Here is a 470,406-nt window from a genome sequence, read left to right on the forward strand (position 1 = left end):
GTGCTCAGGGCTCTGCGATGGCACCACTGCCAAACACCAAAATCCAGTTTCAAAAGTCAGTAGGTCAGAAAGGGCCAGAGCTATACACTGTCCCGAAGACAGGACAGAACCATGCTGTCTCAGTAACCACTGTTAGTCAGCTGGTGATGGTGGCCCTGGCCTAGATTTCATTTTAGACGATAAAAAAAAAAAATATCCTGGTATCTTTAGGGAAAGCAGAAGCGGCCTTGTAAATGGCCTCTACAGGTCATTTAATAGCTCATGGTTTACTGGCTCTCTTGCAGCACGGTCAGCTCTACAGAAGCAGCCGAGGAGGTTGGAGCACTTGCGATACAGCAGGCAAGGGCACGAGGTGTTTCCGATCAGTCACAAATTCAGGGCCCGCTCCAGTGCTCCGTGACTTTTGGCCCACGATCAGCTTTAGCTGAAGAAAATGGAAATGATATTGGTGGGAGGGAGGGGGGACGAATTGCTTCGTGCACTGCGCCTTTGGCTAGCTAAGGAGGCTGTTGGCCGGTGCTGACTTAGCAGAGGGAAGAAAAAGCCGTGTGTGGTGGGCTGTTTGTTAGGATGTAAGGGCTGATACGTCAAAAAAGCTGGGTTTTGGGAGAAAAATGGCTGAGGGTTGCGAGGTGTTACCCTCGTCTCTGGGAGATGTACGTACGGGCCCGCCAGCGTTGCTGCCCCTGGATTTTGTGGTTATTGTGGTTTTTTTTTTTTTTTTTTTTAGTGCTTCTGAAGGTTTTCTTCAAGCCCAGCTTATGAAGCTGTATGATTTCATCAGACTTTCACCTTTCTTTTCTGGAAAAGTGAGCTTTTAGCTGCTTCCCGCAAGCAGGAGAACAGGAGACGTCATGGCTCGATGCTCCGAGGGCAAACAGCAAAAGCAGTCAGGAGAAGAGCCCCATGTGTCTGACCGCCCAAGACAGGGTGCTGCGTGCGCCGGGGCTGCCCGTGGGTGCTTCCCTTTGTGCCGGGTGCCTACGGGGTGGGGAGGGGGCTGGATGTGGCCCCAGCAGGGCTGAGCTTTTCCCTGGGAGAAGCATCAGCTGCCAGCAAGATGAAAACAGCCTCAAACTCCTCTGTGCCGCGATGCAGTTTGCTCCGTCAGACACCGGGGATGACCATCTCCTGCTCAGTGCAGAAAGGCAACGTGGTCCGCGCCTGGTGCGGAGCCCCCATCTCTTGTCCTCCCCTGTAGCTTAATGAATGCTCTCAAAACCTCACTCTTCCTATGGAAAAGGCGTTATTTTCCGCCTCTCTGAGACTATGCAGGCAGCCACGCTTTTGCCTACTGATCTTTTTTCCTGGCCGATCTGTCCTGCTCCCAGGTATATCGATAAATCTCGGCAGTAAAAAATAAAATAAACCACCAGGCTGCACGAGCCCCGTGGCACGGAGGCATCTCAGCTCTACCCCAGGGCAGACAGGGATGGGTGTGAATGCTTGGAGAAGCACTGGAGCAACAGGGGTGGATTTTTGGCCTTCAGGTTAACTCTCCGTGAATGGGTCGATGGCGTAAGAAGCTAAGGGGCTTTTTGCTGCCTGTGCCCAAAGCCAAAGAAAGCATTTGCAATTCAATGCATCGCCGAAACAATCAGAAAACCAGGTGGAAAACTCTGAGCTTGTGCTGCTCCGTGGAATGATTGATATGATGATCCCAATTACACTTAATTGTGGTTATCCTATTAATAACACCCTCTTTTTGTAGCCCACACCTGCCTCTCCATGGGAAACACTACTAATATAACTTAAAACACCAATTACATGCGATGGAAAAGCAGCAATTAAATTCACTGAGCCTTGCCTAAATAATGATTTCATTTCCCTCCAATATTTTTAATGTTATAAGGGGTGTTTCTTAAAACAAAAGCAATTCTTTTATTCGCGTGACCTCCTGTTTACCCATGCAGGAACACCTCCAGACCGGGCGCCGATGGGAAGCACCGCTGGGTTTGCAGGGGCTCTATGGAGAGCCGGCGGGGATGCCAGATCTCGTTACAAACTTTCAGGCAGTGCTGCTTGGAAATTAATTTTCTCCAGGGGTGTTTTTCTGGGGTGGGAGGAGTGAAGCCGAGCTTCTGCTTGTGCCGTGTCGGGGTTGGGGAAGGGGCTGGTATAGCTCAGCGCTGCTTTACCAGGTGTCTGTGGGTTATCAAATGAGTAATTGGAAGCACCTGGCCAAACCCAAAGGAGCTGGTTTGGCCCAGGTGGGCTTGTGGCTGTGTAAAAGGTCTCCTCTCCGCCTGGGAGGAGGAGGAAGGTGGAGGAAGAAGCGGTCTGTCTTCTAGGGAGGGAGACAAAAGAAGCTGGGAAGAAGTTAACAGTGAGCCCAGCCTGTGATGGCAACCCCATTCAGAAATAAGGAGCCTGGATAAAACTGAGGTAGTTTTTTAAATCTCCCCAGACAGGCTGTTTGACAGTGGGGGAGAAGCTGTGGTGCAGCCCGGTGTCTGGTGGTCTGACTCAGTGTCTTTTTGCCATCGGCACCCGCAAAGCTGGGGTGTCGGCCCACGTCGGGTCGGGGGCCCTTGAGCCCTAGCAGAAGAGGCCGGTGGTGGCCGGGCACCCTTTGTACGGCAGCGCCGGGGCCAGGCTTGCGCCCAGGCCCGCTGCACCCTGGAGGCCCTCGATGCCAAGCTCCCGTGCCTCGGTTTCCCCGTGCTGGGGGGCTGCTGCGGAGCGGGATGGGGCTGTCACCCCGGTGTCCCCACCGTGCCGGTGGCGGGAGCAGACGTGGCCACGCTTCCTCTGATTGTCCTTATCGCGGGAGGGGGGACAGCAACCCCCGCGGGCTGTGCTGAGCAGGGTCAGCGTCTCCCCAAAAAGCATCTCCCCCCCAAAAAAACCCAATTTCCCTACCGGGCACCCCCGTCGCCCCGGGGCGCTGCCCGCCGTCCGGCGGGCGCGGAGCCTCCCCCGCGCTTCCCCCGCGCCCGCGGAGCGCAGCGCAGGGCGGCGGGCGGCGCCGCGCAGGCTGCCGGCGGCGGAGCGGGGGGGACGGACAGACGGACGGACGGCTGGCTGCTCGCCTCACCGGCTGCAGAAAGTTTCCCTCCGGGCTCCCGCTCGCATCCAGGCCTGGGACCTTCCTAAAAATCAATAGTGTTTTGTGAACTTTTCTTTGGGTCGTTATTGCCGTTGTCGGGCAGCGCCCGGGCGCGGCGAGCACCGGGCGGGCCCCGACGGGCCGGGGCTGCGGGGGATGCGCGGCGGCGGCGGAGCAGCGCGGCCCGCGCCGGGCCTCGGCGGGCGCCCCCCGCGCCCCGCTGCCCGCGGGCGGCCGCCGGCCCCCGGGGCGGCCCTCGCCCGGCCCGGGGCGGCCCTCGCCGCCGCTCTCTGAGCGCTCTGCCGGGGCCGGTGCCGGGGCCGGGGGTCCCGGGCCGGTCCCGGGGCCGGCGGGGAGCGCTCCCCGGGGCAGAGCCGGGCGCGGCGGCGGGAGGCAGGTCCCGGGGGCGGCCCGGCGGACGGGGCCGTGCATGGCACGGGCACCCCCTCGTCCAGCTTCTTTTTTTTTTTAATTTCATTTTTCTCGGAGGAGCTCGCACCATTAGTCGCTTTTTATTTTTTTTATTAAATTTATTTTTTTTTTTAACATTTCAACTTCAAGACGCCAGCGGAGAGCTGCAGTTATTCCCCGGGACCGTGCGGCGCCGAGGTAAGAGCGGGGCTGGGAGCGGGAGCGCCGCGGCGGCTCCGGTCCCCGTCCCCATCCCCGTCCCCATCCCGGTCCCGGGGAGCCGGGACTCTCAGCGGCGGGGGTCGCATCAATTTTCTTTCTATTGTGACCTGATAAGTACGTGTGTCCCCCCCCCGCCCCCCAATATGAGCACAAAGCCACAAAGTCCTGATGAGTTTTGAAAGAAAATCTGTGTAACGTAACATGGAAATACTTTTTGATGTTGTTTTTTTTTAATTTGGGCTGCTGAGGAAGCACCAGCTTGAAGTTGAGCTGGGCAGTTCCCACTGTGGGCCCAGGTCTGACTGCAGCCCGGTTTTATTTTCCAGCGTATGTGTCAGATTTCGGTAGTTTATGCCTGGTTTACGCTCGTGTGAACTGCCTAAGAAGTGGGTCATTACTCACCCAGGCTGATTCAAAGTACGTTTGAGTCCAGGAGAGTATTTCTGTTGGCTTTAGTGAATGTATTTTGGCTGGAAGGGTTCAGTCCTTACCGGTTTTAGGAGTCCCAGGCAAGCTGATGGGGCAACCTCGGTGAGAAAGTCTTAGTCATGTGTTTACAGAGCCTGGCTGGAGGGTTCCTGTAAGATGCCATGTTCAGATCTCCACCTCTGTGGTTTTGTTTTACACCTGAACATTTATTAGATGAGATATTTCAAAATACAGGGATTAATGGCTGATACAACCTCCCTGCTCCTCCCTCGCGTTTTATTATATGATGAGACAACGCTTTCCCGCAGCGACGACTGCTCACGGCAAAGCCAGCGCCGGCTCCGTTTTGAAACCAGGCCGGGCTGCGGTGCAGTGGTCATTGCACGGGGCTTAGCGGTTGTGTTGGTTACAGGTCATTAAAACCTCAGTCTGTGTTACAGCCAGCCAGATCTAAACATATTGTAACCATTTAAGTCAAATATTTATGGAACGCTCCTCACTCCCTCCACCGTATCTTCACTGATGGGCTTTGGGGAAAGTAAAAGTGCCAAATTTATGTCTGTTAGTAAGTTGACTTGTCCCGGCCCAGGTGGATGCTTTGCTGGAGACCCCGCACGGAGGCATTTGGGCTGCCCTGCTCATGTGCCGAGGGTGCCCGGCGCTGGCGGGATGGCTTACGCGGGCGGCGTTCGGTCCCCGATTGAACAAGTGACCCGACAGGGACAGGGAATGACGAATTTCTGCTGTGCCATCTCGTTTCCCTGCTGCTGTGTGAATGCTGTTCATGCCCTCGCGCACAGCTGGAATTAATTAATTAGATTTCTACACGTTCCTGTAAGGAGAACCGACCGAGTGGTCGTGTTGGGGCGGGAGAGGGGTGTGCTGCGCTGCCCGGGGTCCGCAGTACCCAGGGAGGCTACGTGACGAGAGCCGCTTGGTGCAAAGCCTTGTGTCCTCCCGTGTTACTGGTGGCCCGGCCGCCTGCTGTGGCGGGGACGCGGGGCAGGACGGGCGGCTGTGCTGCCTCCGATGGGCTCCGTCGCTCAGAGAGGTTGCAGCGAGCTCGCTGCCATGCTCTCCTCCTGCAAAAGAAGACCCGTCCCAGAGCCCAGGAGCTCACCCGGCTGCTGGCGGGGCTCTCAAACCGGAGCTGCGGGCGGTGGCCGTCGCTTGCGCGGCTGGGCCTGAGCCCTTGGGCCCCGGGAGCCGGTGGTCCGAGGGGAGAAGCTGCTCGTGGGAGGAGGGAGAAGCAGGTGCATCGCACGTACGCTGCAAGCAAGGGAAGGGAAGAGGCATCGTCTCCTTTGGGGGAGCCTCCTGATGAGTTAAGCTGGAAGCACTGGGGCAAGGTCTGCCCTGAGAAGATGAGTCTGGAAACTGCATTTCCTGATCCTGGGTACTAAAAGTCACAGGTGCAATAGGTTGATTTTTCTGGCCCTTTGCTCCATTTTTGGTTCATCCCATACCTGTTGCAAATGCTATTTCTTCCCATCCTGGTTCCCCAAGCACCGGCATCTCCTGCTCGCTCCCGCTGCTGTTACTGCGCATTTTCCTGGGCACTAATTGCTCCCAACCATCCTGTTTGGTGGTTTTTTATTCTTTTCAGCTTGCAGGCTCCTGTGAAACTTCCAGGCGAAGCGTGAGAATGGGTTTGCTTTTGGATTTATCTTACTAAGACCTCTCAGAAATAGTCTTGGGAATCCCGAGGATCTGAGGCCAGGAGCTGAAAACCACCCAGCTAATTACTGCAACCCAGTTACGCTTGGAGCAATTCTTTCTGCCTATATTTACCTGGCTGTTTGTTTGTGTCTTGTGATCTCAAAGACTTCCCCAATTTTTGCAATAATATTAGCTGATTTAATAAAATTACTCTGCCTTGCTTAAAAAAAAAAAACAACCTGACACCTGCCATAAATAACATGGGTAAAAAAGAGGAGAAATAGAAGGAGGAAAAAAATGCCAAAGGCGCGGTGCTGCCCTGGGCCGGGCACTGCTCCCACCCTGGCCTCCTCCACGGGCCAGGTTCCTGCCGGCACCGCGGGCCAGGGATCGGAACACGTGTCTTGCCCGGTGGCCTCTTGCCAGCCGTGTTTCAGGGCATAAGCATCACCCCCTTTGATTTTTGTGGGGCTTTTTTGATTTAAGGTTTGTTGTATTTGGCCTTCTTACATCAAACACGCAATAGCTGTCTGTGGAAAAGAGGTTATTTCTGTGCTCGGTGCTGACATTAGGACGAGCATTAATTTTCCGTTAAATGACAGATTTATTGGAGTTTTCTTCATCTACACAATATGACCCGAAAACCTGAGTTATAATTTGCCAGAAGGGGGCATTTTGCAAACATCGTAAAGGATTTCAGTAGCACGGGAGATGGGCAGGGTGAGCTCGGCTTGATAATTAAGCAGGCAGCGATGCACGTTTGGAAAGCACTGCCTGCTGGGGAAGAGTTCCCCAGTGCCTAAATGGTGTAAGAAAATGATGGTGCACCTGTGTGGTAAAGATTGAGTTTTGGAGTGTTGCATGTGGGGGCTGAGTGGTCCTGCAGGGCACTGGGTGGTCCTGAGAGTAAGAAATCATGGAGTAGCGTTGGATTTTTTTTTTTTAATGAAGGCACTTCAAAATGCATTTTCCAACTATCTCCCGGTAAGCGGCTTTCTTGCTGTAGGTTGAGCTCCGAGAGCTTCGGGCTGCCCTGATGTTCTTGCACGTGGTTTCTCCACTCTTTCTCTCTGGAAAGAGGGCATCGCCCCATCTGGAGCCCACGGCTCTGCATCTCCCTTCGTTTGAACATGTTGCCGAGCTGCCCGATGCTCAAACCGACCCAAGCCAGACACATGTGGCCAGTAAAGCCAGTCCTTCGCTGTGGAAACGCCAAGGAGCTTTGCTGGGACTCTAGGGGTTGGTTTTCTTGCATGGGTGGGTGTTGGATGTGGGGTCCCAGCCAGCATGCGCTCTCTGGCCGCACCATCTCTGTCCTCATCTCTTCTGTCCCCATCCCAAACGTGGAGATCCTCCTTAATCTTGGGATTGAGGCTTTGCTTTCTTTGTCTTTAAACATTTATCTGCTGTAGGTGCAGCTGACTGTTTGTAAGAGGCTGGCGGGGGGCAGTCCTGCCCTTTGGGGCGCTCGGCCGCAACCTCGGATGGTGGGAGCTGCTGCGCGGGGGTGCGACATCTCTCATTCCCTCTTCATAGCGGGGGAGAACAAGGCAGAGACAAGTTAGGTGAGCTGATGGAGGAAATGGGGGTGAAAAACTCTTCCTTCTGCTTTACCGGTCTCCTGTTCAACACGCCAGGTGCTGGGTGTACGGTTTTTCCTTGAAAACTGGTTTTTTTGTTGTGTATCAGTGTATCTCTGGAGCAAAGGCCCCGAGCGCTGGGTCTCTAAACAGCCCGTACTGATGTGCTTTGCAACAATTTGCACTTTATACCTGCTAAGTTCAGCAGTAAGGGACTAAATTTGGCCAGTTGTGTTAGTCAGAGGTCTCCTGAAGCATCCCGAATTGTTTGGGATCGCTGCTAAGCCAGGCTCAGGTGCCAGCACCTGTTTTCTGACCTTTTTCCTCTTGAGATAAATGCTGAGCTTTCTGCTGGCCCATGGCAAGGGCCTTCCTGGGCTGATGGGGAAGGGACTGCCCTGCGGTGTAAGGGCAGGTGCTGCGGGATGTAAAAGAAGATGCTTGTATTTTCCATATTTTGCTATGGATGGTTTCAGGCAAGTAAGTAACTTTAGGGCCAGAAAACCTCGTAGAAATGGTTTCTGCCCCTCTCTGGAAAAGATTATAGAAAAATGAATGACACCAACGTTTGATGACAAGTGTCACAAGTAGAGCTAGAGAGATGGTAACGATGAGACGTCAGAAAGACGTGGAGTGTGAGGGTGGTCCTCTACCCTGTGTTGCGTGCTGAACATTGCATCTCCTGCAGCTGAGAAGGGTCAGAGCTCCCTGGACCGGGGAGAGGATGGCAGCAGAGCCCAGGCATGCGATGTTTGCAGCTTCAAGCCCGTAGCTCTCACGTCATGTTGTCAGGTGGAAAGGCAAAAAGCTCTTGAGCTTGGAGCAGGGCGCTGGTGGTGCCTGTGTTGAGCACACTGGTTTAGTCCTTCCCTGTTTCACTAATCACTCCTCAGATCCTCAAGCCCAGCAGAGCTGTGGAATAGCCAATTCCTGTTTTGCTGCAGGAGTTTTTTTCATTTGCTTTTCTTTGTGTTTGGGATTGCAGTCCATTTTGATCCCTCATTCTCAGTGGAAGCTCCAACAGGTCAACACCGGAGCATTTCGAATGCAATTACTATCTCCCAGCGTCCGATGCAGTGCCAACGGTTGCTCTTGTTTTGCCGGGACCTGTGCCATCTGTGGACTGGTTGCTTTACCGTGAGAGATGCACTGGGTCAGCCCTGCTTCCCACACCACGAGAGCGGCGATGTTGTTTGGGTTCACCCCAGCCAAGCTGAGATTGAAGCCTCCCGAGTCACAGCCCGCTCCGACATGATGTTTTCACAAGGGCTGCAGGGAAGTGAAATATCCGTGAGAGAAAGCTGCGTCCAGATGTTGCAAAAGGCTCGGTGCGATAATTAATTATCCACAGCCATTCCCAGGCTGGATGGCTTCTGTTTCGAGCCGCTGGTGGGGTTTTGCCTGCTTCCCGGCCTGGACTTGGTTGCGGTGCTTTGCTTGTTGCAAAAACAGTGTCCCCGGGAGCCGCGAGGAGTTGCCCCCGTGCCCTGCAAAGCAGCTTTTCTCGTGGCAGTGCTTTCCCATGGTGTTTTTCTCCCAGGAGCTGGCACGCGCCGCCGCACAGGAAATTCTGGTTGCACCATTATTGCAGAGCCTATTGTTTGGGGCAAGAGCAGGATTCGGTCTTGCTCACATCCTAAAATGTCTCGCTGCGTTAAAAGGACGTTGCAGAGCATCCAGGGCTGCCGGCGGAGCCGCAAAGCTCAAAGCTGGTTTTGCGCAGAGTTCACGCTTAGCCTAGATCCCGGCGTTTCTGCTCAAACTCACCACTCGGGTTTTTCACAGGAATCCTCAGGGTTAAGGAAAACATGGAATGAAACCAGAGCCAGGGCACGGTCCCTCATCGCAGTTTGCAGCTTCTTGCTGCCTTGCCCGCTGCTGCTTGTGGGTGACGTGTAGCAGCCGCGTCGAGTGATGCAAAATCAGCGTCCGTGGGTGTGCAGAAGATACAGAAACCCATCACACCCCCGCCTTTGAGATGCCAAAAACTGTGGCGTGCATCACACAAGCGTAAATAGGCAGATACAGCACGTGGCAGGCTGTGTTTTCATCTGCCGCAGCCTCGTGGCGTGACCGAGGACGCCTGTTAACCTCTCTGTGCCTCAGTTTCTTATCCGAGTGCTGGAGCGAATGCTGCGCTGCCTGTCTTTGCTTTCACTTTGTTTTTTTTCCTTAACTAATCTTTGTGGCTTAGATGGTTGGCAGCGATAGCCCGTATTTCCCAGGCTGTGCTACCCAAGTTGCAGAACACCTTTCCTCACCCGTGCGAACCGCAGGTCCCCTCACGCAGGGCTACGTGTGATGTTTTGCCTACAACTTGCCCAAAGCTTCACTGCTCGAATTGCATTCCCCCTCACTGTGGGGATGGTTGCTCACTCCTTGACTTGCCTGCCCAGGCTCTCGGCTCCCCCTCGCTGGGTTTTCCCTTTGTTTCTGGCTGCTATCCCAAAAAAGGGAAAACACCAAACCGAGGCAGGTGTAAAGAATGAGGCCGCATGCGTGACATTCCTCTGCTGCTGCACGCTGGGACAGAATTAAGCATGGAAGTTCCCAGGGCTTTTGCAAACTCTGCATCCCAAGAGCTGAGACTTGCTGCCCCAAAAAAGCCCTGGAGAGCCTGTGCAGGCAGCCAGCCCCGCTGTGGACAGGCTGCACAGAGCTGCCAGCAACCTGCCCCGTGCTGGGAGTGAATTTGCTGCTGGAGGCTTGTCTTGGTCCAGATACCACGCTTCAACGTGTGTAGGTGAGGAGGAGACCCTCCTTGGATCCAGCACTGGCTGGTGAGGGTCTCATCACCCAGCTGGCGAGGCAGTGGGAGATGCATGCTGGCTCCTTTGCTGCTGCAGCAAACTGCTGGTATCTTCGCTTCAATAGACGCCAGCTTCGGTTCGTGGGCTCTGCTGGATTTGGGGAAGCAGGGTGGCTGACGCCGCTGTGCGCTGGCACAAGAAAGCGAACCAAAGGGCTTCTCTGATGCTACGGTGACGAGCGGAGCAAAGCGTGTGCCTGGCAGAGGGATGGGGAGCCTGGCGGGAGCCGTCCCGTGGCCCTCATCTGAACAAGCCACACTGGGAGCGGTTGTAGCCCGTTTGCTCTTGCTGCTCCTCTTACGCCGGGCTGGTGCGGGGTAGCAGCTGATGCCATCCCAGTGTAACTGGGTTGACATTGTCTGCCAGAGGCCTCCCGTACACTCAGAGACTTGTTTGAGAGAACTATTAATCAATTAACCATTAAACTGCCCCATTTCACTTGCGGATATGAAAAATGCCTATTGTGTGTAAAAACAATGCCGCCGATGTGAGCGTCTGCCCTCAGCGCTGGAATTGTTTAGCTGAAGTGGTATGAAGTCGCATGTCTAGCCGGAGCGGTGCGGTCGCGGAGCCTCCAGGCTCTCAGCTTCAGCCAAGCGGTTGGTGTTGGGCTTCACCGCGGCACCATGGCAATGCCCGGCCTCCTCTGCCCGCACGGGTGTAGAGGATGCTGCCGGCTGGGCGGCTGGAGGGTGGCACCAGCGTCCTGCCTGAGCTCAGGCAGTGCAGCGGAGAGCCAGGAGGAAGAAGAGAGCGTCCTCGGGGTTTCTGAGCAGCGCAAGAGGTTGGGTTTGCGTTGGAAGGGCGCTTGCCGGCGAGCAAAGACACCAGCCCCGAAGCCCGTTACCATCTTTCCATCCCTCCCTTCTGCTGTAGGGAATTTGACAGCGTTCCTGGGTGCAGAGCACATCCTGAGCTTCTGCTCCGCGCTCTGATTTCCACACCGTAGACCAGAGCCAAAAAAGACACAGGCAGCAGTGAGAGCAGGCGAGCAACACACGCCGTGTCCCTGCGATCACGCTCGGAGCACCCGCTTATAGATAATGGGGAAAGCCAGGAGAAGAAGTGGGGCTCAAGGTGGTGGCCTCTAAGCGTTTTCACACTGTGCCGCGCGTGGCTCCGTGGGGTGGGCGATGCCGGCGGGCTGGGTGCGGCCGGGGCGGATGCGCGGGAGCCCACCGCAGCCCCGGGGATGCTGTCCGCAGCCATGGGGGATGATGGCTGCGTGTGTTTTCCAGTGAGATTTTATACAACAGCGGCCGGTGAGTTTACTTTATATGGTGTAATTCCTGCCAAAACAATTTCTTCCTGTTATTGCTCCTCCGGTCTTAGCGGAGCGATAAGAGCCTTTTTCAGGGAGCTGGTTTCTCCCAGGGGCTCTCCTGCTCCGAGCTGGGAGCTTTGAGCAGCAATTCCCAGGATGGCTCTTCCACAGTCCTTTAGCTAAATTTAAAAGTTACGTTTTGTTGAACAATAAAAGGAGCATCCGAGTGTGGTCTGTGTAGGGTCTTTCTGCAGCCAAATGGATTGGGTTCATTTTAGGCTGTGTTTCCCATGAATTATCTCTTCAGTTACAATGGAGATGCTTACGGGATGGCAAAGACATCCTTGAAGACGTGCCTTGAAGACAGGTGCTGCGTTAAGATATATTGACGCGGAAGCTGAGACAACGTGGGGCTTTGCTTGGACTGGGACTGGAGCTGGGAGAGCGCCCCAGGTCTCGTCACATCCCCAGCTCAGACCTGGTGGCTTCAGCTGACGTTTTGTCTTGCCGCCCCATTTTATTTCCTGACGCGGAATGGGATCCAGCGGTGCCCTGCGCTCAGGGCTGCTGCGCGCTGCAATGGTGCTTGTAGGTTTTGCTTCTAACCGGAGGGCCGCGTGGGTACCTCACGCTCCCCGGAAAGTAAAGTACCATCCTTTTCGCACCTAATTCTGGCAGGATTAGGAAAATGGCATGGAGTTTCAATAGCTGGAAAGCTCTCCAGGCTGGGGGAGCGATTTGCATGGAAAGTTTTCTCAGCTTCATGGCAAGAAAACACTCTTGCTACAGGAATGCTGCTGTATATGGGTTTCCCCTCCTGCAAAGGAAGATTTTTAAGGCCAAGCCTTAAATGTTCTAATGGGAATGACGATGGATCTTAAAACCTCTTCTGCTTCGTTTTTAATTCCTTTTGAGTGAACGAACTGAACCGACAGTGGAGCCACAAGAAGGTGTGCTGGGTTCCGGCGCAGCCCGTGGCAGGTGGTGCGGGATCGGCTGCAATTGCTTGCAATAAAGACATCGTTTCAGGTTTCCCGATTGCAAACACAGTGCCGGAGCTGGGAGGCCTCTCCCCATCACTTACCAATTTGACTGAATTGAATAGGCTCCGCTCCCGTTCCTAAGAGTGGGCTGCTGAGAGGAAGGAAAAACAGGAAAAAAGTCAAGTTAGTTGCTAGGGGGAGGTGATGCCCTTCTGAATACGGCGGCAGGGCAGCCCTGTGATGCTGCAGGTCGCCACTTCACCTATGGAGAGCAAGATTTGGGGTGGACGTGTGCCTGGAACCGCGTCTCTGGTGTGGTTACCCCACAGTGTGGCTGCAAGGAGAGCAAAACGGCGGTGCTGCAAACCGCCCCGCGTTTGGGGCTTGTGTCAGAAGCGCGGGGCTGCAGAGCAGCTTTATCGTCTAATTATGGTGCACGGCAACGACATTACCAGTCTCCTGCTCTTTCCATCGCCTCGTTAGCCCAGCCGCAACCTCCGCCGTGAGCGATGCTTTGTGCCCGGCGGTGCTCAGAGCGCTTCCCGCTGCTGGCAGCAAAGGCAGCTCGTTGGGGAGGCGAGAGAAAAGGGGCCACAAAAGCCTGATGTGAGCGAGCAGACGTCTGAGCGTGTGGGTTGATTTGCAAGCAGGGAGGGAGCCGAGTTCCTCGGCGAGGCTCCCCAGCGGGACCTCCTGCCCAGGTCTGATGCTGTGAGCTGCGTAAAGTCAGTTGGGGCTTGCAAACAGGGATCCTGCAGAAGGGATCTGCTGGAGCAACAGCCAAAGCTTTGCTTCTGACTCTTCAGTGGTTGATGTTTTCTCCCTCTGGGATACTACAGCGGTGCCCATAATAACCCCCAAGGGCAGGCATTGGCTTTCTGGCCTCTCCCTGGTCTATAATTCATCCCTGTGGCTTCTTGCCATAGTAAGTTAAAGCCAAGCATTTTAATAAACTTTTAGGAAGATAATGAGTTGCATTAGGTAGAAATATTTATATAAAAGGGAAATAAATAAATGCATTTCGGGGCATAAGCCAACCCGTGTTTGACACAGCTAGAAGTAATTTTCTCCAAGGCACAGGTTATTCCGTAATTGCTCCTAATGAAGTTCTTGCCTCCTTCCTCTGAAGCGTTTGCCCTTGTCCAGAGCACAGGAGGAAACTGGGTTATGTGGAAGCCTTGCGTGATCCAGGCTGGCCTGTTGGTACTCCTTAGTGCTCCTCTGATTGTAATCGGTGGGTTTTGCACCCATAAAGGATTGGGGCAATGTCACGTAAACTGGCTATAATAAATACAGGGAGTCTATTCAGATGGTTTCAGGCTTGAACTTTCTGAGCGATAATTGCTCTATAATCTTTCCAGGCACCTTGCTTTGATTCTGGAAGGTTTCACCTTTATTTACAGCTATAGGGTAAATGTGTTTAATAAGACAGAGTTGAAAACACAAATAAGTTTTTTAGGGGGAAGAGCTTTACTGCAGGATGCTGCAGGACAGTGCCATGGCTCTGGGCAGTGCTCTAGCCAGGGGACACGGACCCGATTACTGGATACTCCTTGGGGCACCGTTCAGAAAGGCAAAAGCATTGCCTGTCTTCCTTCAAACACGCTCACGAGAGGAGGTGCAGCTTTTGCTGGGAGCAGGGAGTCACTGATTTAGGGATAAAGTTGTCTTTGGAGTCCAGGTCTGTCTGAATGCTGGTGTTGGAGAAAGCCCTCTGTGCTGCATTTCCCTGGTTCTTTATATACCCTCTGCTGCATGAGGATAAATAGATTGCAAGAATGAATATTGAGATCCCTAATTTGAGTTTAGTTTCGGCACCTAGATGCGTGTTTGAGCATGTAAGTGGGAACTCTGATTTTTGTGCTAAAGGTGCAGCTCTCCCCCCGGCAGTCGGGCCGCGGCTGGGTAGGGGCTGCGGTTGGGGGTGTCCGTGAGATGGACGGGCTGTGAGCGTTTCCCGAGTATGCAGGGGGGTTCCAGAGAAGCAGCAATCTGGGACAAGATCTTCTGCAAAGAGTCCAGCGAAGTACCCTTTGGAGCCCTGTGTTAATCTGCTGTTTCTTTCTGCTGGTGGTAACAAGCTGGCGTTCAGCCTCATGTGGCTTAAATTGTGCTTTCTAGCTACGAGGGTATGGGGAGACCACATTTTGAGCTGAATAAACGACAGCCAGGTTTCGCCTGGAGGCTATGGAGCCACATTGCTGTAGTGATGGGTCACAACTTCATATTCAGCATAAAACCCAGCTCCCAGATTAGTTGGTTAATTAGATGGTCTTCTCCTTTGCCCCTTCTCTGCAATTGCATCCAACCGCCATTGAGCCCGGGGAGGCAGGGAGTCAGAGGAGGTGCAGCTTGGGAGGAAAGTTCAGCTCAGCTTTCTTTCAGGGTTGAAAACAAACTGAACATGGGCGTATGCCTTGGACGTGAGGATCAAAAACATTGGGTTTAATTTGGTACACGGGCACTTCTCTTGCTGCCTCGTTCCCGACTTCCCTGGACCTGTTTTCGTCACCCGCGCGGGGCAGAGTGGTCGCTGTCTGACGTGCGTTTCTGTATCCAGGCCCTCGGCCGATGCTGCCAGGACCGAAGCATCCTCCTGCCTGTGTGCTGGGGGTAGCTCTTTGCAACCTTCCCAATTGCCATGTCTTTCAGGGAGATTATTTTTGGCACACTGACTGCGTCGGGTTTCTCCATCTTCTTTCTGTGAGGAGTTGGGAAACAGCAGCTGCTCTGCTAATGCCAGCGATGGCTTCCCTGCCGTCCGCTGGGGCCCTCGCTCTCGTTTGCACACTGCTGTGGGGAGGGGGGAGCATGTATTTAAAGGCAGACAAGAAGAAGCCCAAGAGCGATTAAAGTCAACAGAAGATCCCTCTGGCTTCTGTGGGAATTTTGCTCGGGTTTTCCGCTGGACAAGACCATATTCTTAAATGCTTTTTCTTAAGCACGTCTTTTGTCTCCGCTGAAGGAAGAAGGGGTCACTTTTTCCATGCCACTGACGTGAGCGGTGAATCACAAGTGTTGTGGGAAGGTGCTGTTACTGGGACCGGTAACCTGTCAAAATATTTGTCATCTTCATCCCGATGTCCTCAGGCGTTTTGCAGCCCGGGTGCCAAATGGTTGGGCATGACCACAGTTCAGAGTGCTCTTTTGATGCTTCTCAAGTGGGATGGGCAGGAAGGATTGACTCCTTAAAGGATTTTTATTTCAAGGGAGTGATATAACCTATGTATGGGAGAACCCGTTCATTTTACTACAGGAAGGAAACGTGTCAGCACGTAGCAAAGATCCAGCATATGGCCTGTAAGCCGAGGTGATTTTGCCTTGGTACTGAGCGCTAGCTCCAGCCAAATAAAAGACACAACGCTGGAATAACATCCAGAAAACTCAGCAGATTTTGCAAACGCTGGCAAACGCCGGTGAGCTGGAGCCAGGGCCGGCCCTGCCCTGCCTGTGCGGGCAGGTGGAGCGCCAGCGTGGGAGTTTCTGCAGCTCTTGCACCAGCTGAGCAGGGTTTGGATCTAAGCACGGAGAAAACACAAGCTAGTGCGCCTCGGCTCGCCGTGGGCTGGTCCTGTGCCTCCAACAGTGTGCGTGTCCTTGCAGAAACGTATATGCTTGTCTTTTCCACGGTGTGCTACTGTATTTGGAGTCTGATGCCCGGCTTGCCTGTGGCCTGCTGCTGTGAAGGTCCAGAGCCTTCCAGAGCTGTGGCAAGGGTATCGCTGCTGCTCGGTGTTAGCTCAACGCCGTAACGTATAAAGGATTTAGGTTCGTGTGACATGAGCTGGCAAATCAGCGTGTTGGTTTTTTCCATGATAGCAATGTTCCTATATCCATGCTGTGCAATTTCCTGCAAAAACTAAATGTTGTCTGCATGTGTTCCCAAACCGTTTGTCCTTTTAAAGCACAGGTGAAGGTGTAAGTGCGCTGGGCTTATCCGTGGAGATGGGGAGATGCACCTTCGGAGGGATGTGACGGGCGCCTTCAGGGTGACTGGTCCTGTCCTTTCCTGCTTATGGTTTTTGTTTAGTCCCTTGCCACCCGTAGCAATAAATTCACTTGCTGTTGAAAAGGAGTTATTGGAGAGGCTTAATAGAATATAGAAAAGGGTGAAATAAAAAGATGCCTAATACTTGGAACAAAATCCCCCGCTCCTTATAAAAAAGATTCAGGCTTTGTTCCATAAATGGTGATAAAGGGAGCCTTTAGCTGCTCCTGCTCAGCTGGGTTTTTAACCCTAAAAAAGGGAAAAGCGTATCCCTGAGGAGGGCAGGGGGGGAAGGCGGAGGAGACAGGACCGTGTGGCCACCTGTGCGTGCACAGCCCCATCCCGGCGGCGCGGGTGCGTGGCGGGGGCACAGCCGGAAGATGAAAAAGCTCGTCGGTAATGATGCTAATTGAATCCGATGTTGCTTCCCTATGTTCAGAGTCGGCTGCTGCCGCCGTCGCGCAGCGGAGTGTGGCTGGCTCGAGCGAGGCCCCGGTGCGTGAGGAATGCGAGCTGACAGCCCCTTTTGCAGGGAAAAGCCGCGTCGGTGAGACCGTGCAGCGGTCCAGACAGGGGATATGCTCGTGGTGCCTGCTTAAAAGCTGCTTGTTTGGTTTAGTATCCGTACCGGGTCAGCAGGGCAGGCTTGCATCGACAAACTAAGGTTTTGAAGTCTTGGCCTGTAAGATGTGCATGTGGGGACCAGCTCTGGCCGAGCTGGACTGCAGGAGTGCAGGATAACACCTGCAGCAATGGCAGCACTGCCACCAAAACGGGGCTCCAAACATCACCCACCCACCGATAATTCCTGCAAAGCAACCACCACGTGCGCCAGCCTGGGCTGACCGTGTGGTCTCGGCCAGGGTGTAACGGCTCTGGATGCAAATAAGGATTATTTTTCGTTGTTGCTATTGCGGGGGGAAGGCAGGAGAAAGATGTCTGCATGTCTAGGAGGCACCTTGTGACTTTTGAGGGTTCTGGGCGTGGGGTGGGCACGCTTGGATTTGATGATACGCTCACCTTGTGAGGGAAAAGTAAGGCGCAGGTGGGTGTCAGACCCCTAAAAGCTCTGTGCCGCTCTGGGGTGAAAAGCCCCAGCCAGAGATCGGGCTGGGCACCCAGCAGTCATGGTGCTTCTCTAGAAAGACAAGATTTGGCTTTTCACATATCTAAAAGCAATTTTGTGCAAGGCCACCTGCCGCCCCCGGTCGGATATCCCAGAGTGCAGCAGTGGCCGAATGCCCAGCAGGCGTCATTGGCCTGTTTGGAACATCAAACCTCCAAATACCCAGAAATTGGGTTGGTTTTACTCAAAAGCAGTGCAGAAGACTCCTAAAGCAATTGTTCGCCGTTGAAGGCAAAGACACTTGTACACCTGATATGCTGGGCTCCAATCCGAGGATTGCCACCAATTTCGGAGCATGGTAAGGTTATACCTCACTTTTTAGCCAAAAGGCTTTGCTTGATGAATTAGGTTTTCTGTAACGCGGTGCTTGGGGAATTGAGAGCAAACCAGCAACCAACTGTTCAGTCCCGTGCTGTTGTGTTTGTGTTAAAGGAGGTGTTGGTCGTTGCGGTTTGCTGTGCTATAAAGCACGGCTGTGCGGCAGGTTTGTTCCTAGCAGCCTGTTCATGAGAGCAGCCCTCCAGCCCGCATCGTTGCCTTTCCATTTCCCTCCTCTGACACCGCGATGGGTTTGGCCTGTTTGACGGAGAAACCTGAAAGAAGTGATGGTTGCTGTTCAAACTGCTATAAGGAAAAAGGGCATGGGGGAAAGAAGTACAGGGGACATCCCGCCCATATAGCTGCCTAAAAAGAACAGATCACTTGGTATCTGTCTGGAGGTAGAAATAGGGCTTAGAGGGAGGCAGTTAAGTCCGTGTGAGATGCCCTTTGACATCGCCAGGGCAGCGTAAGGGAGTTGCTGAGTAATATGCTGAAATAATTCTTGGAAATGTTTGAGCAGAACCGGTTGCTGCATGTGCTCCCAGTCCTTGCATGTGAATTTGGGGCCGTCGTTGGCACTCAGCTCTTTGCTTCTGATCCTGAGCTGAATGTGCTGAACATACATTAACACAGAAACACAGATTGCAAGGTCTGTAACTATGGCAATATATCTACAAATGTGACCCTCCGCACCTAATTTCAATATTGGCATCAGCGAGCTGTCTTGTAAGATGGCACTTATTTTTTCTAGTAGTAATTCCATGTCAAAGAGGAAATATAAATAAACTCCCCAAACAAAAGAAGCAAGGAAAAAATAATTCTTTCAAACATTTGAGCAGGAACAATAGGGTAGGATATGCACTCTCTGGGGAGAGCTAATGGCTGAAACCGATAGGAGCACAGCGCCTGCCTTACTCCGCTTTGTAACTAGCGCAAACCTTTGCTCACCCGAAGATTATTTATAGCAAATGTTATGGCAGAAGCATGTGTGACCTGTAGGCTCCCTGCTAGGGGAAGAGCTTTCCTGTACTGTCTCTGGGATACAATAGACAATTATTTAGACACTATCTTTGTCTCAAGATATAAACAATTAAATGCTGGCTGCTGATTTCTGTTCTTATGTTCAGCCTACGGGTAGCCGTGCTTTTTTACTTAAGGATTTTTGGAGAAGGAAAGGATTTTTAAGGGGTTCATTGCGGAGAAATGTCATAGCTGTCAAATTCCTGAGGCACCTCTACTAAATTGACTAATTGGGAATGCAAAGTAATGTCACAGGCATCACGAAGTCATTGCTTCCCAGCATCCTCACGGAGGATGGCAGCCAGCGGCTCGGTGTTGTTCAGCTGACAGTAATGGGGCGTTTATGGGTGTAGACCCCTGAATCTGCCTGTACGGCTGCCTTTCAGCTCATCGCTGTGGTATTAGGAGTACTGACGTCTGCTACTGGATAGTAATTAAATGTTCTTATATATAATTAACTACTTTCAGCTGACTACTGAACAGCTTAAATAATCAACGTGTAACGGCAGATATTTCTGTATTATAATGGCAACAGTCAGTGCCAAATACCCGAGAAGATTGGGGAAACAGCTATTGCGCGTCAAAACATAACCTTGTTCTGGAAGACGACTACTTTCTCTGGCTCCCTCACTTTGTTGTCGGTCCCTGCGCATCCTGGGTGTCAGTAGCGAAAGTATGCTTTTGGATCTATTCGGTACTCACCTTAGTTTTATTTTCTGTATAGCAAAAGAATTTAGAATTGCAAAAAAGGGCTTATGAAAATGTGAAGGAGTGTGCAAGGGATAATGCTACCACAAACACGACGCCGGTTAAATGGCAAAGGGTGTATGCTCATCTGCAATTCGTGGGTCAGCTGTGCGAGTCTGGGGAAACATTTAGCAACAGGTACAATGCCACAGCCGCCTGGGCTCTGCGCAGAGCCTTGCTCTGAAATTCAGCTTCAGTAGGAACTAATCTGCTACATCTTCATCTTTTGATTCCAGTTAACGTGGGCTTTTATAACTCTGCGTTTTCTTCTCGAGTTTCTCCGGCTCAGCTTTGCATGAGGAGCTAGATGATGGCTCTCCCCTTTTCTGGGCAGGCACTGCAGATGTAAAGCCGTTGCTGGCTTGGTGGAAGGCTTTAGGGCGCAGCGTGATGCAGAGCCGAGTGCTGGTACCCTGGTAAGCTGCCTGGCACCTCTCTGCACCGTCACGCCGTTTCATCGGGCCCACCAAGCCCCGAGTGTGGAGCCGCTGGTGTTCGCGGTGAGCTGGTCCCTCCCCTGGCAGCACCAGCACAAGTCCAGTTTATCTGACAGATGCAGCTGAGCAACTGCGTCTCTTCCTCGGCTGCAGGCAAAATGAGTCTCCTGCTCTAATTTCATTGTGTTTAGCCATCGCACAAACTCTAAAGCTCCCTGGAATGGGAAGGAAGTAATGTTTAAATTATACATGAGTGAACTGATTTGCTCAAACCGAAGTTTTGAGTTCCGTCCTTATGAATACAGGGATGGAGCTATCTGTCTGTGCATCCATCCGTCCTGGTGGATACTGAATTAACAGAAACACAAATGCAGTTCCAGTACTGTAAAAGCTTTGGCTTAAACCAGTGAAAACCGTGCGGGGCAGATGCACGCTGCCACAGGGAAAGCGGCGTGGTTGCCTAGTGTTACTGTGTCTGGTAGGTTGCCCTCAGTGATGGAGTGTGACCATTGCTGCAGATTCCCTTCTGCCACGGAAAACTCGGTGTTTTGGTAAGTTCTGTCCGCTCCCGACTGGAAAGGGATTCAAACTTCTCTCCTGTCTGCCTCCTGCTCCTAACGAGGGGGTTTAACTTCTGTGTAACGTATTTTGCAGAGCATGTCAAATGCTGGTTAAATTCTATGGTCGCTTCCTATGGACACTTGCTCAGCGCTCCTCAGGGAGCCCAGCACCGGAAAGCTGTAACCGCACTTGCTAATGGCCTGGAGATCCCTTTTGCAGATGTTTCACCCAAGTCTATTTTCCATGCTCCTTCCACTTCACTATAAAAAAAAATCATGTGCAAGCTGCAGTACTGCCATGCCTGGCCGAAGCTGAGCTCCAAACTGTCCTTCTTGTCCCCTGAACACAAGATGCTGAATTTTTGTAGGGGCTGCAGCAATGGGTGGTGCGGGCGGCTGTGAGCTGGGGATCTGCTGGCAGGGATCTGCTGGGCGGGTAGGGGCTGGAGCGTGGCTGGCTCCTGCCTGCATCATCTGGTAGCGCGCTGCGAAAGCGGGAACGCGACTTTGCGGTTGGTCCTTGGGAGCGGCACCGAGAGAGGCTGAAATGTCTGCGGAGAAATAAACAGAAAGGGGGAGAAGTCACGATTCTCTCCCTATTTATTTGACCTAAATACACTGAAGTAACTGTACCCTCATGAAAGAGATAATTTCCTGACGCTGGAGAGCTTAACATCTGTTTCCTCCCATTTTTTTTCGGTGGTAGAACATGGTAACGGAAGAACTGGCGGGGTTTTCTTTCCTCTTTTTCTTTTGTATAGCAAGAGGCGCTGCATGCTTCGGCTAAATACGCTCTCCGAGAGCAGACAGGTTTCTCTCAAGGGTTATATGATCATTTGTTCTCTATTTTCTCTCCTTCCTGCCTCCCCCCGCCCCTCCTGGAGAGGAGCGGATACACCGAAGCCCAGGCAGGACTTCCTTAGCTCAGCCATGCTTTCTGGCAGGCTGCACCGCGTGCCCTCGCCCCGTCACCCCCCTTCACCGAAAAACAATGGCCAAAGGCTCCTTCTTGTTTGTTGTTTTGTATCCCGCAGAGGAAGAGCTGAGTGGAAGATCGTGTCCCCAGGGGCCCTCGGTGCATTCCAGCTCCGGCTGCCGCCTTGCAAGGCTGCCGGCGCCTTTGCTGTGCTGTCCCCAGGCCTTTAGCGCAAATCGGCGGCGCTGTGCGATGCTGGGGGCGGCCAATGGGTTTTGAAGCAAATTTAGTGCTGCTGAAAGGTGAGAGGGGGATGGAGAGCCTCGGAGGGGTGTCTCGAGTCATTGCTCCGCAGCAAGAGCTGATCCTGTCCTTTGAACGTCCAGCGCAGCACAGGTAGTCGCGGTGCCAAGAGGAGCTGGGCTTTTGTACCAGCTATTTCTGATGTGGCTTGAACCCCCTTGTGTGCTGCTAGTATCTCCTTTGCAGTTGGGGCACAGTGAGCCTCAGATGCTCTATAGCCCTGGCTCCAAAACCCTAGAGGTTGACCTCGGGTCTCTCCAGGTGCTTTCTGCCAGAGGCTCTGCCATGGAGAGCGTGTTTCTCACATGTGATCCTGTCCGGACTGGCCCAAGGGCTACCGCAGCACCAGTTTCCTCTCTGATCTCTTCAAAGGCTTGTTGCTCCTTGGGGCCCCAGTCGAAATAGTTCCTCTTTCGGGTCACTTGATAGAGGGCATTTACGAGTTGACTGTAACCTGGAATAGCCGTTCTCCAGAATCCCACAATGCCTAAGAATGCCTGGCTTTCCTCTTGTCAACTGGTTGGGGACACGGGTGTTATCTTACTGATTTCATCTTTTGGGATGTACACCCTGCCACCCAGAGATCCGTTGCCTTGGAGCATGTTCCCGTGTGGCGTTCCCAATTAGTTGTTTCACCTTACCAACAGTAATCAAAATCAGGCTCACAACATGCACCGGTACGAACAGTCTGATTACACAAGGATATGCAAGGAACTGAAAGGCCATTACAAGGCTGTAAAGACCTGTCCTGGAGGAGAGCAAGGGGTAGGTGCCATTCTTTCCTCTCTCCATAAAGCGTGTCTCAGGAGAAAAGGGGGTAATTGCTGATTTTCTCCATGAGATGGTTCTCAGAGTACTGGGACAGCAGCAAGGTAGGACCCAAATACTAGATTAGGCTCAAGGCCAGTGCTTTTATCATAGCTCTCCCAGGCAAAGCAAAACAAAGTGATAGACAACACAGCAAACAGCAAAAATGGAAAACAGTCATTAACAATTCTTGGAGTTTATTGTACAACAAAAAAGGGATCAAGCACTGGCATGTGTGAGGAAATGCGTACGTCAGCTCCCACAGTAAATACGCCAGCAGCAGCCAGTGAAATAACTAAACAGGTAAAACAGCTAGAAGTTTAATCTAGCACACACCAATCACATCTGTTATTATCTTGAACTCCTTGAGCCCCACGGTGGGTGCCAAAAAGGTTGTGGGTTAACCGTGGTAGGCTGCTAAGCACCACACAGCTGCTTCCTCACTGTGGGATGGGGGAAGAGGAAAGGAAGAATAAAAGCAAGAAAACTTGTGGGATGGGATAAAAATTGTTTAATAAACAAAAGAGAAGTGGAAGAAGAGGGAAAGAAAACAAACCAAGCAATGCAAAGGCAATCCCTCACCACCTCCCACGGGTAGAGTGGTGCCCGAGCAAAGGATGATCATCCTCTCTAAACCCCCTCTTTTCCCTTTTTATTGCTGAGCATGACATCATATGGCATGGAATGTCTCCTTGGTTAGCTCAGGTCATCTGCCTGGTTGTGTCCCCTCCCAACCTGTTGTGTACGGCCCAGTCTATTCAGTGAAGGGGTAGAGTGAGAAACAGAGAAGGCTTTGACACTGTGCAAGCACTGTTCAGCAACAGCTGAAACATTCGTGTGTTGTCAGCACTGATTCGGTCACAAATCGAAAACACAGCACCCTACAAGCTATTATGAAGAAAATGACCTCCATCCCGGCCAGACCCAGTACACGGGGAAGGAGGTAGTTCTGCCCGCCCAAGCCCACGTGGCTTGTGTGTTCCTGCAGCTCTTTGGGTGAAAACCAAAGTCAACGTATCTTCCGTTCGGTTGTTTCCGCATCTAGCTCTGCTCACACCCGTAAATGCTGCCCTCGGTGTGAGGGCAGGTGAGCAAAACTCCAGCTACAGTGAGAGGAGCGGTGGGTGGCAGCGGGGAGCTGTGCTGGGTTGGGACACGGCATCTCCTCGACCTCGCTGCGTGCCTGGGCGGAGGCTCGAGCGCTCCCTCGTCGGTCTGCTCTGCTAAGTGAAATTGCCTCCTGCTCAGAGGCCTGATGCCAAGGCAGCAGAACACAAGCTCGGATTTACAGTCGTGTGCTGGGTGTAAGTGCAGGTGAAACTAATCCTCTGCAAAGACGTTTCCCAAAACATCTGCTGTGTTCCTTTATATTCTCCTCTGAGGGGTTGTGGTTCAGTTGAGTTTTAATGTTCTCGTGGCTGAGAGCACCCTTCCAAAATATTAAAGCCTGAAACCCCATTGTAGGTCCCCTTTCCTGACTATTCAGCATTTTTGGTGTTTTTTCTAGGTAGTGAGCAGCTTTATAGCGCTAAATATTAAAAAAAACCCCAACCTTCTGCTAGTTGTTTGAAAACTGCAGCGATCTAAAGTAGATTTCAGGAATTGTGTGCTGCCAGCCTTGCAAACAGCCTGAACTGTGAGCAGTTCAAATAATAAATAAATGGGCAGTTTCTTTCCATCATTGGGATTTCTTGGGAAAACGCAGCTCAGCCTGGATTGCTAGCTGGTCTTGCTACCCTGTTGCCTTTGGTAGGCACGCAGACACCCTTATTTTGCTGTGGTTGTGGATAACTCCTGTACATTTATGAAGGGCCAGCGCAGAAGAACAAGATTGCCCAAGAAAAGCATCAGTCCCTGAGTGGTGGCTTGTGACAGCCCTGATTGCTTGGGCCTTCATTTGGTGTCCTTTGAGTCTGTGAGAACTGTTAACTTCAGTGGGTGTTACCTGGGCCCGTGGTGTTATTTCTGCTCTTGTATCCGTCTGCTAAATCACGCTTAAAAGGAGCAAAATTGCTATTACTCCCACCTATATCATGCAAGAAAAGCCTCGTTGCCAAGGAAATGTTGTGCAATCATGAATGAGATACGAAGTACCTAGTTCTTTCTTAAAGATTTGCATAATGCAAAAAAAATGGGAAGAATTTGGAGGGGGAATCATGGCCATAGATATGGATGTTTGTGTAACACACCTGGTGCCGTTTGCTTGGGACTTTGTGCAATCCTAACTTACTTGTCCACCTCAGTGACCTGGAAAAGGAAGGTGAATTTTCAAAACGAAGGGCTGCTGCTTGCGTGATGAGAAGGACAACAGGGTCTCGCGCAGAGGGCAGGGTAGGGACCCGCGTCGCTCCTGTAAGTTGGAGCAGTTTACAGTGTTTGATTGATAGCTGTGGTTTTATGAAACCGTTTTCCTCACCAGGTGAGATGTTGTGTGTTTTGTAGACCAAACACACCGGCCACAGCCACCTGGCTGAGCCACCCTGTTTGGGCTCGAGGTAATTCAGAGGGTAGTGGGAGAGGTGTAAGGTAATAGAATTACCTCATGTTTTCTGTGGTTAAAGTCCCGCACACAGAGCAGCTTAGCTGCTAGGCGGTAACTTGCTACGACTTGACATCTGCAACTGCGCCTGCAGCCCAAAGAGGGGGAAAAATAAAAAGGTGGTTGACTAACTGTTGTCGTTTTCTGGCTAATAGGTGTTCTCAAAAATATGTTCAAATCGTTACTTCAAAACCTCCTTCTCCTGCACCCTAGAAGGATGATTCATTAGATACTCTCGCGACTGTTCTCCATACTCAAATTTTGTTTTGTCATTATGCCCCTGAGCCTGTGTGGTTTGGTTGATAAGGCCACCTTTTCTCTGTTTGCCTTACTTAAAACATAGGTTTCCTGCAAGCATGCTGCTGTTGTGTGTTTGCACAGTGGCGGACGCTGATTTCGGTGGCTCTATCAGTTGATGGAGCATAGCAGATTTTGGCACCCGGTTGGGGAAGACTGGGCGAAGCTGGCTGAGATTTGTTCAAATGCAGAGAATTTGCCTCGGTGCTGGGAGGCTTTGCTCTGGGTGAGGCAATGCCAGTCCTCGGGCTGGATCTGGTTCAGGTGACAGTGCTGGGACCACGGGCGCTAACGACGCTGCGCTGCTGTGAGTTGGCTCCTGCCAAGGTTAGCCAGTGATTTCAGTGTGTGCAGTCCTGCAGGCTTAATTGGTGTGAATTAGACATCAGGAAGGTGCCTTTCTCACACTGAATATTTGCTAGCAGCTGGTCAAAAGGCCTTTTGAGCACCATGCCTGTGTCCTGCTATTCCATTTATCCCTCAGGGAGAGCTCTGTCAAAGCAATGATGATGGTTTCAAAGGCTAGTAGAGGTTCAGGTGAAGCTGAGTGGAAGGGAAGGCAGAGAGGAGCCACCAAGCACTGGTCCCCTGTCTGCTTAGAGCGCTCAGGTCTGGCTTCGTGGTGGCGGCTCCAATTTATGTCTGGTTTAAAGCTGCTTTTAAAAAAATTAAATATGTATACATTTTTAATTTTAAAGCCACCCTTGCGCCCTGTGTTTCTGGGTTGTGTTGCTTCTCTGGGGAGGGCTGCGCAGGATCTGTCCCCTGTTACGGGCTCTCTTTTGCTCGATGCATGAGAAACAGCCTCTCTCCTCTGTGCTAGCATCCCTCCAAAGACTTTGCAGACAAGCCTCTTGCCTTTGAATCTTCTTTCCTCATGCAGGATCCACCCAGCCAAAAACAATAAAACATAAAACTGGAAAGAGAAAACAAAAAAAAATAGGGACCTTTTGTGATTTTTGTCTTTTGCTGCCAGTTGGCTGCACAACTTGAAACTACTCAAATGCTCTTTTTTTTTCCCACTCCTTCAAATCCATTCAAATGTGTTACTCTTTAAATTGCAGCAGGGATGCCTGCGAATAACTCGCAGACCCAGAGCGACAGATGGAGGAACTGTCCCGCTAAACCCTTGGTTTTTTGGGAACAAAAGCTTTCTGTGGTCTCCGTATGGACCCAGGGCAGCACAGCTCCTGTATGAATTTGTGCTACAGGGTTTAAGTGGTGGCAGGCGGCACCAAGGCCCCAAAACAGGCCTTTGCCTGGGGAAGGAGGTTCTCTTTTAAAACCTCCATCATGGTGAGTACAAAAGGCAGTGGGCTGAGTAAATAGATGGCCAAACCAGAGCGAGGTGGCGTGCGTGGAAGATAATCGCTATACAGTTAGGCTGTGTAACTGTATGGGGTGTATTTGGCAATATACAGTTAGGCTGTGTAACCGTATGGGGTGTATTTGGTGAGGGGTTGGTACCAGGGGCTGTGGGGGCCGCTGTGAGGAACGGCAGGGCTGCCCCGCGCTGGGCACGGCCGGTTCCAGAGCAGCTGCACCACAGCCCAGAGCAGAGCCCATCAGCAGCGCTGGCAGCGCCTCTCTGGAAACACGTTTAAGAAAGGGCAAAAACACCAGAGAGGAGTGAAGGGGGATAAAAAAAAGTGAGAAACAGTGCTGTGAACACTGAGGTCAGTGAAGATGGTGGGGAGGAGGTGCTGGAGCAAGGGGATGTTCCCTGACAGGAATCGTGACCCATGGAGGCCCCACGCAGGAGCAGGTTCTCCTGACAGGAATCGCGACCCGTGGAGGCTCCACGCAGGAGCAGGTTCTCCTGACAGGAATTGCGACCTTTGGAGGCTCCACGCAGGAACACAGGGAAAGGATGAGGAGAACGGAATGGCAGAGAGGGACTGTTATGTCCTGACTGTACGTCTCCCAATTCCCCATCGCCCTGTGCTCCTCAGGGAGGAGGCAGAGCCATCAGGAGTGAAGGAGGGAGGAGGTTCAGCCATGGGGAAAAGGGGGTAAGGTGGTGTGTTAGTTTTATCTTTGTTTCTTGTTATCCAATTCGATTTTAATTGGCAATAAAGCAAATTAATTTTCCCCAGGTTGAGTCTGTTTTGCCTGTGACAGTAACTGATGAGGGATCTCCATATCTTTATATCAACCCGTGAGCTTTTTCATCTTACTTTTTCCCCCTGTCCTCATTGGGGAGGGGGACTGATAGCGCGGTGGGGTGGACATCTGGCAGCTGGCCACGGTCAACCCACCACAGTAGCAAACATTCATTTTTGCTACCCTAAGTACCACTGGTGCCAAAAATGCTTGGCACGATCCCTGTGTCATGGCCGTAGCAAAAGCCAGATGACTGTTGTTCATAAAAAAGTGCGATAGTAGTTGTTTCTGTTAAGGTTTTTGATCTCACTTGGCTGTGCTCTGGTTCCTTGGTGCCTCTGCCGTCCGTGGAGGTTTCATAGGTTATTCCTTATTGAAGACAAGTGTAGTGGCAAGGTAGAAACAGAGGCTTATTTGACTGAATGCAAGGGTGAACCTTTCCTTGTCCATGAAGTGTCCAGGGCAATAGCTGCTGCATTAATAACCTTTGTTTTAATAGAAATAGTGAGTGTAATGGGTTTTTTAATAGATATGGGGACTGTTCACAGAGCAGTAAGAGTAAAATGGACGAGAGCGGGAATGAGGTTCATGCCTTTGTGTCAGCGCTGCAGGGTGGCTGCCTGTTCTCCCTCTGCTCGGGGGAAAATGGGGAGTTTTTCCATTGTCAAACCCATGTCTCTGGGGCTGCACACCTTCTTGTTCCTACTCTTGCTTCCTTCTTTCTCCTGAGAGTAGGATTGGGAATTGAGAGAATTTAACCCCGTTTAGTGCCTGGCATGTAGTTCTGCATGTCGCAAAGGTAGACGGCAAACCCAGGACCACCTTATGAAGCTGTAGCAGCGAGACAGGGCAGAGGCACACCAGTGGAAGGGAAGCTTTAGGATCTGTACGAGCAGGAGTTCAAATGTATTCCCACAAAGGATTTGGAATGGTTTCCATTGCTGTTGCATATGGGGTATTTGTAGTTTTAATCCTGTTCACTTAGGGTGGAACTCACTTGCGGGGAACACGTGTTTTGTGTAGCGTTGAGTGGTGGCCAAGCAGCTTTCATTTAGCAGTCCAGTTCCAGCGAGGGATTCCCACGCTGGTGCCATAGCTATAGTAGGAAAAACCTTCCTTGGCTTTTCCGTGAGTTTTCTGTTGTTGTAGTATTTCAGAATTGCATCGGTTCCAGGAAAAGGCTCATCCTGACTTCTCTTTGAATGCCTGCCTGAAGAGACTGAACTCGCTGGGAGCGCATTGCTGGTTCCTGGCAGGTGGGGCCGGTAAAGATGACAGTGACATGCGCAGGGACGCTTTACTGTAATTGCCTCTTTTGCTCTCTGTCATGTACTCCGACATATTTAGAGCCCTAGTGATTTGCAAAACGAAGATGTGATTTATGGTATTCTCTGCATACTTTGTGGTAACTTTGTTAATGCAGGAAGTTTATTTGTGGTCACTAAATCTTCAGTCATTTAAATCAGATTTAAGTTGTTTTAAAATTTATATGGTTTGGGAGCAAAATTTCAGCCTCTCTGAAATCACTGGCAAAACCACCATTGCCACTGGGATAAGATGTGACCTGTGATGCTTTGACAAATGCGTCTTCTGAAAAAACTTTCTGCTCCTAATTGCATTCCTTTGTTCTTTTTTCCTTAAGTCTTGTGAAGAAAACAATCTGAAGACAATGCATCTGTGACCCCTGATACCAGCTGGCGAGCCGGGGCGATGGAAGTTATAGAGGGCTGCCAGCATACTGGTCCCGTGACAGCTCCAAATGGATATGCAAACAGGATTTTCCAAGCAAACATGGAGGAAGGGAGTACTGACGTGTTGGAGGTCTGCGGTGCTGAGCACTGCACCTCCAGCGATGCAATCCCGAACGAACGGGAGGAAGCACCCAGGTATAAGAAGATGACCAAGGGCAACCGGATCTGGAATTTTGTTAGACGACGGAAAGGACTCTCTACGAATAAAGGAAGACCCCAGTCCATGATCCTACTGGGAGGTACCTCTGAGGTCTCAGAATTAAAAAAAACATCCTTCATGGACAGGGTAAGGCCATTAAAAAAGGGAAGAACCTCCAGGATGCCTAAGAATGCGGATTTGAGAGCATCCAGAGTGCAGGTTGCTTGTGACCCTGAGGAGGACCATCATGCCAGTGGGCAAAGAGCTGTCTACAGGGTTAAAAAACTGGGTGACAGTCGGAGGCCCTCCCGCCACTCGTATGCGGGGTACATTGAAGATTTGGATTCTTCTTTTGAAGACATAGAGCTGAATATCAGCATTCCTGAAATTGATGCCAATGAAAGTAAATGTCTCAGGGATATTAGTGTCAGATTACACAGTGAAGATAATGATAGTAACTGCCATAGAATACCAGCTAGAAAGAGTGAGTCTTTGAATTTTGAAAACTTTAAGAGTCCTGCAATTACAGAAGGGGACAATCAAAAGAGGTGTGCTGTGCTCCCACAGGAGAGCAGAAGAGGAAGAAGCTCTGATGTCTGGAGCTATCTGAAAGGAATTTCATTAACTAGCAAAGATAATGCAAAGCTTCCAGATCAAAAGGCTGAAACCAATTTCCAGAACTTAGAAAATATAACTGATCATTCTACTTCTTATTTTGACTTTGATATGAGATGCGAGGAGAATCTCAGCCAGCGGAAAAAATCAAACAGGGCAGCCAAAGCCACTACCTTTGTGGGTGTTGTGAGGTTCTTCACCAGTGTGGCCGAGGCAGCTCGGAGGCTGCGAGGCTCCTCAAGGGCATTTTCACCTGATGAGAAAAGGCCTCAGCGGAGTTTCCGAAGCTGGAGGCAGGATGTTACCTCCCACAAAGAGGACTTGGTTATCGAGAATGAGAGTGCAAGAGCCTTCTGCACGGTGGGAGCGTGTCTGCAGTCCCCAGATTCAGGCACATGGGACAATCTGAGCTTTGAGAGTTTGGCGGGGAAGGAGCCCATGCAGCATTGCAAAACCACAGAAGCGTCGCAAGACATTGGCTCCTCTGCCCTGGGCAGCAAGAATGATAGATTTAATGAAACCTCACTTTCTCCCTTTGGGCCAGAACCATCCATCTCCCACCTGCCAGAGCTCACAGATGGCTCTTTCACTGAGCTAAATACTAAAGACTCCTGTGAGGATCTGATCAACTTTCCACAGACAACTCTGACTAAACAGATTCAGGATTTGGGCAGTACTCCAGAGAAGACACAGGCCATGGGCAGGGACCTGCCATGTTCTCAAGATCTTCCTGTGACATGTTCTCAAGATCTTCCTGTGAATAAGCTGGATACTGTGGACCTGGGCCGTTCATCAGCTGCTGATGGTGACTTTTCTGCAGTGACTGAGGCTCAGATCCACCTTCCACAGACGACCCTGACTAAACTTGATACCGAGGACGTGGCTTGTGCTCCAGTGGTTGCTAAAGACATGGATCCGTCTCCAGCGGTGGCTCAGGAGCTTTCAAAGACAGAACTGGATATGCAGGACTTGAGAAATTCTGAGCTGCCTTTGCAAGATTTGTCCAGAGGTGAGCTGGGGATTCAAGACACTGGCAGTACTCCAGAGAAGACACAGGTGGTGGGCAGGGACCTGCCACGTTCTCAGGATCTTCCTGTGAATAATCTGGGTGCTGTGGACCTGGGCTGCTCTCCAGCTGCTGATGGTGACTTTTCCGCAGTGACTGAGGCTCAGATCCACCTTCCACAGACGACCCTGACTAAACTTGATACCGAGGACGTGGCTTGTGCTCCAGTGGTTGCTAAAGACATGGATCCGTCTCCAGCGGTGGCTCAGGAGCTTTCAAAGACAGAACTGGATATGCAGGACTTGAGAAATCCTGAGCTGCCTTTGCAAGACTTGTCTAGAGGTGAGCTGGAGATTCAAGACACTGGCAGTACTCCAGAGAAGACACAGGTCATGGGCAGAGACCTGCCATGTTCTCAAGATCTTCCTGTGAATAATCTGGATACTGTGGACTTGGGCCATTCTCCAGCTGCTGATGGTGACTTTTCTGCAGTGACTGAGGCTCAGATCCACCTTCCACGGACGACTCTGACTGAAGAGATTCAAGATGCTGGCAGTACTCTGGAGAAGACACAGGTCGTGGACAGGGACCTGCCGTGTTCTCAAGATCTTCCTGTGAATGATCTGGGTGCTGCAGACTTGTGCTGTTCTCCAGTTGCTGATGTTGACTTTTCTGTAGTGACTTTTTTAAAATGTGCCACAGTTAAAGGACAGGTTTTAGAGCAGACTGATTGCCGCATTAAAAGGCGCGGAACCGCTTCATTTGTAGAACAAAACTCTGTAGAGATAACGGACAATGGGGAACAGTTTAACTGTAGCGACGAGTGCCGTCCGTTCCAAGTGCACGTCTCTAGAATTGTCTCTTCTGGACGGCTCAAAAACGGAAAGGTAAGAGTAACTTTTACTGTAATGTTTTTGGTAAGACCATGCTGTTACACATCTTATGAAGATGGTTTGCACTTGAAAGCGTTCCTCATTGGGATTTTCAGTTAAGTAGACCATCATATGAATGATGGCGGTAGACACAGCTTTTGTATCAGGCTGAGAGGAGTCAGTTAACTGGTGTATCCCTGAGCTATTAGTGTAAACCTCCAGCGCTGCTCCTCCTACGGCCCTTTGGCCATTTGTTTGTATCAGTGCCTCCAAGAGGGCTCAGGCAGACGTTTATGTATTTCTAGGCACTACCTTTAATGTTTTTCCTCTCTGCATTTAGTTCATTTGAAGTAGAAACTTGTAAGAAGAGTGCTTTCGACAAATTTAGAGTTTTGAAGTGGTTTGTTGATTTTTAGTCAGTGATGCTGGTTACAGCACAGCATCTAGAATACCAGTCAGAGTCCTGGCACACAGCGCAAGCACAGGAAAAAAGAAAAAGGCGGCCCATGTCTTGTAGAGCTCATCAGATCATTTCTCTGGCAGTTCTAAATGAGCTCTCCAAACCTGTCAGAAGTTGTGTGGCCTCAATAGTTTGGTGCTGAGCCTGTAGCAGAAAGCCTTGCTAAGGGGCTGGGTGCATAATGTGAGCAAAATGCCTTCCCAACGTGACTACACGCCGAGTGCTGCCTTGCGTCTGTCTCTACACAAAACGCCATAGCCTTTTGGGATGTTAAATACCCAGACCTAAGTGAAAGGTGGGGAATGGTGGTGGCTCTAATTATGACAATGCATTCCTGTTTGTTACAAGCAAGTCTTTCAAAGCCCTTAAAATTGTCAAAACATTGAAGCGGACATTGCATTTTGGACTAGGTTCTGGATATTACAAATCTGTATTGTCCAGCTTAATGCTAGGAGACCTCAGCAGTCCCCTGGCTAAGGGAGTCATACCTGCAGAATGAGAAGAGGCCTCCTGAAGCCGACAGACTCCCCCGTTAACTCTCAGCCCATCGCTATAGCACCTGTGCCTGTACCTCTGTGTGTGGAGCAGGAATCCGTGAGCGCTACCAGTCCTGTCAGCCCTGCCAGGTCACTTGCCAGTATGGCCCAGCCTCGTCTCTCGCAGCAGAGGCACTTTTGTGCCTTGCTCAGCCGCTGAAGGGTCTGCTGAGGCTCACGTCGCTCCGTGCTGGTTGTGGAATCTGTACAGGTTTGTGGACAAACCGTGGTGGGACTGACTGCAAAGCCCAGCTGTTTTCTTTTGGCTCCCTGCTGATTAGCTGAGGCTGAAATGAAGACTTTTTTTAAGGTGCCAGGTAGGGAAATTGGGTAAATTCATGAAGAAACTTTCTCCTTTCCTTTTGGGCTTGGAGAGACCAGAGATGTTACAGAGGTGATGACATTGTTCCCTGTTGGAAAAGGGGTCACTGTAACTTCTGAGCTGAGAGGGGAAGTGTTTGAAAATTGGCAGCAGATTAGAAATGCCGGGGGAAAAAAATCTGAACTTCTGACTCCCAGCTAAAATGGGCAGTACCATTGTTAGTTATTCCTGGATTTGTTTTTCTGCTCCATTTTGTGTAATACAAAAAAATAAAGACAGCTCGCTGTGTAATTCCAGGCACTTACGAAGTGGGGTGAATAGGGGTTAGTCACTTCTTGTGGTCTCTGGAAGAAATGTTTTTAGGAGGAGCTTGAATGAGAGGGCTGTGGTTTGATATCCCCTCACAGGGACCAAGCTGAAAGTATTCTGGGCAGGAGCAAGATAACAGAGGCACAAAAGGATTGAGCGGAGCAGAGGAAAATATTGGCTCTCTTTTCCCGGAGCAGCCACATCTCTGCTAGCTGAGGGCAATGGCTGCATGCCTAATCACAGAGCTCTTAGGGCAAAATCTGAGCCATTTCCCAGGTCAGCTGTGTGAACAGGAGATGTGGTAAGCCCCAGCTCAGCTGTTGCAGCTTACAAACATTACCAAGAAACTTAAATATGGTGCTTGAGATAACTGGACAGGAAACCTCCCCCAAGTTCCCGTCGAGTGTGGCGATAGCAGTACGACCTCCAGATTGCTGTGGCTTCCGGCTTCGCTTCACGGCAGGCCCGCTGCCTCACTAGGCAGAAGCAGCAGCGGGATGGAAGGGAAAGCATGCAGCCTGCCCTCGTTTGTAAACACCTTCTGCATCCCAGAAACTCGGACTAGAGATTTAGAAATGCACAGTGATCTGGCGGCAGCATCAAACCCAGAGCAGTCAAGAGTGAGGCTAAAGGAGGGATGCTCGTGGATAGGAACGGACCTAGAGAGTCCACCAGCAGCTCCCGTAACCAATGTCCTGAGATACCCGAGGGATTTGCTTGCCTATCTCTCATCAGGGAGCGGCACTCGGAAACGTTTTACCAAAAATAAACATGCAAGAGGAATAACTTCAGCCTGAGCATGACAGTAGCAGCAAACTCCAGCCTCGTATTGTTTTAGGGCTAAATCCAGCATTTTGCTGGCACCTGCTCCTCAGGACAGTTGTTGGCCCTCCTGCCTCCACTCCAGGCTGCTCTGCGTTAATCGAAGGATTTGTATTTCAAGTGAGATGCTCAGCCACAAGTAGGGAGAAGGTGCTGCCAGGACGGGGTGGCTTGGCTTGGTCAGCTGCTGTAAGCAAGCGCTCCAGCAGTTTTAAAGTGTGCTAGCTGTGTAGAGCAGAAGTAGCTCAAGCAAATATTTTCAAAACAACCTACAGATTGCCCCAGAAAAAGCACAAAAGCGCCGGTTCTCACTGAGGCTCCCTGCCCGAACCTGTTAGGAGGTGATATAAGAGACTGAGGCTGGTATAGCACAAAGGATGCTGGAGTGGGATTTAGGGGACCTGCACATTGGTCCTAGCGTCTACCAAATCTGTTTCACTGTACTCTCCTGCAATTAATGCCCGTTTCTTGCTTTCCTAGTCTTCCCTTTTAAAATTTTAATGTCTTTGGGCAGGAGCTGAGTGATGTTATAGGCAAGTAACAGCTCAACAGGAATTGATCTTAATGCTGTAAAGGAAATAGCATTGTAGCAGCATTTTAAGAGCAGCTGTAGAAAGGCAGAAAACCACTTACTTCTCAAACTGTCCCCCTGCCTAGTTGCTTTGAGACCCCATCCCAAATTCTCATTTGTTCTGGGAACTTGTGAAACAGTGGAGATAAAAACATTTTGAAGAATTGAAAGAACAGGAAAGGTCAAAATATAGATTGTCAGTGGGAAATGAATTACTGATTTCACCATTCACACTGCTACAACTCTGGAATGAAGGTGCCTTCCTTGTTTTGAGAGAGAGAGATGAGAAATGAACTGAAATGTTTTACTAGATTTTGGACAGCTGCAAACTAGAAAAGTTTCCATTTTCCATGTCCCCACGGAAGTGAATTATCCTCATCCCACCTCTAAAAACACCACAGCATCCCAACAGGGAGAATGCTGCTGCAGGGACTGGGGCATGGCCCCAGAAGTTGTATTTGACACTTCCAGCAGCTTGAGATGATGCTTAGGTGGAAGGAAGATTTGATACCACATAGACTACTTGGCGGTTCCAGCTTTTCCATCTGGGTTTCAAACCACTTGATGTGTCCTTGGATAGGGTTTGTGGGGGATTTGATACTTCCTTTGGGAATGGCACGAGGAAAGGTTGCAAAATATGCATCCGATTTCGTATTTCAGGCATCAGTTTAGAGTTTTTGGGACCCAGAAACTTGATTCAGGCTTATTGCTGGCAGGGAGATCCTGCTTGTCTCAGGGGCATGCACAGGGACTGGGCACGGCAGAGCATTTTGGCTTGTGTCGCCCTTGCAGTGAAGGAGCAGAGGGTTTTCACTGCAGTCTTTTTATGCCCTCTGCTGGCTTATTTGTGAAATAAGGGTTTATTTTTTACAGAACAGAAAACCTTATCTTTTTCCTTAGGATTTTGAATTTTATCTCCAAAAGGTTTACAGACTGCAGCTTGCTGCTGGCTGTTGTGGCTGCACATAGACACCAGCTGGTTTTGTGATGCCATTTTCTGGGGGAATTATGATTACCAGAAGTGTGAAAATGAGATTTCTACAGGTTTGTCAACCTGGGCAAAAGGTGTCCATCCCATAGGTGCCAGGCTGACTCGGGATGCCCCGGGTTTCCCAGCTAGCTTGGTTTCAGAGCCCTGTAAGGGGCTGCCTGATTAAACTCACTCCTCAGCATCACAGCAGATGGTTGCAGATGTTTCTCTTGAGCAGCTGTTGAGTTTGTTCCTCTGAGTCCCATGCTTAGAAGCCAACCTGTCCGGGTGCCATAAAGGTGCTCCCTGTTGCAGAGCGGCCCATGCTGATGGCACAGGATCGGTGCCTTCATGGCGTTATTAGCTTTTGTGATTTCTGTGTTGCTCTGTGTGGGAAAACCAGAGGTTCTCCCTGTGCGGTGGGTCTAACTGGAAGCGCAGGATTACTGATTTGCCTGAGTGTGCACATGCCAGAGGATGCGTTTGCAGATTTGCGATCTGATAGCTGGGGCATATCTCGGATCCTCCCACAGGTTTGGAGCTTTACTTTAGCAGCTGCAAGTGCCTTTTCACGAGAGGAAGTTACAGCAACTTTCTTTTTCTGCGTTTGATGAGAAATTGCAAGTGATGTGCAAGAAGTTCTCGTAGTGACCTTTAGCTTGAGATTGTTTTATTGTCTCTCTGCTACAGAACATTTGTCGAGCAGCTGCAGAAATGGGACTGCGGAGTCGATTTGTCTTTTCCCTCCCTGCCCTGTTGAATGACTCCAACCAGGAAACGGGGATTTCTGAGGGCTGATCTTCAGAGCTCTCTTCATCTCCTGGTTATTGGCAGTAAACTGGGTTGTGTGTCACCCTACTGCTGGTGGTTGTGCTTACAAAAGACTTCATAGTCCTTCCAAACTAAGAAAAAGTACTTTACTTTCTAAATCCTGCCGTTCCCAAAAAAGCACCATACTCCTCTCTGTAGCAAGGTACGATTTAGTTGCAGAATGAAGTTTCTGTGTATTTATGGCTTTTAATATGGTTATGTCTGACAATCATCTTATTTTTAGTGGAGACAAAATCTCTAAAGCCAGTCTCCAAGCTGTGCAGATTTTCCTATTTTTAATAACCACGGGGTGCTAGCAAAATCTTGAATTAAAGCCTATATTTAGTGCTATGTATAGTGGGGTAGGGTTTTTTTGGGAAACATATTTTTAGCATTGTCAGGGAAAGGCAGGTTGAGTTTGCAAAGCCGATAGGCTTTACATGTATATATAACCAGCCGCCGAACACATGGATAATTCAGATTTCCACATGTTTTCTTAAAATACTTGTTGGGTCTTGCCTTCATCTAGTTCCCAGCCTCAAAGTTACAAAAGGCCACCTCCTGCCATCCTTGGTGCCATCAGAGTAGTGATATGAATGGGGACCTCTGGGCATTGCTGGCCTGCGTGCTAAAGGGACTACGTGTCCAAAACTTCTCTGGGTGGAAGGTTTGCTTAGGCTTTTGCCTCCTCCCAGCTGTTATCCAGTCAAGAGAAGCGTACTGGGTCACTGGACACAGTGCCGGTGCTGGGAGCAGGGAATGGGAGATCAAGCCTTAATTCATCCACAGACTCCCACTGTGCCTTTGGGGTAATTATAGCCTGTCCGCTTCGTTTTTCGCCTGTAAATAAAGATAACAGCACATTAGTGAAAACTGGGGCTGCTGGAGTCTTGAGGACAGATACGCTAAATCATACGAGGCACCCAGTTATTAGCAGAGCTGTGGAAGTATGACAGATCTGTCTCTAATTGAGGCTAGAAGCCTCCCAGTGAGGACCCCCTCCTGTTTTCTTCTCCTGACCTTTGTAAACTGATTTTTCTGGTGATTTCTTGACTCTGAGATTATACACAAGACTTCCATGGTGTCACATGTCACAGAGAATAAAATGAAAAATAGGAGTTTGAATTGTGATTTTTTTTTTTACAAGAAAATTCCATTCTGCAGAATATCACTGTACAAGTTGTCTCTTTCAGGATCTTTTCCTCCTGAAACAGGATAATAAAAGTTGGAGTCATCCAAAAGCGAGGGAAACTCCAACATTTTTCTCCAGTTAGCTATAAATGCTAATTCATTCTTTGGAGTAATATTACCAAATGTTAAGGTATAACTGGGGTATTTGACCACTTTATGGGTGCTTCAATCAATTGCAAGTATCTTACTGTTTCACGTAATATTTTGTAGGCTATTGATAGAGAGGATGTGTCTTGTTAGAAGGTGTTATCAGTCAGCTTCCAGAGAAACTGCTGTGATAATTTCTGCTTTCCTCTATGAACCTTTCAGGAGAAATAATTGTTCTGGTTTTGCTAAAAACATACCTGGGCATTTTCAGAGAATGAGAGAGAGGTCCCAGTTTACTTTTAAGTGGTTTGGACCATCTGAAACTGGGCAAGGGCTGTATCTTGTGTTCTCCCTGGAGATGAGGCACACTATAACTGAACCCCCCCCCCACAATTGTGGTGGTAGGTGCTACATACATTAGAGAGAAAATGGTGTAGAGGGGTGTGCTGTCGGTGGCCCCCTGTAACAGACGTTCAGAGGAAGGTGCAGACCAAACCTGTTTGGTGCATCGTGCCCAGCTGGAGGCGGGTGTGTGTGTGTGCACTGGGTGCTTCGGCACCCTGTTCTGGTCCAGACGGCGAGGCTGTAAAGAGCAAGCATCAGAAATGCTGGGCAGGGCGATTAGGAGCTAACCTTTTAGCAACAGTAGCAGGACTTTGGACCTGTTTTGATCAGCAGGGAATATTACCTGTGTTGCATGCCCTACAGTAAGCTAAACCCCAATATTTTGGGAAAAGACGTAGAAAAATTCATCAGGGTAACACGGAGGGCTGAAGCATGGGCTGAAGCCCATGGTCCTTGGTGGATTTGGTACAGAGCAAGGCCAGGCCATCTGCAAGCAACTAGGGACATCTCCTCAGTCACACCAGAAGCCACCAGGAGACGATGTAGGGTGGGTAGGAAGTATCTTGAAAGAAAAGCAGCTGTGCTTATAAAGAGACTTGATTTTAAAAATATTGGGTTGCAGGAGGGTCAGTGCATTTGTACTAGACCTTTGTTAGCAGCTGAGTGATGTAAGACTCAGCTTTTGAAGGAGGACGGGCGGTGGCTCTGATATGTTCTTTTGCAGTTATGTATTCCACCAAAGCGATTCAAATCCATCTACACGTGAAGAGTCCTTTCTCTCCCCAGAAGGCTCTCTGTACCCTCCTGATGACTCCAGCAGCACAGCAATAATAGCAATGCTGTTATGTTTATTCACCTCCTGTCCTCTTCATAGACCATCTGTAGGCTTCTGTTTATGGAATTGGAAAAGACCTTATATGACCTCTGGAAATACCTGGAAGGGAGTGTTTGGTTAAGATTTTTGGGAATGAGGAAAATGACATCCTGTTACTAATTTAATTAACTTTTACATGGATCTTATTATCAGGAAGACTCTTGAGTTTTGCAGGAATTGTTCTTGATTGGTATCCCAGCTTTATTCTAAGAACTTGTAACTTTTATTTTTATAACAGTGTGGGCAGATCCTATTATTACACTGCTGAATGAGCGCACACATAAACAGGCTGTTCTAAATCTCGCCGTTGCAAACTTGTTGCTCTGCTCATGACTATATCTTTCAAGTCCCGGAGATCTTTCTGAAAAATCCTCGTGTTCCATTTTCCACTTGTTACACACATGTCTCTTGAGCATGGCTGTGCATGGAGACCAGTGATGACTAATAGTTGTAACCTGGCAAAAAAATCCAGAAATTAAGTCTCCTGTTTCCTGTAGGCCACCAAAGGATGCATCTCCTAGTTGAGTTCAGGAATGCCTGTTGAAGCAGATCTCCCAGCTGTCCACCATCAAGGTGCTTTGAATGCACTAATTGCTCTTAATGACCCTAAGCAGTCTCACCTGGTGCCTCTGCACCATACCCAATGGGCTTGGCAGCCCATTTAAGCTCTGCCCTGGGCTCTCAGTCCTTCCTTGAGCAACATGGGAGGAGGAGTGCTGGTCTCCAGCCCAGCTATGGGCCCTGCTGGGCTAGACACCAACCTGGGGCCTGATTTTCTGGCTTCACCTTGGAGTTGCCTCACCACCATGGACCTGCCCGAGGATCAGGGGACTTTGTCTGACCCTGATCTGTAAACTGACTCATCTGCTTTACCTTGGACCTGCTTCATCACCAGGAATGTGCCTAATGATGTGAAGTCTAGCAGACCCTCGCTACCATCTCCAGACCTGGCCTGGTCCTTTGCTTGGGCACCATGGCGTGGGGCTGGCGGCTGAGGCCCCATCCTGCCAACCAGGTTATCTCTTTGGCTGCTGGTTTGCTGTCCCTTAGAAAGCAGCCAGCCCTCGCTGCACGTCATGAAGCCAACCTGAAATGTTTTAGCTAGTACTGGGTCCTCGGCACTAGCTAATTCACTCCCTGCGTGTGCTTCTGCTGGGACTTTGTAACGGGAGAGTAGATAAAATGCTGCCCAGAAAGCGGACATCTTCATCATGTGTTCTTCTCAGAAGTGCCTCGGAGGCTAAATGCCACTGGAAGTTGTTGGATTCAAACACCGTGATCTGCGTTCAAGGTATGAGCCCCATGCAACGGGAGTTAGGGCGTTCCGACACCAGAGCCAGCAAGTCTTAATCTTTCAGTCAAAAACAATGAAGCGGGTGCAGATTGCACTGAGAAAGCCTAACGTGTGTTGCGCTGTCTTGAAAATTATATGTATTATTATATGTTTTGTGATTGCTTTGTCTGAGGTTTGGCACATTCTTAAAATTCTTCTCTGACCCTTTTCTTGCCAGCCGATGTCTCATCCTTCTCAACCATCGCCGCAAGCACCACCCTTCAAAGTCCTTGTGGAGAGATGTCGCTCCGAACCCCTCTCCCAGAGCACCCCGATGGGGCTGGACCAGGTGGGAGGGCGCATGCAGCACTTGCTCAGGAGACGCGGTGAGTAGCTTTGTGGTGTTCTTCTCTCAGGTTTGATTTTTGGTCTCGCCCATCCTGCAGAGCAAGCCAAGGGCACTGTGGGTTGAAAAGTCAGAAGTGTGGCTTGCATCCATGCTTGTTACAACCCTGGAGCCAGGTGAGGGAGCTCTGATAGCCACATGCTACGGAGTTTCTTGCTAGCTAATAAGATCTTTTTGTATACAGTGTATTTATGAAATAAGGCTATATTCTCTTTAATGTCTCTGAACACAGTCCCTATAATTTGGTTACGAGAAGATGAACAGATAGGCCCATAAGGTGGAAAAGCTGTTCAGCAGCTTCTGTGCGAGTTTTCATTTGGTAGTTTCCTCTTGGCTTTCTGTCCTCTTACCAGCCTCTGTTGTGAGTACTTGCCATTTGGAGGTGGCAAGTGGTGATGGATACCGAGATCACAACTGAAGTCTGATCTTTGTTTGGAAACACAGCAAGAAGTGAGGGTGTTTTTCTCCTGTGCTTGGGTACTCTTCCTGATCAAGAAGAGAATCTCATGAGCCAAAGACTATGATGAGCTATCCCCTGCATTTGCCCTGCTCAAAACGACGCTAGAGAAAGCACTACAGAATGTATTTGCTGGAAGGGTCTTGCGTTGGCAGGTGAATAGGCTGATGGTTGAATAGGTGACATCATTTTTTGAACCTCTAATTAAAAAGATTGATAATTAGAGTAAGGAAATTATTTCCTGAAGGGATACTGCTAACACCAAGAATCCTGTGATTTAGCAGCGGGCAAGTACGGGAGTGCTGCCAGACTGTGCTGGCATTGCTCAGGAGCACACGAGGAGTCCAAGCCGTTAATGGATGGTGGCAGCACATCAGGGTTAAGAAGAACTAGGAAGGAAAAGGCAAAGTGGCTGCCTCTTTAATCGATGGCTCTTCTGTCAGGGTGCACGTTTCTAACACATGGGGAATAACACAAGCATCTCTCAAAATGCGAGCATTACTCTGTTTGCACATTGCTCCTGAGCGCTACTATGTCGGCACATTGCCTCTGGAGCCTGGTTGCAGCCTCTTGCTATAATCGGCGCTCGCACTGCAGCTTGATTATCTGCGAGTCTAGAAAGTGAAATGCGTGTTGCTAAAAATAACAGCAGGCTGTGTGCGTCAGCATCGCGTTTAGGAAATAGGTCTCAGTGCAATCTCTCTCCCAGCAACGCTGGAAGAAAATCAGGGTTGCTGCCCACCCAGCCATGCCAGGGCTGCGGCAGGGTCCCAGCTCTGCTGCGCTCTGTGCTGCTGTCCTGGGCAGAGCAGAGTCCCCATCTATTTGATTTGGGGACAGGGAGCATGTAGTGTGGGTGTGTTTTGCCCCTGTAAGGTAGAGGTAACCTGAAGCCTAGGAGCAGGGGTGTGGATCTCCACTCTCCCAAAGCCTGGGACCATTTACCCTTTGTTATCTGGTTTCAAACCCCTCAGGACTGAGACAGTCCGAAACCTCTGCCTGGGTTAGAACTGCATCAGGAAAAAGGGAAATTAGCATTGTGCGTCTTTCGGGGAAGAATTCCAGAATTGTCCTGCTGACAGGAGCCGGTGCTGGCAGCTGCTGTGGGGGCATGAGCAGTGCTCAGCTCTGTTTCCTTCCTCCCAGTGGCTGTCACTCCAGGCTAGGGGATGTGAACAGTCTGACAGAGGAAGGGATTAAAATCTAACCTTGCCAAATGTGGGAGGGAAAAACCCCGGTCTCGCACAGAATGGCATTTTCACCCCAAAAAGAGAGGGATAGGATGGGGAGCTGAAAATCTGGGTTGATTAGAAAAACAGAGCTTAATTTTGAAAGGTGAGTTGCCAGCCCTCCTCCACCATTTGCCTCTCCTTCACAAGCTGTTTTGTGCTTGGTTATATACCATCTGTAAGGCCAGGCTGAGATTTGGTGTAAATGGTCTAGCTCGCTTAAAGCTAGATCAGAATTGCCTCTGCGAAGGATTGGCCTGAAATGCTTGGGGTGAGAAGTAGCCCAGTTTCTTTGAAAAACAGCTTTTATGGACTTTTCCATTTTTGTTTTCTGCATAAATTCGAGGAGCTGTTTCTTTTTCAAGGCATTGCATCATATGGACCACAACGACTGTAAAGCTGGGATTTCTGCAGGTCCAAACTGCAGAGGTGCTGTTAGCAGTTACGACCCAAGGAGCTATTGCACTTTCAACGCTGGTGCGTGCAGATGAGGCTCTTGTGCCTGCCCGGTGCTCCGAGGAGAGCACTCTGGCTTCACACCCAGCCTGTCTGACCCCACCTGCGGGCACCACCTCTGAATTTGGCTCTTGGCTCTTAGTTTGTGCCTGCGTTTTTGTAGTATCCAAGCTGTGCTATTTTTCTTGTATCCCAAGAGCACTGAATAAAGCACCTAAATATACTCTCTGCTCTCTTTTTTCTAAAGAAGAGGTTGAATGAGTCTCTTGCAAACAATTTTGTTTCTTTCATTTAAAAGAACAGCCTCCGCCCCCAGCCTGAGCTAAAGCACAGCATTTATCTTTTGTCATTCCTTTTTTTTTTTTTCCTGTGGATTTTATCCTGGCAGCTGAGAACGAACAGGCTTCAAAGACTCTGAAGGTGCGCGGGAACTGCAGGAACGGTGGACGTCGATGGAACCTCTTCAAGCCTGGAGCTGAGAAGCTGCAAATCACTAGGGTAAGGTGGTGTTTGAAATATGCCTCCGCCTGCTTCGGGGTGGTATTTACCTGCTGCATGCTTGGCCTCGGAAGTTAACGATGTGCTTTACTAACAGCTTCCTGAATCTGTGGTTCCTTCAGCTACAGATGGGAATTTTTTTTGGCATTAGAGTTATTTTGTAGCAATATAAGAATAGTTGCATTATCCTTTCCCCTCTGGATTAGTTCCCCTTCAATGTATATCAGAGGCTTTATGGTCTAACGGAGGCATTGGGCCTCGCATTTCTTTGGCTGAGTGTTCCTTGCAGGTGGAGGGAACTGCGACGTTTCAGGTCGCCTACAGATTTGCTCTGTGGTTTTGCTGATTTTATTTTTTTTTTCCTTCCCTTTTTAACTCTTGAGTTCTTTGGGTTTGGTACTGCTACCAGCACTGTCTTGGTGACAAACTCATGTCACTGATTCTTTCCTAAAGTGTTTTGCGACTATAGGCACAATCCACTTTGTTCCTTTTTTGTGAATGATACTTCTAGCGGGGGAAATAAAAGCTGTTGTGGGCCTGGGGACGTCCATGTCTTTCTCTAGGAAAAATTCAGAAAAGATGGCAAAAATTGTACCATTTGTCTGATATGTTTCCTTGCCTGTGTGTGGGGTTGTTTTTCATCTATGCTGTGCCGTGCGTTTGAAGTCTGGAGACCTTGGTTACTCCATGGTCTTGTTTCGGATTTGTATTATTTGTGAGTCTGGTTTCACTGGTACCCAACGTATAAAACTCTGGATTGTCCAAAACCCAATAGATTTACTAGCTGGCAACTGATGTGATACAAGGAGAGTTTTCCAGTGAATAAGGCAGAAGAGGTTTTGCCCTTGTTGTTCTGCTAGGGCAGACAAACAAAGAATGATCTGGGAGCCAGGAATTTCCCTGCTGGAATCAAGACAGGGAACTGACCTTCTGTGGTTGTGTCTGTGTGGCTCTTTCCCTTCCTATTACTGTCCTTCCTTACCAGTCCTTTATTGTATTCATTTTCCCCTTGATATCTGATGAGCTTCCTGAAGCGTGACTTCCCGGGAGGACCTGGCCTCTGGGTCTCTTTTTCCATCATAGAAGCAGTAAGCTGGCAGTAAGCGAGGCTGACTTCTCCAGCCTGCTTGTGTTGGGTGTTGGCGTCCAGGGAACACAGGCAGGGATGGACCACTGGTGTTTCAGTCACTTGTGACTTTCTGGCGTGCCATCTTGCATCACTTCTTTTTTTCTTTCCCGATTTTTTTTTTTTTTTTTTTTGTGTGCTGAGGTACAAGCCAGAGGATAGATAGACAAGGGGTTCAACGCCTCCTTTTTTCTCCCTTCCCTTTGCGTCCTACCTTGTTTCCCAGGCATAAACTGCTTCTTTCAACTCAGGAAGGCTGTTTTGGTTGTAGGCATGCTGAACATCTAAGCTCCTGGAAGATAAAATGCTCCAAACCAATACAGCTGTTTGTCCTCGGGACCAGAATAAAGGCAGGCAACTGCAGAGTTGCTGTTACAGCAATGAAGTATCCTGTTGTACAGTATGCAAGCCCTACCTCGGAGTATCGTCAGGTGTGCTATTCATATAAACCATTTCCATGTTTAGGATCTGGTGCTGACCAGTGCATGGATATGTCTGCTCTACCTTAATTAATCAAATACTTCCTTAGTCTCTTAAGAGGAGCCATATGTTTTGCAGCCTTCATAGCTGTCCTTCAGGCCCTGCTTGGAAACCAAGGTGCTATTCTGTTTTAACACAGTATTGCTGCTGAATGCATGGGCAAACAAGATGGGCTGTGTCCTGAGTCATCTCGATAAAACCAGACCTGTTTCTGATTGCAAATAGAGCTTGACATTAGAGCACCCTTACAAAGGCAGCAGAAAATTGAAACTTCAGCAAACCAAAAATACTGCTGAAGTTTGGGAAGGGTTAGTTGAGAAACTTTGCTTCTCCAGCGGTGATATCTAGGAAGGATGTGGAACTGGAAAGGGAAATGAGCTGCTCACGAGCACAAAGACCCGTGTGTGATGTTCGCCTCAAACACGGGTGTGCCAAAGACCCGTGCATCACTGGGACAGAGAATTGGTTTTGGGTGCTGATCAAGGCGCCCTCGGAGACTTGTACAGCGCTGCCATTAGGCAGCTTGTTGCTCAGCCTGAATTACAGCGAACAGGCAGGTGTGAAACCTGGGCTGGGGGTTATAAATCAGAGTGTTCAGTGCTGAAAGAGTAGGATATATAAATGTGGCTCACAACAGCAGTGCTGGAAAATTCATCTGTCGCCTCTGCCCCAAGCTGAGTGAAGATCTACGGGTCTGTAAATCACCTCTTTGCCAGAAAGAAATTTCTTCTTTGGCAAGATTTATAAATTTGAGATAAGATTTGTGGGCTTGGGTATCTCTTGTTAGGTGCATTCACTGATGGCTGACCACCAGTCAGGTGGCAGAGCTAGCACAGAAAGGAATGAGTTATACTTCTAAACCAGAGGCCAGGCTTCTGCAGAAACTGTGCCTGATTTCCATCTGGAATGAGAATGTGTGAGGTGGAGAGAGAGCAAGAGGAGACTGACAAAGCATCGGGCTTCTCGTAGTGGCATTGGTGCCATCTGGGCCCTTGGAAAGATCCGGGTGGTTGTGCAAAAAAGAGCATTGGTATCACTACATGTCCCGCAAAAATGCGGAGCTGTTGGTGAGCAGCTGCCTTGTGAACCCTCAGAGGCTGCTTATTCTTTGCTCTGTGCAATGTGCAGATTTTGGCAAAAAACATTCCCCTCCCCTTCCTCTTTTTTTTTTTTTTGGGGGGGGGGGGGGGGGGTAGAGTTGTATGTGTGATTTAGAAATGGCATCTCTTAACTACCTGCTGGCCCAGAAGTCTGGGCTGAGAGACTGATCCTAAGCCCAAGGAGGAACCCCCCTTATCAAGACCACTGTTAGCCGCTGTTGTTTGTCACATCTGGTAGGTGTCCATCGTTCTGCAGCTGGCTGCATCTCAACCCATCTGTCCAGACAGCGGGGATGGCAAAATGCAGTTGCAGAAGTAAGTGGTGGTAGTAGCAGAAAAGGAGAGAAGGACAAATGTCTAATCCCGTGCTGCATCTCATCTTCATCCTGGGAGCGCACTTGTGCACACACAAACCTGTGTTTTTTCTTTCTGCTCATGGCTCTCTTCTCTTATCAGTCATGCCCAAGCTGTCCGAGCAAGTGAGTGTCCGCAAGTCTGAGCACAAGCTTTAGTAATTATCTGTGGAGTAGGTAAGGTTTGTTGTTGGCATCCCACTTTGTAGATGGGGATAAGAAAATGGAAAGAGGGTGATACATGTAGAGCCATGCAATAATTTTTTTTTCTCTCCTAATTTCAAGAAGCAGGAAAAAAGTAAATAGGGTCAAACTGAGTCAACTTAAAAACTTTCAGTATTCTTTTTTTTTCCCAGAAGTACACTTAGCCTGGAGAAAACTCTGAATTGAAACAGTTTATGTGCAAGACGTTTTGTTTTAGCACTTAGGTCACTTGGAGCCTTTGCTTTTATGGGAGTAGTTTGGCACGATCAAGACTAACTTGCATGAGACCTCCAACTGCCCAAAACCACAGGCTTTGCTGCAGCAGACAGGTGAAATGCCAGAGTAACCTGAAGGGTTTACAAAGCCCTAGCTCTGACGGGGCCCTTGGCATCTGTCATGCCTCTGTGATTTACCCTCGGGCAGGTCCTGCCAGCTGGGCCACGGCTGATCGCCGGCGACAATGGAGAAATGAGTTACTTTCTCCAGCCCCAGAGCAGTTCTGGGGGAGGTGTTTTATGGTCTGGATGGCAGAAGCAGAGGATGACAGTCCTATCCCGGACTGGTTTCGTTCTGACCCAAATCACTGGCCTCTGCTGCTGTTTATGAAGGGACTTGTTGCTGCTAGTTAGCTGTCTAGTCTAAGTCGTCTCAGCTCTTCCCATAGGCAAATGCTGTGGGGACGTACTCCAGAAGGAGATTCAGCCCATCCTAAGATTGGAACTATCCTCTCAGCGCGTGGAAGCGTGTACGTTGGTTCTCTCCATCTTGCCTGTAACTAGTGGTTTAATTTTTAGCCTTTACCTTAGCAAAGATGACTGCAAACATTCCTGTTCTCTGCTCCCCCTTCCTATCCTGTGTGCTCTTGTACAAGGGACTAAAGCCCAAATTTATAGGCTGGAGGAAGCCACCGTCTAATTAGTTGGAATGGAAACTTTGTATGAGAGCCAGCTTCTTTGACATGCCCTATACTAGTAACGGGCAGGCCTGCTGTGCAAAGGTGTTAAATATTCACAATAAAGCCACCAGCCCAGCCTGTCCTTTCTCCTCTCGAAGTCATGAGCTATTTTGAGAGGCTGGTGGGGGGTTGCCATTGCAACGATGGCGGATGCGCGAGTCCCCAGCTCCCCAAAGCTAATTCCCTCCTGGTGTGTTCATGAGGAACAGGAAATTCAAACAACGCGTAGCCTCCGAGAGAACAGAGTGAAGGGAAAGTTGATTTGGGTTCTCTCTTGCCCACACCGTGTTACAATGAATAGGGAATGCTGCTTGATATTCAGTACCAGCTCTCCTGCTTTCTATTTTTGTCTTCTAGCATAATGCTGAGTGAGCATTTTGTTTAGTGGGGTTATTTTTTCTATCTGAAATGTGTCCTGCACCATGCTTCTCTTGCCTTGCTGCTTAGGGGAGGAAGGGGGTGTGGCAGGGATCGCGGACTGCTGCATTCTGGTACGTGAGCTGTATGTAATCGCAGTCATTTTTTAGTCCTTCTGTCCATGTGAATAGGCTGATAGAAAAGCATAGTCCCGTGGCTTTCCTGGTGCTAATTAGCTTAAATATCAGTGCGCTGGTTATGAGAGGTTTATATGCACAAAGGGAGGGCTGCCAGGAAAACGCATCCTCTTTTAATCTCCCTTCCCTCGTTTTAAGCACTGAGTACTGCTGCTGGCAGGGTATGTCTGATCTGGGTATTTTTGGGGGGTTTGTTCTGTATGTTGATAAACCTTTTAAGCTGCTCTACTTAGCAGTGCTCTGAAATTTTTATATAGTTTGTTCCATTGCTTTCCTCTGTGAAGCCACTATTAGGAATTTATAAATGTTTTTTGCAAGTTCTGAAAAACTCTCTGTGCAGTCTTGTTTAAAAATAAATAAATAAATAAAAATTGGCTTGCTCATTCAAGGAAGAAACAGCAATTCAGTCCAGGCTGACGGATCCTGATGGCCCTGTCTCAAAGCTGCGTAACTCTCTAATGCTGTTATATGGTCCCCATCTGTCTGTGTGAAGCGTGCTCAGCAAGGATCTCTGAATTAGTGGGGTTTGCAGCCTTTTAAGCACCTGAGGTCTCATGTGTCTGATCCGATTTAGTTTATGAACTGGTCAGAGCCCGGAGAACACTGAATGAATCTGTATAGTCTCCGGTGAACTCTAGGTCATCCCTAAACCCGTTTGCATCCATTTCGCGTGAATGGACCTGCTTTGAACTTGCTCCCCAGTGACTGTGATTGTTAGTGCAAAATACACTGGAGGATTCTGGGTGCCAGAAGTGAGCAGTACGTACAAACTTACCGTGCTCCGGTGATTTTGTCTTGCTTAGAAATAACATTTAAGAGTGCTGTGTTTCTGTACAGAGCGGGGCCGGGGGGACATAAGCCTTGATTACGTTGGTGTTAGACCAACAGTGCCATAGCCCGGGTGTTTCTCCACCGCAGCCAGGGACCGGCAGGGCTTCAGTGAGCGTGAATCCTTACAGAAGAAGTTTGAAACGATGAAATGGTGAACTTTGAGTTGTGGGTTTTGGTTCTGGGTAGCACAAGAGAGAGATTGGAAGTTCCAGACTTAGAAGAGGTTCTCGGCTGTTTAGAGGTTATGTGTAAGCCTATATTAAGAAGAATCTCGGCTTCCAGTTCGTGATGGTCTTTACAGTGCAATTGGACCTTGGGGGTGTTTTCTGCGCAACTGAAGGTGGTAGGTGTTGCATCCTACAGAGTATTAAATGTGCATATAATGGTGACTGTACATAATCACCACTTCTATAGTTCAACTTAAGCTCTCTATCCTCATCTTAAATATCAGCTTGGAATGGATCCTTTTCCCTGTTGCTTAGTAGTTCCACCTTGATTGCTCTGCTTCAACTCATTACTCAGCTCTGTCGCTGCGTTTCACTCTGGGATATGGTTTATACAAAAGAAGCTTTAATGTAAACTCAGTTTGTGTTGCATTGCTAAAACCTTAATGACATTTTCCTTGGCAGCAGTATATACTCTGTGTGGTTTGCCCTTCCCCACTGCACTATGTTCTCAATAAACTAAAGTCCATGGTAGGTGTAGCATGAAAAATCTCTGAGTAAATATTGGAACAAATGCTTTTGTAGTGCTTCCTAAGCTCTGGCTGCATTTATGATTCAAGGCCACTGCAGTGTCACCACTATTTAGCTGAAAAGGAGCTAAATTTGGGAGGGAAAGGCGAAAGCACAGGTCATAGCTTCAAAATCTCTTCTGTAGCTGCTGAGATGTGATTCTGAGATGTGTCTTCCATACAAAAGTGCTGCTGAAGCCACTGGTCCCTGGCTAGGTGAATACATCCAGAAGCTCATCAAGGGATGAAGGGGAAGCGGTCACCATGTGTGTGGCTCCCTGTACTCTCAGAGATGAGGTCCGAAGCGCTTCGCTGCGTCATCAGACTGACATGGCCAAGGGCAATTCCCCCCCGGCTCCCATGATGGAGAGCTGCAGTGTGGAGGTGGGAGGGCTGTGCTTCTACTCCTGTGGTGGTGTGAGCTGTGTGCAATACCATGCTGTGTCTAAAGCTGTTGAATTATTTCCGTTGACACCCTGGAAGGGGCATCGCCTCTGTTCCTTTCCTCCATCTCTTCTACTCTGATGATACTCGTGTAATGTGGAGGCGATACGTTCATAAAAACCAAATACAGTGCACCCAGCCACACTGCTGTGATGCTTTGGTGTGTGAAAATCTGGGGCTTGCAGGGAAGGTGCAGTTGCTTTGGCTGGATTTTGCTCTGTGTTTTGAAATTAAGAAGCTGAAATAGGGTTTGGGTAACAACCTGCTGCTACCTAGTACCACAGGTAGGAATAAAGGGGCTAATTTTGTCCCCGGTTTTGTCCTACAGAATTATAGTGATTTTCATACCCGAATTAAACTCGGGACGTGAACCTGACAGCGCACTTGGAGAATGAGAAGTATAAAATTAACAGGACAAGAAGCTGCAAAGGGAACTTGGGTGTTACATTAGTGAAATCACGTGGCCTGCGATGAGCTCCTCGATGGATCAGGGAAAACTTCCATCTCTTAATGGACTGCACAGAATATAGAGAATAATTCCCCTAATAAATCTCTTTCAGTCTCTAATATCTAGGGAAATATATTATCCTGTTGTCCAAAAACCTTGAGAGATCAGTCTTATCTGAACAAGAATACACATTTCGTGTTAGCTCTGTCTGGTGTGATAGGGTCAGCGGTTGCACTCCTGTGCAGCTGGAAAAAAGATGCAATAATAGCTGGTTGCAGTACTGCTCTTCCCAGTATTAAATACTGTTTGCCATCGCCATACCAAGCCAGAGTGCATCGGCAGGATGCATTGCAGCATGCTTTGCAGAGCTGGGGAGGCTGCAGAGCCTGAACCACCATGAGCCAGCACCAGAGAAACCACCCGCTTGTCAGGGACGCAGCACAAAGCCTGTGGCCATTGGGGACCACCTTCGGAGGGGTCTTTGGCCACTGGCCTTGAATTGCTCTTGCCCTCAGCAGTGGATTTAACTTAGGCTGAGTGTGGAGAGCTGCTTGGGCACTAGTCATGTCCCAGGTCAAGACATATTTTCCTGCAAATCTACACGCTAACAAAGTGTTGTCTTTTGCAATTCCGCTTGGCTGCTATTGCTTTGTGTGGTGGTGTCAAATGTGGGGTTTCTCCCCAGTGGTGCTATATAAGATTTGGTGAGAGAAAGGAAAGCAAAATAATTGCTGCAGGCCTGATGTCAAGCACAGCTGGAGTGGGATGTCCAAGAAGCGGATTGATCCAAGACAGATGAGTCAGTACTGAATGATTCCCCGTTACACTCCTCCTCATACAAGAACTTACCTATCTAAAAGCAGAACTAACTCCACCAGTGCCCTTTTTATGACACGTGCTCCTCAGCTCTCAGTCTCTTGACATGCTTCCAAATTTTTAGGCGAGTTCAGCCTTGCCTGGAGAAACAAGCGGGTCCCACTGCAGCCAGGCATGATTTGTGACTGTCTTTAAAAGGGGACTTGCTATGCTGTAGGGAGAGTTGGTGTCTCCAAGATATTTAGATTTGGAAGTGGAGGTTGTAGTGAGGTGGGGGTCGGTCTCTTCTCCCAAGTAACAAGTGATAACGAGGAAATGGCCTCAAGTTGCACCAGGAGAGGTTTAGATTGGGTATTAGGAAAAATTCCTTCCCTAAAAGGGCTGTCAGGCCCTGGCCCAGGCTGCCCAGGGCAGGGGCTGAGTCCCCATCCCTGGAGGGATTTAAAAGCCGGGGAGACATGGAGCTTAGGGACATGGTTCAGTGGTGGCCTTGGCAGTGCTGGGTTAACGGTTGGACTTGATGATCTTAAAGGTCTTTTCCAACCCAAATGATTCTATGATTCTATGATGCAATCAGTGTCAGCATAATGCTGGGGAGCGGACTGAATAGCGAGCAGCGTTTTGCCAAGCAGCGACAGGGCTGCCTTGTGGCAGTTGTCTTTCAGGCACGTCAATGGGCTGCAGTCAGGTGATACCCTCTAGAAAGCAGGAAAGCAAAGAGGAAAAGGTAAAGCAAAGCTTTTCAAGACTTTACCATAGCAGTGATACACTCCAGTGTCTCAGCAATGAGGACTGCGTTCCTGGAATTGCGCAGGGCCATGCTGACAGAGGCTGTCTTGTGGGATTGCCTTTGTCTCGTGAGTGTTGACTCCCAGCTGTTCAGCTGTGTGGGCCACTGCTGGCTTGAGCACCTCTGGGAGATTTCCACTGTCTTTGCCGTACGTCAGACCTGGGCTCTGCACTGTGAGGCTTTCAGCTCCACAGCAACTCCATGAAATGGTTAAGAAGTTAATGCAGTCTTTTGCAAACGAGTACATTATTTTGTCTCCGTCAAGCCTGCTGAACGGTGTACTGTCAGGTGTTTTCCCTGTAATTGGGCTGTGTGGTGCTTGCTGTGTAATTCCCCTGCTGAAATCTAACACGGCACAACTGGCCAGCCAACGCCGTGAGTGAAGCTCCCAGGATGTGGTGTTTCAGTGCAGGGTAAGCAAGATGTTTCTAGAGTCTCCTCCCATCTCTGGCAGCTCAGTGATTTGTGCAGGTGAGAAATTTCCTCCTAGAGATGAGGAGGGAGAGCTACTCCCCACCACAGTCTCTGTCCTGTCTCTTGTCTCTTTCCAGCAGCCAGGGTTTGTAAGGGATTGAGCTGCTCATGGTGTCATGTCATTCGTTTATCCGTGTGCCTTCCCTGGAGCCAATGAGTATGCAAGTGAAATGCCTCAAGCCCTTTTAATGTGGGGTGCGGATAAGGGTGATGGATGAGGGAGGAAGATGGTGAAGGGAGATGTCTCAAGTGTAAACTGAGCAATAATCCTGCCCAAAATTGAAATTCTTGCTCAGGCAACACCATCCTGGGAGGCAAAGCTTTGGCTAGGAGTGAAGGAAGAACCTGAAGCACCGGTACTTCAAAACAAGGATGTGCTAAAACAAAACCAGGCAATCGTCTTGGCCCTGTCAGCTGCGCAGATGAGGAAAATGTTCAGTCCCACCTCTACAGCATTTTGCAGTGACAAGGTTGTTACAGAAATGGATTTTGTCCATCCTTTGCCAGTAGTCGGGGACTGGCGAAGAAGAACCAGTGTTTGGATCTTTTTTGTACGCATGATTTATTTCCCGCATTCTTTATTAGGGCCACCTCTTTCTTTTCTAAGCTCTCACACTTTTATTTTTAACACTGGACAAATATCAAATATTCCTCAAAAGAGATCTGTGATTACAGCTCAGTTTTAACAGTTGAGAATCGTCCAACCGACACACTCGCTTCATCTGCAATGCTGCTATTTTGAGCTCTGCTTTTGTTTTTAACCATCAGTGATAAGTTTGCATCTCCTACGGGTGATATTTTGGGTTGACGTGAGTTGTTACAAATCGGGGCTGCAGTGGATCTGGCTGTAGTGTTTAAAACTCCACTGTGTAAAATGGTTATCTTCCTGTGTGAGTTTTGTTTTGTCTTTTCTGGTTTGATACTCTTTCACCCAAAACAGAGCAGAACTAAATCCCCCCCATCCCAGCCAGTCCTCACTAAATAATTTGGTTTACATATTATATATACACAATAATTTACAATAATTTGCTGAAGCGCTTCTGCAGAAGGAATTTTTTCCTTTTTCCCTTTTTTTTTCTTTTGGCCTTAAGATAAAGGCAAACCGAACTTTACAGGCACTTCTGTAGGAATCGGACATTTTCCAGCTATTATTTCGCAAAGTATTAGAGCGGCAGATCATGAGGTGGGAACCCAGTTATGCAAACAGAGCCACGTCACTCTTGGCCAAAAATAGCTTCAGTACATGTGCAGTAAGGTGGAAACGAAGGCCTTTGGTTTACATACAGCAAACAGCAATGGGAGGGAGGCGAGAGGGGAAGCTGCAGCTTTTTGTTTAGAGCCTTCCAGGAGATATTTAGAGAAAGTGCGTTTTCCAGAGACGGGCAGACTATTGCTGCTTATAATTTCAGTGGGACAGGAGTTACTGCCTTTCTTATACAAAAAGGGGACGAGGGTTTTGAGAGATGGCACTCTCTGTTCCCAGGGGTGTTAATAATTTTTAACATCCAGGTCCCACGCAGAGCATGAAGAAATACTGGAGAATAGTTATAAAATGTTTTCTTTCCTCTTCTTCCTCTACTCAGTCCATCTCTAGCACAGCGAAAGCCTGTTTGTTTCTGCAGTCGCACGTGATCCTTAGATAGCCCGTCGGTTCCTTGCTGTGGGAGATGGTTTCACGTCTCATTGCGGAGACGTTTCCTTTGCTACCTTGGCTTAAGTCTTCATCTGTTTTCATTTCAGCCCTAAATAATTTTGAGATCGCCCTACTAGCTATTTGCTGTGTGCTTATGGACATTCTGCCAGTTAAGTTTACTGGGTATTTGCAGCAGGGAAGTGGTCCGGCTTCCTTTAATATGCTCCCTGTTACTCTCTACGAGGCTTAAAATAAGCTTTTTCTTTCTTCTGGAATATTGCTACACTGAGCATCCTTTGCAGTGATGTGTTTAATTGCAGTTTGTTATCTAGCTGTTAGGAGATCGTATAGCGTTTCTGGCCCGAGATACAGTTTTAGGTAAAAAGAGGAAATAAAGTAGGAACTCAGGTATGGAAATGCAGCTTGTAGGTGTGTAGATATAGCTTCCATTGGATTAAAGCCTCCTTTTTATGAAGACTTGCAATTTCTTATCTCAAAGTGCTTTTCTGGGGTGAGTCGAAAGGGGCCTATAAAGTTGAACAAAGGCTTGATGTCTTCTCTAATGGGCCAAGCGATTCCCAGGCACCGTTCGTTACCTATTCCTCACAGATGTTGTTTGTCTCAATTAGAAATCTTGTTCAAATTATCTCTATATTCATCCAGAATTGCTAGTGCCTATCAGAATATCTTTCTTAATGTGTTCAAATAGGAGTTCGCTATTCCTGCTCTTCCTCTTTCCAAAGGTATGTATAAACTTTTTCTCCTCCAGAAATTTCCAAACACAGATTTTTATTGTTTAGGTGTCATCCCCCCCAGTTTTATGTGTATGTCTCCGTTTCAACCGTTGGGATGCTTTGCCTTTCCCAGACTTGAGTGTTTTCCCAACAGGATTCCCAGGCACGTTGCTGTTTAGGTTGTGCCAGTTGAGTATTGCTGTATTCTGAAAGAGCTGACCTCAGCTGAATGTCAGCATGCACAGCTACACAGAAAGGGGAGATTAGTGCTGATTTATTGGCCTGTCAATTAAATAAGAGCACTAGGATTCTCACCGCATGGCTGAGAGGTTAAGTATTGTGGTGACAGCAAAAGATCGGCTTTCTTAAATGTAACTGCTTGTTTCTATACATTTATGTTTAATTAAAATATTCCTACGTCCTGCACTCTTCAACATGAATTCTGAGATTTATTTTGAACCATTGCCAGGGGAATACATTGTTATGGCATCCTCTTTCCACATCTATTAGCAGGAAGAGGATAATTGAGGAAATCTCACACAGATTTAATTGGGGACTGAGGGCAGGAGCAGGGAGGGGGAGAAACACAACGCAGAAGTAGGTCAGAAGTTTGGCGGTGGATAACTCTTGCTTGACACTGAGCGATTGAGCTGAGCGGCGCTGTCATGCGCAGCCTGCTGCGATTTTGGGGTTAACCAGGTAATTGGTGGTGGTGCGAGAGGAGTTGCCTCCCATGTAGCTTATATAATGTGCTGCATATAGGCCAGCGCAGGTCCGGCATCTCCAAGGCGCAGAGCATGGCGCAGCCCACTCTGCAGGAGTCGCGGGGGCGGGCGGTGATCCCTCATGGCTTTGTACAGTGTGGGTAAGGAGATGGGGATGGCCGAGAGCAATTCAGCCTGGTTTGGGGGCAGGCTGTGTGCAGTTTTAAGCTCTAGTCAGGAGAAGGCAGATGTCGCGCTCCACTTTGCGGCTGCCTGCGACATGCTGGGGAGCAGCGTCCTTGCAAGGATGAGCCCTGGGCCGTGCGGGGAACGTGTACTCCCTTCGCACGCTGTCAGCCCCTCCGCTTGTGCCGTGGAGTCACGGCTCTTGTGCTGGCAGCAACGCCTCTGCAGCCGCTGAGGAAGGGTCAGGATCTTCTTGCAATTATTATTTCATTATTTGCTTTTTGCCTGATGTGGCTGCAACACGTGGCACTGTTCTGCAAATGTGCATTAGGCATTCTTTTGCTGATGATGCCTCTGCTGTCTGGTTAGATCCACAGGCTTTTTATGCTGAACTTTGGATGCACAGCACAGATGCATAAGCAGGCCGCATTCAAAAACCTCGTGAAGCTGCAATCTTTTGGTCAGGGCTCTAAAAAAGTGCTGATTTTCTTTGGACCCTCAGTCTGGTGGCTCCCCCATCTAGCTTTTAGACTCTAAGCTCCTACTTGCAGTGCAAACCTTACGTCTATACTTTGGACTTTCTTTCTGTTCCGTGCCTAGACAGTCCCTAAAGCAAACCTGTGCCCCGTATGGCCTGTGGGCTGGGCTGCACCCCTGAAGCAGGTTCCTGCCTGCTGTGGGATGCTGACACACCGGCATGACTGTCCACATGCGCCAACAACTGACTTGGGGTGCATGGATACAGCACCCCGTAACCAGCAGCACGTGGGCTTACCTGGGTGTCGAGGGTACCTCCTCCGGGGACAGCATCAGGCTGGGGACGAGGGAAACGTGGCGTGAGGATGTGGCAGGCAAACCAGTAGAGGAGAAAAATACCACAGTGCTCATGACTGCCGGTTTTTAACAGCTCATTTGCGGTCTCTAACAGCCCCCCCCACCCCCCCGTGCTGCCAGGGTGGTGTGGGCAGGAGGGGGTGAGCTCTTTCGTACAGCCATGAGATAAACAGAGATAATCACAGTAAATGGTCCTGTTCTTGAATATCGGCTTCCTCAGTGTGGGATACTGGAAAACTCACAGCTTTGCTGTGCTTTGGCATCCCCATCCCTGGAAGGGGCAGCATCAGGCTGGCCTCCGTGCAGCAGTCTTGTGAGACTATCACATCCCCTTTTTTTGGTGCAAGAGGTGTTGGGTATCAGAATGTTTCATTTGGTTCTATGCTGCTGGGATTGCAGTGCTCGATGCAGTTGTGTCCGTTGGGATTTTTTTGTGGCTTGGGGGAAGCACAGCACCGTTGTGTTGGGGAAGGCCAGTAAGTGTTGGTGTGCAGCATGAACTCTGGATTTGCTGGCTGGATCACCGTGTCCAGGGATGCTCAGGGTTAATGAGCAGAAAGAGGCTGCTGCAGGATGGCCTGTGGAGTCTCCCAGCGCCTGGGAGGAGAGGATGGACACCGGCTGCGGTGGTGCAGCGACAGTTGGGAGCAGAACTGGGTGCACTTTGCTCATTGTCTCCCAAAACTGGAGCTGGGCAAAGCCCGCGGCTGGTGCCTTTCGCAGGCCTGGCCCGCTGCCGCAAGCCCCGTGGTTTAGCTCCCAGCTGGGAGCAAAACAGCTTGAGCAAGAGATGCCCGTGTTGTGTGTGTGTTGTTGAATATAGCTTGTGGCCCGGTCTGGACCGAGGCTGTCGTATCTGAGCTTGTGCAAACAGTAAGAAGCAATGTTTGCCCTAAAGAGCCCACAATGCAAATACAGACAGACACTTTCTAATAGACAAAGCAAAAGAGGAGGGCATTAATTGCAAATCTTGCTGTTGAATATTTTTACTGGGTTTCCCCGAAAGCCTCTTCCACCAGCATTGCCAACCTGAAGCATCAACAAATATGGGTCTGGCTTAGAAACTGATGTAATTAAGAAATACAGACACACAGAAAAGGGTGGGGGTTATTTGGCTCTGTTTTTTTGAGCCTTGAGGCAGCCTCTTCTCAAGCTTTTTCATCTAGTCGCACAGACCAGACACTTTTCCAGCTTGTATTAAAAAAAAAAAAAAAATTTATTCTCAGAATAGCAGCAGGTCACAGACTGTTTCTCAGGCTGTAATACGGCGCAAACCCCTGCCTGCTACTTGGGGTTCTTGCTGCCATACCGTACTGCCAAGGTTTTGGGGTTTCTTTCCTCATTACTGCTTTCTAGGATTCTCCCCCCTGTTGAAGCGTTGCAGTGTGGGTGCTGCTGTGATGGTGAACCCATGTATTTTCTCTGGGATGACTCTTTCTTTCCAGCTATCGGTTGTAAAGCCCACAGATGCGTCTGCTTGTACTGGAACAAAATGTACAAAAAATACAGTCCTCAAGGACATGGCTTTGTGTACTACAGTGGCTGATGTCAGAGGATGGAAGAGGTCTTGTTTTCTCCGGAAATCTTTATTCTTAATGTGCATTCGAGAGAGAGAGAGGCAAAAAAGTGTGTTCTGCTAAACCTAAGTTAAGAAGCTTGTTCAATTTTTAAACAGTTACATAAAGCCATCAAAGTCTGACAGGAGAGAGATGCAAGTTTGTGCAAAAGAGAAAGGGAGAAAGAACCTGAAGTGGAGTGTTAAAGTTAATTCCCCCAGGCTTGCACCTAAAACAGCCTTAACTCACAGATGAACCCACTCCTGCTCTCTTTCTTTTTTTTTTTTTTCTTTTTCCCCTTTCTCATTTTTTCCTCTTTCCTGACAAAGGTCTTCATGTTGCTGAACTCCTGGCTAAGTGTGAACGCATCTTATGCCAACACTCTGCTGCTTTTCTCAAACCAGCTCTGGGTCCAAATAAGCATTTCTGTGCTACCCTTGGGGAAACAAATCTGTGGACATAAGCAATGGGAATAGGGCTTGTCTGAAACACAGGCAGGGATCCTGGGCTCCTGCATGTGTTTTGCTCCTCAACAGCTAGGTCTACGTGAGATTCCCTGTTTGCTACTGCAAATGTTAACATTTGGGGTAGTCAACACTACTAAGACTCAAGCTTTGGTGGAGAGCAAGTGCTGCTTTGGCCCATGGCTTAAAGCCAGCTAAGTCTTCCAAAAAAGTCTGCCAGTTCCTGATGGTGGCTTTTTCTGAATGAAAGAAGAAATTGGAAGCTTAGGATAGTGGGCTTTGATGCAAGGCTGCCAAGGATCACAGCTAACTGCTGGTGAGGAGTGGGTGCGGGAGAAATTTGGGGCGCATTTGTGGGAGTCACGTTGTCCCTTCCAAAAGGAAGAAGTAGGGATAGTCTGCAGGGATAGCACCACGGTCACACTGTGCCATACAAGTCTTGCAATCAAAAATATACCGATCTGCGAAAGAGCGCAAGAAATGGCGATCAGACGAAGTTTTGATGCTGTCTTTGCCCTTGCTGGTTTTGATGCACCTGAGGCCAGATCCCTCTTTGGCACTGTGCTGTCCATGGACCTGTGCTGGACAGTCAGAGGGGCCTGGGCATCTGGTCACGACAGCTGCCATTATGACTGTGTAGGATGCTGGAGGAATTCAGTTCATACCTTTTCTGGGCTGCTGGCTGTAACAGGATGGGAGTATGAATTTCTTAGGAGCTCAGAGCTGGGAATTCATCTGTCTTTGAGGGTTCTGAAACATAGTCATGGAGTTCAGACCCAGGTTTGACCTCATATCTGCTATTCTTGTTTTCTTGTCCGGTTGTTTGACTTGAACGCTGCCATTCCTACCTGAACTCAGAGGCTGGTAGGGCGCTTTGCCTGCAGTCTTTGGATGCGGTTTCCTGATCTTTAAAGTTTACTGAGCTTCTGTTTTGTTGTCGGGTCTGATGACGTTTGTCACTCCCTTTACCAGAAGAGAAGAGATTGGCAAGTGGACTCTGAGCAACTCCCCAGCACCCCTTGACCATTCTCCTCCAGGCAGCAGACGTACTCCAGGTACCTCCTCGCAGGTAGTGATTCAGGAGCTGAATGGGGCACTCTTCGTTAGGCAATAGGTGTTTGGTAAGGGCTTGTGCTATAGCATCACTGCTCTCTGGATAATGCATAGAGATGTTCCAGGTCTTTGAGTAATATTAATCTATTTATATCTACTACCTAGATACTAGAAATCCATTATATCTGGTTCTGTCTAGACGTGATCAAGGACATAGTTTCAGCTCCCATTATTTTTGATAGCATTAATATTAAAGCACGTCTTTGTCTTAAAATGTAGTCTGAAAGCTGTAGTTATTGAGGAAATTCACGAAGAATAAAAAGAGGTCCTCTGACAAAAAGGATGTCATGTCACAGAAGCATACGTGGAGGGTAGCTGGCACGTCTGCTATCAGAGTGCTTTCCCCCCGTCCCCCCAACGACTCTGAGCTATCATTCATGTGTGGCTGAACAGGCAAATGAAACTCATATGATTTCCCCTGGGTCACAGAGGATGGCTGTGATAGAAATGAAGTAACTGCTCTTGACTCCCTGACCTCTGTATAGGTTACAATCCTTTTTATTCAGCTGCCGAACTTTGTAATGTCGCATTCAATATCGAGAACCTAGCTTTGGTTAACCTCAGGCATTCACTTTCTTCACATCTGCTGCGAAGGAGATGTTTAGATGAAAATTGCTACCACACCTATCATGGGCATAATAATTGTTCCAGTCGAATCTTTAGGAAATCACAGTTTAGTGGTGCCTGGTTGGTAGTTGGAAGCTCTGGCTTGCCGCTCTTGGGAGAGTGGAGTGGAGGTGGGAGCCAGGAATCTTAGGAATTTTCCTTAGATAAGGAAGGCTTGTGTCAGGAATGGATGTATCTTCTTTCTTATGCGCAACAAGGCTTTGTTTCATGCGAGGGATTCCTAGAGAAAACAGTTGGGGGAAAAAATGCTCAAAATTCAGGTTTGCCCTTTAAAAAATTAATAGCGTTTGAGCCCCTGAAGTGCTCTCGTGCTGTCTGTAAATTGCCCCGTTTCCTTCCTGTGTTTGAGAAGTGCCTGAACCTCCTCCGAGTCTCCGCAAGCTGCAGGACGTCGATGTTTACTTTAGGGTACCTGACTCAATTATCATTATCTGTGTCTCACAACACTGTCTCCAGCCTGAAGGTCTAACCAAAAAAAAAAATCTGGTTTTAACACGATCAGAACACAAAAACTTCTGTACTCTTTGTGCATCTGAAGAGCCGCCCCCGTGTCTGCATGGCAGCGTCCCGAAGGGACTGACTGCTTTGGCAGGACTGTGCTAAAGGTCTCAGTGCTGAGAAATGCGCTGTGTAAAGTTTTTTCTTTTACCTTGTTGTCACAGGTGGGGGAAACTTTCCTCCCTTCGTGCCCAGATCACTGCGTGCGTTAAAGAGCTGCCACATTGCACTGTTGAGGTAGTTATGGTTCAGGGTTAAGTAAAGTGCTTCCCTGCTTTTACGGTGCTGGGGGATTCTTGGGGATGACGGGCACTGCCTAAATACAAGTAATTGTCATTAGAAAAACTCAAAATATTTCTGCTCACACAGCCTCAGGTAAAGGACTAATAATGAAGATGGGCCACAAGGGAGCCAATTCTTGCATAATTAAATCACTGGTGTTTGTATGACAGATGAAACGGAAATATTTGGTCTGCTCAGTAGGGATACCGTCACTGCTCAGTCAAAAATCACGTGGCAGGAGGAGAAAGAAGGGTTTGCAATTACTGTGCCCGGCATTGGCGTGCCTTAGAGCGCAAGGACGGTGCAGTGGGAGCTGAGGATGGCTTCAGCCAGGCCTGGAAGGCAGGAGGGCTGTGGAGCAGGTGGCCGCAGCGATCTCGGTGGTGGAGAGCACTGGTGTTGACTGATTAGAGAGAACAGGGAGACTGACCTGTTTGGTGCATCTCTCCCATCAATACTCTGAATTTCCCAGGGATTGAAGAAGGTTTTTGCAAACGAGCAGCAGAGGAATTCTGATGAAACAGCTACGAAGGAACAAAGCGTAATAAGTTGGTGATGTGTATGCAGTGTCTCCTGGTGTGTCTGCCTGATACAGGCTGCCACACCTTTCCTGTGGGAATGGTGAAGTGCCAGTATCCTCATTGTAGGCACGGATAATGGGGACACTCAGAATTGACCTTTAATTTTTAAGTTGAGACATGTAAGCTGGACTTTGTATGAACTTTGGAGAAGGGTGTGAGCGAGCCATTTGTCAGAGTGTGAGTTGCCAGCAAGATGATGCTTGGAGGGTAACTATTTCTAACTCAGCAGCCCTTCCCAATAAACCATACCTCTGCGTATCCCTCAGCTTTAACTGCAGACAGCATTTTGTACTTCCTGGACAGTTCGTGATGTTCCTATCCACCTCTCTTAGTCTGAACCCAGTTTTATGCTGGATTTGAGCCGGTGCCAGTCCGAGCTGTGCTGGGGACACAGCAGCACTCCCAGACTCTGACTCTTTACCTGTACAAATCTGCTGTGCCAGATCCAACTTTCTGCCTTATCCAGACTTCCCAGTCCTAAGACTGAACCCCGATTTCTGTTTAAAGCGTTGCAGTGGCAGCTTCTCAGGTGAGCTATCTTTGTTCTGGATGTGAGAAACCTGACAGGGCTGCACTTTGTTCCTGAGCTTTCAAAGTAGCATGCCTGAAATAGAAACACCGCACAGGAAGGTCTCCAGTAAAAATTACTTCCAACAGGCAACTCTCGTCTTGGATTATCACCCTAAGGATTCAGTAAGGTTTGGTTCCACCTGAAGGTCATCCCTGCAGGTTCAGTCCTGAGCCTTGTCACGGTGCCACGGGAAGGGGCTCAAACATGCAGCTGGCGGGGGGTGGAGATTCTCCCCTGTTAGGAAGCTCCCTGTTTCTCTGCTCCCACCTGGGAAGCAAGGAAGGCAGCGCAGCCAAGAAGCAGCACGCCGGCAATCCCCGGCGGGTAGATAGCCCCATGGGGCTGTTGCATATCAGCATAATTGAGAGCAGTCCAAAGGATTTCTCCTGTGAATTAGACTGACTTACAGTGACTGCTCAGGGATAGAGAAAACCCGTTCCCTGCGGCAGCTCTAAGCCGTGCTAGGATCTGAGTGGGCTCCCAGCTGCTGCAGGAGTAGGAGATTGCAGCATTTATAACCTCTGCTGTGCTCAGCAATGGAAAAACAAATTGGAGGTCCCAATGGGACCCACCTCCCACAATTCCCCTTGTTTCTGAGGTTTTTGTTAGCTGTGTCTAGCTTACAGGTAACATGGGTCTCTCAGTGCTGTCTTTGTCTTTCTAGTGCCGTTGATACTTTTCTGAAAGTCAAGCTAGCTTTGTGGTTCCTCTGTTTCTACCAGAGCTGGATTTTTGTTTTAATTGAAGTATTTGTCCTTATGGAGACCAATTAGTCACTAATCTGTGGAGTATCTAGAAAGAGTGCTTGTCTTAACCCCTCTGGGCTCTGTCTCTTCAGCTATCAGGTCCTGGTGCTGGTTCTGCCACACGGATTCTTCTGCTTTCTTTCGAACACCGCAGGTGTCCCAGATGCTGCTCTCTGAATTCTGCCTCTCCATTTGTCTCTTCCTTTCTACCCTCTTGCTGTTAAAAAGAAAAGAAGGGAGGGGAAAAAAATTAGTTTTGTGGTCTAAAGGGGTTCCCCAGTCTCCGGTAACTGTTGAAGTGTCAGCAATCGTAAGAAGGGAGTCTAAATGAAATATCTTGCCTTCCTTTCCTAGCACGGCTCAGCTTATCCATTCTGTCACCTGAACTTACAAGCATCCATCAGTTAGAGGATGGAGATTTGCATAATTAGTGTTTTTGAGGTACCTTCTGAAATGCAGGAGAAGATACTCTTACACATCTCAGCTCTTCTCTAATGAGGTGCTGACAAAGAGGTATCCATGGAGACATCCATTATAAGGCACTGCTCTGAAATTGGTTCTTTCCAATGCCTGTTAAAATGCCAAAAGGTTTTCTTAAGCATAATTTATACCATTTCTTTGCTTCATCCCTAAACAAAAATAGTTATGCCTGAATGTGATGAGAACCATAATTTTAAAAATGAGGTTTGCAAGCTCTTATTAAGAAACAGGGATAGGAGTGAATTGGGAGACAGGTACTGAGTTTTTTAAGGTTATCCTACAGGGCCTTTGAGCACAGAGAACTACTGCTGGGATGCCAGGACAGAAAGCCTGTAGCCCTCTTGGCTGAAGAGAGGTGCTGAGCGTCGCTGACCCCTGGGGCATCCTCAGCATCTAGCGACTCGCTTCATCTAGATGCCTCCGTGGTGCTGGGAGTGACCAAATTCCACCCATCCAAATGGGTCCATCCAGATTGGCCATGGAGATGATGTCCTGTGAGGATACCTAAACATCCTTAAGGGGCTTCCGTGACCTCTTTCCAAGGGGATGGAGCGGTGAGGCTGTGCGGTGGCTGCAGTCACTGGTTTATGGTGTTTGCCAGCCTGTTAGAAATTATGGGAAGAGTTTCAGCAGGCAGGAAATAATCCTCTATTTTTGCAGACTGGGCAAACTTAGTGGGGCATGGAATTCTGGCGTTTTTGGAGACAGGCGATCACGTCTGTGTTGCAGTGCATGGATTTTCTTTAATTTCCTCTCTTTCCTCCCCTCTCTGCCATTGCTCTGGTCACAGCACTTTGCAATTTCACAACCTTCTTCAAGTCCTGAAAAAGGTGGCTGGGGGAAATCAGGCCTTTCTAATGCAAGAAAGGAGCTGGCAGGGTCACGCTTCCTATCACACAGCTCTCCATGTGCTCTGGCTTTCCTGCTGTGAGCCTTGAGCCCATACCTTTCTCTGTCCCATGGCTGTGGGCGGGTCAGAGACATCGTTACCGCCTCAGCCAGTGTGGTGGTTTATGATTCTGCAGCTCACACACGTGTCTCTTTGGCTCTGACAATCTGCGCAGCATTTGTATATAAGCATTATCTGTTGTTACAGCAATATGCTGTTAAAAAAAAAAAAAGAAGAGATGGCTCTAACTCCACCCTTTCTCCTTGCCTTTCCTGTTTTCTTGCCCTTGCATGGTGAAAATAGGAGTTTACCGAATCCTGCGTATCTGACTTGGTTATTTATAGCTTGAGGCTGTTGGGGTTTATTTTTGAGTTCAGCTAATGGGTTATTCTTTGTTGGAGCTGTGAAAAGGATAGGAAAAATCTACAAAACATTAGAACCCAGACTGAAGTGATGATTAAGCTGTGTGCACAGTCCTTCTCTGATCTGTTCCTGTATCCACATGAATACCCATAGTCATGTGTTCATTAAAAAATAAATATCAATCTCTAAAGCAGGAGGATTCTCCCAAAGGGAAATCGGAACCGTGGCTGAGACCGCACTAGCTGACACATACAATTCACACTGTGTTGTTAAGTCATGTAAGTCATCTAATTAGAGAGCACGCTCCTGTGACCTGGTCTGAAGGCTTTGGCATGGAATTAGGAGGCTGGAGACATGCTGCCAGCTGCTTGGGCAGGGCAGAGGTAGTCCCATCACCTCTCTGCACCCTACCTTCAGTACTGCTTCTGCAGAAAGCCGTGTGCCTTCAGGTCTGCTGGGATGAGTGGCTGGAAGTTTTCTGCAGAAGTATAAAGAAGGTGCGATTGGTTCAGGGAGTTGCAGCGTCTCAGTATTTGAAAATTCTGCACTGGCTTGCACAGAAGGAAGATGGGCTTCTTCACGTACATCTGAAGTAAGTGGATTCTTCACTTACGTGTTCGGAGCGCTCCTAGATAACTCGTTTGAGAATTAGGGTATCATCTCAAAGTGAGGTCAGAGCCTAAAACTTTATCCTTCTCTGTCATCCAGGCATATTCTCTCTGTCTGGTGAATTTGAGGGTTGCTGGGCAGCCCTCAGGCTGTGGAAACTTGCTGAGCTCCAGCAACTGGTGTCTCAGGTGTATTAGTTAAAGCAGTGGTTTCTGAGCTGTGCTCCATGTGCTGCTTTGAAGGGATCTCTGAACAATAACCAAGAAAAGTGAGTCTAAACAACAGGCAGCTTAAATTCATCTTTGAGTGACCTATCGCCTTGTGATTCTCTGCCTGGAAATGTGTTAGTGCTCTACAAGCCAATTTGGCAGGATACCACAAGGTTAGGCACCTATAATTGAGCTGACTGCTCAGGCGTGGACATTATGGAGCAGTCCATCAGCTGTAAAGATCTGAACAAAATTAACCTAGCAGCTGCACTCCTCTGGCAATGGGGAGCTTTGGGGAGGGTGTCACCAGGATCAGGGAAGAGACAACTCCAGCACCTTTGCTGCAGGTGGTGCATAAAGTGCTGAAGTGACTGCAAGGGTGTGTTCAGGCTCAGAGGGTCTGGTGGTGAAATTAGTATCTGAAGACCAATATTTTTTGTTTTATTATATCAAAGAAGAGGGAAGTGAAAAAGGGGCTTGGCTGTTTAGGAAGAGCAAAAAAGATTTGAGCATCTCGGGCATTTGAAAGAGTCTGGCCTGTCTTTTCTGACAGTCTCCTTTTAGCACGTACTGGAGACATGGCTTTCTGTTATCTGAGCTATCTGAATATTCAAGTCGCTGTGGATAATGCAGACTTAAGTGGAAAAACAAAAATGCGAAAACAACAACTTTCTGCCAGCAGATTTCAGCCTGACATCAGTCTCTAGCTGACACTTTGTTTGGATACTGAGAAGGGTTGCGAGGGGAGGGAGGAGAGTTGGTGAAGCCGGGTTTGTGCTGAGCAGGAATTATGAAAGCTCAGAGGAACTGCAGCCTCCCGGATCTTTAAATGCACTCTGAAAAAAAATCTCAATGGGGAGCTCCCCCTACGCCAAACCAGTCCCTACTGTCACCTCTGTTCTGCTCCTTCCCTTTCCCATCCCTGCAGGTGCTGTGGCTGCGAGGTCTTTGATGTGCAGACACAGCGACGCATGTTTCATTCCCTAATCGGAGCCTGGATAGTTTTGGAATATGGGGAATATTCAGGGCTCCAGATTGTACACAATGCAGCAAAGATGTGGGGAGGAAGGAGGGTAGGGGGGGTATTGGAGCAGGCAGGAGAGTTCGGGCTTGTGTGTGTGAGGGGAGGCAGCAAAATGTTGCTGGAGAACCCCTCTAGGTTGGTCCCTTGCTGCTATTGCAGCCCTTTGATTCTCCGATTGCAATAATTTTCTCCAGGGTTGAAAGAAAGGACATTTAATGGTGGTTCCCCCCCATCCCTGCGGCACTGCCAGCCCAAAGCATTCACAAGTCCTGAGTCAGACCTCACCATCTACCCCCAAATTATAACACTGATGGAAAAAATTGCATCTTTGTTTTGAATAGAAACGAAAGGAACATGTTAGTTTTGGGTTCTTTCTTTAAACTGGCCTTTGAGCCGGGGCTTTTGTGGTGCTTTTGGCTCGTGTGTCTCAGTCCCGTGCTCCTCTGCCTCCAGTTTTGCTCATGTTGGGCGCGTGCGGATTGCTGGCACTTGATACAGGGGAATTAAAAGCTAGCGTTTGATGAATCTGTGACTTTTAGGTGATCTGCGACTTGAGCCAGGCTTCAAAACCCTTCATACCTTGAGATCCACATGCAGACATTTAAGTGCTGCAGAATGCTGCTGGGAACGCCCAGTGCTAATAAAGGGCTTGAGAAACCCAACTGAGATCTCGATTTTGAAGCCAAGAGTCACTAAGCATCTGTGGTTTTGCTTGAGGCCCATTTATATCTATTATATGTATTAGTCAGAGTGTCGGGGCTAGCTGCAGTACAAGGCAAGGTGCTGTATTCATCACAGGAATAATCCGACTGCCTGCCTTCAACTTAAATTTGCAATGACTTTTTTTTGGTTTTTTGACCCTGAGGATTGCAGCAGAAGTGCTTATTTTGGTGTTATGCTATGTGATATCTTGCAGTGGAAAGAGAGCTCGTTGTTTTCTTGCAAATCTGTCTGTAAAGGCATAAGATGTCAGATTTTTTGACTCTTAGCACTGCTGCTTTTCTGAGCTTATGGCTTCCACAGGACTGTCATGGCATGGACTGTGCGAATGCTCCTTGCCCAGATCTCGAGGGTGTGTGGCTTAGCTCCGAGCCTGCCGTGGCATGGGAAAAGGGATTCTCCTTCACTGCTCAGTGCCCTTCTGCATGAACAACTGATGGCTCATCTGTCTCTCACCGGCTCAGCAGCTTAGAGTTGGGCTTATGTTACACTTGTGGCTAATGTTAATTTATAACCTGTTTTCTCTCTTCTGGCAGTGTGCTTTAGCTTCTGATTTGGAAATTAAGCTAATAGCATTTTAGGTAATTTAAAGAATCTGTATGTGAGTGTATGCCTGGTGGGAATATACAGCAGGTAGTTTCCCACATAAAGAAGGTTAAAGGCCTTTGTGAAGGCTGGAAATTTCCTTTGCTTTCAAAACAGGCTTCTAATCCAAAAATAGCAGCGAGCTGGTAGCTTGGCCTCTCCTTGTTTATTAGCAGCAGATGCTGCTAATAGATGCAGAGGGCTGTTTGAAGGAGCGGTGTGCACACAGGGCGCCGAGGTACCTTGCTGATTGCTGATCCAAAACAGACACTCATCACAGGATCAGATCCACACATTCCTTCTGGGATTCCCAGGCCTGCTCCCATTGCAGGGAAAATACAGCAGTGACAAGCCATTATTTGCTCTCAGCTGTCCCAATTGGCAAGGAAAAAATACAACTCAAGAAGCTGTTTTATTCTGTGATAGCTATTAGCTTTTATACCTATGCAGGCAGACATTCCTTGTCTGCATGTGATGATTATGCAGAAATTGGGACAGGAGCTAGCTTTTGAGTTTCAGGGCTCATCTGGGAAAATCTGTGTCCTTCTATTACAGAGTTGTGCAGTTTGCAGAAATACAAAAATGAGTGAAACCAAGCTTCTGTTCATGCAACAAATCTGCCTTTCCCCAAATGTCAGGACTGATCTCATGGCTGATGTCAGGACTGCATCATATAGCTGAGGCTGTGGTGGCACGAAATAAATTAATGGCGAGGCACTGGAAGCTGCTTCTGTGGTTGGTATGTTTTTTGGAAGGTGGCATCCCCGCTCTGCTCTGGGGTGTTGTCTTCCTCGGTTGCGTTTGGGGGAATGCAGGACGCAGCACTGACGTCTCCTGTTGAGGACCTTCAGTAATTCAGTCTCTGCTATGGCGTAAACAGTAAACAGTTGTTCACAGTGCTGCCGATGCTTGTTTTACTGGCTCCCTTTCATGCTGTAAGAATAAACGCAGACCTTCCTCTCATGGTACCCTGTGTGAGCACGTAGATATGATAGAGCGTGTCCATCGCCGGACTGAATTACTGCCTTCGCAAGCAGATTCTGCCCTGGCCTGAGATGCACAGTGCCCAGCTCACACCTCCAAGCTGAGATTTGCACAGCAGCCGGTGGAGATCTTCTAAAGGCAAAATTCAATTCAGCCTCTACCTGCACCCAGCATGGATTCCGTAGGTTTGTTCTTGGCTCACAGAGCATTGGAAGGATGTTACTTGGTGGGAGTCAAAGATGACTCCGGAGGATGTTGCGGGGAAAATCGTGCTCTAGGTAAGTTAGAGCCCGGGGCACGGTGGTCTGAGGCTGATTCTGGGAGCCGTACCTTCCCCTGAGCTCAAATCGAGTTGCGCCGCTGAAGAGGCTATGGGATAGAATGTGGCTCCCAGGCATCTTCCTTGTAGCCCTCTTGGCGGCTCTTTGCTTAACGACTGTCCTGCACTGTTAACCCTATCCAGAACGTGTGTTTCTGCAAACAGTAATTCTTCACGCTGTCTCATGTGGTTCCTGGGAAACTTTTTTGTGTCCAGTGGTCTTCTATTTTCCATTTCCTCCAGCTCCCTATTTTTTTAGCTTATACAACAAAACAAAAGACCCTGCTAAATTCCTGTAATTATAGTCATCCGAGCAGGCACATTCACGATAGGCTTAATAAGGCAGCAACATGTCAAGCCTTTGTTTCTGAGAAGGGGGAAAAAAAGTCCTTTAGTACTTCAGTACAGTTTATGACTGTTTCTGTGTATAATTTGCAAGGCATTAAAGCCAGGCCTGGTGGTGCCCCAAAAAGGCAGAATGCAGTCATGAAAATGGAAACAAATTGTGCAGCTCCCCACTGTTATCCGACTCATTGCAAGTGAAACATCCAGGAGGAATTTTAACTCGTGGCTTTTGATGCTCTAACTTGGTCGTAGCAGGGCTTTTGCAAGGCAGGAGTTAACCCACTTCATTTCCATTTGTTGCGGGGTAGGGTCTTTGTCTCTCCTGGCCAGGGTGCACAAAGAGTGACCATTGAGCCATCAGGTGATTTATCATTTAAAAAGTTTTATTTGAAAGAGATTGGGAATATTGATGCACGGAAGGGTAGCATTCATTTGATCCCAGGGATCCCATGTTCAGTACCGTGTGGTAGGGTCAGAACCGAGGAAAAGGGGGTGGCAGGAGCCTGAATGCGTCTGGTGTCAACACCCTGGCTGCACGGAGACAGCACTGGAGCCCGGGGTCCCACGGCAGCTCTGCGTGGGCTGCTGCGATTTGGGTCAAAACCACCTTTGTCTCTCTGGGCGGCATCTCCCCAGCAGGGAATCTGCAAAATACATGTTCAGTTCTCTAAAGCACCTTGGGGTTTTACAGCGAGGGCTTTCATGGGAATGCAGAGTGTTTCACGTTATTGTTCACCACCTGGGCGTGCAGTGATGTATGGTCTTTAATAAAGCGGATAGGAAGAGCTGCTTGAGCTGGCCAGAGGTTCTGCCTTCCTTATCGACTTACATATGTTTGCAGAAGGCCCAAACCTACCAGCATGATCTGTTATAGCTGATGTGCATTTAATCCTATCCCCTTTGACTGTGGGTGTCGCAGAGCTGACCCAAGGGTTTTATCCAGGTCTTCCATCAAGTGACAACGAAAGGCAGCGGCTGTTGGGGGTAACAACAGACAGGCTGGAGGAACAAAACCTCTCCTGCAGCGGCAGGAGGTGATATTTTATCACCTTTGTTCTCTTTTTAGCCACGTAACTATTCCTGGAAGAGCTAATATTAGCTCCCCCTGTCTATTTCTTAGAAGCTGGGAAAACAAAAATCCAGTTGAATGTCCTTGTTTCCAGGTGAACTGATGGCTGATCTGTACAGTTGGCTCCAAAACCCCTGATCAGCTCTTACATCACCAGCCCTTGGTGTGGGGAGGCATCGAAATAGGTGGTTATGGAAGCGGCAGCATGAGAGGGATTTAAAAATATTCAGCTGTGTATTTAATCTTAGTGACAGACTGTTTGGGAGTTACTTTCTGTGCCTTCCCTGGGCATGATGCAGATAGTCATGGAACATGCTCGTCTCGTTTTGCTGTAAAAAAGCAGGTCCTGAGATGGTTTCAGTAGAGGCTCAATTCCAAAAGTCAGAATTTTGGCAGGATATTTATCCGGGATTTGACAGTGTGTCTTGTCCTAACGCTTCCCATTGTATCCGGGATGCTTAAGGCTAGATTAGAGACGGGGAAGCGAGTGTAAAAATGGATTGCAGAGGTTCATGTTTATTCCCTGAGTGACATCCGTAGCAATGTTGCTCTGATTAGAGGGAAGGGATGATCCTTCTAACTGCCAGTCTGCCACTCCACCTGGGACCCAGCAGACAAGTGTGCTCTTTCTACGTTTTAACATCGCCAGTTAAAAAAAGCCTTTAGCTGCTGTCTTTGTCAGTGAGACACAGGTCAAAATCAACTCTGCTTCGTTCTCCCAAAGCTGTGATGTCGCTGCGGAGTGAGAGAAGCAGGCGGTGCTGTGCCTCTGCCTTCCTCTGGCAACGGTGAGGTGGAGAGAGACGTGGCAACCTCTGTGTGGAAGGAGGGACGGGTTGTCCTTGGGTCAAGGGAAGAAAAGCAAGGCATGATGTTGGACTTACTTTCCCCAGAGCTGATGGGGTGAGACTGGGGCTGCCCTTGGTCGCAGAGGGACTGGTGGGACTGGAGTACCAGGGCCAGGAGGGAGCCGGGCTGGGCATGTCTCTCCACCCGGGCTGGCCGTGTGGTCCATCAGGATGCTTTTTTGCCAAAAACACTGCTTGAACGTTTAGGTAACGGCTGCCTGTTTGTGGAAAGGCATCAAACCCAAAGTGTCAGTGAAGGCCAGGGCAGGTGTGGAGGAGCTACGTCCCCCTCATCGCTGCCTTGAGACACCTGGAAGAAGGGCTTGGTCTCTCCCAGGAGTGTGTAAGCTCAGGGGAAGATGCTTCTCCTCATGAATAAAAAAATGAGTGGCAGTCAGGACCAGAGTTTTTAATTAAAACGTCTTTTCTAAGTAGCTCGCCGATAGCAACCATCTTGAACAACATGGGTGGCATGACTTGGTGAGCAGTTGGCATCAGAGCCATCTGAGGCACTGAGAGAAACTCTCAAAGATGCTGTAAAACCACCTAAATAATTAAAACTAATAATAATAAAAAAAACTGACAACTTCAGTGTTTAATTTTTAAACATTCTGATGAAATATTAAATGGTAATTATTTCCTTGCACTTGTTGTGTTGGCATCAGTTCTCTTGATGTTAGCAATATATCTTCACGTATCAGTAATTGAAGTGTATTGTCAGCATTAGTATTACACTTAATACGCAGGCCCCAAACCCCAAAAGCTCTAAAGCGCATGTTTGATTTTAAGTGTTGAATACTTTGAAGTCTGCTTTACTGGACTGGCCGTAATGCCGTGAATACCAAAACCATCTAGCTAAATGCCACAAAATCTTTGGCCGTTTAAAAGAGCCCCTGCGCTCGCTCCAAGGATCTGACAGTCTAATTCCAATAGCGAGCACAGTGAGGTGGGCTTAATCGATACGTGAGAGACTAAATGAAAAGCAAAATGAGAGGGCAAAAGTATATTTGGAAAACACGTTATGGCTTTCATGTTTTGTATGTCATTTTAACTTTTAGTCAGTTCAGTTGAATTAATTATTAGATATTTAAAAAAGAAAAAAGTAATTGAACTTAGCTCAGGGTGGGAAGATGAAAGACGTGACTAGCAGAGGCAAATGCCCGCACATGTTCCTTTGGTTACCTGCTTTCCTTTCTGTGTGAGAATGTATCAGCGTCTTCATTTTTAGGAAGATGGCTGCTAATATTATGCATGAAGGAAACATCAGTACAATACACCCGCAGGGGCCTGACTCAGTAAACCCTTCTCTTGCTTCCCACCCCAATAATGGGGTATTTTACACATTTGTAATCACCTTGGGGGGTATGCAAACATCTGAGAATCATTCTTTGCCTCTTACTGCAGATATTGGGAGATCTGCTGATGTTTGCCAGTTGGAGACTCCTTTCTCTGGCACGCACTTGGCCTTGCCAAGAAACCTGCTGTTTGCTGCCGTGGCTTTGGGCGCTCAGCGCTGCGAGAGGGTGCCTGCGCCCTGTCCTGAGGCACCGCTTGGAGGGAGCGCGGCGTACGGATAGCCAGTGCTCCAGTTTCAGGGGCAAAAATGACACGAGTTCACTCTCCAGCACCGCAGATCTTTAGAAATCACTGATGTCTGGAGAAATAATTGGAAGTGAAAGATGCGACACCTTTTAGAGCCACTTTGCTTTGAAATTAACGTGGTTTCTTTGCAATGTGGGATTCTCCGTCAAGAGGTGTCTGAGCCTTGTACTCAGCAGAAAACAGGTGGATAGCCTTTCTCGTCCTCCCTGCACTCGTCTGATAGCTAAACCACAGGCTGCTGCTGCTTCAAACTTGCATAGGTTTTCATCGTGTTGATGCAGCATTTCAGGCTGAGCTTGGCCTACATTTGGCTTTCTGGAATAGAAGGACTCTGTGGCTGTATTTAAATGAAATTACTTCTATAAAAAGTGGAGGCTGGTTTTAAAAGCTAAAGCCTTTCTTTTCAGAAATGCTGTCACGTACTGTGCAAGCGAAACAGGCAAACCACAGCCAGCTTCCCCCAGCGCCCTTTTGCTGACAGTGCCCCGTGCCAGGTGCTTCCAGGGAGACGTATGTGGGATGAAATGCTGTTCACCTTGACTTACATCCTCATACAGAAGAGCTGAAGGTTAGCGTGGAAGTGTGAGAGTTCGTATCCCTTCTCTGGCTCCTGCCCTTGCTGCTGGCTCTCCGGAGGTCTGGACGGTTGGAGCGCCTCTTTGCTCATCTGCTTGAGGTTTCTCAGCTAACCCAACTGAGGACCACTCCTTTGGGTGACTGTGGGGACAGCCTGCTCTGGTTCCAGCAGCACTTGGCATCGCCCATGGCATGGAGGCTGCATTCAGGTTCGCGTGGTGTTAGCTTTTCAGAGAGGATGCTGCAGAGTTGGGGGGGGGACACTTTGCCTGGTCATGCCTTCCCAGGGCACTGCTTATTTTAGGCTAGGCATGAAGGAACTATTAAATATTTTTCAATTATTATGTGAACTGGAGAAATGTTTGCATTTGGGGGTATTTGTCCTGCTGTTCCATCATCTCAAAGACATTCAGGCAGCTTTTTAATTTTCTCCTTCCCACCATATCAGTTCATGAGTCTTAAAAATATTCCGGTGTGCAGTTTCAAATGGGATTTCCAAAGCAGGTGGGAGATGCACATGAATGCACATCTGGGAATAAGAGCAAGAGCCTTGCTGAAGGAAAAGTATTTGTTGATTTGCTAGAATGTGCCTTGTTAAAGTGAACAGCATGTCTTGTCTCTGAAAGAGCAGCTTGAGAAGACAAATAAGAGTGGGAGAAGCAGGGAGAGCCCAGGGATGATCTGGGATTCCCAAAGCTTGGCTCAGAGTATGGAAGTGATATTGTGGGACATGTTTTCAGCCTGAAAGCGGTTTTGTAAGATTGAAGCTTGACACTAAACATTCAGCCTTTGCTGAATGGCTTTGGAGAGAGAGGAGGGGATCTAAACAAGGAATCAAAGTCAGGTCTTCCCACCATACGCTAGAAAGAAAAGGAAGCAGCAGCTTCCAGCTTGGCGTCACGCGATGGCTGCAGCTTGGGCAGGTGGGGAATGGGGTGTGTTGATCACCACACTGCTAAAGAAAAATGTGCTTCTAAAAGGGTAAAGAAATGGTGATTTGTCCTTGGAAGCGATGGGGGGGGGGGGGGGGGCACGGGTGGGACAGATGCCTCAGGGGGCTTGTGCTGAGAAATGGGTTCATTCAAAATGACTGTCTGCCCTGCCCAGCTTGCTGGTGGGGAGGGAAAGCCAGGGAAGTGTGCCTTTTTGGCAGCTCCTCTGGGATGGGGAGCGTTAGTGCCTCCTGCCCAGTTGCCCAGGTACCAATACCTGTGCACAGATGGCAACTGAAAGTGCTTTGAGGGCACAAACTTGTCCATCTCTGTGTCCAGGAGCACTGTACACGGTGTCCTCGGGTCAGTGAGGTGCTGGTTTGCTCTCAGGAGGAGCTGGATGAGGTCCTACCTTGGGGCAGAAGTTGGCAGTGTCATGGGAGGATGGGGAACAGACCGATGCTTTCCTCTTTTTGGGGGGGGGTGGTCTCTAAGTCATGTTTAACAAATGGTGCAGTGAGGCTTTTGTTGCTAGTGCTTATTGGAGACCTGTTTGGGAGTCTTGAGGGTTATTAAACCAGCATCTATACCCAACTCTAAATTCACTAATAACTTCTAAAAGCAGAAACAATTAGCAGACTCAGTGGGAGAAGAGCTTTCAGGGAGAAGCATTTAATGTGCTGAAAGACTGCATATGCAACATAATCGATGTCGTGTACTGTATGAACATACCAGAGGTGGCTTTCCAGCAAGCTTCACGCACACTGATTTTTCAGGCTTTAATAGTCTTCCTAAGCTCAAGAAAGCAGTAAGCTCCTTGAGGGAACAAATAAAGCAAGTGGACAAAAAAAGCAATTTCATCAAGGATAAATTGCCCTGTTGTTCCTGTTTCTTATGGAGCTTTTGCAGTGTACCTTGGCTTCCCTAGGCAGGTCAGACCCACAATCCTCCCGTGATCACCAAGGGTAACTCCTTGTCAATGAGCTCTCTAGGTGTTTGAAGGTATTACTAAAACCTGTATGCTTTATAGGGAAGGCTTGCAGGAGGAGCTGCTTCCCAGTGAGGAAACTGCAGGGCTGCCAAAGCTTGCTGCACTTTGTTGTTTCTCAGCCTGGCGTACTCTCATCCTCATGCCCAGGGAAAGGTTTTTGAAATTAAGGATGTTTGCAGTGAATAGCGGCTCCCTGGTGGCAGCACTGCGGGGCACTGCCTTGTCCCGGGCAGGGCTGTAAATGGGAACGGAGCAGGGTTGCTCATCACATCCAGCATGGTCGAGAAGGGACTAGTTTCCAGTTTCCCTTGCGCTGCTGTGGTGCCTCTAGGCTTGGTTGAGTTATTTGAAACCCCCAAGAGAAATGGGGCCAGCATGAAGCTCCCACATGGTAACTGCAGAGCTACGCGAGGTTGCCAGGGATTTTTTGAGTCCTGCTCGTGCGCGTTCCCCTGGGGAACATCCCTGCCGGCACCACTGCCCATCCCGTATCGTTAAACCGAGAGCCGCTGAATGAGCACAACAACAATTTAACGTTTTGGGGTTTTGCAGTAAATCCAAATGTAAAACTCCTGTTGAAGCCAGTAGGACGGCAATGTCCAGTAAGACACCTCCCCTCTTCATTTTCTCCTATTTATTCACCACGACTGACACAGCAGTGATGGACCAGTGAGCACCCAGGCTTATGCTGAACAGTTTCGTTAAGGGCTGCTTGAATATTTTCCATTGAGATTGTGGTTTTGGGTCAGAAAACTAGATTGACAACCAATTTTTGTGTTCATTCTGCTACCTGGAAGTTTTTCCCTTCTTTCTGAGGGTGAAGGCTTAAATAAGAAAAACCAGAAAGTTTTAAGGCTCTGAAGCATAATCAAGTGTCTCTGTCGGCACACTTAGTTTCAGCTAAAATGCAAAAGCTGAAAATTTTCTTCAGAAAACTTGTTAAAAAAAACCCAAAACCCAAACAAAAACCCTCCACAACCTAAGCCTGTTTTAATACCTGTGAGCATTTTGTGCAGAGGCCGCAATTTTCGGATCGGCTCCGTGATGGCTGTGGTACAGTGTGCATTTGAGTGTTCTTTGCCTTGGGCCTTTATCCATTGTACGGTTTTTCTGGGGGCTGTCAGATAATGGCTGCCTTCAACAACTAGCTCCATTTCAGCGAAAGAGAAAGTGAATATTGTATATAATTCCTGTAAATGAGTGTAAAGTGATTTGAGGTCTTACAAGATTCAGCATTAAGAATATTACAAAAAAGTGAGTACTTAAGAGCCACTAAAGCTCAGCCCTATTGCTCCATCTGTTTTACGTAGGCTTGAAGTCAGCGAGAGCAGAGAACGCCTGGGGTATCGCAGGAGTTGGCCCCATCCGAGATGGGGGACCAGAGCTGTTATTAAATGTTAAAAATAACATTGAAATACAAGAAATATGGGGGGGGGGGGGGAAGAAAAGAAAAAACTGGGGGGGAGATTATAATGAGCTATTTTCTCTCCTCATGCAGTTTTCATAGCCACCAGGGCCAAAATGATACTAGGAGGTTTATGTAGCATCAGAAAGTAGAGCCTGAGCATCATGTAAGAAATGAAAGCGTGTGAGCTCTGAGTGGAATAACAACTGGCAGACCAGAAAGATTGAGCAGATATACTGTGGTGCCTAAATATGTCAAATCCAGGCTTGCTATTCTGAATGTGATGCATACAGGGCAAGAAGTGCTTATTCCATTTTTTGTTGCTGGGGTTTTTTTGTGGGGTTGAGTGATTTTTTTGAAAGTGGTTTCCCATTGTTTTTCTTTTAAAACCTCAAAGTCAGAGGGGAAGTCTAGAATACTGCTGGGGACTTTGGAGAAAAGATAAGACTCCTGATGAATAACCACTCAGTGCTGGGTCCCTCCTGAAAATGTAGCCTTCCTGTTGCTGAAGTAAGCAGCAAAATGGTTTTCTGGTTTCCAGCTGTAACTGTAGGTATCAAAGCAAATCATTTAACAAAAATGATCTCTAATGAGCAGCAATTCTGGGAATCTTTGCCAAAATCCAGTTTTTCTTTGGTTTCCAGTGAAGTTCTGCAAGCTCAAAAACCTCGGGAGATGTTTTGGGGGAAATGCAACCAAATAAACCTGCGCATCATTAGAGTTGCTGGTATAATCAGAACGTGGCTAAAGAACTGTCTACTTTCTTTTAAGTTGGAAAAGTTAACTCACTCTTTCCTCTTTGGATTAAACAAAACTTCTCTCCTTGTAGAAGGTAACTGTTTTGTTTCTAGTCTAGGAAAAAGTCATGTCACTTGGTCATGAGAAATGTGGTTAGAAGGACGCTATGACAGCATTCTGCCCTTGCTGGTGCTGGCTGGGACAAATGTGCTGTCGTTTTCAGAAAGAGCAGGAGGGAAATCAAAGTTACTCAGTATACTTCATCCAAGAAAGGTCTAATCTCTCTTGTGCCCCCCAGAAACCAAGCGTGCGCACAGGGCTCTCGTGGCGTATCAATATCTCTGTGCAATTCCCCACCTTTTGTAGTAAGTCATGCTCTCCCCAACATGTGTAGTGACTGGACGTGAAGGAGAGGCTGATTGTTTTACCACCAAGGAAAAATTATCAACCAATAACTAGGAATTTATATCATCCTGTAATAACTTCAAGCAATGAGCATCTTATCTCCATGTAAAGAGTATACATATATTTAGGTAAAAACAGCCCCAGACTTTGTGTAAATAGTTAGCACTACTGCCAGCGACACAAGGTTTTGCCATCCTTGGGAGAATACATTCGCCGGGACTACAGCACACACTCGAACCAGCTTTAAACCAGGTGTGGGGTCAGTGTTTTCCTGAAAATCCACTTCACGTCTGTGGGCAGGCAGCGAAGAGCTCCTCGCTGATGCGTCTCTGCTTTCCATTCAGCGAGTTTATAACTGGCCTGGGTATGCCACAGAGTGCTCTGAAGACATCTTTTAAATACAGTTAGTCCCAAAGACGATATGAAAATTTTGCAAAGCCTGTTTGCCTGCTGAGTTCATGTGTAATATTGATCCACTGGCTGACGTTTTTGATGGACAACCAAAGTAACTAAGGTTATGCAGCTGTAAGCGAAAGCATCTTTGTGCCAGAAACTTCAGCAGTGAGCTACCGTGTAACGTGGGCATTTTACTTTGAAAGAAGAAATGGCTTAAGTAATTATGCAGTGCCTAATATGTGAGTCATTAGCTGCTGTTTGCCAGTGAGATGCATCTCTCAGGTATGCTGTTACTGTCCGTGTTCGCATTGCTTTGTGCCGACTGGGAGCTGGGATGTTCTACCCAAGATGTGGCTGCGATTCAAAGCTGGAGGAAATTCTGTATGGTTTTATGTGTCCTTATAATGAAAAGGCCCATATATCGGTGAGAGATGAGAGAGTCATTCAGAGACACAGAGGAAGCTCCCCCCATTCTTCCTATTTGTGAGTGGATCAGTGTGTTCTTAATCGAGGGGTTTGTAGACTTAATCACATTCTCTTTATGGCAGAGCTGACACCTGAGCGTCACTATCCACTGAAGGTATCAGAATGAAGTATTTATGTACCCAAAACTGTGCGCTACTTGTGCTTATCCACAGACGCAAAGTGGGATAACGGCAGAGCGCCGAGTTTATTAATAGAACACAGCAGCCAACATATGGCTGCATAGTGGAAGCAGAGTAAAGCGTAAGCCACACATTTCTATTTAAGAACATGTATTTCACACCTTTTCACACAGGAATATTTTTGCGATGCCTCTACAGTTAGTCTGCTATCCTCAAAAGGCTATTTTTGTATTTTCACAACATGGCTTAATTAAGAAAATTTGTGTTTTATAAACAATCCTGTACATTTCACCCCCCACCCCCCCCCCCCAAAAAAAAAAAAAAAAAGTACCCCAGCAAGATCCAGGTGGTAAATGGCAAGCAGGCTGCCTGGTTCAGCACGCTCAAGAGAAGTTTTCTGGCTGCGTGTATAGCCTCCGGAGCAGCTTGGTTGAACTGTCTTGTGCATGTCATGTATTTCACATGCCATGAGAGGTCCTGTCTGGCAGAGAGTTTAAGCAAGCAAAGGCCACACACCCAGCGTTTATTTTAGCACTGTGCCCTTGATTCTGTCTTGTTTTTTCACAGTTGAGATTTTAAGGATTCAGTGATTGTCTTTAGCCGCGTGAGTCAATGTGTCTGCTTGTTGTGTTTCCAGAAGTTTTAGATTTGGGGAAAAATTTGAGAAGATGATCTTGCAGCCTTACCTGGCTTATGCAAGTAATCTTACCTATTTCTTTCTTGAGGGACTTTAGGTATATCTTTATTTTGTGAAAATCTAGGGTAGAACACAAAAATCTGCCATTCTTGTAGATGGAATACAGGAAAATTTTCAATGGCTGCCTGTATAACTTACTTCTCATGCCATATTCTAAACGCTGTTAAAATTGTCAGTTTACAAGAATTGCACTCTCGGAGGCGTTAGGACACTCATCCCGCCTGACAACATCCCTTTCTAAGAACCTGCGAAGATTAGTTTGTAGCGTAGCTTTTTCCCGTGTTGAAGTTTATAAGGATGAAAAGCCCCATGTAGAATATATCTATGCAACTTTAGTGACAAAAATTGCTAAGCACATTATATATAAATAGCAAACCGCCTTCTTTAGGGACTGATACAGACTGCTCTGGAGATAGCTAAGTAGACAAGTATATAGTAAAATATGGGTATATTTAGCACGCCAGAAGGCGATAGATGTTCTGACTTCACGTCACATGGGCTCTTAAAGCCTTTACCTCTGTGTAATCCCTTGTACTCAGCAGTGATGTGGCACATTTGGGACCTAATTACAAGCTTCCCTGCCAATCCAAGTACCAAATGGCAAAGGACAGTTTTGGAAGGCAAAGGGGGGACCTGACTCTCATGAATCGTGAGTAGCTGGGAAGGAGGTGCCGGAAAAGGCCGGGCCAGTTTAATGGGATTTGGATTCAATATGGTTTAATGGGATTTTGGCATAAATGTGGTTTTTAACATCTGCCTGCCTCATTGGTTCTTAGAGGCATCTGCTTGGGTGAATGTATTCTGGTTTGCATCCACTTCTTCGAAAATCAACACTTAAATGGTTATGGTCGTACAAGACTGATCTCGCAAAAGCCCCTGCCAGGCTTGTCGTGGTACATCTCCTTAGGGGCAATGGGAGAGAAGTGGCTGAGGTAGAGCTCCTCACAGCCCCTCTGGCCATTATTAACCTTTCCCAGGCCAGTTCAGAACAGACTTTCCTTCTGGATGTGTTTTTTCCTGGTTGTGCGAATCTGTGCCAAGCTTGAGGCCTTCCCACTTCAAACTCACCCTCTTTCCCAAGGCTGTTGAAAAGACTCAGATGTGCTTCTGATTGGCATGCGAGCCTGGAAATACTGCAAAGAATATTTGTAAGCGTTACCTTTGAATCAAAACCACCAACTCACTTGGATAGCATCCTTCACTTCTTTCTTCCTTTTCCCCTAGCCTTTTATAAGAACAGTTTTGCTGCTGCTGAGAATATTCATCCAGCATTTGTACCCACACACACATATTTTGTGCTGATGTAATGATGTCTGTTATTGAGTGTGACTTTTTTTTTTTAGCTAAAATAAATGAAATGGTAGAGTTGTATTGCAGTAAGTGGGAAGGCGCTGTCTTAAACTGGTATTGCTATGTTGTCTTCCTTCCAAGAATGCTATCCTTCTAAACAGTGCTGCATTTATTTAAAATGAAGGTCATTATACCATGCTAGTTATCCTTAGAGGATGGGTTGAGCGGCAGAAGGCTTATGTGACAACATGTCCCAGCACTCCTGTAAGTAGAGAAGCCATGTAACCAACTCTGGGATCCTAAAGAGTGGTACAGAGCTTGGTATTTTGTGATCTTTCGAATCCTTGAGCAATACTAACACTAAGATAAGTATATTCAGAAACAGTTTATTGGGGAGCTTCCTGTATTATGTCATCTCAAGTTATACACTCGGTTTGTCCTACTAGTGCTCCCGTCATTGCGGTCAGACCATCTCGGTGACTTTTTTTTTTTATGCCTGGTGCTTTACTACAAGCACGCTGACATTGTAAGGTGTGAGCAGACCTGGCAGACTGACTGGTGTGGGATGATACGGTGAGAGTAAGTATGGAGTGGCTCTTATATGTTCTTGGCAATGGTGCGTTAGCAGCTACTGGTCTCATAAAGTGGGACGCTGTGGAGAAGAAAAAGAAACGCGCGCAGGCAAAGCATGTAGGTGAGCGACTCTGGCGCAATAACCCGTGGGCATCTAGTGAAAGCAGGCTGAATTTTAGATACCAGCTCGTTGAATCCTATCTGCATCATACTGATGGGGAGTGACTATTGCAAAGGATTTAATATCTTCTCTGGGCTTAGTACCTGCTGGGGTGATGGCTGCCTCCCTGGGGCTTCTGGGGGACAGACACACTGGACAGCTCCATTTGTTTCCAGGAATTGCAGGGTCATTTTCCATCCTCTTAATTTCCAAGCCTCCAGCCACTAGAGGGAGAGAATGCTACATATTTATGGCTTCATATGCGTGTGTGGATGTGCGTTTAATAAAGGAATTGCTTTTCTACAGGAAGACTTTCCAGGCAGCACTGTAGCTGGTTTTAACCCCTTTACTTATTTGACCGCAGTTTTATAACTGCTCCTGAGATTTGACCTCTGTAGACTTATGTTGGTTTATGACCTAAAATTGTAAATGCTCTGGAAGATGTTAGATGATCCTTGTCCATGTTTTACACCCTGTGTTTGCTGTTGAGCATCCCTGCTGTGAAATGGCTTCCATGGGGAAACCTTTGGCTTGTCCTGGATCTGCCTGTCTCCGCATGTTACTGCACACCCCGCTGCACTGATACGGCATAACATACAGCGTGGCAACGCAGAAATGAAAGACATGGGAACAGCGGGAGAGCAATACCCCTTCCTACTGCTTTCTTCCCAGCAAGCCAGAGTCTCTTTGAGCCTATGGCCTGTTTCCTCTGCAATAATAAAACAAGCCCAAGAGGGATCTCATTTCATTTGGAATTAAAGCATTGAGTTAGTAATTATTGTAGGCAGATGAGTTTTAACAATTTCAAAGGATGCTAGCAAGGAGTGGAAGTTTTAATAAAGGCAGTGTCAGAAAGTGAATTTTGTATATTTTTTCAAAATGAAACAAGGTTAAAACTTTCTTTAGCAGATTGAGCTCAGTGGGGAAGACCCGTGGACTGGCTGTGTCAATGAAAGTCTGATGAGGGGACTGTGGGACTTGGAGGGGTCTTGAAAAGTAGCCTGGGATGAAAGCAGCCTGCTCAGTGGGTTTGAAGAGCTGCAACCTTCGGTCTGCAGTACTATTTATCAGGTGAATTTACATCCCTCTGCAGATGGTGGGTGGGGAAGAGAGAGTCTCTCTGCCTTTCTTTTAACTCCAGGGTGTGACTCAAGGCAGTGCGCTCTCAGAAGGGAAACCTCATGGTGCTTTAGCAGCCTGAAGTATTGAAGGAGAGCGTCTCTCTGGGTAATTTTCCTGACTCTGAAAGTCAATAGTTCCAGTTAATAGAGGGACTCAGCAAAGAGGTTTCCTTACGCTGATTGGAGCTGCAGATGATGCTCCAGCACAAGAAGATCTCCTGGTGAGGCTGGGGCTGGTCCCAGCTGCTCCTTCCCCTGCCTGTTTCACTTGCCCAGCTGCACCCTGGCTGGCACAGCTGATGGCAGACACGAGAGAGCAGAGAGGGAATTGTGCAGGAAGGCACTAGAAACCTTGAGATTGACCTAACCCAGGCCCATTAGAAAAATATGCATGTAAGGACTAAATGTCATCATCCTAGAGAAGATGGTCAAAACGCTCCTTGTTGTCCTGGGGGTCCGTCACTGGACATCCCATACTTGTAGGGCTGAGGTTCGGCTGCTCCAGGAGCCCTCCCGACTCTGGGGTGCCCTCCTCTCTGCGCACCCTGCTTGGCTAAGGGTCTCTTATCCTGTACTGGTGAGACCAGCTGAAGCCCTGAAAACACGGCTGCGGACCGAGTTGCTTAAGCTCAGCACCCAGGGCTACAGGTCACAGCTAGTATTAAATAATAGAGCTAGAAGAGCGACAAGTGAATATGAAAGACTTCTCCACATATCTCTGTGCATTTTGATGAACTGTGGCCATAACTATATAAATATGACCTGCTCGTTAAGCCTTCACCTGCCTGATGAAGATGTGAGGTCTTGGGAGACCAATCTACTTGCCTTCCATGCAATAGCTTTGTTTATTGAGAGCCAAGCTGTAAAGTTGTTATTCAAGCAGTAATCCTGTGGACTTCTGTGGGAGCTCTGCCTTGGCTGGATCACACCGTGCCGTCTCACCGCTGTGGTTTCCGCAGGTGCGGATACCTCAATGGGAGGACAAACACTTCTGTTCCAGGGTTTAGTATATATATGTGGGCGCAGGACCAGTTCGGGATGCCTCGTCTGAAGGCACCCAGCTCCAGTGGGATCCCCGCTGGCTTTGGGTGGGGGAGAGGTGCCAGGCAGGAGCTCGGGTGCGAATCTAGCTTTCGACCTTATGACAAGGGAGGGCTGTAAGAGCCCCTAGGCCATGAGGCATGGCCATGCTGTGTGCCCCAGGGGCTCTGTCCCCGGGTCCTGCAAGGGAACATCCCTCCAGGCAGGAGGGAGGAGCACGGTTGCAGGGTACATGGCTTCGCCAGTCCCTTCAGAGTTTAAAATGCAGGACCTGGGGGAGCCTCTGTTGTTTCCCTGTGGGTCGTCTTGTGAATAGTCATATTAAGCTCTAGTTTTCTTTAAAAAAATTCTTTTTTTGGCTGCAGATCTCTCTCTAAGTACACAAACGAAATGAATTTATATATGAGCATTGTGCTACTTGTAAAGCCCTTTCTTTTTCAAATTTAGTTTTATTCCTTTTTTTAATCTCCATAGGATTTTCCCTGAATAAGCAGAACTAGGGCAGTGCTAGTAACAGATGGACATAAAGAAGACTTGGATGCTGGAGAGACTTTTAACTGGCTTGGGGATCTGAAGCGGGGTGCTTTCCTCATCACCCTAAGAGTTTAATTTGACTGCAGGTTACTAATTTTCGCCTCTAAAGCAGAGGTCTTAGCAACAGAGCGTGTTCCCTGGCAACAGACTGCCATGGTTTAATTAAAGCAGGTGTGGGAGTTTTAAAAATGCCACTGTTGGAAAAAGTTGAAAGATATTAGCAAATCAAATGGGCTGAGGCATGAGTCGTCTTGTCAGTCTGGCGGGGGTGACAGGGAAAAAGAAATAGTAAACAAGATGCAAACCGTGGAGGCAGCTTGGCAAAGGAGCAGTTCTGGAAGGGAGGCAGGTACGGGGCTTGCATGTTTTGCTGCCTTCCCAGGGGCCGGGCTGTGGCTCGTGCCGGCCATCCCGCAGGACAGCCTGGAGAGGGGTGGGAGGAACGGCTGTGTGTCCCGCAGGTCTTGTGCTGCACGCTGAATAGTCTACTTTATTAAAAAATTGCTTTTTAAAAGCAGGTTTCCTAACTGTGGTTTTCCACTAGGGCTTTCATATAAATTATAGTTTGTTTTCGTCCTCTCAAAAATGGAACCTGTCATTTTGTTAGTAAAGTCAAACGAAAAGTCCTTTGAGGAGAGCCTGTGGCAGCGTGGCTGTGGCCTGTTCCATCCTTCACCTCCGGTACCACGGGAGCAAGCTGTGGGCGAGGCGCACCTCTGCCTGGAGCTGGACTGGTGTCTGCGCTGTGACTGCTAAATACAAATCTACCGAATAATTAATAATGCTAAATACGCATAACTAAATTAGAAATAACTCTAGTTTGTGCCAGCATATAGAGTGTACGTACACGTAGCTGATCTGGACTGGAGAAGTGGTTTGGAGCAGAGAGAGACAAGTTTGGGCTCCCCTGTCTGTCCCTGCCGCTGTGCTGACGTGTAGCCTTGGGCAAGCCAGGGGAAGACCTTATGCCCCCGGTTTGCAGCTACAAGAGGGAGATAATAATCTTTTTCCCTTTCTGTGGTAAACAGCAAGATCCCCATCGCTTACATCAGAGCAAATGATTTTTATGCACTTGTTCAAGTCCTGTAATTTATGACTAAAACTATCTTTGTGTCAGAGTTAGTTCAGGAGGACACTTGTATCTGGAGCTTCTGAATATGTCATCTCCTATTAGAGAACAAACAAACTATCTTGTAACGTACCATAAATAATAATAATACTTTGCAAGAGCCCGAAGCACTGCGTTATTGCTGTGCTAATCTGAGAGGCACTGGGCCGTTATGAAAGTATTCCATAGGGTTTGGGGTTTTTTCCTAAAGGAAGGTACGTATTTCATAGCTGTGTAGCGTGGCTGATTGGTTTATAAAGCCAGGCTGGCTAATTCCTAGTAGAGGTTAGACAAATTCTCCTCCTTTCTCATTAATTAACCTGTAAGGTTTGGTGCCTTTTCTTGGCAGTTCAGTAGAGAATGGCTGCAAGAACATATTTCTGCTCTCTAATATGCAATGAAGAACATCTGCCTTCTGCAGCAATGAAATAAGCACTGTGTGGCAGGGCTCTCCAAAGAGCAGCACTGTCGGGCTCCCCCGTGAATGAGGCAATCCAGGGCTGGAATTTCACTGGGGGGTGTTTGCTGGGGGATGTTCTCCAACGCCTCCAGTGAACGCTGTAGTTGGGGAGAAAGGAGAGAGTGGGTGAAAAGCAAAGGAAGGGAAATCCCCTTGGGAAGGGGGTGGCAGGGCAGGGAGAGAAGCATCTTGGAAAAATTTTCCACAACCAGAGTGTGGCTTATAGCGGTATTCTTACAGTGGGATTAAAGAAAGGAGGCCTTGAAGACATAAAGGAGATTTCAGTGGTGATGTGGCAGGTGAAATCCTGTGATGTTGCTGTGCTTCCTTTACTGCTCTCTCAGGTTGCAAGAAAATTAACCATCGAGTTTGGGATCCCGGTGTTGCGTTTTGGATCTGTCTCAAACTAGGGATCTGCACCCAAAAGCTGCCCTGCGATACCGCAGCATAATAGTGTGTAACAGTGGGAGAGCAGGGTGGGTGTCTGCGTGTATTGGATCGGACAGCGGATCGTGGTGGGAATGTCGTTCAAGCCTCGTGTGTCACTTACAGGACTCCAAATATATTGGATGAGGTACAAGGATGGGGATTACTTTTTGCCTTTTCAGCAGTGCGATGTGATAGTAAGTGTCCTTCTGCTCATACCCATTTGCCTGGCTTTTGATTAATTCTCTAGCTGCAAGTAATTAGGAGAAAAAAGTTACACATGGAAAAGTGGCATTAATATAATAATTATAGTCCTTATATCAGTTACTACTGCTAGTACAGAGTAGTTTCCAGGTAAACCCTGTCCCTGCCTTCCCATCTCTACTCACCTGGGAGGTGGTTATACATTATGAATATCAGTCACTTGCCAGTCAGCAGTAGACCCCAGACTGGACTGGACTGTCAGAGGGAAGGTGTACCTGTGATTTGGCATTCCCCCCCAGGGGGCTGGAAGGATGCTCCACGCTGCAAGAGGTTTTCTTAGTCTGTACAGATTTAGACCGAGTGGCTGGATTATCCCAAAAGTTGGTCGATCCAGAGCAAGATTGTGGTAAAAGGAATTGTGCAGGCAACAGGGATCCAGAGGCAGCAATCAGAGCCTGAAACGCACCAGCTGGTTTTGGTCCTTATTCTGTAGGGAAAGAGACTTTTAGAGTCTGTGGCCAGACCACAGTTCTGCTGAGAATGACTGGGACTTCGTGTTATCCACAAGAAATGTATGTGTTCTGACAGGGGACTTATTCTGGAGCGATCCCCCAGACAAACCAAGGACCCGCTCTGCTCACCTAAGCAAAATCTGCTCTCTGCCTCCCCAGTGGGACTTGGCGCTGCTTTGTGTCGTCTCAGGTGTGTGAGTTCCCCCGGGACCCCGCGGCAGCGCGGGCAGCCCTCCAGCTGATTGGAACCTCTGCAGAAGCGCGCCGAATGTGCTGACGCGCGGCTGTGACGCATCCCCACCTTCCATGGCCAACGGAGCGGTGGGGAAGGGATAGCTAGAAGGACCCTCTTCCGTTGCCAACATCTTCAGTGCCTTTCTAGAAATAGAGGGATTTCCTTAAATTATTTCAAGCAATATTGAATTATTCACTATCATTGGTAGTAAAAATCACATTTTTTGTAAGCTGAATCACAGGGCAGGAACCTGCAGTGCAAACTCTGTGCCCAAATACTACACACTTCCAGTTGCCTCTGTTTCCCCTTAGGCAATGTGGATTTTACTACCAGCGCAGTGCCTGTAGCACTGCTCCGTAGTGCTCTGCGTGACTCACAGCTCTGGGGTGGTGTTTGAAATACTACGTGTCCGGTGCGTGCTGGTAGCGCTACCCACTGTGCGTTCATGTGCGCTCAGTTGCAACATCCCGACTCAAACATCTGGCAGAGGCGCCAGGACGCGGTGCCCTTTCCTGAAGGGCCGGTACCTTCCCCCTTTGTGGGCTTGCTCCAGTGGAGAAGCTCGCAGGTGGCTCCTCCTGTTGCGCCCGCGGCTCTGGCAGGGGCTCTGGGTTTGGTCCCCTGCCCGCTGGCTGGCTGCAGAATGCTTTGCGTAGAGAGTGAGGCACCAGAGGTGTTTTCTTGGCAGGGGAAACGCAGCTGGGTTCCTTCTGAGCCTGCATGTGCCAGAGAGAATCGCTGCCCCACTGATCTGGGCACGATTGGCTTTGTGTGCAGACCGATGCCGGTTTGGGGATTTGGCTAATCTCTGGTCCTTGTTGCCTTTTGTCACCTTCGCAGGGAGCAAGAATTAACCTGGCAAGCTTTGGTTTACTTCTCAAATCAGCTTAGCATAGACAAGGGATAGAAAGTGAAACAGTGAAATATTAGCCTTATTGACAGGCCTAATCAACAACTGACAGCAGGAGGAGAGAAATCCAGTATAATTTCTGCTTGTGTGTAGCAAGCCTCAACAAAAATCGTCCTCCTCCTCCTCCAGATCCACTTTACCAATTAGAGCAACAGGGTGGGATGTGTCAGACAACTTCTCCCCCCATTTGCGCTGCCGAGGTTAAGATGGGTGTAACTTTGACTGAAGTTAGTGCTTAAGAGGGTCTTTCTTGTGTTATTTATGTGTGGGCTTGACAATAATGCAGATCTCTCATTTAATATTTCCTTACAGAAAAAACATTTACCCTTCAATTACAGGTAACCTGATCATTGCTTTTGTTTTTAGTCCAGTTTTCTGAAGGAAACAATGCCCGTGCATTCAGGGTATCTGTCTGTCTGTCAGTTCTTCTGTCCCAGCTCTCCCCAGCCCCTACAGCTTTTGAATCAGGTGGTGAAGTGGCACTGGCTCTGACTGACATCCCAGCCAGATGATGTACCTAGGAGCTCTGTGAAAACCAGGGCTGCGCAAAGACGTGGCCATCACACGCAGCCGGAGATGGGGCTCTCCCTGGGGAGGAAGGTGAGGAGCAGACCCAGATTGACAACACGTACGCTCCAGAATGGTTTTCAGAGATGGGATTTTCAGACCAGAGTCCTTCTTTGTATGTAAATAACATAACTGTCACTTAACATAGGAAACTTAGGCAGAATTCCAGAGTTGGGACATCTATAAGCATTTGCCTCCTGACTCTTTCTTTTGTCAGCTGTCTCTGGGAATACTGATGGCTGTCAGTGCCTGTATAAAAGGTGATGGAATATGGCTTGATGTAACTAGAGCAGGCTACGTGGGGCCCGAGCGATGCAAAGATGCTGGGCAGCATCCCTTCACTCTTGCCTGTACTTTTGTTCTGTCCTATTTAAATAAGTAAGTGAAGACACCTAGGCTCTGATCCCTCGCGCATCCTGCTGAACGGTGCAGGACCAGCAGAAAGTGGCAGTCACGAGGAGCTGCGTGTTGTTTCCTGGCTCAAAATCTCCAGCTGCAGGAAAAATGTTGAGTCCTCCAGAGGTCAGGAGCAGGAGATTCAAGTGCCCTTCTGCCCTTGAGGCAGGAGCACATGGAAAAAAAAAAAAAAATCCATTCAACCACAACCCTAAATCCTCTGCAAACGTAAGAGAGGAGATTGTAGCTTCTCTACAGGTTTTGCAGTATATCCTGTGTTATGGATCCAGTATATCCAGCATACCCAGTGTGTGTATGTCCTGGCTGTGGGCTTCTGTACCCAGAGCAGGAGGTCAGCCATTTCCCACATTGTCTTCACGATTTGTACCTGCCCTCTCCTGCCTCTGAAGCTAGCTGCAGACTTCATCAGCTGCCAAAGAGGAGATGTCGGGAATACTGGTGGGGTATTTTGACTGTATTCAGGGGTCTGTCAGTCCTTGCGACGGGCTGCCCCTTCCTTCGGGCAGCCGGCTCCAGGAGGATGGGCAGAGGGCTGCGGCGGCAGCAGCAGCGCAGCAGCCTCTTTGAATGGCCTTGGCCAACTCCTTTCGATCTCCACGTCGCCTCCATAAAATGGGGAGAACCATGTCGACATACGTGTCCCAGATGGAGGAATCGGGAGGATTCAATCCTGTTTCCAGTTGGCTGCGCACATCCCATATGCTATCGCCGCCTCTCCTAACCAGCGCCAGACAGACTGGTCTCATCTACCCCGGTGTGGTGGGTGGCCGTATTGATGATGAACGCTTAATGAGCATCTTTTCTCTGACTGTGTGGGGGGCTGTCGTTTCCTTGCTCTGACCAGAAAGTCAGGCAGAAACAAGGGGAATGGGCAGGGGGATTAACCATTTAGCAGGGAGGAGAGCTCAGGTGCCGGGGGGAGGGTAGCCCTGGGCAGGGGCAGCGCTTTTCCGGGCTGGTAGGTTTTGCTTTGGTGGGAAGGGGACTTGTTCTGCATGTGGAGAGCAAAGTGAGAACTTACTGCTCTTCAAAGTCAGCAAAATCCCCAGCCCCTGGCTGAGCGCGGGTGCACGTGCTGGCTCTGCAGATTTGGGAGTCCCGTGGTGCCGGGGGCGAGGGTGACTGGCGGAGGGCAGGGGTGCTGAGCGCCTGCGGGGACCCTCCTGAAGTTCTCGTAGCTCCCCCCTCCACTCCCCTCCTGCAGAGTTTCAAAGCATGGCAAGGGAAAAAAAAAGGGCATCCCCCTCCCCTCAAATCCCTCGGTCTGTGACTGAAATAAATAACTACAGGTAGTGAGGAGGCTGCTAATAACGTGCTGTTGGCAGGCACGGGATTGCCAGGCTGAGGGATGTCTGACTGAAAGCTCCAGGCTAGGGTGGGGGTGGGGGGCTTCTTTTTTTTTTTCCTGCCAGCTCTCGCCAGGCAGTAGGGATTTTTTTTTTTCCCCTCCCTGATAATAAGGACATCATCAGAAGCAAGATGCAGTGGCTAAGGGATGGATCAGGAATGGTGAGTTCAGGTAGCTATGTCTTTCTCTTTTCCTCTTATTGCAGTACTCTGATAGGGAAATAAGCCTCCGTCCTATCTCCTGACTCCTCCTTTACTCCCTGTCCTTGAAACCATTGATCACTCTGTAGCCATTTTATGGACTCTGCATTCCCAAACTGCTGAGCAAAAGAAGAAATTAAAAGAAAGGAAGGAGGGTGTGCATGCGTTGGGGCGTGGGAGGGGGGGAGCGGCGCTTGGCAGGGGCTGGGGAGGTGGGTTTCGGTAGGGTGAACTGGTGGGTTCATGGGGGAGAGCAAAGGATTTTCCAGGTGCTCGCATGTGGGGTGTGTGGTGTAAGAGCTAGGGGAGAGGAGTACGGAAAGAGGGATGCTGGCTGTCGGCAGCGTTGCCGCCGGTGGGACCTGTCAGATCTGCCCCTTCTGTGGATGATGAGTTGCGGTGCACGGGGAGCCTGAATTTGCTGCTGAGCTGGAGCGTCCCTGCCTTTGCTTGCATCAGACTGTAAAACACTCCTCTGAAGTGTAGAGGCTTCGGAAAAGCTGTTTAAACAGTGACAGCTCTGCTTCATTAAAAAAAAAAAAACCAAAACCACAAAAAAAACCCAAAAACCCCTGCTAATTTGCAGATGCCCTCGCTGTGCCTGGAGGACAGCTCTGAGGGGCTGTATCTGCCAGGAGGGAAAGCAGGGAAGTTCCCCCATCTTGGCAAGGGTCTCTGTTTCTTTTTCAGAAACTTCCCTGGGAAGAGATGTGGTTGTTATTGAGATCCTCCTCCTCCTCCCCAGCTCTCCTTCATCGCACAGCTTTGCTTTGCAATGACATTTGCCTCCGCTTTCCCCTCTCTGCGCTGGGCTGGGTTTTGCGGGGGTTTTTTTGTTTTGCCCTTGCCTGGGCGTTTTGCATCCTGCGGGGAGCCTTGGGGCATCCCTACGGGCTGGTCCCGCGGCATGGACCGGCTCCGGGTGGCTGGCAGCATCGGGTCGCTGGCGTCACCTGGCTCAGCCCCTGCGTTTCGGCTCCGTTGGGGGCACCCGGCAGATGCTACTGGCAGCGGGGATGATTTTGGAGCCAGCGCAGAAATCACTGCCCGTTCTCGCCCGGCCGCCAGTGCCGTGATGCCCTGCGCAGCTTGCTCCTGCCCTCCATCCCCTCTAAGATACTTACACAAACAGGAGCTTAAAGGTTTGTGCTTCTGAAAGACTCTGAAGCCGGCGCTGGAAGCGTAGTGTGGGTGTGCAGACAGCAGCCTGCGGCAGAGAGGAAATTTGTTTAGGGTCCTGTTTAAGGCTTGTCTACCACCTAGCAACAGTCTGGGGGTTTTGCTGCCTCCTCCCACCCTCTGAGCATCCAGGCTTTTCCTTCCCCTCTGCCACCCTGTCCCCGCACCTCCCTGCATGCACGCCAGCGTAGCACTTTTCCCCTCTCCGCCGGTGTCTAAGCAACACAAATCGCCTTTCACCCGTTGCCAATTTACATTTTCAGAGATTACTAAGCTGAAAGAAAAGTGGTGATGGAAAGCTGGATGTGGTTCTTTCATCCTTTTTCCTTTCCTCCTGGGTGACTGCTGAGCTCGGGTGGGGAGGGATGCGGTGCAGGGCGAACTGCTTTTCTAATTGCTGTAGCCTAGGACCTGACGCTTTCTCTCCCTCTTATCTTTCCAGCTTCCTTTCTTGCTGCTGGCAATAAGGGAGACTTTGTTATTTTGTTCTGATTAGTCTAATCTTTGTTTTCTCTCTGAGAGAAATTATAGTGGCTGTTGAATAGCCTGTAATTTAAAATATTTTTGGGGAAAGTGAAATTCCAGTGATTGATTTTTGAAGCAGGTTCTACCCAGGAATTGCCCAGTATTGCTCCTTCTAATAAGGGAGAAATGAAAGAGGGCTGTGGTTTCTGTATTTTGTACAGCACTTCAACAACCTCAGCAGTATTTGAAGATGCTCCATGTATCTCTAGATCATCTGAAAACAAGGTAAAAAAAATTACAAAACAATAAAGCAAAACTGAACCAAATAAGATCAGTCCAGCAGAGATCTTTGCACGCGCTGGCGAGCGAGGAGCCTGGTTCCCTGGGGACGGGTGGCTGTGGTCCGAGGGATTCGACAGGCGAACAGCGCTCCTGCGCTTGGAGGCACCGGGCTGCTGGGAGCGCTCTGGCGGCTGCGCTGTGAAGCCAACGTCCTGGTGACGCTTGGTCCGTACAAATTCTGCTCTCTTTTTGCAAGACAAGGCATATTGGGCCAGATGTCCTGGCCGAATGCCAGCAGAGATAGCTACATTCCGTCTAATGCAGATTTTGCCTGCTGTTCCCATTGGTGAATTACTTTAATGTTTAGTACTTAAAATGTTGGATCATATTGATGTACTCTCCTAAACAATTGAGTTATTCCACACCAGAAGTAGCTGCGTTTCAGCAAGTCAGTGTGAATATTATCATCTCCATCTGCCGGCTAAAATGTGCTACAGAAATATAAAATGGCTCAGTTTACTCCTGAGCGAAGGTTGGCTGATCCGTTCACACACATTAAGCTGCCCGCCGTATGGTGAAGAGCCTTAGCCTTTCATCTAGAGCAACACCAGACCGATTTTCATAAGCACTGAGGCTCTATTATGAATTTTCAGCTGTCTTTTTTTACTCTGATATTATTTTCTGTGTACCTACCAAAGAAGAGCAATAGATACTTGTTTTGGATAGCATCCCTGGACTTTGTTCTCCTCAGGCACGTTGGTCTAAACCTGGATTTCAGACTGATTTCTCAGAAGGTCTGCGCAGCTCTGATTCATTGAAAGTGCTGTTTTCTACCCCCAGCGCTGGGTTGGGTTAAAGAATCAGACCCGCTCCCTTTCAGAGTTAGTCATCCCTAAGAAGCGTGTCACTAATATTTTGCAGGTGATAGTACCTTTTGTTCTCATGGCAGGTAGCTCTTTATTTCTAAATCAGCCCCTTAAACCTTGCTATTGTCCATAATATTAAGCTGTGGGGGCTTCTTTCTTTTCTCCTTTGCACGTGTTGCTTTCCGTTTTTTAAACAATTAATCTTTTGCCAATTATGCTAGCATCCCATGAGGGTATTTTACATGCTTCATTGGTACTAAGTTGCCAAACTCTGCTAGTATCTGTTTCTAACCCAGAAAGATGAAACTAATTGTCACTGGCAGTGATGAGAATAAATCTACGCATCTGATGGGCATCATAAGTGCGATGGTTATTTGGTTAGGCGTTCTTCACCCAGAATATTGATCCAGCATGATAATCAAACGAGTTGGTTTAAATCATGCCATGATACAGCCTTTTCTGGACTAGTTTTTTATCTGACAAGGGCAGAGTTTTTCCCCAAGCCTTTGGCTGTATTACAGGAAAGACAAGCATCCATCTTCCTTGGTATTTCCTCACCTAGGGTCTCATTCTGGGCTGTGAAAGTCAAAGTGAGTGCAGCCGTGAGCTTCGCTAGATACAGAGTCCCACTCTTTTCAGTCTTTTTTTTCTTTTTTTCCCCTAGGCATATATAGCCATATTTTTACAGTGCGTGTTGTTCAAATATTTAAAATCAATCTGTTGTTGATATTTTACATTTCTGTCATAAACAAAAAGTAAGCTGTTGTAAATCAACACAACTTAAAATATGTTGAAAAGGAATTCAGTGAATAAAAGGGCCAAATACTGCAAGTAGTAGAGATGTTCATAAGCAGGGCAGTTCAGCAGCCAGAAACTTTCTTACATTTTTCCTTACTGATTCTTCTCTGCTTGTCAGTCTGCGAATCACGGGATATTTAAAGTACAAAGACTCTTTGCACTCCATAATCCTAAAAAGCTCAATGTGAAGTCAGAAAAAGAGAAGTGGAAGAAAGCAATTTTGGTCTGATTTCCATTTTTGAAAGTTCGGATAAGCAAATGCAGTTGGTGGGGAGAAGCCAGGCCAGGATGGGATGGAAAAAGGATCTTGCAGTATGCAGGCATTAGGGAAAAATGGGAGCGAAGAGGCACAGGGCACCCTGAACTCAACAGAGCTCAAAGGGAACAGAGAGCGCTCGGCCCGCTGCTGATGGAGCACCTTGCCATGAAGCACCCGGGGAAGCGGCAGCAACCTGCTGAACGGCTTGGGGGTCCCACGGAGGATGCTGTCTGCTCTGTCCTCTCCGTACAGCCCCAGCAAGGAGCACCTTTTTCCACGAGAGAGTGGCTTACTGCAAGTTTGTTCCTTTTCATCCTGGGATCTGCTGTCGCTGGAGGTTGACACTTGGGTTGAATGAGCTCTGCGTGCACTGGAGAATTTTGTGTGCTGCAATGCCATAGAGCTCCCAATGTCAGCCCTACCAAACGCATTTCTTCGTGGGATTTTTCTCACCCACATCATTTCTGTGTTTTGCATTTCACTCCCAGTTTGGGGCTTCCTTTAATCTTTCAATTATAGCCTCCTACTAGCATTGCTATAAGAGTACACAATCAACATCCACGTTAAGAAAGAGTTGATGTTATGGTAACTAAAAATATTTGCATTAATAGCTGATATATGCTGATGCTTGCCCTTGTGTCCATCCCAAGAGTGGCTGGGAGGAGGCCTGGCTCTAGTCCCACGTGCAAACCATGGCTCTGTGCCCCTGGTCCTACCTGCTGGGTAACGGACAGGCTGATAACTTCTCTGTCTCCTGAGATATGTCCCGATGATTCATCAGGGATGTCTGGAAAACCCTTTGAGACCATTGCTTGGAGCCCGAGTCCCTCTGTCCCTCCTGCGTTCAGGGTTTCGGTGTTTGAGCACAGCAGGCTTTGTAAACTGCAGTGGTTTTTTAACTGCTAAGACCCTGATTTCCTTGCATCTAGTCAAAGGGTTTTTCTTTTTTTAAACACTTCATAAAAAAAATCTTTGAAATGCTTCAAGCTAACATCTTAATGTATTTATGACATTAGCTGCTTCTGCTTCGGAACGGTTGCTCTGAATCTCTTTGAGCCTGGCTGTTATTTTGAACATGACTAATTCCCTGAATGACTAAGCTCTTAGATAATAGGAAAAATTCATCAAGTTATCTCGGTCTCCAATAGTTTCTATTGTTATGAAAAGATGTCTTATGAAAAATAAATAAATAAACTTGCCTATTATGTAATGCGGGCAGGGAAAGGGAAGACAAGTATTGTTAGAGAAGGGCGGGAGCGTCGGATCTGGGAGCCAGTTTCAGGCTGTGAAATCCCTCACTTGGTCTAGTAGGAGGGGGTGGGTGAGAAGTAAAGTCCAGTTGCTGGCCCGGAGCTCTGGTGAACTCCCACTGAGCCCAAAGAGGTGTATTCACGTGCACAAGTGCTCTGTTCAGAGGGGATCCCAGCTTCTGTCTCCCCAGCTCTGCCATGCTACAGAATTCCTTGGATTTAACCCAGGATAACGTTGGGCGTGCAGTAAATGACACCGCACCTTCTCTGCCGTAGTTGTTTGCAGGCTGCAGGGCTCACAACTCCTGCAATGCCGTGTTTTGGACAGCACGGTGAGCCTCGGCTCTGTCCCAGTGCACCTCTATGTTGGTGTTGCTGATTAACGATGCACAAGTGCAATTTGTGCTTCTTGAAGAAGCCAATGCACCACCAGGTTCTTTTCTGTGCCCGTTGTGTTTAACCCGTGTCCTGCAGCAGGCATGTTTATCCGTGTGATCCCGCACAGCGAGTGTCCCTTTGGCTCGCTGCGGTCGCACGTTGTCAGGAGCAGTCGGCAGGAGGGCAGCGCTGGTTGTTCCTGGAAGGCTGCTGTACAGCATCAGACGGGGACCGCAGCCGGTGCGAGCTCTCACTGCAAGCGATCCCACTGAGTCGGGGTGAAATAGGAAATGAAAGCCTGTTGGCATTCGTTTGCCTCATTTGGAGGAAAAAAAGAAAGAAAAAAGCTGTAAACTTTTTTTTTTCCTTTTTAATGCTGATATTATTGCTGATAAAAATGAGTGGTTTATGTTCTATTCATACATCTACTGATATCCAGCTGGAATTCCTACTTCATTAGGTTGTCTGGCATCGTTTTCTTCATTAAAAGAGTGCCAGATTCAATAGGCTGTTCCCTCTCCTATTTTGGGAGGCAGAGAGAGGGGGAGAAAATGATTTCTATGAAGTACATCCAATTCTCTAGGTTAATTTGTGTGAAGAACATGAGACCCGTGGGTCAGCTTCTTAATAAGATGGTTTTTTCTTTACTCAATATCTTGACAAGAAGAAATCCAGCGAAGCCAGAGTCACCAGTGTCGCAGAAGGAGCATGAGGAGGGCTGCAAGGAGCTGCAGGTGGCTTCTTGCCATCCTCATCCTTCTTGCATGAAGCAGGGCCGTGGCTTCTGCTCCTATCTGCCACAGCGTTGCATCGTGACTCTCAGGAGTCATGGGACTGGGCCTGGGCTCAGCTTTCCTAATATATACACGGTGGATAATTTGATACTTCCCTCAGAGTAAGCTCAGGCTGACAGAGCAGCAGTAAAAAGCCGAATAACAAGTCCCAAGGAGCATACTGCATCAGGACTTCCGTACGCCTTTGCATTTCTCATGGTGCACTGGGGCAGGGCCTGATTTGGCTGTGGCCATAAGCAGAGCTGGTTATAATCTGCCCGGTGGAGAGGGGAGAGTCCTCGTGCAGGAGAGCTGCTCATTAACCCTACGCTTTCTGCAAGGTCAGTCAAGAAAGGCACAAAGCAAAACCAGAAACTTTTTCTTCTTTTCTGCCTTTCCCTCTGTGTAGTTTCTGACATTGCTGTTTAGTATGTGCATCATGGATCGCGCCGATTCCGTTCTGCCCGGCATCTCGCTCTTGCGCTGCTAATTGCTGGACCTCCGCAGGCTTGGGCAGATGAAAATACTCTCTTAGATTTGCTTTTTAACCGCATAGGAAATGTGATGCATTGGATTTCAAAGGCCCTTCCTGTGTTGTGGCAAAGCTGAAACGCACCCTTTGATTTTCACAGCGAAGAGCTTTCTCTTCCCCCGCGCCTGTGCAGCTGTATTTCTCGGGGACCGCGCTGGGGACACTGGCCCTGGCTTTAGTAAGGTAGTTTCTAGTGGGTGATGATTTTTTTTTTTTTTTCACTTACCACTTTGTCCAGGCGTGCGTTAATGTGAAGATCTCTGCAATTTAATTTCAGAAATGAGAGCAGAACTGGAGTTCTGTAAGAGTGCCTGGAGGGAGCAGTGGAAGGAGGGGACTTGCCTTGGATGTTTTTGCAGTTTGGGCTTTGGGGTTTTTAGCCTTGTTTCCAGGCTCAACTGCAAGCCCAGAAGCCTGAGAAGTAAATTTAAGAAGAAAATGTCTATATATTTCTTAAGCCACTTTTTTTCCAGACAAAAGAGAGCTTACATAAGGTTAGAATGAATATCTGAATTTGATGGGTCATCTTTTAAACTGAACTTTCTCGGTCCCTGAAATCTTTCTCTGTGACCAGAGTAACTGGTGTTACCACATCTGATTTCTGCTGGATTTGAGCTTTTGTTTTTCTTTTCTTTTTCAAAATTGGGAGTCTAGGGATGCTTCTAGAGCACGGGCTGGGGTGTGGAGCAGATGCAAGGAGAAAAGAAAGCACTTGCAACATGATTGCTAGGGGCAAGGGATTTTAGTCTGTCTTAATGCTTTAAGTTCAAATAAACTTAAAAATAGAAGTTTTGTTTTTTTCAGTGCAATCCAGACAAGCACAATGGAATCAACCCCCCAGACAGGCTCGCTCTCCGTGCCACTTCAGCATGATTTGTTACAAAAGCTATGAAAACTGATGATATCGGTCCATCGCTCCTTGTTGCAGCGCAGCCACGCTGGGGTCGAGCCTTGCGGTTGGGTACGTGTGGCACGGCACAGCAGCTGAGGGCAGGGCGTAGGCAGGGACGCACTGAGCCACGCTAGGATGCAGGTGACACCTGGTCAGGGTGCTCTGGAGAAAACATCTGGGAATCTTATACGACAACAGTGACGAGGCTTTGGCTTTATTTCCCCCCTCACAGCATCATGCAAATGCTTTAATTCCTCAACAGAGGAAAGAGCACCATCTGCTGAGATGCTGGCTCTGTTTGTAGAAGGAACCAGGATTAATCGAGGTCTCCAGATGTGGTCCAAGGCCAGCCTTGGTTAGTATCTGCCATGTCACTACTGCCCTCGGCTCAAGGGGTTAAGACCTGTTTATCTGCAACGTGGTTGGTTTGCAAGAGGGTGGTTAACCAGGGCTGGTGCGCAAATACATCGCAGCCTCCCTGGCCTAGCAATGATTGTTGCCTGGCTGTTAGTACTAAATGAAATAGCTATAAATAAATCAATCTCTACATTGGGAACATAATTCTGTTGTGTATCGCTTCTTGGTTTTTGAGATAAAATTAGAACTGGTGGAGAAAGAGGAAGAGTTCACCTGCTACAGCTTGCCTGAGCAATGTGTGTCTTTGTATATAGTACGTATATACAAGGGTCAAGCTGTGGAGGTCAGTGTGATGCTTCCCATCTTTTGGTGAAATTCTCATTTTTCTTTTCCATGGAACACTTGGAGCAGTGACCCAGAGATGCTCGGGTCTGTCCCCGTAGCCCCTGAGCTTCGAGTAATGCTCTTGGCCACTTGGTCACGCAGGTTAAGCAGCACGGCAAACTCAACCTCCGACAGTGCCCTATGTTCTCTAAACATTGCAAAAGCGGGCTTAAAAACTTAACTTATTCTCTTTTCCAGTACTCTTAGCCTTGCTAGAAGAGCAGCTTGCTTCACGGGTCTTGCTCTGCACCCTTCCCCATCCATTTTCTCTCCTGTTTCACTGCTTTGCAGGCTCTCAACTCAGTCTTTTCTTATGCAGTTGTTCTTCTGAAGTCTCTCTATGCCTCACCAGCTTTTCAGATCATCATCTTATCCTTGCCCACCTCTCCTGCTTTCCACTTTGTCTTTCTGTAATTGTATTTTATATTAGTTCTGTAAATTGGATCATTTTCTTGTCTAGCTGTGCTGTGAATTTGCTATAGCGTGTTGTGCAGTTAATGTGGAAGATGCTGGAGGAAGCTGCGCTTGCTGCAGCCGCCCCACCGCTTTGTTTTCTTGTTTGTCTCTTTGGTAGAGGACACTCGAGCTGCCGTGGGAGGGAGGGCTGGGATAGAGGGGGAGGTAAAATAAAAGCTTGTAAGGGAGATGTGTAGAGCAAGGAAAAGGAAGAAGGACAAAAGAAAGAAGTAGGGGAAGTTACTGGAAGAAAGTCCCAAGTTCACGTGGGCAGTGAGGCACCTTTGCATTTGAAGGATGGAGTGGAGAGGCAAGGAAGAGCGGGTGACTGGAAAGATAATTTTTAACTGCCAAAATCAGCACCCCGAGTCCAAGTCTTTACAGGTATTCCTCCATTTTGTATGCTCCTCAGTTTGGGCAAGGAATTTTAGGCATCTGGGGATTTTTAAAGCATCCCATGAAGCCAGTCCATAAACATACAAGATTACGGAGATTCTTGAGGGGAAAAAACTGCCTTTTGCAGCAGCTTTGCAGCTTGTAGGCTGGTGCCTCCCCTCTGGCCGAAGGATGGGAGAAGAGGACTCTGTGTCAGGCTTACCGCAAAGAGAAAGGAAAAAGAGGCAACTCCCAGTTTAAGAAAATCCTCCTTTTTGTAAACTTAGCAGATCATAATCCCACTGGCCTTTAATCTCTGAAACCCTGAGCTTAATTCCTGGCTAGATTTAGAAAAAAATAATGAATTTGATGGTCTCCTGATAATCTCTAATAGAGCCCGTGACTCAAACCCCACGTGGGTGCCTGGCGTAGCAGGCAGCAGTCAGTGAGTGTCCAGCAGATGAGACTGGGAACGGAGGAGCAGTTGCCCATCTCCTGCCCACACGTCCCTGGGTACCGTTGCTGCTCGTTCTTCTTTGGGGGCAGTATTAATTCAAATGAAAAGTTTAAACTTCTTTCACGGTGCCATACAGGTCTGAGATGGGGCTTGTGCTCAAAGAGGGAATGCAAAAGAACCGAAGCAGTTCAGGACTGATGATCGCCGGCAGCCGTTTTCCCCTAGGCCATGGGTTTCATCCAGTCCAGACCAACACAACCATGGTTTTATTCCCACTCAGAATCACAAGCTACTGCGGGATTTTTTTGAAACATTCCCAAATTCACCAAAAGATTTATCTCCTTTGGCTGACTGATGAGCGGGTTTTCATGGCCTGGCAGAGCTGGGGTCCTCAGGCCAAGTCCCAGAGCTCAGCCACCCCGCTTCCTACAGCGGCATTAGCAGGGTTCACTGGGTCTGCATTGAGGTTACGCGTTTGAGTGCTGCATTTTTGCAGTTAATGGAAGATGGAGCTGATGTGTTAGGAAAACATATGTGCCTCTGCATGTCCAAGAGATTTCTGCAGCGGAGGTGGTTAATGTGCACAGGGGATCTACAGCAGAACAGGGAACCGGAGCTGAAACCCTGTACTGCCGCGCGCCCCAGCCTATCCTGCCAGCTCACGCGGAGACGCCGTACCTGTCGGTGGGAGTGGAATATAGGACCTTTAAGCAGTCAAATGATAAACCCTCGCTCCTGAGTTGGAGCTGCATTTGTTCAGCTGGAAGCAGTGGGCTGTGCTAATTCCTGGAGACATCCATTGGAGGGAGTCGTGGCCACGTGGCTGAGCCCAACCTCTTACGCACAGAAGGAATCAAGACTTGGCATCCTCTGCTTCAGAGGCTTGCCTCGGAATTACCATATTGTAATTAATGGTATTGTAGTGGCCCTTCTGATTTGTCTGTTATTTGGGAGTCCAGAATACACTCTTTCTTTATATATACGTGTATATACAGATTTCTGTATGCTTATAGATGTATGGATGTGATGTGTTAGTGGAAGCCCTGGCTGAAGCTCAAAGCTGCTTTCTCATACAGAAGCCATCGCTGATCTTGCATTACAAATTGTGCTCCTGCAAGCTACTGTAGTGTCCGGGCATGTGCTGTGCTGCCAGGGGAGGTGGTACTTTATGCAACTATTACAAGTCTTTTCTCCTTGCTCCTCAGTTTAGCTCTATACAGAAGGTTAGGCTAAACTTCTCAGAAAGCGTTACGTGAAGTTAAACTTTGCGGTAGTTTTATATAAACCCCTGATGTGTAGGTGTTCTTTTTCAGTAAGGCTTCTAAGAGAAAGTATCATCCATTTTCATAGTAAAATTAACATTTAGTGCACGTAGAAGGCATGGGAAATTATATAAAGCAGCAAGTACTATTGGGAATACTGTGAATATAATTTAAATAGATGCTTCTGTGCAGTACATCTGCTTGTGCTGATCACCCTTGGTAGCTGTTACATGCACAGCTTTCACTGGAGCCCAATACTGGGATGCGGTGAGGCACCCGCCGCTTTCCTGCCTGATCTTTTGGGGCGTTTGCTCTGGAGCGTGACCTGGGGAGGACGCGGATGCTGCGGCCGGAGCCTCCCAGGCCGCACCAGCACTGCGCACCTCTCCCCCGGCCCCTCCGGCCAGGAAGGACGGCGGCGGGGTCTCCGCAGCCATCGCCCTGCGGTCCGCAGCTGCTCGTGACGCACAAGCTGTGCGTGGTGAGCAGGATGGTGGGGGACCTCCTGCCTGCAGCTGGCAGGCAGTTACAGACAGGGGGGCTGGCTTCATTGCCTCTATTTATAATCTCTGCCCTCCCCTGCACTGTGACTGGCTCAGCTCTTGCAGAATGACTGCCTGAGACCTGCCAGGCACATTGCTCATCGTGAAATCCTCTTTTTCAGCTACGGAAGTGGGTATTGAGCATGTGCGATAGCTACTGTACCTTTTTTTCTGGATATTTCTTAGGCCTGTGCGGCTTTTACCTGCCTAATTTTTGTTCCCCCTGTCTATATGCAAAGGCACAGATGAGTCTGTCTTGAAACCCTGCCGGGCGCTTCCCGTTCCTGGCGTTGAGAAGACACAAAGCGCAGGACAAGGCGAGGGACGGGCTGTGTCTGCGGGCCCCTGGGGCTGCTGGGGTCGGGTAGAACGTCTCCGCTGCGCTTTCCGTAGAAGTAAGGCTGAATCCGAGGCTGGGGTCTAGACCCAGGCGCTCTCTGTGCTCATTCCAGTTTAGAGGACAAGATTAACTGGCTGTAAAGATGCCTCTAAATTTGGGCCTGTTGCAGGCTTTGGAGAGGTCACTGTTATTTCTGAGACCGAAACTGGAATTTCCTGGACGTTTGTGGGAGGTCAGGCTTGGGCTTTGGAAAATTGCCTGTATTGTTTTCAGAAAGGGTGGTAACAATAAGAAATACTCCACATCTATTATATGTTTGCTGTTCTCATTAGTCTAAAACTGCATCAGACAGACTTGACTATCCTAAAAACGCATACTTGATAGGAAACGCAGGTCTGGAAGCTGGTGATGCAGCAGATCCATCACCTGGGCACAGCCTGGCCGTGTGCTAATGGGGCAGCCGGGCTGCCTGCCTGGGGCAGGTGTAAAGCAGCTTCTTGTAAACGTGCAGGTGAAAAATCACCTTTCTCTGTCCTCCTGAATGAGAAATTCTCTGCTTGAACAGAGCAGGGGGTCTCAGTTGCTGGAGACAGTCTCTGGCTTTGAGTTATCACACAAAAGAAAAAAGAGAGAAAAAGAAGCCACCTGATTAACCCAAACCTTTCTTATTTCTAACACTGCTCAACACAACCCACCCTCTGCGTCTGCGAGCCCATCACAGCCCACGTGTGCTACAAAGCTGGCCAGAAACGAGGAGGACGGTGTGTTGGGCAAGCGTTGGTCTCGCCCAGACCACTGGGTCTCAGTGGAGGCCGAGGAGGGAGGGCGCTGTGGGGGCTCGGTCCTCGCCCACCCGACGTGGTCTCTCATTTCATAGTGTTTGGGGGTGGATATGGAAAAAGCCTGCTCCTTTTGAGGGAGCCCTCCAGCAACCCAAATAGCAAAGGGATTAAAATAAGATAAGCCTTGCAGTAAACAACTGGCTTTAGTATCGGTTTGAACGGTAAGGTGGGGTCGGAGCGTAATCCAACCTCTCCCTCCCCCAAATGCTGGTGACAAAAAATATCTGCCCTGGAAGGATGCTGCGATGGGAAGAAAGGTGGCCTCTCGTTGGCACGAGCCAGCTCCGGGCTCTGTCCGTTCAGGTTTAAAACATGAAAGTCCTCCTGAACTCTTGCTGTTTGCTACTGGAGAAGAAAATAAGTGCTTGTTTGTGCATGCTGGCCTTGTGTCCATGTGCGAATGTCCCGGGTGTGTTCGAAGGAGCGGGTTTCCTGGAAGGCGCTGATGATCAGCCCCCCCGTACGCAGGTTTTAGTGTGTAATGCATATGCATTGGCAACATGTCTATATTTGTCTTTGCCTGTAAAGGCATTTGCTTATTCCAGCCGAGCACATCTTTTTGTGCGCGTGTGCGGTGCCTCTCTAAGGTAACTGCTGCTTCTGGGATCTGAGAATGAGGTTTGGGATAGAAGCTGGCACCTGGACCGTAAACCCTGAGCGTGTATGTGAATTTAATGTAGGAATGAGCTTTTCTGGCTGTTGTAGAAGGAATAAAGATCCCCCAACCTGTCCTCCTCCCTGCTCCTCCACCCCCCTTTGTATATCTCTATCTGTAGAATCAGAATTCAGTTTCACTCTTAGGATGGAGAAACCCAGTGCAGTGCTGAGGGGAGAAGCTATGTGATAAATTTATGATGGGATGATGTCCATAGTATTGTACAGAGCCAAAAAGCGATTCCCCCTACCAAATTCCCACGTTAGAGGCTCACAACAGATTTCCAAGTTACCAGGGGCTGCCTTTTTGTTATTTCGGCTGCTTTTCTTCCCCGCTCTTTCTCCTGCTCCCCTACCTGGTCTGAGCAGGCTCCTAGCAGCACTGGCTCTTTTTGCTGGCATTTAATATTTTCCATCCGAAGCTGAGCGCAGGCGGTACAGACGGGGCAGACGTGTCCCCGCCGTACAAAGGCAGCGAGGAACGGGATCTGCGTTGCACAGAAAGCCCGGAGACGCCTTCCTGGAGCTCAGCGTTGGCATCCGACCGCGACGCCGGCTTCCCGGCCCCCCGCACAGCTCTGTTCTCCGATCTGCCGCAAAAGTCGAGGGGAAAAACATGCCTGCATGGCGCTCCCTGTCACGGCGGGCGGAAGACTTGCGTATTTATGGAGCCAGCGCTTCCTTTTGTGTTTGACTGACAGCCAGGATCCCTTCGCTGCCTGGTCACTGGAGCTGATTAGTATGCAAAAGGGTCCGCCTCGCACCGAGAGATGCAGCCGCAGCAGCTTGCAGAGCTGTCACACTCACACAGGCTTCTTATCTGCACTGGCTTGACGAATTAAAAAGCAAGCCAGCCAGCAAGAGAGAGACCGGGAGAGAGAGGGGGGAAGAGAGAGAGAGAGAAGCTTGCAGACAGCGCTCGCTTTCTTTTCCTAAAGGAAGGATTTTGCATCTTAAGTGCTCACTGGTTGTGATGATGCTTCACTTAGCGGGCTCCAGAATGAGCTAGAGACAGCAGATAGGGGGATAAACTCAAAGCAGACCACAAAGCATTACGAACAAAACCAAAACCAGGAACAGTTTTCTCCTCTATTCTAGCATGGTGGATGTATGGACAGTCTTACAGAGCAGAGGTTGACTTCTCCAAATCTGCCAGCCCCACATCTTGAACACTACAGTGTTCTGCATTGCACCATGACCTTGGATGTTCAAACGGTGGTCGTTTTTGCAGTGATTGTGGTGCTATTGCTTGTGAATGTCATACTCATGTTCTTCCTGGGCACTCGTTAAATGGATTTTTTCTCCTGAGCTGTTGGGGGCTACTACTACCACTAGCAATTCAACAAGAGAGCAAGAGCGAGAGAGAGAGAGAGAGAAAGGCGAGAGAGAGAGAGAGAAAGAGAGAGAGAGAGATTTCTTACTGAGGGGGGAAACGCGTTGAGCTTCAACATGGCCTCGCTGTGATATGTATGACGTTGGTATATTATCTCTCCCTAAATCTTTTGTCATGTCTTGTCTTTTAAGTATGCCTGTAAGTGTAGCTGCTTTTGCCTGGGTTTTAAATGTGATAAATAATAGTAATCCATTCATATATCGTTCTGTGCTAGCGAGATAGAGCTATACATATTTAGTTAGAAGCAGAGTGAAAATATCTTTCTGTGGTAAGCACTGGCTGTGTTATTTTGCTTCCTTTAAAATAGAGACAAGTTAATAATAAGTCATTTTGTGTGCAATTTCTAGCAAGCCGTTAATGTGCAATGTCTGTGAGAGTAACCATGTAGCTGCCAGGTGAGAGGTGGTGGTGTGTGCAATTGAATCGAGCTCTGGACATTTTTAAGGGGGTATGAGAAATCCTATTAAAGGATTAAATCTTTGCTAAAATAACATTCAGCCACAAAAAAGGGAGAGAAATTCTACTTTCTTTATTGATCTGTGTTGCCTTGATGATCTGACTTGATTTCTCCATATTCAGCCCCAAAGCCTCCAAATTCTACCTCCACACTGATGTAGCCTAGCTCCTTTCTTTAAAGATGAGAGAGGGACCGAAACATAACCTGCCGGGCTTTTTTTCTGTTTGTATGTGGTTTATATCTCCGCAAATTGGGAAGGAGGGATCAAAGAGAAAAAGGGGATTGCATGCTTTGTTTTTCTTTGCTAAAGCAACAGATACGGAGGGGTTGGGGTTTGCTTTGATTTCTCTAGAAAATTTATTTTGGCTTTCCTTTTTTTCATGTATGTGTGTGTGTATATATATATATATATAATTTTTGGTAATGCATGTAAGAAAAATCTTTGCCCACCTCAAGGATAACAAGATTTTGAGATGGGTTGTTTTGCGTGACTTTATTTACATCGATTTTCTGGAAAATGAAGTGCTAAGTTGTATATTATAGGCTTGCTGAAAAGGTGTCCCCTAGTTAGAGGTCCTTCTGTTGAAAGATGTCGAGACCAAAATTGCAATGTTTACAGCTTGGAAGCAGAGCTGGCTGGGGGGTTCAGCGTCAGTGCGTGAAGTTTAGAGAGAATATGAAGGGAATCTCTGAAAAAGAGTAATGTCTTCTTGAAAATACATCTCTGTACTGTGTTTCTGTTAGAAATCTTAAGGATTTTTTTATATATCATTTTCCCCTCCGGAAAAATCAGAATTGCTCAAAACAAAAAAAAAAATCTCAGTTTGAAAATGTTTACATCTCTTGCTAATGTTCACTGGTATTGTATTGCCGTGATAATTTAACTGGTTCGTGCTAATTCCAGCTGTCTGTTGTTTAGCTGATGTCCTCTGCTAATCAGGGGAAAAAAGAATATCATGTAACTGACTCATAAAGACATAGCTGGAGCTTATAGATGGAGACGTATAGTTATTTCCATGTGAGAGTCTGCCTGCTGCAAGTTAAATGCATAGCTGGGCTTAGGAGCTGTTTTCTTTTCGGCTGGTGGCATGATTGGAAATTGAGTTAAATGCTGTAAATCTGGCACTTTCAAAGTGGCTTTAGCTGTAAACAAAAGAGAAAAAACAATTTCCCCGCGTCCTGGGGAGGTAACGGTCGGCTCCCAAAGCTGACAAGAAGTGTTTAGTGGCAGTAGCCCATTTTAATGGGTAGAAAAGCCAAGACCCGGTGACACAAGCCCAGCGAAGGTGCTCCGGTGCCTGCTGGCTCTGTTTCCCCCTCTTCACTTGTAGCTATCTGTGCAAGAGGCATCGGCTTCGCTTCAGAAGAGACTGAGCGCAGCTTCTTCTTATTAAAAAAACCAAACAAATTCGATGCTGAGGATGGTTTGGGTTGTTAAACAGCTCAAATTTGCTTTATTTTCCTGTTGGCTATCATATGTCATTAGTTTTATAGGTTGCAGAATCTCCTGGAAATATAATAAATGAGCAAAGATCACCGTGGAAAGGGAATCAATCGAACAGCAGCCCAAATAATCCTGTCAGTGAAACAGTTTTAAGCGACATAGTGATTTGGAGGAGTAAGGGTGGAAAAATGAGAAAAAACCCCAAACCAAAACAGCGAGTTAAAAATGGGATGCAACTGTGTCTGAATGTTTATTTGTCTCCAGGTTAGCTCTCTGGCACGAAGGTTTACCTTTCAATAAGATTTCTATGAGGAATGCTTGGTACCTAATGCGGTTTTCTAGCGCGTGCAAAGTGCATGCCTTGATCCGGAGCTTGTACTTCTCGGGTGATATCTGGGAGGCGTGCGTGTACGCGACGGCGTGTGTTATCGCGTGTGTCGGGAGCTGCTGTGTCCGATCGCTAATCCCCGCGAGCCCCGTCCGGTTCCGTCGGCGGAGTGGTGTGCTGCTGGAGGGTCTCCGGCTGGTGGGGTGCATCGGGAGGACCAGGGTGTTGTGCACGCTCAGCTGCTGGGCAGTGGTCGCTGGGAGCTTGTTTTTTTCCGTCATGGAACGTGCTTGAGAGAATGAATGTAATTTTATGACAACTTTCTCGCCTTTTATTCTCCCAAAGGCTGGTGGAGTCAAAGAAAGCAAGTTTATGCAGAGCAATATGAGCATGAAAGTTGGGAGCAGAAAACTTTGTTACTGTAGCAATGCCGTTCTTGTCGTGTCAGGCTTCCCACTGCACTTTTGGGGGAAAGAGGGGAAATAAGCCTAAAAAGTGAGCAAGGGCTGGGGTTTCTGCTTGTTTAGTTTGATCCCTGTTTCCCACCCCCAGTCCTCAGCAGCCACCTTCTCAAACAGGCCTTGAGCCACCTGCCCCAACCCCATTTTTGTAGTTTTGCACCTGCAATTTTTCATTTTCCAAGACTGCAGTGGAGCCTCAAACTGCCTGGTTTGCAGGAGCAATTAGCTGGTTAAACAACTCTGTCTTGCCGTACTTTTCAGGAGCGGCTCAATCCATGACATTCTGCATTAGCAGCTTTTTGGGGCGACAGCATTCCTAGTCGCTTGCAGTAGATCCCCTGTACTCCTAAGTGACTGTGCTTGCAAAATTCGGGGTGTAATTTGCACACTGTAAAATATCTCCATGTCGTGGAGCTTTCCTTCTCCCTCAGCTCCGTGGGACGATTCGGGTCGTGCCTGTGGCTGGTCGTGGTCAGGTTCCTGGAGGTTTTTTGGCCCCCAAACTGCCCCCCTGTTTGTGGACGCTGGGTTCGTCATGTTTGTGGCGATGCTCAAGCCCAGGGATGGGGAAGAGGGATCATTCCTTTAAATAAATCAAGGCACTGAACCTCTGGAAAATACAGCCCCAAAGAAAAAAATACTCATTTGTATGCAAATAGCATATTTTATAACGCATAAAATCTCTTTCAGTGATTGCTCCTGTGTATTTGCTAAGGCTGGGTGATGGGAGACCTGCCTTGCTGTTTGTCTGCTTAAGCAGGATTCAATGTTATTTGCCACAGGATTCATGAAAATGCCTCTGACTGTATCATAGCAACCCTGTTTCACACAGTCCATAAAAAGTCCATTCCTCCTGAGCGGCAATCCGCCGTCTTAAAGATTCAGGCACCCTTCTCGCCCTGGGGAAAGGGTGCATTTCTCCCTCTTCGTATGCTTCAGAAAAAGCATACGTGTCAGGATGATCCCCGCTAGTCCTGCGTTAGCTGCGATTTTAACGCTCTTTCTTTAAGGCTAATAAGAGGGCTTCCTTTGGGGTTTTTAAAGGCTTCCTCCCCCACCCTGGATATTTCCCACCTCTGTTTTAAACCTCACATGACAAGTTTAAAAGGGGGACGGGACAGCTCAGAGGTCTCTGACGTGATGGCTCTTTTCTGTCCTGCCATTTGGATTTTCCCCCGGGATGGCAGCAGCACAGCACTTGCTTATGCTTTGTAGTGAATGAAGATCTGCCCAGATTCGAGCCCTTCTGTGGGAATGCAGAGGTGCTTTCTCATCCCGTAGATGAATGTTGTTAAGAGCTGCATGTTCACCTGACTCCTGCCCCCATCTGTTTGCATAATGTGGTTATATTTCTTTTTGGATCAGGTATTCAGTACACAGCCCAACTGCTGTGTATAATGTCTGAAGGAAAATTGCCAAAAATCCATGTAAGTTTTTTTGTTTGTTTTGGTTTAATTTGTGAATAGAACCCCTCTTCTGTATTGTTCACTTCATTTTGTTGTCGTTCTTTGATTTCTGTATTTAATGAATGCTGGTTGTGATGGGAGATCCGGTGCTCTTTGTGTACGGTGCTTGCTTGCTTGCATGTCTGTCTGTACCATGCCTGTATTGTAGCTGTGTGTGCTATATGTCGTGATCATGCATCTGTGTCGGTGAGCAGGGGGTGTCGTGTATTTTGCATTCGCAATGTGTATCTCAGCTGGGTGGGATAATCGTGTTCAATCTGTATCTCCCAGTGAAATGTTGTGAGAGCTATTCTGATAAAATGCAGGGATTTGTCTCTTACAATGTGGGGTCTTCAGTGACCAGAAGTTAGCAAGCTTGAGGGAAATTCCCTAGTGTTAATAATTGTGTAAGAATTGTCCTGTTGTGAAGAGGATGTTTGTTCAGGGGCTACAGCGGTGGCAGAGGATAGTTCTGCTGGGTCCTGGTATTGCCACTGATTTACTGTACGGCCTTGGGCATGTTCCTTCGCCGCCCTGTGACTCCTCTTTCCCAGTTGTTGAAGAGGAACATCGCCCATTCCCGAGGCGTAGCCAAGACCCACTGACTCCTGTTTCTTCCCTTTCTGCAGTGCCCTGCGGCTGCAAAGCACTGTTCTGGTCAGGCGGCAGGGGTACGGCTGTAAGGGTGCCCATGTTGGCCCAACAACGTGTAGCTGGATTTTGCCTGTTGGAACTGTTGTAGACGGCAAGCTATAGTGATTTATGCTTCTTGCTAAAAATAGATGCTCCTGGAGGAAGAGTTGCTGGAGGAACCATGATTTATTTTTTTTGTTTTATTGGTTATGGTTACTTTCTTTTCTGAGTGGAGATGAGTCTTAATCTACAAGAGCCCACAGGTGCCCAGGTTGTCTCTAGCCCTGCTGTCCTCCTCACCAGCAAAACACCATGCATCCTCAACTGCTTATTTCTAGTTTATGTAGAGTATTACTCCTGCGTTGTTGGAAACACCGCGCTGACGGCGTGTTCGCTAGGACATCTGAGCTCAGGGCAGGAAGCCCTCAGAGCTCTCCTGTTGATGAACGTGTTGGGCAGCCCTGAAAACTTTACCATCCGGATTAAAGAGGGCTTTAGGGGCTGAAGGAACACCTGCGTGAAGGTATTTAAAGAATTAGGTCTGAATTTCAACTGACTTTGGTTTATTCATACAGAAAATTTTATCGGAGTGTGCTACTTTGGGGAGCTACCCCTGCTTCCATCACAGAGCCAGGGAAACTGAGGCAGGCGGCGGTCAGAGAGCAGTAGGTGGTGGGGTGGGGGTTAGGAGCGGAGCTGGGAGCAGGAGCAAAGCTCGGGGGCCCGGCGGTTGCTCTGCCCGCTTGGCTGCGCTACCTCCTCCTCATCCTCAGGGAAGCAGGGCGGGCAGCCATGCCGCTCGGTTTCTGGCTCGTACGTTTTTATCCGAACCTTGCCGTTTGGAAGTGTCGGAGGGACAGGCTTGTGCTGGGGAGCCGTGGAGTGAGCTGCCTGCAGGCTGGTGAAGGATCTCTTTTAGGGTATTTTGGAGCTCCTGGAGTAAGCAGACAAGTCAGGCCCGTGTGGAAGGTCCCATGTGGTTTAGTGCCTGCCCCTTCTTTCGCATCATCTGAGACATATATAACAGAACGTACAGACTGCTGGCAACGGTTGTGTTTCTATTTTAGGCAGCATCTCTGGCTAAGTAAAGCAGGGGCTACACTGCAAGCCACTTTGCTCTGCGATCTTATTTAAGTCTCTGAGGGATGAACTGTTTCTCTGGCCCTGTTGCCTTCCTCTAGGACCTGCAAGGCAGACAGCCGTAGCCCCGGTGGTGCTCGGGTGAGAGCAGGCAGCCCTGCCGTGGTGGTGCCGCAGCCACAGAGGTAAAGCGGTCTCAATAGGTGGCATCGCCCCATTGCCACAGCATGGGGTCCGTTGCCACAGCATGGGGTAAGGCAGCCCGACCTGGCAGCCTGTCCCTTTTTTTTTTTTTTTTTTTTTTTGGATAAAACCCACCGTTAATTTTTAGGTCATTTATTGTTATTAGATTACCTTACTGCCCCACCACAAGCACGGGCAGCTGTGTGCTCCGGCATCCTTTCCTTCTCAAGCTAAGCTGCCGCGTCGCGTTGCTGCCGTGCCACGGCGTGCCCCAGGGAGGTCTGCGCTTTTGCCGAGGGGCCCGTGGGGGGCTGTGGATGGAGCGGTCCTTCCACTTTGCCTCCGGTGGGGAAAGCGGCGTGCCTGACTCTCCTGTTGGCTCTCAAGACCGTAGCCTCTGTCCCCAGATCTGCTTCCCCGCCTGCCTCCTGTGGTGACCTTTGCGGAGCGTGTCCTGCCTGGAACGATGAGGATAATTGTCATCGGCTTTGCAACGTGGGCAGGGATGTACCTGAGCATCCTGGATGTGCCCTGTGCCACCAGGGAGCCGGCTCGGCCTCACCAGTCACCAAGTAAAATTCCCTGGATGTTGCTGGTTGGGTTTGTTTGCATCAATTCCCTCTCGATACTCAGGATCTTTGCCCCAAGAGCGTCTGTTTCTAAGGGGTTAAGCTTCTCCTGGTGCCGGTTCTTGGGTCCGAACGACGCTCGCTCAGCGCTCGTGGCTGTGACAGCGGTTGCAGCTCAGACTCGAAAGATGCCGGGAAAGGAATCAGCCGAACTACGAGGATTTTGAAAGTAGCAAAGATCCTAACTGTGCAGGGGGTGTTTCTTGTAACTGAAAAACCACGATGTGGCCGCAGCTACACAAATACGAATTTAGAGAAACACCCTAAGGATCAGTCTTTTACCCTGATAAGCTGTGGGCTAATTTGCTGGGCATCTCTGTAGAAAAGTTTTGTCGAGTAAAATTGTTTCATTTGAAAAAAAGCACCGGGCTCTTGCTGGCATTATCAGAAAACAGGTTTTTTTCCAAAGAATTTCTATGGACCACGTTCCCTGTGCTATTTCTGATGCTTCCACTCTCCTGTATTGTGTTCAGTGTATCTGACAAGGTTTTCTTAATAGATTGTGCACTGAAGTTTCTGTTCCGATACCAAATTTAGGGAAGGCTTGTTATCTAAAATTCTTTCTTCCTGGCTTGATAAGGTGCTGATTAATTTTATGCAACTCTCTTCCCTTATCTAGTTGAGCTTCAGTCAGTTTTAGTGTAATCTTGGGAAAGTGCGATCAATCTTTAATGTTTGTTTTTAAGGTTTATTCCAAAGCCTTATAGGCATGCTGGATGTTTGGTCTTTTGTGAAGTTCTATGAGAGTTAAGTTAAAAAGTGACAATTATAGAACAGTTTTGGAATCCAGATGAAACGTTTTAAAGTTTCTGTAAAACAAGAAAGAGCATCCTTTAAATGGCGCTTGACTCTGATGTGGTTTTAGGTATTAAATTAGCATTTTATTACTCTAGTTTTGTACGTATGCACAGGTGGATGCATAAACCAGAGAATACTAATGGTGCCCCTGTATAGGAACGCGTATGAGGAACGAAGGAGAGGGACTGTCCCCTCTCCATAGGTTATCTAAAGGTAAGGTAAGGAGGGGCAGGGGCAGCTTCACCCATCTCTGCCTCCCACTGTCGAGAAGGGCTGTGGGGGCACAGGGTGCTGTACTGGGGAGCCGCCTCCTGCTTCTGCCGACAGGCACAGGCGAGAGGAGGAGGAGACGGTGCGAGGAAGACGGTCGTGTCTGTTCGGTGCAGCCATCTCACTCGGGGCGAGGAGGGGGCTCGCCGGGGCCGCGGCGGCGTTGCGGGCAGCTCCCACCCCTGCCAGGCACTGCGAGCGGGGGCACCCGGGCTGGGGTGGCGAGGAAACTTGGCTGTCATCGGCGGAGAGCGTCTGCCTTGATTTCGTGATCAGGAGTTGACATCTGGATAGATTTTCAGTCTCCTCTGGTCCAAGGTAGATGAATTTCTCATCCGATGCCCAGCAGTAGATCGATCCTGTCTCCTGGACACTGAGGGTTTTGCAGAGGCAGCTAAAAGTCTTTCCTAAAGAATTGAAAGTACACACGCCTGCAGAGCAAAGAAACTAAACCTTACAAACCTGCAGGGTGGGAACAAATATGCTTAAGACTAACCGGCTGCCTTATAATTGTAAGTCTCCAACCAGGAGGAGCCTGTCTTCTTTGGTGCATACCCGGAGCCCAGGAAGCGTATTCACAGGCGTTAACAAGATCAAGACCCTAGATTTATGGAATTTAGAAAGCGCTGGCCTCGCTCCCCCGCTGCAGCCAGCACCCCGCTGCAGGAGTGGGTGCTGACGAGCCAGGGGCTGGTGCCTTCCCCCCAAGACGGGACGGCACTCTCAGCCCGCTGCCATTGGCAAATTGTCACAGTGGCCCCAGCTGTCGCAAAAGCCATTTTTCCAGCTCGATTTTAAGCTCGGTATGAGACTGTGTCTGGTCCCCAGAGCCCAGGTTTGGCTGGAGGTTGTAGGCAGCGCGTTCCCGGTGCTTCTTATTTTGCCATCTCCCCCCGTAGCTTCCCGGTTTCTCGTTCTCCTCCTACACTCCCTGTGTTAAACAGTAGCTGTGTTTTGCCCCAGAAAATGGTGATGGTTTAATCTGTCTCCAGCGTGTGTTTTTAGAACAGATGCCAGGCTGTCCCTCTCTCTTGTCCTCGCACGCAGCACCGTGCATACGCGTGCGTGCTTGTGCTGGCACTTGTGCATCTTCGTATATATTTCTTTTTCCATATACAGGGAACCATGTAGATTAAAACACATGTGCATACGTTTTCCTTCCCAGATATATTTTGGAAAATATGAGTCAGCAGCAGGCAAGAACATATTACATAATCTCTGGGAGTGAAGAAAACCTTGCAATTTATTAGGAGGCAGGCATTCTGCGAGCAGCATTTTTTAACATTGTTTTGTTACCACACGTTGGTGTGTGCCTCTCGGTCGAGTGGCCTTATTTCCATCGTACGCAGTTGTGTCCGATGCAGAAATGTAGCCCCTGTAGCTTTGGGTTTTGTTATATTTTTAAACGCCACAGTAACAATAGCAGAGTCTCGGGGCTGTGATGATGATAACGACTTTTCTCCTCTTCCTTAACATGTTTTCCTGCAAAGACTCTGCGATTTTCCTTTTTGGTTCCCCCCACTCCCCACCTCCTGCTGTTTTCTATAAAATCTCAGTGCCAAGAGAAATCGCACATGAGTGCAGCTGGAAATAAATGTTGCCCCCTCCGCCTCCCCTCTGCTCACGGCCACCCACCTCCACCGCCTACACCCAAATGGGAGAGTGAAGTCAACATCCACTTTTAGCCCTCGTCTCCTGCTCTTGCGCGGCTCTCCCCGCAAGCTTATTTCCAACGCCTTGCCGAGCGCGGTGGCTGTGCCTGCTGTACGCGCAGAGGGTGACATTCGGAGGGGGTTGAACGCCGTTTTAACGGCTTCTGCAGCCATAAGAGCACTTCTCTGGTCCCATCGGCAGTCGTGCTATCATATGCCTTAACATAAGGGGATGAGAGAGGACACGCGGTTTTCTTCTTGTTCGCTAAGCATTGCAGGGAGGGGGGAGCATCATGAATTATGGAGAGAACAAACAAAAAACCAAGTGAGATGGATCTGGCTCAAGTCAGAGAGCAGTAACGCCAGGGGTTTGGATCCCACAGCCCGGGCTCCGACGGGTGTCGTGAGTGGCGGCACGCACGTGGGGATGGGAAGCGGCGGGGCACCGAGCAGGGCGCGGTGGCTGGGTGCTCTTAGCCTCTCGACAGTGCAGTATCTCAATTTTTCCATCTCTAATGCCAGGCTTAATTCCAGGCTGTTCAGTCGAGTCCCTGCATTTCTGAAGGATGCTTCGAAAGCCTAGGAAGGGAATGGGCACTAGCAGAGTTAAAGAAAATAAAGAAAAGGACTTGTTTGTTTATTTTTAATTTGCCCAATAAAAACAAAAGGTTTTGAACTGCTTTCATCTCCCAGGGCACTGCAAATACTTCCGCTGTGGCTAAGCTAGCGGTTGCCTTTCAAGCAAAGAGAAAGCTCTGTTGTGGTTTTAAAATATCAAAGCCTTCCCAAGGAGGCAGTAAATTGCCATGCTGGCTGAAACCAGGAGTGCAAGCAGCTCCGTGCCCTGTCTGGGACAGCGTCGGAGAGACATGCTGTAGAGAAAATTGAGAGAGACACAATAATTGATGGTGACGGAATAACCTGTTTATCCAGAGCACTCTGTCTTCACCCCCATTAGCTCGCGGGTTTCTGATGCTTGGAGACAAGAGAATTTAAATCTTCTGTATTTTTAAAACCACAAAGATCTCTGCTAAACCCAGGAAATTCTCATGAGCTCAGCAGAGGGGATGTGCTCTTCAGTCCACCATCCATCAGGGCTCTCCATGTTTTATTCCAAAGCCCAGTTTGACCTGTGTGTGTCTGCCCAGCGGTTGGAGCAGTTGGGGAATGACGGGGTGCTCCCGGAGCGGGGGTTCAGGGGAACTGCCCCCCGTTCCCAGCCTCTCTGCAGCCATGGGTGATGCTGCAGAGGCCATTTCATCTTTCTACATCTTAGTTTCTCCTTCTGTAAAACGTGCAGAAGGAAATTGCCCTTTCCTGTTAAATGGTTTGACAGCTGAGGATGAAAAGTATTGTATTCAAGGCAGATGGGATTATAGCAGACTGAGGATTGCTGAAAAACGCCACTCTGCCCTTCGGAGGCGAAGAGGAGAGAGGGAGGTGGGCTGTGCAGGGGGCCTCGGGCACCCCAGAGCTCCCGCCCGGCCGCTCCCTCCTTCGGGTAAACGCCACATCTTGCATTCCACCTGAGAGCCCAATGGAGAGGAGGTGCCAGATGATGTCAGCAGGGTTCCACCAAAGATTAATTTGGCCTCAAATATTTTGTATATGCAACGTCAGATTGCATCCTTATTATTTTCACTGCTTTAAACAGCATTCAGCTAGATAAGGTCTCTGTACCTCTTTAGAGCCTTCAATCGTTACTCATTAATAATACAGTTGCTCTCTGTTATTAATTGATCCAAATTAGGCTTTTTTGTTTCTCTGAGCCTTTTGTGGTATTTCTGTGCAGTTAAGAAATTAATCTGCGTTAAGTAGAAATACCTAAGTAAAAATAGTGGCTTTGCAGTAGTAGCTTTTCAGTCTTTCACACCATAAGCTCCAGGGCAGAACCGTTGAGGGTAACCAATAATCCTCACCTCAGAGCAGTAATAAGGTATCGGAGAGGCTCAGAGTGCACGAAGGGGTGGCTCAAAAGGCACCCAGGGCAGCCCAGCCCTGCTCTGGACGGGGGATCGCCTGGAAGGGCTGTCTCCTAGAGACACGCTGTCACTCTGTCTGAGTGACACCAGCTCCCGTCTTACTTCCCAGATCTTTCCTTTCAGAGCTTCTGTGTCCGGCCATCCTCTCCCCATGAAGGAGGTTGTTCCCTGGGGCACGTTCCCTCCTGTTTTGTCAGACCTGGCAGGAAACGTCTGTAGTGGTTAGTCTCAGATGGTCATGAAAGACTTCCACTCCTTCCTTTGAACAGTTCTCCCACAGCTGAAAACATCTCACCGTCACTAGCAGTGGGTTTAGGTTTCTTTTATTTCCCTTTTTTGCTTTCTGTTTCTACTGCAGACAGTTTTACCTTTGCGGGTTTTTTTCCAAATCAGATTGAAATTCAAGCAATAATAATAATAATACTCGACAATCCTTCATTCCAGCGTCTGTTTTCTGAAGTTGGGTTACTTAAAAGCCTTTGTGCTATATAAATACTCGAGTACTTTTTCTATTTTAAAATGGAAATGGGTGCCTGAAAACCCTCAAAAGTCAAATGAAGATCAAAGGCTTGGGACTACTAGCAGTTTTCTCCATTATCCACAGGAGCTCAAGAGTACGGTTGTATAGGATACGCGCAAAGGGACTGCTATGCCAATAAGAGCCCAGTGCATCTGTAAAACTCACCCCTGATGCTTTTGAGGGCTGGGCTTGGGGTCTGACATTCCTACTGCTGGCCTGGCTGGAAATCCCATCTTTTATCATCTTGTTTTCATGTCCATCCCTGTGCAACAATGGCCAGCAAATGGCTGGAGCGGGGCTAATGGTAGCACTGCCCTTTTCAGTGGCAGCTGGACTTGCTTCACAAGCTTTTCAGAGAAGCAAAGCTGTTTTCCCGTTGTCTGTCCTTCCTCACCATTTTCCTCCCTCCCTGTGGCTTATGAGTGGGAATCAGGACAACAGATGGAAATTTATGTCTTGGAGGCGCGCGACAAGGGTATCCTGAGGGTTCAGGGCAGCTCACAAAACAATTGCCTCTGATAAATGCTCGGAGGTTTCCGTGAGTTCTCTCAGCAGCTATAGTCAGTGCTCACAGTGGGTATTTTCACCACTGACCAGCTATTCATTGGGAAATGTTAGAAGGCTGCGTAAGCCACCAACGGTATAGTCCTTGTAGTAATAAAACACAAAAATGGATGCAGAGCAATTTGACCAGAAGATGAGTGGATAGAAAAAGATAGTTAAAATCCAAGGAGTGGCTGTTGAAATGCAAAAGGGTCTAGAAAGCAAAGATGCAAAAATAAAATCTGAAACGGAAATGAGTAACGTTTTTACAGCATTGTATAACTCACTTTAATTGCAATCCATCTAGAAATCTATTTGAGGCAAGAAATCAATTCAGAATTGTAGAGCAAAGCATTGGTCTTTCAGATGTTTGCAGCTTTCTGGATTGTTATTTTCAGCTTCCTTCCACAGTTTATTTGAATTCCTTCTCCCTTGCAGTGGCCATGGAAAGACTCCCCCCAATTGTGTTGCAGATGGGGCAGTAAGCGGAGTGTCCTGGGGCTTTCTGCTCTGAACGTTCCCTCTCGTTGTCTCTTGAGAAACCCCATGAGGTGGTTGTACTGGTGAGCACAGGGGGCTGGAAGGTGGAAGCCCCAGGGTTTCTATAGGATAACCCCGCTTTGGAGAGGACCACGCTGTCTTCCAGGCTAGATGGAGGTGGTCAGGATGGACTGTTGCCCACACACAGAGAGCTCCTGTTTTCCCTAGACAATAGATCTGTATGAGTGATAAGAGCTGGGGCCATACTGTGCTATTTACTCTGATCACCTCTTTTAAATACATTAGATCAGGTCACGCAACATAGGCATTATAGCTGCCTAATCATCTGCTATTTATCTTTCACCATACTTATTCTCAGCCTGCTTAAGAGACTGGTTGAAGTCCATCAGCGTTAAAGGCTTCTGGTATCTAGGCGGGTATGGTACGTTTGTCTTAGCAGAATTAAGTTCTGAGTCTAACAGATGTCATCAGTGTCATTCCCAGCAGTCTCCTGAAAGGCCACCGTGGCACATCCGACATTTCTCTTGTATTTGGTGGCATTTGTGAAGGAGGTTTTACCTTGTTTCTTGTCCATCTTGAGTGTTCAGGGCTGCTGACAGTGATTTGCATTGAATCCAGTTCTTGGCAAGTGCCGTGCAGAGACTAAAGCAGCAATGTGTCCGGGCAGAGCTCAGCTCTGCTGCCAGGCCACCCTGTCGCCCGGGACGAGGGTTCCTCCCCTCCTGGGAGGCAGGCTCTGCTTCGCTCTGCCTGCCGCGGCCTTTGGGAAGCTGTTGCTGACCCAAGCTCACTGTTTGGCTTTGGGCTGTGCAGATTGCTCACCAAGTGCCTCTGCTTTGCGCATGGGGGACTCGAGGAGCTACCACTCGCTGGCTGCTTCCAGCAGGTCCCTTTAGGTCTCCTCCAGCCTCTTGTACTTGCCTTGGGTGCAGTCCTGGGAGCTGGACTCAAGCAGTGGGGCAAGAAGCAAGCAACTGAGGAGGCAAACCAGGCTCCTCATAGATCAGACGTCTCTTTGGAAATCAGCTTTACAGGCAGGTGAGGATTTGAGACAAGAATCCAAGCAAACGGGAGACTTTCCTGACAGCCAGACACTTAGAAAGCTTTCCCAGCAGAATGGCCCAAAACATAAGCAATCAACTCCAGACAGGCGATATCTCCTCTGACGTCCCTCCTCGCTTCCTAGTGTGTCCCCCTCACCTTGTGTCTCTGGGACTGTCCTTACGTGCCCAGCTGAAACGCATCCGTCGCCGCTCCATCCCCTCTGGGGAACGATGGTGCTACAGGCTGTTATTTAGCGGGAGCTACGCTGACCTCCCAGCTCGGGCAAGGAGGGAATTTCCCCCGTGGGACAGCACAGCGCAGTTTGGCTGATGAGTCTTTTCACATTAGTGGTAGATGCAGTCTCTAGTCCTTGTTTCTGCTGACAGGGTATTAAATGCATTCACGTTTAAATTACTGGCTTAGAGCAACAGAGAGAAATGGAAAGGGGGTTTGCAGTAGGTTTACTGAGTTGGGATGAATCTGAAGAGATTGCATTGCAGAGAAACCGTCCGTCGTCTGAGAAGGAGGCGAGGAAAGGGGAGATGCAGGCTTTTCCAAATCAAAAGAGTGCAGATGAAAGAGCGAGAAGGTAAAACTAAGTATAGAGGAGTGGTGTTACAAAGGGAAAACTGGGGCTGGAGATCAGGACAGATTAGAACATGCAGAAAATGTAATCCAGTAGGCCATGGATTTGTATTTCTGGGAAATAACTGAAGTATCTTCACATGGGACAGTTCTGATGAGACTGGAGAAAATACCAGAACAGGTACTCGAGAGGACAGTCTTCCTTTGGCTTTGAGCAGAACAGATGATCCAAATATGGTTTTTCGAGCGCAGGGCCCCCTGAATTGCGAGGAGCACTGCGCTTCCTCACGTGCAGGCAGCACAGCTTAATGAAGGGGCAGCACCAGCAGGATTTGCACAAAATAGAGTTTATTCTGATGATAACTGCAGAGAGGAGCAGCAGACCTCCCAAGGACAGATGGATTCACAAGTAGAAGGGCTCTGGAAATGGGCCGTTGGTAACACTGGAGTAGAGAGGAAGGGAATATTTTATTATTATTACCTGGAGTGGATTCAAGCCTTAAACAGATGGTAGGATTTGCCAGTTTGGCTGTGCTAGAAAGCTGGGTGTCGGAGACTCGCAAGCCGGTCAGTCCCATCCGTCACTCTGGCTCTGGGGTCCTGTGCCCACTAACGCTTCGTGAACCTGAAAAGACTGGTTAAATAAAAGGTCAAGGTCTGGTTTGGTGGTGATGCCGGTGTAGACTGTGGTTATAGGTGCTAGGAGCTTATGCCGCAAATACGTCTTGGTTTTGGCAGCAGTCCTAAAGAAGAAGAAACAAATAAGTGAGATATTTCATATGCTGGAATCAGTGCTTTGATCACTGCTTTTGAAAGATTGATAGAGGTGGATTTGGCTGTAAGAGAAGGATTTATCTTGGCAGTTCAGTAGCCTATTCCAAACCTTCCTGATCTCTCTAGTGTAGTCAGAAGTTGTCTGGATTTATGTGTGACCTTAGAAAGCACAGGCAGCATTTGGTCAGCTGGGGTGCTAGAGAGACAGGGCTAGAGAGTCTTATCTGTGTCCAGCAGCCTCAATATCTTATTTTTAAAAAGGCTCCTATATTCATTACCAAGAGCATCGGGTTCTTCTTCTAACACACAAAAAAGCCTTAATTCTTAAATAATTCTGTCCCATCCTGTGCTACTTATTCATAAACTCTCCCTACTTTACGCTGATGCATAAATACAGAACAGACTTCTTTTTCCCCATTTTCCTTACCTGCAGTAGCACCAGCCATTTTAAAACTGTGAGCTGAAACTCCAGGGTTCTTGCAAATCCTGATGGACCTAATGGGGGAGAACACTGGGAAGGGATTCTGGGAGTCTAGCAATGAGCCTGAGACCTTCGAAACCATGAACCTGCTTCTCAGTCAACTAAGGCTTCTGAGCTTTCCTGATTTGTTAGGAAGTCGCAAGATTCTTGTAGCTATCAGATTTTAATTTTTCATCTTAGACTATCGGGTATTGGAAAAAGATATCAATAATTTAAACCTATCCACTTCATTTTCAGGAGAATTATTTTGAAATAACAGTAAATATACAACAGTTTCTAGAGGAAAACGTAAAGGTTTAGTCTCTTTGGAGTTTGTGTTAATGAATATGGCCAGGCATTTGCCTATTCCCAGGGCATTTGTAAGGTGCTTTCTGTGCATACGCACTACCCATCCAACCCCAAGAAAAGGCTATTTTTTACTACCTGATGTAATTAAAAGCAAAGAATATAAAATGCGTGTTGGCTGTTGCGTGCTCGCAAACACGTATAGTGTGCAACGGGATATTGAATTGCAGCCACGCACATCAGAATTTACCTGCACGAGTGCTGGGGATGTGTGGACGTGTAATCACGCATCTACAGAGCAACGTCAAGGTGACCCTCCGTGTGTGCAAGAAGTCTTGAGTTGTGTGCAGCTCCAGAGAACCAAATATGCAGACATTACTGCATGCGAGTTTGGACACATGGGATTCTTGCGTAGTTCCTTATGTGTACGGTTATTGCATGTACAGAGACAGACCGCTGCTGCTCATGGATTTACATGGAGATGCCTGCCCACTCTGACTCAGATCCACGGTGGTTTATTGTTGCTTTGAAGACTCTCTCTAAAAATTCCCTGGCATTTATCCAAAAAGAGTGCCAATAGCCTTAAACTCAACTCGTTTCCTTGACATCAATTGACGAAGCTCATCGATAGCAATCTTGGACTCCAGCAGGGAACACAAAGGCATTTTGGATTTGACACCCTCAATAGCCTCATGGTAAATAGGTCATTACTAATACAATAGCAGTAATAAAACACAATGTATGAATTTAGAGAGTTAGGAATGATGGTGTTTGTGGTCCTTTTCCTTTGGTAGCAGATATTATTTCTAGTGCCAGCAGTCATTTAGGTAATATTTGCTTTTTTACGGAATCAGTGAACAGCATCTTACCACAGGTTTGCGTCCGGGGTCTGACAAATGCGCAGGTGCTTTTGTACCTCTGTGGTTACTTTTATTAACTAAAGTGGGCTTAGAAGAGAAGGTGAGACCCAGGAGGTCGCTGCTGCTAGTCCTGTTGCTGCAGGCTGGAGCTCTAACCAGTCCGTTGGGGCCTTTTCCCAGCAAGTTGCTCTCAGAGCCTTTGGTTTTTCCAGCAGGAATGTCACATATGATAGAGAGACTCAAGGGGCCAGTTTTACCTTTGAAGTCTAGGTTTAATTTTTTCTGTTAAAAAAAATGTGTTTCGACAGTTTGTCACATCGGCTCAGCCTGCCACGTCGTGGGCAGTGAAGTGTTAGGAAGGAAGAGCAAAAAGTATTTTGATGAAGGATCAAGTCAACTCACTAATGTTTTCTGAACATCTCCTGTGTTGCCCTTGGTCTGTGCAGACACCCGCCTGCTTCTCCAGCTCTCCTGTCTCTGGGAGAGCTTCGGGAGGTGCTGGGAGACTCGCCAGGCAGGATTTGGGGAGATTTGGGTAAAAGTTTTGAAGGGGATTTGCTGGAGGTTTGTGCTTTGCAGCAGAGACATTTTGCCAGCTTCTCCTGAATTGAAGTCTCCATCATGTATTTATTTTTGAACTGAGGAGGAGGGAAGGAGGGAGGTATCATCATCAGGCATTTTTATAGCTATGGAGAGTGGGGAGGGCAAAGTCTGTGTATCACAAGAGACCCTGAATCTCCATGCTCGGGTTCAAGAAAAGCACAAACCCAGTCTCTCGTGGTTCCCCCCCCCCCCCCCCCTTTTTTTTTCCACTAGACAAACATTTAATTATTTTACCTTCATGCCGCTGATGAATCAAGTGAGAGAACTACAAAAGATAATGTACTTCTATTTTTATATCTTATACTAATGAGGCTCAGGCTAGAATTTTCCCCTGTATGATTGGCTAAAACAAGGTAGGAAAAATTAAAATTCAGAGGGAGAGGAGGAGGGAGCAAGATACTAAACATTTAGCAGTGTGCATGTATGCGTTTCGGAGAAAACGTGCAACGCCTTAGTGAAACGGAGTGCTTGGAAAGCAAGGAGAGAAACATTTTATTCATATAAAATGATCACCGGAGGATGGGTCTCTCTGGGAGGAGCTGTGGCACAGGGTGGAAGGAGGCAGCGGTGCTGTCAGGACTGTGCTGCTGGCTCTGATTTCTTGGCACCGCTGCTGAGCGGCGGGGCCGTGCACCAGGGCCGCGTTGCACAGCCCCTAGCCACCAGCGTGGTCTCGCTTGCTTTCTGTAAAGCATCCTCTTTCACTTGGCAGGATTCAAGCACTCCATCAAAAGTTCATTAATATGTTCAGTTAGAGACACACGGCTGCGTACAGCCCGCTAGCAAACACTAGGGAGAGGAACATAATGGACCAGACTAGATCAAAGAGAGCAAAAAATGTATGGTGCCTTTACTATTAGTGGAGAAACAGCTGCAGAGGGGAGCACAGGTAGCGGTGCGGGGGCTTAGGGCTGACCTGCGTTGACATGTTAATCTTAACCGCAGTACCTGACACCTAGGCACTGCAGTGCCTGATACCTCCTAAGCACCGTAGCTGGATGGCTGCTAGATAGCACTGCACGAGCCAAGGGCTTAGCTAAGGCTGGTGTTGGTGGTTCAGCATCAAGAATAAAATCAAGCCTAAAGTCTCTGTGTCTGAGAGCACGTTCTCCAGCAATTTCAGTCCCAGACAGTGGAGATTCGGCCTCGCTGCTTGAAACTGGGCTGTGCTGGGAGTCAGCCTGGTAGGCTTGGGTTTGCAGCTGTGATGAAATTGGAAATGAGATCTGGGGTTGTGCATGGAGCAGCCCGTGTGAGCCGGTTGTTTCAGGGGTGAGAAACTGCTCCTAAACTGCTCAAATGCTTCTGAAAGAGTCAAATTAAAGGTCTGAGGATTTGACGTTTTCTTTCGTAATAAAGGAGAGGGAGTACTCCACAAACAGAGCTGGTGAGTGATTTTATTAATTTGCTGAACTGCAGTGCTGTCATTCAGTGGTAAATAAGACATTGGTTTTTATTTGTGAAAAATGAGTGGGGAAAGTAAAGTATAAATCACAAAAAAGCAGCATCGCTTAGGTGTTCCAGCAGCTGATTTGAGCTAACCCAAGGGACCTGAAGGCCACAGGTCCTCAGCATCCCTGCTTACATTTTGGGAGTAATAACGTGCGATATATGCACCTCAGAGAAACCAGCTGCAGTTTGTTAGTACCTGACTGGTTGTGTCTTTGGTTTGAGCTCCTTTGAAGGTGACAAAGAGAGGATGTGCGCCCGGTGAGAAAAACCAGGGGAAACGAGGAGTGTGCCTGAAGAGTCGCCCTCAGATAACAGAAGACCTATGTAGAAATTCGTCCTCTTAAAAGGGGCCCAAATGCGGAACGGTGTTTTATAGTGCCTGTAAAAAGAGCTGTTGATAAAATTAATCTGGAAGGGAAGGACAGCACGGGAAGAAAGATGAAATTTTACAACCCTAACATACAGTAGGTGAAAGGTGTAAATCCAGCCCTGGCTGGTAGTGTCTGGGAAGCATTCCTGTTTGACCCCAAGTAATGTTGCAGCTTCAGTCCAACTGGACAGATACCCACACCACCACCACTATTACCATAATTCATGTCCCCGTTTGCAGACGTCGTTGTCAAGGCCAAAGACTGAACTGCCTTGAGCCCAAGAGATTGCCTGTTGCGTGAACTGGCGTGGTGCAGCCTTGGGCTGCCGCGGCTACGGTGTGTGGCGTGCGTATCGCAGGACTTCGGTCTGTCAGCGAAACAACAGCGTGTCCGTAAGGGCAGGAAAAGGGAGAAAAAGGAAAGGATGAACCACCGTGATCAATTCGGAGCACGCTTTACGGGAAATAGGAACCTATATGCACGTAGGAGATGTATGGATAAATGTAAAGACAAGGGAAAGCGGGCAGCACGATCACACGTGACGCTGAGGTTTGTCATCTGACGCTGTTAAGTCTGAAGGGTCCCATGACGGGTTATTTTAGCTGTTCAGGAAAAGTTTTATCTCAAGAACGCAAAGAGCTTAGAACATAAGGAAAGCAGAAAAAAGTAAATGGCACCAAGTTAATACGGGAAACGGTGAACTCTTGCGCATCGGAGGCACAAAACCTGACAGCTGGGTCTTTGATAAAAGCTAATGGCTGAGGCTTCCCTGCTTCACAGGACCTGTGTTTGTGCTTCTGGCCTTTTAAAAATTGAAGCTTGAGAATCTGGAAGAAATAGACTTTTTATTTAGTTAGTCTTTTGGACCTGTAAAACTGAAAGTCATAATACCCTGTAAAACATTTGAGGCGATTTGGGAATATAGCATTCCTTATTAAACTCTACGGGTTTTAGAGACTTCTTCTGTTTTCATAGCAGCGTAGGGGTATGACCTCGATAATGTTCAACAGGATACTTGAAAAATTGAGACCAATTTAACAAGAATAGCTGCCAACTTGGTGCTCCAGCTCTACCATTTCTTTTCTGGCTAGAGTTAAGTTCATAATGGTCTAACTGAACCTTTTAGTTGCTAAAAAAGAGATTGTTGTGGTCGGGGCATAAGGGACTAGTTTGTGAGAGATATTTTATCAGAACCATTTGCCCATGCCTGGAATAAGAAAGTGAAATGCCGTAACTGCAGTGTTTTGAAGAAGGTCAGAAATTGTCAGTCTTTGCGTATTTTCAAGGTTATTTTTGGCCATTATAACAAAATATACTGTTATTTGGGAGTTTCGGGGAATACAAAACCCTGTGGATAAAGAGGAGGCCTCCCAGTCGTTTGCCAGCTGATGTGACCTGACATCTCGGGGGTAGCAGTGTGTTTGCACCAGACCTAAAGTGAAGGCCCAAGTCCAAAGCACGGCAGCTGCAAGCCTGAAATCCGGCAGCAGAGATGTTTTTCTGTAGCTGGAATTTTGAATGCTATATGTCTGAAAATCAGAATAACCAATTTGTTTAAGATAAGAAGTGGTTAAGAAATCAGAATTCTGGGGCACTGTGATTTTTCCACCTCCGGGATGCCAAGTTTGTCTTTTATCTTCTTTTCTCTTTGTTTCTAAATCAAATGTGCCCAGTTTGCCGCACCAGGCAGAGGGTGCTGTACTGTGGCATCTGCCAGTGGAATACTCCCGTTTCCCACACTCTTCCCTGTTTTGTGAATCTTGCTGCTAAAGCTCTGTGTGTCTGCAGGATGAGCACCAGTCCCTGTATGTCACTGGCACTTTGGAAGAGCAGCCAGAATAAATATTATTGCGTTTCTTTAATACATAGTATTTCCTAAGGTGAAATAAGAATGTGGCTGCCTTTCTCCGCAAGAAGCTCAAGCGAGCTTTTAGAGAGGCTGGAGAACAGTGTGGTACAGGGGTTTTCAGTCTTTTAACCTTTCTCGAATTGACAAATAATTCTTTGCTGTTCGATGCAGAATGGTGAGTTTCTTTAGGGGTCACATAGCACCTCCCTCTTTTTAATATTGCCTTATTGATGAGTCTGAACTGAGAATTAATCACTGTAATACTTTCTTCCTCCAAGCCCTCCATCCCTGAGGCTGGTCTCCTGCAAAGCCAGAGAGTGGGCAGCCTTCAGCCTCTAGTAATGACTGCTCAGGACTGGTGCATGCCTAAACCAAAGAAATTCAAGAGGTATCGTGATATACGTAAGAAGGGAGAGTGATTTCCACCTCAGGTCTGGCAGGTGGTTACCTTGAAGCCACAGCTGCTTGGACAGGTAGTGGCATTCTCAGTAAAGCCGCGAGGCCGCCCGCAGAAGGACATAGGTGGGAAACGCAGCAGCACCGCTCACGTTGCCTGTAAGTTAAGATAACATCCTCTCCTGACATCCATGATCCTTTATGTCAAGGTGTTTGGAAGGTAGCATCAAAAGAAGAGGCGTGGTCAGAAGCTTGTTTAGGGCAGAAGTGCTTTCCTGAGGGAAAAGGATCTGTCAGGCGAGGAGGGGATGCTAGCACTGTTGCAAACCCCAGTATCTTTCCTTCCCGCTATGTTAACTCATCTGCGCTGGCCATGGGATTTATCGGCGTCTTCTGGAGTCAGTGGCACAATCCCAGATTGTCCCAGGGAGCTGTGCTCCTGCACAGTTATCTTTGTTTGAGAGCAGGGATTAAATCACATTTTTAAAAAACCCAAACAACCAAGCAAAATCTGCTGGCCGGGTTGTTTGAGGGGGTAAAGGGGACTGAGCAGCTGGGGGAGTTGCTCTTCCCGTCGGAGTGTAGCAAACCACACTGTGAGGTCTTGTGGGTGATGGAGAGTGGGAAAGATCAATCTTAAACTGCAGTTAGCCCTCATCAAGATGCTTGCTGTTCCTCTCTCACGGAGGATGCGTGCTCGCAGGCTGGCGTGTCACTCGCCAGAGCCACCGCAATACTAACATTTTTGGCAGGCAACCAAGCCGACTTTCCACCCCAACTGTCTGCTTGTCCTTCCTCCTCCCCCAGCTGAGTTTGAGCTCGGTTTCCTCTGGGTTCATTAATATGCAAATCCTCCTGCTAGGCTGCACCGGTCCCCACTCGCCAGGCTTGGGGCTGATACCTGCCATTGCTGCAGAAGAAAGGTGATTGCCTTTCTGGGTCATTAACAGAGCGAAAGAAAGCAGCTGAGGTGTTTGACTTTGATGGCAGAGAGGTTTTGGAGGTGTGTGCACTGCCTCTTTGGGGCCTTCATTATATTCTATGTAAAACTTTCAAATAGTGAAGGGATGATGACTGAGTAATTACTGTCATGCTGCCTTCATTCCAGTTGCGGTCTTTCAGAAACAAGGCACGCACACTTGTGCCCGTGTGCGCACACACACGCAAGAAAATTCTTTGTATCAGTGTTTGGAAATTAATGAAATCAACAGAAGCTTAAAAGCTCAGAGCAAAGCTCCGTTGCTGATTTTCCAGAAACACCACTGAAAGAAAAGAGGATTTCATGCAGGTCACCAAAAAAAAACAAACCCAAAAAAGCCACGAAGAAGGAAACTCCCTCCAGGTTTCAGTTCAAGAATTACCCTGATGTATCAGCTGCCCACAGTTTTCTCTGCAAAATGTCCCTTGGGTCCCTCTCAGTCTGGTGTTCTTTCCAGCACCGAGGATGGGAAGCGGAGAAGCAGCAAATAAGGCACCTTTTCGGCAGAGCCGGTGAGCTCTGCTGCGGGAGGACCAGCAGCCGGGCAGCTCTGGGAGCTGGCGGCGGGCACCGCTCCTGTGCCGTCCCGCTGAGCGCCATCCAGCTGGTGGGGAGCTGATGGGTCTGCCAGCTTGTTTGCAAAGGTTGTAATCTTTAAGGTATCGAGCAGCAGAGTTTAAAAATAACAGAAAGAAATCTCCCTTCTACAAGGCACAAATAAAAAGAGAATGGTTGAGATAACAGTAATTTAAAAACTCTTGTTACTGCCTCAGGCGCTGCGGTGGAAGGAATTGCACGTGCACAGCAGTTTTCCCCACGGACAGCAGGTGCTTTCTTTATTGTCCAGCTGGGGAATCCAGTTTTCATTTTTCTTTAGTTTTTCTAGTTTTTCTTCAGTTGCTTTATTTTTCTTTAGCATTCTTAGGATCGCCCTGAGCTCCTAAGCCCTGCTGTACCGGATTTGCAGTACGAGAAGAGCAAGTTGGGGGGGTGGGGGGGGAGGTTATATTGTGTTGAGCTTAATTTCTATTAAAAATCCATGCTGTTAGAGAAGAGGAGTTTCTGTCCTGCTTGAAGCAAGGAATTTGGGATAAGATGCTTTAAAGTGCTTAGAAGCTTAAAATGCAAGGTCAGCAGCAGTTCGGATGTCTGAGACCTAGTGAGCTGCGTACAGACCCCTGCATCACCTTTTAGGCACCACAGAGAAATGTGGTTTTTTTCGGGGGGAACCCGTAGGCAAGTGATGCCGAGGGATGCTTTGCAGCCCCGCTCTGAGCTGCCCCAGGGCGGCCAGCCGCAGCCGCCGTGCTGCTGCCTCGTGGCTTAGCGCTGGGGCGTTCGTTTTGAGACTGTGAGATCTTTGGGGTGGATGTAGTGTTCCGCACGCGTTCTCATCGAGGTGAAAGCAGCATTGCACAAACCTTGGTAGCATTAGGGAACGAGGAGCTGGTGGAGTTGGCCAGTTTAGATCCTCTACAATGCCATTTTCAGAGCAGCCGTGCAGAGCAAACTCCCAGCTATGTCCGAAGCAAGTTTCTGCACGCTTGAATCATTTGCATGCATAAGTATAAATCTGCATTTCCCAATAAAGCTCTGTCAATAAGAGTACCACATCTTCTGGTGCAAGGCAATGCTTAAATTAAAGCTGCTAGAGAAAAGACTCGTAGGAAGAGCACTAAGCGGAGAGGGGAGATAAGGAGAGTGTCTGAGCTGCAGAGCTGTCGGCACGCAGCTGATCTGCAGCTCCGAGCTTGGGTGGTATCACGTCTGCGCTCTGCCTGTGCCTGCCCGAGACTGGGGGATTTGGGGGGAGAATGAACTGGCAGAGCACCCAATCTGGCCAAAATAAAGAGGGATTAAATCCTGGAGGAAGGATCAGGAGGGTTTTTCATCTCTTATCCAGAAGGTTTGCAGCACAGGCACCTGGAGGTTGACAGACACACTCAATAAATCTAAAAAAGACACAGAAGCAGAAGTAATCGTGAAGGCAGCGCTGAGGAGGGCTGCGGGAAGCTATCTGGGGCACGTGGCTGGCTTTGCTGCTGCGCGTTACCTTCATCTGCGCTTTGGTGCTCTCTCCCCAGGCGTGTTCTTTGTCTCCTAGGGCTGGTTAGTTTTGGTGGTATTTGATGTTTTCAGGTTAGACACATGAGCAAAAATCACTCCTCTAGAAGAGAATGGCAGGCCATAGCTCTCCCCATTTAAACGTGTTCCAGAGCTGCAGTAGCCGAAGCTGGTCTGAAAACAGAAGCACTCGTCAACCAACCAGCTTTTCGTTGGTTACCGAAGGGAAGAGGATTTCTCTTTGGATGCAGATCCTCAAATCTCTGCTGAGAAACCAAAACAGCTGTGTTGTGTCAGGTCACTTGATCCGAACGATGGTTGAATTGCAGTTGAAGGCCCCTCTAGCTTCTGCTTTCCTCTTCACATTTTGTTTCTCTGCTTTAACCTTTGCCTGTCTTTCCCTGCCCCTTCCTTTGGGCTGGGTCCTGGCCTCAATCACAGCAGTTAAATCTGGGGTAGCTGCTCTGTGGGTGAGCCGGTGGAGTATGTCTAGAGCAAAGTTTTGCTGCTGGATACTGTCAGCCCCTGGGTCAACCCAGTGGTGGATTTGAGAGGCAGAACCACACACCTGCACGAACCATTAGACAAAGTTGTAGAATTTTAAGTTTGTTGGTACTCTCTGTACAAAAGACGTATTAGAAAGTCCATAAGCACTGCTTTGTAGAAGGAAATTGCGTAGTCTGAAACATCTGGATGCAGCCGATGGCGTAAGTGTGTGTCTGTGTGTGGCGTGTACCTCTGTGTTTGCACGGGAGTGTGTAGGGTTTGTAGTGCATGTATGTGGGCCTTGGTGTGTGTGCGTGTTTATTATTTATTGCTATTTTTTTCAGTGTGGAATACTGCACGTGGCTTTTATTATCAGTAAGGGGAGAATCAAATTTGGCTTGGATACTTACAGAAACGTCTGGGAATTATCCAAGTATAATAGTAGCTTTTCTCAAATTTGGATGACCTACCTTCTTTGTTTCCCTTAATTCTTGGTCTCCCCCTAATATTCTTCCCCTTACCAGAAATCTTGCAGGAGTAGGTAACCCAATCCTATCCTGGGACAAGAACACCCGATCCTGATCTCATTCACACTCATACAAACCAAAAATAAAATCTATTGGAAACTGGGAAATCTAGCATATTGACATAGATTTCCCAACTCTGCTGGTGGTTTCTGGATTCCCGTCTCCTTGCAACTGGACTGAGAACTATTAATTCAGGAAACAGCAATTTGAGCTTGATGGGAATGTTTTGACCTTAAGGCTTCCTTAATATAAAATCAGCTTAGTGCCCTCGGTTGGAGGGAAAGTCTCTCCACTTACTACGCGACATGAAACTTCGTGTTCTTCTGCCCTAAGGTAGGCCAGCGTGCCCTGGCACCGGGGCTGGGGAGGTCCCGCTGACTGTTCCTTCTGAGAAAAGATTGTCTTTCTGGAAGCTGAGTCTCTCCTGTTTCCCGTTGTCCGTTTGCTTGGGCTTTGGAGACCAACCTGGGTTTAGCATTTCTGTTCCTCGCTATGTTTATGCCTTGAATTATTTAACAGGAAAGTGAGTTGCTGAAGAAACATCAGCCTGTGAAAGAAAGTTTCTGGAGCTTTTAGCCCAAGCCACCAGTGTTTTTCCCCAGAGTTTGAAGGGTGTTTTGAGGAGGGATTTGAGCTTGATGGGGATGCCAGAGAAAGTTTGAAAGTATGGAAAATGTTTCTGTCTTTCCTTAAGTGCAAAAATAACTATTTATTCAAGATGCGAAAAAAATTCTGCGGGTGGATTGCGAAAATGATGGGGAGGGATGGAGAAACTTGGCAGCGGGTATCTTTTTCAGCTTGATTTCTTCAATGGTTTTGTCAAATTCAGTTTTCTTAATGTGGACACTCATGGAGAGGCTGAACTTCCTCGCATATCCTGCTCTTGTGAACCTGAACGTCCCTTTCTTTTTTTAAAAGACGGAGATGTTGCAGGTTAGTACTTGTTGCACGGATGCGCCGAGCTGTGGCAACTGCTGAAGCTGAGGTGCGAGTAGAAAAGGGTCTGCCGGTGTGGGAGCAAATCCTGTCCTGGAGCGGGAGGCGGTGTTTTGAGGTGGGATTGTTGTGCATCGCTAGTGGGAAACCACTGCTCCGGCACACCTCTTACTGCTTCTGCGTAAGGCAAGAGGACTTTCTCTAGAAGCAGGTTCAGGGCTCGTTCCCTGTTCAGGCAGCTTTGACGTGAGCCATGTGCATCCCTCTGGAGCAAAAGAAGGTGAAAAGGGTTAAAAAAAGCGGCATATCTGGCTGCCTCCTCCCTAGTGAAACGCTTGTACATGCAGCGGGAAGGTGGCTGCGCTCAGCACGGTGCATGCAGCGGGGTGGCTCTGAGCGGCCGGGCTCTGCCTCATCTCTGGTATTTTAGAGGTTGGAGTAGCCAAATTTGTATCTCTTCCAGTAAGTGTGGAGGGGGGACTTTGCCTTGGTTTGGCCCGCTGAGGTGACCTGCTGGTAAGTGCCTGGTCTCGTGTTCCTCAGGAGCTGGCTCAGCAAGGTGCGGACAAATCCCTGCTTTTATTTCAGGTTTTGTTTGCTGGGGGAAGCTGTGATTTTGTTCTGCTTCTGAAATACCTTCATTAGTCTGGTGCTGAGATGTGGGTCTAATTTTACCCAGATAGTGAAAACTGGCTATTTAAAGAGGTGGTTTAAGCCTTGAATTTTTCTGCTTCTTATATTGGCAGAGAAGTGTATGGAATATTACCAGGGTAACCAAATAACCAGACCGCAGATTTGAGGTTACTGGTGGCACACAACAGCAGAGAGCAGTATGTGGCTCACAGGGAGAGCAGTGCCTGCTGCAGCCTTCTCTTGTGCCTGCTGGAAGAAGACTGAGCTCTATCAGGGTGATCAAAGACTGACGATGAGCTGACAGTGTGATAGGGCCATAAAAAAGCAAGGTATGATCCAAGGATGTATTAGAAGATGAATTTCCAGTAGAGATTAATGCTGCTGTACCAGACAGTGGTGCAACCTCACTTGGACTAGAGTAGACTGTTTGATTGCCAATATTCAACAAAAATGAATGCGAACTGGAACAGGGACAAGGACAATCGGGGGAATGGAGGATCTGTCCGTGAAGGGGAAGCTGCAGAGTGCCTTGTCTAGCCTGGCAAAGCGGCGACTGAGCAGGAGCGTAGCTGGTCTCTACAAATGCTCTGAGGACAAAGACTTGCTGGGCAGAACTGCGTAAGATGAAGGATGAAGGAATGAGTAGGTATTGGGTGATCACAGCAAAATACAGGCTCTTAGTTAGAAGGTGGTTTCTGATCATCAGGCAGGAGTGTGGTGGCGGAGCAGCCTCCCTTAGGGTGTCACAGGGATAAAGGATGGAGAAGGATAAAAGAGGATAAAGGATCCTCCAGAAGGGTGGAGGTTGAAGAGCAGAGATCCCTCCAGGTATAGTCATGGCAGCGGGAGGCTGCGTTCGGGACCCCGCCACCACCACCGCTCGCACGGCTGTTGTGAGTACTTAGAGGCCGCAGGCTTTAAACTGGCCGTGGCTTATTGATAGCTATTGACAATGAGTGCCTGGCTCTGATCACATGCCTTAATTTTTTTCATAGATGCTCAGCTCGACCTCTTTTGCTCCACTTTGGTTCCTACCAGTATCCTAAAATTGTATTTGCTAAAACATGAGGAAAATGAGAGCCTGCCCTCAGACTCATACACAGAATAACTAGTCCTAATGTCCAGGTCTTTAGACGTTTCTCCAACTTTTATTGAGTAAAGAGATGTCAAAGCCTCCATCAAAGGAGCAAATCTGGCTTCAACACGTACCCCAGGCACTGGTGCCCGTTGTGGCACCTGTTGCAGGGCTCTGATCCATGTCTTACCAACCTGGTAAATGATGCACTGTTAACTCGCGTTGCTGGGTTTCCATGGCAACCCTTTCGCTAATTAACGCACAGTAGTGAGGGGGAAAAATCTGTCCTTAATGGTGAATTAATTTGACAAGATTGTTATGGTAAGAGTTCTGAATAGACGCTCTGAAGGTGTATAGAGGGGATGTGAGCACGCTTGTTGCCTATGAGAACAAGAAAAAGATGTCTGTTATTCTGACCTTGCAGCATTTGAACTGAAATCTTCCTCACAATTTGGAAAGAATTTGCATTTCAGAAGGAAAAAAATTATCCTGAAAAACGTCTGAGAGCATAACTCAAATGGTTAGGCTTTTTTGTTCCTTTTTTTTTTTTTTGGTAAGACATTTTAACTCATTTGTTGGTGTTGAAAAGATTAAATAAAAGCGAATTGAATTTAAGAAGTTAAATGCATGAAAGAATCAAAAAATTCACATTTAAAACCTACATTATTTTATGTCAGAAAAAAACCCAATTCCTCATGACTCGTCCCAAATTTCAACCCACTCTGCTCGCTCTTGCTCTCGTTCCCCCAGCAGCGCACGTGGGAAATCAGCAGTAGCTGTTAAGAGACTGGCCCGAATGAAACCCCGGATTGAGCCTGTTGTTTTGAAATTCGACAGGGAACCAAATGCAACTTCACAGCGTGGTCCTGACCACCGAAGCGGTGGCCTCGGAAGCATGTTAGCAGAAGTAAATAAGGAGTGAGAAAAACAGCAACTTTCCGATGTGTGTTGGAGATGAGTCACGGATGTAGATTCCCATCAGTGGCGGCAATTAAACTCCTTCAGCACTTTGTGCACAAGGCAATGGGTTAAGTCACAGTGTCCTGGCTAAATTCTTACTTGGATAATTGTACTCAGCCTTCCTGAATCCTCCCCTCCCACAGTTTTAATTAGATAGAGCTGTGGCTCATGAACTTCTGCGTTGCATGGACCACAACCTAACAGGGAGTTTGGTAGAGACTTGTCATCCTGCCAGTGATCTTGCGACTACCTCCCATCCTGTTGGGACTGCAGCAATTACTTACACGGAAAAGTAGTTAGGGAAATAATGAGTGTATTTTCGCTGCTGTTTAATGAGATTTCACTTTCAGAAGTGAGGGCACCATAGAATCATTTACGTTGGAAAAGGCCTTTAAGATCATCAAGTCCAATCATTAACCCAGCACTGCTGAGTCCACCACTAAACCATGTCCCTAAGCACCACATCTGCCCGTCTTTTAAATACCTCCAGGGGTGGGGACCACTTCCATGCTGCTAACCGGCTCTTTGCAGAACTGCCAGCAAGCGCCCTGTGAATCTGCTGTACCCCCAGCCAGAGCCTGCAAACTGCCAGGGTCTTGAGCTTGCTGGATTGCACCTCCCGGGGTCCTGCAGGGCCGGAGGAGCGGTTAGAAGTTGCTGTAGCGGCTGTGTGTTGGTGGAGAAGGGAGTAGAGAGGTGGCAGGTTGCACGGTCTTGCTGCTCTTGCTCTCCGTGGCTGCTCAGGAGCAGCCCTGGGATGGAGGCGGGTGCAAGGTCCAGAGGATTCGTCTGCTGTGTGGTAGTGCCGGGCTTGTCCGCTGCCCAGCCCCATCCAAACACTGCTGCCTTCATCACCGAGAGGTCCTGGGGTCTCAGACTGCGGCCACTTGAGGGTTTTAAACCATTTACAGATGGGGAACGAGGCTTTTTTTCCCGGTGGGCGGCAGCAGCCAGGGTTGTGCACAGTGCACGGCTCAGGACAAAGCAGTTGGCTCACTGGAGCCAGCGCAGCGGGGCTATCGGCAGGAGCATTTGGGCGTCGCTCAGCAGCTGGGGTTATCGGGGGGTGCCATTCTGGGGGGAACTGCAGCTTTGGCTGCTGTGGTGCGTGCCCCTGGCTGGAGAGCAGGGGACTGCACAGGGAGAGCGGCTGGGGCGCCGTGGGATCCTGCCATCCCGAGCAGCCCCGAGGCATTTGCCTTCCTCCTCTTCTGCAGAAGGGCAGACAGGATGAAAGACTGGAAGAGATTCTGTCATGAGATTTCGGCCTCTCCTGATCTCTGGCAGCGCCGGGGCACTACAGGGTTGTACCTTTCTTGGTGACTTACCTGTGCTCCCCTGGGAAAACTGTCCCTACACACATTTGCACAGATGACAACGTGCACAGGTCTATGTTTGGTACCCATGGGCTGCCCAAGCCCACGTGCAGGTGTGCCAATGGCTTTGCACGGTGAGCTTCTTGAAAACGTGTGCCTAGCATCCAAAGCTTGCAGAAAAGTCACTGCATTTGTTTTCTCTTTACATGATTGCCCCTGTGAAACAGGCATGTTGCATCAAGGAATACCTTCCTTTCCCCCTGGATAGCTACTGCTATCTGAAAACAAACATGCCAAAACCTGATACCAGCACGTGATCTGTGTTTTTAATTCCCCCAGCTCAATTTAAGTGCAAAAAATATTCATGCTTCCCCCTCTAACGCCGAGTGACCCACGGAGGAAGGGCTTGGAGGGCTTTATACAGTGTAAACGGTGCTGTAAGTTGCCACTAATGATAGTGCAGACACCTTTATTGAGATACTTCGTAGTATTTATATATATTCTTACTTAATTAAGGCTGTTTTGGGCACTGAAATGATGTGCTTTGAAACCTTCACAAATCTCCTCGGGACTTAATTGGCTGCTGACTTGAGTTGTTAAAAGTTGCTTGAGGAGCTGCATTACCAAGGAATATAAATAATAATGGAGATGGGATTATTTTTGCCTTCTTAGGGAGAGAAAGAGAATGTGTCTGAGTACTTACGTACCTTTTAGAACAGGTCGGTTCTCAGAAGGTTGGAAAAGGTCAGGCTGCACACCCAAAAAGCCACAGGCCCTTCAGCACAGCAAGGTGGAAGAATTCCTGGGAGTGACAGTGGCAAACTGCCTTGAGCTTTCAGCAGCACCGTGTTACTTCCAGCCAGGAGGCCGGGGCTGCTGTGGGAGAGGTGCGGGTCTCCGGGACGGTGGCACCTCCGTGGCCGCTGCGGCGAGGCAGACCTTGCCTTGGGGAGTCAGTGGCATGTGCTGGGATCAGAGGAGTGAGCCCCCCTGCCTCGCTCCGGGTGCTGCAGTTTAGGAGGGAAGAACATTTGGGTTCTCCAATATCAGACGTATTTGAGAGTGGATCTGGAGAACTAGGCGCTCTGAGAGTGTTTTCTTATTTGAAATAGTGAACAAATATTGCTGCTCTCACAGCGCTGGTGTTGTGCTGTAGTGACGCTGTCCTCTTACTGCCACAGCCCAGTTAATGACAGCGCCTGTGCAATAGAGACAGTATCAAGTATATCAGTGTGTTATTTAGGCCATCGTGGGCCCCACTGTAAACATCAGGGATGGTTTTGGTCTTTGCCTTACATCACCAAGGAGACTTTCAGCGGTCTGTCTTTGGACTGCAAAGTCATGAAAGAGCCCGTTAATCTGCTCAGCCCATCGTGCAATAGTTCCTACCTCAGCGTAGCTGCTGGCCCCGTCGGGCTACATCCAGTCTCCTTCTGCGAATCTTGCATTTGAGAAACTTTTTCTAGGTAGTTAGACATCCACACCCCAAGCTCTTCATGGTTTGGAGAGGCAAGAGCAAAGAGAGGGGCTGGCTTCCATCCTGCCAGGCGCTTTGCCTGCAGCCGCACCCTTGTGCTCGCCCCTCTGCACCGCCCTCCCGCCTTCCCGGGGCTGCTGCAGCTCTTGCGCTGCTTCCTCCTTCTGGGTAAAGTTGTTTAATTAATTTCTTGTTCAAAGGCTTCTTCACCTTGTAGATCTTTTGTTTTAAATCCTCTGTTGGTGTTTTGATTTTAGATAGTTAAAATGGAGCCTTTCTCCATTTCGGACTCCTAGCTCTCCCCATTATACATAAAGAATACCTCTCCTGGAACTATTTAAACTGTGTTAGCACAGCCTCTGAAATGGTAGTTTAGCTGAGCCTTTAACAGGTTTAATCTCTTTTTGGGTATTAATCCTTCCAGAACCTCTGATAAAATTTGTTGCTTTTCTCTGAATCCCTCCCACGCTGTCAATATCTGAAATGAGTTGCTTCGTGCAGAACAAGCCCTGGGAGGAGGGACTGCTACAGCTTCTTACGGATCCTGCTCTCATTTCAGTGCAGTTCAAACTCCTCCCTGATTGCCTGCCACTGTTGCTCCCTGTGAGCATCTCTCCCACTGCATATGGGTTTGGAATCAGTTTTCCTCCTGTTCATTAGCTTTGTTTCTCAGTTCTCAGATATATTCGCAAGGTTTTCCTGTTTGATATTATCAGGGAATGTTGGTGAATAGCAGCACCTCTTCCACATTGCAATGAAGATGTAAAGGTATCAAAGACTGCAGGAAATGTTGGGTCCCGTTTCTAGTTTGCATTTGTTTTTTCTTGCTTAGCGCTACATTGCAGGATCCCTAAGCCTCTGTGACAGCAAACTCAATCTGTGATCCAGGTGATCAAAGACTGCGACTGAACTGGAGGGGAAATTATCTTTTTTTCCATCATGTCACCGCAGAAATGACACGCTCTCCTGTGAGGCAGTAGCAGACTTTGGACAGCCTCTTCTATCAAGTATTAGGTCTGAAAAAAACAGGACTTGAGCTGTGAAACCATCCAGCACACCTTTGAGATTTCTGACTTTCCCTAGAGTTGGGTTTGAACCAGCCACCTCCTGCCCGTTTGTAAGCCTCTCAACTCGAATCCATCGTCCTGCGTTGGTACTGTTACCGTTCCAGCTCCCGCCAGCCCAGGTACCTCGCAGGCAAGGAAATGGCAAAGTCCCTTGAGGGGGGAGCTGATGGGAGAGGACCTCTGTCTCCGTGTTCCGCTGAACCACAGCCTCAAAGCCAAACTCCTCTGAGCTGGAGCTGAACTTTGTCTCGAGTCTCTCCTTGTCCAAACATAAACCCAAGGAAAAATCTCTCCATGGTTTTCAGATGTCCAGGGTCTCCCTGATTCCACCTATTATGGAGGAAATAGCAAGGAGAAGAGGTTTTTTTCCCATCGTACTTGACCACTGTGCCACTTGCAGTGTTGCACATCGCACCCTTTGGCCACGGGTATTGCCACCACGGCCAAATTTCTCCGCTGCGTCAGCTCTTTCCCGTGCTTCTTCCCTTTGGATACCTTTCCTGGCTGTTCCAGCTGTGCAGTTTTGAATGAAGGCAGCTGCCATCTTGAGCAACACTGGCCCTAAAAAATAATGTGAAAATTTGTGAGATCAGGATAATTTATTATTTCCACGCCTGTGCTATAGGAGGGAAAAGCAATGAGATGTGAGGTATGCAGTAGCAATGGAAACCTGTGACAGACAGATCACATTACGTCTTTCCTGTTTCTTTTTCTCTGAGTGGACCATAAACCAAAACCAAACCAGGCCATCGCAGCGCCTCTCCATTTCATTAGGGCTTGTTTAGATGAGGATTTACTTAGACTAAAAGCTCCTTAGAGCCACTTAATTCTTCTAGGTGGAGTACATAGCTAGGCCAGTAGTAAAAATTCCTTACCAGATGTCTTCAAGAGGGTACTCACCAAGTACTTTCCCAAAGAGAACATCTTGGATGCTTTCAACAAACGGTATCAATTCTTAATGATGCTGGAGTAGATAGTGCGGACAGGGCTTGCCATAGCATTTTTTAAAGCCTGGGGAATATTTGGAAGTTGCTCCAGTGATGGAAAGAGAGATTAAATGGACTGCAGAGCAGTGAGGGGTACGTGCTCTTGTTTTCAGCAGTTAGTCAAAATAGCTCTAGCTAAAGTTTTTTATTTCAGAGATTTGAGCATATGTCCCTATCAAGGAATGTTCTCTCGTGTGGCACTGCTCATTGCAAATACCCTGTGAATTCCCTGGGTGGATCCCAGAGCCCTTGCAGCCAACGCCTGTGCATTTACATTTTTCCTCTGTTTGCTCAGCACGTTTCTAGGAGCAGTGTCATCACAGATGGCATAGGTTTAGCCAACACATCTTTCCTATCGTTCCCCATCACCGTTATCATTTTGCCATGCTTGCCTGATCCGTGGTGCTGCCCAGCGCGCAATGTGTCTGGGGGAAGTCCGCGCACTTGACTTCTGTTGAAAAAAAAACCACTGTGAGAAGGGCTGGAGATTTTCCATTAAGTCAGAATCTCCCACCTTCGTTAGATGGTCACTTTTCTGAAAATTTCTATCTAGAAGTAACAATCCTTTGAGGCATCCTTTAAGTGTTCTGAGTCAGGAAAACCTATTTCTGAAATGAATAATAATTATATACTGGGTATAACTGAGTGTAGACTGCTTACCAGGCAAATAATATATAGTGTTGCTGAAGCTGAGCCTGAGCAGATCCTTGGATGAGAATTCATCTGGATTCACAGACTCTAACAAGCCCAACCAACAGCTGCGTTTGGGCAAGTGTCAATCCAAATCCAAGGTGGACTGTCATCGTGCACCCTCAAATCTGTCTGTACCTGTGTGTAGCAACCTGCCTGGACTGCCATTCATATTTTACACTAGCTTTGCTCTAAAAATTTTCTTCTGAAAATTGAAAGCAGCATTGAAGTGGGCTGAGGCATCAGACAGTAGGGTTATATGTTCCTTGAAGCAAGAACCCAATGTGTTTGATGAACATAGGCTTGCAGATGTTCCCATTGACTTTGGTGTCATTATTCACTTGAGTAAGGACAGAGCCTTGCAGTACAAATGAGGCTGGCTGTGCTCAACTCAGAATTGGGTAGAGTAGTGTTACAGGGAAATAAGAAAAGTTTAGATTGCTCTGAAGATCTTCACTGAGAAGTTGTTTGCTTTTCTTCAGAGTATGAGCCTAGGTGTCCCTGGTCCTCCTGTGCTCTTTAATACCATTTCTGAACTCTGAAACCACAGCAGGACTTGCACTTAACATGCTCTTTCAGGTACTAACCACGACCGTGAGTGGTTGAGGGTTATCTGACTGCTCTAAATGACCGTATTTCTAACGGTTATCCCAATCACGCAGGGGACGGAGTCACGCCCCAGCAGGAGCTCGGTGCGGGGAGCCGGGGAGGACCGGCACAAGCAGCACCCTGTTATTTTCATACGAAGCAACCAGGGCTCACTCCAGCCCCTCTGCAGGTGAATGCAATGGGACAGGCCAGGGGAAGGAAAGATCTTCCACACCAGCAAAGCCCACGCAGCCAGGGATTAGCTTCACATGAGCCGTGCTGCTGCCAGTTCTTCTGGGGTGAATCATGTCCCAGTATGAGTTGGATGTTTTCCACCCAGAGGCTGGTATGGATTTTATACACCCTCCATTTGCCTTTCCCCTCTGATCTGAGAGTTGACTTTTTTTTTTTTTTTAAAGCGTAGGTGTTTTAAAAGTAATGTTTTGGTTCACCTTTAGAGTTGCCATTTGACTTCTTTGCCTTAACACGTCCTGATTACTGATTAATTGCAAAGGACGTGTTCTGACTCCAGCCTGTGTCCTGGGGTGCTTGTCGCAGCAATGATGCACCAGGCTATTACTCACTCCCCTTAACCTGACAGCTGTATTTCTTTCTTTGACTGGTTAATGACCTTGACCAGGTACGCCTGCGATTCTGTAGATGTGTATGGTTGTCGGGCGTTGGGGATGTGCAAATTTTTCTTTCACTTGCGTGACCTTCATTTTACCTAAGTAAGAAAAAGGAACTGTTCCATGAACAGATGGAGCGTTATTTCTAGAGGTAGGTGAATAATGCAGAAAATTATTCATTCAAAACCCCTTCAGACAACTCAGATGTTTGCCTTAAGACAGTGTTGCAAATCCTAGTGCAAATATCTGCTTACATGAATGTTCAATCCAGCTATCTTGAAAATTGTGTGTGAATGTGGTAGTCATCCAGTCCAGGAACAGAATAGTGCCGGGTGACTTAATTGAGCCGTTAAGGAAATTAGGAATAATCACTATTTTAAGCAGTAGTTACAGAACAGGTAGTTTGTAAGCAATGCATAACCAAGTTAGACTAAAAAAGGCTGTCAAATCATAGCAGGTAAAAAATAATAATGTGCAAACCAGTCTGTTCATGGATAATTCACCAAGGAGGGAAGGCTGCTAAAGTCAGCAAGCGTTTGCTGCAAATAGTTTGCTCGGCTCTTGTTGTTCCTTAATGAATCAAATCTATTAGCCAGGGAAAACATCACGTTGTCTTGAAAAACAAATCATATTTGGATGCCTCTTTCCCTGCATTTGGACCCATTTTAACATGAACACACTAATTACGCTGTGGAGATGATTTCGTTATGGCAGAAATGAAAACGAGTTTGCAGCTATAACTACTCAGCTATGAAGTGCTGGAATAGGTATACGGGGAGAGATGCCTTTTAATTCCATTGCATTTCTCTTTAATATTTGTATCCCTTTGCTTCACATACAGCTTCAGAGAACGTTTCTGTTCTCTTGGGTGCAGAGGCAAAGGGCCTGGCTTTCGGGTCTCCGCAGCCTCAAAACTGCCATTTATGTCAGAGGGAGTTTGCCGTCGACCGGTTTGAAGAATCATGTCCACGGCCTAATTTGTACACAGATGGTAACTGGCTCACAAATTCCCAGTCTTCATGACATGCTTTCTGATGCACAGGGAACTGTATGAGTCATATTGCTCCAGCTATGGTCTTTTTGGATGGAAATTATACTTTTAAATATATACTGTGATTACATACAGTGGTGATGGGCTCATTTGAAGGAGCTGGAATGTAAGCCATTAAGTTGAGTGGCTGCCATTATGTACTGCGTTTGCCAACAGATAATAGACAATGATATTTCATCTGTGACAACTTTGCCCTCCAGACTTTGAATAGAATTATCTTGGTACGTAACCATTTTCTTCAGCACCATCCAGGTGATAATTTTGTTACAGGAGACAGCAAACGTGGCCTTTTATGAATAGGAAGGCTGGAACGGAGAGGGACGGAACTTGCACGTGTCTTGTGTGGCGTGACCTGGAGAGAGGGGAAGGGGCCGGTCACACAACGGAGAGGTGACACCGGTTTGGCATGGTGGAGCCAACCACACATCATGCCTTGCTCTCCGCTGCACTTTGGCAGCAGCGTTTTGCACAAACTAAAATAAGAAACTACATGCCAATGGCTTGACTCGCTCTTAACAGGTGCTCGGGCAAAGCTCGCGTTACCTGCTCCGGGGCTTTCGTAGCTCCTGCAAGCCTCTGACCCGCACGGGGGTTTGGGCGCAGCGCGGGGTGCGTTGGGCTCGCGTGGCTGCAGGCAGCTGCGGGGACAGGAGGTGGGCACGAGGGAGCACGGTGACGCTTGGGCTGCTCTCCCTGTGCCGCGGAGATGGCTGCTGTCTCCCTGAGCAGCCCAGCAGGCCGTGGTGATAGCTCGTGTTTCAGAACGGGTGGCAAAGACTTGAAAAAAGACCTGATGTTAGGGGCTTTCCACCCTGTTTTAATTAGAGGCTGAGAAGCGTAGATCCAAGCTGCAGTCCAGTTGAGGGAGAGGGTTGTGGCAAGTGTCTGCTCTGAATTACTCCATTAAAGAGGACTGTGACAGTTTCCCATAAAGTCTGAGAAGCCGTCAGACGGTGCCTTTCATTCATTCCTAACCTGAATTGAGAAAAGCAGCTTAGAGGTGGAAGGCTGCATATCCCCTTACTGATCTGGCCAATCCATGTAATAGGCTTACAAGGTCTGATGACAATCTGCAAGAGAGTTACGCACGTTTAACTAGCATCAATTTATTACCTTACTGACGAGGCAGCCTTTTACATCCAGGATTGTCCATTGAGCTTTTAGTAGGAAAAAGCCATGGTAATGCAAAGTCAATTAGATGGGAATAAGAATATCATGCCAGATAGCTGGTATCTCTCTGTGGAAACCAAGGGAACAAAGGTACGTGCTGTGATACGCACCCCGCTGTGCCGCCCCTCTTCCTTCCATCGCCCCGCGCGCTGCTTCCCCAAAAGCGGCGGTCACAGCAGGGTTTGCGCTACGTATGTTAAATGCTTTTGAAATCTGTGAGTGATGCAGTGCGTATAGCAAGCGATTCTGGGCCTGTGGCGGCCAGGCCAAGCCAGGGCACTGTGCCGACGCCGGGCTGTGAGCTCAGGGCTTGGAGAGCCAGAGGACACCCCGGGGTTTGGCTCAACAAGCGTCTCAAGGGGAGAAGCTGTTTTACATCGCTTACTTTTAAGTCCTGCCTGTTTGCCCTCTCGGGAGCTGACACGGATGAAAGGTGAGATGTAAATGCAAGATGTGGTTGCTATAACGACTCGAGCTCTGTCTTGCTGCGTTTGTTGTGTTATCGATTGCACGCATGGGGTGGTGGCTAGCAGAGCCTGGTTGCCCGGGTGTTTCCTTGGGGCTCAGGATGCCTCTCGTTGCTTTTTGGTCCAGGTGCTGTAATACTGAAAGACATGAGGAAGATTTGCGGTTTTGCTGGAATAATTCTCTTGAAGATCATAATTTAGGGATGAGAGGCTTTGGCCATTTCTTATTTTTAGAATCATAGAATCGTTAAGGTTGGAAAGGACCTCTGAGATCATCGAGTCCGACCTGTTAACCTAACTGCCTGGTCCACCTCTAAGCCATGTCCCTGCGCACCACATCCACACATTTTTTGAATGCTTCCAGGGACTGTGATTGCACCACTTCCCCGGGCAGCCTGTGCCAGTGCCTTCTTGGTGCTCATCCTGGTTTTCCCTCTTGCTGCCTGAGACAGAATCAATGGGACTTTTCGCTGGATGGCTCTAGGTTTGCGCAGGAGCAGCTGGGCAGGCTCCGCTTCCCGCTGGCTTGGCTGGCAGTCAGCCGGCTGAGCCGGCGCTGTTACTGCCCCTGCAAAGTCACCCCAACCAGGGCTGGTTTCTGGGGGTCATGCGTTATTTCTCCAGCCATCGCTCACTTTGAGCTTGCATTTAATTAGACTTTTCTGTAAGTTCAGGTCTGCAAAACAATTTGTAGATGGCATTCCCCCCCGTGCTCCTCTGCCAACAAGCCACTCCTTGGCTGCGTTAGACGTGAGCTGTGGTGACTGACGCTTAGAAATCGAGAGATCAGAACAGCACCTAAGGAGCCCGAGCAGTGAGTGTAATCAGTGTCATGCATTCATCTGGACTTTAATCCAGCCTGGGCACTGATTTGCATTAATAACAGTGACTACTTTTTAAGTTCCAAGTTCTCATCACTTACTAAAAATCTCTCTCTTTTTTTTTTTTAATGTTATAATTTGGCATCGTACTACAATACCAATATATGGGAATTTCGCATTATTAAGTCTATTGCTGAAGATGTGTTTTAATATGTTGTGGTCTAACATGACATAATCCAGGTATCTGCTTCATTTTTAAAAGGTATTTTAAAACACATTGCAGTGATTGATATCACGAAGGGGCTCTTGAAGCTTGTTTCTTGCACTTGGGCATCCAGGAATGGTGTTTCTGGTTTGTATTAACAGCCCTACATTTGAATTAATTTCCTTTCATGATTTTTAGACCCTGGCCAACTGTGTCAGCTTTTCTAGGACAAAGTATCTACTTACGCTTTCATTAGTTCAGGTCCTGTCACTTTATTCATTTCACTCTGAATGCCTGATTCTAGATAAGGGAAGCTGCTACTCTCGGTAGTGCTGGTGTGCGTGCCTGTGCGTCTGCCGCTGCGCGTCTGCGTGCCATTGCCCCCCGCTAAGCAGAGCCGGGATGGCTTGGCTTTGTCACCAGCTCTGTGGTGGCTGATGGCAGTTCTGCAGCTTCGGGGTAAAGACCCCACATTTGGGATGCGCAGATCTGTGCGCTGTTGCCTTTGTGAGTAGCTGTGTTGTGTTGAATAATGCAATCCACTGGGAGTAATTTGTGTAATTTGCTCCTTAATTCCTTTTTGCTTTGGCAACTCCCATGCCCCAAAGTAACAGGCGATGTACGTTTTGAAATAAATAATCTCTAAACCATCAAGCGCTCTTGCCTTCCTCAGAGCGATTACAATTTTATCTTCCCTCCCTGCAAAAACTACCCGGTTGCTAAGATGAACTTGGTTTGCCTACAGTCAGCCAGTCTGCTCCGTGGGAGAAAAGTCTTTTGCTTTCCAGTTTCAATAAGGACAGACTTCTTGGCTAAAATGAGTCTAGATTTGGCATTCCTGACGTTTCCAGTCAAGTCTTGGTTATCCATGCGTGGGTTTTGGTGTTGCGGATTAGCTACATCACGGGCATAGGGATGCTCAGGGTGATCTCCGGGCAGCTGAGTGCTGCACCTCCTCGCTGGGTCCCTTAGCTCAGGGCTCCACGGCAGCCTCTTGCCCCACACTGTGCATTCCCAGAGCCTAATGTATATATATTTTGTAATATCCGTTTTGCTTATCTGCGTTCTTCTGCACCTTGGGTAATTGAGAGATAACCGTATCAATCTTTTCCCGAGTCCTGCAGCGGTCTGTACACAATGCTTAGATATTATCTGCCGCTGCGAGCAATGGGGCTGGGCTGATGCTTTATTAACGCTGGAAACATTGCGTGGTAATCCTGACGGCTCCCCCCACCCATACAGCATATTGCAGGCTCAGCCCAGTAAGGTTAAACTGGGCGTAAATCAAAGCACAGCTTAGGCCCTCTGATCACAGGAAGGGTTTCCAGTACAACTCTGGGGCTTTGAGGCAGTTACGGCCTCCGTTTAGGGGTGTGAGGAGCCCCTTCTGGGGTCAGAAGGCAGGGATTTGCGCAGGTATTTTAGGTTTAGATCTTGAAGAGTATTTAGACATTTGTTTTCCGTGTGCTGTAATGAGGGATTCATGCTGACAGCCTGTGTTGGCCCCGAGTCGGGAAGGTGCCGTGAGCTGCCCTGGCTGTGTTTGATGAAAGGTGCCGTTTTCCCCGGAGCAGTTTAAACTTTGAGTCCCAGAACCGATCTCATAATTTATCTGAGTTAAAAGATTATGGTTAGTGGTTATTTGTAATTACTCTACGTGAAAGATATGTCATCAGGCAAGGGGAGGCTTAATGTGCCCAGTACGCAAAAGGGATTGGAAAGCAATTACGGTGACATATGCACCATCAAAGCGGAGGGCTCGCCGGTGCTCCAGAGCCAATTAACCACCACATGGGCAGTGCTTTACTGGGGTAACTCTGTCTTGTTACTCGGCCTTTTCCTCATTGCTGCCTTGGTTTTATAGGCACTCTCAGCTCTCCCGTTACTGTATGCAGCTCTGCGTTGCAGCTACTATTATTAATAGGAATGACATGGACAATAACCGTAATAAGGTGGAGAATAAGACTAATACCATACCCTGGAGTCTACTACTGTACCCTACATGAGACCAGGTGATTTCACGTGTGCCAGTCGATATCTTTTCAAGAAAATTTAAATCGATGAAAAATATAATAACCCAGTCCTAATGAACCTTTAAGTCTGTACTGATTCTCCACCTTTAGATATCTATATAAAGCTTCCAACCGAGTGTGACAGTCTTTCCAGAATGTGGGGCTATCAGAGGCTCTCTCACTCCAATCAGCCTCTTTCAGCTGAAATCCAGCCATTAGTCAAATTCATCAAAGGGCTTGAAAGCAGAAAGGGAAATTCTCTGCCTCGTGCTTAACCTTTGTGTGATTGCACCTCTTCAGAGAATAAGCAAATCAAGTGGAAATGCCCTCCCATTTGTTTTGTGAATGAGCCGTGCAGCGAATTCACTATGATTTGGCATTATTCAGTTTGTATAATTTCTGACAAGAGGTTTAAAAATAAATACACAATCAAAGGGACTATTGGGAGATGATACAAGAGCAAAAGCGATGGGGTGGGGTGACATTTTCTTGTTGTGCTTCCTTTTTGTCTGCTCCATCAACTGAGTGAACCTGCCCTAGTTGTGCAAACCAGCGAAATGTTGGACCGAAACATGGGCTGCAGCTTCTGTTCTCTGCGCGGCTCAGGTGAGCGCCCCATCAAACCGCTCCCGTGCTCGTACCGCGGACGTGGTTTTCATGGGGGAGACGTAGGAGTGGATCTTGGCAGAGCTCTAAATGCCCTCCTTGGGAAATGTTTAAGACGACAGCATTGCTGTTGCAATAAATGGCCCGATGATTAACAGCCCTATCAATCTGCGTTGTAAGCATTACTGCTCATGAAGGAGCAATGCAATTGAAACACAAGGGGGTGAAGCAGCATGAGGTGCCTTTCTGGGAAGACGGGAAGCAAAGTGGTCTTCTCATTTGGCTGGGGGCTTGTGGATCATTTGTCTCCTGTTCTGCTGGGGTTGCTTTGAACATTGATTTCTTTACTCTGAATGCCAATTCTCTGTATATTCTTGTTTGAAGATGTTTTGGCTGCTGCTGTTATGGAAGGGCCTGTTGAATACAATGGGAAATGCTATTGTTATTTTACAGTGCTTTTATGTTGTTTGAATAAAGGGCATGTCTGTACAAGAACAATTTGAACAAATGGCGTAGTCTCACCACGTTTCTCCATCTTCCCTTCCCAGCCTGCTCCCTATTCCTGCCGTCCCACTCCTGTGGAGGAGTACATAGTTTATGTGATGCTGATTTGAAAGGGAACTACCCAGACCTGTTGGTTTGGGTTTGTTTGTTTTTTTTTTTTACTATTATAACTCTATTGATACATTAATAAAAGATCTAATAGAGAAATATATCCCTGCCTTAAGATTATTCATACTACCCAGAGGCCATGGTCCTAGAAACTTTGTAGGTACTTAGAATTTTCTAAGGAGATGGTGATCTATGGTGGATTTCTTTGGGTTTTTTTGAGAAGGTGGCTCTTCATTAAGTGACTTTAGGACTAGTGAGAAACTCTGTGCTGGAAACTCAATGCAGAATCTCATGAGCTAACAATGATTATCCCTGGAAGAGGTACGGATAGGTAATAGTGATTTGTGTGGCCTAGCCCCAAACCAAATCACCCCCCTTAAAAGATTTCTGCTATTTTGTGCCCATTTCAGTCTCCAGGGACTACTAAGTCCCTGATTTCTGTTTCAAGTTGGCCCATAAGAAGCCAGTAAGTGTTGATTAGTTGGGAATACTTAGCAAAATTTTGCAATAGTGGCTGATTTCACTAAACCATGTTTCATACTCGGCTGCCTCACTGCGGGCAGTTGCTGAGAAGGAGCAGATGTTGGCCTCCAACTGTGCGTCGTGGCTTTGGAAGTGAGCAAAGTCAAGGAAAATGCACGAGATGGATCAGAGGCAGAGGCTCACCCATTCCCCAAACTCTTCTTCTAAGCTGCCCCATCTCGTAGAGCTGAAGCAAAGTCCCTTTGCAACGACAGAGCCGGTTCATAGCTGGTAGATTTAAACCCTGCGATAGCCTGGAAGAAGTTGTAAACCTTGGTTTAGAGGTCACTTTCTGAAAGGTACTTTAGAAGAACATCCTAGGTGGTGATCCTGGGCTTTTTTGATCAGGATGTGCTATAGATAGAGACCGCGAGATAGCTGGTGACAAGGTGTGTGGGACCCGCTGCTGCAGGAGCGTCTTTCATGGCATCCCCCTTCCCCTTCTCTCCTGTCGGCCACACGGGTTTGCTCCAGACTTGCTCTAGTAATGGGGTTATGCAGAGTGATTCCGCCCTGTCATGTAACAGGGTGTTGTTCCTCTTATTCCTTCTATTTTTATTTTCCTGCTTACTTTGGCAGGGAGAGTTATTTTGTCTTGATAGCAGTGCCACAAAGCCATGGCCAGAAAAAAACCTTGCAAATTCCAGAGTCGAACTACCACATTTGAGCTCCTCTCTTATTTTCCTTGGAAGCTGCCTCCGTGGCATTAATGACAACCCCTCCCCTTTGGCTGAGGCCTTTGGAAAGCGCGATGGAAGGAGGAGACAGCCGCATCATTCTCCAGAGAGGCGTTTCTGAGCTTTCCCGACACTAGTGAGGACAGTCACAGCTAGGTGAGCTCAGCAGAGGTTTTGCAGCGATGTACCGTGACACGTTTGCCGTGGTACAGCCTTCAGCATCCCTGCTGTGGCATGCCGTGGCGTGCCAGGGTCAGGAGCTCTCAGCTGGCACGCGCCGACGGCACTGCATCCCGGAGGTCGCAACTTGCAGAATCCTCTGAAACCCTTTTTTACTGTTTGTTGTTGTTGTCATTTTATTTTGGCAGAACCTCTAATGTAGTTCAGTATTTCCAGTGGCTACGTTCCATCCTGGAAATAACACCAGACTAGAAGAGAAAGGCAAATCCACACAGACCTCAAGTAGGAATGATTTAATTCCTTTCCACTGACTTTACTTGCTATTGTGAAAGCGTTCACCTGTGGTACATGGGTGTTAGGAGTGTCTTAAATAAGCATCTTTAGAGTGAGGGTTTGTGACGGAATTATTGGAGGTTTACAGAGCGCTTTGGAAACCTGCAGTGAAAATCCCTGGAAAGGCTGATGTGGTCCTGGCGATACAGCGATAATACCCCATGTTCTTGTTCTTAGTGTGTGTTCCAGAAATGTGTCAGCTGTGCATATAATTAGAGAGAGCATTATCTTTATTCCCTTTTTCTTTTCCTCATTAAGTAAATTTATTTGTGGTGCTGGGACATAGAAGTGGCCCCTCGTCTGTCTAGCCTGGTACTTACCGTCAGCCAGGACCAGGTCTTTGCTAGGGGGTGAAGAAGGGCCCATGATGAACAGTGACTCTGGTCCCTACACCATGCCCCACATCCCAGTAGTTAATCTGGTCTTCTGCCCACTGAGAAAATTTTTTCTTCACCCCAGACAGAAAGTGGTTGGCAGTGCTCTGAAGTCTCCCGTAAAACAGTAAAAATTATTCTTAGGTCTGTTGTTAAGAAATGCTCTGGGGCATTTCTCCTGCACTGATGTTACATGATGAAAGCATCGATGAACTTTTCTCTTTAGGCTCTTTAGTTTGAACAACCAGCTGACAAGAATAATTGATTTTAATGGGAACTAGGACTTTCACTTGGAAAACAAGCTGTATTCAGGGTATGTCAAAACCAAATGTATGTTATCACCTATTGCATTTCTTCTAGCTGCCTCCCTCTTCTTATTAGTAGGACACTTTTCCCAAATATCTAAGTCCTCATTATTCTAAATTTACAAGGCTGAGATTTTGTGAATTCTTCCAGTGAGCACGGAGAACATAATTTTATTTACAACAGCCTTCACGTACTGAGAAACTGCTGCGTCTGGGAAAGTGTGATTTAATATTTGACTATTCCTATTGTGATTATTATTGTTAAATCCAGTTCTTTGTTACACCCTTTAAGTGATGGCCAAATTGTGGATGGGGTGAACGTAAGATGTTGGAAAGGGAAACTTCTGCATCACCCAGTTAAACACAGAGAAACAGTAATTTCTAGGGCATGATTCACCTCACTTGAAGGTAGACGACTGAAGTAGCCGAGATGAATCACACGCCAGATGTGTCTCTTTCTCTTCACTGATTATAAAGGAGTCCAGATGACTGGCTCAGATGCTGTGTGGAAGACATCTAAAATTACAGGAGATAAGTCCCCTTCAAGGTCTTTGGCTGAGTATGTCTGACCACAATGCTAAGACACAGATTTGAAACCAAGAGACGTGAACTTTCTGGAGTGAAGAGCTCCTATATTGAATTCTCTCAGAAAATAATATTTTATCCTGACTTTTCTCTAGTTCATCATCTCTTGCTGCTGCAGATGTCAGGTTCTGTCTCTGTAACCCTGCCCTGAAAGAGTCAGACGGCTCCACAGATGCAGCAAGATGTCTTGCAAAATAAATTAAACTGGATCTTTTAATTTTAGGCTCTGACGTTCTCTCAATGGCCCGAGCACGTGCGATGGCTGGAACTCGAATTCTGCCATCCCGTTGCCGTCCTTTTTTCACAGGCTGAACTGTATTTCTATTTCGGAAGGCCAAGGCTTGCTTGCAGGCTTCCTGGCATGTGGATGGATCCCTTTCTTGGGCTAACGATACGGACCAGGGGCTGGAAAGGACTGGCTAAAGGGGCCTTTCTTCTGTCTACTGGCACTAGACAGAGAAAACCAAGAACTTACAGCCTTTCTCCTTGAGTATCAAGAAACACCTTGCAAAGCCACCTCAGCTCCTGATGTCCACTAAAAGCATCTTCCAGATCTCTGCGTTAACAGCAGAAAAAGGCCGAGCACCCCCCCAGCTTTTCTGGCCTTCTGCGAGTCCCTGGCAGCCCTTGCCGCCGGCCAAGCCGTGCTCCTTGGAGCTGGGACTTCGTGCCTCAGGCTCGGAAATGCACTTCTGCAAAGTAGGCTAGGAGGCTCTCAAACACGATCCCTCTGAAGTTTGGTTTCAGTGACGTTTCTGTGGCAGTTTGTGCCCAGACCTGCCTGTGTGTGAAGTGACAGCAAAGCCTATGTCAGCTGAAGCAGAAAAAGCAGCACCACGGCTTCTGCGTAATAGCTCCATTCCTGGTTCATCATCGGTGAAAAATGGGCTAAAATACCCAATGGCATTAACAAAAGGAATGAGTGTCAGGCCAACCTGATTTATTTTGTGACAAAAAACCTGATTTTCTAGACAAAGAGAATGTACTCTACCTTGTTTATTTAGATAAGCTAAATGCAAGATCACAATGAGCCACTGGTGGGAGGTAGCCATGGGAAAAAGGGGGAGATGTTATGTATTTCTGCAAGATTTCTGTGACACTGTAATAAATATTTCATGCCGTTTCACAAATCTCTGATAAGGTCTCTTTGGGAATAGTAATTACAGTTTTGGTCATCTATGTTCAAGAAAGATGCAGGCAAAATATCTAGGCGCCTGAAAGCGGTGGTGAAATGTTCAGGGGAAGGGAGAGCCGTCTGCCAAGACAAGGGTGAAAGAGCAGAGCTTGCTTAACCTGGGAAACCACAGGCTGGGGCAAGGAGTGGCAGTGTCCATAAATACGACAAAGGGAAACACTGGTCAAGGAGAAGAGCTCAGTCCTGGCAGAAGAAGAGATGACTTAACTGGTCTTGAATATATTAAGGGGGTTTCCTTCAGCTGTGAAGTCTTCATTCCTTCCAGATCTGTCTTGGGGTTCTTTGTGGCTTAAACTGATTCATATTTATGAGAGCATCTAGACACCTGATTTAGAGCGACGCGAGGTGTTGTGAGGAAGCACTGAAACGTATCTCTGCCTGGGTTGAGCATTCAGTTGTTGCACTGGAAACAGAAATCAATCTTTGTAACTTATTTTTCCAGATGTAGCTACCATACTTTGCTAAGTGAGGGCCCCGAGCTGGGCTGAACTGAGGGTCCTACACCATCTGGCTTCAGCTGCTGCTGGTTTGGATGGGATCCTCTGGTGCCTAGCTCCTTGCAGCTCTGTATCAAAAGCCCAAATGTGAGATAAACCCACACTAATACAGTAGATGCCCTCTGCAATAAGTTCAGCACATCGATTAGGTCCATTGCCTGAATCTTCACTTGAGAGCTTGTTATTAACCCGTTTTGTTTTCTGCCTGCTATCAGGTGATCTTGTGAGGCTCGTGTGTAGAAATCCCCTATATGGTACACAAAGAAGCCATGTTTCTTTTACAGCTGATTTTGAACTGGAAAGGGCGGTTTGTCAAAATGGAAGTAGGAAGAACATTGTTTTACTTTGTCTACTGCAGGGACAAGAGGTCCGCTGACTAGATACATCTTGGCTTTGAGGATGAAAGGCACTGAGTGTCAAGTTAGGCTCTCTTAGATCTTGCTGCTTTATGTACAACTGACTCTAATAATTGAAAAGCTGGAACTGCAGCTGTAATTGTCACACACCTAAGGAGCTTGATTTCTTAAAGGAAAGTCAGTTGAAGGAAAAAGGTAAATCAGGTCCTTTAATCTGTTGACTGAATTGCCTGTAGGGACTTGAATGCTCTTATACGTCTTTGCGGAGAACCCTGCAGCAGTGCTAGAAGGTTTACTGCAAGTTCTTACTGTGCAAGCGTTTTGGTAAGCCAAACTTATAAAAGAGCCGTTAAGAGCAGTCTAACCATTCCCAGTGCTCCTGCACTTACGCAACCGCTGCGACGGGTTATTGTCTTCATGCTTTGTATCGCTTGCCTGAATTGAAAGGATATCTGTGGCTGTAAAAGTCCTGCCATGTGGAAGGTCTGTAATGGTTGCAGCGCTGAGCTCTTTCTTTGTGAGCTGAAATTCTGATTTGGAGGCGAGCCCAAGCGCATATTCAGTGCGTCTCAGACAGCAGAATTAATGAACAAGGTTCAGGATGGCTGTGACAAGCTAATAAGCATATGGGTAAAGTCTATATTTGCTGTGGCAGTCTTACTGTTCAGTGTAGAATTCCTGCAGTGGACGAAACATAAACACAATTTATTATTCTGTTAAAAAATACAGGACTTGTCATTCTGAGGAGCAGCGGGTGTCCCAGGCATGGATGGATGGATTTGTCTTGGGGATGCACAAGCATCAGTGTTCAGATGCGTCCTTCGTTAAGCATTAAGCAGGAGTTTTATATATATAAACTAGGTGGTTCGCAATGAAAATGAGAACTGGTTAGGTCCTTGTTGTGGTGCTGGTCCAGCTCTAAGGCAACCATGTACTCCGCGTGGAGAGACGTTCAGTAGGTCCTGTCGGACACGAGTCTGGCCTCAGTCCGGTTTCTAGCGGGCAGGTATCTGCGCCCTGAAGGCTGGCACAGCGGCCAGGTTCTTGTGGGCAGAGCGAGGTTTGACTGTGCCGTGGAGCCGGGCTGTGCTCCGGGGCAGGCCTGAAACAGGTCAGCGGGGTGCCACGGTGCCCTTCTTGTCTGCTCTGTAGCTTGAAGATTTCAGAAGCAAGGGATGTCAGTACATCGCCAGCACGAAACAAACTCTCAGTTTAAAAAAAAAAGTATTCTTCTAAAAATGTTTGCAAACTTCACTTGGATTTGCATGGAAAGCCGCCTGAGTCTCAAGCTGACGTTTGATCCTTTAACCGAGCAAACTTGCTCTGAAACGAAAATTCCTTTGCAGGACACCATTGCTTGGTTTTGCCTTTTTTGGGAACTCTCAGCTATACATTATACTAACCGAATTGTACCTGAAAGCCATGTACCTTGATAGATGCGCATGCTCATAAATACGGCGTGGCGGTGGCAGGGGAGGTGTTGCTTTTCCCGGGGGCAGGGCCAGGACCTGAGAGGCGCTGGACATCCGCAGGCAGTGCTCGCTTGCGTGGCACGGTTAGGAGCAGAACGGCGGTCTCTAGCAATGGTCGCAGGCTGGTTTACATCACGCGAGGGTGAAATTGTTATGGATTGGAATGGAGGAAAATTGTTCTACTTTGGCTGCGCGCTTTTTTCTGTGCTGCTGCTGTGCATGTGCTTGCATCGGGGAACCGAGCTTTTATTGACTCCTGGTTTTCTGTTTTCAAAGCTGATCAGTGGTGGTTCTATTGTAAGTGCTGAGGCAGTATGGGATCACGTCACCATGGCCAACCGGGAGTTGGCGTTTAAAGCAGGAGACGTTATCAAGGTCCTGGATGCTTCCAACAAGGACTGGTGGTGGGGTCAGATCGATGATGAAGAAGGATGGTTTCCCGCCAGCTTCGTGAGGGTGAGTGACTTTCTTCTTTTTACCACTACAATGAATCACTGTCGATGCTGCTCAGAACGGTCGATGAACTGAACTGGTTACTGTGTTTGTTATCATTGATGCTTATTTCCAGTGTGTCTGTTTTCTGTCCAAAAAAAAGGGGAGCAAAGAAGATTTCAAAAGAAATGAGAGTGGGGTAGAGGGAGGCTGGAATAGGTATTGGCTCTGCTGTTTATGCTCTTGGGATATGGAGTGGCCTTTGCTGTGTGTCTCAACATGTTGTAGCCTCTCTCCTTAACCAGTTCTTTGGAAAAACAGCTAAGTATTGTGCCGGGCTATGAGTAGATGATTTGGTGGGGCCTAAAAGTTCACGCTGGCTACAAGCGACCTGCATTCGGAAGAGCTTTCTGGTCTGCGTGTCGCACAGGGAGGTGTCGGCCCTCCCCTTTCCAAAAGAATTGCTGTCTTTTAACTCTTCAGCAGTTTGGGGTATAAAATTACTTCACTAATTAGTCCGTGACCAGCTCTGGTTATTTTTTTTAAGGGGCCAAGGAACCATTTTGCTTGCCTCTGTTTTTCTGCTGAAGCAGGTTTTGCTGTACCCAGCCACCTCCGCTGGCAATCCGGCCTTACGCAAATAAGGATTTGAGCACTTAATGTTTTTTTGCTCAGTATGTGTTCAGAAAGCAAAGGGACGAGAGGATGCCCTTTTTGCTATCATCAGCTCCTGCCACATTATTTGGGCCCTCTCGAGCCTTCCTCGGGGAGTCAAGACATTGGCTTTGACCTTGTGCGCTTCCTTCTCCCCTCCCTTCTGCACAGGGTTCGATAGGCGGGATCAGAGATTTAATTCCTTTAGAAGCTATGGGGATATGGTTCAAAAAATGAAGATTTCTTTTGCCTTGTAAAACTGTGGGAAAGATGACTCCTTCCTCTGAGCCTCCCAGGCAATTTGACAAGCTCCGTGGCGGAGAAGGAAGACTGTTCTCTCTGAAACGCACACTGAAGACCATGCGACCAGGCCTCATCCCAAGGAGATGCCATGTTTGCTTTGGTTCTCTACCTGTCTTACCCTCCCTCTGAACCCTCCCTCTTTTGTGCAAGCCTGCATCATCAACATCCCTGTTTGATTTTATTGCTTCATCTGGTAAACGGCCATATGGATTAGGAAAATTGGGTTAAAATGTATGACCTGGTGTTTCCTAGTGATGTACAATGACCACCGATAAGGGAACCCAGACTTTTGCTTGCTTCTGCCTTGCAGTACACAATGTTTTTTTCCCCTGTGGGACACATGATGCAGCTCTTCTGTCTGTCCTCGGTCTGGCCAGTGCTAAGGGCAAGAGATCGGCGACTGGAACTGGAGCCTGAGCTGCCTGCGTGTAAAAGCTTAGGCTGTTATTCTGGCCCAGAATAACAAGTAGTGTTTAGTGTTTTGTTGAATAGGACACCATGAGTCTGAGCCCCACAGCCAGGGAGATAATGAGTTTGGAAAATGGATTTGCATCTGGTGTGGTCAAGATGATAATCTTATTGCAGAAAATATTCTCACCTGTGTCGCTAGCACATCTCATCTGTGTGGCTGGCTGGAAAGGCTGGATTAGAAAAATCTGTCTGTCTGATTATTTTTGCTAATTTGGAGACTGAAATATTCTGGGCCAGTTTAACTTTTCAGTGCATTGACCAGTGCTGTTTCGTTTTGTGATTCAGGGGAAAAGATTTAATATCCTTTTTTTGTGTGACGTTGTAAACATACCGTTCACGGTAGGTTTAATAACAGTCTTGTTTTGTGCTATCCTGTTTTCTAAAAAAAACCACGCTGAACAACTAAATAAACAAGCCCATTTACTCTAAGGCCCAAAACCATGGATCATTTCACTTGGCTGAACTTTCCATCTCTCCCTACACTTTTCAAAGGCGGGGAGGATGATTTTAGAAACTGGGAAAAACAAAGGAGAGGAATCAGTGAATCTCAGACTGTTGTACACAAATGTCTGAACACCATCCTGGAACAAACCTTGGTGCTCAGGATCATGATGGCCTTACCAGGCAAGGTTCTTGCCCGTTCTGTCTAATGTCACAACCCCACGGCTTGACTGTACTCCAACAAAATCAGTCCTTCCATCGGCTCTGCAAGAGGCCGGCTTGGTTATTCCATCTGTGAGGCACTTGTTCAGCACGGGCCGGGACCAGACACCTGCCCTGGGACCAAATGATGTGCTCCCACAGGGGGAAACGGCATGGTTTTGCTGCCATGAATGATAATTAATATTTAAAAATAAGTACCAGGCATTTCAAAACATATGCAAGCGGAGTTCTGGCACAGTTTGTCCGCAGCTCTGCAAGGGAAAATTCGCCACTCGGGTTTACAAAACAGAGCTGCCTTCTCCACGCAGCGGTGCTGGGTGTGCTGCCACGAGGCAGCCCACTCGCTGGTTGTCCTGTGCTGAGAAACCAACTGCCATTTGGGCTGTCATGTTCTCCTCTCCTCTGTTGGCTGAGGTCGCTTGCTTGCCTCTTCATTTCTATTCTTGTATATTCCCCCCCGCCCCCTTCACTCTCCGTCTTTCTTGGTTATTTGAACCAGATGCCTGCAAAGCCCTTGGGGCCTCTGGAGAAGGTGCCTGTGACCCCTCTTTTGCTTGCAGGACCGTTGCGGCAGGTTTATGCTCCTTCAGGGTCCTGTCGAGGACCATTTAACCTGAACACTTTTCACTTTGCTCTTCTCTCCATCTTTTTTCTTGTATTTCTTATTCAGCTGATCACTCTTTCATAATGAGGAGGCTGGGTTTTTTCTCTGTTGTACTTTGAGCCCTGCTTTTTTAAGACGATGCCAGAAAACTGCCTGATTTAGCCTGGGTGGTTCTAGTTTTACTTGCAAAATAATTGCTTTCCTTTATATCTGTATTTCTCTTATGCAAGTACAGGAGGAAAAGGGAACAACATGTTGCATAGCAGAGGATGAAAAGCAGTTCAAGTAAGGGATGACAGGGCAGACCAGACAGGTATAAACCAAACAGGATTAATTTCAGGATATTTGAGACTGCAGGTCTCATGTAGGCACTAACAGGGGGTGCAGCAGAAGATCACTGCAACATCAGATTCCTCTAAAAGTCATTTGGATCACTTCTGAGGACAAAACTGGGCTGGAAACCTAGTTTGCAGTGAGACGTCTGACGCTTCTTGCTCTCCAGCCAGATCATATGAAAATCTTTGGCAACGCGTTTGGCACTCACAAAATCTCATAGCAGGAAAAATTCACATTTGCAAGTGCAGAGGAAAACAGTAACCTGCTGATTCCCTTGGCCTCTTTTACACGCAGAGCTGGGGGGGTGGCAAACAAAACCTGCACTTGAATTGCCTGCACGTACAGGAATTGTTGTCTCCATGCACAACACCTGCAGTTATCCTCTTAGTAGCTCGAGACTTGGATAGAAGAAAGGGAGAGAGAGGAAAGCCACAGAGTTTTGGGAGCACAGGAGCTTTCAAGGAGAAACTGGATGATAAAGCGATGCTTTTTGGGGAAGAGAAGAAGCACAACCTAGGAGGAGTAAAATTTGGAGCTAGTAAGCAATGGTGAATGGGTTCCTGCAGGAAGCTGCTGCACTCGGGGAGAAAGTTATAAAAGCCCATAAGTCATTAGAGAGGCGGATGAGAACTCCAGAACTATGTTTAAGGCTGAATAATGAGCTGGGTTTAGGACAGATGAAGGTATCTGTGTTGTATCTTAGCACATGTTATCAAGTGACCGTGCTGGACAACCACCGGGTGCAGCCATCAGTCTCGGGAGTAGCTGCGCAGTGTCTTTGGCAGTCCTGAAAGGGGCCTGAAAGGGTGGGAGGTGCAACTGGAAAAAAAGCAGCAGGAATTTTAAACAGGATTTCATATACTTGTAGTGGTGATGCTACTTGTTGCTCTTCTCTCCTTTGTGGATGGCATAGCCTTAGGCTGTCTTTACATGATGTGGTACAAACAAGTTTTTGCGTGCCAGCACATCCAGTGTCCACATCTGCTCAAAAAAATAGGCTGAGTGTTTGTAGGGAGGAATTTACAGCACAGAATAATACGCCAGTACTGCACGTGGATCAATTGTCGTACTTTAAGGTCTCCTTTAGAAAATACAGTAAGTCTCAAAACAAAGTTTTGATTGCAGAGCCCGATATCAAGTCTCCAAAATGGCCTGGGTGAAATTCAAACACTCCAAAGACAGGAGATCAAGTGGCATCGTGTTTGGGCTCTGACATATTTCCACTGAAAAACAAAGAAAAAAATGAAAGCTTATGGATGTTTAGTGCTGTGAAATCTTTCCGTAGAGACACGGCAGAATGCACCCATCCTGGACAGAGAAGGGGATTTATTTCGTTATAAAGCTCTCCTTAATCTCTTTGGATACCAAGAAGCAGACTGAGTTCCCACATTACATTTCTTCTCACCTCAGCAGCAGTGACTCTTCCTTCCTTATATTTACCAAGCTAAGCTAAAAAGCAGTTCTGGGGTTGAGGAGGTTTTACTACAGCTTCTTGTAGTGCCCGGTGACCGTTGAGTTGTGCAGAAATGAAGGGTAATGGTCCTCCACAGGCTTGAGCAAAGACGGTGTATAAATGCTTCGCGGTCCATACCTCTTACAGAGGAGAAAACGCAGGGGTGGGTCAGTGCAGCAGCGCTCCTTGTTCTCTCTCATCATTGCCTAGGTTTCCCCAAGTGTTGTAATTTTAGATTGGTTTTCCTGCTGAAAAGCTGCCTTTGACCCACTTTATTTTCTGCTGCTAAAGGAGAAGTGCTAGATAAATCGGTGTAAGCTTTCAAGGCACTGTTTAGTAGGAGACTCTGAACGCGAGTCCTGCCTGAGTGCCTAGCAGCTCGTACACTGTGTTGGGGAGGTGGGTTTCGCTTCTGTCCGGGGGAGCTGTGACTGTGCTCTCTATTGCAGGTGTTGTTCCAAGAGCCAGCCGCATCTTGCTGCCCTGTCTGCTTTTTTTCCCCCCTTTAAAATCTCATTGTATGGTAAAACAGCACACCACTCACCTGCTTTTCTGCCCGCTGCAGTCCTTGCATTAGCATTTACTTAGCGCCAGTCGCAGCGGCATCTAGGTGAGATTTTCCAGGGAAAAGAGGATGGCGTTGAAGTAGCATTCACCTGTTGGACAGACAGAACGGTGTGTGCTGCAGTGTCTGCTGCAGTCAGTGCCTTGTAAAGGAGATTTTATTCTCCCATGGCAAATCCAGCATAAAAATAGCTTCTGGTAGAGGTATCACACACAGCCTGAGCAGCACTCCACAGCGACAGGATGCACTGCAGACAAATTGTGGTGTTTTTTTTTTTAAAGTCAAGCAGCGTTTTAGCATCCAAATGCTGCCTGGGCTAATTGCAGCTGCCATTGACGTGACAACTCATGCCACTCAGACAGCTCAGCATCCGTCGGATCCCCAAAGGTTCAAATGCTGGCACGCGGGCCCTTCCCCGTACATGCTGGCTTGCAGGTGCAAAAAAAGCGTTTTGAGGCCGTTCTTTGAATCAGGCAAACTAGGCACAAATCCTCGCAGCCCCTTCCCTGTCCTCTGCCAAACTGGTCGTGAAGAAAGATCCTTCCCTGGAATGAAGCAGTGGCTTCCTTGGCCTGGCAGGGTTTCTGCAACGAGCTGCTGGAGCAGCTGAGCTGTCGCCCTTCCCTGTTGAGCGTCGGATGTAGCATCACACACCGGGGGCTTTTGGTTTTTAGGAAACGGGGAGTGCTGAGCCCTAACTCACAGTATTTTGGTGGATATAGTGTAGCACATGCAGTTTATTGCAGTGGCCATGCAACTTTTGTTACATGCTTCATGGTGGAGCTCCGGCCCCTGGGAGCATTTAGACTGAAGGAACCAGAGGGAGGAAGCACAGGGCAAGTTCTTTGGAGCCATTTTTGTTCACCTTTCATGGATACAGAGTCTGCAGCTGTCCCTGTAGACTACGCTGTTTTCTCCTTTTCCAGAAACGAGTGAAGAGTATTTCTCAGCTTGGGTAAAGGGAACTTCTGAGGCTGGGAATGGGGAGGTTTAGAGGAGAAGGAAGAGCTGGAAGTGGGTTTGCTGAAGCTGGGGAGTTGCAGGAGGGAAAGAGAAGATATCGAAGAGCCTGTGAACCAGAGGGAAGCGAAGGACGGTGAGGCTGGAGCCAGGTTACAGAGGGAAAAATTTGGGCTGAGGGAGAAAATAGTGGTAGGACCACAGGAGGGAAAAACAATTTCCTTCAACTGCCTTTCCTTCTACTGCCAAATGTCCTATTCCTCATCCTGGAAGAGGATACAGGGAGAAGATGGTCTGTGTTTCCCAGCAAACAGTGTCCCAACCACAGCCCCGCGCTTTCCCTATGCCTGCAGCCTGCCCGCAGAAGGGCCGCGTGGCCGGGGCGGCTGCTGGGAGGACAGGCAGCACCCCTCTGCCTCTTGCTGCCTGCCAGGTCCTCTCCTCCTCTCTGAAGGCAGGGAAGGGAGAAGCATCTGCTCCTGGGCGTTTGTAGAGCCCGGGACGGTCTGTGCTTCCTCCTGAGGGCAGGGGGAGGCTGCGCCCGGATCACTGGGTTCACACGCAGAGACTGATGTTGTTTTACTTATGCAAAGCTCTGCACCATGAGCCCTACTTCATTGCAAATAAGCAAGTGATCTTTTTAATCCAGCATAGAGTCCAACAGAGCGTGCCTATGGCTGAAAACAAGGGCACGGCGCTAGCTAACCGCCAGCTTAGGGAAGGAGGGAGCAAGGGGGCAAACCCTGCGGCTCGCAGAGCAGCTCTGCTGGGCAGGGCAGCATGGCAAGGCGCTGAAATAGTCCCGAGGCTCTGTGCTGCGGCGTGTTGCTCTAGGGTTATTGCAGCCTCCTACACTCCCGTGCAGTTGTTGCAGGGCTGATGACACTGCAGTACCACTGTTTGGTACCAGATTTTGGTAAGGGTTGGGCTGCTCCCACTGGTATTTGTTATAAAGTTGCTGGTGAGCAGAGATTCAGTGGAATGGCAACGGCTCTCTGGAAGGATCTGCCTGTATCATTAATCTGCCACGTTATTTAATTGTGAGCTGGAATCCAGGATGGCACATTATCTGCTAGTTGTGTCCTTGTGAATATCCAGTGGAAGGAGATTAATAATCCAGATGGCTGGTAAAATGTTTGTTTTATCATGCTTTCTGATTATTATGAGACTATCAGCCCTCAGTGCCTATTCAAGTAAAATGTCCTCTATATACAGTGTATGCATTCAGCAGTCTAAATATATAATAATTACAGGTCAGCTAATGTTGGAACGGTGCCATTTGGTGATTTTATGCACCATTTGGGTATAGCTGCAAATTGATAAATCGCATTTTTACAGATTTTATATAAATCACATATTAACTGGCACAATGAAATGATCAGCTCGCTCTGGCTCCCAGAACTGAGTCCTTAGGCAAAAGGGGCTTTTTTATTTGACTATTTTACTTTTATCTGCCTCTGCAAATTATTATGTTATGCAGGAGCTGGTCATGACTTCCTAATTAGGGTTGAATTTTGAAATAGGGCTGTGAGCCTCATGATAAGCCTGTTCTTCTCCACACGTAGAGTGGCCTTTCAGTGTGAAACATCACTTAGGACTAGCATTATGCAACTTGAATTTCTTCTCTTGTAGTTTTTCTTGGTTTCTTTTAATTAATTCTTAATACAAAGCGTTTGAAATGGTTCTCAGGGCAGTCTTCATTGTTGGGTCTGCTAGACCTTTTTAATAGTGTGGGGGAGACCCATGCAGCGCTGTATTATTTCACAGCCCACGCTTTTTTGCATTGCAGAGGTGTTTAAAAAGACACTGAAAGCTGCTCTATTATTGTAGGGTTGTTGATGATGGCTGAACAGCTTTTATCATTTATTCTTTAAAAAAAGGGGGGGGTGCATTGGATGCAGTAATTCAGGCTGCTATCCCAACGCCCCCATCTGTGCCAAGCCACAGCCCCTAATTGCTGAAGACAGGACAGGAGCCTAGAGAGACTTGTTGAAACCCAAAGATTTCAGAGCTGACAAGCTGCCAGGGAACCAGAGTCCCGTCCCTGCTCTGTGGAAGCCCACAGGAGCTTCACTGGGGCGGCAGCCACTGGGCCTGGACAGGGGAGACTGGGGATATGAGGTGAAACTGGGCAAAAACTAGAGTTTTGAAGTTTCTTTTATAGAATCATAGCAGGCTTTGGGATGGAAGGGACCTTTAAAGGTCATCTGGTCCAACCCCCCTGCAGTGGGCAGGGGCATCTACAACCAGATCAGGTTGCTCAGAGCCCCATCCAGCCTGGCCTTGAGTGTTTCCAAGGATGGGGCATCTACCACCTCTCTGGGCAACCTGTGCCAGTGGTGTTTGTTTGTTTTTAACAAAAAAAGATATATTTGCACTGGGAAGGGGGGGTACATCTGTGCATTGGTGTCCAGTCCACGTTGGAAAAGCTGGGGAGGAGAGAGCCCTTTTTCCATTAGTGGCATCTCAGCTGTTACCCGCAGCAATGCAAGTCAAGCATTTCAGGCAGGAGAGCATTTTGGGGAGAGTCGTGTGTGTCTAAAACATAGCGAACACTCTACTTACAGGTGACTGTGGACTGGGCTAAAATAGGAACCTTTGCAGCCTTGTCTAAATCAACTAAATATGACATTTAATAAGTTACTGGGAAAAAGCAGTGTCACCCCCAGTTTGCTCGTTCCCTTTACTGTTGCCTGCAGCACACCGTCGTTGCGGTTTGAGCGAGCAGGGCAGTGAAGCAGAGAGGATCTGGCTTGGGGTGGTGATGCTGGGTCAGAGGACACAATTAACACTTGAGGTGCAGCCTTCCCTTGCCCCAGCGCAGCCCAGCTCCTTCTCAGCACAGGCACAAGAGGATTTGAGAGCTGAAATTGCGAAACCAGCCGTACCGCATCAGACCAAAGGGCTGTCGAGCCAAATTGTTGCTCGTGGATGAGTGCAGGAGTGTAGCGAGCCCACAGTGATGCATTTCAGTCCATATTTCAAGGTATGCATGAGCTTTTCTGTGCCCTCCACTTCAACGTAAAGCCTGTCAACCTCAAAAATATTCATCAAAAATGTCATTGGTAAGGTAGATTATCCCCGTTTATCGGTGGGGAAAGCCCCCACCAGTTTAAGTGATTGGCCCAAGGTCAGCAGCAGAGCTGTGATGTACCTCATCTTTTGTGAGTCATGGTCCAAACTTCAAATGATCCCCTGGAAGAATGATCCTTGCTTGAATTACGGAGAACTTTAGAGGTGAAGACAGAAAGCGGGGGTGTTTGAACAGCGCAGTGGGATTAATCCTTTCAGCAGCTGAGGCTGGAGAGCACGGGGTGGAAGGCACATTCGGCTTCCTCTGTTACCAATAAAATCATTGCATTTGTTTTTAATCTAAAGCAGAAATCACCTAGACTAGAACTGTAATTTTTTTCCTTTTGGGAACATGAATCCTAGCAGGAAGGAGCGAAAATTTCATTAAGGAAAAAAGCAGGAGTCCTGAGATTCCCAGATGTGGAAGCAGGGAATGCTCCTGCAGTGCACAAAAGGCAGACCAAATTCTGAGGTTTTCAGAAATCATGAAAGTTTGCAAGCTTGCTATTTGCCTTAGAGTTTCAAAGCCTTTAGGATTCACGCTTTCAAGCTTCCTCCCCCCTACTATTAGGATGTGATCTTTCCTGCTTTATTTTTTAAATGAAAATTGAAATTTTTCTCATGATCCCTTGACTCCAGGAGGTAGAGGTTTAAAAATATCCTCTTTTGCCAAACTGGTAGGAGTGTCATGAAACTTGGTAAGAAGCTGTTCCAGTTGGGTTTGGGAGAGCTGCGAAATACCTTTTCATAGTAGCAGGAAGGTAGGATGGGAAGTTACTTTAAACTTGAGCCAACAGGGTTTAATACCTACATTGGTCCTGCTTGATTTTCAACATATATTTGGTTTGAAACACCAATAAAGCTGTCATGAGGACGTATCCCTCCTGTGCAGTTCTGTCCTTCCCAGGTCTAGCCCATTTTCCCTTCTGAGGATGGCCCCCAGGTTTCCACAGCAGAGCTCCCGCTAAAACCAGCGTCACTGATGTAAGTGAAGTGGCCCAGGGTCGCTTTGGCAGTCTTACGCCGGCGAGGCAGTTACTCAGAAGCAGCGCTTGGGCGTTTATTTTTCAGCATAAAACACTGCTCACGTAGATGAGGCGTTGCTCGATCTCAGTGTAACTGAAGCCTCTTCTGGAGCAGAGAGGGGGGTTTGCTGGGAGGAGGCATGTTTTCTAACTGGCTTTTGGGTTGTTTCTCTGAACAAGTGACGTTCTTCTGAAATTTGTTTCAGTGTGCCAGGAGAGGTTTTGCATGCTGGATCCCCATATCTTTGGGTGCGATTAGATCACTAGCTCACTGCTTTCCCTCGCAGTGACCCAGGGCTCGGCCAGGCCTCCCAGTGCTGATGGAAATCCTACAAAAAGCCCTTTCAGAGATCCATGTGCAGTCCCACAACTGGGAGACAACACGACCTAGTTCATCTTTGCAGCAGGTGCTGCAACGGAGAACCCCATCCTGTGGGAAGGACCTGGGGAAAGGCATGCAGAGCTGCTCCCAGGCATGCTGCATCTCCCAGGAGTTTCCCTGTGTCCAAACTGGCATAGCTGGACCTGACTGGGGTCACTGACATGCCCTTCTGCAGCACCCAGGGCTGCTCGCCCTTAGGACCAGCCCTGCTTTGACCCTGGGTGCTGCCAGTGCTGCAGGACCGCACGGCAGTTCTGCGCCTGGGGGCACCCCTTCCCCCAGCACGCGTCGTGACGTAAGGAGCGAGAGCTGACAGCTGTATTCGCTGGGTTTGCTTCTGCTCCGTCACACAAGACATTGAATTGACTCTTGGCTGCGCTGTTGTAAGGAAAGGTGTGAAGCCTTTGTACTTCAAGGATGGCTCCTTCATGCAACGGGAGCGGCGCCGGGGTGGTGGGAGGGGTTATTTCACCTCCTTGGCAGGCTTCAGCGTGTCCCTCTGGCCTCCTGATGTGCAGAAGGAGGTCCCATGTTGGCAAGCAGGGTCGGGGACAGGTAGGAGATCGTGTGGGCAGAGCAGGCAGGATGCCCGGATCCATCCTGGCTCTGCCGCTCGCTCCTTCAGGCGAGTGGTCGGCACTGGGTTTCCGGCCCTGGAACGCGCTTGGTGCTGTCAGGACGTGGCGTGAGCGCAGCCCGGGGCCAGCAGCTCTCTGCAGTGCTCAGCACAGGGTCGGTGCCCCCAGCGGGTCCTGCCCCACTGCCGGCAAAGAGGGCATCTTGGCATTTAAACAGGCATTGCTGCCTTATACACCCTCGTGTAACGTCCCTGACAGCTCCCGGACACAGGGCGCAGTCATGAGCAGGGTGAAAAGTCCAGCTTTTTATTGCTTTGGGTTTTTTTATCCCCTAAGTTTGCAGCATCGTTAACATTCTGCTAGAGAAGAGATGGGTTTTCTTCAAACATCTCGGCTTCTTGGCCTTTATAACCCACTGTAGGATGACAAAACGTGGGAGCTGTAAGAAGTGGTTCAGCAAAACATGATATCGGTTAGGAAAGCAGGGAAGGAGCATGGGCAGGTTTAGTTTTTTTACTTTACTAATTTACAGTAACACAGCCCTTTACAATCTGTTTAAAACCCAATTTAAGCTGAATAATGCCAAAGTATTAAAAACTATCAACAGTGAAAAGAAGACTGGAAGATCAAGTTAACGATGCAGTTTGTTTGCCGTGTGCTGCTCTGTTTGTGTGGACAGTTTCACTCTTTGTGGGTAGGTGTATTTTTATGTTTGAAAGTCTCCGGTATTCGGGACTTTAAACGTTGAGGAAAAAGTTGCTTCATTTACATGACAACTTAGGTGCTCAGTGTGAGGTAGCAGTATTTCTGTCTGTTTTAAGATTTATGTAATGTTTGTTTGCAAACTACACTGAGCCCAGTTTGAGTTGGTCAGAGTTACTTTAAGCAGGTTTTATTTGGGGGAGAAGGTAGCAAAAGGAGGCGCTTGGTCAGCATGCTGGGTGCAGAGCACAGTCTTGTTCAAAGACACAGAGACTAGGAGGCGGCGTTACCTTCTAGTTCACAAGTTCAATGTATGTTTTTTATTTGAAGATAGAAAGAAAATTTAGTGTGCTGAAAATGCAGCGATCCTTTTTCACCGCTTTTTGCAATTTGTTCCAGTTTAGAGTACACAGTGCCCAGGGGTGCTTGGCACGCCGGCCAAAGCTGCCCCCAGCCCCCCAGCTTTTAGGAGGCTTATCCAGCCGGTCTGATCTCAGTGCAGGTTAGGGATAGGGCATTTGCCTGAGTGAGAAAGGCTCTTCATGTGAAATGATGAGGAAAGCTGCTGTGAAATGAAAATCAATGCTCATTCAAAAACCCTGGCCTGGAAAGTTTACAGAAAACTCAGTGCCACAACCTGGTTAGCCTGGGCTGATGTTCACATTCATTCTGATTTCTGAATCAGACGTATCTTGACCTTCTTAAACCAGTCACCTGTAAAGGCCTTATCCCTCCTCCCTGTCTGCTCGGACAGACCCCAGCTGATGGTGTGCGGGAACTGGGACAAGCAGTGCTTTACACTAGTAACTGCAGTTTTCTTTAGGTTGGTCTGGTTTACACATGTACATCTTGGTTCAGAGCACTTGGCAGCATCCAACAGTCCAGTTACCCATTCACATGATGATTTTATATTTGGAATCAAAACTGTCAACCCTTGAAATCCCTTTGCTTATGAGAGGAGCTTGGCAGTGTGCAGGGAACCATTTGGGGCTGGTTGCACCAGTATAAAAATGGACCGTCTGGGCTGTAAGCTGTTGTGGACACCACGGTGCATCGCTGGCAAGAGCACCGCCATCGCTGTAAGGAGGGAATCGATCCAGTACCTCCCAGAGTTGTGCAACCCAAGACCCAGCCTCCTTTCATTCGTTGGCTTCCTGATGCTTTTATGAATAAGCCTGTTGCTCTCCCCTCTTCTCCTCGCAGCTATGGGTAAACCAAGAAGATGGAGTGGAGGAGGGAACCAGCGATGTGCAGAATGGCCATTTGGATCCAAGCGCCGACTGCCTCTGTCTCGGCAGGACCGTTCAGAACCGAGACCAGATGAGAGCCAACGTCATCAATGAAATCATGAGCACGGAGCGCCACTACATCAAGCACCTGAAGGACATTTGCGAGGTACGTGGGGGTTGTGACCCTGGGGTACTGCCGCAGGACGTGGGATGGGCTGTTGAGAGCCGAGGACTGGGTTTGTCCTTGGGTGATGGGGGAGAAAGATGCAGGGTGTTTGAGTACTGTGTCTAATAGAGGAGCAGCATCTGTCAATAAGTATTGATACTTCTGAGAATTTTCTGCTGGATCTGATAATTACCTTCAGTTTGTATTAACTGAAAGTACAATTTTCTGACCTTTTTTCAATACCTCTTTGACTAAAAAATGATGAGGTTGAGATCCTTCAAGCAGTCCTCTTAATTAAAACCCAATGCCATCTACTTTTGAACTTGTGATTGAGGAAATTAGGTTGTAATTAAACCAATCAGTTACCCATTTCATCTGTGTCTTTACACTGGGTTCACAATTTCCCTAGCTCAGGATGGCCCCCATTTGCCTTTTCTTATGGTGAGACTGAGAGCAAAGTGTTTTCACCACGGGAAATGAAGTACGTTACGTTTATCCAGTGTAAGGGAACCGGCAAGCAAATGAACTTTGGTGACTGACCCCTCGCATCCGCAACTTGGTGGTTCTTCGTTATGCTACAGTTAACCCCTACAGGCCCTTGCTGTCCTGCAGCAGACAGATTTAGTGCCACAAGCTAAGCCCAAAGCGCAGTGCATGCGGTGCTGGGTGTTTGGGAAGGATAATGCACGGCTGCGCCGGAGAGTGTTGCAGGACAGCTTGGGCATTGCGTGTAGAGCCATATAGTTATCGCTAAGAGACAGAAGTTTGTTAGCACTAAAATTAAAGTTCATGGCTTTCAGCTCATCCCTGTGAGTGTTTAGGATTTAGCGAGCCTGTGCCCAGTCTTTGCAGAGTCAATGTGCTGAAGCCCCTTGTGAATTCTGCTTAGAAAAATGTCTTCCTCCCTTCATGCTTGCTACTTTTCTATTGACAAGGCAAAGCAGCCATCCAAAAAGCATCTATGACGCTTTTCAAATATGGAAGAGTCTTGGGATTTCATTTTGGAAACAAATGAGCTTAATTTCGCTGTGCTATTTCAGTCAGAGGACTGTGCGTTGAAGAAGGGAAGAACTGCAGGAACTTTTCCACATATTGTTCCTTTTCCTGCATTTGCACTTTTCTGTTGAAAAGCTAAATAAACCTTAGCTTGCGTTTCCCAGCCACGTCACCATGCTTTTGCCAAATCAGATTCTCAGGAGGTACAGATAGCATAGCTCCAGTGACATCTGTGGGGTCGCACTGATTTACAGCACCTAATGATATGTCCCGGATATGAAAGGGATCTCTACGGCTCCTGCCTTGCTTGGTATGATGCAAAATGGTATCGAGGGGATAAATCCAGGTAGAGCACCAGGAAATGATTCAGCTGCCTCTCTTAAAGAAGGAGGAGGGCTGAAATGGGCATTCTCATCTGCAAAATGATGAGCAGTCCCTTGCTGGAGAGAGCCTCGTTGTGCTCAGTTTAATCAGAGCAATCCATTTGCCTCGAGGAGAAGGCTCCGAGACAGCTCAGTCATCCCAGGCGTTTCGGCATAGCGTGACGTGACTGTTCCTGTTTGTGCATAAGAGGAGGGGGGCTGGAGCTGGAGAGACGCGGGCCGGCTTCAGCTCCTCCCAGCACCACTGGATGAATTTGCACGGGGTGTTATTTGTGCCGAAGAAGGACCAGACACCAGACAACCGCCGATGAGATGCAGAAGTGCTGCTGACAGTGGCAAATTCCCCTCTTCCCTTTGCTCTTTATTTTAAGGTGTCAGGACAAACAGCAGCGATACGATGTATTGGAGGGGATGAAAGAGGAGCTCTGGCTGGGTGGTGAAGGTTGAGCCTGATTTAGTACTGAGTTTAGCAGTGTGTAGTTATACTCTTGTTGCTGAGCTATAATGAATAGCAAATCCTAATACCAGTGAGGCACCTTAAGACGTGTGGTTGTTATCGGAGGACCGTAGCCCCTACTAGGTGATTAAGAGCCCTCCAATTGCTCTTCTCTGCTTCAGGATGTATTCCCACTACCTGCTACTATATTATTATACACCCTGTTATTATTCATAATACCCCTGGCATTAGTCATTCCGAGTCAGGAGCTCACAAGCTAGCCAGCACCAGAATGAATTACCTGCGCAAGCCAAGACCTGCGTGAAGCAGCTGGCTTGGAGGGGAATTCCCCATCACAGCAACGCCGTACTGCCCCGACGGCTTCTGCTGCTGTGCCCTTGCTTAGAGTATGAAGGACTGACTGCTGCTTGGTGAAGGAGTTTTGTGAAGATTTTTATTAGGGGTAAAATGTGGAGTTTTCCCTGGACTGCATTATCAGGAGTGGATGGATCATTATTCTGAAATATCACCGAGGGGAAAAGAAAGAAGAAAGAATTTAGCCTTAAGGAAATATCCAGCAATAGGAATTTCAGGCTTAGTGGTTAGAGCTTAGGAAAATAATACGCTACAGAAAACTAGGCTTTTATAATGGGTAGCAATAGGCAGCCTTCCTGGCAGACAGTGCTGCTTGCTCACTGTCCTGTAAAGCACCACATGGCCATCTCCAGGCTGGAAAGGATACCCCCCTGCGCCTGGGGTTTGGTCCCGGGAGGGTGCAGGGTCTGTCTGTGGCCTGGCACCGGTGCCGGCGGCAGGGCAGCCGAGGTGCTTGGTCAGGGCAGGTACCTCGATGAGAGCAGAGGGCCAAGACGGTGGTTTGAGCTGTAGCGTGTGGTGGGGAGCGCGGGTGGAAGAACGAGATGCAGGAGGGCTACAAAGAGCAGGGTGCCATGCGTTGAGAAACGAGCAGGATTTGGACCAGCATAAGGATTAGGAAGACAAGGCTAAATTTAAGGAGGTGTTAGAGGGAGAAGTGACAGAGCTTGGATGGGAACAGTGAGGCAATTGGGAGATCAAAGGAAACCTCCGTATTATGAGTAATTTGAGGGTGGGAGGTTAGAAAGGCCAGCCAGCTTCCAGTGCTGTGTTTTGCTCTTTTCCAAGTAATTTCACTTTGAGTTTATTTTTTAATAATGTTGACTGGATTCCACCTGAGCTTTGCTTTGGTGCCAGGACAGCTCCGAATGCCGCGTGGAAAACATCCTCATTGCATCTTAGCGTGTCCAGCTGAGTCTGTTGTGCAGAGCTTATGGGACAAGTTTTCGTGCGGTCTGGATGGCATTAGCCTGACTCATTCTCGGAGATGGATAAAAACCACTTTTTTGTGCTGCCTCAGAGCAAAGCAGCGTAAAACCTTCTTGGCAGCAATGTGGCCCTCCTTCAGAGGAGCACATCTGAGGAGCTGCTGGCCCCTTGTATGACCAGTTTCTCATCCATGGATACTGGAGTGGAGGGTGGCTCTGCACGAAGCTCTTTGGATCAGTGGGGATATATACACCACATATATGCGTTCCCCAAGGCGCAGTTTGTAGCTGTCTCTCACGGCCTGCTTGTGCACACCTCGCTTTTCTGTTTTGGCGCTGGCTGCTTCTGGCCCTTTTGAGGAACAGGCTCATGTTCCTGCAGGACTTTATTTTACATTTTAGGTGGGCCCCAGTGCCATCACAGCGCCTGATATTCAGTGCTTGCTGTAGACTGGTATTTGAATAAGTGCTTTAGAGTCCTGGCTGCCTGGGACCAGACATGGCTCTAGTTTGCCTTTTCAATTCAAACAGGCTCAACTTTGTTCTTGTGCTTATTCTTGGTATGTGCCTATCAGCACAACACTCCCCTGGCTGCTGTGAGCACTGCTCTAGAGGACAGTATTTTGATAGCTCAAATGGTGCTGGTCCAAACTGAGGGATGGTCTACAGGACAAACTGGCTCAGAGATGGACAGAAACTGGAATATCATCACAACTACCTTTGAAGTTATAGCCTGCAGTGGCTATCATCTTCTCATTCTCTCCTTTACCTTGCTTTCAGCCAGACAAGAAGAAGGATGGGTGGATGGACCACCTCTTCTGACTGTCTCTAAACCCACTCTAGGGTGGATAAAACTTAGCACTTAACCTCCTGCAAATACTTTCCAACTTTGGCCTATACTTCAGGGACTACATGGAAAAGTACTTTAAAGGGAGACAGTCTGAAAGCTATTTTTAGGTATTCGTTGAGCAAAACACTCTCCAACATCTGCTCATCAGTCAGCTATCCCTTCTCTGAGCAAACCTGACGGGATGAGCAGAAGGAAGATGACATTGTTTTATGTAACAGAAATAAATTTACTGGAAAAACTATACAGCAGCCTTCTAGCTGGCTCTTGCTGCGTGTTATATATAAATCTTCAGTCTCCCCTTTCCTGGCTTGTGCTGGAAACCAACCATCCAAACGCGCAAGCTGGATAGAGGATCAGGCTTGGGAACTCCGTGCGTTCTTCTGTTTTCCCCGTGGTTTTACAGGTGCCTGTACAGAAATGTGCTGCTTCAGCTTCTCTGAAACACGTGACTCAGGCAAAGTGATGAACCAGCACAGGGAGGACAGGGAATATTCAAGACCGTAGTCACAGCCAGTAGCAACCCCAGGGCTGAAAGATGTTCACGTAAATCACCCTGTGACTGATTTCACAGGACAGGATGCGAGAGGGGAGGCTGGCTTGCAGGCAGCCTGCGGCGTGCAGCGGGGCAAAGGTCCTAACACAAACGGCTTGCAGCGGTCGTTCAGCGCCGCTACCACCAAAGCCAGTGTCAAAAAGAGCCTGGCCTCAAGGGCAGGGGCACATCTTCTTTCTTTTTTTTTTTTTTTTTTGAAAGCTGTTCTGCGATAAGCAGGTAAACATGAAAAGCAGCGTGGAAAGATATTCTGCACTGCTAGTTTGAATCTTTATTTTCCCTGCAACTGTCCTGCAACGTGGGAACCAGCCTGCTCCCATTCCTCCTGGCCTTGAAAAATGAGAGAGGGAAGCCCACGGAAATGACTCATCAAGGAGCTCCTGTAAGAAGACAGACCTAGATTTAGTAAATGCAGAAGGTACTCCATAACCCAAGCTTCCCAGCTGAAAAAGCCAGCAAATTCAGGGTAACGGCATCCTTCCAGCTAAGCTGGACATCTCAGAGGTTGGTTCTTTGCCAGGTTGGCCAAAGTTGCATTTATCATTCATCTGTTTGAAGTTCTCCCTCCCAGGAACCACATGGTGAGGCTGAAGGACAGTTTATTATAGCGTTCCAATAGTTCTCATTGTGGACCAGCAGCTGCGTGTCACCAGCTGGCGGTTCGTCTGTGTGACTAAGCATCTAGAGCTCCCAAATATAGCCGTTCAACTGGAACTGTTGGCATTTTTTTCCCTTCATTTTTTTCTCTTCCTATATAATAAAGGCAGGCAAAGTCAGCTCATGATGACCCCCATGTTATTTCTTCTCAGTCGAGAAGCTGCAGTCCAGACCAGGCCAGCATTGCATCTGATATTTGGCCTTGTAAAGTTTCTAGTCTAAATAGTCCAGACAGGCAAAGCACAGGGGGGATGAAGTGATTTGCTCAATGTCACACAGGTTGGCGTCAGAGCCAGAAATTCAGCCCAGGCATCCGGAGCCTCCAAGTGTCACCCCATCCCCTGGACCACATGTGCTTCAGGCAAGCATGTTTGAAGAAATCCTCATGATTCAGCTGAAACCAGGATGGCGAGTTTGTGGATAAGGCAGGGTCAGCAAAACAGGGAGGCAGACAGAACTTGGTGTGTTATGCTTTTTGCCAGAATATTGATCCACTCAGTCTTTTTTAGGTCAGGAGGCCTTCAGAGCAGTGCTTGCCTACCAATTTGCGTTCCTGTGATGTCCAGCTAAGCTCAGGCTCAGTACCAGGGGGTATCATGGGCGTACGAAGAATAAGCAAGAAGGATCTTTTTATTATTGCACTGGACCGAGACGCAGGAGATCTGAATTGTTTCCAAATCTACTGCAGATTCATTCTGGGATTTAGGAGAATTTCCTTAAACTCTCTACATCCTAGTTCTTCCTCTCTCTTTCTCCATTTGACTTTAATGTCTATAGACTCTGTAAGAGAGCCTGATGTTTGTACAGAGAAAGGTACAAAGCCTTTTCCTCTCATCCCACTTCAAAAAAGGAAGAAAAGCAATGAAAGACGATAGTTGAGAAAACAGGAGAAAAATTCTCCCTCATTTTACACTGTTTGGAATAGCATATTTGCGCGAATGGAATGGAAGGTATAGGAAGCAAAATTAAAATAATGCTGCTTTCCTCTGGATGGCATTGAGCAGCAGCTCGGGCTGCTCCCACTGTGGCTCCCTTGCTCGGGCAAGCCAAACCACCCCCCCAACCTACTGCTTCGCCTTTGGGGTTCCCCACCACGGCACTCACAGGACAACAGCCCTCCCGCATCCGTCTCAGACTCAGAAAGGTGAATAATGGGGGGGATAAACCATGTTGCCTGCCAAGTCAGGGAATGCTTGAAGAGTGTTTTCCTTCAGTGTTTCACTTGGTGCTGAAACAACTGGGATGGTTACACCCTCCACACCCTCTTCCTAGACCAAGGGCATGCAACCACACATTAACAGAGTATTTCTCAGCACGATTATCAGCTTCCTTGTCCTGATTACCGTGGCTAAAAGGAGAAATCAGAGTGGGCAGACGATCAAACAGCCCCTCGCAGCTTTCTCTGTAATGCCATGCGCCACTGAAGAGGACATGGAAACAGCAATGTTTGTAGGAGCTACCCTGGATATTGGGTATTGCGAGGCAGTGATTTTTGAAGGAACAGGTATGCAATGCTGTAGCACACCTCTTTGGAGCTGTCCGCCACAGCTTGCTGCTCTCTGCAGCACAGGTAGGGACAGAGCCATTTCAGGCTGTGCCTGGTTGAGATCTCTGGGGAACCTTCCCTGCGCAAAACTGATTCATGCAAAATGCTGAGGGACACCGAGGCAGAACCCAGCACTGTCCTCCCAACGCACCGTGCACGTGCTGTCTCCAGCATCTCCTGACGCAGGCTGTGAAGCCCTGTGCGTGCTGGGTCTGGCATGTCCTTAGCAAGAGCAGTGCTGTGGGTCTGCTGTAGGTTGTGGTGGGAACAACAGTTGCAAACGAGATATTGTCTATCAAAAAAAGGACTCGTAGAGTTTCAAGGCATGTTTTGCATATTGCATGCTTACTCATAGACAGGAGTTGATGGAGACTGTCATGTCGTAACAAGGGGATTTTGTTTTCAGAGCCATTTTCTGATTTTGTTTTTACTTGCTCCTTCCTCAAGAATAATCTGGGAACAGCCTCAGTATAAGTGTTTGGGTTATTTCATGGATTGTTCTTTCTTACTCCTTACAGGGTTACTTAAAGCAGTGCCGGAAGAGAAGGGATATGTTCAGTGATGAACAGCTAAAAATCATCTTTGGTAACATCGAAGATATCTACAGATTTCAGATGGGTTTTGTCCGGGACTTGGAAAAACAGTACAACAACGAGGACCCCCATCTCAGTGAAATTGGACCATGTTTCCTTGAACACGTAAGTTAATCTGGCATTTTTGTTTGGGACTTTTGGGGTTGGTTTTGAGGGACGGGGAGCTGGGGGGGAAGGAGTAGCAGAAAAAGTCAGGAGAGAGGAACCACTCAGAATAACTTTTGTGCATCAATACTGTTCTACTTAAATATCAGGGACTACTCCATGGCCCTTCATTTACTTTGTGAGGCATAGAGGAAGGGAGAATTTGAAGTGAAGCATATAGTTGGCTAACCCCCCAGCACATTTGAATCCCAACACTTTCTCACTTCCACCCTTAATCATGTTATGTAGGCGCAATGTCCCTCACCCACTCCCCACCTTCTTTTTCTCTTCAGAATATGACTTAAACCCACTCACAGGCCATCCTAATCAGGTCATGGATGACCAGAAGGTTGCAAGAGGTAAGAGAGTCCAGAGGAGTAAAAAGAGGCCTTAGTTGTGCGTTGCACAAAAAAAAGTAGAGGAGAGCAAATGCCTGGGCTGTTTGCTGTGGCACCGAGATGCACTTGCAAGGGATGAAAAACCCACGCAGCTTCAGTTTCCTTCCCCTGGGGAGCTGTTGGGCCGGTGGGGAGGTGCCAGCTCATGCTTCATGCTGCCCGGGTGGCAGCAGGGCAGCAGATACTCGCTCACGCTAAGTGCACACTGAACAGGACATTTTAGCTGACGATATAGTCCTGGAGGCTTTTGCCCAGCCCGTCGTGCTGTTACATAAGCCACGTACTACGGGAGCTGATAAATTGGCCAGTGTTGTAAATATGTCAGGAAATGTCAAGAAAATTATAGTCCTGCAGTTGTAGGCTTTGCTTTAGGGAGAGCGAAGTGCTGTATCAGAGCTTCCGTACGAGGTGCTCCAACCCGGGATGCAGATCCTGTGCTGCGTTACCTCGTTACTTACAGTCAGGGCTGAGCTGGCAACAGTTCACCTCTTATTAGAGAAATTTCTGATAGACATTCATGAAACTTCAGCAGGGCATCCCTAAAAAGGTTCACAGCATCTCTTAAGCGTCATTGGTCTTCTAATTGAAAAGCAGGGTTCTTTCTGAGAAGTTGCATGCTGGTGTTAACATTGCTTGTTTTTATCAGAGCCTGCCATCTCTGCTGCTTGCTTCCAAAGCAGCATCGTATTCCACCTCTGTGCTAAAAAGATGTAAGAAATCTTGGTGAGAATCAGTAGCTAAAACTTCATGTCTTGGGGCTGTGCTGTCAATTCATTTATAGTGACGATGGTAAGAATTCCTACTGTTACTCGGAGGAATATCTGACACTTATCTGTCATCAGATAGGGGCTGAAATCTGGCTAATAAACTCCTGATAAATTATCCCTGTTTAGCCATTTGGGGAAATTGAGGGATGAGGACATTAAGATCCTGTTATATGGATCTGCAAAGCATCTTGTTCTTCATCTGCTTCAGGGAGAGGTGTCAGCGCTTGGCTCTTGGTCAGCTGTGGCGATGGGAGGGAAACCGGGCTCCCCTTTTCCCAGAAAGGCAGGTTACTTGGGCCCTTATGGGACTGAGAAATAAGAATTGCTGGTCAAGTGTATTTCAAAAAAAAAAAAAAAAGAATCTGTCCTTTCTGTAGTTTGTAAGGCATTGGCTGCAACCTGATGTAGCAGCTCAGGCTGTTGACCTACAACACCTGGACTTACATCTGGGCTGTCTCAACTACAGTCTTAATATGTGATATTGGGCAGTCAGTTTGTGTCTGTCTCTCCCTTCCAGTGTAATCTTTCTTTGACCTTTCCTCTGCCTTGTCCGTGTGGCCCGGATGAATGAAGGCTGAGTTAAGGGTGACGAACTGCCATGGCCCCATCTGTGGTCAGTGAAGGCAGAAAAAGGAGATTCCCACAAAATTAGCACAAAAAGACTTGTTAGACCAGTGCAAAGGGTGGGTGGGCACATGTGTGAGTGTTTTTTTATCCTTGTTTTTCCAATCTTTGGTGTTTTCTGGCTCTCTGGTCCTGGGGAAATCCACACAGTGCTTGGTGCCTTGGGTTCCCTGTCGGTAAAGGGAATTCCAAATATACCCAGCTCCTAAACACTTGCCAGGTGCTCTTTCAGGGAAGGAGCTCTAGAAATAACAAGGTTGTCTTCTTGTATTACCGAAGGCCAGAGCTCTGCTTGGTTCTACCTTTACCTTTTACCAAGAAAACCCCACTGCACAATTTGAAACTGAGAACACCCACCACACGGCTCAGGGGTTCACCTTAACACACGCTGTACCTGCAGAGACCTCAGCAACGTGTCGGTATGCAGGTCCCTCTCTGCCTCCCTTTTCCCCCAGAGCAACCATGCAGCACCTCCTCCAAGCAGGAACAGTGCTCTGGGATCAGTCCTTCCTCCTCCTGCTTGGGGTATTCCTTCTTCTTTAGTTGTAATGTGTTCTTGTTGGCAAGTTGGGTGGCTGACTGCTCGCAGCGCTTAGCTGACGTGTACTCCCCTCTGTGTGCATCCCTTTTCTTCTGCCTCTCACAGCAAGATGGCTTCTGGATCTATTCGGAGTACTGTAACAATCATTTGGATGCATGCATGGAGCTTTCCAAGCTGATGAAAGATAGCAGGTACCAGCATTTCTTCGAAGCATGTCGTCTATTGCAGCAGATGATTGATATCGCCATAGACGGTTTCCTTCTGACGCCAGTGCAGAAGATCTGCAAATACCCCCTGCAGCTCGCAGAGCTACTGAAGTACACCGCGCAGGATCACAGGTACGCCCATCTCTTATTACATGGAAGGATTTTGCTCACTGCTTCTTTACGTGGCCTCTGCACGCACATGGGGGTTGGGTTTTTTTCCGTCCAGCTCTTCTCTTCATGACATCTTGTATAAATTGAAGCAGGGCAAAGGTTCAGCAGACAGTTAGAAAGCTTCTCAAAGCACTGATTCTCAATGGAGCCAAACTCATCTCTGTTATAATCAGACATGTGAACTAATTACCCTTGGATGTACTTTCTGATGCTACCAGTTACACTAGAAAAATTACCTAATTAGCATTCAGTGGTCAGAAAGGCTCATTCCTTTATCCTGAAGAGGACCTCAGCACATAGCGAGTAGAGGGCCAGGATCCGCAACTCAAACCTGAACATGCTCAGATTTGGGGAGAATTCAGAACCTGCTCTGCTTTTCAGCCTGATTCCATCTTGGATTTTGCCATAGGGTTTAGGTTCAGAGGAGCACCCAGCAGTTTGATTACTTCCCAGAATTTCCAGGATCTTTTTTGCTGCTGCTGAGGGCAATCAGCCTGACTCCCTGACTTTGTGTAAATCAAGAATAGTACCTATGACACCACTCGTGATATGCTGCTATAAAAATAAGGTGAAAGAAGAATCAGGCCCCCTAAGAGCAGATTTTCTCCTGCCTTGCCGATTTTCTTTCTTTTTCTAAAACCCATTCGAAAGGACGTGCTTCAGAGAACAAAAAAGACCACAGATGTTTCAGAAACTTCTGCAAGTGTTTGATTTTTTTGTTTTTCCCCAAACCCAGCACTAGAAGTGCAGAGAGATGTGATACGAGCAGAGCAATGCATTGATTTGCTTTGACCTGATTCACGAGTTTGACTGATTCATACTAGCTGAACGCCCAGTTCAAAATCAACAATTTGGACATGAATGTGATCCAATTTCTGGTTTTCCCTTCATAACGAGACCAAATCAAACTTGGAGTGGACTCATGGGAACACTAGGGTATCAGAAAGCAGCTCTAGGATCCCGAATGTTGTGGCTTTTCTTTCCTTCCCAGCCATGTGATGTCCCCACAGTACTTACAGCGTGAATTCAGATGCGGCTTTGCAATGGGAAGACATCAGTGGCCTCGGAGAGAAGTCGTCTGTTTAAAGTGACCTTCTCTGAGTTATTTGGTAGCAATACCAAAGGGGATGTGGACAGTGTGATTACACAAGGGTTGAATTATTTTGGGAGTACATTTCTTTTTCCTTTGGGATGTTTTAAAATCAACGTGTTGTTAAGTAATCAGATATAGTCATATTCTGAGGAGACTTGGACCTTTCCTGTGGTTAAGCAACAATTAGTTGATTCAGACCGAGAGCTCTTTTTTACTGGACTGTGTCAGTGATAGGACACAGCCACGGACACTTCGTTTCTCTTGCTTCTTCATTTTCTGAAAAAGTAAAGCAGGATTATATTTGTTTGCCTTGCATTAGTAAAGAGTAAGCCCCCGGAGCTGTAACACCGTGCAGAGATGAAACTCAAGCCTGCGCAGAGAGCCAGCAAAAGAGCTGAGCCTTACCTCAGCGCTGGAGCGGGGCGTACTTCTGTTAGCGTGGGCATGCCCTGGAGAGTTCATTGCCTCATGGAGGAATGGTGTTATAACTCAGAAATGGAGTGGGTTATACCACGCATCCCTGTGGTCTAGCTCCTCCGATTCAAGCATTCAAAGAGCCTGGGAGGGACCGATCCTGCAGGCAACCCAGCTCGCATCCCAGACAAGCTTAATGCCACGAATGGGGAAAGCGAGGCACAGAGAGCGTGTCTTACTCACCACCAAATGATTCTGCACTGGGGCTGTGCAGAAAACCCAGGCTGCCGTGGCTGCCTACTCGAAATACAAATATTTTCTGCTCCTGTAATTCTGGCTTTGGGATCAGGGCTGAGATGAGCAAAGCCTGAGATTGGAAAGGCAAATAATCTTTGGGGAATGTCATGTTGTGACAATATCAGACACAGGGAAAAGCCAGATACCTGCAGGCTGGGATGCCATCAGGGTCAGCTATGAATGAGAGAAACTGAGGAGCCAAGCAGGGAGCTTCGGCTGGGCCCGTTAATGAGGCGGCGGGTTGTCCTCACGTGCCTGCAGATTGACAGTGCTTGCAATTCAATTGCGAGCCTGAAACAGAAGCTAGAAAATGATCGAGTGGACTAATACTCACAATGAAATCAGGCTCATCATTGGCTGGATTAGGAGTCTCTTAGGCACTCTGATTAGAATTTATTATTTAGAAAATACTGTTTAAATCAATTGAACCATTTACGGAGTAAGGCAAAACTCAGAAAGGACCAGGAGTCCTAATGAAAACAAATATGTTAGCTTCATCTAACAGCGCGATATTCTGTTCTTTATTTTTTTCCCTTCCTCTTCACTAATACCATACTTGTAGAGCTACAGATCTTCCCTGTACCAGGTCAGGACAACAGAGCTGAAACCAGAAGCCTGAGCACTCTCCCTCAAGTTAGCATGTGATATTTGGCAAGAGTCTAGACTTGCGTTCTGATTGAGCACTGGAAAGAGGTCACTGCAGCCCCAATATAATTGACAAACAATTAATTTCATAGTTAATGCTATCCTATTATTATTTCACTGGCCAAATGCTTTGCTTCTGTTATTTTTTCTTCTGAGTTTTTGCCAGCTCTGCCACAGACATGGGCTAGGAGCCCAAAAAGTTCAGTCATGACTCTTTCTTCATTACTGCGTGAAAGAAAAATGTGCATGGGGTTTTCTCTTCAAACGGAACATTAGAATTAGTGAATTAGCATCACCAAGATAAAACCCAGCTTGATTGGCACTGGCCCACTCCGCATGGAGGTGTTTTCAGAGCCTGGCTCCCTTCAGTTGCTTATTGTTTTGAGAGTGGATCATTTGAGTTTTTCACAAAGCCACATCTGTTCACCTCTTAAAGATTTACTCCAGCTTAATATGAATTAAATATATGAAGGTCCAAAGTACAGCTTGCTGGTGTCCTGCTGCAGAACTGAGCTGGAGTTGAAACTGTATGAACATGTTACGTGAGAAAGGAGACTCTGCTAACGGGTGGGCTGACGTGAGCCTTCCTCCTTTGCGTGAGCATAATTGCTAGGAGATTATTAGTGACTGTCCCTAAACCCTACACCTCTCCCTACCTCTACAGGTCCTTTCTGGCCATAGTGACTTACCTATTTCTCCACAAGAACTCGTGGACATTTTGAACACCAGACTAATGTCTCTCTGGCATACCTCTGTTTCTCCCTTACGCTCACTTCATACCGATGGCCCTGCAAAGGAAGGCACAAGAAATTCTTCGTTGTGTGTCATGATGGCCGTGTCAGACAGCCCATCCTCTATTCCCCTTTACTTTGCTGAAGGACCACTCCTGATGTGCTGGAATTTGTAGGATTTTTTTTAACCTCAGCTAGAATTTTGATGTAAGAATTGAATAAAAATTGAAAACGCATCTCAAGATTTCATCCAAGAAAGGATGGCAAAATAGCAAATAATATTCTGTTGTGTATCATATTGTGATTGTTTCTTAATATTTATCCTGCTTGGATCACGTGGAGAAATGGATCTAATTCACAGCGTTCGCCCCTATTTTAGCTGTCACCAGTGTAATTCTTAGCAATAATCAATAAAGCCATTCCCCCCTGCAGCTGCCCAAGATCGCAGTTTTTCTCATTAGTCAGCAATCAATAGCAACCCTTAAGTTAATAATATATTATGGTGGCATTATGGCAGCTGGCCTTGTCTGTCTTTCCGATTGAAATGAACTTTAAGATTCCTTGGAATGGAAAAGAAGGCACAGGGCAGAAATCAATAGCATTGATTTCAGCATCACTTTTTGAAAAGACTGATCATCATCTTTGCTGGCCCTGGCGGAAGGCTATTTTCACTCTGTTCTTACACTCACAGGCCCATCCAGGGAAAAAAGAAAAAATGAATTGCTTTGATTTGCTCACCTGAAGTCTGCAGTAAGAGTGAATGCCCTGGGACAAATGCTCTGTGGCACTCTTGGAGTCACCATCTGGCTTGGAAGGCGCTCCGGCCTTGTGTCTAGTTGAAAAATATTTTCTAATGTTCATTTTAAAAATGGAAAAATCCAGGCCCAAAGACACAGGGTATAAAAATGTTCAGACTTTCTTTTAGCATGCTCTTTAGCTGAGCACCTTAAGACTTTAAAGAGCAATGCTTGCAGCTGTTGTACGTTAGTTTGGTAGAGGCTAGACCGTACTTATTGGGGCTACCCTGATGCAGACAAGCTGAGGAGCTGGCTGGCTTCTCTGTCTCATATACACGCCATTTCAGTTTCAAGCAATCTGCTCCTTTGTGGTAATCCAGAAAGACATTGTTGATGGAAAAAACCTGCTATCGTAGACATGAGCAGCAAATGCTACCTTCTTTCTAAAAGGATGATGAGATTGTCCTGCTGCTAATGATATGCTCCTGTGCATTTCCATTCCACATCAGGCTCCATTTCATGGACTTTTCTTTTGTGTTTGACAGTGACTACAGGTATGTGGCTGCTGCTCTCGCCGTCATGAGGAACGTGACTCTACAGATCAATGAGCGGAAGCGGAGATTGGAGAACATTGACAAGATAGCTCAGTGGCAGGCCTCCGTTCTGGACTGGGAGGTATGTAAACGCTCAGCCCTGATTTAGGTGCTATAAACCTGGAAAAAATAAATTCCATGCAGTTGTTGAATTATCCAAGACCATATAGTTCATTTCGCAGAACCTAGTCTTGGGATTAAGCTTGGGACAGAGAAGACATATTTACAGACTTTAGAGGTGGTACTTCAGCTGTAAAACATTAATGGTACTCTGAAGAAAACCTAGGGTCCAGTTCCAATTTCATCAATAGAAATCTGGAGTAACTTTTGCGATTGCAATGCTGTTGTCCTGGGAGTAAGTGAGAACTGCATCAAACTCTTATGTGCATTCTGGCTCGGTGCTTTCTCACTGGGGAAGAAGTAGGGAAAGAGGTAGCAAAAAGCCCTAGAAATTGTGACAGGTTAAGAAAATAGAGAAAATTCTTCTGGTGGTTTCTTTAAGATTAGAAGCCAAAACATTAAGCTGAAGTTAGAGATGCTATTTGCACATTTAAAATGAGTACCCACTTAAAGATATTTCTGAACCAGCCCTGTGTGTAGTGATCATATAATTAAGGAGCTGAGAAACACAGGCAAGGCAAAGTCGGCAGAGGGATTCCTCACTAGCAGGCCTTCAGTCTCCTACATTTTTGCCACATGTTTAAAAAAAAAAGCCCTACTAAAATTATGTTCTCCTTTTCTTTTTGTCCCTGATTTTTTTAAAATCATTGTATGAATGTAATCTGTAAATAGGGTTTTTGAAGGAGACCGAGGACAAATGTTCTCGTAAATCCCTCTCTCTCTTTTGTCATTGATCCATGTGTTTAGCAATTAGAGTGATGGAGCAGCCTTTCTTCTTCGTCACAGTCGTGAAGATCTGGAATAACTTCACATGCAAGTCAATGGGATCATACTATGTACATTAGTATATGGGAAACATGCATTAACCCTTTAATTTTTTTTTTTTTTCTGGAAAAGATCTAGGAAGGTTGGGAGGAGAGGGAGAGAAATACAGGTGCATCACCTTCTGATTGTGTCTCCTCCTTGACCGAATTAGTTTTATTGCTGTAATGAAGGCTGGATTCAACCTTGGATCTCTTGCTAAAACATATAAATGCAGCAATCATAGCTGGTTCTTAAATTATGACTGGCTGTGAGAGCAGAGAATGCAGATGATTTGCTTGATTGTTTTATTGTTGTTTACTGTGAAGAAACCTCTCTCTCACTGACATGCAGACTCATTTTCAGAATTAGAAAACTGCTCTCAAGGAGGCGAAAGACCCTCAGATATATCTTCAGCCTTCAGTATGTTCCATGTGATGAGCTAATGCGTGTCATTTGTAAGAAATACCGGGACCCTCATTGTAAATAAATTTAGATTAAGGACGGATCAATTCCAAGTCAGTGAATATTCATGTGTGAGTGGAAAGCCAAGGTGACCTCCACATAGGATCTATGGAATAGCAGTTTCTTTTTCTCTTCCATTAGCTCAGTTGATAATTCATTTTTATTTAGCCGTATCCTTGATAATTCATTCCTGCTTAGCAGTACCCATTCTTTATCTCTGTCCTGTCCTCAGGAACTTGCCAAATCATTCTTCCAGGCTTTTTTCAACTATTCCAAATTTTAAGCACAATATTGCAGCAGCATCCTTCAGCTTCTCATAATATAGCAGAACCTGCTGTTGCTACCGCTCAGAGATCCGATGGGAATACAGCTATTGCCCCCATTCAAAGGAAAACACCCTTCTTGCCATTTTTATTCTGTATTTTGGATCAAGAAGAGTCATAGAGTTGTGATGAGAACACTACAGGATGAGAGCTAGATCCAGCAGAGGACTTCACTGCTTGATTCTTTCCTCTAAAATAACTTCTGAATCATCAGATCCAGCCCCGACTTCACAGATGTCCATGCAATGGCCAGAAGGATGCACAAAACCCCAAAATACTCTGAAGGTAACTGTAGTATAATACAGGAAGAGAGCGGGAGAAATCAAAAGCAGTGCCAGACGCTTAGATCTGTCCAAGATCTGTGCAGATACTCTCTGTAGGCATCGCAAACCCAAGCTGCTAACCTCTGAAAACCCCACTCAGCTGATCTCTGCAGGACATGTCTCCCAGGACACAGGCCATCAGGGCTTGGTTTCTTACCCTGCCTGTAGGGGTTCAATCTCTCATCTTCTACACGTAGGCAGTTACAGAGTAGAAGAGGGATCTCCTGGTGCATCCCCCTAGCCTCTTCCAGTCTGGGGGGAACATGTATTTATTATCTGGGTCAGAGAGTGGAAGACCACGACTCCCAGTTCGTCTTCGGTGGAGGACGCTCAGCTGAGAGAGTGACCTGCTGTCAACTTTGTGCTTCTACAAACGCTTATCCAGTATATATTAAGTGCTTGCAGAAACAGAGGCAGGAACCCGCAGCATTACCCTCCCCTCGTTCTGTGGCCCTGTTCCTGCTCTAATCAGAGCCTGTACCCAAAGGCGCTCCCTCTCGTCCCTCTGGGTCACAGCCGCCTCCTCAGCTCTCCAGCACTGCAAACGAGCAGCAGCAGTGCGGACCCGGGGTGTACAGCACGCTCTTCCTTAAGATGATCTGAAAAAACCACTAAGTACAAGGAAGCAGGAACTAGGAGACAAAATTATCACTTCAGGCTTTTTTTTTTTTTTCACCAGAAATCCAGCCAGGGCACAAGATAGAGACAGAATCCCTGATTCCCACTGCATGTTGCACTTGGTGAATTATTTCAGCAGCAGCCAAGGCTAAACGTTTAAGCCCGTTGAAATCTTTCATTTGGAGAAATGTCTGTTTTTCCTCAACATCACTAGACTAATGATGTTGACTGTCTGATTTGAAACTGCATTTTCATTTCTAAATTTACCCGTGTTTTGCGATGAGATGTTGGAAAAAGGTTTTTAAAGACAAAAAAATCCAAACGAAACAAAAAATGTTTAGTGAGTGAATATTTGAAATGTCCTTGTATACAACGTGTATGTACACATCTTCTTGCAAGGAGAGGGTGCTATTGGGAATGTATACATATTGCTGATCCTAAAACAAATAGAAAAAGGAGGGGGCATGTCCTAGCTAATTTAAGCAGAAGGGATCTTAGTGAATCCAATGGAGTTGCGCCTGTGTGTTTCAGGAAACATTTTTATCCCTCAAGATTTTCTGCATGGCCTGTGAAGGTGAATTTCAGGGTCAGCGTTTGAAAAATGCGAATGTCCTTGAGTTAATCACGGCCGGATTTTTCTTTCCAAGAAGTCACGTAAGCAGGGTCTGATGGTTTAAATTGCAAATGGGACCAAGAAAGGGTGGCCTGACTCTAGCGGCAGCTGATAACCGTGCTGTGGCAGTCAGGGCGTGAAGTCTTAAGGAATTATTGGCAGCATTGGCAGCTTTATATACGTAATGACTGAGCAGAATCTTAAGGGAAGATTCTGATCTCACTGACTGCTGTAAATTAGAAATAATCCCAGTCACTTTGAAATGTGTGTCTGTATAATTCGTAGGAATGTGGTCTTGACCGAAAAGCCTGGATTGGACTGTTGCCATGTATGACTCACTTCTTTATTTTGTAACCTGAATTTCCAATATATAAACAGACCTAGAGAGGTGCTGCCCCTGCCTACACCAAATTCTCTAGTGCCTTTTGTCCTTTCAGTTGTTAATGGTGCAGAATGTAGGGCTTCCACCACCTCCTGCCGAGACCTTTCAATGTCTGAGAGCTCTCCTTGTTATGAAGTGTTTCCTGATGTTCAACCTCTATTTCCCTTCACTCGGCGCCATCCCCTTATTTGGAGTTAAATACCCTCAGATCAAAACAGTGACATTTAAAGGCAGGCGGGCAAAACCGGCACACAAAGTTAGCTGCAGCGGGTTCAGAACAGCCTGCGAAGTCTCCTCTGGATCAGACTTCAGACAGGCCAGACAGAGCCCATCCTGGGCAGCCTTCACATGCTCAGTCCCTTCTTCTGCTCTTGCCCTCTGAGAGAGAGTTACAGATCGCAAAGGTTAGTGGGTAATATCTAGATATATACACACACACAACAGTACTATAAAGAGATTATTTCCACAAAGCCCATCAGCATTTCTAAGTCCTTGCAAGCCCCAGTTTGGGCAGTGCTGTATTTACAGGCACACAAGTGAGGCAGCGGGAGCGTCCTGCCTTCCTCTCTGTCTGCTCCTGTGCAGTCTTTGCTGGACAGCTCGGAGCAGCACGCTCACCGCGCTCCCGCCCTCCTTACGGCTCCCACCAGCCCGCGGAGGCATGCTGGCGAGCGTGCTGCAGCACCCAGCTCGCTGCGGCGCTGCTCCTGGGCAGGATTTGCAAGCTTGCCATTTGCTTGGGCATGACTGCGGTGCCCACCACGGCCTCGGGTGCCGCTGCACCCTTGCGGAGTGCCCATTAGAGATGATGGGGAGATGGAACACAGATTGCGCTTTGGCACACCTCAGAATTGCTCTATTTTATGCCTTTTCCTACAGCTCTTGAACCACATCAAAACAAAACAAAGCAGCAATCCCTGCAGCGTTTCAGGTTCCCTCTCCGGCCCTCGTGGCAGCTGCCAGCAATGCCTTCCTCCCCTTCAGCTCGGATTTTTCTCAGAGGAGGGAGGCGATGTGGCACCCGTTCCCTGGGAGGGGATCTGTGGAGGTCCCCAGGCCGGTGCCAGCATGTTTGGCATAGGAGAGAGCCTTGCTCATCGGCCTGGATTAGTTTTAACTTGCTATTTAAACGGCTTACTTTGGTTTATGTAGATATCTAGATATTTCTATCAAAGATTCCCATGGGTTGCCACTTTGGCAGGTTTCAAGAGTATTAAATTTACATGAAGGGAAAAATACATATAATTGAGAAATATAATGAACACTGTCCTTTTAAATTTCTTCCCATTCTTGTTATTTACAGGTCCTTTAAATCAAGGCTTGGTGCCCTTAATTATGTAATATATAGTAGTTGGCCTCAGCCTAATATTATGTTATTGAATCCAAGAATGACATGAAAAAAAAGATGCATGCAACCAACGTACTGTTTTCAAAGTGAGGACAGGCTGATGAGAAATCCTCCTGGGAAAAAAATCGCATCAGGGACTGAAACAGATCCTTCTTTTTTTTCTTCTTTTTTTTCCGCCCCCCCCCCCCCCCCAGCAACAGAAGGTATCAAAAAATGAGCCTGATGAAAAGGCCAACGTTTCTCTTGCTTTCCTTTTTCTGATCTTTCTGTAGCCCAGAGTGCTAATCAGCCTGTCAATCTCTAATTAAAGAACAGCAGTGTCAGGCAGAAGAGAGCCCTGCTCGCTGAATGTTAACTAGCAAAGGGGATTTTGTGCCCGGCAGTGACAGCAAGGAGCCATGTCAGGAGGTGGGCTCGGGCGCAGGGGAGTGGTTCCAACGGGCTGATGAGCATTTCTGAGCCCGGGACAGCATCTGCTCGGGGACTGCTCATGGGAAGAAGGAGCGGGGCAGACTGGGGGGTGTAACGTGCTGCAGCTCGCAGTGCCGTGCCCTTCCTTGTGATGTTGGTGCTCCCAACAGCATTTCTTCCATGACACTAGTAAAAACCCTTTGGTTCCTCCCAGCTTCTCATTATGGAAAGTGCTGGTCACCTACAGCGTAGCTGGGGAGCTGATGATCGACTTCTTTCTGTAGCAGCAGCAGAAGAGCTGACCCTCTGCTGCAACAGCCGGGATTAGCCCCAGGACTTTATATGTCATTCTAGTGCTGGCAAGCTCGAGGGAGCACGAAGCACACGTCCAACCCAGATCTGGGTGACCTTCTGCTCCCATTACTGCACAGTAAATAGTTGCACTCTGCCTGCGACTGCATGAAGAACGGAGGAGTCGGCTTGCTTTTTCCTGCCCTTTGTATGTAGCAGGATGCACAGTGCAAACCCTCGATGCAGGCTGGGGAGGGCTGAGGCTTTTTATTACAGGTTTATAGAGTAACTCAGGTTGGAAGAGACCTCAGGAGGTCATCTAGTCTTCTCTTGGCCATTTTGCTGCTCTACTCTGCTGAAGTCAAGTAGGACATCTGCCAGTTCAGAATAACTAAAAGTTCAGCCTCTTCCTTTTTTAGCGGTATTTCTGTTAACTTACAGAAGGATAGAGATGATCCAGCCTCTCAAGGAGTAGCTTGGACAACAATGGAAAAGGAAAAGAAAATTTTTTCCTAGTTTTGTATAGGATTAGAGGGATCCAGGCCTAGGACTGGCTTTAGAGAGGGGCTGGGAGAGGCACTGCAGAAAGCCTGCCTCAAGTCGGGTCCAAATCTCGAGGCGTGCTGGGGTAGTGGTGTTAGCAGTGGAGCAGAAAAGCAAATGCTTCCCTTCTTGCCCGCCACCCTGCAACTGACCCCACGAGCCTCCCCAGCAGGGACGCTCCACCAACAGAAGACGGTTCATGCTGTTCAAAGAGGTGATATAACTGTGTCGGGAAAAAAATGCCTTTCAAGGTTCATTGCATCTGCTCCAGGAGGTCTGGCAGCACAGCCACGCTGCTGTATTGCTGTAGCAGCCGAGGGCTTGAGGAACAGGCAGGGCCGTGGAGATGCTGCTCTTGGGGGCTGAAGGCTGACCAGCCGTCTGCTAGTCCAAAACTATTTGCAATATATATTTCCAAATTTGCTAACCCAGCACTGGAAATCATCTATTTCTAGCCTATAGACTATATATATAAATTGTTTTCCCAACATAAAAAATGCAATACAAATCCTATCATTTCAGATCTAAATTTTTTTGTTTTATATTGCTTGCAGGGACTACACAGTTTGGATTCAGCTAATCAAGTAGAAGTGTTTACAGAGTCTTCTGTCTGTCCTCAGGCTTGAGATGCTACCACAGGAGGAAAAGACAAAACTGGCTTTCTATTTTTAGCAGCCAGCCTCTTCTAGGCTCGCCCCCTCTCATAAAAGCTCCCATCCATAGGCTTGTATGAATCTTCTCCATATAAACTCATGTTTAGCCAGGAAAGCCCACAATTTCTGGAGCTGGTGTGTTTTCTTCAGAGGCTTCTTGTTCAAGGGCTTGCGTATACCTGAGCCGTGGCAGCAGCGCACAGTCCCCGGTTTCTGGCCAGGAGGTACCATGGCTGAAATTGGACCCTGGCACCACGCTCTTGAGACATTCAAGCCCATCCCTTCTGGGAACGGCCCTCTGTATTCCTGAGAAGTTATCCCTAATTAGGCCTTCAGATACCACAGCCACCAAAGTGAGACAGAGAGGTGGATAAATACCTCACTAAGGCGATTTGAAGGTCTGTGCTGCAGCATGATGATGCAGCGACTTAATGAAGTTGCTGTTGTCACAGGGCCCAAGGACTCAGGCAGTCGCTTGCAGTCAGTGCTGAGAGGTTAATTACACGTTTACCTGAACAGCAGTCTGAAATCCTCCCCAAGAAATTAGGAGTGGGGATGATTCTTGGTTGCTTTGGCACCCACAAGTGTAAGCACGACCAGAAAAGCGTGTCTAGATACCCCCCATAGCTGGCTGAACCTTTACAAGCTGTTTGCTGAGATTTTGAGATGGTCTTGTCCCAGAAATTGGTTCTAGTTTGGCATCAAAGCCAGAACTGCACTAGTTTCAGAGCCAGAAAGGAAAAAAAAAACCAAAGCCTTTCTCTCACTTGCTCCTGAATCCTGCTCCTTACCTCTTAGCTGCAGTCATCCTGATTCTTTCTGTGGTGTTTCGGAGTGAGAAAGACACTGAGATGCCCACAGGGCAGGTGGTGGTGAATTCACCCATTTTTAATAAATAGATTTTAATTAACTTTTTAAAAAGTCCAGCTCATCCCAGTTAGTGGAGGGTGACTGCATTTGTTCTCTCAGAGAGTGGGAGAGAGTGCGCTGTTTTTTCAAGACCATCTGCTCATGAATCCTTAAAAAAAATCGGAGAGGAAAACAAGCATTAGCCGGAGGCAGAGAAAGGGTGAGGGCATTCTGGCAGCCGGCTGGGAAGGCCTTGCCAGCCAGGGGGGCCGGAGGAGCCGGGGTGGTCCTGACAGTTTTTTGGAGATGGGGAGCTCTAATGAGCTATGGGAGAAGGCACTGTCATTGCCTGAATGAGTGGGAAGAGAGGCAACAATCTGGAGGGGCGAGTTTTGGCAGCCTCACGGGTGGGGGAATTGATATCCCGGCGTTGCTGACTTGGGTAGCTGGCCTGAGATCTCAGGAGGGGATGTGTGTTGGGATGCTGTTTTAAAGGGCGGGGATGCCAGGGAATTTGCTACCCTGAATACAAAGTGGCTCTGCCGTGGGCAGGAGGAAGGGGCTTCACTCTCAGGATGCCACCGGCACCTGTGGTGAGACCCAGGGCCTGGTGGTACCTGGAGAGGGGGGAACAGGGACAGTGGCTGGAGCAGTCCTGCTGTTTTGTTTGTCATTGCGATGTGAACCGTGATGACCATGCTCTGAGTGTCCATGCTTCTACTTCATTTATTTCCCTTCCTTCAGAATTATCCCCTATCTCCAGTTTTAGGTCCAAAGTCAGACGGGGCAGCTTTGAGAGCTGCAGAAGGGCCAAAATCTTATTTAATTATTGCTCCTCCCTGTCCTGCAAAGAGAAATGTATCCACTGCCCTGGCTGAGAGCGGCGGTTCACTCGGCCTCGTTCTCTGTGCCCTCTAGGGAGACGATATCTTGGACCGCAGCTCCGAGTTGATCTACACAGGAGAGATGTCCTGGATTTACCAGCCTTATGGACGGAACCAGCAGCGTGTTTTCTTTCTCTTTGATCACCAGATGGTTCTCTGCAAGAAGGTAAGGACATCCAGGGAGAAAGCAGCATGGCTAAGGACATGCTGCGGACAGGCTTTCCAGTCCAAAGTAGTTTTTAGGGCAAGGTGGCTGTTTGCTGCACATGCAGAAGAGGACACGGGTAGCACTGAGGAAGGGCAATCCACATGCTAGAAATACTGAATTACAGGATGGTGAGTATACTGTCATAGAGAGGTTTTTATGCTCGTAGCAAATCCAGCCTCCACTTGTTCATTTCATGCCTTTTTCTCACGTGCCCCTCGTTTGGCTTGTTGCCTCACTTATACTTTTGGGTTTTGGCTGCAGCATATGATCTGGGATTAGATAGCCCTAGAATTTCTATATGAACTATGAAGCCTGACAAGTCAATTACTGCATTAAAATGATGTTCGCTGCCACTTGAAGAAATAGGCAGCAGCCTGGTCTGTAGCAGGGTATATGTGCTGTCACTTGGTGAAATGCTTTTTAAGCCTCGCCCTCGTGTAGCTGCTGTGCTGGTTTTTATAAGGCATATCTCTGCCGTGAAAGCCATCAGGAAGGTAGAAAAAGGTAGTGAAGAATACCGATGCTAATGTGTTGTAGTATTAATAGCAGCAGGTGAACTGTGTTTCGGAGCAGCTGTGTTAAGCAGCAGCATCATAGCTGTATTGCTGTAGTCCCGCTAAGGTGATCCCAGCTCATTACCATCACAACTGTTCGAAGCGAAGTGACAGAGCTCATAAGTCCTGGGTGCATCTGTGTTCTGACAGACGGGGATTCATGGACGTTTTCACTGCAGCTGTACAGATAACTGTGCAGAGGGAGTCCCCCGGACCGGCTTCAAGCGGGAGCGAGGGCAAGCTGCAGACGTCTCCGGCCAAACACAGCGGGGCTGCGTTCCTGTCACATCTCATATGCTAAGGAAAGGTCGAGCGAGACCCGCGCGGCATGGCAGCCCTCCGAGGAGTGCCCCACCGCCGCAGGAAGGGCGGGGGCGGGGGCGGGGGTGGCTCCTGACTCACCGCGGCATCACTGCCCGCTGCCGCGCTACGCGGAGCTGCGGCCTGTGCAGTTCAGTGGGTGGCACTTTCTTCTCCTGAGTCATGGTTGACTGAAATTTTGCCTTCTGGAATGCATGTGCTTGTTTTTCCCCTCCTCGTTGCTGTGCCTTTTACTTCTTTCCTGGTTCTGTAAAAAAAATAACTACAGACAACAATAACAGCGTCAGATGTTCAGAGAACTGTCAAAATGAGTCTGGAAGTACGCAGCTGGGTTTAATTTTTAATCTTGACCTCCTACACTTTGATTGTGGCCCTGAATTTCCGACTCATATGGCAGCATCCAGTTTGGCTTGCACTGGGTCTGATCCAGAGAGGTATCGAGCGTTCCCTTAACTCCTGGGAAAATCAGAGCTGGGATTTCCGTGGTCATCAGTATGAGCAGAGAGCGTTCAGCGATTCACAGCAGGCTGCCGGGGGCTCAAAAGCTTGTATCGATGTGCAAACAGCGTTAGTGTGACGCTGTCCTCTTCCCTTATGTATTCAAAAGGCATTTTGTGGTGTGAGTATGGCAACGCTGCACAAGAGGTGCCGTCACAGGAAAACGCCATGCAGATTTTAGCTGTCTCGGCAGCAGCACGGGCTTCTGGGTCTTCCTGGCAGAGAGATTGGCTCTATGTCAGGATCTGGCAGGCTCTTCTGCCAGTAGCCGAGGTCTTGTGGGACAGGGTGCTCACTGAGCTTTAGGGTGACAGGGCAGAAGGTGGTAACTCATCTGGTGAGCCTGATGCCATGCCCACAGGGTTCATACCTCGTTGGAGGTTCTCCTTCTGCATCTCTTTTTCCAGCGTCAACCTGCAGCTGTTATTCTTCGGAGTGTTGGGGTAGGAGGGGAGACGGGGTTACAGCTGGACTCTCCCATCTTGATAATGTTTTCCTTGAACGTTGCTAAGAAAGATTGTCTGAGCATGGAATTCAGAGGAGCGGTAGCTCACATTTTGGGATCACGCATCCTGTATAAAATAAATCTGAATGATTTATAGCCTTTGTTGTCTTGACCCTTGTGTCAGGCTTTGCTGTTACAGATCCCAACAGGCCACCATCTAGCAGGATAGCCTCTGCTTCACAGCCAGAGTGCTATATCCTGAGGCTTTCTTACTGAAGCACCATTTATATCAAGGTGTGGGAAGCTGGGGCCAGCCTTCTTTACCCTATGCTTTAAAATTATTTTCTGAGGGAGACGAAGTATGACCCACGCATCTCCGAGAGCAGGGAGAAGACAGGAGGTCTGTGGGGGGGTGCTGGTGCTCCAGCTCCGGCTGGCCAGCAGCAGGAATTAAAGTGCTTGAGCGTGGTGTGAGCTTGCAATATGCTTTCATGTCCCACTTGAACAAACCCGCAGGGAACTGGAGTTGTCTGAGTCCAGAAGGGAAAGTTTGAGATTTCCAGAAGGTTTCACAGTTCCGACTGGTCCAGGGCTGCCAGCTCCTCTGCCTTGTGCACAGGGAGAATTGTCCTTTGGAGGTTTGCAAAGCAGCGCATTGAACAGCACCCCTCCTATTCCAGACACAGGCAATGAGCACATTTGTGGACAACCTGACCTATGTTTTGCATGAGGTTTGTTTAGTTAGTGACCCTGATCACAGTTTTCACCTCTGGTACCACTTACGATGGCACATCTCAGTGAATCTTCCTCTTCAGAAAATCTTCTGCATACGTGGGTTTTCTTCAGATATAATAAACTAGTAGGTATGATACATCCTTAATCATGACACGGTCTATTTGAGAATACATTTTTTTTTTAATTATAATGGTTGAATTTTATCTCTTCATTGGTCAAGAGATTTTTAATAGAAATAAAGGAACTAAACCCAATTCCTTATTTAAATATATCGCAGATACTTTAGTTTGATGAAAGCATGCTAGATACCCTGCGAGGCTCTAGAAGACAGGCATATATTTCGAACAAGATCTCCCACTCCTCCAGATCTTCGCTACAATTATCTGCACATCGTCCTCGCCTTCGTTACCTGTTGTCTCCCTGGTAGATGTCTGCAGCTGCAGCAGCCCTGTGCTCGTGAATCCCATAGTAATGCATATGGATTCTGTGGTTTGACGGATACTGATACACGAGTTTCTGATGGAACAGATACAGTTCGGTGTCATAACCTCTGTGGCAGTTTTGGATGTTGGTATTCTCTGTCGTTCCCTTTGAACTCCATTGTCTGCAAAGCTCTTTCCACAGTGGGCTCACCTTGCAAAGACTGTCAGATTCCTGCTCCCTAGTTCGTGCAGTGGAAGATGAAATAATTTCTATGTGGCAAAACGGGCTGGAATCAGCTTCAGCCCGGTAGGCTAAGGTGAGGTTTTAGTGGCATTCACTGATACCAGTAGCTGCATGTTAGGTCCAGGAAGATGGTATATGAATTCCTGCAAAATCTGGACAAGTGCTGGTGAAAGCCAGTTTTTCTTTTCCTGCAAAAATGTCAGCAGCATTCTGCTTCCAGCCAGCCGATGTGCTGCGTCTATCAGTCCCCAGGGAGCAGACTGCTGCGTGCATGCCCGCAACCCTTGTTTGTGCCTGCATTGCAAGCTGCTGACGCTTTGGGCAGGCTGTATTGCTGCTGAACCCAGGCCGAGCATTAAAAAATTCTATCTATAGCCAAGGTAACAACTCCTTTTGTACCCCTTATTTAAGGTGAGCGCTGTGTGCAAAGTTAGTATCTCCCCCCGTCCCCATTTAAGTTTGGGTTTCTTCACAGCAGTTTTGCTATCAGTTAGTAAATGAGGGCTGCTCGAGTTTCCTTTGTGTGGCTCTAAAGACAAGGCACAATCCACAGTCTCAGAAAACATCATCTTTTTTTTTTTTTTTATACGTTGGATCACATTTGTTCCATCAGCCATACAGGCAGATGGCTAGGAAAGTTTCAGCAGGACTCCGATGATATGCTACCAAGAATTACCAAGTTTCTTTTTCCCACTGATGCATGCAGTGTTGCCTGTGCCTAAGGAATAAGGTCTGTTGGCTCTGGTGGTATTTCTAGTACCCAGCTATCTGCTTTCAGCAGCAGTTAACATATTTCCAAATAAACCCCTGTCTGCTTTGAATATGACCTACTTTCCAGAAGCTTTGCCATCCCTTTCTGTTGATGTCTGAAAATGTTTCAAGGTTATGGGGCCTTTTTTTGTTGAACATCTGGCCAAGACATTTCTGTGAGGGAGGATAACTCAGGGTGATTCTTCCTGAGATTATCACCTAGTTTTTCCCCTGCTTGATACGCCTGCAGAAGATCGCCAGCAATGCCAGGCCAGCCATCAGACAGACAGGAGCTCGCTGATCAGCATTCACCGCATTTATTGGTTGTTCCCAAACATTTCGAGCAAGGTTTCAGCACCTGCCTGGCCTTTTGAAACCGCGGGTGTCCACAGATCTTTGCAGGTTGGAATCACCCCCTTGTATCCCATTGCTCACTCCTCTCATAAAGGTGACCTGCTGCTCAGCAGATGGGTAGGATGGACTGAGAGCTGCTGGTGGGAGCGGTTCCTCCAACGTGAATGTCCTTGTCATCTTCCCACTTGGCTGCATCTCCTAGGATTTTTCCAAGGGCTTTTGCAATGTGAGCCAAGCCAAGGGTCTGTCTTTGCAAACGGGCATATGGGCAGCTGGGTGATTACCTGGTTGATGGTTTGTTTGCGTGCAAAGAACCAGATATTAGTATGGTCATTAATATGACTATATTGGACTCTGTGACTCTGTTAGTAGGACTATAACGCACTAGTCACGAATACATTTCAGCTGTCAGGAAAGGAGCGATGGCACTGGTCGGATCCAGCGGCAAAGCTCAGACCCTTCCCTGGTTGCCAGTGTAAGTTCCACTGCCTCAGACTGAGAAATCCCGAATGCATTTCTGTGACCACCACGGCTTGGAGAACTGACAGGACTTCAGAGACCTAGTTTGTGAAAATAAGTAATTATAAAGAGCTGCATTCAAATGTGCTTGACAGATGTTATCTTCACCAGTATGGGTATATTTAAGTCTTTCTTCCAAGCAGGAAACTTGCACTAAGATTTAGGAGGGCTGCATGAATAAGAGCAGCAGCAGCAGGTGGAGAAGCTGACACTATGGCAGCCAGCCTTCATTTCTGGCAAACGTCTTGCAAAGCAACTCGCGTGGGAAAATTTTCACAAATAAAATTGGTTTCGAAGCTTCACAAATAAATCTCTTTGGCTTAGATTTTGCCATCAGAGACAGCACTGGTCGCTTCCTAATATCACCACTGAGTTATTTTCTGGTGCTAGGAAGCAAGAAGTTTAATCAGATGAAATGGCCATGTCAACCATTTCAGTGTTCAATAAGCTGAATACTGAAGTACCAGTGGACGTGGGTAGGCACTGCAGAACACTTCCAGAACCTGTGGCAGAAGGGGAGCACTGCGTTAGTTTGGATGTCCACAGTTCCTGATAAAGAGCCACTGGGAGAGCTCAGGATTTAGATTTTCTTTGCAAAGCTGGGTAACTTTGAGCTATTGGATTAATGTCAAACTCCCCTAATGAATTTTCTGCCCGCGTTTCCTGAACCAGAGGTTGAGATGTTGCAGCGTGCATGAGGACAAAGCGGTGCTTTCCTCAGAAGAGCCTGTCGGTTGGTTACCCTAGTGCAAAAATGCCTTTTGGAAAGGAAGGAGGGAATAAACTGTGTGGGAAGCAAGCACTGGCCTCAGTTTGACTTACCATATGTCTATAATCAGGAAAGAAGAATACATATTCCAGTATGCTAACTGTAATTACCAACAAATGAAGTCAATCCTTGATGATGGTAGCATTAAAAGATGTTGCCTTAAAGGCACAGGGTCTACTTATCACCCTGAAGTTGAGAGAGTTTGACACAGAGATGCTTTAAATTTGCAAATCATAGTACTTAACATCCCGGACCGTGACACACAGCATTAATTATGATCATACCTTGTTATGTTGGGGGATGCTCGAGGTGCTTATCACGTAATAGAGGAGGATCTTCGTTTTTCTGTGCTGGGTAATAGTCTGGATTTCCCCAACGGGCTGAAGAGCGCTGTGGCGTTAGGCTGGAAGTGACAGCATGGAGTATGAAGGGTTAACACGGTTTCTGCATCACATCACGCTTTTCTTTCACCAGTAGTCGAACAGTCCTTGGTGGGGCTCCCTGTTTAGTGCTTTCTGACAGCGCAGAAAGATCAGTGACTGCATGAAACACATTTAGTTTTCATTTGCACTTTTTATGTGTCTCTTGTAATCAAGAGGCAATGCAAACTCCAGCTTGTGGTTTATTGCTATTGCTGTCTTCCCTTGAGCTCTCGGAGCAAAGCAGGTTGGATGAGAAGCAAAATGAGACCAGTTTAATAGCAATAGCTAGACAGTCAGCCCGAAATAGCCGTGCTATAGGAGATAGAGTAAATAAAGCAATCCTGTCAAACTCCATTGCAGTTCAAGTTTCCAAATGGGAAGATAAAAGAGACATTTCTGAGCCCTTTTAGTGTAGGAAGGTCTAGTTCCCATATCGCTTCTGTTAAAAACATTGAGGTAATCTTTGCACCAAAACAACGGCCCTGCTTTTATTACAGGCTAAATAGGTCTCACAGGGCTAGCTGAAAGTCTTGTTTGCAAACACAGAGCAGCACTGGGACAATTCTTATTACTGCAAGTGCTTTTTTGACCCACAAGGAACACTGTTTGACTTTCGCAGCACCTCCCACCCCTTCTTTTTTGCTCCCAGTAACACAGATCTCCATGAAATGCCATGTTTTGGGTCAGGCCTGGGTCCAGCCTGCAGCAGGGTGGGAAAATGGGTCAGGCTGTGTTTCACTGTTTTCAAACAGCAGCTCGGGAGAGACGGGGCGGTGTGCTGCTAGCTGAGCTAGTGAGATAGCATAAAACGAGCATGAAGACGACCAAAGAAAACACACTGGCTTGGTCACAGCCCCGAAGCAAAGTATAAAATGAAGTTTTCAGAGAGCAGTGTTTCCGCAGCCCCGCGTTCCTGCCCCGCTGAGCAGTCGGTGCTGGCTGCAGACAAGAGGTTTCTGTGGGTCCAGACCGCAGAGCACGGCAAGGAGGTTTGAGCCTCCCGTCAGTCTCCTTGGCTAGCAGACAGCTGAACACCAAGGATGAATTCCAGCAATTGACAGGATATATATTAAAAACAGTTACAAAAAAAGTACTTTAGCTTTCAGATATGGCATATTCAAGAAAAGACAGCATTCCTTTTAATAGTCAGAATAGCCCTGAATGCATTTGCTCGGTGGCCCCTTTGCAGGGACGTGCACATGCCAGTTACGTGCCCTGAGCGCGGTTTTGCAGGAGACTCGTGCCGATGGGCCGTACGGACTGGAGCCAGCAACCTGCTGCTGTCCGGCTGCCTCGGAGAGGCAGGCGCTGCCTCATCGCTGCTCAGCGTGCAATAGCAGAGAGGGAAGAGCAGACCCCAGAGAGGTCGCGGGGACGCAGGAGGTGCAGGGAGAAAAACATCAGGATCAGGCAGAGGAGCCAGCGGGAGGAGGCTGGGAGAAGGCTTTAGGTTGTTAGCTGCTAATTCAATGGTAAAATCCAGAAAGAGCTGAATTTAGAGTCCTTCACAGTCTGTGTTTGCCTTTCTGGGTAGGGAACAGGTTTAGCCTACTCATATAGCCATACAGATAAGCAAGATGCTATACAATATACTCTCGTGTCTAATTTATCACTCCTGTAATTGCAGTGGGTGTAAATTTGGCCCACAAGCAAGACCTCAAAAGCTGAAAATCTAACCTGCTGTGGCCTTTCAGCAGCACAGCTTTAAGCCCCTGGGAACAAACTGAGACCAGAAAAGCCGAGTGACGTCTCTGTCCCTGCAGAAGGGTTTCCCGTCTCTTCCTGTTATTAGTTCTTTGGAAATGCACTCGCCCTCGCCTCGCTGCTTCGCCGCCAATGTGACTGGGCTTGAGGTGGAACAAGGCATCAAAATGCCACTGATGTTCCGCTAAATACATTGAACGAAAATAGCGTTTCCACATAAATGCTTTCAGCTCCAGTCCTCCCCCACTCGGCTCCCACACTGCAGCTTCATGGAGCTGGCAAGGATGAATCAAACATTTCTTTCCAAACTCAGGAGACAGACACTGCTGAATAATTTGGCAGGAATCTGCCGACCTCCCCGGCACAGCTGTCCTTGCGCAAGGAGGAGTTACGTAAACCCGTATCGCAGAGATTTCGGCTCCCCTCTTCCCATGGCAGCCCCTGGGGAAACTTGTAACAAGCAATTTGGCCCATCCTAGGAAGTCTGCGGTAGGAAAAGAGTGGCCGAGGTTGTGTCGCGGAGGTGGTGTTGTATCCCCCTGTTTCTAGTACGCTCCATCCCTTTTTGCGTTTTCAGGTTGCGCTGTGCAGACCCCATTTCCCTGCTCCTAAAGGCTGGCTCAGCCCAGGCTGCTGTGCCCGACGGGGTGAGAGCAAAGCTCCTAGTCACTGGCATCCAACCACTTAGCAGGGCTTAGATTTATTTTCTGATACCACAAACATTTAGGACAAAAACATTCAAAAGGGTTCACTGAGTTTTCGGGTCTCGTTTGGGCAGAAGAGGCCCAGTTTTGCAAGGCGCTCAGGCTCCACGGAGGCTGATGAGAACGGTGCGTAACTGTCCCGTCTTAAAAATCAGCCTGCAGTAGGGTTAAGTTAAATGAACAAATGCTACGGAATACTGTCCCCTTGGTGTTCATGAAAAGCAGGCTGGGCTGCTTTCTTCAAAGGGTTGCTTTAAGGTAAATTACATTTAAAAAATGTAGGCTCTGAATCTTTTTTTAAAAAGCCAAAGAATGTTGAAAGCCCTTATGACTAAAGATACCCAAAGACACGGCAAAGTGGCAGCATGCCATGCGCTCATTGCTCACGGCAGGCTGGGCAGAGCGAAGATGGAGAGCAGGCAGGCAGGAAAATCAGGACGGATTTCAGGAGTACATTGAAAAACCCTGCTCGCTCCCTGTGCTGCTTCCATTCTGTTCGGCAGCCACTGCCCAGGTCAACAAGAAGTCATCGGAGAGGGCGCTGAGACCCACACCTTAGTGCAAAAGACAACTCAGCCTTCTCCAAATCTCTTCCTTTGCCAAATCGTGGGTTGGTGTTTGGGGGCAGTTATTATGGACCCTGGCTTACTCTTTTCCCAGTTTCAGCATCAACTATTCACTGTTCATTAACTGTTTCAACGTCAGCTATTCACCAAGTTGTAGAGCTTGCCCGTCGGTGGGTCTCTCTTCAGCCTCATCCTTGGATCCCCATTCTCCTTTGATACCTGAAGAACACATCGTCTTTGGGGCAAAAATAGTCTGCAAGGATTGCTGCTTTTTACGCTGAGCACGCTGCTACCTTGCTGCCTTGTCTGTATTACGTTTCAATTATTAGTCGTTTCAGGCAAGCCCTGGCTTTGCTTTATCTGTGTGTACACAGCATAATGCTCTCGGCCTTCCAGCCCCGTGAGTGCTTGCGAGGGCTGTTGCTTCACCGGTGACACTCCTCGCTCCAAGCCATGATCTCGGGTAGGGAGGAGTGAGGGTAGAAACCCCTCGTGCGACGTTGCGCCGTCACCCCTGCTCAGTGCAGGAGGAAAATATCTCAGAAAACCTCTACTGGGATGATCTGTAAAGCTGCGGTGGGGACGGCGTGACGATCCCAGCGGACGAGCCGCCCTGTTGCTCAGGCCGCCCTTTGCCTCGCAGGAGGGACGGGGGGATCTGCGCCGTGCTGCGTCTGCCACCCGCGGGCTGCATCTGCCGCCTGCAGAGCCGCCTCTGCCTCCCTCTGGTCTGCCAGCCCCCGGTCCCGAAGCGTGTGTCACGCTAAGCTAGCCTTACAAGGCTTTGAGCTGTTAAAGAGCCACCATCAAAGGCTTTCAATGTGTCTTTCGCTGATTACTTATTTACAGCTCCCAGTTGCCCTGTAAAATAAGCAAATATCGTTATCCCATTACAGACATGGGGAAGGACTGAGGGAGGAATTGCATTTCACCCGAAGGCCCGCAGCCAGTCCCTGCCAGCGCTCAGAGGACCTGACTGCATCCGTGTACTCGGGAGTGTGTAATTCCTCCCCGAGTCAGTTGGAAACCTTTCCCATTGGAATATGCAGGATTTTGGTAACCGGGAGGACCAATAACCTACATGTGCAATGCGAAACTTGTAACAGGTTATTCTGTGGTTGGCATCTTTTATATTGTCAGCTCATAAGAGGGATCTAATGGCTCACGGCTGGAAAAGGCTCTTTCTTCACTTGTGTTTTACAGATGATTTGTTTTACGCATGAGAAGTAGAGTGTGACCTAGCAGAGAGTAAACCATAGAACTTGAAAAAAATGTGCCATCCTAAAATTGTAACCCTTGCTTAAGACCTCCCCATCCACCCTTGCACGCCGCCTGCTAAGAAATAAAAAGGAGGACTTTCTGAAATGCAGGAAGATGGCTGTACACAAAGCTCACGGGAACAAATTACCTGGGCGACAGCCCAGGCCAGGTCCTCTCAAGTGCTCAGCTGATGGAGGGGAGAATTTCCTCCTCACGTGCTATGGGCTGCTTAAGCCATTGAATAGCTTTTAATTCTAATGCCATTTTGCACTAGCAATCGACTGCACGGGCAGATTGCCCTCCTTGTCATTAATACAATACCTCCTCTGCAGCATCACGGGAGGGTTTGCCTCTTAGAGGGTCTTGCACAACCACAGCGTGCAAAGGCAGTGCCTGGCACATGTAGCCATGGCCTGGGGTACTCGTGGCAGAAAAAAGCTAGAGGGCAGGAGGAGAAAGCAGAACTAAAGACAAGTAGAAGGCAACTTAATGATAAGAGTTACTGAACAGTCTGATGTACAGGTGCAATCCTTTCTATAGATAGCTATAGCTACTGCAGTAATTTGGGGGTAGGTGCATAATTCATTGTGGAAGCCTCATCCCAGCTTCAGGTGTTCGGGTTTTCCAATAAAAGTTCAGCCTTGGTTTGCTTACGATGGTCACAAATGAGATTTTTGTCTTTCAAACGCAGCTAGAGAAAGTCACCTCCCCCCTTCAGAGAGGGGATGGTGAAATGGGGAGATTTAAGTCGTAGTGAGAGCAGGAGAAAACGGCCCGAGCAGGTCACACAGACAGGTACGTCCCCCTGAGTGCAGCCGCCGCCGCAGGCACGAGCACTTCAGCTGTAAACCTCCGACAAAGCAAACGCAGAGAGCAGAATTGTGGTAGGTTTACGTAATGTGTCACAACTTTGTTTTGTGCTCCCATCAAATATTACTTTTTTTGGCTTCATCTTTTCCTTGTGAATCGTTAGTACGTATTACGTGAACAGACTGCAGAGCATTATTCAGAAGAGCTTAATTAACCTCAGCTAGGGAAAGAAAAGGAAATCATAGAGGCTGTAGGGTAAAAAAAGATCATATTTAGACAAATAAGTGCAAATGACCTAGATGCATCAATTTCCTCAAGAGCCATGCGATGCAATCTGGATGCTGGCTGCGGAGACTGCAGGCTTCTGCCACTGCCCTCCTGGTCTGCACCGTGGGGCTCCTCCCGTACCGGCCCTGAAGTCCGTACTGGTCCTGCCTGCCCTCACCCTGTTCCCTCCTCCATCTGTCACCTCTCTCTTAGACACCACCCAAATGCGGAGCTGGGAAGGACCCCAGGAGATCAGCCGTTGCCTTCGCAGGATTAAGTATACTCAGATCATCTCTGCTGGATGTTTGTCTAACCTTATTTTCGAAAACCTCCAAGGAATGCTGTCCCAAGACTTCCCTATTTTGTCTGTTCTAGTGGTTAACTACTCCTATGGCTAGAAAGACTTTTTTCCAAGTATCTAATCCTGTTCTCCCTTGCGGTAAATTAAGCCAAGCCACAATCAAAATAGAGAATAATTGAAGCAGCTTTCGCATATTGGAATGCCAATAGCACATTCCCTTTTATTTATGTCCTTTCTAGATTAAACAACTCCATTTCTTTGGCTTTTTCCCACTAATCAGGTTTTGAGAATCTTTTTTTGTCTTTTTATATTTTCTTGCACTTACCTGATTTAACTACAAAAAATAATTTTGTATGACATTCAGAACCGGACAGTGTAAACCGGTCGTCATCCTGGCTTAACTACGGACAGGATAATATAGAATACTATACTAATATAGCCAGCATATAAACAAAGGTGAATGCTATAGCTTAATAATTTCTTCCTAATTCTCTCGTATGTTATCCATGGGATGATCAGGAGTAATCGCAGCAGCCTGTCCCATTTCTGCCCTTCCCTACGCCTGAGCTCCTTTCCACAGTGTGGCTACTTACATAGCTGATAAATCTCCATTTTGTGTGTACATGCTTGTGTTGTCCTTCTGACGTGTCGTACTTGCCCCAGTCTGGTTAAACAATCCATTTTCACCCTCAGCCACCCATCTGCTTTCCTTTACCTTGTGCGTGCTTGTTTGATTCAGCTTACGTGCTCGAAGAAAGGAAAGACAGTCCTGCGCTTGACAAAAATGGTGTACGGAACAAGACGGTTCGTTTCTCGGCACTGCGACGGGCTGTCTGTCTGCGTCTTGCAGAAATGACACAAGGCAGCATTGCTTCCATTGCCTGCCTGTTCCCTGAATTTTTATTCTCTTGTCCACGTACATGAAAAGCTCCTTAAAGCAGAGCTTTGGCCTTGTTTGCTGTACACCTCTCATATAGCCCAGATGAATTCCTAAATTTTATTGAAATCAATTACAGTGTAAGCCAAGTACATTTGCCCATGCTTCACTAAGGAGTTAAGTGATATATGTTATTCTTTAAGAGCTCTATGAACATATGTGATAAAATATCCATGGATCAAATAATTATGTTTCCCATAATATGGGTGTTAGAATTTAGCCATTTAGGAAATAATATCCCTTTACTGACTGTTGGTAAGAAGAGGGGAAGAAAGGAGAAGAGGCAGTAGGAAATGCCTAACCCATTAAAAATGACATTACCCAGTTACAGTTATTAATCTGCTATATGGACTGAACTTTCTCGAAACCAGGTGTACAAAGTGTCTTCCATCTGCAGACACGTTATTCACGGAGATGTTTATGTGCTCTACCAGTCTGAAAAGTAAAGGGTCTCTTAAAATCTTGGGGTATCGGTGCTGGAGTTCATAGTCAGCGGGTGGGGAGTGGTCCTTCTTTTGTGGAAGTAGGAAGGAAACGCACTGTTGGCACAGGGTGGCGACCTGCACTTGGGTGGTGTCAGGCATGGACTTGCTCCGAGCTCTTTACCTTTCCTGCGCCTTTTTGAATGGTTTCATCTCCCTCCGTGTCAGCCCCTCTCTCTCCTCTGGGCCTCCCCCCGCTTCAGGCGCTGTTCCTCCACCAGAAAGTTCCTGCCACGCTGGAGGCTGAGAGCTCTGGGGAGGGTGATGGGAGGGAAGATGATTCATTTCTTCTCGATTTGTTATTGAAGGTTCTTCTCAAAATGAAAGTAAAAGTGGCAGGCAGGAGCTCTGCGCTTACTGTCCGTCCCTCGTTCACCCATGTGCTTACTCGATGCTTAAGGACAAAACTGTGGTGCTGCTTCTTCGTGTTTGCTTTTCTGCAAACAGTCTCGATAGGTCAGCTTGTTCTTTCCCACTATTGCGTTCTCACCCACGATAATATTCTTTGGGGCCATTTTATTTCCAAAAGCACTTGTGTGATTCCATTATCTCCTCATTGCTCCTTCAATAACTCCTAGGCAACACCGTTACCTTCACATCCAATACTCAGCAACACCTGCAAAACACAGGCGCCTCTCAGACGCGCTGCAGAAGCCTGGCGGGAGGCAGCGATTGTCCCGGCTGCAGCCTTGGAGGGGAAGCGTACGGAGCCGTGCAGTCAGACGTGTCCAAGCCCTGTGTGTTGTTCTCTGGAAATACAATGACAGCACAAAGCTGTTAAGACATTCACTTAGCATTAGCTATTAAAAATAGCTTGTAATGTTTTCTAAATCAAAATTGGAGAGATAAGAGAGGAAAAAAATGTATTTGGTATGTGTAAGAAAAAAGCTAATGTAGAGAGCCTTGTATTTTCAGAGCCAGGTGAGGAGGGTTGTGATTATTCTTGTAATACCTTTTACGAACAAATCTCTACATAATCATGAATATTGCATAGAAAAATATGTTTGATCCCACTTCACCCACCTCACTCACAAGGACAGTCTGTTCAGTGTTGTGTTCTGGAAGTTTTCATCAGCAGGGAGTCAGTTCTCCCCGGCTGGGAAGAAGAGTAGTTGCTGCTATAGCTAATTTAAGGAATAGTTGCTGCTATAGCTAATTTAAGGAGCACATCTTTTTTCCTATGAGATTTGTTATCAAGTTTTTTTTGAGAATGTGGTAAAGATAAATGCTATTTCTAAGAACTAGTCCAAGACTCAAATTTAAACACAGTGCACAGTATTGATTTAATTGAACACGTTTTGTGTGATGCTTACAGCCTGGTCTCAGCACTTCATGGGGCGCAGAGGGAGGGGAAAGAAGCAATTTTCCAAGTTCGGACAAAACAGGAAAGATTTTCTATCGTCTATCCAGCCTGAAATATCCTTTTCTCATGTTTTGGACAGCATCGCTACTCAAAGCCTACATATTAGTGGAAGATATTTGTACAAGACATTAGTTAATGGGATTTTTTTCCCCCCTAGAGCATTCCAGAGGAAGGAGCCGGGTTTTAAAGACTATGAGCTTCTGGACAGTGCCCTGTCTCATGCTAGTTAATACTGTCTGGCAGATCCACGAGCAAGCTTGCTAAAAAAATTATGATGTACAATTTATTTGCCAAGATTAATGATTTGTTTAAAATAATACCTACTGCTTATCTTTAAAAAACCTCACTACTAAATCTTATTTGAGTAAATAAATGCTGTACATTGATTTCATTTTTCCTCTTAAATGAATCCTTTGACATAGCATTTATCTTTAGGGCACTCTCAGAAATCAAGAAGTATTTAAGTTAAATTAATTTAATACACCTAAATATTGGCTTTTGAGAGTGGGCAGAGGAAGGAAATCTTGATTGTGTGTTGCTAAATTTGGCTTTTTAAATATGTATGCCTTGTAATTTGAATCGCCTTATGTGGCCATGACTATGTAATTAACGTTCTGGTTTCTGATGATCATTTTTTGTTATCTGTTCCTATGAAGACATAGAGATGTGGGACCAACGCACCTCTTAACACCAGCATAAATCAGGAATAGTTCTAGTAAAGGCAGTATAAAATTGGATGGGCAAAGACAAAATAAGTATGAAGAGGGTAAGGAGGAAAACAGGACATTATCTGGTTTTTACTACTGTTTATCAGCATCTGCAATTCCACATCTATGATTGAGCCGTTGACACAATAGATCTCAAAACGCTTTTTTTTTCGTGCCACCTCCACTTACCGCTGTCTCCCAGCTGCCGTGACGGCGTGCCCTCCGTGGTTTGGCAGGGGGGATGGCGGCAGCCGATACACAGCACAGGCTGCTGCCGGCACGGAGCCGAGGTGGCGCAGGGCATGCCAAACAGCCACAGCGCTGGGGGTGTTCTCATATGAGTTCTGAAAAATTAACGAAGGCTATTTTACTTTTCCCTTCCTAACGCAGAGAAATGAGCTGTTGCTGAAAAACAAGAATAATCAACTTAGAAAGGAGATGAGGATGGACAGGTTTGGTTGTAAAGGTTATAAACAGCAAGGAGGGAAAAAGAAAAAAATGAAGCTGGATCAAGAGGTTCAAACCAGGGCATAATGGGACAGAGATAGGTTAGGAGTTCTTTGAACTGAGAATTAGGGTGATTTTCTTGCCAATGAGTTGTGTATGAATGGGAAACATGTGCCAAGGAGAAGGGGCAGAGACCCATCTCCCCTGGCTCTGAGAATGTGTCTGGAAAACAGAGATCTGCCCTGCCGAACATGCCTGAGCTGATTTCTCAAGATTTATGCTTCTACACAGCCTCGTTTGCAGCGTAGGAATCCCGTCAGGCCAGTGGCCTGTATTGTCCGGTTTCTCCTCTTATGGAACAGAACTTCCCATCATGGCAAGTGATGGACCTATGTTACCTACTCAAAGCATTTCTTCATGCCTACAAGCAAAATTTTGCAGCATGAGGATTTGTATTTTGTTCTTTTATGCCTATGATCTACCCTATTTGTTTAGCCAGCAGCAAATGTACTCACGGCAGATGAGGCTTGAAGAGTCTGACCAGGTTTCACCGTTACTTCTTTCTTCAGCCCTCCCGTGAATTCCCTCCTAAGTTCAGGCTCTGTAAGTATCTTACGATGAACCCACCTCTCCTTTTCTCCCTGTAGGATCTGATACGAAGAGATATTCTGTATTACAAAGGTCGCATAGACATGGATAAATATGAAGTGGTGGATATAGAAGACGGGAGAGATGATGACTTCAATGTCAGCATGAAGAATGCCTTCAAACTTCATAACAAGGAGACTGAGGAAATGCACTTATTCTTTGCAAAGAAACTGGAGGAGAAGTTACGATGGCTTAGAGCTTTCAGAGAAGAAAGGAAGATGGTAAAAGAAGATGAAAAGATAGGTGAGGAGTATGAAATGAATCTGAAAGGAGATTGTTGGTCATGCTTACTTTAGCCCCAACTGTTGGAGAAGCCCACTTTTTTTTGTAGTAGAAGTACAGTTCAACCTTGTTCAAATGTCCTTGATTGCTCTCATAGTCATAACTAGGTCTCTTTCCAGTTCAGTTACTGTTAATTTTGGCCCTCAATAAACTAATTCTGCCCATAGCTTCAAGCCCGGACCTCCGTGGGTATTGTGGGAGACGGAAGTCTTTGGCCATCTGACTCCAGAGTGTCCTGGCTGCATCATTTCTGCTCTGGTTAAGCATGTCTCATGCAGGGTAGGAGGGTGGCGAAGTCCATGACTTATCAGCCGTGCCCTTCCCTCAGCATCAGCCCATAAACTGACTGTAAGCAACGTCAGTTCAGGCTCAGTTTGTGTTGCTCAGCTGTAAAGCACTGGGCGTACTTATGATACTGTATAAATAATAATGGGTCTAATCTTACTTTTCATACAGCCCCTGCACAAGTGAGATTGTAAAGAGGCCTGCCCTTTCAAGGAAGATTTGCTTTTCAGTAGAATACCTGCCCGTACACCCAGCTCGCGGGGTGATTCTTTGCCACCTAGGGTGTTCTGTGTTTGCCAAACAGTGCAGAACGTTCCCCCTCCCCAACAGAAAAAGAGGTTTTGTAAGCAATCTTCTGAATTGTGTTTGCCGTGTTCCCTTTTTCAGGCTTTGAAATTTCTGAAAATCAAAAGCGGCAAGCGGCAATGACAGTAAAGAAAGTCAGTAAGCAAAAAGGTAACCGGCAACATGCACTGTGCCTGGTGATGTGAGGGTGGAGCGGGCTGGGCTGAATCCTGCTGGGTTAGGATCCAGCGTCCCCCTTGAATTTCCCCCTCCCCTTTCTCTTTTTTTATAAAATACCGTTTGTGCTTTGTATCCTTTCTTAATGTATCTGTGGGCCAAATTAATCTCTGGTCTAATGTGGTTGAAGCCAGTGGAATTTCACCAGAGATGAATTTGATCTCGTGTCTCCAGTCTGATGTCCAGAAGCTGTCCCTGGGGGCAGAAATCTCTCTCGGTTGTTTATCTCAGGCTGAAATGGCAGTGAGTGCGGAGATGTGTAGGGGTTCTGCTAATTCCCAAAGTCTCCCATTAGCGAAGAAAGAAAGATGGCTAAATACTGGAGATGGTGAGGGATCTACCCCTTTCCTGTGTTTGGAAAGGGGACGCTCACATTTCCTGGGGCTACCTATAACTTTTTAAGGACAGCACAGTAGCATCAGCTCTAGGAAATAAAGTGTCTTAGTAAAGACATTATATCTCTCCAACGTCAGATTCATTTCCCCACCCAGGCAGGCTACAGCCAACTACTAAATGCCATGCTAGATATTAAACAGAGTCTCAACTGGCCAAACAGCCAGCGTTAATTATCTCTCGCAATAACTCTTGCAGCTACAGGTTTTGAAATAGTAAATATGGAGGGAAAGTCAGAAGGGTCATTTTTCATGTTTTCCAAAGCTTCACAAAGTCACCGATTCGTTACCAAAGTACCGTGGCACAACTAGGCCTATAAACGGGTTTTGAGAAAACTCATCGCTTCTTGGCTATAGTCAGTTCCAGGCAGATTTGTCCCCGCTCTGTACAGGCATTGGGTTGGTTTTTGCAAAAGCTTAAGGAACCTCTTTGCTTTCTGCCTCACCTGTTTGTTGTCTACTGGCTTTGCTGGTCCAGTAGTGGTTTGCTAGGCCAACTGTGAACTCCTTGGTTTGCTGTGTCTCTCCATTGTCATTAGTCTTCTCCTCTCTACTGACTGCCTATGTTGTCTTCTGAGATGTTCTCTAAAAACTCTCCTGGCCAGATTTTCTAAGCTCGAAGTATGCACACCCCCAAAAACGGGCCCTGGGAAGATGTACCTTACACAATGTACGTGTAGGTCAGGCAGTAGCGGACGCTGCCATGAGCTCGGTGTTGCAGATTTGCCCCTCGCCACTAGCATGCTTGTCCCTCAGCACAGAAGCAACCACGGAGATTATGGTGATTATGGCAACTGGAAAATTAGAGAAACTGATTTGCATGATGGCCACGACAAAACCAGTTTTAATTATTATGTGCTGTTCAATTAATTATATTATTAATTAATTAAGGTATCAATTAATTAATAATTGTACTGTTCAGTCATTAAGTGACACAGTTCAAAGGTGCCTGAGCATGCCTACCAGTATTCCCACTTAAATCACTGAACTTGCATCCTGACAAATGTAATATGCCTAACCGTACTTATTTCTTACACAGCAATTGCTCTCGTTTTCTCTCTTTCTCTTTCTCTCTCTTTCTCTCTGAGGTGAAAAAGGAGGGGCTATTATCTTAGACTTCTCTGACTATAAAATTAATTAGCTCCTAAAACACTGGTCAGCATTTCTTTTATGAAGAAGGGGCTTATGCTGTAACACTGGCAGGTCTTTTTATGAGATGAAGTCCTCGAGTCAGACAGAATCCAGTCAGACCCCAAGCACCAGGTTAAGTGAAGCCTGGTTGTTTTACTTAAGACATGAAATCTGAAAAACAACAAATAGGGTCATTAAATTAGTAGCTCTGTTTCTTTTGTCCTACATTGTGGTAATCATAGCCCAGTCTCAGATTAATTAACTTAAGTACCGGCATGGCATGTTTCTCTGAAAACCCCTAGTTTTCTTACTCTGTGGTTTGTCTCGTGCCCACGACCCAAGGAGGGGCAGGAGGCTGCCGGAGCAGGGAGCTGCTGGCATTGCTCAGAAGAGGGAGGAAATTCCTGAGAGTTGGCTTTTAGCGACTGATTTTTTGAATCTTGCCATATGCATTTTACATATATTGCCAGCAGTTTTTCTGCCAGAGACCTTGGCAGGCACCTGGGGCTGTGCTGCTGAGGCTGAGGCGCAGCTCTCAGGGCCGGGAACGGGCAGACGCGTGTGCCTATGGCAGGTGGTTGCTGCCTGCAGGCACCGCGTGCTGCCTCTGCCCTGCCCGCGCGGCCTCCCGCAGCGCGACAGTGGCATGGGAAGGGGCTTTAACCTTGGGTTTAGAGCATCAGTTATACCTGGAAAGCAGTGAAGCCTGTTAGGAGTAGGAATACTTCCACTGCATTCACCTGAACTATTTATTCGTGTAAAGGTACGGACTTCGCAGGACAGGTCTCAGTGGCTACAGCAGGGCTTGACGGCTCAACAGCTCGACCTGATGTGCCGAGAGCCCTGCTCCGCGTCGGCGGATGCCTATTACAGATTTGTTTCTAGATTATCTCAGCTGTTCCCTCCATCTCTTAAACGGGAAACCATGGTAATTTCCCTGTCACAGAATACTTCAGGACGAGAGAAAAGCCGTGAAGGAGGTGAAATGGAAAATGCAATCAACTTTGTTAGAGGTGAAGCAGAAAAACATTTTTCAAATAGTATAAACTGCTGCTTATTTCATGCGCTGCTGTACCACACCTCCCAGAAGTATTACCCTGGAGCTGGCTGGCGTGCCTTTGAAAAGGAGGCATTTAAACTGCCGCTGGCTGTGGCAGGCGAGGGAGAGACGCCGCGAGATCAGCTGATAGCAGGAGAAGAAGCCTTAAAACTCTGCTTTTTAAACTAATGGAAACTTTATCCAGGTGGTTAAGAGAGGACAGAACTCTCAGTGTTTTGAGAAGTTTTTGACCCCGACATGCGGGCGCTCCGTGGGGCACGTCAGCCCCCTCTGGAAGCACCCCCTCCTGACGCTCACGTCCGCGCAGAAATGCGTGCGCGCAGGCAGTGCCAGGCTCCCTTCCAAATCGATTTAGTGATGCGCAAGGTCGGATTTCAGCAATACACTAGGGTTTGCACTACTTATTGGATTGGGCAAAATGTAATGATATTAGACCAGGTGCCTTAAGACAGCATTAAACCAATTTTTGGCCTTCTTTAAGTCCATTAGACGTAAACTAAATGGGTAGTGTTGGCTCTGCACCTTACCAACAGATAGAGAAAAGGGCTGTTTGTTGGGGTTTTTTTTCTTTTTGCATTGATTGTTCAAGATTTTGCCTCTCGGTTACTGCCCTTTAGCCTCTTTCAATGTCAGCGTGGTAACTGGGAATAGAATTCACTATGGTGTCTCCTAGAAATAGTAAAGTAACAGAGACATTTATTTGTCTTGACTTACAAAAACAACAAAAATTCCCACAACCCTTCTGAAGCTACAGTCAATCAGGCGTGCAACTTTTCTGCAGAGAAGTCCCAGTACCAGTGAGGACCTTTGCTGCCTGCACTGACGCTGCAACATTAAGATAGCATTGAGTTGCACTTCCAAAATTGTGCTTGTTATTGACTAAAGCAGTGGAAACACGTCTAAAGCTCCACTGAAAATGGATCCTTTGTGATCCCCAGTCCGTCCTTAACATAGACACAGGGTTATCCGGGGTACTTCTTCCATTTCTAAGTGTCTGAAAACCGAAGGCTCCTTTAGTGCCTCTGTCCATCAAGGGCTTCTGTCCTGCTGGCCACTTTTAATCTCCCCTCCAATAATTAGTGTTTGCAGCTTTCAGAAACATTCAGTTACTTTTCTGATCCCTGGCTTTATCCTCATCTGCCCCCACGCAGGACAGCGTGTACACGTAAGGGATTTTTGCTCGTGTTCCCAGAGGCTGTCAGCCAGGGGTGCCAGGGGGATTAGAGGTTCCAGTGCCCAGCAAGGAGACCCCATTCTTACAGCACCATTTCCCACTAATGTTTCCATTTTGGAAAACGTAACGTCTGTTCAAATTCAAAGAAGTGACCTTAGTACTAGGTGGGAGGGTTTCCCCCCCCAGGAGAGCTCTTCAGACCCGTGCTATGAGCCAGCTCCTTCATGCCCTTCTCTCTGTCCTCTCTATTCTCCTCTGCACTGTGCCACAGCTTCACCAAAGCAGATGCCCTCTGACCAGCCTTTAGCCTGGTGGTCTGGGACTTGCGGAAGGAGGGAAACACGTATTCAATCACCATCACCCCTAGCCCTGAGCTTAGAAGGATGCTGTCATTAAATCTGTCCATAAATACTCAGCAATGCAAACCCAGCAGGGGTTAAATCATCAGCCAGCATGAACTGCTTTGGCCTGCAGTAAAACACCCTCTGAGTCACTGAATTTTCCTGCTAATTTCTTCCTTTCTGATCCTTTGAGCTCAGGGCCAGCTGTGTCATAAAAACCCTGACCCAAACACCCAACAGCTTTTCTCTGACTTCTCACACTTCTGCACTTCAAGCTCTCCCCCAGCAAGTCTGCATAGCAAACCGAGATGGCTGCACGTTAGCGTACTTGTGCTGGCTTCGCCCAGCTGGCGAGGACAGGTCTTACCAGGTAACAGAGTCTGCAGGTACCTCCTGTGGTTCTCCTGAGTGTTTAAGCCTATTTTATTGCATCTTCGCTGCTAACAAGATTGCTGTGGCCCTGACATGTTTCCCCATCCCATTCACACATGTAGGCATAGCCTCGGGGGGATTCAGAGAAACTGAGCAACACATAGGCTGACCACTTTAAGACGAAGGGGGACATTTGCATTTTCAGATAATCAGGGTCACTTCCCTTTTCTCACAGAGCTTCCCCCAGCGGAGGTGAAAGAACGGAGCTAATCATGTTCTTAGTGGTATTTCCCCACAGATTCAGAGAAATCACAGACCTTATCCCATTGCTTGTACAATACTGCCCCTACCCAAAACCTCCGAAACGCAGGCGTTACGCAGTACCCATCTGCGGCTCGCCCAGGCACTCTGTGCGTTGGGTCCACAAGCAGTAGCCTCGTTGATGATAGTACAGATAGATGGCTTCCCCCTCAAGGCATTGGTAACCCAGCTGGAGTCAGTAGTTTTACCCGAGATCCGGTCAGATGTACAAGCTAAGGAAAATCATGAATAAATTCGTGGCTGGGAGCCCTCTAAGGATGGTACCGGTGACTCGGCAGTGGGCACATGCTTCTGAGCAAATTCTCCAGGGGAGTTGTTCGTTGAGATGTGAAGCGGGCCTCTTGGGTTTTCCACTGGCCCTCGTTTGAAGAGCCAAGAAGTTGACATCAATGTCACGTTGAGATTCCAACTGGAATAAGCCTGTCAGCCCAGATTCTCCTGCACTTTCAGTTTGGGGAGGTATTTTAGGTAAGGGACAGTGTTGCTACCCAGAAGAGGCTGCGCTTCAGGGCAGAGATGGATGAAATGATCTCTTCCTATCAATGAAACGGACAGAGTGATCTTTGCTATCAGTGTACAGCATGCTGGAGGAGAGGGAGCCTATATAAATACACGATGGGATAAATTAGTTTTCAGCTGGCTTTGATTGATAAAGCCCTAGTATCATTTATTCCACCTTGCCTCCCTTAGCTTTTGCTTATCACATGAGGAATCATTATCTTAATGTCTAGTCTAATGACCTCAGGTTGCAGTACCAGACTTGATAAATAGACTCAGGAAGGTGGAGTTACCTCAGTAGTTGTAGGTACTGTGGTTGGCTGTGGAATAGCCAGGACACAAGATGACTGTTTTCCTCTGCTGCATTTCTCAAGCTGCAGTTAGCCCTTTTCCCTCCCTCTTCCTCCAAAACATGGATGTTAGGCTAGTGGATAGAAAAGGCACGTTCTCCTCACCAGTACCATCCCTGGTAATATCTGCCTCTGCCAGGCCATTAAGTGAAATCCCCGGCTGCGTAAAGCGCCGTGGCTAATGCACCACTTAAATTCCTCTTGAGCTGGGCGAGTATGACAAAACTAGAGTCGGGTAGTTTAGCATGGAAGTGTAAACTGATGACATCCCCGGCTGCTCAGGACTGCCTTCGGAGGCAGACGGTTCCTGCTCACAGCTGCCGTCCGCACCTCTTGCTGTAAAAACTAGGTCTGCAATCAGGGAGCAGAACTAATACCAGACACAGCATAATTTGCCAACTCTAAACGTAACAGCAACCAAGTAAATAGTGGTGATGTGCTTTGAGATCCTCTGTTGAAATGTGCTGAAGAAAGGCAAAGGGCTGTACCCGTTCAGCCGTTACTGCTTCTTATTTCTTTAACTTAAACTTGTCGTTATTGCAGGAGTAATTAACCGTACAATTAGTGTTCCTGAGGTATGTTCCTGGCTACTCCATGTTGTGTATGGGTTACGATATTCAGGAGGAAACGGAATTTATGGGATTTTGGAGCATGGCTCCCAAAGGATGCAAGTTGGCTCAGCCGCTGTTGAGATCTGGGGAGATGAGGGGTTCCTTAGCGCAGCTCTGCTTCTCCCCTGCCAGCAGCCTCCGCTCGGCCCGCAGGGACGGCGGGTGGCAAGACTTGCTTGTCTCCCACTCGACTCTGGCCAATGAAGAGCAGGAGACCTAGACAGCGAGGCAGAAGAAAAGCCTATGAAATAGCTCCTGATCAAAGTATAAGCTAAAATGGTAAAGGTTGAGGGTGGAATAAACAGCTTGTAAGGCAAGTTTCCATGGTTATATATAGGCAATTCCGAGTGTACTCTGTGTATGTTTTGTATTCACTCTGGAAAGGTGCGGTGTTGACGTAGCTGTCCCGCTGTATTATAACCGCGTCTGTCTGCACGTGTCCATGTGGATTGCCTGTGAGTTAACAGCATGCTCCAAACCCTTCAAGCGCTGCTGAAGTTGTGTTGTAACCTCAGATAGAAGAGCCACTCTGAAAAAAAAGAACTAGAAGGGGAAAAAGAGACAGTTTTAAATCTTTTTAATTGTTTTCTTCTGAGCTGAGAAATCCGAAAGATTCCAAGTGACGTTGCCTAGTACTAAAAAAAGACATGATTTCAACTGACAGCGCAGCATCTCTCTTTACCAGTTTTGTCTAGCCAAATTATAAACCCTGGAGTTTTCTTTTTCTCATTCTGAACAGATCTCCGCAACCCCCACCCTGCCGAACCATCTCGCTATGCAGCTGCAGCCTTTATATTCTGCTACAGTGCAGAATTATGCATGAACCAGCAGAAGGAGCTCCAAGTCTGGTCATGGGTGCATAGCTGCTTTCTTACGCCTTGGAAAGGCAGCGCAGCAGCTGTGTCTAGAAATCATTACTTATCTATCGATTCTTTCCCTTTGCGCCTTGAATTCTGTTCACCAAGCAGCCCAAAATCGCATTGGAAAAGAGCTTTGCTCATTTCTTTCTGTTGAATCGCAGTGGAGTTATGGCTTTGCATATAAAAAAAAATCCCTCAAGAGACAATTTTGCACAATGGCCCCGTGTTCTGATGAGGAAGCAAACCACTCCAGAGCAGAATAGAAAAACCAACCTGTCATACTTTTTCCCAGAATTGCTCTTTCTCAGGATTTGAAGATTTGCAGATTAGATGAATCTCCATCTCCCCCCCGCCCCCCAATTCCAGTGTTCCACCTTGTCAAGAACATGGGTATGTCCTAAAAACAAAAAGCCATTCTTGGGGCACCTCAAGTTATTGCAAAGTGCTGTATCACAGCTTCACAAGAAAATGTAGTCTTATGGAATTATCAGCCTGACTTGCCAGAGCACAAATGTTTTTATTTGCATGCCCACAAACACACGGTAATTATGCATGCCATCGAGATCCGCAGTCTTGATCATTCAGGCCACGGAGGCCATTTGATAAATATGATAAATATGCAAACCTTCGGGTGCTTGTTCAAGTAGAACCAGCCAGGAGCTTTTGACGCTCATCCAGATGAGATGTTAATGCCAACAGCCTAGATCCTCAAGCAGGGCCACGCAAACAACTTTGAGAATATGGGTCTGAGCTTCTTTACTGAGGGAAGTGGCAGTGTGTGCATGGGTACGTTTCAAGCAAGGACAGACATTTTTCAGGAGTGGGGTTTGCTAGTCATCTGGCCAGGGGAGTCTGCCTTTTCCTCTTTTGGAGAAGACAGACTATGGATTACATTCTTTGCAGTTTAACTCCATCAATGTCAGTGGACTTCAGCCAGACTCTCCTTTCTCTACTTCTCCAGCCTTCCAAGTGCATAACATTTTGCTGATCCAGGACATTTCGTAGCATTTCTGTGTCATGATTAAAATACACTAGTTCACCCTCCGCAAATTGGTTTAGAGACACTAAAGAGCTCAGCGCAGCTCAGCGTGGCAGACTGGATGCATCACGAGGCTGACTGCTACTCTGCAGCCACAGGATGCAAAAGACATTGGGCCATGTCATTAAAGCAATGTGGTTTTAAGGTCTTCCAAAGCTGGAAGCAATTGCTGTATGTCCCTTAGTAGCAGCTTTAGATTCACAGCTCTTTTGTGTTGTAGAACGTTAGTTAGCAATCTTGGTGGCACAAGGCCCGTTTGCCTTTGAAGTAATTCCTGGTCCTTTGGGTCAGTCGAAGATCCCAACCACCTACCAGACAGAAGAAGATGTATTTCCCAACTCTAGCCATGTAAGGGGCCTTTACCAGATCCTAACCTTACCACAGATCCTAAAATTCCTCACCAGTCTCTCCTGGGAAAAGTGGCCAAGGCAGTAAAGGCTGGTGGCCTCCAGGAGAATGTCTACACTCTTGTATGGGTTCAGGGCTAGAGTCTGCCCTCCAGAGCAGGCTCTGCAGTTGGTTACACTGCCCACCCGTTCACCTGCCTCCCAACAAGGCAACTCAGAGCAGGACAGCGGCAGAAGGGAGGGAAGAGGTAGGGCAGAGATGAGCTCAAGCCCATGCTTGACCCTTATGGGACATCATTGGCTTAAGTCACATAGTGTGGTCAATTCAAATGGACGGTTGGGGCCTGCCAACAAGGGTGGTACAGAAGGTGTCTCAGGTATCCTAGAACTGCCCTTGTTCCAGGTTTGACCCCAGGACAGCAAGGGCTCTGGGGCTGCACCGTGCTCTGCGGGCTTTCTGTGGGAGAGAGGAGCTTGGGGAAGACAGAGTAGAAAACTTGTTGATGAGTAACTCTGTTCCAGCATGCAGATACAAATGCAGAACATCTCCAGGTTGTTGTTTTCAAATAAGTATGAAATATGAACTGTGATGAATTTGTTAAAGGTTAATAAGTATGAATCACGGAGTGTTTTTTGTCCACCGTAAGGAAAGGTCTTGGTTACTCCCTACGGTGGACAGAGAGCTGCATGATTTGATGGTATTTGCTGTAAAGAAGGAGAAAACAGTTAGACATAGTCAAGATGATATCTCCATTTGGTCTGAACCTTTTGAGGATTTTAACAACCCTTGATTGGTAAATTCTATAGCAAGGGGAAGTGAATGAATTCTCTGTCCTAAAGCCATACGAAAGCCTTAGCTTTGTATCTAAAAGAAGTCCTGAATTATAATGCGGCAACATACAGAAGTTGTCTGATGAGCTCCGTGAGTGCGCTTTGTGAGGCTTTTCCCTTTGTCTGTAAGTACCCGACTGTGTGCAGCCTTCCCGTGCCCGGGCCGGCCGGCGCTGCTCCCGCGAAGCATGTGTTTGTGTGTGGGTAGGAACCGCTAACCGAATGCAAAGAGTCGCATTTCTTTTACACACGTTGCTGTGGTACCTGGGTGCTAATCACCGTATTTTGCCTTCTCTAGCACCTTCCCAGCCGAGGATCTCAAAGTGTTTTACAAACATTAATTAATTTAGCTTCACAACCCTCGTGTGAGGTAGGTGGGTGATGCCATCCCGCTTTCCAGATGAGGACACTGATCTACTTGGGTAGAGTCGCCTCGCTCCTGCGGTTAAAACCAGGGGAGGCAATGGCCTCGAGATGGCCCTTGCGAAGCCTGCCACCCGTCACGCGGCCGGGGCTGCCCTCCCGCAGAAGGAAGAGCAGTTCTGCATGCAGCAGAGGGAATCCAGAGATGGCCAGAGCTTACAGCAACCTGCTTCAGAGCCCTGCTCCTCTCTCCTTCCTGCCCTTCTCTGGAGTTGTGGTTTCCAGCCAGTCACGCTACCCTGAGGCTGAAGGAGGGATTATCCCTCGTCGTTTTGCGGGGAAGGAAATACAGAAGTAGCTATATTACTGTTCCCTGTAGTCTGCACTTTGGTGGTGACCTGCCTCCCTTCTGTTCCACTTCCACTCGCCCAGAGCCGCCCTTTCTACACCATCCTGTAGAAGGGCTTGCGTAGGTCCCAGCTTGCTGAAGCTCCCCCTTTCCGTGGGAAGGCAGCATCCCCTCACCCCCTTCCTGCGCCGGAGCTGTGACTCACCTCTGGGGGATTACGCACCTAGAACCTGAAAGCATAGCCTTGCCAGTCCATCCATTGCTACCAGTTTGGATTGAGCAGAATCAGCCTTTTCTGCGTTGCACGCAGCCGTTTTTGGCTGAGACCAGACTGGTAAATTTAAAATTAACCCTATGGAAAAGTCCTACAAACTTTCCTAAAGAAAATAACGAGTTGCCCTCTGTATAGGCCGAATAGCGCCGAGGCGGCGCGGGTCCCTGCAGCGTAGCGCTTCCTCCACAGCAGCTCTGCTCCCTTCTGGCGCAGGAGCCGGTGCCGAGTGGTCCTCGGGGTCACGCTGCTCGGGGCTGGTCACTGGGGCATGTTGGGGCAAAGCCACTTTCCAGGCGTAGCTGGGAGGGAGGGTGAAAACGAGCTTTAAATTTAATTTAACAGCAAGCGTTAAATTAGCGAGCGGGTTGAACGATGCGGTTGTCTGCCGTCGTCTGACCAGACTGATGCTGCACGTGGCCTGGCCTCGTTTGTGCCTCCTTAGGTCACGCAGGACTTTTCCATGAGGGCAGGCAAAACTCTGCCAATACAAAAGTAATGGATCTTTTCCAAACCTTCAACTCGTGGTCCAGCGTAGGTAGCCTCCGAGCTGAGAGTTCAGGCAGCTGCTGCGATCTTCCGTAGATTTGCCGTCTCTAGCACGTCTCCCTGTTGTTTGGGACCCTGGTTATTAAGTGATAAGAAGCGATAGCATGACGAAGAAAGACTATTGACCCAATTGCACTTTGACTGATCTGTTTCTTTTTCCCCCCAATCATCGATGCAGGTGTGAGCTACTCCAAGTCGGTTCCTCCAGCCTACCCACCACCCCAGGATCCATTAAATCAGGGACAATACATGGTGACAGATGGCATATCCCAGTCCCAGGTCTTCGAGTTCACCGAACCCAGACGCAGCCAGGCACCATTCTGGCAAAACTTCAGCAGGTTAACACCATTCAAAAAATAATACCTAGAGAGATGGAGAATTTTAACTTAAAAGAACTAAAATTTAAAAATAAAAATAAATAAAATTATATTTATAGATGGACCTTTTTTCGGAGAAGCACTGTTGCAACTAAATATATATACATATATATATATACACACATTTTAAAAATAATAATATATATACATATGTATATATATAGAAGGACCAAAAACTTTTTTTGTTGTTTTTGGGAAGCAATCTGCTACTAGATACTAGGAAGCACCAATGATTTCTAACCATGTGACCTGTTTTATTTTATTCCATTGGTTGGACATCTTTTTTTTTTTTTTCTTTTCTTCTTCATTTTCATTCAAGTCGTCATTGGCATCCCAGAATGCTTTCTCGCTTGTGTGAATTCGTCATCGAAGTTCCTCATGGACTACATTGGTGTATATTTTATTTGATCTTATTTATGGGGGGGGGGGGTTGTTTGTTTTTTGGAGTGCCGGGAGATCTCTGCTCCCTCTCCCTCCCTCTCCGTCCCTTCCTTGGCTGTCCCCGGAGTTATCATTTCAGTGAGGAGCATCGACCCTGCCCGGTCCCCGTCCTGCATTCCCTGGTCTGACTCGTGCCTGTCTGGATGTGCTCCCTCGTGCACCATGCTCTGCTGCGCAGTATTTCTCTGGCTTTAACTGTTTTGTTGTGGGCAGGTGAAGAGGAGCAGAAGGGGTATCAGCTATTTAGGAAGCGAGAGATGGGTTTTCCTCAGTTAATTTTTTGCATTTCTTTAAGCGCTGTCTTTTTCTCAATTCAGTGTGATTTGTTCACGCTGGGAGTAAGACTGAGAAAAGAGTATCAGGGGCTTTTATTTCTTTTGCGGTTAGTTTTCTTTCTGTGGGGTTATCTTTGATTTATTTTCTTTTTAAGCTGGGAGACGACTCTGAAAAGCCCACTCCTATCTTTGTTTTCCATGCAAAGATAAAGGCTTAAAAACTGATGGCTTCATGCCCTCCATTCCAGCTAGAGGAAAACTGGCTATTAGGCTCCAGCAAATGGCCAGTTTTCTTTCTTCAGGAACTAAGGTCCCATCCTGTTGGCCACACTCACGCCTGCACAGCACTGCGTCACTGAACCACTAATTGCCATTTACAGGAGCAATGACCCAAAAGCGAGGGCTGCGACGGCGCTCGCTGCCTGCTCCACTCTTGCCTATGAGGTCCCTGGCTCCACCGGGGCACCGACCTCCCCGGCAAAGCCGGAGCGGCCCGTGGTGGCCCTTCGTGGAAGGGTCATTGCCCCAGTCAGGGGCAGTATTGGCCGGGTGTTTAATGTACCCAGGCTGCAGGGGAGGTGAGAACTGCCTTTCAGGAAAGATCTGGGTGTGACCCGAGAAGTTTAGCTGTATGGCCATGATTACGTGACCTAATCGAAATCAGAGATCAGTTTAATCCGACCGGGATCAGTGGTTCAGCAGGGGTGTATCAGTGTCAGCGGGCTCTGGAGCGATTAGCTAAACTCTCCAGGTCTCTTTCTCTCTCTTTTTCTCCCTCTGGAGATTCATAGCTCCATTTTCAAAGACAATTCCTACAATTTCAGCCTTAAGTGCATTTGTTTGCGAGCGCAAAAGCTTATGTTTAAGCTTGTAAAACAAATCATTGTGCACTAGGATGATTTTTTTTCCTAGGGTAAACGAGACTGTTTAACCAGATTTCGAAGACGAACTTCAAAACTTTGCAGAGCTATTCTGCAAGCTCCTTTGAAAATGCGGGATGAAGTGATTGATCACGGTCTTTATCATTTCCGTTCGAATCTGATCCCCCACATAAGCACCCCAGGCCAGCTAGCATGGAGATACAGTTTTTTTCTCCCCTGAGAAATACAAGCGAATGGGAAGAGCAGAGAGTGGGGTTTCAGTATTTCCATGGAGCCTCTTTTATTTCAGGGCAGTGGCTGTATTTTTTATTTAAGTACAAAAATAATCTCAGCGCTGTTTAGTAATCTCGAAGCTATCAATAAAGAGCAAAGCCGGGTCCGTGTTTTGGAGAGGAAAGCAGCCCCTCTGTGACAGGCAGCAGCGAACCAGTGGGAATCCCAAATAGGAGGCAGCCCAATTTTCTATCAGAAGTTATTTTTATGCTCTTTTGTATCTTTGCATTTTTACGGTCAGATTTTAATATTGAATATGTAGCAAATGTTCTTTTGTTTCTTTAACAGAATGGGTATTTAAAGAAGTGAATGAGATGGGTTCTCGGAAGTTAACTGACATGTTTTACTGTTGCTGAATGGCTGGAGAGATGCAGAGAGAGAGAGAGAGAAAGAGAGAGAGATGACAAACTGTTGTCAACATGATGAAAATTTCACTTATTCCTTTGCCTTTTTAATTGCTTAGGGAAAAAAAGTAACAAGCACATTAGTTAAGCCTGTTCATTTACTGTTTTGTGCCTCAGAGAGTGAGACTGAGACATCCATAATTTTTATGAGAAGATGCTTCCTAAATATTCAGCACTAGGAAAAAAGAAACACCACCGCCACACCATTATTTGCATCATAAATCAAGACTCGCTTGATCTGACAAGGCCACTTGTTGGACTCGCAGCTTCTTTCTTAAATGGAAAGCCAAACCAGACTAGCGTGGCTAGCGCTTGCCGAAGCCAGGCGGCAGGCAAAGCAGATGCAGGCGTTTGTTCCAGAGGGAAGAGGGGCTTGGCTCTCAGGCATGGCATTCAAGAAAGCTCTTCCCCTCCATAAATTGCCAAGGTGCTGCAGGAGATGGAGCGTTGTCACAAAGAAGAACCAGCACCGGGTCCCACTTTACCACCTACTGTGGCTTTCCCGATAGGGAGCAGGGCTGGGCTGCCTCGAGTGTCCGGAGCGCTGGCAGCAGCGCCCATGCAGTCAGACTGGGGTGATTCTGACTGAGCGTCTGATACAGACTTTCATTTCACTGCCAGACAGGAGGAACCCACTTACCATTCCATATGCAGCAACAAGAGAGTTGTAACAAACTTACACGTTTACGGTATTTCTCTGGCTGAATCTATATATATATATAAAAAATAAAACCACCCTCTTCCCTAGGTAAATGACATGCATTACCCCTTGACCTAGACACTAGAACAGAGGATCTAAATTCAAGACTTTCGCCTCCCCACCCTCTCCAAAAAGATCAAACAAGAACCAACCTAGGTGCATCTAACAGTTGTAAATAGAAAATAATACATAGAGAAATATATTTGAAATTTGTTTCAGTTTCTGGACAGTCGCCGGCCGTCCTTTGCAATGTTATTGATAGTACACTGTGGTGCTTTGGGTTTCTGGTTTTGTTCTCTTTATGCTCTGTCATCTTTTCATTGCAGCTACATTTCAGGGAACATGTATATTTAGTAGCTATTGTAAGTTCTGCATGGCATCACCAAGCTTATTTTTCCTTAAGAAGAAAAGAAGAGTCTGTAGGAGTTTAAAGGCACTATGACGACAGGGACTTGTAGCAGAGAATTTAAAAAAAAAAAAAAAAAAAAAAAAAGGTTTTTAAAATTCTAGTTTGAAGCCAAATACTGATATTTTAGTGCTTTTCGGGTTTTAACAGTAAGAGCAAAAAAAAAAAAAAAAAAGAAAAAAAAAAAGGATTTTGGTAACCCAGCTGATCCGCACTTGCCAGTTTTATTATTTTGTTTATATTGGACTGTTTGACCCTGTCAAACAAGTGTCAAAGTTGTGTGTATAAAACAAAAAAAGTGTTTAAAAAAGTGTTGTAAAGACACTGAGCCTTATGAAAATATTTATGGAATTAAATAAAAAGAAGTGAAAAGGCATCTGAAGGCATTTTAAATCATTTTCCTCAGAGCGGTCTCACTCCTTTCCCAAAGGCCAAGCGCAAGTCGCTGGGGGGGCTCCAGCTCGCCGGCAGAGCAGCCACCGCGACATTCGTGTGTAACCAAAAAATAGGTTTGTTCTGGAAATATCCCCCCTCCCCTGGCTTTGTGTCCTCCATCTGAACCGAGTGAAATGATTAATGAGTAGCTGGCGGTTCAGTGCTGACAAAATACCGCCTTGCAAGTGCCGGCAGGGGTTGCTCTGAGCGGGGCTCGGCTCAAGTCTTCTGCGAAACAGGGCTTTAAAATGCTTTCTGTGACTGAGCGTTGCTCAGCTCCAGCCCCAGCTTGACGACAGCTGAATTCTGCAGCCAGCCATCTCATCACAACTACGTTGTGAGCAATGTAAGGAGCGTTTCAGAGCACGGGGAAGCAGAGCAGGGGGATTCGCGGGGAGGGAGCCTGGCCACGCGCTGCTCCGCCGCAGAGGGCTCAGCCGAGGAGAGGAGCAGGTTCCTGCCCTGGTTTCCCCTTGGCGCGGAGGGAGCAAGCGCCCGCCGGGAGAAGGAGCCGGGTGCTTTACCCCTGCAAGGCCAAGTGCTCTCTCCAGAGACGCGGTGGCATTTCGCAGGTAAGACAGTTGAGTCGTCTATTTCTAGATAGCCCAAAAATCCAGTCACAACCAAGAGAACTGGGGTTATCGCACCATGGCACCCAGACCCGGCAGCGGTTGGGAGCGATGCCTGTCATTGTGTGGAGAAAGACACAGGCCCACCTACCAAGTTGCTAGAAATACCTGCGGCCAAAGAGCTACGTTTTCAGTAAGGACGCCGACTTTCTGCTCTTTCCTGTCTGTCCCGCGGGTGCCCGTCGGGGTGAGCGATGGCCAGTTTGCTGGCACACGGACTGACCGTGTCTTCAGCCCACACATCTTAGGAAACCAGTCAGACAAGGCAGTAAAAAAACGCAAAAGCCAAGCAGCTCTGCCCTGGGAGAAAGGGAGAGAGGCAGGAGAGAGGCAAAGCTGCGAGCACAAAGGCTTCTGCGGGGCCAGAGTTTGAGCAGGTTCAGGAGCAGGCTCACCCAGACCTCAAACATCGCAGCTTCACATTGGCCTGCTGCTTCAGCAATACCCCAAGCCAAGCTTTTTTCTCTTGCTTACATTATTGCTTGCAGTGAGGAGGACGTTGGTGCCGCGCTGGGGTTCACCCGTCCCGATGATCCTGTTCTTCTTGCAGCGCGTAACCGAAGTCAGTCGGGAGGGCTGGCACGGCGCCGCTCCCAAAACACGCTGCTGGGGAGAACAGCCCCAAAGTGCGGTTACGTACAAAACCGCCCCTTGAAGAACACCTCTCCTACCCACACCGCCGTCTTGGCAGGCCAAAACAGTTGTTTGCCAGAATTTTGCCCTTCCCTCCAGGTTTGCAAATGTGAGCTGTGGGGAAGGAGGGGGGCGGTCAGAGAGGGCACGAGCATTGCCCGAGATGTGTCACGTACCAAAAAAAGCCCTGACAAGGAGGGAGTGGGGAAGAAACCCAATCACCCAGCGCGGGTGCTGGGAGTGAGAGCCCCACCAAAGCTTATGCAGAAGCGATGAACAACCTTCGTGCTCCTGCAGCACGCTCCCACCCCCAGCTTGCTTTCCCGGTGGCGGCCGGAGAGACGAGCACGCCACGGCCGGGAATGCCGCTGCAGCCCGTCGGTGATGGCCGACTTACACATTTCATTTAGTGACAGTATGCGTTTGGTTTTAGCTTTCTCCAGCCACCCAGCATTCAGCCAGCTACTCTGAACTTTGGTTGCATGAAACAAAAACCAAAACCAAAGAAACCCAGTTTAAAATCCATTTGTCTCGCGGGGTGCTAGGTTCGTGAGGCCGTATTTCTGGATGACGGACCGAGCCGACCCTCCGAGGCAGCAGCAGGGGCACGCCAGGACAGCTGCGGCCGGCAGATCGCTGGGGCCTTGGTTCAGAAATTCACTGAAGCACATGCCTGGGTCTACCATTTTGTGCCAAAGCTCTAATTCCACATATGTCAAAGTACAGAATTCAGTCCTCAGCATGAACGATGATCGGTAGGGAAGTGACCTTAAAATGAACATCTACATCGGTTCTGCCTGTTCTGATGGTCTGGCACGGTGCTTCGCCTGCCTGCGCAGGTACCGAGCTGTGTGCCTGGGGCACGTGGTTGTGCGAAACACGGGGGAACGCCGCGGAGAGCTGGCAGCCTCCCTGGGCAGAGTCGGGCCCGGCTCTGCTTGGAACAGATTGAGTAGAGCTTTTAGGCTGATATGTTTGTGACACAACAGGAATGTTGTATGAATGCCTCTACGTCAAAGCCATCTCTGTTTTATCCGTGTGTATGTAGCCGGGGTATTACAGCCCAGCTTTTGCTTTTTAAGGACTCAGACATTCAATCTGACTGATGGCGCTGGGATTACAGACCCCAATCTACCCCAAACAATACATTTTCTTATTATTCTGTAGCTAAGAAGCAGCACCAGGTTTTGCACTAAGTGCAGTAGTGGGTCAGCATCCTCCAAAGCAGGTAATGCACCATCTGTGCCGGGTTGGTAAAGAACAAACGGGGATTGCATGGTGCTGGGGATGCACCGGGAATAACTGGCATTTTCAAGAGCATTTCTAAGCACTGTCCACCGAGGGTTTCGCAATCCTTCGCTGCTAAGGAGGGACACTAGCGCTTTAACTGCAAATATAATCTCCCCAAAACTGCAGGTACAAATTGTAAACCTGTGTTTATTTGTCTAAATCTCTTACCTTTGCTACAGAAAAGAGATACACGGTATTTCTTAAATGCTTTTAATGTTCACATCCTTTTTTTTTCCAGCTCTCTCAAGGCAAAATGCATCCTGGTGAAGATGTGCGCCTTCTCATTTCAGAGCCACAGTAATGTGTTGCCTCTTGCAGCTTTGACAGGGTCTCTGTGCTCAGCCCTTTCCCCGGCCGGGCCGTGCAGCAGCAATGGCTCGGAAAGGCTCCCCCGTTCCCAGAGCCCCCCAGGCCGTTCCCAAGCCCCCTCCAGCACCTCGCTGCGGCACGCCAGCCGAAGGCAGGCTGGTGGCCCGCGCTGTCCGAGGGACACGGAGCCCTTCCCACTTTCAGTACTGGTTACAGCACCAACAAAAAAATCTCCAAGACAGGAACACTGTGGGGTTTTTACTTTTCCATTTAGAATCTATAAAAAATGTTAAACTCTTCCAGAAACTGTTGCCTCATAAAGAAAACATCAGTGCTTGAAAAGGTGCTCTGGTCTGGGGCATCTTGTCGAGCGTGTGGCACTGCTGGCCACCTCTCTGCGGCTCACAGCTGGGGAGGAGAGTTGGTGATCGCATTTTGAGCCGAGATAAGGGCTGTGCACACGCAGGTCTTCGTACATACAGGCTTTCTTGCCCGTTGCTATCACAGCAGAGAGCCATAACGTAGGCAGCTAGCGCCTGTCTGGCTTTTATAGCCATTGCACAGCTGGAGGGGAACTGACACACATTTTTGCTAGGTTCTAGGTTTTTTCAGAACAAACCATTGTACTAAACTGGCTTATAAATAATCTCTGAGAATTCAGGCTGCAAGAGGCTCAGTGGTCTCTTGCTGGCTGGTCCTGGAAGTCAGTGGAAGTTAACTCCGTAAGAAATTTTATTCTCTTTTTTTCATCTGGAGGAGCATTAAGAGGATATTTTGGTATATTTGCTTCTCTTTTCAGCTCACTTCTACAAGAGCTGTGAAGCTTTTATTCATGAAGCAAGTACTCGGCGGGCGGGTATGTCTGCATTCAAGCCTCTGCAGGCTCATAGGAAATGGGACCGCAGGTGGCCCTTCCCGCAGCACAGGTTGCCCTGGGTGGTGATGCTGAGCAAGAGCAAGCCGTCATCCATGCCAGCAGGGCCAGGGCTCCTCTTACCTGTACAACAGCCATCCAGGGCCTCCTTTGGATCAGTGGGATTTTTCCCTAGAACTGTGTAACTGAGGGTAAAAAAAAAAAAAAAAATCCCATTCCTGACTTTTCTGAACTGGTATAAATTGGAACAAGCCCAGTGACCTGCCACAGGCCTGTTAGAGGTGTAACTGAAAGCAGTACTTGATCCACGGGATCAGTGACTGGACCGATCCAGACTGGAAATGCTTGGAAATAGTTTAGCTCAGCCACTTCAGCCACTCTTCCTCCTAAAGACAGCGATTTTTTAGGCAGGCTTTATATAGGCTGGGTTGATACTAGATCACATTCACTGCAAGACACTGCAGAAGTGTGAGGAGAGCAGCAGGTTTGAACAAGCAAGTCATTTCCCGGAGTGGAAGTCGCTGCTGTCGTCATCTCAGAAAGTCCTTTGGTGCTGGCTGTTTCTCTCCTGGGCGAGAGCTGGCCTGCCTAGATGAATGGTCTGAGCAGAGCTTTACTGGGCCGTACAGCCCAGCTCGTTTTAACATCAGTTTGATGCCGGCTGACCTGGACGTTTGATAGCATTTCCACCATCAGGCACTCCTGTGCAGCCCAGGCCGCGGGGTGTTTTTTTTTTGAGTTGAAGGTATTATTTTAGCACGTCTTAAGGTGGAATTGCTTTCCGCGTATTTGTGCTATCACACTAGTTCTTTGTTTTCTGTTTGGAAGCTGGATAAATGCAAAGAAGGGCCATTTGCTGTATTTTAACTCCCCAGCAGCCAGACCCTTGCTTTTCCTGTGCCAAAACCGAGCAGCCTCGCGGCACGCTCCGCTCCCCGGCCAATTCAGCTGGCATGAAAGCGTGCGGTTCTTACAGAGCCTCCCAGGCCCGAATCCAGCAAAGGACCAGACAGGCAAATTGCACTAATAGTGCAATTGTAAAAAATTCTGTCACTTGCTGCCTTATCCAACCTAAACCACATCATTTGTAGTTCGCAATTTATTTTTTGGTTTGGCTGGAGCCAAGCCCCGTTGTTGGTGTCCACGGCCAGCTGCGGAGGGCTGTCACACACCCAAGCGACACAAAAGCCTGGGGCAGCCACCAAGAGCCCTGCTCCAGCAGGCAAAAGCACTGGTGCCCGTTACGTGGGTGGGTGCTGCGTACGCACAAGGTGGGTCAGGAACAGGGAGGGTTATGCTCTCGTCCTGTCAAGGGGAGCTGTAACCGTGTTGCCACCTGCCTTACCAGAGCCCGTAGCTGCAGGCTGCTTTTTGAGGGAATATGTGACCAATGCACTGATTTCCTCAAAGTTTCACTCCCCCACAGATACAGGGCAGCAAGAGAGGAGTCCCTGGCCAGCCCTGCTGCTGCGGTGGTTTCACGCTATACAAAGGAAATCCAGAGTCTTTGGACCAGGAAAAGAAACTAGAAGCAAATACAATAAATACTCGTAGCTGTGGTGCGAGCCGAGATGGGTGACGCGCTCTCTGGTCCTGCTCCCAGGACAGTTTGTACCCGTTCTCTAAGGACTGCGAGTGTCCAGGCTCCCCACAAAGCCACCGTGTTTGGTCCTGCTGAATCGCCGCCTGAAGGCATCTGCTGTGTACAGGTGACTGCAAAGGTGATGCTAAAAGGGCTTTGGCACGCAAGGTAGGTATCCTGCCTGCAGCACCTGCCCCGGCCTGATTCTGGCTGCGATACTCGCAGCCTGCCCGTCAGGTGCGGGCAGGATCGCCGGGCAAAAGGAGATGGATGGAGAAAACTAAGAAACTTTTGTGCGCCGCAGAGAAGGGGCTGGCTAACGGCGTGTGGCCTGCCCGCTGCAGGCAGCGCCGGCCGCGCGTGCCGCCGGCCGGCTGGGGAGGCAAGCGCACAGCCAAATTGCTCAAGGATGTGTCATGCTGTTGTTATCATCGGTGTTGCTAGCGCAGTTACACTGGCCTTATTTTTACTGTCTGGATGTACCATTAAACAAGTTTGATTTTGTTGCCTGATTACAGATGAGTGGTTTCAGCCTTGCACATAATTTAGTGCTACCCGGGGGCTCCATTAATGACATCTCTGGACAGGGAGAAGCAAGTTGTTGTTGTGTGCGGGTACAATGTGGTTTTAAGCTGGGTGGTAACGACACTTACCTGGCAAAGGGAAACAGGCGGTTGGGTTTTCCCATCCCCCTTCTTGCACCTTGGGCACGCTGACCCCGCTGATTTCCCAACACGTCGGAAACCGGACTGCGGCATTTGAGGTAGCAGGGGCTGTGTTTTTGTCTCCTGGGGAGGTGAAAAAGAAATCAGAGCACATACCCAAGAGGCAGCACCCACCAAAGCCCACGTTCACTGTTAAAACATTCCTTCACACTTCCCAGACAGACGCATTTTGAGTTGGAGACTACAAGCAGGGCCAGGAGCTAAGGGGATGTTGTACAATTCGGGAATAGCAGGTCCCCAAAAAGCCAGAGTTAACCCCGGGGAGAGCCGTGTGGAGACTGCTCAGCGCAGGTTTTCACCCTGCCTCTGTAATTCTTTTGGCTTTTCACGAAAAGGCATGTGAGTAATACGCAGTCACGTAGAGGGTTAAAAGCCATACTTATCTGGCACCAAACACAAACAAAAAGCTTTTACTGGAAGAGAAAGGCTGATATAAACTGCTGTAGAAATGCCAGTTTGAATTCCACCCCCCGGTTATAATTCCTGTGCTATTCCCAGGCTGGAGGATGAGAAATTCCGAGCGCGCAGCAGAAAAAGGGCATTGCCTTCAGTGACAGGCGTTATTTACACCTGCGCCAAACTGCTCGTACCAGCAGGATCTGTGCCCTCGGATCTGCTGACACGTACGGCCGCTGCCAGGTGTGCAAGGAGTTTGAAGACCAACAGAAATATTGTGATGGGCTCTCTTCGTGCCAATGGGAACAGATGGTTTAAATAAATAACCATGTCTCTGCAGTGTTTCTATCCAAACATTGCGGCGGAGACCCTTCAAGTGAAACTAAGCATAAAAAAACCAGCTAGCAAAGCCGAGCGCAATTATTGTCCCTGTCCGGTCTAGCAGAGCGCTCAGAGCGAACAGCGGGCAGATTGCAGGCTAAGTGGACTGTAAAAAGATTTAGCAAAAACGAAGACAGTATTAATGACATAGTAACGCTTGTCAAAGTAAAATATATTGATTTTGTTTTTAAATTGTTCCTCTTGACTTACGGCTCGTATCAACTTCAAGCTGCTCTTGAAGAAGCGTTGTTATTTGGCTCCTGAGAATAAAGTTCAGTGCTAAAGCTAGTGAATGATTAGACTGGGAAGACTGAGGTGGTGGGAAGAGGCTGATGTATTAGGGGACATCATTTCAAGCATGGCAGGGTAAGAAATTTCAGCAGTATTTGAAAGGGACAGAAAGGTCAAGGGCTTGCAAAATGAACAAAGCCGGTGCTGATCACAGGGAAGCCGGTGCGGAGATCACAGCGTCTGCTGTAGCAACTGCAGACGCTGGGGACCCTGCACGGCACGGGCGAAAGCCTCTTTATGCCCAGTTAACACCTGCCTTTTGCGCTGGATGCTCCTAAGGGCCACCCCAAACTGCCACCCTGGACATTGGGAACGCCACCACCCCTCCGTGAAGAAGCAGTAAGCGTTTCTAGCCAGACGGTCCTGGAGCTGGCCCCAAAGAACAGCCCATGCCTGGGGCAGCTCCCCAACACCGTGTGTCCCCAGCCCGTCCTTGGTGCCCCCGTGGCCAGCCCGTCCCTTGGCCAGCCGGCCCACTGGCCCCGCAGGCTGGGGAGATGCCAGAAGCCATGTTCTCCACCTGCTTTCCTGTTTCACTTCCTTGGTCTCTAGCCCACCCACCTGCTCCTCTCTCGCCGGTCACCCTTGCAGTGTGTCTGAATAGTCCCAGCCAAGCCCCACCACGCATCCCTCTTCCCAGGGCGGGCCATAAGGGAGCGCTGGGCTGGCCAACCTGGCCACGTGTCCATCCGAGCCGAGCCAAGCCAAGCCGAGCCCTGGCTGCAGCCACGGCCAGCCCCAGCCCCAGCGGCTCTGCAGAGCCTCAGCCAGGGCTGGCCTGGGCAGCAGCTTGGAGGGTCCTGCTCCCATCCTTCTGGGTAGCTTTAGACTTACAAATTGATGGAGTCCCTTCTTATCTTCTTTCTTTCTTTTTATTCCTTTCTCTTCCTCCCTCTCTCTTGTTTTCCTTCCTCTTTGCTTTTTTTATTTCCTTTTGTATTTAATTCATTGCCTTTTCGCTTCCCAGACACGTCTTGCTAGTACAGCTTGTTCAGAAAACGGAGACTTCTGCTATCTCCCCATGTTTCTCTGCTCTGACCGGCATTGAGAGTTGTAAACCCTTGATGGGTGAGGTGATTCACAAGCTCCTCCACTTTCTATTTGTGATTTTTAACATGTGCTGCAATTTACGGGCAAAAATTCTTCTTTCTCATTGTCTGCCAGCCCGATGACATTACAGAAATAAAGCCCAGTGTGTGCATTCATTTGTGACAAGGACGTTGCTGTAATGTTAGTGATCAGCCATTAGTTCTGCAATGTTGTAACGGCTGAAACAAAGCCATGAGCGAGTCATTTAAACAGCGGCATTTCTTCCACTGACATTATTCCTTGTTATTCGTGTAACGGTGCCTACAAGCCCAGCACGGACTGGGAAAGCACTGCACTTGGGCGCTGTGTGCACGCACGCACCTTCCCTCGTTCATTCTGGTAATGAGAAACATCAGCACACCAAGACATGAGGGGTGTCGGGGCACTGCCCGGCACCGGGAGCACACTGCAATTTGTGATTTCACCTCTTCTTTCCCCCACCCCCCTCCGCGCCTCACCCCACCACCCAGCCGTTAAGGTTGCACCCGAAGCCTGGGTTAAGGACACCCCTAACCTCAATTGTTTGGGTCCCATGGTTTCATTCCAACGCAATTGAGAGGGCAGTCCATTTACTGCTCTTTTAAATTACAGCTCTTTTAAATTCAAAATTAGTCTGACGGAGCCTGGATCCCAGCTCGATAAGACATCTCTGAAATGTCTTGGGAGCAATGGCCAAGGCACGAGCACAGCAGCCCGTTCTCAACTTTTGCTGGTTTTAATAATTTCTCTTTGCATTTAATAATTTCTCTTGGTGCGTTCCATTTTTTTCATTTTCGTGCCAGCGGCCAGTGCAGGTGTGGAGAGCACCGCATCGCCCCGGGCAGGCAGTGCCGGCCCTGCTCCCCAGCCTCCTCAGTTCCCCTTCTCCGGCTGCAGAAAGCGGTGAGATAAGGGGCCCTTTGCTTTGCAGGGCTCTTGGCTTTCACTTGCAAACTCCTTTCCAGCCCACTCCCTGCTAGCTAACATCTCGTATCCTGCATTAATCATTGTCGTTCTCCATTTCCAACTGGAAATTAGCGGTGAGTCGGGCATAGAGGTTAAAACTGCTATTGCTGACAGTGGGAAAAGGCACCATGTCCAGGAGCGCTGGACGTGGCGGTACCGAGCTGCTGATGCACATGGCACTTTGCAAAAGACATTTGTAAGCTCCTGATCACAAGAATAAAACCTGAGCCCTGGTGCTACGAGGGAACAGCACTGAGCAGTCAGTTAGGAGCTATGACAACAAAAATGACAGCAGTGGGGGAAAAAAATGTATCTCAAACTAGGTAGCAAGTGGGAACGCCCTCAGGATAACTGTTCTAATGGAAGGGATGGGACCGAGCAAACCTCTTAGGAGCTGCTGAGAACCAGCCAGACACAAGTCATGGAATCACAGAATCATTTAGGTTGGAAAAGACCTGTAAGATCAAATTCGTGGCCCTGGCCCATCTCTCCTCATTCCCTGGGCTGCAGCAATGGTTTCCTCCCTCCATTTCTTCCATACCAAGGTTGCTGTTAGCCATACTGCATAGCCAGCTCTAGGGTCCTACGGCCAACAGTACGCCTTGCCGGCCGTAACTGCGAGGGGGCTCGCGCTGCCCTCAGGAAAGGTGCTGGAGCTTTATTCTCGCCAGGCAAAGCCCCACGGGAGGCGAACTGACCCAAACCTGGCAGCAGCCGCAGAGGAGGAGCCTCCCGCAAAGCGCACTGCACTCCACGGGGAATCTTCCTCTGGGTGAATCAGGCAAACATCAGGACCTAATCCCGGCGCTTTCGTCCGCAGTATAAACTCTGCTTTCGATTTTTTTTGACTCTTCTGCACGAATCACCTCAGTGCTAAGTCTCCCCTCAGATTTTGTTGCAGATTTCCCTCTTTCCTTTTGCCAGGCCCTCTTCAGTCTTGCTAGCCAAATCCCTCCCAGGAGCGAGCCTCTGCAAGCCCGGTGAGCCGCTCTGGGGGTACAGAGGGCCCGATCCACTCTTGCCTCCGGCCTTCACTCACAGCTCAAAAAAAGTGGGGGACGAGCAGGGAGCGAGTGCATTGGGCTTCTGCAGGCTGCCGAGCAAGAAGTGGGTCAGGGTTTTGTTCTTTCTGGATGTGATGTACCCACATATTCCCAGTTTTATCGAGGTTATAGACCAGCTACTCCCCCTTCATCCTCCCTTCACTAGAGTCAGTCAGGGGTTTACTGTTGACTTGCAGGATTTCAGCCTTTCTTGGGAAATAAAACTCCAGTCCAAGCACCACGTGTATGTCAGGGCAGCTTTACTACTTACTGGGGGAAAAAAACCCACCCTACATGAAATGCTCCAGAAAGAATACGGTTGCTTAGGCAGCAGCATGGCTGCCTGGGAAGGCTGGTATCTCAAGTGTGCTTTATTGAGCTAAAAATAAGTTTATTAAAGGAACAAAGATGTGAGAAGGATAATGGCAAAGAGATGAACCCACAGCAAAACAGAAGAAAGCCCCTTTTCCCACACTGTGTACTGAAACCACAGAGGGGGTGAGGTTCTGCTACTGCAAAAGAAGAAGATTTTAGGAACTGAGTGTATTATAAATAATATTCTCAGGAAACCCTTGACTACAGCAAAGTTCACATTAACAACACAGAATTAAAAGAAAGGGCTACATCATATGAGCCTCACTCATGACTGTACTGAATTCTTGAACAATTAATCCTTGTGCTTGGGGCTGTTCCTCCAGCCCGTACTTAAGCAAAGCCATCCCGCGCTTGCCCTGCGAGGCACATCTAAAATTAGTTACATTGGCTGGGTGAGTTGCACAATCTAGCCACAAATGAGGAGATCTGGTGGGGGATGCTTGACATTGTCCAAAAGTCCTCAGCTCCCACTCAAAACTGAAGCTGGTCTGGAGACTAGAACTTGGCAGAAAAACAAGTGAAGCCTCAAAAGAGTACGTGGCTGCACGCTCTCAGTACTGAAAGTGCTAGCTAAATTATTTAATTAGCTTGTGTTAATGAAAAGCAAACTTTTAATACTCTCTCCTCCAGATTTTCATCTTGCCAAATGTTAAGATAATGCATTTTCAGATGCCTGAACTCTTCCTTAACCTCAAATATGTGGAAGCTTCACAGTAGCAATAATCACAAATGTCAGTACTTCATAGTCCTTCCATCTTCATCAATGCGGGTTGTTCCCTGCCGCTGCTCAAACACAGGTTGAAAAGCGACGGGAAGAAACAGCCTTGGTCCATGGTCCATGGTCCATGGTTGCCATTTCCATCGTGCTCAGTTCGAACGACCCGAATGCAGCACCATTTCAGCCTCAAACCGCATTTCAGAATCAAAGCTTTACACGGCGATGACCCAAACTGGCCAGCAAAAAATACCTGGGGGGATGTGGGGGGGGAGAACACCCATGAAAGGTAAATTTAGATTTTATTTCAGTGAGGGAAACACCCATTGCCTGTCAGTGCTGTGCCTGCTCAGCCAGCCTTGTTTCCAGCAGAGGTAAGGGAGGACACATCCCTTCCTGCCCAGCAACCCTTTTTTATTAAAGCCCAACTCCACTTAAATAAAACAGGAGGAAAAAATTGTTTTCTTTCAAATTGAGCAATCTGCACTTTTTCTCTCTCTAGGAGCGTCACCCCTATCTTCTGGATGTGCGTTAGACTTTTAGAGAGAAAGCAGGGGAAGAAGGGTTCTTCTCTCCTGAGAGCAATAGCACCTTTGGCTTAAGATGTCCAGGCAAAGTAATGCCAAACCATTACAATGGGTTAACCTTTGAAGCCATTCCCTTTGTCTGCCGCATTGCTGATTTGATTTCTCAACTATACATCTGTGTTCAAAAAAACACCTGGAAAATATTCTCAAGAGAAGCATTCATGCCAAAAGAGGACCTGTATTGTAGCCAGAGCTTCTTGAAATCAATACAAAAACTAAATACCATTGGAAGTGTTTTTGAAAGGAGACACACTTTATATGACAACAACCCCATTTCATTTCTAAAAGTCCCAATTCTCTCACTAGCATTCATCTACGACAATAGATTGATGACGCTTTTTTTGACGAAAAAATAAATGCACCGAGTTGGGCTGCTCCCTGTTCCTCTGTGCTGATTGCCCCTTAGGTGCTTGTTATTAATGGGGAAAAGAGACTGCCCTTTTCTTCTTCACAGAGTACTGGAAATGCAGAAAGTTTGTATTTTTGATGCACGCCAAATTCAGCAGAACAGGAAAGAATTTGATTTTCGCTTTCAGGCAACTTATGCTGTATCAGTATTTTCACTTATTTGTGCAAGCGGCAGCCTTGTCTTCCGTACTTATGCTTTGTACTTGCAGTTCATAAAAAGCAGAGAGGAGAGACTGCTTTAAGTGACTGCAAACAAATGTTGTGAAATCAATTAACACATTAATGAATTAAAGAGTGTCACCATTTCACATTTCTTCTCCTTGATAATGCCAAACAGTTGAACTGGAGGGCAAAGATTCTCATGGCTTGTTATTGCTGTGAGCTTTGCTAATTATTTCCCCTACGTTGCTGTCCCAGCAAACGGCCAGCAAGGGGTGGTGAGGAGGGAGAGGACAAAGTGGGGCTTATTCACCACGTGTATGAGACACTTGGCAAACCCCAGGGAAAAGGGGTTCCAGATGGGAACCAATATACCAACGCCCTTCTGGGCCCCGTTACTGCCCAAAGCGCAGGAGCAAGGCTGCTGCCGAAGAACGCAGCCGAGGCGCAGGAGGGAAGGAAGGAGGATTGACCGGGGAGGAGAGGCAAAATATCTCTCCAGCGCTCGCCTAATGTATCAGTGTCACATTAATGAATTCTACATTGAGTAAGTCAGAGGTGAAAAGGGAGACGGCAGCTAAGCACAAGGAGGGATGAGCAACTCCTAATCCAAACCCAGCTCTTCCACCTACTCAGTTTTCTAATGACAAGGCTGCAAAGTATCTGGTGAATCTTATTTCCCTTCGCTTTCCATTTGACTCTACAGCCTCCCTCCATGGATTTCGCTGCTAGGGGTGAGCAGTGGTGCCAGGAAACCAGGCTTAAACAGGAGGTTATCGCTTCATGATTCCTACAGACATGCGGGCTCGGGCTTTGTGGGGGTTTTTTGTCTTCTCATATTTATGATTTTAAACAAATAAATAAAAACTATTTCAATGCTTAGAAGAGAGTTGTTTCCACACAGACACCCTGACCAAACTCATGCAGCAGAGCATCCACAAATGTTGTATTATTTCAGCTGGAAGTAAGATGCAGAGAACCCAGAGGGACTTCACCACATAATATTATTTTCATTTCAGTGGACACATACATCATATCTATCATACAGATAGAAGTATCATTCTCTCTATGGCCTTGGGTAAGATACTTCCAAGAGTCAATGGCCAAGCAGCTGCAGGGACCTCCAGAATAAGCACATAATGCTCTTACAGCAGTAACACAATACCTTTTTCCATCCCGGAGGCAAGGATCAGAGGATACACAGGCATAAAAGTGTATGAATTCCCTTCCCCATCCAGGCTTTACCCTTAGGTCCCCATTTTTGCTGAGTGCCAAACTCAGAGGGAGCCAGGAGCTGATGGGGGAGAGGTAGGAGGTATAGCAGAAAGGTGTGGGTGGTGTGGGGAGGGGAAAAGGGGGTGAGAGGGGTGTGCGGTGGTGTTTAATTTCTTCATCTCTGACGAAGACTTTTCTAGTTTCTATTACAGTTCTTTTAAATGGTTTGGAAGCTGGGAATGGAGGAGAAGAGAATTCCAATAGCTACTTCCTATAAAGATGATGACTCAGAAGAACTGTCACTGGGGAATTTTGATTGAAATGACATAGCAGGTTTCACTCAAAATAACAAGAAGAAAGCCAAATACCCTTCCATTATTGTAGCAAACAGGTTAGTGAGCAAGCACTTATCTGGTCTAAAAATACTTCCTAAAGCAAAAGCTTTGCAAATGAGACAGTCGCTACATGACAAGGAGAACACCTGCATTTGTCTTGCGGGTCCCTCAGCTCTTGCCAGCCTTGCGCTGGTTTATGCTCTTCTTAGGATCTTAGATTGCAATATGAAATTTCAAAGGTTCATATATCAAGAATATTAGCCAAAAGAACTTCCAGATTTCATGCCAGAAATAGTGATTATAAGGTCACAAGTTGCAACATACCCCATCATTTTGTGGTACTAAGTTCAGCAGGCCAAAAACACGCACTTTTTTCCTGTCCATGCTGCAGCCATTTCTACTTGCAGTAGTACGAAAAGCCAGAGCATCGGAAAGAAACTGCCCACGCGGTAAACACTAGAGGTTAGACGGGGGTTGGAGGGAGCCGTTGCCCTTTGCAGCACAGGCAGAGGACAGAAGCAGAGGAGAGGGTGGTAGCAAACAACGCATTTGCCTGGCTGGGATATTTAAGGGGTGCAAGCTGTTAATACCGACATGATGCAAAAGACAGAACATAGCTACAAAGATAGATATGAATAACAAAATATAGATATAATAAAATAAAGATATCATACAGTCAGGTTGCAAAAGATAGGAAGGCTGTTGTATGGATGGGGGGAACCTGCTGACCACCTATGGCCACAGCAGGGCCGTGCGGAGTGCTTTGGACACCTGCACCCGGCGAACATCAGCTTTTGAAGCTGCCCGGGTACCTCCCCGCAGCAGCTAACACCCCGGGTAGCACACCGACTCCCGGCTCCTTACAGCTGCGTGCCCCGGCAGGTAATCATCCCCGCGGGCCGGACGCGCCCCGGGAAGCACAGGGCCCGTTAGCAGGTGCCGCACGCAGCTTGGGTTTTCCAGTAACGCTTCCCGCGTGGGGAAGGGGGAGGAGACCCCCCCCGACTATTTTGATCGCAGCAGCAGATGGAGGAGACAGGTTGTACTTTTTCAGGAAACACTTTGGCAATGAGAGGAAGGGTGTGATCCTGACTTACAAAGCAGGGAGCTGTTTGAGTTGTGTAAACAAGGGTAAGGAGCAAGGCACCATCCTTCATTTTAGCAGGGAAACCAAATTCACCTTTCTTACCAATGGCCAGATTGACCTTTGCAGGTGAGCAAACACCTAACTTCTTGCTCTCTCTTGCAGGGTCTTGATATTCAAAGGTTTAGCACAGGCCTACTTTGATACATGTAATAGAAAATAAAAAGAAAATTTTATACAGTATTTTGAAAGGATTAGTGACGAATGGGATGGACTCAGTGCTGCAGCAACCAGGGAGAAGAGTTACACGGCAGGGAAAAGGCTCCCGGGCTCCCAGAAAGACCAAGTTCAAAGCAGCCTGCAAAAAAGGCCATTTTTTTTTTTTTTTATAGAAAGAATTGCAACAACCTCAGGAAGATTCCCACATGCATATAATGTAATACATGCCTATAAAACCAGGACCCATGGGGAGGGAAGGGAACCTAGATGAGACCCAATGCTCCTTTGGCGGGGAGGACCCAACGCGTGAGCAGATTTCCTCCTCTCCATTACCCTATTTGAAAACTAGCTTAACATTATGCTCATCTGCTCCACAAGTAGCATTTTAGCTTACTAAGGAGACAAAAAGTATACAATGGTGAGAAATAGTTAATTAAATTTAAATTTAATTCATTAAAAATGAGCTCTGAAGCAAAATCATGCCAATTACCCCTAACTTTTCGGTAGGATAATTGGTGCTCCAGCCAGACAGGCACAAGCCCTCATGGAAACCTGTGATTAAAAGCCAGATCCTGCCCTTCCCTGCCCAGAAGGCAGACTGGGGTAGGGACGCCTTTGCAGACGGGCAGGCACAGCCTCCGCTCGGGAGCAAACACCCCTGGCAGGGTTCGGGGCCCCCCAGCCCTGGCAGCCAGCGGGGAGCAAGGGGGAATGTTTGCTCTGGCTGAGCAGGCTGGCTGGAGCGCACCACGTTTGCCAGGATACCCCCAAAAAGGAAATCTTATTGTTCATGTTCAAAATAATTTAGTGATGCTTCAAAAGAGAAAATATCCAAGAGAGGAAGGCTCTGCTGGACAGGGCCACGTACATGACCACAAAGGGTCCATAGTGCATCAGATCAAGCTAACCGAAGCTGATAAAAGGTACACGGGACTCGCTGGGAGCTGGTCGCTAGGGCAGCTGTGAGGTTTTATTGGTTTTCTTTTTTTGCCTTACATCTGGTTTATATCCTAGAGGCGTGGAAGTGGCCTGCGTTAGATGTTAGCCATGTTTCCACACGGGTGATAAGGGGACAAGGGCAAATCACAGGCCTGCTTGTGCACACACAAAGATCTTGCTATGCCCGTACAAAAGATGCTTTCCAAGAAAATGAGGGATAGGAAAGGCACCGTGGCTTTTTTTCAAAATAAAACCAAGCAGTAACCACCTAGAGAAGAAATTTAAGATCCGCTCCAAAGTCCTCAAAACAAGAGGAAACCTTTGGTCTCGTCTTTGGACGGGTTTAATTTCTCTTTGCAACCCAAGGACTAAGAACCCAATTTCGCATCTCTCTGGGCTTTCACTACAGAGACCTCAAACCTTGCTGCTGTGCATCTGGCTCTTTAATGGGTGAAATCTGCCAGCAGAGAAGGCTGGATCTGCCTCCACTCTCCAGATTTCACAGGCTCCCTTTCCACAGTTCCCTCCCGGTTGCATGTACGATGCTACAGCTATTGTCAAGGCTCTTATTAATAAAACAGCACTGCTTCAAGGCTGCGCAGTGGTGTACCCATCTGAGCTTTTGTTATCTCGAAGTCCCTTAGGGCTCATTAAGGTCTGAATTAGCTGACTGTCCATGGCCCTAATTAGTACTTCAGCTCTCTGGGAAGCAGCCAGGGCTTTTTTTAACCATTGCTCCTCACCCGTGGCATCAGCTCCCTTCTGTGATTTGGAGCGTGCAATCTGCAACAGCTTTGAAACTAACTGAGATAAGCACTTATCCCCTCGCTGCTCTGCACTGCTTTTAATTATTATTAATTGCAATGGCCAACCCTGGAAAGTGCCCAGTGAGGGAGCACTGCAGGACAGTATGGAAATGTAAGTTGGTTTTGGTTTGTGAAGCTGTTGTCCTGAAGAGCAGAGGAAGGTTTTTAGGTACAGACACCTGGTGTGGTACTTTACGGCAGACAGGGTGACATACGGGAGGGTATAGCCATATATAGGTCTTGGTCCTTGCAAACCTGGAGGAAGGAGTATTTGAGCTGTTATTTCTTGTGGGCTTGGTGGAAAAAGCAAGGGCCCCATCACTCTTGCAACTCCACTGCCGTTGCTGCAGTTAGGCTGAGCTGCACACACCGGGCTATGGACCCTGAGAGGTTTGGCTGTTTGCTTTAAAGTTGAGGTGAGAAATATTAATTTCACTGCAAAAATTTTGAAGGAAAATGAAAAAAGATTTAATTTGTGTTGAATATGGAAAACGTGAGTCTTCACTAGAGGGCAACCGCACGTACAACATCAAATGTATCAGGATTTGTGTGTGTGCACACATAGAACAAGTACCTTCTTAAAAAGTGATAATTTAAGGAAAAAAATAATGCAGCCTGGGAAACTATTAAAACTGATTATTGACTGGATCTTGTTCTCAGCAATTTGTCCGAGAGCCTTATCAGAAATACCCCACTGCAGAGTTAAGCCTCTCGCTGAAACAGTAAGACCAGGAGCGTCCCATGCTGAGAGCTCTATAGAGGGGAGATGTCCTGTATGACTTCTAACAAACCACTTAACATCTCTGTGCCTTGATAGAAAAATGAGGGCAATACCTCGATCGTGACGCAGTTTGGGATCCCCAAACAGCTCATGCTGTACTGAGATTCCTAAAGTATCACTGTTTTTCAGCGGCGATTTCTAGGCAAGCATAAGCAATACCTGCTCATTGACCTCTACAGCACCTGGGATAGCTGGGGGACAGAGGAGGAGACCTACAAATAAGATGAAAATGTATTTCTGTGTTCTCAGTACGCTTTGACAACCTGGGGATGTGCTGGTTTCCTCATTTTCCCTGTGGCAGTAATGCAGAGCGCTAAAGAGAGAACTATGCTGGCGGTGTTCGGGAGGCCTGGGTCACTCATCAGATCCAAAGGGATGATGAACACCGGCGAGGTGGCTGGGCTCCACACCGAGCACAGCTCCAAAGCTCTCACAGTTCTGTGGAAAACCCTTTTGTGCTGCTTGCAAAAAGGGCACAGGCTGACAGTACCATAACATCTAGAAACAGCAGCAGCCATGCATGCTCCCTGCCCGTGCTCAGGCGAGGAAAAACCTGCTCGTTGAAAACAGCCACCCCTTGAAGTACAAAGTTTGACTCGGGAGCTGAGCTTAGGAACACCTGCACTAGCACCGAGGCAGACGTCGGTCTGATCAGCGCCTGAGGAATGGGAGCCATGGGATCAAACAGTGACTCTAACTGTGGGGTCATCTGTTTGGGTAACTGGCACCATTTGCTCTGACGACAACGTGCCGCAGCGGTCTGTAAGGCTGCAGAGGGGGCTGTCAGGCTGATGACCGCTTCCTACCAGAGCTGGAGGAGACAGCCAAGAACAGGCTGCGTTGCATTTATTAATTTGGATATTAAACCTTTCCAGCCTCGCCTACATCACTGCTGCAGGCAGTGACCTCATGGTGTACTTGGCGGCCACCCAACGGCACAGCTCAGCTTCGTTTGCAAACTGTCAATCCAAGTGCAACGATGTGCTCGGGCACACCAGGATCAGCGCTACGCTCTGTCCTGAGCTTGTAGTGACCGTCAACAAAATGCGCAGCTCCTCTACTTAAAAGCCTTCCAAGCTTATTCTTAAGAAAAAAGTCCTCCCATTCCCCAGGTCCCCTAGAGGGCCATAGTCTGAAAGTGGTCCAGTTTCACAACTGCATAGCAAAGCAGCTGAGCGCTCATGGCTATCACTGCCATGGAAAGTGTGCCGCGCTGAGCATTGGGCCTGCACTGCCAGGCCATTAAGAAACCAGGAAAATATTCCATATGCCCGCTGTAAATTTGAGAAAAGCCCTGCTGCAAATACTGTTTCAGGAGGAATAAGGCTGGCTCAAACTTATATTTTTTTTCTTCTTGACACAGCTTTGTCCCACCAGAAAGGCGACAAGCTGAACTTCCCAGACGTTTGGAGCAACTTTGGCGCTGCTTACCCCTCTAAGATGATGTTCAGATCCTGCTGGGGTCATAGAGTTCACCAAGAAGTCACAGTAGCTTTTATTCAATACCAGAAACAAGTATGAACAGAGACCTACATCTGCAATCCTGCTTTCTACAGCAGCATTGAGAAATGTTAGGAAATGATCCGGGACCAGAACTTGGCTTCTCCTGGCTCCAATACCGGGGTGAAGAAAGCCATACAAAACAGAGATGCAGACTTTCTCCTGTCAATGCTCATACTCCTGCCAGCAGGTACATTAACATGATCCCTGCAGATCTGTCTTAAAAAGAAAATACGTGTATTAATTTTTTAAAATAGCCTTGGAGTCAAAGCTTTGTGTCCTATAGAGGACACATCTAAGTAGCCCTGGATTCTCCAAGCAGAACACAAGATCCCTTTGCTATGCGTCTTATGGCATCTGTCCCATTTGCCTGGGACACTTGCTTTTCCACTCATTTGTAGTGGACAGCTGAAGATGGAGGCACTACTAAGCAATGCAAATTATTTATGTCTCTCTCTGTTAACTTCCACCTTTGGTTCATGAACTCACTGTCTCTTACAGTAACTCTCCAAGACAGGAACGGATTTTTAATGCAGTGCTTGCAGGACTTCACGAGGTCGGGCCCCAACTGCAATTGCGGGTGTCACGGCATTAGCAGAGGTCGGAACAGATTTTGGACACAGCTTGCAGCGTTCGCAGTCATGGGCTCACATTATGCATACAGCTCTGATTATCCCAGAAGTCTAGGCCTTCTGCAATCAGGCCAGCTTATGGCTTTAGGCTTCCCACTTGAAATTAAGTTAAAAATAGTTGGCCTTTGTTTTACTGAAAGCTTGGGCAGTGGTGACCTTTTGCATCTGTTAAGCATCTCCTGCGATGTGCCCCTTAACATTTGGAAGATGCGGCTCTCGACTCCAACGAGCTGCTCTCACTCTGCTCTCTAGACTCTCTAGACGGTTTTAGCTTGAGGTACTTTTCTTTAGGACCAGCCTTGCTGTGAAGCACCCAGTAGTTCATACAGACCTTGGTGCGAGCAAGCCATGCAGTCAGAGGGGAAACCCTCCTCTGGCATTTCCAGCACGTGCAGGCCTGGGTACAGCACCCATGCTTCCCCTCCCCTACTACCCACACCAGCAACTGAGTTTTGCTCCCACTGCTTTCTTCTGAGAGACTTGGCTTTCCATCTTCTCCTGCAATGCAGAGTTCCCATGCCTCCTTGTAGCTCCAATTGGGATAAGCTGAGGTTCACACTATATCTGAAGAAATGTGGTTCTTTCCATGCTTTGTGCTCAGCACAGGTGGGTAGCGTATGGCTACACCCAGGACAGGCACCTAAATAAAGAGCTACAGACACCCCTGGCTCCCCGCTGTAGGGTTCACCCTGCCCACCCAATACTCATCCCTCAGCAAAGCAAAAATCTCCCTAATGCAAATTTTCAAGTCTTTCATTTACTCTGATCTTCAAGAGGTGAGCTGCCACGCAGAGAATATTCCCTATGCGGGCTGTTAATATTTAAAGTTTGGCCAAAGACTGGTGCTAAACTTTCTTTTAAAGGAGCATTGCAGCACATCAGCTTTCACTAACAATGTCCATACTTTTGGTGGCAGCACTAAAACCAGATGAATTATCCCACGGAGGCCGGCAGGAGAAGTTTGTGGTCTCAGACTTTGCAGGGAGCCATTGAGGGAGTCAGATGGAGAACATGGATATGAACAGGAAGAAGCTGAACCAAAACATAACAATCCTCTACTTTCATTGACCACAGTAAGTGAAATGCAAAATACAAAGGCACAGCACAAAAACTGCAGACTAGCACCAGCCACAACAGTAGCAGATGCCTTCATTTTGTCATTTTAAAACATCTGCCTGTAAAAAGCGTTTCCGCAAAGAATCCAAGTCAGAGCGGCAGTTATGAAAGCAAAAAATGCAAGTCAACTTGAACATGTCCACCTACAGCCAAAATTTCCCACCAGCTTGCATCTACTCAAAATAGCAGTCAGCAGCGGAGACTGAGACACGCAGAGGCTTCATGTCCCAGAGCAATCCCATCCGTGGCTAAGGTTGGTCCTGCGCTGAACAGCAGGGCGGATGAGACAAGCTTCAGAGGTCCCTTCCAACCCGACAACACTCAGTTAAAGAGCTGGTGAGGCTATTGGAAACTTGGTCTTTTGCTATTTCAAAATGTTGGGCTTGCCCCATGTTTTTCTCTTTCTTCTGTCTCTGCCCTCATGGTAATACCAAGAAGTCTGGAGTGTTGTTTCCAAGCAGTTTACCTGCTTATTCTCCCATTTGCGGGAGGAGGTGGCCCAGCCGTCAGAGAGAGACGGAAGCGCTGCATCACTGTCCTTCAGAGGTGTTTTAACTGACTGTCCCCATGGAAAATGAAGGGTCCCATGGCAAATGAAGGGTGCAGCCCCCAGAGCCAGGCTCCCGAAGGAGAAGCTGAAGCAACCTGCCCCATCCAGCGCAGGCTGCAGCAGCACCTCGGTGTCCCCGTGTGCTAGAGGCAGGTCTCAGCGCTGGGTCTGGGAATAAAACCAGACTCTGGCCTTCAGGAAAGGATCCCCCAAGCACTGCAGTGGAGAGCTGGGATGGAGCCTGCTCATCCTCAGCCCATGCAATAGTCGCCACTGCAGTACTTATGAGTCAAAGTAAAGCAGTGAACTGGGAATGACTGGGAGAAGGATTATGAGTGGCTGCAAATGAACTAAACTTGCTGAAGACTGTTTTGTTTCCCCGAGCCATCTTATTTGTAATCAAATGCACTGCACAACACTTCACACAATTTTTATGGCAGGTTGAATCCAAACGATTCTGTATTTTTAAATTGTTAAAAAAATCGCATCCTGTCCTTGATTGTGATCCCGACAACAACAGTGGTGGAAATATATCAACAATCTAAGATCATTCCTTTCAAAGAAACAAGAGTCATTTCAGTTTCTGGAACAAGCACAGAAATACTTTTCTGTGGAAGAAAACAGGCACCAATATTTACTGTCATCGGTGCAGAAGAATTTCCTCAATTACTCATAGTGCATGTCAGGCATTTCTAGCATAACTTCTCTGAAGAAAGATGTTCCCTTTTTTCACTCTTAAGTACTGAGAAAATAGAAAAAATGACAATGTATCTACTAGAGAAAATAAGTGGAATGTAATACAAGCCAAAGACATTCAATTGTGAAAACAAAAGACACTCAATTAATTTTGTAATGTAATAGTGCTGTTTTCCAAGAATCAGTGACAACTGAAGTGATATATATTATTAGGACAAAGGTTAACGCATCACAAGAATTCTCTTACTTTTCTTTCAGCACAGTAAATAATTACAGATGTGGTTGAAAGGATATTTTTCTCTGTGGTCATCAATTCCTCAAACCACGGAAAAGGCAAAGTGTTTCCAAGAAGCGGTTGGTACCGCGCAGCTGAAGGCGGACGGACGCATTGCCTCCCGTGAGCGCCCCGAGCGACTGGGACTGCGGGGATCTGCCAGGCTGCAAATGAAGCCCCTCCGTGGGGTAGGGTGTACATGGGACATCCCCACCAGCAGCTGCGGGTCTTGGGGGAAAACAGACGGCATGGTCCCACCCAACAGCCATCTCTCAGCCTTCTGTTGAAAGACAGCCTCATGAGAGGTCTCCCAGACCCCTGCAGACCACCAGAGGCGGGATGGCTATTCCTAGCTGCAATGGCCAATTGCAGTGAGGATGACAGAGGGGGAGAAGGTAGGGAGCCCCAGTCCTTCCTAGCTATCCAAAAAAGCTTCTCAACCTTGGAAGGAGAACTGTGCCATACGGTTTATGCCAAAGTGGAGAACAACAAACAGGCTGCAAGAAAAGTTACACACGAGAAAGTAACCCAGAGCAACGGGTGTCACGTTTTTCATCACTTGTGTAAGTACTGAAAGTCCACATGGCAAAGGAGCAAAACCGAAAAGGGATTCCATTTGGTGGCGCAGATTGGTTCTCAACTACCTGCCATAAACCAGATTCAATCGGAAAAGAAAAGGAAAAGGAAAAGGAAAAGGAAAAGGAAAAGGAAAAGGAAAAGGAAAAGGAAAAGGAAAAGGAAAAGGAAAAGGAAAAGGAAAAGGAAAAGGAAAAGGAAAAGGAAAAGGAAAGGAAAGGAAAGGAAAGGAAAGGAAAGGAAAGGAAAGGAAAGGAAAGGAAAGGAAAGGAAAGGAAAGGAAAGGAAAGGAAAGGAAAGGAAAGGGAAAAGAAAAGAAAAGAAAAGAAAAGAAAAGAAAAGAAAAGAAAAGAAAAGAAAAGAAAAGAAAAGAAAAGAAAAGAAAAGAAAAGAAAAGAAAAGAAAAGAAAAGAAAAGAAAAGAAAAGAAAAGAAAAGAAAAGAAAAGAAAATAAAATAAAAGAAAAGAAAAGAAAAGAAAAGAAAAGAAAAGAAAAGAAAAGAAAAGAAAAGAGAAAAGAAAAAGAAAAAGAAAAAAGCTGGTGTTCTGACCTATACTGAAAGGTTGAGCCTTGCCTGCAGACTGGCCCCGGACAGTTTCTGAAGAAAGCTGCACTGACTTCTGAAAAACAAGAAGGGCCGAGAGGTTCACAAGCTGCCTGAACGGTCACCTAGTAGCTAGGAGGATTTATCACAGCAAGCTGGACCTGGGGACAACTGAATCTGAAGGCGAAAGCATGAAGAAAGGATGTACAAAGTTGTGTAAAAACACAGGGCAGTGCCTGCAAAGGGCATTAAGAGTCGGTCCCTTCACACGCAGCAGAGTCTCCAGGGGCCCTCCCTGGGCATCCCCTGCTGCTTGCAGCAGGGAGCGTGGCCCCAGGAGCGAGGGGCCACCCACGCCTGTCCCTGCAGGGGACGCAGCTTCGTAGGGCGAGGGATGGAAAGCCAGGTTTTGGTCTCCAGCCCTTCACACACACTTGAGGCAGACAGATTCCCTTCAAGCATCAAAAGCACAGAGCCTTTCAGCTCATTGCCCTGTTAGTGAAGATGCCACTCTCTTTTTTTTAAGCCAACATTATGATTTTTTGAGAGGAGCAAGCAGTGAAACAGCTGCTCTGGGAAAGCTTGGGGTGGACAATACCGTGTTAAAAAACAAATGCTGTTAAAAACCTCAGCACCCTGACGTGCGCCACAAATCTGCCACTGTCTGTTAAAATCGCAAGCACTATTAACTATTTTCTTCACCCTTGGTTGCGTACCGTAACAGCTAGATTATACAAATCAGTCACTGAAACAATGAATCTCCTGTAGCAAATATATGTACGGGACTCAAAAGTAGTGGGGGGAAAAAATCTCTTTACACCCGTCCTCTGAAAAATGTTAAGTTCAGTTTGCCCTACAGTTCCTTAAGGACATAGCACAAAGGATAAATATTTAATTGTGCTCCTAACAAAACCCCTTCTTTCTACCTAATCCTTTTTGTTCTATCCACATCTCTTTGCAGTTTACAATGGTTTACTTATCTTATTGCAATACCTGCCTTTCTATAAGCATGTATTGCCTGTTGCCTTGGGAATTCTCGAGCTTTCAGCACACTTTATTTTCCAGAACAGGACATGAGGATTTTTTCAAACTCACTCATAGACTGGTAAACAGATTCATTTTTCTTTCTTTTATTTCCAAAGGTGACTGGTAAACACCCGGTCTGCTGTCTTTTGGCTGGATTTGGAAGAATTTCTTAATTTCAAACCGAAAATCTTAAACCATTGCTGGCTGAAAGAAATTCTTCTCAGAATTTTTATTCCTGTTGGTCATTTTGCAGGGATAAAAGCTGTGCTCCCTCCTACTCCTGCATGAAATTCTGTCCTGAGCTAAGCATGGGGAGAGCACCCACCATGCTGCCGGCAGCGAGGTTGTTTCTGATTCCCAGTGTTTTAATTATGAGCAAAAACTGGTTGATTTTAAATGCTAATACTGCGTTCTTCTAGGAACACCGAAGTGGCCTGTCATGCAATCTCATCTGCTAAGAAAGACAGACTTTTTTTGGTCCCATGCTGCCTGTGTGTGTTTATACACGGTCCACTCTGCAGTTTAGCTAGTGTAGCAACAGATTGATTTTTTTTTTTACTATTGGCCACATGCTTTTCTTGGAATTTGTCCCTCTTATGTGGATTAACTGAAACTATAACTTAGCATCATGGCAGGTCTTTTCATTTTTATCATGCCCTCACCTTCCCTCTTCCACTTTCTCAGCAAAACACGCTAGGAAAAAGCTTTACCAAAAGCTATATGAAAGGATGGATTGTTTTGCTCCGAGTGGGTATGATGACAGTCATTCAGTTTGTCATTAATAAAGACGGTTTTACACATCTCACTGCACTTCTTTTCAAAGAGGGGTAGCTATGGTTACAGTTGTATGGTAATGGTCATTTCAGGTTATGACTGCTAGCTGCAATTCCCCTTCCTCCAAAACATCACAGCTCTCTCATTTCAACGGCACCTCTCTTGACTTTGCTGTTTAACGAAAGACACGGCAAAGAAAACTGCTTTCTTCTCTTTGGCCTTTGCTCTGATCCACCACTGACAAATGGCATCGCATTCTGTGCCACCGCATTTTTTCATCATCAACAGTTCTTTTCCAAAAAGCTTGGAAAACAAAGATGGGCCAAGCTCTGGACTGGAATCTGAATTGAGCAGAAGCACCCGAAAGCAGCAGCGAGGTTCAGGTCTCCTGTTGAGATCAGGAGCGTTCCCGAGATCACGATGGGGATTGTAACGTTTCTGCATTTAACAGCGTGGTTCAGAGGTCAGAGCTGGTTACCAGGTGTCTTGAGCTTGCACGTCTTGGATTTAGAAATACTCTTGACCAGCAGGCCTGGCCAGTGAGTCATGGCCACTAATTCTCCCACTCATCCTTTAAACCCCTCTATTGATCTCAGAGCTGTTAGTTCTTTTCTGAACTCACCTCATCCCATCTTTACTAAAGGAGATATTACTTAGAAAATTCTTAAGCATATGACTATGGTTTATTCTACAAGTTTCCAGCATCTAAGCATGATAAAAGTAGATGGTCCAGACCAGTTCAACCTACTGATTACCAACAGATTTTGTGATATGCTCTGATATTTGTTCCCATTTCCATGTCTTTTTTCTAGTAAGGAGTCAAGAAACTTCCTTGAAAACAGTGAACAACTTAAAACCCAATGACAAATGTCGCAGCCAGGCAGTCCATCAAGCTAAAAACGCTGTTTTGCAGGAACATCTGCACAGGTTTTCTGACAGCCAGTGAACAGCACAGCCATTTTTAAACAGGTTTTGCATAAATCTCTGAGTTGGCCTACTAGAGGAAACCACATGAAAGAGGAAAAACTACAAGGAAAGACTAACAGCATGCCAGTGAGCACAGCGTAGACAAACAGCTCTCCAGTGAGCTGAAACAACCTCCGTTTGGATTTTGAGCACATTGCGTGAGCACACAGGTAGCCATCAGTCTCAACCTTTTAAGTTGCGCAGAAAAATCTGGCAGAAGCCAGCTGAAAATCCACGCTGCAAACTACTAAAAGAGCCATCTAAGTTACAAATGTAGGTGCCCTCCACCCCCCTGCTGTCAGTGAAGAGAGGAACCTCGGCAAACAGAACCTGAGCCACCAAATATCTGAGTCCCCTTTGCAGGTGCCTGTCTCTCTCAGGTGCCTCCGTTAAGTATCTCAACTCAGGTAGGAGGAACCTGGACCTTATAAAACAACCAGCTGCCAAGGACAGTTAAAAAAAGATGTCTGCTCACAACCATCGTGCAGAAAAAATAGCCATAGGTCAGGAAAGTCATTCCTGCAGGAATTACATCATGACTATACCAGCCTGGCCTGTTGCAGCACAGACAACTACCAACCCTGGAGCTAACTGGATTAAACCCAGTGTAGATTTGTCTACTCTCCACTGTTCGCACATCACCACGTACCAAAATGCCTCACTGCTTCAATGTACGCCGCCTCACTACAGCCTCCCAAGGTCGGGTTGGCCACCTAACTCTGGTTCGGAGGTGAAGAAACAAGGCTCGGAAGGAAAACCCTCAGGTCACACAGGACAGCCGTGATTCCTCTTATGGACCTCCAAGCCTCAAGCCAACGTCCACTGGCCCACACACCCGCTTCGTGGCATCTGTGATGTCTGGGGTTTTGAACCCCCCCAGTAAAGTGGCATGGGGCAGCCTACAACGGAGCAGAAGCAGAAGACCTCAGCCCTTCTCGTTGCTTCGGCAGGTGCCAAAGCACCACACCAGCCCAGCTCCTTCTCCGAAAACTTCCTTCAGGTGGAGAATTCAAGGTAAAATTGTAGAATGCTTTGTTTTTCACAGCTCAAAGGAGATTTTCTTTTTTAATGCAATGTAGAACTGTACCCATAGTGCTCGTTATTTGTTGAATTTTGAATCAAACACTTAAGACTTCAATGTTCAACATCTAAATTGGGTAACAGAAAGCGTATATTCAGAGAAACCCCTGTGGAGACACACAGAAAGCGCGCGCAGCACCTGACATTTCCAGTGCAGCGGCTGGCGATGCGAATGGATCTGGAATTCCATGTGGAGCCCTGAATAATATCGGGAAACCTCCTGAGCAGTAATGTCTCCATTTCAAATGATGCAGCCCCTGATAGTTTCTAGCAAAAAATGGCTTTAAATGGTAGGGGGTAGCAGCATGGAGATACAGCAGTGTTGCTCTTTCGTAGCCGACAGAAAGGCAATGATGCTCTGAGGGTCTAATTTGGGTTCATCAGAATATAAATGGATATTTGTGCCTATCAGTCTGACACATGCTGAAAGAGGAGGAATTCTAGTGAATCTTTAAGCAAAATTGTAGATTTTGAGGGTCAGCCTGCATTTGCAGGTACACAAAAATAGATAACAGTGATTGAAATGTGTCTGCTAAAATGGTTTTTTTTCTGATAGGAAGCTGTTTCTTCAACAAAGCTCTGTCTGAGATTTTTGAGTTTGTTTTTTTTTTTTTACTTCAAACAGGATTCATGTAGATTTGGATATCTAAAACCAAGGTTTTCAATCTAGGCTGGTCATCTAAGCTTGCTCTCTAGAGAGGGCAATGGCAAAGAAAAGTCTTACGTTGAGAGGTAGTTTCCAACCACCTCTACTAAATGTTGCTTCAGAGTTTTGTGTTCAGTGTTTTTAAAATTAGAACTGGGAAAGTAGTACATCAAATATCTACCAGAGCAGCTCAAAATGGGGCTGAGGTCAATTAATATTTGTACACTTTCCTTTTAAATTCATTTCTGGCCAGTGTTGGAGAGGATGAGTGTATTAGCAGAAATTAGAGGACATTTGAAGTTAAGTCTGGTGCTCAGAACCATATGTATTTGCACTCAGTCAGAGAATAGAAATAGTAATGGGTGACCTAAGCCTCCGCTCAATATTAGCCACCGCAGCAGAAAATCTAAATATAGAACCGAGCAAGGAAAGACTGAGAATTACTCATGAAACTTATCTGATTAATAACTAGTACCTCCCAGAAAAGAATGGGTGTATTTGAGAAAACTGCAAGCTGTTCACAAAACATGTGTAAGCAGAAATAAGGAGGCAAAGTCACCGAGCAAATTATTCGCTCAACTCTGCATTGTTTGAACTGATGCAAAACTGTACGCAAGTTTTAAGTAAATGTTAATTGTGTCCCATTTTCTAGCTTCACTTTACATTTTGCTAAGAAATTAAATGTCAGAATGTCCCTGAATGTGCTCGCTGAGAAATGAAGTTCTCTTGAAGTCTTTTAAATTCCTAATCTTATTGTGCTTAAATGTTATTCCTTCAACTGAAGGAATAATTTAATGAAATACAGTATATTTCAGGGTGGCACATCAAAGATGTCTATTTCACCAATCTCTTCTTTTATCACATCAATTTTCTATTCCACTTTATCTTACTGGAACACTGAAAGTTCATCCCACTAAGCCTCTTGTAACTGTTGTCAGAAATCAGTCCTAAAGTTTCTCAGCTTCTGGTTTTCTTGATTTTTTTTCAATCAAGCAACAGCATCTGAAACATTTCTCCCCTGCAAAAATCATTGAGTGCAAAGAAGAAACTGGTTTATCTTTTTTGCCAGTGTCCATGGATACCATCAAAATGGATTTATCTTCAGGGTGTACGTGCCAAGGGACTGACACCCAAATCAGATGCACGCTGAGTGTCTCTATGGGGTGTCACACTTCTGAACACCCCAGGTTATTGAAGGAAACTGTTGCTCCTACATTAACTGATATCAACCTGGCTTCAAAGCCCCCAGGGCAGGCTTGCGTTTCCACGAACCCTGGAAAAACAGTGTCTACTCGTGCCACTGGTGGGACTACTCGGCCTGTGGTTGATCTCTCTTTCTATATAGACATATATACACATTCCCCAGTAAAGTCCCTATTAAAGTTAAAGCGCTCACTGTAAACTGCCCACCTGGAGTTACTGGGAATATCATTTCTGTGTCATTCATTCAGTGCCACATGGCTTGTGATCAAGCCTGATTTGACTAACGCTGTAAGTATTTAAAATAAAACCAAAAAGAATAGAGAAAAAACATTTTCTCTATTTATGTCATTTTTTACGTCTGTTTATTTAAGTTGGAAAAAGTAACCAAAGAAGAATGGCAGGGACCTGCCTCCAGCCACTCATTTTTGCACTGCCATTTCTCTTCCCCCTCTCCTCTCTGCTCCTCGGGAGACCTCATTAACACGAAATGCTAGGGGACAGGCCAGCGATCCCACGGTGCTCACTCGGAGAGAGCAGTTATTCCTAGTCTGATTTGCCCCTCTCCAGCAGGGCTTGGTTCGCAGGCGGGACCAGATGGTTCAAGGAACCGCATGGCACAGGGAGGTGCTGTGATTTATTCACCAGCTGCTCAACCCCACCCCAGAGCGCCGCGTCCTGCTGGTGGGCAAACACATTTTCAGTCGTTGCTCAGCAAACCTCAGCTTCCCTACAGCATTTCCTGTGCCAGGCTACTTCATGGCGTTCCACCCCCACAGGGGGGGAAACTGAGGCACAGAAGGCTTAAATCACGCAGGGTCTCGGAGCTGCTCAGGCTGTGCTTTCCGTGCGCCATGTCCTACTGGCTGGATCTCTTTTGAGGCAACATGATGGACTATCAATTACCAACGTCAGTTAGGAGAAAGCAGGGCAGATGCCGAGGAGTAAAAGACAAGCTTAAGCAGTTTCCTAATGATCTGTGCCCTCCATAGCACAGAATAGTTGTGTAAGACCAGGATGAAGTGATCAATTCTGCTACTCCTGGCAGTGCTGCAGTCCCAGCTTCTGCAGCAAATTAACGGGGCCAATCTCAGCCAGTGCGTGCAAGCGCACGGGAATCACTTGGAATGAAGAGCACTCTGTCAGAGAGCTCAGCGTGACTGATTGGTTATTACTTGTAATTACTTATTATTGCTATCTTGCTCCAAGTTCCCACATTATTGTCGTCATCATCTGGGTGGAAATTCACACCACTCTTCGGTCAGAAGAAAATTATTAATAAACGTGATGAAAAAGCACAAAACTGCATTGAAGCCTCTGGCTGTACCTAAGCGCGTTATCAGTGGAAACATGACCACATTCCAACTCCCGTCACCCTCGGGATTTCCACGGGGGAAGGGGGCCAGACCTGCCCTTTACCTCCCTTTGACTGTTCCGGCTGTGGGATGAGGTGCTGTTTCCTTTGGCAGACGCTGATGCCAACCCCAGCAGCCCACCACAGGCCGGGGATGAGGTAGGGCAGCCCCAGGCAGCAAAGCATCAAAGAGCAGTCCCAAGTCAGGGGAAGGCGGCGATGACCTTTCTGTTCCTATTCAAGAGCTCAAGAACTGCACAGCAGGAGTGTTAAAGGCCACAGGAAACTTGGCCTTTCAGAGCTAAACGCTATACACCCACATCCCTGCCCAGTTAGTTATCTCCGCATTTACCCTTCCCTAGGAATGCCAAGCACCCCGTAGTGTCAGCCAAGACTGTAGCCCGCTGTCTGCGTGCAGCAGACACCCCTTCCCGCCCTGCCCTGCCCTTGCTTCCCTCCGGATTCTCCGTAGTTCATCTGTAAAACATCTCATGCGTTTTTTGGGCGAGTCTCCACCCCGTCCTCATTTCCTTCGGAGCCGTGACGGAGCCGTCCTCGCAGCCCTTGGAAGGAAACTGGCAGCTTCACAATGAAGCGTTATCAGACCGGACACGTAAATATTTCTCATAAAATGTGACCTGATGTCAGTTCCCACACCACACCGCTTGGGACCACGCTGCCTCACTCCCCTTCTCTAAGTCAATCCAGAGGTGATTTTGGGTCCATCAGCCACCCAAAGGGGCACTTTCCCTAACAAGCCAAAACTGAGCGTAAGGCACAAGACCAGCAAAGCACCCCTGCCTAGTTACTTTCTCCAGCCATGAAGAAACAAGCACAATGTTGGCTGGTGAAACAAAGATGAGCTAGATCTTAAATTCACACCCAGAGCCTGTGCACAAAGGGGTGGGAAGTTTTGTGCTGGCAGCTCTTGGCCGTAGCTTAGCCACCACCACGTAATGCCAGGTCCATCTGGGATGGAGCCCACGTCGCTGCTGTGAAGAGAAGCAGTGAGGGACACCAAAGCTGGAGGAGGCCCACGCCAGGCTCCTGCTTCTACCCCTACCTCGCCTCTCTCACAACAGGAGCTGAACCTCAGCACAGGTTCAGGTCCCCCCTCCGAAAGCAGCGCAGACGTTGCCATTTATTCCCATCTCTGAACAAATCGTTTCCTCATCTGTTAAATGAAACCCATGGCCCTTAAGCACACAATTCCCTCAGACAAGGCTGTCCCTGGATGTTTCCTCCTGGTGGCAGACAAGGATGCGCTCGTTAATGGCAGCACAGTGATGGAAATTGCCAGACAAACGGGAACAGTTCTCATCATTTTAATAATTTAGCACTAATATAATAAATATAAATTAAAAAATTTAATAATCCAGCACAGGTATAGATACTTTTAAAGTGTGATTTTATCATGATGGCATCAGTATCGGAGAATGTGTTTTTCCTGAGGCTAGACAGTAGAGAAGGGAAGACACTGGGTTTCCTTGACTACCTTTCATCTGCCTTAAAAATTATGCTTTTCCTTCATTAGCTGGTGTCATCGGTTATTGCAAGTAAAATAACACATCCTCAGCCCTGTTAATAACTTGTATGTTGGTGGCCTCCCCACCATCTCTCTCTTCCCTCCACAGAGGGGAGAACATTGCCTGCTCTCCGTGCTCCTGGTTTCTTCCTCCTCCCCATGCTCCTCTCCCCCACCTACCTCCACATTTTGAACCAGGAAAGATTTCTAGTTTGTTTAGAAAAGGGAGGGAGAAAATATTTTTAAACAAACAAACAAACCAACCCCAACCAGATGGTGCTCAGGTGATGTGCAGCGGAACAGATTTCAGCTAGTTGCTGGAAGAGGACTCGTCCAATTTCCCATAAGACAAATGATTACATTTCAGATGGAGCTGGCCTGGCCCTGAGTGGGGCTGAGCCTGATGACCTCCAGGCCTGAGCTCCCTTCCCGCCTAAATCACGCTGGGATTCAAGGATCAGCCCCACCCCGTAAAGCCCCTCTGCCTCGGTGGGACAGACACCCCTGCCGCGGTGCTGGCTGTGTCCTGCCCAGCTCCGCTCGTTGCTTACGTGGTGCTCAAGCATCACAGGGTGCTTGGCTGTAATACTTGCCATTGTTTTAAAAGCTTTTGGGACAATTTGTTATGATTTTGACAATTCAGGGCTCTCCAAGATGCACGTGGCATCAGGGAAGTACATCATTTCAGGCTCTGTCATATTCCCCATGGCTTCCACCTCCTCCAAAACAAATGATTATTTTGCATTCAGTCTCTCAATACCCAGGATCCGAAACCACCTGATAAGTCCTGCTTGGCTCCTAAAATCTGCTCGCTTTTGACATGAAAATCGTCAACAGCTTAAAAGCAGCACTGCGTAAGGACTTGCCTCAAGGCGCGAAGGCAAAGTGTCCTCTGCCATCACCGGCGTGGCTGAAAACAGGGAAAGAAGGGGAAGATGCAACGAGCCATGTCCTGCTGACACATATTGAGCTAATTCAACAATATTATTGACCGTATTGGAATATAAAGGTATAATCTATTTTTTTGCTGCTGTTTTAGATGCAATAGTTTTAAATAAACATTGTTATTGTCCTTAAATAATCGTTATCTCCTTTTTTATGTCTGGCATAAAATAAAGCGACACAACAGCGCAGGGGACATTTAGAGATTGAACACAGAGAGAGAAGTACTCATCCCTAGCTGCTGGCCAGGCACTTATCTCTCCGCCGTCCAGGCCCAGCCAGCTCAGACACGCTGTGCTCACGGGCCAAAACGGCAGGTAGACTGCAGTAAACTGTCACGTGGGAAACAGTACTTATTTTTGTCCTTCAGCCTGCAGAAAGAGAATCTGCAGGTCCACTGAAAATTACTTTTCAGAGGGTCAGGTCCTTCGCTGTCAAAATTCTTGATGTTTTATCCATTTGGAGGAGCGGAAGCAAACATTGGATTTTGTACGTGCTCTGCTAATGCCAATGCATTCTTTTTCTCTACTGGCAATCCTGTGAAAATCAATTTCTGTCTAAAAAGATCATTCCCGCAGTTTCTATCAGCTCCTGCCATATTTCAAGTGAATGAGAAGGGACTGTCGTTGCCTTCCACTGGTCACGCTGGCTCTTCCAGCCCCTGTGTACCTCATGGTCCCTGCTCAAGCATGAGCGTTCCAGTCTGTTTCTCTAAATAACTCCTTGGTCCCTCATCCATTTGTCTCCAGGGACGCCCACACCCTCTTTATTTCTGTAGATAACTAAAAGAAGGTGCTGGTTTTCACACAAAGGTGCCAGATTGTCCAGGATCACATCAGTGATTCCCAGCATAATCTTACTCTTGATGTGGCATTTAAAAATACGATTATTTATAAACAACACGCAAATGTAGCCATTTTTTAAATATTTGTTCCACAACAGTTACTGATGAATCAACATTTTGCATCCTTCCCCTTCCAGTAAGTGTCTTAGATAAGAACATGCTGCCCTTCCTGCTGGAAATCCTGTCGTGTCTTTGGAGACCTTGTCTTCTCCCTTCCTCTCCAAGGATCCACCAAGAAGGAAGGACAAGTTGTTAGGATAATCAAATCGGGTCTTCATTCATGTAGGGGCTATACTTTAAAATTCAGACAACAGCCTTGAGCCAGATCTGTTGAGGTTTTTGTGCCATGCTACAGAACAAAGATAATGACTTGGATCTTTCCTACCAAAACAAATAGCGGTCCCGCTTTGAGGAGGGCCAGGTGCACATAACCCGGCTGGGCTGCATCAAGATGCGCGGATGACATCGGAGCAGGGGACATCCCCTTGCTGTAGGCCACATCTGGTAACAAGATGAAGCTTGGCTACCATCTAGGGAAACTTTGGGGTCCCCAGGACCGGCAGTGCTGACTAAAACAACTGCTCCTGCTCACGTATCCCTCGCTCTACACAACTCGCTTGACAAGCTCATGTCACCACACTGGGTACATTGGCAGTGTTCATATTTGCAAGGAGGAAAACTGCAGAAACAGAATCAGTATATTTGGGGTTGGATTTGCTCATCGTCAGTCTAAGAGCGCTTTAGCTGTCAGAGGACTCCCCTCAAAGGCCTTCATGGCACATTTTATATTGCAGTCAAAAGCACTCATGCTGATTGCAGTAGCACCGAGATGGTCCCACAGGAATCACAAGATCGAGAAACTTTCCTTCACAAGTCACAACCTGATTATTAAAAGCAAACTTGATACCGACACAACTGGAAGTAAGTACAGGCAGATTTCAAGCCAAAGGTGAAGGCTGCTGAAGGAACTGCCATGGAGTTGTTTTTAGTAAGCAACTTTTCCACTCAGGAAATCCTCAGGTACTTTGCGACTGAAAATAGGGGTTGCAAAGTGCATTACAGTTTGCGTGGGACTGCATCATCCTTGGGTCGGAGGCGGGTATAAAGGCAGATTATTCCTTTTGTTATTCTAAGATGGTGTAGCACAATCATGCGTTTGGTTTTCTCTTTTTAGCCTTCCTGAGATACTTTGTTGAGACTTTATTGAAATGCTATTCAGTCTCATTTGACCTACTGTCACTGTATTGTCACATACATTGGGAATAAATCTGACATACTTAAAATGCTTCAGAACAGTTTCTGCTTTCAAAGCCTGCAATTCCTCTGCAAGGTGATAAACCAACACACTGAAATCCGTGTTAATTTTGTTTCAGGGTGATTTGATGTGGATGGCCTGGCATGCAACATTTCACGCTTGTGTATTTGTCGAGCTGTCACCTGGGCTTTTCTCTGCAACTATGACGGCTGGAAACTTCATTTTACTGTTAAATGAAAACTGAGACTTTCATGCAACCTCCTCTCTGCAGAAACTGTCACTACCAGAAAAACACAAATTATCATGAGGCCCTACAATAAAAGAGACCATCAAAAGCAACGTACTTCCCAGCGAATTCCACGCTCAGGGTTTGATTAGCAATGAAAGCAAACAGAAATGGAGAGGAGAAATCCTTATCAGGTCTGTTGGCTGGCCGGGTTTATTCACTGGTGCCCTGGAGTTTCCCAGAAGCGTGGGACTGGGCAAATACCCTGCAATTTGATTTCTTGCTCCAGTTCTGCCCCGCGTTCACAGGGGGCCTGGCTGGGCTATCGGCAGCAGGTACAAGGCTGGTTTGGGAGGCCCTGATGCTTTTTACAGCTACTTCACCCATCAGCTGAACACACATGAGCCAGTCCCATTCTTTTCTAAAAGCTCCCTCTAAATCATCCTTCCAGTTTGTTGCAGAGAGAGAAAGCTCAGCTTTGGGCTGCTGGTCTTTGGGGTCTCTTTAATTATAATTTTCTGGCTGGCAGCCTCACTGTCCATGATCACAGAGGAAGTAATTTTCACAGAAGGAGGAAATCCATTCCTGTGGTAAGCAGAGAGGTAACAGAGCCAAAAGTTTTAGGGACTCTTCCAAATTGCACTATACATACATTTCCTTTTTGCAGGGCAAATCATTTAACCTCTCTACCTGTTTGTCCTCAGCTCTAAAATGAGGAAGGCAGAAGTGACCCAGTTCTTATCTCAAATGTCGAACGCTTTCAAAGCGTTTTGAAGTCATTAAATAGAAGGCATTGCAAAAGGACAATGCATTGCTCCTGCCACGCTGCTATGTAAGACATAGCCAGAGATAAAATACGAAATCAAGGGAAAGCTTAAGTCCCTCCTGAAGATTATAAAGGTTAACGCTCTGCCTTAAGATTCTGTTGCGAGAACTGTCCTGAACATGCTGCATGTATCTAGGATGAAGAAACAATCAACTGACAAAAAAGCAGTCGCCTGTCTCTTTGCTTGCAGAAGTTTTAACACCATGATAACAGCTTTTGTCTTAGCGATAGAGAGGCACACGCAGCCATGTAGGTTTGGTTCCTTTTATGAAGGCTTCGTCAGGTGAGGATCTGGCTCAGGTCCTTGCTTTACTTTTTCTTTTTCCTTCTCCTGTTACTACTGAAACTATTTCACCATGAAGCTATTAATACTTCAAGAGGGAAGGGTGGGGATGAAAAAGCAGCCTCGAGGCAGAGGGTGTAATTCAGCTCTTGGACATCAGAGTTCACATGCATGTCCTTCACAGGGTGGATTGCCTGCTCCATCACGCAGGCACCACAGCCGTGCTGGGAAAAGGGGCACCCAACGCTCCCCTTCAGGTTAGGCCACATCTGCCTCCACTTATCTCAGAATGAGGCATTACTCTTGCCGCTAGAAATTAATTTAGGAATGCATGAGTGCTACTAAGACCAGGGTCTGGGTGTGACACTAGACCATTGCCTTGTGTGCACAAACACTCTTGGAAGAGTTGGTAGGAATTTGTGACTGGAGGAATTTGAGAGAAGCAACCCCAAGAGCCAGATTTTAACCCGAGAATGAAATGAAATCTTGTGTGTTCAAATAAAGACCCTGAAATCCAGGATCAGAGGCCATACACATATTTACTGCAAGCCCTGAAGAGAAATGTAATGTGCAGAGATCTGGTGAAGCTGCCCTGGAAGCATTTCACAGGGGGAAAAAGCCAATCCTAAGATAAGGAGTTTGTTCCTGTAGACATCAGTGGGGATTTTGCTGTTATTGCACGTAGGAACACAGTTCTGATACACGGGTCAGCCTTGTAGCTCAGAGTCCAACACATACCATCAGCACGGAGAGGAATGCCAAGCAGAGGAAAATTTACAGGACTTTTTTTGTTGACCCTTTAAATACACCCAATATTCAATCCTGATTGCCCTGGTACCACACCTTGCATCTGGCACGAACCAACCTGCTTGGCAAACCCAACCACTGACCCGCTGTTTCAGTTCCCCAGGCGCAGCCCGGGGGGCCGGGCCGGCTGCCGAGCAGGGTCCCTCCAGCAGGCGGCAAGTATCGGATGCGTCCTTGCTCGCATTCCTACAACAGCCCTGACTTTTCCTGTATGTGGTGTGGGGCTCCTGTCATTAGCAGATTCACGCTCTTTTGTAACAGAGCAGAGCAATATGACAACAGGCTTTTATCTGATGTCTGTCTTCTCACTGCTCCCCTCTCTGCACAATCTCTCCACTAAACCCCCTGCTTGTTTCTTAAGCAGGGATGGATTCAGGGTAAAGAGTTTTTTACTTATTTTCATAAGCTGACTTGACCAAGTGGCCAGAGAAAGAGACTTGAGACAAGCCTGGGTGCATGAGGATGACACGAAAATTTGGGACATATGATTGAATGCAGCGGGATCCTGGATGCCTCTCTTCAGGGCTCAGGGTTGGCCAAGCTCTGCTCGGCATGGAGTCTGAACGGAGAAGCAAAAGGGCCAAACCTCCTCTTCTGAATGCCCCCGGGAGAACCTGTAGCCTGAGCACAACTTCCACATGGACACGGCCCCCGCACCTTCAACCTCTGCCCTCTATAGAGCTGAACTGCTGTTTCTAGGTGCATTTAGTTCCGTGGGAGTTACGTTTTTAACACTGTCCATAGTTCTCCTGGCAGAGGTGGGATTTCTAGCAGTTAAAGCGTTCATTGATCCCCAGGAAAACAACTGTCCAGAACAGAGGACAGAAAATTAAATGCAACATTGATGCTGCTCATCTACATTTTTCCTGGAGAAATCGTGCCTATTTATTCTATGAGCACGAGGTGTGTTTTGCATTAATGTCCTAGATCCGAGCCTAGGACTTCACTCTTTCACAAGGTGCTCCCTCCTCTCTCACTTCCCTCTCCCGTTCTCATTTATCAGACAATGCCTTGGGTAGTAAAACATGTTTTATAGGATTCTGTTTTTTCTTTAGAGGAGAGGAAGGCAAGACAATTACGACTGTCTATCCAAGATTAAAAGCTTTTCCTGTGTATCCCTGTATTTAGCTCACAGGAGCCTGTTTTGTTTAGGCTTTTTTTTCCCCAGGATGTTCTGCCTGCCACCAGGGAATCTTGCCGACTGTGGATCACGCAGTTTGGGTGCTCTGAAAGTTGAACTGGAGTCACTTGCTTCTAACCAGGGGAGTTGCTTTATCCGTTGCTGGAAGGATGCGGCATATATTTATAATTGCTCAGTGCAACAGCGATCCCCACCCTGTTCCCATCAGTAAACACGGAACACAGGGCAGTTTACCAAACAGGACCTGCCAAAAAATAACCACAGGGATGAGTAACCTCAAAATATGTTTTTCATGGGAATTTTGCAGAGGACTGGGGCTCACGGTCTGGTGTTACCTCTCCATTACAAGTTCTGGTGAGCCTATTTGAGACAGGGCAGGGCCATGTTTGGAGCAGGATGGAGAACAGCTAAGGTGCTTGGATGAGGGGATTTGCAGACTCTGCAGCAAGCCCTAGACCCCGTGTCAGGCTGCAGATAATTACAGGGGTTCCCTGGACAATTTTAACTTACGGTCAGAATCACGTTGATGGACAACACTTTGGGGCTTTTTCAGCCCAAATGATTATTAAATTCTTGAGCCAAAGTGGGCCAAGAATCTCAGATTACATTCCTGGGAGCTGGGCATCCTATCGGCAGCTGGAAATTTGGCTTCTTCCAGTTAGTGTCAAAGCCTAATATTTATTTAAAGCTAGGCTTTATAGTGCTCTTTATTATATTTAGAATATTTTCTTTCAGTCTCAGGGAAGCTGCCAACTAATCTTAGCCAAAAATGACTCCTGCAACCTAAAATTATTGCCACATCACATTGAGCCCATTTCTGGGGGACCGAATTAGGAACATATCGACTGATTTATACATTGCAGAGCTAGCCAGCTATCGGCCAAGGCTGATAAGCTTCTCCATCCAGCAAGCGCTAACAGAATCATCTATGCTGAAGCCAAAATTAGGACAGAGATGTACCAAGGAAACAGAAGTAGCTTCATTACACCCAGGCGAGCTGAAGCCTGAGGCTGGCTGAGACGTACAGGATGCCCACCCATGGCTGTGAACCAGAGAGCTTGTCCTATTAATCCCCACCCCACAGGGAAACGAACGGAGGCCCAGTGAGAAATACAAGCCCCACAGTTCTGCGCGGGAGCTGGATTATTCCTGCTCCGCTCACACTGCCTGAACAGCCTCCTAAGAGTTTAGTGCATCTGAGTCGTGGTTAATTCCAGGAACTGATCTGTGAATCAAAAAGCAATAGCCAACAACAGGGAGGGTGATCATTTGCTCTTGGTGGCTACCAAGGAAAAGCCCAGAAGACATTAACTGAGAGGACAGTGTCGGATGGACAGTAAAAACAGATCTCAGCGCGTGGTCAAAGAGCAGAGCGGGTTGATGGGTGACATGTGAGTGATCTCTAAGAACAGACCGTTCCTGACAGCTGTCAATCAAACTGCGGACCCTGCCCTAGAACCAGCAACCGAGCTTGATGATTCCTTGGGTAACTGCTTGATCACCAACACGGCATGTTTATGATTAATGTGGAACGTCATGAAATAAAATTGCGGGGCAGGAAGGGGAGGATGGAACATGTACGTAGAAATGAATCCCGTCTTATTTGGGGGGCAATATCAACCTTGAAAGTCATGTGTGCACTGAGTGAGCATTACAGAAATGTTCCACGTCTACAGACGAACAGAAAAAACAAAATACTATAGAAGCATAATAGAAACATAATACAGAAATATATAGAAATACTAAATAATAAATAGATAAAGTACCACCATACGGCCTCAAGAGATGTGCCATAGTTCTGCAGGACCAATCCTATGGCTGGTACATTACTAAAGGGTGTTTCTGTCCACTTTGGTAATACACAGCTCAGAGGGCATACTTTGAAGCAGCCTCTCTTGCAACTAGGACACAGAGTATCATATACAACAGACCAAAATCTCATTGTAAGGAAGGCCACAAAGTCTGTGGCTGCTATCACAGCCTGAAGAATAAGTGTTTATTCCTTCTCCTTCTTCCACGTCAGTGATAAAGTTCTAGTATGTTTGGGAAGGCAAAGGAATCGCATTCCCCAGATCTCCTTACTTGCCTTCTGATTTGGCACTCTAGTCCCACACAGACATACAGACACACATACGAAGGCTAGAATCTACCTTGAAGAAAACCCCAAAGCCTGGCATCAGCATCTGGCATATCCACTTAACTCCAAGAGCTTGGACTTTAAGAGAAACACACTGTAGTTGCCAGAGTCACTAACGCCTGGCCTTCAGCTCTCGCACACCGGTGTGAGTTGCCCAGACAAACCGAGGATGCTCGAGATCTCACAGCACGAACACGTCCAGCCCTGCCCTTTCCCTCACGCTGGTGTGAAGCCTCGCAGCAGCTTCTGTCACGCAATGCATTTTTTCCAGCTGCTCCTAAAGCTGTAGGTCGAGAGCGCGACGTGAAAGTTTGAATTGCGCCCACTTGCCATCGCCACACCAAGAAACATCTTCATGCCCAGCTAATGTGCGGAACTCAGTACCGCAAAATGTCATCCGAGTCCAGACCTTAGCAGTGTTGTATGCACAAGGGGAGGGCCCACGGTTGCACAGAACTACGTCAAAACCCGTAGCGATAAGGAACGTTACGCTGTAAGGTGTCCACCAACTACCGTTTGGCTCAGGAAGCCAAATGGCTCAGAGAGCAAAGCCCGTTACAGGCAGCTGGCTCCACAATTTTTACTTAATAGAGCTGTCCTTTTCCTCCAAAGTATTGCTACAATACAGTGACAAAGGGAGAACACGGGATTTTATATTGATCTCAGCCGTTACAGAAATTCCTTTGTTTCTGTGTCTCAACAAGAACGGCTGTGTATGTCATTTGAAGAATATCTTTTTATTTATTTCCCATCTCCTCGTCCCCATTCTCCATTTTTATAGATCTATTGGCATCGAAGCTGGATGCTTCAGCAAATGAGGTTAACCTCTGACCATAAATTACGGCTCCCTCAGGAGGAAGTGGTAATAAAAAAGGAAACGGCCACAACTCCAGCGGAGGACAGCAAAGGCAGACAGAGCAAGGGCTGTACAAATCACAAAACCACCAGCCCCTGAACCCCATATCAGGCTAGCCATGCAAATAATAAAGTGTAACATAAACACACACAAAACTGGACTCAGTTTGGCCAGAACAATCATTCCTATGCCAAGAAAAATAAGCAGCTTTCCCATTTTCCCTGGAGTTTGCCATATAATGGCTCTCAGGGCCTCTGTCACATCAGAGACAACACGTGGCAATAGACCACAGGCAGCTGAAAAGAGAAATGATCAAATCATCTGTAGTATTGCTTTTAACTGTCGGATCATGCAAGAACAGAGGGTAAGATGTCCTTCGTGACTTCCATATCAAGACTGTGGGCTCATCCCAGTCTGTGGCTGGGATTTAACTGTGTGCAGTTACATGCTCAGCTTGAGACTTTTTAAAAGGATGAGAAAGAGATAAACATCATCTTTATGATTAGCTCCCCTCTAAGGCATCTCAGGTTGAGCTTCTTAGCATGGAGGGACCCTAAAATCACTGCCGTCTGGGGGAAAGTTACCCAGGTCAGTTGTAAGAAGGGAAAGAGAGAAGGAAATCTGCAGGGCTGTGGCCAGGGGAGATGGTTTCTGAATGAGGGGGTTATGGTCTTCGTTCGGGGGTCTCATGCACAGGCGGCTTCTTAAAGCCTTCTGGTGAGAACCCAGCACAAAGTGCGAGCATGGGCGAAGACAAAACCTGAACCGAGCACAGAAGTAAACAGACTCAGACACTTGGGAAATCTGTCTCAGAAAGGCTCCCTACATTTCCCAAACAGTTTCAAGAGCACTCTCTGCTTTGCTTCTCTTTTTTCTTGGCCGATGGGAAACTCTCTACAGTTCTCCTAGAATATATTGTGGGTTTATGGGGGCCAAAACCTTCCACATCTCAACTGACTCCCATTTCTGCAGACTTGGCCTGCTCCATCACTCCTCAGGGCTTTTTGTTCCATAGGTGCAGAGGAGGTTATTGCTTCTTTTATTAGCATCAAGTTAGGGACTGATCTCCATTGGAAAAGGTTAAAAAACTTAAGGTGATAAGGAACAGCTTCAATGGCAGGACTGGCTGAGCAAACTGAGAGTTTCCAGTCTGAAAAACAGGTAACTGGGGGAGGGAGGGAATGATATAGGTCTGTAAAATCATGGGATTGCCACGAGGAGGGCAAAGAGGCAACAAGAGCTGCACTGAGAAACTTGGGGAGCAGTAACTGAAGCTGGCAGGTGGGATGCTGAAGAGAAGGCAAAGGAGGTGTTCCTGCATGCACCTTGCAGACAGGCTGTGGAGAACCTCGCTGTGGATATTAAAAGCGTACATGCCCTCAAGAAAAGAGTGGTTAAGGTCATAGAAGACAAAGCCACCAAGAGTTATTAAGCAGAAAGACACCACCTCTCAGTCAGCATGTGCCCAGATGGTTGCAGGCTGGGAAATTAATCCTGGAAAAGACTATTTCCTCGCTGCCTTCTTAAATGCCTCCAATTCGAGCCACTGTCAGACAGGATGATGGAGTAGATGAACCTTTGATATGATGTGCTATGGATGGTCTTATGTTCTTAAATGCTTTTGTGCTAAACGGAGAACATTCCAGGAAGCTGCTTCTCCCTCAGCCATCCCTTCGTGCTGTTCCCAACTGACCCTTATTTCTCACTAGCACCCTTAGATACGCACCGCCTCTCTGCAAGCACCCGCAGGCGAGCATCCCGCAGGTCTGAAACCTGCCTCTCTTCCCCCTCCTGTGCGAAAGCAGAAGGAATGTCAGAGGCTGAAGAGAAGAGGTGCAGCCTTTCCGCTCAGAGCAGCACGGCCTTTGGAGCCGTGGCAGCAGCCCCGCGCTATGGTGTGCGGGCCGGCTGCTGGAGGCGCACGGGGAGCTGGCTGCTCCCATGCTGTTGGCTCTCCTCCTGATTTCCAGCTGGGAAATTGCATTAAAAGAAGCTAGGACTGTTACTGAATAACATGACTTTTCAATGTAAGCAACTGCCATAGCTGCCAGAGGGATGTGGCCCGGGGAAAGAAGGAAGCCAAGATGCTCACCCAGGGGAAGTGGTCAGTGGACACTCGCTATTAAAATAAGATCCGTGTTTTCTCTCCTTTTCTAGACCATTTTCCCTATCTTGCTTTTTGTTTGGAGGGGGTGGAGGAGTGACATCAACATTGCTATGAGATTGAAGCAGTAAATAACTCTTTATCACCATAACACTGCAAACTATTGCAAAATCTATTGCTGTCCAGGCCAATGCTTGTAATAAGCTACTGCCAAAGAGGATGGCAAAAACCAAGTATTAGCAGCTGGCCCTGGGACATTTTCCTTGTCATTCAGGGGCATTGCTTTCTTGACTCAAGGAAGAGGACAAAGAACAGTCAAATCACAGAACTGGGTTAATATCAGAGCTGTATGAATGTCATGACATTACTTGTCAAAGGGACATCTAAACTTCAGCTCGGGTTTCCGGGGCGAGGAGAAGGGATTTGAAAGATGCTATTATTCAGCCATCAAGCTGTAGCATTATTTTGATGTTCGTGGGACTGAAGGAAAAACTCTCTAGAAGAATGCTATATGCTTTAACACAGGCTAATAATGTCAGTCTACAATTCGTGACCATACTCCAACGACCTATGGCAGACAACTCATTTGTTACTCAATTATATGGCACAGAAAGACAGACGGAGTGTATCAGCATAGCTCGACTGATTTTGCCAATAACAGAAGATGCAGCTTATGTATTTTTAAACAATTTATATAAAAGTGTTAGATTTCTACAGAATCTTGGTGGTTTCACGCCTATTAAATTTTAATACAGTGCATAAAATTGGCAGAAAGTACCTTCTGAAGCGCTCTTTGTTACATCTCTGTATCAGTTTCCATCTGCCAGATTCTGCTACCTTTATGCATTTTGAATAGTCCCTTATTGCTGAAATAGTCCCACTGAAAGTGATGGGTTTCTGAGACCACTGCAAAGTACCTCTAATAGAGTAACAAAAATCCACTGAAATGCAGTAACAGAGCCAGCGCAGGTGGGGAACAGAACGATGTGCCGACTCCTGCCCCCGCAGGTACACCTCCAACACAATTACACGTCTCCTTGGAAAGGAGGCACGTTGCAATTTTCAAATCCCGCACCTTGCCTCTTTCCACACGAACTATCATCACTACTTCATCAAGGAAAGTGGGAGTGATATTATTGCCAAAAGAAGTACGTTCCCTCCAGTTTCCCCCAGGTCAAACCTGCTACTCCCTGGAGCTGGGTGTTGTAGTACACGTCAAACGCAGAACAGCGCAATGGCTTTAGCTTGCTTGTGATGAAACCAAGGAGCACAGAGCAATAGTGGCACTGTGCAGGGACACACAGTGCCTGGGACAGCACAGTAGCTAGGCACGGACATGTGGCATCACTGTTCAAACAAGCGAGGAGGGTGAAAGTACAGCACTACCGGTAACAGCACGAGAAAGGCGGACGGGGTAGGACAGGCTGTGAAGACAGATCAGGGCCATGCTGAAGCAGGAAAGTGGCAGAGGAGCTGGTGGGGTGGGAGATGCACAGGCTGGTGACAAAGGGGAAGCAGAAGGGTCGCTGTGAGAAGTCAGCCTGACTCAGGAAGAGCTGGGAGGACCTGAAGGGCTTCATCATGTAAAAGTGGATGAAGGAAGACAAAATGGTATGGCTGAATGAGATGCAGGAGAGCTGAGGGGAAGACCTGAAAACATGTGATGAGGCCATGGGGAGCTGCAGGAGAAATGAGAGTTAGAAAGTCTTTTTGCCTTTGGCTGATGTGAAAGCAACAGTCAAATCTTTCTAAAGAGGCTCCGTTGCCTGTGTTCATGCTCCAGCAAGCAGCATTTGGCAGGTGGGTATAGGAAGCTTGGTTATGAATCCTGAAGGAAAGACTGAAAGGACAGCTGTTTTCCTTAGTGCTCTGGGATAATGCTGGGAAGGAAGAGGCAGCTCTTGGCCTTGCAACACCCCCATCCACCCATTGGTGCTGGCAGGATACCTCAACAGCTCATTTCCCAAAGCTGCCTCCTCCTTCAAAAGAAGCTGCTAGCTTAATCCTTCTGCAGGCTAACGATGTCACCAGTAAAATCCCCATTTCACCTGCACAGTGTCAGTTTATGGACTGTGAGTAAGTTTGGACTGAAGTTTGCTCCTTTAAAAGTCATTTATGATCCCGGAGGAATGTTATATGAGTGCACGACGACATGGAGTAAGGGTGACACACTGTGTGGACAGAGAGAAGTGCAATTCCTTCCCTCCTTCCCGACTTTTTTTGAGAGATTTGGTCCTTTTTTTTTTTTTGAAATCTGAGTCTGGACTGAGGCAAGGCCAGCGCAGTCCCAGTGGAGCTCTCCTTCGGTCCCTCCTGGTGAAACGGCCGAAGCCTCCCAGGCAAGCTCCTCTGCGCAGCATCGCCGCTGCTGCAGCAGCACAACCTGCCTTCACGCCAAGCGCTCCCATCTTGGATCAAGCCAGTAGCAAGGGGCAATAAATCTGAGGATGTCCCTGGACTCTGGAGAAGAGAAGGTTTTCTGTGACCTGCTAACTTGCCACAAACCTGGAGTAACAAGAGACACACAGCTTCAGGGCAGATGTGCAGTTAGCTGCAGATGGCAATTTCTCCAGCAGTCACTGTGGACACTGTACTGCATGGAGAAATGGAGCAAGTCTGGCTCAAGGAGCTTAAAGCTAAGAGAAAAAAGATTAAGCAGCAGTTTCGTGTTTTGGTTGCATTTTTAAAACAGAATGTGAGTTTAACCCTCATCTGAAGAAAGTACTACCTTACACACAACTAAAAAGGTTGCTGTGATTAGAGATCTCGATCCTAATTGCCAAACACCCAGCCAAGAGACTAAAGACAAATACTTCTACAAAGAAATGATAAGAGAAGCAGAGATGAGAAACGCACAAGTTAGTCTTCAGAGCCCACCTTGCTGATTTTTAAATCCTTGTTTTTCCTCTGGAAAGCCCTTGCTATTCCCACCGCTGTTGTTTAGTGTACAAAATCTCTGCAGTATTTTTCATTCTTCCTGATGCCCAGAAGACAAAGAACCTCTGTACAAAAGAGCCTTGTGGCATTGCCAGGGACATTAAGGCTTTTAAAAAATAACTGCTTTGTTCTTTAAATGTTAGTAAACAGGCTGTGAGACGGCAGGTGCCGGGCCTCCAGAAAACACAAAGTTTTGTTTTATTTAAAAAGGAGGAGCAGCATTTTTTTTCACTTGTGAGGTTCACCCGGTACTGAACATTATGGGCAGAAACCAGCAGAACCGACATGGGATACGGGCTTTACAGCACCGCAGCTTCAGTTCTCTTGCCAGGACCAGTCAGCCCCATCCCCAAGCCGTGGTACCACCGGAGGCTGCAGTGGCATCCTTCTCCCATTTAACCCCGAAGCACATTCCCACCTTGCTGGTAAGTCTAGTGTCTTGCCAGGCTGAGACTCCTTGTTCAGGATAACTACAGTACTCGACAGCTGGTGGTACTGCAGAGTCTGGAGCACAGTTTTTACGAGACCCCTGTGTCTTTGGGATATAGACTTAACCCAGCTTTACAGATGAGGAGTGGAAAGACAGAGAGATCAAGTGACTTTTGCAGAAACGTACAGGTGGGCTTTGGCAGAAGAGCGGTTTGAATCACGCTATTGAACCGGAGGCTAATGCCCTGACGAGTAGATCACTCCTCCCGTCTAATGTCTGACGTCCCACTGAGTTTAAGAGACCGCTAATGGAGAAACTTGGAGAAGGAAGAGCACCAAAGAGGAAGAACATATCTGCCTTCATTTACAGGCAAAACAGCAGAATGCAGTCGCTGAGAACGGCGAGGTCTTGCTAGCTTTTTTCTTTTTTTTTACAGGAAACAGCATCCAAGAAGTGTATACTTTATCTCTGAAATTCATGGCACGGACTGTGCTGAACCAAGGGCCTGAGCAGGGCTCCCTGGCCGGGGTGGTGACTCCCGGGAGACAAAGGAGAGCCTGTTGTCTCCAGCTCCACACAGCCGCTCAGACGTGCTGGTCCTGAGCGCTATTCCTGGCCTCGCGCTGACTCACTCGGTGACCTTGCTGAGAAAGACTCTTACATCCAAGTCTGCCTGCCTGTAAAAGCCATCATGGTCTCCCAAGGTTGGATTCTATTGGAAGCATAGACGATGAACAAATATGAAATATTTCTTCTGCTTTCCTTCAACACCCACCCCCCGGGGTGAGCAGGAACTGGACAGAGAGATGAAACTGTCCTGCTGCCCTCCTATAAGCTCCCTCTGCACCTCCTCCCTTAATCTTACAATGAACTGGGCCAATGACTCTTGTTTTCGCAGTGCCCCAAGGCTTACCCAAGTCACTCTATCATAAGAAGGACACACCGCAGCCTTGAGGCAGGCGCTTATTTTCTTGAAGTGCTTTCTGTGTATATCCACGGCAGTTCACAGCTGCCCTCCATCCTGTTCAGTGCGACGCCTCATCCTTCCCAGGCAGCGGCGGCTGGCCGTGGTGAGAGGACGCCAAAGGTGCTAGCGTGCTGGCTGGTGGAAGAGAGGCTTTCTGCTGGGGGAGCCAGGACAGGTTCGGGTTTTCTGCTCTGAGACTCCAGCCTGACGGCTGCTGCTGCTGACCTATGCACGGACGATGCGCGAAGCTTAGATTTTTTATTCAATGATATGGGACATAGCCACCTTTTGAAAAATACTGCATTGTAAACAGATTCCCTTTGTTGTTTTACTAAAACCGCTCTGGTGGTAGGTGAAAGGCTTTTTAGAATCTATTTTATTCATTGCTAGTTACGTTTCTTCATCTAGGTTCAGAGCCAAAACTCATTAAAGGCAGTGGGAATCTTCCCATTCACTTCTATTCACTTCTATTGGCTTCAGCTCAAGATTTTTCCAGTCCCTCTTGGCTTGGACAATGAAGATCAGTGATGGCAGTTTCACTATCACTGTCTTTGTGCCACCATGTCTCGTTCAAAACCTTCAGCACAATGTCCACTTGTCTTTAGCAACTGCTTCCTTTCAGATTTCAAAAATAAATAAGTCCATGGAAGAAACATTTCTTTTGGCTCTGCATGGGCTGAAAGCTCATTTGCAGACATTTTAATTTTGGTACACAGTGTCTCTTTGATTCTCTCCATCATCTCAGCACACCAGCCTGCTATTTTTGCCTCACAGGCTTGGCTGCACTGAGTCATGTAGCTCGCTCTGGTTTACTTTGGAGCTAGTGTAACCAGCGATAATCTCAATGCTCGTGCTATGGAGACAAGAAGCACTTACTTGTGAAATCTAACAGAAAGGTGGCAGCTCAATGAAAGGAGTGCTGAGCATATTCTTTAAGCACATGCAACAGGAAGAAAAAATCGCATCATGATTAATGACACTCACATCACTGCAAGGTTATCACACGCTCTCCAGCTGACGGCTGGATTGTGCAGCTTTGCTGGATGGCGAGAGGGACATCTGGGGCTGTCCTGGCCTCTCCCCGCTGGCCTTCCAGGTCAGCGCTGAAGGGAACATCTCACATTGCTCCAGATCCTGCTCTATGGTCTCTGCAATCACTAAAAGGTAGCAAACAGGGTGAGAAAACAGGCCAGTATGGGCTGATCCAGCACTTCCACCGCAGTTTGCACTAGGCAGCACGAGGAGGGGAAGGCTGGGGTGGGATGCAAGCATTTATAACATAGCTTTTAAAAATCTTTGGACTAAGCATCGGTACATGTTAAGACTTCAGCGATAATCTGGGGCACGGTGCCCCTCTGGTACCAAGTTAAAAAGCTCACAGTAGAGAATTCCAGCCTTGCGCTACCTGTTGAATTAACCCTAACACTTTCATGATCAATGTGGCTAGTGTCTTGATTAATGTGAGTGCTCTGCAATCGCTAGTGTTTTTCTGTCTTGCCACTGTCAAGGCCTATCTGTGCTTTTTCTTCCTCTAAGGCTTCTCTCCCTCCACTCCAGTCATTTGAAGCAGACAGTTCTAACTGGTGATCGTGCTTTGGAGACGTGAGCAGAAACCTTCAGCATAAAGGGAACGTCTGCAGAGTACATGGACGTGAACCGTGTTTCTCGTTCTCAGTCTTAGTGGCAAGAAAATCCTGCTTTATCCCCAAAGAGAGAGAAAGAGGGAACTGGAATCCAAAGAAAAATAAATAAAACGAGCATTCTTGGTCGCTCACTCTGAGACCTACAGCTGGATGGAACCCATTTTTCTCACACTTTGAAGTTCGTATTCTGGCGAAGAAAAACCTTTCACATGAAATCTGGCCTCTGACTGAGGAAGGCCACTGCAGGGAGAAGATCTGGATGAAGGTACCTCACAGGGATGGAATACTTTTCTTACCTCAAATGCTGTGTATGGATGAAACCTGGCTCATGAATTTCTCCCTCATTAGGTGGATATCTTTGTCTTTCTGCCACAGACTCTAGCAGAACAAAATAGCGATCAAACCCCATGCCTGTCTCCTTTTGTTGATGGCTATTTATTTTCCTTAACATTTCTCTTGTTTTGTATTTTTGGCTCAGAAGTCTGTCTACTGCTCCAAACCAGTTAATTCTTCCTAAGAGCTGTACGGGCCCAAGGCCTAGATTATATTTATAAACTGTAAGGATCTCCCCAGACAGCCTCAGTTATAAAGGATTCGAGTCAAACAGCTACAAGGAGATGCTCAAAAACAACCTCAGAGAGGAAACACAAAGAGATGGAACATCACACATTTCCCCCATGTTAAAGTTTAAAAAAAACAGACTACAGTTCAAAGCACTGTGTAATGGGAGGTAAGTAATCTTTATCCTTTAATCTGCCATGTTTCCAGCAAAAGGATGAAATGTTCTGCTTTCCTCTGGTGTCTGAACACAGGTGTTTAAGAAGTTTTTCAGGCAGGTCCCCACGTTTTTGCACGAGCGCAGGTGCAAGAAGGATTGCGTGAGGGAAGGGCAGGCTGGGACTGGGGCTTGGACGGCAGCGGGTGCGGGCAGAGACAAGCCTCAACTGGGCAGTGAGGGAAGAGCCTGCTACGATGCTAGGCAGGGATGGATGAAAGGTCACACCAGAGGAAAACTCCTCATTCTTCAGTTCTTAAACAAAAATAAAACTGCTTGCAGTATATTACTTTACTCATACTTTTGCTTTGTTGTTGTTAAGTGACTGACAGGCCTCTTCCAGCTTTGCTTTGTGGCTTCGGATGATTCATTAAACCCTTCCTTGTCTTGTTTCCCCTTCTTGTATAAAGAAGAAAGTTGCACGGAGACTCTGTTAATGCCTGTGCGTGCTTCCTCTCCTCCCATCCGAAGCTGCCATCCCACAGAGGAGCAGCAAGTCATCAGAAACGTGCCCATGGCTCTGCTGGCCCCACATCTCTTGCTATTCGGCTTCTACTTGCCTGCGTACTGCTGTATGTTTGAACAAAGCTGTGCAGGAAATGTTTTTCCCAGCTAGGGAAACAGTTTGTTCCCATTCTGCGTTTGAGTCAAATGGGGTTTTCTTGAAGCCTTTTTTTCTGTTTTTTTTTTCAAAACAAAGGAAAAGGTAAGCAAGCATGTCTGCAAGAAGGTGAATGAAACAGCCAAAGGACAGCCAATGGACTTGCTGAACAGAGGACTCCTGCAAGACAGGAGAGGACAGTTTTCTGACCTAATTCAGGCTAGTGGCTTGAAACCAGGCCTTGCACATGCAGGCTATCACCAAGTTGCAGGCAAGGCTGGGATGGTGCTTTCTTTCCCTAGAAACTGCATCCCTAGCAGAAGTTATTCCCAACTGAGACTTCCCACAGAAGGCTTCTGGTTTGATAACATGCCATTTTCCAATGAAAAATATTTTCATCAAAAAGTTCCCCACCCTGTTTGCTCACAGACTGCCAATGTTAACTCCTCTTTCGATCCCCAAGGGACCACGGGATGTGTGTGCATAAAAGACGGCCTGACCAGATGCGGAGAGGCACACCCAGCGATGGCCCTGCAGCTCTCCTCAGGATGAGGGCAGCTACCGTTGGCAATTGCTGCCGTCTGCGTGAGGGGATGTGGCACTGGGGATGGACTACGTACCCGAGGAAGCGATGGCTTTACTTCTGTTTACTGGCTTAGGGACCCATATGTAGCCAGCACCTTGCCTGTCTTGGAGGTCAGCATATGCCTCCAAGGCACCCTATACATCAAATAAATAATAACCGACTTCATGGGACATGCACTGTTTTATCCCAGAACAGCACAATAAAGCGCAAGGCACATTTGCAATGTCCTGCCTGTTTCCACCACCTCTTCTGGGGGTTTGAATTTACAGGACATGGAAAGCTGTCCATCCAAAAAGCGCTCTACATCCTCTCAGGAAAATGATAAAGAACTCCTTGATGCAGCACACTACAGTGAACATCTATGGGCCTGCCAACTCACTGTCCTTAAAGGTAGTCACTACCCTTCTCCTCTCCTACCAAAGACCACTAGCACAGAAAAATGTCTTTCAATCCACTGCCATGTTCTGCTTGCTTCTCTTTCTGCAGGCAAAGCTCAGCTCTGGAAGCCCCAGCCAGCACTCACTAGCACAGCACACAGCGGTGAATATCAGCTCTCTCCAACTGAAAGGGCAGGAGCTGCTTTGGAGAATAACTCCATTTTGCAGAACATGCCTCTGGTCAGGACTGTCTCCATCAAGCGGCTGTCTTTACGTCAAAGTGCCTCTACCTGAAGACACAGGGCAGAATTAGCCATCTAAAATTTAGGCTGATAGGCTAAACTTGTCTCTTCCCTCTGCTGTTGTAGAGGGAGGCAAACAGGCACCTGCCAAAGAAGGTTTGTAAAACAGAGGTTTGCAGAGATGGGATGAGTCAGAAGAGCCTCTTTTTGCAGTCACTAAGCAGGGCAGCCTAGATAACTAGCCCAGATTAGACACCTACTGTTTGGACAACTACGTTTAGGTTAGATACATTTTACCTTTGGCTAAGGCTAAACACAGCACGCAGCGGAGGATGCAATTCCAGGCCCTGCTCTGATCAACAGCCGTTCCTTCTGCTGCGCTTCCTAGCTACAAGCTTGCTTACGATGAGCACCAACAGAGGAGCAAGACAAAGCGAAGGAGTTCCCAGCTCCGGTATCGTCCCCTGCCAAGCTGGTAAAAGGGAATAATTCATGCAAACCTCTATGCCAGGCCAATGCCATAAAGGATGGAAGATACTCCAAGGGACGGCCAGGCAAGTGGCGTGGTCAGTCTCCAGTCAGTGCAGGTCTCATAGACTACGCTGCCTTGGTCCTGCAAAACTGCACTGCTTGGTCCTAGCGCTTCACGGTGCACGAGGCCACAACCCTGATATTCTGGCCAAATTCCTACAGGTTATTGCTTTCCATCCCAGTTGTCCAGCCTTTCCACCAGGCACAGCAATCTTCACTTCCTTGTTATTACTATTTTATGTAGTTTTGGTCATACTGATAGAGCTGCCAGGTGCCTTTGCAATGCTAAAAGCATTTCATTAGGAAGTGAAATGACCTTTTCTAGCCCTACTTCAATTCCCACGAGTATTGTGAGGCTAAGATATTTGTTAATATTAGTAAGGAGCTTTGAATTCCTCAGATGGAATAATTGTCACGGCAAAACAAGTTGTACTATTACAAAGAGGTTCTAGGCCAGTTTGCAAATCGCTTTTCCCATCTGTACCAACAGAACATGCTGCTGGGTTGGGGAAGTCTGCTATGCTTTGGACGAGCTCTAACAGGTTGCTACAGGCACACGAAGATGCTCAGGAACAAAACGTGCCATTCTTACAACCGTATTTTTGATTTTGCATATTTTGAGGGAGAAAATAAAGAATTAAAAATAGTTCCCAGGACCATTTGGCCAGGTTCTCACACCGATTTTCTTGTGAAACTACACACTATAGGCATTTAGTCTCAATTAAAAGATCAATTAAGTTTATCAACAGATAAAAGATTATCTGGGGCATTACACAAACACAACATGATTTGCTAGCAACATTGCACGAACACAACATGACTAACACGTCAGTAATCTCCAGCGAATTCTTAAACACCTCCCTGTAAATCAAAAATGAACTACAGCTCTATAATTAAGCTTCCCATAAGACTGGTCTTTACTATTATCCATAACTGTTTAGAAGTCCGTTACTGCACCACAGATCTGGGGGAAGTTGTATGTTCTAAAAATTAATTTTAGGCATAGAAAATGCATTTGTCTTAAGAATGATCTGGGCATTTATATGAAAATTAGTATTAACTGGTGACATCATGTGATGTTGAAAAAAGTGTTCCTGATTTATCACTGTGCATGAGAAATGATGCTTCTTGTTCATACAACTGGAAATACCTGAGGTTATTCTGTGTTCAATTTATTGTTTGAATTTGGGACATTTCTACACCAGGTACCCATTCTGATCTTTGGAAGCACCCATTTTCCTTGCAGAATAACATATGGATTTATAACTCACAGAACCATACCTATGTCGCACTTTGCTCTAGTGCATTTTAACGTAGCGTACATACTTGTTATGTGCATTAAGAAGTTAGAAGTATACTAAAAAGGGGCACGAAGAACTTCGTAATACTCTGATCACAGTTCAGTTTCACTCAAACTCTTGATATACACACAGGATAAGGTCTAATGCACCTGCTTTCTTTCTCTTCTTCTTTTGAAGATGAATTGAGCAAGAGTAACAAAAAAATGCAAACAAACCCCGTCATTCAGCCGTGGGGACTGCCGGTGCTTTGCTGTAAGGCTGCAATAGGTCATTTAACCCCAGCGTCTCACGTGTGGCATTACTGGGAATGACAGCCTGTGTGGGCAGCTGTAGAGCTTCCACCACTCCCGCATTATCAGCATAGCATAGTGGTCTGTGTACGTTAAAAGCCATATAACCAGTGCGTGCATTGCAATGGCACAGAATAGCTCCCTCCCCATCACCTGGGTGCCGCCTGCATTTCCAGAAGCGCCCCTTACCTGCACCGGGACATCTCCCAGGACGCCTGGCACTCACCAAGCGCCGTTCCTGGCCCTTGCAGCTGAGGCTGCCCTGGCCCAGGAGGCACCTGTGGCTGACAGAGCTGCCCTGAACCAGGAAAAGCCTCTGCGCCCCCGGGGCAGAGGGAAAGGGGAAGCATCTGCACGTCCCCTGCCAAAACCACGCTGTCCCCCCCATTGTGGAGTGCTCACCCCTGCTGAAATCCTGCCTGGCATGGCAAGGGCGAAGGCACGTGGAGAGGCTGGAAGCCTCCCTGTGTGGGTGGATATTTCTACACCTGAGAGCCTGGAGATAATGCTCAGGTGACACAGAAGCAGCTGCTATGAGAAACCCATGAGAGATCAGGGAGGCAGCTGTGCTATATAACACCATTAGGGTTACCCAAAATGTCCTATTCAAACAAGCAACTTTCTCTGTGCCCCAAGAGCAAGAGATGCACAGTGGTGGCTGCCGCAAGGGAGGCAGCAGGGCAGGGAGGACGGAGGTGGCATTCCAGCAGGATACACTGAGAGGCATAAAGAGAACCCCAAACTGCTAAATAACCAGGGGAAGGGGGGCAAAGAGAGCCTGCTTCTCAGGTGGTGTCCCTCCACGCTCCCCTTCCCTGTGCCCTGGAGCCCCGAGAGCCCCGGAGCCGGGAGGGGGATGCTGGCACCCTGGCCACCCCTGGGGGAAGCGGGGGCAGGACCGGGGGAAGATGTTGCCACCTGATGCTCACGCAGCTCCGGCTTTGCAGGGACAGGCGATGCTGGAAGGCAGCGGGGGACAACTCGCTTCGTTCCTTTGCCCCATCTCAGGCAGCAGCAGCAGCAACAGGAAATCCAGGAGCTCTGCGAAATGACAGGGAGGGAGAGAGAGAGAGTGAAGTCCCCTCGCCTCGGCTGGTGACGTCTCTCCTTCCTCCTTTTTTTTTTTTTCTTCCCTGTCCCTATAAAGAATCTCGGGCTCGCATCAAACTTCCCAGCCAAAGCAAACCAAACCCAGAGGGGTGGGGGAAAAGGGAGAGAGAACCACCTAAGGCGGGATCCGGCCATGCCCAAGCCCCGCTGCCTGCCAGCCGCCGGCCCCGGGTGCCGCGGGGTGCCCACCGGCAGGTAGCCAGCCCGGGGGACCTGGAAGCTCCCTCTCGCAAAACTCCCTGAAGTTGAGAGGTTTTTTTTCTTCCTCCTGATCTCTGCAGCACCTGCACCTCCCCGGATAAATACATCTAAGAGGAGGCTTTTCAGTTCGGCCACCTTATCCCAGACTCCAGGCAAAGGACTGCTCGGAACAGCAACTCACTGACTGGAGGAAACTTTTTGCCAAACTTTTCTGGTGCTTTGCTTCTGCTTTTTAACCCCTTGAGTTACTTTGCAGCACCCAGGCGGGCTGGGGAGCCTGCTCTTCTCAGGCAGAGTAACGCTCCCCTGCCCCGGGCACCCCATGGATTAGAAAAGCAGGGGGAAACGAGGAATAAAGTTATTGTGAAAAAGGGGGGAGGAAAAAAGCCTAAAAACTTGCACTTTGAGAAAAAAGGAAGGAGAACAAAATCTGCAGCCCAAGGATGAAGCAGTGAATGGAAAGAACAATTTAACTGGAATCAACAAGTGGGAACTTCTGCACGCCTTGTTCTTCCCCTCCCTTCCCGCTCCAGCCCGCAGCCTTTCAGAAACTTGTTGCTGGAAAGAAAACTTGTCCCCGTTTGTGGACTTCTCCTCCTGCGCCTCGCAAGGGATATAGCAGCCACCCGCACCGACACCGGCGATGGTCCCCAGGCCGAGCGCCGCCCTGGCTGTCTACGCCCTTCAGGGGCTGCTCCTGATGCACGGTAAGACACGGTCACACGTGGGTTTCTCCTTCTCTCCCGGGAGCACTAAGGGGACGCTTGGGCCGGCGGGGGGGACGCGGAGAGCCGCGGGGGCTCCCCGGAGCCCCCGCGGCTCTCCGCGTCCCCCCCGCCGGCGCGAGCGGCCCCATGGGGTGCAACCCACCTCCGCCCCCGGTGCTCCAAACCCACCGACGGCGGGTGCAGGCATCTCAGGTTTTACACCTCAAAGGGGTCAAGGCTTCATTAAAGGAGATTTGGAAATAAAGGAAGCCGTATCTACAGGGGGAAAAAAAAATCTCCTTGAAGTGTATTGCACTTAAAGGACGCTATTTTTTTTTTCCCACTCCTGATCCCCTTGAGGTTTCGGCACTTGGTTAAAAATAGCAACTTGCGGGCCCTCGCGTCTGTGTGCTTTTCTCTCCCCGACATGGGAGCGTTTTAACTCGCATTTGATCATTTGAAGCAGACCTGAGGAAGAAAAGGCTTCAAAAGCAGGAGCTGTGGCGTGCCTGGGAGCGCTCCACGCAGCGCCGGGAGGGCGTGCGGGCTCCCTTGCTCTCTTCGGGAGGGATCAGTGCTAACGTCAGAGTTGTGTGGGTACAGACATCGCAGGCAAATGCCTACCTTCCCTTTGATATTTCAGTTCTTATTCATGTGATGTTTCTCCACTGCATTCCCCTTCTCAGCCCAGATGCTAGGTTAGGTTCCCTGTTCTTCAGCTCTCATTTTACCCTGCTGCAAACGTACTCTCCCCCCTGGAGTTACTCCCGATTTTCGCTGATATCAGAAAAGCCAAGAGGCAGGTTAATGAGATTTAGAAGAGCTTTTCCATCTGCTGTATGACTTTTCATTATCTCATTAAGCATAAGGATTTCGCTGGATTACCATGCTATTAATTCATGACACTGCAAATTGTGTAAGGGAGATGGTCTGTTATTTACTGGGGAATTCCTTCTGACAGTAACGATGCTTCTTTTTTTGGATAGTGAATGTATTTCACAGCACAAGGCTGTTGCTTCTTTAGCATATTATAATCTTTTCATAGTTTAATATCAAGAGGATAGCTTCTGGAAACACTGTGAAGCAGCACTGTCCTTGATTGTCTTGGATTCATTCAGGGATTTAATGTATTCCTTCTGCAGAAAGGAACTGACTGGCAAGCGCTAGCCCCAGTGAATTTCTCATATCCCCTCCAGTACCTTCCCCACAGCTCCCTACAGAATAAACAGCTAAGCCCGAGATTGCGCTCCAAAGGGCTTGGCCAGCTTTTCCCCAAAAAACTGCAGCAGCAAACCGTACAGGTAAGAAGGAGCCCCTCCAGCACAGAAACCCTGGCGACCCGCGGCAGCAGTGCCCAAGTTCACCACAGAGAAGGCAGTCCGGCACCACGCCGGACGCCGGTACCCACACCTTGAGTTGCACCTGGCGCGGCATAGGAAGCTCGCGCAGCCCTCGGAGAATTCCCGTGATGTGCTCCATCTGGCCGACACGTGCGCGAGCAGCCAGCTGCGTGCTACGTTAGCTTTAACGGCTGAATACTCTGGAAAAGTTGCCCGTAGAAGGCATATTACCAGAAATCCAGAATGATTTTCACAAAGGCATAAATCATCACAGACTTTCATGGATCAGAGAGAGATAATAACAAGTATTTGGCAGCAGGGAGAAAGTGTGTCTTGCCATTCCTGAGGCTCCAGGATGAAGTGGAGCATAGTCTCTACAATGACCTGAAAGGAGGCCGTAGCAAGGTGGGGGTCGGTCTCTTCTCCCCAGTAACAAGCAATAGGACAAGAGAAAACGTCCTCAAGCTGCGCCAGGGCAGGTTTAGGTTGGATATTAGGAAAAAATTCTTCACGGAAAGGGCTGTCAGGCACTGAACAGGCTGCCCAGGGCAGGGGCTGAGTCCCCATCCCTGGAGGTATTTAAAAGATTCATAGATGTGGTGCTTAGGGACATGGTTTAGTGGTGGCCTTGGCAGTGCTGGGTTAACGGTTGGACTCGATGATCTTACGGGTCTTTTCCAACCTAAACGATTCCATGGTTCTATGATAGTGCAGTTGTTACTGAGGAGGTAGGTGAGAGCCTAGCTAGAGATGCTACCCACGTTTCAGGGCTGACTTGGGTCCTTACTTACCAGGTTACTTTCCTAATAATTTTGGTCCTAATGACTTTGGAATTTGGTCCAGATTCACTTTTCCATCAGTGCCAGGCACAGAGAAGGCAGAGAGAAGGCCATGTCCACATCCTGTGGCAAATAAAGGGAGGCAGGGACATCGCTAACTGTCCCTGTAGCAAAGGCTGATGATGGATTTGGAAGCAGCATTATGGATGTCAGACCTTTGTCCATCATTAGGAAAAGATAATATGTTAGCGTAGTCTCTGTGTGCCCTAATTAGGCTGGGAGCCAAACTGAAACAGGGCCAGGAAGTCTGAGGATTCTGGATAGCACTGATGTTATTGAGGTATTAACTCCTCAGTCACCTTTCCCTCAAAGTTCAGCTCCAGCAATGAATCCAGTGAAACTTTGTTTGACCTCCCAAGGCACGAGAGGCACAGATCTATTCTGCAGGCTGTAGGTTAAACCTTCTCTGGGATCTTTGTGGTCAAAATTAGGCAGAGTTGCGTTGCGCTGAAGAGGCTGATTCAAATCCAAAGAGTTTCATCTGCAATGCAGATAGAAGAGTTTACAGCTGTGAAAGACATTCAGTACCTGCGGTGCTGAGGGAGGGCAGAGCCCAGGGCTCCCTCCGAGGGATACCTCCCTGCTCAGGACTGCCTGGGCGCCCAAGTGAAAGGAAGCTCTCTCAGCCTGTACCAAACCTTAGCCAAGGAGTCTGAGTGCCCTCGCCTTCTGTATCAATAGCTGAGTGCAACTGCTCCGTCAGTACCTTCTGCATGCTGCCCAGCCGCTTGCCGAGGCTGCCTAGGTGTGCCCTGGGTGCCAGAGGACAGGAGTTACCCGTAGCCACCAAAGTCATCTAGATCAAAGGATGGTCTCCTTTAGAGAACTCTTGACTGCCTTGGTGCTTTCAGTCCTTGTGGATGTTCAGCAGGGGGAAGAGACCACGCCAACATCATCCCAATAATTTCCTGCCTTATTATAAAACACAGCTTCAAAATATTTTATGCGTCTTTAAATTTCCTAAGACATTTCTACAAGTATCATTAAATTTCCACTTTCTTTGTGCTTATTACACAGCTTATGTTCAACTCCTTAGAGTACTAGTTAGGATCTTTCTCCTCAAAACTTCCGATGGAGCAGTTATTGTGCAGATGCCAGCAGCTGGCACATGTTTTAGGTATGGAGCGGGCTGGTTAAAAACCAGCCCTTTAAAAAACAATCTGCCGAGAATTTTTTACACTAGCAACACCTTATATCTTGCATGAAAAATTTAGTATCTTTTACCCCCTGACATTATCATCAAAAAGTTTTTAATATATGAGCAATCCAAATAACTTCTCAGGTATTGGAATAAGCTCAGTAATTTCAGTGATTTAATCCTGGAAAACTAACAAGAGTGAAGAATAAAACTTAGGTCCTGCCTGATGCCTTTGAAATTAAAGCAAGTTTGAAACTGAAAATTTTTTGTTTCATTTTGCAACCTCTTCTCCAAACCGAATCTCCTAGGATGGGTAATGTAGCTTGCTACCGTATACAGTTCAACTATGCCACGTATCAGTAGCTAAGCCAGAAGCTTCAGGAGCTCCGTCTCCTCCTGGTTTGCCGACTAGGATGCGCACAGCCGGGAAGACTGCGGGCTCGGTGGTGCAGGGTTGCGAAGTCAGAGGCGTTAAGGGTATGCTTTTGCCTTTCTCTGAGGCAGTCGGTGCTGGGAAGTTGAGGGTTGGCTAGCTGGAAATATGCGCTGTTGATCAGTTCTAGTAAACCAAAAATGTGTTTCTTAATTGGTGTTATTCCTAAACATTTGCTTTACTGTGGGAAAATGTTATAAAAAGCAGAGAAGACTTTTTAAAGATTGTGATATATGAGCCTCCTGCCTGAAGCTGCCACACTCAAAACCAACTGGAAATCTCTTTACATGAATTCATCTATTTAAGGCAAGGAAAAAAATGTAAAGTATTTCTGAATACTCCCTGAACTTCTAAAAAACATCATTGTACCCAAAAGAATACTGAGAATACAAACCAGATTGTTTGTTGAAGGTTTCTGCTATAAGAACTTACCATATTTTCTTTAAGAAATTAAAAAAAAGTATTTATCTGCACACATTTCCCCATTGGTCTGCTAATCCGTATCAATCTAAATAAGAGCAACGAGGTACATTTGAGTTCTCTCTGTCCTTTCATACATTCTCTGAACTGTTCATGTTACGACGAAGTATTTGTATAAAGCAATAGCTCAATCTACTTCAGTTTGACGTAATGTATCAAGTTGGGCTGAATATATAATATTTGTGTTGCGAGCAGGTTTATGCACAAGGGCAAAAGGTTTCCAACCACTGCAGGAGATTTCCTAGGCACAGTCAGTGGTAGTGATCTGTGTTTTTCATAAGTTTGTCTTCCAAATTGCCAGCAGAGTTTGAAGGAGGGTGAAAATCTGCCCTATGGCCTATACATTCAGAGATGAAACTCGGTCTTTTGCTTCCAAAGACGTTTGCAAAGCATGTGCCACAAGGGTCATTTGATGCTCAGCAAAGGACAGGATGAACAAAGAAGCTGCTTTCAGTTTACGTTGCAAAACAGTTTTGGGGGCAGCGGCAGCAACCTGCATTTTTTGAAACTACACAGGAAATTTCCAGGAGGCAGCATTTGACTTTCCAAGTGAGTGTGAGAAGGACACTGAAGCACAACCCCACCGAACTTCGCATGCTTAGTTTGATGTTTCCTCTGATCAGCCTTGCTCCACTTTCCTTTCTTCTCTAAACCGGCCTGATGTCACTGGAATGGGAATTACGAGTGGAAGTAATTAAAAGATGTTTGGAATATCTAAACAACAGCTAGGAACAAAATAGATCTGTCCCTAGTGTTTTCCTTCAGAAACCAGCTCAGATGACTGACGGGACACGAAGGCTTCTCAGTGCCGATCAAGACATTCCTGTTCCTCCCGTCCTCACCTCAGAGCATCTAACCGTACACAGTCACAGCGACCAAAAAATCCTGCCTACCTAAATAAGCTGGCATAAAATGTGTGTAATAGAGAACTGATCTCCTCACCAAGTTAGGCACTTCTTTAATTTTTCTTTTTAAGGCCACGGAGAAAATAGTAGAAGCTGCCAAAATCAACCTGCCAAGGTTATTATCTGGAAATGGCATTTAATATAAGCGCATGCTTGAAGCTTGCCCCAGGGAGCAGAACTTTAGCAGCAGAGAGCTTGCAATCATCAGAAGCGAGGCAAGATTAGAATAAATCATGTGAAGCGAGGTTTTCCGCATGCGAGGTATGACCTTAGAGACTTGTCCATGAGCCACTTCCTCACGTGGGGAAGGAGGAGGGCGCAGGGAAGGTGGGGAGCCTGATCTCAGGAGGCTGTGACCGCAGAGCTGAGGGCTGCCCATTTTGTGCGAGCGCCTTGCAGCCCCAGTGCTGAACACTCTTGTGTGGGGAGCCCCAGCTCACCTGAAACCAGGGATTAACGTAAACTCGGAACTGAACTAGGCAAATCTCGTGACTGCTTTCACAAGCTGATCGTATCTCATGCATTTGCCAATAACTAGAACACAAACCAGGAAGGAATCTCTTGGATCAAGTCCAGTCCCCACTTCACAGAGCTGAAGCTGGTGTGATGGTGCTTATCTTTGCCGTAGCTGAGGCAGGGCCTGCAGCCATCTGCATGGCCGCCATTGCTGGCATTACACTGTATATACCCCAGTGGCTGCCTCAGCTCCGTGCTTTCAAAGGCTTTGGAAATATAAGCAGCGAATTCACAAACTAAGGGCAGCTGAGCTACTGCCCTGTGCAAACGCTGTTAACTTTTGTATTAGGCTGTTACTAACAGTGTAATACAGCTATGCACTCTGATGGACAGCGAGTAAGTCTGTGGACTGCTTTTGAGGCAGTCCAATACCCTCATCTCCAAGTCCTGGGATTAGTCTGTCTTTACAGCACATACTTTTTGTCCTCACTACATCCTACATCGCTCTCCTGCTCTCCCCCCCTTTCCTGGATGTCTCCTAAACTCCCCTCAGGGCTCAGGATTCCTTGAATTTTTACATTAGAAAAAGCCAAGAGGAATTTCTCAGCTGGAGTCTGCACAGTCTCTCTTCCTTGTACCAAAATGAATTTTGCCTTTAAAATTGCGCCTGGTGCAGAGATTTTGGCAAGCCAGAGCGGGACTGCCTGAGCCCTGCGGCTGAATCTCTTGCTTTCTGCAAGCAGATGCACTAAGTCTTCTTGCTGTAGTGAATTTTACAAGAAGCAATTTTTGCAAGCCTTCCCCCCCATACCTAGAAATGCAGAAGGAGTCACAGCTAGTGCGTGTTGTGCGTGTAACTGGCGCTCAGGGCTTTTGTTGGGGCTCTGAGCAGTAAAGCTTTTAGCCCTGAGGAGTGCTTGGCATTACCAAGCAAGAAGGAAAGAACCTCATCTAACCCTTTGAATGATGAAAGGCTGAACAAGGCAGTTTTCCTTTGTGCCCTGCAGGGAATGGCAAAAGCATATGGTCCCCAAGATTTCAAAATTCAGCCAAAAACTAAACTCAGGCCCAGAATGTAAAGGAAATATAGGGACGAACCTTCTATTTTCAGATCATTTGCCTTTGTCTTGTGGATTTCCACATAGGTTTCCTTAGATCTTCCTGTGTTTTTCTGAACTGTGGGAACATGATTGCCAAGGAAGTAGAGAGGGGAGTTTTCAGTCCTGCTGGGATTGTTCTTGATTTGAGGGTCAAGGAAGCTTGACCTAGTCATTACCTGTTCCATTTTTTACAAAAACGCCATGAATCTAAAACACCTCAGCCAAAATGTTTGCTTCCTTAGAGCCCGCAGCTCAGAAATTGCACACCTTGAATTCTTCCTTACAGATACACTAAGGTCAGTTTGCAGGAAAAGCACCAACCACCATGGGGCTACTTTGCCTATTCCTCTATAGCTGTGAGTAAAATGGGACTGCTCATAGGGATACTCCACACGAATACACAGAAGCAGCTATTCTGTAAGGCATTCATCCTGTTTGCCGTTAACTCGTATCTCATTAACCGAAATCAGTGCTGAATACAATAATTTAGGAGTTCAAGCAATTTCCTCCCTGTCCCCAGAAGCCTGCAGTGGGTGATGCGACCGTGGGGCCTCCCAGAATCCCAGTCCAGATCCTCAGTTCCCTCACAGCTACTGAGAAGGGCTCACTGTGGCCCTTTGTAGCCATAGGGATCATCCCTGAAAGCTGATACTGAGCCTGGACTTCCCCAGCTTTTGGGTCGGGTTGCGCAGGGGTCGGTGTTTCAGACCTTTAATGTACAGATGCCTGCTACGGTGCGTCCTCCAGGAGTTATAAAACGTGTTTTTCCCCCGCTGCCTCTTCGCTTGTCCTTCCAGCTGCCTGAAGCCGGCTCCCTAACGCATGCCCACACAGCAGCATTTGGAAGCCCTTCTGGTGGGCAATCCGAATTGCGATACGCCTTCGTGCAGGAAAGGGCTGTCGGGAGAGATTGCCCAGGACCCGTAACAGGAAGATGTATGCGCCTGCGTTTGAAAGGCGGGAAGTAAAGCGCTGTGGATTATCAGTTGCAAACCTCAGGGTCTCTGTCTTTCCTTGCAGAAAAAGAAATCCCACGGGTGCCGTGTTGTCCAGCCCTGGGTCACTAGATACATCCCCCACCTCCACTTAGGGAAGGGTACCCACTCCTTTCACTGCCGAATCGCTCCTGAATTAATACTGTCATTGCTAATTTGCAAAGAGAAGGGGAAGGACTTCATGAACATCCACTAATTAAACGCACAAGTATTACTTTGCTCCTTAGCCCATGAGGAATATCAGAAGAAATAACAATGCAGCGCCCAGGTGTGGGGAGAAATGTTTTCCCCGGTCTCCTCCTGGGTGTGCGTGAGGCAAGGCCGTTGTATCAGCTCTTGCTGCATGGCACGGCAGGACAGAGCGCCATAGCAAATTTGGCTAGTTAAAAGGGTTTTGTACTGTTACAATTAAAGGATGATTCAAGCGAACCTAAACAATGATGTCACCCTGAGAACCTTTTAAACACAATTTAAGCTATTACATGGTGTGAAGCAGAGAGAATCAGCTAACCTTTTGGCCTGCCACATTTTTGTCTCTATAAATGGATGATGTCTGGATTATTCTCATTTCATGTTCATGCACTTGGGACAAGCTTTGCTCTCAGTTACACAGGTTTAAAGCTGTAGCTTGGCTGAAGACAATAGCCTGTCTCTGAATTTGCCTTTGTGTGCCCCAGAAGATTTATTTTATTATGGTTGTTTATACATTTTGTGGTAGAATCTGAGTGAGAAAAGAACTGACTGAAAGCTGCTCTCTCGCTGCATGCTTTATAAAGGTAGAGATTTTACCGATCTTGCTGGAAAATCCTGATTTGTTTTGGATGTGAAAACTCACCAGGAGAAAGCTAAGTAATCTGCTTACTTTGCTACGATGAAGGAAAGCCAGTGTGTGGCCCCTGCACCGAGACCGCAGCAGCATCCAGTTGCGTGAGGCCGCACAACAGCCCCTGCTGCTATTCCTGAATGCTCCAGCGCAGGTTCTCACTCCACATTTGTTTTGGCTTTAGAGTTCCCATTCTGCCTCTCATGCCTAAAACAACTTTCCTTCAGTCTTGGCAATTTTTCTGTTGAGTAAGGATGGAGTAACAGCTAAGGCAAGAGAACGGGGTTTGGCCCAATAGGAATTACCAGGGAGAGTAATTAATCCCCGGAATCCGATGTCAGCATGAACCGAGCGGAGCACGCGGTGGGGAGGGATTCCCTGGGGCAGAGCCTCCTCTGGCTGTGATCTCAATGGAGTTGGCCCATCTCACTTTGAAAGAGCCGCGTGTTTCTCACAGCTCATCATCCAACTCAGCGATGACTTTTCCAAATATAATGATATTCCAAATATATTGACTCTGGGAAAGTAAGGCCCAGTTGTTACCGTGAAGCCGCGAATGATCCCATTAACAGTTTTATTACTTAATCCACTGATACATCAGGTTCTGACTTTGGCCAGAAAGGAGATAAGCCAAGTCCTGCGTGTGATGTATTTATAGGTTTGGAATTGCTCCGGAGTTTCTAGGCTGTGCTCGCATTTGAACTGTTTTCTCATGGCTTACCCACCAAGTCAAATAAACACGGGTAGCTTCATTCTCTGGGTCAAGCTGGGCAATATCACCCTGTCCTAATGAAAGAGAAGTGCAGGTCAAAACAAAGACCCAGTACGGCCCGACTCCTGGGATGAAGGAACTGCCCGGGCAAGGTAGATTCAGGAAGGGAGCAGGCTGCTGCGCAGGGCATGCCGAAGGTTCCCCATCAGGCATTTTTGTCATTATATTTGAAGGAGGGTGTATATAAGGCTGATTTCTTCTTTTTAGTATTACGGAGACATGGGATTATTTGGGGATACCGTCTGATCTACAGACTCCTCAACCAGAAAGACCAGTAGAGTTGGTTATTTACAGCTATGGCTTACATCAGAAGAGCATTGTTAGACTAGAAAGAGGAGCTGGAAAGACCCCTAAAAGAAATTTGGGGTTTCACAATATATTAATTGCACTGTGATCTTTATACCAAGGGTAAAAATATTTGGTATAAATTAGCCACGTGCTTTGCCTTTTTTATTGTTGTCCACTTTGCATTTGAAATGTGATGTTCAAACCGACATGGTGAAATGCCATTATTAATTTAGGTTAATAAATCATGAAGCAGCGTGCCTTCTTCTGGTTACTGAAGTTGATCTCTGTTGAATTTTGTGCATAACTGTGGTTGTTATATTGTTATTAACATTAACTTACTAATCTTCTTTCCCTAATGTACTACCCAGCATGTCAGAGCTGGTATACGATATCATCTAGGGCAGGCAGCCACAACCAAGCACTACGACATCCCACCAGTCTACAAGCGCAGACGAATGCTCCCAAGAGGAAGGCTCTCCTTTTCCCATCCCAAGAATATGTGCACAATTTGTTTTAACATTCTTCATGACAGTATCGTCAGCTTTCTGGAGAGTTTCTGGCAGAAGGACAAAAGGAGAGGAAAGGAGACAGTTTTGTCTGGGTATAAATCTCAGTTTTCATTTGCCAAACCTGTCCTGCACTTCTGAGAAAATCAGGGCAGTAAAGCTGAAAATTCTGTGCTCAAAGTGGGATTAGTGGAAAAGCTAAAGCTGATCTAGTTTTGATTTCCATGGAGTAGAGTTTGCATAGCTGCCATTCAAGGCCATTTGCTCTTCCACTGTACAACACCACAGTATCGCTGTACTTTAAAACATTGATGTAGACTTTTCAACGCTACGGGGATTCGCGTCTGGCATTCAACTTTGGCATTCTGCCTTTCTGTCTACCTGTGCCTGGGATGTCCCTCAGTATGACCACTTGACTTACAAATTTTGGTCTCAACATCTTCCTGATTTAACTGAAATTTTTATATAAAAATCCTGTTTTCAAGACAGTTTACATTAAAAAGATAAAGGTGTCTTTCAGAAACAGGCAGCTGTTGCTTGGGAAAACAGGAAGAATCATTGTAAGATAAATGACTGGGTAGAATCAGTTTGGCCAGAAATATGAGACACAAAGCTGACAGCATGAATCTCTTACCAGCATAAATCAGATCCATTTGTAAACACAACGAGTTGGTCCAGGGTCTGCAAGTGCCTGGGGCGGTCGCGCTGCCTGTGCAGTACTGCAGCCTGTCCTTTAGGGGCTGGTTTGCTGCATAAAAAAAAGCCACTAAAGATTTTCTCCTTGTGCAGAGAGGGGATAGAGGGATGTGCATTCAAACAGCAACGGTGCCGTCACTACCCCTTCTCCTCAGGTGCCGCCTTCTTTCCTGGGTCACAACCTAGTGCTTTGTAACTGGTAACTGAAATCACCTTACCGATGAACCAGCCCTCGTCCTGAACAAAAGGCCAAATGTAATCTTTAATCCAGAGTCCAGCGCTTGACAATCTGTATGAGGGAAATACCGAAGGCTTTATTCTGCAGCTCTGGGATTGCTATTACAGGTTCTGGACATTTCTGCTATAGTGGTTAAACTCTTGCTATGCATTTCTTTTGCATCCTTGGAGAAGCAATGACAGTCAATATTGACATCATTAAAGCCATCACAATTAGGGGTCAGCATAAACACTTCACCTGATGAATCAGGTAGCTAATGCTTTGCAGGGCCATTGTTTTGGGCTGCTGATTCTTTAATTCCCAGACCGACCAATATATCTGGTCTTGTCTGGTGTCACCATACGCAGTCTCCCTAAATTTAGAGCTAGGCTTACCAGACTTAAAAAGAGACAGTAACAGGGGTTAAAGAGCATCATTAGGAGAGCCCAGAACAGCCTAATTCCTTTAGTCATCTTTCCTGTTTTAAAATCTTTCTGCTTATCTCGGTTCTGGTCTTGACATCTGCTGGTAGTGAAAGCAAAGCAGTGACACCTGGGCGTGGTGGGATGTAAGGAGGGCATCTCACAGGCTGATCTTGCAGTTTATGCCATGAAGGAACTGCGAGGAATTCTCAGCGCACGTAGGGCAAAGGTCTCTCTCTTGTGCTCTTGCATTTAATGGTCCAAGTGATGTCCTTTAGCGTGTATTGTACTGCTAGCTTTGGAAAGGCTGCCTTTTTGTTTTGATTCTATATTGTTCTAAGTTAAATAGTAGGAAAAGAGAAATCTCTGCCACCATAACATTCTCTTATAGGTCTATTCATTATAGATCCCGAGAGGAAACTGAGAGTTCCCCTGGACAATGGTCCGATATACAAACGAGCATACATTAACTTTCTGAGGTTGTATAGTTCATTTTGGCTGCATTTCCTTTACATTCTTAGGAACACGGATTCAGGCATAATTTGGTTTGATGTCTTCCTCTGCCTCGAACCGCTGTCTTGTTAGACACACTGCCCATCAAGCAGCCTCTCTGCAGCAGAGGCCCGAAGTGGAGATGCTTCAGGCAGACGTGGTGGTGCACTGAGGGGTGCTTTGGGGGTGAGCGGGAGGGCCAGGAGCAGCGGAGACCAGGCCAGGTCTGCGGAGTGGTCGGGGATGCCGGGACGGCTGCTGACCAGACGCCATGCTCCGAACTGACAAGGATGTCAGGTGGGTTGGACATAAGCCAGGATGTTTAAGTAACTCAACCTTGGTCCCCTGTCCTTTGCCAAACACCTTAGGGGAGCTCACTTGGGGAACATCTGCCATGGCTTTGGCAGCACTAACTCCACAAGAGGGGCTGCAGCAGGGTATGATACAGGAGCACCCAGAATCTCTGGGTGGGAAATGGCTGATGCAATTACAGTTGTGTTCACCGCACTAAATAGCGTGGACACTTTGCTCAGGACCACAGCTCAGCGGTCAGCCTGAACTGCACTGCACTTCTCAGTTTGTAGGTACCCACTCAGACCTCCAGCTTCGGGCACTTCGTCACTGCATTCCTCTCTGCTTTTGTGCCTCTGCTCTTCTTCTGTAAATCAGGGAGATTAGCACTTCCCTTCCTCCCTGGAGGGATGGGGCGATAAATGTTTTGAAGAGAAAAAGCAGCTCAGGAACTGCAGTAGATTTACCTCATCTTTCACTTCCATCACCAGAGAAAAAGCCATTTGAAGCTACAAAGATACTGAGGCATTTAAGGCTGTAAGGATTAGGACTGGGATACCACGGTAGGCTTGGCCTGAACTGTCCGAAATGAATCTCTCTCCTGTCCTCCAGACAGACCCTATAGAACACGGGCTTGGCTGTTGCTCTTTTGCACTGACATGCCGCGCTCTCGCCTGTTTTGCATGGGAACAGAGCCAAGCAGATGAAAAAGATTAGAGACTAGATCAGTCACTGTTACCCTGCCTTCTGTAAACAGCTTTGCACAGCCTGGAGAGTGTGACACCTGCCTTTGAAATGCTGCCTGTCCCATGCAAACAGCGTATCTAACGCACCGCTCCCTGCCGCTGCCGCCTTGCAGAGCCTGCTCACGTGTCCTGGGTACCACCGGGTGCACGGCAGCGATGCACAGGGCTTGCAAGGCTACAGTTCTGCTTGAATTTCTTTTACTGCGGTGCCTCACATATGCGGTAGGTTGCTAGTTTCCTTGGAGGAATAATGAAGCGCAAACACACACGCGTGCGCACATGCATAGGTGCAAATAGATGCAGTGTTGCTCCAATTGCAACTATATTCCAAAAAGCCTCTTGGTTTTCATTCTGACTGTGTCTTCTGGCACAGAGAAATTTGCAAAGCTAATTTTCAGCTCCTGTCTAATGGGTTCCCCTGCTGAGTGTCTGTTACAGAGTTAAAGGATTCCAGATTGAGAGTTTGTTCTCCTCTCCCCTGTGCGCATCTATGTTGGAGGTACTTCTTGGAGAGCTGGTTAATGAGCCCGGAGTGCGACTAAGTGTTTGTGCTGACGTTCAGGAGGAGTTTCCCCTCCTCCTTGCAGGAAGGTAGCCCTCACACCCTTACAGCCCATGTGTTTTCTTACTGCTTTCACCCCAGTAGAAGTAAGGTGATTATAGGTATCAGACTGCACAAGGGAATATTGGATTTATCAAAGTTGAGAAGCAAAAGGAGAAATCCCCTTCGCTAGGAGCTCACTCGTTCTGGCACTTGCCCGCTTTTTGGCAGGAGGAACGAGCTGCAGTTGAGCTGCACGCAGCAAGGGTTCAAAACACACCGTTGCACTCTATTTCCTCCTTGCCCCATGTGCTTGCCCCGCTGGCCACCCTCGGAGGGGAGGGCACTGCCGTCCACACCAGATATTCACTGCTGCTGGCTCCTTCCAGCTCCCGTGGAAAGCGAAGAGAGCCTTTCTCTGGATGCTCCTGCAGATCAGCACAGAACTGGGAGCCAATTTACTCAAGCTCTAATTCCTGCCGTGCTGCAGGCTTCCTGTATGACCTTAAGATACTTATCTTATCTGTCTTCAGTTTCCAGCAGTATATAATAGCAATTACTTACCAACCTCACAAACATGTTGCAAGGTTAAATCCCTTCGTAAGCCATCTCGCAACTAATCTTAGAAATGCAGACTGTTATGATCATTATTATTATTGCCGTTTTGGCACTGTCCTTTCTCAGCCATGGATGTTTTGCTATGACATCTGCACCTACCCAAACCTACAGCAAAGTTTAAGTATCAGTTTCCACAAAAGATTTTCTCATTTTTGGGCACAGTATATTGGATCTTCACCCCCAAAGGCCCTTAGAGGGTGGGCATAGCCATGCAGAAAACCAAAGATGAATGGGACACACACATACAAACAAGAAACCCATTTCATGCATCTGCTCCTCTCATACCTGGAGGCCAAACCTCTAATGCTTATCTTAATATTTGTTGAGATTTTGTCTTGAGGAAGGGTGGGAAGAAGGACAAAAAGAGACATTGTTCCTCTTTGGAAAGCGTTTTGTTTTTCCTAAGCAGCTGACCAGGCAGATCTTTAAGTATTTACTTTAAATACACATTTCTGTCTCCAGCAGGTACAAAGACACCTCTGCTGGGGCATCATGGTAGGACAGAAGCCAACAGGACAAAAGGAGCCCAGGTGGGGTCAGTGTTGAACCTGGGCACTGTGTAGGGTTAGGATTAAGGTCAGGATTAGGGTTAGGATTAGGGTTAGGAGAGAGAAGCACACAGCCTGAGTGTGAGTGGGGTTGCGAAGGGGCTGCCAAAGGAAGAAGAGGGCTGCAAGTCTGTGGGAATGAAATGAGCTGGAGGCGGCGCAGACAGGAGCCTACAGTGCAGAAAGATGCCCCAGGAACCCAAATGTCTCACTGAAGCTGTGTGTGGTGGTTTCTGGAGGGTGAGGGAGGTACCGAGGTGTGCTGGCCATGCCTAGCTGGTGAGGGAGAAGCCTGCCTCACAGAATGACTGCCACAGGCACCTCTCAGTGCTGAAAGACTGGGGACCGGATGGGTTTATCAATGATGGTCATCATGAATTCCTCACTTACCCTGTAGCAAAGTACGTTTGTGAAGCCAGCCCGGCAAGGCTCCGGAACACTGAGCGCTCATTCAGCCACCAATAATCTGTCTCTTTTCACATGGAGTTAAGCCATCTAAAAAAGATCAAATTATTGAAGAGTTAGAAAGTTGATCTTTACATCCAGGCTAAGCTAGAATTAAAATTGTCTAGTCTCTTACTGAGGAGTTTCTCTCACTTGAAGGGGAACAACATAAATGAGTTTTCACTGGAATATGCTATCCTGGCATTTTAATTAAGATGAAAATATATAGGTAAAACAAAATACCTGGGCATTATCAGTTTTCATGGCTATTATTCTATTTGTCAGCTGGGGCAATCCATTTGCTGTGTGAACTGCAGAGCTAAGAGTACGGTATCTTTGTGCTCAAGAGCAACATATTCCCAAGCATGTTGTCTTTGGCATGGCCAATACTTTATCTGCCAGAGCCAACGTTAATGAAAAATTCCTGAAAAATTCCACATTTCAACACAGCAACACTCTGATGGGAATAACAATCTCTTCTGACCTCGTTCAAAAGCAGATATCAGGCAGGATACAAAACAGGGAGGTATTCCCGAATGCCCCTACCCAGGACTTTGGGTACTTTGTGCTATGTTTGTGATGCTTGCCTGCCTTTATAAGTGATATCAACGCTGTTGTGTTGTGTGCCAGGTTGTGTACTCCCCATAGGACCTGCATCCGAAATCAGCATTTCTCAGAATAGACATGGATGCAGTCAGAAAGACCAGGTTGGTGAAACTAAGAGCTGCCTTCTAGTCTTGTTGCACAGCAGTCTCATCTCTTTGAAACAGTCGGAGTGATGTGGCGATTTTCTAACGAGAACATGTCTGTATAGAAGTGGGTTTCCCCTTCTGGGACAATGCTGGTGAAGTCATGAGTCTTTTTGACATGGTGGGTAGGAATATTTGTCATCCATTACAGCCAACGTTAGCCTAGATGATTTGTAATATAGTGCCTCGTCTCCTCATTGCATCAGACAGTCTGGAAAACTAAGGCCAAGCAAATAAAGCTGTGAAATAAAAGCCCAGTCATGAGTAAGGTGGCCTTAAATCACTGTTACTGACTGCAAAGTGACAACGCAGGGAAATGGAAGGCACTAGTTCACTTTGATTTCCATGAATTGAATTCAGACAGCTAGTCGATTCCCATAGGAGTTCAGAGTATCATGTAGGATAGTACTAGAGGTTAACTGGCATACGGGCCGTGCCACAATGAAATTGCTGACTTGAACAAGAGAAGAGCCACCCTGAATTTCTCTTTCCGTGCCTTTACTTGAGCCTTGCACAGCCAGACCGTCCTTCCTACTCTGAAAAGGCTTCTTGTCAAGGCAGTCCCTGTGATGTGGGCAGGACAGGCAGCCAGAGCTGTGGGAATTGTGGGAGATCCCACCATAGGAAAGAGAGGCCATCCTCAGGAGACCTTGCAACAAAGCTCAGAGAGTCGTGCTGGATTTATTCACGTAGCATAGGTCACTCAGTAAGTGGAGAATAAGTGAGCTTGTCAACAAGCAAGGAAAAACCCATGTATACGGCCTCTCCACACACTGTCCTACAACCGAAACCTTTGTGTTATATACATACTTTGCGGACCAGAACACCACAGGCAAAGGAAAATCAAGACTTACAACTAACAGGCATCCAAATTCAGCTTATTACACAGGCATTCACACCTGACAAAAGGCAGGGCAAGCAGTGTAATTTATTCCCCTGCTGTTGTCAGAGTCCACGATAGCATCTTCTATCATCAACTGTGTGTCATGCCCTAGAGACAGGAGAAAGCCTGACGGTACACAGATAAGAGCAGGTGCCAATCTGATGCTGTGGTCCAGTGCATAGACGCAATGCTGTGTAAATGCTCCGGTTTCAGCCCCTGGAAAGCCCTCTCTTGCTGAGTTCTCCTCTCCTTTGGAGACTTATTAAATGCTGGTTGCTCAGTCAGCAGTGAGAGCACACTGTTCCTCCTGTGTAGACAAGATCTTTGATGTGCTCACGCTCAGAGCTGCTACCTTTATTTCAGTTTTAAAGGGGATGCAAAGGGAGGGACGGGTTCTTGCCAATCACAGACTTGCCTAAATATTTATCTCTGCTAAAAACAGTTTAGTTTCTGGATTTAGCCCAGGGTTGATTCTGACGAGAGACATCAAACACAATACACATGAATCAGGGACAGCACATCTGGCATTGCCTGTGTGCTGTAGGAATATAAATAAAAGAGCCAGTAAGCTCCAGCTGGTGAGTTATTTGTACTGCAACAAGGCTGTCAGCTTTCTAATATCACCACCCAGTGAGAAGAGGGTGCCATGAATCACTCGGGGTTGCTCTGTGGCCCCCCGTTGGCATGCGTCTTTCTTTTTGCATGGGAGGACTCAAAAGCGAAGGATCATAAACACTTTTTTGAAAATGATTTGCAAGAGTGCCGAAAAGAGTGGCAGGCCAAGCCAGCAGTGCTGCCAATATTTAGAACATGGTGATATTTTATTTTTGGAAGTATCTAATACAAATGTTCTTTTCCTGGAAAGATTCCTTCTCCTGCTGGCCACCCCCGCCTCCCTCAGACTGCTGGTGCCAATATTTCTGTTGCAACTTCCTTGCTCCCAGCCATTTCCTACTATAGATTTCCCTCCCCTCTCTCCTGGAGCTGATGGTCCGGGTTGCACCCTGCATTGTTCTGCTGGCCTGGAAGGAGGCAAATGTCGGCGCCTGATTCAGCTGCCCACGCAGAGGCACCCAGTGCAGCTCGGGATGTCGTGGGTAACCCTGGAGGCTCCTAGCTCATGCTATGGACGGGCACAAGCATCGCAGAGATGCCCTGTGTCTGCCAGCCCTGGGAGGATGGCTCAGATAGACGTCAGCCCCTGGTCGTCGTCTTTACAGAGTGAGCAGAAGGGATTACAGAGCTGCAAGGCTTGGTGGGTGCAGGAAACAGCCAGAGCAATGGACCCATGTGCATGGGGGCACTTAAGTACAGGCTGGGTCCCACTCCTTCCCATCCGCTCATCCGAGGGCAGCGCTGCCCTCAGAATTGATAGTGTCCATTACTGCCTTTTACTCCATCACTCCACAAACTGATGAGATAAGTATGACCTTTAGTTGGGCAAAATTTGACATGGAAACATGAACAGAAGCCTCGGAGCTAAGGGTTAAAAAATTGCAATGCCCAAAGAGTCATTTTGATTACTTTAAACAAAATCAGCATGCAGAGCAGCCATGGAGAAAGACACATCACATTACTTCCCTGATGAGCCCAGGACACCGATTTTAGGTACTGTTCAAACAGTGGAGGTCAAATTTACTATGGAGGGCAAAGACCAGTGATTCATTTTTCCTTATTCTTTATAGTCACTTTTCACCTTGAAGAACAAAAGGGCCTAAAGTCAGAGAACGTTTGTTCTTGAGTCTTGCCAAAGCCTTTTTTTTTTTTTTAATAAACCATCATTAAAATCTGGGCCCATTGCCTTGACAAAAGAAAAGAATATCTTTGTGTATACTTAAGAGACGGGAAAGAGACTGTGTGCCAGGGCTAGTCACAGATAAAGGAATTCCGGACATTATTCCTTGTGCTCCTAGGGGTTGTGACATGGGATTTCCTTTCAAAGTGGTAAATAGCCATACCGTTGTATGACAGGGTGGGGTGGTCACTGGTTTCTTTAAAACGGGGACAGATGAAAGCACATTATGAGAAGAAAGCCAGGCTGGATACATGTGCACAATGAACCCCTGTGAAGGGCGGCGAGGGGTGCAAATTCACCCCCACCCAAAGCACCAGCTCCAAGCTTTGCCCTCATAAGCCTCCCATGGTTTAGAGGTGCCACCAGCTGATCGCTGCTCTGGGAAGAATAGCTCATGTCACAGCAAAACAGATTTAACTCTTAAGAGGGAGACAAAATCTCGGGGCTTGTCAGCCCCTTATGTGTTCCTCCTAGATCTGCAGGAGAGAGATGGAAATTGTGGGGAAACGGGTTTATCTTGGGGTGACTCCTGGTGTTTTCTGCCTTCTCTCAAAGCCGGGCAGCCTCTCACTGCGCACTGTGCGACACTGAGTGCCCGTCCTGGCCTGGTATGGGAACAGAGAGCGTGGCGAGGGTGGGATACCATGGCTGTGAGCTTCGGGAGGAGCCTCACCATGTTTTGGAACAAGAATCAGACAGCCGAGGTCTTTTATAACTGAAAGCACCTTTCTCTTTTGCTGAATCCCGCACGGGATTGGGGTGAGCAGTCTTCTCTTTTAAGAGAACAGAAGAGCTAAAGCTGCAGATTTTATCCTGTTTCCATTTCACTTAGAAAAACATTCAACTTTGTACTGGGATTACTTTTTCTGTTGGACTTTGCATTAAGGACTCACCAAAGTGCACTGATTTTGCAGCGTCAGGGGAATTCAGAAGCAGGGAGGAACGTGAATCGCTGGATGAGGGAGAAAAGAATATCAAGCTGATTTTATATTTGGATCTGAATACAAAACGATTTCCTTTCCTCCCTCTTCCTGCGGCTGTCCTGGAGGGTCAGCAAAGACTGCAGGTCCTAAACCTCACAGTTAAAGCAGGGCTTAATGAGAAGGGGAAAGAAGCTTTGCATGTTACTGTTCTCCAGATCCTCAGGATTCAGGTCTGCAATAATAAATGTTCATTTAAGGAATCATCAGTGGGACAGATAAATTAGCATATTGCAGAAGTTTGCAAATGGAAGGTTTCTACATGAGCCTTCTCATTGCTTTCTATTTTATTGCTAGATATCTGAATTACAACTCTATAATCCTTCTACCATGTAAGAACACACTTGCAGATTTATTTTCCCTTTAAACTACAATGAGATCTTATGTCAGTATAGGGAGGTACATGATAAAATTGTAAAATTCAGCTTGTAAACCTGATGCAAAGTGGGAATGTCTAAGAGGCCGAGCTGCTGCTTCCAGTGCAAGAGGCAGTTTGGATCTGCTGCAAAGGGTCTTGTTCCACTAGTGAATAAGATGCCCAGGAAGGGCCAGAGAGACTGAAGTCATAGCTAAATTCAGGCCCTACTGCAACTCATTGGCTTAAGAGACTGTGTCAAGAGGGTCTAAGTCCATATAGGACACGTGGAAGATTCTAACCAAGTTCAGAACTGGAGACTTGAAAGGAAAAATGACAAATTTTCCTTCTTTTTCTTTGACCCCTTCCTAACATCCCACATTTTTCTGAAAACCAGGGAAAAGAGAAAGTTCCCTTGTTCACTGCGGCAATAAAATAACACATCTTGTACAATAACTGTATGGCTGGTCTAAGGAACAGCAAAGACAATGAAACGAATCACACAATTACTCATACATATGCATTTTCAAACAGTAAACAGGTCGCGCTTAGCATTGTTAACCGGCGAGCAGGCGGGCTGCACCGTCCGCATTGCTGCTCGTGTGTGTTTGGGGAGATCAGGGTAAAATCAGTTGGTGCACAGCAGTAAAACCGATCTGATTCAGGCCCTGGGACTGCACTCAAACATTAGCACTTCTGCTGTGTAGGTATGGGGCTGGATGGCACTCGCCCATCAGGAGAGTACCATTCTACTGGTAGGAATTGGATCATGTTTTCTGAGCCCCATAACAGACTACTGAACCATGCTTTTTTGATATCCCGGTACAATCACATTAAATCTCTTAAGATGAACTATATTTTCATGGCCAAAAGCCAAACAAACAAAACTCTCTGAAAAATAAACAAACAGAACCCTTTTAGAAGGATTTTTAAAAATCTAAACTGATCTAATACTTGGTTTAGGGAGTTGTCATTTAAAAATAGCTCAAATAAATTAAGAATACCAGAACTGATCTGCTGTCCTTCTTCCCAGCGGTGGTGTGAGCACATGAGAGTTTCTGTTTCCTCGCAGTGGAAACTGCCCCTTAATTATGGTGCCATTGCCCAGTGTCATGATCTCTTCATCTTGGACTGCAAGGTGGAGTCAACCTGGGCTCCGAGGAGTATGCCCACTGCACAGATGTTCACATCGACACAACAGCTCTTGTGAATGAGGTTTGCAGGACTGGTGCTGGACATACAGCTCTTTTTACCCTCAAACAATGTTTGGTTTTTTTTTTTTTGCTCCCAAAGCTGCTTACATCCTGTGACCTTGCACTAAAGCCCAAATGAAATGCCTCAAAATTTTCCTAAATACTATCTTTATTCTTATGGCTCCTGTATGAACCACTGCTATGCAGTTAATGCTGGGCAGTTGTTACTACCCTAAGACCTTTTAGCCAAGGGTTTACAATTTGGCATCTGAGGTCTCAGCCTGAAAATTCATCTTTGTTTTTGTACTCTCCCCAAGAGTCTGTTTTAAGTTGATATAAACATTTCAATAGCTTAAGAGTGCAACAAAATGGCCAGCCTCCCTTTCCAGCTGGAAAACCATCATGTTTCTTTGAGTCAAAGTACTGTGTGTTGCTGGCTAGACTAGTGGCTGGTCTCATCTTGGCTTGGTCATGCAGATAAAGGCATCTGTATAACCATACGGCACATCCAGAAAAAAATAAAACACACCTTTACTTGGCTGTGCAATACTTGCTTTTTCAATGTATCTGTTTCTCCATAGTGGGCATTGCTTACCCCTCTTCCCCTGATATATATATCGTGCACAAATACCACCATATTCAGCAAGAGACGCTAGGAACCTGTTGATTTGCTTCAGCATGTGGAGAAATCCCTCAGTAACATAGTTCACATCTGCCAGACCAAAATTTATATGCCTTACTAAAAATTTTACTGACTAATCATGCCAAGAGGGAACAGACCTCTGAAAGAAGCAAGCAAGGACCCCAGCAAATGCTTGCTCTACCTTGATAAGCTGTTTGCTTGCTCTGCAGCGTGTCAGATCTGGACTTCATTATTGGGATTAGTTCTCTGAAATCTCAGTGCAGCAAAGCAAGGCTGTATGTGTGGATTCAGGATGGGAAGGAACCTTATTAATTGCCTGCGTGCATTTGCATTCTTCTTTCATCTCCCACCTTGGTACTTTTCTCCTCCTGAATCCCAATGGTGACATTTTTCTTTCCTGGTGACATAAAGTTTTCACTTTGCTTTCATTCAGTGCTCACTTAACTTTCATGATTCCTTTTTCTCTTAGCCATTCTCCTGTAGTTCTGTATTTCTTACCAGGGCTTCCGATAGTCTGCAAGAGGTAGTCAGGAGAGAGCTCCAAAACCAGGAGCTGCTTTCTGCATTTAATTACTTTTAGAGTCACATTTATTGATTTTGTTAACTATCCAGCACAAGAACTAATTTTATTGTTCAAAGGGCAACTGCACGTTTTGTCTGTCTATAGGAACTGCAATAAACTCTTGGGCTGAAGAGGTGAGATTTTTAGGAAAAGAAAACAGTGATGTGCTTGTTTCTGCTCTTTTTGAAATCAATCGTAAAAATAGAACCATTTAGGGGTTTTATAACAAAACAGCTTTTCATTAGAAAATTACACTGTGGCAAAATTCTGTGTAGAAAGTGGCTGGGCTAGATGCAGTTTTCCAGGAAAGGTTCTCCAGCCAGGATGGTGTTTCTGGTCACAACCCAACGATGCCATGAGCTTGTCATTGAGATGCATGCGTAGGATGCTGGAGAGGCCACGTTCCTTGGTGGAATCAAGCCTCTGAATCTGGGTCTCCCACTACCGGGGGCTGCCCTAAATATCTGGCTATTTTTAGATGAGTCTTTTTCTGTTGCTGCTTTTCATAATAAGAAAAACCTTTGAAGGATTTGTGTTTTATCCCTATGCACAACAGGAATTAAAATAAATAAATAGATCTTAAATATTTAGACATGAAGAGAGAAGAATTTCCTGCCCAGCTTTTGCTAAGTGGCATAGGTGGCTTTAATGCAAACCGGATCTGCTCCTGGGTGCCTGGCAATGTTTTCTTTTCTTGGAATTGACTGTGGTAAAGCACCTTTAAAAGCAGGATCCCAAAAGCAAATCTCCTGTTTCCAAGGTCACCGTGCAATCATCTCCCCTGTGCCATAGTTTTTGCCGATGATGAACTGATCTGCTGCAACCTAAGCAACCTGTTAGAGAAGGAACTGCTCTAGCTAAGGGGCTGCAGCAGCACGGAGGCTACAGCCAGCCCCAGGGCGGCAAGGCAAAGGAGTCCTTTAAGTGTCTGACCCCCCCCAAAGCGCCTCAAAGCAAACCCAAAAGTCAGGACCTGGCATTAAAGAAGCAAGCTGAGCTCTGGGCATCACACCTGGTGTATCACCCACCTGCCGGCCCTCCTCTGGGCTTGCAGGAGGCTGCGCCCCGGCACCAGCAACTGCTTTTCCTCCGAACCTTCGTAGGTCAAGTGAGCTGATCTGGAAACCTGCGGGGGACAGAAGAAGGGACTTTTGTCAACAGGCAGCCATGCTATGTAGACTTGATAAATATGTGCAGTGCTAATTCAAAGCAGATTCCTGCTTTGCCACAAGCAGAATTCCTCCAAACCCTGCCATCAAAAACATTATGTCACAGCTGCGGAGAAGCCTAACAAACAGGGGAGAAGCTGGGGTCATGTCAGGGTAACGGTGCGGTGGAGGCCGTAAGGAAGTGATTGAAGCCCTGTTCCACGGCCTGATGGAGTTTGTCATTAAGAAGGATTTCACAAATGATTTGCAGCCAATTCCCTGGGTCCGATTGGTACTTTCCAGCTTAATGCAAACCAGGGAGGAAACCAGCCTCCAGACCTAGTTAGGCCAAACTACCCAGGGAGGCAGCAGGCAAGAGATAGCATAACAACGCCTGGGGCCGTGGAAACCTAACTGAAACTGGGATTGGTTTTTAAGGAGATCGTTAGGTTCTCTCTCACCATCTCTAGCAAACAGTTTTTATTTTGTCTCCCAAAATAGCAACCTCCCACCCTTCAAAACAAACAAAAAAAAAGGAAAGCCTCTTGAGACAGGCACACAGACAAAGCCAGTGGAAGTGGAACACAGAGCTGATCGAAAACAGATTCCAGCATCAAGTCCAAAGTTGGTTTCAGCCCATTTCTTCTTAATGGGTAAACTTAAGAAACTGAGAAAACAAAGTAATTACCCACCAAGCAGATTTTACTGACACTAAGCATTTACAGGTTTCTGACACATGCAATCCCTGTGATTTGGTCAAACCCATCTCTGTTTAGTGTGGCACTTCAATTGAGTTGATCTCAGGAGTCTCTGGCTCATTTGCTTCTGGATTTATAGCTCAAGGAAAAACGATAAAATGATGGTAACTAGGGTGGGCTTTTGTTCTGCTTCACTCTGATCATCCACCTTCCCTGTTCTGATTTCAACTCCATCCCTCCCGTGGCCTTCCCTTGGCCTGCTCCTTCTGCAGGTCAGTGATTCATCACACAGGAGGATACAGATGTTCTTTACAAAGAAGTGTTCCTGTGCAAGCTGATATTTTTCCTAGAAAAGAGGTCTGGGGATGAGGAATGAGATGGGGAGGAGGAATCCACCACTGTGAAAAGGGCCTGAGAACACGTGTTGCCCAGTTTCCACCAGAGTTTGTGTGATGCTGCCTATACGACCCACCGTCACCCCCAGGGAGCAGGGCCGACTGCCGGATTCACACCGGCAAGGCTCCAAGTAGGAAATCTTGGGGCATGTGGCCTGAGAAAAGAGGCGGTCTCTCTGAGCAGCTAATCAGTAAGCATTTGGTGGTCCGTGGGCAGTCATCTTGCTTGATGGCAATACTAGGATTTAGCTATGGAGCACAGTCAGAGGTTGTTTTGCAAGCCACCCTCTTATCCTTCAGCAGAACCTCATCCAAATTCATCTGTCAGCTCTTGCACTTCCTAGAAAAGAGCCATAGGCCTCTTTTGAGGTCTGGATGATGGACACTTTTAAGTCCAAAGCTACGAACGCCCACTCTGCCTTTGAATCTCAGCAGTGCTGAGGTAGCACCAAAGAAGTCTGGAAAGGGAAGAGACCTTTACCTCAGGGGCCAGGCCCTGGCAGGCCACCTCAGCAGCATCATTGCCCTAATACTGCCTAAATGTGGCAGCTGAAGCTCTTACAGATTACTTCATGTAGGTCACCAACAAATGTTTTCTGAAGGACATCACCTAGCGCTTTATCTCATCTAATTTTAAATATTCCTAAAGATAGGGCTGGCATCATTGCTTCCTTTGGGAGACAAATTACACAGGCTGATATAACTCAACCTTGGCAAGATTTTCTTTTCTCTCCCTAGACTCTTACCAGTTGCAACAGAAAAAGCAGATAAATAGCTGCCCTTGGTATCGGATCTCCTGTGATTCCAACCTCTCCTGTTAAGCACTCCGATTTACAAAAATTTTATTATTGTAGCCTCTAAAGGCCCCGTTACAGTGTGCTATGCAAGAAAGTAGTATCGGATCCATCAGAAGGGCTCTTGGTCTTCAGGTTAAACAATGTGGCAAATAACCAGATTAGCAGCAAAAGGGATGTGGGTTTAAACCGTACTGACATTTTGCTGGAGATATGGAAAACTGGCAGAACACTCATACGACATTGAGGCAAAATTGTCTGTATAAAAGTCCTTGACACCTGAGGTGTCAGAGTCGAGCTACAAAACTGAGATCTAGTTGCATGTATTTAGTATCTTAACTGTTCCCTTCCTTAGACTTGGGCTACTGATCCTTGACTGAACATCAAAGAACACAGAGAAGATGATACTCTAAAATAATAACTTGCAACATGCAAGTAAACTCATGCTTTCTTAAAAACAGACATCTCTGTGGCTCTGAAATATTTTTGTCTTCAGTGGAGCTGAGCCACCAGCCTAGATGTAGGGACCAGTTTCCTTCTTCTTTGGCTTGTGAGATCCTAGCAGGTTTCCTTACCGACCCTGTCTGCATTGAAGGCCCATGCTAGTCTGTTTAGGAATGTGTCCATCTCATCTAAACAGTTTTCACCAAACCGAAACAAATGAAGGACTGTGTTAGTCTCCCTCTTAAGCCTCATCCGGCTCTACCAACTCAAACCACTACAAACAAATCATTTCCATGTACAAAGATTTCCGGAAGGAAAGACAGGATCCAGAGCGGATCCACATGGCATATCCTGATAATTCCCATCCGTTGGCTTGAAACATCTTTTTTCAGATCTTATAAAGGTCATTCTGTACCGTACAGTGCTTATGGATATGGTACAGCTACTTTGGGGGGGTTACCAACAGCCTCATGTGCAAGCGGCTGAGGAAACAAGACGACAGACTTGGGAGTCACCGATTCAGTCTGCAGATGGTAGAGGAGGGATGTGAGCGAGCACCCTCCTCTCATTTGATACATACAGGCAGAGACCGTACAATGCTTTCAAAGAAACACACTTTTTGGTAAACCAGAGTTTCAGGGATTGTGTAACTTCTTTCTCTTCTACTCTGGGCATTTTAATGTCTCTCTAGGGTATCCATCTTACACTTTTCCAAAGTCTTTTACTTAGGGTGAATTATCATCATATTTTACTACCAAAGGAGTAAGCTGACAAACAGTACAATAATTTAATTGGCTCAGTAGTTTGAAATACTGTGTCTCTTGTTAATATTACCTTATGTTAGATGCAAAATTTCTCTGTCAATGCATGTTCTGGCTAAGAACTTAAACAGCCAGGGTAGGTGAATTTCAAAGTCATCACCCCTCAACAGCTATGTAAATATAGGTAGATATGGCAAGTGGGGTTGTATTTTGGGTTAATACGGGCCAGTGCTTTAATTTGGGTGGCACGGCCAAGTGAAACTTAATTTACCAGCCTCTTTAACCTGAAGAACTTTCAGTTTCATCTGTTTGCTTTTCATTTATGTGAGTGTTATTCTCCAAGCCCCCATGGTACCAAAGCTCTCCTTCAGAAACAAGTCTGGCAGCTCTAAATTATTATTGAAGGTTGTTTCATGATTAGACTTTAAATATGCTGGGGACTAGATTCGATCTATGGCTCTAGCAGCGTGCTCTGGGCGCCTGTACAACCAGATACCAGAACAGACTCAACACGTGTGAAACCAGCGCTATTTTATTGAATTCTGGCAAAAAATTCATTTCACCACTGATGGTCGCTCCTGATAGCAACTTTTATGGAAACCTAAGGGAAATCCCTCCTTAATATTTTACGGTGCCAGCTTAAAGTCTGACCTCTACTGGCAGTCGGGATAAACTATAAACTGATGCACGTATGGGTCATTGCATTGCCTCCTAAACACTGAACTAAAGGCAACTTCTTGCCTTCAGAAAAATAAACCCCACTGCATTCTCTCTGTCTCCCGCCTTGTGAGCAGACTAACCCGCGTGCAGCTTTACTATTGCCTTGCTGCACCATGTCCCCTCCGCAGGAGGTGCCCCCATAGCACGGGAACCACCGTGTGTATTGCCAGTCTGCCAAGACGGGTGCAATAATGTTGTGATTAACAAGTTAAAAAAAAAAATTACCATATCATATCCACACAGAAAAGAAGATGATTTTTTTTTAATCTGATGGCTATTGTCACTTCAATAGAAAACAAGGAGAAAGGTATAAAACTATATAGAAGAGAAGACCTATTGAAAACCTTTCTACCACTGCTCTAACTTAAAAAAAAATCCATTCTCTCTAATGAAATATTGCACCTGAGAGCTTTACTCTTATCCTGAGCATAGGCCTTTATTTTAACGTTTATTCCAGGTTAAAATTCCAGTATAAATGTTAAAACTGGGTAGGAACAAGAGAGAAATCACTAGTACTTGGGTTTTTCATGAGCGGTCCTGGCTCACATCAAGATAGATTTCAACAGCAACTGATTCTTTCTGTGCACATGAGCAGGTTGGGGAATAGTTCTTGGAACAGAGTCAGCACAACAATTGCTCTCATTATTTGCAGCTGTACAAAACAAATAAGTTTGAAAGAAATATAGAGAGGTGCCAAATTTAATCCCATCGATGTGTGAGCGAACGCAGTGTTTAGTGCTGTGAATTACTGCTGTTGACTTTTCAGCCTTACATGTCACCTTTGATAAATGAGCTAATCTGCTGATAGCTACTCGAAATAATAAAGTAATTTAGTTAAAAGAGTTTTAAAACATTCCTTCCTTAGCATCCGAAACTTTCTAAGTAACTACTCACGGCACACAAATTACCCTATATATAGCAATTCTGATTAGATTAAAGTGAACGGAATGTAGGGTTTTGACAGGCTGGAATCATAACTTGATCCATGGTTTACTGGCTGTAGCTATGAAGAACTGTTGGGCTGACAGGCAGTAAAGATGCCCAGCTATCTATCCATCATTACACAAATACGCTCCCAGGAGTTCACCTGTGGCGACAATTCTGAGTTGACACAGGGACACAGGAAAGCCTGGAAAGGACCCAGTGGAGACAGATCTAGATGGCCTTCTACCTTCCCATTTTCCTACCCAGTGCTCTGGAGAAAGGAGGGAGATCTTGGCTAGATTCGCTTCCAGATAAATGCTATATCATATCTGAAGACTGAGTAGCTGCAAGTCCTTGTTTGTTGAGTCCTCTGGGAGGAGGTGAAGGGCAGGCAGAACATATGCTGTGGTGGACTGCAGTGAGAGTGGAGGGTGAACCTTGGGGCCAAAGCCACCAGCAGAGAGGTACCTCGGGCTCTTGCAGGGGCTGCTCCCCGTGGTGGTTCATCCCAGAGACCAACGCGTGCCCTCGTTCCTCCTCTCACTCGCGGCCTTGTCTGAAGAATGTGCCCTCTCCTCAGGATGGTCAAGTCAAGGAAGAATGAAAGCTATGTCTGGAGCGCCTGTGAAGTAATCCTGTCTGGGAATCATTGGAAACACTTGCATCTGCAACCCTAAAGCTTTTCTCAGGAGACCACGTTGGTGGAGAGGCAAAGACAGTTTCATACCTCACATTTTTTTACTTTTTTTTTCCCCTAAAGACTTTAGCACATAGTGTGGTCTCTTTTTTTGTGTGTCTCGTTCCCACTGGGTCTGCATATTTGCTAATCATGGAGATGTGCCAGGTCTTCTCTTTCCCAGAGGAATTGCCATAATTTGGATCAAGAAATAACAACATTCCCAGCCTTTTTTCCATCGACATGAGATTACTGCATATCCTAAATACTTTCAACTGTGCTTGAGTGCATGGCAGATGATTGCAGATGTTGCCACCTCATTTCCCAGATTTCATGTTTATTTTATGGCTGTAGATCTAAGATCTCCACTTGTCATCCAGTTACAAAGAAAGGACACATCCCCTCGCTACATAACTCAACATAAGCACAGGGTGGTGATATCTCTGTCATTCTTTAGGACTCTACGCTCTACAGTGTCAGAGGGAAAACAATGGCTCTGATTAATGAGCTGCTGCTGCCAAAGACCAAACAATTTTGACCTAGAGTTGCTCTCTGTGACCTCTTCCCATAAATCTGCAACTGATACAGCGATCCATATCATGGACAGCCAAGAAAGCACATGGCATTGTACATTCAGGGAGTTGCCTCTGAGCAGGTGTAGTTGAACTCCAAAGGTTCATGAACTCCAAACTCCATCACGTTTTGATGACAGAAAAACAGAGAAAAGTTCCTGTTAATTGACACAGGGGTTTTGGAGCAATAAGGTGGCCTTGCTGAAGGGTTTCTGCTGATTACGGAAGGAAACCAGAGTGACCCTGTGCCACTCCATCAGGAAATGCTGATGCATCTGTGGGCGAGGAAAAGCCTCTGAGGAACAAATCCCAAGAGCAGGGCCAATGTCTTATCTTATCTTTAAACACTTGCTCTACTTAGCAGTTGTTTTTACTGTGCTGTTGTTGATGTCTCCTCTGCTTGAGACTAATGATTTAATTTTTTGCTCTTGTCACTAGGAACATTTACACCCAAACTACTGTCTCTGGCTGAGCTACACAAAACTTGTATTTGCGGCAGGCAGAGAAGAAGAATGGGTGTGAACTGCTCCCCTTTCTCATGAGTCAGCTAAACAAATACTAGCTTCTCTGGCTTGGAAAATCATCCAACACATGAAGCCTGTTGCTTTGCCAGCAGATACTCTTGGGTTAATGCTACCATTCGAATATCCTGAAGGAATCTTAGCCATCTCTCCCGATAAGTTTGTGATTGCTAATTTAATTTTGGATGAACTTCTTCAGCTTCTGCTTCTGTAGGAATGGAAGCTCTGGCCTACAGGTTGCTCGTTCTGTGCCCACACACAGCATTTCTATTGCAGGACCACTCCGGGGGATTCCTGGTTATTTCTAGGTGGAAAACAACAGGAAGGTATGCTGCTTGTAACCATTCCCCTTAAACAAACAAAGAAAACAGAAAATCTTCAAGTTGCTGAACTATTTTCCTTAAAAATAATTCTGCTTGAATAGCAGCAGTGTAGGCAAGGGAGACAATGTTGGCAAAAGATACTGACGGGTATTCACGGGACCCTGGGGCCCACTGTACGTGGGCTCTTTGCTCTTCTGGCCTAGACGATGACTGGGGCTTGCAAGAGCACTCAGCAGTCCCATGGGTGGGTTTCCCAGCTGGCGGGAAAGAGCGTGGGTTGATCAAGTGAGGGTGAGGTCCTGGTCCCTGGGCAGTGGCATGGAGAAGCAAGCTGCATACAGAGCATGAGCTGGACTTTCCTGGTGGATCTGCCGCCCATTTCCCATGCACTTTCCAAGGACAGGCTTTTCAGGGAGATTAGTTTTTCCCATTACAGTCAAGCCTGCCTCTTGAGTCCATTAATCATCTGCTTCTTTGTGTTTCACCCTCCAATTGTGAGAGTTGCCACATGTCTGTGGTTTGGATTCCTCAGCAAAGGTGGTGGAGCTGTCTTATTTTAGTTTGCCCGCTGCTTTTGGGTAATCTATCTTGATTTTGCAATTATCTTGGAAGTATCATGTAGCGGAGATATCCAGGCTGGGCATGTGGAGAGTAGCTTGGCTACCAGCCTCCAGCACATGGAGCACTTGTTAAAGTGGCATTCCTACCTCGTGTGAGGCTAGTACTGAGACAGGGTCTAAACCCCTACTCCTCTCTTCCTCCTCTAGGAAAAGTAGTTCAGCAGGGACTAAACCAGTACCGTACAGGGGTTTGGCCTGCATCAGCACCCGAGGAGGAGTCACAGCCCCCCTACACTAAGCGCCCTACAGATGCATAGGAAAAGAGGAAGGGTTTAAATCTTTACAGAGAAGTTAAATTATTATCCTCGATATACACATGGTGAATTGAGGCTTAGGAGATCAAAAACAACTCCCTGAGCAAATCAGGAGCAAAATGGAATAGGAGAGAAGCAATCAAACCACATTAGGTCTAGAGGGTAAGTTACCCTCTAACAACCCTTTCTGACCAACACGTTCCCATCTGCAGCCCATCACGGGGCCTTTGCCCTCCCTCCTGACTCGGTACCCATCAGGTGGCTTGACACAGAACTCACGAGCCGGCAGAAAAGAAAATTGAGAAGTTTGTTCCTGACTTACAGCCAAGATCTTCACCACAAGAGCATCCCTCCTTCTTTGCTGGGGAAGTCAGTGCTAGCAATAATATTTATTTTAGAAAATCTTGCATTTTGAACAGAGAGCGTAAGACATTTTATTAATGTCAATGCACGAGTCTAGCAGAATCAAAAATCGGATGTCCTTCTCCCACCCAAATTCACAACAAAAAGGGGGGGGAGGTGGGTCTTTTTCGTTATTTGCTACTGTCTTTTTAAGCCTTTAAAATAATAGAAAATTACTCGATTATAACAAGTGAAAAGTGATTCCAGGAGCTGAAGACTTAATAAACACACCAAATATTGCAAGGCTTGTGATACAATAATGCTGGCCACTACTGTCATGTCTTCTCTTTTCACAAGGGGTAATCTTGAAATAAATCCTAAAATGATTACAGACCATTGGTTTAAACATACACAGCTTTGCAATGAACCCTTCAGTTTTCTAATTCTAGTGAAAATAGGATTTCCTTGGAGATACAGTCATGAAAATACCCTTTAAAATGGGTACCTGTTCATTTTTCAGATGTGCTCACACTGTGTGCTTGTGCTGAGGTCCCCTGGCATCCCAGGGGACAGCACGTTCTCTCTCCTTCGTCTCATTTACCGCTGCCGACACAAAGTTGTTTGGAGAGAATGAGCTTCTCCAGTTTTTCCCTGACAGGCAGCATAGGTAACAGCTCTTCATCTGCACGATCCATATTACTGGTGATCACCTTATTACTGGTGACCAGGGCCACGCACGCTGTTTGTACAGCCCCCATTGATTCCAGAGCGTTTTCGGAGCACAGATTATGCTCCAGGTCGAGGCTCTGACTCAGAAATGCTTTAAGATAAGCACGGCTTACAAAAGTATCCTCAATCTATTGCCAGCAACGAACAAAACAGTTTTTAAATGTTGTGTATATGCCTCTCCCCTTCCCCCACTAAAATCAGCTCTAAAACTCTGACTTCCAGTCCTTTCTAATGGGACCTGATGTGTCCTAGGGCCCACATCTATGCACAAGAGTGACTTTACACACATGAATAGTCCCTGGAGTTCAATCATGTGTAAAAAGCTGTTTGTGTGCCCAAGTCCTTGTGGAATCAGGGCCTCAGTCTAACCTGCTTCATTTAGCTGTCAACACCGTGCTCTCCGGTTTGCCTCGCAATTGCTTCTTTGTCATCTGATGCAGAGGTTAGGTGCTCTTTGATACTGTTCTTTCAGTTTTCCCCTCTTCTGTGCACCGCAGTGCCCAAAAGGGATATGTGGATCTCCTAATCAGATATCATATTGACGTTAGCTGTCACTACGTACGATACCTAGATACGTTCAATCTCACAAGCATTTGTGAGTGCTCTTTTGGGATAGCTACTGGGTAGTTACACTGCCTAGAGGATGCTTGAAGGAAGGCTGTTACATTAAGGAACAGAGATTAAAAATAGCTTTTATCCACGCTCACTGATGGTCCTAGCATGAACAATCAGGCACTCGCTTAGCGTGGGAGGGATCCCCCTCAGCCAAGTGAGACAGAGTTAGAAACCATCTGACAGAGAGGTGAGGGAGGTCACACATTACCCTCTGCCTGGGGATCCTCCCGTCCTTAACGTTGGCTGTGCCGCAAAATCAGATTATCCCAGGAAAAACAGTTTTCAATAACTTTTCTTCCCTGGATAATGTATCAGTCAACCTTTCACATTTCACTCCCGAGGATTTGTGTAGTTGTGCTGTGTTTGGCGTTTTCACCATCAAGAGCAGAATGTTGAAGTCTAAACTGAAGGTAAGAATAAACTCCCAGAATTAGAAACGGTGCAATGAGGCCCTGGGCAGAAGGTCTGTCTGACTCGGGGCTCTTTCTAGGGGCTGTCTTCAGCCTGGTGACACTACGCTCTTGAGTCTTGCTGTAGTCAACTTGTGTTGGCAACGAGTAATTGAGGGCAGGAACCCAACATCAGAAGCAACATGTCACTGCCCAGGAGGAGCCCATCTTTCTCCCTTGGTTTACAGAGGGGATGTTGTGCTAAGACCTATTTGTAACTCTGCAGGAGGCAATGGGCGCTCTGCTAATTCTGCAGTGTTATCGCTCCGGCATCTTATCCCAAACCACGCCGGAGGATCTAAGGAAGGATGCTGCGCCAGGTCCCTCACCCCAGCCAGGCAGCAGCGTTAGCTTCGCAGAGAAACGGCAGGGACAGCCATGGTACCCATGCTGTTCCCTGCGCTGTTGTACCTCGTTCTGCAGAACAGAGCCTGCCAAGCTGCTTGTTCCTCTGCAGAGCTTTGCTATGGTAATAACATGGTTGGCGTGAGTACTTGTTTTTAATTTTATGACCCTTGTAGCCTTAGAGAGGGACCAAAATTATTTAGCAGAGATGAGGAGAATGTTATTTTAGGCCTGGACATTGTAATTTGAGCTGTGCAATCAGAGCACATTAGCTTCAGCAGGACTTGGTCCAGCAGCGTGGGTCTCCCATCCCACTCTGGGCAGGTTGTAGTCCTGGTTTTACAGCGTACCACAGAGCACTACCTCAGAAAGCTGTTCTTCAAGTCAGAGAGTTTTTATATGAAGTTTTTATATAAACTCCTGCAATCTAAAGCTTACCAGCAAGTAAGAGACCTGCACACAATGTCCCAGAAGACTCAGTCTTTGTACAAGCTAAATGGTATCTACCTGCATCCCAGGCTAAACAAATGTTAGGGTGCAGGATCGTGGGGAACGAGGGCATGCACTGCCACGCATGATGCAGCCTACGTGCCTGCTTCTCCCTGCAGAAAGCAGCTTGCAGCATCCTAATGCCTTCTTAAAGCCACAAGTCTCCTCAAATATATAAAACAAATATGAAAGTGGAGTAGATCCTTTTCTTCTCATCCAACATGCCCCGGGGCTCTCCCCAGCTTTGCCTTCAAAAAATGAAGTCTAGCTCTAAAGGGACCACGGGAGGTTAAATATGTTGTGAGGCAGCATCCTGCCAGTTTGGGCATCAGGCGTCCTGATGTAGCACAGCGTAACCTCTTCCCCCACTACTCCCTCAGTTTTGCCATCAAACTTTTTTCTTCCAGTCCACTCAGCTGGCTCTGGTGTGCCAGAAAGGGCGCACGCTGTATTTATATAAACCCCCTGTCACCTGGCAGCAGCGACCACATGTGTGTGTGGCAGCGGAATGTCTCCTCCTGTCCTCCATGGGGTAGAAAAGCACTGAAATTACACTTTGCTTATTCTCTTCTTCAGCTCCCGAAGCCAAAATAAACTTTGGGAAAGAAGTAGCTCAGAAGTATAAACAGAATAATTGAAAAATACTTTTCTTTCTTTTAGCAAAAACAGTCTCCAATATTATAAAAGACTGCATTGCTCTCTGGTCACAACAGCAGCTCAGGTCTAACGCCAGCTGCCTGGCACCGCGCTCCAGGCCCCTCCGACAGCGTCACCCTTGCTCACAGGAGCTAAAATTCAGGCCTGTGCACAAGGCCAGCTCGAGGCATCAGCTAAGCCCCCCTAAGCCCTAAGAAAAACTGAAGGCACAAGAGGAAAGAAATAAAGGATTATTTCAAACCCCAGGATTTTCTAAGTTGAAGCAGCACCTGGCTGAAGTCACAGCATAAACAGCCCAGAGCAGATCACGGTGGTAGCTGGGAGAGCTACGCAGGACCCGAACAACTCTCAGCTAGCAAATTAAATGACACTTGACAAACATATTCAAAGCTGTTGGCCATTTTTTGGATTGTATTTGCAAAGCTCAGCACGTGGTCTTAAGAGACTGAAATATCTCAGCACCATGAAATAGCACACACCAAAGCTCAGCCCCTGCTCCGCATGAACGGGTTGGTCCTATAAACCGGAGGGGACTCGGAGTCAAGTGCAAGGGCGTACTTGCCTGATAGTGTCTCCTCCTGCAAAGTGTTGTTGATTCTTTGCTAAATGTGATGCTGCGCCCTGCACGTGTCATCCTGAGCGTGGTTAGGAATAACGGTGCTTCTCAAAAGAAACGGGGAACTGCAGGGCTGGAAGCCACTGGCTCTTTTGCTTCCACAGCATTACACGTCATGGCAGTTTTTAGGTAAGGCCATGCTGAGTAACGTCACACAGATGCACTGGAGGGAGTTTGTGCTGGCCAGAATCCAGCTTCTTATTCTGCAAAGGACTTTGGAGACAGAGCTACAGTGGCATCAGTTATGCAAAACTGGGGGAGAGAGGGGATATCTCTGACCCTGAAGCAATGGGGAGGACTAGTTTAAAGTCTCAGCCAGAGGTCTATAGGAAGGGTCAGTATGCCTTCGGAGGGAGCCCAGCAACACGCTGTCTGGGCAGGATCCCCTTTGGGAAGGGTTCTCTGCTGCTGTGAGATTAGCTGGCCTCCGCTGAGTTACCGATGGGAACGTGAATGGCTCATGGAAGAAGCCAGACCCTGCAAAGTGGGAGTGATTCACTGTCCACACTGAGAGAATATGCCAGGCTGAGAGCCTTTTACTCAAATCCAGCAGAAAAGAGATGAGAGTTGGGAGGTGGGAGGCAAGAAAATGACTGTTTCATCCAGTTGAAAAGTTAAACCCTAATGTTTCTCTTTTTGCTAGATATGTTATCTTCACTATTCTGCTGAGAATAATGCCTCTGTTATAAGCCCAGCTAAAGATTTCTGGCTTATCAAGTTCAAGGCAAAGGAGAAGATATAGATTTGAAGAGCAGGAGGGGAAAGAAAACATACGGCTTTAATGTCAGAGCTTTGGAAATTGAGATACTTATCTAAGTCTGTTTTCTCCTTTCCTTGATTATGTTCCTTTGAATTTGGACAAGGAAACCAGCCTGGCCAACCTCACTTCTGCTTCTTCTCAGTTTCACTTTCTGAAAATTATATTGTCATAGATGTACACTCAGATACGCATCTCACTGAGGACAGCTTCACATTCAGGAGACATCGCCTGAGCCAGGAGATGATGATGAGAGACCTTTATCACTACTGTCATTAAAGACCGTTGTCATCAGAGACCTGACAAACCTTGTCATGCGAGCACCGATGACGGTGTCCCAGGCTCCACTGCAAATTTGCCTTGGAGCATTACACCAGTATACAGCCACGATGCCCGCAAAGCAAGCAGCTCGCTATTTAGTTCAAATGCAGTATTTGTGAACGGTGCTTTGGAGAACAGCAGATTTTTGATCTGCTTTTAATATAGCCGATGCTTCACAGTTGTGAATCAAAGGCTTGCTCCCCAGAATTATTGTTTTCTCTTCTCCCATTGATTAAAATGTAACGTATGAGCTCACACATCAAATTATTTCCCAAAGACCTGACTCCTTCCACTTTTATATGTCTGTAAAATCCTTTTGAAATGAATCTGTTCTCTTAAAACTGCAATAATTCAGTAATAAAGTTAGCTCTAAATAAAAGGAGAGAAAGACTATTAGCAGGAATGGAGGTGCTCAATGTTAGAAAAGAAAGAGATGAATAAAGGAAACTAAAACCAACCTAAGGGGATCTGACGGCTAACTCCACGCTCAACTGAATTGCACCAGTATAAATGCAAGCACTGTGTGGGCCCCCAAATTAGGAACTATTTACAAAACAAAAAGCTCGCCTCAGCTGCATTGTGCCTGTTCTGACCATACTGAATAGCCTGTCTAATGATGATTTCTTCTTTATTTGGGTCAGGTCTTGCTGAGGAAGAATTTTTTGAGAAACCAACGCTAAGCATTGCAAAAGACCACATTGTCATCTTATCGGGAGACACCCTAAAAATAAAATGCAGGTAAGGATTGCTCCGGCAGTGCTGGGTTTCCTTGGCTGTATTGATTACCTTGGCACAGTACAGCTTCTGGGTAGGGCAGAGCAAAGACCGCGGCGCAGCCAGCTGGGAACCCTTGCTGTTTCCCCTCACGTGCGTTTCTGTGCGGAGGAGAATTTGATGGGCTGGAATAGAGCAGGGAGGAAAGTCTCAGGTCAGCATTCAGCTTGGCCAGATTCTTTATGTAGTAAAGGGGCCCAAGCAAAATCCTGAGTCAGCACGTGGGAGGGGGACATACCATGCTTAAGGAAAATCCTCATCTGAAAATAGGTTCAGATTCAGCTCCTCGGCAGCTAAAATCACTCTTTCGCTCCCTGTCCATAAGTAAATGACAAACAAGATCACCAGGGCATGCCATTAGCTCTTTACGTATATATATGAGCTTAAACTTCCTAACCTCAAATACCATCTAGCCTATAAGATGACAGTTAAATAAACAGCAGTTAGTATGTGTACATTCAAAGACCTGACCTGTTTAAACATATCATATTCTTTAAATCAAAGATAACCAGGACTCGTAAAAAAAAGCAGACCGCTGATATTGTAAATTATGGCAGCTCTTCAATTCTTGGCACCATGTGTAAAAACTAGCCAGGCAAGAAACAAGCAGGATTTTGGAAATCATGTGTGTTTACAGGGAGACGATCCTCTGGAAACGGGGGATACAGCATGTGCTCACAGCTGACTGGCACACAACTATATAAAATACAAAGAGTCGGAGCACTTTCTGTTGTGTCAAACGTACATTAGCTTGCTCGCTCACACAAAAGGCCTCAGACTGAGCTGTACGTAGGCGTCGCTTGTTCTGACTGTGATTTATACGCCAAGCTACTGTGAGAGGTTGCTTTTTAATTTCTTCCCAGAGCATTGCAGGAGAGAAGGCTTAAGGTAATACAGGCTATCACAGTTTCTCTCTCTCTCTCGCACACACACATTATTTTTACACCTTCTTGCAAAGTCCCCTTGACTGTAGACGCTACGTGGATGGTTTCCTGCAACAGAAGTTACTGGAAACAGCAAGAAAAAGCAGTGGGAAGGTGAATCTAAGCTGTAGTTTATGCTGACACCTATGTCCCTTCTGATTCTGTCCTAGTCTATTTAATTCATTGTTACAGTGAAAGATAAACTGACTCATACTGTGTAAATTTGTGATGTCTTCTGGAGTGTAAGGCAGTTTTTTTCCAAATACCTCCGGCTAGCCGTGTGGCTTATGAGGTCAAAACAACCTTACAGAGGTATTTTTAGCTTGGCAAGCAGCAAGCATGATGGCCATAAAGTTTAAACAGTCCTTTAAAATCCAGATGCAGTGCTTCATAAAACACGTTACATGGACACGAGTTCAGTGTAGTCCTCCAGACCAATTAAATCAATATTTTTCAGCAGTTCTCCATCCACTGCCTTTTTAATCTGCAGGGACATCCTATTTTTCTCATACCACCAGATGAATAAATAGATGAAGAACTTATTAGCACTTCAGTCCCAAATTGCTTTATGGATGCAAAGCAATAAATCCACACGGCAGGTCTGAGAAACAGAAAAATCTGCTAGCATGCTTCTGTGCTAGCATGGGAACAGAGGCCCAGAGCACTTCAGTTCCTTGACTCAGGTCACACAAGAGCTGGGAACAGAAGCTCAAAGTGTGATTTCTGCACGTCGAGTGTGAGATTCTCTGTACGGGTCCTTTGTGGATGTCTCTCATCCTGCCTCCTCTGCCACACCAGCATCTGCACGCTCCCAGATTCGCTCTGGACTGGTCCGGAGGGAGCTCTGAAGTCCTTTGTACTTCCACGGGGCATTAGGTCTGCATGGAGCACAGCGCGAGAAAGCAGATCGAGCAGGTAGCTGCTGAAGAGGGTGGTAACTCTGTGTGAACATCCCTTCTCCCTTAAACTCCATTCATTTGAGGTTCTTGGCCAGGATTTCCTGATTTTTGGCAGCCTGGCCAAAGCTACTGCTGCGACTCCTCTCTGTCAGATGTGTGAAAATCCCAAAGTAATAGCCAAAGTCTTCATCTTCCACCAGGATAAAATATGCAGGAGGAAAAAGTGGGCACATGTAAGGAAGCACAGGTGTGTGAAATCCCTGACCTGCTCTGCAGAGCCAGTGTTGCAGACTTCCAGCCCTGATGGGCACCAGACTGGGCGACGGGAGAGGGGCAGGGACATGATGATGTGCTGGGAGTCGAGCGTCTGAATGGGAAGTGGCATTGTTCCATATTCTGGGCCAGGAGCCCCGTTTCTTGACAGAGGTGGTCATTACGTCATTAATGACGTTAGTAAGGTAGGGAAAGAGCACTGGCTAGGGACCTCCGCGTCAAAAAATAATTCTTCGCTCTGAAGTGCAGGAAGCTGGTATGACGGATGAGGTGGGGTTGTCCAAGTCAACAGTGCATCCAAAAACGAGGGTGAGGCTGTTCACCAGAGAGGATATTCACACTTTTCCCAGTGCTCTCGTTCAGCTACGTGCTGGGAATAACCTCAAGAGTTCAGCCCCATGTCCGCATCATCTTCAGGAAGGCGACAAAAGGACGGGCAGAAACGGGGGCCAAGAGGATGTTTGTTTAAGTGTCACTGAATTTGCTGGCAAACGCGTTCCCTTTTTGCACCTACTGCACCACTACAAAGCCACTGGCACAGAAAGAGTAGGTAGAGTTACTCGCTAACTGGAAACTTCACACAGCTTGCTTGTTAGATACGTTCGGTATTAGCACCTCTATACTGAGTCGATGTGTCTAGACCGGATTTCTCCCTGGCAACACCCAGCTGGGGAAATCCAGAGGTTCTTGCTCCTTCCTCAGCTCAGCAAATGCCATTGGGTCAATGGGAATTCACTGAGTGAGAAGGGGTGAGTCAACCCCCTGTCCTTTCGAAGAGTGGCTTCTCTGCAAACACAGACAGACAGAACAGCCTCCCTCTAATATTAACTTCTGCCCCAGAAAGATTCACGGATGATTACCCCCATACCCCACCAGTTTCCACATCGACCACCAAAAACCAGTCTTCTACAAAAAGACCATAATCTTCCCCTCCTAAGCATGTACAGCAGGCACTAGCACATCACCAGAGCCCACAAAGTGCAGCCCAAGCAGGAGAGAGCTCCAAGAGCTCCTGCTACCATGCTGTGGCCTGATGTTTCCAGCACAATGGGACTAGCGCAATCAGTGCCCGTTACCAAGCTAACTTAGACCAGTTGAAAGCTCTCCCTGAGTCCTGCAACAGGTTATAAAAAGACCTTGCTTTTTGTCGGTGAACTACGTAGAATTGCATTTGACATTAGCTGTGATCATAGATAAGTCAACGAATGGGTCAGGTGGGTGAAATGGTGCATCATCTGCCCTGCTAGCTTTATGTTCTGACTGCCGTGACAACATGAACTGAAAATAAATGTGTCTTGAGCAGATATTCTAACATTTGTAATCTGATTAGTTCCAGACCCTTCACAAAAATCAAGATTGAGTCATTGCTGATGAAGCAAGAAAAGTGATGCGAAGTTACATAAATGTTCTCCTCTCTCCATGCAGCCTTAGTATAAGAAAATACAAGTTAATTTAGCTGTTAAAATATGCAAAGTCATCAGCTTGGAAGAAACATATATTTTTATCTGGTGCTTTCTAATGTTTGAAGTGCCTAAAATATAGCGTTATAAAAACAAACTTGTGTTCAGGAAGTCTGTTAAAATAAAAATTAAACGTTCCTCCAGGAGCTAGCTGGCTACAGTTCCCACAGACTATTTCAGAGATCTCTCCTGCTCTGGGGAAGAGTGCGGGGCGAGCCACCTTAATTCCTTGTGGGTGGCAACGCAAACACCCAGCAACCTTTATCACTCACTTCCAAATGACAAGAGTAGGAACCCTGGGAACATCGGTAACAGTTGGCCAGAAGGAAGCCCAAATTTTGTCTGAAGTCATGACTCTATCTTTACTTTTGGCGTGTTGTGTTGACAGGGGAGCACCGTCTGTGAGCTGGCTTTTGAGGGGGGACCAGAAGGAAGACCCCCGGGTGCACATAAGTAATTGCCGCAATAACACAAGGCAAAGCTGCAGCATGCTTGTCATCAGGAAAGTCATAGCGAACGACACCGGTTACTTCACCTGCGTTCATGATGACTCCCCATCTAATGAGGATCTCAAAGCCAAGATTTATGTGTTTGTTAAAGGTAAGAATTTCGCTTTGGTTTTTTGTTATGGCTTTTTGGTAATATAAGCTGTGTTCAACTGTGGGATCTGTGCTAGGCAGAACAAGCAATCCGATTCAGATGCTTTCACAGATCCCGCCTCCCCACCTCCCAGCACCGGAGCAAGCACCAGCTTTGACATTTTGAAGAGGCTGGATTTATTTGCCAGCTGAATTCACAGGGACATAGATGCGAGAACCAGAAAATACCTATCTTGTTTAATTCCGAGACTTGAAAACTAGATTGTCCCATCTAGTTTTGTGTTCCAAATAACCGATACACTGATTTCTTTAACCCTCTTTTCCTTTTCTTTTCCTTTTAAGACTAAATTCTTTTATCCTAAAGGGCTTTGCTATCACAGTGCTTTTCCTAAGATTCATCCTGAATAACCAAGTCCTCTCTCTTTCCCTTCCTCCCCAACAACATTCTTTGTAGCTCCTCTCTCCTACACATTGGTATACTGCTTTGTCCTTCACATCTGTGAGACACACTTAGCGAAGCTGGATGACTGCATTATACATATTTTATTGCAGAAAATGGCCCATTGCTCATTTTTGTTCTCTTTGAGCTGCCTCTCCCCTATGTGTCAGAATCATTCAGTTCAGATCCAATAATAAATGGAAGCAGAAACTTCAGAGGAGCGTGGTCCTCTGTGATTAAGTGAATGTAACATACTGAACAACCATTTCAATAATACAAATTTTTGTTAGAAGAATATTCCCCCAAAATGCTGATATTTTTTTCAAATTTACTTGACAAATGCATTACTAAACCACTGAATCATCTTGGATCTTCCAAGCTGAGATTGTGAGTAGTCAGATAAAAGAGCTGATTTTTAGTGACTTGAATAGGGGATGACATGAACTCCATTGGCGCTGAATAGGCTTACTGTTCGGTTCCCCACAAATACTCATGAAAATGAATTCATTTCTTTTTTCTAGTAAATGCTAAAATGTGATTCTTTGAATCCTCTTATTAAAACAAATGCTAGAGAGGCAATGAGTTTGTCTGATAGCATTTGAATAGTTCAGCAAACTTATATTTACAGAAAACACATGTATTTGCTGGGCAGCTCTGATAGTCTCATGGTATTGCTAATGACGGTGAAACCATCACGAGGCGTGACTTCCATCCCAAGGGGACTGCGATATACCCACACAGCTAAATTCAACTTCTGCACTGCTAGGTGAACACACCTGTTTGATTCACGCGGATGACATTTTCCTGTCTCTTTATGTCTGTTGAAAATAGTCCCTTTCTACCCTTATCCTGCTTTCCCAGCAAGTCTTCCTCTTATCGGAAAGCAGCTTTTTGGTGTTACTTGTTAGTTCCTGCAGTCATTTTTTTCTCCCTATTTCCTTTTTTTAATTTTTCCCTGGTACTCTAAGCCCTGGTTGCTTTATCCACCCTAGTTCTTGTGCTGAGCTGTTTCCTTTTCTCATTACGCACTGCTCAGATGCCCCACATCTAATATTGTTAACCCAGCCCAATGCCTACGCTTCAGGAAACAGTGCATTGAAAACTCCATTCTCTGGCCTGATTCAGTGCCCTGGCTGGCTACCCAAGCCTTCATTACCCTATGGTGGGAGCACGTGCAGGAAATGTTATGGATCTTTTGAGACCGCCTGAGCATTTTCCTTAAGAAAATATCTCAAGTTATGAAATGCTTGCCAGCGATGCCCTTGGAACAGCGCTAATCTAAAAAAATCGCAGGATGTCGTCTTGCTCGCCTGAGACTGCTGTGCCAAGGTTCCCCTGAAAAACAGCACTGGATGGCTGTTTTCTCTGAATCACCCTCAAGATTTTCCTCTCTCAGATGCAATTTAATTGTGTCATATGCCCTCCCTGCTCTAAAAGCTCTTACTCAGACTGCTGTGCTTTAAATGTTACTGAAGGAAGAGTGGGTAGAAAATGACCCAGCTCGTACCATGCACGCCATGGGTGAAGCAGGGAAAGGCGAGTCAGCGGGGAGCCCTCTGGTCCACGTCCCAGGGAGCCAGCCGCTCATCCCCCCCAAAGCAGAGCCCTGCCACAGCACTTCAGCCTATAAGCTTGCAAGGGCCTGCTGGGATCTGGCCTGCCAGTCTGAGGAAGCTGCTTGGCCCCAGTGAAACGAAGCTATTTATACCTCAGCATGGATGCTGGCCTCAGGGCATGCTCTTCCTCCCAGTCAGCTCCTGTGGATATTTGTTGAAAGCCAGCAGGCTGTTCTGGGGACAAGAAAGCTGTTCTTCAGTGAGGGGTCTATGAATTGTGGAGTTAAGCAAGGCACTCAGAACGTACCTAGGATTTTCTTCAATATTTAAACATGCCTTTTGAAGGAAAGTGGTCCGACAGCGTCTGGACATCACTGAGAAACCCATCAGGTGTCTCCAAGTGAAGAAACTCACAGTTCCCTGCGAGTGTCAGAGAAGGGAGAGCTCCAAAAGACATGTCTCCGGACGTTTTGTGGAGAGCGCAAGTGCTCAGCAGGGTGTTTATGAGACTGAGCCAGGTGGAGTGAGAAAATGTTGAGCCAGACCCTGAAGGCTGGAGATTCCTCTGAGGTTACGAACGATTATTGCCAAAAAAGGAAGGGGAATGGTATTTTTTCCCTTCGTTCCTGGCCTGCTGGTTGACACCGAACTGAGAACATGACTGTGTCGGAAGCCCTGCTTATTGGCTATTATTTCCTGTGCTTGCTTCTGTTTTTACAGCCTCCCTGGTGGAGTTCCTAAGCTCTGTCAGAATCTGGCATTCAGCAGCTCTCCCCCCCGGTGCAATTGAGCCGTGACCCCTGCACATCAGTCGGATCATAAGGGACCCGAAGGCGGCAGGGTCAGCTGCCATGCCTCAGCTGTGCACCGACAGTCTGGAGGGAGGGAGAACTCAGGATCCTAATCCTGCACAATTGTTCCCGAGGCCTTTTCTGCTTCCCGCTGCAGCTGCAAGTCCCAAGGATTGCAATTAAAAAGCAAGACAACCCCCTTCTCCTGTTGCCCATCTCCTTGTTGAAAATACAATGTAGCTTAGGGCTGGAACAGAAATAGTTGGGCGTTTTTTAACTGCGTTGTTTAGCTTCCTTGCAACTCTGAGGGATAACCTCTGCAGGGAAACGCAGCGCCTGGTGGAACGCGGTGCTGCAGCGCTGAACGGGAAGAGCAGCCAAGCAACTCTCCCGTGTCTCGTGGGTGAATGGGGAAGCCCACCCTCGGTCCACAGAACGTGCTGTCTCTGCTGAGCCAGTTCTGGACCAGTAGCAGTAAAGACAAGTCTTCACTGCAACCTAGCTGCCCACGTAGGAGCCCACGTCAGAAAGACTCACGTGGACGGCATTTCCACTGCAAATGCTGCCAAAGCCAGCCAGCCAATGTCATTTACTTACCTATCTTCTGCAATTACCCTTCCCAATCACATGGGTACTTCCCTGTGAGGAACATACTCATTTATTTTAACCTTTGGGATCCCTGTGCTAAAGGGAAGGCCAGGCTGTCTATTTTGTGTTAAAATATAGAGAGTCCTCTCTACAATGTTTCCTAGGGCACATAGAAAACTTAACATGGCTTAGAGAAGGAGAAAAAACCCAGACAAATCAAGCAAAGATTCTCTCCACCTTCCCAAAGGGCTATCCCCGGCCCCAGCCCAGACAGAAGTCAGGACTTGCAGCTCTCAGCTATTTGAAATAGTTACTGTCAGCAAAGCAACTGTCTCAAAGTAAGACAGTCCTCAGGGAGTCAGCTGGAAGAGCTCTCTGTACCAGCTGAAACGCCGCCTCAGCTTTTGCAGCGATTTCCCCGTGCACTCCTTAGCTCTCCGTAGCAGTAAGGGATTCGCTACACCTTTTTGTACCACTCGGTCAATGCATCAGTAGGGAGGAGCATGAGCTCAATCCTGTTTTGCTTCCCTCCATCAGCAACTTGCCTGACGTTATTACTGCGGTAACTGGAACTGGTCACATCTTGCCAAATAGTGTCTGGAAAAGTTCATCCAAGTCTCCAAGATGTTCTTTGATTCCACACACACCAAGAGTGCTGCTTTGCTAGAGCTGTATGGCTAGAGGAGGCAATCTCCTCATTGCAGACATGGGGCGAGCAGGCCAGCAACAGACATCCTCTATTATTGTTTATGCAAAGCAGGGCTGTTATTCTGTTTCTTGAAATAATTATGGCCATGATAGGGCTGGTCCTCAAATAACTACTTCAGAAACACGAGTCCCACCTCCTCTGACCGAGATGCTGTAACTGGCACAAAATGCTGTGTGTGAGCCCAATACACCAGTGTTGGCCGCACAAGGGTCCGAGTGCACCGGGGCAGAATCACCGATTCCTGTTTGTGCCTAGCGTGAACACATAGACTGTTGAACATTTGAAGAGTGTCTTCCCACCCAAAGCAAGTCAGCTGCTGGTGTTTCACCACCTCGGTGTTACTGTGAGTTAGGAAGATGGCAGGATTGAAGGAGCAATTTGTTTCCATACCTTTGGTTTTCAGCACCGATGTTCGCAGGAGCACAGTGTTACTAGAAGATACCCCTGAGGAGAATTTGAGTTCTGGCTCCTTTTACAGTTCATGTGGACACCACGAAGCACCAGCACTGCAGGCTTGAGCCATAGCACAGTCCTGCCAGGAGTCCAGAGCACAAGAACTGGAAATCAAATTTGAAGCAAGTCAGACTTTTACATGGGAGCACAAGCCCTGCTCAGGCCGGTCCGAAGGAAAAAGGGGGATGCATGCAAGCAGCTTGTCCCGTCAGAGCATGCATCGCACTGCTTGTCAGCTGCAGCAGCAAGGCATCCCCAAGGAAGGGTATGAGCTCTCCCTTGCTATTGCAAAGAATGAGGAGGAGAGGTGGTGCAAGTACTGCATCGGGGTAGAGCGTAACATCAACCACATTCTCTTCTTCATCAAACGGTACAGCCCAGAGATGTGAAGCCCCATCTTTTTCTTCCCTTCCCCACCAAGAGAGATGTAAAGAGGATGGAAGTGCACAAAATCAGTCCTCACATGAGATCATATTTCGGTTCTGATGCTCTTTGAAGCTGATTTCTGCCTCCTTAATTCTCTTGACAGTTCACAGAGATAATCTGAATGTGAGAAGCAGAAATGCAGGGCCAGGGTGACAGCCCTGACTTGGGCTTTGGCTTGCTTTCCAGAAGATATTACCAGTGAGAACAGAGTTGGAGCTGCATTTCTTCTTTCTTTCACGCTGGACACACTGAGACAACTACACTTGCTGCCAGACACTCAGCAAGCTGAGACAGGCAAATGCTGGCCTGTCTGCTCCGCGTGGAGCCCAGCAGATAAGCTGGCTGTCTCGCGCAGACTGGTGGAAGGGTTTGGCACCATATCCTGGTTAACAGTGTTTAGGGCCACAACATGGGAATATAGGCTATGTCACTGGGCAGGACCCTCTCTGTTGCTCCTCAAGTACCAAGGGCTGGATCCAAGGGAAAAGTAAGATGCTTTCAATTCTGAATCAAGACATTCAGTATCCTAAAGGGTCACTTTTAAGTGGAGGAGCCTTGTAAGATATAACGTGACGTGTAGATGTGGCACTTAGGGGCATGGTTTAGTGGGACTTGGCAGTGTTAGGTTTACGGTTGGACTTGATGATCTTAAAGGTCTTTTACAACCTAAACGATTCTGTGATTCTATGATGCCATGGCGAGTGAGCAGCACAAGGTCCTGGCACTAAGTCAGTGACAGCACTTGACATCCCAGCAGCAAGAGGTAGGGATCCCCTCTTCGCTCTGATAAAGAAGTTCTAAATGAAAGCCTGACAGCCCAAAATCACACACACATTTCCCCCGCTTCTTCCTTCCCGTTGCTTACCCACTCAGTAACTGCTAATTGCTGAGCCTTACCCAAGGTCTGCAGCTGGCAGCAGCTAATGTGGGAGACCTGTTCTTAATGATGGGGCGTCAGGTAAAGCTGGTGAAAATTTTCTACAAAGTCTATTCCTGCCTAAAATCTAGTGTTGTGGGGAGGCAGAATTTACGAACTCTTCTGATGGTTGAAACATAATTCCAGCCAAAGTATGGAGACTTTTTTTTTTTTTTTAAATAAATCTTTCCACATTGGCTTTTATTTGTTTGGCAGTGAGAAGCATTTTGTTTCACAATTTTTGAAGTAACACTTTTTAGAGTAATATTTTTCTCTACAAGTATTCCTGTGTTTCTAACAGTAATCTCCAGGGGAAGAATATACCTCATTTGACCAAAACAGAATGCTTCATGTTGACTCAGAATGGCTTCTGGGGGTTTTGCAGTCACTTTTGTTTTGCCTAAAGAGAAAATATTCTGCTTTCTGTTTAATCTAAACATTCCACCACCAATTCTTTTCATTGGCCTGCCAAAATGAAAAGTCCTTTATTTTCAAAGACCCAGTTTCAAAACAAGTGACTTTATAGAAGTTGCTCCTGTACCTAGAAGAAGCTTTGATGGGTTACCAGGAGGAATACAGCAGACCAGGCAGCTTCCTTGTAAAGCTTTCCAAAATACCCTGACCAAAGTGTCACTTAACTGCTAATGATCCTATTAACGTAAAGAACGGATTATAACCCTCCTCTCAGTGTTTTTGACCTTGATGAAGACAAACTTCACGGGGATTATGTCAAAACATGAACTTAAAGAACCTGTGAAACTCTGCCCAGGCTTCCCAGCTAAGGTATGACTGAATGAAGAAAATAAATAGTGAGGGTGAGAGAATTATCTTGAGCAGGAACAAAGTGAGAAGCAAAATGAGAATGTTCAGGGATTTCACAGACCTGAACAGCCGTGGATGACTGTCCTCAAAGGCCATTTAGTGCTTACCATCTCTGTGGGCTGATGGATAGTACCTGAAGGGAGAGGTGATGTCTCCACAGCTTTAGATATGATACAAATATCATGAGACAAATTGCCCTCGTGGTGTATGAAACACGAGCAGAAATGAAAAGCACCCAAAATCCTGTACAAAATCCTCGGGGTGTGTGTCAGGAGGACGTTTCGAACACACAGGCAGGTCATGCAATGCTGAAAAGTAAAGAGCTGTAGGAGAGAGCCTGAGACTACAACACGTCGAGTTCCTGGGGTGCAATGCTGAGGGCTTTGAAGTCCCTCAGCTTCCTCAGCTGGCAGGAAAGGGCCCACGAGCCCTCTGGAGAGCGGCATTCAAATGCAAGTGAGCACGGCATAACTATAGACCTCCACCACCTCCTGGTAGAGAGTCACCTATACCACAGATAACTCCAAACAAAAGAACAGATGTCACCGTGAGGCGAAGGAGTCCCGTATCGGTGTTCGCACGCTGTCACAGAGGAGGCTGGGAGAACTGCACGTTCCCCAGGCAATTGCTATGACACCGCTGAGTTAAAAGGGACCCTCCCTAAGCTCATCTCAAGCAACAATTAATCTCCTCCCAGACAGAACGAGAATTTAAACATGAAGGGCTTCACTGCCTGAAGGTAAACAATGTTCTTGTAGGCACTTGACCTTTGAGTTGCTTTTGTGTGCGGTATGCTTGATTTTTCTGCCTGGCTGTCCCTGCGGCTGGCCAGCAGGCCCCCTTCCCCTCCGCCGTCCCACTGCCTCTGCTTCCTTCGCTTTGCTGTTTGCACTCCCGCCTGAGCTGCGCTGGGTAAACAGCAACACCCCGGCCTGGCCGCAGCTTCCTGCAAACCGCCGCTGACCCGGAGAGCCAGGCAGCCAGCCTGAGACCGACGGGAAGGGGCCTTTCCCTCGCCTTGGAGCTGGTGCTGCAGCTGATAAGTCCCTAACGTGCTACAGCTCTTGTCTTTCTTCACATATAATGAGCTTTGCAGCCCACGGTAAATTATTCTTTTTAATTATCCTACGGGAATTGATGGGTATTTCTGTATGGGTGAGATTCATAGGGCATATTACCTTCCCAGCTCGGGAGGAACAGATGTGCCAAGCTGCAGGGAAACACCCTATTTTCATAAAGTGTTTCTTTGCTGAGAATTTTTTCCCTCGGAGTTCAGTGCGGGTAACTGCAGAGAGGACGACACCTGCATTTCCCAGGCCACAGCTCTCCAAATTGCAAGAGTTGAGTGCAATTGATTTACACCATCTGGAATTAGAGATCTTCCTCGAGGCTAAGGTTATCATTTTTAAAGCAAAGCGACCCTGTCCCTTGTGTTTCAAGACGTTCTGTCTCTGAGAGACTTTTTTACAAGGAGTTAACTGATTGCTGATTAACTTAGGGCGGTGAACATGTTTGTAAAGCTGGTGGTGACACTCCTGATGTTCCAGCAGATCATTTTTCCGTGCCACAGTCAGTCTGAACTACTTAGGAGTTTCATGAAGGATTCAGTTTTTTGTCTGCACAAACCATGACAGAGGTATCAGCTGGCAGTTGATTAGTTCCCTATTCAGTACTTATTCTTTGTCATTTTGTTACGATCCAAAGCCGAGCCGCTTTATATTTGCTTATCTGTTAAGTGGCCAGTCCAGCTGCCTGGGAAGTGCCTTTGCTCCGAGCATCTCCTTCCCAGTGCCAGCGGGGTGGGCTCGCTCCTGCTTCCGCGGGTTCTGGGAGCAGCTGGAGTCAAGCACCAGCGGGCTGCAGGACGCACGGACATTTGCTCCGTTGCTCTGTGTGCTCATACTCTTTAGCGCTTTGATGATATTATTTTTTCTTTTGCACAGAGTTTCCCAGTTGGGGAGAAAAAAAAGCCTCCCTGGGCTCACTGACATACCCAGGGTTATTTAGTGAGCGCTTGAGCTTCACGTGCAACTGCCTTTTCCTTTCAGTCCAGGGTCACTTTCCACTGATGGCCAACGTGTAGCCCTAACCTCATGTTGAAGCTCTCATGTCAAAACTGCAGTAGTTTAGCCCTGCAAGCAGCTGCCACATTAGCATCTTCACTGTAGGAGTTGCTTGACCAACTCACACGGGTACCCCCCCCGTTAAAGAGCTCCAATATTGCAGATGGAAATAGGGAGGAAAGGAGGCCTTTGGCAGACGGAGAACTGTCTTTAGGCTAAGGCTATAAACTGGATAAAGCACTGAGATAACACAAATTATAGCCACCTGCTTACTGTAGAGGGCTCTAGGAAACCTCACTTACTGTAGGAAGGAGAAGGACCCATAAAATATAAAACCTTTTTCTCTTTTTTTTCAAAACAGAGTGAGAATAATGCCCATGAGACCCGACAGCCACCAGAGATTAACAATCAGTTGCAGCTCAAGCCATCCTCTCCTTTCCCAACCCGGTCTTTATAACCCAGAAAGTGCCTTTTGCTGTTGTTCATTGCACAGTGATTTTCACACGCTATCTAAATTTCAAATACTGATGGTAAAAGGGTACATTTATATGTTTTGGCTTCCAATTCAGATTGTAGCTTATGATCCGGGACAGTGTAATTCTAGCTACTGGCTAGACATATGGCAATTCAGGTGCAGGCTGCTATTAAAAATCAATTAGGAATGACATATAGCATCTGTTATATATACTGTAAATTCATGCTTCCCGTTTAGGTGTTCTTCAGTAGTTTAGTACCACTATGATGGGTATCTGTCCTACTGACAGCTGAAAAAAGCAGGTTATTTTTAGGTCTCTTGTGAACCTGAAAATTTGGTAGAGGTCAGTCTTGGAGGTAGGGAGAGACAATGGAGGAGAATGCGGCTAAATAATTATATTTTTTTTCCCTGAACAGGAAATATCTTTGAGGAATTTTATTCTGTTTGACTAAGATATTTCAATCATTGCATAATTCAATATTTTCTGACATTTTAGGATTATTTAACTTTCGCTTAGCTGCCTTCTTTTGATTTATGTTACTTTTTAAACAAACAGTGCTATTCTGAAATTCCCTCTAAAAATACCGGCACAAATACTTTTAAAGTCAGTGTTCCCATCTTTTCGGTCAAAACAACTAGACAAAATTTGATCCAGATTTGTGACTAGTTTGGTATCGAGAAGCTCCTTTTTTCACAGCAAGCTTCCTCTTGGCCTATGTCCCTGCCCTGTCCCCCCGCCACGGGGCACATTCCTTGTTCTCTCTTTCTCTCCACCGGACTAGAAATAGGTACGAATACACTGCCCTTGGCACTTCTTTGCACTCCCCAGTGTTTCTTGTGAATACACAAAAATCTACTTTTTCAGCTTTTTCCTACAACAAATAATCCAAGGATCTTCTTTTAGTAATCCAGGGTCTTCTTTTAAGTAGAAAGACCTATCGCCATTTGCACAAGCTTTAAAATTGGCTATAAAAATATCACCCCATTTGATACCTCCAAGTATGGTTTCGCTGGAGAGCAGGACTGCAGAGGTATTAAGCAGCACCAATGCTCAGGGACAAATGCTAAACACATTTTTGTAATGTGACTCAATAGAAGAATTTAGCAGACCTGTTTGGGAAAGTGCATATGACGCTGGATTGAGTATAAATATTTCCTATTAGTTTTAGAGGTTGGAACATGCTACGAAGTTGTGGTCTGGAGATCAGGTTTCTCAGCTCAAGGCTTGATTAGAATGAGTGCCTGACTCACCAGAAAGTTCCGATGTGTATCTGAAACTTCCTAAATGTGGGGAGATTACAGGTCTAATTTTTTAATTCTAATTAACCTCTCTCACATAATGTTTCTTGCAATGCCCTTACTCCAAAGTACATGCTTTTTTATAGACCAATCCAGTCAGAATAAATCAATGGCATGGAATAAAAGCTGACATGAGGAGATGTTACTAGAAATGATAGACATCATCCAGACTCCTGGTCTTTATCTTCTGCTTTACTGCCTCGTGTTCAGTGCTCCTGATCAGCTCCTTCTCACAGCTCCCCAGACTGATCACACCTCTCTGGTACGTGCACAGTGACCCACCTGCCCTTTGGAAACCATCATCGTAACACATGTGACCTTTCCGATAGACACAAGGAGCTCCAACCAACATTTGCTCTCATCGCAATGAAGCACGCGGTACATTTCATCCACTAAGAATCCTATTTCCAGTTCCTAGAGCTAGAATTAATCTATCAAAAATACAAAAGGTGACAGTCCCACTCTCCTGTCTCAATCCCTGCCTTTCACCCTTCATGTTTTTGTGAGTGAAACTGGTTTGGGTTGTGGAGCGGAGGAACTCCAGCTCTGCACCGATCTAATTCTTTGAAGATGAATTCCAAGTGACAGCACTTGTGTATTTCCACGACATTCCTTAAGCAAAGACTGTTGTCATTAGCCAGGAAATGAACACTGATATCCCAAATGAATGACCTGTTCCCAGATGAGTTACCAGTCGTGGGGAAATAAAGACAAAGCAAGTGAGAGAAACCAACTCGGTTTTCCTTTGTCAGTGGAGCTGTGGAAGAGCTAATCCAAATCTCACAGCCCATGTTCAAACTGTTCTGCAGGTCACCACGAAGCACGGTTACACCACTTACATGTAGAACACTGGCCACCCAGAAAAATTCAACATAAATAAGCACTTCACCTACTGTTTAACTACAGATCATCCAGCATGGAATACACAGCTCCCTGCTAGGGTCCCAAGGATGAACATTTGCTTTAAATTAAAAAATGGGTCCCTACTCGAGGGATGGAATACTGGGAAAGGGGAAATTCTGGAGGGTTTCAGGATTTTAGACTCTTTGTTGAGAGGAGCCAAAATGGCCAACACCCAGGAAGGGATACTTGGAATTTTTAAAACTCCATGTACAAGTTTTTTTTCCTCACTAGCTAAAAAAGTTACAGAAATATTTTGCCATCTTTTCATGCAGATTTTAGAACATTCCCAGTTTTGCCAACAGATGAAGGAGGGAGAGCGGCCTGATACAGTAATGCACGGACTAATGGGATGAACAGATAGCGTTACTCCAACACACTCCAGCTGGGGCTTTCTTCAGTCACAGAACAGTGCCACAACAGCCTCAGATGTAAAATGACAGCACACATTTAGGTGAAAGGAGTGGGGCCAGCTGGCCTGGTATGTTAGTCAAGATGATCACCCTGTTCAGGCTCTTAAATGCAGCCGGTGGCTTTGATTTTTGTCTTTGAGAGGCGTCTGCTCGCAGATGAGGGGATACGCAGCCTTTACTGGAGATACCCTCACACCGCGCTGCAGACTCAGACCGACGCATGGCAAAGAGAGGGGCCACAGGACAGGAGAGGCGTTGGCTACTGCTGCGCCATGGGTGTTTGCCCCGCAGGAACTGTCCAGCACAGCCCGCCTGAAGCGGCGGCTCCACCGCCAGCCTCCCGGCTCGGAGAGCGGCAGGGCTCCCCGAGGTCTAGAAGTAGCACTGTTGTCTTCCTTTGGTAGTTGTGTGGACTTTTTAATGTATTTGCACAGAGATGTGTCATTCTGGGCAATTTCTGGATGAGCGGTGGGGCTACCAAGCACTAATTGATTTTTTTTTCTCTGTTAAAAATCCCTTAATTTCTGGACGAGCAGTGGGGCTACCAAGCACTAAGTAATTGATTTTGTTTTCTCTGTTAAAAATCCCTTAATATTACATCAGGAATTAGAGAGGAAAGATGATATGAGGATACAAGGGTAGTTCAGGAAGGACATTAATGATCTTCATCAAGAAGGACCCTTTTCCTCATTGTACACCATCGGAGAACAGGTCGCTTACACTACAGGTGTTTCCCTTTTCCAAAGCCATGAAGTGTTTGGCCGTTGTTGAAGGCCTCCTACCAGTCCATAGCAATGGACGTGCGAGCCCCAGCCGACTGCATTCATTACCAATTTAGCCCATTTGGGAGTACTTAAGCATTCCTTTGAAAACTGATTTTAATTTCCTCATAGCACATCCTTTTTTAAAGTACCGTCAGAATCCTTTAGAGCACATTTTTGCAACCTAGATTGTTCACAAGCCTTTCATGTCAGCTACTCCCCATGCTCTAGGTGAAGCCATTTCCAAAATACAATTAAGTGTGTGGAGGCAGGTCCCAAGCCAAGGACAAGCAGGTTGAGGTTATTGTACAGGGCACACATCCTTTCCTGACAACAGCATGATCCAAAGCAAAAGTGCTGACTGCCTACACTGCATGGTGTAGCGGGTATTGCATTAGCTGAATGGTATTTGAAACTTTACACTGTAAAAATATCAAGTCGAAGAAAGCTTTTTAGAAAAATCTTGAAGATTTTAGGATTTCACAAACTTTACTTTAATTTTCTGATGACCACCACTGTATTCATACAATGAAAAATCAGTGAATGAGACTCAGAAGCTTTATTAACTTAAACTACTTCAGATTTTTATTTATTTCTATTGTATATGTATATCCAGTCTGATTTATTGTGACAGATCTGTAGAAAATGCCACAGTTCCCCAAGAGTGTGACCAAGTTACTTCACTGTTAGGTTAAATAGATTATTCTTGCCTAGCTTTGAATATCGTGGGTCTGCATTCCCTTTTTGCATGCTTTCTGCAGTATTCTAGAGATTCTCATTTACAGCAAGAAGCTTTTTTCTTTCAGCAGATTTACCTTAACTGCTGTAAACCTGTTGTAACACTTAACTGCTGTGGAATTCAGGAGTGCTGCGATATAATATCACCTATGAAAGAAATTCAGAGCACTGGGGAAAGAACTAACTCCAGTGCCATGAAGACCTGTGGAGCTGGGTTATTAACTTCATTTTTATAGACGGAGAATGGATAAAAAAGGAGTTTTTACAAGATTACACTGCAAACTGGTAAAATAGGGTTAGAAATGGGGTATTGCGGTTCTTGGTCATTGGCTATAATGCCTAGATGACACTGGCATTTGCAAACAAGCAAGATGTGACTGGATGTCTTGTCACACGCTACGGTGAGCCCGCTGCGGGCAGTTAGCCGCTCCGTTAGTGCCCTTCTGGGCATTGATCAGTAAAGGAGCAGTTTTGCAAATCAATGTTCTTTTCCCTACAGACTACAGAAATCCATTTGTGGAGATTCACCCGGAACATCCCGAAATAATCTACATTTTAGATGCTAAGAAAACGGTTGTTGTCCCTTGCCGAGTTACCTCGCCAGATATCAAACCTAAGCTCACCCAGGTAAGTGACTGCTTCAGAGAAACTCAATCAATTCAGGGGTCTGGGCTGCCAACACAATGGGCAAAAATACAAAATAAAACGTATGAAGCTAGGTAAGTTTCAGGAAAAAAAAAGCAAAGACACTGAAAATCCAGAAGCACAGTCCTGCTCTCGCAGTGTATTACTATTGAACAGTGAACAGGGGTGTTTTGGGGATTAGGCTGAGTTTGTTGCATATTTTTCTCATCTTGTGGCTTGATGTTCCTCCATAAATTGGCAAAGATAGGCAACAAGGCACTATTTTTCTTCAAAATTCTTTGTATAACACCTGGCTATTAGCTATCCTCATGAAATCTTGTCTCTTTTATACCTTGAACCTCTTCAGAACAGTTGCCCATTTTTGCTTGATTTCACAAATTTAAACCAAGTTTCAGCCTTGGGAATAAACGGCTACAGCATCCATCCCTTCGGCAGCAGTTATGGCTGAATGTCAAGGTTCCAGAACGGCCTGTAGAGGCCAAGGCCATTTTGTATAATAAAAATGGAAATTCAAGGTCTGGGGCTTCCTCAGCCGATGGAGATCTAGTCGCTCATTTAAAGGGCTTTAGAATTGCTCTATAGAGAGGCCTATCACAGAGTGAGGAACAGAACATAGCTCTCCTGGCTCCAGTCCTGCCTTTTACCTAATAGGTTTTGTGCCTCTCCGTTCCCCTGCTCGGCTGCCTGCTTGAGCTGTCCTGCTGGGAGCAAGAGCTCATCCTCCGCCTCTGCCCCTTTTCCATGGCCGGTTGTGGAGGGGCTGTGAGGGATGAGGTTGTTCTGCTGGATATGGTGCAACCGCGGAGCACACGCAGATAGGCCGATGCTGTGCTGGTACAGGGGTCTGAGGACCTCTGCTCCTCTTAGAGGCTAGATGTCTTAGCTGTTAGATGTCTCCTTCTCCTGGGAGACAGCACATGAAATCACAGAGGCCTGAGATAGTGCTCGGGCTCCTGCTGAGACCAATGGCAATTTTCCAGTAGACGTGCAGAGGGACAGCACTAGCCTTATTGCTTTAGCAGATCTCTATTTTTAAATTTTGTCAGTAGGGATTAAAGGGGCGGGGGGGATAAGACTCCTCTCCAGTTATAGCTTATCACTTTAGCCTGGATAAATGTTATCGCCTTCTCCTCCTTGGCTATAAAAATGAAACATCCCCATCTTATTTTAGCCTACTTCAACCAAATTCATTGCTGGAGTACTGCTGCTGACTTCGGCACAGTCACATGAGCCTAAAAGTGGCCTCGGAACCTCGACTAAGCAGACCTCCACGTTTATTCCCTTATTTATAGGCAGCCCTGCTCTCCCTGCTTGCAAGCTAAATTCTCTCATGGTAATTTCTTCAAACACAAACTGAAGTCCTTTACCTTGCTGCAAGCTGCTGCGGAAATGAAATCTCCACTGAAATCTCCCTTTTGAATTGCAAAGAAAATTGTCCCCAAAAGATTTTTCCCCTTCGAGGGAGAGCAGCTGGACTGCAGGGCAGGGATGTAGGTGTTGAGGAACCCTCCTGAGGCTGGGAGCCGTGAGCTACTCAAGGGGAGGCGCTTTGGGAGGCGTGCATTGGCTTCGGGAGCCGCCAGCCCTGGGCTCCATCTAAGGAAAGTCACGGCTTGTTTTGCCCTGTCTGGGAATTCCATAGCGCCGTGCGGAGCCGAGGTGGCGGCTTCCCGTGCGAGGAGGAAGCGGGGCGGGAGAGGGGCGGAGGTGAGGATGGGGGAGGAGAGGTGAATAAGGCGATCAGACAAATTTAGAACATCCTCTTCTTCCAAATTTAATCTCCAATAGACAACGAACTTCAAAGGGAAGAAAGCCACTGTGATTTCCTTCAAACAGCATTGACGCGTTTTGTTTGATTGTTTAAATATATAATTTTGAATATTTTATGAAGACGTTTAATATGTGTGTAGTGTTGAAAAGGGCCTCCTGAGTAGGGTTATTTTTTCTTTCCCCTTCCCCTAGCCGTCAGGGAGCAGAGCTGCCAAACCATGAAGTTCAGCTTTATTCTTGTAGAAAATGTACTTTTTTCCACCGTAAATTAAGTTCCTTATGTTACCATTATACTTTAAAATCATTGCACTCTCTGGCCTTTAAATGTGTATGGGGAAAGGTACCTCTTGCTAATACTAAACAGATCCCAGCTAACTCTACATATCATCTTTGTTATTAATAAACCCATGCTAAGACACACAATTCAGACTTTTAGTTTTGCTTAACGTGATTTTAATTCTGGGCAAAAAAAAGCATTTTCAGTCTTGTCAGATCAGTTTAGCCACTGATCTGGTTCAATGTGCATTTGCCACTTACAGCTTTGACCTTCATGGGTGTTAAAGCATGATTAAGCCTCAGGTCTCAGATCTCTTTCTGTAATTTTCCTGAATTTTCCTAACGGTTCGGAACAGAGGTGCCACAGCTTGATTACTTCGAAAGTATTTACATGAAATCCCTGTTTCTTACTACTGTCAGAAGAGAACTGCTGTTCCAAAAGAAAGCAGACGTCTTGCTGTGCCTCCTTCCCCACAGCAGCACCAGTCACTGCCCCGCAGCCATAATCCCTTTGCCTTTGGTCTGGGCTGAAATTGTAATAACAAGCAACCTAAACCAATGCCAACCCAACCAATTGTGTGTTCATACGAGAGGTATGAGCATCAGCTCTCAAAGCCTGAAGCTTAAATTTCTTTGGAACAAGAGCATTATTAAAACGGGATCCTATTTAAACTGCACTGCCGTACAAGACTACTGCTTGTTTGGAGACAGAAATAAATTGCGTGCTGCATAAAAAACAAGAATAAGAGCAAAACTGTTACATCATTGGGGAAATCCCTACTTGCAGCTCTTCCCTCGGTTAGCTCCAAAAGCTAAACCAAGGTAGCTCTGAAAAGGAAAACTTTAACTTGCTTCATCTTTGAGAAGCCAGTATGGGATAAGAAGGAGGGAGAAGCACCGTGCAAATAAAGTTAGTTATCATGTGGCAACTGTAGGCACGCTGAGGTTTCCCCAAACCCTTCATTTTTCAGCCAAAAGTGATCTCAACACTTCTACAGCGCATCCTCAGTCCTAAAGAGCCTTCCTGTGGCCTGCTGGAAAAGCCAGACCTGGTACAGCCTGTGTGTCCATTCGCCCGCCTGCAAACAGGCTGCAAGGGTGAATTGCAGCGATCTGCTCTTTTACAGACTTCTTTTCTGCATTACAAGCCAGGATTTTCAAAATGATTGGAAAATAAATTGCATTTTCTCTAGCAAATAGAGGACTTCCCTGTGTGTTAATAATTATAATAAACTAATTATTCCCGCCAACGAAAGCTAACCTGCTTGACATTGGTGCTGTCCAAGGGTCTACGGAGGGTTTATTCTTATTAAATGAATTTCTGCTCTGGTTTATTTTCCACATTTGCCTTTCGTATCCTGACTTCTTCCTCATAAGCAGAACTTATAGATACTGTTTCTTCAAGAATCTCAGGACATTACAAGTATTTACGAATTTAGGACAAAAAATGCCTATGTTACTAAGTCCCTTTATTTCTGCCAGCTTATGATTTACCATCTTAAGTCATCCAGGCTGCTTCCGTGCCTAGTGGAAATCAATAGGCTGCTTTGAAAGTGTCTCATTCCTTTCTGTGATATAGAGAGAATCTGATGACTTAGCCATAGCCCATAGCTTAGAGATGACTGCCAGCAGGTGAGTTAGTGACATGAATAATTCTGATTTTGGGGGGTCTAACTTCACACATATTTTTAAAGTACTGTGAGATCCCAGTAAAACATGTGGTAGCTACATGTAGCATTAGGAGAAGCAAATTTTGTTCTGCAACACTTCCAAAAACATTACCCTACAAAATTCATATAAGATAGGCATAATTATTTCCAGTAAAGAGATGAGGGAAATGGGACCTGCAATGATATCTTGCCTGAGATCTGAGAGGACTGGGGCTACTGAATCAAAAGCCCCAGTTATGATGTCCAAGTTTTGGATTTCAAAGCCAGTCCTACCTTAGGGAGGGCTTCTCTATTTGCTTATGTTGATGTTGCTTAAGATATGTGTGGAATGAGACCACCAACCACTCTGAAAGGTCAAATATCTACCCTGCCTCTAAAGCAGAACAGCCTTGGCTGGTTGCCTCTATGGCCTGAGGGGAAAGAGAATGTCTCACAAGCCTCCTGTCTGTCTCTTCTCTTTCAGTATCCTTATTCTGTGGAGATGAACTTCAAGAGGATGGTGTGGGACCCGAGAAGAGGATTTGTCATCCCCTCTCATTCTTTCGTTTACTCTGGAGTACTCACATGCACTGCAAACGTCAGCGGAAGCGTGTTCACCTCCTATTACCTAGCGCAGAGACTGGGTGAGCGACTACTGCGCACCGCGGAATGACCACAATGTTTCTGTTTCGTAGCTAAGCTCCTGGATATTATTTCTTGGTTAGCCTCAATTATATTTGATATACCTCATTGCTATGTATCTGTAGCAAGTCCAAGCTGGAACGCTAAAAGCAAACTCATTCTTCTCCTTTCTGCCTATTCAATAGAACTTGGATTTGATCCACGCCTGGTTTTGAAAAATTACCAAGTGTCGAGGTGGTACCAAATAGGAGTGTTTTATTCAAACCCCACCAAGGCTTTGTTTGCTTGGATTGACCTAGATTTACATTAAAACAACTGCTGGTTTAGGATAAACCAAACAGTAGCTTTCTTTTCGCTTCTGGCCATTAAACACATAAAATCATGGTATAAAAATCTCATTAAACTGCTAATTCGAATCTTTGCTTTTTTATAGTTTCCCTTGGTGATTTACTATACCCTTTGCCTTGTATTTACAGTTGAGCTTCAGCTCAGAATTAAAATCTGAATTTGAAGCAACTAAACATTACATTTTTGAGTGCTGGGATTTATAGGGAGCCAATTAGAATTTATTTTTCCTTTGTTTTCAATGTACGTTCTTTCTCTCCTCATACATTATGTTTTTGACAGAGGAGAGTTTACTGTGACTTCACTCCCATTAGCTCATGGCATCCTTCTATACAATTCGCACTCGGCTTTAAACAACAGGCTTGTAAATTTGTATGACAGCCAAATAAAAGTCCGGTAAATCTCTCTCTTTTTCTTCATTGTTGGAGTAATTATTTTTTACTAGAATAATTTTTTACTAGAATCACTAAAAAAAACCATTAAGTCATCCCTCTCTAGCCCAAAAGGACACAGGCAATATCTTACTCCATAATGTGTTGCTGCGCAATGGTCAGACGTGTGTTTGGCGTGGGGCACCACAAACACGAGGCAGGCTTATTTAAGAGTTGATGAATTGAAGGCATCAATCAATGTATAAGACCAAGATCTGGTGATCTCATTCAGAAAGGAAAGGTAGCTGGTCATCAGAGGGCAAGAGAAACATGTTTCATATTTCACAGAACTGAATCTTCTCGCAGATATGCGAATGGTGAGGCACTCAAAAGGATGAGTCGCTTGTGAAAACTTCTTCTGAGAATGGCCGTGGAGCTGAGGAGTGAGGGCTGGAGCCAAACATGGCAAATGCAAGAAAAGTAATTCATAAACCACTGTGTCCATGTGTGATCAGTTAGCTTGGTCAGCTGATGTTCAGGTATTTCTACAACTGACCTAACATTTCCATTGTGTGGGCATTTCCAACGATTTCCATAGAAATGACGGAAGAAGGTGAGGTGTTTTGGAAACTGTGAAAGGAGCAGATGTTGGAGAGGCAATCGGAGCGCAGATTCCGTCTTAAATGTGACGGATGCAGAGAGTCCTGCATGGTTATACCTTTGCTGTTGTCATTTCAGAGAGCAGAGTACAGAACCTGACGCTGAAAGCAACTCCCAAAAAACTGCTGGTTGGAGAAACTCTCTATTTGGAATGCAGGGCAGAAACCTTCATCAACGGGCGCATTGAGCTCATATGGACGTGCCCTAACGGGAGGGTGAGTTGGTGAGAATTCAGCATTCTGCTTTCATGCAGCCTCCTCCTACCCAAGAGAAAGAGCTGTTCATAGGGCTGAGTAAACCCTAACCACTACTTATTCTGAAATACCATTTGTAAGCCTACAATTGATTGTATTTTTAGTTTGGATGAATCTAAAACTTATCTGACCATCTTGAACCTGCAAATTAAACTGCAAATCGCAGGCTAAATACACACCTGCACGAAAAGGCAGGAACGGGTGTTTCTTGTTGGGAAGAAGAGCTACCTCCTTTCTTCTGGCCCGTTTGTTGCTCCCGGCTCCCAGGGGCAAGTCTCAAAGGCAGCCATGAAGGTTGCAAGCTGTCGGTCTGCTCACCCATCTTGGCATTTATTAAGTAGGAAAAAGTGAAACAAAAGCCAACTGTATCTGCTGAAATCTCCACCAAAGAATGAAATCTCAACTCTGAGTGTAGGTTCTTGAGCTTTCTCTGGAATGCAATATAAAAATGCCAGATTTGAAGTAGAAACATATAAGAGACCGAGCATTTGCTTTGATGTACTAAAACCTTTTAGTTCTCCTAAGGAAAAACAGAGGGAAGAAGGGGTATTTTCCAAATCAGTTCATTTATCTGAGATACTACTCATGCTTCTATTTGATGCTCAGAATTAAAATGATTTCTTTTTTTTCTTTTTAGTTCAGCAAAATATACATTTCAAAGAGGCATCTAGGCCTCTTCGAAAAGTGTAAAATGTGATTCCTAAAAACTGATTATTTTTGACTTATTGTGTTTACTTAAAGAAAGAACGTCTGATTTTGTTTTGGTGAAGAAACTACAGAAAATATACAATTTACAGAAGTGCAAGCAATATGGTGTTACTGAATTTTACTTCTTGAACCCCATATGGTGGAAGAGAGTTGTTTTTCTATGAACCCCCCTGAGATTTCTAACATTATAAATGTAAAATTTCTTGGCCAAATCTCTGGGATCAAAAATCCTATCAGAAGCGATAATGCTTTCCAAAATTCTACAGGAATTTGCATTGGCACTTGGCTGTCATAATATATTATATTTCTGTCATAATAATGTATTTCTTTTAAAAAGCAGGAGTTTTTTAAGACAGAAGAATACTGCCTGTGACCAAAAAAAGCCAAAACAAAAAAACCCACAAAAAACCAAAGCACAGCTCTGACCCTACAGATGCCACCAGCAGTTTTGCACCCATCCCTGGGATTCAGTCCCTGAGAAGGGCTGCCCTGCGATGCATCCCGTATTTACCTGCCAGCCCAGGTCTCGGCAGAGAAGCGCCACAGTTCCACTCTGTTCCTTTCTCTTATTAGACTTGATAATGAAACCTCACACAAGAGCTCTTCCTGCTGATTTGTCTTTTATATTATTTATTTCAGTGATGGGGAGATATGATAATTTTGATATGAAACACTGCTTTTCTTTACTGGCAGACTTTGAAAGGATGAACAAAATAATCCAGTTTATGCTGCTTTTTGACCCCCTTTTTTCTGACTTCCAGAACCCTTATCCTAGAAGAACAATAGACCAGAGTGGCATGGTGAATAAAGTTGGCAGTAGCCTGACAATTGAAAATGTCACCATGCAAGACGGAGGCCTGTACGTATGCAAAACATTCAACGTAACGAGGCTGGAGGCCAATGTCACGGTTACAGTGTACGGTAAGTCCTGCAGCTAAGCCAGAATACCCAAGAACCAAGGTTGTGAAGGTTAAAGGATAACGCCACGTTATTAAATCTGTTGATATACAAACGGCATTAGGAAGAATGCCAACTAGGTAAAACAACCATGAATCATCTATAATCTATGAGAGAGTCAGCACCCAGCACTACATTTTCAAAGAAACTTTAGAGAGCTCAAGACTGAGACATGTCTGAGGATATGGATTAACTGGGAGCTGAACTGTTTTGAAAAAGCTGGCACCAAGCGTGGTTGCTGATGCCCTGGAAAATCTGGCCTGCTGGCATTCACCTGGACAAGCGATACCTCGGGCATTTAACACGCTGCTCCAGGGGCAACGCAGGTGCATATTCTCTGCTTTAAATATAAAGCCCTTCCTTTGGAGACAGACCTTCCTGGCTGTGGCTGAGCTTTGCAGGGGAACTGCGGTAACAGCTTGTCATTCCACTTGGTTGTCTGCAGCTTCTGCAGATCCGTATTGCAAAAAATCCAGGGTAGACACAACGCAATTCGAAGATGTGAGCACTGTACTGTGGCAGATCTGCCATTACTTGTCCTCCCGTTCGTTTCTCTTTCCAGACAAACCTTTCATTACGGTTTCACATAAGAAAGGGCCTTACTATGAGATTACATCAGGACACAAGTCACTGAAACTAGCTGCAAAGGTGGACGCCTTTCCTCGTCCAAGCGTCACCTGGTAAGTACCACCATCTTGAGCAAAATCAGGAATGCGCGACCTTCTTTGGGGCTCCTGTCTAGAATAGATTTTCACTGTTCCTTACCACACAGGTTAAAGACAAGAGCTGGGAATGCTCACAGCTGAGGTCTCACAGTTCAGCTAAGGAGATGTGACTCCTTTCTGAGCCGACATATGCTCTGTGAAGCTGGGCAAGCAATACCTCTTTCCCATGCTACTTTTCTCTCCTAGTTATGCAGAAAGGGTCCCTATAGGAAAGACGGGGGTTTGATCTACCCTGGACACAGAACTGTTTGGAAGATTCCAGTAGAAAGCTATCGGGGAAGGGCTGCCAGTTTACCACCATTACTGGTGGTCAGTCTGCAAGGAGGCAGTGCATAATGGAAAGCTGCAGGACACATGCTCAGTGTGAGAAATCGTTTCTCTTCATAACTTTGAAGTAATTTTCTCCAATCCTGTACCACCAGCAATGTCAGATCCTTGCAGACAAGGCAGGGAATCCTCCCGAGCAAACTAAAGGCTCTACCAGGACTGTAATGGATCAGCTTAATAGGAGGGGCAACACGTCAGCAGCTCCAGGAGATGGTCATTTCTTTCTTTACCCCTTCGTCCCTTGTCCTCTCTCTTGCTACTTTTTCTATGCTTCATTCTACAGGGGGTCTTTAACAACCCCACCCAACACCTTATACATCTTTAGCTGAAAGGCAGAGAGGGTGGCTTGGGTGAGTTAGCACCTGCCCGAGGCACTTCGCCTTGGCCAGCTGAGTGCCGCTCAGGCAGCCTGGCAGCCCGCAAAACGTCTTGGGCAGGGATGGGTTTGCTGCATTTTTTTTAGCAGTGAAATAGCATGAAATTCTCTAATATTCAGTCAGACCAGTGAAATCAGTGCTGCCAGGAGATATTTTTAATTCTTGCTGTTATTTAGGAGCTAGAAAGGTTTTTGTGAGTCAAAGTGGGGGCCATCTCCCTTTCCTCTGCCAAGGCTTTGCTCCCGGTGCTCAGCGTGGAGCTGCTGGGTAGCTGCGGGGACCACCAGAGCTGCCTTCCCTGCACGTTCGAAGCTACAGCTGTTAATGTTGGAGGTCTCTCAGTACAGTTGTTTAAACGACTGTAAAGGAGGCTTCCAGCATTCTCAGGCAGCAGGACACATGCCCCAGCTTCTCCTTCCACCAAGCCTAAAGCTCCATGTGTGGCAAAGGCTGGCCTATTTCATATTCATAACCCAAATCTGCATATCAGATTAGCAGTGAAGAGAGTCTGCTCGTGCAGACTCTGCTGTCCTCCTCTTACCTAGTGAGGATTCAAGATTGTGGATTCCTCACTGACCTTCCTATTGACTGAAATTCTCCGGGTCACAGACTTTAGCTTTTTCAGGAACAGTAAAGGCTCATATGTACACGCTGAAAGACAATTCTGCTTAATTAATATCTTGCTTTAAAACTGATGACATAAATTTTGGCTAACCCATGATTTCCTGCATTCAGTATTGCACATCCAGCAGAATTTGGGAGCATCTAAATATACATTTCTGATCATAGTTGAGCATGCAAGAGGCACTGTTTGTTCAGATCCCTTAAAATATCTTTTTCCCGTGTTTTGGATGAAGCCATCCCATAGCACTGCAGGTGCTACTCAGTTTTAGTGTGGAAGGATAAAAGGAATAGCTGTCCAATTCAAGCAGTGATTACAGACCTGTGTTTCCCTTGCTGTTTCCAAAGAACGACTCTTTACCCACCCTAATTTGGGTAACAGTTAGGTTTTCCGAGGGCCAACAGGCATGCACACACATGATGAGCCTTGATGGGACTTTCAAAACAGGTACAAAGACGGCAAACTGATCAAGGATAACCATACTTGCTACGAGCCGGACCCAATGAAGTACAGGCTGGGCATAAGAGATGTGAGACCAAAGCACGCTGGAAACTACACCATCGTCTTGAGCAATGCGAAATACGGCTTGTATAAGAACCTCACCATGCAGCTGGTAGTGACAGGTAAGGACGTGATGTTTCTAACGACTTCTACTGGGTTCCTTCTCATTTTTTGTGTAATCCTACTTCACCAGTCAGCAGGAATGGGTGACAGTTCCCCATGTTTAGCTGATATGAGCTGATACAGCACTGTGCATAGATTACCACCTTACTTAGGAACCACTGAAGATCTACCTCATTTCACCACATGTTAGATCGAAGCAACAGAATGGCGAGCTGGTATGAGGAGTCAGTCTGAAACTAAGTCATCTACAGCCGCTTTCCACTGAGGTCTGGCACCTCAGAAATAGCTGCAGCACCTTTGTGTTGGGACAGTGTCTCCGCAGAGGGAAGCAGAAATGGCTTGAAAGTGAACAAACTTAACAGGACTTAAATTTTAACAGGAGTTTGGAAGGATATGTAGTAGTGAGGTCTTAGAGCTACGGGCACAGTTTCCCAAGAGAAGTGATGGAAGTTTTATCCCTTGAGATTAAAAACCAGCTTGGGCAAAGCACTGGAGAACATCTGTTGGGACAGGAAAAGTCCCAATAGGGCTGGCGGAAGGAACTAGATACACTACCCCGTCTTTTATGTCTCTCCATCATCCTGCTACAGAAATACTTTCTAAGTCTGTATTTTATGTATTGTCAGTTATCTGCTGGGAGCACTTGAGAGACAGGTTCATTTCCAGGAGAATCTGGAGAGAACTGGAGTAAACTGTGGGGTGCACTGAAGCAGGTTCGCTTGACATAGAGGGAAAACAGATATTGGAATCGCATTTGTTAATCTCCCTTGCTGGGATAATGGAAGACAGAGCCACATTGTCTCTTTGCACATCCACTGCCTCTTTTAATCCATTGAATTTGGCAACAGAGATTGAATCATGAGGCCAAGCAGGAGTTCAGCAAAAGTTAGCTCCACTTCCCTTTGTATTTCCCGAGATTGACTCAGGCAGTGAGATAAAGTTATTGAGATAGCTTTGCTTTCTTTTCTGTGGTGAATTCTTTCCTCCTTATCCTCTTTACCTCTAAAAATATTCTCACTTGTCCTGTTTTGTATACTTATGTACTGTTGCACCATGTAACTTCCAGCATTTGTGTTTTTCTCAGTCCACCTTTCACCTTTCAGAAAAGAATAATGCCTAACAAATGGAGAACTTGTCACTTAGGCACATTTGGCCTATTAAAAATGCTAAATAAGAGATGGTAGCTTAAACCACCTTAAACATTACGTAAACTAATGTGTGATTTAGGAGTGGAGAGAGCTAAGAACATGCTTACGGTCAGGTACTGCAGCTCAGCCGATGAGCAGGAATGTGTTAAGCTGCAGTAATTTGTTCACTTGAGATTGTTCATCCATACAATGGTTTTGCCGTCTTGTTAAGAGAACGGAAACGTTCAAAGGAAGAGAAAATTAAGAATGATAATAAACTGTCTTGTCAAGGTAAATACTGGTGTTTGCATGCAAAAGAGAATGTTTACTTGAAGAGCAGCCATTCCCCAAATAGGCATATAAAAAACAAACAGACCTTCTTTGTATCAGCAAGATGCTATTTCAGGATTAAACCATCCCATGCTCTTAACTACAGTACAAGCCTTTCATCTTTTTTGTATGTACAAGTATGTGGTATTCTGTCTCTCACAGACAGTGCATGCCTAGCATGGTGCTCATTGTTAGCCTTTCTGAGAGATCAGCACACAAAGACTTCAATCAGGAATAACTATTTAATTGCAAAACCACCATTTCTCAAGAGTCTGCAAAGTCCAGCAGCTGCAGGAATGTTACCGACTGGAGAAGGTGCTGCGTGGTGAAGGATAAATGAGCAGCAAGTGTTTCTCTTCTGGTAAAAGAAAGTCATCCCAGAAATGAGAGCAAGCAAAGGAGAATATCTGCCAAGGAGCGCCATGGTGTTTAAGCTAACGGCTGCAAACGATGAGGATATCTGCCTTGGTTGTAGACAGGACTGACACAGAACACCTAGGAAATTTCTCTTGCTTTTGCCAAGCTCTCCTCTGCAGCCCTAACCTGACCTGCTGCATGTGAAATGCTCAGCCCAAGGAGAGGGTCATTTTCTCGAGATGCATATGGGTAGAGACCAAAAAAGACAAATTTTGCTCCTGGAGCTTCTCCAACAGCAGCAAACTGCCTTTTTTCTTGTGCTTACAGTCAGAGCAAAGGGACTGCTTTTTCAGATCTGGGCATCATTTGCTTTACTTTCAAAAAAAATTCTGAAGCTCCAAACCAAATGCAGATCTGAATTTTTCCCTTACCTGCTCAACGAAGAACCTGACACTTTACCTCCAGTCATCACGACTGGTATCCTGGTATTGCACCTGAACAGATTAAATTGCTCGGGAGTTTCAGCAGACACTTAGACACGCAGAAGGAGACCAAGACACACTTTCTAGCCGTTTTATGCAGGGATTACCTCGCCCACCACCGAAACGCAACCACCTCTGAGCTGGGAGGGGCGATTAATGTCTCTGCTTAGAACCACAGGCAGCTGCAATTACTGAAGCTGGAATTTGAACGCAGGGATTAGCAGATTTGATGGAAAAATCCTCTTGGGCTTGCAAGTGAACACAGTGGTAGGAGCATTGCTTTTGCATCATGTCTAAAAGGTGGAGCCTGCAGCACTTCAGCACAGATCAGCCTTGTGCCGAGTACATAACCACGTACCAGCTCCCTGTTACTGAGAAGTAACATTTCTTTTTGAGTAACAGCATTGCTCCCCAAAAGCCAGGACCAGCCTTTTAAATTTCAGAGCTGCATCTGTGAAAGTGAGCGAGTTCTGATCTATCCTATTGAAGAGAAGATGGAAAATTATTTAAATAGACTTTTCAATTAGAAGATAAATGACATTTGAATGTCATTTCTTTTGCTGCAAGGGGACACTGCATTGAAGAAACTATAAGTAAGCATACAGCCCCCTCTCCTGTGAGTCCCTTCAAAATAATACCTCATTAATGTTCGTGAGCATCACAGACAGCATCACTGGCAGTCAGCGTGCTGTGACAAACCCATCACTGTGAATTTGAACTAGGTGTAGAGGAATTTTAAAGTTAATAGTGTTGTGAATTGTTGTTCACGAACAAAGCATAAATACCAGCAGGACTCATTCATCAAATTGCACTATATTAATTTTTGCAGTGTATTTGATTCAATAATAATGGCAGCAGAAGAGAACCCTTCAAGCAGGATGAGAACAAGATAAGAAGTCATCTGCTTGAGCCCTGCAGGACAGGAGCCTATAGGCCGCGTGTCTCCTGACCTGCTACAAGACCAGCACTGCCGCAGGCTTTCCTTGGAGTCACCTCCCGTATACTTAATTGGTAGCAATCACAGTAGTTCTGACATAAAGCGTACACTGTATGTGCAAGGTATTTCATTCCATGGTGATGAGTAAAATATTAGGAGCTATTGCCCCCCGAAGTTTGATATGGCCATAAAACTGATGGGTATCTGCAGAGTGCAGAGGTACCAATCGTCTCAGCCCCACAGAGACAAGAAGGAGCAAAATGGGCAAATACTTCCCAGGGCTGCAAGGTGGGAACTGATAGCAATGCCAGGCCCGGGCAAGGACCCGGCTGACGATAGGCAGGCAGGAGCATGCTGCCTGGCCTGGAGGAGAATCCTGCTGCTATTCAAAAAATGGCTCTTTAAGAAGTGGCTTAGCTGTGCCTCTGGTCACCCGTGCTCCCACTGCAGCTGGAATTTAATCCTGCAGGAGCACGTATCTCCCTTGTGGAGTCACTTTGGCTCATTGTAGGACTCAAGTCCCCAGGAGGTAGCTGACTGCATTTTCAAAACACTCCTTCTTTACATATTTACACATCAAACACTGTCCAAGAAGCGGCGGGTTGCTGTGTTTTTGTTTTGTTTGATTAAATTCTTATTGAGAAAAGCTTCAAGAAAATAATGTCCTGAAGAATTTGGAGGGGAGGGAGCAAGGAGAAGGAACAATCCTAGCAAACAGCTGGTGGCTGCACATCTGAGCCAGCCAAGAAGGAGAAATGTGGGAGAAAAGAGTTATTCCAGGCTGGAGTACAAAGCAGTTTCAGCACAAAACATAAACAAAACCCCTCAAATCTATTTATGGGCAAGCAGGCTGCATTTCATTCTCACCCTTGTACAAGTCATCTGCATGTATCAGGGTTCTTGCTGAGCCCTTATGGAGCAGTCAGCGTGCTCTGACCACCACACTGGGAGTGAAGATTGCATTGAAGCCTAAGTTAATTCAAAAATGGGATGAAAAACCTCCTTCACCACTTCGCCTTTCTTCTTTGTCCTGAAGTTTCTCTCCTGTGCTCCCTGAAGGCTCTTCCAGCAAATATTGCTTTGGGTTCCAGCTGCTCTAGCCAATTGAAATTACATTCCCTCCTAGAGTCCTTGATCCTCCAAGCTCTTGTGTTGTATCTATAAGAAATGCATGATTAAGTGCTAGAAATAGCCTCTACCGTAAGCTGTAGTAATTGACAGGCTCCTTATGAATTCCCTCTTTCCTGGGCAAGGACTGGAGTAAAAGGGGTGCATGGAGAATTCATGTGCATTGCCATGTCCTCCTTGCTATGTCAGCGAGGTGACCGGCTGACCGGCTGAAGGTATCAAGGATACCTTGATTTGTTCCTAGGGAGAATTAGTTCCAGAGCACTTAATGATGCAGATGCTGCCCTACTCTGTAGTCAGGCCAGCTCTTCATAGTTGGTTTAAAATCAAAGGCAAAGGGAGTTCTGTGCCTGACCTACTTTGGCTTGCAAGGGATGAGTTGACATCAAAGGAGTCCCCAGTGATCTCCATAAAAGTTAATAAATATGTGGTGATCCATGTGAACAATACCCCATCACCTCAACCAGACCCAGAAATAGTCTGAAGAGGGAAATGAGCCTTCAGGATGAGGTTAATACATTTGGGCTATGCCGGTTCAGAGAAAAAGAGCTCTTAGAGGGATAGATCTCAATTAAAGCCAGTTGAAGACGGGGGGAGACTCCCACAGTCTTGTGTGCATGGAGGGGCCACTGAAGTCTCTAAGCTGGACACTGTTGCACTGTAAGAAACATGAATTTCTTTGGATTATTACTGCAACCCAACTGATGTTTAGATTAAAGGACTGAGCCAGATATGAGAAGCAGGGCTACATAAAAAGATCTACCTTCACCTTGCCTGCATGCTTCGGTATCCTGCCAGGACTGGTTTATCCTTCGTGTATCATATCCATCTCCTGCGTAGCTCCTTGGGGGATGACCCATTCAGGAAAAGTCAAAATAGAAAATCTAATTTTCCACCTCCTGGGCCAGCCGAGCAAACTAGAAACCCCAAAATAAAACACAGCCTGTCTCCGTCCAACCGCTGTTTCAACGTGTTCCTCCCCAAGCCCATTGCTTTGCTTTCCTCCTGGGTACTGGCAGCAATGGCTGTGGCCAATGCTTTGGGTGGGCAGGACACTCAGCTGAGAAGAGCAAGGGCAAAGAGATACAGCGCTCCAGTCTATCCTTCAAGTCTCGTTTATCAGACACAGGCAGGAGAGAAAAAACTGGCTTTTTCTGGGAGATAGAGGAAAGAAAAGAAAAAATGGAGCAGCACAAACAGACTGCAGTGGGCCTTTCCGGCAGACTAATTATGAGCAAATTATGAAGAATTTTCTCACTGACATCATGCAAACCCTGCACACTTGCAGGTCCGCAGCCCAGCCTCCACTCAGCCTCTCTGTGCTCCCAGGAGAGCCCCTAATGAAAAAGTCAGATGAGCTATTTTCATTTTGTTGGAAGTAGCCAAAGCAATTTTAGGAAGAGGAAGGTGGGGGCCTGCTGGAGCTTGCCAGAAAAATCTGAAGCATTCAACTCACGTCTTTGCAGCAGCAATCTCTCTCTGACAGCCCTTAAAAACCAGAGTGGAGGGGGGAAGTCGGAAAGTGGCAGCATGTGGTTTCCATGCTGTCTGTCAGCCAAGCCTGCAGGTATATTAACTGTTGGTTTTCTCTTTTGAAAAGCAGGCAAAGGGGGTAGAGAGAAAAATCCTAGAAAACCGCCTGCTCTGCTAAAAATTAAGCAGTTCATCATTACGCATTTGATTTTGAACTCTGTTTAGCCACAAAAAATAAGATGGGGAGAGACAGCCAAGAGAAACCCCTTTTTTTTTCCCCAAAGCTTGGCTGCATTGGGGTTGAATGACAGATCTGGGAAAGGTGATACAGGACTGGAAAAGACAGCTTTCTTCCTACAAGGTGAAGATAAGATCGATACATGCAAAAGTGACAGTACAAGTTCAGAAAAAAGAAGAAAACCAAGCTGCACTGCCATTTTAACAACAAAATTCCCTGTAGGGTAGGTCAAGTGCCCTGTGATTTTTCTTAACATCTATTCATACAGTATCCACCTGCATGGTTTCTCTTCCATTTGCTTCCACCCTGCTGGCATTCCCAGCCCCTAACAGCGGGTTACAATGGAGCAGCAGGGTGTGTGTGCTAGAGATTAGGCAGGCGACCGATAATCAGTGACCCTAATTCTATTCCTGGCCATGGTATTGACTCACAGAGAGATTTTGGTCACTCATTTCATCTTGGCATCTGCTTCCTCAGAGGTACCCTGGGGACAATGCTGTGCACCCACTTCACAGCAGCCTTGTATATAATGCTGCGCAAAATAAAAGAAAAAAAAGCAAACAGAACGAAACAAAGAAAACCACCCAGACAAAATCAGCTCTGGTCAAACACAATGTTCTGTTCAGCCTGAAACACAAGTTTTGTTTTCAGGTCATTTAAATAATTTTTTCTTTCTTTCCTTTTAACAAAAAAGAAAAAAACAAACCACAGGGATCACTCGTAAGCTGAACACAGACAAAGTGTTTTTAGTTTGGGGGAAAGAGCTTTAAACTAGGTTTGAAGGGGAAAGGGATAAAACCAGGCTCACTAGAGATAAGCCTGGGCCAGCACGCCAGTGTTTGAGGGACACTGTGCTAGCGAGGTCCTTCGGTCTGCCCTCTCAGTGGAGGCAGGGGATGGAGAGCCATGCAGCAGCAACGATGCTAGGGTTATTGATGTGTCAGAAACCGCAGTGCCATCATGCAGCTCGTACAGGACAACCGGGGGATCAGGCCCAGTCAGCATGGGTTTATGAAAAGCGGGTCCTGCTTGACCGACCTGATCTCCTTCTTTGGCAAGGTGACCCGCTTGGTGGATGAGGGGAAGGCTGTGGCTGCTGTCTACCTGGACTTTAGCAAGGCCTTTGACACCGTTTCCCACAGCATTCCCCTGGAGAAACTGGCTGCTTGTGGCTTGGACAGGCATACCCTTCACTGGGTAAAAAACTGGCTGGAAACGTCATCCTCTTTTTCCCATACTCTTTGACCAGTCCAGACTTGCATTAATGAGTTTCCTATCTACCATACAGAATATTCACCTAGCGCAACTTGCAGAGCTTGTATTTCCGTTAAGTACCATCCAAACATCAGATGAAAGATTCTAAAGTGCAAATTATTTTTGCTTTTGGAAAACAGAAAGGATAAATAGAAAACAAGTTGCTCTTCTATCAATAGTTTTAATGAAGCCCCATGTCCAGCAAAGTACATAAGGTTGAGACTAAGCACTTCCGATGTGATTTTAATGATGTGCTTAATGGTAAAAGATTTTTTTTTGAAACCCAGTTTAAATGGTAGCGGGGAAGGTACGTAAACAGCAGGTCAGTCAGGGGTCACTGACAGTAAAGGACAGTTTCTATACAAAAGGCAGGGAAACTTTCTATGTGCTGTCCTCTATTTTTGGATGCTCCTTTGGGTGACAAGTGTGCAAGCCCGTAATAACATCTGCAATGAACTGAGAGACAGAAGATTCTCTTGCAAAAAAGACTGGTAATGCCAGAGGGTTAATGTCCTAATCCTTGTACATATTATCTGCTCCTAATGCCGCAAACTGAAGATAACACTAGAAAGTAAGGTAAGATTTACATAATGCTGATCAATATGAAATTTACAGTAAGCAGAACGGCTTTTTGATTGCATTTCACAGTGCAGCAGCAGCAAAGTCTTTAGTTATTCAGGTCAGCTCTCACACCAGCAATTGCACCTCTGCAAAGCCAGTTGGGGATACAATCACACTTTAAGCCAGAGAAGACGAAAACCCATTTATTTCGATACATTTAAAGCCATCTGAACATTGCGCGTTCCAAATGCAGCCACAGACGAGAAAGCTTTTAAGGTTTGTTTGGCTTCTGCTTGAGAAAACTCAGCCTGGGGAGGGCAACAGCCAAGGGATGGGAGGCGGAGGCTGAAAGCAGACAGACCTCGGTGTGGGGGGTAGCGGGAAGCAAGACGTGGGATAGTGAAGGATACTTCGGGTCAGGAATGCAGTGTATTTAAAGATCTCTTGCAGTTCAGCACTACTGTAGCAGGCAGGGCTGCTGGCTGGGGGCAAGGCTCTGTCGGAAGGTGTTCAGGGAGCCCAGGGTTAGGAGAGCAGAGGGTGCTGTAGGTCAGGCTCTCGGCAGGGTGGCAGAGCTTCAAGGAGAAAGGAGGACTCTGCACTGCACTTGCTGGAGGCGAGGTGCGCTGCAGGGTCTGTGCAGAGGCACCTTGCTTCTTTACTCAACTTAGGTACTGCTGTTAGTCCAATGCCTGCTAAAGCTCTCCATTCCCAACAGCTTTTTTTTTTTTTTCTTTTTGCATGCTTAAAAACCAGCAGTACACATGCAAATGTATGTATGTTGATGAATCCACACTTTAAATGCATAATTTAAGGTGCAACCAGAAGTGTACTTAGATTTTGGCAGTACTTACAAATGGATTCGTACCCCAAGCTTTCCTTCACGCCTAAACATGAGCAAAGATAAACAAGAGTTTGTGCATAATCTACCACGCTGCTTAGTAAGCAAGCATGAAAGAGAAAGCAAAGCACTGTTTGGAGGAGGAAGAGAGTTATCGGAGAAATACACTACTAGGTGTACCTTAGATAATCACTGCCTTTAGGCTAAAAACTCATCAGGCTAACGTGGAGAGCCTTCTCGCGGGTGAGACTGCTGCAGATGCCAGCCCACTGAGCCAACTCTCTAGTTATAGTCTGAGCAGATCTAAAAGGCCAGTACCCACCACAGAAGCCAGTTAACTTGGTTCCATCACTGATGGAGGCAACTTCTGTAAACAGGATTTGGCCCAGCAGCGAGCAAAGTGAAGGGAAAAGCTTCAGTTGCTCTCGGGGGCATGGTAAGAGGTAAAATGGCCATGACAGCGCGCAGAGGTTTGGGAAATTTTCAGCCGAAGAGATATCCCCCATAGGAGCACCCCCCGTTCCACAGCACAAACCTGCAGCGCGCTGGGGCCAAGGCCAGCACCCTTACAAGCACAAAGAAGGCGCAGTCAAAATGGCGGAAGGGCCGCGTTCCCACTGCGGTAGCGCCGCGGTAAGAGTCGTTTGCAGAATGACGCCTATCACCATTACAGCCTTTGCAGGGAAAAAGAGAGAGACGCTTACTAAAACTGCTTCGATTCCCGAGTGTCATGTCCATAATCAGCTACGACCCCACACTAACTGTGTTATAAGGCACCGGGAAAGAAATGACGGGGAGGCATTTTTAACCAGCCCCTCAAGTTTTAAGAAAATAATTGCTTAAGCCTCATAAATAATAATTATTTCAGCTGATGAATCATTTTGACTCATTTTAGGTTTCAAGAAATATTTAATAGTGCCATGCAGTAAAGTAATTGTGGAATTAAGAATTCATTCGTCACTCATGTATGTTCTTATTTGAATTAGATCAAGTTAAAATTATTATTTCTTTTTTAGAAGGATAATTTAAATGACAGTCAATGTGTTCATCATTTCCCCAAGAGTACAGAAAAATATTCTAATACTAAAAAACTGTAATCAAACCTTGTCCCCCCCCTACTCTTTCACACACACAAAACCATACAAACGTACTGTCTCCCTCCTCACATGTGTAAAGCTCTGTTCTTACAGCCCAGAAAAGATAACACTTGAGTAACCTTTCACATAACACTTGAGCAACCTTTCACATAACACTTGAGTAACCTTTCACACTGAACTTAGAGTCTCTTTCTCCAAGTGAAAATCACGCTTTTGAGGTCAGGCCAGACATGCCGAACGCAGGATTTGAGACTGAAAAGAAAAATGTCCGAGATAACAAAAAATGTGCTTCTCTCTCCAGGGAGTTTCACAAAATAATTTTTATGATCAGAAATAATTTACTGATGGGAAATGAGATGCCAGTTACAAGGAAATTCAACATTAGTCCCAATAACTTGTCCCGTGAATTGCTCACAAAGCTCAAAGCGCTTGGTCAGCGATACGTGGCATTACCCAGAGCGACATGGCGCAGGAAACCCTGCGTCCACGCTACAGGCAAGGACGTGAGTCTGAGAGGCCCTAACCGCAGTCTGAAATACTCTCCTCTCTGCTCCCTTCTTCATCTTCTCCTTCACAAAAAGACAATCCCTCTCCCCGTCTGATAAAGGAGTGGAGTGGATTCTTGGAGCCTGACAGAACATCATCTGCAGGCAGACAGGGAAACGAGACTCAACTAAAGGGGATCAAAAAAGCAAAAGAGAACACAAAAGCAAAACCAAACAAGGCCTGTCATTTGGGTTTTTCAAGTGAAATGTTAATCAGGACCTAATGAAGGTTCTTTAAGGCAGTTAATGTTTTACTATAGCGTGGGAGCTAGGATATGGCTGAACCAACTACAGTCAAGACCCCTTTCATGTGGTGGAGAAGGAAATGCTGATGTATTTTCAGGCAATGATGAGGTCAGAAGATCTTTCAGAGCCGGACCTGGCAGCCATGAGAAATGGGAAGCGAGGATCCCACCAAGACACGGGATCAGCCTGGTCGGTCTTCTCGTAAGAGTAGAGGGCTGGAAGGGAAAAAAAGCTATTAAAAAAAAAAGAGGGCAAGGGCTCAAGATTGATGAGGTGGGCAGTAGCTCATATTTACATATCTGGGGCCTCCTTGACAGCAGAAAAAATAAGTTAACCCGAAAAACAGAAATCTAATCTACATTCACTTCCCAACTTGTCAAAAGCCCTCAGCGTAAAGCAGGCGCGCTTGGCTGCGCAGAGGTGTTCCACGGAGGGACCCCGACCAATAAATCTGCTTGATTTCCTGTTATGAGAAGCAGACAGAGAGATATGGCTAGGGATGGGCAGAGCTGTCTGCACGAGGGAAGAGCCTGTGCTTTCACCCCAAACTCAAGCCCACCCTCTCCCGAGGTTAGGAAAAGTTCAGTTCGCTTTGGGGATTTTTTAGCATTATTTCTCATTTTCGCGTGTTCCCATGGGAGCTGGAAGTAGATGGGACAAAGCATTTCTTTCCTGCTGGCAACAAGCAGCCCTGAAAGTGTCACACAAAAGTTTGTTCTTGAGAGATTTCCAGTCCAAGGGTGTGATCTTGCAACCCCTCCAGATGTGAAGAATGCAGTGACATTTTTAATGGGTTTGCTGTTGGTGAGAATTTCTTGGCATTACTCTACAAGTGTTTCCTCCCCACCACTCCTTCCTTGCTTTCTTTGCCCCGTCATCCAGCGCACGTTACACGTAAACAGAAAAGGAAAGCAAAGTTTTCAGATCAAAAAGACTTTTTTCCCAAAACCCTGGGGAGAACCTGCACAATGGTAACACTATTGCAGAACAGCAGCTGTTTGATAAGGTTCCTCTCAGGAGGTGACATCAGAAGTCGAATGCTATTTTGCCCACAGTACATCATAGACTAACAGCCTGACCCTGCAGTCCCCGACCAATAGACGTTTCATGGAACAAATTTTCCAGAAGTATAGCAGGTCCACGACAACATTTGAAAGCAATTAGGTGGAATGTGGTAGCATTTCAATGTATTTTCTGAAACACCACGGCTAATACCCATGTTCCTGCAAATGTATACTGTCAGTATTGCTACAACTTCGGCTACAATACTACAGTATTGCCTACAACTTTGGCAACCCTCACTAAATCATCTCTCAGTGACGGCAGCGAAAGGTTTCAAAACCTTTGATGGAAGCAAGACCATGACTACAGACGTAAATCTGCTCTTTTGAGTTTATTTTGTTGCTGTTGTTTTTTCTTTCTTTAGAGAGACCCAAAATCTATGAAAAGGAAACTGATTTTGATAAGATTGAGCGGGTGGAATTAAGAAGCAAACACAAAATCCAGTGCACCGTAAGCGGGAATCCTGACCCGAAGATCGAGTGGAAGTGGCAGCCCTGCAGCCTCACGGAGACACTGTAAGTGGACGTTCCTACGGGTGAACACGTTGCAAAATAGTTTGGTAGTTTCAAGTCAGTTTTTCTTTCCAGTACATCTTATTTATCTTAGTTTAAAATCACAAGCAGTGATTCCCCACCTAAAGATCTCAAGGGTTATGAACCCAGCAGACATCTAGTTGAGTATGATGTTCTTGGAGTTACAGGCACCTTCTGTATTATCAGAATTGTGTCAAATAAGTTTAAAGTGACTAAAGACTAGGCTTCAATTTGCTTTAACTTGACCAGCAATGCCCCTCTGACTTGCCAAGATCTTTTCTTACACCTCTTGGATGCAGCCTATAAGGTTGACAAAGAAAAAAACAGATAGGTGCTTTCCGTGTAGAGGTAACACATTTTTCCCCCGTAAGAGCTATTGTCAGACAAACCTGCTAAGGTTTGGCTTCATTTAGTTACCGTATGGAATTTATGTCACTTCCTAAGGGCTGTCTTCACTAGCGCACACTGAGCAGGGGCTCCTGTGGCAGCATCTACGTTGCAGAAGCTGGAAGAGGTAACCAGGCCTTCACGCCTTCCTGAGGACCCTTCTTTGCTAAAGTCTGGAGGCAGCCTGAGGTGTGAAGACACAGAAGCAAGTCAGTGGGTCAAAACTGTCAGAGAGAAATGAGGCAAGCTAAAACGCAAGATGCCTTTTGAGATTTGCCCTATACGAGTAGACATTTTCTTTGCTCCTGCTGTTATATGAGCGGAGTGATTTATAGAGAGAGGTCTTGGCTGAGGTCTGAATACTTCCCCTGGTAGCCCCAGTGGAGATACAGGAGCCATGTATAACATTTCTGACTGCTCTTCAACTCTTCCCTGCAATGAGAGGGCTGAAGTCAGGTTTTCCATCCATAAAAAAAAAAAAGAAGGCAGGTCTAGGAAGCAAGAGAGAAAATTGCTGGATGGTTCCTTATTTTCCCACCATTTCAATGCTTTTCCAAATGCTGTGAATGGCCAGCCATGAGACAGGGAAAGATCACAGAGAAGCTCCTTTCCCAGGTTCTCTGCTGCAGCAGCTGCAGCGTTGTTGGGTGATCTAGTCTCACGTTGGGTATAAAAAGTGACCTTGTGTCCCTCCACACGGGAAGCAGCCCGTTACCTCATTTAGGTAGTTACACTGTTCCTGCAGGAGCGAAATGGCAGAGATTTGTAGGCTTGGGTAGGGCTGTTGGCATCGCAGGTCAGCAGAAGGCATACAAGCTGCTGCTTCGGAGGTGTGCAACAAGAGCAGAATGGAAACACCATAAGGAAAGAGGTTACGCATTCTGTAGGAAAGGAGCAGAGGTGGCCTGAAATCTTTTGCAAACCTTTCTGTCTGGGGAGAGAGAATTGGTCGTGAATGCCGAATTAAGCCAGATTCAAACCAGTGACCTGGTGGCAAAAGACCTCGTATAACCCTTGTTCCAGCTCTCTGACTCTCTGATCTTATCAATTTAAATACAATTGCAGTGTGGTGTCTACCTCTTCTGGCCCCCGGGGCAGCCTTATCTTTTTCCAGCAGAAGCTGTAGGAGGATTCCTGTGGGAAATGACACAGACCCCATTTCCTTCTGTTGTCTCACTTCCTCTCTCTCTCCGTCTCTCCCCCCTCCTCACCAGTGCTCGCTGAATCCCCAAACACTATCATTGTTCCTTCGAGCTGTGATGTGATTTGCTTCCTTTGAGTTTTTTCCCTTCATCCTCAAGACAGAATTGTGCCTTGCAGGAAGTCACTCAAGACATCTTCTAATTAGGCTCTTTGGAGAGCTATAAACCCTCCCTTGACCCAGGGTGTTACCCACGCGTCTTGTGCCGATTTGGCAAAGGCACGGCTGATTTATGGGTTAGTTTTCTGCAGCGTCGGCCCTTGGTCATCACCTATAGAAGTCCATACTTATTTTGCCTCCTATAATCCCAACCTGCTACCGTGGGCGCAGAGGCGGCTGGGACCGGCCCTGGGAAGTGCTGGGGCAGGGGAGGCAATTGGACACTTTCCTGCCGTGCACTGCGATGACTCGTGCCCCGCACAATTGCAGCTAGTTGTGGAACTGAACCGACTTCACTAACTTGCCATCACGGAATCACACTTCGTAACACTCAGCCATGCTGAACTGGAGCTGACCTGGCAGCTTTAAAATGAAAGGTCTCCTCGAGTGGCAGAGCTGGCAGCACCCTCAGCCAGGACGCCTGGAGCTCTAGCCTTGCGGGAGCCTTTGCACTCCTAGGCACGAGAAGGCCCGTGTCTCTGCTCATTTATTCTAAGGGTTCTAGTTAAAGAAGACAGAAAAGCCTTTTGCCTTGGATGGTGCAGATATACCTTTCCGCATGACGTGCTACATGCACTGCTCTTTGCCCATAATTCAAAACTGACGATTGATAACTGACTGAGACATGATTACCTTCTGGGGAATATGCAATATTAAAGCAGCCTGCTGCTATTGTTATGCCAGTGTTTATCCCTTCTGCTCCCTCAGCCTGCACTTCATGTTGGAAAGCTGAGCAGACAGACAGACACGCTCAGCAACATTCACCTCCCCACAGTTTTGAATGACTGGCATTCTGAATTTTGAAACGCACTGCAAGTGCTAAAGGAGCACTTAAAAAGCCACAGCCGCATTGAGTTGGAGTATAACTCATATCAGCCAGATTAAACTCACAGGATTTAATTAGTTGTCCAGTATTTTCTATTTTCAATCTTCAGAAAGTTTGGGGGGTTTCCTTGCTGGTCATATACTGATCTTTGTCTACCTCTGTCAAGGTGCTTTGTAAATAATTTTGAAATGCTGCAATGAAGGAAGACAGCAGTTTCATGAAGAGGTAACAATCTCCAGCAGCAATAGCTTTTGGGAGGTTTTAAGACCTAAGACTGTTGGCTAAGAGTGACATTCCCTCTCTTTATAATGCCTCCCTGGGTCATCTGCAGTGAGTCGGGTTCTTGAACACCACCTTTGCTTTTCTACCTCCAGATGCAACCCTGACGGGCAAAAAATTGTGGTTCAGGAGAACATGTTCATGGGCAACAAGATCAGAAGCATTGAAAACATAACCATGAAGCACGGGGATAAAAGAAAGGTATGTGTCTGATGAAAATCTGAGCAATGATGTCATGGAATAGCAGCGGGCTTTACGGAGGGGACGCGGCGCTCACACGGAGCTCTCTCCCTGCGGTTCCCAAGCTGCTGCGGGTTGTTAGCATGCTTTAAATTCCACAGCCCTGGGATCATTCTCAGATCTCTGCTGTTTATAAATGCCGGGATTCTGGCAATGATGTCACATACCCTGTTTAAAACTCTCCGAAGGCTTTTGGGTCAAAAACCTCTCTGTCTCCCTCAGTCTTGAGAAAGTGTAAGACTGGCTCAGTGCAAGAAGGGTCCTGTGAAGCACACACAACTGATAAGGACTCTGAATTCATCAAAATCCTTGGCGCTCAGAGAGCACTTTGTACTGCCCTACCTTGCCTACTCTCCCAGTAGCAGGAGTTAAGCAGCTGTGTAATTTAAGAGGCCTACGGTGGCCAGAGATAGCCGGCCTGATTTTCAGAGTGTGTAAGTGCCTGCAGTACCTGCCAGTTGCAGCTGGAGTTGTCAACGTTTCTTTACCCATTTGGGTTGCCAACCACGTTACCGAGCCAACGAAGGTGGGAAGACCTCCTTCCTTCTACACTTCCCTGCCTGCTTCCCCTTCCAAACAGCACTGGGAGCACATTTCCTGCGTGAACTGCAAAGATCCCAGCCACGAATTATCTGTTAAATGCCTCCCAGGTACCTGTCGTTATACTGGGTGATACTGTTAACGCACACCCATGCTAATCCTTGAGAAACTCCTGCAGCTGTTTTGCTCTAGATCCACAGTCCTCTGGCTATGCCTTGGAGAAGCTGCTGTGGTCTGGCTCCGGCAGTTGTTTTACCCCTGTTGGACTTACAGAGGTTTGTGGTTTAGGAGTGGGTTTGCACCTACAGGTTTCGAGGTGGATGCTCCAGATAGCTTAGTGCCTAATCCTGCAAGGTGCCGAATGCTGCAGTTCGTATCCCGGTACACCTTTAAGCATGTGATAATTCTTGGGCTACTCCCATGCTTAAAGTTAAGCACAAAGCTAAAGTGCTCCCCTGGATTAGGTCCAGACTAAATCAGCATCTGGCAGGATCAGTGCCTTAGCCATCTGCTCTTTCTCATGGAGACTTTCCAGCTCTAAACATAATCTAAACCAGAGCTCTGAAAACATGGAGGTTGGTCTGGGAAGGAGAAAATCAGTGTTCGCATTTCATTCCTGAGTTTTCCCCTTGCTGGAAGTTATTTATAAATTGGATTTATTTAGATGGCATAGTGCCCCTTAAGCTCTTTTTAATGTATTCTCTAAGAATTTTAGATCTTAGGTAAAAGCAACTACCTACAAAGTGCTAATTACCTGTAAAAAATGGAGGTCGGTGACATGTACCTACAAAGTTTCTTCCTTTTCTAAGACTTTCTGGTTGCTGCAGGGACTGACAAGAGTTTCGTGGCTCTCGTGGCTACTGTTTCTCTCCATATATACGGTCTAAATACATGATCTGGTGTTCAAGAGCTTAGCTTGTATCTGATGATCAGTCTTAAAGTTATGTTAGTCCCCGTATAAAAGTGAAGGGTTTCACAATTGCTGTGACTCAAAAAATCTCTGATTGCTGAATTGTCCCACGTGCTGGGATAGTGAGACACCTCAACAACTCAAAATTAGAAACATTTTTCTTTGTTTTATGCATAGGTACACCACTCCTGTTTCTTCTTTTACCAACTTTGCTGAGGCAAATATGCAACTGGGTGAAATTTTAGTCTGCTAGTGGACTTAAGATGGGATTTGGCTGCAGTGTCTGAATGAGGTGTTTCAGGAATGCCACAGAGCTCCTGGCTCCAGCGGGGCACTCCAAACACATCCTCAGTCTATGCTGGGGCACGGCTAGGGACTTCCCAGCTTTCCCCTATCACCTCATTTCCCTAGAAAGAAAAGGTGCAGTAATCTCCAGGTACAGCCATCACAGGAGAAACAGCTCCAGTCCCACGAGGACACCATCGCACCTACCCACGGTTTCCCGCCTGTAAAGCATGGTGGACGCTGGAGTGCTGGGAGAAGGGAGACGCAACTGGGGGGGGCCATGAGGGAACCTCAGCACGAGGACCCCAGGCAGTGCTCAGGACCCTCTTGCTCCCCAAGAGCTTTGCTGCCGCTCACACCTCGAGTACCACGAGCAGCCCCAAGGCTGCTCCCCGCTCCGCCCTGCCCAGCCATCTCTGCTCTTTCTATAGATGCCAGGCATCCTGAAGTGTTCATTTTTAGACATGTTCAAAAGCTCAGCCTATAACCCTTTCACTTAAGCTTTTACATATTTCATTATTAAAGTTTCATAAAAATACTTCTTTACAAGTTACATAATTTTACAATTTATAGCATATTCATTATTTTCATCTCCTACTGATCCACCGGTTGAAAACGCATTCTGAGGTGTTGCCTAACAGTTTTTATGTCCCGATTAAGATTTATTCAAATTAATAAAACTAGATTTTATGAATCTCAGGTTTCAGCACTTTGTCTCCCTGCTTACATTAGCAGACAATTCTTTTCCTTGCCCCTTTCTGAAGTCCAAGGCTATCTGTGTGAAGTGGAGTCTTTAGATAATAGAATATAATTCAAAAAAAAGACACTGATGAAAACTCATAGCCTTCAGACTTTTCCTTGTGTTTTATCAGTCGTTATTCCCACCAGAAATGGAATAGACAGGAAACAGCCCAATCCATTCCCACCATGCCCTAGCAAGTAATTCATCTGCATTGACTAGCCAGATGAAATAATAAAGATGTTGGAGTCTGACAGCGTGGCTTTTATTGACTGTGTTATGAAGCTGGGATTAGCCGAGATTGGTTATTTTTCCTGTGTGATTTGAGCCTGTGCAATGCTAGCTGGAGTCTCAGAGCAGAAGGTGGAATTTACCTCGTCTCTAAGATTTCTCAGCATCCCTAGAGTTCACCCTCAAAGAACGGCAGCAATACATGCTGGTTCAGCGACATATGAAAAAATGCATTCACTTTTTAGAGCTGCTAAGAATATGGGAACGAACCCCCAGAAATTACCAGATTCAGAATCTTGCTCAAAAGCCAGCTTGCAGGGCAGCAAGAAAGGATTTTTCCAGCCGATCACTGATGCTTGATATGATCTTTGATCACATCAAGATCTTTAGACACCTATTTGACAAAAGTGGTATGTAAAATTGAGGTCTCTTGTCATCTTCGTCATAACGATTATTCCATTATTATTGCACAGATAGAGAAGTGAATTTCACCCCCTCCTGTCTTCTCAAGGCTGAGTCTCATTCCTAAAGAAAAGCATGTGGTTATCACTAACGTTATGATGTCCTTCACTGAAGTTCTGGTCAAATAGTGGTGGAGGCAATTGCCTCGTACTAGTTTAATTTTCCTGGTGGTTTTGAGTCAGCATGGAACTTTTGACTTTGTGATTTAAACTACTGTGTAGCTAGCTCTGAAGACTGCTTTCTAACACCAGGTGAAACACCCAGGATTGCACAAATTGCCTGAATTTCCTCTTCAAGTTGCAAGGAGCTAGGGTGCTATTTTATTTTCTTTCCTGTTAGTAAACTGAACATACTGGTCTGAGCTTGGGAGAACAGGACATAGCAGAAAAGAACAGCAAGATCCATACATAATTCAGTCCTCACTGGGCGTTTCTTTTCATCTCTTTTCTCACTTTCGTGTATATATGAGAGAGTGGCCTGGCCACGTGGATGTTTCTGCAATGAAACTCATCTATCTCTTTTGCTGGTGAAATTCATAACCACTCAAGAAAGTTGACCCAAAAATACCAGGTTTAAACCTCCTGAAGGAAGGAAAAGACTGCATTAGAGTAGTGGGATGCGTTTGGTCAACAGCAGCTCAGTACGGCTGTTTAAACCTGTCACCCTGTGTGGGTGCCCATTCCAGTGAGCTCCCAGGAGCCGCGTCACGTTAGTCTCTGGCAGGGGAAGGCGAACAGTCACGCGGCTGGGTTTTTGAACAAAGCATCTACTCTCTGGGAGACTAGCCCAGATGTTTCAGGCACTAGCCAAGCACAGGAGCACATGGACTACTACACCGCCCTTGGCAGGTCTTCTTGAGAGAGCCTGGCTAGCAGCAGGGACATGAGAAATGGCCCTCTGTCTTCCCCGCCCTCTCAAATTCATTACCTGCAATCAGTGGGTGCGAGGAAGAAGCATGGGGGTGGTAATTGCTGATGACTTGCCCCCACCTACCCCCCTGCCCTAGGGCCAGAGAGCGATCGGCCCACCCGTACTACAAACGTACACCAGTTCCTGCAGAGGCACCTCAAACCCCCGGTTTTCCCCAGTCTCCTGCCCTGGCCAGCACCGTTCCCGGTCACACGGTGCTCCCATCGGCTCTGCCAGACCTGGTGAGGAAGGCAACGATGGTTCTCATTTTAAAGGGAGAGAAACGCCCACTGCCAGAGATGAGAGCAAACCCTGGAAGTTCTCAGTCAACTCACAGACTTATCACTCGTCCTCAGTCCATCCTTTAGCATGTTTTGAATGAATGAACTAAGATCATGGATCAGAATTGTCAGGCTATAAAAATAAGTGTGATTCTGTGCCATTCAAGTAGATGGATTGGGAGCTAGCTGAATATTTTCCTTGTGGGGTCTCTGGTGAAGTTCCTATAATTTCATCTCCTCTAGCCACCTCCACCCCAGCTCTGCCGGAGTTAGACAGCTGAGAAGTTTTCCACCCACTTTTTCTACTCCTCATCCTCACCCACGTATAGCTAACGAAGTGAAAGAGAGGAGTTGTTAACTAAAGCTGTTGGAGGGAGGGATTAGACGAAAGAAAAGAGAAAGCAAGGAATAACAAGATATATTAATTCATGCTGGCTTCAGCTTAAAAAAAGGTCTTGCTGCTCTGTCCTTACTACAAGATGTCTTAAAACACTCATGGTAGCTGGCTGTGGAATGTTATTTGGCTGCTTCTAAAATAGCTTGCTTTTATCAGTTCGGGAACATTACAGTGCAAGACATATGGACTTTATTGAACTATTCCATTATGAGTTTTCCCAGCAGCAATGTCTATTTACTTGTCATAGCCGTTCTTCAGAGATCGGTCATTTTATTTCTTCTCTTATTGAGTTTTAAACTTAGTTTATTCTTTTATAGTAATTATTTATTAGCTAATAATCCCTTCTTCGGGTTCGCAGTATTGGGTGGCCTTTAGGTTAAGTAATAGGAAATGGAGCCCTTTGCTTCCAAATTCAACACAGGCAATCAAAACCGGTCCGAAGGCTGTTTGGTGGTTGGTATGCAGGGAACTCACAGGATCGCAGCCCAGCTCCCACTAGGAAGATGTCTAGACATTACATGCCAATAATTTGTTATTAATTACCATCGGTTCCAGCGCAGTCTGCACAGAAGCTAAGGACTGAATAGCCACACAGTTTGTGCTACCACTTGTGGCTGGAGTACATTGGCAAGGATTAACGTGCCATTTAGTCTGAACTGCTCTTGACTAGGACATGGAGCGGAAGGTAAAGTAAAAAGTGCAAACTTCCAGGCTGGAAATAGTTCATGATAGTAATTTCACTGAAGAGATACAATGTTTCAAGGCGATTGCAGATTTCACATCAGCATCATTATTCACACTTAACAAAAAGTGCTGTGCTCCGTCTGGGAGCAGAGTTTTCAGAGTAGAAGACATGAGAAACAGCTTTGGTGTGAGCCCTGCTTTGAGTACGAGGTCGGACAGGAGACCACCAGCAGCCCCATGCAGCTGAGGTCTTTCTGTGATTTCATGAGTCTCGATGGGGCAAATGCCAACATGTCTCAAACTTTTCTATCCTGGCTCCGATTCCAGGACTGGAAAATACTTTGCCAGGTGCATGGACTGAGCACACCAAGTAGATTATCCCCTCAGAACCTTTTCCACTCTCTACTAAAGGTCCCCAAATGCTGGGACTGTGCCACTCCACTGAGAGAGAAGTCTGCTAACACTTTGCACTGTTAATAACGGGAAAAGATTCCTCTCTTTGGTTGCTCGAGCTCAAACCATTTTCTCATTCAACTTCTGTTTGCAGACTTGCCTTGAAATGGTTGCACTGAAAGTACAGGGCTGGCATTTAGAAGAACAAAATCCTTATCCCTACCTGCCGCTATCACCAAATACAGCCAAATTTCAAGTTTTCACATTTGTTCAGCTTGGGTTGCCTAGAGTAATAGGTGACGAACAACTGCCAAAATATCAGCATTTTGAATACTATAGGGTTTAACACCTGGATTATTTTTCAATGGGATCTCCTTGATCTACAGATGCTTCAAAAAGCAGATACCACTGCTGGCTTCCTAAATGTTTCTTTCAGGTTCCTTTTGGTAAAAGACAAAACTATGTGGTCTTAGATTGGGATGCCCTTTGGTATAGCGTGTTAGTGTTCCAAAGCATCACTCTGTTGAGGACTAAACCAGGATTAGGTTAGTTTGGCAACTGAGAACTTTATTTAAGATGCTGGAAAGATAATTGGACTCCCAATCTTAGGGATTTACCCAGGAGCACACAGCTAGAGTGAAAAGCTGATGCATAATGATTTCAAGGGATTCATTTTATTACAAGAAAATCACTCAAAATCCTTCATTTCTGGCTCTGAAATCACAGCTATTTCTCTGCTGGATGCAGCTGGTTTAAAAGTCACATTTTGGAGGACTCTGGGAGGTGCTGGTTCTAAGACAAGACAGTAAAGCGCGTTATCTCTTGTGCTCAGGCGCGTAGCAAACTGCCATCCAAGTGCGTAACAGTGATTTTGAGCATACAAACAAGAAAATTACTTTCTCTCTCTTCCTCAGTAAATTTTTCCCAAGAATTTGTCCCCAGATTGTTTCCCACTATCTTTTTAACATCTTTTTCCCCTTCACACCTAGACACAACTGAGATTAGCTTAAGATGAGGTCTCGGTATAGCTGTTTGCTCTTTTTTCTTTTCCCACTACCACATCAGACTTTTCCTGAGTTATGTAGTTAGAGACGTTAGCATCTGTGTGTGTTCACCAGCGTATGTGCGCGTTTACCTCCGGGCCACCAAATGCAGCTTGAGGCGTTGCATCAGTTTTCAGAAGAGCCACAGTGTGACCCCTATCACTTCGGACATATTCCAAAACAGATAATTACATTTCCCTTTATGATTTTAACCGCCTCTACACTATTATCCTTCCCATCTAGAGCTGTGACTTCGCAAGACTAATAGCTGTTAAAGAGCTGTCCAAATTTATCCCCTTCTGTCCTCAGCACGTACATTTATATTGGCTTTTTCTATTCCCAAATACCAAATTCTAAGATCCAGTCATCATGAGAAGAAAGATCTTGGTCCTGATTCAGCAGTAATTCAAAAGGCAGCGTCTGCTGCTTAAAGTCGGGGTAGTGCTCTGAACACGTGCTTGTTAATAACCTGTGGCATTAGGCCCACGGCTACAGGAACAGAAAAAGGAGGAGGAGCAGGCTGCTTCTCTGGGTGATTTTCTATCCAAGTTACAGCTATTTTCACATCATAAATAAACCAGAACTGCACAGCTCTTCCTTTGGTGGACACCAGAGGGAGCTGGGTTTACCGGTCTCCTGGTTTCACCCCTACATTTGGGTTGTCCCTGTTCTCGGTTAATTACTGTGTGTGGTGCCCATGAAAAGTAGATACTTTTCCACTTACCCACTATTCTGCTGAAAATGTTCCCCATTAGAATATAAAATGCACATGGGATCAAAACCTTTGAAACTCATTTCCCTACAGGATTTAAAGTGCCAAAGCTCAGAAAATCAAATACATCCCACACAGCTATAGACACATTCGTGGTGCAGCTTTATGAGGAGCAAAGGAATGTCTTGTGTGAGTTTAGTTTAGGATATTAAAAAGAAAGTCCAGAGATGCTTTTGTGCACTTCAAAGTGCTCTCTGGAGATAAGGACAAAGGGCCAGAGGGTGTTTTGATTCTCAAAGTCCTTGGAAAGGATGGCAAAGAAAGTGATATTTGTTCCAAATGTGAGGGCTCAGAGTTCCTCAGGTGAATGGCTGCAGGGGAAGCAAAGTAATCCTGCAAGAACACACCCGGCTTGGTGGGTTAGACCCTGCTTTCTTGCTAGCAGCCCAAAGGAAGTACTAGAAATAATTCAAGCCATGACCTGTGGATAGTCCTCCGTAAGCTTGGGATGTTGCATGACGAGAGGGACAGGGGAGTGCCATATGGCTGGCTCCTCAGTAAGAAGGCCCTATACAGAAGCAGGAGCTTAGAATGTTTAAGGAACACAAGTTCTTAAGGATGTCTTTGAGTTCAGCCCCAAAAGTAGCTGAACCAGGTCCTTTATCTGTGTGGTGAAGCTCAGGACAAGTGTTGCTTTCTTCTCCTTCACGATCCTCCCTTTCTTTCTGCATTTGCCAAGTGTCTTAGCACCGGCAGCTTCTCCAGAGCCTCCTTACCTACCTCACAAGTTCTGGTAAGGCTCTGAGGAAGGGTTGTGGAATCAGGGGGCTTCCAACCACAACTTATAAGAGTGAGCTGGGGCCCAAAGGGGGCCACATCCCTCCCTCCCTTCTCTGGGGTTATAGCAGAGCGAAGAAAATCCTGCAATATTCTTTATGCCACATCCATATGAATGACCTGCTTCCCACTCAAGTGTGCGTGTCCTCTTACCCACGGAAACCATAACTGAAAAGCAGAAAAGAAAATAGGTGGATGTGGGGCTTCATTTCCAGCATCTCTGATGAATCTTCCAGGTCCTTCAGTTTAGCTTTTTGCTGATGTTGTCACACAAAGACCTCGGCAGTGGCCAAAGGGGAACCCTTCATGGGGGAGACAGGAAGAAAAGAAGGTGGTTTAGGAATGAGGAAGGAAGAGGATTAACTGGGAAAAGGTGATGGGAGATGAGAGACCAAAAACCTAGTGGAAGCACTTTTCTGTTTGTGAGCTTCACTCATTACTAGAAACTCCTTTGTTAACTCTTTTTCTACCGTAAAACATATACTTATCCGCTACTCTCAAGCCTCTCTGCTAAGCCTACACTACACTCAAAGCCTTTACTGTTTCTCTCTTTGCTTGGCAGATTGTGAGCACGCTAACTATGGAAAACAGCAGCGCATCAGGAATCTATTACTGTGTGGCTTCAAACAAGATCGGCGAAGAGGAGAGGAGCATTGAATTCTACGTCTCAGGTAAACAACACAAGAGACAGTACACAAAAACTCGATGCTGATGATCTGATTTACCTTGACGTTTTACATGGCTGGTGAGTGCTCGTTAAAGCTTCTGGGAATCCCTGCACGTTGTGTTTTCAGAGCGCTCCCAATCACGCAGTCCCAGGCTCTTCACCACATGCAAGGCTGGGTCCTGCGTCAGTGCACAGCCGAGTTTGACATGTCCAGCATCAGATCTTATGCCCCTTTTGCCCTTTTCAAGCTGCAGATGCAGGCCCTGAGTCTAGCTGCCTGTGTCTTAAAGCAACATTTGTGACATTGGAGCGCTGTCCTCATGAAACCTCTAGCAAAAGCTGAGTCCTTTGTAGTCTTCCAAAGGCCTGAAGCCTCTCCCTGACGCAGGAGAACGGTTGGTCTCCAATTAAGTCAGCAGACATAGCAAAGGTGAGCAAGGCCAATATTCAGACCTAATCCAGGGCTGATATCACTGGGAGTTGTCGTGACATTGGATCCCTGCCTGAGCAATTAGCCTTTCCAGTGCCCTTTAAGGAGGGAGGAGGTGGACAGGCTATTTGTCCAAAGAACACAAATCCAAACAAATATCTGCTTAACCTTTCAACACAGAAATTCTTTAGTAGTGAGATCAAGACCTACATAATGCTTTGAGAGAGATGGGAGTTTAAAACAAGAGAAGAGTCCAGGGACAGCCTTGTTCAAGTGCTTAACCAGAACAAACGGAATCATTTCTGTGCTCACTTTCTGGATGAGTGGATGTTGGCTGGTAGAATTTGCATCAAAATAACAATTTTTCGAACAAAGAGTGCAGAAGTGTCCTGGAAGGTAAATGTCTGATTCTCACTATTTGCTTTCTTCCCCATGAAGCAAGTTCTGAGGGCGAAGCTCGCTCGTGGCAGTGCTCTGCGCTCCTCTGCCTCTCTGGTGTCCTGTGTTGTTTGGCTCCGTGGCTCTGAAGTAATTCAGCACATTTCAAATTGGGCTAACCAAAAAAGGGCTCACTAAGCATCGTTACCATTCTTATTACACAGAAGCGCTAATACGAAAAATGTCATCCAACGATAAGGAAGCTGGTGCCATATGGTGGAAAGATTTCACCTCCAGTTACAGCTTCTTCGTACTACCCCAATGCCTTATGGAGACAGAAGAGGGTTTAAGCCCCCAAAAGATATTTTCCAAAGCCTTAACTCTTAGTTACTTAAGAAAAAGCCCTTCAAGGTACACTTTTAGGAGATACAGCTCAGACCTAAGAGGTCCTCAGGACATCCAAGGCAGGCTGAAGACCAGCTATTAATTTGACACTTTGTCACTTCCACGTGTTGAGTCTTCACGTGGGTTTGTTTCTGCTCTGAATTCTACCAGCAGTTATGTTTGGATGGGTTACTCAAAGCTGTATGTTCCCAAGCTATTTACAGTACTTTGTAATATTTGGTGACTAAAACCAGTGCTGCAGCAAATAAATAAGCAACTAGCATAAGTTCAGATTCAAAGGGCTAGATCAATCCACGCACCTTTCACAACTATGTTTTATTTTAATAATGAAGTTATGTAGGCTGTTTTTTCCCCCACAGTGAACTAATATTTCAGATTTTTTATTTTAAGATCAATCTAGCTGTGTTTTGAGACACAAATGTTTCAATCGTGCAATTTTAATTACGAAGAAAATGAATCACTGGACAAAATTACTGGCAGCAGTCATGGTGGAAACGTTTCCACCAAAACAGAGCAGGAGGTGAGCAGGGCTTGGCAAGACAGATCTGCTCTTGCCCGTGACGAAAAGCCTGCGAGTCTGTGCCATTCTGGGGAGGAGGCAGATGCTGAACGAGCATGACTGACTTTTATAAGTGCTGTGTTTAAAAATAGCGGTGTTTATGGATTAGAAAGAAATGAAATCTTTCTAAATGTGGCCATCCTGATCCTAAAGTAGGTCATGTTGCCGTGGTAAAATAGCAGCAGAGTGACCTGCTGCTGGGTTTCTGTACATGATGGTCCTCTGCCGAGTAACGCGTGTTACTCCAACAAGCGGCCAGGCTGCTATAAGAGCTGCTGCTGAAGGTCTCCTCCCGGATGAAAAAAAAAGCAATCTTCTGCTGGGTGCAGCTGGAGGAGGCTGAGCGACTGCCAGGTTACTCTCACCAGGAGCTGCCTCTCATCTCAGTGCTGGAGGGACATTCAGGGACAGCGTGTGAGGTACCAAACGGGGCAAGTCCAAAAGCGTACGGCTCTAAGCAAGTCACTTTACAATTGCTAGGCTGATTAATTTTACGCAGATTTAACCTAAAAGCAGAGATAAAGGCTGAGTTGGAGTCTGAGAGCACACAAGCAATGTGTGGGCCTTTAGGACATCATCTAGCTAATGGTCGTAGCACTTCACAGTGCTCTGTTCTCTGCAAAACAGCTGCTAGTTGTGGGACTCCACAAGTAATTCAGCAAGTTGTTCATTTTAAAAACTTGATCTCCCATTATCTCCTACCGACAAACAAGCTGGTGGATCCCGAGCTGCTTTCAAACAGTTTGGCTGAAGTGAGCTTAATTAACTTCTCCCTGGTAAGAAATCTGAAGATGATACAGAGGCTGAACTCTCTTCTTCCCTCAAAAACCTGTTCCACTAGATCAGGGTTGAAGTGTTTTGTCAGGACACGGCCGAGTGTTACAGGGAAACCGCATCAGGTGTTGTCCGGGCTGCACCTGCTCTCTGGGGACGTGCCTTACTTCAGTCCGGTGTTTTCATCACCACCATATCCATTTCAGAAAAACGTATTTATCCCAATGGAATAATGTCAACAGCCATTTTGTTCTTCCACTGTAGAGCCCCCACAAAAACTCCCACAGACACTAGAAATAGCACTGCTGTCTATTTTTAAATCATTTCTTTGCCAGCAGAATTCATTTCAGTGAAGGGTCAACAGGGTTTGGAGATCATGCTGAAACCAAGCCATAAAAGGGGCCCAACATGATGAGAAATCTTATCATTCAGTGACAGCCCTGAAGCCTCTCGGAGCTCTTTCTGCGGATGTCCTGACTGTCAGTGTCCCACTGAAGCTCTCCTAAAGCTGTTCAGGGCAGCAGAAACTCCTGTAGCAATGCAGTAGCATTATGCATCGTGCCCTGGCCTAACTCTTATTCCAGGTTTTTTTTTTTGTGTAAATCCTTTTTACTGTTTCTTGCGGAAACAAAAATCTGTCTCCTGCCTATCTTGCCTACCACAGTTCTGACACCAGTGTTCCCATTTACGTCAGATGACTATTTTGTCATGGGCAGAGGCAATGCGGGCGAGCCATCGGATGCTCAGAGCTGCCTCATGTCATTGCCCGCCACCGGTTACGCACCAAAGGACACTCAAGGCAGACTGCAGCCTTCCTAGTGCAGGGACAAGCTGACCTGATGTCTCCTGGAGGTATCCTCTGCCATGAACAAGTATTATTTACCTTCTAATCTCTGGCCTGCACCTTGGAAAAGGGCGACTGTATATTACTGTAGGTCCACAGTAAATCAAATTCTAGCCTTTGTATGATTGTACTACATACAACAAAATGGGATCCCACCCATATGAAACCTCTGAATGTTCTTGGAATATAAATGAATTATGATAAGAATAACAAATAATAACAAAAGCCCTTTTTCAAGGGCTTATCTGATTGCAAAAACAACTCAGAAAAATGGAGTTAAAGATTTATACCAGAAAGAAAATATTATATTTCAAACATGAGATAAAAATCTGCTATCAGATACTAGAACAATGTATGAACTGGGCTGTTCTACAACTGCTTGCCACTCTCAATTTGCTTATTCCTGACATGTTTACAGGATTTATGAAAAGCTCTGCGCTGTTTCAGATGGTAGGGCTCACCCTCTCTTTTTCTCACTCACCCTACGTGCATACGCCTGATGGCGACCCCCCCACCCCGACAGGCACAGGGATGGAATTTGGGAACGAGCAGAAGTTTTGAATTACATAGATTATTGTGCAAAGCACAGGAAATTAAAACCAATTAATTCCTTGTAAATACAAATGGAGCCAGACTTTCTTTTGATTTATGCTGACTTTTTACCTTCCCCCAATGGCTTATTTCCCTATTTTGCCATGGTATCCTGCACAGTCGAGAGTGAAATTCGCGGCTACTACACTGTAATACAATACGAAAGACAAATGTTTGGTGACTGCTGATAAAAGAGAAAAGGCCCCACGGTGCATTCTTTTAGCCAACTTATTAGGAGTCTTATAAAATGCTGTATCTGTTCAGAGAGAGGAAGTTAATCACTGCTCAGGTTCAAGACTGTGTAAGCAAAGTAGTCTAAGAGATGAACTGACTTATAATGTGCTCTCAAAGCTGCAGTTACTCCCCAGATAATCCAGGTAGGAGGAGAAAAGAGAGAGGAGAGCAAGAGAGATGGATTTTTTTCTCTCTTTTTCCTTCCACTGTAATGAAAACCAATGAATATTCTATTGGAGCTGAAAGAGCTTCTTGAAAGGCTAACAAGATGGAAGAGAATAGCACAGGTTCCAGCTAAAAATATTCAAAACGCTAAATAAAAAATGTCAGTAGAAGAAATGATAAGAAAAACAAGCCAGGCCTCTGCTCACAGAATGCTAAGTTGGTAGAAAAAACCCTGAGCTGGTGAAGTCCAGCAGCAAGGTGAAACTCTCGAGCATCCTTCACAATTTAGGGCTTGGAAAGTAACACATCAAATTAATTGGGAATTTGCACCAAAATGCCAGAAATCTCTCCAGCCCACGCCGTCACTGCCGGACACGTCCAAGGCCTGATCCCAAGAGACGCAGTATTCCCCCTGGGGTGGGCTTTCTCCCGCAGCCGTTCAGGGAAACTCGCCCTGCAAAACAAAGGGGGCCGCAAGTTGTAAGAAGTAATTCTCCTGAAGAAAAGGCAGAAGCAAGGGCAAACGGGGCTGCCAGCCTAACCGCTGAAGGCCAAGGTTTAGCTTGCCCTGCAGATTTGCAGGGGTTCACTGTTGTTTACCCCAGGTGATGTGACCAAACTCCCACCTCATCACTTTACCTGGAATCCCTTTATCCTTTCACTGAGACCCGGCACTTCGGATCATAGGATAATTCAGGGTGGAGGGGATCTCTGGAGGTCTCCCAGACAATCGAGCTTACTAAGAATAAGTCTAACCAAAGATCCATCTACCTTAGTATTAGAACTCTTGCTGGAGCAAATAGCAAATGCTTAGAAGAGAAACTAAGAAAAAGGCAAGTCAAGAGGGCACTTTTTCCCTATCTTGGTTTGACAGATTCAGGAGAGATGCCGAGATGCTGCTCATTCCACATGCCAGTGTTTTCACTAGACCTTAATTGTCCCTGTTTAGAGAAGTTCTGCTGGCCTCAGACTTTCCCCCCTTTTTGATAAGCATCATCTTGACACGTTGGAACCACAGGACATCAGATGTGAAGAAAGGATGTATTACACAAGTCAGTTTGAGTGTACAGCTAGCGCTAAGCAAGAAAGAGGGCAACTGAGCCTAACAAAACATTGCATAAAGTAAACTGAAATTTCATGAAAAGGAAAGAAAAGAAAAGTAACAGTTTCCACAGCTGTGGCCTGAGGGGTCTCTTCTCTTTTTGGATCTTTTGTAAAACATTTCTGGTGCCAGTCTTTAAAAACCATGAAGCGAAGCTTATTGGTTCTATTCCAGATGACTTGCGAAGAAGAGAGGCTTTTAATCATATCTGAAAGCTCCTTCAGGGCTCTGTATTTTATATATTATATGGTTTATTATAAGGCAGATTGGTTATTTCAACAGCCTCGCTATTTATGCTCAACTGTAGCTTCGGCAGAACTTTTTGCAGGAGTTTGCAGTGTGAGCCCCTGGCCAAATTCCAGCTCCCATGTGGAATCTGTCAGGTTGCAAGCGCAATGCGTGCTTGCTCCCCTTTAACTTCCGTCCTTCTCACAGTACCATCCATTTCTTCCTAGCCTGAGAACACATCTTACGAACAGCTTGGTACTGAAGCAACAGTCTATCAGATTCATTGCAAACACTGTTGATGTTCAGAAGGTGATCCAGAGCAAGTCCTCCCAAAGTGTCCCATCCCCATACTACGCTTGGTAAAATTTATAAGGGCTTCCTCGTAACTCTCAGCTGCTTGAAAATCCTGACCTAACAGACAGAGGAATAATTCCAGGTCACTGTTTTTATGCCGGGTGGATAGATCACTGAAACTAGCAGAATAAAAAGGGCAAAGAATATCTTTCAGACACAATTTAATTGTAGGTCTCTGGCGGCTAATGCAGTAACAGGAATGTGTCTGTAGGCCAGACTCTGGCATTCTACTCAGAAACATTTTTTCTTGTCTTCAAATGGATTCAGTTCACCACTTCAGGAAAATTGATTTTTTTTTCTGGAGTGAAAAGTTACTAAAAATATAGCAAGAAACAGCTTACTCTTTTGTGGACAGATTGCATTCATGCCTCAAAATATTTCTCTGCTAAATATAAAGGCCTCAAGGACTTATACATCATTAGATCAGTTAATCCATTCAGTCATCAAGTAAATATCCACCAAGGCACATGTGATGAAAATAAATATTGGTATACTTGAAATAAGAGAGAATTGGCAAGATTGTTCAGTGGTGAAGAAAGAGAACGTTACTTCTGAGAAACGGGAATAGGTCTCTCTATTCTCATGCAATTATACTTTCAAGCACTGATTGCAGGCAGAAGAGCTCATGAACACATTTGTCTACCTGGAAGAAATCTCTCTTGATTAAACCCTCTTAGTCCATTAACTACTTCTATTTATAAACGTTCAATTCATTACTTGAAAATGCAATGATTAGAATACCGAGGGCCAGACTACCACAGGTCAGCCCTGGGACGTGCGAGGTACGTTCTCTTACCGAATTCACAAGCACCAGTGCCTGTTTGCACATGCAAATGTGGGTCTCATTAAAACTGGCTCATTCCGTTGCTTTGAAATTTGACCATCAAGGCTGCAACCAGGCAGCCAAAGATCTTCTCAGTTGTGACTTAATTGTAAACATGTTTTCTCTTCCTCCTAGATGTGCCGTTTGGGTTGCAAACAGACCCGCAAGTCACAACCATTGTGGGGAGTGACGTCCGGCTGACCTGCCGGGCCTCCAGGTACATCTACACTCACCTGGCCTGGTACTACCCCTCCTCAGAGGCGGCTCTCAGCAACTCCGTGATCAAGAAAACTGACAACTATTCCATTTCTTTGACACTGGTCATTACTAACGTCACGAAGGAACAGAGCGGCCTCTACAAATGCAGAGCCCAGAACCAGCACAACAGCACCGACACTCTGGAACAGCACACTCAGCTCCTTGTCAGAGGTAGGTCCCGCCAACGGAAAAGGGCAGTGGGATGTGCTATCCAGGCTGCTGGAAGCGTTTCAAAGCAGAAGGTGCCCAGCATTTCTTAGGGACTGTCCTAATACAGACTTTGTGCTCTGGTCTGGGGTTTTTTTCACATTGCTGTGTGCGGATTGACACCTAGTCATACATATTACTCATCCAGCCACTGCTGGTTTTGTATAAAATATTTGCCTTACACAAAAAGGTGATTTCAGCTGAGTTTTCTCTTCCTGACTCCATGCTGGGTGCAGATCCAGTGTTGACTGAGGAGAAAAGGCATCGCCCACCACGTTACTAACAGCACAACTCTATCATTTGGGACTGTCACCCCAGATCTATTTGACTTTGGTAGGAGATTCCACCCACTTACAGCTGCCAGGATGATACAGGTACCTAAAGAGATTTGGACCCAGCAGATGTAATCACAAATGTCACTGGTCAAGCATGTAACCAAGTGACATGTACCAGTTATTCAGCCTAAGTGCGATGCACTTCGTTGCAATAACAGTGTTTTCTTACTTACACCCAACCCCCCAACTCTTTTCTTTTATTTTCATAAAAATAGTACCACTACAGATCCTGAAGCCTGGTTTCTTTGGCTACGGGAACATAAAGGGCAGGACATTTCTTCTGGGAGAAACTCACTGAAAATTAGTGAAGTTTCTTCTGCTTCATAGTGAAGAAAGTGAGTGATCGGCTCTAAGCCTTCTCAGAAAAAAAAATGCTGCTGGAATTGGTGAATTTATTAGCTAATTTCCAATGGTGAAGAAAAACCCAAAGCACAGAAATGGGGTAGAGCTGAAATAAACAGCAGCAAGCCAGGGTGCAGAAGACAGAGTCCTTCAGAGGTCAAATCAGACAGCGATTTTCAAATTGGCTTCTCCACTTACATTAATGGCTGATGAGACACTGCAGGGACGGCTATGCTGCCATAAGCACTTGTCACTTAGGTGACAACCAGGCTGTGCAGTGCTGGCTTCGTCCTTGTTTAAGTGAACGAGCACGTTTCCCATGCAGCCTCCTACCCCGTGCGGCCAGCAAGGCTCTCGCAGTCCCTTCCCCCTCCATGCAGGCACACGCACAAGGAGAAAATGCTTGCCCACGTCCCAGCTGTGGCTAGCACGGCTGCGATACCTGAGTGGGAGGTGATTTATTTTAAGAAATAGCCTAAGCACCTGCCTCTTCCTGAAGTGCGGAGGAAGGGACAGAATCTCACCCTGGCATTACAGCGCGCCAGCGGTTTGGCTTGTCCCCACAGCCGGTACCGGGGCCACCTGTCAGCACCATCTGACATGGAGGCACTGGGCTTCCTCTGCACTCTGCATTCAGGCAACTCACTTGTCTCTCCCCTGGCAGATATTTTTATTCATTTAGTTAAATTTCCACCTACACAGACACCTACAGATGATGGTTATGGGAAAAACACAGCTAAACTGGGAATACACCTATGGGAGAACTGGAACCTTGATCACATTCTTCTGAGAATTCCTGGGGTCTGTTATTTGTCTGGCACATGTCAGAGAGGCAACTCTTCTGGAGAAGATGTGTGGAAATGCCCCTCCAAACCAGCCCTCCTCCCCCTCTACAAACAAAGTCTTTTAAATGTACTAACACCCATCAGCTACTGTCCTTATTGCAGGTTTTATGGGTTTTTTTATGCTGTGCTGGCGATTTTATTCATTGCTTTCCTGTACCTTTTATAAATGAACATAAAGTGGAGGTTAACATGCTTTGTAGTAAGTAGATAACTGCACTCATGATGGAGGACACAAAATCCTTAGAACTGTTTCCTCTTTGCCTCCTCCTTTCTTTTTCTGCATTCACTCCGCATTTGCTCTACCCACTCACTGTCCTCTGTTTTCTTCAGAGGATGAGAAACTCAAGGAGGTTCGAGCTGAAGCCAAATCTAAGCTCAGTCAGTTTGAAAATAAGGCAAATGAACTCACCCACTCCCCCCGTAATCTTCTGGGGGATTTTTGCTACCACTTATCAACCAAATCTTTGCCACTTGCAGCCCAGAGAGGCCATGCAGGTGGGCAAAGGGGAGCGGATGGGAGAGCTGCGGGAGGTGCCTTTGGAAATCTTACTGTGTACTGTTCTCCTTTGTGACTGTAGCAAAGGCAGCACCGTATGTGATACAAAACCTCACGGATCTGGAGGTTAACATCAGCGGCAAGATCATTCTGGAGTGCAAAGTCAGTGGAACGCCAGAACCTCAGATTACGTGGAGGAAGAACGGCTACCCCATTTCAGCAGCATCAGGTGAGTGCACTTGCTTCCCGAGCACGCTGCGGTATTGCACGTAACACAGGATAATGGACTTGCAGGTTTGCCGCAAACATAGGACTTACAACTCCATGGCTACTGCAGGCATAGCCGAGTCAGGACGGTATACGCAACCTCGGAAAACCCACACGCAAATCCAAATACATCAGACCACTGCAGCAGTCTCCAGCTTGGACTTCGAGGTCAAAGCTGCCGACCGGTTGCAACCCAACGCCTGCTTATGCAGCTTGCCTTCCGCACATGGCAGCGTCCGTGTCTGCAGAGTCAGCCAGATAGTCTGCATACACTAGCATAGCATTAGTAAGTCAAGGAGTACAGTGTGCTGCTGTTCAGTCTGCTTGTGCGAGACAACAGCTTGTGTACGAAACTGAGACAGAGCCTACCTGCTCATCAGCTGGGTCTGAAAACACAAGCCTGAAGCGTCAGATATCCTTGGGGCCCGAGCAGAATATATTGCAGCAAATTGCGGGCAGTCACCTACCAGTCGGGTCCAGGGCATGCCATGACATATTACACATCCTTTATCTCCCACAACACAGTAATGAGAACGTGCTCTCAGCTCAACTGGGACAGAGCAGTATAGGTGTTACCATGGGCAGGGAGCATGGCCTCCCTTACCGGAGCCTGGAAATCCTTCTCAGCACTCTGTCCTGAGATCTCCTATAAATCATGGAGAATCCCATGTCAGTAGCTGGTCCTGTCACTTTAATTTTGCATCTTGGACTAGGTAGGAAATCTAGGATCATCCATAATTCAGATCAGACTGTTCTGAGAGAAACTCTTTATAGCTACTGAAATTTTATAAATAATTCTCAATGGACAAGTATGTAACTCATCCAACCAATGGAAACATAAATAAAATATTCGGAAAAAACACCTCAGGGTAAATATTTCAGCACAGTGCATGGCAAGTTATGTGCAGTACTCTTGTTAACAACAACAGGATTCATAGGCAGAACATCCAGAAACGCAAAACGTCCTTCCCTTTTGGATTCAAAGCCTGACCTGTTTCTCTGTTTCTGCCCCAAACATATCCTCAGTGAAACAAATGAGCTCTCAGGTTTGCGCCACAAATCAGGAAACATTAGATGTGGAAAATTAATCAGGAAAATTAAATGTAGAAAAGCCTCACATAGGTCATATCCCTCTTCCCACTCCACCTCTAGCCGCCGGCTGCCTGCGAATCCAGGATTGCTCCACACAGTGATTTTTCCAGGGATGTGCATAACCTGATTTCCATGATCCACATGTTAGAACTGCCATCACTTCCCACAGCCTCCAAGACATCGGCTTTCTCCAATAATCTCACTGAGTTCTCTTTTTTCCCCAGTGTATCTTATTGCTATCAGAAAACCTATCTTCCCATCACTTCACTAGCTGCCATAGAAGTTTTCTCAGGCTCTGTCCGCTCATAATAAATTAACAGCCACACTTGCTGTTGGTTAAATGATCCCCAAGTAATTTACACAGGTATTGAGGAGAAAAAAAAATGTCAGGGAAAGGCTGTTGCCAGACCACAATGAGGAGCATAGTGTGAAAATGCCTCCTAACAACAGCGCGTACCAGGCCTGCAGGGATGCGGGCCGACTTTCAGTTCTCTGCCTCCTAAAACCTCCTAGGTTATTGTGATAATATTAACCGAAATCCCTCACAACAGGAATTTCCATGGAAAATAATACCCTGGTCATTGAGCGAGTGAAAAAGGATGATGAAGGGCTCTATGAATGCAGGGCATCCAACGACATGGGCCAAGACAGCACATCAGCCTTCATTAAAATACAAGGTGAGTTCCCAGCTAAGGCGGAACGCATGTATTGTGTTGGGCTGGTGAGAACTGTCGTTCACTCATGGACTTTGGCTACATTTAACATTGGGTTGTACATTTAACCTACAGGTTCTGAGGAGAAATCCAACATTGAAGTTATCATTTTGGTCTGCACTGGTCTAGCTGCTACCCTCTTCTGGCTTCTTCTGACCCTATTCATTCGGAAACTCAGAAAAGTAAGAGAGCTTCCACATTGCGCAAAGGGTCTGGGACTGGGCCCAGTGTATGCGTAGCATCAGAGTCTAGGGCCAAATGCTTGGGACGGATGGTAGAAAAACTGTGCAAAATGTTCCTATAAAATTGCAGTCCAAGATTTCTGCTGATAGTCCTTTGACTTCTCAAGAGATCACTTGCACTTGTGAGATTTCTGCCCACTTCCATGGTACCATAAAATCAGGCTCCCCCCTCTTTATGAGTCTAAGTGGCTTGCAAGATTTGGAAACCAAAAAAAACCCTAAATCCCCTAAAATGAGGGCTTGATTTCAGCACTTGTCCAATAAGATTTCTCTGAAACACAGGTATTAAAGGGGGCCCTGTTTTAAGAAAGATCCTAGGATGTTTGCTCTAGAAATGAGCTCAAACCACACAGCTTATTTTGTCTCCAAGTCTTGCTATTCTTTCATCTTTCTTTCATGACTCAAAAAAGTAAAGTTTCAGTAAAGTTCCAAGGAATTTAGGTCTGTTTTTCCGAAAACAAACAGTAAACAGAAAGGCAACCACAGCTCTCTGCTCTGAAGCTCACCAGACTACAGTTCCAGTGCTCATCCCTAATACTGGAGTAAAATTTCCCCTCCCATTGCAAATACAGTGATTAAATTAATGTTTTCCTCCTTGACCTCAGTTTAAGAGAGTTGTGGACAACAGCGAATTTCCTCTTACATTTGACACCCATGCAGGGTGCTCACAGGACCCACCAAATCACGGTTTCCCACTGAGCAGCATTAGAAGTAGCAGTTTGCACCAGCTTTCAAGTTTAAATTGTAATAAGCAATAGCCATGAAGCGGACAACGGGAGACTCAAGCCTGTGAAACAAAACACTACAAAAATGCCAAGATGCTCCATAGTGCACCGGGCGGTACAACTCGTGGAATTCCCGGAGAAAAGCACGGATTTCCTTTAATAGATACAGGTAGAAGGCAGTGATAGATTTTGGGTCCTCAGAGTGTTTACCGACATTAATCAGTGACTCTTCCCAACACCCATGAGTGGCAGGCACACATAAATATTTATTTCGCAGATATAAAAAAAAAGAGAAGCGGGAAGCTGAAGTGATGCATTCATGGTTCAGAATAAATTTCAGAGCTAAGCCTGGAATTCAGGGAACTCCCCAGCCAGCCCTCACTCTTGTAGACGACAGCTCTCCCATTAGAATTGCAGGGTAAATACTGTGAATAATTTCTCCACACCCTGTTTTTAGCCTGATGCCACAGATATTAAAACAGGATACCTGTCAATTATAATGGATCCAGAGGAAATGCCTCTTGACGAGCAGTGTGACCGTCTTCCCTATGACAGCAGTAAATGGGAGTTCCCAAGAGACAGACTGCGGCTGGGTGAGTGGTTTGGGTGTTATTACTGTAAAGAATGACGATTTCTAACGTTCCTCGATTTCAGTGGATCTGTTGTATAACCCAAGAAGCAGCCTATCATTTAGTGCCAGTGTACTACCATCCTTGGGGAGAACTGGCAGTGAGTCACAGAATTCAGGATCATCCTTAGTGGGGGGTGAAGCAAGGGATTTGGTAAGAAAAGCAAAGATGATGTCTCTCTCAAAATAGCTACCACCTCTTTTTCTTTCTTGGAGAAGCGAAGCCAAACTCTTGACAGGGAAGAAAGGTACCTCCAGGTACTGTCCCTGCCAAAAGTATGGTTTCACACCCATAAAGGAAAAGGGAAAGAGAATCAGTCTGAAAGGTGAGAGTCTTTCAGTGAATTTTGTTTTGGACAAATCTACCAATTCATCCAATAATCAATTCCTTATCAACCACTTAAACTTGGCTTTGAGTTGTAAAGAGCTATCATGAAAAAAATGAACCAAATTTCATTCAACAGCTCAGCTCACTGGATGATGGAGCAAGAAAATGCAAAAAGCAGGTTGTGTTTGTATAGAGAAACAGTAGCATCTGTGTGCAATGATGAGCGCAGGGAATATATCTGTAGTTGTGTGTGCTCTTGGAGCTTTAGCTGGAAAACACGGAAGACGGAGGAAGACAGACAAAAATAACAAAAAATGAGATGATGGTGGGACATAGGGTCAAACTAGCAGAACCAAAAAGCCAGACCACGATGCCCAGCGTACCCTGCTGCATTGTGCGTCAGAGCCCTTAGAGCACCCTAGGTAACGCAGGCATGAAAATTCAAATGAAAGGGAAAATGAACAAAGATTATCCTCTTAAATTCCATTTAGTATAGCTTTTACATCAAATAAATGTCAATAACTGACGGGTTAAAGGGTTCTGACCACCTGAGTGCCTTAGCTGGCTATCTCCATGACTGTGATTCATGAGAGATCAGGGTTCCACAATTCTGTGTTTAACCAGGCTCTGACTTTCCTAGGCTTCAGGACAACTATACATAATGGTTTTACCCTTAAGACATATATATATATTCAGCCTTGCCTGCAGCTGAATGCAGATTTATTTATTCTACTCTGTTCTATCACATACTGTATTGCATTAAAGTCATATGGATATAAATCAAACCGTTTATATCCATATACTGCAAATGTGCGATACAGGCTCCTATTGACTATCGGTCTACGTCTACGTTATGCCTGGGCACTGGAGTCCTGTATTTCTTGCATAGCTGAGAACGCATGTTTCCCTCTTATCTGATGCAGACTGTCGTAAGTCCCCTTTGGCTCATTCTCGACTCTTGCTTCTCTAGGTAAAACTCTGGGTCATGGTGCTTTTGGGAAGGTGGTGGAGGCGTCTGCTTTTGGCATTGATAAATCTTCAACCTGCAAAACAGTTGCCGTAAAAATGCTTAAAGGTACATATCCCTCTGAGATTCTCACAAGACTCCTCAGGGAACCTGCGGGCAATGAGGTTTCCAGTTCTCAGCTCCAAACCAGTCCCAAGTTCATTGTGTTCACAAGGGAGTGGGTTTGTCATATGGGAGCAATTAGTCATTATACAGTGGATGTTAACGTGTAGGAAATGACAAGTGGGCTCCATGCTGTGCTGCTGATTAAGTCTTGTATTCCTAGAGGAGGAAAACAGCAGCTTCCAGATCTGTGGGGTTAGGAGGGAAACAGATTACAGAATGTAATTACATTAGATAGTCTGAAATTGGATCTAAGCCTTCGATCACAGCCCTTCCAGATGCAGAACAGTTCAAGGGGTTGGAAAAAAAGCAATGCCAAGGGAGTGAATTAGAGACAACTTGCTTGCAATTATTGAAATTAAGGAAAGCTTTTACCATTCAGTGGTGGGGAAGAGGGGGAACTTGGAGACTATTCTTGCACATCATATTTACATACAAAGCCTCTGCAGACACCTTATGAATAAATGCATCAGCCAGTACATTGCCTACTTGGGTTGGAGGTTTTTCACTGTTCACTTAGGATTTTTTTTCAAAGGTACAATCGATGCTCACTGGATGGCTTTTCACAGCCCACATTGCTCTGCATTGCTGCCGCATGACAGTATTAACCCCTGCAATGCCATGATTCAGGAACTTCTGTCAATGTATTTGGCTTCTGTTGCTAGCTGCCTCTCCCGATGCTCTGCTGCTTCCCATCTCTCTGAAATTGCAAAAACATCAGTTTGTCACCTGTCTGGACCTCCTCTGAATCTGATCTCCCTTCTCTGCATTAGTCAGTAGATCTTCAGATCATCTCCTCTCCTGCTGTTGTTTCGTCTGTTCCATGTCCATCTCCAGATCCCTGAAATATCCTAGAAGCCCCTGATCCAGACGCACTCCCTTCCCCATCCAAAACTTCCTGCCCTGGATAGCTCTGGGTTTTCATTCACTTCCACGCTGTGTTTCCCAACTGATCCTCATGTCAACTCTATCCTGCCTGCACATATTCAGCAAACTATTAGACAGTTCTTCCACCATTTTACGCCTTCCTTCCCCAGTGGAGGCAATAGCCTCCGGCTCTAACCTGCCCCTCCCCAACTAACAGGCCCATAATTCATCACTTTCCTGAATAAAGCAGATCCTCTAGTGTCAATCCATTCAGGGAAAAAAAAGGCTCTGGAGATGTCTGCATTTCTGTAATTGTAGCATTATCTGTCATTTCCATGAAGCAGGCTGGTATCGGTTCTGGGTTGAAGGCATAAAACTTAACGTGCAAGATTATCTGAAACACTTCTGAGGCTGTTCTGTTTAGATTTTGCCAGGCATGTGTGCCAGCTCATGCCAGGGTAAATCAGGAGTAATACCACTCATGTACACACCCATCTACGACACTGTGGACTGAAGAAACCTTGGGCTTGGAATAGCTCCTTCTTTATGACACAATGGGGTGAAAGATTTGTTTATGGAGCATTCTACAAACAGATAAAGAGGCTACATTTGTCTCACCAAATGATCTGTTAGGTAACTGTTTCTTCATACTTAAATCTTACATGATGCAAAGGCAAAAACAGAGGAAAGAGGACACAGGCCCTTTTGTTAATATACATCATGAAAGTTTTGGAAAGAAGGCAGAGGAAAGAAGCCAGCATCTGAACAAGGTTCTGGTCTGAGAGTGCCTTCCTCAGCTTTGGCAGCAAGAGAGAATGAAACTACAGTATAACCGGCTAGCCAGTGCTTCATCAAATGTCAGGTTCATGGTTCACACACAAATGTGGCCCTCTCTGCTTTTCTGGAAAATGTATTTCTTGGGTCGATGAGATCTCACGGGGCTGACATTTAGTAATGCTGTACATCCTCCAGTACATTTTGGGACCCAACTTACAGATGTGTTGGATTCCTCCATCACCTGCAGTGGAGAGTTGCTCAGTACCGTGGAAAAATATATTCTGAGGTATTGTAAAGAAGTACTACTAAACTGCACATCACCATTAACGATGGAGAAGCACGTTCTTCTGTGTGCTATTGTTGCTTGGAATGGTTGGGTTTTCCTTTGCTAAGCTTGCAAAATTCAGCCCTTGCAAAGGCTCTCTGGTATCTGATTTGGGGGGAGGGTTCTCCTACAGGACAGTAACCCTCCATAACCCATGCTAGAGAAAGGAAGAGTCACTCAAAAGATAAAGGTCAACAGACAATAAAACGGATGAATTATTATCTGTTTAAGAGTCTGAAAAGCAAAGATACTGCAAAGTAACCTGGGTGGGTTTTGTTTCCAAGTATAAACAGGATCTTGCTGTGTCCTGTTGAAAATATCCTGTTGTGTAAAGATGATTTTTTTCCTGTTTATCTTAAGCAGAATGTGCAACTACTAATGAATGCAAGGCTTTAATGTCTGAACTGAAGATCCTCATCCATATAGGACATCACCTGAATGTAGTCAACCTGCTGGGAGCCTGCACCAAAGCCGGAGGTGAGAAGTCCTCAGTAAATAAGGAGCAAAGAAGAAACACCTTGCAGATACAACGGTGTTTGGATGTATCTGTGGCGGAGTCCAAGTCTCATGCGCACACAGTTAATGCAAGCACAAGCATTTCTACCTCTCTGCTCATAGGAGAGCTTCTGCTACTGCAGAATATGGCTGCATTTCATCACTGGTTTCTGAGCATCTTCCTCCAGCCAGTGGTGTCACTTCTCTATTTTCTTTTTCTCTGTCCTTTGTAAGCTTGTTTACAAAAGGGATTATGGACTGAAGGGAGGCAAGATCCTTAATTGCAATTGGGTGCCCAATTCCTCCACACAGTCACTACTGATCATTTCAAAGGTTCTTCCCTCTTCTTCCCTGCCTTATCAGGAGGATGCACCAGGCTGAGCACTTAGCTGCTTGAGGCCTCCTCCTTTCCCAAGCACTTCACCCTTGCTGGGAAAACGCAGGCAGTTTTTGCGTAGTACACAGGAAGCCTGAAGCAGTCCAAAGCTGAACGGGGCAACAGCACGGACTTCCAAGGGGCTGAGCTGGCACAACTGGCTGTACATCACACAAAGAACCTGCTGCAAAGCGCAGACTTAAACAAAGGACTCCATAAATCTTAGACCTTTGTCACTAAAACATCCCTTCCCCTACTGCCATACAAAGCATCCTTGTCTGTTACTATACTGTGCTTGAACTTCAGGGTAGCAACTCTCAAAGATGCCTCTTTACTGCTTACAATGAACCTGCAAAACAATCCCCAAAGGACAGATTTAGGAGGGCTGAGGACAAAAAAAACAGAGTAAAATAAATGAAGGGGAAAGAGCGACAGAGATGGTGCACGTCTGTTGTCATCTGAGACTCCGAAGCTATCATCTTCCCAAAGAACATGTAGTTGTCCAGTCACGGGGGAAAAAAGAAAACTTCAGTGAGGTAGATCTGGTGGGATGCCAGGAAAGAAATCTTCCCTCCAGCAAGATACTCCCAGTTCCTCGAGGAGCAGTGAGCAACCAGCAACCACAGACACTGCTGTAATCCAGGAGCCATCAACAGGGAACTCGCAGGAACTGGGGCACTGCAGACCCCAAAAGCTTGTCTGGGAGGATGGCCAGCTTTAGCTGGAGGCTTTTAAGACTCAGATGCATAAGCAAATAGCCTTTGCTGGGGACGGTGAGTAGGGGGGAAGTAACATGATGAATGCTGGTGACTCTCCTCTCCTGTCAAGTCAGTGAGGTGGCTTGATACAAACAGGTACCTAAAACATGGCAGCATTACTAAGAGGTCAATAGTTTGTAACCAAAGCGCTAATTCGGCCACAGATTTCTAGTTCTGTAGTAAAATACATCTCAGTAACGGATCAAACACCGTGATTGTCCAGTCCCTGAGGGCCTTTTTCTCCTGGGAGTCCCTCAGTTTCCCATTCTCCACCCTGCTCCATCCTGATTGCCCCCCTGGGTGAGGAGGCAGCCCTCACTCTTCCCTGCTAGCCGCCCAGAAAAACCACCGATTACCCTGGGGAGCCGTGGACGGAGCAGAGCGGCGCAGCACGGCCTTGCAGGGCACGGAGGTGCCTCCCGGCAGGCGCTGCCCTGTTTACCTCTGAGCAATGCAACTGCAGACTAAAGAAAAACAGCCTTCAGCTCTCAAGACAGACACTGGGATAAGAGTTACTATTAAAATGCCATTGCAGAATACAGTGCTTTCTCCTTCCTTGTTAGGTTTTATGTAACGATATAACAGTATTCCTGATGAAGACTGATATTAAGTATGCACATACATTATTTTAACAATATAACAAATAACAAATTTTAACACCTTGGCTGAGTGTCTGATGTTAAGCAGTTAGAACTAATGCATAGTATATGCTTTAGAATGAGGAAACAGAATATGGAGAGGCCATGTCTAGTGCACTGCCAGATCCCAGCACGGCTGCCTGTAAGCCCAAGCGAGCAGCGTTGTGTGGTCAGCAGTGGAACCGCTACCAGCTCCGCTTTTGGGCCAGTTGTGTTTTTGCAATCACTGGTACAGTGTGCTGAAGATGTTACAGCTGTGGTCAATAGGAACTGGAAGTCCTGAACAGCCCAAAGGTGTTCCTTCCCCCCTCGACCCCTCCGCTCTCCCTTACAGCCCTGCTCTCAGCCCTTCCACTCGATACTGTATGCATCAGGCCGGACCAAGGAGGCAGACGCAGTCCAAGTCTGTATGCGCGTTTCTGACACAGCCAGATGGAAGTGCTGCTTAGAGCCGCCTCCTTCCCCAGTGGCCAAGTGCAGCTCTCAGCACGGCTCCTTTGAAGGTCACATTCCTAAGTCTGAACTATGGACATTCTAGACAGAAAAAGGTTTCTGGATGTGAAAGTCTGGTTGCTTAGGATTGATAATAATACACGTTCATATGCATTCTAGTCCCACGATTTCACCTTATCTTACATTTGATGATTACACAAAGCAGTGGTTATGCTAAAGGTAGAGAATGTAGCTTTTCCCTTTCCTAATGGCTCACACTGAAACATAAAAGCATTTTCAAGCAGATCTTAAAACTATGCATAATTGTATAAAAGCAGCAATTGCACTGAACTCTACAGTAGCTTGCACAGAAATGAGAAAGGAAGGAATTGATACGACTTTTCAGGCTTTCAAAAACTTCAGATTAAATATTTTTGCAACTTTTGATTTAGATCTGTCTGTGATCCTGCGTACTTCTATTGCCTCTAGCGGCATCAGCTCCACCCAAACCAAACCATTGCAAAGGCAGCAGAGAAAAACGAAGACTGCTCCATGCTATGGATCTATGTATTGAGTAAAACAACCTTAGCAGCACATGGGATTGTATATTCTTATTTATCATGCTGAATTTTCCTTTGTTTCTAAATAAGGAGTAAATAGCAACTGTTACTATCTAATGGGGAAACTAAGAACCAGTACTGTATCCCCTCCTCTCCATATCCACTACTGATTGTGTGCCTCTGGAGTGTCACTTCTCTGTTTCCTAATCTCCTCACCTGTATAATGGGAATGACAGTATTTACTCATTTTGAAGAGGATTTGTGGGGATAAGTTAGTATTAAGTGCTTTGAAGTGCTTCAAAACTCATTTGACTTTCACTGTCTTTTTAGGTCCTTTAATGGTCATAGTAGAATACTGCAAATATGGAAATCTGTCCAACTACCTAAGAGGAAAACGCGGAGATTTCATTGCATACAAGGTAAAAAAAATGACAGGCTTTTCATAGTCACAAGGCAGAGAATTAACAACCACTGACCACAAGTTGGATTTTTTTCTGCATTGGCTCTGAGACAGTTTGGTATTTATAGAGGCACCTTATTTTCTCACCACGTTTCAAATTGTATGAGCAAGAAAAGGAAACTGTTTTCCCTGCAATATCTCGCTCCCATCCTCTTCTCTTCTAGCACCTACTAAAGAATTAGTTGCAAACACCCGAGCACTCAAGTGCATTTGAGAGAGAGGGGGAATTACTTGTGAGACACTACCCAGCGCAAGGCGGGCAACAAAGTAGTAGTGAAAAACTGGTATTAACTGAACTAGGAGAAGGTGGACCCTCCCAAAATACAAGACCAGTTTGGGGATTTTTGTTTCTAGCCCCCCCCGCTACCGAACGCAGCTCACCCTTCATCACCTGCTCATTCCCATCTTATGTGTTTTCCCTTCCCCTGTGCCAGCCTAGAAGTCCGTGCTGTATGCAGCAAACTGGAGCACGAGCACGGTCTGTGTTAAAACTAAGCAAACGGTTTGGGTTTCCAAAGGGTTGTCTGCATCCAGACAAGCATTTGTGCTAGCACAAACTGGGCTAGGACATGGGGGAAGACACAGGAGGCCAGAAATCAGCGATGGGGAGAGGATGGGAATACCTCCTCGTTGTGAAAATACAGCGTCGAAAGGGCTCTCTGATCTAAGCCCTGCCAGAAACCAGAGCCTCCCTAAGATCATTTTCCCGGATGATTCTATTATTATTATTATTATTATTATTATTATTATTATTATTATTATTATTATACCTATTGTGTACAGGCACAAAAGTACATAAGGTACTCTGTGTAAAAGAAGATTTTCCTTTCCTGGTACAGTCACTCAAAATTTGTTTTCTCACTATTGTTTTCATGAATTGCAGGGACTGGTTATGTCTCACTCCCCAGGAGAGGGTGAGACTGATGCATTTCAGTGCACATCAGGCACATACCTTACCTTGAACTGTGATTTTTAGCGTGGTTTCCTAAGAAAGGAAGAGGTACAGAATTACAATATCTCTCTGCTCATCTCTCAGTCTCAGCTGACCAGCTTCCAGCTAACTTTTCTGGTGGAACATGGCTATCAGTAAAATGGGAGGTTCTGTACGAATAAATAGAAAACCAGGCTTCATTAGTTCTGCTATTCAGGGAACACCGTGTTCAAACACGTTTTGAGCTCGTCTCCAGAGGACGCTTTCTCCATATGCCGTTCTTTTACATATTTTGAATGCCCAGGCATTGAATCATCCAAAGCTAAAATTCAGTTTTCTACCACTTCTAGTCCCAGGAAAACTCTGACCAAGCAGAGAAAAGCCTGGATGAGTCCAACAGTGATTTGACCGAACTGATCAAGAGGCGCCTTGAGAGCGTAGCCAGCACAGGAAGCTCCGCCAGCTCGGGATTTATTGAAGATAAGAGCTACAGTGATTCAGAAGAGGATGAAGAAGGTAAAAGAAACCTACCTAATCCCAGATCTTTTATTATAGAGATTTCTGTGACTTGGCTAGTGCCACACACACTGTCATGCACTTTACAATCCCTTACACAGCTTGACTTGCTCCTGAAATCACAAGTTCTTTCTCTTGCCTGTGCCTCACTCCAACTTTCTCACAAAAAGAGACTTGCAATAATGTATGCATATAAAAGCTGCTCCTGTTGTGTAAGAGGAGTAATAGCCATATTTTACCAGATTTGTGGGGCCCGGCTGTCCCCAGTCTCGTCACTCGCTCACTAGAAATAGTTTCCCTCACTTTTATGCCCAGCTGCTGGTTTCCCCACAGCTAAATGACATGATCGATGTTGGTTGGAGATTTTTAATCACCTTATCTTCTGCCTCTAGGCCAGTGGTTCCTAAACCACAATTGTAATCCTAGTAGAGAACTCATGGAACAACACTTAGATGCAGGGCTGGGGTCATCAGCGAGCAAGTGGCACCAGCGCCAAAAACGTCTGTAACTGTTTCTCTAGTGTTTTGCTGTGTCTGTGATCTCTCCTAGATGCTGAAGATCTGTACAAGCGGCCCCTGACTTTGGAGGATCTGATTTGCTATAGCTTCCAAGTGGCAAAAGGCATGGAGTTTCTCGCCTCCCGAAAAGTGAGCTCATTAAAACGTCAGGGCTGAACTTCTTTCACAGAATCATGAGTATCTGATATGAAGAAATCCAAATATACTTTTGAGCCTGAGTAATCTGCTTTTTGCTCTGATATTAAAGCGTTGGAGATCACATTAGGCCTGGTGGTTAAGCAATACGTAGCACTGAAGGAGTTGTGAAGGAATATCCATCATATTCTTGGCCACAAGGACTGGCATCTGTAACAGGAGAGTTTAGATAGAAGGAGCAAATACAGATTGTAAGACCATTTGTGGAACTGTCTCATAAATAAATGCAGAAAAGGCTTCTCATAGAGAAAGATCCTTCTAGTACAGTAAACAAAAGTACTACTGAAAAATGAAGAGGGAGTATACAGCTATTTATTTAGCTTGTCAGTAATGTTGGAGACTATCAGCAAAGTCAGCATCTCTTTTTGATAAAAAAAAAAAAGTATGTTTGTAGCCTATGGAACACCTGTTTTTGAAGTAAATTGAATGTAATACACATGCCAAAGCACGCACAAATCTGAGAGCGCGCACGTACCGCACAGCTGCCAGGGCAGCACACACCGCAGTCACGAGCACAGTAATCGCCTGCGTGCGATCACCCCCGTCTCACACACGCTCATGGCACTGCATTTGCAAACGTAGCGGCAGCTGCTTTTTGACCTCTCCCAAATTTGCCGCAGAACAATTAACTGGAAAATGGCACTCCATAACCGTGGAAGTTATTTCACATAGAAAAATCAGAAAACTAACTGTAATACTTGGCTTGTTCCCCGAGTTATTTTCTCTTTTGCATAGGACAGTATATTTGCAGCAGATTCCCCCCCACATTTCCCCTCTCTAAGCTGCTCACAACAAAAGTTCCATTATCTTTCCATTTCCAAAGAAGGCCTCAAGCTTTCCACTCGAGCAGTGGCTCGTTGTCCAGGCAGACCCTCTGATCTTGCCTGTCCTCATTCCTTCACAGTGCATTCATCGGGATTTGGCAGCGAGGAACATCCTTCTTTCAGAGAACAACGTGGTTAAGATCTGTGACTTCGGACTAGCCAGGGATATTTATAAAGACCCTGACTACGTACGGAAAGGAGATGTAAGTGGAAGAAACTCGAAACGCTAATCACAAGTTTTTATTCCCCTAGGGCCTGAGCAGATTAGTAACAGCATTTCTGGCAACGTGTTGTGTCTTTTGCATTCTTAGGCAAGACTTCCACTCAAATGGATGGCTCCAGAAGCTATTTTTGACAAAATTTACACAACACAGAGTGACGTATGGTCTTTTGGAGTGCTGCTATGGGAAATATTTTCTCTAGGTAAGAATGGTTTAAAACTTTTTTCCCTCTAATTTATAGCTCTATTGCTATGAAAAGCTTTAAACAAAAGACGATAGCGTGGTGCCATGTTTCTATTTCAGTTAGTACAATTGCACAGCGCAGATCCGGTGCAAAATAAAGTCACTGGACTGAAGTCAATGAGAACTCCACCTGGCAAAGTGCATGAAAACAGCGAATACTGGAAGGAGGGCGGGGGGGACACCAAAACAAAAGCCAAACCCCTGGACCTAACATTTGTAATAATTGAAACCAACAGAGCACAGAGATAATGCAAGCCTCTGCTGCTCAGGAGTGAAATGTTTCTTTGGGAGCAATGAAAAAGGTTCCCTGTCAAACCATATTTTCCCCTAAGCAGTCGGCTTCAGGAACCCCCGCAGCTCTCGGGCTGCGGAGGATTACGCTGCTGCTGACACAGTGGGCTGATGTTGCTAGTGGCAGCCCATGGAACACAAGGGAGTTTGCCCACATGACATTTTATCCCAGCTTGATTATCTTCCCCACCAAATCTAAGACAGATTTTCTAAGTAAGAAAAATGTATTGGCAGCAGCTGCCATCAGGTTGATAGGAGAACCAGTGCTGGACTCTGCATAAGCCATTTTGGCAGCAAACAGGTAGAACGCATACTCTTCTGGCCATATCATTTGCAAACCACAACATTTTTGAAAGACTAGTGATGGTGTTCTTTACGTACTATAGATTTCATCTTATGGTGCTGTTAGAAATCTCAGCCTCACTGACATCTGGTTACTGTCCAGCAGATAAAGCCCTGAAATTCAGACAAGCAGTCTTACAGACAGTCGGACTTTGCCGCTCTCAAATTCTCCTTGCAGAGTGGCAAGTTTTGTTTTCCTGAGGGAATTTAGGAATGTCAGCTCTGGCTTTTTAATCAGCATTTGCAGACAAAAGAAAACAAGAAGCATTGTCAACTTAAGCTGCTGAATTTTAAAGCAAACTCTGTAATCTCCTACTGTCTTTGGTTCATGGATCAGTTGAAATTAGTGATCGGGCTCAAGGGGCCAAGTCCAGATCTGGATGCAAAGTCTGGAGCTGTTTCTATCCTAATCTTTATTTAGGGCTGGCTGCAAAGATCACAACCTGATTTCAGTCCAAGTCTTTGGTTTGGACTTTTCTCTAGTTTGTATCAGCATGCAAAACAAAGTTCGTACTCAAACGGTTAAAACAAGTGGTAGTTGTCGCTTTCTCTGGAGTTCAGTCCTTTTTATTTAGAGTTCTGTTACTCTGGTGTAACACCTCCCTGGCTCTGTAACAGCATCACCTGCTGCACGTGTTTTGAAACACCACAGAAAGACGAAGCTCCAGAAGCACGGGCAGTGCCCCAGTTCCAATAGATTATTCAAGAAGATGTGTTAGCATTAGCATGCAGAGACGCTCAGAGGGGACAGTCTCTCCATTGGGCATCTCCGAGGAACCAAATGAACTGACTACTGATGACTGGCAAGGACCACTGCAGAAGGCAAACTGTTTACACCATTCCCAAAGGTCCTGACAGAGTTTAAGAGATGCAAACTTTGGGTCATTTGGCCTTTAATACTGAAGACTAATAAAAATTAAAATACAGTCACTGAAATTCATCCCTATTTTTAACTATTTTTAAAAATAATTTACCTAGTTTCTTTTAATTTTAGATAGCCTCTTTTCTTAATGAAGGTGCTTACTTTGAACAATAGACTGTCCTCTTCTGAATTCAGAGGAATCTACTCAATTGCTCCAAGGGCTGCCATCCGTAGAGCAGCCTCTGCCCTCGTTATGACGTAGATCACAAACGACTTTCTTCAATCCGTGGCACCGATTCAAAAGCAGTCATTTTCTCTAAGAGGGTTTTTCATGCAGATCATCCAGGCATGTCTGCGGTTTGGCACTACTCACATCTGCAGCTCACACGATAAATATTTAATTAAGGATTTGTGTCACCGATTGAACTCTCTTATATAAAAGTTTTACAGATCATTGCGAGCCAGGGGATGGAAGTTATTTGTTGTTGCTACAGGGTATGCTTTGGCTCCCATTTACAACTGCTGCTTTTTACTGGGTCCCACGGACTTAGCACCCTCTAAAAAAGGAAAAGATACTGATTAGCAAAATGCACAGTTTGGGTTGGACATGGGCCCTTTCGGGGCGAGAGGCTGAATGAAGCACGATAGGCTTCCTCCAGAAAGGCTGGCAGATTGGATCCATTTTGGTGATACACAGAGAAGTCAGGACCTGAGAGACTGCTAATTTTCATTTGGGGCTGAGTCTGCATTGAGCTTTGCATTATTTAAATGGGGTCAGCACACCTCACGTCAGGTAATGCCAGCCATGCTTAATACATCTTGAAATCACTTACATGGTGCATTACAGAATGTCGGTGTCTCCTGGAATTTAAATGTGCACCGTTCAAAACGCAATCAAAGGTAATTATGTAAACAACCAGTGCCTGGTAGTATAACATCAGCATCTTATTATCCTCCTAAAGTAAAACCAAGATCAAAAGAGTGCTACCATATCCAATGCATGCCACATCTTTGAGCGTTTTAGAAGAGATTTCCCTTAAGGAAAACGTCATGTGTAGACCTTACACCATATGTTTCAGCCTACGTTGCTCCCAAGCTGTCTCAGCATCCCAAATCCAAGTTACTAGGCTCGTCACATAGTCCAGATGAAGTACAATGGTGAGTGGAGATGCGAAAGGGAGAGTTCCTTGCTTTTGAGATCTGAGCTGCCTCCAGCTGGTAGGAGGCCAGCACCAGTCAAAATATAAACTACCAAAAGATCTTGCAATCAAAAATTATTTTTCTTTGCCTTCCCTGTACTTGCTCTCACCAACATATTGCAGTTGATAGGATCAATGATGTAACCAAAGAAATATAACTCAGATTGTGAGATCAAGTGGAATTCTCCATCCCTCCTCATCCCGTCCTACCATGTTGCCCCCAAGGTCTCAGTCCCAACCAGTGTAGTTGCCAGACTAATTCTTATCAATAACCTCTGCTGTGCTCATGAGCCAGACCCGGCCAGTGATACTCAGCAAACGGAGGGGTTTCTTGCGCAGATCAGAACGATCAGCGTAAAACAGTGGGACAGTTCATCAATGGCATGGCTCCGTTCAGCTCCTCCTAATGGAAATCGGTTGGCGATGATGGCACAACAATCACATAATGCAGTCAGAAATGAATGAAAAAGACCATGCAGCCCCTCTCTTCCCTAATGAGGGGTGTTGTTTTCAGCATTGCCCCAGTACACTGATGATCTAGGGCTACCTAGATCAAGCCAGGCTTAGGCTCACTTCTCTTGAGAGGCTGCGCCACTGTTAGATACAGGATCAACTGGGCAAGTTGCAGAGGTATTCATGAAGCCTCAGTACCTTGTAAAGGTTTGTCAAGATAAACCCGTACAGATGAAAAAGCAAGCTAGTGAGAGTTCAGGGGATGTAGTTAGTGCTCCCAGACCCTGTTCCTATCCTCACCCTTTTGTCAGAGCGTAGGAAAGTGACACTACGTCTTCTATCCATCTGTTTATTCAAAGAGATTTCGTGAGTTGATACAAGCCTGTTTTGAGGTGTTTGGCTCATGGGTGACGCCGTGTGAGCTGAACATTACGTTCGCAAGTTATTACGATCATAATGACAGGCCAAGACAAACTGGGAAGGAAAATCAAGATATAAAGCAGAAATGATGCTCCTGACTATTTCCAATCTACATAACTCCAGGAAACACTCTTAATACTGCGATCTGATACTTGCACATCAAAGGGATTCAGATGTGCTGTGTCTAAGCATCCCTGAGCTTTGAATGTCATGGGAGCCTATTTGCTGTGCTGAGATGCCCTCTTAGAAGTTGCCAGGATCTTTGCTCCCCAGTGCGTAGTTTTGCAGATTGAGCAGTCAGATTCACAGAGTAGAATAATTCTGGGAACAGCCACATTTTGGCACCCTCTTCACTGCTTTCATCCAAAAGATTTCTGCTGTGCTTGTTGTGCCCCCAAGTGCACAGCACACGATGGTGTTTCCAAATGGGGAAAAAAAATGCAGGAAATAGGCAGGATGTTATAGACGGTAAGTCATACACAGATTCCTCGAGGGCTGGATACAGATCCAGATTCCATTCAATCCCCTATGTTAAGACTTGATTAAATTTTCTTCCAAACTCACCATCCAGCCTCTAGGATGCCAAAATGTGAAAGACAAGGGTTGTACTGCATGTGAAGCCTTTGCTGAGAAGGAAGGGAGGAAAGCTTACAGATCTTTCAGGTCTATCCACAACAGGTTCAGTAACCTTTCAAACTTCAGTGGAGACACCTCTTGAATTTTACCTATGAGGTCTGGATTACTCAGATGCCAGAGCACCTTCTCAAATGACATATTCGTTCCCCTTATTTGTGGTGCATCATAAAGTGCAGATATCATACAACAAAGACCACAACCTCCGAAAAGCCCCACTTGCTCATTAGCTGAAGAGAAAAGCACATTCAAAGCATCCATAGATTTATACTAGTCATTCCTCTGAAGATAACTGTTTACACAGAAAATGAAATAAGTCTCATGCCTTCATTTTGACAACTGCTAGGCCAACTTTTGTGCAAGTTAATATAATACTGCCAGTCCCTTTACAGAAGTCTACCTCGCAAAAGCAATTACAGTTGCCATGAACTGTCCTCCCAGGTTTCACACTAACAACTGAGTGGACCTGAAAGTAAGCAGCATTGAACTCACGCTCACAAAAGAAAGCAAGGCTAAAAATTTGGAAGCTCATTTTTCACAGGAATTTTACCTATAGGACTGCATAATACATATGCGACACTAAATTGGTGAACCAGGAGAGAAGGACTCCAATTCTACACCTGAAGTTGAACCACAAGGTTCTCGCAGCCTTCTGCAGGAGCTAGGTGCCTACAGCTTTCTCTGCACTCCCTCAGAGGCCAGCAATTCTAAGGCAATGAATGACGAGCAGGACTTAGTTACTTCATGTGTGTTCACTTAGGGCAGGGTACTGGCAGACTGACAGTTTGGAAAACAGTACATAAACAATTGCATGAGCTGGAACTTTTCTACCACTGAGCAAGAGGTCATTTAAAGTCTCAAAGTAATAAAATTTATTTCTCTTCTGCCATATTTTCCCTTGGAGTAGTCCTGGCTATATCACAAATGTAGAGGAGACAGCATGACTGAAATCTCTAAAGAGACTGAGTGAGTCTGTAACGGGTTTCCAAACAAAACACGTAGATAGTAAGTGATTGCAACCCCTTCTTTGCTCTAGCCTCTTTTACTGTCAGACCCTAGGTCTAATCTCGAATACCCAGCAGGTATCACTGATGTGTGTTTAATTCACTGGACTGGGAAATAGGGTCTGTGCCATCCTGGAGCCTCCTCTTTATTTCTCCCATCAGGTGCCTCACCGTACCCTGGAGTGCAGATAGATGAGGACTTTTGCCGACGGCTCAAAGAAGGAACCCGGATGAGATCTCCAGAGTACTCTACTCCAGAAGTGTAAGAGCTCCTGGTTTTGTATTGAGAGCTGATAGATATCATTTAAGTATTACAAAAGAGACTGCATTTAAGTGTGGAGGGGGAAGGAGACCTCATCAGAGGGATTTTGTATTTTGTTTTCAGTAAATGTTGTAGTTGTGCATATCTTGGGTCTCCTGATACCACAGACGAATGCTAAAGACAGACCAAGTCAGCTCGGCCTTTGCCAGCAACAAGACTAACAGATCTCCCCATGCCAGCTGTAGTTCGTGAATCTCAGTTCAGGAGACTACTGTGTCTGCCTTGATTTCCAGTTCTGGGACAGAAACTAGGCATCCGTAACTACAACTTATTTCAGTGGGGCCCATCAGTCAAATTTTAAGTTAGGTGAATATAAAAAGCCTACAGGCTCAGCTGAGGCAGGAATATAGAAGGAAAAAGCATCCCACGTGGAAACTAGAACAGAATTTCAGCACACAGCAATTTGAACCTGTCTTGATCCAAAACTATCCAAACAATGACCAAAAGAAGCAGCAGCAGAAAGAAACAGTTTGGAAGCAAAGCTCCTATCCTTTTCCTTTCTTAACACCTGTGTTTTTATCTAGCTACCAGACCATGCTGGATTGTTGGCACGGAGTACCCACAGAGAGGCCTACTTTCACAGAGCTTGTGGAGCGCTTAGGAGATCTCCTTCAAGCCAATGTACAGCAGGTATGGCAATACAAACATTTCTTCAGCAAATGGGTACCTATAGATGTATACGTATGTGGACATGTGTGTACGTGCGCACAGGTAAAAACTATGGTGAGCAGTAATGTTAGATTTGACTTCATAACAGAGGTCACAAGGAAAATGGCTGCTGGGATGAGTAAAGAAAATGTTAACTATTCAAAGGGGATTATATTTCAAAACTAGATGTTTATCCATCCATCATAAGAAGAAACTTACATTAATTAAAAAAAGGCTCAGTTGCCCCTTAGAGGAACAATAGTGCTTTATCTCACAAACAATTTTAATTAGATTCCAACATAGCAAACTGCCAGTAGTTGGTCTGAACTTCCTCTCTCATTTTCTGAGCTTATGTTCATCAGTGCTCTTAGGAGCTTTAAAATGATGCAGTTTAAAGCTCAGAAAGTCAATTACATAATTATTAATTTCATAATAGTTAGATCAGTTGTTTTCTTCTTCAGTACAACCAACCAGACCAGTTATGTAACTGTCAATGTAATTTAAGAAGAAATCACTCTCCTCCAGCTCCTTCTGTTTGCAAACAAATTTAGCAAAGCTAAGTTGAAGAGGGCCCTGTTTGCAATATGAAGAGCTTGTGAGTTTTATCCTACAACCAAACTAGATTAAGGAGACATAAAAATCATGATAAGGGAATAGGGCACTTAACTGCTTCTCAAAATTAAAAAAAGAAAAAAATCAAGCAAAGGGAAATTTGGACAAATAGTTTTAGGACTTCAAGGAAGACTCATTTCTGAAGATTACTGCAGGGGTGTAATGACAATGCAGAGCTTATTAAGATGTGTACTGAATTCTACTAAACTCGCAGCATCAATTTCTTGTAAGGACAAGAAATAAAATCCTTTAAGGCTACCATTTTACGGACTGGCTCTTGCTAAGCTGCAACTCCTTAAGTTGAACATAAGCCAAAAGTCTATACATAGGCGATATTCTTTTACCAATTCCAAAATCTGTTAAAGTCGCTTTAGCCATAGGGGTTTTGTGGCTTCGTGCCGCTCTCTCCCTTCTCCCAAACACAGGGCTTAAACTGGGATTTAGGTCCCTTGGAATTCCCAAAGAGGCCAGTGCAATGACAATACAGAGGACCGCTTTCCTGAAGTGCAGATCAGTGCAATTCTGTTCACTTTCACCGAGGCAGAACAGCCAGACATCTGGAATGTCGTAACGATCCCAAAGAAATGGCTGCAAACTCATCAAAGATGCCGCTGTGCAAGTCAGCAAAGCCAGCTACTTTTAAAGTGGATGCACATATATTGACACCCTCAACAGAACCGTCGCGCTGCTGTGCCATATGTGAGGGACATTTGGAAGTCTTGTAACTGCTGTAAAGACCAGTGAAGCAATAGCTCAGGCGAAGATGCCTGGAAGAGAAAACACGCTAACTGCAGATGAGTACTGGAATGTTAGGGACCATTTTCAGCTATGCTACATCACAGGTTTCCCAAAGTGAACCATTTTCCTCATATGAAGCCTCCTACGCAGTAAATGTTGGATAAAGCTATACATTCTAACTTCCACATGTTGTGAAGAACATCATAATCACTTTGAAGAAACATCAAAAAGCTAAAATAAAATCTAGTCCTTTCTCAGTGTAAAGCTCTGTAGAATACAATAACCTTTTACAGCTGAGATGTAGTACAAAGTGATCCTTACCAGCTTTGTGTTCTTTTATGTTATTAATTATATAGGATGGTAAAGACTATATTCCACTGAACATCACCTTGTGTCCTGATGGAGAATCTAACTCCAAAACTTGCCCTGTGGAAGAAAACTTGAACAACTGTGTTAATCGCTGGAGTGCAGTGGAAACTGGGTAAGAAAAATATATACAGGGGGTGCGAGGGAAAGGAAGATTTGATATATCTGGGCACTGTTTGTTCTCCTCTCTCAACATGGCTCTTTTAAAGGAGTTGGATAGCCAAATTTGTCAGGCCATTGTTTATTAGTTACAAGAGATGAAAAAAGAAGACTGGTCCAGGAAACTGAGCTGTGTCAGGGATGTTAATTGAGCTACCAACCGGCGCGGCATCTGCTTGGGTTTTCTGCTGACCCCTCCGCTTTCTTGCTTTCAGTAACAACAGTAAGAAGCGACCACTGAGTGTGAAGACATTTGATGAGGTGCCAGTGGAAAAGGAGAAAGTGATGCATGAGGTAAGTGAGGTGACTGCATCTTTCTTTACCGGGTTCACAGATCACTTGTCACCAGCACCAGAAACAGTTATTAGAGCTTTTGAAACCTGTTTGGTAAGAAAAAGCTTTAAATCAAGCAGAAGATTTGGCCCTAGCATCTCACACGTAGGTCTGTGTGACCACAAAGAGGGACCTGCATTTAGTTTAACAAATAATTTAAAGAGAAGCTCATGCATGATTATCCAGGCTTTGATCAGGCTAAGGGGCTTTCTATTACAGATTTCAATATGTTTTTTCCCCCATAAGAAAAATGGCAGCTGATTGAAATGGAGCCTTTTGAAGGAAATTTGTCCAGAACACATTCTGGGTGGCTGAGACAGCCAGGAACTTGGTGGTGGTGAGGGTATTCAGTTCTGGATGAACAAGACCAAGATTCAAGTTCCTGCTCTACTTGATTCACACAAAGGGCTTTAACCCTGGATTTTCCCCACCCTAAGTGACATATTTATGGCTAGTTTAATGGCGCTGCAGGGTGGGAGGGTGTTGAACGGTTTCATTTTTCACTCCAGTGGAAAACAAAAGCTTGTTTTGTTACAGAATGATGGTTCTGCTTGCTGGCTTCTTCTGAAATTACAGATTCCAAGGGTGGAGGGTTTTTTTCCTACTTTTTCTTCCTTATTTGAAAAAAAAAAAAAAAAAGAGAAAAAACCCAACCCAACAAACACCCAAGTCATTAATTTCCTCTGTGGTTCAGGTACTCGTTGCCTGCAGTGCCATATACGGTCCACACCACTTGCCTCAATGACAGATGCTGTGCCACTATGGAGGGATCTCTGTAACGCATGCATGTTTGAAGCAGATCGAAGTTTAGGGAGGAATCATAGAATCATAGAATCGTCAAGGTTGGAAAAGACCCTTAAGATCATTGAGTCCAACCGTCAACCTATCACTGCCAAGTCCATCACTAGACCATGTCCTCGAGCACCGTATCTATCCGTTCTTTAAATACCTCCAGGGATGGAGACTCTACCACTTCCCGGGGCAGCCTATTCCAATGTTTACCCACCCTTTCAATGAAGAAGTTTTTCCTAATATCCAACCTAAACCTCCCCTGGTGCAGCTTGAGGCCGTTCCCTCTCATCCTATCACTCGTTACTAGGGAGAAGAGGCCGACCCCCACCTCGCTACAGCCTCCTTTCAGGCATGAAGCCCTTGGGAAACCTTCTAACAGAGGAAGAGGGCAAGCATCAGACGGCTAGAGCAGAAAGAAAAGAAATTTGCGTACAGTTTTATAGAAACAAGCCAGCCTGGCTACTCTGCTGGTCAGGGAACCGTCCCCCACGCTCCAAGACTCCCTCTTGGACAGAGCCATTCCTCAGACCAGCTCCTCGGGAAGGGTCAAGGCTCTAGCTACAACTTGTCCTGAACATATTTCATATCCTTGACAAATATAGTGTATTTCTCATCTCTTCTCCTGTTCGCACGAATTGATGCCCATTATTCCCTAGTATTTTGCCAGATGTCATTTCTGTGCCTTATCAGTGCATCTGAGGGATTAGAAGGCTTAGAATTTTCTGTAGCTCCTGCATCTTTCCTCTTACAGGATAAAAATCTGTCCCTCTGAATCACAAAGACATTTACTAGATAGATCCGGTATCAGTAAGAGATTACTGCTGCCAGCATGAGCATTACTTTCCTATATGCTCCCTATTCCTGGCATTTTAAAGTAAGTCCTTACATGAAGGGGGGAAAGTTTCCAAAAAGGGAAATAATATATTAACAGATCAGAAATAAATGTGATATTTCAATGAGGATCTTTTAAAGCAAAATTATGGTGTGATCTACTTTTGGACAAAGTAAGCGCACTTGGGTTACTAAAATTATCTCAAATATCAAGACATTAATACTGATGAGGTCATTATTTCAAAGAGTTGCCCAGGAGCTCTCAAATTGCTCTACCACACCTTCCTGCAATTGTGCTACTTATCTGTAGTCTCTGTTGATACTCTTTTAACAGTTCTTCTGTAAGCAAAATGCACAGCGGCACTCAGATAAATTGTTTCTAGACCACAGATTTTAAGAGAAAATAGTCAAGATAAAAAAACAGAGAGAAAAGCTGGATTCTACCAAGTTTTTGACAGACTTAATTAATTTAGGATTTTACTTTATACTTTGAAAACCAGTTTCCAGACTGATCTTATTAACAACTGATATATCACCAAAGCATTTATAAAAAAGCTTTTGATTTTTACTTATTGTTTGGTGGGATTATTTCCTCTGTTTCACTCAGTTTGAATGGTAAAATAAGACTAACTAGACTTCCACTTCCCACGTTGAGGCCTTTTGCTTTCTGGGTTGTGACAGACACACAGGCACACAATTTTCCAGCAACACAAAATATTTCAAATGCAAAGGAACGTAACGTCGTCCGTCCCGTGTCCCCCCCCCCCGAACATTTAATATTTTTAAATTACTTAAAACAAGGACTGTGCATGTCTGTGAACTTGTGTAGCCTTAGCACAATAACAGCTTGCTCTTATTTGCAACTTCGAGACACAGCTTTAAGTGCAGCGGAATCACAACCACAACTTTAAAACTAACGAAGACAGTTTTGTTGGACAGCTCATAAAAAAATCCGTAACCAAAGTACAACGAACCTTTTAGGCTATGTATCTTTGCAAAGCGCTTGGATTTGCCAAAATGATGCTGAACTTCCACTTCCTTAAAATTTCAGTGTTTCTAGTAGCGTATTTCTGGGAGGTATTTAGGGCACTTTTTCGCTGAGAAGCCTAGCCGGTATTACTGGATATATTATTTTTGAATTTCTGTCCCTTCATATCTCAGCTATCCTACCTAGATGGTATCCATATGTCATGCTTAATATCAATTTCAAGTTTGAAAATGTCAAATTATTTTTTGATATGTTCATTTTAAGGGTGCTCTTTCAAAATACAGCTCAAAAATTTTATCATCACAAAAACAAGGCAAATGTTCTCAGGCTAAATAGCAGCATTACCAGGAACACTTGGATAAATACTGATAATATAGGCCCTGAGAAGAGAATATTCTGAAGAATGGGCTTATTTCATACACCAACTGGACATATCTATCTGTTAAGCACTTCACTAAATAGCACACAATTGAGAGTTTTGACGCAAACATTTGCCCTCCAGGTTGTTGGTTGGAATCTTGTGATTACACAGAATAGCTGGTAGCTCCTACCTTAGTTCCAGTAGGCAAGGATCAGGACATAACACTACAATACAACATCTACAGACGGCCACCTTGTTGGCAGTCTCTCCCAGATAACTGCGTAGACCGGGAGCCCCAGCCTCTGCAGGCCACGGTGAAGGAGAAGTTGCATTCTCCTGCCCTTGCTTTGTCTGCTCTGTAGCTGGAGACAGTTTTATAAGGTGAAGTTCTATCAACTTGCCTAAAAGCAATATCATCACAAGATAAGATAGCTGGAATTTGGTATTCTAACTAGCTCCTTGGCTTCCCTTCTGACTTGAATAGTGGTTTAGTCTGACTCTTCTCCACGCTCTCCCCACAGCAGGCCATTTTTTAAATTAAAAGTGCTCCATGCTGTCATGATCGTTTGGCGCGCTGCTGACGTTCTCTTCCTTTTCCTACTCAGGAGTCGGACAGTGGGATGGTGTTGACATCAGATGAGATAAAAAGCCCGAAGAGGCTGGAAATCCGTTCTTGGCCTTATGGGATCATGGCTCTAGCGTGAGTACTTTTGGATATTTCTTTTGAAGACAGTGTCCCATTCAGAAAAATGCTTTCAAAATTTGCAATTTTGTTTCCGATTCCAAAAGGAGAACTGTTAGACTATCTAAACAAGCTAGAAGGAGAATCAACTCTCTGTTTCAGTACTATAACTGAAAGACCATGGTTAATGTATTTTAAGATCAAGAAAGTCATAATGTAAACCTTGCTTCCAGAAAGAGGTTGAAAATGGAAGAGCTGCCGGTCTCCGAAAGGAATGCTGCACCCTTGCATTTAAGTTACAGGGAACTTAATTAACATGAAAAATGTTGATTCATGTGATAAAAATGAAAACTCATTTCATCAGCTTTGAGCAAATAATGTCTTATCAACTGGCTTAACTCTCCTTCCAAAATGCCAAGTTGCCTTGTGATTCTGAATCACATTCAAAAGAACAAGAGAGTGCTCTCTAGTGAAGCTGGTGGCTCCTGTTCGTGGTCTGATCTCCTGGGGCAGAATATGCTGCACATGGCAAACGACAGGAGCAAAAGAGCCGTGAATGTGCATATCTACTTTAGCTGTTTCCTGACTGCCTCTCCAGCGTTCACCTTTACTGATGGAACAAAGGCTGAAGAACTTGATTTATTAATCCAGAAAATAACATTTATAATTATACCAGCATCTAACACAGCTGTGTTTAAATTTAGACATACAGATGGACTGGCACCTTTACAATTGACGGGATGTGAGAAAAGTGAAGAAGGCATGTATAGTAAAGAGTAGTATAAGCCCTGCAAAGCAAGTACCTTTACCAGAACTGCGATTTCTACATTTGCTTTATTATAGCTATGAAGACAGTCCTACAGAGAAGTCCCTTAGTCCTACCACCTTCATGATCCCATGAATTATATTGTTCATATTTGGTTTACAAACAGAGGCTGTGCCAGTGTTTGCTATATGTTTATCCATTCATAGTACAGACAATCGCAAAAGAATAAAAGCAGATATTTAGCTTCTAGCTAACAGTTAGCTCACAGTTCTTTATATTTCTGCAACAATGAGGCACAGGCAGAGAGTTGACCTAGTAGTGAAACAGGTCTTCTCCACCTTCCTAGAAAAGTATAACAATAGGAACCCATTTTACTGATTCAAATGTCAACTTGTAGAAATTCAAAGAATAGCTACCCAAAATATTGAAAAAGAAACAATTCTGTAGCAAGGAATTCCACGTCTAGTCAGTTAATTGAGCTAATTAGACCTTCACTGAATTGCCTAGAGTTTTCTCTGAAATGGACTGATGAGATTTCTATTAGTTTCCTCTGTATTAAGCTCTATGATCTTTCCCACCAGAGCAATTGCTTGTTCTACATCAAGGCACCATTTTTCTACATTAAAGAGAAATGACAGACGAGAAAAAACCAGTGCAATTTCTGCACAGTATGGGAGAGCTCACATGGCAGTGCATAGCCAGAATCTAACAGCATTTCAGAGGGGCTAACTCCCTCAGCCCAGAGAAAAGCAAGATAGAAGGAGCTTGCCTTGTCTTTTCAGGCCTTAAAACCATAAATTCCTAGATGTTTGAAGGCAGGGGCGAAGGAGAAAGAGGAAAAGGGAAAAGGTTACGCAAGGAAGGCTAGAGAGCCTTGCAGCACTAACAGGGAGCATTCAAATGCTACAGACTCCGCTGGATAGGAGCGTGGCTGCAGGAATGATGTTGTTCAGCAGTATTTCCCCTGTAGTACTGTCCCAGTGCTGTACCTGTTGGGGGGTTAGCAGAGATCTAGATACAGTTCCGTGTTTTTCTCCTGTGCACATGCTGAGAGGATTTCTGCACAGCACAGTGCATTGCTATGGAGACCAAATGGCACCAGCTCTAAAAAAAGGAGCTCAAATGTCAGGAGCTGCATTGCTATGGTGCTTTACCTGGGCTGATTTACCTCTCTTTTCTGCATGATGTCACGTTGACGCAAATCCAACACATACACACACACACAGCCTCCCTGATAGGATTTAGCCTTCTAAAGATTTCTGTCGATCAACTCTGACTGCTGTTTCCCCTACTGCATTTCCCCCATTTCGATAAACAGTTGGCAGAGGAAGGTTCTCCCTCTCCTCCTTCCAGGCTTTCTGCTGAAAATCAGAAAAATCAACATCCAGCCAGATGCAGAAACACAAAAAATTCCGTAACAGCCTGTTCTTTCGAGATTTCCAGGAAACCCTTCTGAACTGCTATCAGGCCCGCTGGGAGTGAACGTGAAGCAACACGGCTCTGCTGGGCTCAGTGAACCTCTGCCCGACCACACCATCTGGGGCTCTCCCCACGTACAGTCAACACCTCCATAGGGATTCCTTTCATCCTGAGATACCCGATACTTTCTGTGCCAGCCAGGCCGCGAAAGACCATCTCAACAGAGGTCTGCTATAAAAGCAAACCCTGCAGCAAGCTGTGTTTGTTGTCTCCTTATTCCCAGGACCCTAGCTACCATTGAACAGACAGAGGTGTCTTTTTTTCTTGGCCACATCCTTCACTGAGTGTTCGAGGTCCAGCTGAGAAAGCTATTTTGTCAGCTTTTTTTTTTTTTAATCTTGCAGACTATCATTGGCACAAATAACATTTTTTACATAGTCACAGAGCATCCTGATGCCCTCTCGTTCGAGGACACGACACCCCTTGGCACTCCTGCACTACTAGCTTGAAAAGCAAGCCTCAAAAGCATATAGATTAGTCTAGGAGAGGTCAGAAGAGAGTGCTGGTTTAATAGGGGAGATAAAGTCACCCTTGTTAATTGTGTATCTCTCTCTACCAAAAACATTTACCCTGGATCCTTTTCAAACAGTCTTCCTTTTCTAAAACAAAACTGTTCAAAGGTTTAGCATGTTTTCTAAACCAGGGTGGCTGCATTTATTATTTTTGCCAAAATCTTGCAGTTTATTTATCTTGCATTCATTTCTCTGTCGAGTTTAAAATTTGGCAACACTACACACCACGGAGTGTCAGTGTCAAGAGTTTATCGAAGATGAATCTGATCCTCTGGGCCTGGGACCACTGTTAGACTGGACTAACCATTTCTGAGCTCTAAGCATTTTATACTGCTAAAGTATAAAGCCACAACAGTAGCTGTAGCGAGGGACAGAAAGATTGACCGGGCTGATGACACGGGAGTTAGTATTCAAGGAAGCACATTCAGCACAGAGGGGATTAATGATGGGATGACTCTGGTGTCAGGTTTCATCTCGTAATATTAACAGGCCACTGCCAAGCACTGCTTTAAAATTCTCCCAGAGACTCTATAATCAAGTTATTTTTTAAAATTATAATAGTGTCATGGTTTAACCCCAGCCGGTGACTAAGCCCCACCCAGCCGCTCGCTCACTCCCCCCCGATGGGATGGGGGAGAGAATCGGAAGGGTAAAAGCGAGAAAAGTCGTGGGCTGAGATAAAGACAGTGTAATAGGTAGAGCAAAAGCCGAACATGCAAGCAAAGCAGGGAATTCATTCACTGCTTCCCACGGGCAGGCAGGTGCGCAGCCATCCCCAGGACAGCAGGGCTCCATCACGCGTAACGGGGACTCGGGAAGACAAACGCCATCGCTCGGAACGTCCCCCCCTTCCTCCTTCTTCCCCCAGCTCTACGTGCTGAGCATGACGCCATACGGTGTGGGATATCCCTGGGGTCAGCTGTCCCGGCCGTGTCCCCTCCCAGCTCCTGGTGCCCCCCAGCCTCCTCGCTGGCGGGGTGAGCAGCAGAAAAGGCCTTGACTCGGTGTGAGCGCTGCTCAGCACCAACTGAAACGCCCCTGCGTTATCAACACTGCTTCCAGCACGAATCCAAACCATAGCCCCATACCGGCTACTATGAAGAAAATCAACTCCAGCCCAGCCAAAACCAGCACAAATAGGTTTGATATCTGCTCAGTTGTCCTCCCTCCATCCTTTTCCCTTTTCCCAATTATCCTCAGCTGCTCTGAAATTACTTCTCTGTTCTAGCCAAGTCCCATGACACCAGCTGACCGAGGCTCAGCTGATACGCTCTGGGCTCTGGATGCTGCATCCAGATCACATCACTGAGGGCTCTGCCCTTGCCAAAGCCAAACTGGGCGTAAAGCAAGGCAATAATATTGAAACAAACTGATTTTGCTCAGGAGCACCAGGCATTCATGTCCAAATGCAAGGTGCCCACCAAAAATGCAACCCAGCTGGTCGGGCTAGAATCCTTTTGCACCATCTCAGAAAAATGAGGCATGGAAATATGTTTGCTCCGTAGCAGAACTTAGTTTCAGAAGATTTTTCTTCTGTGATGAGCACGCTGAGATAGCACATGTACTTACTGTTGTGTCATGCAGCACGCTGCACTATGACCCGACTTGAGCTCTCCAAAATGTAAGTAATTTTGAATGAGTAGCTACTCGGGAGTTACACAAGCCACTTTTTTCTAGGGTTATACAATATGCTAACAGGGGCAAGGAGTAAAAGGAGAATTGTGAAAGACTCTGGTCCCCAGCTTGGTCTTGACTGCAGTGCTTTTCATCTGACTGCACACGCTGGAGGTAATGTCAGGAACCGCTGACCAACTCGGCCGCACGTGCGAGGGGACACATACTTAATGAGTGGGTGGCTTTGGCCTGTTACAATTTTATGCTAGCTGTACTTTGTATTTAGAAGTTTTTCAAAAGAATGAATTTTTGATCCTAACCCCTTCAGTTCTCCACGCCAGTAGACTACTGATGCATTGATGCTGCCAGAGGGGAACACAGGATTATATTTTTACTGCACAGCACCCCGTCTAAAATGTATTAAAGCAAACTGTGACTCAGTCATAACTATCAGAAGAAAAAATAACCCTTTTATTTCTTACATTGCAGAAAAATTTTTTAAAATTAATCACTCTTACTCTGTGCCTCATTAAACACCTATGAAAGCCGTTATAAAGCCCTGAAGCTCCTACGTGTTATGATGAGATGTGGTCACGAGACAAACTGCTCTACTTGGCAACGCTCAGCCCAGTTTCTCGTCTTTCCCTACATACAGGTTCTGAACAAGGCCAGGATTTCTACATAGTCTATTAGTTTTTCCTATTGAGGGCAAGATACTTGGGCATCCTATTGCAAAGCACTGGGAGTAAGTGCTGCGCTTGGTACTGTAGTCCCTCACCGGATAGGATGATTTTCTTACAGTCATCTCTCTCTCTCTGTGCTCCTCTTCAAGTCCTTGACCTGAGATTTAGGCTAATAGAAACTGGCTCCCTCTCACATAAAATAAACAGCTCCAGTAACGATTTCCCAGCTCTTTGATGATTTCAGTACTTTTCTACCTCTAACCAAAATCTCTGGTTCATACAGCAGGATGAAAAAGTCTCATTAGGTCACTCAGGCCTTCTAGCTATTACAGGATTATCCTCTGTGGTATCTGCTAAACAACTTTGACACGTCTCCAGAAAACTTAAAAAAGATCGTGAAAGATTACTTAATATTCAGGCTAACTTTTCCCTCATCTAGTTTAATTCCTAGACTTTTCAGGTTCATCTGTACCAGGAAATCTCAGATAGCACAGTAGAAACGGGAACTGTTAACGGCTCTCACTACCCACAGTACCACGCTAAAACACACTCGTCCAAGCTCATGCCTGGGTCACGAGTCCCCCTGACCATATTGCGGCCCCACGCAGACACACGACGCGCACGGGACAGCACAGAGCCCAAGCTCTGTGGCGATCAGGCTGCTTGATACAGCCCTATTTACAGACCTGGCAGGCTTTCAGTTACCATCACCGGGTCCACACCAGTACGTTCCTCCACCTCATTTGATTTTATGTCTAACAGACTCGACACTGGCACCAGGCTCAGGGACTCTATAGAAATACAGCCTGAAGCGTAGCAGGATATGCTGGTAATTATGAACGTCCCTCTTAGCTGACTTGCTGTTATCGATTTGCATTCTACTAATCTTCTCGTATTGGTTCCTCCAGTGCTTTCACCACCTTTGTACTTCCCCCCATAAGCCTCCCCAGCTTGCAGGTACCTTTCTGAAAGAGAGGAGTCCAGTGCTACGCCTTGGCTAACTCTAGTCCCAGCCTATGAAACAAGGCTGAAGCCAGCTCACCGCGTTCTGTGAAACGTGTTTCCCCAACCAGCACTCCCCAGAAACGTGCACGTTATCAAAGAGGGTCCTTTGGGTTACAAAATCTGTTTGAGGTCAGGAAATGGCAGTGTTCAGGTTCTCATCCGTCCCCTTATCCTGCCCCAAACGGTACACATTCTTGCAAGGACAAACGAGTTTTCAGGTTGGTCATTGTGTAAAACGTGACCAGCTTGGGTCAGCGAGCAAACGTGTTTCAGTTGAATGTCACGGTATTCACGCGCCTCATCTTCAGTATTGTGCCGTGGTGAGAATACTAACGGTCAAGTGGGACTGGGCTGAGACTTTCACAGTTATGAGCAGATTTATCAAAACCAAACATCTCTTTTATCGCCTCCTGCAGCTGCAGCACTCAGAAGTCAGGCAGAGGCAAAATCAGCAAGGCAGTACCTTTTGGGGCAGCGTAATCCCAACCCAGGAGAAGCACTGAACCAAGTAACGGCTAGCTTTTAATGAAATTATTTAATTACATAACCATTATTAACTTCTGTAACTGCATAATTGTGTGATTAATCAAATCTAATGCCTTCAGTCAGAAAACATTTATCAGTGGGGCTCAGGGAGAATTTTTCTATCTTATACAGGGTAGTAGAAGAGCCTCAGAGCATAAAGGGGTTTTTGCTCTCCTCTGAAGCATCAAGTACTGACCACTGCCGGAGGCAAGACTGATGTCTGATTCAGTGTGGCAGTTTCCAAGTAGCAAATGAGATTTCAAGGACAGACAGAAAAGGGATGCTGCAGTCTCGTTTTCCAATATACAGTCCAAGCATGTGGACATTTCTCTGTTGCTGAGCATGAACAGTGTAGATTGAAGTGTCAGTAATATAGAGCATTAAAAGGAAAAATGCAAAGACCCTTAGATAGCTTTAATTTAGGAAATGCATTTAGATTAAAGGAATAGTTTTGAAAGTTAATTGCATTTTGGTCTGCCATGAGACAGCAAATGACAAAACTTGCTTCTGACCTAACTCATCAGCTTTCTGTCTTTGGAGCAAATATTAGATGTCAGCATTTAAGAGTCCTTCTTCAAACACCAGCACGATTTCAGCGATAGGCAGAGTTATTCCCAGATATCCAGTCTCCTGACCTACAGGGGCAGAAACCCAACAAGAACGTTTGCTGGGACTCTACACGGGTCTGAAAATTTCCCATTGTGTGGCCCAACTAGACCCTAATAACATTTCTTTTTCTCCAGCACACTGAGATATGCCAGGCTGGGGGCCAAGTTAAACAGATACTTTCAAGCTTCTCTCTGTCTCCACTGACAACTTTAATACCTGGCAAATTAGAAGCCAGAGCATCCATGGAATTGTCTGACACGAGTCAATAGAACTGAGCAACAAAAAGAAAAATACATAAATAAAGAGTGAAGCCAAGTTGTGGTTCCATTGCTCATGCCAGGGAAGAATTTATCTACAGAGAAAGTGTGTGTGTACAGAAAGAGACAGCTGCCAAATGTATAGTATACAGAAGTTTCCACTCACATTTTTCTCTGAACAAAGAGGAAAAACTTAGATTGTGAAAGCAGCGTGCACTACATTTTTGTTGATGTTCTCAGGGTTACTATTTATTTTAGAATTTCTGCTTTGCCACTCAACAGGTTTGGTATCAATGCCTTGCGCAGGTCTAAAAGCACAGTAACGTTAAGCTTTAATCTGTAATCTCTACCTTTGCATTTTAGAAGTCACAGAACCCAAGTCTATTCTAGACGTGCAAGACATGGTGGGCTGGCTCTTACAACTCAGGGGTCCCGGGTTCACTTCCTAGAGACAAAGCTGGCGATGCAAACATGCTGTGGAAAGCCACCATCGCACGCTCAAATTCGGCCAGCTACGAAGCAGCCAGTCTCCCACTGCAGCCGGTTAGAGTTGCAGCTGTTTGTTATGTCTGAATTTGGCTGAACATCTCAGCTCCTGGCTTAGAATGACTGCTTTTACGGACTGTGATATACAGAGCATCACCTCCTCCACACACTCCCCCAAGAAGAGAACTACAGGGATAGATAATTCACAGATGGACCCTACGGGCTGTTCAGTGAGGTTGTGCACAGATCAACCACCAGTGTTCTACTCTAGCCAGTGCTCTGTGACACACTCATGACCTTTCCAGAATTAGCAACAATTTTAAGCGCAGATACTGACACTAGTTTTGTCAGCCAGGCTGAGAATATCTGCAGCTTGTGGGAAAACTGAAGCTTTTGACAGATTCAGAGGCAAGAAAACACCACTTCTAAAGTCACAGTAGCATAATCGAGCAGGACGTGTTTACCCTTTCATAGTTGAAAGGAGCTGGGCCTACTGTGTATTACAATTCCGTCATGCCAAGCATCAACCTGCTCTTAAGCCTGCAACATGACAGCGCACACAGTTGGTGTCTTGGATCTGCTACTTTGCCTGTTTGTGATTTTTGTTCTCCTTCCCCCAATTACTGTATCTGTCTCTTCACTGTTGTTTTGTTTCCGGGAGCAGGAACGGGCTTTGCTTTCTTTCTAAAGCCCCACAGTCTGAATCCCTGATCAGCTGCTGGGGACTGTAAGCACTGCAGCAGTACAAATTAAATACGTGTAATGAATTATACAATTATTTGATGAACTGTTGAATATTCGGATTTGGGTTGGGGTCATTAGAACGTAGCTTTGTTCTCCTTTAAACACGCATGAAATATACACACAAAGTGCTTGAGCCCTGCCTGCTTTTAAATTTTCCCCGGCACATTCATAAGCCACTCTGAACCGAGACACGAGCGATGCCACAGCCAGTCGGTGAGGGAGGCTTATTCCAAAGAGATGTATCTTACAGGGTCCCTGCGCAAAGTGGAGAAGTTCAAAAACCATTCTCACATTGGGATCCTTTTGAGAACCAACCCTAAATTATCCAGACCTCTTCCAATTAATTCCTCAGGTGGAAGAAACCAGGCTTAACAGAACATTATTTTTAAGGCAGCCTACAACAGAAAGTACCTTTTTCTCTTCTCCGCAACACTCGCTGTTCCTTGAGGTCACCTTGTGATACAAATCCTCTCCAGGGTTCTCCTACTTTTAACATTGAGGTTGCTCCATGTGACGTAAGTTGCTTGTCTCCCACCGCCTTCATCACCTCTAATAAGAGAAGACAGCAGAAAATGAAAGCTGGCTCTCTTTAATGGCATCAGTTACAGGCCAGCAGTTGTAATGCTGAGAAGCGCTGCCCTTCACTAGCGTGCTGCTCAGTAATTTTAAAGGCCTAGAGAATATAAGAAAGATTTTGCCCTACACTGCAGGAGTGTGTTCAGCACACACTCGTGCTTTCAGTATAATTTTAAATTAGTCTGTCACAGATTATTCATTATTTCATCCTTTATTATATTTAAAGAAAAGTCATAGCCTTCAGTTCTGCTTTCAAGAAAGTCAAATTTTTACTGACCTGTGTCAGAGCAATGAGGGAATGCTATTGTATGTGTAGGACAGGTACAACTTAAGATACATATTGTGCACTGAAATGCGGTAAGCTAAGAAGACAGGGCAACAGGACTCCTGGATTTACTCCTACATCGACTTTTAAAACATTGAGTTATTTGAAATACCTAATTCAGTTCCCTGATCCAATCTATAAAATGTCACTGTCTTACAGGATGCTGCAAAGGTAAATTGAAATGCTTCATATATTTATTTTTTAAAAAATAATTTTGACCATTAATTACACATAGAGACAAAACCTTATAGAGACAAGATCAATGTCAATATATTATACTGTTTGTTCCCAACAGGCGGAGAGCTGTCAGCAAGAGCAAAGAATCCATATTATCCGATCACGAGCGCGAGGCTGTCAAATACCAGCCAGCAGTACAGGTAGAAGAGGACACCATGGACTTCACACTGGAAGACTCTGTTCTCCTTCCTATGGATCCAAACCTGGAATGCCACAGCCCACCTCCAGATTACAACTCCGTCATTCACTACTCGGCCCCTCCAGTGTAACCAGCCCAGCCTGACACAGGGCGTCTTGCACCTCTCTCAGCCACGCTGGATTCTTACGCGCCTCCATGCCTGGATGCAGAGGCTGGGTAAAAACGGAAGGGAAATCTGACAGGACAATGGTTCATGTGTTTCTTCTAGCACATCTCTGATGTGAATAGAAGCATTTTAAAAGCATCTTCTTTGCTATCTTTAAAGGCCTGTTGCGACATAGGCAGTAAATTAAAATTCTGTTTATCAGAATCGTGAAGTAGGAGCTGTAACCCAGAACTGCTGCCCCTCCTTCCCCCCCAGCTGGGGCCGTTCATTGGCATTTGCAGATTTACAAGTTCCTTCATTCACATTTTGCTCCGCAAGAGCCACCAAGAGCCATGTCAAGGTAGCTGTGAAAACAAGATTCATTCTACCGGTCCTGCGCACATCCTGCAGGGATTGTTGAGTACGGTGCTGTAAGGGATCAGTCGAAAACAACAGCCATACACACCAATGTTTCGCTTTTAGAGAAACTCCAAAATGGAAACATCATTCTTAACTTGGGATCTCAGCTTCCCTAAATATTTCTGAAATATTTTGAAATCCAAAATATTTTGGTTACGATTAGCGATCTAATAATTTCCACTGCCTATAGGGTACACTCCTAAACACGATATGGCACAGAGAAAGCAGATAGCACTCATGTATCAAGGGGCAGGCTGGCCTTTTGGGCCACCAAGGCATACAATGTAGTTACATCTGTTTCCCTGTGTTTTCTCCTTGTCCAAACAGCAATTTATTTAGCATACATGCAATAGGGAACCTTGATTGCAAGGCAAAATCACTGCCTTAAATAAGAACCTTCCTAAGCTTACCTAGACGGAATTTCCCAGCGCACATGCACGTGCTTGTGCGAACGTGCATAAAATACTCATTAACAACATGAGAGCTACACGCAAATGCACGTGCACCCTTGAGGCACCAGCAGGGTAGCAGCATTTTTGTTTCCCTTCTGCACACAGGCTATTTACTAAAACAACAACAACAAAACCCCAAAACAACACGCATTTCCTTTGGATTCCGTGGCAGATGCCCAGTTTGATCCTGGGAGTACTAGCCCATGCTGAACTATAAGCATATGTGACACATATTTGTCTCTGACTGTCTTGCCAAGGTAAATATTGGTATGATATGCAATGCCCTCTGCATCGAAACCCTTCGTGGGTTGATGAAAAAAAAGCTTTTTTTGCAGCCTAATCACGCAGGACTGGACGGATCACAAATTCTCCCGTTTGAGAAATTCAAAGTGTGTTGCCCCCCTCCCAAAGGCTGTGCGTGGCAGGGACTGGTGGTCTGCAAGTATGCGTACCCAGGTGCCGTGCATGCTCACAGCTTCAAAACTAAGCGAATCATCCTTGTCATTTAATGTGCTCTGTAACAATCAGAGTTGACTTTAGAAATCTAAGAAGGGAAAAAGTATCTAGGTTGCAAGTATAAAAAGCAAGGATGAGAAAGATGTTCATTGACAGCCAAGGCTGTAACCTCCCAAGTTATAAACCTAGGTCTATAAATGACTCTGTGCAGTTTCTTCCAAGCTCTGCGCAGCCCTTTCCTTTTCTTCTTAGACTTGACACTGATTTGACTTCTTCAGAGAAAAAGAATTTCTCTTCATGATTACAAACTAAAGGAAAAAAAAAAATCCAACACTTGCAAAACTATTATGTTACCTTGGCAAAGACAGCCCAAACACCCTGGCAGCGGTGAAGACAACATTTCTGGATGATGGGTTACCGGTGGTTACACTGAAGTAAACACAACCAAGCCTCAGGTATTATCAAAGGGGGAAACAAATCTCCAAACCCCATACCATGTTAACTGTGAATGCTAAAGCATCTGAAGGACGGGCTCTCGGGAACTGCACTTCTCGTTCTCCTTGACTTCAGATTCGATGGATTAAGAAAATCGCCCGCAGTAACTCATGAGCCCCTTGTTCATAGTAGACCTGCGAGATAGCTGTGGTCTGTAGTTGCTTTATGGTCATTTTTGCACTTCTTTGTATTTTAGTACCTATGTATTAAGTAGAGTTCGTCATATAACAGAAGAAACTACTGGGAAAGAATTCATCTGATGAGCCCCAGAAAGCTCATCGGATCAGTTTTTCATCAAGCAGTAAATTAACTATCTATAGCTCTGATCAAATAATCAATCACTTCTTTTGGAAATAATTTATTCACGTGGCAAAAAGAAGAAAAGGTGCAGACAGTTTGTCTGGCTCTACTGTTAATGGCGGCAGCGTGAGATGGTTTGCGATTGTGCCTTGTTCTGTAGGGTAAGAAAATGACAATGTTTAAAAACCTTCGCTTATAAACTTTAAAATAAGTACATATAGGGAAAAAACCCTGCAAGTATGCTCTCTATTTTGAAAAAGAATGGGAAACGCTGCTGTGTGAACTGTCTGCTTCTAAGAGAGCTGAGCGTATCATCTTTCCCCTTTATCAAGGGCGAACCGCAGAGGTTTCTCTGCGCCCAGAGGAGCACCAAGCGCGTTCCCCGCGCGGGACCCACGCGGGCCCTGCAGCGGAGCGCTGGCAGCCCGGTCCCCGTCTGGCTCTCAGCAGCATTTATCGGCCTTTCTGCACCGCGTGAGGTGGCGTGAAAACGGAGCGCAAGCTCAAGGGCTCAAGACACATTTTAAAATGCTGGTTGCACTGACAGCCCTCCGAACACCGAGGGCTCCTCTGCAGCAGTGGAATCACCAGCCGTCTTGAGCAGTATCGATGGCCATTTCTTCAGAGAGCGAAGATGCCCTCCGAACCGCAGTAACGGCCTTCGGGTCTTCTGGAAATGGCAAGTGACTGATGTTTGGGCAGCTGTGTTTCCAATGTTTATTTTGGGTGGAAGATTTTTTCCTCCTTATAGTAAATGTAACAAGCAAAAGTATTGCCTGAAAAGTATTATTGAACATATGTCTTATTTTATTTACTAATATTTTGTTTGTCCTTTTCTCTCCTCCCTTAATTTAATTATTGTTCTTTTCTTCAAATGATGTATATAGTTTACCCAGTAGAAACAAATATAGTGATTCATTTATATGGTAAAATTTGTAACATTTTAGTCAAAAGAGAAAGAGATACCCAGACATAACAGAGTTAAGTATTGTTACTAAACACTTCACTAATGCTTGCAGGCCAGGCTCCAGTTTACAGTCCCCTACTAGTGCCACTTCATAGCAGTTCTCCTCTTGGCTGCGAGTATCTCTGCCTCTCACTTACTCTCCACGTTATGTAGTTTCAGTTAGGAAACAGGGATCTGGAGGACTCTGGCAGGTTTATCTCATTCCTGGAAGTGTCACCACACAGCTCAAGGTAAAGGCGAGGAATTTTCACTGCCTCGGTTTTTAACTCTAGGCTGGGGTATGGGCTAGAGGATCAGAAAGGGCCAAATTGTTTAAATGATGTGATGTTTATTTTTTTTTCAGACTTCTCAGGGATTCTTGTTCAACTCCTATCAGCTACCTGCTTTATCAAACCCAACTGAGCTCAATGGTATCTGGTATTAACACGTACCTTTGTTTTCTTCAATGATGCTTACTCTTACTGGTTTTGTTCTCTTGTAACCCCAGAGGATTAGGGCAAAGGAACTCAGAGCTCACCACAGAAGTGTCTTGTCTTCCCTCCAGCAGTCACCTGCCACATAGGTGTCGAAGGATAAGTGCCTTCACCTGCATGTTATTGTTCTGGTGTTTTTAACAATCTGGTTTCCGATCTCCTCTTTTCTCTACTTCTCATCTATTTCTTGATATTTGTTCTTCACAGTCCCTTTGGATTGCTCTTCTCTGCCTTCTGAATAAGATCAGGTATAGGACTCATTTCACCCTGCTCTTCTGCTCTTGCAGAGGCTGAACTACATAACGTAAAGCAAGCTTTTTTCACATTAGAAATTTTCCAATATAGGCAAGGGAAACTAGTTTATAGTGGTTTGTCTGGAAGCCTTTCTGTATCCTTCCCTGAATGAGAGAAGCTTTTTAATCTATTGATTTTTCAATATTGCTATCTGGAGCAAAACAAAGGTTGGCAACTATCTACGTGAATCTCATCTTTCTCCTAGTCCTTTCTCAAACAGAGAGGTTTCTCTTAGGTCCTTCCAAGTTCTCCTCGCAAGAAGGGGTCCTAACCAGGACGCTGGGCCCACACCATCTACTCAGGATATCGAGGAAGGTCAGATAAAACCCTAAAGGCTGAGTAACAGACTCAGACAAAACCACTGAAATCCGAACCCACTGAAGGCTGAAGATGTATACGTTTAAGGCTGCCTGCAGGCATAAACTGTTCTGCTTAAGGCATCCCACTAATACAAACGCTACTCTTCAGTTAGCCTGCTTGGTAAATGCCTAGGACAACCTCGAGTGTCCAGGCACTTCTCTCTTTGTATTTATGCTCTTGTATACTGTAGGAACGTTAGTCGTCACGTAAGCCGGTAACTGGCCAGCCAACAGTTCGTGACTTATCTTCTCAATGATCCTTCACGCTGAGTGTTGGCGCTGCCTTGCCGTCTCCTATCTTGCTTTACAATTTGATCTGGCCCTATTCCAGCGTCAGTGTGTGGGCCTGGGTCAATGGTCTCTAGCTCCCACCAGCACCACCCGGACAACACCGGGACACGTTTGCAGGGAAACATTGCTAGCAAATAGCTACATAACAAGATAAAGCATCACTGGGTTTTTCTGAACACGGGAGATAGCCAGGATCAGTATCATCCTCAGAGATCAGCCTATAATTTTTTTCTTATCATTAAGTGAATGGAAAATACAGAAAGTACTAATAATTCTTTTGTCCATCCCTGCAAACAGTAATGGCCAAACCCCGAGATCCATTTTCCTGTTTTTATACTACACCACAAAAAAAAAAAAAAAAAAAAAACCAAAAAAACACCCACACAGAAAGAATTTTGCCAAGGTAATGACACCAGCACCATCTTATGCAAGTAAAATTCAGGGAGGGCTTCTGGATTTCACCCTATCAAGAGTCAGTCACTGTATAGGATGTAAGTGTTGAGCCCAAGCACTGCCTTGTTTGTTTGACACGTGTTGTTCCCATATTGTGTTAACGTAGAAAAGAAAACTTGCTGGACTGGGTCGCTTGGGACACCAAGCAAATACGATGCCCTAAGGGCTGTGGTTACTGAAGACTGGTGGGGTACGCACCGAGCGTGTCCCATCGGCCCGCCTAACAATCCCGTGCCACAAGAGCCACCACCGCCTTATTACTCAATTCATTTTTCCTTGGACCTTGAGTTGTCAAAGCAGCTAATGAAAACTGGGAAAACCCAGAACTAGGGACTTAAAGGAAATAAACTAAGGGCCATGTAATACTCCAAACACTAAGGAATGTTTGTCTGCCATGTTCCTGTCTGTCTGAAGAATGTATGCACTGAAAACAACGCTTTCTTATGTAGTCAAAAATTGTACTGTATCTATTAACCAAAAAAATAAAAAGATTCTATATTTATACAGCCCAGGGCTTCTTTGTGTCATCTCTTGGCTTGGAAAGTGTTGTCCTTGAAGTAGAATATAAATAAATAATGCAACAGTTTGGAGAGATTTTTACAAGGCATAGACCTCGTATTAATTTCTACAGGGGGTTCAAAACTTAGGACATAAGCCGGCCACACTGACATTGCTCAGAGGTATCTAACCACTACATTTGCTTAAAAGACACACAGATCTCAGAAAATGCTGGCCCAATTTGCTGGAGAAATACACAGAGCTAGCTGCCGCCCAGAACAGTTCATGAAACGCAGAGACTGCTGTCTTGCTAAATTTAAAATAAATAAACAAACAAATGGGACTGAGATAGAATTCTGCATTCTAAATGAGACCCACGCTCACCAAAGCACGTAAGTACATAACTCTGTGAAGATAATTTGCAGAACATGGTAGCATTTGGGGGTTGTTCAGCTTCACAATTTCAGAAATTGCGTTTCATTTAACTTACCATAACATTCTAAAAAGAATACAATTAAATAAATATTTCCCAATACACAGCCACAACGATGTTATTGAATTCTCACTTGAATAAACTCTGCACTGTTGAAATATAGGATATTCCATGCTCTTAGTTTGTAGTTAAGACCTAACATTTAGAAGGCTGAGGGAAAAAAAAATCTCCCAACAGCAGTCAAGTGCAGCAGGCAAGCCGTTTTCCTTACCAGCCGGCTCATCTTTCCGAAATACTATTTCCCATTCCTCTTTCCATTTTGGTGGCACAGCAGGTAACTACTGGCAGAAAAAATACGAGATCTTTGCAGAGTTTTACAGACTGACAAATACTAGCTTCTACTTAGGTCTTAAAATAAATGCTGTTATTAGAAAAAAAAAAAGTGCGTTCGTTTCAGAGCCATTCTTCCATTAGCACAGTCTTAAAGTTATTGGTCTGAATATTTTGCTAGTCACGTTAAAAAGTATGAAGCACTCAAGTCACTTCAAACATTTCAGTTTCTCTTCATTCCCGCTTCCAAACACTCCTAGAAGTAAGTGTCTAAATTATACATGTCATTTGAAATGCAGCAATCTCCTTTCATCCACATAATGAGCAAGAACATTCTTCTCTGTAAACTATAAAATGATTCAGTTACTTATATAACGCATGAGTCATTGCACGCTAGGCAATATAGAGTCTCCTTTATGGGGAAACTAATGTATTAAATGATAGAAGGAAACTATACAAAATTAACTCTGATTTGCTTTTAGCACAAAATGTGAATTATTAATCACATACAGCTTGAGTTACACTTGTGGCAGGTACTCTGTTACGGCACGCCTTGGAAAAGAATTTGGGGGAAAAATGTACACCACTAGGAATCAAGAAATGTAAGCTTTTCTCTCAGGTCTTAGCTAGGGTACGCAACTTCTCTGTCCCTTACTTTTGGCATACATGATGTAAAATATTTTTGTTTTTACAGCAGCAGGGTGTAGAGAAGCAAGACCAGAAAAATCTCAGTGTAAAGTATTGAAACTTGGTGGTTTGAGCGATAAAAATCCAAGAGGAAAATAGGGACTAGCAAGAGAAAGATTTAGGAGTTGGATAAACAGATTTTGTGGTGGCACATTAGAAAGCTGAGAAGAGAATCCAGCTGATTTCCAGTCAGGTCCTTTTTCCTTCCTCCCATAATGAGACTTAATTTATGAAGGTTTGTACAGTGCAAAGGCTCTGCAAGAGTGGAAAATACAGTTATTTTTACATGCTTTGGACACAGTGAGGCCAATAAGCAGTAGATAATAATTTTGTCTCAAAACCTATGAAGTAGCCCACGACCTTCATAGGATCTCAGTACACATTTTATCGCTGGCTGTTGCCTGTTCGAAGCGGCACGCCGAATGCCCCCTCCTGACTGTACTGTAATGAACTTGCTCTGCATAAAGAGTAGAAGCAGCCCTACAAGGGCCACAAATAAAACCGTTACTTTTAACGGTACTGAAGTCAGTGATGATGAGTCGCAATTGTTATTATAGCCTGATGAGTTAGTATTCATTAAAACTTAGAGAGGAGAAACTATTCTGTTTAAATGACTTCATTCTACAGGGACTTAGGAAACAGACTGCAGGAAATCTTCGTTCTGGCCGTCCATTTCATCTCTCATCCACACTGATGCACAAAGTGAGACCTTTCTATTCCTTTCCTCGCTGCAGGGTCAGTGAATACTTTCTCCGTATCTGCATAAACCACAAGGGCAGAGTAACATGGCTTCTAAATATTCCTATTCCGTATTTCTTTAAGTGGCCTTTAAGATAGGGCTGTTGCTCCCACGAAATAATAGGACTGAAGGGTATTTCAAAATATAAGCTGTCATAATATCAAATGCCAAATGTCAAGGTGATTAAATTAACGAGGAGAGCCTCCCATATTCTTCCTATGCATTTGTCACTGATGGCACTTAGTCCGAATACGTGATCTACACAGAATCCCTTGGGTCTGAATGTAGCCTATTCTTCACTGAGAAGAAATAATACCCAGTAAAGAAGAAATATTTCCTCTGTGGTTTAAGCTGTGCACCTTCTAGGTCGAAAGATTTTTCTTCAGAGTGGGTCGACTGCAGAGGAGACGCAGAGGTGGAGTTAGCCTGCCAGTCCGGTGCTGGCCAGTGGGCATACATAAGTAGCTTTAGCTGAAATGAGAACTTGCAACATGCTGTGAAAAATAAGTCACGTATAGTAACCCAGTGTAGGCAAATGCAACTGTTTGTCTTCCTTTAATGGTAGGTGATTAAAGCGTGATTCTACCTGTCCTAGAAAAGGTAGGAATATACGTCTAGCGAGTGCTCTTGTCTAAATCCATGTAATGATACTTAAAGGATTAAATCTATCACTTGCATACTTTCCAGGGCAAATTGTAGCTACACAGGTGGTTTACCCAGTTCAGTGATTTCACTCAGAGTAGGATTTGACCCATCCAAATGAAGGAAAAAAAAAACCATTTCAAATATTAAGAGCGACATTAGGAACCTTATGAAATTCAATAAGGACAAAACCTGCGCTCGGGAAGGACTAAACCCTTGAAGTAATACATGCTGGGGACTGACTGGCTGGGGACCAGCGCTGCTGAAAGGGCCCTGTGGGTCTTGGTAGACATAAGCTGAACACGAGCCAGCCGTGTGCTCTGGCAGCAAGGGAGGCCAGCAGCACCCTGGGCTGCATTAACGGGAGCGATCATCCCTTTCTACTTAGTGCTCGTTAGACCACATCTAGAATACTGCATCCCCCAGGATGGTCAGGACTCGAAGCACTTGCTCTGTGAGTAGAGGCTGAGGGAGCTGGGCTTGTTCAACGTGGAGAAAGGACAGCTTCAGGGGAACCTAACAGCAGCCCCCACATGCCTGTGATGAGGCTTGTCAAGAAGGAGCCCGACTTTTCACAGTGGTACATGGCAGGTGGAAGAGAAACGAGAGACGATTAAAAGAGGTGTGGATATGGACATACAGAGGAACTTTTTCTCTCCACAACAAAGGTCAAGAAGTGGAGCAGGTTGCCCAAAGAGGCCCAGATCCTGCTCTGGGCAGGAGGGCTGACTACAGACCTCTTGAGGTCCTTTCCAACCTGAATTATCCTATGATCAAGTCTGGCTCATTGTTTCATTCTAATATAGCCTCTCTGCATGTACATTGTATTTGTCTACTCAGTCAAATTACCAGCATAAAACCTCCACACCACACAGGTCTAGCCTTCCAAAATATTAGTGATTAGTTAGCGATTAGGTTAGTGATTCCCCTTGAGCCTCAGCAGAGCTCCGGGAATCGTGTAAAGTGGCACCTGCTAATAGTTAATGACTTTTTTGTCTGCATCAAAACAAAAGATGTGGCAACACTGATCTCACATACAGAAGTGAAACAAATGGCATTCTTCTGGTGTAGAAGTAAGTGTAAGTTGGCTACTCTAAGAAAACTTACAGGTAACTTTCTCATGTGGCTTCATATATACACATCTGCCTTTCCTTTTTCTTAATACTACTCTACTTCACTTATCAGATAACAAATAGTACTCAGTGTTCTCTTATACCATAGTTTATCCATTTATCACACCTAACTAGCGATACTAGTCATTAGTTAATCATGTCCACTATATTAATTGTGAACTGTCCATTTCCCTGAACTTCTTTCAGCGTCACATTCTTACCATAATCCTCTGGAAGGGCATGTCTCCAAAATCAAATCACATTTCTAAAATCATTACAGAAAGTTTTTCAAAACCTAAGACGACAGTCTTCTCCTTTGCAAATGAAGCAGGAATTTTATTTCCTCCAGGTCATGTGGAGGAAAGAGGACCATCCATCTGTCAATAATACACTGTTCCTTGACCGAGTCAGATATGATGACTGTTTCTCCTTTTTCCACAATTTTGTCTTTTCACAGTTGTTACTGTGGAAACTTTGTAATTCATAGCTCCTCTCTTTTGTCTTTCTTTCTTCCACTGTAACATTGCTAAAGAAAAACTCAAATCTGACAGCAGGTAAGATCAAAGAGACCAACAGCATAATGAAGTCCTTGTTTTCCCACTGAACTAAGAAAAAATTAGCCTCACAACTCCCATATGTAGGCCTGTGCCTCCTGCCCTTCTGGGCTGCTCTGGATGAGCAATATTAGCGTGACTTTTTAAAGCTAGGACTACACACTTGGTGATCCTCAGGGCCAACAGAATAAACGTGGGCATCTCTGGACACTCTACTTGGAGTAGCAGTTGTTTATTTTTAAGCTGGACCATTGTCACAGTGAATTCCTCAAAAACCCAAAGGTTAATTTGCTTTTCATAACTATGCATTTAAAAAAAAAAAACCAAAACAAAACAACAACAACAACAAAAAAACCAAGAACTTTATTCTTTCCTGGGAGAGTTTTGACCTTTATTCATGTATATTTTTCAAATCCTGTCTTCCACTGTTTATGCCCCAAGCTAGAATGTCACAAGCCATCCTAGCACAGAGCAGAACTACAAAGACAAGCAGGGGTAAGGCAAGGAGAGCAGGTGGAAGGGGGTGAGAATCATGAACATGGTGGATCAAAGTAACAGGCTTCCTTAATCGTGTCTACTAAAACACCTGGGATGTGCAGAATTACTTCCCTCTCTTTCCCCAAAGCTTCTGAAAGGAGCAACAAACCACCCTCATGACACGACGTCAAGATAGAAGAGTAACATGACTTTACAACCCCATGAAAGGACAGGATGGTGGACCGAAGCCAAAACATTATCTCCCCAAGCACTAAAATAGCTAGATCAAAATCTGAACATCACAAATGACTTCTTGGCTATCTGATGGATTGTTTCTGAACTCCAGGCTGCACTGGAGGTCACATCAATAATTCCTCCTATTGTTGTGATGACTCATAAATGGATCAGACCATTGCACTGACACCTATTGACTCAGCAGCCCTCCACTGCCGAATGATACTTTTGTCTGTGCTGATGCCATGTTGTTTTGCCTTGATGCTTATCTTTGAATTTGTGAGATCCCAGATGCCTTCAGGATTTCGTAAGAAATGAGACATGCCAACAGATTGCAAAGAAAAACTGAAGTCATCTTCATTCCTTCCTTCCAGAAAGGAAAAGCTAGGAACTGAGAAGAAACCACGTGCTTTTCTTCAAGTGATACTAAGGACAGTTTTGGAGCTGGCCATGATGCATTGCTTCTCTCCGTTTTGTGAATAAAGGCCCCGCTTCTTACTGGTGCCAGGTCCTGCACTGCTGCGTCAAACTCCCTTAAGGGAACTTCCACTCAAACAGAGCAGCACTGATTTTGCAGTTCTCTACTCTCTGCCTCTGACAGCCTACATACATTTGAGTCAAGGGAAGAAAGAATATCCCCAGTTGGCAAAGACAGAAAGCTAGATTCCAGATGTACCCAAGACCAAATTTTACTTACTCAAAATTTTCTCTGGACTTGAGCAAACCACAGCTCTTTAAGCAAAAAATGGGATGTAATACTGCCCTAAATCATCCTAAGTAGTTCGCTCCTCCTAACATCATCCCAAGAGTGGTACAATTAACAGTAATCTATTTCCTAAGACTTCAGTTAGTATTTAAGTGTCAGGGAGTTTTTTATTTAAGCAAGACTAACACCCATTTTTTTTTCTATTTTAACCCCATTCAGTAAAAAGTGATTTTTTTTTTTAAATAGGCCTAAATATTAACTACTAACTGAGTAGTCCATAAGTAAAAAGAGAAATGGAACAGAGTATCCAAACCCTGTTCATACCGCCCTGTTCCAATCTGACATAAGGGGAAAAGACCTGAAAAGGGGAAGTACTCATGGTAGCTTGAAAACCTATGCAAAGGCAGAAGAATCTTGGTACTGTGACACTAATAAATTTTGCTTGCATCAAGGATTTAGTTAAGTCCCCTGACACCCAACAGACCGAGCTGCGCTGCTATCTGGATTAGCGTATAGTCAGACCACTCGATTCTCTCAGATACAGTCCACGATTTGCCCTTCAGAAAATTCACTCTGTTTCTACGCAAAGTGCTCAGCAACAGTGCTACAGAAGAACGGATGTCACCTGAAGTGAAAACCAGAAACATCCCCCAACTGTTTCCTCAGCTGAGGGAACCCGTCTGTTTTGGTCCTCCTTTTCCAATAACAGGGCCTTCAGCTTAGGCTGATGGCAGAAGTTTCCGCGTGCTTGCCCAGGACAGGGAGAGGAGCTTAAAGAGTGGTTCAGAGGCGAGCGCACATAAACAGTACCAGAGCAATGTTCCCGTTGGACTGTGGGAAAGTGAGAGACCAGCAACTAAACTGCAAAAACCAATAAACAAAACCCCCAAAACACATGCGAACACATTTATGAGCAAGTGGTGAGTAAAGCTATTCAGTTGTGGGGATCTCTATGGAAAACGCTGCAGCAGGCTGGTGCATGTACGTGGATGTACAGCACAACAGATGTTTAAGGGACACTGCACAAAACCAGAACAGTATAGAGTATTCAATATCAGGACAACGTTAACAAGATGAGAACGTTTAGTCTGGCATACATCAGAAAACAAGAAAAGAAGCCCATTAGCTCATAAAGGGCCTTGACATTTTCTCGAATGTTTCCTTTTCAGTCCAAGTCCTCCCATGCCCATCTCCCCAGGCTTAGGGGCGGTCAGTGAAATCCCTCCTAAGGGGTACTTGCTGGCGCATCGTTATATGTTGCAGTGTGTCACAGACTGTACCCAGTTTCCACAGGATTTTGTTGTTCACTTTTTTAAACAACGTTTAACCACTTGACAGCGTTCTCGGGCATGTGCCAACGCAGGCTGAGTGCAACAAGGTGTGTGGGGAAGCTTATACAGTCCTTTACAAGGTAATTACTATGTCTTCTGCTTTCCAACATACAACATAAATATTCTTGTCTTGATAATGAATAACTAAGTTTTGGTTTTTTCTGTAGAATATTATCCTAAAAAATGAAATATACTGCCACAGCATGCCACTACTAGGACTAAACAACAAAGAAAGGTTTAAGTGAGATTTATAAAGCTCTGATAGGGATGGACCCTATTATCCCCAGAGTAAATAGTATGCCTGTCATTTAGCATAACACTTAATGACAAAGAAGCTTAAACTCCACCTCTGCTTGTCTGTATTTCCTAAATTCAAATAATGGAAGACCAAGTACCTGATGGCAAGTACCTGATCAGCACCCACTGAGTACATCTCTACCCCCAAAAAGCAAACACAAAACTCTCTCTGCAGTTATTTTTGTCTCTGAAACTGCCAGCATAAACACGGAAAATACAAGCTGAGGCCAGTACGTAAGTCAGTTCCTAGATCTTCTTGCTACTGTTGTTACTGGTTCTGGGCAGTTACCACTTTCTCTGAAGGATATGGCAAAGATCACAACTGGAGGAAGACTAAAGACATCAAAACGAAGCAGAGCATTAGACCATTTCATTGCTCTAGTTCCCTGCCATGTATTTGGGGGTTTAGGAAATTCAAACCACATGACTATGTAGGGAGCATACTTGATTTGCTTTAAAGGCAGACAAAGGCTGCAAATCATTTTGTAAAGCACAGTACAACTTACGTCAAAATATGTGAAAAACGTCCAGCAAAGGACAGCATAAATCCCAATACGGATTCAAGACCCTCCCTTTGTTTCTGAAGACTCTTCAATGGGAGCCTGAAATCTGGGAAGAAATACTGTATAGGCTGCATTTCACGGGAGTGTATTTGCTGGTGTTTGTATTCCCACACGTCGGATATCATCTCACCATTCCCAGTGACTCCATTCCGGTTGGGTTATGTCTTAGCTGTTGCTCTGGAGGGATCAGGCATATTTTCGGTTATTACTAATAGCTAAAAGATTCTCTCCTGATCTGTGCTGTTCTTTCAAGCAAATAAATGATGTTTAATACATAATCTGTGTTCACAAAAAAAAAAAACCCAAACCGGACTAAACAAACAAAAAACCCAGGCACAGAAAAGTTTAGGAGGTTAGGGAAGACCTAGACCAAGGACAGTCCACCCATGGCACAGGTGGCCTTTGGAACAGGTACAAACCAAGCCTTCAAAATACTGTCACTTCTGATGCGCAAGGAAGTTAAAATGCCCGAGGGCTAACACAAAAGCAATGAACTGCCAGAAAACCTTTTCGTCTAAAAGAGCCCCAAGTTGAAGAGACAGAAGGTGAAATCACACTTGAGCAGTGCTACTGCTCCCAAGCAAGAGAAGCAGGACAAAGAGCCACAGCAGAGCCCATCCAGGTCCCCATCGGCCTCCATTTTGTTTCTGAGGCCATAATAAGCTATTAGCAGGCTTCCAGCAAAGTCTCGGGCATTTTTGCTGCTGGTTAATTCTTTTCACCATCAAGGTGTCATTAGGAAGTCATACCAGGATGAAATTATGAAAATGATATTGCAAGAAGACAATTGGAATCAGGTTGGCAAAACCAATTCTTATATATAGAAAGTAAAAGCTCGAAACCAGCATTTTTGGCGTGGGATGACAAAGCCATAACAGAAAGCGTTCTTTTTCCAGCAGGGATATCTACTTACGAGGAAATGAGGATAAGATATATTCCAGATAAAGAAAACCTCCTGTAAAAGGAAGAACTCCTTAGTATTGTGCTTTTATTTTAAAGTCTAAGTTCCAAAAAGTGACATGAAGCATCACATGAAATAACTCTGGTATGAAATTGAAAGCAAAACATCTCCCAGACAACTAAAAGAAATTTGTCACTTACGCCTGCAAAGAATGCTTGTTTGGGCTCTGTTTTAATGAGGGATGGGAGGCATTGCAAAGATAGTCAATGAAATTTTAACACAGCTTCAATATTTACATTTACTGGCGAACATAATTTGCTCACAGAAAGATTGAACACGTAATAACGACATTTCATATTTCAATATTTTTGTTTGCCACACAGATAAAGATGTGTATACATTTGCAAAATCATTTCAATCTATCATCGCTGGTTCCTGTGTCTTACAGAGCTCAGAAAATGTGTAGAAACTACTAAAATTAGTAAAACATCAAGTTTGATCAATTCAGAGCAGACACTACTTATAAAGATGAGGCACTCATCTTCACAAGACAGAAAAATATCATAGTTCTTTACCGGAAATGTTTTTGTTCATGTATTTATTAAATCGCTAAGACTTTTGTAGTTTTTTAGATGAAAAAGTTTGTGGATGGGATAATTTGGTTTTAGCTGTATTATTTGATGTCTGTAAGAGAGTCCTTTAAAAAAGACTTGGGGAAGGCAAATGAATATGTGCTGATTTTTTTGAGAAAAAGATGTTAAAATCTTGAAGCCTTTAGGACTGAAAATCCATAAAGAGAACTGAATAACTGACTTGTATTTAAAAAAAAAAAAAAAAAAAAGAGACGTGTAAGGTTTCATCTCAACCACTTCAATGCACATCTAAAGGGAAAGATAGTCCCTTTGTATACACTTCAGTTGAACTATCTGCTTTCTGACAAGACAGACTTGAAAATCTGCCACACAATAGCTTGGACCACTTAATTTAAAACAGCTGAGAAATTATACTAACAGAGATGTAAACTATGAGAAATGCTGAAATACAATTCCCTTTCTGCTAGACTCGTTTGAGTGTTGATGTAAAGAATTTAAGGCATTAAAGAACCCTGTGATCTTGTGTTAGTCTTCTTCCCCACAGCTTCTGCCACAGATGTTGACAATTACTCCCCGGATTTACAGTTGGAACTAAAGGAGTCAATTCAGACCGGGGCAAATTCATTCAACTCTGTATATAACGTTATTGATCCAGGACATGCCCCCATTCGGGGAGTTCCTCCCTTAAAACAGATTTCCCTCAGATCTATTATCTTGCTTTTTAGTATTTGAACAGATTTTGGTCATTTATAAACACTTTTTGCTGACTGATCCTCTTTGCTACACGGCCATGGCAAAGGTGAATCCAAGAGCCAGCTACAGCGTAAAAGAATATTTCAAAACTCCGCTAAACCATCACCATAATATCCTGATTACAATTATTTTGTGTTAATTATAGTCAAGAACTATGTGTCACTGTAGTTTTAGACATTTTACTAGTAATAGTTGTTCTGATAATGACATAGCACGGGACATGCATCCCATTTAACTTCTGTTCTTTCAGGCAAAGACTGTTGAATGCTTATACAACTAGGAAACAAAATACAACTGACCTTCTCTGCAAAACATTACAAATTTATTCTCAAGCGAATACATCCTTCTAGTTCCTACACACAGGGAGCTACAGATTTGGCACTGAATTTCATTCACTTCCCTACGCGTGACATGGAAAGATCTGACATACGAACCCCGCTACCATGAGACTACAGAACACGGCAGCTCAGCAGCTGAGCCGCACAGGGTGTGCTGAGGAGCAGGGAAATCTGGCATTAGGTCAGCTGCTCAGCGTACATTTGTTCACCTCCAAGAATTTCCCGACAGCCTGAACCGGGTGTGCTGAATAGGTATTCTGAGAAATAGCCGTGATTTCAACAGTTGGTTTGATCGAACCAGGCCTAAACACCTTTCATGGCCTGAATCTGTTGCTGCCACTTCACCGGTCAAAGAGAAAAATCAAACATACAAACCAAACATATCAAAATATCAAACATATCAAAATATGAGACACTCCGTGAAGAGGAAGCATGTTTGCTGGCACAGCACTGTCACTCCCAGCAGACCCTGTGGTAAGGGGTTTTATTCACATGCCCTATATCAGCTTGTTTTATTTTGGTGCAAATATGTAAGCCGCTACACCTATAGGGATATTTGCCCAGGCTGATTCTCAATGTATTATTTAAAACCAACAAACAAAAAACCCACACACTTGAGGAATAAAAGGAAACACAATATCATTGTTCCCACTGTCACTGCCTTAAGAAAAAGGAGAGACAGAATATCATAAATATCCATAAGCAGACATGCCAAAATTCATCCACTATCTAAAACATGCAAAAGCCAAGAAGACATTTACCCTCCAACAAATAATTATTCCTAGTTTTCACACTACCAAAACAAGAGGCTGGAAGCCTGACCAGTGTTGCACCACATCCCTGTTGTACAAACACAGGTAATATGGCTCAGAAATAGGGACCGCACTGTAAAAATTTAGGGCTTTAATTTAAGGAGCTTTCACTAATCTGTGACTTATCAAGAGTAAGAATATACTTTCAGATACTGCACCGTGAACACATGAGCGACACAGACCACAAAGAAGGAGCCGATCCAAAGCTTTCAGGGAGATTTACTTCAAGGGTGTTAAATACTGTTTAAGGCTGCAAGACAGCACAGTAGACACTGCAGAAGGTGCAACTTCAGCCCCAAACTGTGGGACTGCATAGAACGAGGATCTTGGCAGATAGCACAGGCTCCGTGCTTCACTGACAGCTCTTAATTCCCTGATCCCAGATGTGAAAGTATTGGCAGAAACAGCTGAGAAGCGTGTCATCGATTCTGCATTGGGATGCTGCAACATCCTCCAGGATACGACCCAGTCAATGCTAAGGTTCACTTCAGCCTCCCTCCAAGAAGCCCCACAAATTGATGTCTGTGCATCCAGCACAACTGCCAAGGAAACCAGAAAGCGATACAGCCAACTGTGGGAACACGCTGACATTGTGCCAAGTCAATACAGAAACGATTGTTGAAAGTTTCGGTGATTTATGAGGTGGAAAAGGGCAATCAGGATGCAAAAAGAGAAACCAGAACTTTCCATTTCCTACTGCATGTGCATAGGGCACCGTACAAAACAAGGCGTGACACCAGGTCGGTACGTGTGTCTGAAGTACTATGCCCCTGCAAGGAACAACGCGAATGATAGCAGACAGATAAACAGTGACTAGGAACACAAACAACAGTCACTCTCAGCTCAGACACGGCTTACGCACAAGAGCGAACACGAGAACCGGACCGGATCCTGGGGGACAGCCCGTAGGGTTTTGGGGGTTCTGAGTTTACTGAGGGCAGGGGGTACAAAGAACTCTTTTCTTCCACCCAGCGCTAGAGAAAGCGCCATTTGACTGTGCTTTATTCCTAAGGCAGAGGTTAATCCAAGAAGATTAACCTTTTCCATATCCTTTCTATAAAAGAAACTGCACATCTCAACCCCTCAATGTCTCAGAAGAAACCACTCTGAACTTCTTACACCGATGCTGTAGAAATCCCTGGTGACACCAGCACATGGTAGATGTTGATTTTTCCACCAACCACTGGGCAAGGCAAATTCTGTTACCAATCAACCGTAACAACAAAAGGTTTCATGCAAAATGCAAACTTTGCTATCAAAGCATCAAGCAATTCGCTTGGCTAGGCAGTCAGGCTACTCCAGAAAGCCAGGAGGGATGTGTAGAGGAAACCAGAGGTAAGACTGTGCTAGGGTAACAGAGCGAACACAACCCTAATTAGCCCATAGATGGGACAAAATATACTCTAAAAGTGCGAAGCATCTTAAAACTATTTATTTCTTTTAAGCATTTGGAAATAGGAGGAACGCGAGTGAAAACTTGCAGTATTTTGGTAAGTTAGTTTTGGTAAGTTAATCATGTCATCGTTTCTGATCTTCTGTTGAAACGTGCAGTCCTCTGCCAGGTGCTTTAGGACACCACCCACAGCACATAAATACCAAACCAAAAATATCTTTATAAAACATTCAGCTGAGTAGTCTCTGAAAAACTCGGACAAAAAGCACTCCCCAGTTCAAGATCGCACTTAGAATGGGGGAGGGAAGGCAAAACTGGCTGTGAGCCACTTTTTTGTCCATCGATTCAGACAGAACTGTGACTTCTGGTTTACTCGGGAGCCAGCAGCCTTCGGGCTGCTGCAGCTTCGCTCCGAAGGCGGAGGCCAGCAGGAGATAACCCCCAAGAATGGCCAGCGTGAAGCATGCCGCGCATTCTGGCCTTTCTCCGCGCACCCAACGTGACAGCAAGATGTTGAGATGAGTCTGTGCCAGGGGAGTCCTGGTTTTTGTAAGGGTCTTAGTCCCGTGGAAAAATACCTTTTATTCATAAACTCAGGAGGCTGGTGTACCCTGAGCAAGAATGGGTATAAGGGAACTTGGTTATTTTTCATCACTGCCACAGTATAGAGACTCAAAAGCACAATGTCCTTGCTTGCAATCTTATTGCTGGCAGTGCTTTTGTTCGGGCGCCTAGAGGCTTTTGTGCAGGCAACAGCAGCATGCCATTTTAGTATCAACTCCTGCCCTTGGAAATTATTAAAATCCAGCACATCTTTTGAATGAGAAATTAAATGTGTTCTCCAGCAAACCCTAAAACTGCTCATGTTGCTGGCAGCTGTGTTAAAACAAGGGTGTTCACATAAAATTCCTATTAAAAAAAAATTGAATTGAACTTTTCAATAGAATTAGATTTTCCTGAAATTTTATTAGCTGGCAGGTTCATAAACTACAACAGAAACAAAGGAGGAAAACCAAATCATTCTTTATGAGCTATAAAAAGGTAGCAAAGGGGACCAAAAAAAGCACTTTTTTGAAATATTAAGTCTACAAATGATAACTTTATCTCTGACAGTAAATGGCTCCTACAGATTTGTTAAGGTTGTAAGCTCATAAAATGCAGAGTAAAACGAGCTCTCTACTAAATTTCAAACAGCACTGCCAGCTACATTCCCCCCAGGATGGGGGGGGGGGATTAAAAAGCCCCACCAAACCATCCATACCCAGGTGGCACTCGCTTTTACCAAGATTCACAGCGACTACACAGAACGGCAGTGGGTTCCCAGCAGAATTCACCGTCATTGACTGCGACCGAGAAGGAAAGATGGGCATTCGGCTTCACACAGCAAATCTTCTGTTGAGGAACGACAGCGACTGGATCTGCCTTGGGCCATTGCTTTGCACGCTCCTTACCTAAATACCATCGCTCATCTTGGGTCCTGGCCATTTCTTGTCTGAAGCCCAGCTTGTCCAATTAACTCCACAGAGCAAACCACTGCACCTGCGTACTCTCTAGGGTCTGTAACACACCAAGCCAGTCTAGATGATCTAATGGTCCTCCTGGCCTTGTAGATCTACAAATGAGCAAGTAGGCCTCCCGTGACTTCAAAGAACCTCCTTCTGCCCCTTGCAGGATTAAATCATAAAGGATTATTTTGCTTTCTCTCCTCCTGCATTTCTAGTTAAAACCATTTTCTTCACCTGCTCTCCTCGAACAACTGCCCTGTAGGAATTCAAGCCACACTGCACTCTAGAAGAGGCTGCATTCCAGAGCAGGACAAATTACACTTTTTTCTCTAAGGAAGAGTGCTTCAGTCTGAAAAGCACTGGAAAAATACATTGTTTTCAAAGACTTAATTGAAACTACTCTTGAAGGGCAACGCCTGACTCACTGCCACCTTCATTCCACGTACTTATAATACTTACGAGATCACAGGTTAGAAACACTTTCAAGTGCTGCTCAGCAAGTGAATCCATTGGACTGAAACCTTATAGCAAAATGCTAAATATATACAGCTACTTCTGGTATATCAGCTTGGTTATGTGTCTCCTAGAACTACTCAGCAAAATAATACAAACAACGGCTTTGCCTTTGCGAACTGGTTGTCATAAACAAAAGAAAGAGAAACTAAACAGTCTGAGGCCAGACAGTCCTTTGACCAGGGCACAGGATCCAAACCTGTCCAAAAACACTCTGTCACTAAATATCCGAGACCATTACACTTAATCAGCGTTCTAAATGTTTTAAAATTAAGTGAGAAGCTTCTAGTAGAAGCTATGAATTATGAAAGAGCACAACTAGTCATTCACATCCTCTGTCTATAGCCCTATACAATACAGATAACATTATAAGCTTCTTACTGTCCCATCACTACTAATATCATTAATGCTAATACAGATTAATACTTTTTCTACGCACCTGAGCAGAACAGTCTCCCAGAACAGTCTGATCGTGTTTGAAGAGTAATTTCAAGCCAGCCCCTCCTTTTCTCAGATCCTGTGAAAGGTAACGACTCTACATGAGCTACACCTGTGGCTTTAAGGGAGCTCCTCTGGGGAAGGGAAAACCGGCAGGGCAATGAGAGACACAGAGGCAGCACTCGGTGCTCTGTGTTCTGAGCAAGCCTGTTCTGCGAATTGTATTTCCATTGCTCCAAGAGTAAACCTGCTGCCTCACCAAACCATTTTTGAAAGGTAAATACGTTTATAATTTCAAATAATGACAAAACTGCATAGGATATCCAAGAGAAAGGGTTTATTTGAAGTAATCTCTTCAAAGAGTGAACGGAACATTGTTGTGCTGGAAGCTAAGGGTCAGACTGTCCTAACTACCAACATTTGTGCATATTCAGCAGTGACTCATGAAATCATGAGCCAGAGCTGGTGACCTGCAGGAATTCAGTAACAGCCAACAGAGAACTGAACAGTTGTGTGGATAATTAGAACATCCACGTTTAGAAGGGGTCAAAGAAATACAGCGTTAGAGGAGAAACAGAAACCCCTCGGGATTCAAAGTCAGAATACGTGAGAGAAACTTTCCCAAAAGTTGCGTATTACGTTTTCATCCTCTCTGCAACTTTTTGCACCTTTCTCTGAAACCTCTGGCACTACAGAATGCTGGATACTACATGCAGCAGCAGCTGGGTGCGAGATGGCACCCTGTGTTCTCATGTAACAAGTGATTTCAAAAACATTCATTGTGAAATGAGAAATACGAGTTCCTCATCGGTACATACTGATTTTGAAGAAATAACTTTCTCAGAAGTTAACTGTGAGTGCTCGACGCTGTAGAGTATCTGGGAAGTATCTGTAAAGCATGTAATAATGCAGCTACATTCCCAATCCCGCTGGGCTGTAATGCTGAAAGCACGCTTGCAGAAGTCCAGCATTATGCACTCCACTTTCCCTGTTAGCACAGAGATACACACAATTTCTTAGGCGTGCTGCCTCGAAGTCGCTTCACTAACAGTTCTTAAAACTGGAGGCCACCTTTTTGATCATGGAAGAAGCAGAGCACCAGGGGTGATGATGCGCATCCGTGATAATATGTATCCCACCTCTAATGACAGTATGTTTCTGTGATTCACTTCTTTCTTCCCTTCTGCTGAAATCAAGCACACAAATGGAAGAGCTATGCTGTGATGAGAAAATCTCATCTACATAGTAGAAGACTCAGCTTCACCAAGCCATTTTAATATCACCTACTCTGTGGCATTTCTAGGGCTTGGTTCTAAATCAGGAATATTTCTCTAGCGTACAGCTCAGATTTGCTCTCAAAATACAGAGATCCAGAGAGACAGTCCTGCTCTTTCAATATCTGCATGCCTCTCCTAGAAACTAGGGCTTCCACAGGAGGGATTTGCCCAGTAAAAGCTGTTTTCCGCATCCAAAGGCCAGCAAAGGTGGCAGCACCTTGAGCCGTTTGACTAGCGTAGCCGTTTTGTTAGTTCTTCCGAGAAGCTGGCTATTAATGTCGGCAGCTTTCCAGGAACGCTTGATGCAGTAACTACCACCGTTGTGCCTGATGTAACAGCACCGTACTGATGGTCAGGAACTGCACTACAAATCATCTTCTTGATGGGTTTCAAGTTTTAACTTTTTTCCAGGGGACAAGAAGCCATTAAGGAAATTGCCGTATCTATAATGCCTTGTACGCAGTATTTTGAGGAAGGGGTCAATAAATGTCATTCAACAAATCCCCGTACCGCAAATGGGAATGTGGGTGCCTTTCAGATAGCGGTCTGTTAATGTAGCCCACGTAGTATGGTAATTCGGTCTCCAAAAATTCTCATATTGCCTTCATTAAAGAGTGATTCCCTGTTGGTTTTTTTCCCTATTTCTAAAACTGACTTAAAATACCATTAAATAGAACAAATTTACTGAGCTAAAATAGAGTTAATGGACTGTCTGAAGTTTGCAAAAAGCGTAGACCTGATTTCGTCTTACCTCACTGTAAATCACAGTGTAACTCAACTTGATGGTACGCTCACACAGGCAAAAAGGAGTCAGGCCTTCATTTCAGGTTCTCCTGACCATGTGTCCAATGTGAACACTTTTGCAAGATCAACAATATACTACCTGGTTTCAGGCATTCTAATCGACTATGGTTTTTATTTTTTCTGCTCATTTATTCAGCAGCCGTGTAGTCTTCCAGTGGTTAATTAGAGAACTCACTCAAGCTTGTCTGAAGATTTTATAAATATGAACATGTTATCTCTTATTGTATCTCCTTTTCCTGCCTATTAATCTCACAATGATTAAACTAAATGATTCTTTTTAAAACAACAAAAAAAAAGGCTACTAGGCAACTCCACGCTAAAAGGCCATAATTATTCCCAAGTTCATTCTTAAAGGAAACAATAACGCAAAATGATACAAAACCAATCAACAGGGTGCTCATTTTACACCAATATAAACCTCACTGGAGGATGTGGCGTTACACCAGTATGAACACTAACCCATAGCTGGAAAGAGACGCAATCCCGTCCTGAATAAATTACTTGACAATCACGCTATACCGAGGGCTTGCTTTAACTCTGCTCTTTGTATACCGAAGGCCTAGGTGAGTGGAACAGATCCTGGAAAAACTGGAACAAAAGTAACCTATGGCTTTTTGTTGCTGTGAATTTGATTCTCCAATAACTCAGCTCTACTGAGAAAAAGTTCAAGTTCAAAGAGCTTTCACACCTCAAACCAGAATAAAATAATCATGGGAATTTTTTGTTAGGCAAAAATCTCTGCTTATCCTGCACTGCCAGTGAGACCTCCTTCAGAGACATCTGACTAAGGAAATGCTCTGCAAAATAAATTCATACCCGATGGACCAAATCAATCCTGGTTAAAGCTCAACCCGGGCGTAGGGATGATACCATACCTCCGCTATGACCCAGCACGTAACAGTGCTGACAGAAACTGAAATAATTCTGAAACAGCATGCTCCAAAAATTAGCACAGGAAATTCTGAAGGACGGCTCTTTACCAGCACATTTTATTAAAGTACACTGCATGGCTTAAGGAGGTGTATGAGAGGGGAAGAGGGTATTAGTTGTATTAGTAAGGATAAAGATAAAGGTAACTAAATATTCAATCTCTAGAACATCATCACAGACAGCTGGTGGTTGATTTGATAAAAAAACCTCTCTGGGCAATTACCATTTTGTGGTTCAAAAGGATTTTCTTGCACGGTTTTCTGAGGTATCTAGTTCTGATCTGTCAGAGACACTTTAATGGAAGTGAGTCGCAGAGGTCTCATACAGCATGGCAATTCCTATGTTCCGCACAGCCTGTAACGTCCCAGCGTCACGTAACAGAGAGCCGAGCTTATACAATCTTTCAGATTAGGCCTAAATAGCCTTCTGATCGACTGCATTTAAAAAAATTCCATAGGCAAGTCAAATGTATTAAAGAGAAATGGCACTGAAAATTGCTACTTGCGTAATTATACATTGCTTTTGCAAAATTTCCCTTGTGATTTTACACGGAGACAGAATCCTTATCGCTTCCTCATCTAAACTGCTGAATATGTCATTGTGAGATTTTTTCAAACACTACCGTGCTCCACTTTATCATCATCATCATCCACAATTCTTGCATCACCCTGTTCGTCCACAGAAGACTTCATCTCACTGGCGAAGTAAGTTACTCTCCTAGGTAAAATCAGCACATTTAGAACAAGACTCTATGCAAATGCATCAAAAAAGAGAAACCCCACTTCTCTTCTTGATTTTTGTGTTGTATTTTATTTGTCTGATTAGCATAAAGCATGCAGTTGGGTGGCAGCTTGGTCAAGATCATTTTTCCCCAGTGCAGAATGAAGATTTCTACAACACAAATAGTCCTGTTACTTTCTGGGACCTCTGCTATATTAGATTTAAAGTCTTGGAAAAGAAAATAAGCTTCAGACACAATCTTGACAGCAAAATAACAATGTCTAAGTTTATGTCAGCTATTCAGAGCTCACAAAATAAACAGAGGCCTAATAATCTCATTAGGAACTAATTCCACGAGGTGGCCATTCTGGTGATGACTTCACTGACAAACAATTCCAAGTATTTATAGCCTACTTGGACTGTAAATTAGAAATATTAGATGAAAAAGGAAAAGAAGACGTTCGAATTACAGTGGCATAAGTTTAAGTTCTACCACAGTAATCCTACTTCTCTGCTATTTTTATAATCGCAAGAGCGTTCTAGTTCATTTTCCCCAAGGTGAATGGCATAAAGGCATATGGAATAAAATGAATTTGCCTTCTTTAGGGCTATTTTGACATCTTATTTTAACAGATGAGTAATAGCAAGTCTCTTATCTTCTGCACAGCAAATCTTTCTACCCTTTATTCTACATTACTCTGTATGTAGCCATATACGTGGCCTCATACATACAAATTTAAACAGTGAAAACAATATTTGAAAAACAAAAGAGCAAAAAAAATGAAGTGAGCTATATAAAAATAGTCCTGATTACAAAGGCAAACAGCAACGTTAACATAAGGACAACATTCGCTCAGAATGTGCATTTATGTTAACTCTTTTTAAGAGATATTTCCTCCCATTTTCTTTCATTTAAAAAGCTGAATTTGAATTTGTTCTCTGTGTTTGCTCATAGAATAAAAATTTGTCAAAATTGTCACTCACTCTGTTAGCCTTCTGGAAAATAACTGATATCGTTATCGAAATGAATGCTGACCTGTAACCAATGGCTTGTTATTAATATGTATACCACTACACAGCTAATAGATCATTACAGAAAGAAATGCAGACAGATGCGTAACATATATATAAACAGGTAAACCAGATTTGCTACAGTGAGAAGACAGTGAATGCAATTCAGGGATGTGAAGCTGTATTCCAAAATCTGCCACTGGAGTAACAGTATTTACCTGACAGGACTCTCAGGGCTTAAGTAATTTTGACAAGCCACAGTCTCAACGGTGAGAGGTAAATGTTCACGTGATTACATGTTTAAAGGGAATATCTCATTTTCTCAAAAGTCCTTTGCATGTACGGTCATCCAGAATGGCATCCAGCTGCCTTCACCCAGCAAACAGCAAGAATAACCAGAGGCCTCGTCCCCCACCGACACCGTGATGTCTCCCCCAGAGGCATGGAAGAAGCAGCCCATCTCTAGATAACAAAGCAAATCTCTGCAAAATGTAATCTCTAATCCTGCCCAGAACCCTTTCTTTTCTCTCCCTGATAAGCAAGTTCTGCTTCTTCCTGCACTCAGGGCAATCACTATATGCAGGAAACTTAATTCAGGCATACTCAAACTCATACTCAAAAGGTGGTTGGGTACCATTTTAAAAATAATCACACTTAGCACTTCTTACGTTCCGGGCATTAAGTAGACAAACCCATATTAGCATTAAGCAAAGCAGCATTTATTAGAGAGAGGAGCAAACGCTATACACCTAGGATAATATTTTGGTAACATTTGGGACTGGCAAACAAGTTTGCTGCTTTCCTGACCTCCCCCTTTGGTTCCCACCTGCACAGCAGGGAAGGAAATCCGCAATCCTCTTTGGCTGGGCCACCTCTCCAAAGCCCCTCCTGACCTCCCCGGAGTCCTCCCGAGCTGCCATCACGACCCTGAGCGCAGGTATGACGCAGTGCTGCCCGCACGACGAAGGCAGGGCTGGCTGGAGCAGTGATGATCGGTCAGAGACATCTAATGGTGAAATTAGTGAAGTGAAAGGATTTCTGCACCCCTGGCAGCGCGCTCACTCGAAGGCAGAAGGAGGAGAGCTTCAGAGCGGGGATCTCTAGATGCAGGACTCGCTTTGCTATTTTGAGCTGGCAGAGCCCTGCAAACTGGTACAGTTTATGGGAGCATCGCACGGGCCAAAACCAGCAAAATAAAAAGCACAGAAGCGTTTTTTGATAATAGGTGCTTTGCTCAGCCTGAACAAACACACAGGAATGTCCTGTACCCACCAGAACGACTACTGTGCAAACGCTGGGGCTAGATTTGCATGTTTAATTTAATTTATGCTGTTCGCATCGCCCCACATAGTCTTCTTAACAACTGGTACTTCAACACCCTTTTAAAGTTGTATTGCTGTTCTGCTAGGTCACTGCTCAGTCAAGTGATTCAAAGGTGATAATTTTCTGTCTCTTCATGAGTCAGTGTGATCCAGACTTGAGATTAGTGTCTGGCAGTTCAAAAGAAAGAGCTGACAGATGATAGCCCTCCTTGATAGACAGAAATGTTTTAAATAAGCAAAGAAAAAAAAGTTGAGAAGTCAGAGAAAGACAAGAAGCCTAACAGGTTATCCATTCTACTTCCCTTACTAGTACTGATCTGTTCAAGATACCGATTTCTAAGTGGAAAAAGTAAAAATAAAATTAAAAAAGAAAGGTAGAATTAAGAATGTTAGCCTGATACGAAGCAGCCCGAGCTCAAGCCCTGTCCTTTCTGTTCCTTAGCCCTCCTTCAAACAAATTCCACCCACCTGGTGCAGAAGCTTTACAGCCTGCTTCTCCCACAGGTCTGCACAGCACAGGCAAACCAGCACCGAAGCCTTAATTGCTGAAGGAGTCTTCCCGAAGTTCTCTACTTTAAAACAAATTTCTGGTAAAACTTGTGTGAAAGCAAGTAGGAATTAAATTATAGGTTTAGAAATACCTTCTTTGCCATTTTTTGCTGAATCACTTAGAAGGTGCAGCTCTTCCTTCATGAGCTTTAAGATGGCTTTAGGAGGAGGGAAAGCCAATAATCCCCTTTCCCCAGGGTCAGGGGCCTTGCTTTGCCTCTCTTCTACAGAACTAGCCTGGGAGCGTAGTGTTCTGGGCATAACAGAATGTTCTATTATCCAGGTCAGTATCTTTAATAATTCCTTTCTACCTATGACTAAATGTCCTTCAAGATTGCAGGTGCCTATGTTACTAGGAACAAAACATTTTAAAAGGCAATGTCATCCCTGAACTTTTGTTAACCTCTAGGACTCCCCTGTGGAAGGGTAGAGAGGAAGGAGAGGTTTGAGCTTCTCGGAAATATTTTTTTAATTCAGAAGATCTTTACGTTTGCGAGTCTGTTTTTTGTCATGAAGTGTTATAAAATGGCTAACTCTCAAAACGGTGATTATATTTCACGAAAACCAGGTCACTGTGATCTGAGACCTACCTCAATATCTAATAATTGAGGAAATAATTTTTACTAGTTAATTTTAAAGCATTAGGTAAAAATAAAAGAAATCTGCAGCTTCAAAGAGAAATGCTAAGTTGATGAGATAGCTGTTGGAGCTGCACCATCACTGTCAACTGTGAGGTCCAAAATGAGCTGAATGCAATAATTTACCTGAAATGACAAACAAATCATTTTTGAGGCCCTGAATTCACAGGGGATTTAAGTTTGTTGGGTTTCTTGGTTTGATTTGGTTTGGTTTGAGTTTTTTTTTTCAAAATTGCCTTCTGAATTGCAGAAAACTGAAGTATAGCATTTTATTTTCATGTTCTGGGATGGGATTTAAAAGTGCCCCCTTAACTTAAACTAACTAATACAGTTTAATACAAGCGTAGTTAAAGTAATGAAAATCACATCCTAACACCTGCTAAACGGGCTGAGTTCAAGTTCAGGTGGAAAGTGCAGCTTTCTGTACTTTACAATGGGCTGCTTTATTTAAGTTTCTAAACGACTCTGTCCAAGACTTTGAAGTCCAAGCCTTGACAAAGCCTATTAATTGAGTTCTCAGGGTTTTGAAAAAACGTAAAGAAGGCTCCAAATTTACTTCATCAAAATGTTAGCCAGTACAATGAACTGTAATTAAACTAAATGGTTGGACTCGATGATCTCAAAGGTCTTTTCCAACCTAAACGATTCTATGATTCTATACAATGGCCTGAAGAATATGGCTAATAATCAGTGCCCCTCGTCATAGAACAGCTGCTGCTTTCTTTTAGCTCTTATTCGAGCATTTTCTCCAGTTATCATCCTCTAGCTTAGATAAGACCTGCACTGATAGTAGGTATGGTATCTCTCTGTATTTTGTGTCCTTGTAGTAAGTTACAAGATTGTAAAATCCTAGGGAATCCGCTCATGCCACAGGTAGAGTTGTTCTAATGGAAGTTCATTGGGTCTAATCTCTGTGAAAGTCCAGAGGAAATTTTTCCTTCAAAGATGGAACGACTCAAAATAGACTTTGAGCAAAGCAGAGAGACTGAAGTTGACCGAGATAAATACGGGCCATCTGGAATTTTGAGCTATAATGGGCCTCAGGGGCTGGACATTATCTTCCTCCCTCTAGAGAGGACAAGGTGTATTGTGGCCTCATCCGTTCCTGACTGCGAGTGCTAAAGCTATCTGCTGGAGTGACTCTTTACTGAAGTTGCAGAAATTTCTTTTAATCTCTGGGACAAGCCAATGCAGTCTAAGATGTGTTAAATTACTTCTGCAAACAATTTTTTCCATTGTTTTTCCATTCCTTTCTGGAAGAGTTGATTACACGAAGCCCCATTGAATACATGAAAGCTGATGCTATCTGATTTCCTCTGGGTTTAGATTTGAACGCTGTAGTTTTTAACCTGTGTTTCTTCAGACATGCCTGCCTGCTGACTGAGCGCAGTTTTTCCTTTGGCGTAGAAGCGAACACTGTAATTTCCATCCAACCCTCCTATCGCACACACCTTCAGCATGCAGATGGTAGGTGCTATTTTAGTATTGAGCGTACTACTTCTACTTCCATAGTAGATTCCAGATTCGATGCTCTTCAAAGATAAGATTTATATGAAGTACCACAAGCCATTAGAAAAAGGGTCTTTAAAACTGCCGGAGAATATGGACTTAGTGTTAAGGGCACATACCGTAAGTCATGGGAAATGCACAGGTGCCATCACAGCCCTCTCCCCTTTACCCCCCCTCCATTAGAGTTCAAAAATACTCTAATCTGTCAAGGTGGAAATATTCCTGGCTTTGTCATTTACCTTTCTTGAGCACAAACTAGAGAATGCTTGTCAAGTTTATCTCTAATCTACGTAGAAAAACTGCCATGATTACCTCAGAGTAACTTCTATATTAGTGGGATGTGGAGCTACATCTGAGCCGAGTTCTTAGAGGCAAAAAACCAGTTGGGTTCATTGTACTATCTAAACTGTTAAATAAATCACTGGTCAGCCTTTCATCTCTGAGTATGCAATTACATTACACATCATCTGTCCCTAAGGGAGAAGTCAAAGGGTTTAAGCATGCGCAAAGGCAGTATAGCACGTGTGGCACCAGTGCTTTAATACTTCGATGCTGACGCTCTTCTGACCGTTTCAAGTGATCGCCACCTGGTGAGCACGAATAAACAGACCAAAAGACGCTAGTGCTTCTGCAGACCTTAGTGTCAGATACTAAACTTGGAAATGTGCTGGTATATACAGTTTAAATGGTCACTGTTTGACTACTTGATCATCTATCAGTACTTGCTTATGTATTTTTTAAAAATAATCTGGATCTTTTTTTTTAAGTTGCCTTACTGGGAGAATTTTGCCTTCTAGCCATGTTGCAACCCATTCCTTAATTGGGACGTAAGGTTTGTCACTGCTTCGTGCTGTGCCCTCCCAGGACTTGATATCATCTCACTCCAAATAGGTAAGATAAAGAAGAATTTTTGTTAAATTTGCTATATAGAATCTGAAAACACTGATTCTGATCTCTTTTGGTAAAGAGCAGAAATGCATTTCTAAATGCATACAAACCAGTCCACAAAGCATTTTTTTGTACCTTGGTAGTTCGTGAAAAATTCCAACTTGGCTGCGAGAATTCAAATTCTATTCATTGGCTAGTAAAAAATGGAAAAATAAGATCGTATTAGAGTAATTACATTCTTTCAACAGCACAGGGATGAAAATAAGAAGAAATCACTTCTTTCATCAAAATACCTCAGACTCTATCGATGCCTTTCGGTGAAAGCGGAGGATGCTTGCCTGTGCTTAAACTCTCTGTGGCTTTGAACAAATCAGTCTCATGAAAGCTTTGAGATGTTGGAAGATCTGTCTGAAATTGGCCTCCTGTCATTTAACAATTAACAAAATTAAGAAGGGGAGCTTAAAATTTTGTTGCTTGAGTAGGAAGGCAAGGCCTCTTCTATAGGAATTGAGTCATATTTTGAGGATCTATAGATTATAGTTCAAGTAACAAGATGGCATATCTCTTACAGGTGAATATTCCAGACGTGGCTGTAGAATTGGGTAGGCATTGCTGTTTCTCTTTTCAGTGATTAATGCTGTCTTTGTTCTTTGGAAGCACTGCTGCACTGCAGCCTGTCTGACTTGTCCATTTAAATGCAAATGCTGCCAGTGAAAAAGCAGTTCCAGTAGTGTGCAATAAGTTTAGCAGCAGTTCCAGCTGCTCCCGTTGTGATGCCTGTTAATCAGGACAACTTCTGTACAAAGGTGGCTGACTAGGCAGCTACTTCATCCTCTGGTGAAATCAAAATAGGTCGCTCACGTAATTCCTGAACGTTTCCAGGCACTGAGTTCAACAAGGTCTTTGTGAATGATATAATTCATCCAATTCTATAGCTTCCCTATTTCAAGATAAATGTGTTCCTGAGAAAAGCTGCTTTATCTGGAGGTTTTTTACTATTACTCCCCATAATGATCTGAATTACTTCCCCAGTCAAAAAGATGTACATTTTAAGAGACCTGGTCGATTTAACATCCTACCAGTTCTTTCTTTGGATCATTTTTACTTCAAATCAGCAAGGTGCAAAAGCAGTTATTATATTCTGGGTACAGGTACTGTTCTCTTCTTGGTTATGTCCACAGAGAAAGAATGGTCTTATACCAGGGAGAAAAACTTAAATTTGGGGTATCAATTTCTATCTATGATCCCAGAATACTTAAACTAATTGACTTGACTGGCAGCACTTAGCTGCACTGTTAATTTTGTGTCCCCTTCTGTCCACATATCCTTTTACTCATCAGCGCTTCAGAGTAGTGACTGTCCTTTGTAAAGTGCAAAGGAGTCCTGACCCTACCATATAGTTCAAAATTAAATAAATGCTGCCTTATAAGGTAAAACTTAAGAAGAATCAGAAAGGTCCTCTTCTCCACTGAATATGCTGATGGGCCCCATTAGAAGTGCAGTGCCAGATAACAGATCAGCAAACAGATCTCCAGCTTGCTAGAGACAGCAAGCAACAGTGGTTATTTCACCTGCTTATACAATTACAATGTTTAAGTCCTAAATGCCTTCTCAAAAGGCCCCAGCCTTCATCTACGAACAGATTACCAGTGTATTTATCGTGGTTTCGTTCCCTCTGTATTACTGGCCTAAGCAGGTGTGGTACTCTGGAGAGAGAGAGGCTGATTCATGAGAGGTATCGCTTATCTGAGGCTGAAGGATGTGAATGGGAGAGAATAAATCAGAAGTCGAATGTTAACGGTGTAATTTTAAAAGGTAACTTAACTTTGATTTGCCAACGCCAGCTCATGGCACAAAAAGTTAATATACGGATGTTTGTGCTTGGCCAGTACAATCGCATGTAGCGTCTTCTGTGTGAAGAGGCACATCATTGCTTGCAGCATTTTTAACTACAGAGTGGCTTTGTTGCCTTTTTGCTTACTGTTTCAGGCTCAGTAAGAGAATTGTTTCTGGATAACACATTTAAATTCCTTTTACATTAGCTATTTATGTGTTCATGAAACATTTATTCAAAGTGATCAGGAGAAGCTATTTCCCCATCCCTGCAAGCACCACAAATACAGAGTTAAATCTTTGAGAAACAAGCTGTTGCTGTCACTGAATTGTTCCCTAGCTACTGGTACTCAAGCCTTCCCAGAGGCAAACTAAACCGATTCTGGAATGCTCCCAGACTCTATCAGCTTCTGAAATGAGTCTCCTTCTAAGATATAGTTTGTTTTCCATGGGTTAGCTTGAGGCTCTGATGTAGTAGAGACTCAATGCATTCAGTCATGCTGGGCTACGAAAACATCTTTGGGGTGCTTTGCTTGTGCCTCATGTGGCTAAGCTGATAGCAAGGATGATTGTTTATCAAGTCTCCGAATTGCGCTCTATGACTTTTGGATTCAAGTCTCATAAAGAGAGAGGGGAGGACAAAAGCAATCTCCTCAAGTGCAGACACCCAGAAAGGATCTAGCAGATACTAAAGCAGAGGACACAGGTAGTTTCTACCAAAAGAGCAATTTAAATCACTCTAGTTTGGCCCCACTAATTACTCCAGTACAAGGTTTGTTTTGAAACATAGGATGAAGGGATGACCCATGAAAATAAGAGGCTTTACAAATAATACTGACCAAAGGAACATGACAGAGCTGCTTGAACATTAACTGGATTCACAGATGCCTTTTGAGGCTTGGCAATATATTTTTGTTCTGTATTGGGACATAAACTCCATGACTATAACTGTGCTTACCTTCCTACTGCTCCCACTTCAGTCTCCTAAAAGGGACGACTCTCCCTCAAGTAAGGGAAAATGTGTTTTTAAATATTTATCCCTGGAATGAGCTGCGTTAGTTTAAACTTAAGACATTTGCTAACTCATTACAATCCTGTTTATTAAGAACACAACTTTAATACCTAAATCCTGTGTCTTTGACCATAATGTATGTTGTAAAAACTAAACCGATTTTAAAGGAGACTATTTTATGTCATTCTTATTTTCGTAGTCTTTCACTTTCCGACAGTCCCAGCAGAGTACCACATTGTAATACTTGGCAAGACTGGCAACAGTTCTTTAAAGTTTTTAACATTTAAAAAAAAAAGGTAAATTGTTTTATGAACTTCTAAAACTATTTTGGATCTTAAATTACCAGAAATCACCATTTATTTGACAATTCTAAGCCAGCCTTTGCCTTCCCCTTTAAAACAATAGGGGAGAATCTATTAATCTGGATGATTAAACTTTTGGAAGTAAGAAACAATTTTAAAAATTTATGAAGTTGATAGCCCCTGAGACCAAAATCACATTAACTGTCAAAGCAGTGCAGTGGATACAATAAACTCTTCCAAGTGTGTCAACACAGACCTGCAGGTACCTACCCCTTTAGGCCTGTCCCCCTTCTCTCTTCAGCTCTAACGATTCTGCCCTTCCCTGCCCACCCATTTTCCCTGCCTCCACAAACCGGGAGGGAGGAAGATGAGATGATATAGAAATGAACTTCTTAGGGCTAAGCAAACTCAGTGCTCCACATTTCCCTTGCAGGGCAGATTTGGAACAGTTGAAGCTTCACTTCTCTCCTACCACTCAGCAACAGCACAGCACTGTGCAACTTAAAGGTCATCCGGGGCTAAGACTGCTGAGATATTTCCAAATGGCACCTAAAGACCCCTCAGGATTAGTAGGATTTGTCCTTGCATCATTTAAATGCCGAAGGCATAACAGGAAAAGGGACAGTTATTTAAAGGTTCTGCCTAGCAAAGGTTGCAGGAATTTCCTCCTGCGTGGCACCCAGCTGGCTCACCTGGAGGGCAGCCCCAGAGGTGGGAGATGGCATGCGCTGTAGCAGGCTCCGCTGGCTGGCCCGCCGAGAAGGGAACTGCTCCACCCACCACTGCGCTGCTGCCTCTTGCTAACAGCGACCTCCAGAAACCTAGGGAGGCCAAAATTAGACACGGCAGTTTAGATAACCCTGAGAGATATTACAATCTTTTCCTTTGTTCTTTCAGCATCACTAGTACAGCAGGCCAGCGCCTCAAGTACTATATTTAGTTCAAGTTAATGTCATTTGGTCACACGTGTGGATGTATTTTACCTACATGGTATGTTTGAGAGTCAGATAAGCTTTGCCTCCACACCCTTCATTATGTATTTGTAAACAGTTCTCTTGGTTCAGCTTCATTCCTCATGCAGCTATAGAGGAATGATGGAGGATTTCAAGCTGAAGGGTGAAACAGGAGTTTAAAAAATGCCTGCAGCCCCTTATTTCTTCCTCCCTCATCCAGGAGTCCTGTCTTCAGCAGCTGTTTGGCCAGCAATTTGTCTCATTGGAGCAGTGCAGTCGCAGCTCAGTAGTGACTAAGTCAAAAGTATGGATGGCTGTTTAGCCTGCCTAAAATAAGCTAGCGGTTTTGAGGCTAAGTCTTCACATCACAGGAATACAGCTGCCAGGACCACTGTCCCAGGAAAGGCTGACTTTTAAGTCCTTCAACCTCAGTGCTTCGCTTCTTTCTTAAACACAGAAAAAGGTAAACAAGCGATCCTCATTACAAACAGCCTTTTCTCCTAACCTGTCTTGTAAGGTCTGTGCCCTGCTGCAGCGCCAACTGTGGGTAATCGCTTGTTTGCCAGAGTCTTTGATTCAGAGTTTTCCTGGCATCTCTCGCAATCAGAGCAGCCTGCTGGCTTTTGCATTGCCTCATTAGTCTCAACCAGGAGGCTGCTGATAAAACAGGGGCCAGGCAGGGCCCGTGCCTGCTGAAACAGACAGCCCCCTTATAAAACTGCCCAGGGTTGTACATTCTGTCAAAGCAAAAGAGAAATAGTTATCAAATGAATGTACTGGTAAACAAGCAATATCCAGGTACCAGGCTGTAAATTGTGAAGGAAATGTACGGGAAAGGTTTCTTTTTTTAATGTGGTTAAAAAATGTTGGCATTCTGTAGCCATTAAAAGGGAAGCGGAGGCAGATAAGGGAGCGTTAGATCAACGGATACAAATTTGACTGTGGCAAGGCTGTTAGATGAAATTTAAGAACTGAGGATGGAAGAGAGAAGAAATGTCAATGATTTAATGGAATTTATTCAGATACCCTCAGGAAACAGATAAAAAAGAGAAGTCATGCAAATATCCAGTCCTCTCACCTCTAAAACGATCCAGGGTACTGCCGAGTGCTTTTGTTTACTCTTCTGCTGAGAGGAGCAAGCACAGTTCTAGACCTCCGCAAACCCCCTGCTGCTGAGGCGATTTGCTGGCTGGGCCAATGGTCAGGATTTTGTGCTTTGGGAATTCTGTTCTCTGTTGTATTCCTGTTCTTCCTATGTAGTTCCTAAATGAAGGTCATTAATGAAGTTCTTAGTCTGGAGAAGTACATAAATTATTTTCCCTAGAAAGGATGGCAAAACACTCCAAACAACTCCACCTACAACATATCTGGCAGTTACTATTGTCAGCCTTAACAGATGTTTCTCTAAAAGACATTATGTATATATCATCGTGCATAGAGATGCATAAATTAGTGACCAAAATTAGATTCAAAATGCTCAAGTAGCTGATAAAGAAAAATATTTCTTGCAGACAGGGTCAGCATTTGACTAGGACTAGTTCAAAATAAGCTTAAGCAGCTCATTTTCCTAGGAATAAGTAAACACTGGAAAATAAACTAGCTCATAGCTTTTGCTGTGTTGCACAGATACCCCTAGCGATATTTTTGCCCTGTACTTCCCACAAGAGATCTGCTGTTTCTCCTACAACCATTATGTCCGTCTGCCAGATGCGTGCAGCTCAGGGAAGCAGGCAGGTACAGACTTCACTGAAAAATGCTACCTGTCAGTCACCACCAGGAAAAACTCTCCAGATCTAAGTTGTCTGTTTTAGTCTTGTAATGAATCATAGAATCGTCAAGGTTGGAAAAGACCCTTAAGATCATCGAGTCCAACCGTCAACCTATCACTGCCAAGTCCATCTATACCATGTCTTCGAGCACCGTATCTATCCATTCTTTAAATACCTCCAGGGATGGAGACTCAACCGCTTCCCGGGGCAGCCTGTGCCAATGCTTGACCACCCTCTCGGTGAAGAAGTTTTTCCTAATATCCAACCCAAACCTGCCCTGGCGCAGCTTGAGGCCGTTCCCTCTCATCCTATCACTCGTTACTAGGGAGAAGAGGCCGACCCCCACCTCGCTACAGCCTCCTTTCAGGCAGTTGCAGAGAGCAATAAGGTCTCCCCTCAGCCTTCTCTTCTCCAGGCTAAACAGCCCCAGTTAGAAGACGTACCCGGTGTTAAATGCAGCATGAGTTTTGCAGCGCTGATGCTTTTCAGCTAAAAATAGAGATGAAATTTTGGGTTTGTTTTAAAAAGGTATTGAACATGCTGAAATAAAACACCTTTCTTTTTGTCTCAGAGGTTAGTTGTGACTTTCAGAGCTGTGGTTGTCTTTAGCGGAACCTCCTCAGAATCATGTGTTCAAGCACGGTTCAGGCTGTGAATGAGTTCTGAACTCTGTAATGCCCAAACAATTCAGTAACTGGAATTACCACACTGCGACTTTGAAGAGCAGAGAGGAAATCGGTGGTTTTACCAAAGGACTTGACTGCACGGACTTCTGCACTGTCAGTCCCTGGGGCTCCTCGTGTACTAAAGCCAAACACAGAACAGAAGCAAGCAGGGGGCTGTTTTCTGTGCTGTGTACAAAGAGCAGCTCTACCTTTTGAATGGCCAAGAAAAACTATGAAACAAGGAATACGAAAAAGAGCTTCCCTGAGAGGAACACAGTGTCTCAAGTCTAGTACGCTGTCTCATCTCTGCAGCAGCAGAGCTACGGATTGGAAAAAGCGCAAAGACTTGTTGGCCAAGATGGCTTAGAGTTGGCAAACTACATGGAAGTAGAAGCCTTTAGAAGGGATATGACTCGAGAGTTCTGCAGAGAAAAGCATGAAAGGAAGATTATGTGGAACAAAATTGTGCTGGGAAGATGGATTGGATGATCAGGGTAGAGGGGAACACAACAGGCGTCTGCACTGTAACTGTCAGCTGACAGGCACTTATGCAGGATAAACAATGAACCAAAAAACTAGTAGAAATTTAATTATTGCACTGTTTATTATAGGGGTTCAAACCAAAACACCAGCAAGTGGAGGACGCTTCCAGTACACTTGTCTCAGGCTGTCCATGTGCTCCAGAGGACAGAATCTGTCTAATGTCACTGCGCTATCATTTTAATTTGCTGTCTCCCTCCACAAATACGTGCCAACAAGATGAAGCAAGCCATAAGCTGAATAATGCAAAATAATGTAATTTTGAAAATCTGTAACTTATTTTCTCCCTGTTCCTTAATGTCTAGCTAAAATAGAGAAAATTTACTCAAAAAGTACTCCGATGTACTTTCATGTTCCCAGAAGTTAGTTGGTTTTGTATGTGTGGTTTTTGTGGGTAGTTTTTATTTTTTAAGTTGGTTGGTTTTTTTTACCAAGGAAGAAGTAAAGAAGTTTCTTCCACAGAGCTCCTGGAATCCCTCACAAACATAAAGCCTTTCTCTGGTCTCAGAACTCAGTCAGCATTCATAACCCATAGTAACATCACACAGATCCACTGTGAATATGACTATAAGTGAATGCTTAATGAAGGTACCTCTACTGAAAACAGATTTTGACGGTCAGACTTCTCCTGACAGTTACTCAGCCATCTGTAAGTGGTACCAGTGGAGTGTCACCTGATTTTAAATACAGGTATTCTGATTTGCTTCTCCTAATCTTGATCTTGAAATTTAAATGTCAAGTGGAGGAGGAGCTGAGTCAAGTGGGTTTTTAACAGTTTTAGCATTTGCATATTGCTTTGAAAGTATGAGGCAATACCGCATGCCAGTCCTGGAAAGCCAGAAAGCCTCTGGCACTTCTGTCGCATTGTGAAGTGTATGCACTCAATAAGGCCCAATCCTTGTTGGAGAACTTTACCTTTGTTTCCTAAATGCCTTCATTTCCTTTCACAGGTATTAAAATTAAGTAAACATCACTCTCTGAACCAAGCTTTTCCATCAAGCAGTCCATCGGGACAGATGAGCACTGAGTTTGTGGCTTATACATGTGTATCCTGGAGGTATACCTGCATCTGGAAGATGACATCTACTGTAAGTCACAAACGCACCAAGAGAGGCCTTCATATGTTCCCAATTCCAGTGATCCTGTGCACCCCTGTGGTACTGGGGAACAAATCAGGTATGAAAGTTTCTAATGTGTTCTTCTGTGTATGATGCGCCATCGGCATGTCTCCTGCAGTCTGAAGATATCAATCTGACATACACCCACTGTGATGTTCCTCAAGCCACAGTATTCCTCCTGGGAGCCTTTTAGCAGCTTTGCTGCCACATTAGGTCAGCTCCACTGCCAGAAAGTAGCTGCAGCACAGCCAGAATCTCCCCATTCACTCCTCTCAAAGCATCTTCCTAGACTTGTAACGAAAGGCCTTGTGAATGTGGCAAGCGGCTGCGGGAAGTCGGGTCCTCACTGTCACCACTACACAAGGAAGAGGAAAGGCAACTCACTGGGGAAACGCCCCAAAAAGGGAGTCTGGGCCTTGCCAAACTGTGTAAAGATACAAACTGTGAATTCTCCAGGCACAATGCTCTTGGCAATTCCTGTTTCCTCTCTCCCAGAGCCTCTCTAAGTGCTGTTATACTGCTATGACATGTGACTTTGAAGCAGCAGAGTCATGAGTGACACAGGTCTTTACAGCCCTTGACATGGACATTGTCATTATGTAATCTGTGTGCCATCACAAGTTTATTTTTACAAGCATTTTTGTGCCCTCTGTAAGCACTTGGCAATTACTGGTGACACATGCTCCACGATTTGGAGACACGGAATTGAAAAGGACATCATTGGTTCACTGAGTGCAGTCCCCTGTATATAATCCTGTTAACAAGTTAATCAAGCCTTAATTTAAGAGTAGGTACAGTGTTTGCCTCTGCTGCCGCTACTGAATGCCTTGTTCTGCAGCCTCCTTCCCGAGTTCAATGCAAGATGTATCCCATTGTCCACCTCTGGGAACAGATGAATACTGAGGCTGTTCTGCATAGGAAACAAGTCCTGTGAGCACTGCAGGGAAATGGGATTGCCTCCTAAGAAAACACTTGCCTAAATGGAAAAAAAAAAACAACCTGCAGGTCTTGTTTCCTGATCCTCTTTATCTCTGCCTCCATCATTTCAGCTGAACAGATCTCTACATTGAATAGCCAACGCGTATCTGTATGCTGAGTAGGTATCACACAGCTATACCACACCGCTTCTTGCTGTTCTCTCTGCAGAGCCTCGCAGGCTTTCTAAGAGGAGACGTATGAGAGAAGATGATTTGGGGGAGTGACATCAGATCTTTGGTGGGTAATGGTGCCAAAAGGTAACAAACAGGAAGCAACTTTTCTTTTTGTCCTGAAGACTCAGAATTGATCAGAACAGTTTTGCATGAAAAATTGTTTTTCATGGATGTTCTTTATTACTTTTTTTCAGTTTAATCAAATACTTATTTAAAGATTGTAAAACATGAATTTTGAATCATTTCAAGTCTGCAAATTGAGGGATTTTTTTTAATCTTATGATTATTTTTACATTATTTTTTATATCAACAGTACAGGTGTTAAGAATAACAGATGCAAAGTGGGAAGGTGTTTCAGTATGCAAAAAGAAAGCATCTTGCTCTAGAGAAAAAGAAGATATACAGAGTAAGTAGCAGACTTTGCTTAATCATTGTTTCTTTGTTGCAGATCATCTCAACTATAATGTCATCCAAAAAAAGTAAAATTAAAAAATACCTAGCCAGACCTTCAGTTTTAATTGTATGTTTATAAAAGCTCGAAATAAACTTACTTTGTACTTGAAATCAATGTTCAGGTACAGTCCTTTCTACAGTTTGATTTCTCTTCACCTGAACTCCAAGACAACCTGATGTAGGCAAGCATCAGTCTAAAGACTGGTTTCAGATACAGTGATTCCCCCTGATTATACCACTTTGGGATCAGTGCTTACTTACGTTCACCAAGCTCAGACCACACGAAGAACACAGCAGACTGTGCAGAAGATTGTGCAAAACAGAAGATTCCTTGTATTGAGACCAGAATTTGTTTTTCTAGAAACTGGAAATATTTCATGACCACATCTATTCTGCTAGAAAGAAGATGACTGCAACTATGCTCCCATACTATCTGGGAATAAAACATAATATTCCTTATGTGGATGAACATCCATCTCATCACATACAAACTCAGAGGACTCAGTGGGGCTATCATCTACTGTCCTGATGGAAAAAAACCCTTTTAATCCAAAGGAAGGTTAGGTATAAGCGTTTATAGGAGCGGTGCCAGTATTTTACAAGCTTTATGGCACAGGCAGGCAACAGAGGAAGGAAACCACATAAAACAGCTCACAGCACTCAATAACCATTTAGGAATAACTTTCCCTCTTGAGACTGAATATAGGTAAATAAAAGCCTATGTTATCTACTCTTGAATTTAGGCCAAGACTTCAAATTGAAGTAAGATAACAAGCTCCACTCATAGAAAAAAATACCACAGTGTCATAACTGACCACAAGAGGTCAGAAACTCAGCAGTCCATCTTATTCCAAAGGGAGGCTGGTTATATTTGATTTTCTGTTGAAAAGGCTGAGTATCCTTAACCTTACACAAATGATTGTTCTTCCTTTGATTTTCTTTGGAGATATAAGAGGATTTAATTTGAAAGCTTTGAAGGCCTGAGTTCTGCCCTGGGCGGGTGCATTCTCTATATACCCTCAAGCTGGTGATGTCCTTCCCACCCAGCTCTTAGGTGATGCTTCTGCTCTAGCTCTACTGCTATCCTGATAAGTGATACTCAGTAAATCATGTTCTCTCCCTTTTTTTTCTCCTCCCACTTTTTGGCTGCATTATCTATTAGACTGCAAGCTCTTTGGCAACAGGAATGAAAGTTACCATCTGCCTGTGCAGTGAGCAGCACTCTAAGATACAAAAAAGAAATGCTTATGAGAGCTACATCAAAGGTAAAAAAAATCAATTCATGTTAAGGCAGAAAACACTGAAGTCAGGGATTCCCAAACTTGTCCCAGCTTTGAATTCCACTTTCATCAGACAAATACTATAAACGCCTCTCTGAATTACTGGGGACCCTACTTGAAACTGCCAACTGTTTGAGCTGCAACTGCAGATTTGTTAACCTCTCACTGTAACGGGTAAGCGCTGTGGGAGAAGCTGCTTCCTCTGTGGAAAGGCTGAGGGAGGCAAACACAAAGGTACAATTGAGAAAGATCACTTGAATCGTTGTAGCCAATTACCTCCATAATTACATAATAAATGTTTAGCAGAACCTCTACTCCAGACAACAAAACTACAAACACTTCTCGGCAATCTACAGCAAGCTTAAGCCACGTAATTTGTAACTCCAAAGCCACAAACCACAAATGTAAAAGTTCCAGTTACACAAGAGCACTGGATAAAATATTAAAAGCTGTAATATATAATACAAGCTGTGTCTCCTGCTCTCTGTCAGTGCAAGGGTGTTACTAAGCATTTCTGCACGCCATTAGTACAGAATAAGACATTTTCCTACCAAGAAATTGCTGCAGAGATTCAGATGGCAGGCAATCAGTTTCATTCTTTTTTCATGTCCCAAACTAACAAGTCATTGGAACAGAAGATGATGATGATAATACAGATTAACTATTATTTTTCTGAGCTCCGTCCAGGGGCCGCGAGCAGGGGGTACTGGTCACAACATGCTTCGTACATTATTCCTTAACAATCTGCAACTAGAAAGTCAAATATGTTTTTGGAATAATGATGGCAGTTGCTCAAAGATAGATCTCTACGTTTTGATAAAATAGCAATCCCCTTCCGCTAAGACACATGCCGTCCATACAGGTGAAATGAGAGAGGAAAGGAACAGCGCTATCTTAATGCTTCCCTTTCAAAGAAACCTCAGCCAGAATTAGCACTGTTCCCATCTAGCTGTGTAACCGGGCGATGAAATCTTGTGGACTCGGAGCAGGCCTGCAAGATTGTAGTTCCTAAATTCTGAAAGAGCCAATTAGCTTTTCTGTGCCTAAATTTCCACTACTGGAAAAATGGGAATAAAACCTAATTGATAAGGAACATGTGAAGATCAGAAAAGTTGACTGTCTGTAAAGGGTGGCAAACAACTACTCAGTACATAAAAAATAGGCTAGATTAATATATTTGCTGTATAAACAAACATCTAGAAACTACTCCTGCAAGTCAAATGATCACACCACAGCCACAAGTTCTCGTTTAAAAATGAACACACTCCCAGTCCACTTGGTTATGGAGACACAGTTGGTAAACATGAAAAAAACAGCGATACAGTCCCAAATCTACCAGGAGCAACTGCTGCATTTGTTTACCCATCAGGACAACTTCAGGTATCCTATTTCCTAGCAGAAGAGGATCTAGTAGATGAGGATTAAAATGACATGGTGTTATCCAAGCATAAAACTTCTAGATGTTCGGTAAGTATTGCCGCCACTTCTGTCTCTCTGATGACCAGCAGGATCCCTGCTGGCTACTCTTGGCACTTAATGACAAGTGGGTGCTTCCACACCAGGGGAGCAGTGAGTCCCATAAAACCGCCCACGAATGTCCATGCCCCCTGGGGAGTAACAGAGGTGACACTGCAAAGGGATCTGATGCCACAGCAATGCCTGGTGGTCTGGAGCACTTTTATTTTCCACTAAATTGATGCTACTGTGCAATTCTGTTCTGTCATGTTCCAGTACGGGGTTAAAAGCGGCCCTCTGTTCTTGCACTGTTGCTTGCTTTCTGGTGCACTCTTCAGTGGGTGAAGCGTGGTACCTGCTAAGCCCGGGGAGGGAACCCCATTCCTCAGAGATACTACGTAGTGCGATACAGCATGAGAGAAGTCTCTAGCCCTTCCTCCCCCTCGTTTGTAAAAAGATGGCTGCAAAGATAATGAACACACAGAACCTTGCAGCAGGTGGTATAGTGCCTGGCTAATTCCAGCACCAACCATCTGCCCTCTAGTTGCAGCAAAAGGAGGGGGTGGATGTGGAGGTGACTGGGTTGAGAAAAGCAAGCAGCTCAGCTGAAGCTGAAATCCTACTGAGCTCAGAACAGTCTGATTTTATTTTTTAAAGGACCATTCCCATGATGAGAAAATACAACCTAAGAAACTTGCTTTGGCAAGTATTTGTTACAGATAACACCAGCCCTCAACCCCATTTCTTGGGCTTTGCTGGGTGCTCCTCTGAATCGAGCTTTCCCAAGCACCGCTCTGAACTCGCGCCCTCATTATTGACTTGGAGGATGTCATGACTCAGACCAGATAACAAGCTTTCCTCTGACCTGGAAAGGTACCAGATCTCCTTGTACACGTTTTTGTTACTGCAAAGCAATAATGTGAGATTAGCATGCTCCCTCTCATCACACGGTGCTACATATCAGGGCCTGACCTCCACGCCAGTCCAACGGGAGCTGCAACAAGAATCTCTCAGGCTTAGACTTACACTTAGAAGTTTTCTGAACTACCTAATTCTCAGGAGAGTGACACCCCCCCCACCCCCCCACCCTCCAAAAGAGACCCACACAAACATAGCATGACATGAAACATAATAGCAAATGATTTTTTGCCAGTACAGCAGAACTATTTTGAGCACTGGTTTAGATTATGCCAAAAAAAATCACTCTTTTATAAGCTGCATTTCCAGTAGGCTACTGGTAGCTTGGTGCAGTCTATAGCTATCTTGACAAATCTTTTAAGGATTACTAAGATCTGAGCTAGAAGCTGTTATTTTCTATATACTATGTTGCAATATGGGACCTGCAAGAGCCACTCTGCTTCTGTTAGCTTCATTACAGCATCACCACAAGGGTGCAAAAATAGCTCCCATCTCCCCTATGACAAAGCGAATGTGCAAGGAAAGCAATTCTGTTCTCTCTTCATCCTACTGTCGAGCTCCTCTAATCACACAGAATGGAAGGGTTTTTTTCCAAAAGGGCATTACAGTCGGCTTAAGATGTTGGTAATTAACGTCAAATGAAGATCAGTTCAAAATAATGTGCCTTTTTTTCGTTGCTAATATTTACATCATCCCTGAAAGAAAAGAAAGGGACGGAGTAGAAAGAAAAAAGGGAAAAAAAACCCCAAACCAAACAAAAAAAACAACAAAAAACCAAAAAACCAAAACAACCCAAAACCCAAAAAAGCAGTCTGCCAAGGTTTTATTTTCTCCCTCATACACCCTAAGCAGCATTTGTATTAGCTGAAATAAGCAAGGAACACCTTGAAATAGTTCTTCCCCCCCCGTCTGTTTCTGAGCAGTTGCACTGTGCAGGTGAGCTTGGGCTACAGGTACTACAGAGAGGACAACGTCCGCACCTTTTGACAACGGTCTCCCTGGCACAGACTTGCTTATTTACAATAGCATTTCTGTGGATATTGTAAAACCTATAGATGTATAGGCTGTAAATAATCAAATGATTACATTAAATCAGTCAAGCTTTTCTATGTTTGAATTTCAGTTTGACTACAAAGAGGGAAGCACAAGGGAGCCATTTCCTGCGCTGTGCACTCAAGTTGTGTCTCAAAGCTATAAAATACCTTCCTTTGACATGAATACCACCCGGTAACTGTTTGTGCAGAATACCTCTTCTCATCACATTTATACCCAACATTATGTCGTGATTTCAGCATACAAAGTCATGGCCAAAGCAGCATATGAAGCAGCTCACGCTGATTATTCTGGAATAAAGATGCAACAGTTCTAAAATTCTATCCTACAAGCTCAGAGACCCTATCCCAAACCAGTGTTTGCTTGGACCTTCAATTGGTGGAACTGGAAATAGCAGGAAGAAATACTTTAGTTCTACTGACACTAACAAAACTACGATACATTCTCATCTTCCTCATTTAAAGACATCGTGGCTTGATATATATGCTGTTTTTATAATTATCTTCGAAGCATTTAGTGTGAACCAGAGATTCAAAGACTCCTAGACCTCTTACAGTATTCTCTGGCCTAATGCCTACAAATGGAGGAACACAGAGCATCTCCTTCATCTCTTCCTATTGCGTACTGACATTTTATAGAATAATTTATAAATTAAAGCCTCTCCCTTTGATGTTTCACTAGATCTTTCTACAGACCTGCAGGTCTTTGTGCCTAAGTTTCTCTTCCCTGATCCGTGAGGCATGCAGGATATACAAAACCTCAGGGATCCTCTCCCATCTGTAATCTCATTTTAAAGGCAATCCTTAATTTGCCGTTATTCTTTGTAAATCTACATCACAAGTAAGTCTGGTTCTTTCTATTTCTGATGATATCCCAATAGAAGAAATATTAACAAGGCTTTGGCAGGTGCTGTAAATACTCAGGCTCACTTAGATTGCATCATCTGGCAAGAACAAACCTTCTGTATTGGGTTTGGATCAAACCACGCCACTGCAGCCAGCTGAGATTCCCTGCTGTCTCATAGCAACAGGATCATTTGCCGGAAAAGCAGCATTGATCACCAGCCAGAGCATTTTTTGTTGTCGCTTATTCGTTAGGCAAAATCAGACGCATTCAGTGGGTCTGGAATATCACTTTGGCATGCCTTGAAACCAAATTACACCCCCTGTAATTAACGTGTTCCTAAGTCAGTTAGCAGTTACAAACAGGAGAAAGATGCAACTCTCTTCTTCTTTACAATAGTAATATGAGTAATACAATTAGCAATATTCATTACACTGATCCAGAAGTAGAAGCTGCAGTTCTTCATTAGTCTTTCTCAGGACTACCTAAACCTATCAAAGCATCTTTACTGTTCCCTTCCCAACAACTTCTGGAGCAAGGAAGACCTCACCATGCTGGACTTGTGTTGTATCCTCAACAGCCAGCAAAACTGGCAAGTTTTTCCTGAAATCTACTTTAAGAACTACACATATCTAGAAGTAAGAAAACTCAACCAAACAAAAAGGGTAATCACAAGCACAGTCAGGCTTGGAGAGGTATTTCTGTACCAGACCCTGTTTGTTTGGTTTTCGGGGAGCGGGGGGTGGTTTGTATCAGTGGATCAGTGAGCAGAGGCAGTATCTAAGCCCAGATTTCATAAAATGAAACTTTTTGGATGAGATAGGAGAAAATCCTAGTCGTAGTAAACTTTTACAAATTTTTACATGCAAGATTTGTTCACAAGATGATGTTTGGGATTAGGAACGATAAGCCAAATGGAGGCAGTCCGATAAGGAGCAATATCCTCATCAAAAATTCCTGAGAAACAAGGCTGCTGATACAGACTATCATTACTGCAAGGCAAGAAAACACCTAAATGTATGCAACTGATGAGATATCAAGATCCATATAGCTGTTCTGAGATCTATTTCTGTGCAGACTATGAGAGAAGGATGTTTCCAACTCAGTCTGCAGGTATGGCACAAGCATAATATATCCATGCTAATGAAAAAGTAACAAACTTATCAAATGTCATCCTTTGCCTCTGATTTGATGAGCCTGGTAACATTTGACAATGGAGGAATTTTGAAAATCTCATAAAAGCCTTTGAAAATATGTCCTTGTAACACCACATTTAGTATTCTGTCAGAGAAAAACTCCTACCGGTTGCACAAAATCAAACGAGGGCTTGATCCAAGGCTGATATTTTCAATTGCTTTAAATGTTAAAATTGTTGCTGTATTATGAAAAGTGATTTTATTAAAATGTCATTCAACAAAATGAGCATTAACATTTGAGCACCACGGCTACCACAAACCTCCTCTGAGAAATCTGCAGAGCACAGGAGCCAGCCGGATCCATGATCCCGACAGGGTTTCTCACAGGTATGACCGAAGACCAAATTTGTCTGTGTAACAGGATGCTTAACAGTTTCATTTGTAAAGAATGCAGACTGTGCAAGAGCCGTTTCTCAGGCTCTATGAATCTAAAAGGAATTAAAAAAAGAAAAGCTTTGTCACTAAAATGAGAAGATATCCCTTTGAACACATTGAAGGAATAGCTCTTCTGAGGAAGAGTCTGTTATTTTTCCCTGTTGATTTACAGGGCAAAACTGTATTTCAGCAGATGGCTCGTTAAATTTTTGCACCATGACTGTAGTAGGAGAGGAAGAAAAAGAAAAAAAACAAACCCCACACCACAAACATAGGAATAAGACGCATTGGCTGCTGCTGTGCAAGAAAAACCTTTTTTTAGTTTTTATTCATGCACTGATCAGCAGACTTAATATCTAAACCTAGTTTACAAAAGAACGCTCCTCATGTTTACAAGCTAGACTATTCAAAGTGACATTGTTTGCAGATAAGATATATCTTTAGTCAAAAGACTGAAAACAGATTCCATCTGACATTTCCTGCTAGGATTTCTTTTCCTTAAAAACTTTCAAAAGGGAAGGTTCACGTTTTTGTTCTGTACACCTTCTGCTAAAATTTGAGATCCAAGTTTGGAAATCTCAGCAACAATCTCTATTGCCATCCATTCCATGGCCTGCCCTTCCTGTTTTCCAAACCCAAAATGCTGTATTTATTTTGAAAATGGGATATCCTGTTGGAAGGCTTTGAGAAAAAAAGAAAGAACATACTGAGCCTGGGACCTCAAGTACTCCTTCCTGTACCTTAAGAGAAATAAAGAAATAGTTCTAGTCAAAAAAGGAAATATGGCAGGAAAAAACACTTGGAAGTTACAGTCAGAGCAATACTTGAGGAATAAATAGTACAGAAATAGTTATAATTATATAAATGGTTATTTTTTCATGGAAGTTCCTACATACTGTGTATAAAGCCCCCTTTCAATATTGTAGACTTGGAGTAAAACACTTTGACAGGAACATGCATGAGCCCCATTCATGGGCTAGACTCCATTGTACTGTGCTTTAGCAGGAGCAGAACAAACGGAGGGTCCTTCTGCTCCATCAGGTAGAAAATTTTTGAATCTTCATTAAATATAAGTGGACTTGCCCCAGATAGCCATCTGTACAGTCATCTCTTACACAGGGTCCTTAATTTTTATTTCAGTAATATTTTTCCATGCTTTTAATAGTCAAAGCAACTTCCACATTAGCCTTATCCAGCAAGACAGCGGATGAAATAACGACGGTAAAAATGAAATTGGGAGGTTTTGCTCACGTCTTTCTGAGCGAGATGGAGCTGCCTGAACCTGGGCCTGTACTACAGACACTGGGGACGCCCTCTTCAGCCTCCTGCCACCACTCGAGAGGAACACAGGACTTTTGCAGATTCTGTGCCACATCTGCCAGCCCGGCAGAGACCTTTCGGATAGCCTTAAGGGAACATCTACAGCATCAGATATTTACTTTAGTTTCCTGCTTCACCCCATGTTTTTATACCCTGATTATACACCACCTTCTACGGATGTTAGTTTATCCCAAGCTCCTTTGGAGTGAACAATCTGGTCACCCTGAAACACATCCTAATGCAGCTCCAAGGACAGTTTACTCTCATATCTTCTTTCTGTGGGCCCTAGGGATGAGACTAGGTCAAGTCTAGCTGCCTCCACACTGCACAAGTCTGCCATGACTACCCCAGCAGGTGTGGAAAAAGGAAAGAAAATAAACTCCCTGCTCCCTAATGCCATTTGAGAGGGATGGGTGGTCGGTTCCCTTTTCCAGGGAACACCCCCAGTTCCATTCAGCTAACTGTGAGGAAGGCAGAAATCTCCTTCACTGGGATAGAGCAGGTCGGGAGAAGGCAGCTACAGCTGTATCTTACCTGCCACAGCTGGGCTCATCAGAACTTAACTATCAGAATTCCTCGCCATTTTTCAGAATGGAAATTACATTACAGCAGTGTCCCAAGTTCCTGGTCAGACTCAGGAGTCCACAAACGCTAAGTGCTAAGCAAACCCATTTAGAATAGGAGGCAATCTCTACTTCCAAAGCTTGAAGTCAAAAAGGAGACAAGGCATGGCAGTTAGGAAGGGATATTCACATAGCAAAGATAGAGACAGAAGATAAAAATTACTGTCATTGAAACAATCGACATTATTACAGAATTCTATGAATCGGAGCTTCTAATATTATATTCAATTAAATCGATGCATTATAATTGCTAAGACTGCACCGTAATATCCCACTCTGTTTAAAAAGTTGCTGGAGTCATATTAGGTTTGCAGCTTAAAAATTCAAAAATGCCCAGTATATCAGAATATGGGAATTAAGACTGTATGACAGAACCCTTGATGTTAATGAAAGGGCTTTTTTAATTTAGCCAATTAAAAAAAAAAAGACATTTAAATCAAAGAGACCAGCTGAATTTTAGCACAAAGCTAGGATAATCATTATCCATTTGTCCTAATATTCTTTTAGGCAGTCACTTTGTGCAAGGGCTTATGTGGGACTAGAAGAAATTCTCATCCCCATAGGAAAAAAAAAAAAAAATCACTTTTTTTTTTTTTCAATAATCAGAATCCCCCTTCCAAAATCTTTACAGTAACTGAAAACACACAGATTGCTTGCAAAGGATAAGAACACGAGAACACGAACACTTCTATTCTTTATTACCTGTACCCTGAGATATAAAGAAAATCAAAAACTCCATAATTATTTGTAATGTGAAAGGAAAAAGAATTTTGTAAGCATGATCCGTGCCACAGGGTCAATCTAGCCAGGCTATTTAAATCATAAACACGCACTACGTAGCTCCCTAGTCCAGTCTGACTAGCTGTGAAGATTCAGAGTGCTGCTACAGGAATGAGAATGACATTTTGAAATATCATATACAACTAAAACTATTCTAGCTACAATATACTAGTTTTCTGAGCAATAAAGCGACTGGGTGATATTCACAGCTGGGTCCTGAGAAAGGCTGAGGAGAAGAACAACTAGGACACGACTCAGAGGGAGATGGGTGAACGTTCCAGAATTGTGTAAATATGAAAAATTGCAGAAAACAAACGATACAGGAAAAGAATATAGTCCAGCAGTCTACAGAGCAGAGTCAAAACTCCTGGAAAACTTCCCGGTTCTGTTCCAGAGTCACAGTGTGACCATAGGCAAATCTGAGCGCCCCGTTTTACCATATGAAAAATGAAGTTAACGCTTATGTCATATTAGACTTACGATGCTTATTCAAAAGCTGTTTGGAAGCTCTTGGATCCGACACAGCGTGTATTTAACACCTTGGAGACAAATATCACCCTTTCCATATCTGTAAAGGGGCCAGAGATGCTTAGACTTACAACACTACTGGAGCAGTTCTCTAAATCAGTTAATAGCATCATTACCTGTGCGGATAAGGCTTTTTTAATCTCCAAAGATAGCACATATTCTTTGGCAGGCAGACTGCCAATGCCTTATGCTACAAAAACATGGGAAAGGATCTAGGTATTTGCATAGCAACCATACAGCAATTACCTGTACGCATTTTCCTCTTTCTGTCATTGTCACCAAAAGCTAAGAACAATAAGCACCTAAGAATGAGTGGAAAATAAGTCAGTGGGCTACTCGGAGGTCTTCATTGTGGCCTCCAAGCTTGTTTTTGGAAAAGCTTTGCTAGTGTAGTGATAATCACCTTTAAACATCACCTGGATTTTAAACGCTACTGTATCCCTCCTCTCCAACCCCGACAGGACTTTTCATTCCACCCCTTTATGGATCCCCATATACGGATCACTGCCAAGAGGACTCCGTTAAGGACAAGCCAGGCACTTCCAATAACTTTTTCAGTCCTAAAGCCTGTGTAGAATTAAGGGTGCTGGTACAATAATCCTGTTTGCTCTGTAGTTGTGAGATTTCCTCTGTATGACTGATGGCTGCTGAGAAATGTCTGCCATAGCAACATCGAGCGCTGTTTAGTCACGCAGGATCTCTTGATCTGCTGCCACGTTGGCAACAGCCCTATCATGCTGGTTTCAAAACTGAAAGGTGCCTTACTCAGCACAGGACCTTGCCTGGTTGGAGCTGTAATATTTCATTTTAAAGCCTTTTGTGGCAGGGAAGAATTACTTCAGACAGACACACTAGAAAAGAAAGAATCGACTACAAAGTTATTTTATGCTGTCTCGTTAATACACAAGCAGCATCTTCCAAAACCTAAACTCAGGTGTCAGTCAGCAGCTACACAGATTGAAATAAGAGAATAAACTGATGTAATTTTCACCTTCATTTAGCATTTCTGCATGTAAATTATGCCAGCTGAGACTCTCTCATCAACTTTCAAGCTCAGTCCAGTGAGCCGAATGGAACGCTGCCTTCCTCTCCACAGCTCTGCATTTAAGTGTTGAAAGACCTGAACAGGCCCAAAGGAAGATTCATAGCGCTTTAGATTTACTCCTAATTTTACTGCCTGTATCTTTTGGAGACTCACCACTTCTGCCATCCAAGGAGTAATTAAAAAAAAATTTTACCAAAAGGGTATTCTTCAGCTATTTTTCCAGAATCCATATACTAGGACTCTGTGTGTGTGTGTGTGTCTCTGAAAGGATTATTTGCAAAATGAAGTTCTGACATGCCTTTTTTTTTTTTTTCCTCCCAGTTCTGACATTGCCACTGACTTCATAATCAGAGTTGCACTGCTTCAACACATCGCAGATATCGGGTCATATGCTCAGTGATAATTTAACAAGCATAAAGGAAGAGAAGGAATGGCACAGTAGGGAAGACATTGGGTGGTGCTTTAAGAGCTATATTCCAGTGGTACTTAGAGCTCTTGCTGTACTGTTGGCTTCTCGCCAGATGAATTCTCTCCGCCTCATTTCTCAAGCTATAGAAAGTGAGTATTATTTTTGTACCTACAAGTAGTATTAGGAGACTAACCTAGTTAATGGTTGTGAGAGGATCCTATGTTCCGCTAGCGGTAGCTATGTAAATAACTAGATATTCAGGAAAAGTGTATGTAGGATATTAAGCTCAGCAAACATGCAAATAGGCATTGTTAGCCATGACTCTTTATTCTCAAGATGCCCTTACTCCATATAATTATGCCAAGTGATTTATAAATAGTTCACAGAGTATCTATGCAGATAATCATCTACCCCCGAACTATCTCATGCTCAGTTTAGCAGCCATAGAAGTGGCAGTGTAACAGATTAGATTTGAGAAAAAAATACTTATCTGGGTGCTAGAAGTATAACGATAGAAAATAGCTGCAAAATACTTTGATCTTCATGAATATAAGGCACTATAAAATATATTAAATACTATTATTCAGCTGTAATAGTGGAAACAAGGATTGTTATGCAAAACAAATGCAACGATGCATTTACTCAAGTATACTGTGTTTCAGATAATCAGAACCTGAACTCAGATACTGTAGAGAAAGCTTCAGTAAGCCACACACCAGACAATTCTGGAAAACTACCCCTGACAATTTGTACCTTGAAGCACAAGGACTGAGATTCTTTAAACATTGTATTTCCTATGACTCATGTAATTATCACATCTTTATCCCAATCCTTCTAAGCTCTTTGTTCTGAATAATATCTTGCAGCAGCAAATCGCACATGCCATTTGTCCTTGTATGAAAACTAGAGCCACTCCCACGTCGCACCTTTTAAAGAAAAGCAGAGAGGAGCATCTGTGCATTTTCCCTTTCAGAAAACGTTTCCCACTGTATCTGCCTGCTGGAGTAACTCCCCTCAAGTCCCCAGGTACAGATCTGAGTTACTGAGTAACAGCCTCCCAGCTACAGATTCTTTAGCACGTTAAGGCTACAATCAAAAAAGGCCACTCGCTGGGCAAGGAGAGGTATGGGACCTT

At 46.0% G+C, this 470,406-nt stretch overlaps 3 protein-coding genes and 1 long non-coding RNA gene across 16 annotated transcripts; 3 read left to right on the forward strand and 1 right to left on the reverse strand.

Annotated features, from left to right (window-relative positions):
• The first annotated feature begins 2,293 nt into the window (after positions 1-2,293).
• Positions 2,294-224,917, forward strand: ARHGEF9 (Cdc42 guanine nucleotide exchange factor 9). Of its 9 annotated transcripts, none has more exons than XM_087748352.1 (14): positions 2,294-2,385; positions 3,611-3,658; positions 29,214-31,969; positions 40,763-40,910; positions 43,461-43,570; positions 155,796-155,975; positions 168,923-169,114; positions 176,358-176,537; positions 179,012-179,244; positions 183,746-183,875; positions 192,452-192,583; positions 208,854-209,097; positions 209,809-209,877; positions 220,981-221,177. In XM_087748352.1, the coding sequence occupies exons 3-14, from the start codon at positions 29,282-29,284 to the stop codon at positions 221,160-221,162; spliced, it is 4,488 nt and encodes a 1,495-aa protein (XP_087604478.1). In that variant the 5' UTR covers positions 2,294-2,385; positions 3,611-3,658; positions 29,214-29,281; the 3' UTR covers positions 221,163-221,177. The 9 variants fall into 9 exon arrangements, with proteins under 9 accessions (XP_087604478.1, XP_087604479.1, XP_087604481.1 ...); XM_087748353.1 differs by lacking the exon at positions 2,294-2,385 and adding an exon at positions 223,338-224,917 and having other exon boundaries at positions 3,512-3,658; positions 220,981-221,140; XM_087748354.1 differs by lacking the exon at positions 2,294-2,385 and adding an exon at positions 223,571-224,915 and having other exon boundaries at positions 3,513-3,658; positions 220,981-221,140.
• On the forward strand, positions 105,365-105,937 carry LOC148056642 (uncharacterized). The gene has a single exon (XM_087748361.1). It carries the CDS (start codon positions 105,758-105,760, stop codon positions 105,935-105,937), a length of 180 nt encoding a protein of 59 aa, XP_087604487.1. The 5' UTR covers positions 105,365-105,757.
• LOC148056643 (uncharacterized) lies at positions 209,915-416,951 on the reverse strand. Of its 4 annotated transcripts, none has more exons than XR_015702510.1 (7): positions 416,183-416,951; positions 304,662-304,759; positions 296,420-296,524; positions 280,284-280,406; positions 230,965-231,099; positions 226,098-226,226; positions 209,915-220,877 (listed from the first exon to the last, which is right to left on the reverse strand). It is a non-coding gene; the product is annotated as an uncharacterized LOC148056643 (long non-coding RNA). The 4 variants fall into 4 exon arrangements; XR_015702509.1 differs by having other exon boundaries at positions 226,098-226,229; XR_015702511.1 differs by lacking the exon at positions 226,098-226,226 and having other exon boundaries at positions 209,915-220,862.
• LOC104021082 (vascular endothelial growth factor receptor kdr-like) lies at positions 280,523-422,659 on the forward strand. Of its 2 annotated transcripts, none has more exons than XM_009474572.2 (30): positions 280,523-281,383; positions 318,445-318,541; positions 322,521-322,732; positions 336,580-336,707; positions 340,905-341,064; positions 342,517-342,653; positions 344,162-344,321; positions 344,920-345,037; positions 346,856-347,031; positions 359,075-359,225; positions 362,191-362,296; positions 371,321-371,429; positions 378,448-378,741; positions 380,878-381,024; positions 382,706-382,831; positions 382,943-383,049; positions 384,292-384,427; positions 385,761-385,865; positions 388,249-388,365; positions 391,478-391,566; positions 392,889-393,054; positions 393,604-393,701; positions 394,672-394,794; positions 394,903-395,014; positions 400,422-400,521; positions 401,106-401,211; positions 402,936-403,060; positions 403,320-403,398; positions 407,015-407,109; positions 416,968-422,659. In XM_009474572.2, exons 1-30 carry the CDS (start codon positions 281,320-281,322, stop codon positions 417,176-417,178), a joined length of 3,954 nt encoding a protein of 1,317 aa, XP_009472847.1. In that variant the 5' UTR covers positions 280,523-281,319; the 3' UTR covers positions 417,179-422,659. The 2 variants fall into 2 exon arrangements, with proteins under 2 accessions (XP_009472847.1, XP_087604486.1); XM_087748360.1 differs by having other exon boundaries at positions 388,252-388,365.
• The last annotated feature ends 47,747 nt before the right edge of the window (positions 422,660-470,406 follow it).

The sequence above is a fragment of the Nipponia nippon genome, unplaced genomic scaffold, assembly GCF_047370975.1.
Source record: "Nipponia nippon isolate SJK-2023a ecotype South Korea unplaced genomic scaffold, ASM4737097v1 scaffold_12, whole genome shotgun sequence".
In the NCBI taxonomy this organism is placed as follows: Eukaryota; Metazoa; Chordata; class Aves; order Pelecaniformes; family Threskiornithidae; genus Nipponia; species Nipponia nippon.

Excerpts from the sequence above, each read along its gene's own strand:
- LOC148056642 (XM_087748361.1), top strand. The coding sequence starts at position 105,758 with ATGGACAGTCTTACAGAGCAGAGGTTGACTTCTCCAAATCTGCCAGCC.
- LOC104021082 (XM_009474572.2), top strand. The coding sequence starts at position 281,320 with ATGGTCCCCAGGCCGAGCGCCGCCCTGGCTGTCTACGCCCTTCAGGGG. Across the intron at positions 344,322-344,919 it reads TGTCACGGTTACAGTGTACG|ACAAACCTTTCATTACGGTT; the intron begins GTAAGTCCTGCA and ends TTCTCTTTCCAG. Across the intron at positions 403,399-407,014 it reads AGGAGAAAGTGATGCATGAG|GAGTCGGACAGTGGGATGGT; the intron begins GTAAGTGAGGTG and ends TTTCCTACTCAG.
- ARHGEF9 (XM_087748352.1), top strand. The coding sequence starts at position 29,282 with ATGGAAGTTATAGAGGGCTGCCAGCATACTGGTCCCGTGACAGCTCCA. Across the intron at positions 31,970-40,762 it reads GACGGCTCAAAAACGGAAAG|CCGATGTCTCATCCTTCTCA; the intron begins GTAAGAGTAACT and ends TTTTCTTGCCAG. Across the intron at positions 155,976-168,922 it reads TTCCCGCCAGCTTCGTGAGG|CTATGGGTAAACCAAGAAGA; the intron begins GTGAGTGACTTT and ends TTCTCCTCGCAG.